This window comes from Schistocerca serialis, chromosome 1 (genome assembly GCF_023864345.2).
Source record: "Schistocerca serialis cubense isolate TAMUIC-IGC-003099 chromosome 1, iqSchSeri2.2, whole genome shotgun sequence".
Classification (NCBI taxonomy): Eukaryota; Metazoa; Arthropoda; class Insecta; order Orthoptera; family Acrididae; genus Schistocerca; species Schistocerca serialis.
In genome coordinates, this window is record NC_064638.1 from 638,630,610 (window position 1) to 639,207,325 (window position 576,716).

Sequence of the window (576,716 nt, forward strand, 5' to 3'; positions counted from 1 at the left end):
GATATGCAACAACGTATTATTGCAGCCTGCCCGGACATGTCCGCTGAAACGCTAGCATGTGTGTAGTAGTCGTTCTATAGCAGACTCGAAGCGTGTATTACCACTGTCGGACCGGCCGGTGTGGCCGTGCGGTTCTAGGCGCTTCAGTCTGGAACCGCGTGACCACTACGGTCGCAGGTTCGAATCCTGCATCAGGCATGGATGTGTGTGATGTCCTTAGGTTAGTTAGGTTTAAGTAGTTCTCAGTTCTAGGGGACTGATGACCACAGATGTTAAGTCCCGCCCGGGTTCCCGGGTTCGATTCCCGGCGGGGTCAGGAATTTTCTCTGCCTCGTGATGGCTGGGTGTTGTGTGCTGTCCTTAGGTTAGTTAGGTTTAAGTAGTTCTAAGTTCTAGGGGACTTATGACCACAGCAGTTGAGTCCCATAGTGCTCAGAGCCAAATTTTGTTAAGTCCCATAGTGCTCACAGCCATTTGAACCATTTCTGAACCACTGTCGGTGGTCATTTTGAACACAACCTGTGATGATCAGTTTTCTCGTTACTGGTCATAATGTACATAACTAGTGTATGCACTTGTTATGCTCTTTACCGTGTGCTACCGGAGTTATTTTGTATGCGTCGGTGTGCGAGCTTTTCAAAATACAGTATTTTGTAAGCAACTCGCGCTAGCATCCTGTAACATATGCCACTGACATTCTAATGTACCGTATTTTTATTCTGTTAATGTCAATAGGCATTGTTCTATTTAAAAAGTGTATGTTTGCACAAAAAATACACTTTCTAAGTATGATTAGTCTGTTTAATTGCTGATTACACGAGCACCTTGCAACGTAACCATCCAGTACTGATGGTGGTATAAGACCACCTAAGTAGGTAGATTACCGTCGCTTTGACATGTCCTACCGCTCCTGCAAGCTACCGTCTGTAGTAAATGGTTTCTTAAATTCGTGTGGTCCACGAAATTACTGTCCCCTGCGAGTTATTGCTGGGTATTAATTTCTACCGGAGAGGGCACCTATACAGGGCTTAATAGGCATTATATAGCTTTTATTTGCCATCATGACCCAGAGTTCGACTGTGGTACTGACTGCCACCTATTCTTTATGATGGAAGGAGTAAATAATCAGTCGAGGTTAGAGATTAATTGATATTTATTCAATACCGATGGTATTTCAACAACTAGTCGTGTTTCTCTTGCAATGTACACCATCAAAACCGGTCTCTAGTTAACATGGTGCAGCTTCGCCACGTAATTATGGAATGGGACAGAGGAGCGCAGACCTGGCTTCAATGTAATTCTATACAACAGCACAATTATACCTAAGCCCTCGGTTATTACATTCAGTTATTATAGATTACTCAGAACAAGTTCCGCAAAGACCATACAAGCAAAACTAGGTCAGGGTGGAAGAGTATTTCGCAAATCTTTATCAAATCAGTGGGCATTAAAATCCGATACTTTTCCTAGTGGCACGAGTATTTTACTTAACGCACAACATCGCCAACAAATCAACTCGTTATGGGGGTGCACTAGAAACATCATTTCAATGCTGTTCAACTAACATGGCCGAGTTTCAGTAGCCAACAGAAACCCAGAAAAATATGGACACACACGATTATTCCTTCCCTATTATACACTCGCTCACTATCGTATGATTATTCATCGTATACAATATACTTTCAGACCGAAACTACAGTTTATCAATGCGGCGGTTGCTCCAACCGACCACGTGGCGCGAAAGCAAGTTCACAAAGAAAACACATGGAAAATAAATTTAAAAAAAAAAATATATTACTGTAAATGGAAGAGCAGATTAAAACACATTGAATGAGTGAATTTCCGTTAAGCACAGAGCAATAACGTGACCGTGAGCTTAAGGCTGCGTTCACACTGCCGGCCGGGCCAGGCCGGGCTGACGCGTACTGGCTCGGCTCAGGCCGACGAGTAGTGCATTCACATTGCGCGCCGCGCCGAGCCAGGACGGCGAAATGGGGGAAAATCCATTTCTCCGATTTTCATGTTTTAAAACTTCTTAGCGGTATATAAGACTTCGCCACATCGTTTTATGTACTTATTTTTTCCTTAAAAGCGTTACTTACGTCGTGAAAAAAGAAAAAGTCTACTTTTCGTTTCGCGTGATTTCTTAGTTTCGTAACGCTTCCCAACCGATTTTGAAGAAAGTATGCGGCTAAAGAATCTGATTTTTGTACACGTGGTAGTGCAACACCTTAGCTTCGTATTGAATCATTTATCTTTCCATATTTGTTAACAGTCATTGTGAAATGATGCTATTTGTCAACGTTGTGCACTTGATTTACAAATCTTGTAGTGAAAAAGTTATGTAGCGGGTAGCTTACTGTTAGGTCCGTTTTAGACCATACATTGTTGGGAATGAAATGTAGCTAAAAGTACCAAAAAGTTTTTGAAATGATAATGATACTGATATCTGTCTCTGGTCTCAAGTAATGCGAGCTATTCAGTGGCGTCAGTGCCGCGTCCGCAAGCCACGGAGTTCGCGCGGTTACAGCTTGGTTTAGTGTAGTCATATAATGCAGCACAGAAGAAAACTAATTACTAGTGATCAGCGCAGACCTAGTGCCAGCCCCTCTCATTATTTTAATGGTCTCATTCTCTAGATAAATCCAAATGTACAAGAATTTTCTCTCGGCTACTGGACAATCATCTGCTATGCTTTCATAATTGGCCACACGTTGCATCACAAAAGACAAACAATAATTTGTCATCAACATCTACAATTAGTATGATGTACATTTCGTATTTCGAACTAAAAGATAACTGAAGCGCAATTCTGTAGTCTCGTTGTCTACTTTGGCAGAAAAAATAATGGAGAGTTAATGAAACTACTATAGATCGGCACAGATGTGCGTTTCATTGTTCTTCATTTTTTTTTTTCTTCCTTGGCGGGCTGCGCTGCACTGTCAAGGTAATCCCCGCTCTTTGGCTAAATGGCTGGCGGGAGGCCAAATAAATAAATTTAAAAAGATCCCCACCCTTCGGCAGCTGACAAGCAAGTCAGTAGAAAACGCAGCTGCAGTCAACAGTTGCTTGCCTTTAGCTAGTCTGTGCTGTCGTGTAGAACAATGTCTTCACTCTTTTATTGGTATTGTTTTGACTCCGCAGTAACTCGTCGAGTTTTGAAGTACAGAAGAACTAGGAGGTTATGGATTCATCCCATAAATAGCGACAGACATTTAGGAGAATTTCTTTCTTTATATGAAGAACTTAAAAACCATCCTGAAAAATTTTATTCAAATTACAGAATGAATCATAATACATTTCAGTATGTGCTGCAGAACACTCAAGACAAAATTTCTAAACAGAACACAAATTTTCGCAGAAGTATAACAGCAGAAGAAAAATTGTGTATAACGATAAGGTAAGATTCGTTAGTACACACTATTTGGTTTGCAGTAGAACTTTGTACAGCATTCACTACCTCCAATTAATTGTAGTCATGCTTTTGTATTTTAAATTTCGCAAACGCTTACCTCTGAGGGAAAGAGTGTTAATGGGACTCCTGAGAATCATTAGGAAGTAATTAGCTTCGTCATTTTGGGTAATGTCTTGCTGTGCCTTCAACGAAGAATCGCAGAAATACTCCTTCAGAATTTTCCAACTTTTTTCTTCTTTTTTCTTCATGATGCAGCGCTTGGCAGTGGTAATGGTTCATCATGTGGAGCCACTGATGACCTCACAGAATTCTTTTCATTTCCTTGTAAGATAGACAGATTGATAGGCGAAGAGTTTTGAGATAATGCCCTTTGACTTAGTGGTTCTATTTCCACTGATAAGGAACTGCCACAGCATGACTTTACAATGCATTATCATGTGGTAGGGACACATTTCCGTCCCTCAGTGACACTCATATCTGTCTCCGTTTACAAGTAAATGCGAACTATTCAGTGGCGGCAATGCCGCGATCGCTGGCAAGCTATTGTTGTAAATGCATGTAAATACGGTAGATTAAATAAATGAAATAAAAGTACTTTCGCATGTATCATTATAATAAACGTAATTTTTCCTCACTGATTGTGAAATGTGAGGTAACATCTTAAAATAAAAGACGCGTGCAGTCACACTTGTGATGAAAGCAGAAGGGAGACGTGTGATGCGTGTACTGCAGAAGCTGTAGTGCTGCTCCACAGGCTTGCGCCTGCGGTCGGCTCGCGCCGGCAATATTAAACACCCGGGATGTCGCCGGCTCGGCTCCGGGAGGCTCACGCCGTGTCGGCGCGGCCCAGCCGCCAGTGTGAACACTGCAATTCAAAACCATGTGTTTGATATCGAAGCGGACGGCGGCCCGGCCAGGCTCGGCTCGGCCCGGCCGGCAATGTGAACGCAGCCCTGAACAAGACACTAACGCAAGGTCTACTGAAATTCGAGTAAATTAAGAAAATCAATTCCCTTATGGGGTTCAGTGGTAATTTCGCGCCTGATTTCAACATCTGGTCTTCATTACAGAGCAGATTTCAGACAATCTAATACCTATGTTAACATTACCAAAACGAGAGCTGCGTCTCCATGTCTGTCCAGCGCCACGACCCAGGAACAAGTGCTCTTCCAACCGAATTCGCCTAACCGTTCCGCTTACAAACGTGGTGGGGGTGGCGCGCCAACCTGACAGAGCCAACACGCGCGCCTACGTGTCATCTTTGCCCTGACCTGCAAACTTGGTCTCTGCTAAACTTGTTCACGCTTAGGGGGTTGGTGCTACCCTACCCCAGAACGACCATTCATGCAGTGTTACAATCTGTGCCTAAAGCTTTCTGCTAGTTCACACACTCACTCATTTATACCGTCCAGGCCGCACGAAGGAAAGGAAAATGGGAAACGTGGTATACAACATAAAAAATACAATAAATAACACTGTTTAGTCCATTCTCTCCTTTTGGACACCAGCTGAGGTATTACCTGCAAGAGAAGAAACTCTTGCTAATAATTTCTGCGTGCTAGCAACTTAATAAAACATTGGAACGGTACAACAAGTTCCGTTTCAACCTCACTATCAATCCATTATTTGAAGGCCGGCCGGAGTGGCCGAGCGGTTCTTGGCGCTACAGTCTGGAACCGCGCGACCGCTACGGTCGCAGGTTCGAATCCTGCCTCGGGCATGAATGTGTGTGATGTCCCTAGGTTAGTTAGGTTTAAGTAGTTCTAAGTTCTAGGGGACTGATGACCTCAGAAGTGCCATAGTGCTCAGAGCCATTCTGAACCATTCTTTGAAAAACGCAATAGCACTTCTCATTTCCGCAGTATCTGCGGTGCAAATTTGAGGTGATTTTCCCTTTATACATTCGTCACCACGTCACATTCTCGCATCGCCACCAAGAGCAATCGTTCTCGCGGTAGGCAGTAGTCACTATGTTTCTGCTCATCAATACGGTGATGCCAGATCATAAACCACTTAAAAATAACAGTTTTCTAAGAAAGGCTGTACTGTATCCGTACACTCTCCCACGGATGGGGAATATTATTTATGACTGCAGTGCAGGTATTTTGAGACAGTAGTCGAAGTTCCTTTGGTTACACATAATGTTGAACCTACAATTTTCTGTTGGAAGTTAGCCTGGAGACAGGACAACACAGCAGTAAGCCACAAGCAGATTGTAATCGGAAGAGGGACCACCACTGCCTCCGGATGTAGCGGGCGAGATGCGGCGGCGGGAAAATCGCGGTGTGGAGCGGCGTGCAGTGTTTGCGTTGCGTGGCGGCCGCCTGTCCGCCGTTCGCCTCGCCACACCTCGCCCGCCTTAGCTGGGCCCGCCGGCGGCAGCGGCAGATCACGGCCGCGTGTGCGCACGCGCAAAGAGTAGCGCACGGCCGGGGCACAGTGCGCGCCTGGCGACTCGGCAGACCGCACAACACGGCGGCGCCCCGCGACTCCGGCAGCCAGCAGGCAGCAGCCAGCATCCAGACACCAGCCACAGGTGAGCGCCGCACACAGCTGACGGCCTTCGTTGCGACGCGCCAAGCTGGCTGTGCTCTGCAAGAAATCTTCCGTCGCTGGCCCCACTATCGATACCTGCTTCACTCGACTCTGGTAGGATCCACCAGACTCACCCTCCTTAAAATAAATAGTTGACAATTGTTCAGCTTAGTCTAGTCAGGGGAAAACTTGCAACTATTTTTGCTATTATTTATCAGCGGATAGTTGCCCGCAGTTAAGATTTAACTTTCTGATAATATTCTAGAATTTTCCAGTTGTATTCTTACTGAGGATGGCTGTTGTCGTAGGTCTGAGTCCGAGGGCTGATGTCAAGTTGCTCTCCAAGCCAGTTTATCCTTTGCAATTCTTTATATACGTTCACAGCAGCCGCACAATGCATCAGTTTTCTGTATCCATTTCTGCATCGCTATATATTCTGTCATCGAATATTTTACGCCAAATAACAGAACTCATCTACTAAGTCAAGTGCCTCATTTAGCAACATAAGTAGAATGTAAAATCCTATCACAGCACAAAAAAGGCGAATATGAGAAGAGTTATTGATGCAAAAGAAGGAAACTAGATTATCGACTATCTGGAAGCTTCAAAGACGTGTAATCAAAACATGTTGACATATTCCTGTTTTTTTTTTTTTTTTTTTTTTTTGCTTGTTAGTCGTTCTTCCCGCGAACCATACGCGACTGGAACAGGAAAGGGAGGTAATGACAGTGGCACGTAAAGTGCCCTCCGCCACACACCGTTGGGTGGCTTGCGGAGTATAAATGTAAATGTAGATGTATTAGTACCATTGTCATATTATACAATGCATTGTTTCAGGTAAAGTAACATGATACATGACATCATGTCGTATGACGTGACACTTGCCATCATGTCACCCAACATGGCATTTGTCACCTCGTACGGTATGAGGCAAGGTGCCGTTGCATCCCCACCCTGCGATAATTCCTACTACACAAGCATCCGTGCTGAAGGATACTTACTATTGTAGATGCATCCCACTCTCTAGAAGCGCTTAAATTCGCGTCTGTTTCTTCTTACGTGCCTCACTATACAAGTAACAGGGGGTAGTTTAGGGGGACAAATACTCCCGTCGGTGAAATAAATCAACGCAGAAATGAAAAAAAAAACCTTTTAGAATTCCTCCAGGAACAAATACACCCCAAGAAATTTTATCCGCCCAGAAAAACTTTTCGTGCTATTACATATATGCTCTTCAACCATGTGATAATAGACATCGTTTACTACGGCTTCCGAATCTTCTGGGTTTTGGATGCAGGATCAGAGAATTTAGGTTAAAAATTGCAAGGTGCAGCTACGCCAATACCTTGTACTAAGAGAGCTCACTGTGCTGGAGAAGTAGAGTTAACTCATAAAAAAACCTGAACATGTCAGATTCCTCTTATTTAAATTACTCTGAAGCTGCCAGATAAGTCGAAAACCTCGTTCCCTTCTTTTACATCCCCAATACTGGCCAGCACGTACTCGTCGTTTTTTGCTATGATAAAAGTATTTTCCATTCTGGTTCCCAACTTTCCCTCCACCATAATTTTGATATTAGACCGCCATTTCTTGACAACTGATGTAGACTTCTGTTGGTTGGAAGATGACTGATTCGGTATAGTTTTTTAGTGTCTTTCTAATATGTTTCTTATATCGTGGCTTCGGATAAAGTTTTCAGAAAACAACAGGAAGACCATATATGCGTGTACTTGTGTAACTTCTTTCAAAATTTGCATCGATTCACCCAAGTCTGAAACACAGAAGTAGCGCGCGAAAAAACAGACACAGAAATAAAGGTGCTTTTTGCACGTAAAATCCGAATGAAGCTAGATTTTTGAAGGTGGGTTTTCGATTTTGTCGTAAGAATTCGATTTTTTTAAACTCACATTATACTGTTTCTGTGTGATCAATTCACATAAGAACGAATTTCATGAGCTGAGCTACATTTAACTCGGCTTTAGCCCATCGCATCTCGACAACGCATGAAGATTACTGAATAAAAATATTCGTTTTGACTTTATCCATTTACTTACCTCCGTGCAGAGTTTGAACCAGTTCGTACAAGTTTAAAGTATCAATGTGGCGCGCTTAAAGAAACTCCCATAAAAACATGTTTTTTGTACGTAAAATCCAATCGAAGCAAAGATTTTTCTTCAAACGGTTGAAACTTTTCTTAGTCGATCAGATCTCAACTATCACTCTCTCTCCATTCCTAAGTTATTTAAGAAGTGACTGTTTCTGTGCATAAAATCCGAACGAATCAGGATGACAGTTTTTACACGTAAAATCCGAAAGGTGCACACAAAAAAACATACAAATGTTGTCATTAGTTCAGCTTTAATTTCAGCACAATTAAAATCTTTTGCAAAAGGAATTAATCGATTCACACAATTTGCCTGGGCGCCATCTCCGGTTCGTCGCTCAGACATTGCGTAATATACTGTAACACAGATACAGTAAGACCGATTTTCGAATAGGTATACAAATGGCAGATGGTCCGCAATAAAGCCCAAATAGGAACCGAGCACCAAGATCCCCCACCAAAACCACGAATCTGCGCCGTTACTTTCCTGGCATATTTGTTACAGCACTTCCGTGCTGAATCGGGTTGCCTTGGGATTACCTGATGTAATTCGATTACGATTCATTACCCTTGCTTTACTGTTATTTATGTTGACATTGTAATCTCTTTCAGGCACTATGTAGTTGCCGTTAAACTGATCACGCAAGTCCTTTGTTGTCTCTTACACAATTACAATCTCACTGACGGTTTTAAAACTTTTCGTCTTCTTCTCCCTAATCTCCTAAACTGTTTTCATTCAACTGTCGTAACGAGCATAGTGGTGCAATAGTTCTGAACTCTTCCGGAGAATCGGGACTGAATGATCCGTCTGCCCATTCTGCTTTATGTTCTTCATAAGTCCATGATACATTAAATGTATTCGCAACTGTCAATATGGACAACCATCAGCTGTATATTGGAATGACGACAATGAACATTTTTACCGTGCTGGGATTCTAACCTGGATTTCTCTCCTATCGCAAGCGGTCGCCTTACCATTAGGCAATCCGAGCACGACTCACGACCAGACCCAAACTTCCATATCTCGTCAACCACGTTCCTACGACCTGTACTCCTACATACATTCTGTACATTACTGCACAGGCGAGACATTTTACTTGAAAGTAGCTTTCCCGGGGCCGGCGGATAAATGTGATATTTTTCCGAATTATGATGCATTGTTCCTTTGTACATGCAATCATGTCCAAAAGGGCTGGCACTGAGACGACTACAACCTGATGTCATCTGAGGATAATGCTTGGATGACGAGGTCGTCGTAGATGTCCTTCCCCTACTTTCTCCAGTCCGATCTAATGCTCCAGCGTACTGAAACATACTTAGATTTTTCTGTTGCGCCAGTTAGTGTGTTTCGTGTCACACAACTCATACTGGCAGCAGATCTTGGTACAGTCACCGAGTGATAACGTTTCACTAAAAAACTCAACTTCTACTATTTTAGAGAATAATTCTACGTCCCCCTTAGAGAACTTCGATCCACAGACATAACCAAAATTTATGCAAGATTTCCGTCGCACGTGTATGATAACAAGTACCGAGCCTTTGAAAATGATTTAAATTTCAGTTACACTTTTAATATACTTATTTTTACGTCGTCTCTGTTCATTAACAAACATGTAACTATATAATCACGATTCTCGATTTAGGCTTGAAGCCGTTTCAAGCGGTCCTACATGAAGGAGTAAACATGTAAAACTAAGCTTATATACATGAAGAACTGTGATGGAAATTTCAAAAGCCAGCTGCTACTTGGGTGGACGTTTCGTAAATGTTATATGGAGTTCTATAGCTATTCAGTCGTGGCAAACATCCACAGGACTTTATATACAGTTTTTCATACATACGCCCAAGAGCCAGCTGGTTTCTGAAATATCCAAGTACGTGCGAAATAGCCTTTGGCGACGAATATTCAAAACGGCTTAAATCGGAAGCTGGTTGATCGTGAATAAATAAATTCAAGGCTTTTAATAAATATAGTCGGGGTGGGAAATAAATCTGTCTGTTGAAAACATTTGTCTCAGAAAACCAAAGAGCAAACGTTTATTTGGTAGTCTTTTCTAAGAATATGCTCACGGGAAATACCCACGATCACTCCTTACTTCAATAAGTGTGTTGACAGTCTCCCTTACAGTCACTCAAGATTCATAACCATTTATGATTCTATGGATCCATTTCCAGATATTGTAGTCTAGGTATCAGAGGTAGCGGATCTGAAGTACGAGCAGTAACCCCTTTGTCTCATAAAACGAACAGACCAGTAGCGTGACCCCTACTACGAAGCGTGTGCTGCCGGTGGCCGCTTTTGCTCTTCCGGAAGATCTGCTATGCAGGGTTACATCTTTCGTAACGACACAATACGATTCTTTCCGCTGAATCTGTGGTAGACTAACGAACCAGATCACTTATCTAAAGTAGTAATTTCCTCTCTAAACACTTCGCAGATAAAGGGTTTATAATGAAAACGCCTCCACCTCTCAATCGCGCAAGAAATACTTCCTGACATGCTCCCTACGATTCTGTCTCTTAAGATTGCAAGTTAAGCTGTATAGTTACTTATTTGTAGTCTTGTTCTCCCTTGTGATCTGTCTTCGATTATGCCATTCTTTTTGTCAGTCATCAGTATTTCGACTAGTTTCATATCTACATCCTCATCACGACTACACTCCACAAGCCGCCTTACGGTTTATTGCGATGAATATTTTGTGTAATGTCTCTTTTCCCTTTTCCTGTTCCATTCGCGAATCGCGCGGGAACAACGATAGTAGGTAATCCTCAATATGAGGTCGAATCTCTTTAAATTCATGATCAGTTCTCGAGATGTACATACAAGGTAGCTGGTGATCATGGGTGAGATTGGGAGAGAGTGAGTGCAATTTTATCTAAATGTGCCTTTAATTTTTTTAATCCCATTTCCTATGTTATAATTACATTAATTTATATTGATCTTAGTGTGGGCGCTGATAACCTCGACGTTGCGCCTCTAAACCACAAACACACACGGCATACGAGGAATCTATTCTTTTAGGAATTATAGGTATTCATCTATGAATGTAGGAGCTTGAACTTTCAACAATAAATCAATTCGTGATGGACAACACCTCTCTTGTAGCGTCGGTCATCGGAGTTCACTGACCGCACTTGTGACACGTTCACGCTTACTAAATGAACCTGAACGAAACGCATTGCTCTTCTTTGGATCTTCTCTATTTCCTCTGTCAGTCCTATCTGGTGCTGATAAACTGACGAGCAAGAATGAAGTATTGGGCGAACGAGCGTTTTACAGGCTACCCTCTTTGTGGGATTCTACCAACGAATCTGTGTCTTGTATCTGCCTTACCTACAATCAGTTTCATTATCTCTTTTCCTGTAGTGTGCTGATATTTACATCGATCAATGGTCGTTCTCTGTTCCTATAATTTTTCTTATCTTTCCAGACATTACCATTCCGAACAGATGACTGCTAACCAGGTCAGGCTTTGATCAGACTACTTGCCTCCATATTCAGCTCAAAACGTATACATTTATAACTCTGCTTGGCCACTGAAAGCTATTCCATCTACATCTATATGATTACTCTGCAATTCATAATTAAGTGCCTGGCAGAGAGTTCATTTAATCAATTTTAAGCTACTTCTCTACCGCTCCACTCCCGAACGGCGCATGGGAAACTCGAACACATGATTGCGAGCTCTAATTTCTCTTATTTTACTATGATTGTCATTTCTCCCTTTGTATGTAGGTGCCAAAAGAAATATTTTCATACAGTGAGGAGAAGGTCCTGTCCCTTTGTTTTAATGACTGCCACCTCAATGTTTGTATCATATCCGTGATACTCTCTCTCCAATTTCGTGACAATACAGAACGAGCTCCATTTCTTCGAACATTTTCGACGTCCTCCGTCAATCGTAGTGTGCAGTTGTCCAGAAGAGGGCGGTAAATCGTAGGGTAAGCAGTCTCTTTATTAGACCTGTTGTATTTCCTACGCGTTCTGTCATTGAATCACTATCTTTTGTTTCCTCTCCCCACAACTTTATCTATGTGATCGTTCCAATTTAATTATTAGTTATTGTAGTCTCTACGTATTTAGTTGGGTTTAAAATCTTTAGATTTACGTGATTTATCGTGTAACTGAAATTTAGCGGATTCTTTTTAGTGATCATGTGGATGACTTCACACTTCTCATGATTTATATCATTTTCCACTTCTTGCATCATATAGATATCTGTCTAAAACATTTTGCAATATTTGATCGTGTGATGCCTTCGTAAATGATAGCATCATCTGTGTAAGAGGACTGCCCAGATTGTCTCCTAAATCGATTATACAGATCATGAGCAACAGAGGGCTTATACATTTCCTTGAGGAACGCCAGATATTGTTGTTTTACTGCATGAGTCTCCACCACCTATTACGAATTGTGACCTTCCTGGCAGGAAACCACGAATCCAGTCACACAACTGAGATGATACTCCACAGGTCCGCTGTTTAATTAGAAGTCGCTTGTGAGGAAGGTGTCGAAAGCCTTCTGGAAATTTAAAAACGTGGGATCAGTTTGACGTCCCCTATCGATAGCACTCATTACGTTGTGAATAAAGAGCTGGTTGTATTTCACAAGTACGATATTTTCTGAATCCGTGTTGGCTATTTGTTAATCACTGTTTTCTTCGAGGTGACTCATAATGTTCAAGCACAGTACATGTTCCAAAATGCTACTGCAATTAGACGTTAGTGACATGGGTCTGTAATTCAGCGGATTACTCCTACTTCTTTTCTTCTTTTGGATATTTGTGTAAGTTGTGCAATTTTCCAGGTTCTGGATACGGATCTTTCTACGAGCGAGCGGTTTATGTGATGCTAAATATGGAGCTATTGTGTCAACATACTGTGAAAGGAACCTGGCTGGTATACAATCTGAACCAGAAGTCTTGCCTTTCTAAGTGTTTTGCTGCTTCGTTACACCGGGGATATTTACTTCTGAGTTACTCATGTTGTTTTTGATTCCAATTCTGTTCTACTTACTTCGTCTTCTTTTGTGAAGGAGTTTTGGAAAACCGTGTTTAGCAACTCTGCCGTAGAGGAGCTGTCGTCAATAAAATCACGACCGATATCGCGTACAGAACGTATTGATCGCGTCTTCCCACTGGTGTACTTTACAAACGACTACAATTCTTTTGGGCTTTCTGCCTGATTTCGAGTCGGAGTTTCGTTGTGGAAACTATTAAAAGCATCTCGCATAGACGTTCACGCTAAATTTCAAGCTTCTGTAAAAATTCGCCAATCTTGGGGCTTTTGCGTTTCTTTTAAATTTGGCATGCTTTTTGCGTTGTTTCTGTAATAGAATTCTCATCTATTTTGCGTAACATGGGGGATGAATACCAATCCTTATTAATTCATTTGGCCTATATCTCTCAGTTGCCGTCGATGCGATTTCTCTGAATTTAAACCACATCTGGTCTACACTTAAATAGTCAGACTGGATGGAATGCAGATGCCTCTTTAGCCAGATGTGAAGCCAACATTTATCCGCTATTTAAATAGATGCTTCTTGCGTTTATTTTTGCAGTGTCTGAATGTTACGGCATTCAATCTACGCTACAACAGCCTTGTGGCCACTAATCCCTGTATCTGTCATGATACTCCTTATTTGGTCAGGATTATTTGTTCCTAAGAAGTCAAATGCAATCAATTTATTCTGTGTCGTATAAACTGCAAATTTTGTTTAATAGTTTCTCCAAGTTCAGATTTTCTATGGAAGTTTCCAATAGATCAACTTTTATTTTACTACAATTATGTACACAATATTCACAGTACGCTTGGAAATTAATTAAACCTTCCCAACGGAAGCAGACAAGGAGTTTGCAGTGTATGCGTGAGCATAATTCTCTTAGAACAGAAGTAGAATTTTTTATGTCAAGAAATGTAACAAAGATTGGAAAATTTATCTCTTGTGATGCCGCAGGTCTGAAATTAAGTTAGCTACGTCGTGGCAGCACCTGTCTGAAATCTACAACATACGCTTGTGCCAGTACCGTCAACTGGGTATACTCTCTCGAGAGCAATTAATGCCCCCGATATTTCCTTGCGAAATCGAGAAATGGATGGGACGGAACGCTGCGCTAAGCGCCTCCATCTGAAGCAAAGGATCTGAGCTGAACACGAATAGCGTCCGTTAGCGGGATTCAGGACCTGCGTTGCCTAGCAGGCCGGCCTGGTAGGGCGGAGTTTCAGTTGCACTTTGGACACACATCGATATCAGTGCTGAGCTACTGCAGCAGAGGGTCAAGCATATTTTAAGCGCTAACAGTTCTACATGTGGAAACAAATAGCATAGGTGTGGAACACCCGACCTTGGCTGCAGTATTCGTTGTCACAAAAGAGCACCATCATTAAATGTAGTGGACCCAAACAGAGCAGTTACTGTGCCAGATTGTGATAGCGAATCACCGCCCCTGCGCTTTCAGATGCATATTAATCCAGACCACCATCCCATAAAGAAACAGATTTCTGATCTGCAAGTTTTTACATGAGTACAGAGTGAACGCTACATGAAAAACGGCAACTAAGATATTCAAGATTTGATACATTCCATACATTTGATGGCTTTTCGAAGGCAATGCGCTAACTGTGGTGATTTTATAGAAAATTTTTTAGACTAATGTTTTATCCTGCGTTGAAGTCCAATAATATGCTTCCTGAAAAATCATATGTCACTTCGGCTTACTTGTGTATTACCTGCAGCCTATAATCTTACATGGATTCTCCATGTTTCTACCATATCATAAAAAGGCGGAATATGACCTGGGCTGAGTTAGGGATGTAAAAGAAGGGAACTAACTTTTCCGCTGACGGCTTTCAAGACGTTTAAATCAAAACATCTTGATGTTTTCACGCAACATTGTTTTAGCGTCCCTCATGGAACCAGTCTGCCCACAGAAATTTTATCCCACCAGAAAAACTTTTTGTAGCTATTACACGTATGTTCTTCAGCGATGACTGGCGAGTCCTCTGGATTTTGGGCACAGGATCAGGAACTTTTGCCTATAGATTGCAAGATGGCATCACCTTGCTCATTGCGATGGGGAAGTAGGGTATTTCTATAGGTTTACAGTACAAAAATGGCACGCTTCAAAAACCTCCCAAAAGATGTGATTTTTTTGCACGTAAAATCCAAACGAATGAAGACGTTTGCAAACGGTTAAATCTTAATTTAGACCTTGGTCATATTTAACGATGGACGAAATCTGAACCATCAGTTTCACTTCAGGCCGGAGTTATTTAAGGGTGACTGTTTTTGCACGTAAAATCCGAACGGTGCACAAAAGTAATTAATCGATTTGCACATTTCGTTTGGTTCGTCTTTCAAACCTTGCTTGTATGCTGTAACATAGTTACAATAAGAAAGATGCTCAAACGGGTATATAAATGGTTGCTGACTAAATCAACAACTTTTACCCCATGTTCCCAGCTTAAAAATAGGAACCGAGAACAAAGATTTCTCAAAAACCGTGATTCTTTCCATAAATATTTTTTATAATCCTAATTCTTATACGAAAGAGGAGTTCCCCAAACTCACCAAGTTCACGATACCGTCAAGTGCACGAGAGGATATTAATATTGTGGGATCCATGCTATTAACGGCAATCATGGATAAAGTTAATCCACCTTACTTCTTTTGTGGAGGTATCAGAATGTCACCAGCACTGCAATGAGATTTTCTTCAAACGACTGTTTCAATACTCATCAGTCTGACAAGTAAGTACATCGTATTCGTCGTGGTCCATAATAACGAACTGCTGAGCTATGGAGTGGCTGCAGAAGTAGTTCCTTAAGATTGAACACAAATGAAGAAAGAAATGTGATAGTTTTATGATACATGTTTACATGCGAGTAGACAAAATAGATGTCTAGTCAATGGTGTTTTACTTAACAGTGCCTAGAACACCTGATATGTTTCCTTATCTTTCAAGTTCCCACACAAGAACATATCTCTAGCCACAAGGTGCTTACAAGGTGAATTTTATTACGTAGCTGCAAGTGCACGCAGACATATTGTTTAACTTATTTACACGTCCTTAAACGAACAGAAAAACAGTTGTACAGTTAATTCATTCTTTCTTACAGTTATATTACTACAGACAAGTGTAGCTGATAATTATTTTGTATGTTGTGTACACCATTTGTTATATATAAACATATTAACCTACAATCTGAAAAAAGGCGGATGCAATATTTTTCACACTGTTTTACAGGTCACTGATCACTACACGTGTGAGTAGTGTTCAGTGACATGTGGAGCAACGTGGAACGTAGTGCGCGCACACATACACACAAAACTGTTTGTGTTTTTCTATCCGTCTGCCTGAAAAATTGAATCTGCAATCTTCCTCAAGTGAACGAGATAGCGAGCTCCATTACCACTCTTGGACATAGTATTTCACAGTAGTCTACTTCCGTATTCTGTAGAATGATATAAGTGATTATACTATATAAGTAACAAGTATGAAAGCTACATTAAATTTCATTACATCATGTTTCAAAATTTCAATATTTTTGTGAATACATAGTAGAATGCAACATGGTTCTAGTCATTTTCTGCATCTGCTCACACAGAATTGGTACACTGAAACGCCAAAGTAACTGGTACACCCAGCTAATATCGTGTAGGGTCCCCCGAGAGCACGCGGAAGTGCCGCAACACGACGAGGCATAGACTCGACTAAGTAGTACTGGAGGGAACTGACATCATGAATCCTGCAGGGCTGTCCATAAATCGGTAAGAGTACGAGGGGGTGGAGATCTCTTCTGAGCAGCACGTTGCAAGGCATCCCAGAAATGCTCAATAATGTTCATGTCTGGGGAGCTTGGTGGCCAGCGGAAGCGTTTAAAGTCAGGAGAGTGTTCCTGGGGCCACTTTGTAGCAATTCTGGACGTGTGAGGCGTCGCAATGTCGTGCTGCAATTGCCCAAGTCCGTCGGAAAGCACAATGGCCATGTGAAACATCGCCTTTGAAAAATTAATGAATTACTATGCTGATAAACCTCTTACGTTATTTGATTTTCAAACAGATGAGCAGAACTGAACGTACTCAGACATTTCTCTCTTTACTTATTCTGATCAACACTAAACTGACACACAATATTTATAGCGCAACGCGATCTGACTTTCAATAATCCCTACAAAAGAATTGCCCTGACTAACAATAACCTACATCTTTCATGAATCACTAACCTCACTAAACTCTTCGTTACTCTAACTACTGCAATACAGAGTGCGCCAATACTGCCAGCTAAATAAAAGTTTCTAACTACTGAAGGCACTAACTACTGATAGGAATAGTCAGCAAATGAAAGATTTTGATAGAGAACAAACAATGTATTTACCTTAATAATGTTCAAAAGTCATAATATATCAGTTCATGATATCCAGTATTACAATTTACTCTTTCTGGCGGGCACACGTCCAGATCGTCCGCTCTTAAAATTCTGCCATCGCTTTCCCTACATCCACCACTGCTGGCGGCTCACCTCCAACTGCGCAACGCTATGCGCTATTCACATCCAACTGCCCAACACTACAATAGCAGATATTCCAATAATGCCAGCCAGCCACAGACTGCACACAGCACAGCCAATGATTTTCATGCAAAGCGCTACGTGGCGTTACCAACATAAAAACCTACTTACACATGAATTGATGCAAGTGAGCAGACAGGATTCTTACGTACGTGTCACCTGTCAGAGTCGTATCTAGACGTATCAAGGGTTCCATATCACTCTAACTGCACACGCTCCACTCCATTACAGAGCCTCCACCAGCTTGAGCAGTTCCCTTCTTACATGCAGGGTCCATGGATTCATGAGGTTTTCTCCATACCCTTACATGTGCATCCACTCGATACAACTTGAAAAGAGACTCATCCGACCAGGCAACACGTTTCCAGTCGTGAACAGTTCAATGTCATGTTGACGAGCCCAAGTGAGGCTTAAAATTGTATGTCGTGCAGTTATCAAGGGTACACAAGTGGGCCTTCGGCTCTGAAAGCCCATATCGATGACGTTTCGTTTAATGGTTCGCACACCGATACTTGTTGATGGCCCAGCGTTGAGATCTCTAGCAATTTGCGGAAGGGTTGCACTTCTGTCACATTAAACGATGCTCTTCAGTCGTCGTTGGTACTTTTCTTGCAGGATCTTTTTCCGGCCGCAGTGCCGCGCGATCTGGGCCTCTTGTCAGGGTCCAGTCGGCTCGCCCCCCCCCCCCCCCCCCCACTCCCAACGTTGGAGGTTCGAGTCCTCCCTCGGGCAGGGGTGTGTGTGTGTTGTCATTAGCGTAAGTTCTTTAAATTTAGATTAGGTAGTGCGTAAGCTTAAGGACCAACGACCTCAGCAGTTTGGTCCCATAAGACCTCACCACAAATTTCCAGTTTCCGGCTGCAGCGATGTCGGAGATCTGATGTTTTACCGGATACCTGATATTCATGGTAAACTCTTGAAGTGGTCGAACGGGGGGGGGGGGGGGGGGGGAAGTATCTCGGAGATGCTGAGACCAGTCGCTCGTGCGCTGTCTATAATCCATGTTCAAATTCACTTAAATGTTGATAACCTGCCATTGTAGCAGCAGTGACCGATCTAACAACTTGGACAGACACTTGTTGTCATGTATAGGGGTTGCCGACCATAGAGCCAGATTTTGCATGTTTACGTATCTCTGTATTTCAATACTGATGCCTATACCAGTTTCTTCGGCACTTTAGTGTATTATATTCCCATGTCACAGGAATGCAAGCTGAGCGCTGTGAAGCAAAACCAACTAAAAATATTACGAAATGCGTCGAACCACAATAAGAAAGGTTATTCACAGCAGCCGATGTCGTTACAACTACATTTTCACAAGTTTCTGCAGCGTGTGGAGGACTATCTATTGAAAACATTGTTGCACTATTCTGTTATATACGTTGATATACACTAAATCGGCTTCCGCTTCGTAAAAACCAGCAGTTCCACCTACCCTGTAGGCAGCTGATACACGTCTTTCGCTAAACCGATAATCGGCAAGTGAATCGAGTCCTGTGAACAAGCGAGCTTTTATCTTGTCAAGCAGAGTTCTAACTTGGCTGATAACTCCTCTTTGTGCAGTAAGACAATCGTAATCCGGCGACAAAAGCAGCGCGCATCAAAGGCTCGCAGCAGGAACTGGAACTGGAGCCGTGCAGGGAGCGGCGCTGATTACCCACCGCGCCTGCACCCACACAAAGCCGGCCGCGCTACCAGCAGCCGTGCTGGGCCGCGGTTTTTCTGCGAGCGCGCCCGCCCGCCGGCCTGCCTCCCCGTGTCCGCGCACGCACCGCGCGCTGCACCGCGGACCGCTGACACCTCAGCTCTGTTTGTTCTCAACACTGAGCGAACCTCTTACCTGTTTGTTGGCTTTCCGACTGCTTATACGCATTCTTCTACAGGGTGCTCAGAAACGGTCTGAAGACAGACTAAAGACCGAAATACTAAATCTCTTTTTCCAAAGCTGTTTCACAGAGAAAGACTGCACTGTAGTTCCTTCTCTAGATTGTCGCACAGATGACAAAATGGTAGATATCGAAATAGACGACAGAGGGATAGAGTAACAATTAAAATCGCTCAAAAGAGGAAAGGCCGCTGGACCTGATGGGATACCAGTTCAATTTTACACAGAGTACGCGAAGGAACTTGCCCCCCTTTTTGCAGCGGTGTACCGGAGGTCTCTAGAAGAGCGTAGCGTTCCAAAGGATTGGAAAAGGGCACAGGTCATCCCCGTTTTCAAGAAGGGACGTCGAACAGATGTGCAGAACTATAGACCTATATCTCTAACGTCGATAAGTTGTAGAATTTTGGAACACGTATTATGTTCGAGTACAATGACTTTTCTGGAGACTAGAAATCTACTCTGTAGAAATCAGCATGGGTATCGAAAAAGACGATCGTGTGAAACCCAGTTCGCGCTAGTCGTCCACGAGACTCAGGGGGCCAAAGACACGGGTTCTCAGGTAGATGCCGTGGTTCTTGACTTTCGCAAGGCGTTCGATACAGTTCCCCACTGTCGTTTAACGAACAAAGTAAGAGCATATGGACTATCAGACCAATTGTGTGATTCGATTGAAGAGTTACTAGATAACATAACGCAGCATGTCATTCTCAATGGGGATAAGTCTTCCGAAGTAAGAGTGATTTCAGGTGTGCCGCAGGCGAGTGTCGTAGGACCGTTGCCATTCACAATATATATAAATGACCTTGTGGATAACATCGGAAGTTCACTGAGGCTTTTTGCGGATGATGCTGTAGTATATCGACGGGTTGTAACAACGGAAAATTGTACTGAAATGCAGGAGGATCTGCAGCGAATTGACGCATGGTGCAGGGAATGGCAATTGAATCTCACTGTAGACAAGTGTAATCTCCTGCGTATACATAGAAAGAAAGATCCCTTTCATTTAGCTACAATATAGTGGGTCAGCAACTGGAAGCAGTTAATTCCATAAATTATCTGGGAGTACGCATTAGGAGTGATTTGAAATGGAATGACCATATAAATTAATCGTCGGTAAAGCAGATGCCAGACTGAGATTCATTGGAAGAATCCTAAGGAAATGCAATCCGAAAACAAAGGAAGTAAGTTACAGTACGCTTGTTCGCCCACTGCTTGAATACTGCTCAGCAGTGTGGAATCCGTACCAGATAGAGTTGATAGAAGAGATAGAGAAGATCGAACGCAGAGCAGCGCGCTTCGTTACAGGATCATTTACTAATCGTGAAAGCGTTACGGAGATGATAGATAAACTCCAGTGGAAGACTCTGCAGGAGAAACGCTCAGTAGCTCGGTATGGGCTTTTGTTGAAGTTTCGAGAACATACCTTCACCGAGGAGTCAAGCAGTATATTGCTCCCTCCTATGTCTATTTCACAAAGAGACCATGAGGATAAAATCAGACTATTAGAGCCCACTTAAGGCATACACACAATCCTTCTTTCCACGAACAATACGACACTGGAATAGAAGGGAGAACCGATAGAAGTACTCAAGGTACCCTCCACCACACACCGTCATGTGGCTTGCGGAGTATGGGTGTAGGTGTAGAAGTAGATGTAAAAGAGCTTGAAAGTGTGTTGCAGGATAAGTTGTGGTGAGAAACAACTGTTAAGGATATAATTCGATACTACGTGCCAAATGCGAGTAGAATTAGCCAATCAGACAGCAGCGAGCGCAAATTCAAGCGGCCTATCTGTGTCTTCGTTTGGTTTCCTAAACCCAAACAAGAGAGCGATACAAAAATTGAACATAACGGAGCCAAAAGCTGAGCAGTCTTGTGAAGTATCGTCTACGCTATGAGAACAACTTACCCAATTTTATCTGGAGGGCCGCTTGAATTTGCACGCGCAACGGCCTCATTGCCTAATGTCAATACTAAATAACTCGAAAACGGCGCAACGTATCGTATTTTCTTCTTAACAATTATTTATCAGCACAACTGATCCTTTGACACCATTACAATATTTTTAGACCATTTCCTGCCACTCTGTATACAATAATAATCATCAGCACTTTGGCGACCAAGCACGAGCATAACCCGAGCCGCAGTACCGTGTTTAAATAACCGCGCCCGACTACAGATCTACATCTACATCTACATGATTACTCTGCAATTCACATTTAAGTGCTTGGCAGAGGGTTCATCGAACGACAATCATACTATCTCCCTACCATTCCATTCCCGAACAGCGCGCGGGAAAAACGAACACATAAACCTTTCTGTTCGAGCTCTGATTTCTGTTATTTTATTTTGATGATCATTCCTACCTATGTAGGTTGGGCTCAACAAAATATTTTCGCATTCGGAAGAGAAAGTTGGTGACTGAAATTTCGTAAATAGATCTCGCCGCGACGAAAAACGTCTTTGCTTTAATGACTTCCATCCCAACTCGCGTATCATATCTGCCACACTCTCTCCCCTATTACGTGATAATACAAAACGAGCTGCCCTTTTTTGCACCCTTTCGATGTCCTCCGTCAATCCCACCTGGTAAATATCCCACACCGCGCAGCAATATTCTGACAGAGGACGAACGAGTGTAGTGTAAGCCTTCTCTTTAGTGGACTTGTTGCATCTTCTGAGTGTCCTGCCAATGAAACGTAACCTTTGGCTCACCTTCCCCACAATATTATCTATGTGGTCTTTCCAACTGAAGTTGTTCGTAATTTTAACACCCAGGTACTTAGTTGAATTGACAGTCTTGGGAATTGTACTATTTATCGAGTAATCGAATTCCAACGGATTTCTTTTGGAACTCATGTGGATCACCTCACACTTTTCGTTATTTAGCGTCAACTGCCCCCTGCCACACCATACAGCATCTTTTCTAAATCGCTTTGCAACTGATACTGGTCTTCGGATGACTTAGTAGACGGTAAATTACAGCATCATCTGCGAACAACCTAAGAGAACTGCTCAGATTGTCACCCAGGTTATTTATATAGATCACGAACAGCAGAGGTCCCAGGACGCTTCCCTGGGGAACACCTGATATCACTTCAGTTTTACTCGATGATTTGCCGTCTATAACTACGATCTGCGACCTTCCTGACAGGAAATCACGAATCCATTCGCAAAACTGAGACGATACCCCATAGGCCCGCAACTTGATTAGAAGTCGCTTGTGAGGAACGGTGTCAAAAGCTTTCCGGAAATCTAGAAATACGGAATCAACTTGAGATCCCCTGTCGATAGCGGCCATTACTTCGTGCGAATAAAGAGCTAGTTGCGTTGCACAAGAACGATGTTTTCTGAAACCGTGCTAATTACGTATCAATAGATCGTTCCTTTCGAGGTGATTCATAATGTTTGAATACAGTATATGCTCCAAAACCCTACTGCAAATCGACGTCAATGATATAGGTCTGTAGTTCGATGGATTACTCCTACTACCCTTCTTAAACACTGGTGCGACCCGCGCAATTTTCCAATCTGCAGGTACAGATCTATTAGTGAGCGAGCGGTTGTATATGATTGCTAAGTAGGGAGCTATTGTATCAGCGTAATCTGAGACGAACTTAATCGGTATACAATCTGGACCTGAAGGCTTGCCGGTATCAAGCGATTTGACTTGCTTCGCAACCCCTAAGGTATCTACTTCTAAGAAACTCATGCTAGCAGCTTTTCGTGTTTCAAATTCTGAAATATTCCATTCGTCTTCCCTAGTGAAGGAATTTCGGAAAACTGCGTTCAATAACTCCGATTTAGCGGCACAGTCGTCGGTAACAGTACCATCGGCACTGCGCAGTGAAGGTATTGACTGCGTCTTGCCGCTTGTGTACTTTACATACGACCAGAATTTCTTCGGATTTTCTACCAAATTTAGAGACAATGTTTCGTTGTGGAACCTATTAAAGGCATCTCGCATTGAAGTCCGTGCCAAATTTCGCGCGTCTGAAAATTTTAGCCAATCTTTGGGATTTCGCGTTCTCCTGAACTTCGCATGCTTTTTCCGTTGCCTCTGCAACTGCGTTCGGACCTGTTTTGTGTACCATGGGGGATCAGTTCCATCTCTTACCAATTTATGAGGTATGAATCTCTCAATTGCTGTTGCTACTATATCTTTGAATTTGAGCCACATCTCGTCTACATTTGCATAGTCAGTTCGGAATGAATGGAGATTGTCTCTTAGGAAGGATTCTAGTGACACTTTACCCGCTTTTATAAATAAAATTATTTTGCGTTTGTTTCTGGTGGGTTTGGAAGAAACGGTATTGAGCCTAGCTATAACGACCTTGTGATCACTAATCCCTGTATCAGTCATGATGCTCTCTATTAGCTCTGGATTGTTTGTGGCTAAGAGGTCAAGTGTGTTTTTGCAACCATTTACAATTCGCGTGGGTTCGTGGACTAACTGCTCGAAATAATTTTCGGAGAAAGCATTTAGGACAATCTCGGAAGATGTTTTCTGCCTACCACCGGTTTTGAACAAGTATTTTTGCCAACATATCGAGGGAAGGTTGAAGTCCCCACCAACTATAACCTTATGAGTGGGGTATTTATTTGTTACGAGACTCAAATTTTCTCTGAACTGTTCAGCAACTAAATCATCGGAGTCTGGGGGTCCGTAGAAGGAGCCAATTATGAACTTAGTTCGGGTGTTAAGTATAACCTCCACCCATAGCAATTCGCACGGAGTATCTGCTTCGACTTCACTACAAGATAAACCACTACTGACAGACACAAACACTCCACCACCAATTCTGCCTAATCTACCTTTCCTCAACACCGTCTGAGACTTTGTAAAAATTTCCGCAGAACTTATTTCAGGCTTTAGCCAGCTTTCTGTACCTATAACGATTTCAGCTTCTGTGCTTTCTATTAGCGCTTGAAGCTCAGGGACTTTCCCAGCACAACTACAACAATTTACAACTACAATTCCGACTGTTCCTTGATCCAAGCACGTCCTGTATTTGCCATGCACCCTTTGAGATTGCAGCCCACCCCGTACTTTCCCGAGGCCTTCTAACCTAAAAAACCGCCCAGTCCACGCCACACAGCCTCCGCTACCCGTGTAGCCGCCAGCTGAGTGTAGTGAACTCCTGACCTATTCAGCGGAACCCGAAACCCCAAGGCGCAAGTCAAGGAATCTGCAGCCAACACAGTCGCAAAACCGTCTGAGCCTTTGATTCAGACCCTCCACCCGGCTCTGCACCAAAGGTCCGCAGTCGGTTCTGTCAACGATGCTGCTGATGGTGAGCTCTGCCTTCATCTCGTAAGCAAGACCGGCAGCCTTCACCAAATCAGATAGCAGCTGGAATCCAGAGAGAATTTCCGCCGGCCGCGGTGGTCTAGCGGTTCTAGGCGCTCAGTCCGGAACCGCGCGACTGCTACGGTCGCAGGTTCGAATCCTGCCTCGGGCATGGATGTGTGTGATGTCCTTAGGTTAGTTAGGTTTAAGTAGTTCTAAATTCTAGGGGACTGATGAACTCAGATTTGAGTCCCATAGTGCTCAGAGCCATTTTAGAGAATTTCTTCAGATCCAAAGCGACACACGGCATTAGTGCCGACATGTGCCACCTCCTCCAGCTGGCTGCACCCTGTGCTCTTCATGGCATCCGGAAGGACCCTTTCCACATCAGGAATAGCTCCATCCGCAATGCACACGGAGTGCACACTGGATTTCTTCCCCTCCTTAGCGCCATTTCCCTAAGGGGCCCCATTACGCGCCTGACATTGGAGCTCCCAACTACCAATAAGCCCACCCTCTGCAATTGCCCGGACCTTGAAGGCTGAGAATCATCCTCTGAAACAGGGCAGGCTGCTGCATCTGGCTCAGCCAGAGACAGCACCTGAAACATTTTTGTCAGATGCACCGGGGAGGCTTTCTGATCAGCCTCCGGGGACATCTTTTGCTGCCTGCCACGCCTTGGAACGACCTCCCAATCAAACACAGGCAAGGGCTCAGCCCCACTGCAGGCAGCAACCGGGGCAACCACAGCGGCAGACTGATCTTTGGACAGACGGGACGAGTTTGACATCCACGTGATACCCAAGTCCGGCTTCCCACAGTGGTGCCCATTGGCAACAGCCTCAAGCTGCGTGACCGAAGTCAGCGCCGCCTGCAGCTGTGAGCGAAGGGATGCCAACTCAGCCCTCATCCGAACACAGCAATCACAGTCCCTGTCCATTGTAATCGCTGTTGAACAACAGTTACTGAAACACGAGTCTGTGCCTAGATAACGCAAGGAAAACACGCAAAGAATGTATGAACTAATGTGTACAAATGCCTAACGACTGCGCTACAATCTGCCTGAATTTACGATTACAGTAACTAAAACTCGAACTTACACCTCCTATACGAAATTATGTAATAAATAAGTGAGCTAGGAGTATACGACTTGCTGCTGGCAGCTGCTTATCCAACGGCGGCAGGAAGCACACTGGCTGTGACCAACCGTCACTGGACGTTCAAAACAAAAACAGAAGACAAACGACTACGCGAATTTACACTATTCAGGTACCAAAGCGCGATGCTACAACTCTCAAATACTATAATACGCCCGAAATTTATTAATTAAACAATGCAAGTATCCAAAAACAGGCAAATAAATTAAGAATTAAACTATGTAACAAATAAGTGAGCTAGAAGTATACGACTTGCTGCTGGAAATTTTCTCGAAGTGCGAGGCGAACCACCTGTCGCTCGAAACTGTACTCACTTCGCACGACAACCATCTTGGGACGTCTAGTTACCCATCCCTTAACAAGTGCTGCCTTCTGTTGTCATTTCATAGAATTATTTCCAAAGAAACATTGGTGAACTTGACAGCTGCTCTCGTGAATGGCTGATCCAATATGTGATTGCACTGATGTGATTTAATGCGTGCATTCATAAGATGCCGGAGATTTTTTTAAGAATGATTGTACCGCCCGACATCATTATTTTAAAATGTATAAGGTATCAAACACCAAATGTGAATATGAAAAATAATTCTGGACGCCTGGTATTTTTTTAACACGTATCAATCTTTAAGATATATTAGATACACGCATGCATGAAACGCTTTAAATAACGGTAAAAATAGGTGATTTATTAGGGAAAAAATTATTTTGCCTGGTCTTCAAAGAGTTAAACTGCAACTCCAGGAACGACGGCAAAATAAGATTATTTTTCCTATTGTGGGAATGTAGTATGTATGTTTAAATATGTAGGTCATTTGGGGAATATAGGATGCCAGTCTTAGGACAAAGAGCTACCATCTCCAACACGGCTGGACATCGAGTTGAGCTGGCTGCGTATGACACGTATATCACTCCATGATACTTTTTCCCTACAGCAGAGTTTTCCACTGGCTAGTAGCTGTGCGACACTTCCTCATTAATTAAGACCACATATTTTCAATATGTAAGAGACGGCAACAGTCGAATGCTCTCTGTATCGCAGCGGCACAGTATAAAAATCGTTCAAGTGGCTCTAAGCACTATGGAACTGAACATATGAGGTCATTAGTCCCCTAGACTTAGAACTACGTAAACCTAACTAACCTAAGGACATCACGCAGAAGTATGGAAACACGAAGTGGCATGGACTCGACTTATGTCGGAAGATGTGTTGCAGGGAAATGACACCATGAATCCTGCAGGGCTGTCCATAAATCCGTTAAGACTAAGAGGGGGTGGAGATCTCTTCTGAACAGCACGTTGCAAGGCATCCCAGATATGCCCAATAATGTTCATGTCCGGGGAGTAAGGTTGTCAGCGGAGGTGTTTAAACTCAGAAGAGTGTTCCTGGAGCCATTCTGTAGCAATTCGAGACATGTGGGGGATAGCATTGTCCTACTGGAACTACCCAATTCCGTCGGAATACGCAATGTACATGAGTGGATGCAGGTGGTGTGACAGGATGCTTACGTACCTGTCAGAGCGGTATCTAGAAGTATCAGGGGTCCCATATCACTCCAACTGCACACGCCCCACACCATTACAGAGCCTCCACCAGCTTGACCAATCTCCTGCTGACCGGTAGGGTCATGTGGCTGTCTCCATATCCTTCACGTCCGTCCGCTCGATAGAATTTAAAACGAGTTCAAATGGTTCAAATGGCTCTGAGCACTATGGGACTTAACATCTGAGGTCATCAGTCCCATAGAACATAGAACTACTTAAACCTAACTAACCTAAGGACATCACACACATCCGTGCCCGAGGCAGAATTCAAACCTGCGACCGTAGCAGTCACGCGGTTCCAGACTAAAGCGCCTCGAACCGCTCGGCCACTGAGGCCGGCTTAAAACGAGTCTCGTCCGACCAGGCAACATGTTTCCAGTTATCAACAATCCAATGTCGGTGTTGACGGATCCAGGCGAGTCGTAAGGCTTTGTGTCCTGCAGTCATCTGGAGTACATGAGTTGGTCTTCGGCTCCGAAACCCGGTATCGTTGATGTGTCGTTAAATGGTTGGCACGCTGACACTTGTTATTGGTATAGCATTGAAAACTGCAGCAATCTGCGGAAGGGTTGCACTTCTGTCACTCTGAACGATGCTCTTCAGTCGGCGTCACTCCCGTTCTTGCAGGATCTTTTTCCGGCCGCAAGCAGTGTTGGAGATTTGATGTTTTACCGGATTCCTGATATTCATGGTACACTCGTGAAATGGTCGTACGGAAAAAGCTCCCCTTCATCGCTACCTCGGATATGCTGTGTCCCATCGCTCGTGCGACGACTATAACATCACGTTCAAACTCACATCTTGATAACCTGCCACTGCAGTGTCAGTAACCGATCTAACAACTGCGCCAGACACGTGGAATCTTATGTAGGAGTTACCGACTGCAATGCTGTATTTTACCAGTTTACACATCTTTGTATTTAAACACACATGCCTATACCAGTTTCTTTGGCACTTCAGAGTATATAAATGATCCGGTAGAAAGCGTAGGATGCCCTTTAAGGCTGTTCGCGGATGATGCGGTTATCTACGACAAAGGAGTAACGTCAGAAGATAGGAACGATTTGCAGAATAACCTTCATTGAATTGATGAATGTTGCTGACTCTGGCAGTTGACCCTGAACGTAAAGAAACGTGCCATATTGCGCATAGATAGGAAACGGAATCCACTACTGGACAGCTACGCTATTGAAGACAAACCGTTGGAAACAGTGTCTACCGTAAAACATCCAGAAGTAACTACCCAGAGTGATCTTAAGTGGAATGATCACATAAAACAAATAGCGGGGAAAGTACATGCCAGACACAGATTTATCGGAAGAATCTTAAGGAAGTGGGTTATACTCGTAAAGCGCTTGTTCGACCAATTCTTGAGTACTGTTCGTCTACCTGGGATTCCTACCAGGTGGGACTCATTGGAGACTTAGAGAAGTTCCAACGAAGAGCGGCGCTTTTCGTCACGGTATCTTATAGCCTGCGCGACAGCATTACGGAGATGGTCCACAAACTGCGTTGGCAGACATTACAAGAGAGGCTTTGTGCATCACGGAGAGATTTATTATAGAAATTTCGAGAGAGCAATTTCCGGGAAGAATCAGACAACATACTATTTCCCCCCACATACGACTGGCGTAATGACTAAGAGGAGAAAATTTGAGAAATTAGAACCAATACCGAGGTCTACCGACGATCATTCTTTGAAAAATGCATATAGGTGGGTTGAAGTTGGATACTGTGGGAATTAGTGAAGTGCAGTTGCAGCAAGAACGGGACTTTTTGTCAGGAGCGGTAGTGCAGGATTGGCGCTAATAACGAATAAGAAAATATGAAGTAGAGAAGGTAAAATGTGCAGCACAGTGAACTCATTATCGAAACCAAGACAGACACGAAGCTAACACCCACCGTTTTATGCAAGTCTTCTTGCTTGACGCTAGTTCGGCGACTTTCGAGATAATGATGATGAAATGATGATAAGGACAACATAACCTGATCAGCAGCCAGCAACCCCTAAAGACAATACCATGTGCTATTGACGGAGATGATCAAGAGGTTGAAAGAATGTAGGACGTGGTTTTGTAAATTATTCTGACTGTTAAGGGAGACAAAAGTTTAATTGTGATGGGTAACTGGATATCGATAGAAAGAAAACTAAGAGAAGGAAATATGTTAGGAGACCATACACTGGGAGAGAGGGATGAAAGAGGAAGCTACATGGTAGAATTTTGCACGAAGCATAGCTTTATTGTTGCTACCACTTGGTATAAGAATCACGAAAGAAAATTTTATACGCTGAAGAGACTTGGTGATTCTAAGCGGTATACCAATATTTATACAACGGAAAGACGGACCACATTTTAAACTGTAAGACACTTCCAGGGCCAGATGTGGATTCCGACCATAATTTATTGGTTATGAGCTGCAGAAATTTCAAAATATGAAATTAAGGAAATAAAACCTGGATAAACTCAAGGCAGCAGAAATCGTTGAGAGTTTCAGAGGAAGAATTACGCAACGTTGTATACGAATAGGGTAAAGGAATACATAAGAAGCTCTGAAAGATAATATAGTGCACGCAGCAGACGATCGCATGGGTAAAAAGACAAAGACAGCACTTAGAACACCTTTGATAACATAGGAAATACTGAATTTAACGGACAAAAGGAGAAATATAAAAATATAGCAAATGAGACAGACGAAAGAATGGCTAAAAATGAGATGAACATGAAATGAAATATGGCTAAACAGGAAAGTTGAGAGGACAAATGCAAGGCTGCTGAAACATACATAACTACGATAAAATGTATGCCGCCTAAAGGGAAACTAATGAGAAATTTGGAGATATAACAGAAACTACTGTATGAATTTCGATAGCTCAGATGACAAGTCAGAACTAAACAAATAAAGCAGGAAAAACATATATACGGCCTACATAGGGAAAAGACATTTACGAAGAGTGTGATAGAAAGAGAAGAGGAAGACGTGAGAAATATGCCACTGTGGGAAGAATCTGTCACAGCCCTGAAAGTCTCAACTGGAAGTAGTGCCCCCTGCTGTAGACGCTATTCCCTTACAATTATTGAGGTCACTCGAAGAGCCGGCCATGATAAAGTTATTCCATCTGGTGCGCACGAGACAAGGAAAATACCCTGAAACTTCAAGTTGAACGTAATAATTTCCGAAGAATGCAACTGCTGACAGACGTGGATACCACCGAATCATAAGTCTAATAAGCCGTGATTACAAACTACTGACATGAATTTTGTACAGATGAATGGAAAGACTGGAAGGAGCCGGCCTCGGAGGAAATCAGTTCCAGAGAAATGTAGGAATAGGCGAGGGCAATAGTATCCCTACGTCTTATCTTAGAAGATACGATGGAGGAACGCCAGTCTACATTTGTAGATTTACGGAAATCTGTTGACAGTGTGCATTGGGCTATATTCTTTGCAATGTTTCAGGTAACAGCGATAAACTGCAGGGAGTCAAAAGCTGTCTACAACTTGTACAGAAATCAGACAGCAGTTACAAGAGTCGAGGGGAGTGAAAGCAAAACAGTGATAGAGAAAGGCGTGAGGCATGTTTGTAGCCTATCGCTAATGTTATTCAATCTGCACATCGAGCAAGCATTAAAGGAAACCAAAGAAAAATTTGGAGTGTGACAATTCTATCAGATGCTGCAATGAAAATACATGTGCAGTTGAGAGGAATCGACAGTGCGTTGAAAACAGGTCATAAGATGCACATTAAGAAAAGTGAAACAAGGTTAATGGAATGTAGTCGAACGAAACTAGGCGATGCTAATGATAAGGAACTGACACTCTAAAAGTAATAAATGAGTTTTGCTATTTGAATGGTACACTAACTCATTATGGCCGAAGTAGAGAGGATAGAAAATGAAGTCTGACAATGGCAATAATGTTTTTTTCTGAAAAAGATAAATTTGTTAACATCTAATATAAATTTAAGTGTTAGAAATTCTCTTCTGAAGGTATTTGTCTGGTGTGTAGAGGATAAGCAGTTGGTTTTGAAAAGTGGTGCTGCAGAAGAATGCTGGAGATTAGAGGGGTAGATCGAACAACTAATGTGTAGGTTCTGAATCATATTGGGAAAAAATAAATTCACGGCATAACATGATTAAAAGAAGGGAGTGTTTGATAGGACACGTCGTCAGACAACCAAGAACGTTCAGTCTGATGCTGGAGGTAACTCGAAGTCAGTTTGTAGAGGAAGAGCTGTGCATGATTAGAGTGAACGGTTTCAAATGGATGTGGGCTGCAGTAATTATTTTGAGATGACGAGGCTTGAACAGGTTAGGTAGTGTAGAGAGCTACCTCCAGCTAGCCTTCGGTCTCAATAACGCAACAACAATATAATCAACAACAAAAATTAGATACTAAGTAATCGCGTTTTTATTGTTCCCCCAAAATTTTTACATTTAGCTGGTGGTAAGTTCTAAATAGTCTAGTTATTTCCTTGTGAAGGATTCTTCGAACGGCAGCTAGACACCAGTTGCACCACCCGAACCCTCGACTCTGACCGACTCGAAGCAGCAGCCAGTCGATCTGTCCGTCGAGACCCGCGGAACCCCGCAGAGTCTCTCTCGCCTGCCGCCGTGCGACACGACCATCACTCACGGGAGAGAGACTATGGCCAAGAGATCGATTTCACCAAAGCTCTCGGAATATGACTGACTGTGAGATGACGTTCCTACTTCTAAGCGGAATGTACATTGGTATGAACTTTTGCGAGAAATTAAAACTGTCTTTTACTTTCAAGATGTTGGAAAAATGGAAACTTAGAATTAATAAAATAAATGTGTTTGGTTCAGATGTAAAATGAATACAGCAAACAATAGGCGAACTCAAAACTTGATGAGTAGATAAATCTTTAAGATAAAATTAAAGCAAGAGAATGTTCATTACTTAAAGTTCATAGGGGACATGTGGGAACTTGCTAGGCAGTATTAACTCCACGTCTTCTCTTAGAATATGCATCTACATCTATATGAATACTCTGCAAATGACACTTAAGTGCTTGGCAGAGAGTTCATCAAACGACCTTCACAATAATTCTCTGTTATTCCACTCTCGGACGGCGCGCGGGAAAAATGAACACGTATATGTTTCCGTGCGGGTTGTGACAGCCCTTATTTTATTATGATGATCGTTTCTTGCTATGTAGGTTGGCGTAAACAAAATATTTTCGCATTCGGAGCAGAAAATTGGTGATTGAAATTTCGTGAGAAGATCCTGCCGCAACGAGAAACGCCTTTGTTTTAATGATGTCTATCCAAAACCCTCTATCTTGTCTAAACGATAATTAATTGAAACCCTCAGCTGCTGACAGGTGTTGTTGATATACCTGGATGGGGACAGCTGAAAATGTGTGCCTCGAGCGGGACTCGAACCTGGGATCCCCTGCTTACATGGCAGACGCTCTATCCATCTGAACCACCGACGACACAGATGAATAGCGCGACTGCAGGAACTTATCCCTTGCACGCTTCCTGTGGGGCCCACATTTTCAACTGTCCACAATCTACATACGTAATGTATCTAAAGATATTTGCCCATCCACTCATTACTCGTGCCCACCAAGGTGACGATTCCTGTAAGAGTTCGGGCAACCTGTGCGCATTCACACAGACGAAGGTCAATGGCCGGATAGCCTTTAACTATATATGAAGATAGTAACTGTTCTCAAAAGAACGGATACCATTGATGACCGTGCAGCTTCTCTAGAATAAATGATAATTAATTGAAACCCTCAACGTCCGACCCGTGTAGCCGCCTCCTGCGTGTAGTGGACTACTGACCTAATCAGTGGAGCCCGAAAACCAACCACACTGGCAAAATTCGAGGAATCTGCAGTCCATACGGTCGCAGAACCGTCTGAGCCTCTGATTCAGACCCTTCACTTGGCTCTGTACCAGAGGCACGCGATCAGTCTTGTTGGCTATGCAGCAGATTGTGGGCTTCTGCTTTCATCAAGACTGGCAACCTTCACTACTCAAAACCAGAGAGAATCTCTTCCAATCCAAAGTCTCGCACATCATTGGTAGCAAAGCGAGCCACCTGTATTTGGCTGCGCCCTGTGATCTTCATTCCATCTGGAAAAAACCCATTCCACGTCAGGAATACTCCACCCATTATGCACATGGAGTGCACACTGGCTTTCTTCCCCTCCATGGCAGCAAGGTCGTTGAGGGCCCCATAACGTGCTCAACATTGGAGCTTCCAGCTACCAATAATCCCACACTCTGTGACTGCCTAGATCTCGCAGGCTGACTGGTTTCCTTTGAAACAGGACAAGCAACTGCATCTGGCTGAGGGACAGTGTCAGCCACAGACAGCACCTGGAACAGTACTTGGAACTAGTTTGTCAGACTAATCAGGGAGGCCTTATGTGCAGCCCCCTGGAAAATCTTTCACCTCCTGCCACGCCCTGCAGCAGCCTTCCTCTTGACCGCAGGTGATGGGTCACCTTACCTGAGTTTGAGCAGTAATTGGGCTGGCCACCGGCGAGTACCGACTAGAGACACAGTCGTGCAGGCTGTCCATTGGATCTCCAAGGCTGGCCCACAACAGAGATGCTCATCCACTACAGCTTCAATCTCTGGAACCGAAGTCATCACAGCATGGAGTGGAGAATAAAATGTCACCATCTTGGCTAGCATCTACACACAGCAATAGGTTAACGAAAAGGTTAAGGAAAGGCAAACATGTTTATAACTTTTATTGATTTGATGAAAGCTTTTCACAGTGTTGACTGGAATACATTCTTTGAAATTCTTTAGCAAGGGTAAAATACGCATATCAGAAGGTTGTATGCAACTTGTACAGAAACCAGACGTCAGTAATGATAAGAGTTGAGTATGGAAAGGAAGTAGTGATTGAGAAGGGAGTGAGACAGAGCTGTACCCTGTCCCTAACGTTATATAGTCTGTACAATAGACAAGAGGTCTAGGAAACCCAATAAAAATTTGGAATAGGAACTAAAAGACATGATCCAGCGAAAAGCAGCGCGATTCGTCATGGGGACATTTAGTCAGCGCGAGAGCGTTACGGAGATGCTGAACAAGCTCCAGTGGCGGACACTTCAAGAAAGGCGTTACGCAATACGGAGAGGTTTATTATCGAAATTACGAGAGAGCACATTCCGGGAAGAGATGGGCAACATATTACTACCGCCCACATATATCTCGCGTAATGATCACAACGAAAAGATCCGAGAAATTAGAGCAAATACGGAGACTTACAAGCAGTCGTTCTTCCCACGCACAATTCGTGAATGGAACAGGGAAGGGGGGATCAGATAGTGGTACAATAAGTACCCTCCGCCACACATCGTAAGGTGGCTCGCGGAGTATAGATGTAGATGTAGATGTAGATGTAAAATTCAGTGAGAAGAAATGAAAACTCTGATATTTTCTGAGGACATTGTGATTCTGTCAGAGAGAGCAAAGGACTGGGAAAGGCAGTTGAATGGAATAGACAGTGTCTTGAAAGGAGAATATAAGGTGAACATCAACAAAAAGCAAAACAAGGGAAATACAGTTAAATTAAATCAGATGATGCTGAGGGAATTAGATTAGAAAACGAGACACTTAAAGTAGTATATGGGCAGTAAAATAACTGATGATGGCCAAAGCAGAGAGGATATAAAATGTAGATTGGCAATGGAAAAAAGGTGATTGTGGAGAAGAGACATTCGCTAACATCGAATGTAAACTTAAGTGTTAGGAAGTCTTTTCTGAAGGTATCTGTCTGGAGCGTAGCCTTGTATGGAAATGAAATGTGGAAGATAAACAAATCAGACAAGAAAAAAATAAAAGCTTTTCGAATGTGGCGCCACAAAAGAATGCTGAAAATTAGATGGGTAGATCACCTAACCTATGAGGAGCTACAAATGGAATTGGAGTGAATAGAAATGTGTGGCATAACGCGACTGAAAGAAGGAATCAGTTAATAGGAAAAATTCTGGGATATGAAGAGATCACCAATTTAGTACTGAGGGAATGTGTGGGAGGTAAAAATTATGGAGGAAGACCAAGAGATACACGCAGTAAGCAGGTTCAAAAGGATGTTGGCCACAGTACTTATTCAGAGCTGAAGAGCCTTGTACGGGATAGTGTAGCATTGTAATCAGCATTAAATCAGTCTTCAGACTGAATCCTACAGCAGCAACAACAACAACAGCAAAAAGAACTGGAAATAGAATTACTTATTTAAAATTAAAATAGCAAGCACATGAAAGACAGCAGGAAATAAATTTGGGTTGCCACGTGGATTTATTGAGGAAATCCGTGTACAACAAGTTTGTAAACAATCCAAAAATTAATATTTTCCAACGACGAACGGTAATAACATTGGGGAAAAGGAAAAGAGATTCGAAGACAACTTAAATGGAAAGCGTTGTAGCGACTGTTACGATTTTGAAACAGATATTTGCCTTGGAAATGAAAATAACTGTAGCGTTTGAAATATAGTGGTAGCGAAGTATGCTAAAAATTGTTTTTCTAGGGAATAGGCAGGTTCTCTAGGGCACGGTTATCCAGACTGTGTTCGTGGGAAATGAATAAGGTTCCACCAACAACTATAATAACATGGCGGCTTTTCTCGAAATTTTTTATAATTAGGTAAAATTTTATTACGATTTTTTATTGTTGATTATGATTCAAAATTGAAGTAATCACTTAATTAAACAAGTTTTTATGTGTGTTTTTAAATGTTATTAATGTTATTAACCTTCAAAATAAAGTACCAGGATTTTGAATTGTTCCATCTGAGGAAACGTTAGGGAACCGCTTATCTAGGGGCTCTGCTAGTAGTGAAAAATGTATTTAGAAGATGAGGCAGGGTTACAGGATAAAGAGGAGTATAGCTCTCGAAAGAGCCATAAAAGAATAAAAATTGTAGTGGAAGACAGGTTTTGGAATATGGATTATAAATAATTTGGGATTTGCAAGTAAGCCCGGTTGCAAGATTAAGGAACTTGCAGAGGACATAGAATCTAACGAAAACTTGGTTAAGTGTGTTGCAGACGATAATAAATGTCCATTAAAACCTAATCAATGTGTATATGATGTAGGTAAATGGTATATAACTGAGTCTACAAAACTGAGGACCCAAGTACGTAAACCTTGTGAAGAGCCCTTTAGCCCGCGATGAAAGAAAGTTGGTTGTGGACAGCAACAGTTTCCAGCCTGTCGACAGGAAGCACCTGTATAACTAGCATACCATGTGACACAGGTTCTTTCACGGTTCTTCAATCGGTACACTTCATCTTCTAAATGCATTTTGACTAGCATTTATTGGTTGGTTTTGGGGAAAGAGACCAAACAGCGAGGTCATCGGTCTCATCGGATTAGGGAAGGACAGGGAAGGAAGTCGGCCGTGCCCTTTCAGAGGAACCATCCCGGCATTTGCCTGGAGCGATTTAGGGAAATCACGGAAAACCTAAATCAGGATGGCCGGAGGCGGGATTGAACCGTCGTCCTCCCGAATGCGAGTCCAGTGTGCTAACCACTGCGCCACCTCGCTCGGTAGCATTTATTAATCTGATACTCGGATGCTTATTATAGTCGCACAGATGAATTGGGAGTTTCTCATTTTGTACATCTGCCTGCCCTGATAAGCATCCCTCTCCATTCGGACAGCTCTCGCAGTGGAAACAGCACGAAGTCACTATCGACCACGCTGCCTCCTCTTCAGAGAGCAATATCCCCACGGCTTATCTGGATAAGGCAGACCTCCGGCCGGCCTCGGTTTCTCCTGTATCGATGGTGCAGGAACAAAGAGAAAAATTAAACACTCTTTTTCCGAGTGATGCTACTGGTCTGTTATACTGTGCAGTTTATTCACTGCTCTTTCGACTATATAACCTCCATTGGTCTTCAATACTGCACGCGTCGCAGTTTCACGACCTATAGAGTACACGCCAGTAATATTGTCTTCATTTCCTACAGCTAGGCAAATTCACTTATTATGTTCTCTGCAGACATTACAAAACGAATGTCAGTTGAATAACAGAACATTTTCTCCGATGACAATTAATGTTCTTGTCTTTAATAAACATTATAGCATTTACGAAATTAAATGTTTATCAAAAAGTAAAAACAGCTTTCGATCAGTTTGATTAAAAATCGATAACAATAGAAGTTGCTTTGTCGTACTGATAGAAACAACTGGCTTACTATTTTCTTCAGGTTTTGGTTGAGGTTACTGTTGTCCTTCATTGCAAATGGAAGCCTATCTGCAACAGTATTCTGATTTAGCAAGTAAACTAGTAAACAGCATAAACAGGCAGATTGATAGAGAACAACAAATGCAGCAAAATGTATTATTCTATAATTTCACGTATGACTGATAACTTAGTGCAGACTTTCAGTGTATTAATAAACGGTATATCATATCGAATAAAGTATAAGCGGTTTTTAAGAAGGAAACATGCATTCTAAAAACTTGCGGGAAAATACTATTTATTGTCATATAATGTGTTGTGTAGATACTAAATAGTTACATAGAAAACACATAAAATTGGAAACAAAAAATAAATCAACAAATAATGAGATAAAAACTAAATCCAATGTGCTAGTAGTTAGTTTGAGCTGTTGTGTATGTAGGGTTTTGCACGGCTTCATCAAATTTCATGTGACTCTGACCTCTATTTCTATTCCACACTTTCCATTTATATTCTTCTTTTTAGTTAGCATATTTCAATACTATATAAACCCACTAATACATCATTTCTCTTCGACAAAAATGGTTGTATCACAGCAGTTTAATAACCGGATTTCTTCTTACAGTACAATGCAAAATGCTCTGGAAATGGAGTGCTTACAATAAACTGTTTGAGCTAATTCATAGTCACCAGTAAGCGGACGCTGGATGGTAAATTCTAACTGATTAGAATTTTACATTCAGAAATAAGAAAGGAGACAGTTCGTTCCTGCTGTATTCTCAGTCTATATTACATATTAATTCCTCAACAGCACAATATAAGGGAAGTATAATATTAACAAGTAAAATTTGCTGTTTTATAATGTGGAAATAAACTACCATGATGATTCAGTGAAGTAATTTATTTTTACTGAAAACAATATTTTGTTTGACCATATTTTAATACTTTAATGTGACCACAAGAGGACATTCAAACTCACTCTCACCAGGCACTAAAATAAATTTTTACAAATAAGTATTTTAATCATCTTCACTTTGAGTAAATATTCCGACCGTATATTACTGGATGAGGAGAAAATGAAGCTGTTAAGGCGAGATGGAAAGCCATGACTGAGCCAACGATGAAGTAATTGCAACTTCTGAAAGTATCTGTACAATTTTTTGATCGTGTCCGTGGTAAATGTATAAATATGCTTATGATATTATATTTTGGTGGGATACAAAAAAATGAAGGTGATAATGTACTGTATGCTACCGTTAACAAACGCTCGAGGCACTGTGACAAATATTGCAAATAATGCGACCATAATTTATAATTCGGAGCGATAGAGAAAGTACAAGATACTTTTTAAACTCCACAGGTAATGTGAATCCTCAGTTTCTCCCGGTGTATTTCTTGCTCGAACAGTCCACAGGTGTACTTCTGGTCCATAGTGTCCAAGGGGCACAATATTTCAGCGATCAGACATGTCGCCATCGTCAGGTGCGCTGACGAACTGAGCTCCTGAGGGCTGGCGGCTGTCTTAAGTCCCGTGGCCCTGCGAGGCATTCTCTCCGCCGTCCGCGCTTCGGTGGTGGCGGAGACGATGGCGTCGGCGTCTGTGGTGGTGTCGGTGTAATTACCTCGTCCGCCCTTATCGTCCATTCGTTTTCTTTAGTGAGCGTCTTTTTAATTAGACTCAATGCTGGTTCCCATGCCTTGCTGAGTTTATAGCCACAATCTCCGCCCCTGGTACGAATTTCGATAGCCTCTCTAACGACGCTGTCCCAGTATTTAGATGTCTGTGCCAAGACCCTGGTATATTGGTAGTCCGTTTCGTGATTTTCGGACAAACATTGCTCTGCGACCACCGACTTGTTGGGCTACCTAAGTCGAGTGTCCTCTGATGTTGTCGGCAACGATCTTCGGTTGTGCTCACTGTCTGTCCAATATGTCTTCCCACACTAACATGGAATCTGGTACATGCCGGCCTTCCGCAAACCGAGATCGTTTTTGACACTTCCCAACAATGCTCGTTTTTATTGGGTGGGCAAAAGACAGTTCCTACTCGGTGTTTCCGCAACATTCGTCCTATTTTCCCTGATAGTGCGCCAGTATACGGTATACAGGCAGTGGCTATCTCTTCCTCCATGGCTTCTTCCGTCAAGAGTTGTGGCATCTATATACTCAGCTGACAGTATATTTACTCATTAGTGAGACCTATGGGATTTAGTATAACCATATACATTATCTCTAAACTTTCCATTATGTCGGTATGCTATGTCTCCCATATTGCTTGAACAAAATTAACTATCGAGAGACCATTTTCAAGATTTCGTGCACTACTAATGACGAAAAATACACATATAAAGTTATTGTCTTCGTTGAAGAATATCATTTTATTAAAAGTATGTAGAAGGTGCCATCTACTGACACTCTAACTAACATCCATGGCAGCTCTTACAGTTGTTAACATCCTTTACGCAAGCGTATTCTGTCAAGGGATTTCGATCATAGATGTCGATGTAAAGAATTTAGGTGTCATTTATTGACAATCTAATTTTACTGTAATATAATTAAAGTGGTTGGAGCTGTTTACTTCAAAGACGCGCTATTCATTGTCAATCGACTTTTTGAGGAATATCATGAATAATAATCTCTGTTATGGAGACAAAATAATACTGTTTGCTGGAGATTACAGTCATTAAGCATGCCAATAGAAGAGCCATTATCGAAACTATAGTTAAAAGATTGTCCATATGGTCTCTTGTTAAAATTCATATGTTGACTCGAAATACGAGATCAAACGGTGAACCCGTTTTTAGTGAATGGTTACTTAAATTGTATGATGGCGATTTAGAACTGAGGCAGATTGCTTCATTGAAGCGATAAAATTCCTAAACACTGTCCTGTAACTATGATTGTTTTGTTACCAACATATTCAATGGCAGATAAATCAATGATTAACATGTTCCACAGTTCTATTCAACGTTGACTCTGTGTTCAGAAAATGATTATTGCAGAACAATTAATGAGTATGTTATTTCCAATTTGTTAAATGAAGAGGCAAAGGTTTACCTCAGTTGTGATTTTGTCCAACTTGAAGAACCGAAAAACGTTCGTTTGCAGTCCGTAGAACACTTCAAACCTTTTCATGCGTCCGGTTTAACAAAGCAGCAATTAGTTTTAAAGAAAAATGTCATTATAATATTAATTGTAAATGTTAATGCTAATCAGGAATTAACAAATGATGCAAGATTCCTAGCAACTCTATTAGACGAAGACGAGTACATCATCACTGCTAAATCCACTGACTCCGTTACAGAGCAACATTTTGAAACCATTTGTGGCAGCAATTACGGAGGAAGCAAGGCCCTACAGTGACTTGCAACAGGATGGAGCAACTGCCCATATAGCTGCCCGAAACTTGGCGCACATCTACACAATCTTCAAGCCTGACAGAGTTGTTAGCAGAAGTCAGTCTGATGGCGGCCCTAGCTGGTCACTAGCGTCATCTGATCTGTCAGTGTACAATTACTCTGTGTGGGGAGTGCTCAAGTCTAAGGTTTATTGCTACAATCCTCATAGTCTTCAAGACCTGCAGCAAAACATCTCGGATGAGATTGCAGCAGCAACTTGCTGACCAGGGCCCAAGAGTGCCAAGAGATGAATGGTGGTTACTTTCAACATCTGCTGTAGTCAGGTTAGTATTGTATTTCCTTTTCTCTTCCACATATGTATGGTACCCTTTCCATATTTCAGAGTGGCGGTTAAACTGACGATATTACACACTTCTAGATTTCCCTATGTTGGTACGCCCATCAAAACTACAGGAATGTCTTATTAGACTTCTCTAATGTTTACTCATAGATTTTCTGCTTGTGGGATTATGTGAACCAAAGCATACCTTGAAGGGAGTTAGCGAACAACTTGAATAATTGATAGTTAAAAAAAAAAAAAAAGGCGGCATCGGCGTAATTTGGTCCGCCATCACTGTCACTTTCATCCCAGCTTACACATAAAGGTGACACTCATCTGTACGCTGTAACAGTGGTATCAAAATGCACTAAACTATAGAATTTGGATCCGGGAACTCACAAACAGAGAGTCAGTCCTTCTTGTCATTTTCTATCTCAGTTACATGAAGTAGGTATACACGCAAAGAAGAGCGACACTTTTGTTTAGTTTATTTGGTCATTAGCTGATGTGGTTGGCCTGTGGCTATTACAGGCTTAATGTTCTGCAAAAGTGAATTATATAGATCTATTACCCTTTGTGCATACATTCGCTGTCGTTCTCATTCATTAAATACATGTATTACACAAAATGACAGTTTATTGAAAATCCATCGATCGTACTACGTGAAGCAAAATACAGCCACTTTGGAGCCAATATCTGCTGTACAAACAAGTCCTGTATTGTTGGATTTCCTCTGGGAAAAGGGGGGGGGGGAGGGGGGGAGGGTATAGAAGCAATAAGAGAAGTAATAGAGAAATCTGAGTGCGCTCTCCTCTTGTATGTTTGTAAACTTCTAACGGGACTGAAATATCGCTGTTGTCAACAGCAGAGTTATTTGTCCCCTAGCAAACGTACTGAAGCGCTGACGTGACTGGGAGTGTTCGACGTCGGAGAGTGATCGTGGTATCGGCGTTGTTGGCTGCAGGGAAGCTGTATACCCCCAGGGGAAATAAGCGCGCCGTCGCTGTTTCCTCAGGATAGCGACAGGAGCTTTCCGCCTGTAGCATAATATACCTGGTTTCCATAGGCTGCTGCTGTGATACGCGTCTGACTCGACACTTATCTTGCAAAGAGGTTCTATTCTTCGATTAGTCAAATCTTAGGATAAAGGAAATAAATCACTTTAAAAAATGCCGACTTTGCGTCTAGTTAGTACTCAGATAAGGGCGGACATCGAACCAAAAAAATGGCTCTGAGCACTGTGGGACTTAACATCTATGGTCATCAGTCCCCTAGAACTTAGAACTACTTAAACATAACTAACCTAAGGACATCACACAACACCCAGTCATCACGAGGCAGAGAAAATCCCTGACCCCGCCGGGAATGGACATCGAAGCAGAAGACTGGTGAAAATACGAGTGATTTCTCGGTGCTTGGCTACACGTGTCTGTGTGGACAACAGCTTAATTTCAAACGTCCATCCGACGCATGAAACTAGAACGGACGTTATGTAAGCAACGCAACATATTATTTTCTCAGCCAGTTTCGGTTGAAAATATGCCGAATTTGTTGTGGGACATCATGGAGTTCTCCCGCTTTAGCGCCTATAGTTTTATGAACTCGGTCTAGGGCGCTGCAGTCATGGACTGTGCTGCTGGTCCCGGCGGAAGTTCAAGTCTTCCCTCGGACATGGGTGTGTGTTTGTCCTTAGGATAATTTAGGTTAACAAGTGTGTGATCTTTAGGACTGATGACCGTAGCAGTTAAGTCCCATAAGATTTCACACACAATTGAACTTTTTTGTAACGAGCTTCCGATAGGTGGCAGCGCTGCACGTTGCCTTCAAAATGCCATCTGCGTTCCTAGCAGAGAGCCGTCACTGAGTTTCTTTTGGAGGAAAACCGGATGGTACCTGATATTCAACGGCGCTTTCAGAATGTCTATGCAGACCTGTCAGTGTACAAGAGCGCGGTGAGTCACTGGGCGAGGCATCTGTCATAATCGGAACGAGGTCGCGCAAATTTGTCCGATCTTCGACTTTCCGGTGTCGCACACAGCTGTGACTCCTGCAATGTTGCAACGTGAGGACGCTCTCATTCTAGGTGATCAAAGGATCACAAAGAAACACCTCGTTGCTCAACTAGATATCTCTGTGGATATTGCTGACACACTCGACCATCAGATGGGGTATCCCAAGGCGTGTGCCTGTTGCGTTCCCCACTATCTAACAGATGGCTGTAAAGAGCAACGAAAGACCATCTGTGCGGAATTGCTTGCGCTTTACGAGGCAGATCGTGACAGAACGCGGATAACGGGGCGATATTGATTCAGCAAGGCTTTGGCTCCGGCTTTGAGCAATAGAGTTTTACCGTTTGCGCATTCAGGCCCTCCCAGTAAAGTGGCGTAAGGCCGTTACGTTGAACAGAGATTATGTTGAAAAACAGGAATTTGTAGTCAGAAGAGTGGCGAATAATATGGTTTGTTGGAATACCGAATAAAATCAACCTGATTTCAGAAAAAAGTGTTGCACTACTGCTTGAAAGCTATCGTATAAGAAGATAAATAAAGGAATGGATAGCACAATCCTGAAAATTGTCAGGTCCATAGCTTTCATTCTTTCGTGACGTAAGATGTAGATAGGACATAATAAGGAGACCTGTTGATGAAAGTAATAATGATGTTTGGTTTGTGGAGCGATCCACTGCCCGTAAAAGTCCCAATTTTTGCACAGTCCAATTTTTACACAGTGCAATCTAGCCACTGTCATGACTGATGATGATGATGATGATGATGATGATGAAATTATGAGGACAACACAAGTACCTAGTCCTCAGGCCGAGAAAATCCCGAACCCGGCTGGGAATCGAAGACGTGACTCCGTGATCCAGATCCAGCAGCGCTAGCAAGTAGACCACAAGCTGCGGACCTACCGGAAAGAACAGATCACCGCAATTATAAGGTTATGACTCTGTGCAAAGGCTCCCCTCCGCCTTGTCAGAAGAAGGTAGCGTTGATCCTCAAAACGGAGACAATAGGAACTATAAGCGGCTGGCTGAAAGTTCTAGAAATTACGAAGGAGCGTGCAATCAAATGAAGGTATTCTTGTGTCAGAACAAGGATAAATGAAGCCAACAGCAAGTTCACAACATTGCACCGAATGCTCACCAGGCGGTACCATCATGCTATTTCTCAGATTTCGGTGTAGGAATAGTGTGAAGATTTTTGCTCCACAAGGAGTTTGTACCATAGATGAACAGCGTTCTGTTATTCGGTTTCCGTTAAAGTTTAATACGACTACAGAACTACAATAACTACAATTAGAAAAATGATGTGTTCTGTAGCCGAAGAGAAAAATTAGTCACAGTTTTAAAACAGTGGGCCAACAATGAGTGGGGCGGCAGTGTTTAGAGCGCCGTCTTAACACTCTTATTACCAGGGCTTTTTTCGTTTTTTTTTTTTTTGTTTTTACTGAAAACCATTGAGGTCATTAAGTCCCGATGTAACATAGATGGGATATATTGGCAGTATTTTAATGAAATAACAGCTGTTCGACGTAACAATCATCATTCCGTTTTCGTAAATGTTACGTTCAGTAACCAAAAAGGAATTTACATTTGGGTCATACCGATTCTAGTGGTACTAGGAGGGTCACACATGGCTGTTTTTCTGTGGAATGAATGTGCGAATCTGACTGAAATTCATTACAAAATGGAGAGCCGACATGGTGATACTTGGTTGTCACATTGGTAAACCCACAAATGGAGTCGGAGCATCAGTAATCGATGCTGTTGGTCGACTGTAGAATATCCCGTTGAGAGGCCACAAAACACTGCAGCTGCTGAAGTAACCGGCTTGGAAAGTCGCCGAGTAATAGTGGCTGGCAATTTAGCACTTTCGAACAGTATTCATCATGTATTAAACGTCAATGTGCATAACGTCCCTCAGTTTCACAAAATGTCTTCCAAATAGGTGCCCCGGCAGGCGAAACCTGAACTGAACAACTCCTGCGTCGCGTTGAACAGGAGAGTTATGCATTCCTCAGAACAACCGTCATCGGGGACGGCCAACCACATATAATGTGAGGGAGTAAAGATTAGTGCCAGTTTTCATCGTACATGCCAAAGAATTCCGGAAACAACTGTCGACTAAATTATGCTGAACGTCTTCCGGGAATATTATGGACACATGATGAAGAAATATTCGTCACCGGGGGCCAATATCAGTGATACATCATAATCACACTTCTAAAGAACCATCTTCAGCCTGCTAGGAAATATGAACGAAGTGAATTGCTGTCTTCAGGTATTCTACTGCAACCTTTCCCATTGGCCACATATTCTGCTTGGAACACCTGCTACAATTACAAGTTTGAAGTTTATCCATCATATTCAACAGACTTCCTCGAGGGATTTCCCTATTCAATTGTTTGTAGGATTCTGAGAAGCATTGATCGACAAGTTCCATTCTGATGAAGAGGTATATCACGCGATACGTGAGTGGTTGCACGGACTCTCAAACGAATTCTTTATTTTCTAGGGGATATTGGGAGCGCTGTACGCGCTGAACACGTTGCAGAGAGCGTAGGAGAAATTACGTCGTAAAAATTATACAGTTTTATGCCACATGCACACAATGAAGGACATTTAGAAAAATATTATCCGTTTGTTCGTGACATCCTAAAAAACTAACGGCGTTCCATTAAATGCAGAGTAGGCAGTAAGTAAGAAGTGACAGAATGTGAGAATGACTTCTTATTTGCTTCGCAAGATTAGGCACTTCGTGATTAGTTCATCGTGGTTGCATTTCTCGTTTCTGTGTATAAAGTGAGGAAACTGGGTGCTTCACAGTCTACATCAAGGTTTGCAAATACGACTGGAACGCCCACGTTTACAAAGGAAATAATTATTGTTCTTACATCACTGCTGCGGGGATAACAGACGCCACACGAATGTTCACTCAGCCGAAAAGTAAAACAGCTTCCCTTTCACTGGATGAGTATCATCTTTCTAATTTAGCCACCAACCAGATGGAATTTCAATGGCATTGTTGGATGTGCTAAGAGATCAGTTAACAAAATATTGTAGTCGTGAAAATGCACTCGATTGCCTACCGTTCCATAAACGTTCACGAACAACTGCATGGAACCCAATCTATTGTAGTATGAAAAATAAATCAGACATGGCAGTCAACCTTATATAGCAGCCTTTCCTGTTTAAGTTTCCAAAAATGATGGTCATACATTTTTTTATTATCTCCTAATTGATTTACTCATCCCTTCAATATTTCAGTGTGTAATATGACACTAACACTACTGTATGTAGCTACCCACTAGTGTCTAAATGGTACACAAATGTAAAGCTAGAAGTTGCAGCACATTTATTAAAGATAATACACTAAAACAATGCTATCAAAGACTGCACCAATTCCAGTTAACATGAAATATGGTGGCTTATTTGTTTATCACAGGGATACATATATGTCTTAATGTAAAGAATTAACTGAGGTATTCTGAATATCTGTCCACCTTAAAAGGGTTTTTATTGTCTGAAATCATATCTTGATGTATATACAAAGTGTTTCAAAATTACACCGACAGACTTTGAGGGGATGTAGAAGGTGACTTGAGGATAGGAGCCCCTGTCCAGAACGTCATCCAACGATGCTACAGTGCGTTAATTGTATTTCAAGTCAGCATGTGGAGGAATCAGATCATCATTATCTTTCACAGCCCACATCACACATGACCTTATTATAATATGACATTCAGAAAATCTGCGTTACACATTCCACACACTGGTGGTCCAATGTTATTTGGAGAATAGTTCTTGAAATACGTATTTATAAAATTTCCTTAAATAGCAGTGCTAATTATTATTACTATTTAAGCTTGTCGGTAAGAGAGAAAACCTAGAAGTAAAACTGTAAAACTATCACAGCCTACTGTAGACTATGATAAGTAAGTGTAGGCTATGGTAGTTTTCCTAGAACCCCTGGTCAGTTAAAACTGTGTCCCCATTATCTGTACTTTAGGTGTGTTGCATATCTATTGGGTGTTACCTCATTTTGGTCGATTTGTTTGCGTATGCAATCAGTGTCTTACTAGATTGCCTAGCTGGAAATGATGAACCATATACACTCCTGGAAATGGAAAAAAGAACACATTGACACCGGTGTGTCAGACCCACCATACTTGCTCCGGACACTGCGAGAGGACTGTACAAGCAATGATCACACGCACGGCACAGCGGACACACCAGGAACCGCGGTGTTGGCCGTCGAATGGCGCTAGCTGCGCAGCATTTGTGCACCGCCGCCGTCAGTGTCAGCCAGTTTGCCGTGGCATACGGAGCTCCATCGCAGTCTTTAACACTGGTAGCATGCCGCAACAGCGTGGACGTGAACCGTATGTGCAGCTGACGGACTTTGAGCGAGGGCGTATAGTGGGCATGCGGGAGGCCGGGTGGACGTACCGCCGAATTGCTCAACACGTGGAGCGTGAGGTCTCCACAGTACATCGATGTTATCGCCAGTGGTCGGCGGAAGGAGCACGTGCCGTCGACCTGGGACCGGACCGCAGCGACGCACGGATGCACGCCAAGACCGTAGGATCCTACGCAGTGCCGTAGGGGACAGCACCGCCACTTCCCAGCAAATTAGGGACACTGTTGCTCCTGGGGTATCGGCGAGGACCATTCGCAACCGTCTCCATGAAGCTGGGATACGGTCCCGCACACCGTTAGGCCGTCTTCCGCTCACGCCCCGACATCGTGCAGCCCGCCTCCAGTGGTGTCGCGACAGCCGTGAATGGAGGGACGAATGGAGACGTGTCGTCTTCAGCGATGAGAGTCGCTTCTGCCTTGGTGCCAATGATGGTCGTATGCGTGTTTGGCGCCGTGCAGGTGAGCGCCACAATCAGGACTGCATACGACCGAGGCACACAGGGCCAACACCCGGCATCATGGTGTGGGGAGCGATCTCCTACACTGGCCGTACACCACTGGTGATCGTCGAGGGGACACTGAATAGTGCACGGTACATCCAAACCGTCATCGAACCCAGCGTTCTACCGTTCCTAGACCGGCAAGGGAACTTGCTGTTCCAACAGGACAATGCACGTCCGCATGTATCCCGTGCCACCCAACGTGCTCTAGAAGGTGTAAGTCAACTACCCTGGCCAGCAAGATCTCCGGATCTGTCCCCCATTGAGCATGTTTGGGACTGGATGAAGCGTCGTCTCACGCGGTCTGCACGTCCAGCACGAACGCTGGTCCAACTGAGGCGCCAGGTGGAAATGGCATGGCAAGCCGTTCCACAGGACTACATCCAGCATCTCTACGATCGTCTCCATGGGAGAATAGCAGCCTGCATTGCTGCGAAAGGTGGATATCCACTGTACTAGTGCCGACATTGTGCATGCTCTGTTGCCTGTGTCTATGTGCCTGTGGTTCTGTCAGTGTGATCATGTGATGTATCTGACCCCAGGAATGTGTCAATAAAGTTTCCCCTTCCTGGGGCAATGAATTCACGGTGTTCTTATTTCAATTTCCAGGAGTGTAGAAACTAAAGATATTTAAATGGCCACCTAAATGAATGAACTTTTTTTTCACACAGTGCTCCTCCTGTCTGTCACTTAAAAACAAACAGTATTTATAGCAAAACTGAAACTGTCAATGTTTAAGTGAGGTTTTAATCGAAAATTGTTGTTGTTGTGGTATTCAGTCCTGAGACTGGTTTGATGCAGCTCTCCATGCTACTCTATCCTGTGCAAGCTTTTTCATCTCCCAGTACCTACTGCAACCTAAATCCTTCTGAATCTGCTTAGTGTATTCATCTCTTGCTCTCCCTCTACGATTTTTACCCTCCACGCCCTCCAAAACTAAACTGGTGATCCCTTGATGCCTCAGAACATGTCCTACCAATCGATCCCTTCTTCTGGTCAAGTTGTGCCACAGACTTATCTTCTCCCCAATCCTATTCAATACTTCCTCATTAGTTATGTGATCTACCCATCTAATCTTCAGCATTCTTCTGTAGCACCACATTTCGAAAGCTTCTATTCTCTTCTTGTCCAAACTATTTATCGTCCATGTTTCACTTCCATACATGGCTACACTCCATACGAATACTTTCAGAAATAACTTCCTGACACTTAAATCAGTACTGGATGTTAACAAATTTCTCTTCTTCAGAAACGCTTTCCTTGCCATTGCCAGCCTACATTTTATATCCTTTCTACTTCGACCATCATCAGTTATTTTGCTCCCCAAATAGCAAAACTCCTTTACTACTTTAAGGGTCTCATTTCCTAATCTAATTCCCTCAGCATCACCCGACTTAATTCGACTACATTCCATTATCCTCGTTTTGCTTTTGTTGATTATCATCTTACATCCTCCTTTCAAGACACTGTCCATTCCATTCAACTGCTCTTCCAAATCCTTTGCTGTCTCTGACAGAATTACAATGTCATCGGCGAACATCAAAGTTTTTGTTTCTTCTCCATGGATTTTAATACCTACTCCAAATTTTTCTTTTGTTTCCTTTACTGCTTGCTCAATATACAGACTTAACAACATCGGGGAGAGGCTACAACCCTGTCTTACTCCCTTCCCAACCACCGCTTCCCTTTCATGTCCCTCGACTCTTATAACTGCCATTTGGTTTCTGTACAAATTGTAAATAGCCCTTCGCTCCCTGTATTTTACCCCTGCCACCTTCAGAATTTGAAAGAGAGTATTCCAGTCAACATTGTCAAAAGCTTTCTCCAAGTCTACAAATGCTAGAAACGTAGGTTTGCTTTTCCTTAATCTTTCTTCTAAGACAAGTCATAAGGTCAGTATTGCCTCCCGTGTTCCAGTGTTTCTATGGAATCCGAACTGATCTTCCCCGAGGTTGGCTTCTACTAGTTTTTCCATTCGTCTATAAAGAATTCGTGTTAGTATTTTGCGGTTGTGACTTATTAAACTGATAGTTCGGTAATTTTCACATCTGTTAACACCTGCTTTCTTTGGGATTGGAATTATTATATTCTTCTTGAAGTCTGAGGGTATTTCGCCTGTTTCATACAGATGGTAGAGTTTTGTCAGGACTGGCTCTCCCAGAGCCATCAGTAGTTCCAATGGAATGTTGCCTACTCCGGGGGCCTTGTTTCGACTCAGATCTTTCAGTGCTCTGTCAAACTCTTCACGCAGTATCATATCTCCCATTTCATCTTCATCTACATCCTCTTCCATTTCCATAATATTGTCCTCAAGTACATCGCCCTTGTATAGACCCTCTATATACTCCTTCCACCTTTCTGCTTTCCCTTCTTTGCTTAGAACTGGGTTTCCATCTGAGCTCTTGATATTCATACAAGTCGTTCTCTTATCTCCAAAGGTCTCTTTAATTTTCCTGTAGGCAGTATCTATCTTACCCCTAGTGAGATAGGCCTCTACATCCTTACATTTGTCCTCTAGCCATCCCTGCTTAGCCATTTTGCACTTCCTGTCGATCTCATTTTTGAGAGGTTTGTATTCCTTTTTGCCTGCTTCATTTACTGCATTTTTATATTTTCTCCTTTCATCAATTAAATTCAATATTTCTTTTGTTACCCAAGGATTTCTACTAGCCCTCGTCTTTTTACCTACATGATCCTCTGCTGCCTTCGCTACTACATACCTCAAAGCTACCCATTCTTCTTCTACTGTATTTCTTTCCCCCATTCCTGTCAATTGTTACCTTATGCTCTCCCTGAAACTCTGTACAACCTCTGGTTCTTTCAGTTTATCCAGGTCCCATCTCCTTAAATTCCCACCTTTTTGCAGTTTCTTCAGTTGCAATCTACAGGTCATAACCAATAGATTGTGGTCAGAGTCCACATCTGCCCCTGGAAATGTCTTACAATTTAAAACCTGGTTCCTAAATCTCTGTCTTACCATTATATAATCTATCTGATACCTTTTAGTATCTCCAGGGTTCTTCCATGTATACAACCTTCTTTCATGATTCTTAAACCAAGTGTTAGTTATGATTATGTTGTGCTCTGTGCAAAATTCTACCAGGCGGCTTCCTCTTTCATTTCTTAGCCCCAATCCATATTCATCTACTATGTTTCCTTCTCTCCCTTTTCCTACACTCGAATTCCAGTCACCCATGACTATTAAATTTTCGTCTCCCTTCACAATCTGAATAATTTCTTTTATTTCATCATACATTTCTTCAATTTCTTCGTCATCTGCAGAGCCAGTTGGCATATAAACTTGTACTACTGTAGTAGGTGTGGGCTTCGTACCTATCTTGGCCACAATAATGCGTTCACTCTGCTGTTTGTAGTAGCTTACCTATTGTTGTATACCACTAAATAGAGGGATGTTGTAGCAAACATAAAAAAGACCAATACTGATTTATCACCGAGCGCTATAAAACACAATTTCCCGCCAAAAAAGGTAAAGTTAACAAAAAACGCTAAAAAACATATCAAACGTCACTTCAATAGTTTACTGAGCTTTATCTAAAACAAATTTTTGTCATTCTCAAACAACTTACACACTTATCACAGAGAACTCTTGCTTCGATCATGATGAAGAACATTCCAATCTCTACAAAATAACAATAATTACATGGATTTTTTTGTTTCTGTATGTTAACTGAACATGCACCAGAGGTAATTGTTTTGGTTACATAAACGCGAAGAAGTTAAGCGTTCAATTAAGGTTTTTTTTTGTTTACAAAATGCAATTTATATTTTTTAAAGATATAAAAGACACAATAGACTAAAACCGAACGATGTGAGGTTCTAATTATGTGCAAAACGAACAAAAAACAAAGATAAGACGTCGGATACCAGTTTGTCCCCCAAACACTCATTTATGTTTCTTTGACTACCAAAGCTTCCACTACTACCAGTAATTCTACAATTTATCACGTCATTTATGTACTACCAAACCGTAGTTTTTGTAGAGCGCTCTTCTATCTAACTTTATTCCTTCCGAGATTGACGTGGCGTATGGCGACCGATTCTCCTGCTTGGTGCCGACTGTAGTGAATCATCTGAGTGACCGTCACCTGTGTAAGTGCCCGCTGAGTGGGAGTGCTTGCTTCTCATCTCGCCTCACTCTTTACTTCTGCCTCTTGTTTGTTTTCATGAGGCGTGGGAGCTACACTCTGCAGTCAGGAGCATTTCCTTCTTAAGACATTCACTAGGAGAGAGACAGGCACTTCTTTGTCACGAACTGATTAGTTGTAGATTTGATTTACAAAATCCATTTTAGGATGAAATCGTATATGAGTAGTTTGAGTGAGCAGCCATACCTTGAGTCAGTGTGCAGCTTTCACGTTACCATGTTTTTGCTCTCACCAATATTTGTTGCGTAACTACCTCCTATAGTGTACGCCTACAGAAAGTATTCCACGCTATGACAAACGATAATGATTCGAGCAATGGCATAGTCTCATAGGAGGCAGCATTAATTTGACAAAAAAGTCATTTCTAACTCTCCATTTTTCCAATTAGAAGTGATGGTAGATTTTGTTCAACAAATAGAGGCAGATATACGAATACAAACCTTTCTGCCAAATGAAACTATATGGTTCCAGAGGATTTCCAAGTCTCAAACATCTATGACGCATGTATACAGATTGAAGCTATGAATGAGAATTGGTACCAAGGCCAGGATTCGACCCGGATCTCCAGCTCACTAGGCAGATGTGCTAACAAAAACATCACCCTGGCACACTGGCTTTGCACAGCTAGGGTAGTCCATGCAGTTGTCCAAGTCACTACGCCAGAGTGGCAAAGACCTGGGTTCGAATAACAGCCTTGATACAAATTTTCATTTGTAGCTTCAGTCTGCATGTATACATCACAGATGTTTGAGACCTGAAATGTCTCTAGAACCATATAGTTTAATTTGATTAAAGCACCTGCGAATGGTATTCAGACAGGATAACCCGTTCGTTCAATGCTGAAACGCTATTCCAGTACAGTTGGAGAGACCCTGCAATGCTGTTCGAGTTCAGGGGGAACACCAAGTGGACTGAAGAGTGAATGGAAATTCGGAGGGAGGCGTGCTAGGGTAGTCCGTGCATTTGTGCAAACTCACTGTAACAAGGGTGGCGTGGTGGTTAGTGCACTCGCCTAATGAGCAGGAGATCTGGGTTTGAATACCAGTCGTGGTGAAAATTTTCATTCCTAGCTACAGTTTACATGTATAAATCATAAATATTTTTAAATAGTCTGCATTCTGGAAAAGACAGTATCTGTCCTTCCTGTCCTTTTGCATCCATACTTGTTTGGACAGTTATGTTTCATGTTCTGTGGATCTAGTTTTTATTTCTGAAAGTGAAAACTTGAAAATTTGCTGTTCTGATTTAGGGTCTGAATACGCTTCATTTCAAGCGTTACTTTTAAGTATGGCCACCTGTTACGCATTTTATGGCTTGACAAGATGTCATCTGCATAGTGGTCAGATGCGGTATACTTCTTAGTTCAAAAATCATTATTTTTTTATAGTTTCTGCCGAGGTCAACAGCAGTAGTCATTCTATATTTTCTCGTTTTGTGTGTCGTATGTGTACTCTCTGGTATGAAATTGGACACTATTTATTCACATATTTTGCTGGTTGATAGTTACCTCCTATCACAAGTTTTCAATAACTAAACGAATTTAAGAAAATTTATAGGTGCCATACCCGTATAGAAGTGTTATCCTATTGCATTTTCTAGCGTATTATACCTAACTTTATACCAAATTTTGTTACATTTCTCGATCGAGCATTTGAACATCAATGGCAAACCCGGCAAGCGGTCATTTGGTATGTGATCATTTTGACTGTTTACCTTTGCGCTGATGCCTAGCTAAACGCTGTCGCTGTATATATAAAAATTTCACTAAATCGGGATGCATTCTAGGACGTGCAATACTGAAACGTTGTCCAAAAGGTCGCAGCTACTCAGAGTAATTTGCAATAATGAAATTTCCTCTTGCGGATATTTATTCGTACCATCGTTGGTATCAGCTCCACCATACAACGGACACAGCAGAAAGGGAATTAGTGTGAGACTGTAGAGAAAGCATATACAAGACGGACGTATACTTGCTATGCTGTATTCGGCAGTGGTGGCGAAACTGGGAAATATATCTCCCCCGCCGCTTTTCTTAGTTCCTTTAAAGCCCTGAAAATAACTGACCTCACCTCAGTTTGATTATTATCACAGCAAAACATATTTAGCTTTCCTCCTGTAGCGGATTACTTAGTGATGGGACATTAAGACCTAATGTAATAAAGCCAGTCCGTAGGTACTTTGTTGCAAAGGTCGTCTGCGTCTGTCACCGAGAGATTTCATCTACGTAACAGCTAATCCTGATTCATTCATAATAGATGTTTTGGTTACACAAGTACATTAAAATTTTTGTATATACATGAGACTGAATTCACAGATGCATTCTATTCAGCTTATTGATTTCATTCATTTTGAAGCACAAAGTGGGCTCTTTCATTTCGTTCTTCCTTCATCCGTCTTCTTTTTAAATTTTACGGTGCAGTTTCAAAGGTTCGTGTCAGAAATCTCATCTGCAAATATTTTCTGTGGATTCAAAACACGAGACGTGTACCGAAAGGGCTGCTGGACTACTTCTTGATGACTTGCATAGCTCTCTCCCTCTCTCTCCAGTCTGTCTCTCTCGCTCGCACACACTCACACACACACATACATGCTAGCGTGCCTGTACGACTTTACGACCTGCACCTTAATTTATTTCAGAACCACTGAGCTAGAATGAAGGGTGCCGCATTTAGTTTAACATCCTCCACTAGAGGAGATTGCTAATTGGCTCACATATAGCTTTGTAAAGAAACATACTTCTGCGTAAGGAAAGGTACGCAACTAGCGGTGAAAAACACTGGTGTGTCAAACGTTTAGTGGAAGCAGATCCTATCTCGACAGGAAAGCTTAGTGCGTATACATTTAACTAGGACATATTCAGTGGGTTAACGTCACATTGACATTGAGGTCATTAGAGACGGATCTTCAGCAGATACCACATTGGTACCGTACAACGCTGCCTCTAGCCGCGAGTCGAGGCGGAATATTGTCCGTAAGGCTCTTCAAGTATGCTAAAGGAAGTCACTGACTGTTAAAAATTTAAAATTTTATCATAATTTTTTAACTGTCTAGATCACAAATAATATACAATCTCAAAATTTGAAAAACACAAGATGAAACAGAAAATTATCTGCTGTTAAATTGAGCGAAATAATCTTCGAGTATATACGCATTTGAAGTAAGATAACGTACAAAAGTAAAGACATACCAATCATGGTAAGATATATGTCAGCTTATTGAAGACGAATAGGCTGTATAACTGATACTACATAAGAAAAAAAAGTAGCTATCAGATGAACGTGAACATAATCCCATATTACACACTACAAATAGTAAGTTATTGAAACGCTTCCGTATTCGCGGGTGGACTGATAGATCGAATATTAGAAGGTCCATGATATATCGGCGAATAACCATTCTGTCATTATCAGGTGGTGCAGATGGAATGAAGTGTCTGCTGCGTGCTGGCTGTATTTATACTCGCCTGTCCAGAGTTCGACCCTCACCGCCCCCGCGGCGTGCTCGGTGCTGGGAGGCGTGCGACTGCCATGGTGGGGAGCAGAGGCTTAGCCCTTAGCTGCCTTCCGCCCGCCGTCCCTGTTGTATCTCACTTCCGGATGTCACACTCCTGCTTTAATGTAGCTTAGTACTGGCCCCCACGCCTTACTCAGTTGGAAGCCTATGTTCATGTTTATCAAATTATCAGTCACATAGATTTAAATTCGATGTTTGAACAGTCCAAAAATTTATCCGTGGCGTCCAGGACATTGGTTTGCTGATAATTTATTATATGCCAATTTTAAATGTAGTGTTACGCTGTTACAGACTTGTTGGGCTGCAGTAAGAGGGTAAGGGCCTGTTCTACACATCGATCTCCAATTGTGAAGATAGTTTGTCCAATATAGGTCTATCCGTGTTCTCACGGAACTTTGTACACCCTAGCATTTTTGAAACCCTAGTTAGGATAGGATAAACGCCAATGGTGGAGGAGTATTTATAGCAGTAAAGAATTCAATAATATCCAGTGAAATTATTAGCGAATGCGAATGTGAATAATCTGGGTTAAGTTAAGTATCAAAGGTGGGTCAGATATGATAGTCGGATGCTTCTATAGACCACCTGCATCAGCAACCGTAGTAGCTGAGCGCCTCAGAGAGAACCTGCAGAACGTCGTGAAGAAGTTTCGTGATCATACTATTGTAATAGGGGGAGACTTCAATCTACCAGGTATAGAATGGGATAGTCACACAATCAGAACTGGAGCCAGGGACAGAGACTCTTGTGACATTATCCTGACTGCCTTGTCCGAGAATTACTTCGAGCAGATAGTTAGAGAACCAACTCGTGAAGCTAACGTTTTAGACCTCATAGCAACAAATAGACCGGAACTTTTCGACTCCGTGAATGTAGAAGAGGGTATCAGTGATCATAAGTCAGTGGTTGCATCAATGACTACAAGTGTAATAAGAAATGCCAAGAAAGGAAGGAAAATATATTTGCTTAACAAGAGTGATAGGGCACAAATCGCAGAATATCTGAGTGACCACCATCAAACGTTCATTTCTGAGGAAGAGGATGTGGAACAAAAATGTAAAAAATTCAGAAACATCGTCCAGTACGCCTTAGATAAGTTCGTACCGACTAAGGTCCAAAGCGAGGGGAAAGATCCACCGTGGTATAACAATCATGTACGAAAGGTACTACGGAAACAAAGAAAGCTTCATCATAGGTTTAAGAGTAGTCGAATCATAGCTGATAAGGAAAAGCTGAACGAAGCGAAAAAGAGCGTAAAGAGAGCAATGAGAGAAGCATTCAACGAATTCGAACATAAAACATTGGCAAACAATCTAAACAAGAACCCTAAAAAGTTTTGGTCATATGTAAAATCGGTAAGCGGATCTAAATCCCCTATTCAGTCACTCGTTGACCACGATGGCACCGAAACAGAGGACGACCGAAGAAAGGCAGAAATACTGAATTCAGTGTTCCGAAACTGTTTCACTGCGGAAAATCGTAACACGGTCCCTGACTACAGCCGTCGCACGGACGCCAAAATGGAAAATATTGAAATAAACGATATCGGAATTGAAAAACAACTGCTATCACTTAGTAGCGGAAAAGCATCCGGACCAGACGAGATACCCTTAAGATTCTACAGTGATTATGCTAAAGAACTTGCCCCCTTTCTATCAGCAATTTATCGTAGATCGCTGGAAGAACGTAAAGTACCTAGCGACTGGAAGAAAGCGCAGGTCGTTCCCATTTTCAAGAACGGTCATAAATCAGATGCGAATAATTATAGGCCTATTTCGCTTACGTCAATCTGTTGTAGAATAATGGAACATGTTTTGTGTTCTCGTATTATGACGTTCTTAGATAATACAAATCTCCTTCATCATAACCAACATGGATTCCGCAAACAGAGATCATGTGAAACTCAGCTCGCCCTATTTGCCCAAGAAATTCACAGTGCCGTAGACACTGGCGAGCAGATTGATGCCGTATTCCTGGACTTCAGGAAGGCATTTGATACGGTTCCGCACTTACGTTTAGTGAAAAAAATACGAGCTTACGGAATATTGGACCAGGTTTGTGATTGGATTCAGGATTTCCTAGAAGAAAGAACACAACATGTCATTCTTAACGGTTCAAAATCTGCAGATGTGGAGGTAATTTCGGGAGTACCGCAGGGAAGCGTGAGAGGACCTTTATTGTTTACAATATACATAAATGACTTAGTTGACAACATCGGTAGCTCCGTGAGGCTATTTGCAGATGACACGGTTGTCTACAAGAAAGTAGCAACATCAGAAGACTCGTACGTACTCCAGGAGGACCTGCAGAGGATTAATGCATGGTGCGACAGCTGGCAGCTTTCCCTAAACGTAGATAAATGTAATATAATGCGCATACATAGGGGCAGAAATCCATTCCAGTACGATTATGCCATAGGTGGTAAATCATTGGAAGCGGTAACGACCGTAAAATACTTAGGAGTTACTATCCGGAGCGATCTGAAGTGGAATGATCACATAAAACAAATAGTGGGAAAAGCAGGCGCCAGGTTGAGATTCATAGGAAGAATTCTAAGAAAATGTGACTCATCGACGAAAGAAGTAGCTTACAAAACGCTTGTTCGTCCGATTCTTGAGTATTGCTCATCAGTATGGGACCCTTATCAGGTTGGATTAATAGAAGAGATAGACATGATCCAGCGAAAAGCAGCGCGATTCGTCATGGGGACATTTAGTCAGCGCGAGAGCGTTACGGAGATGCTGAACAAGCTCCAGTGGCGGACACTTCAAGAAAGGCGTTACGCAATACGGAGAGGTTTATTATCGAAATTACGAGAGAGCACATTCCGGGAAGAGATGGGCAACATATTACTACCGCCCACATATATCTCGCGTAATGATCACAACGAAAAGATCCGAGAAATTAGAGCAAATACGGAGACTTACAAGCAGTCGTTCTTCCCACGCACAATTCGTGAATGGAACAGGGAAGGGGGGATCTGATAGTGGTACAATAAGTACCCTCCGCCACACACCGTAAGGTGGCTCGCGGAGTATAGATGTAGATGTAGATGTAGATGTTTCGCGCCGGCCACTGTGGCCGAGCGGTTCTAGGTGCTTCAGTGCGGAACCGCGCTGCTGCTACGGTCGCAGGTTCGAATCCTGCTTCGGGCGTGGATGTGTGTGATGTCCTTGGGTTAGTTAGGTTTAAGTAGTTCTAATTGTAGGGGACTGATGACCTCAGATGTTAAGTCCCATAGTGCTTAGAGCCGTTTGAACGATCATATCTCGCTGTCAGTAACAACATGTTAGATTCGTGAACTTCGAGTATCTGATTGCCCATCACTTCTTCATTCATTATAATGTAGACTAACACTCTCTGAGACATGATTTGCACCTCCATACTATCTCAGTTATTTGCTAGGCCCATTGCGGTAGGAATAGAGCCATCTCCAAAATTCATCATACAAGAGGTATTAGCGAACTGTATTTTCCTAGTTGTGGCTTCATTGACACTTATATTCTTGTACCCGTATTTGCTGCTCAGATTAGCTGTTCGTCTTCCCACAAAGCACATTTTCAAGTCTTCCGTAATTTTCAGGGCACTTGCAGTTCTATTCCACTGTTCTTTCAAGTATGTGTTACAATTATATGCCTGCGAGGATAGCAATCTCACGGCATCATCTCTGTCAGCTACCTCATTGGTTAGGTTAGCGTTTCTGTCCCGCTCATCTTTTCCTTTGTGTTTCTAAACCTCCTTTACGTATCAGTAGGTGCTCCGTAGATTGGTTTTGTAGGTACACATTGCCCATTTGGAGAACACGGTTCAAGCACGTTTTGATGTATTCTTCGTTTATTTTTTTTTTAGTATAAAAAAGCTCTTGGAATCTTTCATTATTTCTTTATTGCAGATAATTCAGTCTGCTACAGCGTCTATTCCTCTCAGGAAGATCATTTCTGCGAGTTGAGCTCGCCTCGTTGTCTTTCGGTATCCGTACTTCGCTGTCATCCAGATGAGTCTTCACTGTCACTATCTTGTAGAATTTGATCATAGGATATCTGTTAAGACATCAGGGAATGATTTCCATGGTACTAGAGGCAGCTGTAGACGACCAAAACTGCAAATAATTGAAGACGTAGGTTGCTAGTGCTACTCTGAGATGGAGAAATTGGCACAGAAGATGAATTCGTGGCGGGCAGCATGAATCCAGTTAGAAGACTGATGACTCAAAAAAAAAAAAAAGAAGAAACTGTCTGAGAAGCAAGCAGTGCGAGGGCCACTGTTGATCTGTGTGCTAAACATTCCACAGTCTATACGCCCAAATGACCTGCAGATATAATAATATGTACTTCGTACTGTACCGCACACGTGGAGTAAAATAAACTGCTACGTATTCTCAATAAGGAAATTTTCGTTCTTTGTTTGCTTTCCGATGTTGCAATTCTAACAGGCCATCATTGTATTAATCTATGTAGGGGTGCTGTTGATCGATGTCATTAGGAATCCGTCATCAGCAGCACTAGATAACTGCGTTCCATGGTAAATGTTGAATGGTATTATCCTCAGTCACCAACAGAAATATCTAAATTTATAACCTTTACACCCTGTACGTAATTCAACTACATTCCATTTTACGTTACTCCTCTTAGTGTATGACCGTATACTAGAGATATTAGCCAACAGTTGTAGTTTGCGATAAATCTTTCAGAACACTGACATGTTCCGCTGAGCGACGCCAGGCAAGTGTAAACAGGTGTTATAATGTTGAATTATAGTTGTTAAATAAATTTTTGTACTAAAAATCTTTTGCTTGTTCTGTATATCATACGCTACGGACGAGTCCAAGTAAGGTGTTCTTGTTCTGTTCTTAAGACGCGGGCGCTACCAGAGTCCAACCGACGGCTAGCGGTCAGCAGAAGATTACTGTCGCAACTTAATTTGATTACTAAAATATCTTGCTAAATAAATAAAATGAATAAATTACAACCACTATTGTACCTGATGTTTAACGGTTAATATTAATAAGTTATGTTCAACGATATGTGTGTTCGTTGGTGATTTACAGTATTTCGCGTGAGCATTCCTACGAAGAATTAAGCCGAGTGTTCTCAGTCGTCTTATGAATAATGGCAGTTAGGCTTTCGTAAGGAATCTATACGACTCGGTTGTTTTACACAGGATGTAACGCGTGTAAGTGCATATACATTTTTATGTGGTACCTTAATGTGTACACACATCAGTGTGTTGGCTGTTTTTTCTCTGTGTTGAAGAGTCTTCCCACGAACATGTCACAAACTTTACGACCTCATATTCTCTGCAGAGTCGTGCTGCTCCACTATGTAAATTACACCTGTCAATATGGGCTAACCGTTCTGCGTACGCTGGTCGACATTTCAATGCCTGATCTGCTGCCCCGAGGAAAATATGCATTAATGTTTTGCTCTTCCCACATGTACATGGAGAAACTAAAGAAACTAAAAACATTTATGACTTGTAATGTCTATAATTATTAGTCTGCAAATTACGTAAATAATGACGTCATTTTGATCAGTACAACACCGTCAGTCACCAACAGAAATATCTGCGCTTATAAACTTTATATCGTATACGTAATTCAAAATTTTACATTCACAATTATCCCTGGGTCTATTTCTTGTTAACGAAAAGGATCTGCTCTTGAAGAATAATATTTAATAGAAGAAGATTTTAATTAGGTGAAGACTGATGTGGGTTCGTCCAATTCTTAGAATATATTTTTCACCAGCGGAATGGCTACAGATGGTCACAATAGCAAGTGTACAGGAAATAAATATCCTTGTCCATCAAATACACTGACGAGCCAAAGAAACAGGTACATCTGCCCAAGCACGGAGAAGTGACGCAACACGACGTGGCATTGACTCGACTAATGTGTGAAGTAATGATAAAGGGAATTGACACCATGAATCCTGCAGGGCCCTCCATAAATCCGTAAGAGTACGGCGGGATGGAGATCTCTTCTGAACAGCCAGTTGCAAGGCGTCCCAGATATGCTGGATAGTGTTCTTGCCTGGGCAGTTTGGTGGGCAGTGAAAGTGTTTGAACGCACAAGAGTGTTCCTGGAGCCACTCTACAGTATTGTCTATCGCATTGTCCTACTGGAATTTCCAAGGTCCGTCGGAATGCACAATGGACGTGAATGGATGCAGGTGATCAGACAGGATGCTTACGTATGTGTCACCTGTCAGAGTCGTATCTATAAGTACCAGAGGTCCCATATCAATCCAACTGCACACGCCCCACACCATTACAGAGCCTCCACGAGCTTGAACAGTTCCCTGTTGAGATGCAGGGAGCATAGTTTCAGAAGGCTGTCTCCATGCCCGTTCGTGTCCATCCGATCGACACAATTTGAAACGAGACTCGTCCGAAAAGGCAACACATTTCTAGTCTTCAACAGTCCAATGTCGATGTTGACGGGCCCAGCCGGCGGAGAAAGCTTTGTGTTGTGGAGTCATCAAGGGTACATGAGAGGGCCTTCGGCTCCGAAAGCCCTTATCGATGATGTATCGTTGAATGGTTCGCGTGCTTACAAAAAAAAATGGTTCAAATGCTCTGAGCACTATTGGACATAACATCTATGGCCATCAGTCCCCTAGAACTTAGAACTACTTAAACCTAACTAACCTAAGGACATCACACAAAACCCAGTCATCACGAGGCAGAGAAAATCCCTGACCCCGCCGGGAATCGAACTCGGAAATCCAACCCGCGTGCTTACACGCACTTGTTGATGGCCCAGCATTGAAATACGCAGCAATTTGTGGAAGGGTTGCGCTTCTGTCACGTTGAACGATTCTCTTTAGTCGCCGTTGGTCTCGTTCTTGCAGGATCTTTTTCCGGCCGCAGCGTTGTTGGATTCTACGGTACACTCGTGAAATGGTCGTACGAGAAAATCCCCACCTCATCGCTACGTCGAAAATGCTGTGTCCCTTCACTCGTGTACCGATTATAACACCACGTTTAAACTCACTTAAGTCTTGATAACCTGTCGTTGTAGCAGCAGTAACCGATCTAGCAACTGCGTCAGACACTTTTTGTCTTACACAGGGCGTTACAAAAAGGTACGAGACCAAACTTTCAGGAAACATTCCTCACACACAAATAAAGAAAAGATGTTATGTGGACATGTGTCCGGAAACGCTTAATTTCCATGTTAGAGCTCATTTTAGTTTCGTCAGTATTTACTGTACTTCCTCGATTCACCGCGAGATGGCCCAATTGAAGGAAGGTAATGTTGACTTCGGTGCTTGTGTTGACATGCGGCTCTTGCTCTACAGTACTAGCATCAAGCACATCAGTACGTAGCATCAACAGGTCAGTGTTCATCACGAACGTGGTTTTGCAGTCAGTGCAATGTTTACAAATTCGGAGTTGGCAGATGCCCATTTGATGTATGGATTAGCACGGGGCAATAGCCGAGGCGCGGTACGTTTGTATCGACACAGATTTCCAGAAAGAAGGTGTCCCGACAGGAAGACGTTCGAAGCAATTGATCGGCGTCTTAGGGAGCACGGAACATTCCAGCCTATGACCCGCGACTGGGGAAGACCTAGAACGACGAGGACACCTGCAATGGACGAGGCAATTCTTCGTGCAGTTGACGATAACCCTAATGTCAGCGTCAGAGAAGTTGCTGTTGTACAAGGTAACGTTGACCACGTCACTGTATGGAGAGTGCTAAGGGAGAATCAGTTGTTTCCGTACCATGTACAGCTTGTGCAGGTACTATCAGCTGCTGATTGGCCACCACGGGTACACTTCTGCTAATGGTTCTTCCAACAATGTGTCAATCCTCATTTCAGTGCAAATGTTCTCTTTACGGATGAGGTTTCATTCCACCGTGATCAAATTGTAAATTTTCACAATCAACATGTGTGAGCTGACGAGAATCCGCACGCAATTGTGCAATCATGCCATCAACACAGATTTTCTGTGAACGTTTGGGCAGGCATTGTTGGTGATGTCTTGATTGGGCCCCATGTTCTTCCACCTACGCTCAATGGAGCACGTTATCATGATTTCATACGGGATACTCTACCTGTGCTCCTAGAACATGTGCCCCTACAAGTACGACACAACATGTGGTTCATGCAAGATGGAGCTCCTGCACATTTCAGTCGAAGTGTTCGTACGCTTCTCAACAACAGATTCGGTGACCGATGGATTGGTAGAGGCGGACCAATTCCATGGCCTCCATGCTCTCCTGACCTCAACCCTCTTGACTTTCATTTATGGGGGCATTTGAAACCTCTTGTCTACGCAACCCTGGTACCAAATGTAGAGCCTCTTCGTGCTCGTATTGTGAACGGCTGTGATACAATACGCCATTCTCCAGGGCTGCATCAGCGCATCAGGGATTCCATGCGACGGAGGGTGGATGCATGTATCCTCGCTAACGAAGGACATTTTGAACATTTCCTGTAACAAAGTGTTTGAAGTCACGCTGGTTCAAATGGCTCTGAGCACTATGGGACTTAACATCTATGGTCATCAGTCCCCTAGAACTTAGAACTAATTAAACCTAACTAACCTAAGGACAGCACACAACACCCAGCCATCACGAGGCAGAGAAAATCCCTGACCCCGCCGGGAATCGAACCCGGGAACCCGAGCGTGGGAAGCGAGAACGCCACCGCACGACCACGAGATGCGGGCTGTGGAGAAGTCACGCTGGTACGTTCTGTTGCTGTGTGTTTCCATTCCATGATTAATGTGATTTGAAGAGAAGTATTAAAATGGGCTCTAACATGGAAAGTAAGCGTTTCCAGACACATGTGTGTGAGGAATGTTTCCTGAAAGTTTGGCCGTACCTTTTTGTAACACCCTGTAAGGGCGGTGCCGACTGCAGCGCCGCATTCTGCCTGTGTATATGTCTCTGTATTTGAATACGCACGCCTATATCAGTTTCTTTATCAAAAAATGGCTCTGAGCACTATGGGACTTAGCATGTGAGGTCATCAGTCCCCTAGAACTTAGAACTACTTAAACCTAACTAACCTAAGGACATCACACATGTCCATGCCCGAGGCAGGATTCGAACCTGCGACCGTAGCGGTCACGCGGTTCCAGACTGAAGCGCCTGAACCGCTCAGCCACACCGGCCGGCGTTTCTTTATTGCTTCAGTGTGACTGTAACCGGCATTAAGAGTGGCGAAACAGCGCATAGTCTAGTCCTATACAGACTTAACATTGTCTTACAGAGAATAATGTTCAGTTCTTACATGCATTATCAACCCGTGACTGTACTCATTCATTACATATACCCGCTTCTTGGAACACTCTAGACGTTACGTATGATTTGTATGCTATTTTCAAGTTCTTATAAACCCTGTAATATCTTTTTTTTTTTCATTTAAGTAAATGTATTCCGGCGTGTAGCCATCTGCAATGAGTACGAAATAATTCTTTCTTAGCTGTTGGATGCACAGTCTGAGAAGAAATTTTTTATACTATTTTTAAGTAATTAGTTAGCATTGTAGCTCAAGTTAGCTAGTACTCTAACAGGAAATATAGTCGTTGAAAGAACATGTCTGTAGAGAGCCTGAGGTGGTGCGTAAAATGTGCTGAGAAGATAAAATGATAAAATGGCGAACTGCGCCGGCCGACCCTCCCCGCCGCGGCGCAGCCAGCGTTGGCAATTTTGGCGCCGGCTGCAGCAGGTGTTCGCACAATGGCGCTTCTTTCCCTGGGACGCCTGAATGGGAGCACCGGCCCTTTGTCTGTGGCCACGCGCCAGGGGCCGACGGCGGCTACCCGCTCCTGCGACCGGGTTTGGTAACCGTTTCACTTTCGTCTGTGCTTCCATGAAAAGTGCCATCCATCAGCGAAACTCTCTCTTTAAAGCAGTGCAAATTCAGTCACCTGAGGGTCATCTTCAGCTCACATAAACTGTAGAATATTTATACTTGAGAAATGATTCTTTTAAATGCAAAAAGAAACTGATATTATTCATTCCTGAGTGCTTTGACACGTTATCTATTATTAATCATCAATGATCAGGTACAAATAACTAATGTTAGTATATCATAAATTTTCTGTATTCGGTTTTGTGTGCAGTCTGGCAATATCTGGAAATGGAAACTAAAGTATAAGTCCCTAAAATAAACTCTTCTCGGCGCTGTTTTAACATCACCACCTTATGGTAGAGAGTGATCAGTAGACAGCAGTCAGTACTCAGTATTCTGGATTAGTTGAACTGTTATCAGTGTTTAGCGTAGTGATCTCAATTTTCCGTCATTTCTCTAAACCATGCTACGAAAATGCCTATAACCTTCAACGATCGATTATAGTTCCACCAAGAGAGTACTTCGCTTCCATAATGTAGTTACAATTACTACAGTAGAACAATGAAAAGCGTTCGATGTACAAACATAACTTCTTAAAGTAAAGTAAAAACACTGAAAGACGAACATCAGACAGTCTGCAGTAGTTACAAGAGTGTCGCATTAACATCAGGGCAAATTTCACAACAGCATAATGATAAGGGTGTGAGATACAAAAATAAGTTCTTTACATAAATTAAAAGACGCAAAATTACTACCCACGGTTCGGACCAGGCCGGTTCCAAAGGAGAATCACATCCACAGGGACTTAGAATTGATAGGTGGATAGCGTCGTCGTTTACAAATATAAGGTCTTAATGCAAAGTAAAAACATAAACAGAATTCACAGTTTTCGAATCGGGTTGCGTCCAGGGGAGGACAAAATCCATGCAACTAATAGGTCAGAGCCTTTTAAACAGCTCGTGCAGTTGTACGGAGGAAGTACGCCCTCGCAACCAATAATGCACGCTAACATGAGGTGATTCAGATCAGCCATTGCCGTTGTGTCGCGATCACAGTGTCCTCAAGCGACGATTTTCATCCCGTATAGGTGATGTGAGTAACTCCTGTCTCCCAGCCTCATGCTGATGAGAGAGATAACGTGGCGTCTACCAAGCTTCACAGTGGTGAACCGTGGCCGGGAGAGACATTCGGTTGTATGGGCGTCAGATGGCCTCTCACACAGTGCTCAGATACGTGCCACTCACGGTTCCAGGGATGATAACCACATTTTTTGACCGTCAAGTTGAAATCCTTGCAACAAGGGATTGGTGTCGGGCTGAACTGTCCTTCCGTAATGCTCCTCTTAGCTAGGAAGTCAACAGTTTCGTTATGGCGATTGTCTTGATCCCCTTTTATCCAAAGTATGCAGACGTCAATGACCAACGCCAGCGCGTTTATTATGGCCTCCAAGATATTCAAGACACATCTGATAGTCTATAAAACGAAAGTCCGTGAGTATCAATTCAAATATTAGATTTGGAGCCGTGTTGTTGAGCTTTCTCTTAATCCACCGGTAGCGACATCCGCTACTGCATATTGCGATTGGAAGTGTTAACCTGTCCAGTTTAACCTCTTTAATGTTCAGAGCTCTTGAAACTGTGTCAGTTGTTGCTATGTGGAGCGCACAGTCCCTTTCTTGAGTGCTACAGTCCTCTGGTACCGTGGGGACGCCACAGCGGGCGGACGCGAGTCTCAGCCGCGGAAGCCCTGTTGTGAGTGGAACGCAGTGCATCTTGCCATTTGATATAAGAAAGATGTTTAGTGGCCAATATTTTCGTTTCTGGAGTTGTCTTTGTGTGGGAAGAAAAGGAAGGCAGCCTGTTGAACTACACACTCTTAACTTAAAAGTGTGCCAATGGAGGAACCAGAGGCCTGCGAGTGAATAGCTACGTATACTAGTGGTTAAATGCCGACCTGCCCGTCAGGTCGTAGTTTCTCCCGCAGTACTGAATAATATATGAAATGTGGAGCTTGAGTCTGTTGTTGTTGACAGAATCTCATACCATAATTTGAAAAAGGTGTTTGCTCAAAATTAAATAAGATCTTTAAATTGTGCCAATAGAAAATGACCTTACGTTCTCGACAGTTAACAAATTACACAGACTTACCGGTAAACCCGTGCAGCTTATAAACTAATGCTCTTGGATCGTAGATTCTCTTCTGCATATAACAGATCACAGCTTTTAAGCGAGAGCGGAAAATTGTCAGTAGCTTGATTGGGTAGTATAATTTATTTATTACATAGTTGCAAAGAATGTTACGCAAATAATTGCACCGAGTTCAAAATCATGAAGAAATAGTTTGGTCAGATTATATTAAGTTCCGATTGCGCAAAACAATTCTAAAATTATTAGAGAGTAAGGTTTTCGAAACACTTACATATATCTCTGTTGTAGTCACGGACCAGGGTTTAAAGTATCGTATCTTACAACTTCATCTGTTCCAGCCTTCATTTGTACTGGCACGTAAGAAGCCATGTTAACCTCCTGGTTCACGACATGTTTAATATGTCAAGAAGAACAGATTTCGCTCCCTGTCCATATCACCACTTCAGAATACTATTTGTAAGAACCACTCAAGGTTAAATATTGTTAACCGTTTCTCTCACAAAAATTTTAAGAATCCAGCAGTCACGCGCGTTGTAAGTGCGACTGTGACAACACAGTAATCTTTCCAAGTCTCCAGGCTGCCACCGAAAGAGTGTGTGTTGCCCCAAGGGCGAGAAGAATTAGATTGGGTTCATATCGTTTATTAGTACTGCCCCTAAATGCGTACACGTTAGTATACGATATGACACGCAAAAATATTCACCATCTTGTAATCAGGTTGTACTAGTTTCTCTTTCTTTTTATCACGGATGTTTCCATACACTTATCATTTTGAGAACAGCTGCTCATTCCTTACAAGTGGAAATTTTGTCCAAGTCTTTATGCATTTCTTTAATATCGTTCAACGGTGATTTGATCCTGTGGATAGCAGCATTGTCGCCGAAGTGCTACTGAGGCTCTCTTATCTTTTATGTATAATGAAAACATTGTAACTCCTATTACACTTCCTTCGGACGCACAAGATGTTGAATTCGCCTCTGTACAACATTCACGCACCGGTATAACGTGCTGTGCAAAAGAAGTCAAGCAAGATCCAATCATATCTTTGCAAAGACACTCCGTACATTTTTATTTTGGCCAGCATCGACGTGGTAGTGTGCCCTACGCATTTCTGAAATCCAGAAAGACAGAAACTGTCAGTTCATCTACATGTTTCATTTGCAAACAGTCCTGCCTGAATGAAGCGAACTGTGCTACAAGCGTGGTTTTAACTGAAATCCGTGCTGATAGTTTGTGGAAAGCTTGTTTTCCTGCAACACTGCTGTTATAACGTGCTCCAGCATGCGGGGCTACGCGCTGCGCAACAGATCGTCGATAAAATTTTACTCAAGTGAGGAGGTAATTTCGCAGCGTATTTTATGTAAAATATATCAGCTCAAATTCCACGAGGGTCTGGCACTTTGTTTGCTTTACGTCGTCTTCATTGTTTTTCAGTTCCGGAGGTGAGGAAATGATATGTCATTTGTAAGCCTCTTAGGCAGTCAGTCACCGGTGCGGTATCAACCTATTGCGTGATTCCATTTTTATAAGTGGCATTTAAAATTTCAACTTTTCGTTTTCTGTCTTCAGTTTTAACACCAGACGTAGCCAGGAGAAATTCAGTGAATGGTCGGAACCCGTTCTCTCTATGAATTTCTGATAGATCATTTGCAGCATCTTAATGTCAAAATTATAGCAGGCTTCACGTGTGGTCCGTCTTCCAGGTGTACGAGTTTCCATTGACTTTGAAAAATGTCTTAAATTCCTGGGATTACAGCTTGATAATAAATTCAGTTGGGAGGAGCACACCACAGAACTGCAGAAGCGCCTTAACAAATCTGCATTTGCAATTCGAGTGTTAGCTGACATAAGCGACATAAAAAGGAAAAAGCTTGCATACTTTGCCTACTTTCATTCTATAATGTCATACAGTACAATATTTCGGGGTAACTCTTCAAGTCAAACAAAAGCGTGTAATACGTATTATTTGTGGAGCAAATTCACGGACGTCCGGTAGAAACCTCTTCAAAGATCTGGGTATACTAACTACTGTACATTTACTCCCTAATGAAATTTGTCCTAAATAATATATCTTTTTTTCCAACAAACAGCTCAGTTCATACATACAATACCAGGAACAAAAATGATCAGCACAAGGACTTAAAAGCACTTACTTTAGTTCAAAAAGGGGTCCACTACTCAGGAACACTCATCTTCAATAATTTGCCAACAAACATAAGAAATTTAGTTACAAAAAAAGATCAGTTTAAAAGGAGCCTGAAAGACTTACTAGTGGCCAACTCCTTCTACTCCATTGACGAATATTTTAATAGAAACAAATGATGTATTGTATATATTCATACTATTAGTATTGTTATTTCAGCTTTAAAAAAATATTGACGTGTTCCACATCCACGAGAATCTCCTCAGCACGGATCTATGGAACGATAAACTAATCTAATAATATATCTCTAATCTTCTCCGTCAGTTTCTCTGCAGTCTCTATTCTAGCCAGACTGCAGCAGTCTCTGTTTTTGGCACAGTCTCCGAGTGGCATTAATATCCCAGTGACGTCTTTTATAACTTTCCTAGTATAGTGCTAGTGAGCAATTTTCTGTATTCTTCATTCCAAATGTTAACGTCCTGCTTCACACTGCAGACTTTAATAAGTACTTGATAAATTATCAGCATCTCGAGTATCTAAGACCAGTCCATTAATAGTACGAGTACAATGCAGTATTGCAGTAAATATATATTATCGTTATCATACTAACATCGATTTTCAGTAAGTAATCTGAACTCGATGAACCATTTAAGATACTTCAACTAGGTGAGTAGTGGAGCAACAAGGACACCACGCCAGGGGGACACCACCCCTGTGGGGACATCACCCCGAAGTACCGTTATCCAAGATGGCGGCCGTGACGCAAGTACGTGACATCACGTGATGTCAGCTGATGATGCAAGTACCGTTACCCAAAATGGCGGCTTTTGGCGGGAAGATATGTCAATTGGGCTACTTCTACTAACCTAAGAAAGTGCCACGCGCCCCCTCCCCCCCCCCCCCCCCTCCCTGGTGGCTAGTTTGAATTTTGGAGGGAAGATAGCTCGAGAAAATGGCGGGAAAGAAAGGGCACTTGAGCTACCTCCACTAACCTAAGTCACATCTTAAACAATTAGAGCCACTACCACCATGAAGTGTGTTTGCCATCCTCTTGGAAAATTGGCATCAATTTTGCTCTAACATATTACTCCTGCAGCTAAGGGTAGTTAGTATGGTGTCGCCCCCGCTAGAGTCTGATCACTAAATTCTAATATAATTTTTTTGAAATTGTTTAAATTTGTATAAATTTCTTTAAATTTGTTTAAATTTATTATCTACCTACAGCATTAGTGTTGTGTAACCGCCATGAGAGGCTGAGGTATCGGTTTCTCAGTATTTTAATACATGTATTACATGCACTCATTCAGTTCTGGACATAAGTCTTTATTTAAACAATTAGAACCACTACCACCATCAATTGTGTTCGCCATCTTCTTAGAAAAAGGGCGTTAATTTTGCTGAGGGGAGTTAGTATGGGCTCGCTCCCACTAAACGCTAGTCATTCAATTCGAATATAATTTCTACAAATTTGTTTAACTTTGTATAAATTACCTTAAATTTGTATAAATTTATTATCTACCTACAGCATTAGTATCGTGATACCGCCACAAGAGGTTGAGATATCGATAGCTGTATTACATGCACACATCCAGCTCCGGACATACGTCTTTATTTAAACATCTATAGGCAGTACCACCATCAAGTGTGTTCAAAAATGTGTGTGTGAAATCTTATGGGACTTAACTGCTAAGGTCATCAGACTCTAAGCTTACACACTACTTAACCTAAATCATCCTAAGGACAAACACACACACCCATGCCCGAGGGAGGACTCGAACCTCCTCCTCTGGGACCAGCCGCACAGTCCATGACTGCAGCACCTTAGACCGCTCGGCAATCCCACGCGGCAAAGTGTGTTCAACATCATCTGGGAAATTGTTCACTAATTTTATTCTAAGAGTTTACTCCTGCAACCGAGGGGTGTTAGTATGGTGTTGCCTCCACTAGACACTGCTCATTCAATTCCAATATAATTTGTGTAAATTTATTATACACATCATTAGTTTCGTGTTACCGTCACAGGAGGCTTAGATATCAGTCGTTTGTGTTTTAATAGCTCTATTACATACACTCATTCAACCGAGCACTAATGCTTGAACAAATGAAGAGGAAGAGTACGGTTCTGCAAATAAATGCTTCGCACAAGAGGCAAATGCATCCGACTGAAGAACTGACATACTTCGCCACTACTACAGTGCTTTGCTATATGTCACATTGTCGTCTGGCTGTATGTGTGTCACGGGTGACCGAGCACGTTGATAATAAGAACGACAACCGACCAGCCTACTTTCAGACCCGCGACGTCTGCCGAACACAAACGTCCGCTTTTCTCTACGAACACTCAGAACCATCTGTGCCAGCCTTACGCGCGGCCCAGGTCCCACAAAGCTTTATATAGGTAAGAAAAGGGGTTCGCTATGCTTTCAAATACCTAGTTTCAACTACTTTTCAAGGTCACCAACCACTCACTTCCACTTTTCCTACATACATCGAGGGACGTATGTCACCTTGTTTATTTATTACGCTGATACAAAACACTCACTCTGCCGGCGGTTTGGAGGGAGTAAAATTGGTGTGAAAAAGAAATCAGCCTGTTCTGGGCTGCTGGAAAGTGGAGGAATTGTACTTAATTTATTTTTTTGAACAATTTATTTAGCTACGGATTTCACCTAATTTATTTATTACGCTAATACAAAACACTCACCCTAACGTGCTCAGAGTCATAATATACAGTTCACAGACCTCGAAACTACTCCTAAATAATACACTACACTGATGTGCACAGACGCAAATAACTCGTAAATTACGAGGTCGCGCAGTGGCCAGCACACTGGACTTGCACTCGGGAGGACGACGGTTCAATTCCGCGTCCGGCCACCTGATTTAGATTTTCCGTAATTTCCCTAAACCACTCAAAGCAAATGCCGGGATGGCTCCTTTGAAAGGGCACGGCTGTGTTCCTTTTCCGTCCTTCCCTAATCCGATGAGACAGGTCACCTCGCTGACCGGTCTACTCCCTCAAACAGCCCAACTCCTAAATTACCGAAATAATCCAGTACACACTATGCAGACGTGCAAACTATTCGCAGATCACCGAAATAATGTATGCAGACACGCTCACAACGCATAAACACCTGAAAATAATTCAGTGCACAAATACTCAGTACAAGTAAAAAAAACCAACTTATCAACCACTCGAATCCCAATTCTACTGGACGGAGAGCCTAAGTGCACCCTCTAACACATGGAAACTCTCCATATGCAGGAGAGGAAGGTTAGGTTAGTGTACTTTATTTATTTTCCTCAGGAAACTGACCCGAATATCCCTCCTACCTACATAATTAATCACAAAGATCGGTCCTAACTACACAACTATATGCATACAACTCCACAACAACACAAGAACAGCTTTTAATCGCAAAACTGCCAGAAATAAAAAAATATATACCACTCGAAACCAGCGACAGAAACACTTAAACTCTGCCCTACACTTACAAGCTGGGGGGGGGGGGGGGGGGGGCGGCAAACGTCAAATGACCACATGCAGGTGTTGGACAGATAAGAGTTAAAAAAAAGTGTATTACCTGCAACCATATACCATCTTTCGCTGTTTGAAATCAGAGTTCACTACACATGCCTACTAAAAAATCACTCTAACCAAAGCCAATACACAACTGATGGGAAAAAATTTCATCACACTACTCGGGAAACTCCTGGTTCTAAAAGACTGCGTTCTCAGCCATCTACACTCACAAAGTATGGAGTGGAGCCACTACGCCGATACTCTCCCGGCCCCGTTCTGGCGCCAAGACGAAAGTCCTCGATAGCAGTTATAGATGTAACAGGACAGGCCAGGCCCCCAATGGCTCTCTTTCTTAGACTTAGTTTCAAGTCACGTTGGACACTACGGCAGCGCTCTTGTAAGCGTCTCGTCCGACCGAGTATTTATTTAACATCAGCTAGACTCCTACAACAAAACAAAACATCCCCAACCATAATAAATGTCCTCTGTCCACGAAAAATAGACAAAGTTCAGTTTTATTAGCAAAATCGGTATAGTTTTTTTTACGTTCGACAGAAACACTTGTCACGTCTGAGAAGACATTTACGTAGAAACCGAAATTTCTATTCGCGAACACAGATGTCGGTGATGTAGCAGATTTCAAATCATCCCCTATAATTTACAAAGTCAAATAACTTCTTTCTCGTATCTTGAGAACCGGCAAACGTGTCTTCCACCTCGTAAATACACCCTGCTGACGGCTGTAGCTCTGGAAATAGAAAAATCTTTATCATTCTTATGACTTGACATACGCCTCCCTTCATCATCACAGTGTTGCACGTCAAATCCATACCTTCCTTACGACTGGACACCCTCATTTCCTTTGCACATGTTCGAACACAAACACATACTTTATAAGCCTTAGGCTCAAGGCGAACCTATCACACATCCCCTACCACTACGTATAATACATCATCAATAACTGATTGCCTGCCATACGAAATAATACTGACGGAAAACCAACCATGTCTAATAAGTAAGTATGTCAAGTTTTTAGGAACTGCATAGGAAGCAATAATCTCCATCAAAAACTCTCAATACAGGAGAACTGCCACATACACAAAGCAATGATACAAGGAAATAAAGTCTTGGACAAAAATACAGCACTATGCAGTTCTCGATGAATCGTAGAAAGACACTTCTTCATATGAAACACAGCATTCATACGTGCTCGAATATCCAAAAACATCTGCTTCTGAATCCCCTTTTTCCTTTTTCTCTTTGTCTCTCTCTCTCTCTCTCTCTCTCTCTCTCTCTCTCTCTCTCTCCCTCATTCCTCCAGCAGACACACCACAAAAATTTTCACCAAAAATTGAATAATTAAAGCCACGCTCAACAGAAATAAAACGATGAACAAGTGAGCAGCGACAATAACATAGCACCTCTATGAGTATGGCGACATAAGTGCTAGCTCGTTTCTGTAAAGTACGTGTGAAAACAAGTGAGAGTCACTCTTTAAAAAGATGTAGAAATCAGTGTATACAATCGCAACATGAGACATGGAGATCTCAAAAAAAAAAAAAAAGTATTTCAAAAATGAGGAAATTTCTTAATGACAACGTAGTAGATGATATGGTTTCTAATGACCCTCCCCTGGACACCAGAAAAATTATTAAATATTCCTGATAAGAGCAAAGTGAACAAACAGACAGGCAGACTCGAAACTTTCTGCTGAAAAATGATTTAAATAAATCTGTCCTTTGGTGCTACTTTTGAATATGAAAATTGAAATTTACTTTTTAAACAAAAATAAAGTATATAGTCCTGTGGATCTTAATTACTATCTTCTTGGTTGAAAATGAATAAATTATTAATTTTGCAGTAATGCGTGGCGTCTCCGAAGTGCAATCGAGCGCACACAAGGTTAAAGTTCCTCTTAGCAGCCAGCGTGAGAAACAGCTTTCCGAAATCTTCGTTGTAATGTAGCTCTGAAAAATTCTTGACGCTGTTATTGAAGAGCAGGTCAGACGGATACGATTCTGAACAACAATGATAGTCTGCGTCGGGAGGGCAAGCTCCATAATTTTTCGCTTTTCACAAAATGGAATCTGTTCATTCCAAAATGCTGTGTTATTAAACAGGGATTGCACAGTGCTACCTAGTATTCTGAATCCTAAGTCTTCTGCTTGCTTGCACTTTGTATTGTAATTACTAGGAGACAAAATATGAACATAATATTCACTTCAGAAATGAGAATAGTTTTACCTTTCCAGATAACAATTATTATTTCATAAGACGTTCTTCTCAGTTCTCAACTATTACAGTATATACACTCCTGGAAATTGAAATAAGAACACCGTGAATTCATTGTCCCAGGAAGGGGAAACTTTATTGACACATTCCTGGGGTCAGATACATCACATGATCACACTTACAGAACCACAGGCACATAGACACAGGCAACAGAGCATGCACAATGTCGGCACTAGTACAGTGTATATCCACCTTTCGCAGCAATGCAGGCTGCTATTCTCCCATGGAGACGATCGTAGAGATGCTGGATGTAGTCCTGTGGAACGGCTTGCCATGCCATTTCCACCTGGCGCCTCAGTTGGACCAGCGTTCGTGCTGGACGTGCAGACCGCGTGAGACGACGCTTCATCCAGTCCCAAACATGCTCAATGGGGGACAGATCCGGAGATCTTGCTGGCCAGGGTAGTTGACTTACACCTTCTAGAGCACGTTGGGTGGCACGGGATACATGCGGACGTGCATTGTCCTGTTGGAACAGCAAGTTCCCATGCCGGTCTAGGAATGGTAGAACGATGGGTTCGATGACGGTTTGGATGTACCGTGCACTATTCAGTGTCCCCTCGACGATCACCAGTGGTGTACGGCCAGTGTAGGAGATCGCTCCCCATACCATGATGCCGGGTGTTGGCCCTGTGTGCCTCGGTCGTATGCAGTCCTGATTGTGGCGCTCACCTGCACGGCGCCAAACACGCATACGACCATCATTGGCACCAAGGCAGAAGCGACTCTCATCGCTGAAGACGACACGTCTCCATTCGTCCCTCTATTCACGCCTGTCGCGACACCACTGGAGGCGGGCTGCACGATGTTGGGGCGTGAGCGGAAGACGGCCTAACGGTGTGCGGGACCGTAGCCCAGCTTCATGGAGACGGTTGCGAATGGTCCGCGCCGATACCCCAGGAGCAACAGTGTCCCTAATTTACTGAGAAGTGGCGGTGCGGTCCCCTACGGCACTGCGTAGGATCCTACGATCTTGGCGTGCATCCGTGCGTCGCTGCGGTCCGGTCCCAGGTCGACGGGCACGTGCACCTTCCGCCGACCACTGGCGACAACATCGATGTACTGTGGAGACCTCACGCCCCACGTGTTGAGCAATTCGGCGGTACGTCCACCCGGCCTCCCGCATGCCCACTATACGCCCTCGCTCAAAGTCCGTCAACTGCACATACGGTTCACGTCCACGCTGTCGCGGCATGCTACCAGTGTTAAAGACTGCGATGGAGCTCCGTATGCCACGGCAAACTGGCTGACACTGACGGCGGCGGTGCACCAATGCTCCGCAGCTAGCGCCATTCGACGGCCAACACCGCGTTTCCTGGTGTGTCCGCTGTGCCGTGCGTGTGATCATTGCTTGTACAGCCCTCTCGCAGTGTCCGGAGCAAGTATGGTGGGTCTGACACACCGGTGTCAATGTGTTCTTTTTTCCATTTCCAGGAGTGTATTCAGCTTCTTGCAAGAGCGTACATCGAAAAAAATTAATATTTTCTGATATCTCGCAGCAATGGTGGCTGTCGTTTCTTTTTTAACAATAGAAGTACACCTCCTTTGAACAATACACCCTCTCGTAGTCAAGTTTCCTCAAAAAAAATCATTAGTAAAGTTACAGAATACACAAGTGTGGTAAAAATCACGGAACGCTAACACGCCAGCGATGTTACAGTATTTACAATGCTGTCCTCTCGTAGGTGAAAGCGATAATTCAAGTTATGAAGTGCTACTATAGCTGTCCGTACGATAAAAAGTAATAGGAAGAAGATATTCTCAAACACAAGTACTGAACTGAATGTAATTTGCGGTGATCTGCGAAAACAAATTAAACAAAACGCACATGTTATAGTTTTCAGTTGTAAAGTAAGGAGACAACCATGAACTTTGTATGATATATCACAGAAATAAATTGAGACCGACTTAAGATAACATGTCGCTGTCGAAACATGTGTGGGTAAATAGAAGTGTTTTGCTTAAGGCGGAGATTAAAAATCCAAATTTAATTTCAGAACATGGAGGAAAACGTCAACAGGAGTTTCTAACGCACGCAAGATGAATATCCATTCTACGTGGAATTCCAATCAGACATCAGTAACTAGTAATGACTTCCTTCCAGCGACAAGCTGGGCTTTCATAAACGTATCCACTGTAAGGCATCACTTTTCCAAGCGTAACTGAAGACGATCAAGCATCTGACTCTTGAAACATAGTTAAAGCGATTAAAAGTGTATGCTCTGCGGAGAATGATTTAATGTACCGTACTTAAATTTCATCGTAAACGCAACCACGACAGAAAATATAAAGAGTAAGGAAATACATTCTAAAGAAGAACAAGGAAAAAACACGCACCACTGAATTGTGCAAATTGGTAATAAATTATATTCATAAGGTATCGATGGACAATGCAAAATTATGAACTTTGGAGGGCTATGGATGAATGTGTGACGCTGCAACGCTCTTTCACCGTGCGGCTGACAAGAATGGTAAACAGGGGACATGTTGATAACAGGACACAAGGTCTTCATGAATTTCATTCCGTGTACTCAGTTGGATTGTAACTATGCTTCGGATACAGACGCGTGACAAATTTACGCAGATGTCAGCATTTGAGAGAAGACATGTAGTTGGGCTCAAAGAAGCCTGTTGGAGGAATCAGCGAATCGCTTTGGAAAGAAGTGAAGCCACTATTTGACGATTTTCACACGAACGGATGAGCCATGACGGAACACAGCGTCAAGAAGATAGCGGTGGACGTAGAGAGACGACAGAACGTGAGGACCGAGCAGCCGTTAGAGAGGCGCTCAGAACCTAGGATCCATCATTATGGTAGTTCCGACGTGCAACTGGTGCTCGGTGATGAAAAAGACCAATAGCAGACGGCTCACATCAAGGGGACTGAGCTCGCGTCGCCTGTTGCGCCTACTGCCATTGACCTTCTGCAGTAGTGTCGGGCACATTCGGCCTGGAATCTCAGTGGCGGGAAACCAGCCATACGGTCCGACCACCAGGAGTCATGGTCCGGGTTACCTTTTCATTTCATAGCAGGGCCCCTTTGGATGTCTTCAGCGGCACCCTTACAACACAGCATTACGTCGACGATATTCTACGTCCCGATTTGTTGCCCTCCATGGAAGCCACCAACTGAAAACATCTGGAGCATTGTGGACAGGCCGCTGCAACCAACTTACGCTTTTGACGATTTAACGCACCAGTTCGACAGAATCTGGCACTATGTTGCTGAGGACGACATCCAACAACTCTATCAACCAGCGTCAAGCCGAATAACTACTTGCATAAGGGCCGTGGGTGGACCACCGAGCTAGATTTTAATCAGAGCAAAAACCGAGGAGTTTGGGCATGAAAGTCCGAGTGCAGAAATACAGCAGAATAAAAACTGACGTTACCATAAGTTTGTTTCTTTACATCTAAGTTACATCGTATACTACTACGTTCTCTTGGATATAGTTCCCAAAATGATCAGCTGTTTCATACTTAGATGGTTCTTTCGGATTCCAGTCTCTAAATCTTTATGTTATGCTTATTACGATTTTCATAATTATTATTGTTGTTTTGCTGACCATCTTGAGCGTAGTGCCGTAAGATGTTGACAAAACATCGCAATACTGTGAGCGAGCTCGTGCTCCCGATGACCCAGCTATAGTGTTCACTGTTGGCGAACAGAAACAAGGACGGTGCTGGAAGTCGTGGCGAAAGGGTGCAATATTTAACGCTGATATCTGGATACAGAAAATGATTGTGGTTGTTATAACAGTGCGACGCGACGTGACATGTCATCGTTGTGTTACAATCACGCGGATAGAAGTGCTCTCGCGTTATCGGCGGTGTGAAACCGTCATGGCTCGTGGAGAACGTAGGTGGGGTAGTAGTAGCGACGTTGTTAGTCACTAACTACGGCATGCACAGTGTACTTCTGAGTTCCGGCAACCTGTATAATAGGTCGCCGTTTCCTTCCTCCCACCCGAGAAAAAGTGCGTATTCTGTAATATTGATGTGCCTTATTTCTCGGATTACATTTGTCACAGATATCCATCTTCAAATCAGAGCGCTCAAAAAGAAAGTGAGCACTTACTGGTTCACCAAGCGTAAGCCAGGAGCCTAAATCGGCCTTATGGAACAGTATCCAATATGCTCGAACAGTCCACGGGTGTACTGCTGGTCCATAGTGTCCAACGGGCACAATACTTCGGCGATCAGACATGTTGCCATCTTCAGGTGCACTGACGATGGCGACATGCCTGATCGCCGAAATATTGTGCCCGTTGGACACTATGGGCCGGCAGTACACCCGTGGACTGTTCTTGCAAGAAATACGCCGGGAGAAACTGAAGAATCGCAGTACCCCATATGTATACAAATTTGAATGCCAGAGCTAATTAAGATGTGCGACGATCCTACAGCATGTAGGTAGACCTAACCGCACGGAATAGTATGTGGAAATTGTCCTCCGTACAGGGAGGGTGTAGACTTTAAACCAGGGATTCATCGTCATTGATCTGATGGCGGTCCGCCCGTGCCGTTCGTTCATGTAATTTTATGTCCATCTTCCATTCCCTTCCGAGAAGGAGAGAGTGGACGGTTGAAAATTTAACTGTCTTGAGAATACGATGAAGTAAGTATACACGGAGTAACAGAAATGTACTGCTCAAACTGCAGGATACATTCCTCACACGTAGACGAAGAAATTATGTTATGTTAACATTGGTCTGTGGCCGCTTTTTTCCATAATAGAACTCACATTCTCCAACTCATTAATAACGGGAAACACTCACGAACAGAACGCATCAGCATACACATGCAGCTCTTTCGCACAGAGGATGTTCAATATGCCTTCCGTGGGCACTTATACATGTATCAACCCACCGTCGCAGTGAATCTTGGATGCGCTGGAATATTGAGTATAGTTTCGCAGCCTTCCATAATACAAGCACGGAGACTTTGAATTGTTTGTATTGGAGTTCCATACAGAAGAGCATTCAAATGTCCCCACAAATAAAAGTCAGTCGAATTTTGGCCAGGCACTTGGTCCATCGCTAGCTATCCATTCATCACCGATGGACGTTAACACTAAAATGAAGAGGTGCTTCAAAAGTATCCGGACACCTGGCTGGAAATGACTTACAAGTTCGTGGCGCCCTCAGTCGCTGGAATTCAATCTTGTGTTGACCCACCCTTAGCCTCGACGACAGCTTCCACGTCCGTACGCATACGTTCAATCAGGAGCTGGAAGTTTTCTTGGGGAATGGCAGCCCATCCTTCTCGGAGTGCTGCGCTGAGGCGAGGTATCGATGTCGGTCGGTGAGGCCTGGCACGAAGTCGGCTTTCCAAGAGATCCCTAAGGCGTTCTGCAGGATTCAGGTCTGGACTCTGTGCAGTCCAGTCCATTACAGGAATGTCATTGTCGTGTAATTACTCCGCCACAGGCCGTGCATTATGAACAGGTGCTCGATCGTGTTGAAAGATGCAATCGATATCCTCGAATTGCTTTTCAACAGTGAGAAGCAAAAAGGTGCTTAAAACATCAATGTAGGCCTGTGCTGTGATAGTGCCACGCAAAACAACTAGTGGTGCAAGTCCCCTCTATGAAAAACACGCCACACCGGAACACCATCGCCTCTGAATTTTAGTGTCACTACTACACACACTGGCAGATGACGTTCGCCAGGCATTCGCCATACACACACCCTGCCATCGGATCGCCATATTGTGTACCGTGATTCGTCACTCCACACAACTTTTTAGACTGTTCAAACGTCCAATGTTTACGCTCCTTACATCAAGCGAGGCGTCGTTTGGCATTTACTGGCGTGATGTGTGCTTAAGAGCGGCTGCTCAACCATGAAATCCAAGTTTTCTCACCTTCCGCCTAACTGTCATAGTACTTGCAGTGGATCCTGTTGCAGTTTGGATATATGTCTGCGTATTACACATTACGACCCTCTTCAACGGTCGGCGGTCTCTGACAGTCAACAGACGAGGTCGGCCAATACCCTTTTGTGCTGTACGTGCCCCTTCACATTTCCACTTCACTATCACATCGTAAACAGTGCACCTAGGGATGTTTAGGAGTATGGAAGTCTCACGTACAGACGTACAACACACCCAGTTACCTGACGACTTTCGAAGTCCGTGAGTTCCGCAGAGCGCCGCATTCTGCACTCTCACGATGTGTAATGACTACTGAGGTTGCTGATATAGAGTACCTGGCAGAAGGTGGAAGCATATTGCACCTAATGTGAAAAACGTATGTTTTTGGGGGTGTCTGGATACTCTTGATCACATAGTGTACATGTCTTGCCAAGGGCCTTGCCGCAGTGGTAACACCGGTTCCCGTCAGATCACCGAAGTTACGCGCTGTCTGGCTGGGCTAGCACTTGAATGGGTGACCATCCGGTCTGTCCAGCGCTGTTGGCAAGCGGGGTGCACTCCGCCCTTGTGAGGCAAACTGAGAAGCTACTTGATTTAGAAGTAGCGGCTCCTGTCACTAAAACTGACAACGGCCGGGAGAGCGGTGTGCTGACCACATGCTCCTCCATATCCGCATCCAGTGATGCCTGTGATCTGAGGATGACACGGCGGCCGGTCGGTGCCGTTAGGCCTTCATGGCCTGTTCGGACGGAGAGAGAGCGTGTACATGTTTTGCCGCACAGCTAAAGGCACATCTGCTAACAAAAAAAATGGTTCAAATGGCTCTAAGCACTATGGGGCAGTCCCCTAGACTTAGAACTACTTAAACCTAACTAACCTAAGGACATCACACACATCCATGCCCGAGGCAGGATTCGAACCTGCGTCCGTAGCAGCAGCGCGGTTCCGGACTGAAGCGCCTAGAACCGCTTGGCCACTGCGGCCGGCTACTTCTGCAAACAGATCAGGTGGAACATTTTCCATCAAGTGAATCCGTTGAGCCTGGATGGAAAAATGTGAAGCCTTACCAAACAGTGACCAACAATGCCGGCCAAAACACTGACAGAAAATCTTTGTTGATGACTTGCTTAAAAGTTGCGCGAGGATTGACGTCTGCCCGTACACGCAGCTTGTGAAAATTTATCTCGTCGAAACGACGCCTAGCCTGCGAACAGCACCGTTGCACTAAAATTGGGACTGACACTTTGTTGAATAAACCATGTGCAGAAGAGCACCCTTGCCGGAAAATCAGCTTGTGATTGTGCCTGCATACCCTGTAAATGGTACGGATGTAGATGAATACAGCTGGCCCTCGTGTAATGTATAAATTTCTTTCCCGTGCCCTTCGTTCACGTAATTTTTTTATTCATTTTTTATTCCCTTCCGGAGGTGAGAGTGTGAATTTTTGTAAAATCTAACTGTTTATAAATGCAGTATGAAGCAAGTGATGTTAACTAATTATGTGTAAGGTTCTTTGCAGTGCTTACCTAGACACATCGTGAGGTTTGCGATAAAGAGTGTTACCAAGCCTGTAAGCTCCTGGGTGGAGCAGCTGTATTGGAGCCTTGCAGCGCCTGCTGGCTGGGTCGGCAAAGTCGCGGTGTAGGCAGCCTGCGGCGGCGACGGCCGTATTTTGGGGCGGCTGCGGCTGCGACTGCCCCCAGGGGCCCACTGGCCACGCCAGAGCGCCAAGCTCCGTCCGCCAGCCGCCAGCCTTGCAGCCACCCAGCGCTCCAGCCGGGTTGTGGACGCACGGGAAGATTCTGCAAAGAGCGAGGACATCGTGCCGCGGCGACGTTATATGTCCTGGATGTAGTGGGCCACCCAGCGCTCCAGCCGGGATGTGGACGCACGGGAAGTTTCTGCAAAGAGCGAGGACATTGTGCCGCGGCGACGTTATATGTCCTAGATGTAGTGGGCGGTGAAGTTAAGAGAGCTAGTGGTGAAGACTACTTTAAGTGCGCTGTGGCAGTCCACCTAGACACTAAGAACACGAAAGTCATGCGGTAGCTGTACGCAGATATGAAGCCAACAATACCGGGTTCGAAAGGTATAAAAGAGCAGCGCATTCGCGGAGCTGTCATTTGTACTCGGTGATTAATGTGGAAGGGTTTCCGACGTGATTATAGCCACATGACGGGAATTAACAGACTCTGAACACGGATTGGTGGTGCATGGGACTTTCCACTTCGGAAATCGTTAGGGAATTCAATATTCCGAGATCCACTGTGTAAAGAGATACCTATCACCGCGGCAACGCAGTAGCAGATGGCCTTCACTTAACGACCAAGAGAGGCGGCGTTTGCATTGTATTGTCAGTGCTAACAGACAAGCATCAGTGAGTGAAATAATCGCAAAAATCAATGTGAGACAGTACGGCGAAATTCAGCGTTAATATGCAATACCGGCAGACTAGAAGCGCGATTGCCTTTGCTAACAGCACGACATCACCGGCACGTGGGTTCTTGACCATATGGACTGGAACCTAGACGTGGCCTGGTCACATGAGTCCCATTTTCAGCCGGTAAGAGCCGATGGTAAGTTTCGAGTGTGGCACAGACCTCGCGAAACCATAGACTCACTTTGTCAACAAGACACTGTGCAAGCTACCGGTGGCTCCTTAATGGTGTGTGCCGTGTTTACATGAATTAGACTGAATCGGTCATTAACTGGAAATGGTTACGTTCCACTACTTATATTGGAGAACATTTGCAGCCATTCATAGACCTCATGCTCCAAAACAACGATGTCATGCCACCGGGACACAATTGTTCTCGACTGGTTTGAAGAATATTCTGGATAATTCGAGCTTATGATTTGGTCACCCAGACGCCCAACATGAATCCCGTTGAACATTTATGTACTTGGTGAGTGCATGCCACGTCGAGCCGCTGCACTACGCTGGACAAAAGAGATACGACACGTTGGTAGCAGGTATTTGGAAATTTGGAAATTTGTGGTAATTCCTATGGGACCAAACTGCTTAATTTACACACTGCTTAATCTGACTTAAACTAACTTACTTAAGGACAGCAGACACACCCATGCCCAAGGGAGGACTCGAACCTCCGACGGTAGGAGACGCGCGAACCGCGGCTACCCCGTGCGGCTGTAAGCGGTATCCTATGACTTTTGTCACCTCCTATGACTTTTGTATAAGCCATCCATGGGCTTTTTCTGTTCCCTCCTTCTAAGCAAAGGCTAGGGTGATGCGAAAAATGTTGCTGAGGGACAGAATTAAGTTACAAGTGATGGAAAGCTACAAGTGGGGGACAAGCCTTCCACTAATCTTGTTCGTGAATTATGTAGCAAAATGCAGTAATGCAAATTGCTCGGTAACGAAGCACACGGTGTAAGCAGCGTGCGCGGCGACAGCGGCTTAAAAATAGATCGATCGACTAACATGTAGCGTTTGGAAGAGACCAGCACCATTAAGATCTAAATTAATTGTATAAAACCCCAATCATCGGTCTATATAGTATGACTGTCATTGGTCTATATAGTATGAGACTGACATCAAGATTCTGGCTGCGCCAGGCCTGATTGTTTGGTGAAAGCTATTGTTAACATTGAATGAATTATTTGAAGTTAGATAGGGATCATATGGAGAATTACATGTGTGGAAAATATATGTGCTGAATATAAGTAACAATTCGTTCCAAGACAGTTTTTTCAAGAGCACATTTGAGTGAAAATGCTGAAATGTCATGATTAATCTGTTAATTTGCAGTTCTGTTTAGTGTTTCATAAACTTCAAGAATATTATGCGCAGTTAGGCCGATTTAATTACTCTTTGGAGAAAAAAATATATATTTTTTTTACTTTTACGAAGGATCTGAGGTTTGTTAAAGATAGTCAGATGCATATTTAGGGCCACAAAGAGACAGCTTAATTAAATATCCGTCTCGCATTTTAGGAGATTCTGACTATTAGTTCCCTGCTGACGGACGTTTCACCTGAGACGGAACTTAAATATCACTCAAGGGAATGGAACAGATAGCAGTTACACGCAAGTTCCCAGCAAGCGTCGATCCTCCCCCCCCCCCCCTCCCCCTACCACGCAAATAACATGCATAACATGCACCACAATCACTTTTCTTTTTAAAATAAAATACAGTAAGAGTTAACGTCGTCACCTAAAACTCACAGATAACATTTAAATTCATTATTGTATCTACTACGTTACGTACAGAAAATTTGTAGAAAGCACCTTGAACCATACTGATGTTTCGACAAGAGTGTTCCATACTTTTATTTCACTTTTCCTTAACTTCAGTACATTCGTGAAGATCAAATATTCGTCCATGTTAAATTTCATACTGATATATTCCAGTGCATCTCTAAAAGACGTAGACAAATCATAGTTATGGCTAAAAGCTGAATTCACGAATACTGCGCTACATTATTCTCAACGCAATAGCGGCGAAAGTTGGATTCGGCCCAGGTACCCTGTATCAGTCTATGAGTACCTCGTCCGGGAAACGCCATTGTACATTTCTTCTATATTTTTTATTTATTTTAAGTAGTCCTCTTCCAGCTAATTTGACAAACTAATGTCTGGTCCTATAGGGACATATGAACGACAAACAGTAGGCTGTGAAATCGTTCCTCGCAAACAAACTCTCCAGTCACGGAATGAATCTTTCACTCTGCAGCGAAGTGTGTGCTGGTATGAAACTTACAGCCACAGAAAACTGTTTTCGAGACTCGGTTTCTATTTCACCAGAAGTTCCGAAGTTTCCATTTCCTTAAGACCTGTTGGATGAGAATAAACGTCATTCTTTTATAGTACCATTATTTTGTTTAAGAACAAACGACAATTGTCCGAACTGTTTAAATTCGGTGATCATAAACATCAGGAAACATTCTTCACAGATCATCAAAACAGTCATAGATATTTCCACTTACAGGAGTGGCTTCGCTATGGATGTAATCCGTTGCCGGGAGAATACATGCGCCTCTAAATAAACTGCCACATCTAAAGTTGTTCCTTCGGTCTTAAAAGTTTCCATTTTTCTCAGTGGGAGTGTAGCACGCAATAATGGTATGAGCACGGACGCAGTCTACACAACGCGTCGCAGCTGGGACACGACTCATTCTAGTCCTCTCCTCATTCTCCTACATATTAAGGTCCTGTTGTATCGAACACATCAAATTTATCGATTTCTCGATATTCCAAGTTTCGTATTGCTTGCAACACTGAAATCTCTCTGGATCCAACTGAGTTACAAGATGTCTGCAAATAGGCCAACTCTGAAGTTCTGTTTATGCAGTTCATTTCATCCGTTTTCGTCGGCATTCTGCTCTCAGAACACATATGGAGCTACTCGTAGATTTATGAGTGTTCTCACGAAAGTATCACAAGGTGAGCACAGGTGTTTGAAAGGCTATAAGGTCAATATTCAGTAGGTCAATGTAGCATTACAATGAGCATACAGACACCGGCGGCGCCTCAGAAGTCTTACATGTATGCTGTTGCGTAATAATAACACAAAATATACTTCCGGTGCGTAACGGGTCAGTCAGGAAACAAGCTTTGAAAATGAAAAGTTGATACTACTGAAAAAGCTTCAAGGAAGGATGGAAGATAAGGGCTTACTGACCCATTGACTGAAAGATGAAGCACAAGCTCCAGACGTGGAAGGATGGAGGCAGAAATCAATTACGTCCTTCATCAAAGAAACGATTCTGGTATTTGCCTTAAGCAGCGTACGAAAATCGCAGGAACACGCAATCCTGTCTAGCCAGCTGGTAACACCAAGGTTTCCCTAACAAGAGCATATCTTTAATTGAAACCTATATAGATAAACCGTTACAGGAATGTTTCTGCCATAGATATCAGTGGGGCATACCGAGACTGCTATGTGTCGAGAGGTACCAGCAGCCGAGGCAGAATTGGAGCAGCTGGCAGCTGGCAAACGAGGAAGACGAAAGGCGCTCGCCTGCACTGCGCTGGTGACAGCCAACCGGTATGCGGAATTACTGAGATGCGACCGCCGAGCCACTTCAGAGCGCCGAGCGCTCGCAACGGCGACACAGCGACTGTTATTTGCTCGCTGCTGTGCATGCAGTATAGCGGCCGGATGGATGATGCACAGATATCGGCAACGAACACAGACTGCCGTATCTGGAGTACAATGGCCGGACAGGTGGCAAGGAATTGCAGGTAATCAGTGAAGGCTTTCTGCCTGTCTTCATCTCACTGGCTTGTACGAAGTGTGGCATGCTGGTTCATGTTATCCTTGTCGCATTCGGATGGATACGGAAGTGACGGGACATATTAGCATGGTTTCCGGCTACCAGTCAAGTCATGTTCAGTTTTATTTTACTGCACCCGGCTCGTCTTCTGGTAGCGGTTATTTGTGTGTTCTTTTCACTGCTTCGTGCTGCTGCTGTTGTATGGTGTGTACCTAGAGAAGCGTTCCTCGCCTAACATTTCTATGGGAATATCATTTCGCCCTGTGTGTCAAGATCTACGTAAGGTTCTAAAGCTCCAAACCGAAACGAGTTTTCTTAAAAATATAGTCGGAGACCGACATCTTCTGACTAGCACTCTCCACCAGGATTCATGTCTTCATGTCAATGTAAATTACAAATATCAGTCTTTCAAAGAGAAATAAGCCGGAGCTGTAGAATTAAAACAACCGAAGGAATCGCAACGCAATTGCCTCCAGAAGAACTGTGGTCGCTATAAGAGCACTGAGACCGCAAACTCACTTCTAGAGGAATACGGACGCACATCCATGAGAAGACAGGCCGAGTACGACCAAGCATCGATCGCCCACTACACTCGGTTGTGCTGAAAACAAAGAAACGGAGACTTCAAAAGAAGAGCAAACGGATGTACTGCATTTCCTGGCAGGAGAACGGAGTGCGGGGAAAAGAAATTCAACAAAGAATGACACAAGTGTACGAAGAATATTGCATGTCCGTTGCAAGGATCGAGGCGTGGCATAAGCGCTTCATGGAGGACCTAATGTCGTTGGCCCAGTCCATGACAAGATGTGGAGCGACATACCGCTCTTCCGATATCATTTTCCCGCAGGTGGGTGCCCTCGTCACTGATGGCCGACGAGATACCGTAGCAGGCATTGCCCTATAGATCTGACTGAGCGTCGGGATTGCAACGGCCATGCAGTGCTCTCCGTACACTTGCGCCATTCTAAGATAAACTTCCGTTCTCCGCACTCTTTATGTTGTTAGGAAACGCACTACACCCTTTGTTCTTTTTTTAAGCCTCCATTCATCTTTCCTCTGCCATACTGAGTGCAGTGAACGGTCGACGGGTGCACCTGCTGACTCTTTCGTTACGTGGTTGTGCGCATTACAGTCTCGAGGTGCAGTATCATGGCCCACAGAGGATTACACGAAAAGTTAGTGGTGAAGTAAATGGCGAACTGATACGCTCTCAGTACAAAAGCTACTCGCATTGCGTAACGAAATACCCCAATCGTCACTCGCACGTTGACGCAGTCTTTTAGCAACATCCATCGTTTAAAATTCTTGGCATTGAAACGAGAAAAACAATCTTCAACCAAATGGCCAGTATCGACACTAAATGTGTTTACAAGAACTAGTGCGGTTTGTGATTAACATACCGCCCAGTAAAACGCCTCATACAGACTCTTTTCTGATAAGCAATGCGGAACTGTTACAACCATAGGCATCGGGTATTTCACAGGTACAACAAAATTTAAGTAGCGATCGAAGTCAACATTTTAAGCCAGAACATGGAAATTTATATCCCAGATTCTTGAATCATTATTCTGAGAGGAGCAGAAAAGGCTCATGAAGTCATAATGTAAACAAGTATCACAAATAGCTTTCTGGCAGATTAAAATAGTATGCCGGAACGGCAGTCGAACATGGGACCTCTGCATTTCGCGGGCAAGAGCTGTCCAAGCACGATTGACCATGCTCCCTCACAGCTTTACTTCCTCGAGTATCTCACCTCAGCGTGGGTCATTGCAAAACTAACAATAGTAACTATTGCTTCTGGTTAACATACAATATTGCGGCAGTGAACGTTGAACGCTGTTCCAAAAAGTTCTTAACTTCAGTTTCCTAACACGCCAATATACCTGACATGACGAACCGAGTGTCGAATCGAACAAAAATATTATTAATGTTGCTTGAGAATAATAAAGAAAATAACGTAATTACATTTATGAAACTATCAGAACCGTTTAGATATTCGAACAAATTTCAATGTAATTGTTGCCACACAAGTGCTTTAGTTCGACACTTAGAAAAGGGTTTTTTGCGATTTATCGTGACTGACAAACATGTGCCTTTAATACCAACTTACGCATTGTCTCAGTCTACCGTTCTACAATGGCGTCGGTTCCATAACATCATGGTGTCGGCATCAAATGAATCACTTAATCTCCAGACTGAAATTAAATAAAACTGAGACTCGTCCGGCGAAACTTGGCTGACTCGTTTCAAATGTTCAGATTTGTGTTAATTCCTAAGGAACCGAACTATTGAGGTCATTGATCCTAGACTTACACACTACTTAATCTAACTCGAACTAACTTATTCTAAGAGCAACGCACACATCCATGTCCGAGGGAGGATTCGAACCTCCGGCGGGAGGGGCCACGCAAGCCGTGGCATTGTGCCTCTAACCGCGCGGTGACTCGTTTCATATTTACTAAAGATGAAGCCCATCAGATTGGCTAAAAGAAAGTAAAACTACGAGATATGATAGAAATAACTGGTATCTACAGATAGATAGCAGCTTCATCACGCCCAATTACTGTCAGTTTGAAATAGGAATAGTTATGGCAATGAGTAAGCTGCTTTCCGCCACTTCGCAGTGAATGTTAGGACACGTGTGATCTTCGGTGTGTGTATGTGTTTGCTGTGTGTATGTGTTTGTGTGTGTGTGTGTGTGTGTGTGTGTGTGTGTGTGTGTGTGAGAGAGAGAGAGAGAGAGAGAGAGAGAGAGAGAGAGAGAGTGAGAGACCGCAGACCAGGGGGATCGCGTGGTTTTTTGTCGGAACAGCAGACTTTGGCAGGTGCCACGTGTGGTGAGGCAGGCTTTGTGATATCTGACAGTTTCAAATAGGTTTATGGAGTGCTTCGCATCCTATATATACATTTAACTAATACGTTTGTACGCCATTCCTGATATTTCACGATGTGTTTCTTTTCCATTTTTTTAAAAGAACACGTTTTCCTTCTCGAGTGATTATTGTACATGATGCTAGCCACAGTCTCACGTAATTTAGGTCAGTTAAATCATCGCTCTGTGATCCTCCCTCAATTTAAGATATTTGAATTCTGCTTCCTAGCATACCCAACCATTTCAGTACCGAAATTATTGGAATAAGATGAACTTTCTTTGCGATGAGTTACACATGGCAATAAACAGTATTTCAAGGCGCTTATGATACCATATAGATCTCCCACCGTTTCTCTGCTTGCTTAAATTTATTAAAACTGCAGTCTAAAATTATTTCTAGAGATTTTTTAGTTCAATATTTTTTAACCATACTAAAATTCTTTCGTCAATTGGCACACGTAATACGCTATAGATTTGTGTGTCGTGTGACTTGTAGGTATAGAGTCGTTGTTTCCGATCACTTTCTTAATTTGTTTGGGATTGTGAGAGATCATGGTTAAAGTCGGCTCGATTTTCATGGTGTTTCTTTTATGTGGCTAACAGCGTTGGACAGATAAAGGCTGCTGGCCAATCGGCTGCCAGTGGTACACTGTTAAGTTTCTCCTCCATGTAACCCCCTTCCCCACACCCTCGCACCCCCTTCTGCAGAGTGATCAGAGCACTTGCTTCTATTTAAATGTGTGAGTAATCCAAGCACACAACGATCCTTTTGCCATCTGCAATCCTTTGTCCCAAACGTCAATGAACAGTCGGTGTTTCTTTGTGCAGTGAATAGGGAGTTTGGGGGTTATCACTCTGTTGATGTGATTTACCGTACGTACCTATCCTTGAATAAATATTGAATTACTAGGACTTCTATACTTCCATTATATTGTAGATATTGTTCCACTTCCAATGATTTAATTAGTAAATTAAATATGCACAGAGACGGATCCATTATTATGGAGGAAAGGACCTATAAAATTCAGCAGATACTTTGTAACTAATCAGCGGAGTTACTGGAAGAGTGGCGAGCGTACAGGTTACTGCACGAATCAAGTGGTATCATGCACTTCATGGCGATGTGACCAAGACTCATCTGACCTCTTGCAAAGCGACTTATTTGGTTAAACCACAGCATATCATAGCTGTTGTATCGACGGCGTTACTTTTGCTACTGGTTTCCGGAAGGTCAGGACGAGTGGTAGACAAGTACATTGTTGGCTTTACCGTCGTTATACAAAATTCTCCGCAGACATTGTCGACACGAATCAAGACAGGGCATTCATAACATTTCAATGGAGTGCCAGATGAGGCGAAGTCACTTGCTTATGGTGCCCACACAGTCCGTTAAATCGACAAACCAACAGATCTTTCATTTATGTACGAGGCCCTATCATTCAGTACGTCATGACTCTCATTGCCTGTCATTATAATTATTATTTCTTTTCTTTCTCAGACGTTATGTCTGGTTAAAAATGGTAAGTGACGCGGATCTTGATCAAGCGTGACTTCCTTTTAACTGTACGGTATATGTTACATTGCATTTAGGAACTTTCGGGTAATTCAACAAGTATCAATAATTACAGATTTCTGTAGTTGTATATATAAGTTTGGATGTAGCTGTATTGCGTTGATGTACTGGTGAATATTGTGTGGTATGACTGCTGTAGTTGATAGTATAATCGGTCTAATGTCAACTTTATCCTGATGCCACATATCCTTGATTCCTCAGCCAGTTGGATGTATTTTTCAATTTTTTCTCCTGTTTACTTCTGTATATTTGTTGTATTGGGTATGGATATTTCGATTAGTTGTGTTAATTTCTTCTTTTTATTGGTGAGTGTGATGTCAGGTTTGTTATGTGATGTTGTTTTATCTGTTATAATGGTTCTGTTCCAGTATAATTTGTATTCATCATTCTCCAGTACATTTTGTGGTGCATACTTGTATGTGGGAACGTGTTGTTTTATTAGTTTATGTTGTATGACAAGTTGTTGATGTATTAGTTTTGCTACATTGTCATGTCGTCTGGGGTATTCTGGATTTGCTAGTATTGTACATCCGCTTGTGATGTGATCTACTGTTTCTATTTGTTGTTTGCAAAGTCTGCATTTATCTGTTGTGGTATTGGGATCTTTAATAATATGATTGCTGTAATATCTGGTGTTTATTGTTTGACCCTGTATTGCAATCATGAATCCTTCCGTCTCACTGTATATATTGCTTTTTCTTAGCCATGTGTTGGATGCGTCTTGATCTATGTGTGTGGCTGTGTTAGATGATACGGGTGCTTGCCATGTAGTGTTTTCTTTTTCCAATTTACTTTCTTCGTATCTGTTGACGTTATGTGATCTAAAGGGTTGTAGAGGTGGTTATGAAATTGTAGTGGTGTAGCCGATGTATTTATATGAGTGATTGCTTTGTGTATTTTGCTAGTTTCTGCTCGTTCTATGAAGAATTTTCTTAAATTGTCTACCAGTGCATAATGTAGGTTTTTTATGTCGATAAATCCCCTTCCTACTTCCTTTCTGCTTAATGTGAATCTTTCTGTTGCTGAATGTATGTGATGTATTCTATATTTGTGGCATTGTGATCGTGTAAGTGTATTGATTGCTTCTAGGTCTGTGTTACTCCATTTCAATTATTATTATTATTATCTTTCCTTTCTCAGACCTTAGGTCTGGTTCGGAATGAAAGTGACGCGGACCTTGATCAAGCGTCACTTCCTTTTAACTGTACGGTATATGTTACATTGCGTTTAGGAACTTTCGGGTAATTGAACATGTATCAATAATTACGGATTTCTGAAGTTGTATATATAAGTTTGGATGTAGCTGTATTGCATTGATGTACTGGTGGATATTGCGTGGTATGACTCCTGTAGTTGAAAGTATAATTGGTATAATGTCAAATTTATCCTGATGCCACATGTCCTTGACTTCCTCAGCCAGTTGGATGTATTTTTCAATTTTTTCTCCTGTTTTCTTCTGTATATTTGCTGTATTGGGTATGGATATTTCAATTAGTTGTGTTAATTTCTTCTTTTTATTGGTGAGTATGATGTCAGGTTTGTTATGTGGCGTTGTTTTATCTGATATAATGGTTCTGTTCCAGTATAATTTGTATTCATCATTCTCCAGTACATTTTGTGGTGTATACTTGTATGTAGGAACGTGTTGTTTTAAAAGTTTATGTTGTAAGGCAAGCTGTTGATGTATTATTTTTGCGACGTTGTCATGTCTGCTGGGGTATTCTGTATTTGCTAGTATTGTACATCCGCTTGTGATGTGATCTACTGTTTCTATTTGTTGTTTGCAAAGTCTGCATTTATCTGTTGTGGTATTGGGATCTTTAATAATATGCTTGCTGTAATATCTGGTGTTTATTGTTTGATCCTGTATTGCAATCATGAATCCTTCTGTCTCACTGTATATATTGCCTCTTCTTAGCCATGTGTTGGATGCGTCTTGATCGATGTGTGGCTGTGTTAGATGATACGGGTGCTTGCCATGTAGTGTTTTCTTTTTCCAATTTACTTTCTTTGTATCTGTTGATGTTATGTGATCTAAAGGGTTGTAGAGGTGGTTATGAAATTGTAGTGGTGTAGCCGATGTATTTATGTGGGTGATTGCTTTGTGTATTTTGCTAGTTTCTGCTCGTTCTAGAAAGAATTTTCTTAAATTGTCTACCTGTCCATAATGTAGGTTTTTTATGTCGATAAATCCCCTTCCTCCTTCCTTTCTGCTTAATGTGAATCTTTCTGTTGCTGAATGTATGTGATGTATTCTATATTTGTGGCATTGTGATCGTGTAAGTGTATTGAGTACTTCTAGGTCTGTGTTACTCCATTTCACTACTCCAAATGAGTAGGTCAATATTGGTATAGCATAGGTATTTATAGCTTTTGTCTTGTTTCTTGCTGTCAATTCTGTTTTCAGTATTTTTGTTAGTCTTTGTCTATATTTTTCTTTTAGATCTTCCTTAATATTTCTATCATCTATTCCTATTTTTTGTCTGTATCCTAGATATTTATAGGCATCTGTTTTTTCCATCGCTTCTATGCAGTCGCTGTGGTTATCCAATATGTAATCTTCTTGTTTAGTGTGTTTTCCCTTGACTATGCTATTTTTCTTACATTTGTCTGTTCCAAAAGCCATATTTATATCATTGCTAAATACTTCTGTTATCTTTAGTAATTGGTTGAGTTGTTGATTTGTTGCTGCCAGTAGTTTTAGATCATCCATGTATAGCAAATGTGTGATTTTGTGTGGGTATGTTCCAGTAATATTGTAACCATAATTTGTATTATTTAGCATGTTGGATAGTGGGTTCAGAGCAAGGCAGAACCAGAAAGTACTTAATGAATATCCTTGGTATATTCCACGCTTAATCTGTATTGGCTGTGATGTGATATTATTTGAATTTGTTTGGATATTAAGTGTGGTTTTCCAGTTTTTCATTACTATGTTTAGGAACTGTATCAATTTAGGATCTACTTTATATATTTCCAATATTTGTAGTAACCATGAGTGGGGTACACTATCAAAAGCTTTTTGGTAATCGATGTATGCGTAGTGTAGCGACCTTTGTTTAGTTTTAGCTTGATATGTCACCTCTGCATCTATTATCAGTTGCTCTTTACATCCTTGTGCTCCTTTGCAACAGCCTTTTTGTTCTTCATTTATAATTTTGTTCTGTGTTGTATGTGTCACTAGTTTCTGTTTAATGACTGAAGTTAATATTTTGTATATTGTTGGTAGGCATGTTATGGGGCGATATTTAGCTGGGTTCGCTGTGTCTGCTTGATCTTTAGGTTTCAGATAAGTTATTCCATGTGTAAGTGTATCAGGGAATGTGTATGGGTCTGCAATGTAACTGTTAAATAATTTAGTTAGATGTGAATGTGTTGAGGTGAACTTCTTTAACCAGAAATTTGCTATTTTATCATTTCCAGGGGCTTTCCAATTGTGAGTAGAATTAATTGCTTGGGTGACTTCATGTTGCAAAATTGTCACTTCAGGCATTTGTGGTAGCATCTTGTATGTGTCTGTTTCTGCTTGTATCCACCGTGCATGCCTGTTATGTTGTACCGGGTTTGACCATATGTTGCTCCAGAAGTGTTCCATGTCTGTTATGTTTGGTGGATTGTTTATTTCAATGTGTGTGTTATCTATTGTCTGGTAAAATTTCTTTTGGTTTGTGTTGAATGTTTGGTTTTGTTTCCTTCTATTTTCACTTTTTTTGTATCTTCTGAGTCGTTTGGCGAATGCTTGTAATTTCTGCTTCTTTTCGTCTAATTGCTCTGTCGCTTCTTGTTGTGAGATTTTACCTAACCTTTTTCGTTTTTTTTCCGAGATTTCATTTCTTATAAATTGTGTTAGCTGTCCGATGTCTTTTCTCAGTTTTTCTATTTTGATCTGTAGCCTGTGTTGCCATGCTGGTTTTGTGGGTTTCTTCTGTGTGTTTGTTGGTTCTGATCTCTGCCTAGTGTGTATATTTAGTGTAGTGAGTGCTCCTATATATACCAGTAGTTGTAACTCTTCCATAGTTGTGTTTTCATTTATTTTGTTGTGTATGATTGTGTTGATAGTTTTTATTGTTGTTTCGACTTGTGGGTTATTTGGTGGTCTATGCAAGAATGGTCTAATGTCTGTATTTGTGTCTTTGTATTCTATATATGTTAGCTGAAATTTTTCTTCTATATCTAATATCTGTGTCACTTTGTGTTCTATTTGTGCTTGTTCTGGTGGCTGCCTTAAGATTTCGTTTTCCTCTGATTGTTTAATTGGTGCGTGTTGTTCTTTGTTTGTTTGCTCTGGGATGTTTGAGTCCATTACTGTATTTTCTTCTTCTTCTGATTGCACATTATTTTGTTCCAGTATTTGCTGTACTTGTTGTTTGATGTTATCTAATTCTGACTGGGGTATCCTGTTATTTTTTATTATTACACGGATCTGATCAGCTAGTCGTTGTTCTGTTAAAAATTTTAATTCTGGGTATCTGGTAATAAATGTTGTGTATACTTGTGATCTGTATCCAGTTGTGTTGGTTCCTAGGTTTGTTGCTTGGTAATAACAGAACATGAGGTGTCGATTAACTTCATCTGACCATCTCATCCTCTGTCTTTGTTTTCCTTCTAGGGTGGTTGCAGGAAGCATATCATGCAAAACACCTCTATTTGGATTTAAATCATTTTCCAGTTGGCTAGCAGTGTCGTTACCATTGTGGGCGGGCATAGGGTTCAAGCGTCGTCCCCGACCATGACGGCGCTTGTCCGAGGCTTCTTTAGTTCTGTCCTGAACCAACTAATCACACTAAAAGGGGGGCTAGCCCTATTAGTGGTTTGTTATTTTCGTCGCCTTTTACGACTGGCAGAACATACCGGAGGCCTATTCTTTTCCCGGGTCTCCACGGGATTTATTATTATTATTATTATTATTATTATTATTTGATGATGGACATAAAACGATTCGGAAAATGAGTGCCAGGTGAGCTGCAGTCTTTAGAGCAGTGACACACTGGTAACCAGTTTCGTTTGAAACTGGAGCCCTGAACCCCAGCACAGTCGGCAACGGTGCTTTACGTCTGCACAGCCAGTCCAGTTCCTGTCCGTCGAAGCCTCAACCGAGAGACAGCGGTCAGCCGTTGTAGCAGCGCTGCAATTGCACGAGACAGGCTTTAGCCAATAAGTAATATCTGTTAGACATCACGTACTGTGCACATAGCACTGAAGTTTCACGAACGTCACGTGAGAAGATGGTTAGCTTTAGAATACAACAGGGGCGTAGTCCTGATGTAGGCAGCATGTAATTTTCTCAAGACTAAGGGTGAACCAGTTCCGATCCTGGTGGTGGATGCAGTTTTCAGTGTCCGTATTTGGCCAGCAAGGGAAAGAGAGATGGTGGCATAAACTTTTTGATGACAGTCTTTTCGCCAAAGTCCTTGATTTAAGTCTAAACCTCTCCGCAGTGTCGGCATGTGATGCTATTGATTGAGATCTATCACGGACGAGGACGTTAAGCTTCGAGGAACCTCTTGGTGATATTCGAAAAGAGTAGGTTACATACCGGCACCGGCTTTTACGCTCTCCCTTCTCTCTTCGTCATCCTACAACACAAACATAACATTACTCTATATACGCATTCATTACATTCACCTGCATTCTACAAATGCACATACGACACACTTGTAACATATTTGCCAGGTAAGGGCCTACTTTAGGAGGTGGAGGAACACCCTTTCCGACAGGCGGCTGGAGCAGCCTCCTCCCCCCTCCCCCACCCACCGTGAGATTTCCCAGCCAACAAAGCGGTATGACATTTACATTTTTTTGCCGTACGCTATGTGTAACATGAAGTGTATTCGTGGGCTTCTGTACCCAGAGTCAGCTTTTATAATGTTCTTCTCGAATGTATACGCCCCACTGTCAATGGTAATCGAAACGTTGCCTCGTGACGGAGCGTACAACCAAGAAGAACTTCTTATAATAAGGTCACTAGGCTTGAAGGACTTAAATTTGAAAAGATTCGGGGAAATAAATCAGCACGATATTTTTGAGGACAACCTAAATACGCAAATAACGAGGAATATATCATATGTCAATCGTGGAGAGTTGAGTTAACGTTACATGGATTTTATCTGTACACATTAAAAGCGGTGGCTCGTTATTTTCAGGTTACTATTCCTTGCTATAGGGGCTGTGATTTTTGATATTTTGTCAAAACCGGCAAGGTAAAACAGAGGCCACTACTCCCACCACATCAAGTGGATTTAGTGCTCACGTACTCACACTGAGCCGTGAACACTTCCCAGTTTATCAATGGGGAATAGTGAAAATGATCGTTACTATTATCGGTGCCATGCATGCAATTGTCGTGCCAGGCGCGCGATATTGAATCTTTATACTATCGTTAATGGCGCGAGACCTGCACTACCTTATAGCAAACGTTATAGTTCTGCATTATTCTGTGACACTAGGGGTGATTTCACGTAATGAAAGGGAGAATGTAAGATTAAAAAACTCATTTATTGAATAGTTGAAAATTGAACAATAATACAACCAATTGGGGGTGGGGGAAGAAAGATTCGAGTTCAGCAGCCTGTTTCAACGTACGTTCATAGCAAGCCACGATAGCACGAGAAAAGGAATTTTAGGAACGATCGCCTTATTATCAAATGGGGTCCAATTTACTAAAGGAAGGGGTTGCAGGCATGCAACGACCACCACCATGAATCTGCCAAAGACTAAGAAAGATGCTACTGTGCGTGAATCACTAGATAGCTTCCCGTACTGAAGGAATAAAACCCGCAAGACGCGAAACTATTCACAATGAGCTGGGCCGCAGGGCGCGAATCTGCAGTGCACGTCGGTGCTCATGCTTACCGAACTTCATCTCCTGGAAGCAGTACCTCTGGTCTCCGGCACTGTCACACTAGAACTGCTCTACTGCCCCTTTGTCCACTATCCACCCACGGAGGGCGGTAGGCGCGCACCTGAACTGGCCAATCATAGGGCCGGAATTTCACAGGGAGGCGACCTCGCGACGCTAAAATCGAGCAGAAATGGCAGCTACAAGGTTGGTAATGAGGAAGTATTGAATAGGATTGGGGAGAAGAGAAGTTTGTGGCACAACTTGACCAGAAGAAGGGATCGGTTGGTAGGACATGTTCTGAGGCATCAAGGGATCACCAATTTAGTATTGGAGGGCAGCGTGGAGGGTAAAAATCGTAGAGGGAGACCAAGAGATGAATAAGCTGATTCAGAAGGATGTAGGTTGCAGTAGGTACTGGGAGATGAAAAAGCTTGCACAGGATAGAGTAGCATGGAGAGCTGCATCAAACCAGTCTCAGGACTGAAGACCACAACAACAACAAGGTTGGTAAGGTAGGTTGGGGAACTGAGAACAGGAGAAACTTTGGCCACTACTGAACTTTCAAACGACACCACGTGCTATCCTGGCGATCGGAAAAAGGATGGGAAACTGGAAGCTATCATGGCTGTTAGGAGGACTGCTGCCCTCGCCCATAAATAAAGAAAATTCCTGGCGCCAAGCTCCTCTCACAGATCAGTGTGAGACAAACTGTAAAAATCGTCAAATAAATCAGGCAACCCATAGAAATTATTAATATTAACTAAATTATTATTTTACCGAATACCAGAATGCTGGGATTAGAAATAAGAAATGCGAGCACTGAATGGCGAACGAAGTGCACGTCTTTCAACAACATAATGTGTCTTGAAACCATATATAGCATAACTCACCGCTTAAAGTCAGCACAGCATGTAGTACCCAAAAGAGTACGAGATATCCTTCCTGTAGAAATATTACGTTAGACAAAGCCCAATTACTAATTTCTACTGCCCCTAAGATACCACTGCCACCGCATCACGGTAGAAACTCCGTGAAATCTGAGAACAACGCGGAGCAGTTACTGGAAAATTAAATATTCAAGTTCCCGCCGTGTCTCGGTAAAGCAGTTAGTAGGACAATGCCCACGAAAGGCTTATATCTGATATTATGCCAACGTCGGCACTTATCATCATTACATAGGCGACGCAGTGGATAGAAGACTAAACTACGATCTTCAATGAACATGCGTCCGCAGCTGCGGCGAACCGTTTACGTAATTTGCTATCACCGGCCCCAGTCAGTTTCTTCTTTATTTGGTGAACTATCTATAATTTCAGTCTTAGACCATTTTCAGGTATCCCGATAAACGGAAGCAACAGGGAATCAGTGCATTATCAGCTGGTTGATAGTTAAATACAATAAAAAATCAGACCATTAAATATGCTGTGATCAGTGAAAGCTTACTGTACAAAAATTCAGCAGTTGTATACTATATCATACTGCTCTCTTCGCGTTATATTTGACTGGCAGCCACTGTGATCGTGCTCGTGAGTGCAAATGTAGGAATTCTCACAAAACCAATGTCACAACTAGTAGGACAGACATAAACTGTAAGAACGTACCAAAAATAAAGAAAAAATGTCAACAAAATTTTATCAATGTGCTACAATATTAGAATAAAAAAGAGATTGCGTTTCACTATGTCGTCATGATAGACACGACTTAATATTGTTGTCTTTGCCAAACTCACGAACGTTAAGTATGTTGTTTATATGTTTATGATTTCAGCTACGTTTTTATGCATAAAATTCACATCACCCAGCCCCCTATGTGCCCAACACATCACTGTTTCCGAATAACAAATACTGAAAGAAAAATGCAATGAGAACATCACAACCGCAGCTCCAACACTTTCGTATTAAATTTCCTCACATACTTGCTTTTGTACCATCACCTATAGTCTTTTGACTTGCAAGAGTTGTAAAGCCAGCTGCATTGAATAATTTAAACCGAGGTATTGAAACATATTTACATTTTATAATTAGTAGTTTAACATGTGAGGAATAAAATAAAATGCAAAGAAAACGATTGTAGCAGAGATAGACGATGGCGATAACTGGACCCGGTCCGCCGATTTTCCAGTCGATGCACTTCACCACTGCGCCACAGCACCGATACATCAAGTACTGCTCAAAAATTCCTCGTATCTAGTCGTACATCCTTAGAGAGTGGTTTACCTTTCCTTCGGCCTTCTGAGGTGAAATGTTCTAGGAAGTTGAAAGGGTTATCTACCTGCATCTGCTCATAAGTGTGAGGGATATCGGTGAGCCCAGTCCTCCCCTTGTTGCATTTAAATATGGAGTAGGTCCACCTAACTCTTTAACTCTCACTTTTTTCTCAAAAGATTTAGAGGTAAAAGGTCTCTTTGGCAGACCATCTACGGAATTCGCATTACACTTTGCACGATACTTTACTAGCACTTTCAAAGTAGGATATAGACCTGGAGATATGACCCTTAGTGCTAGCAAGGATGTTGTCACATCGTAGCACGCACAGTCAAAAACAAACACCTGCGTCCCTTCTCGGAGTTGTTCGTAGTGCAGCTGACCACTGTTTCAGCACTCGAGACTAGTTTGTAGTTACCACGGAGAGAGCGTCACACAACATGTTTTCGCCAGTTTTATTTGCGTACCTGCACTCATTCGAAGAGAAATGGCCTAATTTTAGTGCGACTTCCGGCTGGAATTCAATGAGAAACGGCATAGTTTTGGTGTGATAATTAGCACTTAATCACCGGCCGCCACTGCCTGCTATACATTCAATTGTAGATTAAATTATCAGTGTCTTGCTCGAGAAATTGACTCAGTTGGTAGGGACACAACCGATTTCGTTTCGCTCCCAACTTTCCGAAACATCTCTAAAAAAATCATGGCATCAAAGGGTCGTTGAATCCTAATCTTCTATGCCGGGCCCTGTGGCCGAGCGGCTCTAGGCGCTTCAGTCCGGAAACGCGCTGCTGCTACGGTCGCAGGTTCGAATCCTGCCTCGGGCAAGGGTGTGTGTGACGTCCTTAGGTAAGTTAGGTGTAAGTAGTTCTACGTCTAGGGCACTGATGACCTCAGATGTTAAGTCCCATAGAGCTCAGAGCCATTTGAACCATTTTGAACCCAATCTCCTATCTTTTTTGCCTCAGTCTCGAAGAGAATACCTGTGTGGCGATGTCTCCTAGCTACGGCTATCCGACTCGGATCCGGGTTCCTCACTCCACCGGCAGGCGTGGGCGTTCAGCGAGGCGCTCGCTGCAGCTCCCGGTGTGTGCGTAGCGCGCCACACGAGACGAGGCTGTTTACGCGTCTCGTGACACGTGAGAGCATCGATCCCTGGGGAGGCGGCAGCCCGCGACACATTCCTGGCCGGCACGGCTGCCTCGCCAGGCGCGCCGCCAGCTATGCCAACGTCTCCTCTCCTCCCCAAACTCCTCCACCTCCCACCGCCGCGCTCCACACTCCACTCTGTGCTGGCTCTGCAGAGGTACCTCTCGATCTCAGTTGTGATCCCTGACAGCTTACGAGCTTTTTTCCACTACAAATGCTGTATATATGGCGGAGGGTCTTCAAGGATGTTCTCTGAATATTTAAGTATAACGGGCTTCTGATCTCTCGTGGCTCGTTAGAGAGTATCTAAATTTCTGACCCCGATTTATATTTGTATTGCACTGAAAATACTTGCACAACGGTGCTGCTGTCGACGGTACAAGGTGCATGTCTTGTTTGGAAATAAAATTGTTCCATTCACTCGTGCTACTTGCTGTTTACAAAAATAATGTTGCAACACTACCTACTAGTTCTATGCTGCTGTGTAGTTGTTCTCTACCCAGCAGTCAATACGAGCAATACAACCGCGAGTTTACTAGATATTGCTCGAAACTCACATAATTTTCCTGTGCACTGCTTTGTTTAAAAAGAATAGATCGATGTAGTCATACGGTCGAGCCACGCACATCTCCTTTCACGCCCAGCACCTAACTCTCTGTAGGTAATAACCTGTAGCTGTGATCCTGTAGTCCAATAGTCTATGCAGTGGCTAAAACTGCGAGTTAATAAACTACACAGAAATATAAAAGAGATAAATGAATTAATTTAATGAGCAGGGTTCTATTGTAACAAACGCAATTCATGTAAATGATAGGGAATTGTGTTGGATAATGTTTATTCAAAAAAGTACATCTCAAATAAACGGAAAATGGTTCTACAATTTCCGACTAAAATACATACAGATATTAACCTTATCAAATGCAGTAAAGTTGCATTGAGAGTGATACGGGAATGGTAGCAGAATCCCCAAGCTAAATAGTCATCCAAAATGTACAAAAACTAAGTCCAGTTTGAGATACAAGTCACCAAATGTGCACCAGCTCAAAACAGTTCAGAGTCAACATGATGATTTACAAATTAATACACATATGATGAGCAGTAGAAACTCACACTTTGTACATTCTCAGTTTTGTAATGCAGTCAGAAAATGTTAGGGTCCTACACTCGAACACATTTAGACAACTAGAAATACAACGCTCCTTCAGAGTTAAAGTATGGATAGCAGACATTCAGCACCCACAATCAATCATATATATGCTGAAACAACACCCGTTACCACAGGCAGGTCAGCCATCCTTCACGACTTGCGTAGGAGTGTCCTCTTCAAGATCTCGACACAATCGTCCCTTGGGCTTTTGTCTCGAAAGAAGTATGTCTCCACTTGACTTCAATAGTATTGCACCACTACCTGCTTTTTTATTGGCCAAAGGTCATCCCCACCAAGATACTGGTACATCGTTCTTAAGTTCTATAGACGCTATAGACTCGACCTGACCACTCCTCGCACTAAACTTGTAGATTACAACAGTATGTTATAAATATTCACTCAACTCAGACTATTCACAATAAGTATCAATAATAGTTTGTTTACAAATCAATAAACCAATATTGTTGCACAAATGTACTCATGATAAATAACAACATATTGTCGACAAATTGTTTAAACAATTATTTAGGCCTACTTGACAAAAGCATCTTATTAATAGGGGTGACAGCAAATACATGCGATTGATCATTTGTTAAATTATAGTGATTTTTTATTAGCATTTGTAATCAATAATTAAATAAATATCTAACAAAAATAGTAACACATTTATTAAATAAATACACGAGTATGGCAAAATATGAGGTATTCATGCTGCATTCAGTTGTTGCTTTATTGTGGAGAATACGATGTTCTGATAAACATCTGCGTAATGAAAAGATAAGAAAAACATGACTAATCAGAGATAAAATAGAAACAGTTATGTAGCTTTTAGGTATGACAACTATAGTACAATACCACTACGGGATGATGATGGCATTGAAACAGAGGATGACACGCGTAAAGCTGAAATACTAAACACCTTTTTCCAAAGCTGTTTCACAGAGGAAGACCGCACTGCAGTTCCTTCTCTAAATCCTCGCACAAACGAAAAAATGGCTGACATCGAAATAAGTGTCCAAGGAATAGAAAAGCAACTGGAATCACTCAATAGAGGAAAGTCCACTGGACCTGACGGGATACCAATTCGATTCTACACAGAGTACGCGAAAGAACTTGCCCCCCTTCTAACAGCCGTGTACCGCAAGTCTCTAGAGGAACGGAGGGTTCCAAATGATTGGAAAAGAGCACAGATAGTCCCAGTCTTCAAGAAGGGTCGTCGAGCAGATGCGCAAAACTATAGACCTATATCTCTTACGTCGATCTCTTGTAGAATTTTAGAACATGTTTTTTGCTCGCGTATCATGTCATTTCTGGAAACCCAGAATCTACTATGTAGGAATCAACATGGATTCCGGAAACAGCGATCGTGTGAGACCCAACTCGCCTTATTTGTTCATGAGACCCAGAAAATATTAGATACAGGCTCCCAGGTAGATGCTATTTTTCTTGACTTCCGGAAGGCGTTCGATACAGTTCCGCACTGTCGCCTGATAAACAAAGTAAGAGCCTACGGAATATCAGACCAGCTGTGTGGCTGGATTGAAGAGTTTTTAGCAAACAGAACACAGCATGTTGTTATCAATGGAGAGACGTCTACAGACGTTAAAGTAACCTCTGGCGTGCCACAGGGGAGTGTTATGGGACCATTACTTTTCACAATATATATAAATGACCTAGTAGATAGTGTCGGAAGTTCCATGCGGCTTTTCGCGGATGATGCTGTAGTATACAGAGAAGTTGCTGCATTAGAAAATTGTAGCGAAATACAGGAAGATCTGCAGCGGATAGGCACTTGGTGCAGGGAGTGGCAACTGACCCTTAACATAGGCAAATGTAATGTATTGCGAATACATAGAAAGAAGGATCCTTTATTGTATGATTATATGATAGCGGGACAAACACTGGTAGCAGTTACTTCTGTAAAATATCTGGGAGTGTGCGTACGGAACGATTTGAAGTGGAATGAACATATAAAATTAATAGTTGGTAAGGCGGGTACCAGGTTGAGATTCATTGGGAGAGTGCTTAGAAAATGTAGTCCATCAACAAAGGAGGTGGCTTACAAAACACTCGTTCGACCTATACTTGAGTATTGCTCATCAGTGTGGGATCCGTACCAGGTCGGGTTGACGGAGGAGATAGAGAAGATCCAAAGAAGAGCGGCGCGTTTTGTCACCGGGTTATTTGGTAACCGTGATAGCGTTACGGAGATGTTTAATAAACTCAAGTGGCAGACTCTGCAAGAGAGGCGCTCTGCATCGCGGTGTAGCTTGCTCGCCAGGTTTCGAGAGGGTGCGTTTCTGGATGAGGTATCGAATATATTGCTTCCCCCTACTTATACCTCCCGAGGAGATCACGAATGTAAAATTAGAGAGATTAGAGCGCGCACGGAGGCTTTCAGACAGTCGTTCTTCCCGCGAACCATACGCGACTGGAACAGGAAAGGGAGGTAATGACAGTGGCACGTAAAGTGCCCTCCGCCACACACCGTTGGATGGCTTGCGGAGTATCAATGTAGATGTAGATGTAGAATGTGAGGTTCATTTGTTGAAATCGCATGAACCGATTAAAAGTTATTAATTCGAAGGTTCATTGCGAAAACGTTTAGTCACTGTAAAATACTAACACCTGTTGTTTAAAAAGATATTGAAAATATCGTTGTGTCATTGATGTGCCTCACTTTTCTGAGATCGCCCGTGTATTCAGATTCTCTATATTATGGAACTGTGATTTATTATTGAAGTTCAAAGGCCTGCCGTTGTGACCGACCGGTTCTAGGCGCTTCAGTCCGGAACCGCGCTGCTGCTATGGTCGCAGGTTTGAATCCTGCCTCGGGCATGGATGTGTTTGATGTCCTTAGGTTAGTAAGGTTTAAGTAGTTCTAAGTTATAGGTGACAGATGACCTGAGATGTTAAGTCCCACAGTGCTCAGAGCCATCTGAACCATTTGAAGTTCAAAGAGCTGAAAGAAACATGTCTCACTGTCCGCCATTTTGGCTGCATAGCTGGTCCTCTTAAATGAGTGACAGGCAACCTGTTTCCCCAAATTGGGATTTACCTACATCTGGCCATGCTGACGTTTTCACACCTGGACTTGGCCGTGCCGGTCACCTAGCAGGACCGGAGATGTTGCGACCTGAGCCCTGAACCCACTAGCATTCAGCTGTACAACCAATTCACCTTACCTTGTACCAATTCTAGACTTCTGAATCGCTCAACATAGATACGCGTTATTTTAAATCTCCATTTTTCTCTTCACAGTCTAGCATTCAAGACTGTTCAGTTCCATCTAAGGTTCGTTCTTCAGGCAGTGTTAGTTAATGATAAAACACAGCAGTATGAATAGGTTTGCTAGTGAAGAATTGACCAATATCAGTTTAATGTATGGGTTCACTAAATATATTGGTACAGTTTCAATAACGCTGTGCTGAGTTGTTCCTGCAGGACAGCATCTACACAATGTGATCAAAAAGCATACGTTTCTCATATTAGGTGGATTGTGCTGGCACCTACTGTCCGGTGCTCCATATCAGCGACCTCAGTAGTCATTAGACATCGTGAGAGACCAGAATGGGGCGCTCCGCGGAACTCACGGATTTCGAACGTGGTCAGGTCATTCTTGTCACTTGTGTCATACGTCTGTACGCGAGATTTCCACACTCCTAAACATTTCTAGATCCACTGTTCCCGATGTCATAGTGAAGTGAAAACGTGAAGGTATACGTACAGCACAAAAGCGTACAGGCCGACCTCATCCGTTGACTAACAGAGACCGCTAACAGTTGAAGAGGGTTGTAAAGTGTAATAGACAGACATCTATCCAGACCATCACACAGGAATTCCAAACTGAATGAGGATCCACTGCAAGTACTATGACAGTTAGGCGGGAGGTGAGAAAATTTGGATTTCATGGACGAGCGGCTGCTCATAAGCCACACATCACGCCGGTAAATGCCTCACATCTTTCAACACGATCGAGCACCTGGCGTGTGGCGGAGTGGTTACACATCCCTGTAACGGAATGGCCTGCACAGAGTCCTGCCCTGAACCCTATAGAACACCTTTGGGATGTTTTGGCACGCCGAATTCTTGCCAAGCCTCACCGACCAACATCGATACCTTTCCTCAGTGCAGCTCTCAGTGAAGAATACGCCGCCATTCCCCAAGAAACCTGATTGAACGTATGCCTGCGAGCGTGGAAGCAGTCATCGAGGCTAAGGGTGGGCCAATACCGTATTGAATTCCAGCATTGCCGATGGAGGGTGCCACGAACTTGTAAGTCATTTTCAGCCAGGTGTCCGGAGACACCTGATAACATAGTGTATGTCACATATTTTTTCATCTTTTCTTCCATTATTTGTGTTTAGAGTTGTGCGTCTTGGTCATTCTGTGTCATTTTTGCTGTTGTCCTCAATCCGAAGATTGTTTGCGTGCAGCTCTCAACGGTACTCATTTTGGCACAGCGATTTCAACCAACATTCATTTCCATCAGGTTATTATAATCATACCTTTGTCTCCCACTATAACTTTTACCCTCTCACACATCCTTTTATCACCAAACTAAATGTCCTTGGACGCCTCGTGATGTGTGCTATAAACTCACCCCATCTTTTAATCATGTTGTACAATACATTTCCTTTTTCCCCAACTTGATCAGCACCTCCTGTACAACTAACTTCCTTTTCCCCAATTTCATTTAGCACCACCTCATTAGTTCTTCAATCTCTCTATCCAGTAGTCAGCATACTTCTGTAGCACTACACTTCAAAAGTTCACATTCTCTTCTTGTCTGAACGTTTTATCTTCCTCATTTCACTTCCGCACAAGACTCCCTATTTTGTGGGCCAAGTTGTAAGAATGGACGGCCTGAGTTATCTGTTGTGAAGCCATCGTACAACTACTGAAACGCCACTGAGAAAAAAACGCACCAACTGTCAAACGTGTGATATTTTGCCACATGTTTCGGTACTACTTTACCTCATTGTCAAGTGCTTAAAACTTTTAAGACTTGATAAAGAGACAACGCAGTTCTGAAACGTGTTGTAGTAAAAATTCACATGTTTGACAATTGATACGTAATTCAGTATAGAATAATATGAAAAATCTTTAACGTGTGTGGTGTATCGATGTCAAACTCTTTTGGGCCTTAGCAATTTTCATAACATTTAACTGAAGTCTTTTCGTGACTAATTTTGAGATACAGTAATAAAAATAGATTACTGTAGGCAGGAGGGGGGGGGGAGAATAGGTAGAAGTAAGATTGTTGTACCTTTCAGTTTTTGACAATGTTTACCGAGCGAAGAAAATTTAACACAAAGACGCTTAACACGAAAGATCGGTTAATGCAAAAACTACGCAATTTCTTACATCTTTTGTCTGAAGAACCGGTAATCGAACACGGAACTTGGGTGGGGAGTACCTGTAACATTAAACGATCCGGATTCGAGCTCCAGTCCAGTGCCAGGTTTCGATCTGACATTATGTTTCAAAGTGAAAATCGCTTGTTTCCGTTGCTATTAATCGGTCTGGTATTTTAGTGGTAAAACTAACGACTGGAAGCTGAAAGGTAGCTAAATTAAATTCCGATTGAACCACACAATTTTCAGGCTGCCTTCAACCTAGCCTTCACCTCTCAAAGATGTTGATATTCGGCAAGAGCGGCATGTGGTTAGCATTTGACGTTAAACTATAGGATCCATTTCCCAGGTAGGGTTACTCAGGTAGCCATTCTTTAGTGGGATGGAGATTGGTGTGTGTGTGTGTGGGGGGGGGGGGGGGGAGGGGGCCTTCATTAGTTTTCTGATTTGTTTGATGCTGCCCGCAACGACCTCCTCTCCTGTGTCAACATCTTCATCTCAGCATAGCACTTATGTTTTCAATTATTAGCTGTATATTTTTTTGATTTCTGTCTTTCAGCACGGATTTTGCCCCCGATAGCTCCCTCTAGTACCACAGACATTATTCCCCGATGTTTTAACAAATATCCTATCATTCTATTCAGAGTTCCCCGTGTGTTTCTTTCCTCTCCGATTCTGTGGAGGACCATCTCATACTTTATCTTATCCGTTCACCTAATTTTGAACAACATTCTACGGCCTCACATCTCAAGCGCCTGGATTCTCATCTTCTCCTGTTTTCCTCGAAGTCTGTGAGTCACTTACGTACAGTGCTGCGCTCCAAACTCATTTTTTTAGAAATTTATTTCTCATATTAGACCTAAAGTATGATATTAGTAGACCTCGTTCCGCCAGGAATGTCTCCATTGCCTGTACTAATCTGCTTTTTACGCCCTTCTGCTTCGTCCGTAACGTTTTCTTTTTTTTTTCAGGGTGGCAAAATTCCTTCATTTATTCTACTTCGTAGTCTCAATTTAGATTCTAAGTTTCTCACTAATCTCATTTCTGCTACTCCTCATTACTCCCTCTTTCTTCTGTTTAGTCTCAATCCGTATTCTGTGCTCAATAGAATGTTCATTCCATTCAGTACGTCGTGTAATTCTTCCTCGCACTCACTGAGGTTAGCAAAGTCATCGGCGTATCCGATGATTTATATCCTTTCACCATGTAATTTAATTCCACTCCTGAACATTTCTTTCTTTCCTTTACCCCCATCATTGGTGTATAGACTGAATAGTAGGGGTAAAGGAATACATCCACGTCTTACACCATTCTAATCCGAGCGCTATGTTCTTTGTCTTTCATTCTTGTTCCTCATTGGGTTTTGTATACGTTGTACATTACCGGATTTCCCCAGAAACTTACAGCATTTTTCTGAAACTTTGCACCATTTTATATTGTTCAACGCTAATTCTTGGTCGACAAATGAAATGAAAGTCTCTTGATTGCTCTTAAGCTTTTCTTCAGTTATGAAGCGAAACATCAGAAATGCCTCTCTGATGCCTTTGCCTTTCCTAAAGCTAAAGTGATTGACGCCTCATAGATTCTCAATTGTTGTCATCAGTTTGATACACGAGCTACCTTTTACGCTGATTGTAGGATAGTTTTCCTATTTATGTCCCGTGTTGTTTTCAGGATTGTATGGATGATATCTTTCTGTAAGTGTATAGGTTTACTTCGAGTTTCACAGGGTCTACAGACCAACTTGAATAATCGTTTTTCGCAATGATTTTACAAATTCCAAACGAATGTTAATTATGGACTCCGCCTTATTTGATCTCGATAGCGAATTCCTTATATATTCCATATCGACTCCCATTTCATCTTTATCGTCTCATCATTTCTTCCCCTCACAGAGCCCTTCAGTGTTTTCTTTCCACCTATCGGCACTTTCCTTGCGGCTAACAGTGGAATTTCTCTTTCACTCTTAATTTTGACGACTTGCAATCAATTTCAGACAAGGTTGTTTTCATTTTTCTATATATTGATTGTGTCCTTCCGACTACCTTTTATTTTCTGTTTTTCTTCACTCTGTTTCTTCAACCAATTCACTTTAACTTCCATGTGGTTATCACTAAGCGAGCTATATTGTTGTAGTCCCATTTGTTTTCCTAAACATTTTGTATTTTCTTTTGTACTGGTCAATGGAAGTACCAGGGCGTGCCGAATTTTTACGTGATAACTCTTAAAAACTTTTAAACAAAGCAAACGTTATTAACGTTTTACTTCTTTATTCTATATGTGCACTTATTTTCAGCCCTCTGTCGCTAAAAGCAGCGTGTCCGCTATTACTAGTTGAAAATTTATTACAGAAATCAATTAGTCTTTGTCTTCTTTCACTCTCTTTATCGGGCCCATATTCTTTCACAACATTTTGCCTTCCATCGTCTATTACAGCGCTTCAGTCCCTCACGTTCATCAGATTTTCATATTCTTTAGTACTGTAGTACCTACTCAGTTTCCTCACGCTTTCTCCAACTCTTCATGTTCTACTTGTGGTGTCGATCCCGATGAGAATAGTCTTATCACTAAACTGCTCATGGTAACTCGCTCAGCTCACTCTCTGATCCATATTTCTATTCAAGAGGAGTTCTATTGCCATTACACCATTTCCTGCTTCTGTTGATTTTTATTTCTTTCCTTTTCTTTTTCTCTCTTCATGGATTATTTGATTTCGGTTGTTCCGGTCAGCAAGGTCCACTCATCTCTTACATGGCCTCTCCTTCTGTTCTCTCACTCTAGGTCTGTAATCGAGAATTAGTTTTACAGCTCTATTTTCATGCATTCTGTCTACATGCTCTCACGTCTGTTTCTATTAGATCAGTTTTTTTCTGCACTGAGTCAGCCTGTAAGTCATTTGTATAGCCTTCATTCCTGAAGTGATCTTTTCTGGTGCACCCTTTAACACTGTGAAGAAATACCATTTCCGCAGCCTGGATCCCATTATGTCTTTTTGCGTAGGAACCCAGGTTTCATATTCATAGAACGTATTAGATATTGCCACGACTTTATAAAACACAATCTGCGTCTCTTGCTTGTTTTTTCCCTGTAGCATCATTCAAATTGCTGCGCAGATTGCGGTAAATTTTTGATCTTGTTACCAATTTAATTCTCCAAATTTCGTCCTACGTCAAAGCCGAAGTACTGGTATTACCTTATTTCTTACAATTATCTTATAGATGATTTTTATTTATGGTGCTCTTTATATGACCTATATTCGTCTCATAAGCTGCTACATGGTCACGAACAGAAGAGTGATCCAGAAAATATAGAATAAATTTCTTCATTTGCGTCTATGTTCACAAACTTGATAGGTCCTCAGACTATTGGTTTCGATCAGCAATGTACATCTTCAGATCTGTTTTAAAAACAAGTCCTAATATAAAGGAACCATAGTGGTATTGTCAAAAGTTAAATACAAAATCAGCACCAGTATCGTCCCACATATATAAAATATGTTATACATATAACAGATCTGAAGATGGTCATTGCTGGCCCAAACCGATAGTCTTTCTCTCATAGTTACCTCAGCATCGGCAGTCCTCTCCCGGAGATCCGAACTGGGGGCTAATCTATACTCATTTGTCAATGCAGAGATCATCATAATATTTTTCAACCTACAGACCACGTGTCCTGTAGATACGCCTTAAGTGACATTAAAGCAACTATTTGCACTTCCTTCTGCATGCTAATGCCATTGATCGCCACTTATTCTTTCTCCTTTTAGGACAAATTTCCCACACCAAGGGCAATGGGGCGCCCCTAACTTTGTCCTACCCTCCGCCCTCGCAGACAAGGATGCTCACAGAACAACGTTAAATCCTCGTACTGGAAGTCTTCAGTCGCCACTGTTGCCAGCGATTTTCATGCAAAATTTATCCAGTGGCTTGGATAGAAAGCTGAATTTAGGATGTTTTGATTAGTAGCCAAAAATACCACTCCAAACACACGGGTAGGGAAGGGACGTGCAAATCTTCGAGACGTGTCTAATTGGAAGACACGACGTTGAGCCACACGGAATTTTTATGTATTATTACTTCCGCTATTTTACCACTTGTATTTGGGTGCTGCCACTAGCAAAGCAACTGCAGTCATGTTTAGAAATCGGTGATAGGTGTGTCGAAGTAGGAGTAACAGTAGTGCGGACTATCTCGGCTAACCGCAGTCCCTGTCCATATCCTCCATGCTTGCTAATGTTTTATTCCCGCTGGAGGTTGAAGAAGATCTCGTGTTCGGGTCCTGATGTGCCACACATTTTCATTCGTCGCCGCTGATTCCGTATGAAGTCCCAATGCAGCTGACATTAGTAATTGCTTTACTTTACTTTCGTCCCTCCACCTCTCTGTGTTCAGTTTACATAATATGTATCACAGCTGTGGATTCCGCGTGGTGTCTGTCCTTTCGGACATGCCCAAAAGACCAGACACCTTGCCTTTATATGACAGCGTCAATTGGTTACACTCTTCGTTGCGTTCAACGCTTGAACAACATGACGTGAGACAGGTCTCCAGTGCTTATTTTTAGTTTGTTCGTCTCTAAGGCTGCACGTCCGTTGCAATCACGTGAAACAGCCTCTTGACGCTGTAATGGCATCCAACCGTTCTTTTTCCGTCGTTCACGATGAATAAGGTCACCACCTGTGTTACACACCAGGCAAACTCACAACTTGATTGCTGGTTCTGCCGTTATGCAGGGAAATTTGTTCCATAATTTGCAGATTTCAGTAACTGAAGAAAACTGATTACTTATATGTCCTCATCTTAGTTTTTAATACCAAAATCCTAGTAACCTTGTACCAGCCGAAGACCATGAATGTTCACCACATCATTAACACCCTAGATACAAATACCGTAAGCTGATATAGATCGCCTTTTGCATAATCCCCTCATATTATGAGTAATAGTAGGAAACAACACGAGTCAACTCAGTGGTCAAAAACCAGATCTACTGCAGGTCAGTTGGAAATAAATTTCAAATATAACGAAGCAGTAATTTATATTTCCCTAAATGGCACATTCAAATTTTGATTTGAGTCCGCTTGGCTGACTGAATAGTGTATTGATCAAGGTAGCACTTAACTAAGAATATTCACTTAAATATGCTAGACAGTACTCAACGTTTTCCATGCCTTATTGGAATACCTATAGATTATTTGATAACACCTCTCTCCACAGTGATTGTACACATTTTGCCCTAAAAACAATAACATCACGCTGACGTTGGATATTGGCCCCATTTATTAAGATCAGGGCCTAATGTGAAAAGCCTGAAAATAATTTATGAAATGGGAGTTCAAATAGAGTGCAAAATGCCTATCCAATTACATATGCGGTCCACAAGTCACTCACACACGTTTTGACTAAGAGAGACTTTCTGTCGATAACGCATCATGTCACAGTTCCCCGTGAAGTTACTCTTTCTCTGGAGGTGTATGTATCACTCATCTTCAAGATTGCTCCTCCATGGCAGTGAACAGTCGGTCACATGTCGAGACGTACTTCTGCTCGTGTGGTGTAACTCAGCTCTCAGGGCCACCCTGACCCACACCGAGCGCCGTCTAAGTGATCCTGAAGGGAGCACCGTTCATCTCCAGCACGGCCGTCTCCATTGATCACAGCGAGATTCAGCCACCACTGTCAGCGCTCAGCGGAAACCGCATCTGGAGTCTCCGTCTTTGGTTGTGGCGGCCGTTTCTAATCTCTGCTGCTGACGATGCTGTTTCTCTCGAGCTTAGTTCAACTGGACATGGCATAAATCTATTTTTTTACTTATCGAATAATGTACGTAAATAAATATTCATTATTTACACCCTACACCTATAGGGTCAACAATATACGGTTGGTGAAGGATCACAAAACTGAGTAGTTTGAAACGTGAAGCATATGGTCAAAAAGCTATAAGTAGTTTCTATTGAGATAAACAAACTTACACCATACAGGAATAGCTTAAGTACAAAGCAAGTTGTTGAAGCTTACTACCTCAACTCTCCGCGCATGTTTTACGACGATGCATACTACTTCAAGTATCAGGGCATGCATTGCATCGATGCATAAAATTTTGCCGCACTATCTCGTAATCCCTGATGTCTGTTGTACATAAAGATACGAAACTAGGGTCGCACTAATTACTTCGTCTTCAGTTGTTTACAAACACATACCTCACACACAGCGCGTCAAGTATTCTTTATTAGCCATTGATTTCTTACTACAAAAATACTCAGTTTACCATTATTTACCGTTTGTACGACTTTCATCACTAATGTTTGGGACATCTTATATTTTTTTCTTGTTGAATTAGCAGTAAATCCTTAATTTTTTCTAACTTTCTGCTCGCCGGTACAGCAGTTAATAAGCATGTTCTGATAAGAGGACCGCTGCGATTAATATTTCTCAAAGTACAATCAAGATCGTAAACACCAAACTACAGAGTACACAACGACATTGAAATTCAACAGGCCTCTTCTTAGTCGTTGAAATGATAGTGGATTGTCAAGTCTATTACCTATTTTATATTTTATGTCGTGAAGCTAAGAAGAACTGCAGTATTATATTTCCCAATACTGTTTTGTCTGCAAGTTCAACATTTGATTGTTAACGCGATTTCCAGAAACTAATCTTAAGTCGCTGAGCCTTCGCAGAGCGCGGAGTAAAGAGCCGTTCTCTCCAAAAGTCGTGTTATTGTGGCCAGACTCTCGCTGTCTCCATGTTACGTAGAGAGCTTACGGAAGGTGGTTCGTGTTTGCCTGGTCCGAGATGCTCCTCCGTGACCCTTCGTGGCCGCGCTGAAGGTCACGCGCGCCACACGTGGAGCCTCTGGCGCCTCAGGGCCGCGCAGATTGAGACACCTCCATAGCCTACTACTGACCTAGGCTCAGAAGCACCCAGCACCTACTGCCTCACGTGTAGACTTGCTTACAAGAAGTGTGCTGAGGAACTCGCAGTAAACTAAGGCTTTTCCACTCTGCAACATCCTGAAACTAACTATAAAATGTATCACCTAAACGTTATCCCAAATGGGAGCCGACTTGAGTGCATAACCCCCTCAGTCCAAAAACATTCGAGATTGAATGAATGAAAAACTGAATAAAAGTAACATGGTGGTTTCAGAGCCTCATATGCTCTACAAAATATCCTCCCACTTGAGTGCAACGCACATAAAGTTCACACGACCATGTGAAACTGTATTTGTGATGTTGTTCAACTCACGCAGCCTACTGGCCTGACTGTCGGTTATGTCGTCAAAGCGTTGACCCTTCATGTAAATTTCTACAGAAGTTGTTTCGTCGTAGGTTTGTATGGATAACATCAACTCTCGTCAACCGTGATTATTTTTCCCAGAAATGCACTTCAATCAAGTTGCTGCAGGCTTCCACCCGTCGTTTTCTGTTCAAGAGTCAAGGTGTGGGAGACAAACATTGCACACACTTTTCTCTTTTTCAAAACATTCTGGAGAACGTCTTGAATACTTCATATTTAGATGTGTAGTTCAACAACCCGGGCAGAACAGATGCACCTTGTCGAAATGCTGTAGCGTAGCACACGGCGACTTCCTGTTAAAAATATGTATTTTTCAAGTGATACTTTGTAAACGGCATGCTGTAATTTAACTAACTGTTGTACAAGTGTACATGTGTTAAACTGACAATGTACTGAATATCACAGAAAGTAAATACTAACAATGTACATTAAATGTGTTCCACACTACGAGTATGTGATCGAAAGTATCCGGACACCTGGCTGAAAATTACTTAAAAGCTCGTAGCGCCCTCCATCGGTAATGCATGAAATCAGTATGGTGTTAGCCCACCGTTAGCCTTGATGACAGCTTCCATTCTCGCAGGCATACGTTCAATCAGGTGCTGGAAGGTTTCTTGGGGAATGGCAGCCCATTCTTCACGGAGTGCTGCACTGAGGAAAGGTGTCGATGTCGATCGATGAGGCCTGACATGAAGTAGGCGTTCCAAAATATCCCAAAGGTGTTCTATAGGATTCAGCTCAGGACTCTGTGAAGGCCAATCCATTACAGTGTAACAACTCCGCCACGGGCCGTGCATTATGAACAGGAGTTCGATTGTGTTGAAAGATGCAATCGCTATCCCCGAATCGCTCTTCAATAGTGGGAAGCAAGAAGGTGCTTAAAACATCAATGTAGGCCCGTGTTGTGATAGTACCACGTTAAACAACTAGAGTTGCAAGCCTCCTCCATGAAAAACACGACCACACACAACACCACCGCCTCGGAATTTAACTGTTGGCTCTACATATGCTGGCAGATAACGTTCACCGGCCATTCGCCATACCCACACCCTGCCATCCGATCGCCACATTGAGTACCGTGATTCGTCACTTCACACAACGGTTTTCCACTGTTCTATCGTCCAATGTTTAGCTCCTTACACGAAGCGAGGAGTCGTTTTGCATTTACCGGCGTGATGTATGGCTTACGAGCAGCCGCTCGACTATGAAATCCAAGTTTTCTCACCTCCCACCTAACTGTCATAGTACTTGCAATGGATCTTGATGCAGTTTGGAATCCCAGTGTAATGGTCTGCTTATATGTCTGCCTATTACACATTACGACACTCCTCAGCTGTCGGCGGACTCTGTCAGTCAACAGACGAGATCGGCCTGTACGCTTTTGTGCTGTACGTGTCCCTTTATGTTTCCACTTCACCATCACATCGGAAACAGTGGACCTAGGGATGTTTAGGAGTGTGGAAATCTCGCATACAGACGTGTGACACAATGACACCCAATCAACTGACCACGTTCGCAGTCCGTGAGTTCCGCGTAGTGCTCCATTCTGCTCTCTCACGATGTCTACTGATGATATGGAGTACCTGGCAGTAGGTGGCAGCACAATGCACCTAATATGAAAAACATATGTTTTGAGGGGTGTTCGGATACTTTTGATCACATAGTGTATCTCGTAAACCATACAGAAGAGGGCAAACGTACTTATCAAGTTTTTTTTTGTGTTCAAATAATCGTTCCTGTCGTATCCCTGAATATTGACTATTCCTAACCTCCCTGTAGCCCTATATTAATTCATTGTCTACAATAAGGAATGAAAGCGAACTAAATCACGTGCACATTTTTCATTGCCTAAATGAAGAGTGAAATAATACATTATTACCTATGAAGAATAATAGAACAAATCGTGGGAAAATGACACCCTCCGTTCAAAACATTCCTGAACTCAATCTGCTCCCGTCGTAAAAAAAGATATCAGTGCTCTAACTACGGTGGTCGCTTGAACTAACAACTGCATACATCGTATGTGCATTTGACCACCGAGTTGTGAGCAGGCACTGTAAAGTAATGGGCGTGCCAACTTGGAAGAGAACATGTTTGACACAGTGTACAGTCAATTTTGGTAAAGACTTTACGGTGCATAGTTAACCGATGCTTCTCTCTGACACACTCTCAGTCTCCCTCACTACCTCACTCGGTGTACACCATGGACAACTGCATGTTCAAGAAGCTGTTTTAATGGAAGAAAGACACGCCAAGCAATGAGGCTAGAATCAATGAAATAGGTTTGGCTAGACTAAAACGTCAAAGAGTTTGGGTGGGTAAGACGCATACGTACGCACTACAAGACCAAAAGCAAATCTGTTCCATTTCGGAAACCATTCGCTGTAGGCCATATGTCCCTATGAAGATTTTTTTTTCAAATGAGCGTTCCTGTCACATCCCATGCTGACCATTCCTCCTGGACCACACTACATTTTTCTTTTCAGTTAAGGAACAAGAAAGAAAGACGATTAATAATGTACAGCCAGTTTTAATTGCATCTGATTATTATGTTGTAATAGTTATTTAGAGCAATTGTACTTTTTTGTCCGTTTCACTAGGGATTAATCCCTCAGTATCTGTCAGAGGGAGAATTAAGTAAAACAAGTTTAGTTGTGCGACCATTTTCGCAGCATGTATATAAACAATCTTTTATAAATTTAAACTCCTCTTTTGCTGTAGTTAATAATACATAATTTCCGGGTGCCTTTCACCTCTTATATCGAATGCGCCATCCGTAGACTTATTTCCTATCTGGCAAAAAGGTGCGTTCCTCTTATCTAGGAATACGCTGACAGACGTATTTCCATTTCATTCATGAAACTTTGACTCATATTTGCGCTGAAATGTATCGTTTCTAAAACTTTGTTTTTCGTTTGCTGAACGGTGTGAAAGACTTCATGGGATACGTGGCAATAGCTTCACATTTATGCCAAGAGAAGTCTTGCAGTTTTTGAGGGCGAGCTTTTTCTTTACATGGCGCCTCTTGTCAGACATGAAGACAACATAAAGCTCATACATCTACATCTACTTTTAGACTCCACAAGCCACCCAACGGTGTGTGGCGGAGGGCACTTTACGTGCCACTGTCATTACCTCTCTTTCCTGTTCCAGTCGCGTGTGGTTCGCGGGGAGAACGAGTGCCGGAAAGCCTCCGTGCGCGCTCGAATCTCTCTAATTTTACATTCGTGATCTCCTCTGGAGGTATAAGTAGGGGGAAGTAATATATTCGATACCTCATCCAGAAACGCACCCTCTCGAAACCTGGACAGCAAGCTACACCGCGATGCAGAGCGCCTCTCTCGCAGAGTCTACCACTTGAGTTTGCTAAACATTTCCGTAACGCTATCACGCTTACCAAATAACCCTGTGATGAAACGCGCCGCTCTTCTTTGGATCTTCTCTATCTCAGCCGTCAACCCGACCTGGTACAGATCCAACACTGGTGAGCAATACTCAAGTATAGGTCGAATGAGAGTTTTGTAAGCTACCTCCTTTGTTGATGGACTACATTTTCTAAGGACTCTCCCAATGAATCTCAACCTGGAACCCACCTTACCAACAATTAATTTTATATCATCATTCCACCTCAAGAAGTAACTGCTGTCAGTGTTTGTTCCGCTATCATACAATCATACAATAAAGGACCCTTCTTTCTAGGTATTCGCAATACATTACATTTGTCTTTGTTAAGGGTCAGTTGCCACTCCCTGCATCAAGTGCCTATCCGCTGCAGACCTTCCTGCATTTCGCTACAATTTTCTAATGCTGCAACTTCTCTGTATACTACAGCATCATCCGCGAAAAGCCGCATGGAACTTCCGACACTATCTACTGGGTCATCACTACTGGGTTATCACTCCTGGAAATTGAAATAAGAACACCGTGAATTCATTGTCCCAGGAAGGGGAAACTTTATTGACACATTCATGGGGTCAGATACATCACATGATCACACTGACAGAACCACAGGCACATAGACACAGGCAACAGAGCATGCACAATGTCGGCACTAGTACAGTGTATATCCACCTTTCGCAGCAATGCAGGCTGCTATTCTCCCATGGAGACGATCGTAGAGATGCTGGATGTAGTCCTGTGGAACGGCTTGCTATGCCATTTCCACCTGGCGCCTCAGTTGGACCAGCGTTCGTGCTGGACGTGCAGACCGCGTGAGACGACGCTTCATCCAGTCCCAAACATGCTCAATGGGGGACAGATCCGGAGATCTTGCTGGCCAGGGTAGTTGACTTACACCTTCTAGAGCACGTTGGGTGGCACGGGATACATGCGGTTGTGCATTGTCCTGTTGGAACAGCAAGTTCCCTTGCCGGTCTAGGAATGGTAGAACGATGGGTTCGATGACGATTTGGATGTACCGTGCACTATTCAGTGTCCCCTCGACAATCACCAGTGGTGTACGGCCAGTGTAGGAGATCGCTCCCCACACCATGATGCCGGGTGTTGGCCCTGTGTGCCTCGGTCGTATGCAGTCCTGATTGTGGCGCTCACCTGCACGGCGCCAAACACGCATACGACCATCATTGGCACCAAGGCAGAAGCGACTCTCATCGCTGAAGACGACACGTCTCCATTCGTCCCTCCATTCACGCCTGTCGCGACACCACTGGAGGCGGGCTGCACGATGTTGGGGGGTGAACGGAAGACGGCCTAACGGTGTGCGGGACCGTAGCCCAGCTTCATGGAGACGGTTGCGAATGGTCCTCGCCGATACCCCAGGAGCAACAGCGTCCCTAATTTGCTGGGAAGTGGCGGTGCGGTCCCCTACGGCACTGCGTAGGATCCTACGGTCTTGGCGTGCATCCGTGCGTCACTGCGGTCCGGTCCCAGGTCGACGGGCACGTGCACCTTCCGCCGACCACTGGCGACAATATCGATGTACTGTGGAGACCTCACGCCCCACGTGTTGAGCAATTCGGCGGTACGTCCACCCGGCCTCCCGCATGCCCACTATACGCCCTCGCTCAAAGTCCGTCAACTGTACATACGGTTCACGTCCACGCTGTCGCGGCATGCTACCAGTCTTAAAGACTGCGATGGAGCTCCGTATGCCACGGCAAACTGGCTGACACTGACGGCGGCGGTGCACAAATGCTGCGCAGCTAGCGCCATTCGACGGCCAACACCGCGGTTCCTGGTGTGTCCGCTGTGCCGTGCGTGTGATCATTGCTTGTACAGCCCTCTCGCAGTGTCCGGAGCAAGTATGGTGGGTCTGACACACCGGTGCCAATGTGTTCTTTTTTCCATTTCCTTGAGTGTATATCGTGAAAAGCAATGGTCCCATAACACTCCCCTGTGGCACGCCAGAGGTTACTTTAACGTCTGTAGACGTCTCTCAACTGATAACAACATGCTGTGTTCTGTTTGCTAAAAACTCTTCAATCCAGCCACACAGCTGGTCTGATATTCCGTAGGCTCTTACTTTGATTATCAGGCGACAGTGCGGAACTGTATCGAACGCCTTCCGGAAGTCAAGGAAAATAGCATCTACCTGGGAGCCTGTATCTAATATTTTCTGGGTCTCAAGAAGAAATAAAGCGAGTTGGGTCTCACACGATCGCTGTTTCCGGAATCCATGTTGATTCCTACAGAGTAGATTCTGGGTTTCCAGAAATGACATGATACGCGAGCAAAACACATGTTCTAAAATTCTACAACAGATCGACGTCAGAGATTTAGGTCTATAGTTTTGCGCATCTGTTCGACAACCCTTCTTGAAGACTGGAACTACCTGTGCTCTTTTCTAATCATTTGGAACCTTCCGTTCCTCTAGAGACTTGCAGTACACGGCTGTTAGAATGGGGGCAAGTTCTTTCGCGTAGTCTGTGTAGAATCGAATTGGTATCCCGTCAGGTCCAGTGGACTTTCCTCTGTTGAGTGATTTCAGTTGCTTTTCTATTCCTTGGACACTTATTTCGATATCATCCATTTTTTCGTTTGTGCGAGGATTTAGAGAAGGAACTGTGTTGCGGTCTTCCTCTGTGAAACAGCTTTGGAAAAAGATGTTTAGTATTTCAGCTTTACGCGTGTCATCCTCTGCTTCAATACCATCATCATCCCAGAGTGTCTGGATATGTTGTTTCGAACCACTTACTGATTTAACGTAAGATCAGAACTTCCTAGGATTTTCTGTCAAGTCGGTACATTGAATTTCACTTTCGAATTCACTGAACGATTCACGCATAGCCCTCCTTACGCTAACTTTGACATCGGTTTAGCTTCTGTTTGTCTGAAAGGTTTTGGCTGCGTTTAAACTTGCAGTGAAGCTCTCTTTGCTTTCGCAGTAGTTTCCTAACTTTGTTGTTGAACCACGGTGGGTTTTACCAGTCCCTCACAGTTTTACTCGGCACGTACCTGTCTAAAACGCATTTTACGATTGCCTTGATCTTTCTTCCGTAAACACTCAACATTTTCAGTGTCGGAACAGAATTTTTGGTTTTGATCTGTTGGGTAGTCTGAAATCTGCCCTCTATTACTCTTGCTAAACAGATAAACCTTCTTCCCTTTTTTCATATTCCTATTTACTTCCATATTCAGGGATGCTGCAACGGCCTTATGATCACTGATTCTCTGTTCTGCACTTACAGAGTCGAAAAGTTCGGGTCTGTTTGTTATCAGTAGGTCATAAACATCTGAGTGTCCCAATCCATATCTGGTAAATTGAAATCTCCACCTAAGACTATAACATGCTGAGAAAATTTATGTGAAATGTTGTTCTGCCACTAATGCTGCTGAGTCGGGAGGTCGGTAAAAGAAGCCAATTCTTAACCTAGCTCGGTTGTTGAGTTTAACCTCCACCCATAATAATTCACAGGAACTATCCACTTCTACTTCACTACAGGATAAACTACTACTAACAGCGACAAACACGCCACCACCAATCTATCCTTTCTAAACACCGTCTGTGACTTTGTAAATATTTCGGCAGAATTTATCTCTGGCTTCAGCCAGCTTTCCGTACCTATAACGATTTCAGCTTCGGTGCTTTCTATCAGCGCTTGAAGTTCCGGTACTTTACCAACGCAGCTTCGACAGTTTACAATTACAATACCGATTGCTGCTTGGTCCTCGCATGTCCTAACTTTCCCCCGCACCCTTTGAGGCTGTTGCCCTTTCTGTACTGGCCCGAGGCCATGTAACCTAAAAAACCACCCAGTCCACGCCACACAGCCCCTGTTACCCGTGTAGCCGACTGCTGGGTGTAGTGGACTCCTGACCTACCCAGCGGAACCCGAAACCCCACCACCCTATGGCGCAAGTCGAGGAATCTCCAGCCGACACGGTCGCAGAACCGTCTCAGCCTCTGATTCAGACCCTCCACTCGGCTCTGTACCAAAGGTCCTCAGTCAGTCCTGTCGACGATGCTGCAGATGGTGAGCTCTGCTTTCATACCGCTAGCGTGAGTGGCAGTCTTCACCAAATCAGATAACCGACGGAAGCCAGAGAGGATTTCCTCCGATCCATAGTGACACACACACCATTGGTGCCGACATGAGCGACCACCTGCAGAGGGTGCACCCTGGACCCTTCATGGCATCCGGAAGGACCCTTTCCACATCTGGAATGACTCCCCCCAGTATGCGCACGGAGTGCACATTGGTTTTCTTCCCCTCTCTTGCTGCCATATCCCTAAGGGGCCCCATTACCCGCCTGACGTTGGAGCTCCCAACTACGAGTAAGCCCACCATCTGCGACCGCCTGGTTCTTGCAGACTGAGGGGCAACCTCTGGAACAGGACAAGCAGCCATGTCCAGGCGAAGACCAGTATCAGCCTGAGACAGAGCCTGAAACCGGTTCGTCAGACAAACTGGAGAGGCCTTCCGTTCAGCCCTCCGCAATGTCTTTCGCCCCCTGCCACACCTCGAGACGACCTCCCACTCTACCACGGGTGAGGGGTCAGCCTCAATGTGAGCAGTATCCCGGGCAGCCACAGCTGTACTCCGATCGGGGGATGCGTGGGACAAGCTGGCCGTCCCCGACAAACCAACATCCGGACCCCCACAGTGATGCCCATTGGCAACAGCCTCAAGTTGTGTGACCGAAGCCAACACTGCCTGAAGCTGGGAGCAAAGGGATGCCAACTCAGCCCGCATCTGAACACAGCAGTCGCAGTCCCTATCCACGTTAAATACTGTTGTGCAAAGAACGTCTGAACTAACCTACAGAGAGCACAAACAATTCGACACAAAATTTAAACGGTTATTAAAATCCAAGATTGCCTAGTAAATGCAAATGCTGCTACTGGCGCACTGCTGGCACACTGCTCGGCGGCAGAAGGAGACTACGCGATTTTGCAATATTCAGGTACTAAAACGCGATGCTACAACTCTCAAATACTATAATACTCCAGAAATTTATGAATTAAACAATGCAAGTACCCAAAAACACGCAAAGAAATTAAGAATTACACTATGTAACAAATAAGTAAACTAAGAGTGTACGACTTGCTGCTGGCAGCTGCTTGTCCAACGGCGGCAGGGAGCACACAGTTTATGTGTATTCCGCTGTGTATGTCTGGTGGCACATCCGAGACGGAACTGTTCTAATGTGCTTTGTCTTTCCTGTAGTGAACGTGTGGTGGAGCGGCAGCGTAAGCATGACGCGCCTTTGGGACATTCAGTGAGCTCGCAAGTATGGTGCTGTAGCCGTTCGTCTCCTCAAGCCGGATATAACACCTCAGCTGGTGACGGACAAATGGACTATTAGCAAGACTAGTAGGGACGCCATCGAGAAATTAATAGCAAATTTGAAACACCTGGATTTCGCGGACAAGCGGACGCGCCGATTGGTCATCAACGATTTCGTCCAGATTTGCGGCATACGTAGGACTTAGACGGAAACTAAACTGATAGAAGTGGGAGCTCCAAATGGGCGAGCGTTTAGAAAAAATATGATTTCTGCCCTGGGTCGGGCGAGGCGTGAGCCACTTGTGTTAGGGTAGTTTCCAGGCAGCGGTTGGCGTAGACGGAAGTGCACAGAACGGCAATCCGAGTGCCGTGGGATCGATTCCCTATGCTGAACTTTCGTTTTTTCTTTTAATTTTTTTAAGCTACTTACACTGTAAACTGAGATAATGTTCAACACATTATATTTGATGTGATTAAACCCTACGTGCAGTAGAACTGACTTTTATCTGTAAACTGACTGGTTGGGAGGAGAAAAAATCCACAGTAATGCGACGAGACTTTTGAGGATGAAGATGGATTGCCATCGTACAGTATTAACGTGATTCCTCTCAAACAGACACCACTAGTGCAACCCTGTAATGCCTATTATTATCTTGAGCTAAATAATATGAAACCGAAACTTCAAAACCGATCTTATCTCGTCGAGAGAACTGCATGAAATACACTCTACTGCACATCGCTAGCGTTCCTCACCAATATTTCAGAAATGAGTCACTATGTGTGGTTTACTGCCAAACTGTGCAATGAGAGACAACCTTTTATGAATGTTTGTTTTCTATTAGACACTTTAAAACTATTATGTTACTGAAAAAAAAACGTTTATAATGTGTCAAGGATGTCGAGAAAATTAATGGTTCTCCTTTTCACGATAAATACTACCCGGGCACGTGTAAGTTATCAAAATGGTTCAAATGGCTCTGAGCACTATGGGACTCAACTTCTGAGGTCATTAGTCCCCTAGAACTTAGAACTAGTTAAACCTAACTAACCTAAGGACATCACACACATCCACGCCCGAGGCAGGATTCGAACCTGCGACCGTAGAGATATCGCGGTTCCAGAATGCAGCGTCTAGAACCGCACGGCCACTTCGGCCGGCGTGTAACTTATCAGCTAGTCTATAAAATAATAAAAATATCTAATTTTATGTACAAAGTTCTCGTGTACGCCCCACAATCCCTTACTCGAAATTTATTTCCTCTCAAAAACTTTGCTTTGTCTTTCCTTTTGACGTCTTTTATGACACTAATAATAACTAAAATGTATTGAGTAATGTTTGGTGAATAACACAACCAGCCGCAAACATTTCTGAAAATGTTTTATTTTAGTGTCCTAACCGGTTTCGGGCTACCATACCCATCTTCAGATGGCTAAAATGTTCATTTACCTAGATGTTTTGATCAACAGCATGTCGTCTGCACCTACGCTCTACAAGAAGATTTGAATGTTTAGTGCCACTTTTTAACTTTTCTCACTAATAAAAATACGCTACACTGCTTGCATTTATTTACACATAATGTGACATCGTTGTATTCACTTACGTAAGTTCCAGTCGATGGTGATTTGTTTAACAACAAAACAAATCGCCATCAACTGGAACTTATGTTAAGTGAACACAAAGATTTCACATTGTAGCTAAATATGTGTAAGGAGTCTAGCGTGTTTTTACAAATGTAAAAACTTAAAAAGTGGCACTAAATATTCAAATCTTCTCTTGCAGTGTAAGGACCCCTCGTTCTGCAGCTGCTCACGCTAACCACGGGACCACGCCATCTGAGCTCACAATCTCCTTGATGTTCCCTATGTTGTGCATGGATCTGTGTTCAGTTTTTCAAGGCCTATCCACTGCGCCAACTTATAACTAAATCTGAAGGGAGGGGGGGGGGGGAGTGCGATGGGGAGGTTCCCTTGTCAGTACCGAACCCTCGCCTCGGTAAGCAACTGGTTCTTTACTCATCCCAAGAACGTATCATCTGTCTACGACCCGGAAACGGCCTTTTTTGACACAATGGAAGTGACCTTAGATGGTAAAACAGGTTCGCAGCCATGCCTCCGCAGTCTCATTCCCCCCTTACACCGAAGAGAGATTTAAACTTTGCTGACATTGTGGTACACCTTCCTTCCTGTCTAATTTGGCGATAAGAGTTACTTCTGGCAGCAGCGCTCGGCACGTCGCGTCGGCTGCAGCGACGAGTTGCGTCTCGCAGTGTTCCTGCAGACGCAGCTCGCTGAGAAGGGGAAGGCGCGCGAGCGAGCCCCTGGTAGCGGCTCCGGCAGGTGGCCGGGCGCCGGGCCTGCATCGATTGCAGCGCGCTCTGTGCGGCGCGCAGCTCGCGGCCTTGGCGCCGCACAGTGGAACGCACCCCGCTCTACCTGTTGCCGAGGTCAGCGCTCTGCTTTGCTCTGCTGTGCCCTGCTTCTGCGCGGACACGCGGAAACACTTTGACAGCCGCAAGCAACTGACCGTATGACACGGCAAGGCGAGCTGAAGGTCAGACCGGCGCGTCAGCACCGCCGTGTTTCCGACAGCGACACTGGCTGGGGAGTTAGCAACAGCGTACGCTCAAGTGTGCTCTCAATGGGAGCGATGTACGCGCTACACCTCTATATGGCAATTTATTTCATATACTTCTGTCTCCTTTCTTCTGAACTTATCCCGTATTGTCACAGTATCGGGATGTTAATCTGAATTTGACAGTGAGTTGGTAACGGAGGGATGCCCTTCCTGACACCAACACTCCCCTCCGCTCCCCCGTTCCACCGAACGAAAATCATACAGCCCACATGTGGCGTCTAGTGTCGTACCTTGTAAAACTGTGACAACATTTTCCCAATGTTTGCGAATCGTGTTACCAAGGCGGGCGTGGTTGTCAACTCGGTATTGAAATGAAAACCACGTCCAAGATAGTTGCCACAGCGGCCATCGTCGTTAATCTCCCGGGCATTTGCTACCAACACTCCTCACACATTACTAATGTGTGGCCACAACCCGTGGTCTTGCGGTAGCGTTCTCGCTTCCCGCGCGCGGGGTCCCGGGTTCGATTCCCGGCGGGGTCAGGGATTTTCTCTGCCTCGTGATGACTGGGTGTTGTGTCTCTTTCATCAATTCATCATCATTGGCTCGCAAGTCGCCGAAGTGGCGTCAACTAAAAAAGTACTTGCAATACGGCGGCCGAACTTCCCCGGAAGGGGCGTCCCGGCCGACAATGCCATACGATCATTTCATTTCACTAATGTGATAGTGTTACTCACAGTGAACGTATATGAATCCACGTTCCGTCTGAATACATAACTGATCCCCTTAATTCTGTTGCATCTTTCTTTCGAAAAAAAATTTACTGTTGCAAAACCTTCTTGAAACTACCGGGTGATCAAAAAGTCAGTATAAATTTGAAAACTTAATAAACCACTGAATAATGTAGATAGAGAGGCAAAAATTGACATACATGCTTGGAATGATATCGGGTTTTATTAGAACCCAAAAAAACAAAGTATTGATAGACGTGTGAAAGATCTCTTGCGCGCGTCGTTTGGTGATGACCGTGTGCTCAGCCGTCACTTTCGTCATGCTTGGCCTCCCAGGTCCCCAGACCTCAGTCCGTGCGATTATTGGCTTTGGGGTTACCTGAAGTCGTAAATGTATCGTGATCGACCGACATCTCTAGGGACGCTGAAAGACAACATCCGACGCCAGTGCCTCTCCATAACTCCGGACATGCTTTCCAGTGCTGTTCACAACATTATTCCTCGACTACAGCTATTGTTGAGGAATGATGGTGGACATATTGAGCATTTCCTGTAAAGAACATCATCTTTGCTTTATCTTACTTTGTTATGCTAATTATTGCTATTCTGATCAAATGAAGCACCATCTGTCGGACATTTTTGGAACTTTTGTATCTTTTTGGTTCTGGTAAAAGCCCATGTCATTCCAAGAATGTGTGTCAATTTGTACCTCTCTATCTACATTATTCCGTGATTTATACAGTTTTCAAATTTATACTGACTTTTTGATTACCCTGTATATCGTTTCTTTGGGACACGTGACTACCTTTCATTTACTCGTCCCTCTTAAATCCAAATATCAGAGTTATCGCGAGAGCCTTAAAACTCAGTGTTTTGTAAAAAGAGTAGGAAGTTTTCGCAAGGTTATTCACAATGTTGCAGAAATTATCGTGTAATATTCACCCACATCATCAAAAGTATTTTTTTCGTATGCACTTTGTTCCTTCTTCTTATGTGTCAATACCTGAAACACACTCCGTTTAGTATTGCACGTCACTGACTCACTCACATCTTCAGCATTTTGCTGGCACGTACTGTTGCCTTCTCTGTCTACACTCCTTCTCGTCGTCCATTCATTTAATGACGTTACTTCCAGACAATCCCTGCTCTCCGGAAAGGAACGTTACCAGGTTACTGGTTTATAGTGGAACGTAAATGTTCTTGTTTACTGGACCAAGTTAGTTGCAACTACGGTCGGGTCTACAGATCGCTTTGTCGAGTAGTAAACAAATTAAAGTCTGATTTCAGTTAAATACACTGCATATTCTTACCACGTGGCGATTCCGATGGAAATTCGCAGCATTCAGAGGGTTGCAACAACTCTACAGTATGATGAACATCTAATTGTAAAGGTTCTCAAGACAGCAAATACCAGGTGCCGAATTCGACAATCGTGGGCATCTTTCAAAAGAAAATCTGCGATCGTTCGTGTCCAAAAATTAAGTGAGATAAGCTGGCCGCGCTCAGGATTTATGTGATTTTGGAGTAACAGATCCCCAATAAGCTTCCGACCTCCAGAAATTGGTTTTCAACGAACTGCTGGGTCACAGAAAGCAGATAACGCCTCCGTTCTTCAGAGGCATCCCATTCCGCCTCGACGGCAACCGACGCCAGGGTAGACTTTTTAATATCACAGCGCCTCTATGAAGAACAGGGACCCGATCTAATTTTTAGCGTATTCTAAAGGCTGTCGCCGTTTTGATGAAAGCAGTAACTTCTCTCATATATCGCATTGTGGGGTGCTGCAGTCCAGTATGTAACGAAACTGGCTATCGGTCTCATTTACCTCTGATTTTATTAGAGGTGTTAATCTGCTTATCAGTTTATGCAGCCGTCGGAATTCAATTAATATGAGAATTTGAAGCATGCTAGCACGATAGTTGCAAAAAAGGGAGCCGTATTAAGTAGAAGTATGAAAATGGTTTTAATTAAATGGGATCTGTCTTTGTTACTTGGCCTCGAGCCAGTGAGTTATCGTGTTGTAACACTATCACCGCAGACACAGGAATAAATGTTCTAAATATTGTGTGCCAACAATATGTACATGAGAGCACACGATGATGCTAGGTGTGATTTGCCCACGAAGTCCACTGCGTCCAGCCCCCCCCCCCCCCCGCTTCCCTGCCCCCCCCCGCCCCCCCCCCCCCGCCACTTCTGCAAACTGATTTGTAGCGAACTTGCTTACCTTGCGTCTCGCAGATGTTTCCCCAATTGGTTTCCTCTTCCTCAGTCGCAAGATCTAACGCCTGTGCAGTAAACAGTGCACAGTAATGTGGCAGGTGACTAAATTCAAAAGCAAAGCATAATGAGAAACGTAGAATATTAGGATGCCAACTAACTTTGGTTTACTTGTCCAGCGGCAAAATCAGTAAAAACTATTTCCAGAGCCAGTCTATCGTTAGTAAAAATCGTGGTCATTAACCGTTAGTTCCAGAGCACTGCTAAAGTCACAAAAATGCTTCACTCGACCATAGGCTCCACATCACATTAATTACGTCTTTACGCTGAGTTGCAAATGGTTCAAATGGCTCTGAGCACTATGGGATTCAACTTCTGAGGTCATCAGTCCCCTAGAACTTAGAACAACTTAAACCTAACTAACCTAAGGACATTACAGACATCCATGCCCGAGGCAGGATTCGAACCTGCGACCGTAGCGGTCGCGCGGTTCCAGACTGTAGAGCTAGAACCGCTCGGCCACCCCGACCGGCGCTGAGTTGCACTTCACACATTAGTTCCCACCTCGAAATCGGTCGTAGGCTGTTTGTATTAACGTAACATCGCACAAGTACTTCTTCCGAGGCAATTTTTCAACAAGCTGTTCCGTCTTCACATGCTATCAGATTTTACACGCAGGTTCATGTATTACCTCCAGAAACCGATCGCAGACTAGTAGTGAGTTGTGCGCAATTGTGTTTCGTCCATCCTTTCCACCACTAAGCACTGACAGTAGCTAAAATTTGTAATTATCATTTGCATCGTCCACCATGTGTTATTTTGCTTCAAGGTAACAGAATTCCATAACTTAATCTACATCGTGGTGACCAATTCCGATGTTACATTTCTCTTATTCCTAATTCTGATACTCCTCATTATTCTCGTTTTTCTTCAGATTACTTTCAATCCATCGCTTAAGAATAATAAAACTTTTTCAGATCCTGACCCGGCAGAAAAGTACAACATGATGTAATGTCAGTCATGCGTTGCCAAACAATCCCGTTCAATAGAATTCTATTGGAGCGAAAATCTCTTCCAGGCTTCCATCGATGTGAAGTGCTCCATTCGTTCATCTGAAAATAATATGATCTGCACCGTAGGATCATGTCTTTTGATCATGTCTTTTTTTTCCTTATTTGCGTGTAGATAACTTTGACAAATCTGCTACAAAAGTGCAACTTCATTATTGTGCCCTGGGTGACATTAAACCCGATTAATCGTAGGAATACTGAGCGAAATTGATGACACCCTCATAGAGCTTTATAGGTGCATACAATTCTCTCATCTCTTAAATATGTGAAAATTGCATAACTAATAGTGCCCGCTGTGTCTGAACGGTTGTAGTTCGCGCTGACATAAACGTGTATTGTTTAATCCATACTTATTACAAAAATGGATATACATGTGTATGTATGTCTGTACATATGCTCCACACTTGCTCCTAAACCACTGGACCGATTTACCCGAACTTGTTATACGTAACACTTCCTGTCTGGAAGTCATCACTCTGGATGTAAGAATCACCTACCTATCACTGTAGGGGTAAGAACCAGTTACGTACCAAAGTGATGGAGGTGGAGGTGAAAAAGCTGCGTAGGTCACGACACGTGAATAATCACACTTTATTCGTCCAGTATTTGACTATGAGAACGCTTAGTGACTTGGAAAAATCTTTAAACGTAGTTTCGAACCTTTACGAAATTTTTTCTCGTTGACAACCCCCACGAAATAATGAGACGAAAAATGTTTATCGCTTGCTATATTTTTGCTGTTCATGCAGTGAAACTGCCGCATGAAGCACGACGTTATTATTTATTAGTTATTTACTACTAACTTTATTCGTAGCACATTTTTCAGACAATACTCACATATACCATACACAGGGTGAAGAAAAAAAATTCCGCACTTGGCGGACAGTATGCGATTCCTCGTCCAAATTCAAGACGAAAGTATATGTAGCAAAATCTAGTCCCAGCAACAATTTTAATAGGAACGCGATTTAAAAAAACAAGGCTCTGGCAACGCTGTAAATGTGTGCAGCACGGCCAAGAACAGGTAGCATTAACTCTACGCTGTTCTGGAGCTGTCCCGTTAGCTACAGGCTGGTTTTAGAAGCCAAGCAGTGCGGACGCACGCTGAGTTTCCGCCTGCTACGTGCACAGCCGGCCTTGTTTACTTTGCGCGCTTATACTAAGTTTAATTGTGATTATAAATATGTCCAGCTGCTTTAAGAATGAGTATACACAACCAAAAAGGTTGCAGGTTGAAATGGTTCAAATGGCTCTGAGCACTATGGGACTTAACATCTGATGTCATCAGTCCCCTAGAACTTAGAACTACTTAGCCTAACTAACCTACGGACATCACACACATCCATGCCCGAGGCAGGATTCGAACCTGCCACCGTAGCGGTCGCGCGGTTCCAGACTGAAGCGCCTAGAACCGCTGGGACACACCGGCCGACAAACGTTGCAGGTAGAACAATCAAAATGGCCCCGAGCGCTATGGGACTTAACATCTGAGGTCATCAGTCCCCTAGAACTTTATAACTACTTAAACCTAACTAACCTAAGGACATCACACACGTCCATGCCCGAGGCAGCATTCGAACGTGCGACCGTAGCAGTAGCGCGGTTCCGGGCTGAAGCGCCTAGAACCGCTCGGCCACAACGGCTGGCGTAGAACAATCCACCGTGATGCAAAGATACCACCATCGGACATGCTGGTAATATATCTTTCCGTTCTTAGTAGAGTCATGTATGTCAACGTCGTTGACAATGCGGTTTCTGACAGGATCTTGAAATCTGCTCAGCATGGCCTCTGGTTCTGTCATGCTGATAGCAACGTCGGCACGGTCACGATGGGGCATGTTGGCCTGCGTGTTCGTACCACACGCTTGTCTGAGCTACCTTTCGAGCTGCAGGTGGAAGAAGTCACAGCGGCCTCCCAGCCCTGCGGCGTGTTTCACGGTCACACCGCAGAGTGGACTGCTGCATGCCATTGAGTAAATGCTCCATTTTAAATGTGGTGGATGAGATCACGATTGATCTTCATTGTCATGTACCGTCCTACTTGACTGTCAGCGCGAGTGTCGCGTAGTCGTTATATACGACTGCCAACCAAGACTTGCTCTAGGTGTGGCAAGGAGGGTGGTCTCCGATTGGAAAGCCTGCAATCACTCAACTATCGCCCGCTGAGATGCTGAGAGAGACTCCACCTAATGGATTCCCTGTCACCGATCGGCGACCAAGAGAGCCACTGGCACTAGTGACATGCCTACCGGCGGAGCCCGACTGAACGGAAACGCCTGCAACCCTCCCACCACCTACAACATCGGTGCCTGTAAACGTCGTACCAGATGCTTCGATAGAACTTTTATCACTCATCGTTTCTACGATAGCTTTTGTGCCAGAACGTCGGGAATCCCACCAGTCTTCCGATGTTGAAGATCGGGTGCGCAAGCAGCAATAACCGAGAGGTACAATGGGTGGAGCTGCAGGACCTCCTACCAGGATGCCTTGCCTTCCATCTTGGATTTCATGACAGGTGGCCCTGGTGAAACCTCGGTGATTTCTCAAGATGAAGAGGACAGCACGGTTACTTTGGCTGACGACCCAAAAGTGACGACAGCGATGCCTGCGCAAACTAATGGCCTAGAACAATTACACGCCTCTGGCGGCTCGGCTGTTCTGCAGACGCCATCGGCGATATTTGTGTTGGATTGCGTGGACACAGCCGAAGCTCCGACGATATCGACAGATCGAGGATGCACCGATCCTGCAGCGCCTGTGAAGAAGCAATAAATGCATGGCAGCAGCGCTGATTCCAGGGACACCTGGCACGCGGTGCTGCTGTTCTGATCCCTGCCAGCGGGAACCCCCCTCCCCCCCACCCCCATGCGGTCGGCCATAGCCTTAGACGAACGGCATGGCAACAATATCAACATTATTACTCAATTGAAACTCAAAATTCCGAGGGAAATTATTTGAGTTTGCGACATTGATGTCGGTTGAGGACGTAGTGTACCTGCCATCAGCGACGGGCATCCTCATTGTAAATTAAACGCATAAGCCCTGTCCGGTTCTGACCACAGAAGGGATAGAGCTAGATTTTACTGTGAGGAGATCGCTCCCCTCTTTCTCGTTCGTTACGAAGATTGTCTGCTTGGTAATGATTTCAGCTGTGTTTTACACCAGAAGGACCAACAATCAGACCTCAATTCCTGTCAGGAAGTGTATTTCGTCGTTTGCAATCTTTCCCTCTGTACATGGCTACACATGTCTGATGGACCGCTCTGCGAGTCATCTGGATAGAATATATGCCCGTCAGGGACTCATCGTTGCCATCTCGAAGACGCAGAACACAGGCCCTTGGCTTTCTCGGAACATTGTGTCTACATCAGCACCATCTTCCTCCCACAGATGGTGGCGTGACGCATCCGTGCGCCATGGAAATCAAACACCACACACCTCACCAGTGCCAACTGCACGCGGCGTGTAGCGGAGATCTGGATAGGGTGCAAACGCCACTGCCCAGCATATCCGACGACGATACGTTGGAGGGATGGAGTTTCCCAAGCCTAAAATATAGCTAGTCTTCATGCAGATGAAGCTGCAACACAACAGACTACAGCTTCACTGTGCTCTGTGACCTTGATATGCAACTGCCCTCTCTGCGCGTTCGGATGGACCGCAACAGGAAACAAGGTCACATAGTGACACTGATACATGGCGTATTGCAGGGAGTGGTCATCAAGACCCGCTGTGAAGATACAGCGTGGCGGAATGCACCACATAGTGAACGCCAGAAAACACAACTGCCAATAACTCGTCTCTGAGCTCGTCACTCACAGGGGGCATTGGACCACGAACCAGGCAGATATCTTGGGTTACTCTGTGGAACACTTACTTCACGTTTACCAGTACAAGCAACATGAAGTTCTTGATGTGGAGTTAGTTGTGTACCACACCACTCGCGGCATATTGGACATTGAGGTAGAAAACCTGATGGAGGCCATCACTTGTGATGACATCAAGGTTGCGACAGCGAAAGATGCTCCAAACAAGTCACCCGGCATGGATAGTCTCCTTGTGTAATTTAAATGGGCTTTCCCAGATTTTGTGGCACCAAAGCTATCGTGATGTTCCGAGAACTCTTGACGACAGCCGCCACGGCTCTGCTGGCATTTGGCGCAGGCATTATCATCCCAGTTTCTCAAGCCATCACAGTGGACTGTGGTTGCCCATTACCGCCCCCTTGCCATCTACAAGATATTTGCACATATTTGGCGACACGTTGCCGTCGGATCCTTCCAAGTATCATGCCCACCTGACAAACGATTCGGATGGACCCATCAACGCCCAGATGGCCACTGACGAATGTCAAGATGTGATCTCTTTAGTGGCTACGTGCAATTTCCATGCAACATTCGTAGCCATCGACTTTGACAGAACTTTCGATCGGATGCAACAGGATTACCTCTCTGTTGTCATGGAGCAGATGGACTTTCCAGCCTACTTCAGTGGTACCCTGTACTGTCCCTACGCCAGTGCCCATTCCTTGCTCCAGGCTAACAGTAGCATCGCCAGACTGGTACCAATCCACCATCCCTTCTGTCAGAAATGCCCACTATCTGTTCTCCTCTATCATCTCGCCCTGGAGCCACTTACTGAGTCTCACGACACACATGTCGGGATTCACCCTACAGCAATTCACATTCCGGTGCATGACTATGCAGATGACGTGTTGCTGCGGTTACAGTCACAGAAATAGGCCATCACCATAACCGATCTGATCTCTACATGCAGACATAATTGGCAGTGTTTTGAGTGTTGCCAAACCTATTGTGATGCCAATTGACTGCGGATTCCCATGAGAGGAATTGGTGGCTCTATTGTGCATCCAGAGCTTCCACAACATTTGCATCATCTGTACAACCACCACCTGTCACACTACAGCAGTCAACTTCAGAGCTGCCCTCCAAGTCAATTGCACAACCATTCAGCGAAATCGCCTCTGATCCCTTGATGAATTTCAGTGTGTGGATTATCTGAAAGTCCGTGTAGTTCCCAAGCAGGTGGACACAGCAGAGGTGCTTCCGATGTCGCCAGTGATTGGTCGAAGCCTGACAGTTCCGTTGGGCTACTTGCTGATGGCTGGCAACTCTTTTAAAGCTCCCTGGAGGCAGTGGGACTTAGGCTCACCACGTCCAGTGTCGTGCGTCGGCCTTATATCTGAACATCATGAACCAACATTGCTGAGGTATTAGGAACTCAGTCACATGAAAACTGTTGGACATTTACATGCCTGCTTCCATCTCCCTGCTGGTGTTGGTAGGCCATCTCCCCTCCGGAGTTGGTAGGACATGTTATGCCTCTGTTCGCACATATGTCTGTCTATTTTGTGGAGGTCAGCTACGTACATCTCGACCTTCTATGTATCCGCACCAAAGTCCGAAGAATATTTACTTTCAATTACTTCAGGGTATACTTTTGCAACAATGTTGAGATCAAGCATCCATTAACGAAGTGGACTACAGTGTGACGCAACCTTCGTCAGCCATACCTCTTGACATCAGTCCGAGCGATATGGTATCTCGTCCATGTTGAAAATGCGCCTCTAGCCAGCGTTTACATGCGAGTGGTTTGATGGAGAGTCCGCTATGCTCCACTGGTCACAATGAACAATGACGCCCATCGCCTGATCAGCAATGATGTTCGTGAAGAGAAGTCTGGACATTGAGGAGGCAAATGGTCGCCTGTTTCCTCTGTGCCCATACATCCACAGTCAGACTGAACAGTTTCATTCGCCTGGAGGATGTAGTCGCCTATCTTTATGCAGACTGGAACAAATCGCGGTTTGGTCTTTCGATCCCCACCCCCGCGCCCCACCCCTACAGAACGAACATGCTGTGATTGAACGACGTCCACGCTACTAGGCCTACTTCTCCAACTACTTCCGTAGGGTTATCATGATTCCCCTATAAGCTCGAATGTGCCTGGTTTGTTCGGGTCGCCTGTTACACCCACATGTTACTTCGAGACCCCGGTGGGCGCAGTGACTGATAACGCATTGTCATTGTTTTCTGTCACCCTTCTGTCCTACCTAAGTGTCTCACATGATGGAATTTCATGATTACAATTATCTCCTTCCTTGACTGTCCCTTCTTATCGGCTTTTGGTTAGTTGATGGGGATGCCGTGGTCAGGACTCGTCGACTCCTGCCCAGCCTCGCTCCGACCCTACCATCAAGCTGGAGGCACCCTACACGCGCTTGTCTCCTGCCTGCCTTCCCTCTGCCCTCTGATTACAAGGAACCGTCACCTTAAAAATTTCCCCATTAGCAGTTTTTGACGTTAGCTGCTGATTTGCTACATTTTGTTGGGAAATATAGGTTGCGTTCCCCTCTCATGTTCCCCTAAAAAAATAAAAAGGCAACAGAAAATAATAGTTGACACAGAAACATCGTCTGTATTCAGTGAAGTACAAAAAACATAATATGTAGGCTACACTAGATTGCACATTATGATAGTTCTGTGATAGTTCTGTGCGTCTACGTCCAGGCTGATTCTTCACAGAGCAAGCACGTACACGTATGAGCAACGTTCACTTTAGAGAAGATGATCAAAGCGACCACGTTGCATTTGTAAACACTTCTCCACTCAGTGGATCATACTTCGCTGGATCTTACGCACCATATCTGTAGCCGCCATTGCCGAAGCGGCATGAACTGTCAGGTCGTGTTAACTCAGGGGTGGAGTATTATAAACTATTTCCTTTATGTGTCCCCACAAATAAAAATCTAGTGGATTAGGGAACGTGGAGTCCAGAACATCGGACCTTCACGACCAATCCATTTCCCTGGAAACACTTCATTTGAACAGTTTCACACATTCATTCCAAAGTCTGAAAGTGCACCATAATGCAAAAACCACAGCTGTCAGCGAACACTAAGTGGAACGTTGTTTAATGTGTCAGCAATGTACCGGGTGATCAAAAAGTCAGTATAAATTTGAAAACTGAATAAATCACGGAATAATGTAGATAGAGAGGTACAAATTGACACACATGCTTGGAATGACATGGGGTTTTATTAGAACCAAAAAAATACAAACGTTCAAAAAATGGCCGACAGATGGCGCTTCATCTGATCAGAATAGTAATAATTAGCATAACAAAGTAAGACAAAGCAAAGACGATGTTCTTTACATGAAATGCTCAATATGTCCACCATCATTCCTCAACAATAGCTGTAGTCGAGGAATAATGTTGTGAACAGCAATGTAAAGCATGCCCGGAGTTACGGTGAGGCATTGGCGTCGGATATTGTCTTTCAGCATCCCTAGAGATGTCGGTCAATCACGATACACTTGCGACTTCAGGTAACCCCAAACCGAATAATCGCACGGACTGAGGCCAAGCATGACCTGGGAGGCCAAGCATGACGGAAGTATAAAAGTGGCGGCTGAGCACAGGATCATCACCAAACGACGCGCGTAAGAGATCTTTCTCGCGTCTAGCCTTACTTTGTTTTGTTTTTCTTCTAATAAAACCCCATGTCATTCCAAGCATGTGTGTCAATTTTTATGTCTCTATCTACATTATTCCGTGGTTTATTAGGTTTTCAAATTTATACTGACTTTTTGATCACTCGGTATTTCCAAGAAAAGTACGGTAAAAGAGCGCATTTAACGTGTATATCGGTAGGTAAGTACCCAAAACTACTCCTCCTACGTTTCCAGGCCACAGGTATATCCCAAAGCGTGTCTAGAACGCCACGTTCATGGGTGATATATAGATTGTTTCCCGACCAATAACGGCCATTATGGGGGTTGAAAATACCTTCACTAGTGAAGCTAGATTCGTCATTCCACATCAGGTTATTTACAATTTTTTCGTTATCTTACACTTGGTGGAAAAGCCATTCACAATACTGCACTCGGTCTTCTGGGCGCTGGTATTATCATGTAATGATATGGATGCAGTTCTTCACCTTGCAACACTCCAACAAACAGCCTTCGGGATATTTGGAACTGCCTCGCAATGTCACGGTTGCTTCGCCGAGGTGATTGGTGAACGGTTTCAAGAATCACGTCCTCTGTCTGTGGAGTCGTCTAGTTCTTGGACGAACTCTGTCCATTAAATGTTGACGAAGATTACCAGTTTACCGAAGACGCGCTCCAGGCGACGGAAAACATTCTTATAGGGATGGCGGCTTTGAGGGAGCCATGCAGCATACATATAAGCAGCAGCAGCGGCTTGGTTATCGGATACATCCAGCGTCAAAAGCATTCATCGTTTGTGTACTCAATCGGGAAGCCGCCATACATGAACTCGGCAGGACAAGTTATGGTCGTGCACTGTGCAGTTAGTTGACACATGCATGCAATTTCAAGGATCCCACTGTCATGTTACAAGCAACTGCCATGTGGCAAAATGACGTCTTGCTTATAAACGACGGGAACCAGGAAACGGACGTCTAAAAACTAAAAAAGGAAAGCGTCGAGGATGAGAACCATAGTTCCGTGGTGGAAATGGGTTCGATGTCCTAGCAGTCTACTCAGTGAGTGACGACGGCTAGTATAGTAGTGCAGGGTGATACACGTTCCTCTGTGCATTCTGATGTGCTCCACGATGTAACAGTGTTGCCAGCTCCTCGTTTACATAATGTGTTTTCAAAATGCACCCGATTTGATTTTTCTAGATAAACTTTCGTCTTGGATCTGGCGGAGGAATCGCATGCCGACCTTCAAGTGTGTCGTTTCCATTTTTACACCCTGTATATCATTTTTCAACACATAGTTGAAGGGATATGACGTAATAAACACTGAGAACCCTAAAAAACTACCGCATCATGCGTGACATTTCAATTTATTACTACTTTACTATTAATGTTGTTCACAACAAACACGCATACGACCATCATTGGCACCAAGGCAGAAGCGACTCTCATCGCTGAAGACGACACGTCTCCATTCGTCCCTCCATTCACGCCTGTCGCGACACCACTGGAGGCGGGCTGCACGATGTTGGGGCGTGAGCGGAAGACGGCCTAACGGTGTGCGGGACTGTAGCCCAGCTTCATGGAGACGGTTGCGAATGGTCCTCGCCGATACTCCAGGAGCAACAGTGTCCCTAATTTGCTGGGAAGTGGTGGTGCGGTCCCCTACGGCACTGCGTAGGATCCTACGGTCTTGGCGTGCATCCGTGCGTCGCTGCGGTCCGGTCCCAGGTCGACAGGCACGTGCACCTTCCGCCGACCACTGGCGACAACATCGATGTACTGTGGAGACCTCACGCCCCACGTGTTGAGCAATTCGGCGGTACGTCCACCCGGCCTCCCGCATGCCCACTATACGCCCTCGCTCAAAGTCCGTCAACTGCACATACGGTTCACGTCCACGCTGTCGCGGCATGCTACCAGTGTTAAAGACTGCGATGGAGCTCCGTATGCCACGGCAAACTGGCTGACACTGACGGCGGCGGTGCACAAATGCTGCGCAGCTAGCGCCATTCGACGGCCAACACCGCGGTTCCTGGTGTGTCCGCTGTGCCGTGCGTGTGATCATTGCTTGTACAGCCCTCTCGCAGTGTCCGGAGCAAGTATGGTGGGTCTGACACACCGGTGTCAATGTGTTCTTTTTTCCATTTCCAGGAGTGTATTTCAGCCACTGTTCTGGAAAGAAATACGGGAGGTGGGGGGGGGGGGGGGGGTAAGAACCACCAGCATCCTAATGGGGTGAGCCTCATAATGTGGAAAGAGAAGGGAGAAGCATGAGATGGACAGACTACCAGGGGGAAAGAGGGGTTGGAGACAGGCAGGCTTAAGATATGTGCTGAGAGTGGGGGAGGGGAAAATGGGCAGACAGACGGAAGAGACAGATAAAGAAAGGAAAGAAGAAGAGATAGACTGAGACGAGGGAGGAAGAGATAGGCAGGGAGGGGGACAGAAGGTGAACAGAAAGAGAGAAGATCAGGACATAGCCAGAGAAAAGGGAGAGGAGGAGATGGGAAGAGGGAGCTGCAAGAAGGAGATAGACTAGTAGAAGAATGGAATAAACATCTACACGGACACCGCCAGATACTTAGTTAGTTACTGTATAATCCGCAGCAAAACGAACAGTTGACTGCCCTACCCACAGTAATCTGCATTGTAATGGTATAATCAGAAATTTCCAGCCATCATCCACCAGAATGACAGTGAACTGCTCCTGGTTTCTCCTTTTACGTTCAACAGACTCAGTTGAGAAGCCGAATATTAGTCATTTCAACTAATTTATCTCCACATATATTTCTCAGGTTCACTGTTAAGTGTTATCATGATTTAGTACAGCAGTTAATGCGTACATCCTAATCAATCATTGTAACATACTCTACGACATTGACGATCTTCCTATTAACTATCTAAGTAACAAAAGGTTTACTCTAACCCAGAGTAGTCTGATCTAATCTAATAATCCACTAACAACAAAGCATAGTCGGCGGAGCATTTGTCTTAAGTCTAACGCCATTTACGCCATTCTCGTGCACTTCACTTCTCCAATTAAATTATACACTGGCCATAACCGGACCTAATTTTTCATCCCAAGTATTTTACTCTAAATCCGTCGTTATGGCTAAAAATTCATCCAGCTAATGTGGCTTCTCCTCTTCGTATGGTGTTGAATGTCATTTATTTCGTTGTCTACTTTAGTTCAGAATATGTTATTGGATTCATTGAACACCAATACCGCTACCATTTCTACTGCGGTTTTCTTTTCTCTATCGCGAAGGTTAACCATATACAGCCATAGCTTAAATCACTGTCAATAAAGGCTTTCGAATTTTTCCCCCTCGTATGGATGGTTCTGAATCAATAAAATTAATTTATTTTTAAGTGTTTGTTTGGTCATTAATGTGTAAATAATTCACAATTAGATATGAAATGGATGGTTCTTATTGCACCTCCTCTGGTTTCCTAGTCTGTAAAGTATCTACAAGTATTCTATGCTTTGTGCATATCAAGCAATGGCTGTGGAATTCTAACGTCACTCTATTATCTAAGAAGGTGCATCTTACCGCTGTTTACTACGACACTCTATCACAAAATATTCTTTGTTTCATTTGCCTTGCCAATTCTGTTATATATTGCATCTGACAACGTCTCGGATTTTGTACGTTTTCCCCTCCGCATCTGAAAAGTAATAAGGGCGTAGAGCATGTGGAATTGTAACAGTTGTGTCCTCCATACATCTGGGCCGAGTGTACACGAAGAAGATAAACGTGGTAAAATGAGAAATGTTTTAAAAACATTTATCGATTTATTTGAATGACTTGAGCATGTTAGAACAACAGGACAGGTATACACCCTGAGGACTGTTTGATGGAGCAATATATTCCTGCAACGAGGAATTTGGAAAGTCTGCATATAAAAATGCAGAGAAGTTTATTCTCATTCAAACAGTCTTTGAGGGACAAGTACACGCTAGTGCGTGTAGCAGCACATAAAACGGAAAACAAAATGTACACTTTCTTTCAGATTCCCAAGGCTCATTTCAGCCTAAAGAAATTACAAGATGAGAAACTTCATTGCCTTTCCCTCCTTTATCTCGTATTCCGTAAACGATGCAACAGCATGCGTGAAATTAAGTTTATCTGCCCTTCCCTTGAAGTTTTGAGAATGAATGATTACTTCTCAGCCGATGGGAAAGTTTAATCGCAGCTAGACTCATTGTTCGCCTTTCTCACAGTAGATGAAACTGTAAGAGACCAACGAGTAGGAAGACAAAGGCCTTCCATTGTCTTAGCAGGTCGGCAACGAGATTCACTGGGAATACTGCCACAAACGCTACCCACATATGGTGAAGACATTATGCAAGAAGACGTTGTTTCCCTCGTATCAAGGGGTGTCTGGTGTGTACCGAAAGGAACATAATCTTTAATGTATACTGATCATTCAGTAACGCAATATTGCTGACTCTATTATACCGGCCAGTGTGGCCGAGAGGTTCTAGGCGCTTCAGTCTGGAACCGCACGACCGCTACTGTCGCAGGCTCGAATCCTGCCTCGGGCATGGATGTGTGTGATGTCCTTAGGTTAGTTAGGTTTAAGTAGTTCTAAGTTCTCGGGGACTGATGACCTCAGATGTTAAGTCCCATGGTGCTCAGAGCCATTTGAGCCATTTGACTACTAACTTCTAAGTGTAACAGTGTGTAATGAGCGCTTGATATCGTGTTTCCTAGGAGCCCCACTAAATAATCTTTACAATTATAAATTCTGCATTGCTTTTGTCTGTATACGAAAGCTAACCTCAGGAACTATTGCAGAGATATTGTTTCCACTAATAGATAGACTCAAGAGAAAGTTTGTGTGTATCTATACATACCATAAAGTGAAGACCGCCACCCATTTTGTTCTTTTTTGTTTATGAAGGCTAATCTCAGGAACTAGTCTAGGGATTTTCATGCGTTTTTGATTAATAGAGAGACAGATTGACGAGGAAGTTTTGTGTGTATCACTACATACCTTAACCAAGCCTTCTGGCCGTAAGTACTTCAGTGCCGCCTGTGGAAGCCGGATCAGGTAGCTGTTGTTCTACAAAAAGTTACAAACGTGTTTCATACCTGACGTACATGAACATAGCGACTAGACTCTTCGGTTGAGAGTTTCAGAAGGAGAGGTACACAACGGTTGCCTGGAACAGGGAAAAGAAATCCTGTACAAGACAGAAACATTAAGAGGTGATATAGTGAAGGCAGTAGAGGATCAAATAGGTGAAAAGACGAGGCCTAGTAAGAATCATTGGATAACACAGGAGATACTGAAATTAACTGTTGAAAGCAGAAAATATAAAAATGCACCACATGAAGCAGGTGAAAGGCAATACAAGCGTCTAAAAAATGAGATTGATGGGAACTGCAAAATGGCTAAGCAGGAATAGCTAGAAGACAGATGTAAGGGTTTAGAAGCATATTTCATCAGGGGAATGATAGATACCGCCTACAAGGATGTTAAAGAGATTTTTGGAGAAAAAGAGAAGCAGCTGTATGAGTATCAACAGCTCGTATAGAAACACAGTCCTAAATAAAGTACGGAATGATGAAAGATGGAAGGATTATAAACAGAATCTGTACAAGGGAGATATTATAGAAACGGAATAGGATGTAGATGACAATGAGGTAAGATACATGGCACTGCGATAAGAATTTGACAGAACACTGAAAGACCTAACTCGAAACAATCCATGGCAAAACTATTCCGTCTCGTTGCAAGCTGTATGAGACATTCTAAAAACTCGTAGATTTCAAGAAGACTGTAATAATCCCAATTACAAAGAAGCAGTTGCTAAGAGGAGTAAAAATTACCGAACTATCTGTTTAAGAAGTCATAGTTGTTAACTACTAACACGAATTCTTTACAGAAGAAAGGAAAAACTGGTAGAAGCCGATCTCAGAAGAGATTAGTCTGGATTTCGGAGAATTGTAGGTACATGAAAGGCAGTACTGACCCTACGATTTATTTTAGTAGGTTAAGGAAAGGCATCCATTGGTTTAAAGCATCTGTAAACTTGTAGAAAGCTTTTGACATTGTTGACTGGAATAATCTCTTTGAAATTCTGAAGGTAGCAGAGCTAAAATACAGGGAGCAAAAGTCTATTTATAACTTGAATAGAAACAAGATGGCAGTTGTAAGAGTCGAGGGGTATGAAAAGGAAGCAGTGGTTGAAAAGGGAGTGATACGGGGTGACAGCGTATCCCCGAGTAAAGGAAACCAAAGAAAAAACTGGGATAGGAATTAAAGTTCAGGGAGAACAAATAAAACAATTTGAGAAAAAGCGCACATTCCGCTGCAGAGTGAAAATTTTATCCTGGAAAACTTTGATGTTTGCCGATGACATTTTATTTCTGTTAGAGACACCATAAAACTTGCAAGAGCAATTTGACGAAATGGGCAGTGTCTTGAAAGGAAGGTACAAGGTGAACATCAACAAAGGAAAGACAAGGATACTTGAATGTAGTCGAATTGAATCAGGTGATGCTGAATGAATTAGATTATGAAAGGAGATACTTAAACTAGTATATAGGTTTTGCTATTTGGGCAGCAAAATAATTAATTTTGGCCGAGGTAGAGAGGATATAAAACCTAGACTGGCAATGGCAGGAAATGCGTTTCTGAAGAAGAGAAATTTGTTACCATCGAGTACAAATTAAAGTATTAGTAAGGCTTTCATTAACGTATTTGTCGGGAGTGTAGCCATGTATGGTAGGGAAACATGAGCAATAAATGGTATGCACAAGAAGAGAATAGTACATTTTGAAACGTGATGCTACAGACGAATGCTGAAGACTAGATATGGAACAGAATTGGGGACGCAAGAATTTTTTTAGCACAACATGACCTAAAGAAGGTATCAGCTGATAGAACATTCTCAGACATCAGGGAACTGCCAGTTTAGTACTTGAGGGATATTTGGGTGGGAGTGGGATGATTTATAGAGGGAGACAAAGCGATGAATATGGTAAGGAGATTCAGAAAGATGTAGGTTGCAGCAGAGGTTGCACAGGATCGACTGGATGGACAGATGCATCAAACCAGTCTTTGTACTGAAGACCACAACAACAACAACCATTAAGCACAGCCGAAAATAAGCAAGGAGCAACACACATTGTCAGATATACATCACTTGTACTGTATGCAGTTCTGCTAAGTCATTTCTTGTCTTGCTCTACACCCAATTTCTTTGTCTGTTTTCCTGTTTTGGAAGAGTCGGTGGATCTTCTTTGTTAATATGTCTTCCTTTATTCTCTCTAATTTCCATAAAGTGTAAAACGTCCTTTCCTGACCTCTTCTGTTATTTTAGAGCAGAATGAGTATATTTCCTCACTTAGTCTCAAAACCTAACTACTATCTTCATACTTGATTTTTTGCAAGATTCTTCTTTCTACCTTTTCCAGATCTTCGAATGCCATTTTGTGTCCACATAAAAGTAATGTTTCTGACCCACACAGTTCTTCTGGTTTTACAACTGCATTATAATGTTAATTCAGCCTCTTTAAAAACACCTTTTTTTATTGTGTAGACTAACTGAGAAACCCAGATATTTATTTATTCCAGTCTTCTATTCGACCACTTACTCCTCCCTTTGCGTATCTCCTCGTTCCCCCTCTCTCTTTCCATCTCCTCTTTCTTACTCCCTCTGTCCTTCTCCTCCTTCCCCAATCTCTATCTACCTTCTCTGCCTCCCTGCTTCTATCCATCCCCTCTCTCTTTATCCACCTCTCCTCCTTCTTTCTATTCATCTATCCTTCCCCAAGCCATCACCTACACCTCTCTCAACCTCCAACCACTTCCTCCATCCCCAACTCTCTATCAATTTCCTCCTACCTTTCTCTCTATCCTTCTCCTCCTCCACATCTCTCTGACAATCTGCTCCATCCTCCTCTGCCCATTTGCTCCTTTACCCTCTGTCCATCCATCCCCCCTCAAATTCCGCCTCTTTCTCCCCCTCTCTCTGTCCATACACTCCTCTCCCACTTACTGACTATCTCTTCTTCCCACCTTCCTCTGTCCACCTCCTCCACTTCCTCTGTCCATTTCCTCTTTTCCCTCTACCTATCCATCTCCTTCTTCCCCATCTTTCTGTCAGTCCTTTCTCTCCCTGTGTTTGACCACCTCCTCCTCTTTCCATTTTCTCTCCATCACTTCCACTTCTTTCTCTCTTTTTCTGTCCACCTCTGCCACTCCACACTCAATGTCCACCTCCTCCTGTACCTTTCTCTGTCCATGTCCTCCTTCCCTATCTCTCTACCAATCTGCTACTCCTTCCTCTGCCTATCTGCTCCTCCCTCCATAAATTCCATCTCCTCCTCATTCTCTTTTTGTCAATCCCATCCTCCCACTCTCTCTGTCGATCCCTGCCTCCCTCTCTCTGCCATCTCCTCCATCCTCTCTGCCTGTTGCTCTCCTCTCCTTTCCTGCATCCATCATCTGCTCTCCATATTCTCCTCTTCCCTTTCTCTGTCCCTTTCCTCCTGGCCCTCTGTCTGTTCATCTTCTCCTCCCCCATCTCTCTATCGATTTCTTCCTTTCCATGTCTCTTTCCATTTCCTCTTCTTCTCTTTCTCTGTTATCTCCTCCTTCCCCCCCCCCCCCCCACTCTCTGTCCAGTTCCCTCCCCCTATCTGTGCCTAACTCCTCCTTCCTCTTCGCTGTTTGTACATCTCCACATTCTCCTCTCTCTCTCCAAGTTATCATGCTCACCTAAATAGGAGGCTGGTAGTTCTTACCCATACTGTATGTCTGTCCTGATTATATCTATTACAAAATTTTATTAAATTGTTTCATATGCTTCACCTATATGTCTAGCAAATTTCGCCCTGTACTTTCATTTTCATACAAGCTATTGTTTATTGCGCCACACCTCCTGAGTACGAGTCATACGATGATAAGTATATTTTTTTATACATCCAGTGACAAATTTGGATACTGTCTGCGAAATGTGTTGGAAATAGAATTATTGGCAACGAAGTAATAAATTTAAATATCTTGCATAATGCAGTGGTTTTTCATACAGTCAGTATGACGTCATGCCTCTTGAACAATGTGTCGTACAGTGATTTAATTTTTCTAGTACATTCAGTGATTATGTAAATACTGCGTGAATACAGTCAGTAGAAAAGAAATAATAAATTAAAACATCATACTTCAAGTGGCAGTTTTATTTATGAATAGCGAAAATGTAATAAGCGAAAAATTTTTTCTCTTTGATAATTTTGTAAGGGTCGTCAGCGAGAAAAATATTGGTAAAGGTTTGAAATTATATGTAAAGTTTGCTGCAATTGTCAAATACTGGATAACTCAAATCCGAGTATTCTCGCATCATGGAATACCTGCTTTTCCACGCCCACCCCAAATCCTTTGTACATGGGTGGTTCTTACCTCCACAGTGATTCTTTCCACACAGTAAATGATACGTGTACCTAATTGGTTGAAATCACTCCAGTGGTTTAGGAGGAGATGTGGAACATACATACATACATACGTTTTATAATTTGTATAGATCTCTCAATTTCATTTAAGCTTTTGTCATTTTTTTAGTTCTGATTATAATTATTTCTTGTTCACTTCTTATGTTTATATTTTCACCTACATTATGTGATCAAATGAATTCGGACACCTGGCAGAAAATGACTTACAAGTTCGTGGCGCCCTCCATCGGTACTGCTGGAATTCAATATGGTGTTGGCCCACCGTTAACCTTGATGACAGTTTCCACTCTCGCAGGAATACGTACAATCAGGTGCTGGAAGGTTACTTGGGAATGGCAGCACATACTTCACGGACTGTTGCACTGACGAAAGGTATGGATGTCGGTCAATGATGCCTGGCAAGAAGTCGGCATTCCAAAACATCCCAAAGGTGTTCTATAGGATTCGGGCCAGGACTGTGAGCAGGCCAGTCCATTAGAGGGATGTTATTGTCTTGTAACTAGTCCGTCACAGGCAGTGCATTAGGAATAGGTGCTCGATCGTGTTGAAAGATGCAATCGCCATCCCCTAATTGCTCTTCAGCAGTCGGAAGCAGGAAAGTGATTAAAACATCAATGTAGGCCTGTGCTGTGATAGTGGCACGCAAAACAGCTAGGGGTGCAAGCCCCCTCCATGAAAAACACGACCACACTATAACACCACCGCTTCCGAATTTTACTATTGGCACTACATACGCCGGCAGATGACGTTCACAGAGCATTCCCCATAACTACACCCTGCTATCCGAACGCCACATTGTGTACCGTGATTCGTCACTCTACACAATGTTTTTCCATTGGTCAGTCGTTCAACGTTTACGCTCTTTACACCAAGCCAGTCGTCGTTTGGCATTTACCGGCGTGATGTGTAGCTTATGAGCAGCCGCTCTACCATGAAATCCTAGTTTTCTCACCTCCCGCTAACTGTCATAGTACTTGCAATGGATCCTGATGCAGTTTGCAATTCCTATGTGATGGTCTAGATAGACGTCTGCTTATTACACATTGCGACCCTCTTCAACTGTCGGCGGTCTCTTTCAGTCAACAGAAGATGTCGGCCTGTACGCTTTTGTGCTGTACGTGTACCTTCACATTTCCATTTCACTATCATATCGAGAACAGTGGACCCTAGGGATGTTTTGGAGTGTGGAAATCTCTCGTACAGACGTATGACACGAGTGAGACCCAATCACCTGACCACGTTCGAAGTCCGTCAGTTCCGCGGAGAGCCCCATTCTGCCCTCTCACAATGTTTTTCTAAAGATTTTTGAAGACATGCCTTTTCAAGTGTTTCCTTCAAGAGTTCCAAAGTTTCTTTCGCATTTTCTAAGGTTCCATCTGTTATCACGACATCGCCTGCACAGTCCAAACAATTTATTTCTTGTCTCGATCTTCCCACCCTTACGTAGTTGTATACTTTTTATTTTTCTGCCTCTATTTCCCATGCTCTTATGGCCTTTATCAGCAAGTAGCTGCATAATAGCGGTAAGAAACTATCTCTTTGCCTGACTTCTGATACATTTTGGGAAGGACTAGAAGTTATTCCAGTACATTTAGGTGAACAGGATGTTTTACCCCTAAAACTAGCTTGACACTCACCACTCTGTTCATATGCTTGAGGATTTTATATGTCCAAAAGAGTTTTCGGTAATATTTTGTATTCTAAGTGTAGTAATTATATACTTCTGTAGTTACTGGCATTTGTTTCGCTTTATGAAGTTGCTGAATTGATGCCACCTGACAGTTTTTTAGAATTGTTTTGGTGTCTGAGTATTTTTCCAGTTTTTCTTTTATAATCGTGACTTCTAGATCTACACTAGCTTTCGTAACTTCTGTTGTAAGGCATTCTTCACTTGGGGGTTTGCTTTGTTTTAATTGTTTGATGGAACTCTTAATCATATCGAAACATCGCAATTTCGACCTTTCATTTGGTATATTATTTTGGAATTACGGATCTTTGGTCGCTTTTTCTCGGGTTAGTAAGTTTTTAAAATATGCTACCAGTAGCTTACAGTTGTCTTCACTCACAAACTTAAAATTCTTGAATGTTTCGTAATAGCGCCCTGTATTATGTTTTCTAAAGAGTACTTCTACAGTTTAGAGCTGCTGCTCCTTTAAGCACCTCTTTTGTGCCTCAATTATTTTATCTGCTAGCTTCTTCTCAAACTGATAGATTTTATAATTACTGCTTGTTCCATCATTTTCAAGTTTTCTTTATTTTTCACAGTTATTCAAATGCAATATTTTAATTGTTTCTGTAAACTTGTTGGATTCAACAATCATATTTTGTAGCATCTTCTGACGTATTCACACTCATTTCCCTTCATAGGCTCATTATTAATTCTCTTAATTGCACTAATGTGTTTCAATTTTTTTGTGTGGGTTTTTTGTTGTTACGGAAAAAAATCTCTTCTGGATCTGAGGACTTTTATTTACGGTTGCAAATTTACATTTCCTCTTAAATTTCAGTTCTGTAAACTTGTTGGATTCAACATTCATATTTTTTAGCATCTTCTGACATATTCACACTCATTTTCCTTCATAGGCTCATTATTAATTCTCTTAATTGCACTAATGTGTTTCAGTTTTTTTGTGTGGGTTTTTCGTTGTTACGGAAAAAAATCTCTTCTGGATCTGAGGACTTTTTTACTATAATGTGCTTTATTTTTTGAAAATTGTTTCTGGAGCCGACGACGCGATCAGTCTGAGACATCCATATTTGGGTTTTGTAATATCCATGTTCTTTTGCTGTCTAGATAATTTTTTAAAACTATCTTAAATTCTGGAATTTGAGCTGGAAATTATAATTGCCAATTTACCTTTAAAAATTCTGTAGCCTTCACCGTCTATTGTTAGCTCTTCAGCATACCTTGTTTCTTGGATGGCTGTTCAAAAATTTTATCATTTTTATTAGTTTCCCAATTTTTATTTACGGTTGCAAATTTACATTTCCTCTTAAATTTCAGTTTCAGATGTCGTGAAGTGTTCTTAGCATCATGGTACAGACACTCCACTTGCACTGCATTTAGGTGCGGTCGACTGATTACCATTGGTTCTTCATCGCACATCATAGTCGTCCTATTTTTGCACTGTGTGTAGACATTTCTCTATCAGAGTTAAAACTAAGACTGTTAGACCTGGAATATTTTTGTGTTAACCCTAGGAGTGGAGGTGCCTCTTTTGCCAGTTCCCGTAGCTGCCGTTGAGAACTTCATCATAGCCGTTGCAAAGTGTCTATACTGGACATAGTGGATCCTACCAACCGGTGCAAAGTGGACTCATTTTACGTGACTGCTTCTCCTCTCCCTCCTTCCCCATAATTTGTGGGATGGGGCACCGTACTCACTCATTTAGTGGTACACATTGTTTCCATCTATACTTTATTCTTAACTTGTTATTATTAACCGTAGAACTACGTTGCATTTGTAGTTCTACATTATTCCTTATCATCCTCAAAAATCATTGCCATTCTTGAGTTGGCTCCTCGTAAATTATTCCATTGGCTGGAGTGTAAGACATTATGGTAGGTAAATTTGTGTGTTCTTGTCAATAAGATACCTAGTCTGATAATTTTAGCAACCATGATAGACAAGACAGTTTTTCATGCAATAGGTTAGCAGAATTTTTATGTTTCGTTACGGTACATCCAAAACTTTTGGGAGGGTAAAACTGTTTTGATTTTAATCAGATGGAGTGGAGAGATTTTGGTAAGAGCCTTTGAGAAAAATAACAGGTGATTCTACAGACTTTATCATCTCTTCCTCAAGGTCAAATTGGTATTTTGTATGAATTTTTCATTCTAAGTATTATCAAGAATTATAATCAACGAATACGTAAAGGTTTATTCTTTCTTATCATTAATAATGATTGAATCTTAAAATACGTTTCTTGTATCACTTAACGTCTCACTCTGCAATATATCTACCATCAAAGGCAATGTGCTTAATGAATACCCATCCTTGCAACTCGATGCCTCTGCATAGATTGTTAAGCGTTAGCAACGCATGAAATGAATTAATTCTGTTCCCAACCGTCTGTAAAGCTCTAGAATTTCCAATAACTGCACCATTGCCCACAGTAGCACAAATCAGTTTATTTGTTCCGTTTTGACAAAATGAGAACGTCAACGCGTGTACACGTTAATGCTATTGGTTGAACTTCGTAATGAATTTACTATAATGAAAATTATTGGTCCTTTTTAGCGGATCCTAACAGACATTTCCTAATTTATGTCGTCGAATGTCAGCAGATTCAGAGCTCTGTTAGTACTTCGCTTGGTATAGATTATTTTCGGACGATGTGGTGTATGTCATTATGAATTGTAAAACAGGATGACTTCCTTCGAGAGTTTATTTCTTCCTCGTTTCTCTCACCATTTTTCTACTCGGCGTTACTCGTTGAAATGGTTTATTACTGCATCAAGTGACATTTGAAATATTTAATTTGTTTATAATCAAGTGAGGTTACTATAGAACCAGCACGGTATTTTCGTTTCCATACAATGATCAAAACATTAGTATAAAGCGTATAATAAAATCACTTTAATTTCTCCTCAAACCCATAAATAATTGTAAAATGTAATGAAAGATTAGTTGCACTGATCACTGGAAATTCCTTTTTAGGTGGCTTATGAGTGAATTTTCTTTCATCATATTTTTATTGTCCATATAAAAGGGAGTATTGAGAAGTCATACATCCTGGGTAGAACATATGATTTGTTTTTTGTACAGTCATCAATCTTTTGACTGCTTTAGTGGCCTATTGACTCTTAATCTTGATCTAATCTTTTTGATTTCTACATCCACCCAATTTCCTCGATAATCTGTGTTATAGACACCATCTTTATCTGACCCGTCCTGTTCTGTCCCGCACTTTGCTTGCTGTGCATGTTGACTAATACATTCTTCTGTTAATAATTTATCTTACATTTCCTTACACGACTGTGTGTACTTATACATTCTACCCATTCCTCTACTTTATGCTCATAAACTATGATGTTTAACAAGTCGCCCTCTTTACTGCTCACTATCATTTTTTCCGTATCCGGCGCCAAGTATGCAGACTAGTTGTTCCAGGTTTTTCTTACTCTCGACGAGTAGAGCTGTGTCGTCCTTGAAGCTATCATGGGCAAACACTCCTGTTGTATTTAGTCAGTTTCTGAATTTTTATGCCTCATTCATCACAACGATGATACAATAGTGGCTATAAACTTAAAATGAGCGTTAGATCATTCCTGACAAAAGAATTTCTCCCGTGAGTTTTCCACTTTACATATTTTGACTTCGTTTCTGTACATTACTCACATGTATCGGTAGAGTATTCACCTTCTTCACCAGATTTCGAACATATTTCACGCCAAAGATATTCTCTAAGCCCACAAATGCCACGAACATTTCTTGGTTCTTTTAATCTTCCTTTTAATTCCACTATCAAGGTGTGAGTTAAATCATTGATACTACTGTATTTCCGAAAACAAACTACACTTAGCCAAGTGCTTCTTCTGCTTTCCATTATTGTATACATTACTTCAGGAAGAAGTTTACAAGCGTGATACGTTCGTGCGTTTGGAGGATAATTTTCGTATTTATCCGTTACCTCTTTCATATGTTTTCCATAAATCTGAAAGTATGTAAAGTGATTCGCTGGCTCTGGTCCTGAATCAGGTAATTTTTTTTCAGAGCTACCATTGATTTCAGATACTCTGAATGTATAGCTGCTTTTATCGATCCCAAGCATTGTATCCTATGCCAAATATCGATCACATTTCTTCCCTACTCTATGACCTCTTTTAATTATTCTTACCAGCCGTAGAGACTTTCTACATTTTTCTCTCATTTCTCTGTCCTGTTTTCATTGAACATCTTCGTATACAATTATTTACTTATCTCTCTTGAACTTTTATTTAGCCTTTGAACGTGTAGTTAAGTACGTACATTCCCAAGCAACCAGTGCCGCTGTCGTACGTTCACAGACTTTTTACATATCGATGCTAATCAATAAGATGAAATAATTGCTGTTTCTTCACTTTTTATCTTATCTTTCGCAACATCTATAATTATTAACAAACGCTAATTACTTCCATCCGTATCACTTTCTTCTGTACTGCTGCCATCTTGTTTGCCTGGACTCGATGAGTTCCCAATCCGTCTTATCTTCTTCTTCCCTCGTGTTCTCGTTTCTTATTCTGTTGATTGTTCGTACTCACTAGCCTATGACGTGACAGTCAGTAGTTACAATGAATGCACCTACACACTTAGATCTTCAGTTCATCACGTAGGTCCTAAGGCTATTATCCAGCTGTAACATACTTAATTTCTTCTTATTTATTTCCACCAGTGAATATTCTCCCACAATTGTCCTTAGCTTTCTTTTCCTTTCTACACAGTCCTAGACACGTAAAACTGACAGTTTCTTCTTCCAGTAATATGTAAGTTTCTCAATTTCCTCACATATCCTGTTTCATCATCACTAGCATTTAACGTTGTCATTTAAGTCCGTTCAAAGAAATCATGGTCGGCCTCCATCCCGGTTTGAATTTACACTTGTGACAGTACGTATAATGAGACTGCTCTGTTGCAGGTAACTGATGATTTGAGTTCCGGATATTGTTAATGAAGGTGGTTTTATCGTGCTCTAAGGACTGGTTCGTTGTATTGGACTCATTGCTGACATTCGAGTCGTCGTTCTACATGATTTTACAGGATGCTTCTTGCGGTAGATCGAGGCCCCGTTTTTATAGGTTTGTTTATGGTGTCACCTGATTCTTGAAACACTTTAACTAACAAAGGATATTCCCATCGCATTCCCCTCATATTTAGTGGTAAGATGGCACCCTCGACAGCCCGTCAAAACCTGAACCCAGACAAAGCTTAAAAACAGAAAGAAGGTGTAGCGAACTGTGAAAAAAGAAGCAAAATAAGAGTACAAACAGTGGACGGTTCAACCTCAAGATGTGCAACTTTTTTTTATTGTGGTTTTAGGGTGCGAAACAGCTCTGGTCATAAGCGCCCATTCTGTGGCTTAAGGGTAAATACTGGAGTTTAAATCAGCAGACGTGGGAGCTAAACTCAAGAAGGAGGGAAACTAAAAACGGAAGGATATCTTAGAAAAGTGCTATTGAAGGGGTTTTTTTCCCTGAAAAGAGCTTCAAATGACCGATGTCATCTGACTAACACTTATAAACTCATGGTCACGATCTGCTGAGAGCGCGTCATCTGCTAAAAAAGGAGATGTATCAGGCGATAGCTGTAAACGGGAGCGTTGCGGATTAAAACAGGGGCACTGAAGTAAAAGGTGTCTCACCGTCCACGATTGAGAGCAGTGGAGACAAACCGGGGGAGGATCGCCACTTAAAAGATGTCGATGGCTAAAAAGACAGTGCCCAATCCGGCGTCTAGTTAAAATTACCTCCTCCCGACGACTAGGCCTGGAGGAAGAGGTCCAAGCACAGGGAAGAGGTTTTATGTCCCGTAGTTTATTATCCTGAAGTGCAGACCAATGTGTGTGCCATAAAAGAGCAACACGACTACATAAAACGCTCCGTAGATCGGCTAAGGGAACCATGCGAACAGCGGGCCGACGAAGATAGACAGCAGCCTTTGCCGTTATATCGGCTGCCTAGTTTCCGAATATACTAAAATGCCCTGGTATCCAGAGGAACGCCACAGAGATGCCCCCCAAGAGGAGCATATGGAGGCAGTCCCAAATCCGGTGTACTAGAGGGTGGACGGGATAAAGAGCTTGGAGGTTGAGAAGAGAGCTGACGAATCTGAGTATATAACATACTGCATCCGCTAATGGCGGCAGATGTATTGGAATTCCTGGAGAACAGCATAGAAATTCGCAGTAAACCCGAACACTGGTCGGGAAGGCGAAATCTAAGAGGGGTGTCGTCAATAATATAGGCACACCCGACACCACGGATGGCCTTGGAGCCGTCAGTGTAAATAAATGAGGCATCCTCCATTTGGGCACATAGAGCAGCAAATGCCCAACGATAAACTATAGGGGGGACTATCCTTGGGAAGCTGACAAAAATCACGGAGAAGGCAAGTTCGGGGGCGAAGCCAAGATGACGTCGTACCCCCATTTGTCAAGAAAGTTTTAGGAAATTGGAAGGAAAGTGAATGTAGCAGTTGACGGAAGTCCTAAAGCCAAGGAGGCGTCGAAAAAAGGGTGTGTGTCGGATGAGCAGGCATGGAAGACGGATGGCTAGCGTAACGTCTCAGAAGGACATATCGCCGATTTGACAGCGGAAGTTAAGCAGTCTGAGCATAAAGGCTCTTCACGGGGCTTGTTTAAAAAGCTCCAGACGCTAAACGCAATCACGGTGGTGGACAGACTCTAGACGCCGAAGAATAGACGGCCGTTCAGAGGAGTAAACTATGCTTCTATAGTCCAATTTCGAGCGCACTAAGGCGCGATATAGGCGGAGGAGGACCACTAGGTCCGCTCCCCAGGAGGTACCACTCAGAACACGGAGGGCGTTGAGGGACCGCAGACAGCGAACCGAAAGATATGAAACGTGCGCAGTACTCTGTCAAACATAAGTCCCAAGAATTTGGAGACGTCCGCGAACGGAAGGTCAAAAAGGCCTAGATGTAGGGAGGGCGGATAAATCTCCATACGAGTCAAAAAATTTACACAGACGGTCTTGCTGGAAGAAAATCAGTAGAGTGGAGACGATCGAGACGTCCTTGAAGACGTCGTTCAAGAAGTCCGGTCCGTTGCGAGCTTTAGTAGATAGTAAAATCGTCGACAAAGAGGTAGCCAGAGACATCAGGAAGGAGACAATCCATAATTGGATTTATGGCGGTGGCAAACAGCACAGAGCCCTGGGTCACCCCGATGTCCTGGGAGAAAGTACGGGATAGAGTAGCGCTCACCCGCACCCAAAATGTGCGCACTGTCATAAATTCACAGATGAAAAGGGGTAGCCCACCTCGAAAGCCAAAAGAGAAAAGTGCAGGGACAATGCCTGTCCTCCAACTGGTATCGTATGCCCTCTCCAGATCAAAAAATATAGCTACCGTTTGGCGTTCCCTGAGAGAATTGTTCATGATATAAGTGGAGAGAGCAGAAAGATGTTCAACTGCTGAGCGAAGCTTTTGGAAACCGCATTGGGCAGTTGTTAAATGGTTTCGGGACTCCAGCCACCAGCCTAAACGGCAATTTACCATACGCTCCAAAACTCACAAACACTACTCGTACGAAAGATTGGGCGATAGCTGGAGGGGAGATATTTGTCCTTTCCAGGTTCCGGAACAGGAACAGCGATAGCTTCCCGCCAACTTCTGGGAGAGATACTGTAGACCCAAAGTCGATTATAAAGGCGAAGGAGGTAGCACAGACTAGGGTGTGATTGATGCAGGAACATTTGGACGTGGATACCATCCGGTCCGGGAGCAGAAGAGGGAGAGGAGGAGAGTGCATGTCTGTGTTCCTGCATAGAAAAAACGGCATTACAGCTTTCGCAGTTTTGAGAGGAAAAAGCAAGAGTTTGCTCTTCCGCTACCCGTTTCTTCTTAAGAAAGGCTCGTGGGTGATGAGAAGAGCTCGAAATCTCAGAAAAATGTCGACCCAGTCAGTTAGAGATTGCGACTGCATTACAGTTAGCCTAGAGGTCGGGGAAAAACTGGACCTGCCGGATATCCGTCGGATTCGACTGCAAACAACTGATGATGGAGTGAAGGTATTAAAGAAGCTATTAAGAAATCCCAGCTTGCCTTCTTGCTATCGAGTATGATGTGACAGCATCGCGCACATAACTGCTTGTAGCGGATACAAAAAAATGGTTCAAATGGCTCTGAGCACTATGGGACTTAACAGCTGTGGTCATCAGTCCCCTAGAACTTAGAACTACTGAAACCTAACTAACCTAACGACATCACACACATCCATGCCCGAGGCAGGATTCGAACCTGTGACCCTAGCAGTCCCGCGTTTCCGGACTGCGCGCCTAGAACCGCGAGACCACCGCGGCCGGCGTAGCGGGTACAGTTGGCCAACGTAGGATCATGGCGGAAAACGCGAAGAGCACGCCTCCACTCGCGTATTGCGTCACGGCACGGCTCGTTCCACCAAGGAACTGGGGGGCGCTGGGGCAAAGGGGTGGTACGAGGTATCTAACGTTCTGCGGCTGTAAGAATAGCTTCCGTAACATGAGTGACCTGATCTTCGATATTAGGAAATTGATGGCCAGCAAATGTTGCTAGAGAAGAGAAAAGTGTCCTGTCGGCTTGGGAAAATTTCCAGCGTATTCGGCACGTAGATGGCAGTTGCTGTAATCGAAGGACACATGGAAATCGGTAACTAGAACGTGTATCAGCAAGAGCGAACCATTAAAAGCGCTGACCTAGCCGAACAGTACCGACAGAAAGGTCCAAATGAGAGTAGGTTGACATGGAGACAGACAAAAATGTATGTTCCCCAGTGTTGAGTCAAACAAGATCCGCTTGGTAGAAGGGGTCAATCAATAGGGAGCCTCTCGGGCAAGGACATGGAGATCCGCAAAGCGGGTGGAGGGCGTTGAAGTCCCCAACAAGCAAATAGAGGGGGGGGGGGGGGGGGGGGGAGCTGACCAAGGAGATGAAGGAGATTGGCTTTTGCCATTGGTGTGGACGATGGAATGTGTGGTACAGGTGAATCCAGAAAGGGAAAGACGTACAGCGTCAGCTTGGAAGGAACTGTGTAAGTGGATTGGATGATTATGGAAAGTACCAAAGAAAAGAATCATAAATCCCCCGTGTGTCGGAAAGCCAGCAACAGACGGGAGATCAAACCACACTGATTGGAAATGAGAAAATACAAAGCCATCACAGGTACATAGCTTTGTTTCCTGGAGACTGAAGATGACCAGGGAGTAGGATCGTAAGAGGATCGACAGCTCATCCCGACTGGAGCGAATTCCGCAGATATTTCAATGGATAACTGACATAGGGTGGACGGAAAAGGGAAATATGTCACCACAGTTGCCGTCACTCAGTGACTGCTGAGATCCGGTGGCCGACAGCGTGGATGGCATTCAGCCAGAGGGAGAAGAACCCGATCATAGGATGTTCAGGGGCAGCTCCTGCCGCCAGTGATTGGCTGGTTGATCGGCCACCAGCAGTGCGGCTCGGCGACACGGAAGATGGCCGAGGGTAGCTACCGCTGGCTGGCGCCGTAGAAGAGACACGCCGTGGAGGAGAAGGGGAGGAACTGTGTTTCTTGTGAGCCTTCTTGGAAGCAGGATGTTGAGATGAAGGAGTAGTTGATGGTTGTGAAGTCTTGGGACGTAAAAAATCTTCACGAGTAGGCTCTTTTTTGGAAGTCTGGGCGTCCGATTTTGTGGCCCGTGATTTAGCAGGAACTGATGAAGGTTGAGCCTTAGAGTGAGTGGGTGGAAGTGGGGAGGTTGAACAGGCGATCTTTGGGCTCGCCGATCTGACGACCGTGGCGCTAAGGATGAGATAGCAAGTCTATGTTGCCACCTCCTTAGTACGTCGAGGAGAGGCGAGACGAGGACAGTGCTATATTTACCCGTGGGAGCTCAGTGGGCTTTCTAATGGCGCGTATCTTACGAGCAACAAAGGTAGACATATTTTCCTTCATTCGGATTTCCTGAATAATTCGTTCATCTTTAAAAATAGGGCAATCTCTAGTGGAAGCAGCGCGGTCGCCCATACAGTTGATGCAACGAGGGGATGGGGATGGACAATCACCCTCAAGGGCATCCCTGCCACAGTTAACACATTTGGCCGGATTGGAACACGACTGGCGGGTATGATTAAACCTCTGATAGCAATGCGTAGGGTTGGGGATGTAAGGGCGAACTGGAATTATCTCATAGCTAAGGTTGAACTCTGTGAAACATCAAGGACAGAGTGCGGGTCGGTACTAATTCCTTTTCAACCCTTTTCGTTACTCGATGTACGGCCGTCATTCCCCGATCAGACCGGCACTTTTCAATGTTCTCATTTGATAACCCGTCGAGGGGTCTTGTATAAACCATGCGATAAGTTTAAAGTACAGTGCGCTTCCACCCGGATAGGGAAGGTATGTAGCAGTGTAGTTCGAAGCAATTTGTATGCCTGAAGGGCACTGTCTGTTCCTAACAACAAGGTGTCATTTCGCAACCTGGAACAAGACTTTACAGGACCTGCAATTGCATCGACACTTTTCTGAATAATGAAAGGGTTTGCTGTTGGGAAGTCCTGACCTTCAAAAAATGATTCAAATGGCTCTGAGCACTGTGGGACTTAACTGCTGCGGTCATCAGTCCCCTAGAACTTAGAACTACTTAAACCTAACTAACCTAGGGACATCACACACATCCATGCCCGAGGCAGGATTCTAACCTGCGACCGTAGCGGTCGCGCGGTTCCAGACTGTACCGCCTAGAAGCGCGCGCCCACCCCGGCCGGCTCTTGACCTTCGTCAGACCGAGAAACAACTAGGAATTTTGGCGCTGATGTAATAATTTTCTGTAGCTTATACTCATCTAGCTTTCTCCTGTGGGTAGAAGAAACCATTGCGAAAGTATCCCTCATGATCGCTGGTGTCTCCGATGGCGTGTTCCTCCCAGTGAGGAGCCCTTTCTGAGGGCACAACCGCCTCTGATTGTCCACACCTCAGGTCACACCTTCCGGGGCGGGGAATTACACGTTACCTCGTCACCGGCTACTCGTGGGAACGCGTTCAGACTCGCACGGGGAGGAAAGAAAGGAAAAGGGAGGAGCAAAGAAAAGGAAAGAAGAGAAGAACTCTCAAACGCCGCAGCGGGGAAAAAGTTAATGAAAAGAATCAAGGAAAGAGAAGGACAAAGTAAGAACAGGTATTTTACATTGAATAGATAAAAGAAGAGAAACACTTCATTCGTTCACAAGCGGTGTCCTCCGGACGTAGGCGCAAAACATACTCCCAAAGAGAGGCCAAAAGTGATGGGAAATGGCGTGAGAGGCGTGAAGGGGGGGGGGAGGGGGTGTACTGGGGACAGGGAGGGATGTGGAAAGGGAAGGTATGCAGCCAGGAAAGAAAAGATCTGCACAAGCTCGAGGTCCCGTGCTCGCCACGCACATATCCACGAAAGAGTTGTGGACCCTTGGTGTATGTCCAACATTGAGCGATTTTCAATAGCCGCGGCGTCGTGCTTATATAGTCACGGAGTTGGATCTTGAAGGGGAAGACCGGTGTTCAAATGTCCTCTTCCCCCCCCCCCCCCCCCTCCATTTTTTATTCACAAAATTATGAATTGTCTGTCTGGTCACGGACGTGTCTGTACGCTGTATTCATATTTGTGTCTGTGTCGTGGTATAACGGCCGTTTGAACAGCGAGGTGTAAGGAAGGGTACCTACGATTTGTTCTATACAAGTATCATATGTAATGAGTCTTGTGTTCCGTTTTGGAAGTTTCGACTTTTGAATTTCTTTGCTTTAAAATATTTCACGCCCATTTGTTTGTTGTTTTCATTTCTGTGAGAGGTATATGCATCAAAAATCAAATGTCTCCAAGCACTATGGAACTTAACAGCTGAGGTTATCAGTCCCCTAGACTTAGAACAACTTAAACCTGACTAACCTAAGGGGAAATCACACATATCCATGCCCGAGGCAGGATTCGAACCAGCGATCGTAGCAGCATCGTGGTTTCGGACTGAAGCACCTAGAACCACTCGGCCACAGCGGCCGGATCTATGCATCATCTTGCCGGCCACACTATTCATCACATTTACTTGCAACGGTAATATATTCTTACAACATGTCTCATATTCTATAACCTATATATATTATAACAACTGCCAAAATTACAGAAGGAGAACAGACACGTCTTTGACCGGACGGAGAGTTCATAACTTTGCGAAAAGAATGGGGCACAGGAGAGATTTGAACACGGATCTCCCGCTTTGCAGTCCCATATCGTGACCACACAACCACGACACTCGATATTTGCACAGCTTCAGCTTGGACCGTTAACTGTTTCGATTTTGCTTCTTTTTTCACAGCTTCTTCCTGTTTTCATGCCTGATCTGTCGTAGTGGACTATCCTCTGGGACATTTTATCACTGAATCTGAGTGGTTGGGGCGTTTGGGGCCTTGTAAGTAGTGATGTCCTTTTAACACTTCGAATGAGTAGTACTTTACGTCTGTGTACATTGATTCCAAGTAGCGCGTTCATTTCTCTTCTAATTTTTTTGTCTCTAATTTCTCAATCATCCTTTTTAATTACTACTGTGAACGTTGCGGCTGGTAGTGGAAGATGTGGTTGTTTTGGTGGAGAATTTGTGAGGGGGGGGGGGAGATATGGTTGCACTTTCTCCAAAAGAAGAGATATATCTGAATAGGAATGAATGGGAAGTTGGTCATTGGCTTTGCTGATAACGGAGTGTCACCTGTGGATATATAGCGCTGAATATGCATAAAGAGTCTTGGGGTTTAGGTATCCGGGGAAAGCGGGGTGGGGGAGGGGGGGTGCGGGCGTAAAAAGGTAGAGAAAGATACACAGTTTTGAGGTTCTGGAGTGATTTAGATCTTCATGTCTACAGTGTCTTTTAAAGATACAACACTCCCGTCCTTTCCGCAAACCACGTCACTGCGCATCATGCCACAGATATATAATTATTTTCAAGTGCTAAATACAGTTATAGCACATGCTAATTTTCACTTGATACATTTGCGCACAGGACAGATTACTACATTCCAAAAACTGAGTATTTCCCCCTATGCTTGCGAGAGGGATGGAGTAAACCGGTAGCGTGGCACTCACACTACCACCACTGCCTGTGGTGGGTTGCAGGGGGCATGCCACAGCCTTGCACCATCTCAGCGATGCTTCCCTCTTGCGACTCGCCATGTGTACAGAGCTCATATTTCAACTGCTTCTTCTTTAAAAATGTTATGCACAGGACATCCTCTGGTTTCATAGTGCACGATAATGCACCTAAAACGTACAAGACAAAAAACAGTCTCTGCCTACGAATGCTAAAATGTGTATTTGCCCTTATTTCAAAAAACTGTTACAAATGGTGCTTAATTCAAATTGTTAAACTGCCCAGCTCCTAGAGAACCATGCTCTGCTTCCACTGAAATGGCTATTGAGCTAGGTGCTTGGGGTTTGGTAAGCCAAAGTCATCAAATAAACATCATTTGCACAATAACAATTTTATTAAAATAAACCAGCACTGTGATCATAAGTAATAAAACACAAAACATTGTCCATAGAATTAAAATACAATTAGAAATTCCAGCAGGTATCCAGTTAGCTTCCTTTTACTATCAAACAAATGTGAACAGGACTCAAATTTCCTAGGTGCAGTTCATAGTACTGGGTATGCCATTCCACAGGATGTGGGCAGTATGATATTCACTGGTACTTCTGAAACATAGGCGTAGATAATTTAACAATTGCATAATAAATAGTTCATAAAATCTGGTGGCTCCTGACAGTTCCACAAATTACATATTGCATTGCCTGTGCCCAAAAATATTTTTAAAATAACTTTCCACAACACTAACGAACAATTTAAACTCCAAATATTAGAACAAGAATAAGTTAGAGAAGTTGTGAGTGTATCCATCACTAACAGCTTTTAAATCTTTAATAATAAACCTACAATAAGTCTTGGTAAACCTAGTACAAGTGTAATACAGCTACACTGAATTTGTAAGAAAGAGTGCTGATGACTGAAACCCATTCAGATAAATACGAGCTACAAAACTGATTCTGTAACTTCAAAAAATACATACGGACACAAGGGCAGATCTAGCGTAAAGCTAAAGGTTTCTTTGTCAATGTGAATGACCTAATTAAACAAATTTATTGCCACAATATTGGCACTGAGAACATCTTATGTTAGCAAAAAATCGGTTTCAGCTAGTACACTACTCATCCATACATCTTGCTTGCAATGCACTTGGCATAGCAATATTACTTGGATGTCTAATACCAGCAAAACCTTTTTCTGATATGTCAAAAGGTGATTTCCATACTAGTTACAAAAACCTCTGGGAAAGTGAAGGCCTTGGTAGACATGGTTGCTAGCTCATCAGTGCAAAGAATAAATAAATAAATTAAAAAATTACCCAGTATCATCATCTTACACAATCTTGGTTCCACTGGCATACTAGGATACAACCCCATGGACTACATTCAACATTTTTTACCTAATTGTTTCGTTTCTCTAGGTAGGACATGAAGTACGAACTGCCTTGTTAAGAAACTGTGATATAACCCTCAAAATACATTAGTTTCATAGACAAAAAACGATCTCAAAGGGAGACGAACGTTGTAGACCCCATGCTAGGGTATTAATCTTGCACAACAAAATGTTTCTCATCGTCCGCTGTCACGCAGTGGAGACTACATAACACCTCACACCATACATGGCAATGTTGCAGCGAAACTATAACAAAGTGCCCCCAATTCCAGCAAACAGTAACAAATTACACTCCATGTTACCGCCAACTTTAAATAGTCATCCATGTTACAGTAACATTATAACAAATTGGCCTTCGTGTTCCAGCAAAATTGCAACAAGTTAAACCATGTTGCAGTGTGAATGTAACAAATTGTCCTCCTTGTTACAGTGAAATTAAACAAACTGATCCATCTTGCAATAAAACAGTAATAAATTGCCTGGGTTAGGGGAAAACTGTAAAAAATCGGTCATGTGCAGAAAACTGTATTGAATAGCCCTCTATGTTATAGTAGAAGTACACTCCTGGAAATGGAAAAAAGAACAAATTGACACCGGTGTGTCAGACCCACCATACTTGCTCCGAACACTGCGAGAGGGCTGTACAAGCAATGATCACACGCACGGCACAGCGGACACACCAGGAACCGCGGTGTTGGCCGTCAAATGGCGCTAGCTGCGCAGCATTTGTGCACCGCCGCCGTCAGTGTCAGCCAGTTTGCCATGGCATACGGAGCTCCATCGCAGTCTTTAACACTGGTAGCATGCCGCGACAGCGTGGACGTGAACCGTATGTGCAGTTGACGGACTTTGAGCGAGGGCATATAGTGGGCATGCGGGAGGCCAGGTGGACGTACCGCCGAATTGCTCAACACGTGGGGCGTGAGGTCTCCACAGTACATCGATGTTGTCGCCAGTGGTCGGCGGAAGGTGCACGTGCCCGTCGACCTGGGACCGGACCGCAGCGACGCACGGATGCACGCCAAGACCGTAGGATCCTACGCAGTGCCGTAGGGGACCGCACCGCCACTTCCCAGCAAATTAGGGACACTGTTGCTCCTGGGGTATCGGCGAGGACCATTCGCAACCGTCTCCATGAAGCTGGGCTACGGTCCCGCACACCGTTAGGCCGTCTTCCGCTCACGCCCCAACATCGTGCAGCCCGCCTCCAGTGGTGTCGCGACAGGCGTGAATGGAGGGACGAATGGAGACGTGTCGTCTTCAGCGATGAGAGTCGCTTCTGCCTTGGTGCCAATGATGGTCGTATGCGTGTTTGGCGCCGTGCAGGTGAGCGCCACAATCAGGACTGCATACGATCGAGGCACACAGGGCCAACACCTGGCATCATGGTGTGGGGAGCGATCTCCACACTGGCCGTACACCACTGGTGATCGTCGAGGGGACACTGAATAGTGCACGGTACATCCAAACCGTCATCGAACCCATCGTTCTACCATTCCTAGACCGGCAAGGGAACTTGCTGTTCCAACAGGACAATGCACGTCCACATGTATCCCGTGCCACCCAACGTGCTCTAGAAGGTGTAAGTCAACTACCCTGGCCAGCAAGATCTCCGGATCTGTCCCCCATTGAGCATGTTTGGGACTGGATGAAGCGTCGTCTCACGCGGTCTGCACGTCCAGCACGAACGCTGGTCCAACTGAGGCGCCAGGTGGAAATGGGATGGCAAGCCGTTCCACAGGACTACATCCAGCATCTCTACGATCGTCTCCATGGGAGAATAGCAGCCTGCATTGCTGCGAAAGGTGGATGTACACTGTACTAGTGCCGACATTGTGCATGCTCTGTTGCCTATGTCTATGTGCCTGTGGTTCTGTCAGTGTGATCATGTGATGTATCTGACCCCAGGAATGTGTCAATAAAGTTTCCCCTTCCTGGGACAATGAATTCACGGTGTTCTTATTTCAATTTCCAGGAGTGTATAAGAAATAGACAGACATAACAATAAAACAGTAACAAATAGTCCACCAGGTTACAGCAAAACTCTAACAAATTGTCATCCATATTACAGTTCAATTGTAACAAATTCAACATGTTGCAGCCAAGCTGCAACTAACTGCCCGCCACATTGCATCCGAACTGTAATAAATGGTCCTCCATGTTGCAATGTAACTGTTATAAATTATCCATGTGAGAGAAAAACTGTAACAAAATGCCCTCCCTGTTACTGTAAAACTGTAACCTACTGCCCTTATTTCAACAAAACTATAACAAATTGCCCTACCTGTCACAGCAGAATTGTTACAAACTGAACCACGTTACAGCAAGACTATAACAAATCGACTCTTTATAGAGCAAAACTACAAACTGACTCATGTTAGAACAAAAATTGTAACTTACTGTCCTATTTTACAGAAACAAAATTGTAAGAAATTGTCACATGTTGCAGTGAATAGAATGGAACAGATCGGAATTACAATCTCACAGATAATACAAAAAAACATAAAGTGGAAAAGAATTGGAACTTCATTCAAAAACCGGAACAGAATGAGTTGGAATGGAACAGAATGTAACGGGCTGGAAAGGAATGGTTCTAATTGGAATTTCATTCGAAAGCTAACAGAATAGGGCCGAATTTCATGCACAGGGAGTGTTAAACATTGGGATGTCATTACTTCGAACGAAGTTGGGGCACTGATGGTTTGTTGATATGCTGACCACCAGTATGTCCCCAGATACTACAGGGTGAGGGGAATGATGGGCAATTGACATGATGACTTTCACTACAGCAAGTTCGCATTTATCTTACGTTTGCAGATTGTATAAAAATGCATATACAGACATCAGCAAGTCTAATCATGACACTAAGAAACCATACGTCCTGCACAATCCGTAATACCACCCTGCTGTTTGTTTCAGCCAGCAGTAAACAACTTCACTATGAAAGACTGTTCCAGTTTTATGAACATTATAATGTCACTATGATGTAATGGATTCCACTGCAAGCTAAAGTTAATACCCTAGCACAGAGTCGGCATAATATTTGGCTTACTTTGATATCAGTTTTGGCCCCACTAAGATGATTGACATAAAAATTTTCCGACTATGATACCGTTTCATAATGTAAAAACTGGAAAAATGTCATAGAACTATTTAGATGTGGAAATATTTAATTTGAGCATCCATTATCCTTAACCAGGAGTGGTACAACGATTGAATTATGGAGTTGCTTAACCTGTGAGTTCGTGGAAAAAACATTACTTGTATCCATATGTGTGTGTGTGTGTGTGTGTGTGTGTGTGTGTGTGTGTGTGTTGTGTGTGTTCATTATGTTGATGCTTTCAGATGTGTAAATATTACAAGTTGCAATATCCACTTGATCTTTGTTTTGATAGATATCTCTGCACATGTTGAAAAACTTCACATCATTCAGCTACTTTATACTATAGCCGAGATGCCTCCTCCGGGGCTACACTGTGATTGGCTGGAACAATTTTTTCTTTCTTTCAATCATCTGTCTTCTAACTGATTTGCTGTGGCCTGCCGCGAATTCCTCTCCTGCGTCAAGCTCTTCATCTCAGAGTAGCACTTGCAACCTACGTCCTCAGTTATCTGCTGGATGTATTCCAATCTTTGTTTTCCTCTGCAGTTCTTACGTGCTACGGCTCTATCTAGTACCATGGAAGTCATTCTCTGATGTCTTAACAGATGTCCTGTCGTCCTGTCTCTTCTTCTTGTCAGCGTTTTCAATATATTCCTTTTCTCTCCGATTCTGTGCAGAACCTGCTGACTCCTTTCCTTATGAGTCCACCCAGTTTTAAAAAATCGTCCGTAGCACCACATGTCAAATGCTTCGATTCTCTCCTGTTCCGATTTGTAACAATTCATATTGTACTATCATGCAATGGTGTACCCCAAACGTATTCTCAGAAATTTCTTCCTCAAATTAAGGTTAATATTTGTTACTAGTAGACTTCACTTGGCCAGGAATGTTATCTTTTCCATTGCTTCTTATGTCCTCCTTGCTATTTTTGTTTTCTGCCTGGGTAACAGAATCCCTCAAATTCATCTGCTTCGTGATCAACAATCTTGATGTAAATTTTCTCGCTGTCCTCATTTCTACTACTTATCATTTCCGTACTTCGATTTACTCCCATATTCTGTATTCACCAGACAGATCATTTCATTCAGCAGATCATGTAATTCTTCTTCACTTCCACCGACTTTAGCAGCGAATCTTATCGTAGATATCTCTTCACCTTGAATTTTAATTCTGCTCTTGAACCTTTCTTTCATTTCCATCATTCTCTCTTCGATATATAGATTGAACAGTAAGGGCGAAGGCCTACATCTCTGTCTTACACCCGTTTTAATCCGAGCACTTCGTTCTTGATGTTCCACTAATTATTCCCTCTTAGCTATTGCATATAGCATACCCTACTTCCCTCACAATTTTGAACATCTTGCACCAATTTACAACGTCGAACGCTTTTTCCAGGTCGATAAATCCTATGAAACAGTCTTTTTCCTTGGTCTTGCTTCCATTATCAACCACAAGGGGAGTATCTTTACCTTTCCCAAGGCCAAACTGATCATCATCCAACACATCCTCAACTTCCTCTCCCATTCTTCTGTATATTATTATTCTCAGAAACTTGGATGCATGAGCTGTTAAGCTGATTGTGCAATAATTCTTGCACTTGTCTGTTCTTGAAGTCTTCGGAACTGTGTGAATGATATGGAATGTTATTTATCGATCCTGCCTCGTTTGGTCTTAAGTGTTCCAATGTTATTTTAAATTCTGATTCTAATACTAGATCCCCTATCTCTTCTATATCAACTCCTGTTTTTTCTTCTATCACATCAGACAAATCCTCCCCGTCACAAAGACCTTCAATGCACTCTGGCCACCTATTCGCTATCTCCTTTGCATTTCATTACCATCGCACTCTTAATGTTACCACCCTTGATTTTAAATTCACCGAAGGTTGTTTTGACTTTTCTATGTGCTCAGTTCGCCCTTCCGACAATCACATCCTTTGCGTTTTCCTTTCATTTTTTGTGCAGCCATTTCTCTTAGCTTTGCTGCACTTAATGTTCATTTCATTCCTCAGAGACTTTTATTTCTGTATTCCTGAATTTCTCTGAACATTTTTGTACTTCCTTCTTTCATCAATGAGCTGAAGTATTTCTTTTGCTACCCAAGATTTCTACGCAGTTTCCTTCTTTGTACCTACGTTTTTTTTCCCGATATTGCGCTTTTTAGAGATGTCCATTCCTCTTCAACTATAGTGCCTACTGAGCTATTCCTTATTGCTGTATGTATAGCCTTACAAAACTTGAGTCGTATATCTTTAATGCCGCTTTCTTTAACATGCAACTACTTTAGTCATATGTGATACATTAGTGATTATTTACCTGTCTTCAGTTTCGCTTGGATTTGCATTACATTACTTTAACTTACGTTCCACTACATACAACTCGTGACATCGCCAGTGTTTTTGTTGTAATAGTACATGTATTGCCAACTTATAGATTGCTGTCACACGTTCACAGTTTACGTCGGACGGAAAAATTACAATTACTTACGTTTTAATTATGGGCATGGTGTGTGGCCTCCTCAGTGGTCAAATAATAATGTGGCTTGACTTCGTCACGATTTGTACGTTTTTATCTCAAGGTTGTGCAGATAACGTATGTCCGATTAGCCAATAAAAATCATGAGTAGCTATTTAAAGAAGCTTTTAACAGATAGTATGATTATACATTTTAGATACGTGACAATGGATGTATATGTTCGCTCTATCATATGTTTGGTGTAAATTCACTTGTAGAGTCTTGCCATTGTTTCTCGTTCTGTTTTTAATCTGTTTCTATGTAACTTGATTGAGAAGTTGATAATGTTATAGTTACTGTTTCATGTATGCAGGTCTGAAGATGGCGCACTGAAGCGTTGAAACCGGTTGCAACAAAATAAAATAAAATCGTAAGAACGGCTGTAGATGTTTTATTTTGTCACAATTTTCCAAGTATATGTCCTCCTCTTGTAATTCTTGAATGGAGTATTACTATTACTAGCCGAAATTCATTGCAGAACTTAATTATTAGTCTTTCACGTCTCTCATTCCTAGTACCAATCCCATATTCTCCCATAACCCTTTCTTCTATTCCTTCCCCTAAGCCGCATTGCAGTCCCCGTAACTTCTAGGTTTTCATCTTCCCTTACGTACTGAATTACCATTCAGCACTCTCATATACTTTCTTCAGCTTGCGACGTCGGTATGTATAACCGAACTATCGTTGTCGGCGTTATTTTGCTGCTGATTCTGATGAGGACAACCCTACCACCGAATTGTTCAAAGTAACTCACTCTCTGCACTATCTTCCTACTTATAACGAATCCTACTCCCATTATACTATGTCCTGCTGCTGCTGATATTATCCTACACTCATCTGACCAGAAATCGCTGTCTTCTTTCCATTTCACTTCACTGACCCTCATTTTATCCAAACTGAGACTTTCCATTTGCCATTTCAGATATTCTAGCCTCCCTACTACTTTAAAGATTCTGCCATTCCACGCCCCGACTCGTAGAACGTTACACTTTCGTTAGTCATTCAAACTTTTTCTCTTTTGTCATCTCCCTCTTCGCAGTTTCCACCCATAGATCCGAGTGGGGGACTATACCGGAATCTTTTGCAAATGGAGAGATCCTCATGACACTTCAATTATAGGCCACATGTCCCGTGGACACATTATGTGCCTTTAGTGCTGCGGTTTCGATTGCCTTCTGCGTCCACATGTCATTGACCATTGCTGATTCTTCCATCTCTTGAGACTGTTTCCCACTCCAGGGACAACGGAGTGCCCTGAACCTCTGTCCACTCCTCTGCCCACTTTAGCAAGGTGGTTGACAGTATAAGGGTGATCTCTTATGGCGGAAGTCTTCGGCCTTCAATGCTTTTGACTTTTACTCAAAATTTAAGTAATGGCAGGGTTCGAATTCGGGACTTAGACGTTTTAGATACTAATCAACTATGCTAGTCCTAGACCACGGGTGACCAATTTGTTTTAATCGCCTGTAAAGTTTTGGGTTGTGATTGGATGTTTCGTTTTGAATAGCTGCTATCAGTCATGCGTCCAAGATTAATAATGGTATGTGACGTGACCAGTATTCAGTTTGGTCAAACTACAAGAGAGAGTTGGTAGCTATACTGCAATGGAGTTTCAAAAATTAAGTCAAGAGATAACGTGTGAAACGAATTAGTAAAAAACTGGTTAGAAAAGACATCTGTGGACGATGTACAGGGCTATTACAAATGATTGAAGCGATTTCATACATTCACTGTAGCTCCATTCATTGACATATGGTCACAACACACTACAGATACGTAGAAAAACTCATAAAGTTTTGTTCGGCTGAAGCCGCACTTCAGGTTTCCGCCGCCAGAGCGCTCGAGAGCGCAGTGAGACAAAATGGCGACAGGAGCCGAGAAAGTGTATGTCGTGCTTGAAATGCACTCACATCAGTCAGTCATAACAGTGCAACGACACTTCAGGACGAAGTTCAACAAAGATCCACCAACTGCTAACTCTATTCGGCGATGGTATGCGCAGTTTAAAGCTTCTGGATGCCTCTGTAAGGGGAAATCAACGGGTCGGCCTGCAGTGAGGGAAGAAACGGTTGAACGCGTGCGGGCAAGTTTCACGCGTAGCCCGCGGAAGTCGACGAATAAAGCAAGCAGGGAGCTAAATGTACCACAGCCGACGGTTTGGAAAATCTTACGGAAAAGGCTAAAGCAGAAGCCTTACCGTTTACAATTGCTACGAGCCCTGACACCCGATGACAAAGTCAAACGCTTTGAATTTTCGGCGCGGTTGCAACAGCTCATGGAAGAGGATGCGTTCAGTGCGAAACTTGTTTTCAGTGATGAAGCAACATTTTTTCTTAATGGTGAAGTAAACAGACACAATGTGCGAATCTGGGCGGTAGAGAATCCTCACGCATTCGTGCAGCAAATTCGCAATTCGCCAAAAGTTAACGTGTTTTGTGCAATCTCGCGGTTTAAAGTTTACGGCCCCTTTTTCTTCTGCGAAAAAAACGTTACAGGACACGTGTATCTGGACATGCTGGAAAATTGGCTCATGCCACAACTGGAGACCGACAGCGCCGACCGACAGGATGGTGCTCCACCGCACTTCCATCACGATGTTCGGCATTTCTTAAACAGGAGATTGGAAAACCGATGGATCGGTCGTGGTGAAGATGATGATCAGCAATTCATGTCATGGCCTCCACGCTCTCCCGGCTTAACCCCATGCGATTTCTTTCTGTGGGGTTACGTTAAAGATTCAGTGTTTAAACCTCCTCTACCAAGAAACGTGCCAGAACTGCGAGCTCGCATCAACGATGCTTTCGAACTCATTGATGGGGACATGCTGCGCCGAGTGTGGGAGGAACTTGATTATCGGCTTGATGTCTGCCGAATCACTAAAGGGGCACATATCGAACATTTGTGAATGCCTAAAAAAACTTTTTGAGTTTTTGTATGTGTGTGCAAAGCATTGTGAAAATATCTCAAATAATAAAGTTATTGTAGAGCTGTGAAATCGCTTCCATCATTTGTAATAACCCTGTGTATTGGAAGAAAAGGAAAACGAGAGGAACATTGTAGGACTACAATGAGCTGCACAGCGAACCATGCCTAGAAAATGCAAATCATGTTATAAAAAATGTTAGATGTCGTAATTACGTAGTGATGAAAAGCTTAACACAGTAAATTTGGAGAATATCAAACCAGTCGAAAGAGTGATGACCTAAGACTGATCCAAAGCCAACTAAGGCCATTGTTCTGTAGTAAAACAATAAAAAGAGAGAAAACAGTTTTAATAAATTCAAAAGGAATATATCTAAATAGCTTATTTGGTACAGAGAGATACAAATAACTCAAAACATTTCAGTATTTATCGTAAAAGACAACCAAAGAGTCCCCATGAGAATATTTACAGGGAAATAGATTAAAAGAGAAGATGGGTATAGCATCAGCAAAATCTACAGAGGAAAGAGAATCTGAAAAAAAGTAACAGAGTTCTGAGCAAGAAGAAAGGTTGAAAACAATGTAATATTAATTCTTTTGCATGGCTCATAGTTAGCTGGAATCAAATGAAATGAAATACAACTACAGTGGTAATGCAGTGCAGATAAAAGTAATTAATGTGACGCTATATGAAGCTGCTTTGCTCTGAGGAGACGAAAGTCATGGGATGGCGATATGCAGCTATACAGTTGGCGTTAGTATCACGTGCACGAGTTATAAAAGGGCAGTGCATTGGCGAAACTGTCATTTGTTCTCAGGTGACTGATATGAAAAGGGTTCCAACCTGATTATGACCACACGGTGGGAGTTAACAGTCTTTGAACGGGGAATGGTAGTTGATGCCAGACGCAAGGGACATTCCGTTTCGGAAATCATTATCGATTTCAGTATTCCGAGATCTACAATGTCAAGAGCCTGCTCAGAATACCATATTTCAAGCATTACCTCTCTCCACGGACAACATAGTGGCCGACAGCCTTCAATTAACAGCCGAGAGGCGGCGTTTGCGTAGAGTTGTCAGTGCTAACAGACAAGCAACACGGCGTGAAGTAACAGCAGAAATGAATGTGGGACGTACGACGAACGTATCCGTTAGGACAATGCGGCGAAATCTGGCGTTACTGGGGTATGGCAACAGACGAACGACGCTAGTGCCTTTGCTGACTGCACGACATCGCCTGTAGCATCTTTCCTGGACTCGTGACCATATCAGTTGTACGGTTGACGACTGGAAAACCATGGCCCGATCAGATGAGCCTCGATTTCAGATGATAAGAGCTGACGGTAGGGTTTGCTGACTGCACGACATCGCCTGTAGCATCTTTCCTGGACTCGTGGCCGTATCAGTTGGACCCTTGACAACTGGAAAACCAGGGCCCGATCAGATGAGCCTCGACTTCAGATGATAAGAGCTGACGGTAGGGTTTGAGTGTGGCACAGACCCCAGAAGCCATGGACACAAGTTGTCAACAAGACACTATGCAAGCTGGTGGTGGCTCCATAAGGGTGTGAGTTGTGTTTACATGGATTGATCTGGGTCCTCAGGTCAAACTGAACCCGTCACTGACTGGAAATGGTTATTTTCAACTACCTGGAGACCATTATCAGCCATTCATGGACATAATATTCCCAAACATCGATGGAGTTTTCGTGGATGGCAATGCACCATTTCAACAGGACCCAATTGTTTGTGATTTATTTGAAGAACGTCCTGGACAATTCGAGCGAATGATTTTGCACGCCAGATCGCCCGTCATGAATTCCAGCGAACATTTATGAGACACAGTCGAGAGGTCAGTTCGTGCATAAAATCCTGCACCAGCAGTACTTACACAATTACGGATGCTATAGATGCAGCACGGCTGAATATTTCTGTAGGGATCTTCCAACGACATGTTGAGTTAACGCCACGTCCAGTTACTGAACTACGCCGGGGAAAAGGAGATCCGACAAGATATTAGGAGGAATCCCATTACTTTTGTCACCTCAGCGTACATTTTTGCACTATACTGTCACCAATAGCTCAAAATTAAGTGTTTGTCTCGTAATACAGCAGTGTGGTGTATCGTGGTACTACATCTGTTTCATATACCAAGTTGAGCACAAAAAATGTGATAAATCGAGATTGTACTGAGATACAGATAATAATTAATTGTTCCCTTTTCGCTGGGCTTCAAGACTGATTGGCATTAATGTCAACTTTCGATGAAATAAGACTTCTAGCTTTCGTTGTGGCAATACATGTTAATAACTAAAAGATGAATAGGAATGGCAATTTGTTAAAAAAGGAACTGAATATAAAGTACATACGGGATGTTGGGTCCAGGGTGCAATGACGAGGCTGACATGCGTAATGACTGGGTTTGTAGCACACTATGGTCTCTCTGATGAGCTAACTTGGATGTTTAATCTCAGGATCATCTTGTATCGCCGTCGACGGTAAAGAGTTGGTCGTCGGTAGACGATGATCTGCGGCGGCATGTATGATGGCCTGCTGTCACGCTTGCAACTGGTCAGCGTTCCGTACCTGACGGATGAGAGGCAGCTGTCATCCCTTGTAAACTTTGGTATTTTTCGCGATTCGGGCAGATTAAGACCTTCATCCGCTGACAGAGGCTATACAGACGTGCCTCTTGACCGTTCAGCCATCTGGCTCTCAGCAAACCGGCAAGATGACAACAACTTGGAGCTACAGATAAGAGTTATATTGCCGTTTGAAAAGTGGGCAAAAAAGGAACAGAAATAAGTAAAGTGCCGCATGGAGCGGAACTGCAGAAGCAGTACAAAGTAATCAGAGCTGAACGGGATGGAGATGCTCATGAGTATGGCTCGATGGCAGCTGAGTCAAAACTTCTTATCATTAGAGGAATTGTACTACAGCAACGGCGCCGGTATGAGAATTGGATGACTGCCATCAGAAACAGAATTTAAGACGATCCCTCATAAAAATGTACATGACTCAATGAAGTGCAGCATTGACAGTAAGGCATCGAATAGACTGATACAAAGTCCTCTTACTATGTCTTGATACAAAGAGGTTTGATACCAAATTTCCATTCGAAGCCTCAATTCAAAAGCCTTCTACCACTCCACGGCTCGGCCATTTTGATGCACACAGCCCCCGCCCCCCTCCCTTTGTGCTGTTCGAGCGCTGAACTTTTGTCATGTCATGTTATCATTGGTTGACTATAAATCAGAGGCAACCAACTGAGGATTTCTCCTTGGAAGTTCTCATATTCATTCCTTCTGTTTGCTCCAATAACTGAAAAACCCGTAAAAACTTATACTTGAGCTCAGGTTTTCTGAACTTTGAGATTGCCATGACCCACAAACGTTCTCAAGGTGTCACAACCTATGAAAAAAAGAAAAGAAACCAATATTGGTCAGCTTTTGGCCAAATAACATACGAATGTAAAGTGACATATAGCAAGCCGTTACGGTTAATGGTACAAATGGTCCATGAAACATCAAACTACCTTCGAAGCCCTGACGACTCGTGGCATCCTCAGACAAGCTTGCACATTCGACTGGATCGGAGTGAACGCCGGGTATTTGGACACATGCAATAAAGACTAAAGTAGTGCGACCGTTTTGTTTCTCAAGAAGGCGCTGGTTGAGCGAAAGTATGAGTTTTCCTAGTACAGAAACCATCAAGCCGTTTCGAGGCCCAGGGATCACTAACTTGTATAGCCAGAGTTCCTCTCTTGACTCGCACAAAATTAGCGATGTATCCTGTCTATCGATCACCAGCCGTTCGTGGAAAGGTTTCTCTAGTAAATCTCTTGGCACATCCACCTTGACCATCACTGTCCTTTCGACGTATTTTTCCCCAGAACCAACAACAACAAATTGTCATCCCTTTTTCATGCAATGGCAGTGCACCTCACTCACGCAGTGCCTGTTATTCTTTCACATTTACTTCAGTAGCTAACAGAGATGATGTTTCAAGATGAAAGTACCTCTGCTGGAAAAAAAAAATAGTACACCTGGGAAGACAATGTCTATTTTGATCCGATGACGCCATATGCCACCTGAGGGATAGTCTGTGTACTGACAATGACTTCAGTGTCGTCCGCCAACATATAGCTTAGTGGAACAGCTACCAGAGTGCCGTTTGTATCTACCGTTTAATAGGAAATGCTCACTGCCCGAAGGCTCGGTGTGGTGCAAACGTGTGAAGCAAGCTGGCAACCATGCATAGAGATGCACTCGTGCTTCCTACAGCCAACTGAGCGAGACTGAAATGGAGCAAATCGTGGTCCTCCGAGTGCCGGGATGGTTGTGGACGTATGGTCGACGACATAGAGAAGTTTGGGCCAGGCTCTGCGTCGAGCTCGGATAGCCAAATGGTAAGGCGAGCGATATGCTGGAAATGCGGGATCGAGTCCCAGTCCCACAGAAATTTTCACTGTCGTCATTGCATTATAGAGCTGATGGTAATCCATTTTTGTAATTAGGAAGACATTGCACATCTTTAAAAGACACTGTGAACGGTAGTGCAGTAGCGGGAAGCATGAATCTTCTTTTCTGTGCCAACACCACCATCCTGTGAATAATGTGCAATATGCGTTACATTTATGTACTGTTCTGTACATTAGCCAAGACAGAGAAGTTTGTGATGTCCTGTAGAAACAAGAAACCTTAACGAAAAGTGACAACAACATACAACCAAATAATGACATGTTGATAAACATCTCCCCGTTTACGACAGTTCAGATGTATCTCAAGACGTGAGTGCATATGTTCTGATGGTTTTTTGTCCTCAGAATCACCCATACTATTATTTACTTGCGTAAATCCTTTTTCCCTTCAAAACCCTTGTAGTTAAATACCACATGGGCGTGTCAAATTATAATGAACAATAACAAGATGATGTACGGCTATTACGTTAAGCGTTATTGACAATTCCTACAGTACAATGGTTGCTTATATAGAGCTGTTAAAACTATAAAATATAAAACTGAATGAAAGGTCAAAAGTCCGCTGTAGCTGTGTCAATTTAAGTAGATTAGAGACCCTCCAGAACAGGTTTCGCAACTTTTAAGTAGGACCTTCTGGTGTATATGAATGCTGTGTCACATAGTATAGGGAGTTGTTGCATAATGCCGCAGAGTAACAGTTGGCGTGAGTAGGCATAGTTCTCAATCCTCCTCAACTGATAAAATCCACCATTAGTGATGAAAGTCTAGTCTGTGTTAAAATCACCAACTGTCTTCACTTTATCAATTAAAATAAATTCCTGTTGGCCTATGTCAAGCAACAGGCGATGACACAGACGCTCAGGAACATATTTCAATCGGTAAAGTGAAGACAATTCGTGATTTTAGCACAGACTGGACAGTCAGCATTGATGATGACTTTTATCGATTGAGGAGGACTGAGAATTTTGCATAGTCACGCCAACGTTTAATGTGCGGCGTTCTGTAATAACTCCCTCTACCATGTGACACAGCATTCATATACACCAGAAGATGCAACTTAAAAGTTACGAAACATGTTCTGGAGGGTCTCAATCGACTTAAATAAATACCACTGAAGCAGACTATTGAACTTCTTATTTCGTTTCATATTTTAAAAGTTTTATACACCTTAGTTTAACATCCATTGTACTCTATGAATTGTCAGTCAATCATATATAACTATTTTAGCTGTGACTGCCCTAGTTTCAAAATTATTTGTATTATGTTATGGTGTACCCTTATCAAACAGTCTTCATACTGCATCTTCGTCAAGGCTTTAGACTGTGACAAATAGAAATGAAAATAAGACAAGCTATATGACTTATTTGACTGAGCTATGGGCACAGCTGGCGGGCCGTTACCGTCCATCTAATATCCAGTAGAAAAAAGCAATGCTGTCGAGTAGCTTGCTCCCGCCTAAAGAGCACAGTTTTCCAGATGAACAAAGGTCCAGCGCTTTATTGTTAACTCTCTGGTGAAAAGGTTCGTGTGACTGTTTGTCAGGACTGTCGAAAGATAAGAAAGTGCGAGTTTGTTTACTCTGGCGCCACACATGACAGTGCAGGCTGGACGCAGACAGAGGCGCGCCTATGCGCAGCAGGCTATCCGCTGTCAGGCGCCACAAACACTCTGGGCAAAACATTCTGAGGGCAGATTGCTGGCAGCGCGGGGCCGCTCTCGCACAAGGTGCCTCCTTTGTTCGCCTCCGAGAATATCCCAGCCAGCAGCCCGCCACCCCCACACAAAGGCTGAGGCGCGACACCGCGCTGCCCCTGGCTTGTAGGCTGCGCTGCACACCACCGCCGCAGTTTCCACAAATCCAGTTCCTCTCCTACTTTCCGATGGCATAATCAGAACCGGCAACTTGTATCCGACGACATTACTCTTCATCTACATCCGAAAGTACATCTATAGCCTGCGTCAGACAGTCCAGAGCATGGCGTTGTATAAAATTAGGTGTTAGTCCCAGAAGTGTGAGTCTGAGTAATTGAGTGAAATCTTTTATAAAATCTATCTGATGAAAGAACTGACGAAATTCTGGTAGTGAAGTAATAATGGTTTCAATCAGAGATCGCCTGATTCAGTGACTGCCACAGTCCCTTACCTCAAGAGAAATTTTCCTGTCACCATGACTCTGCAGCAGTGCACTTCTCTTTGTACTGTAGGTGCTTCTTCCCAACGCTGTATGAATTATGTTGGGACAGGTGGGTGGCTACAGGCAAGAAATAATCTGGGTCAGTTTTAAGACAATTCACTTACTTTTGCATATAAAAATGGAATTTGAGGCAGCCTTTCCACTACGGAAACCACTGATCCGCAGTGCTGAACCGTCAGAGGAAATTGTGCTATTTCACACAGGAGAATATTTAACCTGAAATCGTATTACAAAACTAAAGAAGTTCGCTTTTACCAGCCCACAGCATGTTAAACCGGAACGACGAGATGACAGCAGATCAAGTTAACCACCATGCTTGTATAGCAAACAAAGAAAAGTTGTTAACTCTAGCACACTCGGGAGAACACTTCATAGAGAGAGACTGACGGTTGTTAAACAGCCATAAGAGTTCAAGAGCCGGAATTCCCAGTACACGTACCACTAGCGGTCAGCAAGGCCATTTCAGACGGTCCGTCTACAGGTAAACATAATATGTATTGACATAATGTATTGAATCATATTTTTTTTCTTTCCTTCCTGTTTTATATCTAAGCTACATGTAAACTTAATGAACAGTAAACCAAAGATAACGCCAAAGGTAAATTAACGAGTTGTTTGTGGAAACGATAATGTTTTGATACATCGTTAAATATCTGTATAAAACAAAGTAAGAAATACGCTCTACAATTTATTAATTCACGTATCTTCACCCTTTTGTTTGGGGAAGTGGTAGCGTACGAACGTATGCTTGGATCCGTCGTTCCAGGAATGTTGAAAATGTGTAGTTTAACCGTTCAATAAAAGTATTATAAGAAGTTATTAGAAAAGGAATATTTATTCGCACGGTTAAAGTTCAAATCCTAAACAAAAGGTTGGCGTCCCACTATCAATAAATGATGGCACTGGCAACGTAATTTTTTTTAATCCCTAAGGGACCAAACTGCTGACGTCATCGGTCCCTAGACTTACACACTACTTAAACTAACTTATGCTAAGAACAACACACACACCCATGCCCGGAGGAGGACTAGAACCTCCGGCAGGAGGAGCCCCGCAGCCAGTGGCAATGTAACCAATCGTGATATCACTTCTATGATGCTCGATGGGACAGTTTCTCAGTTCTCTCCGGGAAACGTTTTTTCAAGTAGTGAAACTGAAGGGCGTAACAGTGAAAATTCCTGTGATTGCCTGCTCTCGACATCGTGACAGAAAGAACAGGAAACAGTTCGTAAAAACAAAGTAAATACTAATGAGACGCTCAATTTGACACAATTCATGCAACAAATAACACATCAGTTGACAAAACAACATGAATTTCACGAAAGCGTCACACAACAACTGAAGGTTATGACACAGCAGTTCACAAAAAATCAGGAAAATGCAGGACAACAGTTTACACAGCAAAATCAGGCATTTAACGATTTCATGAATAGTATTAGTCAACAGTTCAGTGAGGTGAGCAAAATTATATGCACTGAATTATCGGGCGAACCATCCGGGAAGTTGACAGAGCTAGATAAACAACTAAAACAAGAAACAATTACCGACTTACCCCGCAATATAAATACGTTAACGGATAGAGTAAATCCGTGGACGATAAACAGGAACATCGTCAGGCGAGCCACAAAACTTTAGTGAAGCATATCCCCAAATCCAGAAGACGTAATCCCAAGTGGATGTTTCGGTAAAATATGTGACGAACGGAGTCAGCGGGCTGCAAGACGTGTGCAAACACTTACCTACAGAAGTTCAAAAGTTAAGTATAATAGTCGACCACTTAAGTTTAGAGTCAAAATTTGCCAAAAACTGAGAGATAAGATATGTGCGCATGTAAAAGAAATAACTGAAAAAGTTGCAGCAGGATGCTGGATAAGGGCAGCAGCCTTGCTGAAAAGATAGTATCAGAGTGCAAGATTTATGTAAACACTGTAGAAGAAGCTCTAAAAGAGAAGGAAAGTCAACTTCTGGCTAAAATAGATTCAGCTTTTTAAAGGAAGCAAAGGAAAGGTTACGAGGCAGCGCTGCTAAAACTACTGGCATTCCAAAACAGCTTTTGACAGAAAACAAACCCATGCTTTTAGAGAAATTAGATACTTTCACTGGTTACCCATAGTATGTGGCTAGCCCGTCGAAGGAAAATAGCAAAGATTGTAGAATGCAACAACACTTGCTGGCAGCTGTAACTGTCGAGCAAGCGCAGTTGCCATGCGCTAAGCCACAAGAGAGCATAAACACGCCTGCCGGCCGGGGTGGCCGAGCGTTTCTAGGCGCTACAGTCTGGAACCGCGCGACCGCTACGGTTGCAGGTTCGAGTCCTCCCTCGGGCATGGATGTGTGTCGTGTCCGTAGGTTAGTTAGGTTTGAGTAGTTCTAAGTTCTAGGGGACTGATGACTTCAGAAGTTAAGTCCCACAGTGCTCAGAGCCATTTGAACCAGCCAAATACGCCTGAAACTCACAGCGTGGTATGTTTGTCAACATTACTTGCAGATGAAGGATTACTTAGCCATAGACAATTTCCGATGTTTACCTCTGAAGGGAAAAGAACAAACCCCGTAGTCCTTATCAGAAAAAACACTCCGTCGTCAGGCCACGAGTGACCTACCGGGACCATCCGACCGCCGTGTCATCCTCAAGGAGGATGCAGATAGCACACCGCTCTCCCGGTCGTTATGATGGTATTCTTGACCGAAGCCGCTACTATTCGGTCGAGTAGCTCCGCAATTGGCATCACGAGGCTGAGTGCACCCCGAAAAATGGCAACAGCGCATGGCGACTGGATGGTTACCCATCCAAGTGCCGTCCACGCCCAACAGCGCTTACCTGCGGTGATATCACGGGAACCGGTGTATCTACTGCGGCAAGGCCGTTGCCCAGTCTTTACCAGAGCATTTCGAAATGTTCTACCTCGAACGTGGACCGAAGCCCAGAAAATTAGATTTCTTGTGGATACACACAGGATGACGTTCTTCTACGGGTTACGGAAATGGCGGAACGTTGCCACTAGTATGAACAGTTTGAGAGAGGCTTTCTGGATAAATATAGCTCTAAGGCCGTACAAGAGAGGCTCATACGTGAAGTATTCAACCCAACTCTATTCAGTAACAAACATGGAAGCTAAAGGAGCAAATTTAAAAAATATTTGAATTAAACCGGTTGCGGGACGAACACGGCATCTCAAATAGACGTGCTGAAAATTTTAAAGAGCTCACCTGCCCACATTAGGGAAAAACTCATTACCATTCCGGCACACGACACCGATACTTTCTATCTGTATTGGACTCAATGGATTTGAGATACGAAGAGAGATCAATACAACCCAAGCCTGTTAATACTCAGATAGTACCACAGAGATTTCCGGACCAACTATCGAACAACGTAGTTGTTTACAGTAAGGTAACAGTATACATGGACGTCACACCCACTAAAGATTAATTGAACAAGTATTGAACTGCTTTTCCGAACATGGAGTAACAGCAAATCTCAAGAAATCTAAATTCGGACGAGAAAAGGTAAAATTTTTAAAACACACAATCTCTTCAGAAGGCATACTGCCAAATCGTAAAAAACTCGATGCCATTAGGAACTGTCCTGTTGCTCAAAACAGGTGGCAGTTAAGGTATACTTAGGCGTAGTCTCATTTCTCAAGAAATTTATCCCTAACTAACTTATGAACAGTGATGCTTTACTCAATCTTCTCCGGAAAAGCAGCTCTTAATTATGGAACAAGCAACGTCAAATCGATTTCAGGAACATCTAGCAAGCCTTATTAAACGCTAACATTTTATCTCAACCAGATATGAAGAACGATTTTTGTTTGTACACCGAAGCGTCTTCTCAAGGTCTGGGTGCATGCCTTTTTCAAATGGTAGAAGAAGAGAGAAATCTCAACCCAAAAGTAATTAGCTTCGCCAGCCGCACCTTATCGTAAGCTGCGCGTTCGCGTTCATTCACGGAGTTGGAGTGTTTGCCTGTAATTTGGTACTTTAAAAAGTTTGAATATTTCCTTTCGGGTAAACACACAAAAGTATACTGTGACCATCGGTCCCTGTCCTTTTTGTTAACTTGTAAATTGTTACACCGACGGATATCCAGGTGGTATATGTATCTCCAAGATATTTTGGAAATTTGTGGTAACGTCTTATGCGACTAAACTGCTGAGGTCATTGATCCCTAAGCTTACACACTGCTTAATCTAACTTCAACTAATTTACTCTAAGGACAACACACACACACCCGTGCCCGAGGGAGGACTCGAACCTCCAACAGGGGGAGCTACGCGAACTGTGACAAGACACCCTGGACCGCGCAGCTACCCCGCGCGACTACCTTCAAGAATTCTCCTTTGAAATAGTATACATAAAACGAAATAAAAACGTAATAGTTGATGCTCTTTCTCAATTACCACAAGGCTTAGAGGAATTCGACGATTTTTTATAGCAGGAAGGTGAAATAAGAGCTATGTTGATGGAAGACAAAACACTCCGATCATACTATGTCCACATGTGTAAACACATGGAGATATTACAGCAGGAAGACACACGCCGGAGAAAGTTAAGAGCGAAACTTACGCATAATGGTGATGAGAAGTTAAAAATGTTTATCACTATTCACAATGGCGTTCTGTTCCATAGGAACAATGGCGTGTGTGTTTGCCAGAGGAATATTTGGATGATTTTATCTTATACACACACAATACTTGGGGCCATTATGGCACTGCAAAATGCACTGATAAAAGTAGGTAAAAATTGTTATTTTCCCTAACTTAGACGAAGAATCAACAAAAGCAAAACGAGGATAATGGAATGTAGTCGAATTAAGTCTGGAGATGCTGAGGGTATTAAATTAGGAATGGTTCAAATGGCTCTGAGCACTATGGGACTTAACTGCTGTGGTCATCAGTCCCCTAGAACTTAGAACTACTTAAACCTAACTAACCGAAGGACATCACACACATCCATGCCCGAGGCAGGATTCGAATCTGCGACCGTAGCGGTTGCGCGGTTCCAGACTGTACTTAGATTAGGAAATGAGACACTTAAAGTAGTAAAGGAGTTTTGCTATTTGGCGAGCAAAATAACTGATGATGGTCGAAGTAGAGAGGATATAAAATGTAGACTGGCAATGGCAAGGAAAGCCTTTCTGAAGAAGAGATATTTGTTAACATCGAGTATAGATTTAAGTGTCAGGAAGTCATTTCTGAAAGTATTTGTATGGAGTGTAGCCACGTATGGAAGTGAAACATGGACGATAAATAGTTTGGAAAGGAAGAGAATAGAAGCTTTCGAAATGTGATGCTACAGAAGAATGCTGAAGATTAGATAGGTAGATCACGTAACTAATGAGGAGGTATTGAATAGGATTGGGGAGAGGAGAAGTTTGTGGCACAACTTGACTAGAAGGAGGGATCGACTGGTAGGACATGTTCTGAGGCATCAAGGTATCACCAATTTAGCATTGGAGGGCAGCGTGGATGGTAAAAATCGTAGAGGGAGACCAAGAGATGAATACACCAAGCAGATTCAGAAGAATGTAGGTTGCAGTAGGTACTGGGAGATGAAGAAGTTTGCACAGGATAGAGTAGCATGGAGAGCTGCATCAAACCAGTCTCAGGACTGAAGACCACAACAACAACAGACAAAGAGTACTGCAGGTGGTAATAAAGTGTATTGTTTGCCAGAAAGAAAAACATTCCAACATCTCCAAACAGATAGAACTACCTCCCATAACGGCTAAACAACATCTAGAAAAGGTATCGTTAGGTGTGGCCGGACCATATTGCAGAGGAAAGGGGTTAGTAAAATATATAGTAGGTCTGTATGATATTCAATTCAATTACAGGACGAATCAAAGAGGATTATTTTGCAAGAGTACGTAAACCAGAAGTCATATTAACAGATAATGTCTCATATTTTGTTGGATGTATATGGAAAGATTTTTTAGATTCTAACCAAATCAAACACATTTTATCATTCAAATTTCATCCCGAAGCATCCCTCATAGTAAGGGTGTTTAAGGAATTCAACAGGTTTGTGAGGACTTAATATACCTCATAAACGAGGGGATTGAATATGTCACTGCCTTCTTACAGGTTGTTAACAACCGTCCCCATACATCAACTGGATTTACACCAAACGAGCTGATGTTCAATCGCAAACAAGCAGACGAGTGGGAGAAACCTTTACCCAAGATACCGATACTGGAGGATAAAATACGAAAAGCAGTAATCAACCTTGAACCTGGTCTAAATACACGAAAGGAATAGACGACAAAGTTGAAACGTACAATACAGTTTCATATAGGACAAAAGGCATTGCTTAGAACACGTCCCATATCCTCAAAAATTGGAAAACTGAACCGTAAGTGGCAACTACTATATACCGGACCGTACATAATTGCTAAAATCCCCTGCCCAGGAGCATACAGATTGGTACACACAAACACGGGCCTTCACCCAGACAAAGACTTGAAAACGTTTATATATTCAAAGAAGGGTTGAATACCCTCTAAGTTGTACATATGCATAATAATATTAGATTTAGGTTGCTAGTAAGTCAGATCACAGAATTTATGTTGTTAGTTGTTAAGGACAATTTTTGTTTGAATTTTTTTCTTACATGCCAAATGTGTAAACGGTAAAATGAATGAATGTAACAAGGAAGAATTTTACTTTTGTGTGTCTAGATACGACGATACTCTAAATACAACGCTTTTCCTTGCACGTAGTCCAGTTGTAAACAAATAAGTGAAATTATGAAACGCACGGTAGCGTGCAATGCAATACACAACTCGCCGCGACGTAGGTGGCATCAGAGCGACGCAGCGCATGTGCACCGGGAAGCAAGCTGGTCAACAAACCGCAAGAGCGTAGGCGCTAGACAGGCACAGCTAGAAGTGTTGGAGCACCCAAAACAAACAAACTTGATGAGCTACAGCCAACACTAGCATTTGTAAGGCTTATCAAACAAACAGAGACATAGAAAATTAAGGGAGAGACTATACTACAACTACCACTATCTACAAAATACACACATACGAAGATAAGCTAAGGGATTATATACAAAGGAAATGGACGCTAATCTACGAGACATTTCCTTAACCTTCGCTACTATATATATTATATTTACAGATGAACATTGCTTACAAATTTAAGTTTTGGAGCCGGCCGAAGTGGCCGTGCGGTTCCATGCGCTGCAGTCTGGAACCGCGAGACCGCTACGGTCGCAGGTTCGAATCCTGCCTCGGGCATGGATGTGTGTGATGTCGTTAGGTTACTTAGGTTTAGCTAGTTCTACGTCCTAGGGGACTAATGATCTCAGGAGTCCCATAGTGCTCAGAGCCATTTGAACCATTTGAACCATTTTTTTAAGTTTTGGAAGTGCACACACTAATCATACTTGATAGACGAGAAAAGTCTTGCTGAAGGTAAATAAGCGAGTACAGTATAAGTGGCAAACTGAATAAGAAGTCGCACCATGCCTCTAATACACTTTATCTTTTAGATTTATAAGGTAAGTAGAGACGCACATACGACGTGAAATAAGTTTTGTGATAACACGACAGCACACTGAAGTGATTGAATACATGGTTGAATACATGAAGAAGGTATGAGTAGCCATCGAGCCACCATACACTTATCTATGACGATTTAGTTTCAAGTTAGTATTAAGTTTTTCTTCCAGGTAATGAGGCATCGACAAATCCTAAAGTGAAGAAAGATAAATGCTTGTTGAGTGTTGGATAGCATATATACATAAGAAAGGACCGCACTGCAATTAAATATAGTTGTAAGTTTATGCTACATATGAATGTGATAGTGTGGAAGTATATGAAGAAAAAAACATTTCCAGTACATCACATATCACGGTGCTGAACTAAGGTTGAGCACTACCAAATAATCAAGGGGTCGAAACCTAACTACTGTGAGTGTTGACTACACACGAAAGCGTCAAACACCTGAATTACGTTGAAATTTTTTGCACGTTTGTTACTTATGTAAACATTGTTTTACGCTCATTACACATAATATATCGTATTGATGATACAGCTCTGTAAACCTCAGCACCCGAAGTGGTTATCCTTTATACCATGAACATAACTGAGCATTGAGTTGCACATTCAAACACTGAATAAGTATTAGATATGATTGATATCGTCATATTTGAATTGTGCTTAGAAACAACAAACCATTTTGTTCTTGGGGTCACAGTTACGTCTATTAACAAAACAATGAGCACACCAATGCCTTTTGTGAAATTTCCACAACCCTGTAGTGTGTAGATCCTTCCTGGCGAATGCTAGAGAGGCAAGGCCATGTGTAGTTACCTGAGTGGCGCGTAGTATCTATTGTTTACTTCTTTGATTCTTTTTGAATTGATAAATATGCTCCGAGAAGAAGTCACTGCAAATAGAAATGAAATGTTTGTCAATTAATGCTATAAATGAAACAGAATCTATTGTTGCATGAATATTATATGAAGCAAGTATAACCAAAAGAGAGTATAATGTGTACTCATATACACACATTCAAAAAGATTTTGCATCAACCCGGTTCACAGAACACCTGAAGATAGACGTTGACTGTGGATAGTGTATGACAGACACAATCCCTTTGACTGTTCAGAGATATCACTAAACATGCCCAAAGATGGAAACAACCATGCATAAGCAGCGCCTATTAGACGAAGGGGGTTCCGACAGCCGATCAGTTCCAAACATTCCACCAGGAAAAAGATACACGGCTCGTGTAGTCTGTAGTTCAAACATGCCTAGACGGTCAATACCGCGGTTCGATCGCGTCAGCATTGTTACTTTGTGCCAGGAAGGGCTCTCAACAAGGGAAGTGTCCAGGCGTCTCGGAGTGAACCAAAGTGATGTTGTTCGGACATGGAGGAGATACAAAGAGACAGGAACTGATGATGACATGCCTCGCTTAGGCCGCCCAAGGGCTACAAGTGCAATGGAAGACCACTACCTACGGATTATGGCTCGGAAGAACCCTGACACCAACGCCACCATGTTGCATGATGCTTTTCGTGCAGCCACAGCACATCGCGTTACGACTGAAACTGTGCGCAAAAGGCTGCATGATGCGCAACTTCACTCCCGACGTCCATGGCGAGGTCCATCTTTGCAACCACAACACAATGCAGCGCTGTACAGACGAGCCCAACAACATGCCGCATGGACCCCTCAGGATCGGCATCACATTCTATTCACCGATGAGTGCCGCATATGCCTTCAACTAGACAATCGTTGGAGACGTGTTTGGAGGCAACCCGCTCAGATTGAACATCTTAGACACACTGTCCAGCGAGTGCAGCAAGGTGGAGGTTCCCTGCTGTCTTGGGGTGACATTATGTGGGCCCGACGTAAGCCGCTGGTGGTCATGGAAGGTGCCGTAACGTCCCGGCTGTACGATAAATGAATGCCATCCTCTGACCAATATTGCAACCATATCTGCAGCGTATTGGCGAGGCATTCGTCTTCATGGACGACAATTCACGCTCCCATCGTCCACATCTTGTGAATAACTTCCTTCAGGATAACGACATCGCTCGACTAGAGTGCCCAGCATGTTCTCCAGACATGAACCCTATCGCACATGCCTGGGGTAGATTGAAAAGGAGTGTTTGTGGACGACGTAACCCGCCAACCACTCTGAGGGATTTACACCGAATAGCCGTTGAGGAGTGGGACAATCTGGACCAACAGGGCCTTGATGAACTTGTGGATAGTATGCCACGATGAATACAGGCAAGTATCAATGCAACAGGTGGTGCTACTGGGTATTTGAGGTACCGGTGTGTACAGCAGTCTGGACAACCACCTCCGAAGGTCTCGCTGTATGTTGGTACAACATGCAATTTGTGGTTTTCACGAGCAATAAAAAGGGCGAAAATGATGTTTATGTTGATCTCTATTCAAGTTTTCTCTGCAGGTTCCGGAACTCTCGTTGCCGAGGTGACCCAAAACTTTTTTTGATGTGTGTAATTAGAATCGAATGATGTAACTAAAATGAAATCTGACAAAATGTATTAAAACCAAATAACGAGTAATGACCCAATATGAAAAAGGGGAGATAATATGTTACAGACTAATGTATATGAGCGACAATAATGGCATGTCAGCAAAAGGATAGGATAAGTGTATTTTGTAATTGTATTTGTATTTTTATTATGTTATGTGTACAGTATGTGGAAAGCGCACTACAGAAACTTTATGTAATGCAAGTGTATAAAAGACATGCGGAACCTGGCTGCAAAGTGATAATTGTAAGTATGTTAAAACAATACATGGGTGTGTGCATAGTAAACTAAAAATGGCAATACTGCCTGTAACATGAATACTTCCTGTGCTCGACAACGTCGTAAAAGCAGCAAGGAACTTGCCTTGTCGACGGATGTCTGATATTCGGCTTGTCTCCCCACAGAATAAGTGAGAGCGACGAGGTGAAATGAATTCTTCGAGCCGCTGATATGGGAATCAGTTATCACCGCATCGAAGACCACACGAAGGATCACGTTGCTGAACAGGAGCTTCACTAATTTGCGCAGTGAAAGCCACTGGAAATGCACAACACAGATACTCTGCCCTCGAACTGGACATATAAGCGCGAACTTTGACGAAAACGGTCGTTGGGGTGCGCAGATGTTCTTCGCAAGCTAAGCTCTGCGCAGACGGTCACTGACAATATTGGGACTATGCGATTGGGAGAGAAAACTTACACGTGTTTGGCTTAAAGGAATCTGACATGCCCATATCGGTTGATAACCATTCAGGATAACTCCAATGACCTAAAACAGACTATGCCACACCAGCCCGGATTATCAAACCTCAAAAAAGGGAAATAAGCTCAGCCACTGTGAATCTCCGTATGACGTCAGTTCACAGGGGGGGGAGGGGTATTTGTATTGAATCATATTTTTCTTTCTTTTCTTTTCTTATATATAAGCTATATATAAGCTGAATGAGCTATAAACCAAAGACAAAGCCAAATGTAAATTAACGAGTTGTTTTGTGGCAATGATAATGTTTTGATACATCGTTAAATATCTGAATGAAACAGAGTACGCTCTACAATTTATTAATTCATGTACCTTCATCCTTTTGTTTCGGGAAGTGGTAGCGTACGGTCGTGTGCTTGGATCTGTCGTTCCAGGATTGTTAAAAAACGTGTATTTCAACCTTTCATTAAAGTATTCTAAAAAGTTATTAGAAAAGGAATATTTATTCACACGGTTATAAGTCAAATCCTGTCTGTGAGCATTCCTGCATCGACTTTGTCATACTCAAGACTACACACAATGGAATTACTGTGAAGGTAATGACTCAGACTTGATAGTCACCTATTGAACTTGGTTTACTTATACTAAAAATATTGTCCTTCGTGTGACAGATCGAATATTTCAACGCTTGCGGTGATCATGTGGCACCACACACTACTGGAAGCAGCAGTACACAATGCAAATTTTGTTTATTGACCTTGAATGTAATGATGTTAAAGGTCTATTGATATTGGTATCAGTTAAAGTTCACCCAAGACTGTGCACAGATATATAAATTACCTTCAAAATTTTCTCAACTGTTCCTTCCAATCAATTTTTCCAATTATTCAATCAATTATTAATTCATTTCCATTTTCACATCCCTATTCAATGGCAACCATTTAAAGGACGGCGCCGAGCGAAATATGTAGAGACCTCCAATTGCTGAGGTAACAGTTTTTAAGATAAACGATTCTTATTATTGTTACAAGGAACTGATGGAACTTTCGTGATATTTGTTACATGCCTACACGGCTTAATTTACTTTCATCTTATGAGGGTTGCCCAAAAAGTAATGCGCCTCATTTTTTTCTTCAACAGTTCATTATTGAACATGATGAGAATTACACACATGAAAGAATGGTGTTTTATCTAGACACCCTGTTTTTCCACGTTATCTCGATCCAGTTATATGGCCTTCCTCCAGCGCGAAACAAGGGAGTTTATGCCCTTTCGGTACCAATCGTCGTCCTGGTGGCGGAGCCAATGCTTCAGTGAATCACTTCCTCATCGTCCTAAAAACGTCTTCAACGAATTGCGGCATCCTTTAATGGTCCAAGGCCCAAACAAGTGGAGGTCCGAAGGGGCTAGGCCCGGGCTGTAGGGTGGATGGGGTAACACTGTCCAATGCTGTTTTGCGATGTGTTCAGCAGTTCTCAGACTTGTGTGGAGCCGAGCGTTATCGTGTTGCAGCAAAACATCTCCTCGGTTGCTGGGTGCCAAAGTCGCCAGAAGCGCTACTTGAGTTTTGTTAATGTGTTGACGTATGCTTCTGAATTAATGATGCAGCCTCTTGGCATCACATCAATCAGAATCACACATTCACAGTCCCAGAACACTGTGATCATGACTTCAAGGGCGGAAGCACTTGCTTTGAATTTTTTATTCTGTGGGGAGTGGGAATGGCGCCATTCCATAGACTGTCGCTTTTTTTTCGGGCTAGAAACGGTGAACCTGGGTTTCATCACCTGTCACAGTCCGGGACAAGAAGGCCTCTCCCTCAGCTTCAAAATGTTGCAACAAATCAAGACAAATGTTTTCTCTGTACGATTTGTGATTCATTGTTAGACACCGCGGGACCCATCTTAGACACACCTTTGAATATCCAAGGGTGCGGATAATTGCATCCACACTTCCTTTACTGATTGACAGAAGCAGCGCCAACTGGCGACTTGTAATGCGTCTGTCCTCGCGAATGACAAATCAGCCCGCTGCAGCATGTCAGGTGTGACAGCCGAGGATGGTGTCCCGGACCGCTGCAAATTGTGGAGCTCCGCCGAACCATCTTCTGATGACCTCATCCTCCGTGCCCAGCGACTAACTGTACTTCGGTTAAAGCCGATGCTCCATACAGCTTACACAAGCGTTTGTGAATATTACTCACAGTTTCTTTCTCTGCAATGAGAAATTCAATGACGGCATGTTGCTTGTAACGTGCATCACCTACAGACGCCATTTTGAAACTGTCCTGCAGCTACGCTATCTGTCCGAAGAGACAGAAACCTGGCGCAGTCACTCAGAAGACTTCAAACAATACATACGTTACATACGTAACGTTTCGCATTCGTAGCATTGTTTTCGGCTGAGAAAAAATATGCGGTACATTACTTTTTAGGCAATTCTCGTATTTGCTACAAAATACTACCACATGTGAACATAAACGACTATGTAAAAAATGTGCTTCCACGAAACCTTATCACTAGTGTTCCATTTCTACCATACACAGTTGTTGACAGGCACGACGCAAAAACCGTATTGTGTGTTCTCAGCACTGAGCAAGATGGTGAAAATTATTCCTCCCCTAACATTTCTCAACCTTACGGCAGTCGTCCTTTCGCAACCACTGTCGCACGCGAGGGTTCGTTACAGAGTGAGGAAGCTATGGTGCTAGGCCCATATTTCAAAACCTGTAAAGTTTGGAAACCCGTGTCCTAGTCATTCATTGAAAAGTGCAGAGACAGTAGCGATCACCAGCTTAGCGACGACGCAGAACCATATTTTCGCAGCGTGACTGAGTCCAGCCTTGTTATTAACTCGAACGTCAAAGTAATGGAGGTTCCAGCATGCTGTTATATAGCAAGAAAGCAGACAGCTGTGCCAATTTTCACGCTAACAAAGAACGAATAGGGAACCGCAAACGAACGAGAAACGAATGAGACCCAGATATAACATAAGAGGCGGAGCTTGCTGTATGTGGCATGTGTAAGTTGAGACAAACTAAATTTCGACAGGCTTGCGCGTACACCAAATTTCGTTTAATTGAGAAATCTAGGTAATTTCGTGCTCCGTTTCAAGGTACAAGCTACAGAGCGTTTCAAATAATCGACTTATTTCACAACACTTTGTGTGCTACAGTATGTGATCAAAATTATCCGGACACCTGGCTGAAAATGACTTACAACGGTAACGCTGGAATTCAGTACGGTGTTGGCCCACCCTTAGCCTTGATGACAGCTTTCACCCTCGCAGGCACACCTTCAATCAGGTATTGGAAGGTTTCTTAGGGAATGGCAGCCCATTCTTCACGGATTGCTGCATTGAGGCATCGATGTCGGTCGGTGAGATCTGGCACGAAGACGGCGTTCCAAAACATGCCAAAGGTGTTCTAAAGGACTCAGGTCAGGACTCTGTGCAAGCTAGTCCATTACAGGGATGTTATTGTCGTGTAACCACTCCGGCACAGGCCGTGCATTATGAACAGGTGCTCGATCGTGTTGAAAGGTGCAATCGCGATCCTTGAATTGCTGTTCAACAGTGGGAAGCAAGAAGGTGCTTAAAATATCAATGTAGGCCTGTGCTGTGGTAGTGGCATGCAAAACAACTAGGGGTGCAAGCCCCCTCCATGCAAAACACGACCACACTATAACGCCACCGCCCCCGAATTTTACTGTTGGCACTACATACGCCGGCAGATGACATTCACCGGGCATTCGTCATACCCACACCCTGCCATCGGATGGCTACACTGTGTACCGTGATTCGTCACTCCACACAACTTTTTTTCCACCCTTCTATCATCCAATGGTTATGCACCCTACACCAAGTGAGGCATCGTTTGGCATTTACCGGCGTGATGTGCGGCTTAAGAGCAGCCGCTCGACCATGAAATCCTAGTTTTCTCACCTCCCGCCTAACTGTCATAGCACTTACAGTGGATCCTGATGCACTTTGTAATTCCTGTGTGATGGTCCGGGTAGATGTCTACCTGTTACACATTAGACCCTCTTCAACTGTCGGCAGTCTCTGTCAGTTACCAGACGAGGTCGGTCTGTACGCTGTTGTGCTGTACGTGTCGTTTCACATTTCCACTTCACTATCACATCGGAAACAGTCGACTCAGGGATGTTTAGGAGTCTGTAAATATAGCGTACAGACGTATGACACAAGTGACACCCAATCACCTGAGCACGTTCGAAGTCCGTGAGCTTCGCGGAGCGCCCCATTCTGCTCTCTACTACGTCTAATGATTACTGAGGTCGTTGATATGGAATACCTGACGGTAGGTGGCAGCACAATGTACCTAATATTATTCACACACACACAGCTTCGGAGTCCTTTTTACATTTATGTTTAGAATCTAAGTTTTCATTTTGTTATCACAGATGTTCATTGTGCTCTCCACCGAAAGCACGACAAATATCCAGAGAACAGCCAAACCCATACCTTCGTGCACATGTCTGGAGTTAATGCATGTATCGCTGTTACTGTGTGTTGTAACAGTTCCCCAGCGTTGTTGGAAAGGAAGGTACATAAACGAAGTATTTCACAAGCCTAAGCACAAAATGTCACGTACTGTGAGTCCAGGCGACTATCAAGGCCAATAGTGCATTGCGAGATCCGCACTCTCTCCCTTCCCCTGCCTGTTGAAGTGCCGTCCGTGCTCTCGATGAAAATCCTACCACACATTTTCAAGTCATTGCACCTGTTCAGAAGGAAAGCGCAAAGGGGCTTTTCGTTGTGGTATGTTGTCGCCATCTCGTCTCGCATACTGGGTAACCAACGAGAAAAGGAGCGGCAATTGGGAGGCCCCTTCAGGCAGCCACATTAACTGGTACAAAGACAAACTTTTACTTTCCGTTGCTCAAAGTAAAGCTTACCATTAGTGTCTATGTTCACTCATGTGCAAGATACAGTCTTGTGAAACCAGATAAATCGTTTTTGACACGTCCTGCAGTTTTGCAGTTCACATAGATTGTTTACTTGTAATAGGTTGCAGCTTTTTATACTTATAGGCGTCAGAGGCATGCAAACTGATGCAAAAAAATTGTGAGATATAAAAACAAAGACACACTGATATTTTATGCATTTCCCGAATAAAATGGAGCCACTGACAGCCGTTACCCGACTTTAACTGAAAACACGGTGAAAATTTACCTTTATACAACACAACATTTTCTAAGTGGTTGAAACGGGAAATGCTTCCATAACTCTGTCGTGGAGTGTGCGCTGTTATGTAGCTTCCAGGGCACTTAAATTGCGTGCCAGACTTTGTAGGGAAGGGTCGTGAGGCATATCTGGATAGCTCACTTGGTAATCGTAACACCCTCGAAAAACAAGGTTCCGGGTTCGAATACCGCTCCAGCACACAGTTTTAACCTATCAGAAGGTTCCAGAAACATGTTACTTTCTAGCAAAACAGCTGAGGTAGCAGAAGAATGCAGGTCATGGATACTGTACCTTGTTTTTACATTGTTTTTCATAGAACAACGGAATACCATATTCTTTTTCCTCGAGCTTATCCCGTACCCCCAAGAGGTCAGCATGTTTCGTGTTGAAAATGGCTATTCTCGTAGTAGAGGACAGCTGTTGCCCTTCCTGTTTCCAAAAACCTCCTAATTTGTTCACTCCAACGTTTGCGACTCGTAACTGAGGCAGGACGTGGTGCATACCAGCCCGGTACTCATAGTCGGATGTGGGAAATCGCATCGATCTTGGTCAGCACACGAGCCCTCATCTGCAATCCGGGTGGATATGAACCGTGGTCGGCGCGCCTTTAATCCGGGTGGGTTATGCGGAATATCATAATTCGGAAAACATGCTGCACGGAAATAGGGGGGAATGACTTGAAATTAGTAACTTCAAGCCAAATCAGAAATATGTTCCAAATATGTATGGGACACCTACCGGCGATATCAACGAAGTTATGCTCCGGCATACCTTGCTGGGCCAGTGAGCTCGGAGAGTACAGTAGTTACAGCGATGCATATCAGATTAAATCAACCAAAGAAATCGAAATACGCTTTTCTGAAGAATTTCCAACTCATATCTAGATGTATTCTTTTGATGGTTTACAATATTCTATGGTGAAAAATTTATTAAGATGTTCATATATTTGTTATTATTCTCTGGAACAGTGCGCCTTATCAGCACGGGGTGCTTCGGTACTTGATCATAAAAAGATGAAATTTGTATTTTGCTTCGGTTCTTTCTAAAAATTAGCAAATCAGTTAATTGGAAATAGACATTACTAATACTACCGGATGAGACCTATATCTAACGCATATTAGCAATGCGCCTAACTGATCATTGCCCAGAAATGAGTTGAAACGTCCCCTTAGAAAAATTAATGAATTAATGTGCTGATAAACCAATTACATTATTTGTTTTCAAACAGCTGAGCAGAACTGAACGTAATCAGACATTTCGCTCTTTACCTATTCTGATCAACATTAAATTGTCATAGAATATTTTTAGCGCAACGGGATCTGACTTTCAATAATCCCTACAAAAGAATGGCCCTGACTAACATTAACCTATACCTTTCACAAATCACTTACCTCACAAAAATCTTCGTTACTCGAACTACTGCAATACAGCAAGCGCCACTACAGCCAGCTAAATAAAAGATTCAAACTACTGAAGACACTAACTACTGATAGGCATAGTTAGCAAATGAAAGATTTTGATACAGAACAAACAATGTATTTACCTTAATAGTGTTCAAAAGTCATAATATATATATCAGTTCATGACATCCAGTCTTACAAATTTACTGCCTCTGATAGACACACGTCCAGATCATCCGCTCTCAAAACTCCGCCATCTCTCTCCCCACATCCACTACTGCTGGCGGCTCACCTCCAACTGCGCAACGCTACGCACTGTTAACAGCCAACTGCCCAACACTACAATAGCGAATATTACAACAATGCTAACCAGCCACAGACTGCACACAGCACAGACAGTGATTTTCATACTGAGCGCTACGTGGCGTTATCAATATAAAAATCTAAACAGCCTACTTACAGAGTCAACACGATTAGTAACAACTTGCGCAACGGAATCTCTCTGTGCACCTGTTCCGGATTTCGTAGACTCATACAATGACAAACTTACTTTATATGCTGTAGGAGAACATTTGCGTGCCCATGTGCAATGTACTTAAGACAGTCTGTTAGTAAAAGGGCAAATTATGACAATGGAAAAGATAAGCCGATGATTACGTAAGACTATTAAGAGCGTGTTTATAATATGACGGAGACTGCAAACCCAATGGCAATTCCACTCACAGTGTAACAATACACGTTGCCAAGTACAGAAGGAACAGAATTCGTGGCAGCGTATTAGCAAAAGTGTAAGCCTCACGAACTCTTGCGTCAACTGTAATTACAAACGGGGATTGGTAAACGCCTTGAGAAAGGCTTTAAGAGAAAACAAAGAAAGAACATCGAAAGTAAGAACATCCATGTGGAGGAAAACGCGTGTCGAATTGCTGATTGCTCGTTATGCGTGTTAAGATTCTCGAGAACCAACTAATCGAAATCTGCGGCTGCAATACGCCCAGAACGTGCCTTCAGTTTTGGATGTAACACAAATAGTAGGAATGATCAGAGGTTTTTCGCAAACAGGTGTGATGGTATCGTTGCCCACAGCTTGCAGCGCCGTTTATCAGCAATAAGTCGCTCTCCCCTACACCTTTCTCTCTCTCTCTCTCTCTCTCTCTCTCTCTCTCTCTCTCTCTCTCTCTCTCCGTGATCACCAGAAAAATGCAGGGTCACAAGAGTTATAGCTGCGTTCCCAAGCGAGTGGAACTAGTCGTCACATTCCCTGACCAACTTTTTGAAAACAAAGTAAGGTACGTGTGTCTTGTGCCCAAAGAGTTTCAAACATCAGTAATATCGATCCTACCAGGATATCTTTGCTTCAGTAAATATTTTGTCCGCTGAAGGCTGGGAAGTACTGTACTTGAAGAGTGATGGAAGCAAGTGTGATGACTGTTTACTGCCGTACACAGAGCCTAAAGAAGAAACTTTCGATACTCAGCTGGAGAAATAACCTCGCAGTAAGGGGACCCACACAGTAGCAGCAGCAGCAGCTGCAGACACGCACCATCTGGCGGGCGCTGCTCCCTACCAAGGGGAACCCTGCGGGAAGTGGAAACGCAGGCTGAAGTCGTTTTTCAGAGGCGGCCAGATAACGCGCTATGGGCGGATATGGGCTGCCCAGTTGCGACCAGGTTATCCACTCGAATCGTTGCTCAAACAATGTCCGCGGCAGCGCTGCGGAATCTCATAAAATTTTACGGCCAGACGGACGACCGTTTAGCTGGTGGACGTCATGCGAGGCTCGCACATTTGGAGTATGTGTGTATGTGCACATGTGTGTGTGTGTGTGTGTGTGTGTGTGTGTGTGTGTGTGTTACAGGCGGAACGGTGCGAACCTCCGCTGTTTGTTCGCGGTGCTCCGGCTGGCGGCTGGTAAACACATTCCCAGCAGGCTGTTAATCAACCATTAGTGTTATATACGCCGCAGTGATGAAGAGTCGTGTTATTTCTGTGTGTAGAACGCGGAAGCTCATCGATTTCGTCTCACTGCAGTTTCACCACCATTCTAAAATTACCCGGCTGCCGTGTGGAAATGAACAGCGTAAAACACTGATAAGCGCACATACCAAAGTAGCTGCATTTAATGCTGTTTATCGGTACTTTTGAATGATTTATTATGAATATCAGTGTACGTTTCACATTTAATCACTGAATTTGCATATGGCAGACTTAAGAAATACTCTAAAGCCTCCGAAAATTGCCAGACTAGGAAGGATACATGTGACTGGAAAGGCTTTTACACTGCCGATGAAATAAATACCACTGCTTCAACGACCTATCACAAACTGTACTTGAGCTCTGCGTAGAAAATTTAGTACCACATGAAAATTTACAACGTGCAATCTGAACGACTCATAAGTTCCCAGAATGAGATTTTCACTCTGCAGCGGAGTGTGCGCTGATATGAAACTTCCTGGCAGATTAAAACTGTGTGCCCGACCGAGACTCGAACTCGGGACCTTTGCCATTCGCGGGCAAGTGCTCTACCAACTGAGCTACCGAAGCACGACTCACGGCCGGTACTCACAGCTGTACTTCTGCCAGTACCTCGTCTCCTACCTTCCCAAGTTCGAGTCTCGGTCGGGCACACAGTTTTAATCTGCCAGGAAGTTTCGAATCATAAGTTGATTTTCGAATGTGTACCTAGTGTGCGTGATGCCTCTGCCAGGGAAATGTCCATCGCATCTAGAAATAAAGAACAATCCCATAGACAAAAGGGATCCGGACTTTACGATCTGAATCGAGTAAACACAATCGGGTGAATTCCAATCGATGTTTTGTGTGGTTGACTGTGTGCACGAATGATCAGAGTTGTTATAATTAATAGCGAAATCCATAGATTAAGGCTACCAGAGTGGAATAACAAGTAAGAAACATTACATATTGTCTTCTCGGAGTATCCAAGAAAACGAAATTTTGACAAAAAATTTTTGCCAGACGGCTATATTACTAACGGCTAGTTGCACAGTCCCCGATTAGCAACCGCTCAAGTTCTGTGCTCGGAACAGCGTGGAAAACGCGTTGTAGGAACGCGTAATAATGCCTAACCGGAGAATAAATGTGGAATAACTGAATCGCTGATTCTGGCGGGGTAGCGGATTTAACCGGCGAATTAGCTTTGGAAATGGCAGGAATAGTTACAGAACTAGTGATGACAAGGTTGTCAGAACGAGGGAGAAAAATAAACGGGTACGTCACACAAATTATGTGAATAATATGACGATTCCAAGTTTTAATCAAAATTTCGTACTGCTACTTTTGCTTGAGAAACTGGAGCCTATGAACGAAATGTGAAACCATGTCCTAAAATAAAACTTTTTGCTTGTAGAAGGCCTAATAGGCATTTGATTCTGGTACTTCGTTAACTATGTTCTGCCGTGTTATTTGTGTAAATGAGATACGTAAAAATGAGCATTTGTACCAAAACATTCTTGCTTATTTGGCGTGTGTTACAATTGCTGCAATATTAGAAAGACCTACTCCGGTTTATCTAGCAGACAGTGACAAAATAGACGTAATCAAATCGAGAAACAGCACTAGTCTTGCGTATTCTTCTATTAATAACGACATTTTGATTTTTCATGTAGCAAAATGTTTGACGAACTTTGATGAAGTAATAGATTCTTTCGCAGGAAGGAAAGCACGTGATGTAAAGCTGTAGCAAGATTAGAGAGAAAAAATGCTGGGACCTAAGGATTGAAGAAATGTGTACTGTCTTGCTTGTCTCTTGTCTTTCTTGGTTTCATGTTACCTATATTTAGTTTTATGTCACACAAAAGAGAGAGTTGTTAGCTAATAGACAACAAAGAGTGCAAATTTTCTGAAGAGCTCCTATTCTTCCAGTCAGAAATAATCCCACCCAGTATTTATTGTCAGCTCATTTTAAGGGGCGGTAAGATGTCGAAGCTGCCGACTGGAAGCAGGAGAGGCACTACAGGACATTTTAATTCCCAATGCTCTGACTGTAGGCTTGATGGCTTCAAATATAAAATATTCCACAGAGCGAAATACAGTGATGTGCGATAAATGAATGCTATATGAAGAGGCGTGGAACTACACTTTGGCACACTTAAGGCCAGATAACATGTCTTACATTTCCTCGAACATATATATGTCAAAGTCTCCAGGAAGATGAGAGTTACAAAAGGAACATATTTTTGAAAAATCGAATTTTTTAAATTTTTGGCTTCCTATCTCAAACTCTTGGCCGGGAGGGGTGACGAGGGGGATGAGCAGGTGCTACTATCAAGTTCTTGCCGCCGTTTCGTAAATATAATTGGGCTGAGACAGGCCAGCCAGTCATTGTACAAGTTAAACTAAATGACTGTTGCGACCGATAATTCACAAGTTGCAAGTGCTTTTAACAATCACTTTTTGAATGTGGCAACAAATACAGGATTGAATGGTTCAGTAGAAGAAGCAACATAATATATTAAAAATGTCATTCCACAATACTTTAAGCAGCTGCAAGTAGCACTAAAATTCTTAACTGATATTGATGATGATGATTAACCTTCACACGCTCGCGCGGGCGGTGAAGTGACCGCCTTTTTGCAATTTCGCGCCATACTTACTCCACAAAGGTAACGAGGCGGCTGGAAGGACAAATATTCTCTATTTGAACCTTTTTCCGACAGATGCTGCTCAAAGTTCGTCCAAATCGCACCTCTCTGCCTCTCAGGACAAGTTCAAATAGGTCCGAACACGTTCGGCGGTCAGTTTACCGCCTTGCAAGCGCTTACAGCACTTACAAAAACGGTCAGTTACCGCCTTGCGAGCGCTTACGAGACTTTGTTCTACTCGTCTACTTCGGAATGTAAGTATTTCTTTTTGTAATTCCCCTATAATTACTCAATTTTATAGACTCTTCCAATTCTCCAGTGAATGTGCATTGCTTTCTACAAATTTTGCCATTCACAAATTCTGTTTTTCTTTCTACTTTAGCATTTCGTCATTCTAAGAAATTTCTGTTGGCAAAAGTAACAATTATTTTTATTTTTTAAAGGGAACGACGAAACCTTAGGTCTGATGACACACATAGAATCTTGGCTGAATTGGAGAGAGAGAGGAAGCAGAGGGGAAAGGCCATGAGGAATCCCTAGGAGATGAAGTTTCCGATGACCCAGATTATGAACAAGAAGAGATTGAAGATGATTTACATCAAAGTGAGTCGGAAATTGATTTGGAAAACGGGGGAAAAATGACCTAGATCAACAGGAGCTACCAACAAATGACATCAGATTTTATACAGGCAAAGACATGGAAACTATTTGTGCTAGTAGTGCCAATATTACCAGCACAAAATCAAAGTCAGAAAATATAATCAAAACTTTACCAGGTCCTAGAGGACAAGCCAGACAATGTGAAACTCGACTGGAAAGTTTTCAGTGTATAATAACTCCCGAAATGGTAGAAGGTGTCGTAAGGTGCACGAATATATATACTGAATGGAAAAAATTGGCACGTCAAGCACTGGCAGAAGGAAGCAGTAACTCTGATGTACGTGAAAGGCATTAGAAGCCGACAACAACGGATGAAATGCTAGCATTGTTTGGTGCTCTGTTTTTGATTGCGGTCAAAAGAGGAAACCGTGAAAATTTCGCTTCATATTTCAATAGCAATGGAACAGATCTGACAATTTCGCGAGCCAATTTCAGTCTAAATAGATTTAGATTTTTGCTACGATCTATAAGGTTTGATGACCTAAACACGAGATTGGGACGTCAAGCAACGGACAAACTTGCTCCTATACGAGAAATTTTGTCTTCTTTCATTGCTAACAGCCAAAAATCATTCAGTTTAGGGGAATTTGTCACTGTTGATGAGATGTTGGTTGCCTTTAGAGGACGATGTTCATTTATCCAGTACATGTCTCAAAAACCAGTCAAATTCGGGTTAAAATGTATGCATTGTGTGATGCACGCACTTTTTATACATATAATTTAGGAGTGTACTGCGTAAAACAAGTGCCAGACCCTAACGTACTCTCCAACAAACCATACGACTTGGTCGCTAGATTGGTTGAATGCATAGAAGGAACAAATAGGAATGTAACAACTGATAATTATTTTTCAAGTTACCCGTTGGCTGAATACCTGCTTAGCAAAGGCCTCACTTTTTTAGGTGCAATGAGAAAAAATAAAAAAGAAGTTCCCCCAGAATTTGTGACAGTAAATGGAAATGCAGTGGCAGGAGACTACATCTTCGGTTGTCAATATGACAAAACTTTGATTTCTATGATTACAAAAAAAAGGAAAGCTGTAGTTGTGCTCTCCACAATGCATGATACCGACATCATTGATGAAGATACCAAAAAGCCTGTACAAATCACAGACTATAATTCAACCCAAGGTGGAGTTGATACTGTAGACCTAATGTGCTCCAGAATTTCAACATCAACAAGAACACAAAGCTGGCATGCATGTATAATTTTCCGCTTACTTGAATTGGGAATAAATTCGTTACGCATTTTTCAATTCAACACAGGTTATATGAAAGAAAAAGCGAGAAGACAATTCTTACATGCGTTATCTTTGGAACTGATGAGCGAAAACCTAAAAGAAAGAGCTAAATTGAAGCATTTACCAAAAGATTTGTTAGTATTTTTGGAAAGTTACAGAGAGAGTGACGTAGTTTATCCAGCTGTATCAACCCTTACAAGGAGAGGAATATGTTATTCTTGTGGCTCAAAAAATAATATAAAAACAGAGCGAGAATGCGGTGAATGTGGAAGAAAAGTCTGTCTACGACATTCAGCCACTACAGTTACGTATAATAATTGTTGCCAGCCTCAAAACGAAAATGAAATGTATACAGACTGATCAGCATTTTTTATCTGACAGAAATGTTTGTGACGTTTTCAATGAAAAATTCTTTTTTCAAAGCAAAATTAGCTTTTCTTGTGTCGAGTTAAGACAGTGAATAATTCTAGTCTTAAGTATTACATTATATAGTCCCAAAACATTACAATTAAAAAAATGTTCTTATATTTCATTTGGGTATTTGACTTCCTTTTTGTATTCCATTGTATATTTTATTGTTAAATAAATAATTTTGATTACAAATGTGCTTGCAATATTCTGTGAGATATCCTATGTCGATATTTTATGGTAATATGACCTTTAAAAACGGAAAACCTCAAGAGATTGATGAAAACTCTCGGGCGGTCGGCCGCGAGCGCTCGCGTGACCATCTCTAGCGCGAGCGCATGAAGGTTAAGTCCCATACTCCTTGACAGATAGTAGGGGAACGATGCGGGGAAACCCGCACTGCAGTACTAGGCAAGGTCCTAGTGGAGGTGGTTTGCCATTGCCTTCCTCCGACCGTAATGGGGATGAATGATGATGATGAGGACGACACAACAACACCCAGTCATCTCGAGCCAGGTGAAAATGCCCGACCCCGCCGGGAATCGAAACCGGGACCCCGCGCTGGGGAAGCGAGAACGCTACCGAGAGACCACGAGCTGCGGATTCACTGATATTAATAAAATTATAAAAATTCTAAAAAACAAAAGCTCATGTGGTGTTATGGAATTTCAAACGGAATTCTGAAAAGTTGTTCGAGCTTAATAAGTAAGGCCCCTAGTGTTATATGCAATTTATCACTGGCACAGGTAATTTTCCAAGATAGGTGAAAATAGCCAATTGTTAAACCTGTTTATAAGAAAGAAGACAAGACAAACTTAAAGTATCCGAGAAGGCAATGCACTCAAGAGTAGTATCAAATGAAAATGTAAACAATTTAAAATTAATTGTGAAGTATTCTAGATCGCAAAGCTTTGTTTAATATAAAGTGATCAGCTTCGATCTTCAGTTGACCATCTTCAGATCTTCAAAACCATAATGACTACATAGCAGGAATCACTGAATGACGATAGTCAATTGCGCAGACCTTCAAAACCATATTGATGATTAATGGGCTACAACAGCAACTGCTGAATGACGATAGTGTACAACCATAGTCCAACAATATGGTTTTGAAAGTGTGAAGATGATCGCAACCGGTCACCTTATAATAAATGTGCCTTTGCGATCTAGACTGTTTTATAATTAACTTCAAATATTCTATTTTGATCACAGATTTTTCTCTAGCAATGTTTTCAAAAATAAGGAAACAATTTGCTTAGCATATCACAACTTGGATTCCGGAAGATTTACGCGACTGAGAATGCTGTTTATCCATTCAATCGTCAAATAGGACTCGCCTTAAATAATAAGAGGTCGCCAGCTGGTATTTTTTTTATTTTTATTTTTTCAAGGCGTTTGATTGTGTACATCATGTCACTCTCTCAGAAAAACCCAAGTTTATGGAACTGATGGCATTATGCGTAGCTGGTTCGAATCATCCTAACAAACTGAATAATTCAAATAATGTGGGAAAGGCAGAACATTTTAATTACTGGGGAGAAATCACAAAGGAAGTTCCACTAGCTCAATTTTTGTGTCCACTACTGTTCCTTACATACATGAATGACATTCCTTGTAACATTCAACAAGCAGAATTGGTACTTTTTGCAGATGATACTTGTGTTATAATAAATCCCATTAGAGGGAAAGCAAGAACAAAGAAGGTAAATGATACTTTTCAAAGAATTATAAAGTGGTCCTCCGAAAATGTACTCTCCCTAAATTTTGAAAAAACACACTATATTCATTTCTGCACAACAAGTAGAGTCATACCAATAATTGATATAGCACATGACCAGGACTCAATAAACAGGATAGAATGCTCTAAATTTTTGGGGTGTGCTTATTGATGAAAACCTGAACTAGAGGAAGCGTATTACTGAACTTCTCAGAAAATTAAGTTCATCTACTTTTGCTCTCGCATAATTTCTAATCTTGGAAACAAACAAATCAAATGACACATTTTGTATATTTCCGTTTAATAATTTCTTCTGGAATTAATTTTTGGGGTAACGCATCACTTACAAAGAAATTACTAATTGCTCAAAGGCGAGCAGTAAGAATAATGTGGTGTCCAGCTAAGGATTCCATGTAGGTACGTCCGCAAGATGCTACGCATTTTAACTGCGACGTCACAATACGTTATGTTGAGGAAATTCGTCGTAAATAATCCATGGAAATTTGACAAGAACAGTGATACCCATATCTACAACAATAGAGGAAAAAAATGACCTTTATTATCCATTATTAATTTTCTCATTGGCTCAGAAAGTAGTTCAATATGAAGCAACAAACATCTTTGATTATTTGCCCAATAACTTAAAATGTCTGACAAACAGCAAAGCAAGTTCTAATCCAGCTTAAAATCATTCCTGTGCCGCTCGGGGTAGCCGCGTGGTTTAGGGCGCCTTGCCACGGTTCACGCGGCTACCCCCGTCGGAGGTTCAAGTCCTCCCTCGAGCATGGGTGTGTGTGTGTGTGTTGTCCTTAGCGTAAGTTAATTTAAGTTAGATAAAGTAGTGTCTAAGTCTATGGACCGATGATCACAGCAGTTTGGTCCAATAGGAACTTACCACCATCACCAGTCATTCCTGCTGGGCAACTCCTTCTGTTCCATTGCCGAATATCTTCTTACAAACTGGTAGCCAGCAAAAATAAGTAAGTAAATAAATTAAGTGCAGTTGCTTGAATCGGAATAAAAATAACTTCATGTTCATTAACGTTAACACTAATAATGTACACATATCCTCCAAACTGACTCGTTACACAAAATATAGATAAAAGAAACGTTCAAGGGAACTATGGAACATATAACTAACTAACTGACGTGGCCATTACAATGCTTGCGTCTTCATGAAAGTTCTTTCACAAATGTGTTATAAATTTGTTACTCTAGTGAAAAGAAATTCTCTATCTAGATTATAAGGGACGCCTTTATTAACAAAAATGACAGGTAAATTGTTTTTGTCTTAGAGTTGAAAATTTTAACAGTACGGACTGTTTTAAAGGTCGTACTATGGATGTCGATTGGCTGCGTCCGAAACTGAAGGACCTCACACTAAATACCCAGCAGGGGTAGGAAATTAAATAATCAACTTTCAACCTAGAACAAAGGACATTTATTTCGCTTTGAAAACTGTGCGCATGAGCATTCTTCCAATTTCATGGCAATATTGCATTAACATACTGTAATTAAATTCAGCGATATTTTTAAATAAGTTTCAAGTTAATTATTTACATTAATCAGTAATTCGTATTTTGAATATAAAAGCCAGCAGCCACTGCAGAGCGGCACGCTCCACTTTTATTACTGAGAATCCAAAAAACGTATAAAATTAATCAGTTGTCAGCCAGTGAGGCTATTCACATCTGTCAATGGGTACTGATACAGTTCTAAGTTTTACATGTATTTCACTGAATATCTCATGCGCTTCGTTCACCTTGTTGCTGTATCATCCGCAGATATTTATCTCTGCACAGTGCCTAGCATTTGTTCTGCGTTTCCAGTCCTTTAGTGGTAATCACTTTTCCCCTGGTGCTGTGTGCTTCACAGACATAGAGTAAAACTTTTGTGGTGTGCAAACCTTTCACTTACAGTGACATGATGCAGGTGATAAATTCAAGCAATGAAAATAGCGAAAAGTGCCTTTCCAGTACTGATTTGTAATATGTATGTCAAGGCATCAGTGTTACGCGTTTGGGACAAAAGTTCGAAATTAAACGAGCGTATCCAAAATTTACAGAATTATTAATACGTTTTAGCATCGTTAACTAGACTTATTGCCTCTATGTTACAGGAGAACAGAGTATATAGTGAAAATTGAATCCAGCAACACATCACTGACATAATGCTAAAACAAATTGGTACACGACACAATAAAACAAAACGAAATGGAGAAAATATAATGTAAATTTGGAAAATTATCAGTTTATGGGAAAGAACAAGGATGACCTATTGTGATTCTATTAGCAACAAATACAGAACGAGCTGCCTTCAAAAATGTAGACGACCAAGCGGTTATCATTTACAACCGCTTGCTCGACGGAAGATCCGTACCAAAAAACTGGAAAGTTGCACGGGTCAGATCAATATTCAAGAAAGGTAGTAGGAGTACTCCACTAAATTACAGGCCCATGTGCAGCACGATTTTGGAACATATATTGTATTCGAATATTATGAGTTACCTCGAAGAGAATGGTCTACTGACACACAGTCAACACGAACTTAAGAAAACATCGTTCCTTTGATGAAACATAACTAGCTCCTCACACGCACGAAGTGTTGAGTGCTATTGGCAAGGGAGTTGAAATTGATTTCGTATTTCTAGATTTCCAAAAGGCTTTTGGCACTGTACCACACTAGCGCCTTCTAGTGAAATTGTGTGCTTGTGGAATGTAGTCTCACTTATGTGATTAGACTTGTGATTTCCTGTCAGCGAGGTCACAGTTCGTAGTGATTGACGGAAACTCATCGCGCAAAACAAAACTGATTTCTGGCGTTCCCCAAGGTAGTGTTATAGGTCCTCTGCTGTTCCTTATCTATGTAAACGATTTAGGAGACAATCTGAGCCGCCGTCTTAGGTTCAAGGTGTTGTTTATCGTCTCGTAAACTCATTATAAGATCAAAACAAATTGCAGAATAATTGAGAAATAAAATCTGTATGGTACGAAAATTGGCAATTGATCCTAAACAATGAAAAGTGTGAGCTCATCCACATGAGTGCTAAAAGGAAACAGCTAAACTTCGATTACAAGATAAATTTGTCTAATGAAAAGGCCGTAAATCAACTAATACGTAGGAATTACAATTACGAACAATTAAGTAGGAAAGAACACACAGAAAATGTTGTGGAGAAGGTTAACCGAAGATTGCGTTTTATTGGCGGAAAGAAGATGCAGCAGATAACCACTGCTTCCTATCTCTTCGCCCTGAAGACGCTCCACACCGCGATTACTGCCCACATGTAGCACCAAGGACAGCCCCCGCGAATTGATGGAACAGGTACAGCGCCTAACCACGATCAATGTCAACGGCATTACTCCTGACCCGTATACTGCAAGATACATTACGAGCTGCGGATGTGGATGTTGTTTTCCTTCCAGAAGTCCGACCAGGACTCTGTCTCGATACCTACGGATATAACGCATACGCAATGCCTCCAGATCTGGGCGGAGGAGGTGCGGCTGTTCTGTTGAGGGAAGGGATTACGCAACTGATGTATCCTGTTTACCGTCGGCGCTTCGGGTCGCACATTCACGGTTGATACAGTTCGTCTGGTGAACCTGTATGTTCCTTACGAAACCGACAGAAGGAGAGAACGCCGCATGTTTTATGCCGAAGACATAGCACTGCTCTTCGAGGGTAATGCCGATCACTTGGTAGTGGACGGAGATTTCAGTTGTCTGCTTAGACAATCCGACCAGATGCCGCTCTATACCACCTGCACGGCACTTCAGGGACTTGTAAAGGCTTGTCTTTGTTGGACACATGGGTCATAGAAAACGGCGCTCGAAAGGCATACACCTACTTTACTAGCCATTCAGCGAGCCGTCTGGATCGAGTTTACGTCACACGCGGCCTGCGATCGGCAGTTGTCGACGCTGAGAAGTGGCCGGCAGCATTCACAGACCACCTATCGTACACTACTGGCCATTGAAATTGCTACACCAAGAAGAAATGCACATGATAAGCGGGTATTTATTGGACAAATATATTATACTAGAACTGACATGTGATTACATTTTACGCAATTTGGGTGCATAGATCCTGAGAAATCAGTACCCAGAACAACCTGGGCATTGCGTCAAACAGAGCTTGGATGGCGTGTACAAGTACAGCTGCCCATGCACTTTCAACACGATACCACAGTTCATCAAGAGTACTGACTGGCGTATCGTGACGAGCCAGTTGCTCGGCCACCATTGACCAGACGTATTCAGTCGGTGAGAGATCTGGAGAATGCGCCGGCCACGGCAGCAGTCGAACATTTTCTGTATCCAGAAAGGCCCGTACAGAACCTGCAACATGCGGTCGTGCATTATCCTGCTGAAATGTAGGGTTTCGCAGGGATGGAATGAGGGTTAGAGCCACGGGTCGTAACACAACTGAAATGTAACGTCCACTGTTCAAAGTGCCGTCAATGCGAACAAGAGTAACCGAGACGTGTAACCAGTGGCACCCAATACCATCACGCCTGGTGATACGCCTATATGGCGATGACGAATACACGCTTCCAATGTGCGTTCAACGCTATGTCGCCAAACACGGATGCGACTATCATGATGCTGTAAACAGAACCTGAATTCATCCAAAAATATGACGTTTTGCCATTCGTGCACCCAGGTTCGTCGTTGAGTGCACCATCGCAGGCGCCTCTGTCTTTGATGCAGCCTCAAGGGTAACCGCAGCCATGGTATCCGAGCTGATAGTCCATGCTCCTGCAAACGTCGTCGAACTGTTCGTGCAAACGTCCCTATCTGTTGATTCAGGGATCGAGACGTGGCTGCACGATCCGTTACATCTATGCAGATAAGATCTCTACTGCTAGTGATACGAGGCCGTTGGGATCCAGCACGGCGTTCCGTATTACCCTCCTGAACCCACCGATTCCATATTCTGCTAACAGTCATTCGATCTCGACCAACGCGAGCATCAATGTCGCGATACGATAAACCGCAATCGCGATAGGCTACAATCCGACCTTTATCAAAGTCGAAAACGTGATGGTACACATTTCTCCTCCTTACACGAGGCATCACAACAAGGTTTCACCAGGCAACGCCGGTCAACTGCTGTTCGTGTATGTGAAATCAGTTGGAAACTTTCCTCGTGTTAGCACGTTGTATGTGTCGCCACCGGCTCCAACCTTGTGTGAATGCTCTGAAAAGCTAATCATTTGCATATCACAGCATCTTCTTCCTTTCGGTTAAATTTCGCGTCTGTAGCACGTTATCTTCGTGGAGCAGCAATTTTAATGGCCAGTAGTGTATGTGTGTACTCTCATCCTTCCCCGCCAACGCGTCTGACGGAGTAAGGGTCCGTGGCGCCTCAATGTGGCCCTACTTGATGAGGTAAATTGTAGACGGAAAGCTGGGTCCACGTGGAGATGATTCAAACAGCAATTACCAACCTACGTTTCCAGATTGCAATGGTGATTACGGTGTGTCAAACCCGTCGTGTGCAGAACATTAGCCACCTCTGGATGAGACAGACCGCTCTGGTATTCCGCGACCACTGATTTCTACTAAACTGCGCTCCGCGATCTAGCTTTGCAACCGCCGCCCGCCGGTACGACAATCGGCAGAACACCATGGCAAGGCACAACTGCTGCGTACCACCGCGGTACGTCTCGCGGGCGTGCGGTTGCGGGCGAGGATAACTGATGATGTTAGTGGAGAATGAGCTTCGCTCCACCGTATCTTTCCAGACATACGAGGACGTTTCTCGTGGGACGTGCTATATGTTGGGAGTTATTCTGGAGACGCGGAATCCGACAGCAAAAATTTAGCTTAGTGTTCTCCAAGACTGGAATCCGGGTAACGACATTGTACATCGACACACCAAGGTCGTCTCGACGTGGATTTGGCGAGCCATCCACGAACCCTTCCTGTCAACGTGGTCGACGTGGTATGTGGTCACTAACGAGAAATTTACTTCTTTACGACGGCTACATGTCATTTACCTAACTCACGATCCTATGTGCCCCCGGTGCGCGATGGTAGATACGAAGGAACACAGACTGAACTGTGGCCCCGCACGCGAGTACTGGAAACTGATCCGCCAGATACTGGCTTTCCTCCTTTTCTTTGTTTCGGTTGCTTCCCTGGACCTCATTCATCCCGATGCCGTGTATTTCCCGATGACTCTGACGAATGCGCTTAATTGGGTACGAGGAATGGCGATATTCTACATGTACCGCAACGGCGAAAAGGAAGTCCTCAATTTGTGGCAACACATGATCAACGAGTTCCCGTTCTTAACGAACATAACGCAATACTGTTAACTATTGGGGGTCGTTATTCATGGACCCACAGCTCAGGTGAGGTGTGCCGGGTGTGAGAAGAAGTTGTCTGCAAACGTGAAGTTTCCTCGATTCCCCTACGCTAACAGAAACAATCTCTGACTGTGTGCAGCAGCCTCGGACACTCCACCGGTTGACGACCGCTGATGCCCGTCGAAATGACGATCGCCTCTTACTGGCCGCCCGATTCGATAAGGTGACCGCAGTGGGCAAGATGGCTTCCCTTTGTTCACATTATAGTAATAATTTTTAAAGTTTGGCTCTTTTTTATTTGTTGATTTAAAAAAATTGTGACAGCACACTTCGGTGACCAGGACTCGGAATTCGACCGCTGCCTGCCTCCCTCCTTCAGCTTGCCACTGACTGTGCTCTTCAATTAAAAAAAAATAAAATAAATAAACTTAGTGGGCTGCGGTCTTCGAGGAGCATCAGAGTCGAGTGTGGCGAGTTCTAGATGTGTTTCTTTGTGATGTTTCTTCCATGAAAAAAAAATAATGGTAACGCGAGCCGCTCGCCATAAGGGGGGAATCCGGAAAAGGTTCCCGGTTCGGCAGAAAATTTTCATTCTTTAAATTAAAAAAAATAAAGAAATAAAAAACAAAAAATAAGAAAATGGTAAAGCGACTGCTAAAAAAAAGGGCAGAGCAGAAAAATAGAATAGTAATCAAAACGGCGTCCGTCCTGGGTTCGAAACCTGCCACCGCCTAAATTATGTTTAATAATCAGCATTAGCGGCATAAGAAGTCACACTCATTTTGCCATTGGCCTTGCCAAAGAGGGCGTAGGAGCGGACAGAGATTTACGGCACTCTCTTGTCTTTGGGATAGGAAGCCGTCCCTAAGGATGGAAGAATTAGTAATGTTCAGCGCCCTGAGGATTCAGAAGGCGATGAAAATTACTCCATTAAAGACACAAAACGGGTAAGCATAGGACAAGTGGCCTGTAATTGAAAAAGTTTATGATGATCTCTCCATTGGTAAACATTCCGGTGTAGTCCCTCATTCGGATCTTCAGGAGAGGACTCCCAAGGCGAAGCTGGCCCTGAGAAAAAGATTGAACAACCAACGAAAGGATAACGTTCTACGAGTCTGGGCGTAGAATGTCAGAAGCTTGAACGTGCTTGGAAGATTCGAAAATAAAAGGGAAATGCAAAGGCTCAGTCTATATATAGTGATGATCAGTGCAGTGAAATCAAAAGAAGACAAGAATTTCTGGTCACATGAGTATAAGATACTATCAACAGCAGCAGAAAATGATATTACGGGAGTAGGATTCTTTATGAATAGGTTAGTAGGCCAGAGAGCGTGTTAATGTGAACAGTCAAGTGATAGGTTTGTTATTGTCAGAAGTGACAGCAAACCAACACCGACAACCACATGCCGACATCGAGGGCTGAAGATGAAGAAATAGAGAAAGTATATGAGGATATTGAAAAGGTTATACAGTACGTAAAGGGAGACGGAAATCTGATAGTTATGGGGGACTGGAATGCAGCTGTAGTGGAAGGAGCAGAAGAAATTGTTCAGGAGGATATGACCTTGGCTCAAGGAATGGGAGAAGAAAGAGAATGATTGAGTTCTGTAAAAAATTTCAGCTAGTAACAGCGAATACCCAGTTCAAGAATCACGAGGAGGTATACTTGGAAAATGCCGGGTGATACGGGAAGATTTCAGTCAAATTACATCATGATCAGACAGAGATTCAGAAATCACATACTGGATTGTAAGGTGTACACAGGAACAGATATAGATTCGGATCATAATGCAGTAGTGATGAAGAGTAGGTTGAAGTTTACGAGATTAGTCAGGAAGAATCAATATATACAGAAGTGGGGTACGGAAGTACTAAGGAATGACGAGATACGCTTGAAGTTCTATAACGCAACTCAGCAGACAGTACAGCTTAACAGGAATGGACATCTCTGAAAAGGATAATCAAAGAAGTTGCAAAGAAAAACATAGATACATAGGAGGTAACTGCGAAGAAACCATAGGTAAAAGAAGAAAAACTTCAGTTGATGGATGAAAGAAAGAAATAAAATTTTTTTAGCGAAACTCGGCAACGCAGAAACACAAGTCGCTGAAGAATGAAATAAATATTAAGTGCTGGGAAGCTAAAACGAAGTGGCTGCATGACAAATGTGAAGATTTCGAAAAGAAATGATTTTCGCAACAACCTTAGGTGAAATTAAAAGCAAGGGTTGTAACCTTAAGAGCGCAACAGGAATTCCACTATTAAATGCAGAGGAGAGACCGGATAGGTCGAAGGAGTACATTGAAGGCCTCTATGAGGGGAAAGATAAGATTTGTCTGGTGGAATAGAAGAAGAAACAGGCGACAATTTAGAAGAGACATGGGATCCAGTATTAGAATTTAAGACAGCTTTAGAGGACTTAAGATCAAATAAGGCAGAAGGACGCAAATAACTTTCCATCACAATGTCTAAAATCATTGCGGCAAGTGGCAACAAACCGAGTAGTCACGTTGGTGTGTAGAATGTATGAGTCTGGCGATATACCATCCGACTTTCGGAAAAACATCATCCATTCAATTCCGAAGACTGCAAGAGCTGACAAGTGCGAGAATTATCGCACGGTCAGCTTAATAGCACCTGCATCCAACTTGCTGACAAGAGTAATGTACAGACGAATGGAAAAGAAAATTGACGATGTGTTAGAAGATTAATTTCACTTTAGGAAAGATAAAAGCACTAGAGAAGCAATTCTGGCGTTGCTGTTGATAATGGAAGCAGCACTAAAGAAAAATCAAGGCATGTTTGTAGGATTTGTCGATTTGGATAAAGTGTTAGACAATGTAAAATGGCGCAATATGCTCGAAATTTTGAGAAAAAGAGCCGTAAGCTATAGGGAGAGACGGGTAACAAACAGTATGTACAAGAGCCAAGAGAAAATGATGAGAGTGGACGACGAAGAATGAAGTGCTCGGATTAAAAAGGGTGTGCAACACGGATGTAGTCTTTCGCCTCGCCGCTACTGTTCAATCTGTACATCGAAGAAGCAATGGTGGAAAATAAAAGAAAGGTTCAGGGGTGGAATTAAAATTCAAGATGAAAGGATATCAGTGATACGATTCGTTGATGACATTGCTATCATCAGTGAAAGTGAAGAAGAATTAAAAGATCTGCTGAATGAGTACAGAATATGGATCAAGAGTAAAACGAAGAAGTACGAAAAAAATGACAAGTAGGAGAAATGCGAACATTGAGAAACATAATATCAGGACTGACAGTTACTAAGTAGATGAAGTTACGGAATTCCACTATCTAGACAGCAGAAGGATACCGAAAGCAGACTAGCAGTGGAAAAAAGGGCATTTCTGGGCAAGAAAAGTCCACTAGTACCAAGGTAGGCCATAGTTTACGGAAGCTTTTTCCGCGAATATACGCTTGGAGCACAGCATTGCATGGTAGTGAAACATGAACTGAGGGAAAACCAGAACAGAAGAGAATCGAAGCATTTGAGTTGTGGTGCTGCAGGCAAATGTTGGAATCGTGTGAACTGAGGAGTTCTGCGCAGAATCGGAGAAGAAAGGAATATGTGAAAAACACTGACATGAGAAGGGATAGAGTAATAGGACATCTGTTAGGATATGAGGGAATGACAGCCATGGAGCTGTACACTGCAAAATCTGTAGAAGCAGACAGAGTTAAGAACACATCCAGCAAATAACTGAGGACCTAAGTTGCAAGTGCTACTCTGAGATGAAGAGGTTGGCACAGGAGAGAAATTCGTGGCGCGCCCCGGGCTACATCAAACCATTCAGAAGATTAATGACTCACAAAAAAATAAATAAAAAATAGAAAATAGAAAACCAGTTGTTGTGTTGCTGGTTTGCGTCCCAGTGGATTCAAACATTTTCTTAGTAACCTTCACTTTTTTTAGTAGCTTCTGATTCTTTATTCCTAGTAAATAGAACTATATTCCATAATATTCGATGTTATAGAAATATAGGTTCTCTCTTTTTGAAGAATGAGTTTGTTCGATTGGCTTTATCTACAAGTCAACTTGCACTACTTGCACTTTCTTGTTTTAAGTATTATATTTCACTTCTTGTAAAGATTCTGCTAATGAAAAGGAAAAGTGGTCAAGCAAGAATGACCTTTGAGTTTTATTGAAAAGTGAGAATGACGAAATAATTTTTATCTGATGTGGACAACTATTGTAAATTTGTATCACACTACTTCTAATGAAACAATTATAAGCCGATGTCCATATTGACTGAACATGGTACTTTTCTTTTTGCCTTATAACACGTTCACGAATACTTTTTCTTATTTTTGTATACTTCGGACCGAATATCCTGACTATCATATGGACAGGGGAGATGTGCGTTTTACCAAAGCTAACGCAGGAATTTGACGCCAGTCTATTTCGTGTTTAGAGTGACTTGCGAGCCAGATACAATCGGCAACTGCCGCTGAATCGTGTATACTACGCTGAGGCACATGTACCGTGTGCTCAAAAAGCACGGTGCATGTGCTAACAACTTAAGGCATCGCTGTGGGCTGCAGCCGGTGCTGCGAAAAGCGAATGAGACAACGGAATCAATCGGAGGAGAGCGAACTGGAAGGAAGTTAGCTGCTAGCTGGAGAGCTGCGGCGCTGGACATCTGGAAGCACGGGTAGTCGACACTGGGAGAGGCCGAGTAGTGTGGGCACAATAGGACACGACAGCAGTCGGTCTTTTCCCCGGTGGCAAGAGGACGGCAGCTCCAGTAGACAGGCAGACATGGGCTTCCGTTTCTGGAAGAGGAAAGGAGAGCTACCTGTGCGCTTTTGTGGTCGGCAATGATTTTGGTCAGCTTGTCGAATTCTGAGTAGTGTGAGCTAGGTACAGTATTTACCGAACGGATCAAGTTTTGAGCTTTGAGTGTAATGGTTGTTACTTCGCACAGTAGGGCTGTAAACGCAGTATAGTGTGTTTGATCTGATGTACACCACTGGCCAGTAAAATTGCTACACCACGAAGATGACGTACTACAGACGGGAAATTTAACCGACAAGAAAAAGATGCTATGACATGCAAATGATTAGCTTTTCAGAGCGTTCACACAAGGTCGGCGCCGGTGGCGACACCTAAAAAGTGCTGACATGAGGAATGTTTCCAACCGATTTCTCATACACAAGCAGCAGTTGACCGCCGTTGCCTAGTGAAACGTTGTTGTGATGCCTCGTGTAAGGAGGAGAAACGCGTACCACCACGTTTCCGACTTTGATAAAGGTCGGATTGTAGCCGATAGCGATTGTGGTTTATCGTATCGCGACATTGCTGCTCGCGTTGGCCGAGATTTAATGACTGTTATCAGAATATGGAATCGGTGGGTTCAGGAGGGTAATACCGAACGCCGTGCTGCATCCCAACGGCCTCGTATCACTAGCAGTCGAGATGACAGGCATCTTATCCGCATGGCTGTAACGGATCGTGCAGCCACGTCTCGATCCCTGAGTCAACAGACGGGGACGTTTGCAAGACAAAAACCATCTGCACGAACAGTTCGATGACGTTTGCAGTAGCATGGACTATCAGCTCGGAGACCATGGCTGCGATTACCCTTGACCCTGCATCACAGACAGGATCGCCTGCGATGGTGTACTCAACGACGAACGTGGGTGCACGAATGACAAAACGTCATTTCTTCGGATGAATCCATGTTCTGTTTACAGCATCATGATGGTCGCATCCGTGTTTGGCGACATCGCGGTGAACGCACATTGGAAGCGTGTATTCGTCATCGCCATACTGGCGTATCACCCGGCGTGATGGTATGGGGTGCCATTGGCTACACGTCTCGGTCACCTCTTGTTCCCACTGACGGCACTTTGAACAGTGGACGTTACATTTCAGATACGTTACGGCCCGTGGCTCTTCCCTTCATTCGATCCCTGCGAAACCCTACATTTCAGCAGGATAATGCACGACCGCATGTTGCAGGTCCTGTACGGGCCCTTCTGGATACAGAAAATATTCGACTGCTGCCTTGGCCAGCACATTCTCCAGATCTCTCACCAATTGAAAACGTCTGGTCAATGGTGGCCGAGCAACTGTCTCGTCACAATACGTCAGTCACTACTCCTGATGAACTGTGGAGTCGTGTTGAAGCTGCATGGGCAGCTGTACCTGCACACGCCATCCAAGCTCTGTTTGATTAAATGCCGAGGCGTATCAAGGCCGTTATTACGGTCAGAGGTGGTTGTTCTGGGTACTGATTTCTCAGGATCCATGCACCCTATTTGCTTGTAAATGCAATCACATGTCAGTTCTAGTATAATATATTTGTCCAATGAATACCCATTTATCATCTGCATTTCTTCTTGGTGTAGCAATTTTAATGGCCAGTAGTGTATTTTTCTTGCACAAAGTGTGTTGTGATAGTGTTTCTAGGGAGCTAAGCTCTTTGTGTTGTGATCAATAAACAGCGATTTTGTTTCTACACTCCTGGAAATGGAAAAAAGAACACATTGACACCGGTGTGTCAGACCCACCATACTTGCTCCGGACACTGCGAGAGGGCTGTACAAGCAATGATCACACGCACGGCACAGCGGACACACCAGGAACCGCGGTGTTGGCCGTCGAATGGCGCTAGCTGCGCAGCATTTGTGCACCGCCGCCGTCAGTGTCAGCCAGTTTGCCGTGGCATACGGAGCTCCATCGCAGTCTTTAACACTGGTAGCATGCCGCGACAGCGTGGACGTGAACCGTATGTGCAGTTGACGGACTTTGGGCGAGGGCGTATAGTGGGCATGCGGGAGGCCGGGTGGACGTACCGCCGAATTGCTCAACACGTGGGGCGTGAGGTGTCCACAGTACATCGATGTTGTCGCCAGTGGTCGGCGGAAGGTGCACGTGCCCGTCGACCTGGGACCGGACCGCAGCGACGCACGGATGCACGCCAAGACCGTAGGATCCTACGCAATGCCGTAGGGGACCGCACCGCCACTTCCCAGCAAATTAGGGACACTGTTGCTCCTGGGGTATCGGCGAGGACCATTCGCAACCGTCTCCATGAAGCTGGGCTACGGTCCCGCACACCGTTAGGCCGTCTTCCGCTCACGCCCCAACATCGTGCAGCCCGCCTCCAGTGGTGTCGCGACAGGCGTGAATGGAGGGACGAATGGAGACGTGTCGTCTTCAGCGATGAGAGTCGCTTCTGCCTTGGTGCCAATGATGGTCGTATGCGTGTTTGGCGCCGTGCAGGTGAGCGCCACAATCAGGACTGCATACGACCGAGGCACACAGGGCCAACACCCGGCATCATGGTGTGGGGAGCGATCTCCTACACTGGCCGTACACCACTGGTGATCGTCGAGGGGACACTGAATAGTGCGCGGTACATCCAAACCGTCATCGAACCCATCGTTCTACCATTCCTAGACCGGCAAGGGAACTTGCTGTTCCAACAGGACAATGCACGTCTGCATGCATCCCGTGCCACCCAACGTGCTCTAGAAGGTGTAAGTCAACTACCCTGGCCAGCAAGATCTCCGGATCTGTCCCCCATTGAGCATGTTTGGGACTGGATGAAGCGTCGTCTCACGCGGTCTGCACGTCCAGCACGAACGCTGGTCGAACTGAGGCGCCAGGTGGAAATGGCATGGCAAGCCGTTCCACAGGACTACATCCAGCATCTCTACGATCGTCTCCATGGGAGAATAGCAGCCTGCATTGCTGCGAAAGGTGGATATACACTGTACTAGTGCCGACATTGTGCATGCTCTGTTGCCTGTGTCTATGTGCCTGTGGTTCTGTCAGTGTGATCATGTGATGTATCTGACCCCAGGAATGTGTCAATAAAGTTTCCCCTTCCTGGGACAATGAATTCACGATGTTCTTATTTCAATTTCCAGGAGTTTAAATGTTTGTTCAGATATTTGTGTGCTGTGGCTGTAGTTGAATACTATTTGTTTTGCTAATACTGTTAGCAGTGATGAGTTGCTGATGGAGGGAGTGTTTAGACGAAGTAGAGGCGGATTTTATTCTGAGTGTATGTATGCCATCTTGCAAGGTCTGAGGGCCTCGGCTGCGGTATTATTTTGTTCTTACTGAGTGTTGATTCTTGTTTTGTGCTTTATTCTGATTTATGGACTAAGATCCCGTTTATGAGTTGTACGTTGCTTTCTTAATGTCCACAATCTTACTGTCACTGGAGTGATATTTATGATCAGATTGTGTTAGAGTTTTACTGGAAGAAATTTTATTTTATTTATGTTTCGTGTCCATTTTATCAAGGATTATAACTGGACAAGATACTAGAGTTCAACTCCTAAAATTACGTTCGTCGCGTCATAATATCTGCTCCGTTCATCTCCACCGCCTTCCAGCATGGTATAACATCTCGGAAGATGGTTACATTCTGACCCAAACTAAGTAACATTGCAGATAAAAATGTTATTTCCGTCAAGACTGATTTTAAACCACGTTAAAGTGTTTTAGCTATGCCACTGTGTTTTCCATGTCAAACGTTCTCAAAAATTACTCCCTCTTATCAACTTTCCATTTTGTAAATTTTTGATGAATTTATTTACGTTTGGTAAATGTTTCTTGCCAAAATTAACTCACTCCCACATAATCGCCAACCAAAACATTCCGCTCAAATCCTCGGCTACAGTTATTTACAGTGGAATTGCGTGGAATAGGTTCATACTTTTAGTCGGCTCAAATCTTGCGCAACAAAGGCCTTGCGTAGCTGTCTTCGTTTTCACAAAATTGTAAAATCTCTGTTGTAACCCAAAAAAAAACAATCCCCGAATATATAGAGATCTTGACGCAAGGCACTTGGAGCTCCAGATTTAAGTACTGCTCACCACAAAGGCCGTGCACCATGTAGTAATGAATGTTCGAAACATTTTCTCCATGATTTGAGACTTGGAAAATAATCTAAGGACATACAACAGAGTATCGAGAACATAAGAGCACTGGAGACACGTTTTGTGAAAAATTGACATAATCTTTGATATATCCACTCTCCATTTGATTACAAGTGACATGTGCCGTACTTCGATATCTTGTCGAAAGTGCAGTCTGATCTCTTTGCCTGCGTACCTAAGTGACCGCCTCCTTCGCGTCCCACTATGCGACACGCACGCCCTCCACCGCCGACTTAATGGCGATATGTGCGTGAGCTCTCTCTCAGTCGTTTATAGCCAGTAACTGCAGGACGGCCATCCAAGGCCAAGTGGTGCCGGTCATGACGAGCATGAACGCTAAGAGCTACTGCCGAAATTGGAATTCTAAACGAGTGCGTGAGTTACTGTTCAATTAGTTCTCACACCCGAGAAGCACGTTCCTCCAGTTTGGTGAAAGACGCCTTTGGAACGTAGCTCGGTACCTTATGTTTACAGACTTCATGGGCAGAGTGGGGTTATTGAGCTGTAGTCATGGCGCTTTTTGTACTTGTTTGATAAGCGTCTCACTGTGTCGACTGTATGAACAGTTAGTTGGAGCTGTCAGCTGCATTATAGGTGTCTTTGTTCTAGGTGTTTTAGGTTTCTGTTAGCCCAAATTTTATGTAAAGAGTTTACCGGTTCCGAATTGGATAACTTGACTTGCTAACCGTTTCCCGTCTGTGAATAACATAGTAATTCGTTTTTGGTGGATTTGAACCCAGTTGTTCATTTATGAATACTATTTGTGCTGATTTTGTGTAATTTATTTTCTACTCAGGATTAATGTAAGTTCAATATTATGGCATACTATTTTATTTGAGGCCATTGTTCAGGCAAAAAAATTATTGTAATTTTAGGCAAAATGGATGATTTATTCACGAGAAAAAGCTTCACAAATTGAGCAAGTCAGTAACCAGTTAGTCCATCTCTGGCCGTTATGAAAGCAGCTACTCGGCTTGTCATTGACTGATAGAGATGTTGGGTGTCCTCCTGTGGGATATGGTGCCAAATACTGTCCAGTTGGCGCGTCAGGTGGTCAAATTCCCGAGCTGGTTGGCGGTGCCTGCCCATAATCCTCAGCTAGGAAGAGATCCGGAAACTTTGCTGCCTAAGGCAGGGTTTGACAAGCACGGAAAAAACCAGTAGAAACTCTCGCCATGGGCGGGTGGACATTAAGTTGCCGAAATGTAAGCCGACGACGGCTTGCCGTGAACAGCAACAAAAGCTGCGTAGAATATCGTCGACGTACCGCTGTGCTGTAAGAGTGCAGCGGATGACAACGAAAGAGGTCCTGCTACGAACAGGGATGACACCACAGACCATCATCCATGGTTGTCAGGCTACATGGCGGGCGACGCTCAGGTTGGTATCCCAGCGCTGTGCAGGGAGTCCCCAGACACACCTTTTTGGTCACAGAGGTTCGTTTCGAAGCGGGACTCATCTCTGAAGACAGTTCTACTTGAGTCAATGAGTTTCCAGGCCGAAGACGTGTTTGGAGACGCCGCAGACAGTGGTGGGGTACCAATCTGACTTTCGTCTGCCATACTGCCTGACAACCGGGAGTGATGCTATGGGCCTCGGGCATGGATGTGTCTGATGTCCTTAGGTTAGTTAGGTCTAAGTAGTTCTACGTTCTAGGGGACTGATGACCACAGATGTTAAGTCCCATAGTGCTCAGAGCCATTTGAACCACTTGATGCTATGGGAAGTCATTTCTGTTCATTGCACGACCTGTTTGGTTTTCATCCGCTACGCCCTTACAGCACAGCAATACATTAACGATATTCTACACCCCTTGTTGTTGCCCTTCGTGGCAAGCCATCCTTGGCAAACACTTCAGCAAGATAATGGCTGAGTACACACAGCGGCAGTTTCTACTGCTTGTCGTAGTGCTTGCCGAATCCTACCTTGGCCAACGAAGTCGCCCGATCACTCACCAGTTGATAAAGTTTGGAGCATTATGAGCAGGGATATTGACGATCTATGGCGCCAATTGGACAGAATTCGGCATGAAATCGGTGAGGAGGAAATCCAACGCCTTTCTCAATCAATGCCAAGCCGAATAACTGCTTGTATAAGGGTAGGGTCAGAGGTGGACCAACATGTTATTGATATTCTCAATTTTCTAAAGCTCTTTCTCTTAAACGTATCATCAAATTTTTTCTCATATTCTAATATTTTATTTGTCTCTACATGTACAACACATATACCAGTTCGATTTTACACAGAGTACGCGAAGGAACCCTTCCCCCTTCTTGCAGCGGTATACCGCAGGTCTCTAGAAAAGCGTAGCGTTCCAAAAGATTGGAAAAGGGCACAGGTCATCCCCGATTTCAAGAAGGGACGTCGAACAGATGTGCAGAACTATTGACCTGTATCTCTAACGTCGATCAATTGTAGAAGCTTGGAACACGTATAATGTTCGAGTACAATGACTTTTCTGGAGACAAGAAATCTACTCTGTAGGAATCAGCATGGGTTTCGAAAAAGACGATCGTGTGAAACCCAGCCCGCGCTATTCGTCCACGAGACTCAAAGGGCCATAGACACGGGTTGCCAGGTAAATGCCGTGTTTCTTGAACAGTTGTGATTGGATTGAAGAATTCCTAGATCACAGAACGCAGCATGTCATTCTCAATGGAGAGAAGTCTTCCGACGTAAGAGTGATTTCAGGTGTGGCGCAGGGGAGTGTCGTAGGATCGTTGCTCTTCACAATATATACAAATGACCTTGTGGTTAACATCGGAAGTTCACTGAGGCTTTTTGCGGATGATGCTGTATTATATCGAGAGGTTGTAACAGAGGAAAATTGTATTGAAATGCAGGAGGGTCTGCAACGAATTGACCCATGATGCAGGGAATGGCAATTGAATCTCAATGTAGACAAGTGTAATGTGCTGCGATTACATAGAAAGAAAGATCCATTATCATTTAGCTACAATATAGCAGGTCAGCAACGGGAAGCAGTACATTCCATAAATAAACTGGGAGTAGGCATTAGAAGTGATTTAAAATGGAATGACCATATAAAACCAATCGTCGATAAAACAGATGCCAGACTGAGATTCATTGGAAAAATCCTAAGGAAATGCAGTCCGAAAACAAAGGAAGTAGGTTACAGTACACTTGTTCGCCCACTGCTTGAATACTGCTCACCGGTAGGGGATCCGTACCAGATAGGGTTGATAGAAGAGATAGAGAAGATCCAGCGGAGAGCAGCGCGCTTCGTTACAGGATCATTTAGTAAACGCGAAAGCGTTACGGAGATGATCGATAAACTCCAGTGGAAGACTCTGCAAGAGCGATGCTCAGTAGCTCGGTACGGGCTTTTGTTGAAATTTCGAGAAAAAAAAATGGTTCAAATGGCTCTGAGCACTATGGGACCCAACATCTGAGGTCATCAGTCCCCTAGAACTTAGATCTACCTAAACCTAACTAACCTAAGGACATCACACACATCCATGCCCGAGGCAGGATTCGAACCTGCGACCGTAGCGGTCGCGCGGTTCCCGACTGAAGCGCCGAGAAAATTTCGAGAACATACCTTCTCCGAGGAGTCAAGCAGTATATTTCTCCCTCTTACTTATATCTCGCGAAGAGACCATGAGGATAAAATCGGAGACTAGAGCCCTCACAGAGGCACCCCGACAATCTTTCTTGCCACGAACAATACGAGACTGGAATAGAAGGGAGAACCGATGGAGGTGCTCAAGGTACCCCCGCCACACACCGCCAGGTGGCTTGCTGAGTAAGGATGTAGATGTAGATGTAGATACCAATTGCTGTCCTTTTCAGACAATTCACTTTTCTTTTCTTAGAGTGTAACTGTTTAGGTATGCTGGGGGGAAGGAGGGTTTGTTTGCAACATGTCGTAACTGATGTGTTGTTATGCCTATTTTAGTAATACTTCGATTCGCTCTTTAGTAGATTATTCGAGTCAGAAGGTGTACATAGTACATAAATTTGAAATATTTGGGCTCATTGATAATCTTCTTGGATTTATTTGTGTTTGTCGATTTTCACGCGTTAAAAGAAATTCACAATAACAGTTCGGAAAATTATTTTAAATAAATTAGTCTTTTATCGATGAGGAATTAGGTTTTTCGTGGTTTCCCATCTTAGCACCCCAACTTCTCGCTTGCTAATGCACTTCAACAGGTATTTCCCCGAATACTACTTGCAAGCCTATCATTTGGCTAAGGTCGAAGGCCCTGAACCACTGAAGGCCGTGAGGTAGTTGACTTGCAACGGAGTGCAGGGGTTCGTCGGTGGAGGAGACTGAAGCCCGCTCCGTGCTGGCCGGCCACCGACTACCTGGTACCTCCTGCAGGCCGCATGAAGAATTCAGACGCGGCGCGCCTTTCAGCGCGGCAGATCTCTTGACGCACCCCCCCCCCCCCCCTCTCTCTCCCCCTCCCCCCCGCCCCTTGCCTTTCACGGCGCTTCTCTCGCCACTTTCCCCGACCGCCTCTCAGCGTGAAAGCAACCGCTAATGCCGCCTCACAGGCTACCAGTTTATTCACCAGGGCCGACTTTCATGATCGTCCGTGAATCTTTAGTAGCTGATGGCAGCTCGTAGGTTGTGTGGCCAGCTAATATCTCTGCCCTGTGCGCTGTGTTTCAGAGTTCCTATTACACGCTTCAAAGGGTTGTAGCGGCGATCTATGTGATAACGTTTTCACTAGGAACTCATGTCTGAAAATGTACCGTTGGAATGCCAAATAAGTTCGAAGGCCGGATCACTTCTTGTGGCTTTCGATTCGTTTGTTTCCGAACCAGCGACCCTTATCTCAAATTGAAAGTTTGTAATGGAATCGCCGGCCGGTGTGGCCGAGCGGTTCTAGGCACTACAGTCTGGAACCGCGCGACCGCTACGGTCGCAGGTTCGAATCCTGCCTCGGGCATGGATGTGTGTGCTGTCCTTAGGTTAGTTAGGTTTAAGTAGTTCTAAGTTCTAGGGGACTGACGATCTTCGATGTTAAGTCCCATAGTGCTCAGAGCCATTTGAACCATTTTTTGTAATGGAATCATCCTGTTGATACATAATTTATAGACGCCAGAGCTTATAACTTTGATGCTCTGTAGCATCCTTGGATGACATTTCCGGACATGTTCAAAAAAATGTGTGTGAAATCTTATGGGACTTAACTGCTAAGGTCATCAAGCCCTAAGCTTACACACTACGTAACCTAAATTATCCTAAGGACAAACACACACACCCATGCCCGAGGGAGGACTCGAACCTTCGCCGGGACCAGCCGCACAGTCCATGACTGCAGCGCCTAAGACCGCTCGGCTAAACCCGCGCGGCTCCGGACATGTGTGATATTAAAATTATTATGTACTAACTCCCCTCTACAAGTTCTAGAAGTTTGTATCCGGAATTTCCGAGCACCCTTTATACATTATAACACAGTTATCATCCGCTGCTCCTGCCCCTTCTCTCTTTTCATCACCTCCTCCCCTTTTTGTCCATCTCCTCCTCCCCTCTCTGTGCACATAACCTCCACTCTTTCTCTGTCCTCTTACTCGTCTCTCTGACCTTGAGCCTTGTTTATTAATATTGTAAACGATAGCCTGATTTGGAACGGAAGTCACTTTACCAAAATCGGTTGTCATCACTGATATGAGGAAGACCTCTTCAGCTGCTGGATCTGTTTTCCGCATACATTTAATCTGCGAGTGTGTTGGATTACAAAGTTCCGAAACCGTGTGGTTGCGTTATAATCATAAGACAGAAATACAACATTGCCGCTTAAAAAATGTATAGCTGATCTCTCTCTCAATATTTATAAGTGTATCGTATAAAACTGTGAAGTAAATCGATCAAGAACCCTTCGAGATTTTTGGTAACAATGTTCTCCCTCGATATATACGCCGGATCTCGGACTGAGTGTTCATTAGAGTAGCACGAAAAAGTTTGAAGTACAACAGACTACAATTTTTCAAAACTATTGATAACAACATCCCCCCTTAAAATATACCATATCTATTTATATATTATACACATATATAGTGAAACTTCTTTATAACGTTACTCCGTATAATTTTTCATGCTCTATGCTGAAGCTTTTTCTTTAGTACGTTTCCTCTATACAACGATTTCTTCCCTGTAATGCTCGTATTTCTGAAACCCTAACCAATCATTTCCCTCTTTATAGTGTGTAAGCCACTTGTGTAGATGCTTCGTTTTCCTATCTGTGGATCTGCACTGGCCCCGGAAGGCCGTGCTCAGCGTGACACATCAGTCAGCGTCAGTGCCCGAGTCATGTGAGATGTGACGCACATCGTGCTTGTCGTTTGTCTCATTTGAGCTATTCTTTCGTTTTTCCCGTGAGCAAATGGTGAATATCTGCACTGTGTGTTTAACACAGTGCTTCTACTACACGACGCACCTGAGGTGCGCCTGAAGCATGCAAGTTTGGAACAGCAGTCACGTTCACGTCGACCTATTACACAATATACGCGGGTCTTTCCTTCCATCAATCCACGCACGTCCACAGGATGGAATAACGCTTGTAAATCGAAGGGGAATGAGTTTTTTTTTAAGTCGTTCATTTGAATTAAAAATTTCTGACAAATGAGAGCTATGTAATTGTTGTCCTCTTACGTAGCTACGACGGAATTATGTTATTACTGTTCTGAATTGTGGCTCAACTGGTTGTTTTGTATTATGACACTTGTTTGCTCAAGGATATTTTTTCTAAATTTATAACAATAACGGAGTTTCCGGGATGGAGCAATGCATAAAATGAGGGAAAGGCAACTACTCATCGACTGTATAACGAATCGATGTGTGGACCATAGAAACAGTTAAAAGAAATAGCATTCATAATAGCTTTCGATCATTTGCTATTGTTCCAACCGTAGTAAACACAGCCACACAGACCATACATTTACATTAGTTCAGCGTTTTGCATAATGTGGCCGTAGTTATTTTTAGAGTATTTCCATGGCAGAGTCCGTAACAATTAGGAGTAGGGCAGAATGACGATGACGACGGCGACTGGCAGGAAAGGGCGAAGGTACGGGGATAAATTCCCTATTAATAAAGGCATTTGAGGCCCGAACAATGTGATAGTGAGGTGGAAGATGAAACTGTGCCCTCAGATACAAAGGCAGCTGAAGGATTTGAAACGTTCAGAAGTTTATGATGGCCCATAAACTTCATGACGCAAAAATAGCACAACTTTCTCATTTGGAGCAATAAATGGTTCTAATACAATCCAGAAGAAATACGAAGGAAACGTGTTTACGTAGCTACTTCAGAAAATCCTAGATATGCGATGCTCAACTTATGACAGTTCATAGATTATTGCGAAAATTCGACTGTAGTTGCATTTTACGGGTTCTTCATTAAAGTAACTGTAATTGTTTGCAGCTAGCTCCTCCTTAATTTTTATCTTTTACTGTGTTTTTCTGTTGTAGACTCACAGAAAAATTTGACTCGACTTTTATAATTATCAGTTGGAAGTCTTCCTCTTTATAGAGTTTTCCTCCACAATGTTCAGAATTCATAGTCCCTTAGCAAACATGATATAGAGGATTCACTCTATTGAAAACTGTATAGCCTACGCGTGCCTCAGTGTTCATTAGAATACTGTTAATAATCTGACCTATATCGGTCACGAGATTTTCGTGATTTTGTGTAACAACATTTCCATTTACATATTACATGTATATTCATATATTGTACTTCGTATGGCCCTCCAATAGGTGCATAAAAACACTCGTGTATTCGAATGCAACGTTGTGACAGATTTTCAAAGCAATCGGTGAAGAACGTTCGGATTTAAGATTTAGAACAAAGCAACATTTACATTTTATGTACATATACGAGTAGATTGCACTGTTTCTTGATGTGTTGCAAGCGCAGCACGAACATAGCCGAGGTATGACGAACGTGATAACACACTGCCTTACACACGGATATATGGCAGTCATTTGCTGTCAGGATGTCTCAGCAAACACAGGCCACGAGAAACAGCATCGTGGCACTCGTCTAGTATGGTGGTTTCAGTGCGCAAGGGGCGATAGCCAGGTGCGGCTTTCAACCTCGCAATGCCCAGAAGTGGGTAAAGCAGTGGCTCGAGACAGGGATAACTTGCCGGATTCGAGGATCGAGCTTAGGAAAGCTTAATCATCACAAACTTTGTAGGCTTTCTTTCCCTAAATTGAATGTAGACCGTGAGTGGCACTACTTCACCTTTTCGATTGAGTAAATATTTAGGTCAGTGAATGAGGATCCGCTTGTTGGCTGCAGGGTTGATATCAACAGATGAGGCAGGGGCACTTCATGGAATTTGTGGTTCACCTCGCCACGGATCAGTATGTGCACATGATGGTACATACTATGGCGCCGAGTGTGACGACGCGGTATCCCAATGGATTGATCAAGTTCCATCTGGACCACTGATTATTTCACACCAGCCGAAACCTTCAGCGCTGGTTTCGCAACAGGCTGACCTCGATCTGATCGACTGGCCTGTTCCACCGCCGGATTTTATTCCCACTGAAAATCTGTGGGCCAAAATGAAGTGACACATGAACTTTACATTGTCTGACGTAAGACCCATATTCTGTGCTCCTGATCAACTGTGGAACCGTGTTAAATACTTGGGACAGTCTCGAGGACGATGAGACATGCTTTCAGACGCTAAATGCCTACATGCCTCGTCGGATGTGGCAGGCAATTGATCCCAGTGATGGATCGATATCAGGCTAGCCTCATCCCTGATGTGCAATATTCCTCGTCTCACCTTACTTCACTTTATATTATAGTATTTGATATAATTGTATGTTTGGCAGTTGGAAATCTACGTAAAGTCATTATACTTTAAATTTTCTTTATTGAATTCTTTCTTCTTAAAATTTAAAACCTGTTAATTTCAAAAAAGCACAAAAAAGTCTATTGGAAACGAAACAGAAATTATGTCCTCATAAGAGACAATAAGAGAAAACAATAAAGCCTAACAAAAGAACAGGTAAATCCTATAACAATAATACTGCTTCTCCAACATCTTCCGCGTTGTTTGTGCAAAAGAAGTGCAGTCAGGGCATACAAAATCTATTCTTCAACTTAGTATTCTTCAAGAACCCATGGATAGCATTTCACACTCTATGCCTATTTCTCTTGTTACTCTTAAGAGAAACAACCAATGCGGAATATGCATTCAGTGTTTTCTTCAAACTGCGTATCTGAAGCCTTGCCCTCAATTAAATTTGTATTAGGTTCTGAATGACTGGATGATTATACTTCCTATGGTGTTCCCGTCTTCTTTTTAAAGAACAAAACGTTCGCTTCTGCCTTTTTCAATTACACTACTTTCTTCTGTTTAAACTCCTTCAAACATACCTGCATCGAGACGATGTTAGCTACTTAACACATTCGGAACGTGCTGGTTTTACTTGAGCTGATGGCTGCTGAAGTGGCACGTTGATTTTGGGAGCTGACTGCATACCATTTGGCCTCACATTTACTCCGTTGTTTAAGTCTTTAATCTCAGAATACTTGCGTATTTGATAATCATTGTCTACAAGTGTATGACTGTAGCACGAGAAGGGTCCTGTTTGCTGGAGACCGTTTGCATCATTTTCCATTGTTACTGCTCTCAAGTTGGCCCCTCCAAATAGCCCTGTAATAAAAAATTAGCTCACTGCGAGGGTTGGAACTATGATAGATGCAACTATTTGTTTACGACTTAAGCAAAATAGAAACATGCTTCAAAGTTTTACTGTCCTTCACAGTAGTCAACAGCAGTGTGTATAGCCAGTTGCCAGTGGTGTGAAAGTGGCAGAACATGCTTAGCAGCGCCCGCTGTGTTGATTGTTCGAGTAGAGTGGCCTGTTGCCACGCGAATAACAGCTCCGATGCGAATGCAGTGAGCTGTTTCCTTCACCGTAGGAGTGGAGTCACAAGGCCTTAAGAGTGGAAAGTGTCATGGGAAATACAGAATGTCCCAGTCCCATCGATCAAAATAACCAGCCACAATTTGCGCCATATTCTCCAGAATATTGTCCTGCTTTGTCCATCATATAAATGTACGCATTAGCATACTAAGATCATTACCAGCTGGTTTCACAAAGTCCACAAAATTGTTAAACAAGTTAGCAAAAATATAAGTCTGAACGCAGCTTCGAGGGTGGCAAGCTCAAGTTATCCTAACAAGAGATAGCGTGCCCTAATATACAATGCTGTCACGTATTAGTATACCCAAAGTATCACGTATTAGGGACGAGCCATGTTGCGCCAGAAACCTAGCCTCATAGTTGCGCTGCTCGGTTTAAAGACAATTCATTATAGGGAATAGAAACAGTACCTTGGGAAGATTGTAATAATATGAATATTCTTGCAATATCTTCTCAGCTTCATATGTTGAAGGCCCACAAGTGTATACATTCAAAAACTTGAAATTTAATACTTTTAAATCAATGTATTTTCTGGAGATGTCCTATAGCCTCTATATATTTGAAAAATGTCATCTTACCGCATTGAGCTGAGCTACTGGTCACATTTTATATTCATCCTACCAATTTCTGTCATCTAAGCATCATCGGTTTCTATGTACCAAACTAAGTAATACATAAATGGCATTACAGGCTTACACTGTCACGAATCTGTGAGCTGATGTAATCGTTAACAACAACATACACGACATAAAATGTTAAGTGATCACATAAAGGTATTCACAGGATCCTGTTAGGCTAAATATAAAATCATTATCGTCAGAATATAAAACATGAATTATACACTGAAAATATAAGTATACCATAACACAGGAACGTGACTCATCACGAGAACCACATATCATATAAACGTAAATGGTTCACATTTGTACTGACTTAACCGTCATTATAATATAAATTACATTGTCAATCTATAAAACTGTTCTAGGCATGGTACTCATTCAAGTTATAACTGTAATCAGCGATGAGGCCAAGTTCTCATTCAAATGAGCAAGTAAATAGGCAAAGTTTGCTAACTTTTCTTTTTACAATTAAATGTCATACAAAGGATCTTTTTGGAAATTATAATTGTTCATACTTTGAACTTTATTTTAGATTTTCAATACAGAAACAAAAACAAAATGGCGCCCGTAATTATGGTTTTATCAAGGGCCTGTAAGTACAGTGTAGCCCTTAAGGGGTTATCTGGAATCAAAAATGGATAACATCAATCGATACTACATTAAATTTATTGGAGCTTATATATACTAACAGTGAAGTAATCTTAAATTTAAGGATATGGTGCTGACTCGAATTTTGGGTTCAATTTTTAGTGGTTCCTTTCACTCTTTATGGCTTTGCAAATAACATTTAATATTAACCAAATTCATGTATTACAAGTGTAAGCTCCCAAGAAAAGTGCTTGCTTTTCGGGGGTCAGAGGTAGAAGTTAAGAGGTTGAACCATTTTTATTTTATGCTCCATGCAGTTTTGAAAATTGTTTCTGGAGGAAAATCGGTCTAAAGTTTAGAGAAAACTTTTATATATATTGTTGTTGTTGTGGTCTTCAGTCTTGAGACTGGTTTGACAACCTGTCTCATAAAGGTTACTGTACGATGGAAGCAATACTCGTGCCTATGAGTACATGTAGGCCATTACTTCTGCGTATTTTGTTTTGTGTCACCATTGTAGTGGCAACTTCGGACACCAAATGTAACAGCAACACCAAATGTAGCGGGAAGAGATAGAAAGCACCATATTAAGACTTGTCCAAGCTTTCCAAGTGATTTATTGTTTCCAACTACAGTGCCGTGTTCCCCTCGGTCCACGTCACCAGGTTCCACAATGCTGAGGACACCACTTCGCTGTCTGCAAAATGGCTTGGCGCAGAATGGCCGCCTCAGCAACCTGTGCAGCGCACTGTTGTGTGTTGGCCTTGTACGGCCGCGACTCCAGGATGCGCCAGTAGTCGACTCAGCGGTCTTCGCCCCTGCCGCCTCAGCGCTGTTAGCCGGGAGCCGCAGGCGTACCACTGCACGCTTCTTCGCCATCGTGGTTCAGATCGCAGGTGACAACAAGCGCCTGTCATCCGACGTCCGAATCTGCGGCCCTCGCCTTGGGATGCCGCCAGCGTGTGTTGGGAGCCAACAAGTCTGCCTGCAGTAGTGAGCTGTGGCGTGGCCCGCCGCTGGCTGGCTGCAGTCGCTGTGTTGGCCTCAGAGGGTCGAACCAGCGACCCGCTGTGGACTGGAACGCTGGCGCCCCATCTGATGCTGCATGTAGCCAGTGGTCTGACATGCCCTGCCGTCCAGGAGAGCTACCACACTTGAGTGCTCTGTTAGTGAACCGGCACCTATTCATACGCAGCTATGCGTCTCTGTTTCGCTAAATGTGCCGCTCCATATCCCGTACTCATAACTTTTAGGTTGGCTAGTGGGCCCCTTCTGCCTGTGACTTGCGCCATGCAAACTGCTGAGTACTTTTTCCGGCGGTTCTACGCCCCTGTGGCCTCTATTTTACTTTGCAACTGCTGGTGAACGTAACTCACTGTAAACAGGCGCACGCCTGGCTGTAACTTGCGTGCTCAGAAATATTGCACCAAAACTGACTTTTCCTATCCCAAATGGTAGTGCCGCTACACCACAACTGTAATTGTAACACTAGTTATTAGATGCAACTTATAGAACATCTATTACGACTGTCACATGACGGCACACAGGTTATTAATAGTAAGTTATCAGTCACTATCGATGTAGATAGCCATCTGTGACCATCTTCTCTTTTACCAATAAACAGTGATCAGCTGTGCAGTTGGTTCTATGTTGTGCGAATCTGTTCACAGCATTAACGCCGATTGCACTTATAACGTGAATGAATACACCACCGAGCACAGGGGTTACCAATTGACGACGTAATTTATATTACAATTTATATAATAAGCAAATCTGTACAAATGTGAACCATTATTTATGGTATTCGTAATGAGGCACTTCATTGCTTTATGGTGTAATTTTTATTTTCAGTGTATAGTCTATGTTTATCATCTGACGATACTGATTTTATATTTCGCCTAACATAATGCTGTGAAAGCTTTTATGTATGTGACATTTTATTACGTGTCTACTGTTGTTAATATTTACACCAGGTAACTGATTGGTAACAGTTGTAAGCCTGTAATGCTACTTATGTATTAGTTTGTTTGTTACATAAGAACCTCATCATGGTCAGATACTGAAAGTGGTTGCGTAAATAAAATATTTTACCGGCAGCTCATGGTGACAATATGACATTTTTCGAACTTTTAAAATAAACGAATATTGAGAATTTCGAGCTTGATAATGATCTTACTGTCAATGTTCTACGTCTTAGGCGCTGTAAGAACTGACTTCTGATACTTCTCAACAGGGCGGATCACTTACTTTAGCCAGTATCTAACTGTCTCACATTAGAAAACTCTACGTTCAAAATCGAAATTTTCAGTGGCAGTAGTGTCTTGTGCCTAAATTAAAAACCGTGCCAAAGCAGAACGTAAATAGTCAACCGGTTTCTGTAGTTCCAATCCCGCAGACCACTGAAATTACTGAATTCTATTTTCCTTGAAAATTAGAGAGAAATAACCATAATTCTCGTTGGAAAACCATATTCCACGATTGTCCTTTCATTTGGAAGGTCGTTCGATTTCGTAACTGTCTTTCTATTCCAGATCGTTAGACACGTCCAATGGATTTTAGTAATTGTTGGCTGACAGAATTTAAACGTCTTATTCAGGCTCATTACGCTATATATTTTAACTTATTTTCCCAGGAGATCTGTAAATTTACTTCGAGAATAAACTTCATGTGCTCATCAAGCGCTGCCGATCAGATCAGTATATATCACTATCGACATCCTATGTTTCCGTGTATGGCGTTTAACTGGCGTTAATTTCCAATAGTCCTCCCATGGTCTACCACTTTAACGTTGGTGGGGACGTTTGTGTGCTTGATTGATCCACTGAGCTTTGCTGGCGGAAACCGCGCCCCTGGAAAGGTCACCCACGCTAGACTGGTCATTTGGCAGTTCTTGGCAGGATGTGGGTAGCAACCACATGGGCCCTTAGGTAAGTGGCCCTTAGCCTTTAAAATGGGTGGGCGGATATATCAAAGTAGCAGCCTGGTATGTCGGAGGAATTGTCCCCCCCCCCCCCCCAAAAAAAAAAGAGATAGAACTGGCATATATACTAAAAGACATGAATATCGATACTGTAGCAATCATAACCTGATATGAAAAAGGGACATAATAAATGTGTAGTCGAATGCATTATATTCTATAGCGGAGTCGAACAAAATGAAAGAGCAAGCAAAGGCGTGGCAGTACACCTGCATAAGAGATGGAAAAGAGAGATCAAAGATTGCACATACATAAAAGAAAGAATACTCATTATAAGACTCCAAATGAGAAGAGACAACGCTAACACATAAGCGTATATGCACCAGGAGAAGAAAAAAAGTATGAGTCTAGAACTTCCTACGAAGAACTGCAGAAGACTTTGAATAAGTACAGTGCTACTGATTTGATTATTATGATGGGTGATTTCAATGCCAGAACAGGAAACACACCAGCAACGAATAAAAGATATTTTGCCACTTACAATAATCTAAAAATAACAAACACCCTTTTTAAGAAAAGAGAGAGACATAAATACACACTGGCCGATAGAGGTCTTAGACCAACGATTGACTACATTTTAGTAAATGATACCATCTAACAAACGAGTACGACAAGGCTGATGTATCTCCCAACTTTGTTTAAGATTTACATATGTGAAATAATGCATATGTGGGAAACAGAATTTCAAACAGGTCTATACCTTAGACAGCACTACTCTTTTAAATAACTTACTATATGCTGACGATGTAGTGATCCTAGTAGATAAAGAAGAGGAACTTCGGAAAGGAATTTGCTTACTTAAACAAATTGCGAAATTTGAGACGGAGATGTCAACAGAAAAAATTATCAACAGAAATCATCAACAGAAAAAATTATGGTAGTGCCCTTCATGGGGAAATAACGCACTAGAACCAAACTAGTGGTAGATCAAAAGATTCTAGAGCAAGTAAATCACTCCAGTACCTAGGATGTGAAGTGAGATATGGCTACAGCAAAGATATCTAAATTAAGTTTAGTAAATTTAGCCAGGTATATGGAATAACTGTCACAAATCTTAAAAACAAATCTAGGAAAGACACTAGAATTAAATTTTCCAATATTATTGAGTCCTCACACTGCTCTATGGAAACGAGATCTGCGTGTTCAACAGAAAGCAAGAATGCCGCATTCAGGCATAAGAAATACAATTCCTGTGACGAGTTAAAAGCTGCGCAATAGAAGACAGACTAAGGAATCGAGATATTAGAGAAGAACTAAACATTTTTAGTCGAAATGATAAAATTGTAGAGTATAGGAGAAAATGAAATAGACATTAGAAAGAATGGAGAGTGACAGACTCCCCTTAATAGCTAAAAAGTATAACTGCCAAGGAAGAAGAGTTGATGGCAGGTCCCGACAACGATGGCTACCGTAAAAGGTAATTTCGACTGATACCCGAAGAGAAGAAGACGAAGAAGAATTTCCAGTGTTATGTTTAGTATGTCTTGCTGATGTGGTAATACTCTGCGGCTATAACTCAACACGGATATTAACGGGCCGTGAATGTACACGCCGAGAATGCCCAATGTGGGACTTTTCTGTTTTCCTTGCCGATAGATTTGTTTTGTCGACTGCACGTAAGAAGACCAAACTTAGTAAGAAGACTCGACTTTCAAGTTTGATGAATTTTCAGCATGATTCTAAAAGTAGTAAATCTTCTTGATATTTTAAACGCCGGAACCCGTTTCCATACGTAGGGAGTATTCTTAACGGTTGCATTAGAGGGGCATGCTTCACTTCTCGCCACCACCTGCCCTCATTTTTCCTTTTTGCTAAACTCTACAGAAACTGTGAATACACCGCTCGGATTTGCCTCCGAATAGCATTGTTTAAGTCCCAAATTTCATTTATTTAGTCGTTCGGCATTTACAAAGGCAAACGTCAAATAACGTATTAACTACAATATTCTTACAGCTCTATACGGCATTATACAATACAATATTACAGATGTTACTGAGTCACTCTGCGGTTACTTCAGAGAGTCGGTGTGTGTCCAATTCATACTTGTAACCATGCACTTCACATACAAGTAAATGTTCCACCAATTGGATTTCACCGCTCTCATATTATAGACAGACAGATAGGCCCCACCTGTTTATCATCTGTTTACATCTGCCAACAATCATTCTGGAACGATTCAAAGCTGTTCACAATTTTCTCGGTAGGTTCAATCCATCGATCTTCTTGTGGGGGTGATCCACCAAATTAATTCTCATGTCCACTTATAGTCCATTGTTCGTTCCAAGCGTCTTTCAGTCGGAGCTTTGCAGTTCTTCGCCATTTTTCCAATTTTTCCATAAAGGTAACCTGAATTTAAGTCTGTTCGTAGGAACTAGGCCTTGTTGTATAGGAAGTTCTGTGTCGTCTAGGATTTTTCTGTATGTTCGTGTAGCTATCTGTGATCGCCTAATTTCAGGGGCTCTATGTTTGCTAGGACTGGGAACCAAACGCTTGGGGTGGCCCTGAGTTCCCTGTCTCCATGTTGGACGTTCGCTTTTGCTACGTGTGCACTTCTTATCTAGACTGGCGAAGAGTATTCAGCCACGCTGTAGACGAGGTCTAGTTCTTAATTCTAGTTCTTAATTCTAGCTCCACAATCCCACGTCATTCCAGTCATTTTCGACAGGGCAGTATTACGTAATTTTAGCTACTGTTCTGTTTCTTCTAGATGTGCGATCTTATTTCACTCCCAAGTATTTAGGCTTATTCTCATGACTGATACGTTGGCCATTCTTAATTGTAGTTTTATATATCTCTATTGTTAAGGGGCATTATGGTGCAAGTCTTTATGTTATCATTTGGATGTAGGTGCCTGTTGAAGTAGCAGGAGTTCTGGAGTTCTCTACTTTCAGGTCTGCATTCAGTCTTTTGTCAATGTCGTTAAAATTCTTACTTCGATATGCGATGGCCAAGTCATCCGAGTACGCAAATTTACATGATTAGATATGTGGCGTGTCTGCAGTAAACAGACTGAAAGGAGTGGGTGCCAGTGCAGAACTCTGTGGAAGACCGTTATTCAGAAACGTCCTCTTGCTGTCCATGTCGTAAAGTGAAACTTTGATTTTCTTGTCCGTTAACATGTACTTTGCGTAACATATAAGTGTGTTTGCATTTGATAATAATGTTTTTGGAGCCTTCCTAAATATATGTGTTTTACTTGATCATACAGCCTTCGACATATTTTTCGACATATACTCGCTAAACTGTGAGTTCTTTTAGTATCAGCTATACTGAGTTTAAGTATACTGCCCATCAATGGGATATGAAAATTTGTGTCAGACCGGAACTCGAACCGGGATTTTCCGGTTATAGCGAGCGGTCGCCTTTCCACTCTGGCTATCCAAGCACGCTTCCCATACTAGCCCAAACTTCTAAATGTGATGCGGTCTTCCCCCTTATTTCACAGAATAATCCCATCATCCCTTACTGTTCGCAACTTTAGTTGTATATTCGAACCAAAAATAAATAACCTTTTAGGAACCGAGAATATTGTTATTATTATCGTCGTATGTCCCGCCTAAGGTTTGTGATACATATTTCACTTGACGATCCTACAGCAGTCAAAATGTATTGCGAGTTCCTTTAGTATCACCTGAACAGGGTGTTGTTATACATCCCATTGGTGGCATATGAAAATCTGTGCCGAATCTATGACAGAAATCGACTTAGTAGATGAGAAATGTGCTAATTTGCAGATGGATTGCGTATATCAGCTGCGTTAACAGCGTTTTGCAGCACAGGTTCTAGTTCAACGAACTGAACTGGGTGCTGCTATACTTCCCATTGGCGGCATATGAGAATTTTTGCAAAACCATGTTATGATACATATCGACCTAAGAGATGAGTAACGTGTTTATTTTCAGGTGGGTTACATATATCAGCTGCGTTAACAGAATTTTAGAATTAACGTATATGCGGCAACGAAAGAAAGTGACTGCGGGAATAAACTCTGTGTAGTCAATAATGCTACTTTTTTCTGATACAGCATCCTTGACACTGGATTAATAATACTTTTTAATGCGGCTTGAGATACTGGAATAGAAAGACGTGTTGTCGGAGCGGATCTAATTTTATTCTTGCACTCCAGCCGTTACGGAATCAATCACAGATTTAAGTTTATTTAAACGCTGAGGAGTCATGTCTTGTGAACTGAAATACAGCAGTGATTGTTTTGTTAAAGAGAACTGTCGTATAAGTAAATATTTATTCGAAGGTGTACAACTGACTCATTTTAAGAACTTTGGAAATTTATGCTCCAAGTTTACATATGCGCTCGATTAGACATTCGTCTCTGCGGCTATAGGTGAGCGAGCATTACGGCGGCTGTACGAACCTACATTATAGAATAGGCATATCTGGACAGTCCTGAGCTTAGCGAGATTTAAAGGCACTCTTAATTAAGGAGAAAACTTATTTTTGATGCACATTAACATTTAGCTTGACATTCATTCCAACTTTAACACCTCAGGTTTGATCTTCATTGAAATAAATCGCAATTCAAATTTCTCTCCCATTATTTTTCTGGCGCCGTATAAACCATACTTCATGTTGTCTAATAAGAATGTAGACAGCAAAAAATCAGAAGTTTTTGTCGGTCCAGGGAGTGTGCTCGGATGGCGTAGTGATACGGCTACTGCACTTGATAAGCGGGATATTTCCCAGAGTGTACGGACTTCGTGGGAGGAAGGAAGAATAACGAGAGCGGTGCCCCGGCAGACCCTCCTGAACGAGAAAACCTAGGACGCAGCGTCCAGACGGCGGGAGAACGGACGCTGTACCTGGACCGCCCGCGCGCGGAGAGGGGGGAGGGGGGGGGGACATCACCGACTCATAGGAAGCGTCTGAGGGAGGAGCGGGAGGGGGATTGTCCTATATATACATGGGGGCGGCCCACCGCCGGCCAGTACATCAGCGCACCTGATGATGGCAACGTGGTCGATTGCCGAATTATTGTGTCCTATGCACACTCATACCAGGCTGTTCACCTGAGATTTATTTCGTCATAAAATACGCCTGAAGAAATTGAAGAATCACGTCTTTGAAAGGACTTTGGTCATGTTCAGGTCCTTACGACTGCTACTACTGTAAGACGTGACCAATGATTTTCGAGCAGCGGCATGCAAATTTATCGAGGCCACGAGCAGGAGCCACGCATGCGCGGAGAATGTGTTATAGTTGGAACCAGCTATTGACTGGACCACAACATCGCTCTCTGCCGGGAGTCGAAGGGCGACGCGCGGGCAGTGATTGTTTCGCCGGCCGTTCTGGCCGAACGGTTCTAGGCACTTCAGTCCGCAACCACGCGGCTGCTACGGTTGCAGGTTCGAATCCTGCCTCGGGCATGGATGTGTGTGACGTCCTTAGGTTAGTTAGGTTTAAGTACTTCTAAATCTAGGGGACTGATGACCTCATAGTGCTTACAGCCATTTGAACCATTTGAAGTGACTGTTTCCGGACGATGCTACGGCTAAAATCTCAAAACTCTGAAATGCTCTGATCTCGGCTCTGAAGATGTCGAACAGGGCCTTGGATGAAATTTTGCGCGACTTACACAATGCTATTGGGCGGCAAACCTGAGATGTGTATTTGCAAAATGTCCGTCTTGAAAATATGAAAAATCACTTCTTGCAGAAATAATCTCTCACATCTTGCTGGACCATCTCTTCTGGGTGAAACGTTAATTCAGACAAAATTAATAACAGCCTAAGCATAATATCATAATAGGTTAAAACTGTTCATCAGACAGTGAACAAAGCATACATTGCGTTCTGCATGGTGTCCGTTTTGACCTGTACCACATTTCAAATATCCCTTCTGTTCGTTTGCATTACCAACACACGTCGCGTGCTCTGACGCTACCTCAAGGCAAGTACTCCTGTATAGGTTATCCGCTTCGACACGTTACGTGAAATTATTCAGAGTTCACCCCACGTCGTAACAGTGGAACTGTGAAACTACTGTCCTACCATGATTAACATTTTATTTTCAATATATTACGCCATTTACCATCTCATTAAAACAGTGACAGCTATAAGACAGTTCACTAACGACGTGATAGGGACGTCACTTCAGTCTGGTCGTGCTTGAAAATGGCGATAAATGCCGAAACAGTTTGTCGTAAATAAAGATTTGTTATAATAAGCAGCTATTTTGGTGCATCTATTCTAATAATCATGTCGTCATCAGACGTATATTACGCTGCTGCCCCTAAAGAAGAAAAATTGTTAAGAAATACATTCCTTACATACGACGAATTACTGAGCACAACGCAGCACAATAAGACAGCGTAAATGTTATCCATTGCACTCAGTAAGACTTTTCATTAGTCAGTAATTAATAATTAATGATTAACAGCACATCAGTTTTCTAGTTATCTAAGAGATCATCGATAACACTTATTGTTTTTCTTTACAGGGTTGAATTTGCCCATCGAAAAGGAATGAAATCCGTAGATTCAAAGTCCGGTGAGTGTCAACGATTACTGTCAGATGTGACCGAAGTATCTTTTTTACTGTATCCTGCAACGAATATTCCTAGCATGCCAAAGGACGCACATATAGGTTCAGTAGAGTTCCCATCCTACCTGAAGATCTTGTAATTTGTGCTCGCGGTATCCGTAACACTAGTTTTTTAATACTTAGCTCCTACTGTGCAATAGCTGGTAGAGAACAGATTCACGTAAATAAATTTGTGTCCTTGTTTGTTTTAGCGCTTTGCAGCAGATTATACAAGATTCAGAGTGCCCGATATAGCATTTTTCTCACAAATGTACTTTACTTTGTAGTTGAATTGTCTCATATTGACATGAAGATCAAGTTTAGCGGTTGCGTCACAAGGGACCGTTTACTTGTGCAAAATGAAACAAAAGTTATTGTTTTGTTGCTAGTGAAATTTAAATTTAAGAGAAGAAGGTGAAGGGAAAGATGGAATGTCACGTAAAACATAGGAAACAAAATCTTCGTTCGTATTTTGTTTTAAGAAAAAAGATAAAAATAGAGAGTATCACGTCCCTTCTCTCGCAGTGTTGAATAGAAAAAGAAAAAAATTCATGTAAGAAATTCATGATGAAACGCCGAAAAACGCCATTTTAGGAATAAACTACGAGGAGTGTATGCGCAACACGGTTTCCATCGAGTTTGCGTTTCCAGTGGGTGCCTGACCGGGACTCCACGAAACGACTAGAAATCTCCATGTTTGTGCTACAGAGCGTTGTACGTGTCCTAAATATTGTCACAAACAAGCTACCACAGTTATTGTAATGTTCATACCATTAATAACAGGAAGATATTGGGCCAGCTCGAGCTTCGAAAGCAGGAGCTTTCTCCTACAACCTTAGTACTAAGGCAAGTATGAAATGGAATTGCATGGAATGGAGTTATAGCTTTAGTGCTAAGATAAGATTAGAAATCAGGGTGTTACAATATTAACTACAAAATTACAATGATATGTTAGTTCTTTTCTTCCTTGATCGTACTTTTAGTAGTTTCGAGATTTAACACTAAAAATTAACGTGGAGACACACTTTTACTCCATTAGAAGAGCTTCTGCCTTAAAGTGTCCTTGACTTTATGACTCCTGTAATACGGTAAATATTTTAGGCTTTAGACAGGACTACGGTATGTTCACACAGATTAATTTGAATTCGGTCACGGTGTTTCCACTACAGACTATTGTGGTCTGATTCAATTTCCAAACCGATGTGGCCCAGTTAGCGATCTCTATAGAATGTGTCCGTTTCCCAAGGAGAGAGGGGCCCAGCATGAAATACATTCCTGACTCTGAATAAACCTCTGCAACTTTTCATCTCTTAGCCGCAACCATAGGTAGCAATTTCAATTAGAGCAGCATCCAAATTTTTGCTACTTATGAAATACGTTAGCTGACAGGATAATTTGTAAAATAATTCTTCAAATTAATAAAGTGCAGTGAATTACTCCATTATGTGCATAAAGACGTAAAAGCAGATGTGAATTTCTGTCAGTTTTGCAAACGCAAGGATGCAAAGCTGTCTTCGACCATACGTGTTTAGCGAGATCAGAGAGAGACGCCAACTGCAAAGGATCTAAAGAGCCAAATTTTTCTGCACTTGTGGAACACTGCTACGAATATCCCGTGGTGAAAAAACTTTGCTTTTAACTGTTATTTCTTTTTAACTTCACATTTTTATTAACCTGAAGATATCGGAATCACATTCAAGTTAAATCGTAGCATTCCTTCGGATTCCTTGTTAATATAATCCATTTCTGAACATTTTGTGCACAATTCGAAACACCAAATTTCGCGGACTTGTGAAAGACACATCTCAATGCAAGCACACATGTTTTCGTATTGACTATGAACATAACATAACCATTCATTTAACGAGTTCGAAGTCTCAGCGAGTAGTTTCGATAGATTCCAACAGCAGACGCATAATACTTCTATTCACACAATAGCAGTTTTAATTACAGCTTCAACCTCTAAATACTGTTAAAATTATTATCTAATAAGAGAAACCGTGAGATTATTCTTCTTGCTTGCTGTAAGGCCTGCGTGACAGAAGAAATTTTCATTCGAACTTTGAATTTCAGATAGCAATCGTAAGCATGCTGCCGTGTGCCTACATTTGCATACATACGTCCGCTGCGAGTTCAAGGCATGGCAACAGACAGCTGTCGGTTCATTCGATATTCCTCGTGGGCGATCAGAATGATCTTGACAAATAAGATGAAGGCAAATGCAGTTTTTACTCTGTAAATAATCACACCAAAGGAGAAGTCGTAATTATACATCTCCTAAAGTAACTGTTCTTACAAGAGTTGCGTTTTTTGTAATGCTTTGAGTAGCTCATTAGCATATTCATTTTATGTTTTTTTTATTCAGTGTAGTTTAAATGTAATAAAAGAAAACGCCACTGGTATTTCGTGAGCGGATAGTTATTTTGAGGGGTGGTGCGTATAGTACATTATAGCACTGATACAATCTTCGAATTACAACGGTTGTATGAAGGCATACTAAGCAGTGTAGTTTTTCTTCGAGGATGTAACTGCGCCTGTCTAGGCGCCGGAAAATTGTTAGTATTTGCCTAAACTAGCGGGTGGGTGTGAATTGTATGGCTAGGCATTTTCGTGAAGCGGGGCTTTTACAATTAGAATATTTCTCTGTGGCGGCTCAGGACATAGAAAGAAACAGGTGCGACTCACAATTAATAGTCATAGGGTTAGCAGTAGTTTGGTCTATGGTGTACAAAAATACATTATTGTGGTCATGTTGAGACTTAAAAAATATTTTTACCTGGTGTTCTTAATTCACAAATTGGTGTGAAATTATTCCAACTGGTGTACAAGATATAGGACATAGGTGACATACCCTCGGACTTCAAGAAGAAAGTAACATTTCCAACAACACAGAAGGCGAGTGCTAACTTATGACAGGTGCAAAATAATGACAGGAATTATTTACTGAGGAATCGAAAACCTGGTAAAGATGGCCTTGAGGAAGATTAATTTGGGTTCAGGAGGAACACTTAATTTAATACTGAATCTGCGAACTATCTTGCTATGCTGGTAACCTATCTCCCTATTGCACAAGTTTTATGTATATAATAAGTTGTCGGAAAAAAGAAATATCGAAAGAGCAATTTAGGAGGGAATTAAGGAATAAGAAATAAATCTGTGAGACAGTAAAATTAGTTAAACGGAACAGACAGTGTCTTGAAAAGAAGTTAGTAGATGAATATGAACAAACGTAAAATAAGGATAATGGAATATAGTCTAATCAAATCAAGTGATGCTGAGAGAATTAGACTACAAAATGAGGCAGTAAAATTAGTAGGTGACAGTTTCTGTTTGGCAGCAAAATATCTAACGGTGGCCAAAGTAGAGTGGATATGAAATGAAGACTTGCAATAGAAAGAAACGTATTTCTGAAGAACAGAAATGAGTTAACATATCAAATATAATTTTATGTGTCAGAAATACTTTACTGAAGGGATATGTCTGGAGTGCAGTCTTGTACGGAAGTGAAACGTTGTCGACTAACAGTTCAGACAAGGAAGGACTACAGACTTTAGAAATGTCGTGCTACAAAAGAATGTTGAAGATTAAGTGGGTAGATCGAATAATTGATGAAGATGTACCAAACGGAATTGCGGAAACAGAAAGAAGGGGTCAATTGAAAAGACACATCCTGAGGCAAAAAGGAATCATCAGTTCGATAGTGGAAGGAAGTGTGGGAGTAAAAACTGTAGAGGGAGTACAAGGCTTGAATGCATTGTGTAACTTGAAATGAATGTAGGTCGCAATAGTTATTTGGAAGTGAAGAGACTTGAGTAGGGATGCATCTTCTTACTGAAGACGGCCGCAACAACAACATTTAGTCCAAAATTAGCGGATATTGAACATTTACTTGGAAGTCACATCAAGCCGAATTCGGTAATATTGACCGTGCGGTTCCACTCAATCTGAGTTAAGCTGCTTTGCACAGAATATTGAATATCAGATTAAAATATTGTCTTCCGTTAATTAAATAAAACGTTTTATTCAATTCTCAAACGTCGTAAGTAGCCTGCTGTCAGTTCACGATTTTGCACCTCTAGCATTTTAAATTACAGATGGTAGCAGCAGGAACATCTTGCGGCATTGTATGGATCTGACAGAGGACGCACTTGTATTTTCATAACACAAATTATTTCAATTAATTTCGTAAGAAAGCCCCACAACTTTTTCCAAAATGCGAGGGTGAAAAATTTGATATGACGAGACTTTAACCCCATACCGACCTGCCCTTTGCTTTGCAACATGGTACGCCTACACATTATGCTTGGCTCTACGTTCGTTGTCGGCGACTTTTACTTGATCTTATAATCTATTATAGGCTTTAGTCACCGAAATGTTATTAATTTACATTTTATTGTAACCAATCGTAACAATAACGAAACTTTTTCATAAAACTTCAGAGTGCTGTCGCCTTAAAACGCCTTACTATGATAATACGCGAGTAATATTGCAATAATGACTAAATAAGAAAATTCTTCAAACACCAATATGATGTTTCCCATGGTTATATTACAACAAATCGTACCAATAGCGATTCGGTCTCGAGACACGCAATGTACTAGCGCTTGCAAACAACATATACACCACTGGCCATTAAACTTGCTACAACAAGAAGAAATGCAGATGATAAACGGGTATTCATTGGACAAATGTATTATACTAGAACTGACATGTGATTACATTTTCACGCAATTTGGGTTCATAGATCCTGAGAAATCAGTTCCCAGAACAACCACCTCTGGCCGTAATAACGGCTTTGATACGCCTGGGCATTGAGTCAAGCAGAGCTTGGATGGCGTATACAGGTACAGCTGCTCATGCAGCTTCAACACGATACCACAGTTCATCAAGAGTAGTGATTGCCGTATTGTGACGAGCCAGTTGCTCGGCCACCATTGACCAGACGTTTTCAATTGATGAGAGATCTGGAGATTGTGCTGGCCAGAGTAGCTGTCAAACATTTTCTGTATCCAGAAAGGCCCGCACAACACCTGCAACATGCGGTCGTGCATCATCCTGCTGAGATGTAGGGTTTCGCAGGGATCGAATGAAGGGTAGAGCCACGGGTCGTAACACATCTGAAATGTAACGTCCACTGTTCAGAGTGCCGTCAATGCGAACAAGAGGTGACTGAGACGTGTAACCAATGGCACCCCATACCATCACGCCGGGTGATACGCCAGTATGGCGATGACGAATACACGCTTCCAATATGCGTTCGCCGCGATGTCGCCAAAGACGGATGCGACCATCATGATGCTGTGAACAGAACCTGGATTCATCCAAAAAAATTACGTTTTGCCATTAGTGACCCAGGTTCGTCGTTGAGTACACCATCGCAGGCGCTCCTTTCTGTGATGCAGCGTCAAGGGTAACCGCAGCCATGCTCTCCGAACTGATAGTCCATGCTGCTGTAAACGTCGTCGAACTGTTCGTGCGGATGGTTGTTGTCTTGCAAACGTCCCCATCTGTTGACTCAGGGTTCGAGATGTGGCTGCACGATTCGTTACAGCCATGCGGATAAGATGCCTGTCATCTCGACTGCTAGTGATACGAGGCCGTTGGGATCCAGCACGGCGTTCCGTATTGCTCTCCTGAACCCATCGATTCCATTTTCTGCTAACAGTCATTGGATCTCGACCAACGCGAACAGCAATGTCGCGATACGATAAACCGCAATCGGGATAGGCTACAATCTGACCTTTATCAAAGTCGGAAACGTGATGGTACGCGTTTCTCCTCCTTACACGAGGCATCACAACAATGTTTCACCAAGCAACGCCGATCAGCTGCTGTTTGTGTATGAGAAATCGGTTGGATACTTTCCTCATGTCAAGACGTTGTAGGTGTCGCCACCGGCGCCAACCTTGTGTGAATGCTCTGAGAAGCATATCACAGTATCTTCTTCCTGTCGGTTAAATTTCGCGTCTGTAGCACGTCATCTTCGTTGTGTACCAATTTTAATGGCCAGTAGCGTATTCGTGGAGTGTAAGGTCTACTACAAAACCCACCGAATATGGGCTTCCACTGAACACGACAAGTAAAATACGGCGTCTTGCTATCTGCTTGTGACGTAGGAGGCGTTCTTGGCTCCTATTGGTTCTACTTTAGAGACTTGTTGGCAAAATATTGCAAAACGTATTTCGGACTTCATGCAAAGAAATGGCTCTTCAACGTGAAATAGTAATAAAGTGACGTCACAAAACTCATAAAGCTCCAAGTCAACGTTAGCTAACGTGTCCCGTGTTCCGACGGCTTAAGCAAAGTACATAAACGTAACAGATACGAGTGGGGAATCATTCCACCCACGATTCGGACCGCAAATAAGGAAATCCAGTAGCATGGGCTACTTTTACAAAGCGCAGATTTTTATGACCTGTCACACGGAAACCAGCGTCGCAGAAACGGTGATGGCTGCACGCGTGCTTTTCTCGGAAGCACCTACAGAAAGTGGTCGAAGGACGGTGAAACCACTAGTAGATGGCAAGAAGTTGGATGTCCACGTCTTAACAGGGAGGTCGCAAGCTTACCTGCTATGTAAAGCTTGATAGGCGGCGATATGTAACAGATCTGACGATACAGTACTACGCTGCTGATAGCATCTGTTGAGGAACTTTGTGACGCTCTGCTGCTTGGAAGCCCTGTTCACCACTCTACTCGAGAATGACTGGCCGCGGCAAGGGAAGAAAGAGGATCAGCAAGGGCGGCCCCAAGCGGCACCGCAAGCTGTTGCGCGACAGCATCTAGGTCTGTCGAGCGCCCAGGGGCGGCCTCAAGCGTATCACCGGTCTCATCTACGAGAGGACCCGCTGTGCTGAAGGCGTTATAAACATTCTGCGTGGTGTCTGTTGTTCTATGTCGTGTCTCCGTATCACTTTCGCGCAACGACGCTCTGAGCGTGTTTTTTAGGGAATTGACTAGTTTGAACCTGGGACCTGTTGCTTATAAGGAGACGCCAGACCACACATGACATGTAGAGTTCAGAAGAGTTCAGTGAGACTGGCGATGATATAACCAAATACTTAATGATTTCAGCGTCAGCTCCACTGCACTCCCTGTAAAAGAATCTTAATACTAACAAAATTTAGTGGAAGGGGTTTTAGGCTTTCCTATTTTTAGTTAACTGGTAAAATAACGTCGAAAAAGCAGGTAAGTTTTACAATTGGAAATTTTGTTCTACTCACAAAACATTGTTTATAAATTGTACCATTGATAAAAGGAAATATTTTAATACAGTATGGTAAAAACCAACTGCGTTGAACAAAAATGTGAACGAATATTCCCTGAATGGGTTTCCAAGTACTATAATGGATCGAACGATGACCTATGCCATATCACATCTATAATCTAGGTTTAAATTAAGTTTCACAAAAGAGAAAACTATCAAAATTGTCTACAGTGACCCTCAATTATCTTTAATTACTTATCTAACTTGTCGTAAATTACAGTGGCTGATGTGGTTTCTCAATAACTATATAACAGAAAAATCATCGCGTTTCAGATTTTTACTTCAAGTGGCAAATGTGAACACCATGAGCTTTAATTGACGATCGACACTAGTATTACGCAAAAAGGGGATGTAACAGATGAGACTTTTGCAGTTCTGAGTGAAGCCTTATGCGCTCAAAAATGTGGCATTGCGTGCGTTCATTACCTTGTCGGTGTTCGTCAGGGGGCGGCGGACAGCACAGCTCTGCTCACCTCGCCGTCTCGGAAGCCACTCCCTCCAAACTTCTCCTTACTACAATTTACCGAAGTTGGTTTAAAAAAACTATCTGGCTGTGTTTTCATCTGACCAATCAGGGTGTCAATGTTAACCTTGAGCTCCGCCTACAAAAATTCTGTCCATCCAATGAGAAACGTTATACTTTTCGTGGTGGGGCAATGTTATTAAAGTTTGCAACGTAACAGAGACGCGAAAAAGTCTCACGCTAAAACTTGCAGTTGAGGTGGCCCTTTTTGTGTTATCGTAAGATCTATACTGTTCTTCTGGAGGGCTCTAGCTTTTAACATGGGCTGGGGGGTGGTCCTTACGTGACAGAGACGCGAAAAAGTCTCACGCTAAAACTTGGGTCTGGGGTGGTCCTAGCGGTTAGCTGGCAACGTGGGTGTCCAGTCCGTCCCTTATCGTAGGGCCTTCTAGCTTAACACGGTTCTGCTCTCGGCTTCTGTTCTCGTTTCTCCACTCGGAACTGCATCTGTCTCACAGTGGGAAGGTATGACATGCATTTAGGCATTCTTGTGTTAGTTTGTGGTATTCCATTTGCTCACTCGATACTCGTATTACTTTGGTTAATTTAATGTCACGATTCATTTGCTTATCATGTCAGGGTTTTCATGGAAGGTGTTGGATTTGCCTGACACCTTACAGCGTTACTGGAATACGTGATCCGCGGCTCGGTCATGTTCACTGAGCATGCCAAGAAAAGTCTGTCACCGCCGTGGACGTGGTGTACGCCCACAAGGGGTAGGACTGCAACGAGTACGGTTACGACGTTTAGACGTGCGCAAAACTCACCTTCACGCTCGTCTGTGTAGGATGAGGTGCTTCAGCGTACAGTAGTGGACTTGGAGGTCCGCAGCAGACATCCCCCTCCGTAATCTTATGTTGACCCAACGAAATTGTCAATCACTGCTGCACTGGAAATGAGATCATCGATATTGTACCCTGGATCAATGGTAATTTATCGCCTTGTGTGACGAAATACGTTTCTTGTTGCTCCAGGTCGATGGGCGTGTACGGACGCTCTACCACACTGCCGAACGGCTGCTTCATAAACGCGCTGTCCATCTTCCCGACCGGTGCGAGCGATGTTCTACTATTACGCTACAGGCAACATTCACATCGGCTTCCATGGCACTTGTGGTAGTAATAAAAAGTAGCATTACGTAAACATTATTGGGAGCCATTTGTATCCCTCCGTGCATGAGTCTTCCACTACAGCGATATTATCTTCCTGCAGTGTCACAAGACCAGTATCATTCTGCTTTGGTGTAAGGAGGGTTATAGTGAACTCACCAGATTCGCCTGATCTGAACTAGATGGCACACATCTGGAACGCTATTAGGAGTCAGCTCAACTTTCAAACCAGCTGCTCCTAATTTACTCGAATTGCATGACCTGTGCGTAGACATCTGTTGCTACATACAGCAGGAAGCCGAAGGTTTTGTCAAATCCATCCATGCCTAGCAGAATTGCCGGTATAGTGCGTTCTAATGGTTGATCAACATTATTAAGCAGGTGGTCATACTCTTTTTGAATCTCCAGTCTCTATGTTTATCAAACAGTCAATGTTTTTTCAGGTTATAATATTTAACATCATTTATTGGCACGTAGTACATCCCAGCTGCTTCTGTATGGTTCCTGAAATAATCTCCCCACTTCGTATTAGGTCGTCATCTCGGGCCTGTGGAATGCAGTACAATACTTCGTCCAACCTAATCTCCCACTCACTTACATCAGGGAGTGGCCGGGCGGTTCCAGGCGCTACAGTCTACAGTCTACCCGGTTGGGCAGCTGGTGTATTTTTCCAGGTGAGGCGATGACGATTCCAGTCGAGACACAGACAGGGGCTTCAGATCACAGTAGAAGCATTAATGGGTGCTTCAGTGGCAGACAGCAGTATTCTGGTCGGTCGAGTGATTCAGCGTAGTCTACAGGCTGTGCATTGAGTGTATTGAATCGTCAGTAATATTTCATATGGAAGGTCCGTGGACACCGTGGTTCTTGTGTGATAGCACGCTGCGTCTGCAAACGCTTTCTCTTAAGGTGAGAGCCATATTGATTTGGTTATTAATACAACATGAGCGTGATTCATCTTGAAACTCTGAATGCTATTGATATGCCATTTCACTGAAAATTACCTTATTGCTTTCCCTGTAAGAGTTATGTAGTTTGTGTGACATATTGTACCGAAAATCGTATTCATAAATTTGCGAAGGCAGTCCTTTAATAGCTTTGCTTTAATGTGTAGCCGTTATGCGAGTGGTCATATATCCTTATTTAGTTGAGCGCTTATGAGAACAGCCTTATTATAGTGGGAGATTTATCTCAGAGGGTGAGGTCCTGCAGTTAATTGCCGGATTTTTCTATCATTTTCCTGCCTGTAGCTAGGAGACATACCTTGTACTCTGTTATTGTATCGACCGAATTCGATCTACTGGGGATGAAGTGTATTTAAATATTTTCATTTTGCTACAGGTGTATTGTGTTGTTATTCTCTTGTTGAGCTCTGCTGTCAAGGAAATTAAGTTCTGTTATGTTGTGAATTTTCTACTATTAAGAATAATATTTTATGTCGTAAATTCTTTCTAAAACTGAGTCCACGACTGCAAAACTTGCAGCCCAAACACCACACGACCCAAGTCCCGCGCAACAGTAGGAATTTCAGAAAAAAGTTCGGTAAAGTGATTCAAGAAAATTGCAAAAATCCGAGATGGTGGAAGTAACCAGTTGTGATTTGCGGCCCCTCTCCCTCCCCTTTTCCTCCTTTAGTCTTCCCGCTCCTCCAATTGGAACCTTGCATTTTACCTAAAATTAAAATGAAACAGTCTGCCACATTCTGGTATTTTAACGATCATTGAAATTATACAGCCAGTCTCAATGTTTACCCCCCAGAAACCATACAGCCATGCTCAAAAGTATCAAAACAACTTTATTTTTACGCCATGTTGAAAATATTCATCCAAAAAATTATTTAAAGGTTGTACGGTAACTGGCAGTATTTCCACATCTGAAATATATCAGCAACACACACACACACACACACACACACACACATACTGAGTACATTGCATGAACTTATAACACTTGTGAACATCCGTAATTCGATCTCTGTACCATACGGGGTGTAACACGAAATGTATATACGTATTGTACATTATTATTGCACATGGTCCATCATAGGTAAGCCATATGACATCAAAGTACACAAGATGTTTATAAACAGAATCAGTACTACAAAAAATATTTAACCATTTATTCAAATCCTACATTCCACTAAAAAATCCTTTGTGTTAATTAAACAAACCGGCAAGTGAAGAACATGTTCAAATGGCTCTGAGCACTATGGGACTCAACTGCTGAGGTCATTAGTCCCCTAGAACTTAGAACTAGTTAAACCTAACTAACCTAAGGACATCACAAACATCCATGCCCGAGGCAGGATTCGAACTTGCGACCGTAGCGGTCTTGCGGTTCCAGACTGCAGCGCCTTTAACCGCACGGCCACTTCGGCCGGCGAAGAACATGTAACCCATACACATACAGCCTATTGAAATAAAATTCTATCTGACAGGTCATGGTACTCACATTGTATTGAGCTTCTGTGAAGTTTGGAAGGCAGGAGACGAGGTACTGGGAGAATTGAAGCTGTGAGGGTGTTCGTGAGTCGTGCTTGGGTAGCTCAGTTGATGCCGACATGGTAGGTCAGCGTGTTCGGTCAGAGAGCCGGTTGGCCTCTGTAATAAAAAAACTGAGTCGAAGGATCAACAAACGAACTTTAACGGACGTCATGTGACGTCGGCAACGACCAAACACAACGATCAACAGATCAACAACGAACAAAATGAAAAAAAAAAGTTGGTAGAGCACTTTCCCATGAAAGGCAAAGGTCCCGAGTTCGAATCTCGATCCAGCACACAGTTTTAATCTGCCAGGAACGTTTATAAGCATGAATAATTGTCTGTTATGGTACTGTGACATCTACAAAGAAATTCTATGCTAGCAAATCTACGTATTATTACCCTGTAATAAAATGTTAGTGTCACACACACACATATATAAGATTGTCGTACAGTCAAAAAATTAACTATCAGGACACACAATGTACATGCTACTCATACTGACAGCTTTGCACATGCTTTGACATGATAAGCTATTGGGATATATTTAACAAAATTTTAATCATTTTGCACATTATGAGATACTCATTTCATTTCACAGAAGTGATTTTAGCCACTTCACTAAGTTCTCTGCCTTTAGTTCCCTACTTGCATGTTAATCGACGCACTGGGCTCGGAAATCCTCGTACTGGAGACTAAAAATCACATTAGGTCGCCATGAACACTTCACTGGGTACTCTGCTCTTCTAACATCCTTCTATACGTTAAGTTGTAATTCATATGCAATAATTTAGTTTCTCAAAGCAATGGTCTGTGATGATGAAGCAACAGCGGACTGAAAGTCATGCTGCAGTAGTTGCAAAATCATACGTCTGCCTATTGACAAAGGTAGCCATTAGCCCATCCCGTCACGTCAGTCTCTCATAGTTCTGTGCGCCACCACAATTACGCGGACAACAAAACAGGGTTAAGCTCCAAGCGCATTGCGCCGTTCCTGTTTGCCTGCACACAGACAACACAGTCGCTACACGTACTACTGTAATCGTTTGTGGCAACGTCTTGCAATGTACACTGACCTTGCAAACGTTAACGCAACATTTCAGTACACGATAACCGCCAGCTCCCGTTAGCAAACTTTTACACTTATTTAACAAACATAACAAATAGCTACCGCTCGTGTTGTCTGTTAATTGGAGTCCACCGTACTTTGAAACGTTGCATTTGTTTTTGAAGGCTACAAAATGTCAATTTGCCAGGTGGTCCCCACAGTCTCTCACTTAATACGATTTGTATTGTTTTTTCCGTGAAATTACACACAGTTAGAATTTTGTACTTTGCTGTATGTCTTTTTCCGAACTATATTTTCAAATAAAAGCTGCCCAGCGTTAACATAGCGAAAAACATGACTCTCCTATCATGAACGTCAGTAACGTCTTCCTATACTTAAATCCACAGACTACAACTTCGTAATTTACCGATACAAGTTCACACTTCAGACGAGTCTATGTATTTGCTGCACTACAGTAAAATTGATTATACTTTTTTTCAAATTGTTTAAAGAATTCGTTCACGTACATCTTCCACCAGTTAACGTGCATCTGATGACAGCATCTTGACAGTCTGTCGCACACTGACATACCTTTACACGATTCAAATACAATTTGCCCTAAGATCCTCCTAGATACCACAATTTTTGGGAAATTTTCGGTACATTCCTTAGAAAGGTCTTCCACTTTTGACGACTAGGAAATCGCTTTAGCATCGTCTGCCTCGTGTAATACTTTCATTTCATTACATCAATTGCATGAGATAATTACGTTGTTACTAATCGCGTCCAATATCTAAACACTTCCTGCATTCGTCACCTTACTTCGTTCATCACTTCCGTAGCTCTGCCACTATGTTTTGTTAACTGTTCTTCGGGATTCATCTTTCTTATGATTAAACGTACCAGTAAGCTTCATCCGCAGACTACCAATTTCCTCTGATAACTTACTGTAAGCGCTCTTCGTTTCCTGACTATAGTTTTTAATTCATTGACTCGCTTCCTTTAACATCTGCAATATTAAATCTATGTCAACAATATATGTTCTCACATTCCGAGTAGCCGCTGGTGTTGAACTATGCATTGACGAATCTAAACTAACAACACCAGTTCTTCTGTTACATTAAGCGTGGTGTTCTCATGTCCAAAATCTTGTTCTACATTAACTGAGTCGCCATATTCTGCTTCTTCATTAATAATATAATTACCGTTATGATCTTCGTCTGCCATTTTAATAATGTTCACAGTGGTCGCGGTTCGTTATAATTCATGCTTGCATGTAATTTAGAATTAAAGTTTATTAACATCGTTCACAAGTTCTTTTTTAATCATTCGTAAACAAAGTGAAATCCAATTTTATGCATAGCGCCACTGTCGCAAATAGCTGATGCAGTAACCTTGGTGCTACGTGCTACGTTTTCTCTGACGTATCCGAAGTTTGCGATGGTATCATAGTACTGTCGCGCTCGTCGTGTATAACCTTCTACTGTCCATCCTTGCATATAATTATTAACGTACGAAATGGGCAGCTATATATCTAAGTTTTTCTTATTTAATTTATGCCAACTGTGATGCTTAGCTTCGTTGACCAATAATCTTAAATACGATGGAACTGAATGTCCTACAGAGTCACGACACCCACTTTCTATGCGTCCATCTTATTCACAGTCCTCCGTGCGACAGACCACAGTCCCTGTCGCTTGATCACGGATAAGTAAACACGCAGTCTATCCAAGTCGGGCGTTCCTTCTCAGCCAGTGGCAACTCGCAGTACTGATTCCCACGAGCTGTCGTGTCGCTGTCATACCCACATTTCTGCGCTGCGGTTTCTGTCAGGAAGGTCACGAGCAGCGTCATTAGGTTGGTCACTCCCGAACTGTTATTATAGGTTGCCCAAACCTACCGCTTACGTTTCAGTCATTGTATATTACAGGCTTGTTCACTCTTGTGAATGTAGAAACCGAATAAGTCAAAATTAAATTATGACTCCTTAATGAGCCACGAAAGAAGCCACGAGAGACCAAGGGTACCAAACTAACCACAACATATCACTGACCAACCTCCGAAATTATTTCGGTGGCGTTCTGGTTTACTCTGGTTACATTGTTTGTAAAAATCGTAACATGGAGAAGGAGAAATGTGATTTCAATGTAATTTATTTCACAAGTTAGAGGAATGACAATGCAAAACTGACAATAATTACTGTAGATGCAGAATTCAGAACAATGTTAAGCCGTCTCGAGTTGCAAGCAGAACCTCTAAGCGTCGTGGCATGGAATTAAAAGGGGCTTGGATTTGCTGCACACTGCCATGCGGTTTGTAAGCGCTTTCTCAAAGCATTGACAGGGGTTACTGGCGGACCAAGATAAAAGAAGCCCGCCTGGCTAGCCGCACGGTCTAACGCGCTGCTTCCCGAGCGGGCAGGCCTGCCAGTCGACTGCACGAATCCGCCCGGCGGATTAGTGTCGAGATCCGGTGTGCCGGCCAGTCTGTGGATGGTTTTTAAGGCGGTTTTACAATTAACTCGGCGAATATTGGCTGTTTCCCCTTATTCCACCTCAATTACAGTGTGTTGGCGATTTCTGAGCAAGCACCATTTCCACGTATGCGTATACCATCATTATTCTACCACAAAAACACTTCGGGTTACGCTTGTCTGGTATGAGACGTTCCTGAAGGGTGGGGGTACTGGGAGCTGAACCGCACAATAACTCTGAGTTCGCTGTTGGACGACGGTGAGATGAGTGGACTGCTGTTGCCTATTGTGTGCGGTTGTGAACCATTGACGGCTTTAGCGGGACGAAGCCTCTGTTTCGTTTCTAGGTCCCTGGTCAAATACATACATACATACTTACAAAATAAAGGGTCGCCAACAGACCATATCCCAGACATTTTTGAGGGCGACATGTCAGGCAAACATGCAGACCAGGGAAGCAGTGCTACCCATCGTTCTTCGAAGGACGCTTCCACATTCCCCACTACATGTGGCCGGGCAGTGTCTAGCTGAAATGTGGCGTGTGGAACTGCCTGCAGATGGGGAAGAGTCTCGGGCTCAGAAATCTCAATTATGTGGCGGCTACTGTTCAGGTTACCGTCAACACGTAGCAGGCGAGATTGCACGTTACACCCAATGCCGCTCGAAACCATCAAACTTGTCGTTTGTCTTCTGCACCATTTAACAGTGCAGTCTGACAAATTGTGATCACACGGTAGCGTTTAACAGGATCACCGTCATCATTTTAGAGCAAGTTTAAAAGGGACTCGACCGAAGTTACTTCATTTTCAGGACGCCAGTGATGGCGGCCACATGCCCATTGAAGTCCGAGTCATCGATGGTATCTGATCAATGGAAACCCGATGATGAGTGTCACGTGCGCGACAACTTCAGTCCTCAGCAGAAGGCAGTGGACCGTCGACGGCAGCTTGTGCCCACACCTGTTGCAACGCTCCATCACCAAGTCTACTCTGTGGAGGAACCTATTCTGTCGGCCATGGCCACATGGGCTATATGGCGGTCATACCGCGCTATGGTCACATTATGAGGTCCATTTATCTATCCACTAGTTCCCCATATCCATGAATGCCATAGCAGCGTGCCATAGAGACTAATCATTCTGCCCCTGACCGAAAAAGCACATGCTGATTTGCGCCCCTTGACGTCAACGTGGCTAACCAGCAGCTGTCTAACGTTTTCACTTCAGTTGACGGCTTCGCACAGACTGAGCACGACATAACACTATCATCACATAAAAGAGGCGAAAGGAACCTCCCCCATGCATTCGCCGTGCCTCTGTGGAGTGTGAGGCTTTCACCTGCACGAGAACAGCGACCGTTAGAAATGAAAATTGTAGAGCAGCCACAAGCCGTATGTAATACTTTATTTATCTTTACGTGTTTCACTCGACCAAAGCGCGCATCTTCAGAAAATATACAACCGATGGCCATACGTTACGATACTTGGGCGCACTGCCAACTTTCAAAAATATAAAGTGCAACCATCTTTCAGTAGAAGAGATTTGTTTCACAGCATCGAAAATGAGGAAGTTCTCATAGCTTTCTAAGATATGCATTTGAGAGCCACCGTTTAGTAGACTCTTTTGCTCCGAATGATAGTTCTTGTCGCCTCCTTAAATATTGACCAATTCTCCTGGGACACCCTACGTATGTGGATGTAAGTACTAGGCTGTTACCTATTATAAAACGGCAACCGACATTTCGTCTGTTTTCCATACGTTTTTGTATAATTTAAATGTTTTGTTTCTTTTGTTTTGTAGTTTGCTAGATAATGACTATACAATCGAAAATTGCCAATAGCAGATGAACTGAAAATTTTAGAGCCCATAACGAACAATGTTTTCCTTCAAAAAATATCTGAAATTTTTATCCTTTGGTCAATGTTATATCTTTGCGTATTTTCGTCCTTATGTGTACCAATTGTCAAACCTTCAAGAATAGTTAAATACGTAAAGCAAAACGAACGAAAGCGAATAATGTGAATACACTGCCTTTTCTGTACGTAAGGAACCTTTTGTATGTAATTCTCTTTCCGTTAATTTATGTTGGTATCATTGTGTTCATGTTTCATGGTGGTAAACACTGCCGGCCGGTGTGGCCGAGTGGTTCTAGGTGCTTCAGTCTGGAACCGCGCGACCGCTACGGTCGCAGGTTCGAATCCTGCCTCTGGCATGGATGTGTGTGATGTCCTTAGATTAGTTAGGTTTAAGTAGTTTTAAGTTCTAGGGGACTGATGACCTCAGATGTTAAGTCCCATAGTGCTCAGAGCCATTTGAACCATTTGTTAAATACTAGATAATGGCTTAAAAATACGGATTTTGTGAAACAAAGAAGAAGTTTAAAAAATATTGTCTAAGTGAAAAAAATCACGTATTTATTAAATAAAATTATATCTGTGGTATCCACTATGAATAAGAGGTACAAATATGAATTCAGTTTGCTACAAAAACACAACTTAATGAATGTATGGTTTTTTTAACATATCACACTTACCGACATTTTCACATCTTCGTCTTATGCCTATAATGAGGCAAACCTAAGTAAGAAACAGTGCAAAGATAAGAAATAATCAGTCAAGAAGATAAAAAAAGAAAAACAGAGGAAATCTTCTCTCCGTCTTCTGAAACACTCAGACATCTAATTCACAAACGTAAAAGATTGTAGTCTACGTCGAAAGACTTTTAGTTAAGTGCACAGCGACCACTAAAGTTATAAAAAAGAACTTTAGTCTGCAAGTGTTTGTTTTATTTATTTCATTCTTATGCGTTATGGCATTACGTCATTTTCACAGGAACAAAATCCGTTGATGAAAAGTATCACTCTCAATCTAATGGTATTCAGCATAAGTTTAAACATGAGGAGGAGGAGGAGATTAGTGTGTAACGTCCTGTCGACCACGAGGTCATCAGTGATGGTGCGCAAGCCCATCTCAGAGAAGGAAGGATGGAGAAGAAAATTGCCTGTGCCCTTTCAAAGGAATCATATCGGCATTTGCCTGAAGCGATTTAGTGATATCACGGGAAACGTAAGTCACGATGGCCGGCTGCGGATTTGCAGCGTCATCCTCCCGAATGAAAATTTAAACTTGCTTATACGTGTCGATTATGTTCAACGGTATGCTTTGTATTAAAAGGATTTTTCTCCTTTGAAAATGGCGTAATGCCGAAAAAGTAAGTGTGAAAGAATTAAAATAAATACTCGTGATCAAGACGAAAGTTTTATTATAAATGGAGAATTGTGAACATCAAGTTCATGTATTAATTATAATACGTAAGAAGTATGGAACCAATGTATGTACACACTTTTCTATCCTGGCAGATTATGATGAGGATACATTTACTTGCTTAGTAAGTTGTTGGAAGAGTGTAAAAGGTGGGGTTTGAAAATAAATTTTGAGAAGGTGGAGTATCTAGGTTGTGGAGAGGAGGGAAAGAAACTTGGACATTGGTGGACATCATGTTAAAATGTGTAAAGAGTTTAAGGGTCTGAGTAGTATCCCGTCACGTGATAGAATGTGGCACATTTAACAGGGAAGAGCGGCTATCCAAATATTAAATCCTGTACTTTAAGCCTCAAAAATGAGTTTCAACGTTAAACTGCGTTTATATAAATCCAGTGCTTAGCCAATAACAAACTGGAAATAGGAACAGATTTAGAGCTTTAGAAATGAAACAGCCCAGAACAACTCAACCACGTAAGAAATGAGGTAATAAGACAACCGACACAGACTCGTTATAGTAGTACGGAAAGAGTAGAAGAAAGCTAGGATCGTTATGAATGTCAAAAGAGTAGAAGAAGATAGGTGACCAAAAAGAATACTTTCAAACAAGCCCACGGAAAGGAAGGCTACGGGGTATCCAAGAATCTGTGGACAGAAGAGAAATAGAAGAGAATGTGGGAGAATGGCGAGATCGAGGCCTCTGGCAACAGATAGCAGCATTCGGCGATAGTTGTAGGACTCTTGCTACGCTACAAGAAATAGGTAGTTCCTTATTTTTGAATCATGATGTAAATCCGTAATCTACTTTGGCCAAATGTGCCCAAAACCACTCTCTCTCTCAAATCATTACATTTATTCGTGCGTAGTTTACATGATTCCTACTACGTCACAATTCTCGTATAAAAGGAATTTTTGCTCTGTGAATTTTGCATCATATTTTTCGTACGTAATCTTTTCGCTTACTTGGTCATCACTTTACTATTGTCTCTGATGGCGATATTCACATATTGTCAGACGTTACACTTATAAACCGAACACCAGTTCATAACATGCAGAATATCTACTGATTTTTTTTTTGAGAAACTCTATTGACGTTGAAGTACAGCATCTGGACTGCCTTCACTTACGCACATTGTAAAAGATCCTTTGTGCTGACGAGAGGAAAAAGAACTGTTTTGATAAAATAATCCTGCTATTTAATGAAAACTATGATATTTTTGCTGTGAGAAGGGTGTTCAAATGGTTCATATGGCTCTGTGCACTACGGAACTTAACGTCTGAGGTCATCAGTTCCCTAGAACTTAGAACTACTTAAACCTAACTAACCTAAGAACATCACATACACCCATGCCCGAGGCAGGAGTCGAACCTGTGACCGTAGCGGTCGCCCGGTTCCAAACTGTAGCGCCTATAACCGCTCGGCCACACAGGCCGGCTGAGAAGGGTGTGTTTCACAAAAGGCACTGATCTTTTTATTAATCACTGAACAAAAAATAAATACTACTATCATTCTGATGACTCCACGGAGAATATCTATGAAGTATGATCTCATTACTGTTAACGCAGTGGTAATAATTTTTTTCTTAAGAAGCAGATACTTTGACGCAACTTACAATTACTAGTTCTTTTTGCTTTAATTCAGTCAGTGACGTCTCACATATTGAAATGTACAACAATATTCAATGCGTCACAAGCTCTCTGTCAAGTAATGTACAAGTAGACTGAAAACTAGGGCAGAAAATTTGTCGAAACTGTCTTTACGGTGTCACTACAGAATATGATGTCGCTATAGGGAGCGTGAGGACTAGCTCCTTTTCCGAAGATTACTTCAAAAAATCGGTTTAATAGACGTTATTCCTTAATACTAGAGCATACTCTAGCAGCTATGTAGCTAAAACACTGACATAATTACAGGATTATATAAGTTCCATCGCCCTGGGTAGAGATGAATGGAAGAGTGAGCTCCCATGTGCACTATGTGATCAAAAGTATCCGGACACCCGTCTGAAGATGACTTTATCAAGTTTGTGGCGCTGTAATGCTGGAATTCAATATGCTGTTGGCCCACCCGTATCCTTGATAATAGCTTCCACTCTCGCAGGCACACGTTCAAGCAGATGTTGGAAGGTTTCTTGAGGAATGGCAGCCCATTCTTCACGGAGTGCTGCACTGAGGAGAGGTAACGTTGCCGGTCGCTGAGGCCTGGCACCAAGTCAGAGTTCCAAAACATCCCACAGGTGTTCTATAGTATTCAGATCAGGACTGTGTGCAGGCCAGTCCATTATAGAGATGTTATTGTCGTGTAATTACTCCGCCACAGGCCGTGCATTATGAACAGGTGCTCGATCGTGTTGAAAGATGCAATCGCTATCCTCGAATTGCTCTTCAACAGCGGGAAGCAAGAAGGTGTCTGAAACATCAATGTAGGGCTGTGTTGTGATAGTGTCACGCAAAACAAATAAGGGTGCAAGCCCCCTCCATGAAAAACACGACCACCGCCGCCGAATTTTACTGTTGGCACTACACGTGCTGGCAGCTGACGTTCACTGGGCATTCGCCATACCCACACCCTGCCATCAAATCGCCACATTGTGTGCCGTGATTCGTCACTCCACACATCATTTTTCCACTGTTCAATCGTCCAGTGTTTACGCTCCTTCCACCAAGCGAGGCGTCGTTTGGTATTTACCGTGGCTTATCAGCAGTCGCTCGACCATGAAATCGCAGTTTTTCACCTCCCGCCTAACTGTCATAGTATCTTCAGTGGATGATGCAGTTTGGAATTCCTGTGTGATGGTCTAGAAAGAGGTCTGCCTATTACACATTACGACCCACTTCAACTATCGGTGGTCTCTGTCAGTCAACAGACGGAGTCGACCTGTACGCTTTTGTGCTGTACGTGACCATTCACGTTTCCATTTCACCATCACATCGGAAACAATGGACCTAGGGATTTTAGGAGTGTGGAAATCTCGCGTACAGACATATGACACAAGTAACACCCGATCACCAGGCCAAGTTCGAAGTCAGTGAGTTCTGCAGAGCGCCCCATTCTGATCTCTCACGATGTCTAATGACTACCAAGGTCGCTGAAATGGAGTACCTGGCAGTAGGCGGCAGCACAACGTACCTAATACGAAAAACATAGGTTCTAGGGGAGTCCGGATATTTTTGATCACATAGTGTACGTGTGTACTAGCACCCAAAGAGCCATATGTAATATAGAGACGTAAATAGTACAAACGTAACGAGAATCAACAGTTGCAGTAAACTGCAAACAGAAAATTCATTAAATCTCTGTAATTACCATTTCTTAAAGAATAAATTGTGGTATTTGGACAGAGAAATTCGAATGAAATTTGAATGTTGTGGAAGGACACCAAATTTCTGTTCCTTTCTGTAGGTTCCAGTCTACTTCTTGCACAGTTGAGAACAGATAAAATAGGGAAACTGCAGTCCCTTTTGCTATAAGCAAATGTATCACCAATCAGATAACATAGAGGGAAATCATATTGTAATGAAAGGAGAATGTCCTCTAAGCACAATTCGATGCGAGGGAGTCATTCATTATGTTTAAAAAAGCAGAAGTTCGATTCCACTTCAATGCCTCAACTTTAGGTTAATTCATTTTATAGGATTTTCGAAAATGTTTTCGCATTTAGACATGGACAGATAGCTAGATCAACATAATGTTTCAGCATCATATCATATAGGTTAAATATAAGTAGAAAAACACGAAACATGAAATAGAAACTATAAGTGACATCAATAGTAATTATGATGAATGGAAGACAGATTTGTTGGGAGGATACTAGGTAAATGGTGTGCATCTGATTAGAAAAGCCGAGTAAAATGCGTAAGTTACCGTAGACCTACTATAGAGCCGCCCCCCCCCCCCCCCCGTACCTGTGGTCCTAACCGTGGTTTTCTGGTAAATAATGTTGAGGAGATTCAGAAACTCGTTCGTACGATCGTAACACGTCGTCACAGGACATACTGAACTGAAATAGAGATGTTCTGGAAACAGACGGATGAATAAGCATGACATTTTTACGAAACGTTGTTGTATAAATTTAGATAACCAGTATTCGAGGTAAACTGTGCCACATTTCTGGTACTCCCACCGTTTATCTTGTGTAAGGACCTCGAGAATATAATAAGAAATTAGGGAACCCACGCGCGTATAGAGACAGTAACTCTGCCTCGTTCGGAGCATGTCAGGCACTTATGTGCGAATTGCAGAGCAGTCATGTAGATGAAATGGTACGAGTACCCTTCCCTGTGCAGTGTACAGAGAGTAATGAGGAGTGCCAGCGAATAGATGTTATTTTTTGACCAGTCTTTTATTATGTCGCCATCGTCGTTGTATCTTCACCAACATTACCAGAATTAAAGGAATCTCTGAATGATTGCATCTTCAAGTCTTCCCACTACCAAAATGTCACGTCCCCTAAGCCGTCGTGTAATGGATGCCGACTACATTTGTTCCGAGTTCTGAGGACACAAAGTTCCAAAATCTGTTTGAAAATGTCCTGGAAAGTATTATGAATCGAGGATCTGTCTTAGATCAGTTGCTAATTATTACTTTCACACTTATTCTTTTCGTGATATATGCAATTTCTTCATTTTTTCTGGCTTCCCAAAGACGACCTCATTTCAGAGACTCTTCCAAAGACAAGTGCACCATCCTAATACCACATGTAAGTGCGTGTGCCATGAAAAGTTTTTTTTACACTTATCCGATGTTTTCAGTCACCTTGTTGCGCGCCAGAACTCCATTGTAAAATGGTTCAAATGGCTCTGAGCACTATGGGACTCAACTTCTGAGGTCATTAGTCCCATAGAACTTAGAACTAGTTAAACCTAACTAACCTAAGGACATCACACACATCCATGCCCGAGACAGGATTCGAACCTGCGACCGTAGCGGTCGCGGGGTTCCAGACTGCAGCGCCGAGAACCGCACGGCCACTTCGGCCGGCAACTCCATAGTAATTCCTAGACGCACTACTTCTGTATTTTGTGTTAAGTTTCGTACCAGATAAGCAGAATATTATCTTCAGCCTCTAGTGACACCTCTGACAAGTGGCAAAACATCTCTGAAGGAGCTGTCTACTCGAGGAAAGTAATCGTTTCGGAAGTAGTACATCCGAAGGCGAGATGTACAGTTAAAGGATCAAGTATAACTGTAGCTTGCCTTCTGAGTTGGTTGCACGTTTTCAGATTACCTTCGTACATGTGTTTTAAGATTAATTTTAAGAGACTCCCAAATCCGATTATATTTGGTTACGCGTTCTTGTATAATGCCGTTACAAAGAAACAAAGAAAAACAACATATAAGCGAAGATTTGCTTCACTTGTGCAATCTTTCGTATACGATTTTGACAGTTGAATTACGACATTATTCTTCTGAGCTTTTTCAGTGCTAAGCTACAAGACAGAAAAATCTTTGCCTACTTTCCTCCAGAATATGAAGAGGGTGATTGCTGTTTAGAACCTTCGCGTAAAAAAATTCAGTATTTGCTCTGACACCGTGAGCCTAGTATGTGGCTCAAATGCCTTACCGCTACTTCTTTGTCTAGGGAGTATGAGTATGTTTTCCTTATTGATACCCAAACTGCGGCAATTTTTCTACCATAAGATGCATTTAGATCATCATAGTAAATCTTTCCACTTGCTAGTATGGCCTGTGCATTCCAGTATTATTAACGAGGGGAGGGATTCGTGAAACAATATTTGGCAGCATATGCTTTGGACTTCAAGGTCCTTTCTTTGAGTCTTATCAACAGATAAAAGCGTGTAGTTCCTCATAAAAACAAGTACATACAAAGCCGAATATCATGTAAAATCTTGCTAAGTTTGTAGTTAGAACAGAGAGAAACGTATATGCTTTTCATCCACAGAAACAGAGCGAATCTCTTCACAACAACTCAGTGCTTTTCACCTGCTCAAATGTCGGCAGTGGGAGTACCTCTTTTAAGTCACCAGAGCGTGGAAGAGCTCTGTCCGCACTGCCCGCTAGTAGCAGTAAAAAATTCAGCGGACCAGACAGCGCTAGGAGCACCATTCCCAACTGAATCTTTCAGTGGCTGTGTTAAAGACGAAAATTCTGACCCTCTTCTGTTACAGCGTTTGTTCTTGATATTTTCTTTAGTATCTCAAGGCACAAACTTAAGTTATCCTTCTTCACCGCTAACAGCATATTTTCTTTCATCCGCTTATCATCCGCTGACATGCAACATTACTCGCTACGTAATAGGTAATTACAATAAGACGACGACAATAAGAAAAGAAACTCTTCTGCAATCTCATTTAAATCCAGTACACAATGACAGAGTAAACAGAGAAATTAAGGAAATTCTCTCTCACTATAAACTGTAGAGTTCGAGTTTAGGGTCTTCGATATCTTAGAACGGAGAATCTTAGTTATGGGCTAAGTGCAGAGGAGTTCAGAAAAAGATGTCAATGCAAATTTATCTTGTATTGTTGACAAGACAAATAGTTCGAATCACTGTTTCGATTTTTATGAGAACACCGCAGAGAGACTGTGGACAAAATGAAGTGGCAAATTTATTATGCTGGACGGGATAGACTGTGAAGATTACGATCATAATGTTCAACTTCATTCGTTTTGCGGCAAATTATAATTTCAGTTATCAGTTCTGATAGAAAAACAACCATCTTTAGGAGAAAACTGTGTTCAAGATATGTTGCAGGTGGCACCAAACATGTGAAGCAGGCCACAGTTACTCGTAAAGACATCGCTGCTGAGGTACACACACATGCTTGTACGATGAGGTCCGAATTGGAAGTAGCCACTTCCACTGCTGCTGGTCTGGTGCACGGGTCCCAACCGCTTCATTTCAAAGTCTCATCGATACCCAAAACCGACAGTTATTTGTTGGATATATTCAAGTTATTCAAGTCTCTATCTTCCTTTACAGCTTTCGTCATCTGAAGCTTCTCCCAGTACCATACAAGTTATTCAAAAATGGTTCAAATGGCTCTGAGCACTAAAGGACTTAACTTCTGAGGTCATCAGTCCCCTAGAATTTAGAACTACTTAAACCTAACTAACCTAAGGACATCATACACATCCATGCCCGAGGCAGGATTCGAACCTGCGACCGTAGCGATCGCGCGGTTCCAGACTGTAGCACCTACAACCGCTCGGCCACTCCGGCCGGCTACAAGTTATTCCTTGATGTCTACACGCATGTCTTGTCATCCTATCGCTTCTTGTCAACGATATCCACATGATCCTCTCCTCGCCGATTCTACCAGTTTTCAGTATCCCCTACAGAACCACGTCTCAAACGCTTAGATTCTCCTATTTACGGTTTTCCTCCAAACCATGGTTCACTTACATCCAACGATGTCTGTCGAACGTCTCAGGACTTTCTTCCTGAAATTAAAGCCGATTCTTACTACTAGCAGAACACTTTTAGGTAAGAGCACGTGCTATGCCTGTGCTAGTCTGTTTTTATGGCCTCCTTCCTTCGTCCGTCAACTGTTATTTTGCTTCCAAGGTAGCACAAATCGTGCACTTCGTCTACTTCTATGTATTACTGAATTTGTGGGGTAGAAGGAAATTAATTTATAATCTGATCTTCTTCGCGGTTTAAAAACACTTGAAAACTATTTTTTGCTGTCAGCCAGACCATAATTTTCAGTCTTACTCTTCCTGATCACTGAAATAAAGTGTTCCTACTTGCTTTCTACTCACCAGGTTCAGGAACTGTGACTGTAAATAAAAGTACAGTAAAAGTTTACATGCACAATATAAAATAACATTCCAAACAATAACAATAATAATATCCGTATCGAAAACAGCACTATTAACGTTCTGGCAGATTAAAACTGTGTGCCGGACCGAGATTCGAACTCGGGACCTTTGCCTTTCGCGGGCAAGTGCTCTACCAACTAAGTTACCCAAGCCCGACTCACGCCCCCTCGACACAGCTTTACTTCTGCCAGTACCTCGTCTCCTACCTTCCAAACTTTACAGAATCTCTCCTGTGAACCTTGCAGAACTAGCACTCCTGAAAAAAAGGATATTGCGGAGACACGCATTACCCACAGCCTGGGGGATGTTTCCAGAAGGGGATTTTCACTCTGCAGCTGAGTGTGCGCTGATATGAAGCTTCCTGTCAGATTAAAACTGTGTGCTGGACAGAGAGTTGAACTCGAGACCTTTGCCTTTCGCGGGCAAGTGCTCAACCAACTGAGCTACCCAAGCACGACTCACGCCCCATCCTCACAGCTTCACTTCTGCCAGTACCTCGTCTTCTACCTTCCAAACTTTACAGAAGCTCTCCTGTCAACCTTGCAGAACTAGCACTCCTGAAAGAAAGGATACTGCGGAGACATGGCTTAGCCACAGCCTGGGGATGTTTCCTTTCTTTCAGGTAGAGCACTTGCCCGCGAAAGGCAAAAGTCCCGAGTTCGAGTCTCGGTCCGGCACACAGTTTTAATCTGCCAGGAATTTTCATATCAGCGCACACTCCGATGCAGAGTGAAAATCTCCTTCTGTAAACATCCTCCAGGCAGTGGCTAAGCCATTTCTCCACAATATCCTTTCTTTCAGGAGTGCTAGTTCTGCAAGGTTCGCAGGAGAGATTCTGTAAAGTTTGGGAGGTAGGAGACGAGGTACTGGCAGAAGTAAGGCTGTGAGGAGTGGGCGTGAGTCGTGCTTGGGCAGCTCAGTTGGTAGAGCACATGCCCGCGAAAGGTAAAGGTCCTGAGTTCGTGTCTCGGTCTGGCACACAGTTTTAATCTGCCAGGAAGTTTCATATCAGCGCACACTCCGCTGCAGAGAGAAAATCTCATTCTGGAAGCACTATTAACAGTTAAAAGGAGACCTGTAGAGGAAATGCCAAGTAAAATGGTCTATCATCCTGACTGCTGATCATCAAAGTTAATTGCTCGCCTTAAAAGTGGAAAATAATCTCTCCATTTGCCAAGCAGTTTTGTCAACATTACGGGCAGCACACAAACAGTTACTTCCATGAAATCTAAGTGATCCAGGATGGTGTACTGTCCTAGCAAGTTGGCTTCCTACTTTTACTGAAAATGCTTTTGGTAGCAAACTGGCTGTAACGTCATCCGAAGCAGGTGTTTTTACTGGTGCGTACAGGTCGATAGCTCGGCGCGAAGTGTCCCCTCCTCTTATTGTCTCGCTGGCTGCGTTTATACATGGTTGCAGCGGACCGTCAAACGGAACATCTGCTGTCAACTGCTCTAGGCACAGTCAGCAGCATCTAAATAACTTGGACAGGTGTTAATTAATATCTCTGTCGTTTATTAGTTTACAGTTTTCTTAGTTTTCATATAAATATAGTTAAGTTTGCTGTAGTTACTGAAAAAGGTTTAGCTTGGCTGCATTTAAACTTTGTTGACTAGAATCTGTTGGAATGGAATCAAGAGTAGAATATGGCCTCTGAACTGCCTCTTTAAGATTCCTTGTAATGATCGTTATTTTTAATAAAGTCTTGGGACTTGGTACAGCGGCGTTATTCACTGAATGTAATCAAGTGCTGCCCTTAGAACTTAATATCATAAATGCAAATGACAATTAATTTATTATGAATAAGGACTTTTTCTTCCAAATTTGGTTTTTAGTAAATAACTTGAAAATAGAAGTAGCTTAATGGGGTCAAATAGTTAATGTTTATATATCAAAATGAGGCTATATGTTAATTTTACTCTTTCTGAGTCTAATATTTAACACCTTCAATTTTTCGAAAAACCGCTGATTTTGACCAAAATATTGCTCTAATCAAGTTGAGACTTGTGACTTTGATTGCGACACACATTTGCACATCCTAAACAATTTTATTTTTCTACCCTCATCATTTAGTGCTACTTACTTTTTCTTAAAATAATATATTTAATGAAACATACTTATTAGATCATTCTGAGACTCCACAATGTTAACATTAATATACTGAGGCATATTATACTGAAGTGCACACCGACAAAGCTTAGAAAAGTTATTTTAATTTGAAATTTCGCTATTATATTATGGCACCATGCGTCGTATGCATTACATAGCTGCGGCACACTCTCTTGCCTCTGTATCTCTCACACTGATACAGCGCTTGTTTCAGCACAAATTCCATTGAAATCTTTCGTAACTGAAGATAACTCGATCACGAGTTTGGAAGAAAATATTCGGGGAAATTAGATCTAAAAAGGAAGAAGTATTAGAAGTAGGTACTTTCGTGTCGGGCACCGTCAAACCAGCGTCCATTAACGACCCTCTACCATGAATGAGCATGAATGAGCGGCTGTTACAGACTTCGCCAGAAGATGATGGGTACGAAACTCATCGAAACGTTGCGACAAGAAGAAGCCAACACTCGGCTGATGACCCGAGAAGAATTCATCAGTGGAATACGCCGAGAAAGACTGCAATCGCATATGTTACAGACTAGTTATGTGGCAACAAATGCGTCTTTATGGGCAACTAACGCCTGCTTCACATGTTGTTTAGTGCCTGCAATATACCTTAAAAGTTTTTATTCATGTTCAGATGATCGCTTAACGGTCTAAACAGGTAATCTAAATTACAACATAGATAAAACCAACTCCGCACATGAACCGATCACTATGTAAAATAACCCCTTCACGACGGAGGAGGTACACGAGATAATAACATCTCTAAAACACAATAAGGCTCCAGGCCCCGACGGAATATTTAATGAACATATCAAAGGTTCTACTCCAACCAATAACAGATATATTAAACTTATATCTACAAGAGGGCAACACATCAGAAATATGGAGGACATCGACAGTTAAGATGCTATTTAAGGGGAAAGGCAACCAAATGGATCCGAACTACTACAGAAGAATTGCCCTGGATAAATGCACATGGAAGATACTACCAAGCGTTATCACAAAGCAAATTTCTGAAGAAGTGGACCAAAAGATTCCAGAAGAACAATTCGGATTCTGCAAAGACAGGAGCATGCTACACGCCATTATCAACCTAATAGATAACATAGAGGACGCATTAAGACATCCCCAAGGAATATTCCACGCAGTCTTCGTAGATTATACCAAGGCCTTCGATAAACTAAACAGGCGCATACTGATCTCAAAATTAGAATCAATAACAGGGAAAGATAAACTTCGATCCATAACATGCTGATGGCCAACTTCATTCAGATCTCAGACGACGTAAGCACATCGAGAACAATAACACAAGCCAACGGCGTATTGCAGGGGGACCCACTAAGCCCTTTACTTTTCAATGCTGTCACATACGATGTTGTACAGATGATAAGACAACAAACGAAGACCGTCAGAATTTATATATATACACTACTGGACACTAAAATTGCTACACCAAGAACAAATGCAGATGATAAATGGGCATTCATTGGACAAAAATATTATATTAGAACTGACATGTGATTACATTTTCACGAAATTTGGCTGCATAGATCCTGAGAAATCAGTACCCAGAACAACCACCTCCGGCCGTAATAACGGCCTTGATACGCCTGGGCATTGAGTCAAACAGAGCTTGGATGGCGTATACAGGTACAGCTGCCCATGCAGCTTCAACACGATACCACAGTTCATCAAGAGTAGTGACTGGCGTATTCTGACGAACCAGTTGGTCGGCCACCATTGACCAGACGTTTTCAATTGGTGAGAGATCTGGAGAATGTGCTGGCCAGGGCAGCAGTCGAACATTTTCTGTATCCAGAAAGGCCCGTACAGGACCTGCAACATGCGGTCGTGCTGAAATGTAGGGTTTCTCAGGGATCGAATGGATGGTAAAGCCACGGGTCGTAACACATCTGAAATGTAACTTCCACCGTTCAAAGTGCCGTCAATGCGAACAAGAGGTGACCGAGACGTGTATCCAATGGCACACTATACCATCACGACGGGTGATACGCCAGTATGGCGATGACGAATACACGCTTCCAATGTGCGTTCACCGCGACGTCGCCAAACACGGATGCGACCATAATGATGCTGTAAACAGAACCTGGATTCATCCGAAAAAATTACGTTTTGCCATTCGTACAGCCAGGTTCGTCGTTGAGTACACCATCGCAGGCGCTCCTGCCTGTGATGAAGCGTCAAGGGTAACCGCAGCCATGATCTCCGAGCTGGTAGTCCAAGCTGCTGCAAACGTCGTCGAACTGGTGGTGCAGATGGTTGTTGTCTTGCAAACGTCCCCATCTGTTGACTCAGGGATCGAGACGTGGCTGCACGATCCGTTACAGCCATGCGGATAAGATGCCTGTCATGTCGACTGCTAGTGATACGAGGCCGTTGGGATCCAGCACGGCATTCCGTATTACCCTACTGAACCCACCGATTCCTTATTCTGCTAACAGTCATTGTATCTCGACCAACGCGAGCAACAGTGTCGCGATACATTCCGCAACGGTGGTCGAGAAGCTGCCGAGGACAGAATATACCTCGGGACGGAACCTCTTCTGACGGTCAGTAGCTTCAAATATCTGGGACTGACTCTGAAAACCACTGCCAGATCACTCCGAAAACATGTACAATCTCGAGCAGCAGCTGCCACAAAGCCATGTTTGACATCAAGGCAATACCCAGACTGTCACTGAAGACAGCCATGGCCTTGTTCGCCGTGAAAATAGTTCACATCGCAACCTATGAATTAAATCGCATTTGCGAAAAGTTGAGTCTAAAGGACCTAAGGACTCTAAAATCAGTTAAATCACGCTTCTTGAAAGCCGCCCTAGGTGTCTGAAAACACAAATTTCGAGGATAGTATACGAACTCGCCAGGAGACCCTTTTTCACAGAAGAACTGCGTATGAGGCTCCCATCCACCGACAACTCGAATAAACTCCTACATGACAGATAGAAGAAGAAAAGGGAAATTTGGCTGGCCTTTTATATAACAGAATCCATTGCAAACAGATCCTGGACCAACACAAATCAATACTCCGTCACCTGGTGAACTCAACAGCAGTGCATGGATACCACCACAAAATATGCAAGAACAAGTGTTCCCAAGCCCCATGCAGCAACTGTGTGTGTGAACTATGCAACCAACCCTGTAATCGCCACAATGAAACCGGCTGTAAAAAAGAGTAAAATCAGTGGTTGAACTGTGTTAATAATAAACAACGTGAACACTGAAATGTGACGGACAAAGTGTGATATCACAAAGCTATGTAATTTATGTAACTTATTCACAACTTGTACGCATTTATTCTAATAAAAAAATAAATTATAATTTGTGATTAACAAAATCAGAATTTACATTTAAGAAAATTCGCCGTCTCCCAACTATTTTTAATTTTTTTTATTTGAGCTCATCAGTTTTCTAATTGTTTTGATGCGACACTTTATAGCTTTTCCTGCGATGCCAACCTCTTCAACTCGACACAGTACTTACAACCAACGTCCTTCATTATTTGTTGGATGTAGTCCTGTATCTGTCTTCCCCTGAATTTTTACGTCTACGGCTACCTATAGGCCCTGGAAGTTATATTTCGATATCTTAACAGTTTTTCTCATATATTTCATTCCTCGTCAATTCTTCAGAAAACTTCTTTATTTTTTATCTTAATTAGTTTACTTGATCTATATCTTCCTTCTGTAGCATGACATGTCAAACGCCTCGAGCTCTTTTCTGGTTTCCCAACAGTCCCTAACTCACTATCACACAATGCTGTGCTTCAAACGTACATTCTCATAATTTCTTCCTCAAATTAAAGCTTATGATACTAACGGAGCTCTTTTAAAGAGGGATGCTTGCTTTGCCTGTGCTAGTCCGCTTCCTTTATCGCCCTTATTTGGTTTATGACTCATAGTTTTGCTTCCAATGTAACATAACTTCATCACTTCAACTATTTCGTTGCCCGCAATTATGCTAATTTCGTTTCCACTACTCCTAATGACTTTCGTCTTTTTTTAGTTTTGTTTCAATGGATATTCCGTATTCATTAGACTGTTCATTCCACTCAGTAGACCCTGTAATTCTTCATCACTACTACCGAAGATAGCGAAGTCACCAACGAGAGTTATCACTGTTAACCGTTTTAATAGCACTCCTGAAATATTTCTTTTATTTACGTCAATGTTTCCTCAATGTTTAGATTGGACAATAACAGAGAAAGACTGCATCCTTATATCACACTCTTTTTAACCTGTGCACTTCATTCTTTGTTTTCTGTTTTTACTGTTTCATCTTGGTTCTTGTACAAAAGGTACATTAGCTGCATTGCAGCTATTTTTTCTGGGAACTTCGAGCAAAACTTGTGAATAGCGCTTGTTGCAACAACAGTCCAAACTATAGATGATAACTGTCTCGCCACTGAGTCCACATTTTGATAAGAGTAACTTTGGCATCTGGAATACAAAAACACAACTGAATTCTGTAGGCCACTTTCTTTTCCATAGTTTTGAGGTGTTGCATTAAGCGTAGATCAGTTGTACAAATGCAAAACATGCGAAACTATTTGGTGTGTTTTCTGTAAGATGGATCCCAACAACACCACGTTGTTTCATTCCACAGGGTCGCACCTGTCTGATTGTCCTCTGGCTATTGTCGATACCAGAGCTACTATGAGGTATCCAAGGAAATGGTGTTTTGTTCAGCCTGGAGATGATGAGTTGGCCCTATATAATACTTTCAGATGGGTTGCGCTCGGGATCCTCAAGGCTGGTTCAAGGGTATGTGACCATCCTGGGATGCCTCTCAGAACACGTTGGACAGAAGTTTCTGAATGGCCTGTCAGGAGGCAGCACTTTGGTCAGTACTACGTTTGAGAGCAGGCAATGGCCAATTAAAAGGACTGCATTCTGTTTCGGATGCTGACTGGCTAAAAGGCCTGCAACAATTTCGTAGACTTGTTTTTGGAGCTCGCAAAAACGAAAAATTACCCAGCAGTCCATTTGAGGAGTAGGTGGTACGTCTTTTGACCTCTGAGGGGCAGGAAGTTTTCGAAATACGTTTCTACAATTCGTCTTTAATAGTCCTTAGTGGTCAACAATACAGAGAACCTGCGAGAACCTGAAGTACTTTCCCGTGTGTTGGAGTGGAATTCTTATTGAGGAATTTCTGCGATCCTGGGTAAGTGGTGCGATTTAGAGAGCGCGAGCAATGATTTTGGATAAAAATACAATGTGTGTGTTATGAATCTCTCTCTCTCTCTCTCTCTCTCTCTCTCTCTCTCTCTCTCTCTCTCTCTCTCTCTGTGTGTGTGTGTGTGTGTGTGTGTGTGTGTGTGTGTGTGTGTGTGTGTGTGTGTATATACACTCCTGGAAATTGAAATAAGAACACCATGAATTCATTGTCCCAGGAAGGGGAAACTTTATTGACACATTCCTGGGGTCAGATACATCACATGATCACACTGACAGAACCACAGGCACATAGACACAGGCAACAGAGCATGCACAATGTCGGCACTAGTACAGTGTATATCCACCTTTCGCAGCAATGCAGGCTGCTATTCTCCCATGGAGACGATCGTAGAGATGCTGGTTGTAGTCCTGTGGAACGGTTGGCCATGCCATTTCCACCTGGCGCCTCAGTTGGACCAGCGTTCGTGCTGGACGTGCAGACCGCGTGAGACGACGCTTCATCCAGTCCCAAACATGCTCAATGGGGGACAGATCCGGAGATCTTGCTGGCCAGGGTAGTTGACTTACACCTTCTAGAGCACGTTGGGTGGCACGGGATACATGCGGACGTGCATTGTCCTGTTGGAACAGCAAGTTACCTTGCCGGTCTAGGAATGGTAGAACGATGGGTTCGATGACGGTTTGGATGTACCGTGCACTATTCAGTGTCCCCTCGACGATCACCAATGGTGTACGGCCAGTGTAGGAGATCGCTCCCCACACCATGATGCCGGGTGTTGGCCCTGTGTGCCTCGGTCGTATGCAGTCCTGATTGTGGCGCTCACCTGCACGGCGCCAAACACGCATACGACCATCATTGGCACCAAGGGAGAAGCGACTCTCATCGCTGAAGACGACACGTCTCCATTCGTCCCTCCATTCACGCCTGTCGCGACACCACTGGAGGCGGGCTGCACGATGTTGGGGCGTGAGCGGAAGACGGCCTAACGGTGTGCGGGACCGTAGCCCAGCTTCATGGAGACGGTTGCGAATGGTCCTCGCCGATACCCCAGGAGCAACAGTGTCCCTAATTTGCTGGGAAGTGGCGGTGCGGTCCCCTACGGCACTGCGTAGGATCCTACGGTCTTGGCGTGCATCCGTGCGTCGCTGCGGTCCGGTCCCAGGTCGACGGGCACGTGCACCTTCCGCCGACCACTGGCGACAACATCGATGTACTGTGGAGACCTCACGCCCCACGTGTTGAGCAATTCGGCGGTACGTCCACCCGGCCTCCCGCATGCCCACTATACGCCCTCGCTCAAAGTCCGTCAACTGCACATACGGTTCACGTCCACTCTGTCGCGGCATGCTACCAGTGTTAAAGACTGCGATGGAGCTCCGTATGCCACTGCAAACTGGCTGACACTGACGGCGGCGGTGCACAAATGCTGCGCAGCTAGCGCCATTCGACGGCCAACACCGCAGTTCCTGGCGTGTCCGCTGTGCCGTGCGTGTGATCATTGCTTGTACAGCCCTCTCGCAGTGTCCGGAGCAAGTATGGTGGGCCTGACACACCGGTGTCAATGTGTTCTTTTTTCCATTTCCAGGAGTGTATATGGGTATGTGTGTGTGTGCGTGCATCCTATACATGTTACACACACAACATTTCAGTCTTCGTCTTGGGTAGCAAATTAATATGGTTCTGATCCCCTGATTTCGACTTAGGTTTTGAAGAGGCTTACCTTGCCTGTGAGGCGAATGTCGGAGTCGGTAATCCCCTCCCATTTATTCCTACTGAGAATCCCCCATCTGCCCCACTATCAGTTCGTCTGATATTTGACCGAAAACAATCGCGGGTCATTAATGGACAGGATCTCGAACAGCCCGCTACAATCGTTGAAGTGGAGAATTAAAAGATTAAAATAAGAAGGGCAGCTGTGAGGAGGATAATACAGGTGCGCTAATAAGTAGTTCTGATTAATATCAGGAAACAATGTAAACGTCATGCAAATTGTTCCGCATATCGCTAAGAGTGCGTAGGTTCAGGCTGCGGTCGCGGGCGGAACAAAAAGCACTCCTCGGGGCGCGAACGAAAAGAGCATTTAAGCTGCCGACCTTGGAAGGATCAGAATAACAGCGCAAAACTTCTTCTTCTCTGGACGGAAGCATCGACTTTCGCCTATTCATCGGTTGCATGCGCCATCCCTGTGACGCACATCGAGGAAAGCCCTGTAGAGTACACATTGCAGCTTAGCGTGGTACTGTTTTGAACAATCCTTATGTGCGAACGCCCGGTTTTAGATTTATGTAAGCTATTTTGTCTTCAGTTTTACGGGCTGCTGGAATTTGTGTCTAGAGTCGAAGATTTAAAGGGTCGCAGCAAGTTAGTTAAGTATTTCAGACAACCAAAAGAAGAGATCAGAATAGAAGAAGAGAAACGGGAAAGCTTTTTCGTTGCTGCAGCTTAAGGAACAAAGCTATATTACGAACGATATGCTGAATCATAAGCTGAATTACTTATACCTACATCTACTTCTGAATCTGCATGATTCACAACTAAGTGCCTGGCAGAGGGCTCATCCGACCACCTTCAAGTTACTTCTCTACCGCTTCACTCTGGAAAACCATGCAAGAAAGATGAACTGTTAAATCTTTCCGTGCGAGCTCTGGTCCTCTTACTTTAGCATGCTGATTATTTACCCTTACGTAAGTGAGCGCCAGTAAAATATTTCTGCGTTCGGAAGAGACTGTAAGTGCTTGAAATTTCACGAGCAACTCCTGCCGCAGCGAAAAACATCTTTGTTTTAATGATTGTCAACCCATTTCACGAATCATTTTCGTAGCTCTCTCCACTGTTTCCTGATAGTACTGAACAAGCTGTCCTTCTTTGAACATTTCGACGTTTTCGGTGAATCCTATCCGACGCTGGTCCCACTCTACATAACAATACTCTAGAAGAGGGCAGACCTGCGTACTAAGCAGACTCTTTAGTAGATCTGTAACATTTTTTAAATGTTCTTCCAATAAATCGTAATCATGGGGCTGCTTTCCCCACAACTTTATCTATGTGATCGTTCCTCTTAGAGGTATTCATAACTGTAATCCCTATTATTTTCTTAAATTAACAACTTTTATGCTTGTGTGTTTTATTCTGTAAACCAAATTTAGCGGATTCCTTTTAGTATTCATGTGACTGACTCAACATTTTTCATTTTTTAAAGTAAATTGCAACTTTTCGCACCATGGAGATATCGTGTCTAAATCACTTTTCGATTGGTTTTGATCATCTGATGACTTCACAATAAGGCTGACGACAGTATCGTCCGAAAACAATCTAAGAAAGATACTCAGATTGTCCGCAAAATCGTTTATGTAGATCAGGAACAGCAGAGGACCAATAACACTTCCTGGGGAACGCCTGATAACATTTCTGTTTTGCTCGACGACTTTCCGTGAGTTAGACGTTTCCGATAGGAAATCACGAGTTCAGTCGCACAATTGAGACGATGCTCCATGGGCATGTAATTTGTTTACAAGTCGCTTGTGAGCAACGGTATCAGAAGCCATCTTGGTGTCTAAAAATGTGGAATCAGCTTGAAATCTCTTTTCCATAGCACTCATTACTTCGTCAGATCGTGATGGCTGGGTGTTGTGTGCTGTCCTTAGGTTAGTTAGGTTTAAGTAGTTCTAAGTTCTAGGGGACTTATGACCACAGCAGTTGAGTCCCATAGTGCTCAGAGCCATTTGAACCATTTGAACTTCGTCAGAATAAAGAGCCAGGTGTGTTTCACAAGAACGATATTTTTTTAATCCGTGTTGGTTATTTGTCAGTAAATAATTTTATTCAATGTAATTCGTAATGTTCGAGTACAGCAGACGTTCCAAAAGCCCTGCCCATCGACGTTAGTGTGATGGGTCTGTAATTTAGCAGGTTACACATATTTCCTTTCTTCAGTACTGGTGTGACCTGTGCAACTTTCCGGTCTTTAGATATGGATCTTTGAAGAGCGGGCGGCCGTACATGATTGCTAAATAAGGAGCTTGTAAGTATGGCCTTGGGTTTATTAAGTGAATTTGAGACGCTTTTCTACACCGATAATATCTACGTGTAAGTCACTCATGTCGGCAGTTGTTCTTGATTCAAATTCTGGAATATTTACACCGTGTTCTTTGATGAAGGATCTTCGAAAAACGGTGTTTAGTAATTTTGCTTCATTGATAGTGCCATCAGTAACATTACCATTGCTATTGCGCAGAGAAGGTATTTATTTCTTCTTGCAGCTGGTTTATTTTACATACGACAAGATTTTCTTTGGATTTTCTGCCACACAGCCGGCCGCTGTGGCTGAGCGGTTCTAGGCGCTTCAGTCTGGAACCGCGCTGCTGCTACGGTCGCAGGTTCGAATTCTGCCTCGGGCATGGAAGTGTTTGGTGTCCTTAAGTTGGTTAGGTTTAAGTAATTCTAAGTCTAGGGGACTGATGACCTCAGATTGTTAAGTCCCATAGTCCTTAGAGCCGGCCGGGGTGGCTGAGCGGTTTTAGGCGCTACAGTCTGGAACCGCGCGACCGCTACGGTCGCAGGTTCGAATCCTGCCTCGGGCATGGATGTGTGTGATGTCCTTAGGTTAGTTAGGTTTAAGTAGTTCTAAGTTCTAGGGGACTGATGACCTCAGAAGTTAAGTCCCATAGTGCTCAGAGCCATTTGAAGTCTTTAGAGCCATTTGAACCATCTGCCAGACTTCGATATAGAGTTTCGTTGTGGGAATTATTAAAAGCATCTCCTTTTGAACTTCCCACTAAGTTTCGAGTTTGTGTAAAACTTCGCCAGTCTTGGGTATTTTGCGTCCTTTGAAACTTTAGCACGTTTTATCGTTGCTTCTGCAACAATGGTCTGGCCTGTTTTGTGTACCATGGGGGACCAGTACCACCTTTTATTAATTTTTTTGCATATATCTCTGAATCGACATCGATTGTGGTAGAACATCTGGAAAGAAAAAAAATAAGACAGACAAGTTGGTGGGATGATACCACAATCCAAGCAGTTAGAAGAAAAAATGGAGCATGGAGGAAGTGGTGGAAAACTAAAAGTGACGAGAACCATAAAAGATATATAGAGGAAAAGAAGATGTGCAAAGAAATAGTTAAACAGCAAAGAAAAGGCATGAGAAGAGTTTACAAAAAACAAATATGAAAATTTTCTATAAAATGAAAAATAAAAGGAAGGCTTCTGAAGTACCAGTAAAGATCGAAACAGATGACGGTACTGTGATTGAAGATCCAAGAAATATAAAAGATCTCTGGAGAGAACATTTTAAGAAACTGTTAAACGCTGAGGAGCAGGTACACGAGGAAACAACAAATAATGGAGAAACTGAGAGAAGTTTGGAAGTAGAATTAGGACAAATTACACGGGAAGAAATAGAAATAGATGTGAAGAAGATGAATGGGGAAAAAGCCCCAGGACTTGATGAAGTATCAGTGGACATAATAAGAACAGCAGGTCCAGTGGGAATGCAGTGGCTGTATAGAGTAATGTCAAGTGTGTGGAGAAATAGTACAATACCTGACGATTGGAGGAGGCATTGTTCCCATCTTCAGAAAAGGCAATAAAAGACTTTGTAAAAACTACCCTTATGAGCCATACAGCCAAGATTTTTGAAAGAATTTTACTAAATCGAATAAGTGTAAAGATAGAAAAGGAGCTGAGTGAAGAACAGCATGGGTTTAGGAAAGGAAGAAGCACGATCGACCTGATATTTTCTATACGTCAACTGATGGAAAAAAGTTGGTAGTATAACAAAAGGGTGATAATGCTTTTTATAGACATAGAAAAGGCATATGACTCAGTTAACAGGAAAAGACTCTGGGAAGAAATGAAGAAGATAGGTACAGAAGATGGATACATTAATTTAATAAAGACGATGTACAGAGGACACAATTGTACAATTAGAACACCATTGGGGAACTCTGAATACTTCGAAATAAGACAAGGACTTAAATAAGGATGTATTCTATCTCCTGCACTTTTTAATGTTGTGATGGAGGGAATGGATAGGGCAGTTAAAGATATAGAAAAAAAGACAATAATATGATTTTTGCAGATGATATGGTGATATGGTGCGATAAAGAGGCAGATGAAAGGAAATAATGAAAAGGTATGTATTAAAAAAAAATAAAGATGAGAGTGAAGTAAGGTATTTGGAAGAGACAAAAGGATCAACGGGAATATTACATTGAATAGAGAACCCCTCAAAGTGGTAGAGAGTTTCACTTTAGGGAGTGAAATATCTAGTGATGGAAGAATAACCAACGAAATTAATAGGAGGTTACAGAAAGGAGACAATTTCTACCAAAGAATAAAACACCTGATTTGGAGTAAGGAAGTTTCAGAAAAAGCAAAACTCCTTATGTATATGAGTTATTACTTCCCTACTGTCACCTATGGAGGAGAAACATGGACAATGACAGAAAGGGACTGGAGCAGACTGAAAGCAGGGGAAATGAAATTTCTCAGAGCAGTTAAGGGAAAAACAAGAATGGGCAGAGTAAGGAATGTAGATATTATAAAGGACCTTAAAGAAGAAAGTATGAGAGAAGAAATCGAAAAAAGAGATTAAGATGGTACGGGCATCTTAAGAGATGCGTGGGCAGAAACTTCCCAAAATTATGGAAGAACTAAAGATGGATGGAAAAAGACCTAGAGGGCGCCCAAGAGCACGGTGGAAAACGGGAGTGAGAATATCTGTGGAAAGAAGAGGTGTGACCTGGCAGCAAGTTGAGGAAGAAAAGTGGTGGGAGGACCGAGCCAAATGGAGAGGACTCATCAGCACCCAGACTTGGCGGTAAATGGAGCGGGATCCGCATACAATACAATTGAGAGCTAATTGTGTTTTATTGTTACTCACAGTGGAACCGACTGCTCTCGTATGCGGAAGTTTGTGATTTCATACCAAATAAGGAAGTACGTCACCCAGGGCGAGGAGGGAAATACTGATTTGCAGTGCCGTAGCACCAATACAAAAGCGCAGAGGAACTGTAGCTTTCATTATGCCTCTGTAGCTCATGTGTGTCTGTTGTTGTTGTTGTGGTCTTCAGTCCTGAGACTGGTTTGATGCAGCTCTCCATGCTACCCTATCCTGTGCAAGCTTCTTCATCTCCCAGTACTTACTGCAACCCACATCCTTCTGAATCTGCTTCGTGTATTCATCACTTGGTGTCTAGTGGTGGTTAATTTCAAAAAAAAATTTTCTTTCATAAACAAAGGAAAAAAGTCGTACGATATACTACTTCTTTACGCAGAATGCAGAAGGATCGTCCCGAGGAGTGAGCTGTTAGCTTAAAGATATCCCGACAGCAGGTGTGCAACAGGAAATACAATTCAGTGACTGTACAAAAAATTGTTATTGGAAGGGCACTGGAAATGTAGGCACAGGGAAGGAGGAATCCTGCAACGAGCAGAGCGTACACAATAGAAGTTCGGACAGCTGCTGCTCACAGAGCTCGTATTAGCTCCAGAGAAAATGAGACTGCCTCTTGAATACGTCAGTCTACCGTTGTTCGCGTTTTTCTAGCAGACAGCTTCCATCCATGTCGTGCCACTTCACTAGCTGAGTAGCCAGCAGGAATTTAGAAGGCGAATGGAATTCTGTCGCACAGTTCCGATGCGAAACCTGGATAATGGGTTCCTTGCTCAAGGAATTCTCTTTACTGATGAAGCTACCTGCACAAATCAAGGAGAATGGAATGTGAGAATTATGTATTATTGTGCTGCTGGGAATCAGCACCGGGTTTGGCAGATGAACATCAGAGACAACGAAGTGTGAATCACTGGTGTTGGATTATTGGAGATTACGACGTTGAAGAAATCCTAACGTGTAAAACGTATGTCGAATTTCTTACATACGTGCCACAGGCTGTTCTAGAGAAAACAGTATTTGAAATACGAAGATGTATGTAATACGAGCACGAAGGGTGTCCGATTTACTACTCGCTTGTGCCTATGAAAGTGCTCACACATTTCTTTCCTGGTCGCTGAATAGGACATGATGAGGTCATCAGAAGGCCTGCACATTAGCCTTATTTGAGGCAAAACGAAATTTTTGTGGGGGAAACTCAAAGATGAACTCCAGGCACAAGTTCCGATGACCTAAGTACATTTATAATACCTCATTATTGCAGCATAGGCAGTAATACCCAAAGAATGGCTTCAATTTGCCCAGATGTCCTTGCATCAGTTTCGGTCCGAGACCTATTTTCAAATAAACATAACAAAATCGAAAATGACATTTCCGAAGGTGTCAAAAATGAGTAATGTACGTTTACAGTGGAATACAATTATCTGTATCTACAGTGCACACTGTTATCTCTATGCACTTTAAATGTAAAAATGGTTCAAATGGCTCTGAGGACTATGGGACTTAACATCTGAGGTCATCAGTCCCCTATAACTTAGAACTACTTAAACCTAACACACATCCATGTCCGAGGAAGGATTCGAACCTGCGACCGTAGCGGTCGCGCGGTTCCAGACTGAAGCGCCTAGAACCGCTCGGCCACCCCGATATCACACATTTTTTGACAGCTTCGAAAACACCATTTTCGACTTTGCTATGTTGATCTGAAATTGGGTCTCGGCCTGAAACTAATCATCGAACGAAAAACAAATTATTAACAACTTGGACTGGTTTCTCGTTCCATTGATTGACAGAAATGCCTGACCCAAGCTACTCCAGCATGCTGGAAGTTCGTAAGTTCTAAATTGTTGAATTCCTCTAGTAGCATAAATTACTACGGCTCTACTACAAAAAAAGCTTAGGTGGTACCGGATCTCTGTAATTAACACAGCTATGAAAAGAGAAATCACGTCTTTAGTGAGAACTTTTTCGGAATTTATTTTGGTAACAGCAGAATTACGATATCTTAAACGGTTCAGGGTATGTCTGAGGTGAACAGCTTATCTGACATACTCTGTGTAATTGGAGGAAGCAAAATCTTACTGAAACCGTATAGGAACGCTGGTTCCCGAGATTTTCAGAGCAAGGCTTTCTGTGATGCACGATGTCTTCCATACACCGTTTCCCATTGGAATTTGTTTAACTTTTTGGGAATGGCGCACTAATGGCCCCTGACTTCGCGCGCCATTGACGAGTGAACCCTCTGAATCTCTTCCGTTAACCCGCAGGATATTGCTGAGGGTGCCAGACCGATGATCATCTCAGAAGTAATAACGTAAGTTTTTTCCCTTTTTTCAGCCGTCACCAGACAATAAGATCATTGCACCTCTCAGTACAAATAGTCACTCAGTATAGATACTCCTATACACTTAACGATTATTTCCAGAGACATAGCTGATCGCATATTCAAGCTATAGTAGGTTCTCCATTTACAAACAGAAAATGAATTACACTTATTTATGACAGAGAATATTCTATGAGTCTTTGAACAAAACACTGATCAGATGCAGATCATCGCGCTTTACGTAACGATATTTTGACATCGCTATATTCGATTTTATGTTCTCCGAACAACGTTGGAGAACTACAAAAGTTGTCTTCTGCGTCGTGTATATATGTCGTGAACTAATAAGGTGATGTTATGGTATCTTGAAATACAGTGAAATATACATTCGCTTCTGTAGCCAATAGTGACAACGATCCGAGTTCTGTTTACTAGAAACCTGCTGAAAACCTGTTTCAGTAAATCATAAGGAAATGTTTTGTTTACCAAATAACTGTACTGAATTCCAGAACTAAAAGAACATCAGCTTGACTTAAAGGTTTTTTGATCTCGTCACCGAAGATAGCAACAGGAATTTCTCATGTTCGCTCCATGCGGGATGCCTCCTACCGAGTGTTTTTCGATCATTGAAACTGAAAGACAAGCAAATGACGTATTTCATAAATCTATAACAAATCGACATCAGCTAGACAAGTCAGCTCAGCGCATGTCCTATGACTCTTCTTAAAGACCAAAATGACTTCACCATTTTCCTGTCTTGATGATGCTTCAGTGTTCCAGAGACCTTCGACTAGCTGTTAGTGGAAGGAGCGTCAATTCTTTCGCATACTGGGGATGGACTCCCACAGCAGAGTTGTCATACAATAACTGACGTTTCAACCATTTCAGACTGCATACAAACAAGTTATCAGCGTCGGGATGAAAGCACCTTTGTGTGTCAGATCCGTGCTTCCGCTTAACGTAGTGGGAGCTCAGCAATAGGATGTATTGTGGTCAACGGCCGCGCCTGGCGCCGGAGTGTTGGCAACCCGCACAGCAACTGGTGTTTACGACTGGGAGGGCGCGTAATTCACTGGCGCCAGACCCTCGCCATTGCTGGAGGCGCGCGTCCGCCAGTTTCTGGCAGTGGGCCAACAGGGAACTTACTGACAACTACATTACATCGGGACCTTCTCATTCTAGTTCATAACCAGCTAATCCGAACATAATATAACTTTCATTTTCTTAAAATACACATGCATAAACTATACAATCTATTTAAATTTATTGGTCTCATACTAACTACGTCAATGTGTAGTTGAGAAGATGTCAAAGAACAATTTATTTATTTCTATAATAGCTGTTGCTGTTGGACTTGATTGAGGTGGCGAACTGTACTGTGATGAATGAATGTGGTCATCGGATTATTCAATGTGAATCATCTTTCCTGCTAAGCAATGTGGATTACAGGCCAATCGGACACTCTACATCCTATTACAACTGATGTGAATACTGTCACACGTAGTTTTAAGCACTCCATTTTAGAGTGAGTTTTGAAGGAAATGTTCCAGATTAAGAAATATGATTTACGTTAGGTTCAGGGAGGTAAGATCAATGACATCAGTGAGACCTTACAAAACTTCAACTTCATAATACATTATGTAACAAAATCATGGCAGTATTACGGAATAACATTGAAAAACAGGTGCAAAAAATTTAAATATGAAATAAATTCGTTTAGCAATATAATAACGAAGATATTTTGTAGTCAGTGTAGAGTCAAGGAACGATTATGGTGATACGGAAACTAATTCTTTACAACGAATTTTGTACCAATACTTGTAATTTGTTCATATGTAAGCAAACCGAAATTTCAAGGTCTAGCTGCTTTACAAAATGTTAGGTACTTAACTGTAAATCTGTTCAGTGCAATGGCGATGTTCACCATAAAAATTGTGCTGACCGTCTTAAAAACTACTTTTGCGCAACCTTATCCATGACTCTGTAAATACTGGCTCTTGTAATGAACTGCCTTCTTGTGTGAATCATTCGCCGTCATTCACAAACTCAAACTCAAACGAACACTGCCGACAACAGACTCACAACTACTCACGGATCGTCTTTGGTGAAAAACAGAACAATCTTCAATCTACCCAGTCAGCTTTCTCTCTCTGCCTCTCTCTCTCTCAAATGTTAACAAAATGGTCAATAAGTGAATATTGTCTTTTACATTTCACATTTTACTGTTTTCCAGTAATTTAATCAACGTATATAATAAAAGTAAGTGTGCAGTGTCTGTGTACTCAACCAAAGCTTCGCAAACGATTTTTTTAACCGCGCCGGAGTTACATGGTGTGGTAACCATCCAACCCCTTTCGTGAAGAAGGTTTTGTTTTGGGACTGCAGGGGTTTGTTATAAAGATATGGATGTTTAACGTGGACATCTGTTCGCTATGACATCCATACATATTATAAATGTGCTTGGAAGAAGATGTAGAAGATACACACAACGACTGGGCCGATTTCAACCAAACCTGGCACACATATCACTTACTGTATAGCAACAATCGCTATGGGGGTAAGAGCCACTCACCTATCATATCTCAGGAGGCAGGTCGTCATGAACAATGAGGTACGTGAAAAACAACCGCATTGTGTATGACGTTATATTTATTACTTGTATGCTACTTACTCTACTAACAATAAATTTAGCAAACAGTACCAACACATGCCGCTGAATGTATCTACAAAATTATATCACCGTACGACACATAGGTCAGGAGATATGACGACTTAAACACTTGCTTGGGTGAAAAACTGTCGCATTGTCATGACATTTAAATTTACCCTCTTTTCTGCCAACTCTATTCGCAACATATTTCGCAGATAGTATCCACATATGCCGCTAAATATATCTACACAAATTTATCATTGCACGACACATAGTTCAAGAGATACTTCTTACTCTGCCAGATCTCCCCATTTGATTTCAAGAGACCGCATTTCCAGGGAGACTTTAATTTGCTATAAAAGTTAACGAGTCACAGGGGCAGTCTATTAAATACTGAAAAGTGGATATGACATACCCACGTTTTTCTCATGGACGAATGTATGCCGCTTGCTCAAGTGTTGGCTCAAGCAAGAATTTATGCATCGTAGCTCACGGACATATTACCAGAAATATTGTTAGCAATCAAGTTCTTAGTTAAATAAACATTGCAGAGAATTTATATTTTGCACAGTGTGTTTCTTAATTTGGATACTATGCTTGTATATATCTATATTTTGCATATTTCCTTATATGACTGTTACATAATTTCAGAGTTGTTTTCTCTAATGCGAAACGAATTTTATTCGATATTACACTACAAATTCAATTCATTATTTTTGTTTTCATTTCTAGTACAGAACTGGGACAATGAATACCCAGGCAATGCCAGGTTTGTCAGCTAGTAATAATTGTAATCGTGGTTTGCCCGTGTGTGACCATATAACTGGGCCATACATTCCGCAGCCCCATGCAGTTATACGATGCGGTAGCCCTCCGTCCTCCATCCATGAAAAAGTTTTGGTTTGGAAATGCAGGGGTTTGGTTCGAAGATATGGGTGTCGAAATAAGGACTTCTTATTGGAAGACGGGGAAGCAACTTGGAATCGAGTGCCGAAATAGCCGAGACCGGCCAAAATGTTCTTTCTAGAACGTCGGAGAATGTTGCAGAATGTTCCAAAAGTTACAGGATCTTTCAGAAAATTTGAGTATCTTCTAAATCTCTGAAACAATTCGGGATTAATGAGAGTGCACTACTCACACTGCTTACACATTGTGGACATTTCCGGCAACGCTTTCAGTTATTCCCAAATCAATTCCAACAGCTAAAATCAATACATGTTTGAAGATATCATTTCTTTAGTCTCCTGTAAGGAAAGTGCAATAAAGAGCAAACATCAGAGTTCAATGTGAGACATAAGTTTCTCCTGGCTGTACAATGTTCACATTACTTACGGGAATGCAGCTGGATGATGTCGTCGACAACCGCCAATATTTTTACAGCAGCACAAACTGCAGTAAGAAAGATTTGTGCAAGAGAATCACCGTCTTAAGAACTCGGGGAATTTCTTACGTCGATTAGAGGGAATTCCTTTAAGTGACTCTGATAGTCTAGTAAGCTCTGATGTTGTCTCTCTCTTCGTTCGCGTTCCTCTGTCTGATTCATTGCAGTTGATTGATGTTAGGTTTGGTGCTGAATTAACGAACCTATTTCGGCATGTGTTTACTACCACTTAGTTTTCATTCAGTGGCCAGTACTACGAGCAGACAGATAGAGCTTCGATAGGAAGCCCACTGTCACCTATCAGTACCAATTTTTTTGTGGGAGCTTTGATGAATGTGCGTTGGAGTCGGCGGCTTTGAAACCTGCGTGTTTTTGTAGATGTTGAGACGACACTTTTGTTGTTTGGCTTCATGGCAGTGACAATTTGAACGACACTTTTTAAAACGCCTGAAGTGAATCCACCCAGATGCACTGGTGTCCAAAATTAAAGCAACAAACCAATATTTTCCCGTCATGTGTTTTATTGAACGTATAACCATACAAACTGTCAACAGTTGTCCGTACGATCGTGTCCTCCACGGAAGATTCCGATCAACAGACAACGACGCTAACAATGGCGTCAAGGCACCTATCAAAAGGAATAATGTTTGCCGGGTAGTCCCACATCCACAGTCGCTGTGTACAGTCACAGACGGTGCAATATGGCACACGGAAGTTGCCTACCAAGACCTCTACGGTGAAGACCATGGAAAAGAATGGAAGCAGGACAGTCGCAAACTGATGTGGTCTGAAGACTTAATGTGAGTCGTTCTGTTGTTTTCGAGTGAGGCGACAGTTTATAGAGATTTCAACTGTATCCCGAAGATCAGAGTGGGGGCGACCACTTGGAGCATCAGAGAGAGGGGGCCATTATTTGGCTGTAAGGGCACGATGGTACCGCCTTAGCATTGTACGGCAACTGGCATCTGGACTCGTAGCATCCACTTGACGGTGTTCAGCAGGCTTCGACAGAGTGGCCTTTATTGTCAGAGACCTACTGTATATGTACCTCTGACGCATCTTCACAGAAGGGAACGTCTAGAGTGGATACGTCAACATGCCATCTGGACTGTCGAACAGTGAGCCAATGTTCTTTTCACGCATGGATCCGAATTTGGTCTGGACAGTGATTCTCGACGGATTCGCGTCTGGAGGGAACGTGAGACATGATTTCGGGACCCAAACATTATGAAAAGAGTCTGGTATCAAGGAGGATTCCTAACGGTGTGGGCAAGGATTTTGTTGACGACTCTAACACCTCTTCATGAAATTGTACTGTTAAATCGGCAAGGTTTTAACTAGTGTGGGTATCATAATGAGATCTTGGGACCTCATGTGCGATTGTCGCGAGGTGCTGTGGGCCCAGACTTCATATTGCTGGACGATAATTCTCGACCACGTACAGCACAGGTGGTTGATGTTTTCCTGGAAACGGAAGATATTACACGCATGGCGTGGCCTGCTCACTCTCTCGGTTTGAATCCCATAGAGCACGTCTGGGATGCACTAGGGACATGGGTATCATCACGTCAGCATCCACCAAACACTCTCCAAGACCTGCGAGCAGCGCTCCAGGAAGAATGGTCGTTATCGCCTCAACATGAGGTTAGTGGCATCATTCACAGCATGCCCCGTCGTTTTTCAGGCCTGTATCGCTGCCAGAGGTGGTCACATCCCACAATGAGCGCATTAACCAATTATCGGAATGTGAGTGTAAATCCGTTAAGTTGGAAAAAACGACGACCATTTTATCTATCGTTATTCATGTTGCAGCTGTTTACGTTCTGTATTCTTTATATTATTTCTATTTTACTGTCACCTGTTTACACTTTTTTTGGCAAAATAAAAGCAGCCTTGCTTAATTTAGGTTCGTTGCTTTAATTCTGGACACTAGTGTATTTGTTTCACGATAGAGGTGGAAAAAGATGGCTGTCTTTCCTTCCTTATGTGTTCGTCAGGAGGAAGGCGGATGTTACGTTGGGACATGAAGTTTACACGAAGCCCAATCACACTGACTTGCATCAGCACTCTGAATGTTGTCACCATCAGGCTCAACGTGAAAGGGTACCTAGTGCCTTGGCTCACAGGGCTCATGCCATCTCGGACCACGATAGTTTGTCAACTGAGTTCACCTATCCTGAATTCACCTTTCGTCAGATAGTTATGGTAAAAGACAGATCAGACGTCCGTTGCGTTATCGACCAACTGTGCACCGGGTGAGTGATGATAATTGCGAGATGGCACCATAGTCTATGGTCTTTTTACCTTACTCAGGGAGTATTTCGTACAGGATTGGTCATAATTTTAGGAAATATAAAAGAAGTGAATCTTTCCGGAGTTTTATCTGAAAACCGAGGTAGCAAACTGCCTTGCACTGACCTTACTTACTGTAATTTTGCCTTCAAAATGGAAGGTTTACTCCTTTCCAAATATCGGCGGTTGTCGGCTGTGTCAATCGGCAGCATTCCCGTAAGTTATTTGAACATCAGAATTCAACTTTCCAATAGTGAAAAAGAGAAACATTTTGTCGGAAAACTGTCCATATAAAGTGTACAAAAATTTTATGTAGCATTGGCAACAGCCATATTAATTAACAGACAAAGTTTTAAAGACATTGTCCATAATTTCCCAAGTTGGCTATTCGAAAGAAATAAAGTACACACATTTAGACAACATTGTCAATGGAGTTACAGAGAACTGGTGCTACATTCACGTTAAAACCAACGGTTGATACCGCAATATTATTTGTGTATTTACCGAATTCGGCTTATGTTAAAGCCATCTTCAGAATTTTGGCCCGCTAAGACAGGTGCTGGTGGCTCCTCGGTTTTCTCGTGATACCACCATCGTACAATGGCGACATTTTCGACTAGTCCGTAATTTCATTATTTTAGATGCTGCTTTACTTAGAAAATCGAGTAACCTTTGTAAGTTCTGTCATCATATGTCTCAATTATCGTACGAATTAGTATTGTAAAGAAGACATTTGTTCAACAGTAATTACTTTCCTTTCTCGCAAACATAATTAGAAAGCTTTTCTTTATTATAACATACCAATACTCGTCTATCTGCATTTCTTAACACATTCGTTTACCTGTATTGTTGTCTGTTGTGTTAATATTTAACTGTTAACTGATCATCTGCCTTAAGATATATTACGCGTTTTTCAACCTTTTTAAGGGACTGGAGGAAATTATTTCAATTTTCCAAAATTTTACTGTATACGCCAGCCTACTGACATCATTTCTCCTGTTTCTTTATATTCGTTTACTCATATATTTCGTCGCTTCTTTTCCCTTTTATCTTCGTCAGACTACTGACCGAATTATTTACATTTATTTTGGGTGTGATACTCGCATCACTTCTACACATCTCCTTTAATAGATATCAAAACGCTTTGGCTTGCCTCTATTGGCACCATATTATTACTCTCTCTATCTTCAGACTTATTCCCAACATGATAATTATTAATTTAGACAGAGTTTATTGTTTCAGATTTAGAAATTTTCAGCTTCATTAACTTCTCTTAACGCAAAGTATCTGTATTTTACTGTAACTAATCCTTTGAGATCTCATTTATTATTTATTTACTTCAGCCATTATTTTACCATCATTGGTGCACAAAACTTGCGCACTGTTATTTTAACAGTTAAAATTTACTACTGCAAACTACCTCTCATATTCTCTTGTAAATTATCATTTGGTTATAGTCATATTGGGGAATCATTCTTATTTACAAGGAAGATGTTATAAACTAACAGCATATGTACAACATGAAGGCATATATTCCTTATTTACTATAGATAGGACAGAAAAAGCGCGTGAAATTTGAAAAGGAAATAAAGTTTCATCCTGCTGGGACGGCACAGTATGCCACCTGTGTATCCGCCCTACAGAAAGTAGTATAGATACGATAGAAGAAGAGAATGAAATTTGAGAAAATAAAGTTTCATCCAGCTGGGACCGCACAGTACGCCAAAATGTGCATCCGCCAAAGAGTGGCAGACTCTTTACAGAATCGATTTACTGTTACTTTAAAAACGTTTCAGGTCTAAAATGTTTCGTAGACCTAGTTCTTTCTTATTTTTCGGGTGTTCAAACGGTATTCGTTTGCACGAGGTTTACGTATTGCCATGAATGGTCCTTGATAAACATGCATAAACTTCTTTGTTCCCGCTGAAATTCTCTTAGATTTTTCTTTAGTTTCGACTAACGCTAGTTCACCAATGCTAAAACTAGTGGTGGAAGCTTTTCCTTTATGCCTTCTTTTTCTGTCCAAGGCTCTTTTCTGTATGTTTGCCTAGCCTGTGCCTTCTTCTCATTTATAGAACTCTGAGATATGATTCGAAAATGAATCACGTTTGAAAGGATGTTATGTGGTACCTGATTAAACATTACTTTAAAAGAAGCAAAGCCTGTTGCATCACGTTTAAGATTTTTGATGATTTCTTCAAAATTTTTGATATGATCGGCCCAAGTCGAATGTTTCCTGGCACAGTAAGTTCTACACAATTTGTTTAACTCAAGCATAACCCTCTCGCTTATATTTCCCTGTGGAAAATACGCCGAGATCTTTACATGGCGATTTCCGGCATTTTCTAAACAGACTTTAAATTTTCCAGATACAAATTTGGGACCATTTTACGATAAGAGACTCTTAGGCATGCCAATCTTCACAAAATTGTCCATTTCTAGCTTGTCTACCAGCGTTTTGGCGTTAGTTATCTGTATTCGATATAGTTTGACATACTTGCTAAAATCGTCAATCACCACAAAAACATGTCGGGAGTGACCCAAAAATATCGGCTGCACATAATTCCAGAGAATCAGTTGGTTCTATATTTTACATAGCTCCCTGCACTATACTGTTTACGGCACGTACTTTCTGACAAATACCTCTACGATTGTCACAAATCACTTTCTCATTCACTTTAACAATGCGTTTCTTGGCCCCATAACGGCCGTATCGTAGATGCACGTAATCTATCAGCAGATCCACATCTTGTGACGGGAAACATATTTTCCATTCTGCTGATTCTAAGTTCCTTCCTTGGAATAAAATTCCTTTATACAGGTAACAGTACTGCTCCACTTTCGGATAACAAGGGATCCGTAAATGGCTATTGACTAACCTCGACTGATAATCATTATTTTGCTGCCTTCTTAAATTCTTATATACTTTCTTCAAGGCACTTTCCTCCTTGAAGTCACGTACGGCCAGCGTGCTCACCTCATTCCTATCTGCTAAAGAAATTTCTGATTCCCTTCATAGCTCAGCACTTCTTGATAGCCCATATGGTACAAGATAGTCCTTTACTTGTATGTATTAAATCTCAAGGTCGAACTGTTTAAAGTACATTGTCTATCTGGTTAGTCTTGGATGTCTCAGTTTTCAAGTTTTTAAAAACGTAAGTGCCTTGCATCGCTTTATATTACTACCTTGTGACCTTCTGTGGTGAACGTGTGGGTTCTATTCTGTCATTATGCGCAACGGATTAATCTGAGATGTACCCTTTACCCTGTGGCTCCTGCAAGATGCAATTTCCACCTCCACACTACTACAGAAGTCAGACAGACGCTCCTAACGTTCTAAAGAGAAATGCCTGCAAAACTTTCAGCAATAAATATCTTCTGGAGTCGTCCGCTGTAAGGAAATGACACAAAAATTCACAAAATTTCATACGTAACTAGTGGGATACTTGGGTACCGGAGTATTGCTAGTTAGTGTAAGAAAAACATGGGACTAAAGAAAATTATTATATTTTTTTTTTTTTTTGCAAAAATTCTGAGAATCGCAATGGCACTTCTAGTTATGAACTGAACAAGTTATTTTCGGGTTCTTTTCGTAATGTGAGGTTACCTCTTAAGGATAGGATTCGCTAATGAAATTTCTATACAAAGTTTAAGATTGTTATTGACTTGGCAGAATGGCTGAGAGCCACACCTACTCAACTTTAATAATTATCCGTTAGGATGTTGCTAGGTACAGTCGAAGCTGTCGTGATTGAAATGCAGTGAAGTGTACTGTTGTGGAGGAAATATGGGACTCACAAGAACTGTAACGCACAATACCATAAGCTGCGATGACTGCTGTCTGCACCGCTCGCTGCTGACAAATAAGAAAACTCTCGTTCTATCTGGATTGACCTTCGCTAATCAAACTCTCCCTACGCCTTGATGAAGTCAAGGACTCCTATTCACCCCTAGTCTAACTACTGGCGTGTTTCACCGGTCAGATAACCAGTCCACCATGATGCCACTCAAAAATTCGCTCGCAGGCATTTAACTATAACTCTGTCCGTTCACACCGCACAATAAGTGTGGCGGCCAACACAGTGGACAACACTTAATCGCAAGAACTCAATATAGAGTCGCACTCCGATTCGCTCTTGACAGAGGTGCTCTCCCAGTGAAGTACTGAGGAGAGACTTGTTTCTTGCTCTTTGAGTACACGTACGAGCGCACACGCTGTCGTTACGTGTTCTCGCTCCAAGAGCGACAACAGAATGGCCCCTCTCCACACCAGATGTGAAAGGGTATATCTTTCGGTCTCTTCCATTACTCCTTCACCTCAAGGCGTCAGGAATATCGTCTGCCAATCAGCATTGCTCTTCTAAAACGGGAGAATGACGTTTCGTTTAAGGCGACCAATCCGGAAACTGTAGCATTGGCGTTTGGCGTTTGCTGTCTCCCTGTGAAACCTCTGAAACTGCGTGCTATATTTGTAAAGAATGCGTAGGCTGCGCGCTCCCACACAATGTAGCGGAATTTGCTTTTAAGCCGAACACAATGTCGTTCTCCCTTTCACTCGGGCAAACGCTGTCTGCTCTATGGGCGGTTGCCGGCCGACGTAGATAGGTCGACTCGTCCTCTGAAAGGACCGACCTCCTGGCATGCAGTTTGCCTCTCCTGAAGTAAAAGATTTTGTGACCGTTGTGTCTTGAATGTGTGTGTACGCCAGCCTCGAGTATTTCAACCTCGGTGCGCATTTGCGATTTACTCGTTATTTGCATATCGTTTACATGAATTCATACAACATTGACTTTATCTCATCGAGTTTGGGTTCGAATGAACCGTCTTGATGTGAGGAATAAGATTGTGAGGGCGGAATATGTAAGCAATGAAGCTCAGGAGACCACGACATCTTACAACCTAACAAATAATGCTCAAATTTTTGCATACCAAACACGATAGCCAGTGCCTCTAATTCCGAAATTACATAATTTCGCTCATCAAGTTGCAGTGAACGACTTGTGAAGGTGATTCTTTTATGTACCTCTAGATCGCCTTTTTCTTCATCTGAAACACCTCCACTGCCATCCCATAACCACTTGCATCAACTGACATGCAAAAGGGGTTTGAAAAATCTGGATGGTTTAAAAGCAGATTACTTATCAAATACTTTTTTAATTCTTCAAAAGCGGATAGGATATTTTCAATCCAAGGTCATGGGGTATTCTTCGACAAATTGAGTAGACAAGTGTATTAAACAGAATCCAAATAAACCAAGCACTGATCTGAGCTGCTTTTTATTTCTGGGTGCTTCAAACTTTTCAGTGACTGATAATTAGGAGGGATCAGGTAATATACCATCCCTGCTAATTTCATGGCCAAGAATTTTATTTCATGTCTGACACTGTCTTCTCTAAATTAGTTTCATACCTCCTTCTTCTATACCTTCTAGTACCCTGTCAACTAGATATGTTCTTCCCAGGTGGGAGTTGCCAACAATGTATCATCTAGATACATAGTTACGTGATCTAACAATTTCTGCCCCAAAATGTTAGCCATTACTCTTACAAAGGCACACGCAGAAATATTTAATCCAAATGTGATTACTTCATATTGGTAGCACACCCCTTCATACAAAAGGGCTGTATGTATACGTGATTCTTTCGCCAGGGAAAATTCCAGTATCCACAAGTTATGTCCATAGGTGTAAGATACCTAACTCCTCGGAACATTTGACAGTTCGTCTATATTTTGGGAATGGTCACTCTCACTTATTACAATGTCATTTAGTCAGTGTACGTCCAGTACTAATCTAACGCTTCCGTCCAGCTTAACAGCTTAAGCACAACCACAAGAGGATTATTTTATTCACTAATTGCTTGTTCAGTGGCATCCCATGACAACATAAGTTGAGTTTCTTTCTTAACCTCTTGCTTTCTCGAAACATGTATCTGATAAGGTTTCTTGAAAAATACCAGCCCAGGCTTTACATTCAAATGGCACTCATACCTTCTAACTTCATTAGGGGGCCGGTCGGAGTGGCCGAGCGGTTCTAGGCGCTACAGTCTGGAACCGCGCGACCGCTACGGTCGCATGTTCGAATCCTGCCTTGGGTATGGATGTGTGTGATGTCCTTAGGTTAGTTAGGTTTAAGTAGTTCTAAGTTCTAGGGTGCTGATGACCTCAGAAGTAAAGTCCCATAGTGCTCAGAGCCATTTGACCCATTTTTCACTAGGGGTTCAAAAATGGCTCTGAGCACTATGGGACTCAACTGCTGTGGTTATCAGTCCCCTAGAACTTAGAACTACTTAAACCTAACTAACCTAAGGACATCACACACATTCATGCCCGAGGCAGGATTCGAACCTGCGACCGTAGCAGTTGCACGGTTCCTGACTGCGCGCCTAGAACCGCGAGACCACCGCGGCCGGCTCACTAGGGGTATTGGAGAATACATTGTAATGATTAGTTCATATTTCCCTTAATTCTGCTCTCTGTTTATCAGAAAACTGATTTATTGACTGTACCTTAGCCTCTATTTCTTCTGGGATATAGTTCTCTTCCGCATTAGCATCTTGCACGCTATCACCGAATTCAGTATCTTCCTGCAAGTGTCCCTTATTCCTAATTACTCTAACTGACAGTTCCCATGCTTCAATATTACTGTCTATATAATGTCCTATGAAAGGTTGTGTAATTAAACAAGAATCAGGTAAGGTTAATACTAAGTGGTTCTGGTCACAATCAAATCTTCCTTGATGTTTTGTTAAGAGACCTGTGCCAATTAACATCTCCATATTTAAACTGAGCACGATTAAATAAGAATGACCTATTATTATGTCAACTATACCAATTGGTGTCAAATCTTCGTGCTGTACTGGTCTAGAAACTTTCCCATTGCCACCTATTAGTCTTAAGCCGCTTACTTTCATGACAGTTAATTCACTCTTATTAGGAATAGAATCAATGACTGTTTGGGACAAAGCACTTGCTTCACTGCCACTGTCAGGAAGACAACGCACTGTTACTCCTGAGATGTTAGTTTTTATAACAGGGTGACTTGTTGTAGTTTGAACAGTCTTCTAATAAATCCTTTTCAATCTGTTTCTGGCTAAAGTAATTCTGTTCAGTTCCAAGTACATTTACACTCAGATTCACGGGGCCATCAGTCTGTACATTCTCAGCTTCCTTTTCCAACATGTCGACCAATTTTAAATTAAAGCATTTGACGACTTCCTGTACTTTCGTTTGCTGCACATCAGCTAAACTACTCTCTACCTCTCAGCAACTGCGTCCCTGCGCGACACTGCTGTCTATAACGATTTTACAGTTTGTGGGAAGTCAATGCAGCTGATAGGTTTCTTGATCTCATTATTATTGCTACTCACTGCATCCATTAACTCCTCCTCTTCAAAACCTTGCAAAACTCACTGTCTCCTCTACCGAAACGTTAGCCTTCAGATTGCCATTATTGTCGAAGATGTAAGTCTTTATCTTCGCCCTTATCTGAATCAAACACGTTAATCTGTTCCTCCCTATTATCTGTAGCGTTTGTGTGTCAAAAATACTGTCAGCTATATAGTGAGATTGATTTAGCACATCTCTGGTACTCTCTGTTCCTGTTTCATCATCCCTGTTATCGGGGTGAGTGTGTTGACTGACGGTGTCGTGTTTTTATTTCTGACCATATTACTGTTTCCGCTTGGTGAGCACCAGTTTCCTCGTAGACTTACATTCCCGCATGCAACCTCTTGTGTTCATTCGATTCAGAATCCGGTCGGATAGCGTTCTGCTCTCCGTTTTGTCGCAACTGTACGTTATTTACATTTCTGCCTTCGCGGCTGTCCACCTCCTCTTCCTCAACCAAGGTCTTGACCACGATAATTAGGTCGTGTATTCTGAACCACTATACTTCTATCATTCACGTTTCCACTGTCATTATTCCGGTAGTTTAGATTATTGTTAGAAGATCTATTTTTATTTTGCATCTGCTGCTCAACAGAAACTACTCATTCAACTCGCTCCAGATACTCAATGAACCTATCGACATTGATTCTTTTTTGGCAATACCGAGGCAGCTTACCTTCTAGTCTCACAATTATCGTTTCCCGTTTCATCTTCTCTGTCAGATGTGACAGCCGTTAAACCCACTTTCTAGAAAACTCTTTAACTGATTCACGACCTGGAGCAAACCGTTTACCATCCATCGTCACACAGCTTCCGAGGATGTATTTCGGATAGATTGCACTATCCGAAAATATCACTTTATTTTCCATGGATGGTTTAAGGATGCAGACATTTCCAGATCAGGAACATAGCTGCTGAAAGAGTTATTACTGATGACAAATGATAGATAAGCATTTTCAACTGCTTCTGGCGAGCATAATTGTCAGTTCTGGGAACATCGGAACTTCGTATACTTCTTCCATGGACTGGAAGAGCTCCAGTTTGCCAAGAAAACTGGCATACTCATCTTTCTCTTTAAATGTTCTCCATGTTTCTTTACAAGCCCAGTCCAAGTGTGTTACTTTCTCTACAAAATTGGCTAAGTATGCCTGTCTGGAAATAAATCCATTACATGCTATTTCTGCTTGTTCGATGAAAACTGACGTGATAAATTGGCTGGCTGCAACAATTTCTGATCAGCTGTGAAAGTGTGCGTATTCCAAAAAACGTGGTTCATACGTACTCAATAGCTTCTGGATCATCACGTCACTCGCGAAATATTGCGCTGAAAACTCTATATCATTATTTCTTATATATCTAATAAATATTAGTAGTACCGAAATAGAGATATCAGAGTATGAAATGCAGTGACTAAACCATAATCGAATACTTTTTGATTTTGCCTCTCAGAAATTTTTATGCTACCAATACTGATAGGCTGAGAACAGCTACATTATAGGGAGGCCGTCTACACACTAACATCGACCGAGTTTTGATATGCAAACAAGACGGTGGTGGAAAGTTAGTCACCAGAGGCATGCAGTATATGTAACACATACTACGCGCCTAGAGCTGTCAGGGTCCCCGCACATTTCTGCTTATTTTTTTCCGGCGAAAAATTTAACGTCCGCAGTTTTAAACTGAAAATAATAACACTTTATTGGATTATATGTGCAGCGACGAGCAGTATTTTTAAAGCACTGTGTAGAATAGATCATTGACTAAATTTGGGTATTGTCTAAAGTTTGAAGAATTTATTGGCACAATTTTATTTTATTGTTTGGCGCAAGAGTTTTATTAACACGCTCTGTTCCAACATGGTCATCTGTAAATTATTACGAACGTGCGCCACAACATTGCCGACAGAAATTATTCGCTATACGCTCTTAAAACTAGAAATAGTTGGTTGACGGGAGCCGCTAATCGAAACACTTGGGTAACCAGACTGTTCCCTCGAGTCTGTCAGCTCTTATTTTGGAATAATGTTAGCGAGAATCAGGTACCAGCAGTGGTGTTTTTCACCCGGTTTCATATTCCTTTTCTTAATTTCTAGTTCAGGCACAGTGTATCTTTACAGTATACTTGTCCTTCAAGGTTCAATGTATTTCTATAAGTTCCCACGATGATTTAACCCCATGATGCTTAATTGCTCCCGCTCAATGCCGTAGTGTAAGGTTTCCAGCTCCTTTCACTAAGCACAACCTATAGTAATGTTTCGCGAATGGTGTATCACGATGTTTTAGTGTGTGCCATAGTCCCATAGAATTTGCCACAAAATTTTGTTGCATCGAGATATCCCTAAACTTCATACACTTATAACACGTAAAACGTAATTTTAATTAAAATTCGATACAATCTGCGCATAGCAGCACCTCCAACTAGGGCAACTATCAGTTCAACTTGATAGTAAATAGAGTCTTGGTAAAAATCAGGAACAGTGATTACCTAAATCATACTTTCTGAAAACATCCTAGTCACTTAAGTATGAAGTTTATGTCAGCCAATGCTCATATGAACTGTTTAATATCTATACTGGATCAACTGACTAGTCATCATGAATAACTGTATACAAAATAAGAAACAGTAAAGCAGACACACAACGCATATGCGTTAGTAAATTAATAAACACCGACTACACTACACCTCTGCATCATGCTACGAATCAGTCGTCAGTGTGTAAGATGATACAGTTTTCTTATACAGGGTGCTCCATTGATCGTGACTGGGCCAAATATCTTACGAAATAAGCGTCAAACTAAAAAACTATAAAGAACGAAACTTGTCTAACTTGAAGGGGGAAACCAGATGGCGCTATGGTTGGCCCGCTAGATGGCGCTGCCATAGGTCAAACGGATATTAACTGCGTTTTTTAAAATAGGAACCCCCATTTTTATTACATATTCGTGTAGTGAGTAAAGAAATATGAATGTGTTAGTTGGACCACTTTTTTCGCTTTGTGATACATGGAGCTGTAATAGTCACAAACATATGGCTCACAATTTTAGACGAACACTTGGTAACAGGTACGTTTTTTTAAATTAAAATACAGAAAGTAGGTACGTTTGAACTTTTTATTTCGGTTGTTCCAATATGATTCATTTACCTTTGTGAACTTATCATTTCTGAGAACGCATGCTACTACAGCGTGATTAACTGTAAATACCACATTAATGCAATAAATGCACAAAATGATGTCCGTCAACTTCAGTGCATTTGGCAATACGTGTAACGACATTCCTCTCAACAGCGAGTAGTTCGCCTTCCGTAATGTTCGCACATCCACTGACAATGCGCTGGCGCATGTTGTCAGGCGTTGTCGGTGGATCACAATAGCAAATATCTTTTTCCCATAGAAAGAAATCCGGGGACGTCAGATCCGGTGAACGTGCGGGCCATGGTATGGTGCTTCGACGACCAATCCACCTGTCTTGAAATATGCTATTCAATACCGCTTCAACCGCACGCGAGCTATGTGCCGGACACCCATCATGTTGGAAGTACATCGCCATTCTATCATGCAGTGAAACATCTTGCAACAACATCGGTGGAACATTACGAAGAAAGTCAGCATACGTTGCACCATTTAGATTGCCATCGATAAAATGGGGCCAATTATCATTCCTCCCATAATGCCGCACCATACATTAACCCGGCAAGGTCGCTGATGTTCCGCTTGTGGCAGCCATCGTGGATTTTCCGTAGCCCAATAGTGCATATTATGCCGGTTTACTTTACCACTGTTGTTGAATGACGCTTCGTAGCTAAATAGAACGCGTGCAAAATATCTGTCATCGTCCCGTGATTTTGTCTTGTGCCCAGTGGCAGATCTGTACACGACGTTCAAAGTCGTCGCCATGCAATTCCGTGCATAGAAATATGGTACGGGTGCAATCAATATTCAAATGGTTCAAATGGCTCTGAGGACTATGGGACATAACATCTGAGGTCATCAGTCCCCTAGAGTTAGAACTACTTAAACCTAACTAATCTAAGGACATCACACACATCCATTCCCGAGGAAGGATTCGAACTTGCGACCGTAGCAGTCGTGCGGTTCCGGACTGAAGTGCCTAGAACCTCTCGGCCACCTCGGCCGGTGCAATCAATATTGCTGTAGCATTCTCAAAACCGACATTTTTGAGATTCCCGATGTCGTCCAGGATACCAAGCAGCGTACTTAGCACACGCCCGTTGGGCATTTTTATCACAATAGCCCTACATCAACACGATATCGACCTTTTTCGCAATTGGTAAATGGTCCATACACGCAGTTTAATTTTTCACTGTCATTAAGGTTGATAAGCGAGGGGTTACACGTGGCGACCTGGTGACAGGACAATCTTCAAATTTGAGGTTGTTCTGGACACGAATTTTGCATTGTGCAAATCTCGTAACAAAGTACTGGTTACGAACAGGCCGTTACGTCAGCGAGAATAAGTAGTGGTTGTAATCTTAATTATATTTGAGATTTGGCATTTATATTGAAAATTATTAAATCGAGTGAAGGCAACAATTACCAAAATTTGGTAGACTTGGATACGGAACAAACGGTCGAACAGTGGCAAATGCGCACCGCGGTACCCATTGTTCAGGGACAGGCGGCTAGCATGAAAGACGCGACCGCCGAAACGCAACAAAGAGCAGAAATGGAATTCCAAACTTTAGAAAATGTTTCGGAATCGGAAGTGAAAATCAAATCTGAATGTTTCGGAATCGGAAGTGAAAATCAAATCTGAACCCCTTGATGACGAATACGGGGGGACAATTAAAGAGGAAGCCGCTACGGAACCGGTAGTTTCCGGGAATTTAACTGATTTATTGAATGTTTTGATTAACGAAATCAAGAGTCAATCGGCAGAAATTAAAGCTCAGGCTGCCAAGCAAGAAGCTCAGTCTGCCAAGCAAGAAGCTCAGTCTGAAAAAATTGAACGGAAGCTAGACAATCAGAACAAAGCTATTATTGCTGTTAACAACAATGTTGAAGTTGTTTACACAAAAGTTGATAAAATCAGAGAAGATATTGTTATGATTAATACCGAAATCGGTAATCTTAAACAGGAAATGATAGGCGTTCAGGCGGAAATTGTGTGCATAAATACTCATTTTTATTCCGAAATTAGCAGAATCGAGAAAAGTGTAGGAGAAGCAGTTGCTCCGAACATCGAGAATAAGGTGGCGGAACAAATTCAATTAGTCAAAAATGAGGATCAAAAGAAGGTGGAAACTTTAAAGGCTTTAGTATCCGAAGTAGATACCAAAGTGAGGAAGCAGGCTAATACCTGCGAAGAGAAAAAGGGGGAAGTGGAAACGCTTGCGACAACCACTTGCCAAGTAATTACGAGAGTTTCGGAATTAGAAAAGAAACTTGACGAAAAACAGAGCTATGTGCCTATCTGTGCACATAGTTCGGAATTGTTGACGAAAGAGGAGCGGTTCGACCCCTTGAAAAAAGGCCGTATACACGCGACGGATTTCATTAAAAATTGTGAAAGAGTTTTACCCAGATCATGGACTAATGAGAGAAAAATTAATGCGATTATTGACGTGTTGGCTGGTGATGCCAAGCATTGAGGCTTAAACGTCAACATCACGCACCTGACTTTCGACGAGTTTAAAAATTTGTTTCTGGCTGAATACTGGTCAGAGCAAAAACAACAAAGTGTCTGGCGCGAATTTGTCGTATCGAGGCCTTTCGATGCGAATTAGCGCCGCTCGATGACGGAGTTTTGTGAGGGTTGGATCAGCAAGTTGGAATATTTGTGTCATCGCCGCACGGAATCCGAAATAGTCTGGGAACTCTACAAGAAGCCTCCAGATGATACAAAACGATACGTAGGAAGCAATTACAAGACAATCAATGATTTCCTGGAAAGAGTTGAAGAAGACGAGGACAATTGGCGCAATAATCGCGATAGTGGTAGAGGCCGTGGTAACAACAATGGGTACCACAACAACCACAACAACGATAACCATGGAAACAATGCATACCGCTACCTTGGCAGCAATAACAGTAGTTGTTCGGACTGTAATAACAATCGGTACAATGCAAATAATAACAGGAATGACGGAAACCAGTATCATACTAACGTGATACGGGCTTCACAGAATAGTAATAACGCCAGAGGGTGTGATAAGCCGCCTCAGCAGTATCTGGGGAGCGTATCTGCTGGGACGAGATAGGGAAACCATTAGCCGCGCCGGTGAGGGGCCGACCGGGCGTGGAGAAATTTTGGCGGCCCAATAACAGGAGAAAACCCAGGTGTCGTCGTTATGAAAATTCCGTGTGGAATAATCAACGGCGGGCGAGTGTGCCAGTTGTAGACACGGCAGTAGAAAATACATTCACTGTCAGTGAGAACAATTTAAGTAGTGTTCCGGAAATCGATTATAAAGTGGCAGCTGTAACACCTACAGCGGAACTGGAGATTGAGTTTAAGAACGATTCGCAATTGTTGAGAGAAGATCAGATGTCAGATAACACGTCCGTCATCGAGGGAGGGGATGCAGAGAGGGATGAGGTCTGGTTAAGGCAGTTCGGTCGCTTATACGACGAACTAAGAGATTATAGGGGCCTGTACGGGAGAAGTGTTTATGGGGAGCGCGGGCAGGACTTGCCGCGTCTCGTCCCGCAGGAAGATAGTGTTTGTGAAGTGATAAAAAGTTCTGGCCCTAACCGGCAGACTTTACCAGAAATAGTTGATGTTAATGAGGAGCACGAGCAAGATTCGTCGTGTTTAGTCCCGCAGGAGTTGGATGTTGAAGTAGTAACGGAAAGTTCTGGCCCTGACCGGCAGACTTTACCGAAAGTTATAGTGTTAGAAGTGGCCGACCCATCCGACGCAAAACTCCAGTTTAAACATTGCGAAAGTAGTGAGGAGAAAGATTACGAGAATTTTAGTAATAGCCGGACACGATTGGTAGAAAAGCACGTAGATTACAGCGTGTATGAGGTTAGAGCTGACGTTATACGGTCAGACGGTAGCAGTGTGGGTTGCGCAGATCCAGAGGAAGTAATTGCAGATACTACTGGGCACATTCCTCCAGGTAGATTGGCAGATGAGATCAATCTGACCAAAGAGGAATCAACGAAGGTGACAATTAGTGAATTGATAGCAAAGCAACATTCACTAGTTGACGAGTTACAGGAAAAGGTTTCGGTATTGGAGGCGAAGCTACAGACTAAGCCTCAGGACAAACGTGTTGAAATTAAAACTGTATGTGAACAGAGGCTGAAGAGGCCGCCAGATAAGCCGGATTTAGGATCACAGCCGGCTGGTTTTTTCTGGAATGACCTGGATATAGACGAGGATTTACTGTGGGAAAATAAAGAAACAGTCGAGGACAAGTGTAGACAGATAGTAGTGTCTGTTAATATGCACGACCTACAACTAAACATGTTGATTGACACCGGTGCAGAATTTAGTGCTGTGTCTGGGAAAATATTTGAGTTACTGAAAGACAGACCTGATATCGTAGTTATGCCAGCAACATGAGTGAAAATTATCGGTGCTACTGGGAAGGCCAGTAAACCGGTCACAAAACAGATTTTTGTCAACTTCGAGATATGTGGGGCACGATTTAAACAAGAGTTTGTCGTCGTGCCAGACTTAACTACGGAAGTAATTATCGGGTTAGAATGGCTATTAAGGTTCTGTGCAGTGATTAATTGCGAAAGCCAAACTTTGACATGTACGTCACAAGATAAAACAATAGTAGTTAGATTTGACGAGGCAGGAGACGGTGCGCATAGGCAATACCAGCCTATACACATTGTTAACTGGCCGGATGGTATTGACGTAGGTATGAATTTGAACTACTGTAATGTGAGGAATCTCGGCATTGACAATAGTGTAGAAAGTGAATTGGCAAGTATTGTAGACAGTGTGTCAAACGTAACACACGAACACAGACGAGGCCTGTATTAAGAGATAATGAGGAATAAGAGTGTGTTTTCAGACAAACAGGGACTTGTGGAAGGATATAAATGCAAGTTGCATGTAATTCCACACGAACCATTCTTCGTGAGACCGTATGCTATACCGCTGTCCAAAAAGGAAGCAGTGCAACGGGAGATAGAAAAGATGATCGAATGGGGAGTGATTGAAAGAAGTACGAGTCCATACAATAACGGTTTGGTCATTGTAGCAAAACGGGATGGTAGTGTGGGTATTGTGATTGACGCACGCACGTTGAATAGGGTCGTTCAACGCGAAACAGACAGACCAGAGAGTATGGAGGAGATTTTGCAACGGTTTTTTGACGTTAAGTTCATGACTAGCCTCGATCTGACGGCTAGTTACTGGCAAATAGAACTCGACGAAGAATCTAGGCCATACACCGCCTTCTTGTTTGCGGGCAGGTGTTATCAGTATAGAGTACTGCCGTTTGGACTTAATATATCTGTGTCCGTATTCATCAGGGCCCTAGATAAAGTGCTAGGACCGGCTTTGAGTTCAAGATTAACTGTATATGTTGACGACCTATTGTTGGCCAATGCCACTTGGCATGACCGTTGTGACCTGTTAGATGAAGTTTTTAGAGCATTGCGCCGTGGCGGAATGACTCTAAAGCTAAAGAAATGCGAATTTGTGAAGCAGGAACTGAAATTTTTAGGGCATGTAATTACCACTGCTGGTATGACGAAGGACCCAGAGAAACTAGAGGCAATAAGGAATTGTCCTCCACCCAAGTCTAGGAAACAGTTAAAAAGTTTTCTAGGGCTCACAGGATTTTACCGTAAATTTGTAAAAGGACAAGTGTTTAATGATGAAAATTTGAATAACCTCTTACGCAAAAATGTTCCGTTTGTGTGGACTGACGGGTGTCAGGCCGCTTTCGAGAGATTAAAAGACGAGTTGTTAAGATCTAACATACTATTTCATCCTGATTTATCGCTACCCTTCCATCTGGGAACGGATTCGTCGATTTACGGGGTGTGGGTAGAGCTGTTCCAAGAAGTTGGTAAAGGAGAGGATAAGGAACACCGGACGATAGCGTTCGCGAGTCGAACTTTATCAAAAAGTAAGCGAAACTACACGATTTCTGAGAAAGAGTGTTTCGCTATCGTGTGGGGATTCAAGAAGTTCTAGGGTTACCTATGGGACCGTAAGGTGAATATTCATACGTACCATAAGGCGCTCACTTATCTGAAGGATTGTAAACTACTTCACGAAAGACTGACTAGGTGGTCGCTGTATTTACAGCACTTTAACTACGACATCTGTTACGTAAAATGGAACGACAATTGCGTAGCGGATGCGCTATCGCGGTTGCCCGAGTCTAATCAAGATGTATTGAAAGATGAGGCAGATGGAGTGGTCAAATTATACTATTTTAAAGAAGTTGAGGGACATAAATTAATAGTGAACATCTGTAAGAATCTACGTCGTCATCAGAACGAGGACGGTTGTTTAAATATGGTGAAAACACGATATGACGAAAGGAGTCCAGTAGGAGAGAAATTAAGGAAGTATTACAAGATATACGATCATATCTTGTACATACGTAAGGGTGAAGATAGTAATATTTGGCGGGTATGCTGGCCCACCAAATACGTCACGGAAGTAATAGACTACTACCATTTGGCGTATGGTCACTGTGGACCAATGAAATGTACGGAAAAGCTGAGTGAAGTAGTACATTTTAACAACATGTTAAAACGCGTTGCTGACAGAGTGAAAACTTGCGATTTATGTCAAAAGGTGAAGGTTACCAACTGTACGAGTCGTGGTCCCATGCAAAGTATAAGGCCTAACGACACCTTTGAATTACTGTGCGTGGACTTGTACAAACCTTTGCCCAAGTCATCAGGAAACTTTGCCTACATTTTAGTAGTGCTAGAAGCTTTTTCCAAGTTCATCAAACTATACCCGATTAGGAAAGCTACAGCCAAAGTGGTCTATAGCAAGCTTGTGAACCATTATTTTGTTCATATTGGTAAGCCCAAGGCGATTCTATCAGACAATGGGGCACAATTTACTTCTAAGTTATGGAATGAAGGCATGGTAAGTAATGGGGTCGAAGTGATCCATATTTCAGCTTACTGTCCGGCTGGAAATCCCGCTGGGAGGTATATGCGCGAGCTAGGCCGTCTTTGCTGTACCTATTGCCATCACAACCATAGGGCATGGGGCAAATATGTAGCAGAATTTGAGAGAATTACGAACACCTTGAGACATGAATCTACGGGATTTTCTCCAGAGGAAATCCTGTTAGATGACAGAAGTAAAAGTCTAGTGGAAGAGATAATCAAATTCCCTCCACGGATTGACATTAGTATTGGTGTGAAAAAAGATCGTTTGCGAGAAATAATGAAGCTAAAAGCCGATGCTCGCATACGTCGTCATGACGCTAAAGCGCGTTTTGCTAAGTTTGCAATCGGAGACTTAGTACTTGTAAAAGCTCATGAGAAATCGAGCGAGATAGACAATGAAATCTCTAAATTTAAGTTTGTTTATAATGAACCATATAAAGTCATTGGTATACCTCACACAAATGCTTATTGCTTAGAGTATCCAAGCTCAGGAAAATTATTAGGTATACGGAACATTGTAGACTTGAAATTGTACCAACCAAGGATTGATTAATACCACAGAATAGGTAATTTGTACAGTATGTAAATATAGAGTGTATTATTTAACGATTTGCTAGATTGCCATGCTTTTGCCTGACCAAGAGGACATTAGAGAAATTGTAATTAATAAGTAATTAATTTTTACTAAATGATTTAACAGAGAGTGATTATTTATCAATTGAAAAATCCAAGCTGCTAGTTTAAGTTTTCAGCTGAGTCACAGTACATTGAGCAATGTAAATATGATTTTGTAACTAGCTGTAAGATTTCATGAACATGTGTTTTACTAGTCATTGCCGATGTACTTAGACGCTGTTTTAAGTTTCCGGCTAGTACATGCTTGTGATGATGGACAGTGTTGAGTTATCCACTGTGATAGTGTTAATGGACTCCTTGAGATTACTCGGGAGTGAGTTTTTCCGAAAGAATTCAGTGAAACGGACGTTCTGGAAATGCCATTACACAGGCAAGTGAGATCAAGCGTGCCGCATAGGTGGGCGCAACAATACTGGCGAGGCGGAGCCGCTGTCGGCTCTTGTGCTGCTGTCGGCATTCTTTGTACTTGCGGGTACGAAAGGTTGAATAGTTTTTCTTCCCGGACAGCTGATGTGAATGAATTCTGCTGTCAATATTTATGTTTTTTTCGATCTGCTGAATATTATTTTCTTGTTTAGCGTTAAGTGGACTCTCATGTCGAGAATATTAATTATGAAAAGGTTACGTAAAAATGTGTATTCTATGTAATTAATTATTAATTTGCGTATTTTGATATACCTGTTATTTATGACCATGTACTCTGGTTAATTTTGTAAATATAACTCCATTTCTTGATACTGTTAGGAATTTTGACGATTTTAGAATAGCTAAACCAATTTCTATGTTTTCTATGACTTTTAATATGTTGTGCAAGATGACAGAGTGGAATAAGATTAGGAGTGTCTCCACTCAATTATTATGGTCTAAAAATTGATTTATGCTTAATTAGACGAATGCTAAAATGTGTTGATGTTTTGAGCATATACATTTCCGCTGTTTCTTTTTTGGGACATTTTCTGAGTCTTTTTAGGTTACACTAACATCCTCAGACAATGTGGGGCACGTGTAACGCCGGAAATGCATATCCTCCTATTTCCATCTATTGTACTATAATTTTTTTCCTTGTTTTGTTACCTCAAGATATGACATTTCTGTGTCTTTATATATTGTAATTGTTTTAATATTTGTATATATATATTTATGCATTTATGTCGATGTATAATTTGTTGTTTTGTAAATATTATTTCTATTTTTACGCTGGGTCTTGCCTGGGGAAAACTATGCTATCGAACGAATACATCGATAGGTCGTGTGGAGAACGAAAGTGTTTAAGATCTTTGGTAGTGTTAACTCTGCCGCATGGAGCGCGGGCAGAGGGAGAGTCTGGCTGAGTAGTGCGGTTGAGCAGGTGGGTTGTGTGGCGCTCCCGCGAGTTGCCGCGCTTTCGGGGTTTGGCAGCATGTAATTGCGATCGACTTGCTATGATAGTTTCTGACACGGTGTCGCGGACGGGAAGCATTAGCTGGCGCACATCAAGAGCCCGTTTCGCCTGGCGACCGTGTCGAGAAGAAGGCGCGCCAACATCCAGCTTCTGCAACGGCGACGGCCGACAATGAGTGACTGTCGCCACCTCCTCGATCGACGACTTCAAACCTTCAATCAACCAACAAGGAAACTGGTAGGACGTAAAGTTTTAGAACTGTATGGCAGACCTCACCTTTTCAAACTGTTCCATTTTCGTAACTATAATTACAGCAACTTAGCATGAACATTTGTCGCTCATTGTCCCAATTGCATTACTAAGCAGGGTCCCTTCCTTTTCCGGAATGAACCCGAGTGTCGTTGAAATTCAAACGCCAACATTAAAGTAATATTATTCCATTTCACTGCTTTAATTTCAAAGTTCAGTTAAAGTATTCGTAGCTGGTTACAATATTTAGATTACACAAGCACAAATTTAGAGTGCGAGTTTTGTTACCATATTTTAGCTTACCTTTGACTGCAGCTCAGCTTGGTACGTACTAAATTTTACTATTGTTAATTGTTCAGAATCATTTAATTCAAGTTCAAAGTTAAATCTCTTATTTCTAAATTGCGTAGATTCAAGTAGCTTTTGAAATGATTGTTGAGGTAGCCCAAGAGTAACCGTATTTTACTGAATTTCGATGTGCTTCAGAAACAAAGCTCACTATTAATTTCAGTCACTAAATTAACTTTCAATTTTCCGGTTTTATTAATTCTTTTGCTAAATTAAGTTAGAGTGTAGCGAAATTTATTACTTCTGACAAACTTTCAGTTTTCACACTACACGTGTCAACCTTCAGTTGCCACGCTTCTAGTGCTAATTATATGTGTAATAACCTTTCTTTTTCAGTTACTATAGTAATTGTCCATAGGACTGGCGACCGTAATTTCCCCCAAATCTCAAATATCTAATTACCGCTAGTTAATTGTTAACGTAACGGCCGCACATTTACTTTCTTTATTAACTTTACCCCTTTTCAAAATTAATTTCCACCAGTTTCATTCGCATTTTTCCTTTCATTTAGATGTAACCCTTTCCTCCCTCTTTACCGACAGATTAACTTCGGTGACGATTGCTTTTCCCAAATTTCCATTAGGTACACGCGGTTTAATTTTTCACTGTCATTAAGGTCGATAAGGAGGGGGAGGTTACAACCCCTCTTCAAATACCTATTTTAAAACTCTTCATGAATATTCCCTCATATCTACAAGGTCAGCCTGCCGTAAGCCATCCAAACCTTTAATCCTAACATGCCTACAAGGGTACGTTTTGCGTGCTGATTTGTGCAGTTCTCGAACTACTGTCTCATACTCATACGATTATACCTCTCTCTACGCTCTGAAGTTAGTGAGACAACCTATTTCTAATCAGCGTTATTGCCCGCAGCAGCTGATACTATGAGCAGTCGTAGTCGATCTGTTATCTCATTGAGGTTGTCATAGTACATATACTCAGGATATGGTGCTGACTCTTTTATGCTGGATGTCAATACCATCACCACTGCTATACTGTCCTTCTAATAATAATGGTTTTCAGATATCTCTGTATTTTGCACTGGGTTCGTTTCCTTCTATTCTGTGCAAACTAGTCAATTGTAGTATTTCGCCGTACTCCAGATCTTTGGGTGGAAATTTTACTGTTCTTGAGGGTTTTAGGAGAAAGAGGTTCACTAGATCAGGTGTTCCTTGAAATTCCCTACCCCCTACCTGCACTGGCTTTTTTTTCATTTAAAGTTACACGCTGTGTGCCAAACGTGAATGGCTTTTTACCATTGACATCGAATGTTTTGTCTATTCTAGTGTCACTATGATGGTTAATGAAACCGGCAATAATGTCATTGCCGTCATAGTATAATTTTGCTGATAATTCATAGAGAGATTCAGCAACTGGTTTAAACATTTCTCATAGTGCCTGCTCCCTAGCCAAATGTCTTAACCTCAGCAACCGCAACTTCTCTAGAACGGTCTTCCAAACAGCGATGACCTTATGCTTAGTTGACATCTCGCTGTACACACAAAAAAAAAGTTTTGCATCACCTCGGTTCCGAGTGTTCTGGAACCTGTACAGAAAGTTGGAATAAAGATCAACATAAACATCATTTACGCCTTTTCACTGCTCATGAAAACCACACATTGCATGTTGTACCACCATACAGCGAGACCCACAGAGGTGGTGGGTAGACCAGGCTGCTGTACACACCGGAACCTCTAATACTCAGCAGCACGTCCTCTTGCATTGGTACACTTGACAGCAAAAAAAGTGGGGCACTGCCGAATACAACCAACATAACGTAGCTGTGTTGCAGGTCCTCTAAACACCAAAACCCCATGGGGTACAGTCGTTTGACTACACACAATGGGTACCGCAAGAGACTACTAAGAGACCAAAGGTCTTTATGGCAGTCAGTATAAGTGTCAACTAACATCGTCATACAAAACGTATTAGAAAACACGTTCTTAGCGTTGAGACACCCCATAACACTCATAGTCTAACCTTAATTACAACAAGTGACATTCCAATAGCTCTGAGAAAACGGATTATTTTACATGTATCATACAGTAATCCTTAGTCAAAATTAAATACTTGAGACAATATATGGAGTTACAAAGCTGTACGACAACTGGAAAAAAGTTTTTCGCTCTCTAAAAAGTTTTCCATCCACATGCTGAAGGTCGCTCAACGGCGAGTGGCTCTGGGAACTGGATATTGGACGAACCAGTAGAAAAACGCGATTAACGGCAACAAGCACTCTAAGGAAATCTCAACATTAACAGAGAATCACCAGTAATATCATTGTTCTCGTAACACATCAACAGCTACGTGTACACACATTTGAACTTCAAATGACATGACCAACGTCGTCGTTCTGGTCCTGGATTCAAACCCAGCACCTATAGCCATTGCTAACTAAGCTAAGCTTTGTTTGTGCCTTATTGAGACCCGATCACTAGGCATAAAGAGACGTGAAGTATAGACGATTGCACCAGAATCAGTTATCAATTCAGATCCTGAAAATGAATGACGAAAATGTTTGTACTGAACTGGGAATCCTGTCATAACAGTTACCGTCCAAGGAACTACCCCCAACGACGTTTAATATGGTGTCATTCACAAGGAACAAGGTATGCTCATGTTTAAAATTGAAATGCCGTCATATAAAGCTTGTGATAGGGATGCGAACCCAGGACCTAATCGGATTGTTAACGAAGTACATTCATGCTCAAAAGTATCCGAACTACCTAGATTGCATTTCACCTGATTCCCATGCAACCCACATAACGCAGCTGTCTAGCAGGTCTTCTAATCGCTCCTTGATACAGTCGTTTGACTATTGAAAATGGTTCCAACAAGTCACCACTAGAAAACACTGCTCTGTATCGCAATAACTCAAGATGTAAAGTAATACCACGATACTACAAAAATCAGGGAACACCTCATCACAGATAAGACTGTCCTTAAGGCTTGTAAGCTCGCATTTACTGCAATAATTGACATACCTGAAATGTTACCACTCTCATTATTACGTCAGATAGGTAATGCACGTAGTAAGTTCGTCATATTCATGATTTTCTCTTCAAAGTAACATACCATACTTGTTATTTAACACAAAATGTCATTAAAAAATTACGTTATTCACGAGCAGCTAGTTGAGAATATGTATGAACTTCAAATGAGGCGACGAATCGACTCGTTCTGCATATGGATTCAAACCCAGGTCATGCAAACTAAGATTTCGTGACTGACGGAAATTAACAGTCATTCCTGACTAGGCATAAAGAGAGTGATATACTTCATTTTTAAACAGTATCAGTTGGCAAATATAAACCTTAAATTACATAATCGTAAACCTTTTTAACGGACGCGAATTCCTACCCAGCATCTATTGTCCCTGTTAACGAACTAAGAGAGATGTTCAGTATTGCTTCGTCACAAGTAACTTACTTGAAATGCAGTGAGGTAAAGCTTTGTGTTGGACAGGGATTCGAACCCAGAACCTAATCGGATTGTTATCGAAGCACAATCAACTTTGACATATCGGATTTTCTCGGCAGTATCTAGATGTATAGACTGAAATGACGAGACGAAACATTGATTTTTTCCATCCCAGGACTCCGGCACATATCGCTGTTATACTCTAGAGAAAAGGAACGTTAAGTATGGGTTTGTTACACCAGCAGCGACGTGTGAGCATGTTTGAACTAGAAATAATATGACAAAGAGTTCAGTGCTGACTAGGAATCGAACCCCACACATATCGTTGTTGACTACTCACAAAGAGACGTCAGCTACCGAATTTTTCTCCACCAGCAGCTAGGAATAACATCCTTCAACTTACAGTGATCTCGCAAATAGTTCTGTGTCTCACTGGGAGTCAAAAACGTCAGATATCGTTAGTGTTGACAACGAATGAAAATGCATTAAAAATAAAAATTATTATCCACCAGCGTATAGGTGTTCTCATGCTAGAGCTTGATAATACATAGTGAAAAGTTTAGTGCATGGCAGGATTCCAACCCATTCATGCGCAATATGTGGAGATGTTGAGGAATCTGCAATTTTCAACAAACAAGAAGTTGTAGTCGAGCTGAATTGTCACGAAGGGATCAAATTCCGCGTTAAGGGCGGTCTGAGTTGCATTCCCACTTCAGAATCAATTTTATCGACATACAGAAGCTCAAATAAAAGATGGAATAAGTGTCCTGTGACCCTATAAAGCGTTTGTCACTAGAAATAAATAGCGAGTATAAGAAAGGTTACTGGTGATAGACTTTCTACATGTCGCCACTCCTGACTTTATTGTGGTTCAACCTAATGTCTACTTGGTAGAGAAGGAATATCAAGTTTAATGTGATTTTCAGACCACAATGCCATTATACCTTCTTCACTTGGCGTAGCCAGACGAGAATACAATCTGGCTCTCACCATAAAAAAAAAATGGCGGTAGTTGGAATCGAAACGAGACCATCATCATATGAAACTATCATCAGTCCAACAGACCACCAAACCCTCTTCGCTAAGACTCACTTCTCTACCAGAACACCGTTGCGGCGCACAAGATGAGAATTCTGACACACAGGCTCCCTGTAGTGGTTTGCAGGATGTTCAGTACATCCATTTACTTGGTTGACCGAATCGCCATGAACTAGCTGCCTTGGCTACCCAGTGCATACATTCAACTCTATTTTGTAATCACCGAAATAAAATAACGTAACTGCCACCTACACAGAGCTGCCAACAGTGTAGGATGCAGAAATTTAAATAGGAAGTGTTCCTTTACATTTGAGCTACTCTATTGCGCTATCTGTTTGTTGAAACCATCGTGCAGTGCAAAAGAAATGCTGTAACTGTCTGTCTCTCAGAAGTCTAGATCCGGTCATATGCATTATCTCACAGCACTGTGGAATGCCGAAGTTCTGGAGGAACTGTTGTTCACTTCCAGAGGTGCTGTAGTTACGTCACAGCTAGTAACATAACGGTAAGCGTTGCGCACTGTTGATAAGACGTCGCGTGTTGTATTACATTCGCTACTACATTTTTTTTTTTAAACGCAATTCTGCTGTCTGCTGAAGTTATCAATTTAATGGAACTTTGAACATAATTCTCTTCACTTCTCAACCCAAAATAGTCGCATGTGGAAAAAAGGCTAACTTCTGTGTCATTTTGTTCTTTTCAGGTTTAATAGACGGCCAGGCAGCAGATGCGTCTCGTAGCTTTTGTATTATGTATGGAGAGAGCCCATCGTGCCAAAATAGTCACAAAAATATTTTCTGCATTAGCTGTCGTCTGGCAGTAGCATTTTATTCTTCTTCAAACCTTGTTTGACAGCTTTAACTCAGAACAGGTTTTCTACATGCATGTAATCAATAAACTGCATGTGCATTGTCAGACTGTTATAGATAACATCAGAGAATGCGCATATATCGGTGATGATTAATTTCTCTCTCATGTTTAGTATTGTTTTAACAACACTAAAAGAAACCTTACGAAAACTGTGCACTGTATTATAAGAAACGAAATAAAATTACCCACTATAACCTTACGACGAAAGTCTGTTTTAACAAAACTGGGTATCTGTACACAAGCGTGCCTCTATCTGCACGAATTAGTAAAATACTTCCCACTTAGATTTCGATTGGGTCTGTGTTTAAATGGTAAGCTGTGTCATACTCAACAGGTATGCAAACATGGCATTTCATAAATAAAGTTATGTATTCCTAGAAACCCAAAATTTGCTTGTCAGCAGCGGAAAGAGGCGTTACCTGTTGTGCAGGATTGTAAGTTTTTCACCATTGCACTTTGAGCTGAAAGTATTTTCTTATGATTTGCTTATCGATGTTTGATCTGACTGCTTGCAGCTCTTACACAGAAGGGATAAAAACGTTACGCTCTTCGAGACTGGAACCGCGAACCGTAACAGTCGCATTTTTACAGGTCAGCATGTCAACACAGAGCTAACGGATAGATATGGAATGCGCGTTCCTCTTACGAGGCCAATAGTGTCTAGAACTCGTAAATCGCTATTTACAGGACGAGAATAGTTGCAATTGCCACGTTCAATGATTTTGCTGGGCTGAAAACAGTAAATTTACAATCTTCTGTTACACCTCAAGCAATAACAACTCAGGTTATTCAATGGAAATGACACGAGAAATCAAGTGAACTTTGAGGCTTAATTCCGTGCACACCAGGAAGTAATTCGTCGATCACAGAGTTGCCAAACATACCTTGCGTTGTTGCCAAATCTCAGTTACATTACCAGCAGGAAGAAGACGAACCGATGTGAGCCTACAGCGGGCTGGGAAGCGACAATAGCTGGCGCCTCAAAGACGCGGCTGCTACGGCCTGGAATACGTAATGCGTTTGATTCGCATTTCTTTAACTAGGTTTATGGACTGGAGCTTAGTTACTAATAATACTCAGAACTGACTGCTACTAAGCATCGTAAATCAGTAACTCTCATAGTTGTTTTCATATTCCATTCGTAAGTGTACTCAAAACTAAGAAACTCATTCACGGACGTTTTCGTGCCTCGCCGATAGTCGAGCACAACAAACAAATAAAAATAAAAAGAGAATGTGGGTGTGTGTCTGTGTGTGTGTGTGTGTGAGAGAGAGAGAGAGAGAGAGAGAAAGAGAGAGAGAGAGAGAGAAAATGGCTCTGAGCACTATGCGACTTAGCTTCTGAGGTCATCAGTCGCCTAGAACTTAGAACTAACTAAATCTAACTAACCTAAGGACATCACACACATCCATGCCCGAGGCAGGATTCGAACCTGCGACCGTAGCGGTCACGCGGTTCCAGACTGAAGCGCCTTTAACCGCACGGCCACATCGGCCGGCAGAGAGAGAGAGAGAGAGAGAGAGAGAGAGAGAGTAAAAAATTGTTGTAAAGAAATTGAATACTGGTACGTAAAGAAATCTTTCATTAAAATGACTCGTTCCACATCATTACGAAATGTCGTATTCATGATCTATGGAACAAGTATTAATCTAATCTAATCTAATCTAATCATATCATATTGCTGACTATCCATGAAGAGTCATGAAATACCGAAATTTTCGCCTATATCAGTAACCAAATCTAAATTTGAAAATAAATGGCGACAGTTTTTGTAATAAACCGGGACTCCTATCAAGACCCTTTCATCCCTGTTAACTAACCATGAAAGATGTCTGATATACCTCAATTCAGAAGTAACGAAGTGTGTATCCATTTAAAGATGAAGCACATGATGTGAAGTTCTGCGACGGATATACGAACCCAAAACGTAATCGGATTGTTAACTAAGTAAAATCAAATGTTAAGTATCGATTTTTCTTGCCAGCTGCTAGGTGTTTGAATCTAAAATAAGAACACAAATTTTTGTGCCTGAGCGACAACCGAACAGCACTCCTATCGTTCTTCTTTATTGTCCACGAATATTGCTTAAGTATCAACTGCTTACTCACCAACAGTAAGATGTGTGCGTGTTTGACCAGAAATTGTTGGCAACATGAACAGACATTAAAAATGCACGTTAATTTTTACTAGCAGGCCGGTGTGGACGTGATAGGGCTTGAAATGAAATTATCAATATTTTTGTACTGGATCAGGATTCGGATCCACATATTTACCTTTGGAGGAGACCTAGAGAAGACTGCAGTCTTGGGAAAAGGAACGAAATGATTGAACTATACTGTTCCGAGAGATTCACATCCTCGAAAGAGGAGATACAAATTTGAATCTCAGTCCAGCACCAAATTTTTCAACGTCTCTAGTTCAATCAAGTACAAGTAAAATAAGAGCCCCGTTCCTTTAGATGGCTATCAGTTCATCAAATAAAATAAAATTTTCTAATGTAAGTAAGTTTACCGGTGACAGTATATCTGTTTACCCTGACCTCCACCTATGTCATTTTCCAACGTAAACCGACACTGCCCAGTTTGGAATGAAGAAACGTGATGTTTAATGCGGATTCTGGATTATAACAGCTTTCTCTTGAGGTTACCAGAGGTAAAGTAAATCTGTTTGTGCCTCTTAAAAGTAAATGCCTGAACCCACGCATTGCACTTGTGATAGTTCGTTCCACCAGACCATTGTGGCCACATTTCCCAGCCCCAGGAGTGTGCTGTAATGGATGATGTGCATAGCTTACTAAACTAGTCACGGTGAGAAAAACGCGAGTCTATTAAATGGTTAAGTAGAAGCAAGCTTCTGACGTGGAGATTATGCTATTCTCATGTCAGCAGAATGTAAAGACTCTTCTAGGCGTCATAGCCTCGATTTGAAGCCATTTTGAAATTTTCACTAATTCAGGAAATTTCTTAGTTCGAGAAAATCCACTGAGAAGTTTGAAGTTACCGGATAATTCGATTATCACCGTCATTATTACTATCATTTTCTTCACACCTTGCTGGAACACATGTGCTTGAAGATCATTTAAGTCCTTTTGGTCATTATAGAAGTAGTTGTCCAAGAACAGGTTCTTTCCCTGTCTACGGAATTCTTTTCATCTTAATATCAAACATCAGCAATTACTCGTAGATTACATTAAAACTGAAGTGATTGATGAAGATGTCACTTGATAACAAAAACGCACTGTCTTTCTTCATTTACCTGCGCCTAGAAATGGCTGTCGAATACTGCCAAACCAAAAGCCAAGGGATCTTACTGCCTTCCGATATACGTCGCTGTCAGTTCTTCCCTCTGATTTGGTCGACGTGACCTGTTTCAAGTTGTGCATGACAGAGAATGTTTTAGAAAACCAATTGTTTTCCTTTGCTATAAACAGAAAGACCTTCATTCTAAGCTAACCAAGTTCAAAATTTTCGCAGTATTAGTTCACATTTAATAATCGCTTCTGTAATGTGGAAAAGTATTTCACAGTTGCAAAACCCGCATTCGACCCATTGACCTTACGCTGACCCTAAATTCTAGCTCAGATTGACACCAGTTTAAGTAACTTAATGTAGAGAATACTGTTTGCCAGTGCACTTTCTCACCGGACAATACGAAATTAATCCATTGGGCTCCATAAGTTCACTGTAACAGTAATTTCTGTGTGCAATGCATACGGATTGTTGAATATCGTGGTGCTCTCTCTTCCACTTCTGTATACATTATGCCTGATTTAAACGGGCCCTTTATCATTACAGGCCCTGGGCAGCGCAACATCATACTGACAACAGTAATGTGCTTTTACTGACAACCTCACTGTTCGTTTTACCTGGTTTTGTAATCATTTAAATAAAATAACATGATCTTCCAGTGGGTGACATTTCGTCCCCCTTTTCTTTCTGTGAAATTTGTCAGTAAGCTTTTTGCCTTCGAACCAGCGAAATGCGGCAGAGTACGGCTGGTAAACGATTTACAAACCACGATTTAGTGCCGTTAACACGATTTCTTTAAACATTGGCGTAGCTGAAGGAATTTAGTTTCTTCTTAAATCGTCTTATGCAGCAACGTTCACCGATATCTCAAATAGGAAAAGCTCTTTATCCAGGTACGAAGGTTGTAAAACAAACTTCCCACAGTTTGTGTCAGGTTGATCTTTTCGTCTGATAGCACTGCGTAAGTATTTTGTGTAAGAGGTATTAAAGTAGTGTTCCTGTAGATGTGGGAATCATTGGTAGAAAACGAGTTTCACACCAATGGGTACAGTACTGATAAATATTCAAAATGATTAGCAACCCAAGTCTACGTTCATCCACAAAGTGAGGCGTATTTGTAATAGTGAAGCTGGACTAGGTATCCCTGTCTTCCTTGAGTGGGCATTGAAAGGGTTTACACACACGTATACGAGGGTAATCTCAAAGTTAAGGTCTCCTAAGGGACACGCAAATGCCAACGCAGGCACAAACGAGAGATCCTTAATTTTAATGGCAAGCAGAAACCACAGTGTTGGCTGCATGGTGGCAAGGTGATACAGAGGAAGATTATGGATACGAAGGTCTCACGTTCGATCCCTCACCAGTCCCACGATTTTTATGTGCCGTTTTATACATATTTCCCCTGGGGCAGTGTTATTTGATGTGAAAAATGCCGAGTTGCACTGCGGTCCGAAAGCCACGTAAAACTGTAGGTTCCCCTATTAACTGGCTAGGTAAGTCAACTCAAAGGTCGGATGAAAGCAACAGCATACCAACCTCCAACACGACCGTGCTTATTAAAGCACTGTGGTGTTCAAACCACTCTTGCGACGGATGACTGCTTTACTTTCTATGGGTTCCAAGACTAATGATCTTCGGGTTATTAACATTTTTGTGTTTTCATGCTGTAGCTTTGATACCAGTAAACGTAAGTAACCGGCCGAGCACTGTCACCGTTCGAATTGTCAAGGTGGTAGACGACGATGCTCTCGACCCCAGTTACTATTTTGCTCATGGCTATGTTTCAGTCGAATACCTCTATGGGCCTTTCCGCGTATTTCAATATATACTTTTATACACTTTGTACGCTTCCAAATTGATATCTGATAGAGCTGTATTTAGCAACATGAATCAGATATGTTTTCCGTGCAATATATCGGACAACACGTCAGTGCAGCGACATTTCGTTTATGTGTTGCACATGGTGCAAGAAATATTTGTGTTTTGCTTGCTTCTGTGATAGGTTTCACCCCACTGAATGCGAGCTCACGAATAGACTGTCAATAACTGGAATTACGCAATAACACACTTAAAAGTTTTATTTTTGCATTATGTATCCCGATGAAAACAACTGTAAACAGGTTATATGCCTACTTGCTTATTATCGCGCTTCTCGATGCTTTCCTCAAAAAATTAAAATAAAAATAAAGAGAGAGATAGAGAGAGACAGAGAGAGAAAACAGAAATGTATTTCAAATATCAACTCAGTGACGCCATGTTCGTCTCGTGATGTAAAGCAAGGATAATTGCTAGGTAATATCTCGTTGTACTAGCGATATGTATGGCTACGGGGTTCTTTGTTTTCTCTCTGCAAACAACTAGAACAGAATTCAGTAACAAAGTGGTAAGAACACCTACTCAGTGCGCCAATTAAACACTCAGCCATTCTTGGTTATTTTATTAATCGTCTGTAATGCAGTAAACATCCTTGATTATTGATTTGTAATTACTACCATTGTTATTGTTATTCGTCCCCCCACAACAGCTTTCCTATCACTCATTGCCGCCGATGCACGTAACGAATGGATCAGGATGAATGGAATGTGGGATGTTTCGTCACGGAGAATATACACATTTATCTCGGCGTCTTGTGTCAGGGTAATATGAAAATCTCAAGAAGAAAAGACGACACTAACACTCAACTATTTCTGTCCACTTAACACCATGACGACAGATAAATTGGCGTCTCACTGTATTTTGATTTAATTCGTTAGCCTTTTTGCGACCTCATTTTAATACCTCGTGTGAGTAGGCATAATATTTTGCTTTTTGAACACCGAACGATAACACACAAAGATAATAGATGGAAGGGTAAAAAGAAAAAAATCAGACTCATGGGTGTGGATCCAGTTCATCATAAGAAGACTAAACAAGAGGGAAACATTACGAAAGCAATGAATACGCTGGTTAGTATACATTATTTGTATAGATCTGAAGATGAAAAAGCGCAGATCTGCACAGTGCCCGCATCGGCACTTTAGTTTCTGTCTTAATGGGCGTAATTTTTAGTTTATGATTATTACGTGGTACAGAATAATTAGGTAACTGTGTTTCTTACAGCTTCCATTCGCACCAACATTTTTCTACATTCTCGTGCAATTCATGAAATTCTACTTGTATGATCACAAGACTGCACATAGATGCAATCGATTTCAAGGTGCAAAGTGTTTGTTATCTTACTTTTCGTGAAAGGTTGGCAAAGTTGATTTCCAAAGACTTTTTATTGTACTGAAAATACTTTTGTAACAAAGTAACAAGGTAAGCGTGTTATTCGTATATATTTTGTGGGAAACCGTAATCGTGACGGAAGATTACACACCCGAATGTTTGACACAGCTGGTAGGAGAAAACGCTGCATATTAACCAAACCCAGAGCCTCCTCTCCGTATCCTCCTACGACACCAGCCCGGGATTCTCCTCCCATAACGCTACAGAGCTGTTCCTAGCACAGCTGAGAATTGGCAACATCGTCACAAACATTTGGCAACACTGTGACAGTGCAATCACTTCCGCGTATGGTACTGAACTGACTCGCTAAATTCATTTGATATTCCCTTTCCATTTGAATGATTCGTGTTATATAACCCTCACGTAAACTAAGGCACTCAGACAGAAATTTCAATTTTTTGGCTAAAGAAATGCTATTCTTCGCATAAGTGACAACTTTTAATATCTTTCACGATGCGTTATGAGGCTGAGCGACCAATATCATGCGAGAGTTGCGCGTTGGCGGCAGTGTGTCCGTAGCCCCGTGGTACCGCCCGAGTCTCGTGTGCCAACGGTTAAGAGTATCGTCAGTTCTAACCGTGGTGGGGGCAGCGCGTGCGAGCTTTTTTTTTTGTGTAATACTTCATGGAGCTGCGAATTCCCAGAAAAAATTCTGTAACAAAATCAGAAGAATATCTTTACACATCAAATCCTCTTGGCAGCTCGACTCAGTAAGTTGTGTTAATCGTCGTAGATCTCGGCTCTCTGACTGCCAAGCTGCTATACAATACAAGCGTCTCTGAAGAAATTCGAATCGACCGTCATTGACACGAAATTCAATAATGATCTTCACTTAAGACCCCCATGCCAGGGTGATAAGTATGAAGGAAATAATTTGATTAGCAAATCGCAAGAAAATACTTTCAGCTCAAAGTGCAATGGTGAAAAACTTACAATCCTGCACAACAGGTAACGCCTCTTTCCGCTGCTGACAAGCAAATTTTGGGTTTCTAGGAATACATAACTTTATTTATGAAATGCCATGTTTGCATACCTGTTGAGTATGACACAGCTTACCATTTAAACACAGACCCAATCGAAATCTAAGTGGGAAGTATTTTACTAATTCGTGCAGATAGAGGCACGCTTGTGTACAGATACCCAGTTTTGTTAAAACAGACTTTCGTCGTAAGGTTATAGTGGGTAATTTTATTTCGTTTCTTATAATACAGTGCACAGTTTTCGTAAGGTTTCTTTTAGTGTTGTTAAAACAATACTAAACATGAGAGAGAAATTAATCATCACCGATATATGCGCATTCTCTGATGTTATCTATAACAGTCTGACAATGCACATGCAGTTTATTGATTACATGCATGTAGAAAACCTGTTCTGAGTTAAAGCTGTCAAACAAGGTTTGAAGAAGAATAAAATGCTACTGCCAGACGACAGCTAATGCAGAAAATATTTTTGTGACTATTTTGGCACGATGGGCTCTCTCCATACATAATACAAAAGCTACGAGACGCATCTGCTGCCTGGCCGTCTATTAAACCTGAAAAGAACAAAATGACACAGAAGTTAGCCTTTTTTCCACATGCGACTATTTTGGGTTGAGAAGTGAAGAGAATTATGTTCAAAGTTCCATTAAATTGATAACTTCAGCAGACAGCAGAATTGCGTTTAAAAAAAATGTAGTAGCGAATGTAATACAACACGCGACGTCTTATCAACAGTGCGCAACGCTTACCGTTATGTTACTAGCTGTGACGTAACTACAGCACCTCTGGAAGTGAACAACAGTTCCTCCAGAACTTCGGCATTCCACAGTGCTGTGAGATAATGCATATGACCGGATCTAGACTTCTGAGAGACAGACAGTTACAGCATTTCTTTTGCACTGCACGATGGTTTCAACAAACAGATAGCGCAATAGAGTAGCTCAAATGTAAAGGAACACTTCCTATTTAAATTTCTGCATCCTACACTGTTGGCAGCTCTGTGTAGGTGGCAGTTACGTTATTTTATTTCGGTGATTACAAAATAGAGTTGAATGTATGCACTGGGTAGCCAAGGCAGCTAGTTCATGGCGATTCGGTCAACCAAGTAAATGAATGTACTGAACATCCTGCAAACCACTACAGGGAGCCTGTGTGTCAGAATTCTCATCATGTGTGCCGCAACGGTGTTACGATAAAGCAGATGATAGTGTCATATGATGATGGTCTCGTTTCGATTCCAACTTCCGCCGATTTTTTTAATATATATATACACTCCTGGAAATTGAAATAAGAACACCGTGAATTCATTGTCCCAGGAAGGGGAAACTTTATTGACACATTCCTGGGGTCAGATACATCACATGATCACACTGACAGAACCACAGGCACATAGACACAGGCAACAGAGCATGCACAATGTCGGCACTAGTACAGTGTATACCCACCTTTCGCAGCAATGCAGGCTGCTATTCTCCCATGGAGACGATCGTAGAGATGCTGGATGTAGTCCTGTGGAACGGCTTGCCATGCCATTTCCACCTGGCGCCTCAGTTGGACCAGCGTTCGTGCTGGACGTGCAGACCGCGTGAGACGACGCTTCATCCAGTCCCAAACATGCTCAATGGGGGACAGATCCGGAGATCTTGCTGGCCAGGGTAGTTGACTTACACCTTCTAGAGCACGTTGGGTGGCACGGGATACATGCGGACGTGCATTGTCCTGTTGGAACAGCAAGTTCCCTTGCCGGTCTAGGAATGGTAGAACGATGGGTTCGATGACGGTTTGAATGTACCGTGCACTATTCAGTGTCCCCTCGACGATCACCAGTGGTGTACGGCCAGTGTAGGAGATCGCTCCCCACACCATGATGCCGGGTGTTGGCCCTGTGTGCCTCGGTCGTATGCAGTCCTGATTGTGGCGCTCACCTGCACGGCGCCAAACACGCATACGACCATCATTGGCACCAAGGCAGAAGCGACTCTCATCGCTGAAGACGATACGTCTCCATTTGTCCCTCCATTCACGCCTGTCGCGACACCACTGGAGGCGGGCTGCACGATGTTGGGGCGTGAGCGGAAGACGGCCTAACGGTGTGCGGGACCGTAGCCCAGCTTCATGGAGACGGTTGCGAATGGTCCTCGCCGATACCCCAGGAGCAACAGTGTCCCTAATTTGCTGGGAAGTGGCGGTGCGGTCCCCTACGGCACTGCGTAGGATCCTACGGTCTTGGCGTGCATCCGTGCGTCGCTGCGGTCCGGTCCCAGGTCGACGGGCACGTGCACCTTCCGCCGACCACTGGCGACAACATCGATGTACTGTGGAGACCTCACGCCCCACGTGTTGAGCAATTCGGCGGTACGTCCACCCGGCCTCCCGCATGCCCACTATACGCCCTCGCTCAAAGTCCGTCAACTGCACATACGGTTCACGTCCACGCTGTCGCGGCATGCTACCAGTGTTAAAGACTGCGATGGAGCTCCGTATGCCACGGCAAACTGGCTGACACTGACGGCGGCGGTGCACAAATGCTGCGCAGCTAGCGCCATTCGACGGCCAACACCGCGGTTCCTGGTGTGTCCGCTGTGCCGTGCGTGTGATCATTGCTTGTACAGCCCTCTCGCAGTGTCCGGAGCATGTATGGTGGGTCTGACACACCGGTGTCAATGTGTTCTTTTTTCCATTTCCAGGAGTATATATATATATATATATATATATATATATATATATATATATATATATATATATATATATATATATAGGCGAGGTAGATTCTATTCTCTTCTGGCTACGCCAAGTGATCAAGGTATAATAGAATTGTGGTCTGAAAATCACATTAAACATGATATTCCTTCTCTACCAAGTAGACGTTAGGTGGAACCACAATAAACTAAAGAGTGGCGACATGTAGAAACTCTATCACCAGTAACCTTTCTTAAACTAGTTATTTATTTCTAGTGACGAAACAAACCCTGTGTATGGTCACAGGACACTTATTCCATCTTTTATTTGAACTTCTGTATGTCGATAAAATTGGTTCTGAACTGGGAATGCAACTCAGACCGCCCTTAACAGCCGGCCGCGGTGGTCTAGCGGTTCTAGGCGCTCAGTCCGGTACCGCGGGACTGCTACGGTCGCAGGTTCGGATCCTGCCTCGGGCATGGATGTGTGTGATGTCCTTAGGTTAGTTAGGTTTAAGTAGTTCTAAGTTCTAGGGGACTGATGACCACAGATGTTAAGTCCCATAGTGCTCAGAGCCATTTGAACCATTTGAACCGCCCTTAACGCGGAATTTGATCCCTTCGTGACAATACAGCTCGACTACAACTTCTTGTTTGTTCAAAACTGCAGATTCCTCAACATCTCCACATATTGCGCATGAATGATTTGGAATCCTGGCCCAGCACCAAACTTTTCACCATGTATTATCAAGCTCTAGCATGAGAACACCTATCTGTTGGTGGATAATAACTTCTATTTTTAATGCATTTTCATTCGTTGTCAACACTAACGATATCTGACGTTTTTGACTCCCAGTGAGACACAGAACTATTCGCGAGATCACATTAAGTTTAAGGATGTTATTCCGAGCTACTGGTGGAGAAAAATTCGGTAACTGTCGTCTCTTTGTTTGTAGTCAACAACGATATGTTTGGGGTTCGATTCTCAGTCAGCACTGAACACTTCGTCATATTATTTCTAGTTCAAACATGCTCACATGTCGCTGCTGGTGCAACAAATCTATACTTAACGTTCCCTTTCTCTAGAATATAACAGCGATACTTGCCGGGTTGGAGTCCTGGGAAGGAAAAATTAATGTTTCGTCTCGTCATGTCATTTAATACATCTAGCTACTGCTGAGAAAATCAGATATGTCAAAGTTGATTGTGCTTCGATAACAATCCGATTAGGTGCTGGGTTCGAATCCCTGTCCAACACAAAGCTTTACCTCACTTGTGAAGAAGCAATATTTAACATCTCTCGTAGTTCGTTAACAGGGACAACAGATGCTGGGTAGGAATTCGCGTCCGTTAAAAAAGTTACGTTCTGTAATTTAAAGTTGATGTTTGCTAACTGATACTGTCCAAAAATGAGGTATATCACTCTCTATATGCCTAGTCAGGAATGACTGTTAATTTCCGTCTGCCACGAAATCTTAGCCTGCATGATTGGTTCAAATGGCTCTGAGCACTATGGGACTCAACATCTGAGGTCATCAGTCCCCTAGAACCTAGAACTACTTAAACCTAACTAACCTAAGGGCATCACACATATCCATGCCCGAGGCAGGATTCGAACCTGTGACCGTAGCAGTCACGTGGTTCCGGACTGAAGTTCCTAGAACCGCACGGCCACCGCGGCCTAGCCTGCATGACCTGGGTTTGAATCCATATGCAGAACGAGGCGGTTCGTCGTGTCATTTGAAGTTAATACATATTCTCAACTAGCTGCTCGTGAATAATGTAAATTTTTAATGACGTTTTGTGTTAAATAACAAGTATGGTATGTTACGTTGAAGAGAAAATCATGAATATGACGAACTTACTACGTGCATTACCTATCAGACGTAATAATGAGAGTGCTAACATTTCAGGTATGTCAATCATTGCAATAAATGTGAGCTTACAAGCCTTGAGGACAGTCTTATCTGTGATGAGATGTTCCCTGATATTTGTAGTATCGTCGTATTACTTCACATCTTGAGTTATTGCGTACAGAGCTGTGTTTTCTAGTGGTGATTTGTTGGAGCCATTTTCAATAGTCAAACGACTGTACCAAGGAGTGATTAGATACCTGGCCGGCCGAAGTGGCCGTGCGGTTAAAGGCGCTGCAGTCTGGAACCGCAAGACCGCTACGGTCGCAGGTTCGAATCCTGCCTCGGGCATGGATGTTTGTGATGTCCTTAGGTTAGTTAGGTTTAACTAGTTCTAAGTTCTACGGGACTAATGACCTCAGCAGTTGAGTCCCATAGTGCTCAGAGCCATTTGAACCATTTGATTAGATACCTGCTAGACAGCTGCGTTTGTAGGTCGCATGGGAATCGGGTGAAATGCAATTCAGGTCGTTCGGATACTTTTGAGCGCGACTGTACATAAAATCAGAAGTTAAATATCAAATGTTTTCACCAACAGCGAAATGCTGGAACCTTAATTGACGATAGAATTGTTTTTGCCTGACTGGGATTCGAACCCAGCATCTAGCACCGTCGTTTTCTAGCCAGGAACAGACGACAAATAGCTATTGTTTGTTCACCAGTAGCGAGATGGGCGCATGTTTAGCTGGACATAGGGGACGAAAAGCTCTGTGCTGAATGGAATTCAAATCCCGCACACGTTGTCATGAAGAAACTTTACCTATCAAATTATTTTCCAATAATAGCTAGGAATGGCATGTTTGTACTTTTAATGATGTGATAGAAAATACTCTGCTGGCTAGAAGTTCAATGCACAACATGTCGCCGTTGGTGATCACAACGAACACAACGTCAAACCCAAATCCGTTTTCACCAGTAGGATGGAGAGGAATGTTTGAACTTGAAAAGACGTAAGGAAACGTTTGATCTTGTAATGTTGTGACAGAAAGCTCATCATGTGGCTGTGAGTTGAAACGAACACGTTACAGCTGACAACGCACGAAGAGACGTTCAAACTGCAACTATTTTTCACCAGTAGTTCGGAGGGCACATGCTAGGGCTTGAAATGAAATAATGAATATTTTGTGCTGATCAGGATTCGAAACCAGATAGGTGCCATTCGTGGACGCCTAGAAGAGTTTGCAATCTTCGGGAACACAGTGAAATCGAATTCTAATCCCAGTCCAGCACCACAATTTTCAACGTCTCAGTTTCAAATAAAGTAAGAGCCTTCTGAACTTACATAGCCATTGGTTCATTAAATGAAATACGTTTTCCAGTTTACGATGGCTTGCTGGTGACAGATTCTCTGCCTTACGGGGTTTCTCCATCTGTCACTGCACAAACGAATGCCACTCTGCCCGAGTCGGCAGCGAAGGGATGTTATCTTTACTGCGGATATTGAACTACGGAGCTTACTGGCGTTCTGCACTTGGCGGTACTAGGGGTGAAGGAGAGCTACTTGGGTGTGTTAAAAATCTACGCCTGACGTGAGATGTGAACCTACACGTTTTACACATCAATACAAGATTAATCCATCAGACCACAGAACCCCCTGCCAAGCACATAATTATGAATTGCAGAGTATTCATTTAGATGTAGATGCAGATGTCAAGGGACGCGTAACAGGAAGGAGGGCGGGACCTGGGAATGGATAGAAGTGCAGAAGGGCAAAATATAAGCGTGAAATGCTTGCAAAGTATTGCTTACTTAGAAGTGTGCCACAGTTCGTTTTATCTTAGGACCGAGAGATAAGGAAGGACTGTTCTCAGAACGAAGAATTGGTTATAGCGAAGGGGAGAGCAAAAAATACGGTTTCATAGGTGGTGAGAGGAAAAATAGAGAGTAAAGACAGCAGCAATTAAAAGAGAAAATGTAGCGTCATTGGAAACCGCTAGATTTGTTTACAAAGTTTTGGGGGAGTGGAATAGAAGGGCACTTGCGGCGATAGTGTCAGAGAGAGAGAGAGTGTGAGAGACAATAGAGGAGATATTAACAACGATTAAACATAAATGTTCAAATGTGTGTGAAATCTTATGGGACTTAACTGCTAAGGTCATCAGCCCCTAATCGTACACACTACGTAACCTAAATTATCCTAAGGACAAACATACACACCCATGTCCGAGGGAGGTCTCGAACCTCCGCCGGGACCAGCCTCACATTCCATGACTACAGCGCCCCTGACCGCTCGGCTAATCCCGCGAGGCGAGTAAACATAATATGAAATCGTTGGCGTGTTGTGTGGTGGACGGAGGGTGTATTCATGGATGGAGGGGAAGAGAGAGACGTATTTGAAATAACAAAAACTACTGTGACAGAGTCCACCTACGCTGATTAATTTGTAAGTATGTAGACAGGGTATAAATGAAATCAAAATAGAATACTTAACAAACTATATATTCAAAAGAAACCCACTTGAATTAAAAGGGCAACTCAAAGAAAAGCTAAGCCGTATTGTATCTTTCCTGTTGCCACGCGATCTTCCACTAGCTCCCAATGAGGAAAAATGACAAAAAAGAAGACATAACAAAACATTTTAAGAACTCTAATATTTTATTCAGAATCCTTCATTATTTTGTACTTTTATTACGCGTCTTGGCATAGAATGTATAAGCCGTCGGACGTAACAGCCTGAAGAAGCAACTTCCTCCGAGGCTTCCAGGACGCAGTCCCAAAGAGCGTCCGCAGTAGTTGGTTGGTTTCGTCGCCAGTTCTCTGTTAATGTTCTGGCGACCTCAGCCCACATGTTTTCCATGGAGTTCGTATCAGCCGCGCCGGCTGGTGTGGCCGTTCGGTTCTAGGCGCTTCAGTCTGGAACCGCGTGACCGCTACGGTCGCAGGTTCGAATCCTGCCCCGGGCATGGATGTATGTGATGTCCTTAGGTTCGTTAGGTTTGAGTAGTTCTTAGTTCTAGAGGACTGATGAGTCCCATAGTGCTCAGAGTCATTTGAACCATATCAGCAGCCCGTGGCGGCCAGTCCATGACGTTGACGCCAATCGTGGAGAGCCGCTGCTGAACAAATGCAGACTTGAGAATGGTCCTCTTCCAATGTGACGTCCCCTTCTGCGTACAGCATTCGCACTGACGGAAGCATCACATTTTCCAATATGTGGGCATACTGCGCGCTGTCCAGAGTTCCTTCTATCCTGTGAAGAATTCCCGCCCCTCTCGCAGAATTCCAACCCCAGCATGTAACAGATAGACGGCCACTCCTTCTCGTCGTAGTTACATATTCGCGTCGATGGCGAGTCCCTTGCGGCCAGTAAACGATTCGTGGACCGTCGTTATTGGTGGAAAAAACCTTCTCATCAGTGACAATGACGTTGTCCCACGACGCCCTCAGATGGAGCTCCGCAAATGCTAGCCGGTATAAAACGTTGTCTTCGCTGAGCTCTTGTTTCACGGCGGATCGTCGTGCATGCAGTCCAGCGTCCCTCAGCCTTCGGCGAATCGTGTCACTGGAGCCGGGGAAGTTGGTCTCCCGCCGCAACTGCTTCGCGTTCAGAAAGGGATTTTCTCTGCTCCTAGACACTAGGTCCCTGTCTTCCTGCTGTGAGATCACTCTCTTTCTGCCTGAGCCAGGAGCCCTGTTGGTGGTGCCTCTTTCAAGGCAGATCCTCCACCATCTCGTTGCAGTGGTATGTGGTACGCCATACCGTCTGCCAGCTTCTCTGATGGAACATCCTCCTTCCTCAATGAGAGCGACGACTCTACCTCGGCCGGCCGGAGTGGCCGAGCGGTTCTAGGCGCTACAGTCTGGAACCGCGCGACCGCCACGGTCGCAGGTTCGAATCCTGCCTCGGGCATGGATGTGTGTGATGTCCTTAGGTTAGTTAGGTTTAAGTAGTTCTAAGTTCTAGGGGACTGATGACCTCAGATGTTAAGTCCCATAGTGCTCAGAGCCATTTGAATCATTTTTTGACTGCCTCGAATAGACTTCTCCCAGTGAGCCATTACGGCAGACAGCCTGATGTGTATTTCTGCTTGCCGCTCTTATACTGATTCCAGGAGAGGAGTTAAACATATTTACGTCAAACGGAGCGGCAGAGGCAGAGGCATGCGGCGCACCCGTGCTGGCTCGTCCCGGGCTGTTGGCCCACCAGCGTCACCGCCAGCTCGCTCACTTGAGTCTCGCCTCGGCCAGCTTGGCTGGCCCGTAGCTCGCGAGCCGCGGCTAGTAGAGACCCGGGCCGCATGGCCACGATCACCCCTTGAAGGATCAAAAGTTACACCTAACTTACCCAAGTCTGTAGTACAAACTAACGCAGCTACAGCTATTATGCTATAACATGTGTAGGCACACCTACAGTTGACGATTTATTCAAATATTTGACGAATAATACTTTCAAAAATACATTCATTTTAAACATAGCTACCACAAAATATTTCACCTAGCTAGCAATAGCATGACGCAGGAAACTATTCTTTCTTGTAAGAAAACCTGTATTCAACCACGACAACTAAGCGGAATGTAAGAGTAAGAAGGTTTGGCGGCAGCTCCTCCAAATAATAGTATATACTTAGTATATAATACATGTTTTGTGCACTTGTAACATGTACTCAGTGTCTCTGAAACAATACGTGCTTCACGACGGAAATTACTTTCTGCTGACGCACTTCATTTACATCTCAATGATGCACGACTACCAGAGAACATTTCTCTTTACGGCAGTCAATCCACTTGTAAATTAACATCATGATATCGCAGATATTAGGCAACACGTTACTAGGGATGAGTAAGTCCTTAAGGTTTGCAACTAAACATGCTACTCCTAGCTACTACTGAATATGAAGTTGATTATTAACGTGTCTTCATAACCATGTGTGCGGCGTTCGACTCTCAGTCAGCATAGACGATTTCGTCACCTTATTTCTAGTTAAACGTGTGCACATCTCGCTGATGGTGGACCAACATTGGAAATTTCTTGCCTGTTCCTGGTTAGACAACGACGGCGGTAGGCGCCGGGTTCGAATCCCGGCCAGGCAATACAACTTCAGTCGTCATTTAAGGTTCCAACCCCCACTACTGGTGACAAACTGTGTTATCTACATTCTGATTTGACGTACTTATTCAACAATCCGATTAGGTGCTCGGTTCACATCCTTGTCCCCAGCAGTACATGATGGCATTTCAATTTTAAACATGTGCATCCTCAATTCCTTGACAATGCAACACTATACAACGTCTTTCGAGGTTAATTACCAAGAAGGTAATTGTCATGTTAGGGTTCCTGCTTTCGTACAAACATTATCGTCATTTACGTTCAAGTTGAGAATTGATAACTGATACTGGTGCAAACGTCAATATTTGACGTCTCTTTCTGCCTTGTGATCGAGTCTCGATAAGGCACAAAGCTTTGCTTGGTTAACAACGGCTTTACGTTCTGGGTTTGCATCCGGATCCAGAGCAAAGACGTTGGTCATGTCATTTAAAGTACAACTTCGTGTACAAGTAACTGTTGATGAGTAATGTGAACAATGATATTACTTGTGATTCGCTGTTAATGTTGGGATTTCCGTAGAGTGCTTGCCGCCGTTAATCACGTTTTCTTTTAACTGCTTATTATTACATAAAGTTGATGCGAATCCACTCCCCGTTGAACGTTGAACAACGTTCAGCATTGTTGGGTAAACCTTTTAGACAGCAAAGAACTTGTTTCCAATTGCCATACAACTTTATAAATCCATATACTGTCTCAAATACTTAATTGTGCCTAAGGATTACTGAACGATTTATGTGACAAAACTAGTTGTCCCATAACATTTGAAATGTCACTTATTGTAATTAAGTTTAGTTTACAAACGTTAAGGACAGTCTGATTTCTTCTGTACTATCGTGGTTTTGTGTTTTTTTTTTTTTTGTTTTGGTTTTAGGGCGCAAAACTGCTATGGTCATTAGCGCCCGATATTATCGTGGTGTTACTTTACATCTGGACGGACTGTCATAAAGACCTGTGTTCTCTAGTAGTCTCTAGCGGTACCCATTGTGTATCTTACAATGACTGTACTGTGGAGGGTTGCGACGACGTGCAACACAGATGTGCAATGTTGGTTGCATACATTCAGGTGCACCCTACACGTTGGAATTCAGGGGTGACCCACTTTTTTTGCTGTCGAGTGTACATGCCTGTATTCGCCGTAGCAGATTATCCACAAGTTCATCAAGGCACTGTTCCGGTTCCGCCCGCTTAGCCGTGTGGTCTAACGCACTGCTTTCTGGGCGGGATGGCGTGCCGGTCCCCGGCACGAATCCGCCCAGCGGATTAATGCCGAGGTCCGGTATGCCGGCCAATCTGTGGATGGTTTTTTAAGGCGGTTTTCCATCTTCGTCAGCGAATGAGGGCTGGCTCCCCTTATTCCGCCTCAGTTACATTATGACGGCGATTGCTGAGCAAACACTTTCTCCACTTACGCGAACACCATAATTACTCTACCACGCAAACATTGGGGTTACACTCGTCTGTTTAAAAAAAATGACTCTGAGCACTATGGGACTTAATTTCTGAGGTCATCAGTCCCCTAGAACTTAGAACTACTTAAACCTAACTAACCTAAGGACATCACACACATCCATGCCCGAGGCAGGATTCGAACCTGCGACCGTAGCGGTCGCGCAGTTCCAGACTGTAGCGCCTAGAACCGCTTGGCCACCCCGACTGCCCACTCGTCTGGTGTGATGTCATATTTAACACAACATGTCATGGTCATCTGTCTCATTACTGGTTATAGTCCACATAACTGGTGTATGAACTTGTCTTGTTCTTTAGTGTGTGCCACCATAGGTACTGTACAAGTGCCAGTATGAGAACTTTTCAAAAGACGATATCTCGTAAATGACTCGTATTAGAATCCTCCAACAAACATCACAGATATTCTAATGTGCTTTACGTTTAGTATGTTAATGTCAATAGACATTGTCCTACTTTAAAAAGTGTGTAGTTGCATAAAAGATAACACTTTCTAAGTATTATTAGAGTCTGTTGACTGGTTAACAGTACGAGCGCCTGACTACCAATCCGTTCGGTGAAAATCGCACATCAATAGCACTTTCCATTTCCACAATTTTTGTGACTCAAGTTTTAGCTGATGCACTCTGAATAATAACCAGTAATAAATTACTCCATACAAGGGATATAATGACGTATAAAAGACTACAACACAGCCAGTAAAACATAAAACCATGTAACATAAGGGCGGCAGTTTGAAGTGAGAGCGGTAAACATGGAATAAAAGATGTTTTCATTGAACTCACCTTGCTTGTTAACTGAACTATCAGGTCCTTTCTTGGAGGAACTGTACACTACTCAAGAGCGTGCTATGACGCAGCGACAAGCTAAGAAATATTTGTGGTATCATTTTAAAATTTTACGTAGTGTAGTGTAACATTATGTGTGTCCATCGACCTAATTAAACTGAATAAGTTCTCCAGAGAATGAAAGACAGTGAAATTGTAAAACTCTTGTGATATGACGTGACCTCTCCTGGTGCAGAGCGCCAAAGATTACTGTTGCGATCCGATATACTCAAAAGCGGTGAAAGACATTTATTAAGCAAACTTATTCAGTTAAATTCGGTCGATGGACACACATAATGTTACGAATGGAAATGCCTCTCGACAGTAGTAGGTACTAATGTGCATTAATGTGATGTTGTAAGTCCATTTTATAGGTCTGTTCTTATTCGTAAGCAGTTCATTTTCATGTTACAGGAATGTTGTTAATAAGAGTCAGCTGCGACGGGTAGTTTTATTGACTTGAATGAAGTAGATTATGTTGGTCAGACAATGATTCAAAGGTCGGCCGTGGTGGCCCAGCGGTTCTAGGCGCTTCAGTCTGGAACCGCTCGAACGCTCCGGTCGCAGGCTCGAATCCTGCCTCGGGCATGGATGTGTGTGGTGTCCTTAGGTTAGTTAGGTTCAAATACTTCTAAGTTCTAGCGGACTAATAACCTCAGATATTAAGTCCCATAGTGCTGAGAGCCATTTTTGAATTATTCAAAATCAGGGCTCGCAGTATCTGATAGTACTTCAAAAAAAATTTGTTCCACTTTGTTTTAACGTACATTGAAGTGGAAGAACAGTTTATAAAAAGACGCATCATATTGTTGAACGGAGGCCCTGTAGTTCGTAAGTCTTACGGACTTGATGCCACCTTAAAAGCAGTCGTCACCAAAGGGCAACGCCCCGCGCAACAAATGTCTTTGTCGAATCTGTTTGCTTCGTGAGTAATGGAAATGAAACGAAGCACTTCATCCCAAAGTTTCTATCAGTAGCAATCGATTGAGTTGATTTTCTTTTTTTATTGATGCGCATGACAGATTCTCACCTGGCAAAACCGATCCCAGATAGTGTATTGTGACAGCTCCGGACCATCGTCGGCCGCGCTGCTGGTGGGGGCGGGCGGCGCGGGGCGCACAATTAGCGCCTAGTCGCCCAGTCGCGGGTGAAGTCGGATTGCGGCGCTGAATGCGCCGAGTCGCGCCCGGGGCGGCGCTCTGCGCACAATGACCGCAGCGCAGCCCGGCCATTGTTCGCGGCCGCTCACCAGGAAATGAAGCGGAGCGGCGCCGGGCGCCAGGGGGCCGGAGGCGGAGGTAGCGCCGACGCAACGTCAGTGGCGGGGGCGGGGGGGCGGCAGCGGAAGGCGGCAGGCCGCGCCGCGCCATGCCGCAGCCCTTCATTACGGCCGCGCGCTGAATCAACTGGATCTGCCGGCTCGTCCCCAACAACCACCACTGCCGGCCTTCAAGTGCAGCTACAATGCTTTCTCCACAAACTGTGACAAAGAGAGGAGCCCTACCAAACAAGAGTTACCAATGCAGCCGTTTCATCGAACGTCCCACTGCGCCAACTCTGAAATGAAAGTCGGGTGTAGTTTTTGAATAATTGTCTGACCAACAAAACTGTAGTCTTAAATTTGACTGCTAAATCAGAAATGCTTAAACTAACACGCTGGAAAATATGTTTCTCCTGCCCACGCTAGGCAAGGTATTGTTGCACTCACTGAATCACACAGACTCATTGCCGGCTGTCTGAAATCTATTTCCAATGATGTTCAACTTGGCTGGAAGGGCTCTACTGGAGATTCGACAGCAGGCAACTACATTTAAATACAGAATGTAGTGCTACAATACCGTACCAACAAAAAGCCAATCTACTTAACCAATAGTCAAAAGTAAGATACAAGGTAACTTTCTCAGAGCAATCGATTATTTCGAATAACCGAACTACCAGTAAAGTTGAAATGTTGTCAACTTCAAAAGACCCTCACTAAATGGAACCGCTGAAGAACCAGTTCCTTGCGTTAAAAACAGGGCAATCTGGAAATCCCAGAATGTACTGCTGATGGGAGCAACAAGGTCCAAAACAAATCATCTAAAAACATAATACCAAGTAACGTCTAACCTAAACCACTGCATTGGGGATCAGAGAAACCTAGAATAGTACTTCCTGGATTGTCTCAACTAGTTCAGACTCGAAGATCAGAGGAACAGCTGAAGGCGCCTGCTTCCGACTAAACTAACCGAAGTAACCCGTTTAGTTATGTATATGTTTTTTTACTGTTGTTAACCACGTTAGGAGAACAGTCAGTGTTCTCGCCTAACGATAACGACCCCGACTAAAGGTAGAGACTTGCAGAAACATGTGGAAAAATGTTCGTAAATGAACCTACTTAGGAGATATTGAAGTACACTGGTACTCGGGAGCCAGCAAAACGCAGCGAGTGTCAACATCAATATAGTTACACATAAATCACCATAATGTGAAATCTGCCTGCTAGCAACAATGTTGATAAAGATCTTCTGATCTAGAGCTGTGAATAGAAAATGTATCTGCAGCTAGTTCAAATGCTATTGCGGTGAGGAGTAGTGGGAACGGGGAGTGAGAAGGAAACAAACTGTCACCGAGCATAAAGACAGAAAAATCGAAGTACGTGCATAACAATTTGCCACTGTTTCTGATGTCACAAGTACTTGCGGTTTAGCGAGAGTATTAATGATATGACCCACAAAAATATGAGTTATTAGAAAATCTGACTTTTGACTGACGAAATGGAAAGAAACCCGGGTCGGAACTGTTGGGAATTTTATTGATGTGATTACCTAAAATTCATCTATCTTGCAAAACCGTCGTGGCATGGTATCAGGCCTGTTACTATCAGAATGATATGAATCCCAAACTAGAAGTGTTTGTTGGGCCAATACTTTCAAACTTAATAGATGAAAATAACCACAATGGCACAATCCTGGGAAATTTTAACCCGTAAATCAAACTTCCAGTGCCAAACCCCCAAGAAACTTTGAAAGGACTGCTGCTACGCACCCAGTGTATTTGACAGAGTTATACAGGGCCGGAAACCGAGGTCTAGCTCACAGCAGATCACGCCCTCAAGCTTTGATCAGTGGTCCCTTTTGTGACTCAACATACGCCCACCAATTGACGAATGTTGCACGACATGCACGTAAAGTTTTCAATCAATCAACGCAAAACTACCGTTAGGAACTGAACAGTTCATGGGACTATCAGTACGAGGGCCACTACAGTAAATTACAAAGTCCGTCAACAAGACAATCACGCAACTGCATAGATGTACACAGCGTAAACTATACAAATAAGTAAACAAATGTTAAGTGTTCCCAGACTGGTTCCTATATGATGACACTCCTGCGGCTTCGATTTCAGTTTCACTGTTTATTTTTGCCGGATACCATTCCAGGTCTTCCTACGTCAGAAACTCTGAGCCACTCACGGAGAATGGAACCGTGGGCTTATTCGTCAATAGCATAGCTAACGACGAGACCACAGCGACGCGCACGATACGCCAAACAGTAGTTGGATAATGGTTTACCAACCCAAAGCTACATTTATTTTGTGGTGAAATCCGCTCAGAACTGCGGAGGCGAGGGAAATTTAATCAGCCAAAATGGTAATAGTGTAACCAGACAGTCCTACGGACTCTGAAGTTATTGATCGTTTACGTTATGACGTGCACCCGTGGTCCAGAGGCAGCATCTTTGATAATCAAAACATCCTCGGTGCCGGTTTCGAAACCCGCCACAACTTAAATTTTTATTAATAATCAGCATTTGGCAGCCGAAGACTTCCGGCTTGAGAAGTCACCCTCATTCTACCAACGGCCTTGCCAAAGAGGGTGGGCAACTGCCCCTAAGGATGGAAGAATGAGCAATGATCAACGGAATGAGGATGCAGAAGGCAATGGAAACCACATAACGTGTATCCACAGAACATGTGGCCTGTAATTGAAAAAGTTCATGACGATCTACCCTTTGGCAAAAGATTCCGGAATACTCCCCCATTCGGATCTCTGGGAGGGGAATGCCAAGGAGGAGGTGACCATGAGAAAAAAATTGGATAATCAACGAAAGGATAACGTTGTACGAGTCGGGACGTGGAATGTCAGAAGTTTGAACGTGGTAGGGAAACTAGAAAATCTGAAACGGGAAATGCAAAGGCTCAATATAGATATAATAGGGGTCAGTAAAGTGAAATGGAAAGAAGACACATGAATATAGGGTAATACCAATAGCATCATAAAATGGTAAAACAGGAGTCGGATTCGTTATGGATAGCAAGGTAGGGCAGAGAGTGTGTTATTGCAAACAGTTCAGTGATAGAGTTATCAGAATCGACAGCGAACCAACACCGAAAACGATAGTTCAAGGTATACATGCCGACGTCGCAAGCTGAAGATGAAGAGAGAGAGAAAGTATATGAGGATACTGAAAGGGTAACATACTACATAAAGGGAGATGAAAATCTAATAGTAATGGGGGACTGGAATGCAGTTGTAGGGGAAGGAGTAGAAGATAAGGTCACAGGAGAATATAGGATTGGAACAAGAAATGGGAAAGGAGAAAGACTACTTGAGTTCCGTAATAATTCTCAGCTAGCGAATACTGTGTTTAAGAATCACAAGAGGAGGAGCTATACTTGGAAAAGGCCGAGTGATACGGAAAAATTTCAGTTAGATTACGTCATGGTCAGACGAAGATTCTGAAATCAGATGCTGGATTGTAAGGCGTTCCCAGGAACAGATATAGACTCAGATCACAATATAGTAGTGATGAAGAATAGGTTTAAGTTTAAGACATTAGTCAGGAAGAATCAATACGCAAGAAAATGGATACGGAAATACTAAGAAATGACGAGACGCTTGAAGTTCTCTAAGGCTACAGATACAGCAATAAGAAATAGCTCAGTAGGCAGTACAGTTGAAGGGGAATGGACATCTCTAAAAGGGGTGATCACAGAAGTTGGAAAGAAGTAGGTAGTTACAAAGAAACCAACTACGAAGAAACCATGAGTAACAGAAGAAATACTTGAATTGTACGATGAAAGGAGGAAACAAAAATGTTCCGGGAAACTCAGGAATACAGAAATACAAGTCACTGAGGAAGGAAATTAAAAGTAAGTGCAGGGAAGCTAAGACGAACTGGCTGCATGAAAAATGTCAAGAAATCGAAAAAGAAATTATTGTGTGAAAGGCCGACTCAACATACAGGAAAGTAAAACAGCGTTCCGTAACATAAAAGCAAGGGTGGTAACATTAAGAGTGCAACGGGCATTTCACTGTTAAATGTACAGGAGAACGCGGATAGGTGGAAAGAGTAGTTGGCGGCCTCTATGAGGGGGAAGAATTGTCAGATGTAATACAAGAAGAAAAAGGAGTCGATTTAGAAGAGATTGGAGATCCAGTATTAGAATCAGAATTTAAGAGAGCTTTGAAAGACTTAAAATCAAAGAAAGCAGAATGGATAGATAACATTCTATCAGATCTTGTAAAATCATTTAGAGAAGTGACAAGAAAATGACTATTCACGCTGGAGAATAGAATGAGTCTGGGGACATACCACAGTACCGAAAACTACAAGAGCTGATAAGTGCGAAACTATCGCACAATCAGTTTAACAGCTCATGCATCCAAGTTGCTGACAAGAATAATATACAGAAGAATGTATAAGAAAATTGAGGATGTGCTAGATGACGATCAGTTTGGCTTTAGGAAAGGTAAAGGCATCAGGGAGGCAATCTTGACGTTGCGGTTGATAGTGGAGACAAGACGAAAGAAAAATTAAGAAACGTTCAAGGTTTTCCCGATCTGGAAGAAGGGTTCAACCATATAAAATGTTGTAAGATGTTTGAAATTCTGAGAAAAACAAGGGTAAGCTGCAGGTTGAGATGAGCAATAAACAATATCTTGAGGGTATTTTTGGTCTGTCGTTGCAACTACAAAAATGCGTGATCTTTTCAACAGACGCGATTCGCTTTATTGAGGTAAAGCATCATCAGTGGTGGTGATTTTTCGGCTGATTTCACGCTTACATCAAGAAATTCGGTCTGCTAGCACATCGATGTTTTTCTGTTTCTGACACTGATAACAGAAAAACATCGATGTGCTAGCGTCACCTGTACTGTAGGATGACCATATCGCCGGCCGGTATGGCCGAGCGGTTCTAGGTGCTACAGTCTGGAACCGTGCGACCGCTGCGGTCGCAGGTTCGAATCCTGCCTCGGGCATGGATGTTTGTGATGTCCTTAGGTTAGTTAGGATTAAGTAGTTCTAAGTTCTAGGGGACTGATGACCTCAGAAGTAAAGTCTCATGGTGCTCAGAGCCATTTGAACCATTTGATGACCATATCCAACACACAGGGTTCCTGTATTGCTCCTTCATAAGAAGTTTAATACGAAACCGACATTAAAAGGCTTAGACCCTCTGGCTCTCACAGAAAATTGAACATTACATGGCATAAATTGTACAGCTACCACACCACAGGCTGGTAGAAATAAAACACAGACACGATGTTTCTCATTGACAAAAATGTGAAATACATCGCAACATACGGAAACTGGAAGAGTTTGCGGTATTGCAGAGCGCTTCCTCCAACTATTCGAAGGTGATTACCTGTACAGTTAATCTCATCTTCCCATCGAAAGAGTAGCAGATGTCTCGGTGCTCCGTTTTGAAAAGCATTGTTCCTTCATTTTGTAGTCATGTACACGATTACTGTTCCAGTGTTGACCATCGCCGGGAGGTCCTGTTCACAACACGCGTGAAGTATCAGAAATAAAAAGAGGTACTGTTACTTTATTGGGGACAAAAACAATAAAAATAAAAACATGTGTACAGTATCGTAGCATATGTAAATAGGATGAGTCTGTAGTAATGAGGAACGCTTCCAAACAACTGTATTAAGGTGATGGGCTCTACATTTAATCCCAAGTTCCACAGCGACAAGTAGCAGATATCCAGTGTTCCATCATGATTCCCTCCATCTCAATGGAGTGGTGTCAGTCAATCATTATACGATAGTCAACAGTGTACCAAGTAGACTGACGGGATTGGAAAGACGCCATTGACATGGAGCGATGTACTGGGACTGGGTCCTGGGAGCCATCCGCGACACTTGCACATACACAGACACACAGAAAAAACGCACTGCAAATGTGGAATATGCGGATGGAGGCGACTGGATGCAATCGAGTACAGCGCTGTACTACGCCTCCAATCAGAAAAATAGTGGATTTGCGCTTGGTGTTGGCAGCTGTACTACCTTTAAAAACAGTTTTAGAACACGGAACGAGAGGTTATGTCATGATCGCATGGGTATAAGTGACTTAAAAAATCTATAGAATTGCGAGAAATGATGGAAAATAAGTATAAATTGAGCTGAAATATGCTGAAATGCGGGAAAATTGAAGAAGTAATAGCGTATGTTCTGGCTGGCGCAGAAAAATTCTTGTAAATGGGAACAAGCACGCGATAGCAAGAGGAATCCGAGAAAACGTCGACATGGAAGCGAAGGGGGCCAGGGAAATAGTCACTTTTTCCGTCGAGGCAGCATTCTACCGTATGTCTATTGAGGTAACAGTGGTACACGGGAGTTGACTACTGATTTTGACGGTTTTCAGGAAAACAGAAACATCTGCCTCTATACTTACATGCCTCTGCGTTAAAGGATAACAGAGAGTGGACGGGGTGATCGATTGAAATGGAGCTGTAACGAGGTACGATTTAATGGCAGACTGATGGTGTATTCAGAGGGAGGGAGATGTTGGCGGAGGTGATTTGAGCATTTTTTCCGCTGTTCTGTCAGGATGCATCAGTTGCGTGATATAGCATGCGTTGGACTCGTATACAGCCACGTGTGCTGTATTTGACTTAGAGCACTGTCTACTTGCGATCGTTAACAGCAAACCTCTCCGTCATCAGAGGACTTACATCTCCTGTGTGGAGAAAGGTGATCATCCTGTTTCGACACATTCCTCTAAACGAACGAAGATTTATACGTTGTACACCATGCCCTTGTCGCATCATGGGTATAAAAATCGATACTTCAGTTTTATAACTAAGATGATTCTAAGTTAACGATAGGTGATGTGAGATGCTGCAATCCCCATGTATACATCTGCTTGACAGATGTCCTGTTTACAGAGTTAGTGGCGGCATGACGTGTAATTTCACATGTAGGACGCCGCTGCTATGGGTTTATCTGTTTCTTTGTAAGAGGTATTCTCCGTGATTAACGATCATTTTATATAGGACTGATGCGAGCATAGTCTAATTTCTGAACCGTGATCGGATATGAACAGTGAACGCTATACATCTCTGGAAAGCTACATTGTGCACGTATCACACAGAATAGATATTTTACGGAAGTGGTATTTTTTCATTTTACAGTTTGTTACCATAGTTTTGTCGTAGAGGAACCTGCACGAAGGATGTATGTCATGCACAGGAAATATGTTTTTTTTACAATGGAATGACAACAGCGCTGCATTTAGCATGACTGATAGGTCGAAAACTGAAGCGAACTAACATTATAACTGTGTAGCCTTAGGAGTGTGTGTGTTTATGATCCCTCTTACCAATAACCTCCTGGTACTGATCCCAGACACTAGAACAATACTTTAAATTGATATCGTAGTTGATTTACGTAAAATGCTCTGAACTCCATCCGTCTGGAGCTTCATCATGCACAAAAACCACCCGTTTTGGTTCTCCTTAACCGTGTTCTATTACATCACAGCACTTTCAAATCTACTGCTACACACCGATAAGGGGTGCTAACCTCCTCGACACGGGCGCGTCTGGAGAAATCTTGTGTACTTGGATGGATGAGGACTCGGCAAGCTCCATTCATTCACGAGACGCGGAGTGTAGCGGTCTAATCCTGGTCAGCTGCAGATTAAATCTGTAACGGTACTGCAGGGTGGATTGGTCGAAGACAGTGTAATGGGGTCTTTCAGTCTCTAATTTTATCCGAAGACTGCGAGAATGCTCTGTGACTCCTATCCACATAGAGATAGATCGTAAATTATGCACTATGCTCAAGGTGGTAGAAATATCTAGAGCACTGTCTGGTATACTTTGATCATGTATATGTCCGAGAATTAACAATGAATGGACGTACTGCACAGTCATCTATACACATTCGCAATGACACTCGCAAAGTACAGAAGGGAGGGTTTAGCAATTATACGGAAATTGGGAAACATGCTGTCACATCATGGTCATTGTTGAAATTACTGTAAAATTGCTAAATTTGTTCGCACTATCACCTGTGATGCTTATTATTGCAGTACATCGACGGTGTCTTTTCCACCCCATCCGTCCACTGGTATGCTGTTGGTTATCACATAATGATTGACTGACATCAGTTATTTGAGACGGAAAAAAAGTTTTGGTGGAGGGTCAACAACTTCTGGGGATGGCTTGCATCGAAACAGTGATCGCATACATGATTTCAATATGAGGAATCAGTCGAAATGGAAAGCAGAGCCATCAGCTGTTCCGTCACTGTGGCAGATGTGTTTAAATGTAGAGGTCGTCAATCACCTTCGGGCAGCATTTTGGAGACTCTCCACAATGCTGTCGTACTCTTTCAGTTTCCTTATGCTGTAACTGTCTTTTATTTAAAATCATCCAGTGTGTGTGGTGTGTTATGGTAGCAGCAGTACCAACATGGTTTATGCCACGCGACGTCTAGTTTTCTGCGAGAAGCAATGGATCAGAACATGTTAATGTCAGTTTAGAACCTGACTCCAGCCTCGAACTCGTGGTGTGAAAAAACAAAATGTATGACAGTGTACAAAGTGTGTTACAGCAGAAAAATCAATGTTACAAACAACGACACAGAGTCACGGGGAGCATCTCTTGCGACTTATTGTATAGTTTGTGGGATACTGTCATCCTCCTACAGTACAGGCAACGCTACTTTACACTTGTCTGTGCAATGGATCAATACCTGTATATTTAATAGGATCGTTACATGTGCTCGATGTCAGCACACTGATAGTTCGTAATTTCTCTCTGCTGGATGGTACAGAATAACAATGATAGGTTGTTTGGGCGATAGAATTGAATGGATTCTGGGAGTCGCGGACCTGCTTCGATTTTAAGTCTTCCTCATTCTCCCATCAAGAAACACCAACGTAACTGTTCGTACCATCGTTGTGTTGCTGGAGCAAGCTTCATTTGATGCTGATTTTACACATTGTACACTGGTGGTGGAGCTACGAGAACATGTTCCCACTTCCACCGAGTGTTCCTATAGCATTAACTCAGCTCACTCTGTTTCTAAACAGGTTGCAGAATGTGGTGGATATTGCTCTCTCCGACTTCTGGGTAAAATAGCTAAACCTGATCTCGTTATCAACTGCAGAGTGTATTACAGTACATCGCTCCATATCAATGGCGTCTTTCCAATCCCGTCAGTCTACTTGGTACACTGTTGACTATCGCATAATGATTCACTGACACCACTCCATTGAGATGGAGGGAACCTTGATGAAACACTGGATATCTACTTGTCGCTGTGGAACTTGGGATTAAATGTAGAGGTCATCACCTCAACACAGTTGTTTGGAAGCGTTCCTCATCCCTACAGACTCATCCTATTTACATATACTGCGATACTGTACACATGTTTTTTTTTTGTCACCAATAAGATAACAGCACCTCTTTTTATTTGTGCTACCTCACGCGTGTTGTGAACAGGACCTTCCGGCGATGGTCAACACTGGAACAGTAATCGTGTACATGACTGCAAAATGAAGGAACAATGCTTTTCTAAATAGAGCACCGAGACATCTGCTACTCTTTCGATGGGAAGATGAGATTAACTGTACAGGTAATCACCTTCGAATAGTTGGAGGAAGCGCTCTGCAATACCGCAAACTCTTCCAGTTTCCGTATGTTGCGATGTCTTTCACATTTTTGTCAATGAGAAACATCACGTCTGTGTTTTATTTCTACCAGCCTGTGGTGTGGTAGCTGTACAATTTATGCCATGTGATGTTCAGTTTTCTGTGAGAGCCAGGGAATCGAAGCGTGTTAATGTCGGTTTAGAAGCAACTGACACGGTCTCTAAGTCATGGTTGAAAAAACAAACTGTATGGCGGAGTACACTGATTGGATGTGTTACAACCGAAATAACAATGTATTAAATTTATTATGTAGGAGCAATACAGGAACCCTGTGTGTTGGATATGGTCATCCTACAGTACAAGTGATGAAACTTTCCACCGGTCTGTGGAAGCGACTTCGATCACAAACCACGTGCTCCAATGAACCAATACCTGTATATTTAATAGGATGGCCACATATGTTTAGGTGATAGATAAGAATGTACCGTGAGAGACAAAAAATGACTCATTTCGTGATGTGAGAGTGATGTCTCTACAGGATCCAACGCAAGTAAGTGGTTGAATGGGTAGACTTGATTCCAAATCACTGACAGCATTTCTACCAGAAAGTGTAACACTATCAGTGGCTTGTGTGCATACATGTAGAGGCAAGACCGCTTTTTATGCTTGGTGACAGTAACACAGTCGCAACAATAGTGTTTTTAATAGCATGGTCCTTACGCGAAATGTATGTTGTGGGCTGTAGAACCCCACTGTCGTCAGCTTCAGATGTCATTTCTCAATAGTGTTCCCCGAAAATAACGTGTTTGACCTACCTGGTGAGTGTAATATGACTACAGATAAAACAAAAACAAAAATTACTCGCCATGCAAAGTGGCTCTCACGATCGATTTAAATTCAAAATAATGACATTCTGCGGCGATCGGTAGTTTTCGCATCAAAATAGTCGATGTTCTTTTTCCTGATTATACACAGGGTGGGTATGTTTCTGCTGAATATTTGTGATCGGTGGCAGTGCACTTCGCTGGACGCCACAAAATAATGAGATGTGAGTGCACTCGAACGTAAAAAACTATACACATTTTGCTCAGAAAACTAAATGAGAATGGACTTTGTCTATTTTCGTGGAAAGAGGACATTAATTATCGTCGCAAATGTTTTTTTTTCCTTTTTTAATAATCGCTTTATTATAGGAGTCGAGTTGATGTTAAATAATCCAGTGCAGAATGGCGAGCGATTTCTCTACGAGACCGCAACTCTCCCGCAGTCCAAGCTGGAGCGTCCTACGTAATGTTAAACAGAAGTGTTTTCCATTCCAGAACGAGACGCCTATTGAAGGTGTTGATGACCTGTCTAGTCTGACAGCTCGTCGCCACAGGTGCGCCCGCTAACCACTAGGTGCGGCTGCGTCACTGTACTTTAGACGATCAAGATGTATTTGGGACAGCCGTTCTTTTATCTCCTATTGTTTAGTTAACTATACCTGCTTTTGTGTTGGCAAAGGACCATCGTCTCTAGGCGGAGAGCGGCCAGCACTTGTCGTGAGGCTGCTGGTGGAGTAGCTCCCTCCCTCGGCCCATCCACTCTGTAGGTGGAGAGAGAACCTCTATTTTCGGCAGTTTCCGATTCTACATCGAGGAGAACGTCCGTGTAACTACCGCCTCCTCCACAGTCTTTTAGAATGAGGATTGTCCCTGTACATGTGCTGCATTATGACTCGTTCGTTACAAGTGCTGGTTTTTTCACGACATTTTCGAAGTGGAATTAGAACTGTGGCGCATTTTGTCCATCATCTATGATAGCATGTATTGGCTTCGATTGCCTGGGCTGTAGGGTGATTTTTAGAAGGTGTTTGTAACGAACTCTGACATCAAACAACGATAGATGCTGTATGTTTACAGGTAATATACTTTTTAAACTCCTCTCTGTTCAAAACCAGCATCTCATGAGTTGAACATATTTCCCACCAAAAAGAATAAAGATAGCATCTTACACCCTAGCCTTTTTCCTGTCAGCTTGTAAGTGTAGGGTAGAGTTTGAGTGTTTTTATCGCTGGTTTCCAGTGGTATTGCGAATTTTTTTTTCCAGCAGTACAACACAAGTTGAATGGTATCGTCAGTTTTTGCGGAATATTGCGCTCCTTTTTCCATCCTTGTGTAGCGCTATGCATACAATCATGTAATTAGGCCCCATCTTTGTAATTAATTATGTAATTAGGATCGATATCTGCGACAGTCTCGAGAGGTATTGCGAAATTTTTTCCCAGCAGGATAACACCAGTTGTATGGTATCGTCAGTTTTTGCGCTGTATTGCGATTTTATGCCAACCTTGTGCAACACTATGCATATAGTTGTGTAATTACGACCGACCTTTGTGATTAATTATGCAATTAGTATCGATATTTGCGTCAGTTTCCCGACCAAAACAAATAAAGTACACTAGCTTACCCTTCCTCTCCTGCATGTGGACACAACCAGTAGAATCAGGGTTTGAGTCGCTGATACGTTGCGTTTTCCATGTGCACTAAGTGTTCGTGCACTGCATTATTTTCGGGTGTTTAAGCATTGTGAGCGTGCTTGCATAGCGTTACACATGCATTATTTCGGTGATCTACGAGTAGTCTGCACGTCTGTATGTTGTGTACTGGATTATTCCGGTAATTTACAAGTTGCTTGCGTCTCTGCACGTCAGTGCATTGCATTATTTATGAGTAGCTTCCAGGTCTGCAAACAGTATATTGTGACCCCAACCATGTCAGAGTATGTGTTTTGTATCAGTGTAATAAATAAGCTACGTGAAATCCCTCCCTAAATATAGTGTTCCAAAAATAAATAAAGTATTCTCCTTCCTCTCTCCAGCAGCAAAGAACAGGCTGAGTCCTTTATCCGCCATCTTTTCCCTCCAGACCGCCAGGGGGATGAGGAGGCTGGGGCACATGTGCAACTCAGAAAAACACGTGATGTCATCATGATGCTGTGCTCCAATTGACTGAACTGCATAATCACATGATTATCGCACCACCCTCTAATAGTAAACTCATGAACTAGTTCTGTTCTTTGGTCTGCTGGATCAGAGGCAGTTGTCTGTTGTGTGGTGGGAGCTTATACACAGGTTTTAGAAGTGATAGACAGTTTCAGCAGGGACATGTTTCCATGCATTGTTTAATGCATCTTTAGTGCATCTCGACACAAAGAATTTATTTGCAGGATCGTATTCTGCCTCTTCATATGTTCAAGCATTAATTCTCGCTTCCATTCTTCATGAAGTGAGCTGCGGATGCACTCCTCGGCTGAATTAGTGCATGTAATACAGCTATTAAAACTCCCCCTGCCTGGCACCAACATCTCGCTAATTGAACACATGCTCCTCCCACGCTGACAGCTCAACGAGCGCTGATATCTCGGTCTCTTATGGTGGTAATGTTGTAGTTGGTAGGAGACCAAACACCGTGTTACTAGAGGAGGCCGAAATGCACGCGTTTAGCTCACGCAGGCTGGCGTGAGGAGGGAAGGACTACACTGACGTGAGGTCTGGAACATGACAAGAAATTAGAATTCAGAAAGCGGACGTAGCTAGTTGATACTTAACTTTAATCCATTTATGATGAACGTCGCTCTTGACGGTACATGATTCACAATATTCTCTGTTCAGATTATAGTAACTGAATATGGCGCCTTGCTAGGTCGTAGCAAATGACGTAGCTGAAGGCTATGCTAAACTGTCGTTTCGGCAAATGAGAGCGGATGTAGTCATTGAACCATCGCTAGCAAAGTCGGCTGTACAACTGGGGCGAGTACTAGGAAGTCTCTCTAGACCTGCCGTGTGGCGGCGCTCAGTCTGCAATCACTGACAGTGGCGACACGCGGGTCCGACGTATACTAACGGACCGCGGCCGATTTAAAGGCTACCACCTAGCAAGTGTGGTGTCTGGTTTTGACACCACAGGTAACACCACACTAAGCGACTACTGCTGTAGGTAGATCTTAAATTTAAACAAATTTCAACAAATTTATACTAATTTAAACAAACTTAAACAAATTATATTCGAATTGAATGACATCATGTGCAGTCTCTAGTGGGGGAAACACCACACTAACTCCCCTCAGCTGCAGGAGTAAGCTCTTAGAGCAAAATTCTCTCCAAAATTTGAAATTCTGGCCATTTTCCAAGAGGAAAATGCGCCATCATGCAAAACGTCGGAAAGGGGATGGGGAACTGCCAGATTACCTGTGGAAGCACATAATTCAGTTTCCTGCCAAAATTCAAACTTCCACCAGGGGGGCATGGCAGGGGGCATGGCACTTCCCACCAAGAGTCGCCATCTTGGATAATGGAACTCGCATCAACAGCTGACGTCACGGCCGCCATATTGGATGACGTCATGTGCTGTTGCCAAGTCTACAGACCGCCATCTTGGATGATGTCATCACCGCCATCTTGAATACACCTGGCAACAATGCACTCTGCGCCAGCAACCCCCCTACCCTAATACTGATATAGATTCAGATCACAGTTTTGTAATGATGAAGAATAGACTGAAGCTTAAGAGAATCGTGAGGAAGAAGAAATTCGGAAAAAAGTAGGGTACCGAAGTATTAGGGATGATAATTTGGGTCTGAAGTTCTCTAAGGCAGTAGATTCAGCGATAATCAGTACCGCAGCAGGCAGCTCAGATGAGGATGAATGGACATTCCTAAAAATTGCAATCACAGAAGTCGGACAGACAATGTAGGTTCAAGGAAAGAAATCTTTGCTAACAGAAGAAATACTTCAGCTGATCAACGACATAAAAAAGTACAATAAAATACAAAAATGTTCAGGAAAAGACATGAACATAGCAGTATAGCAAGTCAATTAAAACATAAATCTATAAGAAGTGCAGGGAAACTAAAGGGAAATGGATTGCAAGAATAATGTGGAGAAATCGAAAATGATGTTATCGTTAGAAGAATATTTAGGCTATAGAAGAGCCAAAACAATTTTCGATGAAGTTAAAAGCAAAGGCGTCAGCGCTAAGAGCGCAGGAGTAATTGCGCTGTATAAACGCAGAGAAGTAGGGAATGCTTGCTGATGTGATAGAAGAAGAAATGTGAGTCTATTTCGGAGAAATAGGGTATCCAGTACTAAAGTCAGAGTTTGACAGAGTTTTGGAAGATTTGAAATCGAATGACATAAAAGCCATAGACAACATTTCTTCAGGACTTATGAAATTATTGGGAGGCATGCAAAGCAAACGACTACTCAAGTTGAAATACAGAGTCTATGAAACTGGAAATACGGCAACAGACTTTCAGAAAAATGTGATCCACGCATTCCCAGAGATAGCACGAGCAGTTAAGTGTGACTTTTATCGCGCTATCAACTTAACATCTCTTGCATCCAAGTAGTTTGGAATAGTTCAAAATGGTTCAAATGGCTCTGAGCACTATGGGACTTAACTGCTGCGGTCATCAGTCCCCTAGAACTTAGAACTACTTAAACCTAACTAACCTAAGGACATCACACACATCCATGCCCGAGGCAGGATTCGAACCTGCGACCGTAGCGGTCGCGCGGTTCCAGACTGTAGCGCCTAGAACCGCTCGGCCACACGGGCCGGCCGTTTGGAATAGTAATTCACAATTAAACTGGTCAAGTGCAAGAAAGACTATCGCTCTGAGGATTCCAAACAAACGTCACTATGCTTATAGATAGTCCATCTATAGGTTTTGATGACTGAGTTTGCGAGTATCAAAATGTGCGACGTAAACAGCTGTACCTTTCGATTGCTTTTACTTAGAAATTAAAATTCAATACCGCCAAGGTACCATAGACTTTAATATTTGACACAATTTTCATCTCCTTATCTCTAACTGTCCCTGAGGAAAAAAATGTTGAAATGTGTGTGAAATCTAATGGGACTTAACTGCCAAGGTCTTTAGTCCCTAAGCTTACACACTACTTAATCTAAATTATCCTAAGGACAAACACACACACCCATGCCCGAGAGAGGACTCGAACCTCCGCTGGGACCAGCCGCACAGTCCGTGACTGCAGCGCCTTAGACCGCTCGGCTAGTCCGGCGCGGCTGTTCCTGAGAAAAACGGTTCTTAACAGAAGGCCAGACAAAATGATCCTATATGGGTTGCATTTCTACCTACAGAGAAACGGAACCTTAAAAATGGACAATAAAATAGAGGATCTGTTAGGTAACGATCAGTTTGGCTTATGAAAGGTAAAAGAGGGAGAGAGACTCTAATAATTTTGTGGCTGATGAGGAAAATCAAGATGCCATCTTATGGTTTGCCGACTTAGTAAGTTTTCAGCAGTGTCAAACGGCGCAAGACTGAAATTCTCAGACAACTGGTGTAAGTTAAAAGAAAAGACGTGTAATATACGATGAGCATATGAGCACCAAGAGCGAGAAACAAGAGTGGAAGAGAATGATCGGAATGCTTGGACTAAAAAGGGCATAAGACAGGGATGCAGTTCTGTATATGAAAGAACAAATGAAGGAAATAAAAGAAAAGCTTACCATTGGGAATAAAATTCAGAGTGAAAGGATATCAAAGTCAGGTTTTATTTTGTTTCCAAGATAGCAGAATCTTTCACTTCCTCTACTACCTGGCACCGAATTTTAATGTTAGGTTTATCGCTAATCCCATTCCTGCATTACATTAATATTTATTTAGTTAGTTTTCAGTCCAAATTCTGTATTCATTACGTTGTGCATTCCATTAACAGGTCTGGCAGGCATATTCACTGTCACTAAGGACAGAAATTTAATCACGGAATCTTATTATTTACATTGAGTGACCTTGAATTTTAATCCAAGTCCTCAGCCCTTGTTGTGTTCCTGTCATTGCTTATTTGATTTACTGACTGAACAGTAGGGCAGAAATGCCGCATCCCAGTTTTAGACCCATTTTAATCCTAGTATTTCGACGTTGGTCTTCCATTCTTGTTGTTTCTTTTTTTTTTTAAATAAAGCCGCCTAAATTACTTAAAATATTAACAGTCATCTGAGAGACAGTATGCAGAACCCCCATGGTATGGTGACAGCGAATCATCAGCGTCAGTGCAGTCAGAATGTGGGACCAGGATAACTGGCGACCATATTTCGGGACCAGTCTTCCTTCCACATCGCCTAACAGGTTGGAACTATCGGCGTTTCCTGTGGGTGACTTTGGCTCATCCAGTGGAAGAAGTGCCAGTGATGATTCGAAGGGTTTTGTGGCTGCTACATGATGGTGCTCCAGCCCACTTCGCCATTGACATCTGGACACATCTCAATCGCGTCTTCCCTGGTTGATAGACTGGGGGAGGGGATCAAGTTGCATGGCCTGCTCATTCACCAGATATCAACCCATGCGATTTCTGGTTATGGGGCCATCTCAAAAGTATCGTGTATTCAGAGCTCATCCCAGATGTGGAGACACCGGAGTAACATATTCATGCCGCCTTGGATACTGTTTGAATGCAGTCTAGCCAATTTGAACATGTGTGATAAAACATTCAATGGTGTGTACACACATACACTGAGCCACATGGAAACCATTTTCACCATATACTGTAACTGTGGCTGCATGCTTATTAGACAGCAGTCTCTCTAACAATATATGACTGAATAAATGGTCTCTAGCATGGAAACCAGGCATTTCTAGACATAACTTCGTTAGACCCTTTTCGTTTCATATTTTCACATCGGTAAATCCCTAGAGTTTGTACACGGCGAAAAAAAATCACCCAGTATACAAGAACCAAGAGCTCGTAGCTGATGCGCTATTTATGTATTCTGAAACTGACACTGGAAGTTGTTTTGTAAGTTCGAATTTTCACGTGACATTTTGCAAGTTTGAAGTTTCATCTGATGATGGCAGTAGCCAAAACATCATTATAACTAAACCAACATTTTCGTTAACAGCGAAGTGCGCTGGAGCACCATCATGTTGCAACCACATAACCCTTCGAATCATCAATGGTACTTCTTCCACCAGGGGAGGCAAAGTCACCTGCAAAAAACTCGATAGTTCCAGCCTGTTAGGCGACGGGGAAGGAAGACTGGTCCCAAAATATGGTCGCCAATTCTCCTAGTCCACACATTCCGACTGCACTGATGCTGATGATTCACTGTCACCATACCATGGGGGTTCTGCATACTATCCCACAGATGACTGTTATGAAAGTTGAAGATATCACTGCCGGCCGCTGGTGGCCGAGCGGTTCTGGCGCTACATTCTGGAACCGCGCGACCGCTACGGTCGCAGGTTCGAATCCTGCCTCGGGCATGGATGTGTGTGTTGTCCTTAGGTTAGTTAGGTTTAAGTAGTTCTAAGTTCTAGGGGACTTATGACCTCAGCAGTTGAGTCCCATAGTGGTCAGAGCCATTTGAACCATTTTTGAAGATATCACTCTGCATAAATGTGTCCTCATCTGTGAATAGGATGTTTGACACAAATTCTGGTATTATGGTTGCCTGCTGAAGAAACCAGTGACAAAACTCCTCCTGATGTGGAATGTCTGTCGCTCGTAAGTCCTGCTCACACTGTAAGTGGTAAGGATAGAAATAACTGTCATGGACAATGTTCCATATGTTCATCTGGCTTATTCTGTATTGGCAGGCCAACTGCCTGGTACTGATATGGTGGTCACCTTCCACAACATTAATCACTTTTTTCTTCAAGTCCAGTGTCCAAATATTTTGGGTATGTCCTTCACGATTTCCTCTTTCCGAAACAACCCTTTCTGAGACACACAGTGAAACACTGTGGCAAACATTGAATGCTGTGGTTGTTGTCAGTGGGGATAGACCACCTGATACAACCTTGCTTCCTGCCACCCATTGCTGTTTGCCTCTCTGCAAGTAAACACCTTGCCAGCAAGCTCTCGATTCAAATACGGAACCATACGCACATCACTGTACCACATCCACTACAAGGTGAGTTAGCAAGGGAAGTGAATTGGGCACAGCATTACTAATTACTATGGCAGGAGAGGGCGCTATGGTATGATTTATGAGGGGCAGTACAACCCTCTATGAGGAAACCATGCATCCTGTAACTGTGGCTGCATGATACAGTCTGTATAACAATGTATTATTTAATAAATGGTCTCTTTCTAGCATGGAAACCAGCATTTCCGGACGTAAGTTCATTAGCCTTTTTTGTTCCATTTCCTCTCATCCATCAATCCCCATAGTTCGTACACAGTGGAAAAAATCACCCTGTACATTGTATAATATTCATCTTTCCCAAATAATTTTTGTATCCGTCTTTTACGAAAATTATAGACATGTTGTACCACTTCTGTTGTTGAACACTTTTTCTAGGACAGCGTATCCTCCTTAGATTTCTTCATTTCAGTCACAATGAAGATTTTAATGTTCTGTAGTTTCCCCCCAAATAACTGAAAGAGAATACCAGGAGTTCTTCGATATTTGTTGTAGTCCACTAGGTGCGACATATTCGCATCAAAATTCAAAATGATACATATAACATTTCTTATATTTATTTCAGGTAACAAATTTAGGTATACGATGCCTAGCATTAAGATTCACAAAATATAAAAGCACAGGCATCCTGTCATACAAAATGCACTAAATGTACAAAGTACATATATGAGAACAATTTTTCAATCACATCGAGCAAATATATGTAAATATGGCAGTCCTACATTAATACGCCAAAAAAGCTTCGTCGGTTCGTAGTAAAATGTAAGTACCATATACAAACTATTCGAACGAACATTTTGTCTCTATACAGCATCTTTCCATTCTGAGGTGCAGCGATGATCGATGTGGATACACTGGGTGTCGCTACTGCACAACCAGTTGTCCATTAATGGAATGAACAGGTGCTCAAAATCGCTTAAATAACAGGTAGTAAACACTTTCTGCACATGTGATCACAAGAACGATAACGTAATATAAACTATCACAGTCCATAGAGAACCAGTGCTGCCAGTATGGAGCTGCTACCTAGTGCTTGCGAGATAGCGAGGCTGAGGTGAGCGTGGAAGTCTAGCGCTGTCTCGCCCTCGTCCAATATCGAGCGAGCGGCAGCCACGCCAGCCCTCCTCCCCCCCGTGACTCAACAGGTAGCAGCGCCACCTGCTAACTGCCACCTGCCACCTACACGTCACTCGCCACGGGTTGGCCGCTGTTGTGGGCTTTCAGCTGCGCCTGCCTGCACCTGTTGTCCACAACGGCTACCTTCACCTCCCGGCTTCGATTATGACAGTCACTGAGAGCACTGTATTGTTGACAACTGCCTGTCGTCAGTGTGGGAACACAAAGAGAGTCGGTAGTCGGCGTGCTGACTCCCTGCGTGGTCCAGCGCAATTTCAGCCTCCTGCAAGTGTGAAAATTAGAGATGAACGAAAATCCGTTTCTTTTTTTTTTTTTTCAGGAATCAGAGCAGGACCACTCAGAAGGAGGATTAATAATTTTCCGTTATATCCCTTGTACTTTTAGAATTTCTCTGAAGTCTTGTATAAAATTTTCATCTTCAGCAAAAATTAAAATACCATTTCTCAATTCAAAATATTCTTAACAATTTGAAAAGTAGTGAAAACAAAACTACTGTAATTCTTGCCAGTTTTTTATAATTTTATTGATGATAAAAAATAACAAAAGAAATGCAATATGTCTCAAATTAATTTCTTACTTCTGGAATTTAGTGATAGCTGTTTACAATCAATGTGACAGTCCACATTACTGAAGGAATAGCCTCCAGCATAGAACCAGGAGCCATTGCAGGATGCCTATCTAATGGCTTCCAGGCACAATAAAGATTCTATTGTCTATATATCATACAAACAGCGACCGAATTTAAAAGTTTAAATTCTGGCATCATTTACTCATTATGAGGTACACTCATCTGTGAAGAATTGAACACAGTATAACTGATGGCGAGCAGATATGCAGACTATGTTGATCCACAAATGAGAATCAGAGCGCTTCATGAATTGTACCTAACTACACACATAATTTCAAATGTTTGTGAAACCTTTCCTTGCTGACATTACCCTGCAAAATGATGAAAGGAAAATAGCTTCTTGTTAATACGTTTTCTCTGTTCGTGCAGTAAAGTTGCCACATCAGGTGTGACATTTTAATTCATTACTCCGTTACTACTATCTGTTTTCGCAATGTATTTTGCATTTTACATTGCGCCACTTCCTAAATATTGTTGTTAGTAGATGTTCTGCCATGGTGCATCTCGTGTTTGGATGTGCAAATGCTTAACATTTAAGAGAAAGAATGCAATCTAAGTAGGAGTACCAGGGTTACCTGCATTTTGAGCAGTTTTGTTAGAGCAGGTAGTGCAAACTGCCTTCATCAGGGGGAAGCATACATTAGGGCAAACCTATTGTTCTCTTTTGATTGAAGATTCTTAACTTGGTGTTCTGCTGAGTGGATTATGAGCCCCTGGGGATACCCCATCCTGTGGAGAAATCCTCACTGTACCCTCTCCTCCTCCCCCCCCCCCCTCCTTCTGTCCCACCATTCTGGGAACTTCCATTTGTGACACAAGTACACTTCCAAGCCTTAGTTATTTGAATATATCCCTCCCCTCTATCAAATTGATTGACAAATTAATTAAATCAATCAATTAATTGACCCCATTCCCTCTGGTAAATCCCCAGCCCTCCCTCTCCACACCCTATCTGTAAATTGGTGGGGGAAAGATTCATTTGATTGGCCGTTTTGGGGTCAATCGACTGCGGTGTGTGGAATATTGTTTCACAATTTCTGGTAGTCTAGGCAATGTGTAGAATGTTGTTTATTTAAATAATTTATGGGATAGAAAGTAGTCTATGGAATATAGTTATTTATTTACAGCTATGAACAACTTAAATTGGAAACAACACACGGAAAATGTTGTGGAGAAGGTAACCAAAGACTGCGTTTTATTGGCAGGACACTCAGGAAATTTAACAGATCTACTAAAGAGACTCCCTGCACTATACTTGTCCATCCTCTTTTGGAGTACTGCTGTGCAGTCTGGAATCCTTATCAGATAGGATTAACAGAGCACAGCGAGAAAGTTCAAAGAAGAGCAACAAATTTTTATTATTGCGAAATAGGGGAGAGTGTGTCACTGACATTACACAGGATTGGGGATGGACATCATTAAAACAAAGGCGTTTTTCGTTGCAGCGGAATCTTCTCACGAAACTTCAACCACCAACTATCTCCGCTGAATGCCAAAATATTTTGTTGACACCAGCCTACATAGGGAGAAACGATCATCATAATGAAATAAGGGAAATCATAGCTCGCACAGAAAATTATAGGTGCCCATTTTTTCCACGCACTGTTCGAGACTGAAATAACAGAATTATTGTAAAGCTGATCCGATGAACCCTCTGTCATACATTTAAGTGTGATTCGCAGAGTATTCAAGAAGATTTAGATTTAGATGTTTATTCGAAGAACTTGGCGGGGAATCGATACCGTTTCAACAATTTCTGGTAGATACGTGGAATATTGTTTATTTTATCATTTTATGGGATACCATGCAGTGTTTGGAATATAATCTATTTATTTATTTAAGGAATTTGTCAGGAATTGACAGCACTGTATGGAATACTGTTTATTTATACATTCTGAGGGTGACAAGCAATACGAAATATTTAAAGAATTCCAGCGCTTTTTTATCTCGATTGCACAACGAATACCATCAACATGACCAACAATACGTAAGTACACTGTTAAAATTCTTTCACTCTGACCATAGGGCATTGTGTACCAGGTCGACCACTTCACGTATTCCTATGTGCGGGCCACACTAAATCTGCTTGGGCCCCACGAATTACAGACAGGAAGTCGCGCTAATCGCTGAACAAAAGCATCAGGTGACAGCAACCTTTTGATACTGATGCTTGAGAAATTCCTGTTGAAACACATTGTCTCTCTCTCTCTCTCTCTCTCTCTCTCTCTCTCTCTCAAGTGGCCATGTCTTGTCATATTCCACCACCAGCCCTGCACACCGTTTGTCACGCTTGCCCTGAACCACAAACAAAGCAGCATTTACCTGGTAAACTTCCAGTTGTGAATGTCTTGGAAATATCCCCTCACTCTATCAGATTGATTGAGTAATTAATTAAATCGATACGCTTTGTGTGAGACAGTCGCTTCCTACTAATGGATACTATGATTGTAATATTTGTTGAGAATCGATCCTGGTATCCAAATCCTACTGGATTTTTCCCCCATGCCACCTAGCAGCGGATAATGGCACAGTTAGATCATTTGGTAGGATGTCCATTACGTTGGAGATAGGTGAAAATTTCAAATTTCATCTCAGTGGCATGCTATGTCCTTAATCTTTGGAGGGGCTGGACTGGTGTGTGTGCTTGCAATAGCACTATTGGAAGCAATAAAATGATCAATCCGCAATTTGATGTTGTGATTAGGTTCTTAAAGCACTATATAACCTTAAGTTGGTACTCTCTGCTAAATTTGGAAGGACGAGAAAGGGCCTACTACATAATAGGATGGAGACAGCAACAACAAATACTTGTGCAATGTACTGAGAAGCACTTACCATGACACACTCAAACTACGATCCATTCCGTAACATTAGCTGTCATTGCTAGATATTGGAAAGCACTGAAACTTTCATACATCTGATGTGCACATGTTTACATGCAACATATATGATAGCAGGCACAGTGCAATGCATTCTGAATATTAGTTCGCTATTCAGATATCCAGAGGATGTCACTGCCAAAATAATGGTTCAAATGGCTCTGAGCACTATGGGACTCAACATCTTAGGTCATAAGTCCCCTAGAACGTAGAACTACTTAAACCTAACTAACCTAAAGACATCACACACACCCATGCCCGAGGCAGGATTCGAACCTGCGACCGTAGCAGTCCCGCGGTTCCGGACTGCAGCGCCAAATGTCACTGCCAGGACTTGCCCTTGCAGTTGCGAGCTCTGCTGAGGACCCCAAACAGCAATACTCCAATGTGGTTTTAGAAAGTCCCTCTGCCTCTTTTAACTGTTCCTCACTCTCTGACCCACCATCCCTGGAGCTTTGTCCATGTGATCATTCCAGTTTAAGTCAGAACTGAGCACAAGTCGGACAGTGCTAAACTAAGGCCTTCTGCATACTGTGAAGAAACACTTGGTGGAAATTGTAACATCTTTTCCTAGTTCTGCCAACCATATACAATGTGTAAGGCCAGTGCCACATGAAGCTGTCTCCTGCAACACGAGGTAGTAGAAAATACAGTATGAACAGTCACAGTGGTGTTTCTTATAGGGGAAATTAGGAGGAGTCCACATCATACAGGAACTGGAAGAAGGACGAGGATTTTGCTACTGCATTGCGGTGCATCCATAAACTACATACAGGCACTGCTGCCTTAAGGAGATCTGCGGCCCTCAGGGTGCATTCATATCTGTCACCCAAACATTCTCTCCATCCTCCTCGTTTTGTACCTTCCAACAGACAAAAAAAAAAAACTATAAGAACTTCATTAATGTAACTTAGCAGAGAGCTCAATAAGATATTACCACATCCCTCTCTTCCAATATATCAAAAATAAATACCGTCTACATGCTGAAAACAAGCATAAGGGGCGATCCCATTAAATATACAGGTATTGGTGTGTTGCAGCAGGTGGCCAGTGATTGAAGTTGTTTTGCACAGACCAGTGTAAAGTTTCATCACCCATACGGCGGGAGGAACATATCCCACAGACTATCAACTGCAAGAGAGGGTCCCTGTGTCATTCTTTCATAAGCAGTTTGATACATTGTATTTTCTGCTGTAACACATCCAAGCAGTGTATGACTTCAGCTTTGTAACTGCCATACATTCTGTTTCTCCACCATCACTTCGACGTCTGTGTCAATTGCTAAACGGACATTAACATACTTCAATCCATTGCCTCTGACTGAAAGCTGAACATTGCTTGGTGTAAACTATGCTTCTCCGAGAGCACAGAGTACGATTGAAATAAAGCCAGAGGTGGTGTTTCTATTGACGAAAACATGGAAGACATCACAACATATGGGAACTGGAAGAGTTTGTGGCATTGTGGAGTTCTTCCAAACAGCTGCCTGAAGGTGATGACCTCTATATTTAATCTCATCTTTCGCAATGATGGGGTAGCAGATGTGTAGGTGTTCTGTTTCAAAGAGAGCAAGACCACTGATTCCTCACATTGCATCCATGTGTGCAATCATTGTTTCAGTGCTGGCCATTCCCAGAAGGAGTTGCTCACATGAACACTCTGTCCCTAACAAGTGCTCTCACTGAATCATTATGTGATAATCAGCAGCATACTAGTGAACAGATGGGATGGAAAAAAACATCGTCAGTGTACTGTAATAAGCACCACGGTTGATAGTGCGGTCAATTTTAGCAATTTTACAAGATTTTCTTTGATTTCAATGCTGACCAGTGATGTGGCAGCATGCCTCCCAATTTCTGTATCGTCGACTACTTTGGGTGTACCATATAGTAGATTTGATTGTAAGTAGATAACTATGCAGTGCATCCATTCATTGTTAATTCTCGAACATATACACCAAAGTATACCAGACAGTGTCCTATACCGATGTAGTTAGATTATCTAAGTATTTTTAGCACTTTGATCATAGTGCATAATATACAATAATTATTGCCCATCTTTCCCTATGTAGATGGGAGAGTATTCTCGCATTCTTAGGAGATTGAAAGATCTCCCCAGATTGCCTTTGACCAACCCTCCCTATAACACTGTCACTGACTTAATTTGCAGCTGACCAGATGTAGGATGGCACATTACCCACTACATTCCAAGTCTCATGAAGGAACAATGTTCTGAATGTGTAACTGCTGGTCAGTGGAGACTGCCCTGAGTCAGTCTTACTCCTGGCACTCATCCAAGTCCACAATATCTCTCAAGATGCACACTTGTCGAGGAGATGGAGGTGTGCCACCTTTCTTCCTATCGATTCCACTCCGGAGATCGTTCCCTTTCAGCGCTCGTAATGCTGTTGCTATGTGGCATGCACGAGAGAGGATCGGCTGAGGAACGTGCAGAGTGAGAGGCGGTTAGTAATGCCGTGCAGTTGATTGTGGACACGAGAGGCAACCTTGACACTGAATACCGTCGCTATGAAAACGTCCATTTTGATCAGCGTCGGCTGTATTGGGTGCGTTTTGGGATGGACTGCATAGCAAAGAAGTTTGGTGGTCGTTAGCCAATTGTATGTTGTTGTGCATCCTGACTCTTGATCTACCTTTCCGATGCTGCTGGACACGGACTTTAACTGACATAATTAGGTAATTTCATTGTATTTACATAATTCGTTGGAGACATTTCCTACCCTCCGTGTTGCAAGTGTGATGAACCTGAGACAGATTGCTGGTTGATTCTCAATCACGAAATTCTGTGCACAGTTTTCTTGTAGTTCGTCCCTATGAAACCTGTTGTGCCATTCTTACTGTAGTATTTCGTGTTGGCATGTGACTGCGTCGATATTCTTGTTTACCATTTAAAGCTTGGGGCTTACTGTATATTATTTCTTAATCTTAGTAATTAGTCTGTTTCAGAAAGCACTGTGTATCACTGAAAAGACTGATGCACCAACGCATGGTCATTCCGCCATATTTTTCAGCAGATTCTTGAATGTTTGAGTCCATCAAGGACATGTAATTATTGTAAGACTAATTTATCATTTAATGCCTTTCCTTGACAATTTTATATTAGTGTGATTTGATTTGCATGTTTAAAACACCTAGGGTTTGAGTGTGATTTGGTTACTGCTTGGAGGTAGTTACAATTCGCTTAAAGTGTTTTGGTATTAATTTGATATTGTTTTATCTAATATTTTTCCAAGTGCAATATCTTGGGTTTAATAGGGTAGGCTTATTTATTTAAGGAGTTTAAAATGTAGAGTGTTCATTATCGCATTGGGACGCGAGATTTATTGGATCATAATTTCTGACGATTTGTTGTATCTCTGTGTCTGAGTTGTGGGTTTCACCTACGCCTTCAGCCCCTTGCGTGCCTTTCTTATTTATTGGACTCTAACGTTCCGTTTCTGCTTCAGGCACACCCAATAACAGTTGTGAGGTTAATACTGTTTGAAGCAGTATATGTGAAACAAAGTCGGTCTGAGACTTTTATACCTCACACTACTGGTCGGGCCGATAGTTGGCGATCGATACTGCCTACAGGAAAATTAAAGAGACCTTTGGAGAAAAGGGAACCACTTGTATGAATATCTAGAGCTCAGATGGAAACCCAGTTCTAAGCAAAGAAGGGAAAGCAGAAAGGTGGATGGAGTATATAGAGGGCCTATACAAGGGCAATGTACTTGAGGACAATATTATGGAAATGGAAGAGGATGTAGATGAAGATGGAATGGGAGATACGATACTGCGTGAAGAGTTTGACAGAGCACTGAAAGACCTGAGTCGAAACAAGGCCCCGGGAGTAGACAACATTCCATTAGAACTACTGACAGCCTTGGGAGAGCCAGTCCTGACAAAGCTATACCATCTGGTGAGCAAGATGTGTGAGACAGGCGAAATACCCTCAGACTTCAAGAACAATATAATAATTCCAATCCCAAAGAAAGCAGGTGTTGACAGATGTGAAAATTACCGAACTATCAGTTTAATAAGTCACAGCTGCACAATACTAACGTGAATTCTTTACCGACGAATGGAAAAACTGGTATTAGCCGACCTCGGGGAAGATCAGTTTGGATTCCGTAGAAATGTTGGAACAAGTGAGGCAATACTGACCCTACGACTTATCTTAGAAGAAAGATTAAGGAAAGGCAAACCTACGTTTCTAGCATTTGTAGACTTAGAGAAAGCGTTCGACAATGTTGACTGGAATATGCTCTTTCTAATTCTGATGGTGGCAGGGGTAAAATACAGGGATCGAAAGGCTATTTACAATTTGTGCAGAAACCTGATGGCAGTTATAAGAGTCGAGGGGCACGAAAAGGAAGCAGTGGTCGGGAATTGAGTGAGACAGGGTTGTAGCCTCTCCCCGACGCTATTCAATCTGTATATTGAGCAAGCAGTGAAGGAAACAAAAGAAAAATTCGGAGCAGGTATTAAAATCCATGGAGAAGAAATAAAAACTTTGAGGTTCGCCGATGACATTGTAATTCTGTCAGAGACAGCAAAGGACTTGGAAGAGCAGCTGAACGGAATGGACAGTGTCTTGAAAGGAGGATATAAGATGAACATCAACAAAAGCAAAACGAGGATAATTGAATGTAGTCGAATTAAGTCGGGTGATGCTGAGGGAATTAGATTAAGAAATGAGACACTTAAAGAAGTAAAGGAGTTTTGTTATTTGGGGAGCAAAATAACTGATGATGGTCGAAGTAGAGAGGATATAAAATATAGACTGGCAATGGCAAGGAAAGCGTTTCTGAAGAAGAGAAATTTGTTAACATCGAGTATAGATTTAAGCGTCAGGAAGTCGTTTCTGAAAGTATTTGTATGGAGTGTAGCCATGTATGGAAGTGAAACATGGATGATAAATAGCTTGGACAAGCGGAGAATAGAAGCTTTCGAAATGTGGTGTTACAGAAGAATGCTGAAGAATAGATGAGTAGATCACATAACTAATGAGGAGGTGTGACTGTAGGCTTTCCCGGCGTAAACTATTGATGAAAGTTTCTCGGGTCTCCAGCCGGGTGGTAGCGTTGATATCTCGCGTCGTTTCAGGCGAAGATGGGTAGTATGACACTTCCCGAAACGTCGCGAGATATCAACGCTACCACCCGGCTGGAGACCCGAGAAACCTTCATCATTAATGAGGAGGTATTGAATAGAATAATAGAATTGGGGAGAAGAGGAGCATGTGGCACAACTTGACTAGAAGAAGGGATCGGTTGGTAGGACATGTTCTGAGACATCGAGATATCACCAATTTAGTATTGGAGAGTAGCGTGGAGGGTAAAAATCGTAGAGGGAGACCAAGAGATGAATATACTAAGCAGATTCAGAGGGATGTAGGTTGCAGTAGGTACTGGGTCATGAAGTAGCTTGCACAGGATAGAATAGCATGGAGAGCTGCATCAAACCAATCTCAGGACTGAAGACCACAACAACAACAACTGGTCGGGCCGACAGTTGGTGATGGAGTGGGACAACTGGCCATCGTCCACGCCGCCTGTTGTGTACGGCGTTTGTGTCTTTACCTGGTCTGCACGTGGAACTCAGATATACACTCCTGGAAATTGAAATAAGAACGCTGTGAATTCATTGTCCCAGGAAGGGGAAACTTTATTGACACATTCCTGGGGTCAGATACATCACATGATCACACTGACAGAACCACAGGCACATAGACACAGGCAACAGAGCATGCACAATGTCGGCACTAGTACAGTGTATATCCACCTTTCGCAGCAATGCAGGCTGCTATTCTCCCATGGAGACGATCGTAGAGATGCTGGATGTAGTCCTGTGGAACGGCTTGCCATGCCATTTCCACCTGGCGCCTCAGTTGGACCAGCGTTCGTGCTGGACGTGCAGACCGCGTGAGACGACGCTTCATCCAGTCCCAAACATGCTCAATGGGGGGACAGATCCGGAGATCTTGCTGGCCAGGGTAGTTGACTTACACCTTCTAGAGCACGTTGGGTGGCACGGGATACATGCGGACGTGCATTGTCCTGTTGGAACAGCAAGTTCCCTTGCCGGTCTAGGAATGGTAGAACGATGGGTTCGATGACGGTTTGGATGTACCGTGCACTATTCAGTGTCCCCTCGACGATCACCAGTGGTGTACGGCCAGTGTAGGAGATCGCTCCCCACACCATGATGCCGGGTGTTGGCCCTGTGTGCCTCGGTCCTATGCAGTCTTGATTGTGGCGCTCACCTGCACGGCGCCAAACACGCATACGACCATCATTGGCACCAAGGCAGAAGCGACTCTCATCGCTGAAGACGACACGTCTCCATTCGTCCCTCCATTCACGCCTGTCGCGACACCACTGGAGGCGGGCTACACGATGTTGGGGCGTGAGCGGAAGACGTTCTAACGGTGTGCGGGACCGTAGCCCAGCTTCATGGAGACGGTTGCGAATGGTCCTCGCCGATACCCCAGGAGCAACAGTGTCACTAATTTGCTGGGAAGTGGCGGTGCGGTCCCCTACGGCACTGCGTAGGATCCTACGGTCTTGGCGTGCATCCGTGCGTCGCTGCGGTCCGGTCCCAGGTCGACGGGCACGTGCACCTTCCGCCGACCACTGGCGACAACATCGATGTACTGTGGAGACCTCACGCCCCACGTGTTGAGCAATTCGGCGGTACGTCCACCCGGCCTCCCGCATGCCCACTATACGCCCTCGCTCAAAGTCCGTCAACTGCACATACGGTTCACGTCCACGCTGTCGCGGCATGCTACCAGTGTTAAAGACTGCGATGGAGCTCCGTATGCCACGGCAAACTGGCTGACACTGACGGCGGCGGTGCACAAATGCTGCGCAGCTAGCGCCATTCGACGGCCAACACCGCGGTTCCTGGTGTGTCCGCTGTGCCGTGCGTGTGATCATTGCTTGTACAGCCCTCTCGCAGTGTCCGGAGCAAGTATGGTGGGTCTGACACACCGGTGTCAATGTGTTCTTTTTTCCATTTCCAGGAGTGTATTTGTAAGATGAGTGTCGTTTACTGGTTAAAGATTCAGTAACTTAAAAGGAATTTCTCTGGATGTCATTATATCCCGTCCTTTTCAGGCATTGTCTAAGCTGTGTTTCAGATGAAAGACTTTGCATATTTAAAATTACTTATTCCATTTTTTCAGTTACGAATGCATTTACCAAGTGTGTCATTTACTGTCTGTAAGTCAATTTTGGCTCTGAGCACTATGGGACTCAACTGCTGTGGTCATAAGTCCCCTAGAACTTAGAACTACTTAAACCTAACTAACCTAAGGACATCACACACATCCATGCCCGAGGCAGGATTCGAACCTGCGACCGTAGCGGTCGTGCGGTTCCAGACTGTAGCGCCTTTAACCGCTCGGCCACTCCAGCCGGCCTAAGTCAATTTTGTCACTGTTCAGTTTGTCGTCAGTTTATTCCTGAAGATACTGAACACTGAAAGCCTTTTAGTGTAATTGTGTTACTATAATCCTACGAAATCTACATTAACGTAAATTGGCTTCCGTCGTTTGATTTGTAACAATTGATCCCTATCATTCCACTGTTAATCATGGGACAATAATCCCATGATAGTTGCATTAGCGTAAATTGGCTACTGTTATCAGATGTGTAACAAGTAATCACTATACTGACAAGCTGTTCAGATAATTTTCATTTAATCCTAGGTTATTGCTTTTACTGACTGTATATGTATCAGAATTATTGTCTCACGGGCAAACCTGTGCATGTTTAGATATCTGGTAACCACTCATTTGGCAAAATTTTTCATTAAAAGTGCTATTTGACTTAACTATTTATATGAATAATACTTTGTTTGCAATAAAAAGTGAATGAAGTCCTCCCTCCCCCAAGGTCGAGTCCTTCCATTTAGCCCTTAATGGGCATTTTATGAGGTGCCTATGTACCCCCTTATCAGAGTGTTAGGATAATATAAAAGACAGTGAAGAAGGAACGTGTGATTTATTAATGATGGAGCTCCAGGCGGATGTAGTTCAAAAAATGGCTCTGAGCACTATGGGACTCAACATCTTATGTCATAAGTCCTCTAGAACGTAGAACTACTTAAACCTAACTAACCTAAAGACATCACACACATCCATGCCCGAGGCAGGTTTCGAACCTGCGACCGTAGCAGTCCCGCCGTTCCGGACTGCAGCGCCTAGAACCGCAAGACCACCGCGGCCGGCACGGATGTAGTTTGAAATGTTTTACGCAAATCAACTGTGCTATCAATTCCGAAGTATTGTTCCGGTGTTTGGTGTCAATACCAAGAAGATATCAAAAAGAGAGAAATGATGTGGAACACAAACGCATTCCAAACGCTACAAGGTTCTGCACTTAAACGTGCTATAATGCTAGAGTTGTGCGGTTTCCGACCTACTAGTAGTGTGGAATCCAATGCTGTTAATATTCCAGTGTAAGAAATATATTTTCAGCGCATGATATACATTCTGCCTGCAAATTTATCTACTTGAAACTATGGTGACAATTCATACGGTGATGAAACAATTACCTTGCACACCAAAGAAAACATTGATTCTTTGCAACACAAACAATACATAGGTTTCTGGAAGTGTATGACGCCTGCTGTTTACGAAGTTTAAGCCCGATTGCTGTTCAGAAATTATATGTTCACAACAGTCCTATAAAATCATTGTCGGCAGCTGACAATGCATATACAGAATCAGTGATATCTTACGAGGTCATAAACACGGCGGTCAATAGCCAAATGAGATATAATAGTGATATCGCAGTTTACCAACGCCCCTGCTAGCCTTCCTCTTGCACACAGAAGTCATGGTCCGATGGTAGATTGTATGCTCATGAGCGGGATAATACTACTGTTTCGTCCTGACGTCACATGTCTAGAATGCCTCCTCCTTCCATTTTTAAGGTGTGTATATGTAGCATCAGTCTACTCTCCTCCTCCAGAACATGAAGTTTTATTGATTTCGCTCATTAGTCATTTCATGGTATTTTTCTCCAATTTTAAGTATTCTCAGTCGATTTCTGTAATTTTATTAGGTCTCCGCAATAGTAGATATTTCATCGTATTTACCTCAACTTTGAAGTATTTCACAGGAATTTTTCGTGATTATACCAGGTTTTTCTCGAATTTTACCTATTTGTCATTTTTATATGTTTTCTACAGTTTTCCATATGTATAAGTTCATATTGCTCTCATAACCATGTGCTGTTTGATTTTCTATGAGAATATTTGTGCATCTCATGCAAGAAACCACTAAAAAATCGTAATACTTGCCCTCTCCCCACTGATGTATATATATATGACACATTTTAGAGAGGACAACCATGAAAAGTGTAGTAACAGTTGCTTCAAACATATACGAAACGGAAGACTCGATTTATACCCAAGAAGTGACTTTCTATCATCCTTTAACGCCGATCCATGTCAGTTTACAGGCAGATGGTTCTCTTTTCCAGGCAAGTATCAAAGACAGCAGTCATCTTATATGTATTACTATTACCTCAATAGACATACACTAAAATGTTCTTAAGAAACCACACAGAAATTTTTCTGTAAGGTATTTGTTGGCTCACACCACACAGTTGTGATTGGTGGGGAGTGCAGAGTAGCACACCGACTGTTAGGGTTTTAAACACCTAAACAGCCCTACCAAACACGCGATCCATTCTGACTTGTATACTGCAACCCCCAGCTGCTAATACAACGCTCTTTCGCTAAAGACACTTTATTAAAATATATAAGATAATTGCCAATAACTTTGGGGCCCCACCTAGTCTTGCGATCCGACATACGTACATTTATTACTGCACATTTGGTGGTCACCCACGTTAAACATTATCGCAGTCACCCGGTGCTTCCATATCAACTTTTCCTCGTATTTCTCTTGCTGTCGTCTACTGGTTGCCATCTACAAGAATTTTTCGGCACGAGGTAGAAGACACGCTAGTATTCCCTCATTCCCTCTTGATTTCCCCCCCATTTTGGCGTATTTTTCCACAATTTATACGTATTTTCCGTCATTTTTCGTAATTTTATCGATTTTATGTCACACCTGCCCGTGCAATCATGACATCACTTCTCGACACGTATTCTAAAATTTCTCGTAATGTAGTACAATTGTCAACACCTAGCGCAAATGCACTTTTTCCTGGTCGGACGGTACATTACAGCACTGTACTAGAATGCGTCCAGTCTCCTCCAACACTATATTCTACAGTCGCAGTGCATTTGCTCTGTTTTCTGTATGTCTGTGACTATAACCCCGTGGATATATCACAGAACCTCTGCTGCACTGTCTACATGGTATCGAGATACGATGTGTTACAAGTACTGTTTGTTAGCAAGGGAAATATCTGACAGCTGCAAGACGGAGTTGCAAATATCGGCTTAATACTACGTTCCTTAACGGAATCAATTTCTAAATTCGGTGATTACATGCTTACACTGCTTGCAACGTACACCTGCACTTTCGATCTTAAACACACATCCTGCAACCACACTCTATATTCAACGTCGCGGTATTTGTGCGTAAAACCACTTCATTCGGAAGCAATGCCACACCTCGATTTATAAAGCATGTATAGGTTTTAACTTTGATGGCATTAGCGATACTTGTGTGTGCCTCTAGGGATGTTACTGTCGTGTAACGACTCCGCCACAGGCCGCGCACTATGAACAGGTGCTCGATCGAGTTGAAAGCTTCAACAGAGGGAAGCAAGAAGGTGCTTAAAACATCAATGTAGGCCTGTGCTGTGATAGTTCCACGCAAAAAGACAAGGGGTGCAAGCCCCCTCCCTGGAAAACACAACCACACCGTAACACCAACGCCTCCAAATATTACTAGTGGCACTACACACGCTGGCAGATGACATTCACCGGGCATTCGTCATAACCACACCCTGCCATCGGATCGCCACATTGTGCACCGTGATCCGAAATTCCACACAACATTTTTCCACTATTCAATCGTCCAATGTTCATGCTCCTTACACCAAGCGAGACGTCTTTTGGCATTTACTGGCATGATGTGTGGGGTTATGAGCAGCCGGTCGACCATGAAATCTAAGTTTTCTCACATCCCGCCAACCTGTCATACTACTTGCAGTGGATACTGGTGCAGCTTGGAATTCCTGTGTGATGGTCTGGATAGATGTCTGCCTATTACACATTACGACCCTCTTCAACAGTCGGCGGTCAGTCAGATAAAATGGTTCAAATGGCTCTGAGCACTATGGGACTCAACTGCTGAGGTCATTAGTTCCCTAGAACTTAGAACTAGTTAAACCTAACTAACCTAAGGACATCACAAACATCCATGCCCGAGGCAGGATTCGGACCTGCGACCGTAGCGGTCTTGCGGTTCCAGACTGCAGCGCCTTTAACCGCACGGCCACTTCGGCCGGCGCGGTCAGTCAGTCAACAGACGATGTCGGCCTGTACGCTTTTGTGCGTGTCGCTTCACGTTTCCACTTCACTATCACATGGAAACAGTGGACCGAAGTATGTTTAGAAGTGTGGTAATCTCGCGTACAGACGTATGACACAAGTGACACCCAATCACCTGACCACGTTCGAGGTCCGTGAGTTCCGCGGAGCGCCCCTTTCTGCTCTCTCACGATGTCTAATGACTACTGACGTCGCTAATGTGGAGACCTGCCAGCAGGTGGCAGCACAATGCACTTATTATGAAAAACTTACGTTTTTGGTGGTGTCCGGATACTTTTGGTCACACAGTGTACAAGTAATTACTATCTACTATTACTACTCGCAGAATGCAAGCTGTGTAGCGTCTTCTCAGTACTGTTGCTCTTGAAGACAACAACGGAGATACTGCCCGACCACTTACTAGTGGCTGGTTAAAGCAGGGTTGACAGTGGGAGTTGAACTCTGTCTTCCTGGAAGTTTGTCACTTCCCACTCTTTGTATTGGCGTGTGGGTCAGCGCCCTCCTAATGCTCTTTTGCAGCACTGTGCTGGTCAGTGCACAGTCGATGCATTAGGTCTGAATATTCCTTCCTTCCCCCAAAATCAAAATGCTGCTCCGTTGTCGTGTAGGGAGCCATCTTACGACAACGTGGTGATGGGGGCGGGGGGGTAGGAAGGAAGCTGGGTGGCCTGAGGGGGCAAGAGCCGTAAATGGGACCGACGCTGAGGCCCCGGCCATGGCCCGACATCCGTCCTGTACACAGTGGGAAACGGCTGTCGGAAAACCACAGATGGGCGCCCACGCTCTTCCTGAGCCAGACCGACGAATACAGAGTGGGCCGCAATGACGACGGCGACGGCGACGGCGACGGGTCTACGGCGGGGCCAGAACGAGTGTAGGGAAATTGAGCTGCTGTGGGGGTGAAGTCGAAGGATCGAGCTCCATCAGTTTTGCAGGCATTGCCGAAGAAGCACGAGGGGGTGACCACGCTGGCCGCAAGATCTTAGTAGGATAGAAATCTCGGGACAGAAAATATGCGGAAGAATTTCGTAATCGACAAGCACGAATCTGGTTCTCATAGCAGCGCAGCCCAACAGGACCTTGCATTAAATACATGCAAGCGCCCAAATTTTGAAGAATCGTTCCTCTCTCGGAGCACGACCAAAAACTCTGAAAAGAATAGAATGATTAGGTGCAAAGCGATACTTGCGGAGCGTGGGGGTCCCGTGCGCTGCGGTGGGTGCAGCAACTGGGGCAGCGTGCGGTGGCGATGGCCATGTAGAAGCTCCGCGAGCGATGGAGCGTAGCGGTTCAGCACGTAGTATGGTCATCTGTTGCTTTAATGTATGCACAAGTCCTACAGCTTCTCCATCCGACTGAGGATGAAATGGAGCACTGATAAGGTGAGTTATACCATTGGGGGCACGAAACTGTTCAAAGTCGTGAGCCGTGAGTCTGTAAGCAGCACTTCAGGCAAAACCTTCCGAGCAAAAATTAGACGACAAAACCAAAATGGTACAATGCGATGTAGTCGAGTTCCTAGGCACTACAAACGTTTCTTTCTTTTTGAGTCGTCAGTCTTCTGACTGCCTTGATGCGGCCAGCCACGCATTACCTTTTCATTGGCAGAATCTTTACACCGTGTGAAGTATAATACTTGAAACAAGAAAGTGCGAAATACATTACTGCAAGCAGTGCAAGCTGATTTGTAGATGAAGCCAATCGAACAAACTCATTCTTCAGAGAGTGCACCTATATCTCTGTAACATCGAATAATATAGAATACAGTTCCATTTAACTAAGAATAAAAAATCAGAAGCTACTAGAAAAAGCAAACGTTACAAAAAAGACGCAAACCAGCAAACACCAACTGGTTTTTTTTTCTTGAGTCATCAGTCTTCTGGCTGGTTTGGTGCAGCCCGCCGCGAATTCCTCCCCTGTTCCAACCTCATAATCTCAGAGTAGCAGTTGCAACCGACGTCCTCAATTATTTGCTGGAAGTATTCCAATCTCCGTCTTCCTCTACAGTTTTTGGCCTCTACAGCTCCCTCTAGTACCATGGAAGTCATTCCCTGATGTCTTAACAGATGTCCTATCATCCTCCCTGCTCCTTGTCCGTGTTTTCCACACTTTCCATTCCTCTCTGAGTCTGCACAGAACATCCTTATTCTTTATCGTATCAGTCCACTTCATTTTCAACATTCGTCTGTAGACCACATCTCAAATGCTTCGATTCTCTTCTGTTCCGATTTTCTTACAGTCAACGTTTCACTGCCTTACAATGCTGTGCTACAAACATATTTGCTAAAAGCGTCCACAACAATAAGCAAACGAATGTTCCCAAACGGACCAGTGAAATCAATAAGCGCTCGTTACCAAGGCGATTGAGACTTTGGCCAAGCTGAAAACGTTTGCGCCGCCGTCGATAGAGTTTCAGCACAAGTGTGACACTGTGATACCAACTGTTCAACGTAGGCGTCCATGTCCGGTCAGGTACAGTACCAATGTAGTAACTCAAACAAATGGTTCAGATGGCTCTGAGTACTATGGGACAACATCTGAGGTCATCAGTCCCCTAGACCTAGAACTACTTAAACCTAACAACCTAAGGACATCTCACACACATCCATGGCCGAAGCAGGATTGGAACCTGTGGCCATAGCAGCAGCGCGGTTCCGGACTGAAGCGCCCTGAACCGCTCGGCCACAGTGGCCGGCAATCTGGTAACTGTTTTGTGCGTAAAATTCCCCAGTGCCCTTGGTGGACCAATTACAACACATCTTATTGCAACACTTTAGGAATAAGCAAATACGAATGTCCAGAGTTATATTGGCATAGATTCATACTCGGCAATTACAACACATTTTTGCAACACGTTAGGAATAAGCAAACGACGTTGTCCAGAGTAATTTTTCAATAGAATTGCACTATGCTGGATGGATGTTGACGAGCAAAATATCGTCACACTAAAGAATTCCGAGTATTTTACACTGAACGATGCCAAGCAGTACGGACGCAGTGTAGCAAAAGATTCAAGTCAGGGCCTGCTTCTGTTGCCTGTGCAATTTTCCTATAGTTCTGTGGGAAAGTCTGTAAACGTTTAGTGTCCTGGGCATCGATCTGACAACAAAATGCGGCAGTAGCATCGAACTGAGAATCAGGACCAATAGGTATGCGAGAAAGGGCGTCAGCATTTACATGCTTCGACGTTGGCCGGTGCAATATTTCGTACTGATACTGTGATAAAACAAAGCCCAACGTTGCAGCTTCTGAGCCGTGAATGGAGAAACAGGTTTGGACAGATGAAACAAAGACTGAAGTAGCTTTTGGTCCGTCAGTAGGTAAAACTTCCGACGAAACAATAATGGTAAAACTTTGTCACGCCATAGATAACAGCAGGCGCTTCCTTCTCGATATGGAAATAGTTACACTGAGTCGTGGTCAATAACTTTGAAGCGAAAGCAATCGGCCTGTCCTGTGAACCAAATCTGTGCGAGAGGACAGCTCGAATTCCGTACGAAGAAGGGGCCAATGCCGAAACCGCAGGCTTATCGGGATCGAAATGAACAAGGTATCTGTCACTCAACAAGGCATATGTAAGACAATATTCCGGCGCAAATGACGCAACGGAGGCGCGATCTAGACTGTATGTGGTATGAACCGGATATAATATGTCAACTTCCCGAGAACTGACTGCAATTCCCTCATGTTCAGCGGGGCAGGGAGCTCCCGGATGACCAGCAAACGCGAGTGACGGGGATGAACACCTTAGCTATTAAGAACATGATCTAGGTACTGTATTTCAGTCTGGAGAAAAGACACATTTGTCCAGGCGACACTTCAAACCTGCAGCCGTAAACACTTGAAACAGCTTACGAGGGGTTACTGACATGTTTCTCCGGTGTACGTCCTGATACCATAATACCGTTCAAGTAATTTGAACAGAATAGGACTTTTGCACTAAGCTGTTCCAATTAGCGTTGGAATATGGCAGGCGCTGAAATCCTGCCAAAGGGTAAGCGCAAAAGTTTGAACAACCCTAAATGTGTGTTGACCACCAACACTTTCTGAGATTCCTCATCGAACGGAATTTGCAAATACGCATCGCGTAAGTTAGTTTTTGAAAAATAGCAGCCTGTGCCAAGCTTGTCCATTCCTCAGGGCGAGGCAATGGATAATTATCAATTATTGTTTGTATATTCACAGTGGATTTAAAGTCAACAGAAAGACAAAATCTTCCAGAAGGCTCTGGTAAGATTACTAAGGGAGAAGCCCCATTGACTAGCCAGGATAGGAGCAATAACACCATGTCTTGCCACTCTTTAACTTCACTTTCAACTTTGTCTTTAAGTGCATAAGGGACGGGACGCACCCAAAAAATCTTATATTGCACATTGTCCTTCGTCCTACATTGTAACGAACGCCACAAAGTTTTGCTCTGCCAAGTCCTTCAGAAAATAAATCAGGAAACTCCGTAATCGACTGAGTAACGCTGTCTTTTGTATTGAAAGGAGAAACGTAAAGAACATTGTTCTGATTACGAAGACCAGACAAATCAAATGACTCTAACCCAAAAATATTTTCATAGTGACGTGAATGCAAAATTATAAATAAATGTGGCTGGCCAACTACATATATCAAGCATTGGAATGATCTGGCCGTTGCAGGCATTAAGTTGCAATCAAGATTTTGTCATCTGCGGGAAACGCAGTTGTTCATAAGTGGCACCATTAAGCACTGTAACGGAGGTGCTTGTATCTAACTAACAAGTGGAGGCCACGACGTTGGGATCACGGATTTACTTCAAACTTCGTACGCCTTTCGCAGGCCATTAACACAACATAATGTGCAAATAGTAAGATGCACTACTCTGTCAATTCCGAGAAAAACGCAAAAAAAGTTTTACGCTTCTATTATGTAACGGATGTATCTGTGAGAAGGTCCCAGTTAATGGGAGTCATTGTTATCAAGCGGTTAGCTATCTCGCGTTGTAAGCTGGTCGTGGATGAGGTTGCGGTTTAAATCTCGCTACCACTTACTATTTATTCTATATCTTCTCATCACTGGTCACATTATTTAATTTATATGCGTTTTGAGAGGTGATATAATAAAAAAACTCACGTTCATTTTCATGAAGTCGTAGTAAATTTCATATGTTATTTGACTGTTTACTATCTGTAATTAAATTTTCAAGGAAGAGACCCAGGCTTGGAAAGCCCAAGTCAGACCTCGACAAATGATGCGAATGACGTTATTCATATTCACAATCAGAAATACAGTAAGTCACAATGTGCCGGACCACAACAGTAATGTACAATTACTCGTCGGATGTGCTCTTGATATTACACGTTGCAGGATGGATTTGTGATAAGACATGGAGAACATAAGTTGAAACTTCATGCAATCTCTCAAATGTCATATAAATTAAACAATATGTCCATTGATGAAAACAACAGATTAATGGAAATCGAACCGGCGCCACATACACTTTCGCCTTACTAAGTTCGGACGATAATCACTTGGTGCAGTGGCTCAAGTTAGCGAGTGAAGCTGCGTAGTCATTAATGCATTGGGTTTTTATTTGAAAGATTTTCAGTACAATTATAAACCTGAAGCCTTCGTTTATACAGGGTGACCCAATAGGCTGTTAACTTTTGAACATGTACTAATCCACGGCATAATGTAGATAGAGAGGTAATCGACACACATGCCTGAAATGATGTGAGGTTTTATTGAAACCAAAAACGAATGTAAAAACTGGCCAACAGATGACGTTGGACAGCAACACATCAGTGATGCCGTATGAGAATCGTGTATGAAACGAGCTGTAGTGCGAAAGGGATTCAAATCATCCCTAGCACGGCTGATAAACACCTGCTGGAATTTTGTACAGGATGGCGCTCTACCTCACATTGCTACACGTTTGATACATCTCTTGTGCAACTCGCGTGGTGAGGATCGCCTGCTGAGCCACCACGTCCGTCCTCTATGGCCACCCAGGTCCCATGCTCTCATTCCGCATGGTTCTTAATTGTGGGGTTGCCTGAAGTGCGAGTCTACTGCCATAGTCCAGCCTCATTACGGATTCCAAATGATAACTTGCGAAGGCAATTTCTCACCATACCTACAGATATTCTGCACAGTGCTGTCCACAGCATTAGCCCTCGATTGGAGGTATTGTTGATAGATAACAGCCAACATGTTGTGCATTTGTTATGAAGAACGTCGTCTTTGCTAAAAATGAATTGTTATGCTAATTATTGCTTTTTTTATCATATGAAGCGCCATTGTTAATCATTTTGTGCACTTTTATAGCTACAATAAAACCCCATGTCACTTCAAGCACCTGTATCAGTGTTTACCTCCCTGCTACATTAATCCGTGAAACATTGAATTTTCAAATGTTAACGGAGTTTTGGGTCGTTCTGCATATTCCACGATATCTCTAACGCAGTCCGATGGCAGGATGTGTACGTATACAAACCAGCCATTTTTTTTTTCCTCTTCCATTCTTGTTTGACTTAGTTTTCTGATCATTTTTACAACCGTGTCAAAAAGAGATAGTGAAAAAATTTGCTGCTGCCTCTTCAAGACTGCAACATAAACTTACATTTTCTACGAACAAATTGCTATATTTCCTGTGAACTTCGAAAAATTGTTACGTAAGCATTATTCAGATATTATCTTGAGTCAGCACGGTTCACCGGTAACCGTAGCGGAGATGGGGGTACAAGAGGTAGATAACGTCAAAGCGTCTGAGATCTCGAGTTTGTAACAGTTTTAATCGTGCAAAGGCACTTTAGACTTCTTAGGTTTGTTCCTGAGATGTCGCTCGAATCCGGCTATTTCCCGGCCATCTGCATGCGAGGCAAGGAGTTTTGTTCTTTACATGAAAAAGTGTCAATTCTGTTAGAGTTGGGAGGGATTATTTGAAATAGTGCCCGAGGTTCTTCAGATTGTCTTTCGTAAATTATTGTTGAAATGGTATATCTGTCACATATACACTATCCTGAAAAACAAGAAAAATATTGTGACAGTTATTTTAATCAAGTAATAAAATGTTACATCTAACTCCATACGTTAAAATTACATATCCTATTCTGTGTACGTTTGCTCCAGTTTTTAGCAGTTTACAAAATATTAAAATACTTTAATTGGATTATAATCAACATTCGCAACGGCGTTCGATCAGTTTTACGTAAACGTGTACAAAAATGAAAAAACGTTTTTCTTTTTTAAAAAATCCACAGTTCGACATCAACTTGGTCGAATATTTGATCTTTACAGAATTTCACTTGAACTACTCTTTTCTACAGTCAAATCAATCGTAGCACTTCAGTATGTTCTATCTCCGCGGTATGGCAATTCCCACCATTCAGCACCGTCTAGCAGCTTTGTAACCCTCTGCAAACGATTCATTTGGAGGCAGTATTTGGGGTGTGGGGCTACATCTACGCTTTCCTAGCCGTTGCGGATTTTGCACAGGTTGTTGCCAGTCAGTTGGCATCTCGGGCCTAAGTACACTCCTTTCAAGTTCACACCAATGGAAACTCCCTAGCAGTGCCGGGAACTGAACTCGAGGCCTCCGTATGTCAGTCAGGCATTCAGACCACTCAATTATGGGTGCGAACTTCAAGTTAAACAAAAATTTCAGACGTTGAGCAGCGCTTCATGAATAGCACTACATACACGTTAATGAACGGTTAAGTCAGCGGAGGTAGTCAGAGAGAAAAGAAGTTTTGTATTTAACATACCACGGCGTGAGACACTGCATCAACAGCTCGAGCGTAGAGGACAGAATGCACTGCGATCTAGTGGAAGGAGGCATCCAGGCACTCGCCCTTGATAACGTAACAGAATTATAGGACAACTGAATGTGTATGTGTTAGAGGAACACGACTGCAAGCAGCAGCTGCCACGTTGTCCCACAGTATCTCTTGATGTCCTGCACGGCAGTAAGGCGACCACGGACAACGAGAGGATCAGTATGGCTGTCATCACGGAAGCCTCGACCCAACACCACAGAGCCTAGGAAATGTGTCGATTTCATGGACAACATTTAGCAGGTACCACTCACCACTGGTCTCCATACACGAAAACGACCATAACCTTGCGTCAGAAGATGTCGGGACTCATCGTGAACAACACGTTTTGCCCGGAACGAAATCGCCAGTTGATGTGGAAACGGCAGAATTAAAGGCGAGCTGCAAGATGTCGTATCAAGCGGGGTACTCGAACAGGACGTCTGGGTCGTAAGGTTATTTCTCGTATTCTCTTAATTACAGCCTGATCAGACATTAAGATGCATAATACAGCCAACAGATGCTAAACGATTTTATCTGTTGCATACATTGAAAGAGAAGATCTCAAGTCATGTAGTAAGATCACAGGTACCGCCTTTATCAAAATAGACTTGACATTCCGGACGTTGACATTCGTATTTACCTAATTCTTTTCGATCGTGTACATACGGCATCAACAAAAAATAAAACTTGTGGTAAATATTAACCAACGAGTAAGCATTAAACTGCAAAGTTTTCGTTTTCGAAAGAACCACCTGATTTTACAAGGGAATATAAGGGGATGTATTTCATACCCATGTACTTAGGATACTCTTTGTAAATATGTTTAGGATCAAAGTTTTCATTTACCTTCCACAAATGTTGAATGTGCTCTCCATGGGATGCTTGAGAAATATCCATGTAACAGTCATTGCCCCATACTTTGCGACCAGGTGTGGAGTTACTGTATTTACTGCTGTAGCTGCGAGGCTTCGCAGTTTACCTAATCTGTTGGAAAGGGAAGACACGCAGATGGGGACTGCCACAAACCCCACAAAAAAATCACATACCGTGATATCAGGCGATCCTAGTGGTCAATGGTGCAATATATGCTCGTTACGGGCGATCCACCGTTGAGGCAGCTGACTATTAAGCAATGCTCGTAAATGTATGCAGGGGCCAGCGTGATGTTGGTCCTTTCCGTTGGAAAATGGAATTTTACGATGTTCTCGCAGTTGTGGAAAATATCTCCGAACTATCAAGGTACGTGTCTCCCATAACAGTCTATTTTGTTAAACAGAATGGGCGGAAAACGGCGCAAAACATATGGAAGTTTGGAGACAGTATCTTGTGCTCGACTATCGTACGGTCGGCTGTGTTAGCCGTTTCTTACGTTGTGTTAGTTCTCTTTTTGGTGTAACAGAACGTAGCATCATCACTGAATGTGAAACGCAAAAGGGGATTTATTTTCAATCACCACACCCAGAATGGATTATGAAACTGTGTACGATGATTATCACCGTCATGAAGGGCTCTGTAGCGAATGACACCCTCTATAGATTGACGTGCGAACGTCGCCGCAGAACACTCCTGACTGACACATGAACAGTATTAACTCTCGTCTTGCAAGACGAGTAGACTTTTTTTGTTTATTTATTTACAACACGCCCCTTTACAATATTTGTAATGCTAAATGTATGCATAGTGTGTGTGTAGTGTAGTGTAATTTTTGCGTTGTATGACGTCCATGAGAGAAAGGAGAGGGTGAAACCCAGTGCCGGCACATAGTCTACTCCTTGCGGATAGCACGAAGGGGGCAGCCAGGCTTAACGTCCTCATCCGACGGACGGCACACCATCAAGAGTGTCATATGTCATCAGTTCATGAGGCACTGTGGAGAGGTCTGAGGTCTCGTATTAAAACCAGGACATTGGCGCAACGTCTGGTGATCAGGAACTTTACGCGACCATCTGTCCTCCGCTTTCCGCCCGAATACTGGCACTGAAAACTTTTTCAGTACCAAGATTCGAACCGGGTTAACCTCGGTTCTAGCGCCACCGCACAAACGTGCGTTAGCGATCGCGCCCACGAAAGAGTGTGACGAGCAAGCTTTTCTAGGCTATATGCAAAACTCTGTTTAATGCTCTCTACGCCCAAAACGGGCACACGGGAGAGACCTGTGGATTTCACCTTATCAGTGTATTGAAACTGCAGGTGGTACCGTCAAATGCTTTCAGTTGCAAAAGGTGCATTTCTTTACTATCTAAGAATATCACACTCCACAGCTGCAACTAAACTGGACCTGTTGAAACGGAGAACGTAAAATGTCTTTCGTTTCTGTGTTATGGCCAGCTCGACTCCCCGCATATGGGTAATGAAGTGTGCGAGCCAGCTCGGGGAGATCCCTATTGGCAACTACACTCCTGGAAATTGAAATAAGAACACCGTGAATTCATTGTCCCAGGAAGGGGAAACTTTATTGACACATTCCTGGGGTCAGATACATCACATGATCACACTGACAGAACCACAGGCACATAGACACAGGCAACAGAGCATGCACAATGTCGGCACTAGTACAGTGTATATCCACCTTTCGCAACAATGCAGGCTGCTATTCTCCCATGGAGACGATCGTAGAGATGCTGGATGTAGTCCTGTGGAACGGCTTGCCATGCCATTTCCACCTGGCGCCTCAGTTGGACCAGCGTTCGTGCTGGACGTGCAGACCGCGTGAGACGACGCTTCATCCAGTCCCAAACATGCTCAATGGGGGACAGATCCGGAGATCTTGCTGGCCAGGGTAGTTGACTTACACCTTCTAGAGCACGTTGGGTGGCACGGGATACATGCGGACGTGCATTGTCCTGTTGAAACAGCAAGTTCCCTTGCCGGTCTAGGAATGGTAGAACGATGGGTTCGATGACGGTTTGGATGTACCGTGCACTATTCAGTGTCCCCTCGACGATCACCAGTGGTGTACGGCCAGTGTAGGAGATCGCTCCCCACACCATGATGCCGGGTGTTGGCCCTGTGTGCCTCGGTCGTATGCAGTCCTGATTGTGGCGCTCACCTGCACGGCGCCAAACATGCATACGACCATCATTGGCACCAAGGCAGAAGCGACTCTCATCGCTGAAGACGACACGTCTCCATTCGTCCCTCCATTCACGCCTGTCGCGACACCACTGGAGGCGGGCTGCACGATGTTGGGGCGTGAGCGGAAGACGGCCTAACGGTGTGCGGGACCGTAGCCCAGCTTCATGGAGACGGTTGCGAATGGTCCTCGCCGATACCCCAGGACCAACAGTGTCCCTAATTTGCTGGGAAGTGGCGGTGCGGTCCCCTACGGCACTGCGTAGGATCCTACGGTCTTGGCGTGCATCCGTGCGTCGCTGCGGTCCGGTCCCAGGTCGACGGTCACGTGCACCTTCCGCCGACCACTGGCGACAACATCGATGTACTGTGGAGACCTCACGCCCCACGTGTTGAGCAATTCGGCGGTACGTCCACCCGGCCTCCCGCATGCCCACTATACGCCCTCGCTCAAAGTCCGTCAACTGCACATACGGTTCACGTCCACGCTGTCGCGGCATGCTACCAGTGTTAAAGACTGCGATGGAGCTCCGTATGCCACGGCAAACTGGCTGACACTGACGGCGGCGGTGCACAAATGCTGCGCAGCTAGCGCCATTCGACGGCCAACACTGCGGTTCCTGGTGTGTCCGCTTTGCCGTGCGTGTGATCATTGCTTGTACAGCCCTCTCGCAGTGTCCGGAGCAAGTATGGTGGGTCTGACACACCGGTGTCAATGTGTTCTTTTTTCCATTTCCAGGAGTGTATTAATTCGTAAGTTTCTATCTTTATTCGTGAGTAAGGTATACCATTGTGAAATCGGATGATTCTTGTGTGTCGCCCCACATAATGTGATGTACAGACAAGACACACTGGACTCGCATTCACGAGGAGTACGGTTCAAACCCGCGTCCGGCCATCCTGATTTAGGTTTTCCGTGATTTCCCTAAATCGCTCCAGGTAAATGCCAGGATGGTGTGATGTTGTTGCTTTAATTTGTTCTGAAAGCGGTGCTGATAGACAATAAATGCGGGTTAAAAGCTGTGAGCTGTCTGGGGAAGTTAACCTTGCATTACTGAGCAACTGTTTCACCAGGTATCCAGTCTAGCTTACCAAATTCCCGACCAGACTAACATTAATTATAATCTTTTAATCGACATACGACAACCGGTGATATATATATATATATATATATATATATATATATATACATATATATATATATATATATATATATATATATATATATATATTTCCAAATATAAACTGATTTATTTCTTTTTATTTAAATTCTCTTTATATATATTTATTTATTTATTTATTTATTTATTTATTTAAATATTTATATATTTAAATAAAAAGAAATAAATCAGTTTATATTTGGAAATTTATTTTAACATTGATCATTGAAATTTCAGCATATTAAACTTGATTCATAACTAAACTGGTGCCTTATTTAGGATTGTGAAAATGTGAGTTTGTAATCTTACAGAATACATCAAATATGGAGCCAAGATTGGGAGACTGCATACAACACTGCATTCATAAAGTAACACACGAAGAACGTTGAAACATATGCAAGAGGAAATTAACCACAACCAACCGATTCAATTTTCACCCAAAGAAGTTACGTTCGTAGCGCAATCCTGTCCGTCATGTAATTACCACACACTGGTATACTAAATTCATACTAACTGTCTGTGAAATCTTCCCGAAAAGAATATCTGAGGGCTACTTTGATGATTACACCACATGCTTCACGTGGTCAACTTGCTTTACACAAAGAGTGTAACTCCACAATAATTTTGATAATTGAAATAAATTAGATCGAAAAGGAATTTACAAAAGAAAAACCTCGAACTGGTTACTACCGTCTTACTATTAACCTGAAGGGTCAAACAATTGTATAAGAACGTGGTACTGGTCTCACAAAGTACACCCCACGTGGGTTGAACATAAAGAAAAGTTGCTATATTGAAAAATATTGTCAAGACGAGACGTTATAATCTCACGCACATTCGCATTTAAGACTGATGATCTTAATTAGAGTTACTGATCAACACGTGGTTCCACTTTACTCACAAAGTGATGACAAAGCAACTACTGGAAGATATTCTGAACTTCACACTCGAAATACACTGCGTTGCAATTTAAGATAATATTAGATATTTTAGAGCTAAACCTGAAATAAAGGTGATTAAATTTTCAGTTAGGCTGAACTTAAGAAATCCATTGTCCTGCGGACTTAGCAGACACGCGCTTAGCCGGAGATCTTATCACTTCAGACGCTCGCCGTGGACAGACTGACTTGGTCCCTTCCTGAAGGTGCCTCACAAGTACAAACGGAAGTGACCAGAGAGGCAGCTTCCTATACCAACATGACGAGGGACGGACAGGACCATACAAAGAATAGAAACCTCTTTGCTTCTAGAAAGCGTAGCTATCTGTTCCGACGTTGGTCCCACTGTTCTCTAGCAGACAGGCTTGTCTGCTACCATCAAGTATGCAACTAGAAATACATTTGCTCATTCATTCTTTCACACAGAAGGGAAGGGGGATGACAGTATCTTATCATATACAGTATATAAAAGAAAGCGGATGTAGGTTCCGTATGAGACTGTGTGACATGAATTACATATAAACTGTGTTTTAAAGTGTAGTAGTGCGACAGATCGTTCTTGTTTATGTGTAAAAGTAAGACGTTCCACTGCTCAGTCTCCTCCCAGATAGAGTCAGAAACACCACAGTAAATTTAGAAGAGGAATTTATGCTGTAAATGACAACAGATTTAAGAAATTAACATGAAAGGAATCCAACAGAGACCTTTCAATGGTTCCTCTGAGAGGGCACTGCCCACTCGCTTCCCTAATCTGATGGGATCGATGACCTCGCTGCTTGGTCTCCTTCCCTAAATCAACCAACCAATCAGATGGTTCAAATGGCTCTAAGCATTATGGGACTTAACATCTGCGGTCATCAGTCCCCTAGACTTAGAACTACTTAAACCTAACTAACCTAAGGACGTCGCACACATCCATGCCGGAGGCAGGATTCAAACCTGCGACCGTAGCAGCAGCGCGGTTCCGGACTGAAGCGGCTAGAACCGCTCGGCCTCAACCAACCAATCAGACAAAAAGAAAAAACGAGTGGGAGTGAGCAGGGTAGTACTTTTGTCGTAAAGATTCGCCGTCAGAGAGGACGGAGCAAGGGTGACAGTCGGTGCCACCTCCCGGCAGGGAGAGGCCTGGTAGAGGGCGGGCGCCGCCAGGGGCGCTGAGGGCTACGGGGGCACCTCCAACCTGATTACCGTAATGCTCCGCGACGCGGGGCGAGGCTACGAAAAGGGGCGGCGCGGCCGGCGCCGGGTGAGCGGGCGGCGAATTACGGCGGCGCCCCTGTGAGCGCGGCTCGCTGTGCAGCCGGCCCCTTCCTGTGTTATTAACGCGGCTGGAAATGGCACGCGGAGGCCGCACTGCCGCCTGCTGCCCACACACCTGTTGTAAGCTGCTAATGGCACACTAAAACTCGCTGTCCCCGCTCTGGACACAGTTGTGCCGTCACGAGTCAGTTCGTGCTTTTGGACAAGCTTTAATACAGAAGTTACGCTCAGTCTCTAGATACAACCACTCCAGCCCCTTCCATTTAGACACCATTGCAGCAAGTGGGACAGACACTGTCTGTCTTCCTTCATTATACTGATTGTGCTAAAGTGCCGTCAGGCATCATATCTTCAAGAATGGCTTCCATACTCGTTGGACTGAATCGATTAATGATAACATTTCAGAGTCTAAAATCAAGACTTTTGCATCCATATTAACATTGGTACTAAAAAATTAGCCACGTGCGAGTAGGACAATGGCGCTGACGCTTCCTTACAACGTTAATTATGTACGTAGACATTTCATCCAATCTGGGAACCTAGAATTTCGAAGATTTTTGTCTGTTATCGACATTGATACAAGCAAGATATAGATTTCAGGAATTCTAAGACTTTTGAAAATATTCTAATTTCGAGTTTGAAGTGGAATGATTAACAATCAAAGAACTTTCTTTCAAGTGATATAATTACAAATTAGCAATTTTCGGATTTTTTCCTTTGGTTGTACTGTGAAACCTTGCTTCTTGCAAGTTTCGTGATTCTAGGTCAACGGAGAATACGCGGTAGGTTTTCATGAGTGAATTTGCGGAGAATTGACATAAATGGCCGTTTCTTTTGACTGCATTGATTTAGAAGCTAACGTTTATTATGCCGCCAACGGTCCATAGACCTTAGTATGTGACTTAAAATTCAGTTTGGTACGTCTACCCATTTCTGGAAAAAAAAGGTTGTTAACAGACGAGCAGACTTTATGATAACAAAAGAAAAAATTCGTGCGATATGAGTACAAATTAACAGTTTTCAGATTTGTTCCTTCGGATGAAGCGTGAAACGTTGCTTCTTACCAAGTTTCATGACTTTAGGTCAATGCGAAGTGCCGTGTACATTCTGATGAGTGACATTACGAGAATCAAAATATGTGACCTGGGTGGCCGCATCTTTCGATTGCTTTGACGTAGAAGCTCTACTTTCTTATGTCACCAACGGATACTTGACACATCTGCCGGGTCCTGGAAATAGGGTTTTCAACAGTCAGGCAGACAGAACGACAGACATACAACAAAGTGACCCTATAAGGGCTACGTTTTTACCGACGGAGGTACGGAACCCTAAAAGAAAATTGCTTTCCTTTTGCTAAATAAATATTATGACTGACTAATCCACCTTTCAAAAATTATATTGAGTGGTTAACTACCTACCCTTTTAGATACAATAAAATTATTCCATGTCCTGTCAAATTTTACATTTGGAGCATGCCACGTCCACATACTCACCCAATGGATCCTAAAAGAATGACTGTTTCCGAATCTTACCGCTTCCTGCATAAATTTCTGTGCACGTCCATCGTGAAAAGCGGCGTCCAGTCGAGCCCAGTTAATCACAAGTAGTGCTCGTAATTTCATACTACACTACTGGCCATTAAAATTGCTACACCACGAAGATGACATGCTACAGACCCGAAATGACTCAAATGGCTCTGAGCAGTATGCGACTTAACTTTTGAGGTCATCAGTCGCCTAGAACTTAGAACTAATTAAACCTAACTAACCTAAGGACATCATACACATACATGCCCGAGGAAGGATTCGAACCGGCGACCGTAGCGTTCGCTCGGCTCCAGACTGTAGCGCCTAGGACCGCACGGCCACTGCGGCCGGCAATTTAATCGACAGGAAGAAGATGCTGTGATATGCAAATGATTAGCTTTTCAGAGCATTCACACAAGGTTGGCGCCGGTGGCGACACCTACATCGTGCTCACATGAGGAAAGTTTACAACCGATTTCTCATACACAAACAGCAGTTGACCGGCGTTGCCTGGTGAAACGTTGTGATGCCTCGTGTAAGGAGGAGAAATGCATATCATCACGTTTCCGACGTTGATATAGGTCGGATTGTAGCCTATCGCGATTGCGGTTTATCGTATCGCGACATTGCTGCTCGCGTTGGTCGAGATCCAATGACTGTTAGCAGAATATGGAATCGGTGAGTTCAGGAGGGTAATACGGAACGCCGTGCTGAATCCCAACGGCCTTGAGTATCACTAGCAGTCGAGATGACAGGTATCTTATCCTCATGGCTGTAACGGATCGTGCAGCCACGTCTCGTTCCCTGAGTCAACAGATGGGGACGTTTGCAAGACAACAACCATCTGCACGAACAGGTCGACGACGTTTGCAGCAGTATGGACTATCAGCTCGGAGACCATGGCTGCGGTTACCCTTGACGCTGCATCACAGACAGGAGCGCCTCCGATGGTGTACTCAACGACGATCCCGGGTGCACGAATGGCCAAACATCATTTTTTCGCATGAATCCAGGTTCTGTTTACATCATCATGATGGTCGCATCCGTGTTTGGTGACATCGCGGTGAACGCACATTGGAAGCGTGTATTCGTCATCGCCATACTGGCGTATCACCCGGCGTGATGGCATGGGGTGCCATTGGTTACACGTCTCGGTCACCTCTTGTTCGCATTGGCGGCACCTTGAACAGTGGACGTTACATTTCAGATGTGTTAGGACCCGTGGCTCTACCCTTCATTCGACCCTGCGAAACCCTACATTTCAGCAGGATAATGCACGACCGCATGTTGCAGGTCCTGTACGGGCCGTTCTGGATACAGAAAATGTTCGACTGCTGCCCTGGCCAGCACATTCTCCAGATCTCTCACCAACTGAAAACGTCTGGTCAATGGTGGCCGAGCAACTGGCTCGTCACAATACGCCAGTCGCTACTCTTGATGAACTGTGATATCGTGTTCAAGCTGCATGGGCAGCTGTACCTGCACACGCCATCCAAGCTCTGTTTGACTCAATGCACAGGCGTATCAAGGCCGTTATTACGGCCAGAGGTGGTTGTTCTGGGTACTGATTTCTTAGGATCTATGCACCCAAATTGCGTGAAAATGTAATCACATGTCAGTTCTAGTATAATATATTTGTCCAATGAATACCTGTTTATCATCTGCATTTCTTCTTGGTGTAGCAATTTTATGGCCAGTAGTGTATATGACAGTTCTTTATCTAATGTTGGAATAAATGAGGGCTACTTCAGTTCTGAAAACACACGACGGAAAAAAATCCGCAACACCAGAAAGAGTTGTGCAACACAAAAGAATGTTGGTAGGCATGTTTCCACATGGGAAAGATGATGTCTATTCAAATTTCGCGCCAGTCGGATAAGAGCGGCGCTAGTAGGGCCAATATGAGGATGCAAATCAGATTAGCTTTAAATACACGCTGTAGCAGTCACAAGTATTACTTACCTTTGAGAAAGTACGTGGTGAGTTGTCATTTGTCAAGGGCACCTCACTGAGTTTTAACGAGGTCGTGTAATACAGCTACGAGGAGCTGGATGTTGCTTCCGCGATACTGCAGTAAGATTTTGCAGGAATATAGCCACTGTTCATGTCTGCTGACATCGGTGGTCATTAGAATGTACGGCCGCAAGAAGATCGGGTTCCGGACGGCCACGTGGCACTACCGAAAGGGAAGCCCATCGTGTGCGGTGTATGGCTCTGGCACATCGTACTGCATCTGCAGCAGCAACTGAGCAGCGCTTTATACCACAGTGACACAATACTCTGCTACAAATCGGTTACTTCAAGGACAGCTCCGAGACAGACGGCCTGTAGCGTGCATTTTACTGACGCCAAACCACCACCATCTGCGATTTCAGTGGTGACAAGCGGGAGCTCATTTGAGATCAGGGTGGAGGTCTGTTGTTTTTTCTGATGAAAGCTGGTCCTGCCTCGGCACTAGTGATGGCCATATGTTTGTTAGAAGGAGGCCAGCTGAGGGCCTGCAATCAACCTGCCTGAGAGCTAAAAACACTGGACCAACACCTGGGCTTATCAAGTGAGGTGCGATTTCGTGTGACAGCACTCTGGGTGTAAAACTGTTCGTCAGTCTCGTGATTCTATCTGTTGTGGTGCCGTTCATGAACAGATTTCCTGGGGTGTTTTCCAACAGGAGAACGATCGCTCACACACCGCTGTTGTAACCCAACACGCTCTGCAGAGCGTCGACATGTTGCCTTGGCCTGCTCGGTCACCAGATCTGTGGCCAGTAGAGCACATATGGTACATCGTAGGACGAAAACGCCAGCGTCATCCACAAACAGCATTAACCGTCCCTGTATTGATCGACCAAGTGAAGCAAGCATGGAACTCCATCCCACAGACTGCCATCCGGTGACTGTAGACACAATGAATGCACGTATGTATGCTTGCATTCAACAGTGTGGCGGTTACGCCAGTTATTAATGTACCAGCATTTCACATTTGCAATGGCTTATTTCGCTCTTACATTAACCTGTGATACTGCAGTGTTAATCACATAAATATGTTACCTAAACAAATGTATTCTCGAAATTTCATTACTTTTATTTCTTGGTGCTGCGATTTTTTTTGTTAGTGTATTTTAGGAATTAAACACAAGATGTCCCGTATGATACTAAACTGAATATCCTTCACATTAAACTTCCGGGCTGATAGGCCGTGGTCGATGAATAAAACTCTCCCCTGACGTTTCTTCTCCGACTGCGGGAGAAGAAACGTCAGATTGACCACGACCTATCAGCCCGGAAGTTTTAGGTGAAGACAATACTGGTCGTGATTACATTATATGATTAAACTGAACATCGATGTAAGATTTCGTTGTTAAGTTGATTAATTATTTGTAATTTCAGCTATTTTCGCTGCTTGAAAATAAATCACCGTTTCTTTCTCGTGATTAACTATGTGCATCAAGAGGTCCGTATCATAAGAGGACGAACAGGTAACTGGCATCACACTGTACGCAATAGACAAAGGCATTTCATTCAGATTCCAGAAAGGCGTTAACGAGACAACAGCGCCTACTTGAGCTAGTGACTAGCTGCCAGCCGACTGCCAGTAACGACTCGCTCTGCTTTTGTTCCCGCAGGCGGCCCGCATGGGCGAGCGCCCCTGATGTCGCCCAACAGAGCAATGAAGGCGCGACACAACTTCCGGCGCCGCTTCAGCCTGCAGCCGTCCTTCTTCAAGGAGGACGTCGAGGAGGATGAGCCCACTAGCCACAGGTAAAGCTTTTGCGTTGGTCTGTAGCTCAGTGCATTTCAATGTAGTCCCATACTTCTTTTTTTATGTTTTACTGCGATACCGAATAGTTAGGCACTTTCTGTGCTAACTGCTTATCACAACACGTATTCAGTCAAATCCTGGCTTCAGGCGGTCTCCCGGCCAAATGCATGCAGGGACTAGTCAAACATACTCATCTACTTTTTTTTTCGAGTACATTATAATCGTCTTCTCGAAGCTATCGTCCTCCCAATAGCGAGTCATGTCTAGAACGCCGAAGTTGCAATGGAGTCTGGTGACATGACGTGAAATACTATTCATACAACACAACATTAACTCTCCCGCACTGATTATATCACTTGTCGATCTATGATCTTCATCGATACTCAACTGCACAAACAATTGACTTGCAACGCCGTAGTTCTTCAGGTTCTCGTGGCGATTTGTAGACAACTTGAGGTGTTTGGCGTACTGGCGGATATCGCTGTAGCCCGTGTAAAGTATATAGACAACGTTACTCATTCTCTTCTTAAGGTGCTACTTGAGACTGCTAGTCTACCGGAACGGCTCCAATATTTATACCCACTGGCTTCTTCCTCCATGGTCGTTTGTAAGCGCACCGTTCCCAGAAGAACGTCCTGAAACGTTCCGTCTTCGGTTGGGTGCAGCTTTCCGCGAGCTGACGTTTTCCGTCCACTGCGCCTGGCAGTGATATGGTGTTCCGTTCTCCGCATGGTGCACCTTGTGCTATGTCTGGGATTCGTGCGTCATGTCACACACTCTCTGTTCCTCTTTTTGCACAGTTCTGCTGCTTTAACCATTGTGTTTGTAGCAACTCCAGCGCAAGATGTCAGGTTTGTTAATTGTCGCGATTCATGACTTTTTTTCTACCTGTATCTCTGTTGCCTCTGTTACAAAACTTTCCTAATATCTGGGAGTTTATGCCAGGACCCACCTTTTTTTTCATAGATAGTGGTATGATCAAGTTTCAGACTGTGCTCGGCAATGGCTGATTTAGTTTCTCGTCTTAGCTGGATGTACCAGTGGTATTCTTGGCATCTGATGTTCACAGCCTAGGTTTTTGGCCAATGTATGACAAGCCACATTGACAAGATTTATTGTAAACCTTCTGGTTTTCCTAAGGCTTTGTCTTGCCTTACACTTCCCAGTAGTCCTCTTATTTTGGCAGGTTATGTTACTCTTCTTGAGAACCCTTTTTATCCTAGCAGATGTAGTGGCCAGGGAGCTTTCACACCTTCAGCAGTTCATAGCGGTCACCATGCTAGGTAAAGGTTGGGACCAAGTAGAATTGCATCTTGGCCCCAAGCAGAGTGCGCCAGGAAGAATGTCGCAGTGTACCAGGCAGCGAAGTTTGACCATATTTGTAAGTAAGCACAGCAGGCGGAGAATACTCTCACTGCGATTAACGTAAGTGTCAAGCAGTTTGCTAACATCACCATGAAGATACTCATACGGAGCCTCAACTTCGCAGCTACTTCTAGAAATGTGCCTATTTCAAGTTTAATGGGAACAGTGGAGCAAATATCCGACAGACTTCCAACAAATGTGGCAGTACAGATCCGCTGGGAGACCTGTAGGATGACCACCAAGACGAAACCTCCAAAATCGATCATTGCCAGTAACGAGATGCTAGTATTCAAGAAGCTCTAAGAAGACAGCAGAATCGTGGTTTTGCTAGCAGGCCAAGGGAATTCCACAGTCATTATGCAGCAAACTGATTATAATGAGAAAGTTCGCCAACTTCTGGAGGATCCAGCAGCATACAGATTTTGGGAATGTGACCTTATAGACAAGGTGGACAAGAAGACTAAAGCTCTCTTGGAGGCAACAGCCATACCTGACAAGGTCATCAAAGAATCCAGAGCACTCATACCATCCAGACTAGTGGACAAGAAGACCAGAGCTCTCTTGAAGGCAACAGGCATGTCTGACGAGGTCATCAAACAACTATAGTCTAGAGCACCCGTGCCATCTAGGCTGTATGAGCCGCTGGAAGTAGACAAAGAGAGTGTGTCCGTGCCCTCAGTTGCCAGCAACATTCGTGCATCGAAGTATCCAGCAGCCAAATATTTGAGTAAACTACCCTGCTAACAAGATACCACAGAAAGACTCAACGGAACTGATTGAAGACAAATTGTACTATGCTCTGATGAATCTGTTCACGCATATAACGACTTCAAAATATTATCTGTGTGAGGGGCTTCACTCTCTCACCAATGGTTGCCAATCTGTTCATGAAAAAATATGAGCAGAAAGCATTAGAGTGCCGAGATACAAACCCACATGCTTCTTCAGGTATGTGGATAATACCATCGTGATCTGGCCTAAGGGTAGGCAGAGGCTCACTGAGTTCTTGGAACATTTTAATTCACGCCACTCAGCTATAATGCTCACGAGGGAAGTGGAAAACGATCGTCAGCTGTTGTTTCTGGATGTAATTGTGAAAAGAGAGTAGATAAGTCATTTGGCCGCAGTATGTATAGCAAATCATCACACAGTGATTTATATTTGCAAACTACCAGCTGTCATCACCCAGCACAGAAGAACGGAATTCTGAAAGACACTGATCCACAAGGCACCCACCTAGAATTCCAAGATAGTTTGACATCAGAAGTAGGGTATCTACGCCTAGTCTTCTGTAAAAATGGATGCACGGGCAAACAGATTCACAAGGCCTGTTAACTAGCCACTCTGCGTCACGACAGAGAAGAAGATCAAGATGAATCAAATGCTATGGATTACCTGCCCTACGAGTGATCTATTTCTGCCACTGTCAACAGGATTCTCAAGAAGAATGACATCAAATGTGTGTTCTTTCCAAGTACCAGAATAAAAGGACTACTGGGAAATGTCAGAGATGTGTTTTGCGAAAATCGAGATTTTGTAATATATTTTGATAATGTGACATGATGTGCATTGGCCAACTGTACCACTGCAAACATCAGGTGCCAAGAACATCAGAGGCACACCGAGCTAAGGCAAAACATTGTCGAATACCGTCCGGAATTTAATTATACCATGATCTATGAAAAGACGAAGTTTCTGGCATAGAACTTTAGATACTGTGACAGTGTTATGAGGGAGTCAGTAGATGTAAAAGTAGCGAAAAACATGAGTCGTAACACGGTACCAAATCAGGAAAGCCTAGGATCCTGCACTGGAGTTGCTGCAAAGCAACGGTTGCAGCAGCAGAACTCTGCAGAAATAAGAACTGAGAATGTGATCGTGGGGAATAAACCCCAGACAGAGCAAACGGTGCATCATACCGAGCACAGAGCACCAGATCTGTCAGGCGCACTGGAGTGAAAACGGAACGAAGCTAGCGGCCAGGCGCAGCCGACGAAAGACTCAGGGCGACTCCAGTGGAAACGGGCGGCAGACGGAGCGCCTAGAAACGACCAAGGAGGCACACCTGTTGGAACGCTAACTCGCTACCAGGAGCACAGGACCGAAGACGGAACGTTTCAGGGCGATTCCAGTGCGAACAGCTCGCAAACGGAGCGCCTGCAACCGACCATGGAGAGCAAGGCAGTACTATCAATATTGGCCCCATCGCACTCGACTAGAATAGTTCAGCCTGGGCAGAAGAAGTGTGCACATCGCTGCTATGTCGCGTTCTGCTGTCGAGACTGAAGGAGATCAATAAAGGCGAGCACATGCTGATGGCGATAGCGAAACTGTACATTTGTCGTTTCCGTCGTTATTTCGACGAGAGAAAAATATACCGCTGTTTCGTGTGCCAGCATGGGTGAAGGTAGATGAGCCACACGGAAAGCTGACTCAAGGAAGGGGGTATCAATAGTGTTGCTGAGTGAACTTGCTGATCACTCCAAGAAAGACCACAGTGGTGGAATGTCGGTCCCTCTTCCCTGCATCTGGTGCAGAGGCATTACTAGTACCAAGCTTAATGACAAATGTTAAACTGCTGCAATCTCGAACTCGGCGTCGAATCTGTTGACTCAGACGCTGTGGCTGAGGTACAGGTGGCGACCATGGTGTCTTCAAGACTCTAAAAGACTGCAGGCATTGCCGCAGCGCCCAAAAAGAACAAGAAGACGCCATTAAAACATTACGAGAAGACGATCAAGACGCTCCTCCGTAGGATGCTTTAGATTTGCGACAAGCAGGCCATCTAGGAAGGGCTGCTGCCTGCTAGATTCGGGGAGGTGATAATCGAGCTGCATAACTGGAGAGAAACTGCCCGGCATGTGGTTAGGGAGAGGAGCGCTGTGTTGTTTGCGATTGAAAGTAGTTGGGCTGAGAACTATTTATTGCTTCGTACTTCATTTAATTTTACAAACTCAAATTTCATTGAAACAAAATCTTCAGGTCAGATGTTAAGTTCGGAACGCCCGATGTCGAGATGAGGCGGGCGCCAAGTTTGAGAACCCGCTCATCTCGACCAGCGCGGTGCCGGTAGTAACGACGGCCCGCACCTCTCAGCTCATGGGAGTTTGCAGATGAAAGCTCGAGGGAATCAATGAGAAAAGTCAACGACTATGACAATGAACAAATGCCCGTTGTTCCTAAAACAACACAAGGGCACAGCTTAATGAATAAGCACACGTCCATAAAATAAGCAGTACGAAAAACTATATCAAAGATTCACATAACACAGCCAAAAACACACAACGGTAATCCTCAAGCCACACGCTGATCAGGACACATCGCATACTTAACATAAACGCGCGGACCTATTTTCCACGCACAAGTAATACCAAATTCAAGATGAGACTACTCAACGCAAAAACAGCGCAGTACAAGGCGATGACGCAACTAAGCACGCCCACGTTCGTCCAGCAAACGAACAGTCAATAAAATCATGACAAATTGATAAAACGCAGCCATTTAAATATAATACTTAGCTGAACAGGACAGTCGCAAACTGCGTGTCATCGAACAACACGAGAGTAACTTATCATGGCCGGGGATCTTAGTCACATAGAATTTTTTGAAGGACATGATATTGGTCGTTTATGTAGAAATTATTTGTTTCACAATTCCGACCTTCGGGCGATTTTCAAGTGTTGCTGCAGGGCTACAGGAATATCAAAGTAAAGAATAGAGTGTGTGTACAGAACTATCATCTGGACAGCAGAACGTTACACAAATAGTGAAACTAATCCTCGCTAACATTGTGCTTCAGCACATCTCATACTTTAAAATCCCACAGCATGTAACATGTCATCGTCAAAACTTTTCACCGCTTTTCGAGGTAGAAGTACAGTCACATCAAACGAGTGCGAAGCTCTGTACATCGTGAAACAATGTAAATTAAGTGAGCTGTTGTTTATATTCCTTCACATAAATCGCTACAAGTCAATAACACACTTTTTACACGCGAACTAAGGCCGTTGGCACGAAAATGCATTCACATGTCAGACTGACTGTGCAGTTATCAGAGATAGCATATTGTGTGATAACACTTATGAGCTCCGTATCATATTTCCACATATGTTCACAACATACAGCTTTCTATGTGATGATATAGTCGTAAGGTACAAGCGGACAGCATAGGAAAATTTCCTTACAACAGGGTAGCATAGAAATGGTACCACACTGTCTTGAGTACCCATACAGAACATGGCCACAGTAATCTTACTTATTAGAGGTATGTATTGCAACTGGGCCGGCCGCGGTGGTCTAGCGGTTCTAGGCGCTCAGTCAGGAACCGCGCGACTGCTACGGTCGCAGGTTCGAATCCTGCCTCGGGCATGGATGTGTGTGATGTCCTTAGGTTAGTTAGGTTTAAGTAGTTCTAAGGTCTAGGGGACTTATGACCACAGATGTTGAGTCCCATAGTGCTCACAGCCATTTTTGCAACTGATAAAAAACACAGAAGGTTTGTTAGAATACTGATTTGTAGCGATTTATGTGAAGGTTGTTAACATTGGTAACAGTTCACGTAATTTACATCTTATCACGATGTATAGAGCTTCGCACTCTTTTGAGGTTACTTTAACGATAACATGTAGATAAGTTTATCTCTGTTTAAGAGTGGACCGACCTAGAGCGTAGAGAGAAATCTGCAGAGAAGTTTTTAGTGTTTCTTTATTCTCCTCGCTATATTTTTCTTACTTTCTAAACTCAGCAGCGTCATTTGAGATCTTATATTTATTTTTGCACACTGCAATGTGGCTAGGAACTCTGTTTGTTGTGGGCGGACACAAGAAGAATTGGCTGCTGTCCGTAAACAGCTGGAAGCAGCTTTGTCTACCGTCGACAAGCTACTGGCTAATGTTCAAAGTTATGGCGGCATTGGGGGGCTGGGACGAGACCTGCGGCCTTTGGTGCCTTTGTAATCTCCTGGTGACCCGGCTGGCGCTGCATCTTCTGATTCGCAACATGTCCGTCCTCACTCGAGAGCAGGTGGCAGACAGTGGTGGGAACGCGTGTCGCTAGACGGAGGGCGAAAGAGGGAACAGGTGGCGCGGCTGGCTCCTCCGCCTTAGCAACAGGTACGAGGTGCTACCCACTGTTATGTATATTGTGAATAGCAACGGTCCTACGACACTCCCCTGCGGCACACCTGAAATCACTCTTACTTCGGAAGACTTCTCTCCATTGAGAATGACATGCTGCGTTCTGTTATCTAGGAACTCTTCAATCCAATCACACAATTGGTCTGATAGTCCATATGCTCTTACTTTGTTCGTTAAACGACTGTGGGGAACTGTATCGAACACCTTGCGGAAGTCAAGAAACACGGCATCTACCTGCGAACCCGTGTCTATGGCCCTCTGAGTCTCGTGGACGAATAGCGCGAGCTGGGTTTCACACGATCGTCTTTTTCGAAATCCTACAGAGTAGATTTCTAGTCTCCAGAAAAGTCATTATACTCGAACATAATACGTGTTCCAAAATTCTACAACTGATAGACGTTAGAGATATACGTCTATAGTTCTGCACATCTGTTCGACGTCCCTTCTTGAAAACGGGGATGACCTGTGCCCTTTTCCAATCCTTTGGGACGCTGCGCTCTTCTAGAGACCTACGGTACACCGCTGCAAGAAGGGGGGGCAAGTTCCTTCGCGTACTCTGTGTAAAATCGAAGTTGTATCCCATCAGGTCCAGCGGCCTTTCCTCTTTTGAGCTATTTTAATTGTTTCTCTATCCCTCTGTCGTCTACTTCGATATCTACCATTTTGTCATCTGTGCGACAATCTAGACAAGGAACTACTGTGCAGTCTTCCTGTGTGAAACAGCTTTGGAAAAAGACATTTACTATTTCGGCCTTTAGTCTGTCATGCTCTGTTTCAGTACCATTTTGGTCACAGATTGTCTGGACATTTTGTTTTGATCCACCTACCGCTTTGACATAAGACCAAAATTTCTTAGGACATTCTGCCAAGTCAGTACATAGAACTTTACTTTCGAATTCATTGAACGCCTCTCGCATAGCCCTCCTCACACTACATTTGCAGGCTAAGCTGTCTATTTGTAGCATCGTTCCCAGGGTTGATCGTGGTCCTCTCGTTTGGAGCAGATTGAAAGATCTAAACCAGAGGCTCAGACGACTCTGCGACGGTATCGGATGCGAATTTCTCGACTTCCGCTATCGGGTACACAATTGCAGAGTTATCCTTAATAGCTCAGTCGTGCACTACACTAGGAAGCGGCTACTAGGGTACCAGACTACGTGTGGCGTGCGCATGGGGATTTTTTAGGTTAGAGAAACCCTCCCTTGGGATCAAAGACGATTTGCCTGACAAATTAGCAACAATGTCCTCAGAGAGATAGAAAAGGTTAATTTGATGTTATTGAATTGCAGGAGCATCCAAGGAAAGGACACAGAAACAGTATCGCTTACTGAAGATTATAATGCACAGATAGTATTAGGAACAGAAAGTTGGTTGAAACTGGACGTTGATGACAACGAAATCCTAAGTGCAGATTCGAGCATTTATCATAAGGATCGTTTAGTCGCCAACTGTGGCGGCGTGTTTACTACAGTATATTTTTTTTTGTTTTTTTGTTTTTTTTTTTTTTTTTCATCAGTCTACTGACTGGTTTGATGCGGCCCGCCACGAATTCCTTTCCTGTGCTAACCTCTTCATCTCAGAGTAGCACTTGCAACCTATGTCCTCAATTATTTGCTTGACGTATTCCAATCTCTGTCTTCCTCTACAGTTTTTGCCCTCTACAGCTCCCTCTAGTACCATGGAAGTCATTCCCTCATGTCTTAGCAGATGTCCTATCATCCTGTCCCTTCTCCTTATCGGTGTTTTCCACATATTCCTTTCCTCTCCGATTCTGCGTAGAACCTCCTCAATCCTTACCTTATCAGTCCACCTAATTTTCAACACTCGTCTATAGCACCACATCTCAAATGCTTCGATTGTCTTCTGTTTCGGTTTTCCCACAGTCCATGTTTCACTACCATAGAATGCTGTACTCCAGACGTACATCCTCAGAAATTTCTTCCTCAAATTAAGGCCGGTATTTGATATTAGTAGACTTCTCTTGGCCAGAAATGCCTTTTTTGCCATAGCGAGTCTGATTTTGACGTCCTCCTTGCTCCATGCGTCATTGGCTATTTTACTGCCTAGGTAGCAGAATTCCTTAACTTCATTGACTTCGTGACCATCAATCCTGATGTTAAGTTTCTCGCTGTTCTCATTTCTACTACTTCTCATTACCTTCGTCTTTCTCCGATTTACTCTCAAACCATACTGTGTACTCATTAGACTGTTCGCCCGCATCTCGTGGTCGTGCGGTAGCGTTCTCGCTTCTCACGCCCGGGTTCCCGGGTTCGATTCCCGGCGGGGTCAGGGATTTTCTCTGCCTCGTGATGGCTGGGTGTTGTGTGATGTCCTTAGGTTAGTTAGGTTTAAGTCGTTCTAAGTTCTAGGGGACTGATGACCATAGATGTTAAGTCCCATAGTGCTCAGAGCTATTTGAACCAAGCCATTAGACTGTTCATTCCGTTCAGCAGATCATTTAATTCTTCTTCACTTTCACTCAGGATAGCAATGTCATCAGCGAATCGTATCATTGATATCCTTTCACCTTGTATTTTAATTCCGCTCCTGAACCTTTCTTTTATTTCCATCATTGCTTCCTTGATGTACAGATTGAAGAGTAGGGGCGAAAGGCTACAGCCTTGTCTTACACCGTTCTTAATACGAGCACTTCGTTCTTGATCGTCCACTCTTATTATTCCCTCTTGGTTGTTGTACATATTGTGCATGACCCGTCTCTCCTTATAGCTTACCCCTACTTTTTTCAGAATCTCGAACAGTTTGCACCATTTTATATTGACGAACACTTTTTCCAGGTCGACAAATCCTATGAAAGTGTCTTGATTTTTCTGTAGCCTTGCTTCCATTATTAGCCGTAACGTCAGAATTGCCTCTCTCGTCTCTTTACTTTTCCTAAAGCCAAACTGATCGTCACCTAGCGCATTCTCAATTTTCTTTTCCATTCTTCTGTATATTATTCTTGTAAGCAGCTTCGATGCATGAGCTGTTAAGCTGAATGTGCAATAATTCTCGCACTTGTCAGCTCTTGCCGTCTTCGGAATTGTGTGGATGATGCTTTTCCGAAAGTAAGATGGTATATCGCCAGACTCATATATTCTACACACCAACATGAATAGTCGTTTTCTTGCCACTTTCCCTAATGATTTTAGAAATTCTGATGGAATGTTATCTATCCCTTCTGCCTTATTCGACCGTAAGTCCTCCAAAGCTCTTTTAAATTCCGTTTCTAATACTGGATCCCCTATCTCTTCTAAATCGACTCCTGTTTCTTCTTCTATCACATCAAATCTTCACTCTCATAGACGCTTTCAATGTATTCTTTCCACCTATCTGCTGTCTCCTCTGCATTTAACAGTGGAATTCCCGTTGCACTCTTAATGTTACCGCCGTTGCTTTTAATGTCACCAAAGGTTGTTTTGACTTTCCTGTATGCTGAGTCTGTCCTCCCGACAATCATATCTTTTTCGATGTCTTCACATTTTTCCTGCAGACATTTCGTCTTAGCTTCCCTGCACTTCCTATTTATTTCATTCCTCAGCGACTTGTATTTCTGTATTCCTGATTTTCCCGGAACATGTTTGTACTTCCTCCTTTCATCAATCAACTGAAGTATTTCTTCTGTTACCCACGGTTTCTTCGCAGCTACCTTCTTTTTACCTATGTTTTCCTTCCCAACTTCTGTGATGGCCTTTTTAGAGATGTCCATTCCTCTTCAACTGTACTGCCTACTGCGCTATTCCTTATTGCTGTATCTATAGCGTTAGAGAACTTCAAACGTATCTCGTCATTCCTTAGTACTTCCGTAACCCACTTCTTTGCGTATTGATTCTTCCTGACTAATGTCTTGAACTTCAACCTACTCTTCATCACTACTATATTGTGATCTCAGTCTATTTCTGCTCCTGGGTACGCCTTTCAATCCAGTATCTGATTTCGGAATCTCTGTCTGACCATGATGTAATCTATTTGAAATCTTCCCGTATCTCCCGGCATTTTCCAAGTATACCTCCTCCTCTTGTGATTCTTGAACAGGGTATTCGCTATTACTAGCTGAAACTTGTTACAGAACTCAATTAGTCTTTCTCCTCTTTCATTCCTTGTCCCAAGCCCATATTCTCCTGTAACCTTTTCTTCTACTCCTTCCCCTATAACTGCATTCCAGTCGCCCATGACTATTGGATTTTCGTCCCCCTTTACATACTGCATTACCCTTTCAATATCCTCATACACTTTCTCTATCTGTTCATCTTCAGCTTGCGACGTCGGCATGTATACCTGAACTATCGTTGTCGGTGTTGGTGTGCTGTCGATTCTGATTAGAACAACCCGGTCACTGAACAGTTCACAGTAACACACCCTCTGCCCTACCTCCCTATTCATAACGAATCCTACACCTGTTACACCATTTTCTGCTGCTGTTGATATTACCCGATACTCATCTGACCAGAAATCCTTGTCTTCCTTCACTTCACTGACCCCTACTATATCTAGATTGAGCCTTTGCATTTCCCTTTTCAGATTTTCTAGTTTCCCTACCACGTTCAAGTTTCTGACATTCCACGCCCCGACTCGTAGAACGTTATCCTTACGTTGATTATTCAATCTTTTCCTCATGGTAACCTCCCCCTTGGCAGTCCCCTCCCGGCGATCCGAATGGGGGACTATTCCGGAATCTTTTGCCAATGGAGAGATCATCACGACACTTCTTCAATTACAGGCCACATGTCCTGGGATACACGTTACGTGTCTTTAATGCAGTGGTTTCCATTGCCTTCTGCATCCTCATGTCGTTGATCATTGCTGATTCTTCCGCCTTTAGGGGCAATTTCCCACCCCTAGGACAAGAGAGTGCCCTGAACCTCTATCCGCACCTCCGCCCTCTTTGACAAGGCCGTTGGCAGAATGAGGCTGACTTCTTATGCCGGAAGTCTTCGGCCGCCAATGCTGATTATTTATCAAAATTTAGGCAGTGGCAGGGATCGAACCCGGGACCGAAGACGTTTTGATTATGAATCAAAGACGCTACCCCTAGACCACGGGCGATATATCTCCATATCGGCAGCATATTGGCAAGGCAGGAGGAACAAGACTTTTGGTCAGGTGATTACAGGGTTATAAATACAAAATCAAATAGGGGTAATGCAGGAGTAGGTTTAATAATGAATAAAAAAATAGGAGTGCGGGTTAGCTACTACAAACAGCATAGCGAACGAATTATTGTGGCCAAGATAGACACAGAGGCCATGCCTACTACAGTAGTACAAGTTTATATGCCAACTAGCTCTGCAGATGATGAAGAAATTGATGAAATGTATGACGAGATAAAAGAAATTATTCAGGTAGCGAAGGGAGACGAAAATTTTATAGTCATGGGTGACTGGAATTGGTCAGTAGGAAAATGGAGAGAAGGAAACATAGTAGGTGAATATGGATTGGGGGGAAGAAATGAAAGAGGAAGCCGCCTTGTAGAATTTTGCACAGAGTATATCTTAATCATAGCTAATACTTGGTTCAAGAATCATAAAAGAAGGTTGTATACCTGGAAGAATCCTGGAGATACTAAAAGGTATCAAACAGATTATATAATGGTAAGACAGAGATTTAGGAACCAGGTTTTAAATTTTAAGACATTTCCAGGGGCAGATGTGGATTCTGACCACAATCTCTTGGTTATGAACTGCAGATTGAAACTGAAGAAACTGCAAAAAGGTGGGAATTTAAGGAGATGGGACCTGGATAAACTGAAAGAACCAGAGGTTGTAGAGAGTTTCAGGGAGAGCGTAAGGGAACAATTGACAGGAATGGGGGAAAGAAATACAGTAGAAGAAGAATGGGTAGCTCTGAGGGATGACGTACTGAAGGCAGCAGAGGATCAAGTAGGTAAAAAGACGAGGGCTAATAGAAATCCTTGGGTAACAGAAGAAATATTGAATTTAATTGATGAAAGAAGAAAATATAAAAATGCAGTAAATGAAGCAGGCAAAAAGGAATACAGACGTCTCAAAAATGAGATCGACAGGAAGTGCTAAATGGCTAAGCAGGGATGGCTAGAGGACAAATGTAAGGATGTAGAGGCTTGTCTCACTAGGGGTAAGATAGATACTGCCTACAGGAAAATTAAAGAGACCTTTGGAGAGAAGAGAACCACTTGTATGAATATCAAGAGCTCAGATGGCAACCCAGTTCTAAGCAAAGAAGGAAAGGCAGAAAGGTGGAAGGAGTATATAGAGGGTTTATACAAGGGCGATGTACTTGAGGACAATATTATGGAAATGGAAGAGGATGTAGATGAAGATGAAATGGGAGATAAGATACTGCGTGAAGAGTTTGACAGAGCACTGAAAGACCTGAGTCGAAACAAGGCCCGGGAGTAGACAACATTCCATTAGAACTACTGATGGCCTTGGGAGAGCCAATCATGACAAAACTCTACCATCTGGTGAGCAAGATGTATGAGACAGGCGAAATACCCACAGACTTCAAGAAGAATATAATAATTCCAATCCCAAAGAAAGCAGGTGTTGACAGATGTGAAAATTACCGAACTATCAGTTTAATAAGTCACAGCTGCAAAATACTAACGCGAATTCTTTACAGACGAATGGAAAAACTGGTAGAAGCGGACCTCGGGGAAGATCAGTTTGGATTCCGTAGAAATGTTGGAACACGTGAGGCAATACTAACCTTACGACTTATCTTAGAAGAAAGATTAAGAAAAGACAAACCTACGTTTCTAGCATTTGTAGACTTAGAGAAAGCTTTTGACAACGTTAACTGGAATACTCTCTTTCAAATACTGAAGGTGGCAGGGGTAAAATACAGGGAGCGAAAGGCTATTTACAATTTGTACAGAAACCAGATGGCTGTTATAAGAGTCGAGCGGCATGAAAGGGAAGCAGTGGTTGGGAAAGGAGTGAGACAGGGTTGTAGCCTCTCCCCGATGTTATTCAATCTGTATATTGAGCAAGCAGTAAAGGAAACAAAAGAAAAATTCGGAGTAGGTATTAAAATTCATGGAGAAGAAATAAAAACTTTGAGGTTTGCCGATTACATTGTAATTCTGTCAGAGACAGCAAAGGACTTGGAAGAGCAGTTGAACGGAATGGACAGTGTCTTGAAAGGAGGATATAAGATGAACATCAACAAAAGCAAAACGAGGATAATGGAATGTAGTCAAATTAAATCGGGTGATGCTGAGGGGATTAGATTAGGAAATGAGACACTTAAAGTAGTAAAGGAGTTTTGCCATTTAGGGAGCAAAATAACTGATGATGGTCGAAGTAGAGAGGATATAAAATGTAGACTGGCAATGGCAAAGAAATCGTTTCTGAAGAAGAGAAATTTGTTATCATCGAGTATAGATTTAAGTGTCAGGAAGTCGTTTCTGAAAGTATTTGTATGGAGTGTAGCCATGTATGGAAGTGAAACATGGACGATAACCAGTTTGGACAAGAATAGAATAGAAGCTTTCGAAATGTGGTGCTACAGAAGAATGCTGAAGATAAGGTAGGTAGATCACGTAACTAATGAGGAGGTATTGAATAGGATTGGGGAGAAGAGAAGTTTGTGCCACAACTTGACTAGAAGAAGGGATCGGTTGGTAGGACATGTTTTGAGGCATCAAGGGATCACAAATTTAGCATTGGAGGGCAGCGTGGAGGGTAAAAATCGTAGAGGAAGACCAAGAGATCAATACACTAAGCAGATTCAGAAGGATGTAGGTTGCAGTGGGTACTGGGAGATGAAGAAGCTTGCACAGGATAGAGTAGCATGGTGAGCTGCATCAAACCAGTGTCAGGACTGAAGACCACAACAACAACAACAATTGGCAAAGCATTCATCTTCATGGACGATAATTCGTGCCCCCAATCGTGCACATCTTGTGAATGACTTCCTTCAGGATAACGACACCACTAGAATAGAATGGCCAGCATGGTCTTCAGACATGAGCCCTATCGACTTACCTGGGATGGATTGAAAAGGGCTGTTTATGAACGACGTGACCCACCAGCCAATCTGAGGGATCTACGCCGAATCGCCGTTGAGGAGTGGTACAATCTGGACTAACAGTGCCTTGATGAACTTGTTGTTAGTATGCACGACGAATACAGTCATGTATCAATACAAGACGACGTGATACTGGGTATTAGAGGTACCGATGTGTGCAGCAATCTGGACCACTACCTCTGAAGGTCTCGCTGTATGGTGGTACAACATGCAATGCGTGGTTATCATGAGCAATAGAAAGGGCGGAAATGATGTTTATGTTGATCTCTATTCCAATTTTTTGTACAGGTTCCGGAACTCTCGGAACCGAGGTGTTGCAAAATTCTTTTGATGTTTGTAAAATCAGTGATGGTCAGACATGCATTTTATGCGTTGCTTGACTGCTGTCGATAGTCTCCTTCCACAAATGCGTAAAACAATCTTTCAATTCCAACATTTTTATACTTCATTCTTATATCTCAATTCTTATAATTCTTGTTACGTTTATTCTTCAGGAAGAGCTGAGGCATTCCCTTGAACGATACCGATCGTAGGAAACATTCGAAACCTAGAAATTCCAAACAGCACGAGCATCGCGTGAAGGCAGATTTGACGCAGAGAAATTCCTTCGTATGAATCTCGCTCGGGAAAGAAACATCATTAACATTGCTGGAGATTTCACACGTTGGCAATAATTTCTTGGTAAACTACGCATAACGGAAACTGGCTCTCGCAATTTCACCGAAAAGAATTTCAAATAATTTCTCCATTCACTTATAATTTTTATTTGTTATGTAATTTGTTCACCAGACAAACAAATAGTAGACGAATATGGACAACGTTATTTCAGTACGCAGTAGAAAACATTCCTGGAGTAATCCTCTAACGACGTGGGTAAATAAATGAAAATCAAAAATAAGAATAAAAATCGGGCTTCGAACACGGGGCGGAAAGATGTGAAGCCACAACGCTAGCGACTGAGCAACCGCTTCCAGCCAATTAGTTACTCGCTAAAGGGCGCTTGAAGTGCCTCGTTGATTTTGTCCATCGTTTTCTCAGAAACGATCAAGTATCTACGGATAATCCAAGACATGTGTTTTGCTTATTTTAATCGCTCTTCCACTGAGCGAAGTTTCTGGGAAATCGGATTTTGGCACTTGCCGTGTTCTCCCTATAAGTGACGGTGGAGGTGGTGTAAAGAGCGACACCACTGGACAGTGGATGACAGTAAGAAATGACCTGAAGTGCTGAACAATGCTATACCTTGTGGCAGTTTGATGGAGCGTTACCTGCCATAATGTATGGTACTAACAGTGAAGAATGGAGGACGTGGTGTTACGCTTTGGGAGTGTTTTACACGATCTCAAATGGCTTTGTTCAAATGGCTCTGAGCACTATGTAACTTAACTTCTGAGGTCATCAGTCGCCTAGAACTTAGAACTAATTAAATCTAACTAACCTAAGGACATCACACACATCCATGCCCGAGGCAGGATTCGAACCTGCGACCGTAGCGGTCACGCGGTTCCAGACTGAAGCGCCTAGAACCGCACTGCCACATCGGCCGGCTTTCATAGTCTCCGGTTGTCACCTTATTGCATTCTAGAAAACACGAGAGGTGGAGGGATATGAATACATTTTACAGCATTGTGTGCTGCGTACAGTAGAGGAACAGTGCGGAGATAATAATGTTTAAATCATCAAGACAATATACCCTGTTATATCGCAGCATCCGTGAGGCAATGGTTTACGGACAGCTGAACGCTACAGAACCCCTTTGGGATTAATTGAAACGCGACTTCGCTCGATACCCGAGCGTCCAACATCATTACCTTCTCTGGTTTACGCTCTTGAGGAAACATGAGCTGCCATTCCTTCATAAAGATTGTCGCCAGGACAGTTCTAGCCATCATAAAGGCGAAGGTTGTATACACGCGATATAAATATCCAGCAGTCCGGATACTTTTCATTAAACTGTGTAGACGCAGATTTAGAAATAAAGTCATAACCAGACTCTGAGAGAATGAAAGAAATATGCCAGAAAATACATAAATAAAGTCCTTAATTACTCTTCTTAATTTTAAATGAATTCCTTCTCTACGCTTTTTAACAATACTGTAGTTTTTTGTCAGAACACTTTGTTAGCCAAGATCGCAACTATTTGTCCACTGATAACTACACTCATGCTCATAAATCAAGGATACTGCTGATACATGGTGAAACAACGCCCTGGTGGGCGGTTTGCTAGTTTAAATCACCTCGGGACATGACAAAGCGGTGCATTTGACCTGCGGCTGTCGCACGGTGGCGCTGGCAGCAGTCAACATACGCAGAGGTGTGTTGATGCGTGTCAGAGTACGGAGTAGCGAGTAAGTATGCAGACGTTTTCAGACATGCTAATGGTGACTGTGTGTTGCAAATGGTTCAAAAAACACATATTCATGACGTTATGAGAGGTTGAATACTAGGGCGACTGGAGGCTGGTCAAACATAGCAGGTCGTAGCATGGGCCCTCCGTGTGCCACAAAGTGTGATCTCAAGATTATGGCAACGATTCCAACAGGCAGGAAACGTGTCCAGCAGCTACAGTACGGGACGTCCACAGTGTACAATACCACAAGAAGACCGATATCTCACCATCAATGCCCGCAGACGGCCACGGAGTACTGCAGGTAACCTTGCTCGGGACCTTACCGCAGCTACTGCAACAGTTTCCTCCAGACACACGGTCTACAGACGAGTGAACAGACACGGTTTATTCGTCCGGAGACCTGCAAGGTGCATTCCACCGAACCATGGTCACAGAAGAGCCCGTAAAGCCTGGTGTCAAGAACGCAGTACATGGTCATTGGAACAGTGGTCCCAACTTATATTCACGGACTAGTTCAGGTATAGTCTGAACAGTGATTCTCGCCGGGTTTTCATCTGCCGTGAACCAGGAACCAGATACCAACCCCTTAATGTCCTTGAAAGGGACCTATACGGAGGTCGTGGTTTGATGGTGTGGGGTGGGATTGTGATTGGTGCACGTATACTCCTGCATGTCTTTGGCAGAGGAACTGTAACATGTCAGGTGTATCGGGACGTCATTTTGCACCAGTATATCCGCGTTTTCAGTGGTGCAGTGGGTCCCACCTTCCTCCTGATGGATGAAAACGCACGACCCCACCGAGCTGCCATCGTGGAGGTGTGTACCTTGAAACAGAAGATATCAGGCGAATGAAGTGGCCTGCCTGTTTTCCAGACCTAAACCCCATCGAGCACGTCTGGGATGCTCTCGATAAACGTATCACTGCACGTCTTGAAACCCCTATGACACTTCACGAACTCCGACAGGCACTGGTGCAAGAATGGGAGGCTATACCCCAGCAGCTGCTCGACCACCTGACCCAGAGTATGCCAACTCGTAGTGCGGCCTGTGTAGGTGTGCATGGTGATCATATCCCATATTGATGTCAGGGTACATGCGCAGGAAACAGTGGCGTTTTGTACCACATGTGTTTCGGGACTGTTTTCTCAACTTATCACCCACCGTGACTTACAGATCTGTGTCGTGTGTGTTCCCTATGTGCCTATGCTATTAGTGCCAGTTTTGTGGCACCACATTCTGCAATTATCCTTAATTTATGAGCATGAGTGCAGCTTCAGATATTTGAACTGTCGTCTTCAGATCACTTAGTACAAAGTAGTATAGACTTTATTGATTCTTTTTTATTTACAAGAAACACGTAGCAGAACTCTGAACAAAAGTGTTGCTTCTAGATCAGCAACATTATTATATTTTTCATTTGTTCAAACGTTTGCAGATACTAAAGAAGCACGTTTAGACTGCGATAATAAAATTTCACGAGTTCTTGTCTTACTATTCACGTCTGTTATACATCGCCTTTGCTTCCAGGTCGACAAAACGAGGCGAATCCGACACAGAAGCTACCTCGGGCGCCGGCACGAGACACAAGGTGGTGGTGATGGGCGCCGCCAAGGTGGGCAAGTCGTCCATCATCTCGCGCTTCCTGTACGGCACCTTCTCGGACAAGTACAAGCGCACGGTGGAGGAGATGCACCACGGCGAGTTCAGCGTGGCCGGCGTGCGCCTCACCCTCGACATCCTCGACACGTCCGGCGCGTACGAGTTCCCCGCCATGCGCGCTCTATCCATCTCCTCGGCGGACGCCTTCATCCTCGTCTACGACGTCAACGACGCGGAGACGTTCGACGAAGCGCGCGTGCTGCGGGACCAGATCCTCGAGACGAAGGCGGGAACGCCGGCTCCTATTGTCGTCGTCGGCAACAAAATCGACCTCGCCGAGGAGCACCGAGAGGTGAGTCTCAGCGATCGAGAACGTGAGCTAATCAACCACCAAATTTCCTTTATTTCTGAATAATTGCAGTCCCTGATGTAAGGGCAGTGTGACATATTTTATTAAATCACAAACGCTTTCGGAGCTACGAGTCCGTTGTCAAGGGCTGTGTGAGGTCAAATACTATAATACCACTTGGAAATGTGTGACCCATATCGTTTGTGTTACGGAGGCAGACAGTAGTTGAGAAGTGAGACAAGATTATAGCTTATTCTCCATGTTATTCGCACTGTACTTTGGACGTTAAATGTCAGATGTGTGTATGTGTTAAGCTGGATACGCTCGTTGTCCTGGTTCTGGGTGGCAGTAGTATGCACATTCATCCGTGGAGTACATCAGACTAGAAGCTATTTCTAACAGCTCGCCTGTGACACCATCGCGAGAGACGCAAATGGAAGGAGTGGCACCAATCATTTCGTAATGAAAGTAGGTTTTGTCGCGACGTCAATGACGGGCATTTTCGAGAGCAACGTCGACAAGAAGGGCAACAATTACCAGTACGTGCCGATAGTGACACACTACTACTGACATTTCGTGCTAGTCGATGAGGTGCCGCCTGATATCTGCATTGCTAAGTGCAACAGAAGATAGAAGCAGTTAACATTTAACAAAAAAAATGACTCTAGGCACTATGGGGCTTAACATCTGAGGTCATCAGTCCCCTAGACTTAGAACTATTTAAAGCTAACCTACCTAAGGACATCACACACATCCATGCCCGAGGGAGGATTCGAACCTGCGACCGTAGCAGCCGCGTGGTTCCTGACTGAAGCGCCTAGAACCGCTCGGCCACAGCGGCCGGTTTAATGATGAAGACGACGCAACAACATCCAGTCATCTCGGGGCAGGTGAAAATCCCTGCCCTCGCCGGGAATCGAACCCGGAACCCCGTGCTCGCTTTAACAATAAATATAAACTTTTTCAGTGCGTCTAATATCCTGTCTATTGACGGAATACAAATAAGTAGCTAACAGACTTGCCCTTGGCATACGCCCGCATCTCGTGTTCGTGCGGTAGCGTTCTCGCTTCCCACGCCCGGGTTCCCGGGTTCGATTCCCGGCGGGGTCAGGGATTTTCTCTGCCTCGTGATGGCTGGGTGTTGTGTGATGTCCTTAGGTTAGTTAGGTTTAAGTAGTTCTAAGTTCTAGGGAACTGATGACCATAGATGTTAAGTCCCATAGTGCTCAGAGCCAGCCTTGGCATACGGCATAGCTATCTCCATTTGTGAACCACGTGGGGACAGATTGTGCAAAGAACTAGCCGCAGAATTCGAAGAAACCGTCAGGGCGCCTGCATAACCAAGTAGTTATGACAAATTCTGCCGTTGAGAAAACTACACAAACTCTACTAGATTCACTCAAAGTGCGTTCTTTGTCGCCCTGACTGCGAATTACGTGCTGGAAGCTCTCGAAAGGTCACATGAGTGGCTTAAATGCCACAGACACAGGGAATTATCGTTTCACAACTGCGAAGACTCCTCGTCTCAACCATTCTCCATGTTTCATTTCAGTACAAATTTCACGATATAAGATGAATGATGTACAATGATGAACGTCATGTAGCGAGAGAGAGAAAATCTTAGTAACCTCAAAAGCAATTAAAGCTCAAACCAAAATTCCCTCTTGTTAGCTTGATATAGAATGGAACTGCAATCGTCATAAGAATGAAAGGCCTTGGAATAAAGGCGAGTGTCTCATATTGTTCGGTACCATTCTGAGTCCTATTCTTCGGTTGTGGTGGAACAAGCAGCCTACACTTACGCTTACGACGGCCAGTGACAGAAGTAAACAAGAGGAGTCCCTGAAATCGCTAGATCACCACAGAGATGATTTGGTGCCACTCTCAGCACTCTGAAATTGTGTGTGTCCGGAAGAATGCGCGTACGCTGTAGACTCGTAAGACACAGAACTGCATTTTCCCTAGTTAGTCAACGAAGGAAAATTGGGAGAAAAATTTCATGTAGATGACAGTTTTAGAAGGGAGTGTCATCGACATGATACTAAAAATCCTGACCGGTGGCGTGTGAGCGCGGGGGTGCTGGGAGAGGTGGGGTCGTTTAAAGATAATATTTTCATGCTATTCTCAAATATGTCGAAAACAGCGGCTTCTAGCGAAAATGATTCCCAGCATAAAATCAAACTACACTGAATTTTCAAGTAAAAACATCGTTTCATTTTTTCTCTAGTACTAATATTTTCAGCACTGCAGGAGATGGAATATCGCAGATTATTAAAAAAAAGTTTTATGCATGAAATTAACGTTTATTGTTAAAAAAAGAAGGTTGAGAAGAAATATTACTTGGATCTACCACATCTAAATACAACAGAACCGTATCAACGGATAATCTGTGTTCTGGGGTTTAGCAGGGTGGAAGGGGACAACGGAGGTTAGTACTGTGAGGGAAGGTATGTCGGTGAATTTACCTCTTTCAAAGGTCTGCAAATCTGAAGAGCGAACAGGCGATTTCCTACTCTCTTATCGCACTACCACACTAAAGCGTGTTTCACAAAGCTGTACCGAATCTTCCACAGCTCGCCTTATGAATCGAGGGCGAAACAGTATTCTGCCCAGGCACTTTTATTTTTCAGAAAATGGCTAAGCACTAAATGGAATACACATATGTGAGTTACTAATAATGCAAACGTAAGAAACACACTGGACACAATCTACGTAAATGTCTAAACGCTGTTGTAGAGGGGTATGAAATGTATTTATTTTTTTTATTTAACCTGATTTGATTAGGGCCATCAGACCCTCTCTTACGTCGGAACAGGGTTTCACACATAGAGTATCTTTTTTACATCGTAGCTATCTAAGAAATAACAGTTTGAATATGAAAACTAGTATTAAATTGATTTGAGTGTCTATAGTTAAAATGTGAGTAAATAATACTGACTATGAACTTAAAAAATAATACTGTCAGTACTCATACTACTGCTGCTGCTGCTGCCACTGATAATAACAGCAGTAATGATAGTAATGGCAATAATAACAGCAATGATAGTAGCAGATGTAAAAGGAATTTATTGTAGTATAAAGTAGATGATTTCTGATTCAGCGACTTTTGGAGAAATGAAATATAAGGAGACTGCACCAGCTAAAAATACTGGGAAATGAGAAAGAGCTGGTTGGAGAGAAGGATTTGCAATGATAACGACTGCAAAAATTGGCTCTGAGCACTATGGGACTTAACTTCTGAGGTCATCAGTCCCATAGAACTTAGTACTACTTAAACCTAACTAACCTAAGGACACCACACACATCCATACCCGAGGCAGGATTCGAACCTGCGACAGTAGCGGTCGCGTGGTTCCAGACTGTAGCGCCTAGAACCGCTTGGCCTCCCCGGCCGGCTAACGACTGCATCCACGGACATGGTAATTATTATTGTTGCTTTAGCAGATACGTCGTAAACTATCTTCTGAAGCTGGAGAAGTTATTCAGTTCTCTAACATAATGAGGGATATTATTCCAGAGTCAGGTTCCTGCTACTGAGAAGCAGTCCAAGGAAGTGGCTGAGCGATGAAGTCGGACAGAAAGGCTTTTGCTCTGCTGAGAACAGGTGTTTCTTCCATGTTGTTCAGAGAAGAGCATTACGGTCGAGGAGAGATTAAGGGACAGTGTACATTGATAAGATGGTACAGGAAACAGAGAGTATGGAAATCTCTGCGCTTGTCTGTTCGAAACCAGGGTGAAATACGACCAAAGAGTCGAACATCACAGATATAACGCACACAGGCGTTCATAACCAGTTCCAGGCGCCGTGAGCTTTCCTGAGAAAGATCGTGCAGGTTAACATCGCTGTAGTCAATAATTGGAAGTTTCTTTTCCAGGTCAAGAGGGGCGGGCTTTTTACAATTAGATAGGGGATGGAGAGATATATGCTGATGCCTGCAGTTACGTGCTCAGTCCAATTTATATTTTCATCTAATATTATTATTACACTCTTTGCAGAGGGAGAGAAGTTGATAATTGTCACTTTTAGGATTAACGACAGTAGGGATTCCCGATATTTCGAGCTTATGAGCCTAGAATGACCAGTACCACTTGGATTTTGGTTGGATTGAGTTTTAATCATATATCCGGCGCACATACCGATAGTGCACCCTGGTCGGAATTGAGATTCTCGATAGCTGTCTTCAGGCTTATTGGTTTTGTACTTAGATACAACTGGTATCTGCTGTAGAATAAAACCCAAAACACATTTTACCCCTTAATTCGGTTCTACTACATTTAGATGTGATACATCTAATACTTGTTCTTAACCCACTTTGCTTAAAAGAAACATTAACTTTATACGATTAAAACACTATTTTTAATAATCTGTGATTTTTCCATCTGCTGCAGCGGCGAAATTGTTAGTCCTAGAGAAAAACTAGAAAAAAACCTTTTTTGTGGGAAATCTGATGTAGTGTAATTTTGTCTTGGGAAACATGTTCAGTAGAAGCCGTGGTTTTCGAGATGTTCCAGAGAAATATAAAAAATTTACCTTTAAACGACCTCCCTCCTCCCACCTTCCCGCTAACATCCCACTGGTCAAGATTTTTAGGATGCTGTTCATGACACTACCTCCAACTACTAGACAAAAATAGCGACTACGCGAATTTTTCCCCCTGTCGACGCTTTTCCATTTTTTGTCTTCTTTGAGTGGGCTAAGTTCTTGACATGAAGATTTCACATCTCTTCGTATTACACACAATTACACCTGAGCCGAAGGACCAGAAAATCCTTTTTTTTTTTAATGTAACGCAGGCATCAATTACTTAATGAATTATCTGTGAAATATATACATGCCTTTAAATTCTTTTTTCTTCTTTTTACTTTAGTAAAGTGATCCGATATTCAGTTTATCCCCTAATGACACATTAAAGTGATATTTATCATTCTTACAAGATCAGTCTATCATCCAGAAACATCCACATAAAGTCATATCATAATTCTTAAAATAAAAACCAATCATTATAACCCTTGAGTAGGGTGTTCTGAACAAGCCTATGTAACGTCTAAATCTTCGCTTACGTTGCTTACTAGTCTAAGTACGCTTCACTGACACTATCTGTTCGTCCACCTGTCACTGAATAAACAATCGCTACGAGAGGCTGATATCTTTTCCAGTATGATGCGACAGGCTGCTGAGATATTAAGTACACTCAGCACTACCTACAACAAAAGTGATCATAACAAACACAAGTTTCAAATCGTCCTTCAGGAAATAAGTTGAGCTAGTTTGATAAGCACGTCAGTTGAGTTAATATTCGCATTTTGCATGGTACTTGATTATAAGTGGTTTTAAACTTATTCAAATTCAGTGTTACTGCTGTTTAGTATCTGTGAACATATTATTTCCCCTTGATGATGTGATTTATCTGTGCAAATAAATGGCAGATTGTTTGTTTTTAGAGCCGGCCATTGTGGCCTAGTGGTTCTATATGCTTCAGTCTGGAACCGCGTGACCGCTACGGTCGCAGGTTCGAATCCTGCCTCGGGCATGGATGTGTGTGATGCCCTTAGGTTAGTTAGGTTTAAATAGTTCTAAGTTCTACGGGATTGATGACCTCAAATGTTAAGGCCCATAGTGCTCAGAGCCATTTGAACCTTTTTTTTTTTGCTTGTTTTTATGCCATACGCGTTACGCTTCTTTTTATTTACGAATCGTCCTCACTGGTCTGTTCAGATGGTTCAAATGGCTCTAAGCACTATGGGACTTGACATCTCAGGTGATCAGTCCCCTAGACTTAGAGCTACTTAAACCTAACTAACCTAAGGACATCACAAACGTCCATACCCGAGGTAGGATTCGAACCTACGGCCGTAGCAGCTGCGCAGTTCCGGACTGAAGTGCCTAGAACCGCTCGGCCACACGGCCCACTGGCCTGTGACATATGTTTGACGTACGCATGCGTCAAACGCTTTTCCGGATATACACTCCTGGAAATGGAAAAAAGAACACATTGACACCGGTGTGTCAGACCCACCATACTTGCTCCGGACACTGCGAGAGGGCTGTACAAGCAATGATCACACGCACGGCACAGCGGACACACCAGGAACCGCGGTGTTGGCCGTCGAATGGCGCTAGCTGCGCAGCATTTGTGCACCGCCGCCGTCAGTGTCAGCCAGTTTGCCGTGGCATACGGAGCTCCATCGCAGTCTTTAACACTGGTAGCATGCCGCGACAGCGTGGACGTGAACCGTATGTGCAGTTGACGGACTTTGAGCGAGGGCGTATAGTGGGCATGCGGGAGGCCGGGTGGACGTACCGCCGAATTGCTCAACACGTGGGGCGTGAGGTCTCCACAGTACATCGATGTTGTCGCCAGTGGTCGGCGGAAGGTGCACGTGCCCGTCGACCTGGGACCGGACCGCAGCGACGCACGGATGCACGCCAAGACCGTAGGATCCTACGCAGTGCCGTAGGGGACCGCACCGCCACTTCCCAGGAAATTAGGGACACTGTTGCTCCTGGGGTATCGGCGAGGACCATTCGCAACCGTCTCCATCAAGCTGGGCTACGGTCCCGCACACCGTTAGGCCGTCTTCCGCTCACGCCCCAACATCGTGCAGCCCGCCTCCAGTGGTGTCGCGACAGGCGTGAATGGAGGGACGATTGGAGACGTGTCGTCTTCAGCGATGAGAGTCGCTTCTGCCTTGGTGCCAATGATGGTCGTATGCGTGTTTGGCGCCGTGCAGGTGAGCGCCACACTCAGGACGGCATACGACCGAGGCACACAGGGCCAACACCCGGCATCATGGTGTGGGGAGCGATCTCCTACACTGGCCGTACACCACTGGTGATCGTCGAGGGGACACTGAATAGTGCACGGTACATCCAAACCGTCATCGAACCCATCGTTCTACCATTCCTAGACCGGCAAGGGAACTTGCTGTTCCAACAGGACAATGCACGTCCGCATGTATCCCGTGCCACCCAACGTGCTCTAGAAGGTGTAAGTCAACTACCCTGGCCAGCAAGATCTCCGGATCTGTCCCCCATTGAGCATGTTTGGGACTGGATGAAGCGTCGTCTCACGCGGTCTGCACGTCCAGCACGAACGCTGGTCCAACTGAGGCGCCAGGTGGAAATGGCATGGCAAGCCGTTCCACAGGACTACATCCAGCATCTCTACGATCGTCTCCATGGGAGAATAGCAGCCTGCATTGCTGCGAAAGGTGGATATACACTGTACTAGTGCCGACATTGTGCATGCTCTGTTGCCTGTGTCTATGTGCCTGTGGTTCTGTCAGTGTGATCATGTGATGTATCTGACCCCAGGAATGTGTCAATAAAGTTTCCCCTTCCTGGGACAATGAATTCACGGTGTTCTTATTTCAATTTCCAGGAGTGTATTATGATGTTCCAGTTTTTTCGGTGTTTTCTTTTTGAAGGTAAGAAACCAGTTTTTGAAATTCAAGTTTTGTAAGGTTAGATTGCTGTTTGATGCTACTTACGATATTTTGATCCCGTTAAAACATATGTGTTACCCTGGAATCGCACCTCGTTGCATCCTGCGTACACCACCGTTTGAGAGCACATTTCAGCTAAACGCTTCAGTTTCAGAGTGTGTATTTTTATTCGAAAAAAAAGTTGTGATTGTCTGTTTTCACTGTTTACAATGTTTCCAGCTGTCGCTGTGTCGATCGTCTTCTGTTTTGTGTAGAAGTGTCTGTATGCATATTTGAAACATGCCCGCAAACAAATGATCTCTGTGGTATTTGGATGTCGAACGTCAACTGTCTGAGCGTGCCAGTCGTGAAGATGATCGTATTTCGTTTTTTTCCGTAGTTACAACGTGGATGACACTAAATGTCACGACAACGGACAATGAAAATACTTTTCGAATCTGGTTCTGCGTCAGCCTATTACATAACAAGCTGATGTAAAGTTCAAAGCTCGAAATAAGTAAAGAATTCTTTATCGCGTACAGACCGACGGAAAGTTGTTGTAACTACGACATGGCGAACTACGCAGATGACAGGAAACTCCAGGTACTCCGAAGTTCTGCGCTCTGATATCAGAGTTCTACCTACAGTTAGGACATAGATTACTGCCGCAAACACTAAAAATTGGACATCTTTATTTACACAGGACAACAAGGCGGGGTGACACGTATGTGTTAACGAGAACCCAAAAACTCATAGGTGGAATCAAACAGCAATTAAACGCTACGAATCTTGTGCTCCAGAATCTCGTTTTTTAGCTACCAATAGGAGTCTACTGAAATAACCGTAATACTGGAAACACAGTTTTATAAGTATGCAACCAACATGTGTTATAGATTACTGAAGATGCTTCGTAAATAAAGCGAAGCGAAACACGTATGGCGTAGTATAGCAATTGAATAAAACCTTCATATGCTTTGAGGAATGCATTGTCTAAAAGTAAGAAACAAAATAAATCAGTGGAGCATATGACCCTACGTTTTATGATGCTCGAAATTATGTGCAGCAAGTGAGACTACACAGTCTACGTATTCCACCAGAGCCATATCTCTATTACTCTTTAAAGTTATATGATTCAAAGTTAACTTCGAATTCTCAGCTGGCGTCCCATTTGCTATAAACGATTTCGAGCATTATTCAAAGACGCATCAATAGTTCATATAATCTATTTTATTTCTCACTTTCAGGCAAATAGTTCCAAAAAAAGTTTAACCGTTTCCTTTCAAACATTTTTTTTCAGTATTTGTTATTTAATCTTCAGTATCAGTGGAATGTAACTTTATATGAGTGCGTAAAATAGCTAGATGTCGAAGGGATGGACATTTTGACACTTCATATACACAGCTAGCAACTGTGCGTGAAAGGGTGTCTCAAAAGGAAGTTTTGTTTGATGTGTCGAAATAGAGGATGAATTCCATTGACAAAATCTTTATTTACTATTCAAATATCCAGTTTAGGAACCTGCTTCTTAATGTCATTTAAATACAATCCAGAATGCCTCATTTCAACTATGAACAAAATTTTGTCTGACGCTTCGGTACGTAGACACTGATGTTTTCTTTTAGTTGCTCCAGGTAAATCCAGTTATTGACAAGCACTTTATATTGGACGTATCTGCATTAAAAAAATCCATGGGGCTCATGTATGGACTGCACGGGGTCCACTTATGTTACCCCTCCTGGACATCAATTTGATAGAGAAAATTTCACGAACTCGCAGAGTAGACGCATTGGAGAAGTGTGCTGTGGCCCCGTCCTACTGAAACCATGTTTTCTCATTATAGCCATGAAAGTTCTGCAATTCAGGCACCAAAAATAATTTAACGTCATCACATAACGTTCCGAATTCACTGCAATACCGCTCTCGTCCCCGAAAAAGTCTGGGCCAATTATTCCTCGGGATGACATCGCAGCCCACACATAAAATGTTGGCGAATGAAGCGGTTTCTCATGGTTCTGTTTAGGATTCATTACACTTCAGTAGCGGTTATTTTGTTTGTTGATGTGACCGTTCATACGAAAATGAGCCTCGTCAGAAAACAAAGTGTTGTTAAGTGAAGCGCACTCAGTCACTTCATTAACGAACTGCAGCCTATGTCTGGCACCCTGAGGCTTTAATTCTTGCACCAGCTGGATTTTGTTAGGCTGCAGTTCAAGATCTTCATGGATAATTCGGTGCAGTGATGATCTACGCACATTTCTAGAACTTCCATGCTAATGGAGAGCTTAGGAGCATCACGAAGTGGCGGATATGCTATCTCCGAGGACTCGCCCGTTCTCGATGACCTTGGTTGCCCGGATTTCGGGTTGGCCAGTGTTGAACCGATCTCCTCAAACGTTTTGATCCATTTCCGGATAAGAGGGACACTGGGAGCCTCATTTACATTATGCAGTCGACGATCGCTGCAACTTTCCTCCGTGGTACAGTCGCCGAATCAACGTTTTTGTAAAATTCTCGCATACAGAACGCACTGTCTGCTCCCGAGAAGCACTGAATTCCAATGGTTCAAATGGCTCTGAGCACTATGGGACTTAATTTCTGAGGTCATCAGTCCCCTAGAACTTAGAACTACTTAAGCCTAACTAACCTAAGGACATCACACACATCCATGCCCGAGGCAGGATTCGAACCTTCGACCGTAGCGGTCGCGCGGTTCCAGACTGTAGCACCTAGAACCGCTCGGACACTCCGGCTGGCGCGCTGAATTCCTAAGGCCAAGAAAGTGAGCTCTTCAAATATAAACTATCTTTAGGACACCGTGTATTACAGTTTTTCTTGATATTAATAATTCAGTTTTTCTTAAATACCCCGATTACCCTCAAGCAAATAAATATTCTTTGGAAAATTAGACCTCACTCTGCTCAATTTTATGCCACATTTGTACATTTACGACTCTTCATGTGGACACAAGAATTCGGAAAAAATCGTTACGTCTTTCTCTCAAATCAGTAATTAAGATTTTCATAATTAGCCTCATTATTATCAAGCAATAAATTTTCTCTTGGAAGACTATAAACTACGATGGTCAGTTTGATGTTGCAGTTATCCATTTCTTGCTTTTCGTTTGCCTATGAAAATTCGATTAAAAATTTTCCATCAAGTCACTAATTACGATATTCTTAAATACCATTACTTTCAGGCAATTAAATCTTTCACTGGAAAACTAGACCCTACGTTGGTTAATTTGATACCCCATTTGTCTATTTCTGACTCTTCGTTTGGCTGTGGTAATTCGGACAAAAATCCATTCTGTAATTTCTAGCGATACCTTTTCTCATTCGTCAAACAATTGACCATTTTTATTTACTTGCATAAACGGACAAAATCTACAAAAGTAATGATACACACTTAAAAATGACAATATAAGTTTCTCTATCTGTCTGAAATGAGACTGCGGTGGTCTAGTGGCAGTCTGTATCTGAATATGGACGTTTCACTGTACTTTGTAAAGCGTATTCATCTCTCATGTATTTGGTACCATTTCCTGCTCCGTCTTTGCTGCGATAGGTGGAGCGCGAGACGACAGAGTCGGTGGTGACGGTGGACTGGGAGAACGGCTTCGTGGAGGCGTCGGCCAAGGACAACGTGAACATCACGGAGGTGTTCAAGGAGCTGCTGGCGCAGGCCAAGGTGAAGTACAACCTGAGCCCGGCGCTGCGGCGGCGCCGCAAGCAGTCTCTGGCGCGCCACTCCATCTCGGTGGACCAGGGCCAGCAGGAGGCGGCGGCCGCGGCGGCGGCGGCGACGGCGGCGGCGGCGGCGGCTGCGGCGGCGGCGGCGGGGGCGGCTGGCTCGCACTTCCCGTCCCCCCAGCAGCTGCAGCAGCTGCAGCAGATCCGCGAGCGCCAGGGGAAGCGCAACTCCTGCTGCATCTCGTAGGTGCGCAACGCTGCAGTCTGCTTCCCTTTCTCTTTTAAGGTGCTGCTCACCGCGACCACTAGCTGCGCGGGGCTGTTGCACGAAGGTGGAGGATAGCCCATGAAACGGAGCAAAGTCACGCGTGCAGCTAGCTTGTGCTTGCGGGCCAAAGTGCATTGGCGCCAGCGTCTCACAATTTCAGTCTGAGCGACACGTGCAACAGTCGTATATCTGACCTCAGTTATATTCATTCTCCAATTTGTTTCACCACCACTGTGTGATGAAAAATTCAGTTTTTCAGGCGCATTTAAATTTGGCATTACGTTTTCGGTATACCTGAGTTATGTTATGAGAATCGTATGGAATTTGTAGAGGATTATCATTATTTACTTTTTACATTTTCACAAGCTTTCAAGTGGTTAAATTCCAAAGGGCTTCTATCTGCATCTAAAGCTAAAGCTTTCAGATGAGTGTCCTTCGGACATTGTCAAGTGCTGATAGGGAGTTGCTGCCCCTTGGCGAACAGCACTATTCCGACAGCTTCTTTTTCCTTTTTCTTCTCTTTCTTTTTTAGTCGTTAGTCTCCCGACTGACTTGATAAGCGCGCCACGAATTCCTCTCCTATCCCAGCCTCTTTTTCTTGTCAGAGTTTTTCATGTGTTCGTTTCTTCGCCGATCGTGCGGGACACCTGCTCTTCTTTCCCTTATCAGTCCATCTAATTTTCAACTTTGTGCGTGCAAAACTGGTACTGCAATCTGCAGTCGCTGCTAATTTGATGCTGTGGTCCACATATTTTAAAATTAATAAACTGTTCCGGACTATTATGCCGTTGTCGAACGGATTTCACCTTAAAACCCAACGTTTCGTCCCTATCTTCTGAGGAAGTTTCCAAGGGGGATCGTTGTTTCTTTGAATGTCCGATTCACACCCTGGCTCGCTACTGACAGAGGTAAATCACGTTCATCCACACAAGGTTATGAGGAAGCACTTGAACACGGTGCATTGGCGAAATCAGCTAATCGTGTGAAATAAATGACTATGATCATAGCACAGTCAAAGTGGAAAGTAGAATTATCTTTCAATAAATTTTTGGCTTGTTGATACGTAAATATTTTGAGAGTAAACAGCAGTTACGAGGGCTATTCGGAAAGTAAGGTCTGATCGTTCTCGAAATCGAAATCACAGTGAAAACCAAACATGTTTTATTTGTAACAGTTTGCTAAGCCTTCCTCCTAGCTCTCTACATACCTGCCGATCCGACATATTCATTTGTCTTAACGTTGTACCAACTTTCCAACATCCTCGCTGCTGTCTACCGCTTCTCTACATTGGTCTGCAGTTCGTTGTCTGTGCGAAAATGTTGTCTTCGTAGCCAACTGTTCACGTGAGCAGAGATGAACACCAGTAGGCGAGAAGCCCAAGCCGTAACACTTTCCACCGAAAATGCTGCAGGGGCGCTCTCATTGCCCCTGCAGTGTGAAGCCGAGAATTGGTATGAAGAAGGAAATTGAAACTTCCTGGCAGATCAAAACTGTGTACCGTAACGAGACTCGAACTCGGGACCTTTGCCTTTCGCGGGCAAGTGCTCTCGCAACTGAGCTACCCAAGCATGACTCACGACTCGTCACCACAGCTTCAATACTGCCAGTACCTTGTCTCCTACCTTCTAAACTTCACAGAACCTCTTCTGTGAACCTTGCAGAACTAGCACTCCTGGAAGAAAGGATATTGCAGATACACGGCTTAGCCACAGCGTGGGGGAATGTTTCCAGAATGAGATTTTCACTCTGCAGCGGAGTGTACGCTGATTTGAAACTTACTGGCACATTAAAACTGTTTGCCGGACCGAGACTCGAACTCGGGACCTTGCCCGCGAAAGGCAAAGGTCCCGAGTTCGAGTCTCGGTCCGGCATACAGTTTCAATCTGTCAGTAAGTTTCAGATCAGCGCACACTCCGCTGCAGAGTGAAAATCCCATTCTGGAAGAAGGAAGTTCATTACAGGTGCGTTATGTAGGATTGCGTGAAATCAAGCGAAACTTCTCAGCGGGCACCCGTACTTGGCAGGAGACGCTATTGTTCTAGGAACCTTCACGTGCTCACTGTGCGCTCAGAATCTAAAAGAGCGACGTGACGCGATCGACAGTCATACTAGAGACACAGCCCAACACATCTGTGCAAAGCTTCATCAGTTTTTCAATGTCGTTTCCATTTCGCGTGCTATCGGTCCTCACTTTCCGAATAGCCCTCGTAGATGGTCACTCACAAGAGAAGTTATTCGGAAACTGGAGAAAGCTACAGAGTTGTAGAAGGAGGGGAATTGCATGGGGTAAATGGAACAAGAGGGTAAGGAAGTTTCGGCACATAGACTAACATACAGTCACTTTAAGAAACACAGAATAAGTAGCAAAATGATTCGAAATAAAAAAGGTCAACTGGTTAATAGAAATAGAAAATAAGGCGAGTTTGATTAGATTTTGAAAAGTACATAATTACTGCAGTTCCGAAGAAAACATTAATGGACGTATCACAAGCATACAAAAATAATCAGTACTTTATCATAAAATGTAAAGGAAAACTGAAAGTATATTAAGCGGGAGTGGTTTCGGGAGAAGCAGTTGCAGCCGGGAAGCAATTTACGATTGCGGTTGATAATGGGGAGCATATTCAGGAAAAATAAGGAAACATTCATTGCATTCGTACATTTGGAGAAATGATTTGGTAATGTGGAAAGGAATAATATATTTGACATCCATAGCGAATGTTCTGTCAACTGCAAGAATAGAAGGGTAATCCATTCCTTTAGGTGAAACATACAGGAGTAATAATTACTACTGCCCGCATCTCGTGGTCGTGCGGTAGCGTTCTCGCTTCCCACGCCCGGGTTCCCGGGTTCGATTCCCGGCGGGGTCAGGGATTTTCTCTGCCTCGTGATGGCTGGGTGTTGTGTGCTGTCCTTAGGTTAGTTAGGTTTAAGTAGTTCTAAGTTCTAGGGGACTTATGACCACAGCAGTTGAGTCCCATAGTGCTCCGAGCCATTTTTTTGAATAATTACTACTGAAATCATAATAAATAAATAGTCCTTTACTAAATATATGAGCGTAGGTGAGCAGATGCAACAATCCTGAGCTGAGAGATAATTACGAAGAAAGAAATTCGATACCATGCGTCTTTTTCGTGATAATTAGCACTGCAGTCTGCCAATCCGACTGTTACGCGCTCAAATTCAAGCGGCCCGCTGGATACAACTAGCATCCGTTGTTCTCATAGCGTACATGATAGTACGCGTGACTGCTCAGCATTCGGCTCGGATTCGATCCTTACCACCGTCCCACGTCCAAGTTTTACATCGCTCTCTTCATCCGTTTTAGGAAACTAAAAGAAACACGCGTTTGGCGTCAGTTTCCTCTAACACAGCGCACCGAACGAAGTGCCTCAACTGGAGGACGACGGTATCCTCATTTATGTTTTCCGTGATTTCCCTAAATCGCTTCGGGCAAAATGCTGGGGTGATTCCTTTGAAAAGGCACGGCTGATTTCCTTCCCTATCCCTTTATAATCCGAGCTTGTGCACCGTCGACCGCGTTGCCGATGGGACGTTAAACACTAATCGCTTCCTCTAATAGGCCGCTTGAATACGCGCGTGCAACGGTCTGATTATTTAACTTCAATGCTAATTAACTCGGAAAAGGCGGAACGTATCGATTTTTTTTCTTATCAGTTATTTCACAGTACAGCCTACCCTGAAACACCCTTACAAGGTTTTCAGACTGTTTATGACCACCCTGTTTAGAGATTGTCATCGGTGATGAATTTTTGATTTTCAACTTTGTACTTAGTCATTCGTCTTTACTTAACACCCTCTGCGAGTTGCATTCTAGCAGCTCCCAGGTATAGAAGTACGAAACCAGAATTTGGTTACCATTACTACACTTTTTTGTTTAAAACTGATAAACAATATTTTATTCAAAATAATCTCCATTGCTATTTGTACATTTCTCTCACCTCTTCAGCAGGCTATGAATATCACGCCAAAAAAACAGTTCTTCCTTTGAAGCGAAGCAGTCAGAGGGTCATTTTCGTACATTTTCATACGAACTGAATCGCTGTTCAGCGAGAGTGTGTTCCAGTGATGCAAACAAATGATAATCGTACGGAGCCAAGTCTGAAGAATAAGCCGCATGCCCCAGTATTTCCCAACTGAACGCCTCGATCGTTTCCAGGACCCCTTTTTTTTGTGTGTGATGGGGCGTTATCATGGAGCAATATGGCTTTGTGTTGCCTTCTCCATTTTCCGGTCGTTTTTCACGCAATACTCCATTTAAATTGATCGTTTGCTGTTGGTAGCCATCAGTGGTAACTATTTCACCACGTTTTAGTAGCTCATAGTAGATGACACCCTTCTGATCCCACCAAACACAGAACATTGTCTTCTTTCCAAAGGGATTTGGTCTTGCAGTGGATGTCAGTAGTTTACCTGGATTTGCCCATGATTTACGACGGTTAGGATTCTCAAAATATATCCATTTTTCATCACCTGTCTCTATTCGATGGAGAAACGACTTTCTTTTGTACCTGGCGAGCAGCATTTTACAAGTAGTCTTTAGATTTGCTTGCTGCCTTTCATTCAGTTCACGCGGAACCCATTTTCCCACTGTCTGCAGCTTTCCCATAGCTTTCAACCGAAGAGAAATGGCTTTCTGCGTTAAATTCAATTGTTCCCCGAGTTCCTGTTAAGTCTGAGTATCATCTTCATCCAGTAAGGCCTGAAATTCGCTATCTTCGAACTTTTTCGGTGGTTTCTCGCGCTCGTCGTTTCTCACGTCAAAATCACCTGAATTTTTTGCACCACTCGAAACGCTGTGTTTTCCCAAGAGCGTGTCCGCCGAAAGCTTCGACAAAGCTTCGATGTGATTCTGCAGCTGTTTTCTTCAAGTGATAACAGAAAGGCTGGCCGGTGAGGCCGAGCGGTTCTAGGCGCTTCAGTCTGGAACTGCGCGACCGCTACAGTCACAGGTTCGAATCCTGCCTCGGGCATGGATGTGTATAATGTCCTTATGTTAGTTAGCTCAGAGCCGTTTGAACCATCTGATAACAGAAAACCAATGCTGTCCACAAATCGTAATTCGTAGGCACAAAACTCGACATGTTTAGGGGTTTGAAACACATACTGATGTATGGAAATTGGGTTACTGTGTGTTAACATTCATCGTCAGCCGTTACAGGAAGCAGACACGGTCTCAGGGGCCCTACACTGACCGCTAGCACCATCTATAGGGAAATTCCTGTTTCATACTTCTGCACCTCGTGTCTCTCTGTAACCAACAAATACTGGATGTGTACTGTAATGGAAGTGTTATTCTAATTATTCTTTACTATCACCTCCTAAAATATTTGCAATTGGCCTGGAACTCCCTGTACATTTTCAGTTATATTTGTTGCACTGTTTTTAAAGCATGTGTGAATTTTATTTGTACGTACATTATCCAAGTAAACGAAAAAATTACAGTTGCAGGAATGAAAGCTTCTCCATGATGTGAAAGTTCTCATGCGTTGGCGTGATTGTTCTGCGAAAAACACTGAGGTTCGCCTGTCATTTACGGTAAACAGCACGTTACACCCACTTGTTTGTATTCACATCTCCCTTGATATTGGCCTTCAGAGCGTCAGTTTACGAGACGGTGGTCCAGACAGAAAATGCATCAGCACCGCCCCGTAAATCCATTACTGTTATTGACACGTCTTAAATATTTGTGCTGTAGTTCCGTTTATACCAAAAATCACAAGTAAGCACCATGCTCTCACTGCGAAGTGACTTCTGGCATCAAAGACTGTTTTACTCGTATTTTGCAGGTGATTTTTGTGTTAGAAAATATAAACGCGCAAATCAAAGCTATACGATATCTTTGAGCAGCCAGTAGGTCTGATCAGGCGACAAAAGAGAACGCACGTCCTCTGCACCGACAATATGAAATAGCAGAGTAACTCTTGTGACTCGGAATACTTCACGTCAACATAATTACAACAATCACTCATTTGAAGCCGTTAGCACTTTAGACTGATCGATTACCGAGAGCCACGTTGCTCCAGTTCATTGGTTTTATCCATTTTTGATGTTGTCAGTAGCAAGCTAAAACATTCCACATTGAACAATTAATGACCAAATGAACACTATCAGTAACTCACTGATCCAGCAAGCCACTAAAACAAGAACAAACAGAAATGTGAAAAGGTTGAAAAATGAACTAACTAATTGCAAATAAAGGTTTATTAGCCATTGACCATGGTTGCGATATTTGTAAAAATATCTTCTTCAGAAGTAGCGGCCTTGTTATATCGCATGATGGTACAACAGATTAGATGAAGCCGAGCGGCTCATATGCCAGGGACTAAGGCCAACTAACTCCAAACGATAATATAACCTCACGAAACCTGTGCTACAAAAGTTGTTTCTAATCTGAAGAACAAGAGAAAAACATGAGGAGACACAGCTTAGTAACATATCTGTTTCTTCTGCGTAGTTCAGTTACTAAATATATAAAAACAAACATATATTATAGGACACTGAAGATGCTTCTTAAGTAAAAGAAGTGAAACTTACGAGACAAAAAACAAACTGGCTTTCATTTAGTTGCAAAGATGGAACATACCTCCATGAATATATTTTGTATTTAAAAGTCTGTTATCCAAATGGTAAATGTGTATTTATTTTGCCTTCACAATACAGCCAGCGCCTGATCGTTCAATAAAAGTACCTGCTAATGTTTAGCGTGGTATGATTCCATCTATAACACAGAAAATTCAGAAGTTGCGTCTATATCCTGGTTTTATGTAAACTGGAGGTGAAGGGGAAAGAAAGGAAAGCAAAGAAAAGTGATTATTGATATGAGTTGCACCACGAATTTGTGCAGCATCATCGGTGATGAGCAGAAATGTGTGCTGTACTAGGACTTTTTTTTCTTTTTGTTGTTGACGGGCCCAGGCGAGGAATAAAACTTTCTGTCGTGCAGTCATCAAGAGTACATAAATGGGTCTTCAAGCTCCAAAAGCCCATATCGATAATGTTTCGTTGGATTTTTGAAATTCAACTTTGAACTTAGTCATTCGTCTTTACTTAACAGGCCCAGCATTGAAATCTGCAGCAATTTGCGGAACAGTTACGCATATGTCACTTTGAACGATTCTCTTCAGTCGTCGTTGGTCCCGTTCTTGCAGGATCTTTTTCCGGCCGCAGAGATGTCGGAGATTTAATGTTTTGCCACGTTCCTGATATTTACGGTGCACTCGTGAAAAAGTCGTACGGGAAAATCCTCATTTCATCGCCGCTGGAGATGCTGTGTCCCATCGCTCGTACGCCGACTATAACACCACGTTCAGGCTCACTTATATCTTGATAACCTGCCGTTGTAGGAGCAGTAACCGATCTAACAATTGCGCCAGACACTTGTTGTCTTATGAACGCTTAGCCGACCGCAGTGCCGTCTTCTGCCTGTTCACATACCTCTGTATTTGAATACGCATACCTATATTAGTATCTTTGGCGCTTCAGTGTATATAACTAGTGTATGTGTGGTTGCCTAATGTTGTCTCCGAAATGGAATTTTCACGCCTACAAATTATTCAAAGAATCCTGCCATTGAAAACCTCCACATACGGATTTCCATAAAAAGAAGTATCACATTGTTGTTTTACTTCAGTCTAGCAAATAAAACCAATTATTCCTATCGGAATGCTACTAGAATGAATGCTGTAAATGATTTATTCTCAAAAAACATGTAGAGTGCTAGAAATTCTATAAATATTACGTACATAATGTCGGATCCTACCACAAATGTAATGTTGAGATTGGCAAACACATGTTTGACATTCTATAGATCACGCTCCCTTTTACTGGATGGACACAAACCCAGCTGATGCTGATCAGCGACGAGAAACAGAAGAGCAACACCATGACTGGCACTTTCACAAAAAGCTCAGTGGTGAAGGAAGTGGAACTCAACACATTTACTGCGAATGTTTCTCTATTTGCCGAAGCGGAGTGAGCAGATCGCCTACTGAAGTATGGTCATCAATTTTAGTGCAACGATGATCTGCTCCTTGGGGCATTGACTGCTGTGCAGATTATGTACGTGGCATACCCATAAAGGTGGTCGCTCATGTCGGCACCAATGATGTGTGTCGCTATGGATCGGAGGAAATCCTCTCTGGCTTCCGGCGGCTATCTGATTTGGTGAAGACTGCCAGTCTCGCTAGCGGGATGAAAGCAGAGCTCACCATCTGCAGCATCGTCGACAGGACTGACTGCGGACCTTTGGTACAGAGCCGAGTGGAGGGTCTGAATCAGAGGCTGAGACGGTTCTGCGACCGTGTGGGCTGCAGATTCCTCGACTTGCGCCATAGGGTGGTGGGGTTTCGGGTTCCGCTGGATAGGTCAGGAGTCCACTACACGCAACAAGCGGCTACACGGGTAGCAGGGGTTGTGTGGCGTGGGCTGGGCGGTTTTTTAGGCTAGATGGCCTTGGCCAAGTACAGAAAGGGCAACAGCCTCAACGGGTGTGGGGCAAAGTCAGGACATGCGGGGACCAAGCAGCAATCGGTATTGTAATTGTCAACTGTCGAAGCTGCGTTGGTAAAGTACCGGAACTTCAAGCGCTGATAGAAAGCACCGAAGCTGAAATCGTTATAGGTACAGAAAGCTGGCTTAAGCCAGAGATAAATTCTGCCGAAATTTTTACAAAGGTACAGACGGTGTTTAGAAAGGATAGATTGCATGCAACCGGTGGTGGAGTGTTCGTCGCTGTTAGTAGTAGTTTATCCTGTAGTGAAGTAGAAGTGGATAGTTCCTGTGAATTATTATGGGTGGAGGTTACACTAAACAACCGAACTAGGTTAATAATTGGCTCCTTTTACCGACCTCCCGACTCAGCAGCATTAGTGGCAGAACAACTGAGAGAAAATTTGGAATACATTTCACATAAATTTTCTCAGCATGTTATAGTCTTAGGTGGAGATTTCAATTTACCAGATACAGACTGGGACACTCAGATGTTTAGGACGGGTGGTAGGGACAGAGCATCGAGTGACATTATACTGAGTGCACTATCCGAAAATTACCTCGAACAATTAAACAGAGAACCGACTCGTGGAGATAACATCTTGGACCTACTGATAACAAACAGAGCCGAACTTTTCGACTCTGTATGTACAGAACAGGGAATCAGTGATCATAAGGCCGTTGCAGCATCCCTGAATATGGAAGTTAATAGGAATATAAAAAAAGGGAGGAAGGTTTATCTGTTTAGCAAGAGTAATAGAAGGCAGATTTCAGACTACCAAACAGATCAAAACGAAAATTTCTGTTCCGACACTGACAATGTTGAGTGTTTATGGAAAAAGTTCAAGGCAATCGTAAAATGCGTTTTAGACAGGTACGTGCCGAGTAAAACTGTGAGGGACGGGAAAAACCCACCGTGGTACAACAACAAAGTTAGGAAACTACTGCGAAAGCAAAGAGAGCTCCACTCCAAGTTTAAACGCAGCCAGAACCTCTCAGACAAACAGAAGCTAAACGATGTCAAAGTTAGCGTAAGGAGGGCTATGCGTGAAGCGTTCATTGAATTCGAAAGTAAAATTCTATGTACCGACTTGACAGAAAATCCTAGGAAGTTCTGGTCTTACGTTAAATCAGTAAGTGGCTCGAAACAGCATATCCAGACACTACGGGATGATGATGGCATTGAAACAGAGGATGACACGCGTAAAGCTGAAATACTAAACACCTTTTTCCAAAGCTGTTTCACAGAGGAAGACCGCACTGCAGTTCCTTCTCTAAATCCTCGCACAAACGAAAAAATGACTGACATCGAAATAAGTGTCCAAGGAATAGAAAAGCAACTGGAATCACTCAATAGAGGAAAGTCCACTGGACCTGACGGGATACCAATTCGATTCTACACAGAGTACGCGAAAGAACTTGCCCCCCTTCTAACAGCCGTGTACCGCAAGTCTCTAGAGGAACGGAGGGTTCCAAATGATTGGAAAAGAGCACAGATAGTCCCAGTCTTCAAGAAGGGCCGTCGAGCAGATGCGCAAAACTATAGACCTATATCTCTTACGTCGATCTCTTGTAGAATTTTAGAACATGTTTTTTGCTCGCGTATCATGTCATTTCTGGAAACCCAGAATCTACTATGTAGGAATCAACATGGATTCCGGAAACAGCGATCGTGTGAGACCCAACTCGCCTTATTTGTTCATGAGACCCAGAAAATATTAGATACAGGCTCCCAGGTAGATGCTATTTTTCTTGACTTCCGGAAGGCGTTCGATACAGTTCCGCACTGTCGCCTGATAAACAAAGTAAGAGCCTACGGAATATCAGACCAGCTGTGTGGCTGGATTGAAGAGTTTTTAGCAAACAGAACACAGCATGTTGTTATCAATGGAGAGACGTCTACAGACGTTAAAGTAACCTCTGGCGTGCCACAGGGGAGTGTTATGGGACCATTGCTTTTCACAATATATATAAATGACTTAGTAGATAGTGTCGGAAGTTCCATGCGGCTTTTCGCGGATGATGCTGTAGTATACAGAGAAGTTGCTGCATTAGAAAATTGTAGCGAAATACAGGAAGATCTGCAGCGGATAGGCACTTGGTGCAGGGAGTGGCAACTGACCCTTAACATAGACAAATGTAATGTATTGCGAATACATAGAAAGAAGGATCCTTTATTGTATGATTATATGATAGCGGAAAAACACTGGTAGCAGTTACTTCTGTAAAATATCTGGGAGTATGCGTACGGAACGATTTGAAGTGGAATGATCATATAAAATTAATTGTTGGTAAGGCGGGTACCAGGTTGAGATTCATTGGGAGAGTGCTTAGAAAATGTAGTCCATCAACAAAGGAGGTGGCTTACAAAACACTCGTTCGACCTATACTTGAGTATTGCTCATCAGTGTGGGGTCCGTACCAGGTCGGGTTGACGGAGGAGATAGAAAAGATCCAAAGAAGAGCGGCGCGTTTCGTCACCGGGTTATTTGGTAACCGTGATAGCGTTACGGAGATGTTTAACAAACTCAAGTGGCAGACTCTGCAAGAGAGGCGCTCTGCATCGCGGTGTAGATTGCTGTCCAGGTTTCGAGAGGGTGCGTTTCTGGATGAGGTATCGAATATATTGCTTCCCCCTACTTATACCTCCCGAGGAGATCACGAATGTAAAATTAGAGAGATTAGAGCGCGCACGGAGGCTTTCAGACAGTCGTTCTTCCCGCGAACCATACGCGACTGGAACAGGAAAGGGAGGTAATGACAGTGGCACGTAAAGTGCCCTCCGCCACACACCGTTGGGTGGCTTGCGGAGTATCAATGTAGATGTAGATGTAGATGCTTACACAGTGGTTGCAGTATGCTGTACGCAAACTCCTAGGGCTGAAACTATGTCAATATAAGACACAATATGAGACAAGGTTTATGTATCCTCTCTATCCAGGAACAGAAATTAGACTCCAGTATTCTTCGGTTATGAAGCACTTCAATGTGTGCGGAACTGCACAGAGAGAGAAAGAATCGTCACCCGGTTGAAGAGAACAACAACTCCATCCACGGACAAATGATTTCACATGCTCTTTGTAATGAACTCAGTACTTCTCAAAATGTCTCTAGGTCGATCCCTGGAGGGAAGTGTCTTCGCTCAATCCATGCAGGGAAGTGTGTCTCTGCGACAAACATCACTTTTTCGTGGACACGTGGCATCTATGTTTGCACTCATTACAGAAACATCGCCTCCCTTTACATAGGTCATGAATCTGCCAGCCAACTGCCTGAAGGTCATAATATTTTCAGAGGATTTTCTGAAAGTTTCAGTTTCCCCTCCAACAGCCTTAGCACTCTGCCAATTAAATGCACAATTGTGCCTTTCGGTGGGAATCATGCTCCGACAATTCCCTTCAGAAGTTTCCTCAGAGGTCAGTTCACCACCATTTTTGTAACTTTGCACATTCCTTAACACTAAAAATGATATCTTTCCGCCATGACCCGCTACTCATACTCTTCCACCAGGTACACAAGTCTGAAGTTTGTTTTTGGTGCACCTGAGTGCAACCACCCACCTGCACTCCGTGTGCTCTGGTGGTTCTGTGGCCTCCAGTGTTGCAAACCGCCGCCTTCCCGCTCTGGTCTCTCTCAGGGCAGTAAATGTCCACCCCTGCAGAGCACTACTCTCTTCGAAGTCCTGCTTTAACCAATAGCAGCTACTGAGGAATGAGTTGCCTACGTCACACTCTCTGTCAGTTCTCAACACTAATTAACTCCCAGACACGCAGTACTACAGACATTGAAACTTCCTGGCAGATTAAAACTGTGTGCCGGACCGAGACTCGAACTCGGGACCTTTGCTTTTCGGCCTTGACCCGTCACTCATACTCTTCCACCAGGTCCACAAGTCTGAAATTTGTTTTCGGTGCACGCGAAAGGCAAAGGTCCCGAGTTCGAGTCTCGGTCCGGCACACAGTTTTAATCTGTCAGGAAGTTTCATATTAGCGCACACTCCACTGTAGAGTGAAAATTTCATTCTACTACAGACATTGTTAATACGTGGCCCTAGACGGTATCAAGCTTTGAAATGATTAATAATCCGATTGTGCATCAAAATCGAAAAGAATTTACAGAATGGTAAATGTATGGTTTCAAAATTTTGATGCATTATACCAAAAGCAAATATTTCATATTTGGTTTGAATATTTCACTTTTATCATTGAGCAGCTTTGCAGTGATGGTTGCAAAGTAACAAGGTCATTCTTTGGTGAGCGGTAGTTTTCGCAGTAAAATAGTGGAAGTTTTTTTCCCAATTTTACGCAGGGTGGACATGTATAGGGGGTTTATAGCCTAACATCTGAATTTCAGGCAGTTATCGGCGGCAGCGCTTTTCTTTGGATGTCGCAAATTAATGAGATGCGATTTGTATCCTGCAGTCGAATGTAAAAACTATACCAACTTTGCTCATAAAACTAAAAGAAAATGCACTGCGCCTACTTTCGTGGAAAGAGGAAATTTATTGTCATCGCAATTGTGTTTTTTGTTTTAATCAATGCTCAGTTATAAAAGATGCATTGACATGAAATAAAATTGTTCTTGTGTGTGTGTGTGTGTGTGTGTGTGTGTGTGTGTGTGTGTGTGAGAGAGAGAGAGAGAGAGAGAGAGTGTGTGTTTCTGTGTGTAATTGTGTGGTTGTCCTAGACAGCTGTGCTCCAACCAGGGTGTGGCTGCATTTTAGCCTCATTCATCTCGTTTTTGTTCTGCAGGTAGCTGACGCTATGGCCTTTTGCATTAATGAAGCACTGCCAAATGGAGCAACCAGCCACGTGCCCCACCCTGGAGGCTGCTCTGATCACAGCTGGCTGAAGCCTTTGCTACCAGATATGGCACGGGCTCTGACGAGCAGAGACATAAGCTGCCTATTTTCCAAGCAGTGGACGTTTGAAAAAGCGATGTGGGGAATTCTCCAGAATTTCATTGATGTTCCAGGGGGCGGGGGCGGGGGGTCAAGTCTTTCTGAATATCTTTAACCGATTGCATGAAGCATGCTCTTCTCATCTTCTGTATATTTATGACTGATTTTCGCAGTCTGGAAACAGTATGTTAATGCCACCAGAAGGGTCTCTTTGTAGACCACCAGCGAAAAGATAGGATAAGTCTCTATCACTATCTACGGAGAGGAGAGGGAGGGATGAGAACTGGTTGGGGGGAGAGGATTAGAGTGCCTCAAAGATGATTAATTCATGAGCACACATCTAGGAGGACACAGCTGCAAATGCTGCTCCCTCTGGAATCTTTTGGGATGACGATTTTCCCCAGTACACAGGTTGCATTATGACCCATTCATTACGAGTGCTGCTTTTTTCTCATGAGAGTTTCAGTGTGTACTTAGAGCAGCGAAGCAAAAAATTGTTCAAATGGCTCTGAGCACTATGGGACTTAACATCTGAGGTCATCAGTCCCCTAGAACTTAGAACTACTTAAACCTAACTAACCTAAGGACATCACACACATCCATGCCCGAGGCAGGATTAGAACCTGCGACCGTAGTGGTCGCGCGGTTCCAGACTGAAGGGCCTAGAACCGCTCGGTCACACCGGGCGGCACCAGTGAAGCATTTTCCATCAGTTGTGGTAGTGCGTATTGGCTTCAATTACATGGGTGCAGTGTGATTGTCAAGCAGGCATCTGCAGCGAGCTCTGACATCAAACAGCAATAGACACAGTTCTCAGCTGTATGCTTACTGGTAATACACTTATTAAGCTCCTCTCTGTCCAACACCAGCATATCATCAGTTGAACACAATTTCCATCAAAAATAAAGATAGCACCTTCCAGTCCAGTTTTTTTTTCTGTCAGCTTGTAGGTGAAGGGTAGAGATTGAGTGCATCGGCCACTGCTTTCGAGTGGTATTGTGAGTTGTTTTGGCAGCAGCTAACACCAGTCGTATGACATTGTCAATTTTTGAGCTGTGTTGCGATTTTAGGCTCTCCTTGCGAAATGCTATGCATATAGTTGCAAAATTACGACCTGTCATTATGATTAATTACATAATTAGAAACGATCTTTACTTCAGTTACTCATCCAAAATAAAGTACATTAATCTAACCTTCCTCTCTTGCATCCAGACAGTTTCCATGTGTTGGGGGGTGCACTTGGGTTTCTGCCCAGAAGTACCATGGTTCAAGTCCTGGAAAGGACACCACCATTTTTTATTTCCCGTCAGTTCTCAGGAGGGATTGGAGTGGGCCGTCATCACAATCCTAGTACAAAGAAATTCCCACCAAAATTCGAAATTCCCACTCTAGGGTAGATGGGACAAGTTGCGAGGGGGAAGCGTGGTGAGGGGGCAGAGAATCACATACAAGCGAGGAAAACATATGACGTCATCCGGGGGTGGGGTTGGGGATGGGGCAGGGGTAATTAATTGATCAATTTACTTAATTTATGTACCAATTTCTTATCAAAAGAGTGCTCATGCCGCTCTTACCCTACTACTGTCCAGATTGTGCAAAATTCCCTTTTTGTGGTTTTTTTAGCATGCCACTTCATTAAGACCCACGCTGTTAACGTACAAGTATGCAAATTGCCCTCACGCCCATGGCACTAGCCTCACATTTGAGGGCTTCCAAAATCAGAAAATAGGCCATTATTTTTTATTATTTTTGTTTTGTTTTAATGAATTACAAACATCAGCTGTGTTTGGAACATTGATAGAAATCAACAGGGAGAGTTAAGAATGTGTGCCAGACTGGATATCGTACCCGGGATCTCCTGCTTACTAGGCAGGTGCTCTAACCACCGAGGACACACGAATGCGCGCGGCTGCGCGGACTTATCACAGGCACGCCCCCCCTCCTTCCCCCCCCCCCCCTCCCCCAGCAGACCCACATTCTCAACCTATTCCACGCACTACTAAAGTAGTGCTCCCTGACGTGATCCTTCGCTTGTGATCGCCATATTTATATGCGTATAGTGCTTGTTCTTTCGGACATATCTGAAAGAACTGGCACCATACAAAAGTTATTTTTTTTAGCCTCGTGTTTGCCAAAAACGCTGAAGGCTCTGTTGCTCTGCAAAACCGTGTGTAAACAGCCCAGGCCTACTTCTCGTGGCGCTTCCACCCTCAGCATCCCACACACACCCAGAGGTTGTAAATCTGGCGAATGACTAGCTGTCGCCTAGGAGCGTATCGCCAGCCATAGTTCCACGAATTCACTGCCTGACCCAGTAGTCTTCCGACACAGTGCCGCTCTCAGCAACATTTCCTCTTTCCCCAGTCTGGGCTCCAATGCAGTATGTCTTTTCGCAACGCCAGAAACATTTAAAACGATCGGGTCTTTCACCATGTTAGAGGAAGGAATATTTACATAGGGCACCGTACTATCAGTCTCTATGGTACATGCTCATCAATAAGTATTCATAGCAATCCCCATCATCCAACTTTAGTAAATTATGGAACTTGTAGAAGAATGAAAATGAAACAGGCATATAAATTTTCCTGCCTCATTTCAATTGTAATTCAGAACATAGAAATTCACGCCCTTGCAAGTTTTGGTAACTTTCTGAATGAAATACATGGCACCTCCTTCCATGTCTCATTTCAACAGAAAGTGGATGCATGTTACATAAAAATTTTGTTTGAGAAGGGAATTTTACGAATGTTTTGTTATAGGTCTCTGGTGTTTCTTCGCAAGGTCTATTATTAGATGCCACAGAATGTTCAGAAAAAGGGCTGATATTTTGCAATTGAAGTATATGATTATCTTGTTTTCCATCTCTTCTGCCAATCTGTCTGCTATCAGTGGTTTCCATGTGTTCTTTTTTTTATTTTGCTTCGGTGTCAGTGTACCCAGTGTATGTTAAGAGTTGCAGCTCGCCAGCAGCCTTGTGAGTGTCGCAGCAGCAGGTGTTGTGACGTTTTCCCCGGCCTGTGTCCGCAGGAGCCCCCGTGCGGCCGGCGTGGGGCGGCGGCGTGAGCCAGGCGGTGCCGGCACGCACCCCCCACCCCTCGGCCTCTCGCACACAGTACAGTACTACATGCTCAGCGACAATCTCACTCTACACCCTCGCGCGCGGCAGCCCAGCCACCGCTGCGGCCAACGCGCCCTCCGTCATCACTTATTGCAAGCAACAAGTAACGTCACTCATAGACTCTCCATAGAAGGGCAACTGTATCCATTCTGCGCTGAATCGACCGAGTTAACAATCGTTGACTCGTGTCGGATTCGTGTACTACTTTGCTCACTTCGTGTATTCTGTTTACATCCTTACTGTAATAATACTTTTGTTCGTGAGAGATAGTAATTTTAATAAGCATATATCTTTAGAAAGATATGTTTACGAATAAAGTGAAATGAAACTACTAAGAGTCAACAGAAGTCTTTCATTCTTCTTTCTGTAAAACCTGTCTGGTAACATGACTATTACGTATTCTTTCTTTTCCTGCTATTCGGATTGTTTGTGAATGCTGCAGCAACTGCCCAGACACGGGAAAGGCTCTTCACACAAGTAGGTAACAAAACATATGAACAAGTAAGTACATAACTAGCGATTTCTACGGACCTCTCATCAGGTAACGTTCTATCACAGACAAGAACAAACACGAAATTCTATCAGTTTTCGTACATAACCTAACGTAGTAAAATCCATTCAGTGAGATGCACTCATCGGCGAAGAGTCAGTCCTATTTTGCTCCAATTTCCTGAAAGCGTTTCTTGACTATACTGTTCAGTTGCATGACATATATAAAAAGGTCTTTTGAGCAGGGAATGTTACCAAAAGATATTTTAACAAAAGCAAAGCTAACAGAATTTGAATTCCACCGCCAGAGTAATGTGTTCGAAACGACTTTTCTTTAAGAAAAAATCGTTTAATCTAACATTTATGATAATTAAAAAAGTTCACCGTTTCAAAAAGTCAAAATAAAAAAAAATTGTGGTAAGGTCTTATGGGACCAAACTGTTGAGGTCATCGGTCCCTAAGATTACGCACTACTTAATCTAACTTAAACTAACTTACGGCAAGGAAACACACACACCCATGCCCGAGGGAGGAGTCGAACCTCCGACGAAAGTCAAAATAAATTCTCTCCTTAAGACAAGGGAACGAATTCCACGAATATGTGACTGACAAAAAGTAAGACAGCTATTTGCATCAAGCAGCAAATCAAACGCCGTCTGCCCATACATTCTTCCTATTGTTCGCTAAATTAACTCAACAAAATCGTTTACCATTTCCATATTTCCAATGTTTACATATTCTTGTATGATTTACCTTCAGATTGTATCTATCGGTACACAAACATTAGTTCTCCTTTAGCTTATCAATATAATTAAACTAATTCCTAATAGATAAAAAAACAAGCGAATGAGGTAAACAAGGAATAGGGGAAATACAGAGCCCATTGTTACGCCGGATCAGTGAAGGAAGGAAGATTAGTGTTTAACGTCCCGTCAATTTCAAAAAATGGTTCGAATGGCTCTGAGCACTACGGGACTTAACTGCTGTGGTCATCAGTCCCCTAGAACTTAGAACTACTTAAACCTAACCAACCTAAGGACATCACACACATCCATGCCCGAGGCAGGATTCGAACCTGCGACCGTAGCGGACACGCGGCTCCGGACTGTAGCGCCCAGAACCGCACGGCCACTCCGGCCGGCCCGTCAATTACAGAAAGATGGACAAGGAAATCGGCCATGCGCCTTCAAAGGAACTATCCCGGCATTTGACTTAAACGATTTCACGGATATCACGGAAAACAAATCTGGATGGCCGCACGGGCATCTAAACGCCACCCCTCCGAACGCGAGCCCAGTGTGCTAACCACCGCGGCACCTCGCTCAGTGAGACAATTACTGCTCCTCCTAGCCGAAAAAGTAGTTCCCTCTCGGAGGGCCCGTCATTTCTAATACACACGCCATTACGCGGCGAACTGGAGTAAGTGAATTACCTACAAATCAAAATACGTTTGATATCCGGGGCATATTATTGGTATCTTCGAATGCGTCGACAATTCCGCGAGTTACCCACTTCAAAACTGAGCAGTTTCAGTATCTCACTTCACTGCAGCCCTTCATTCGATTCTTTACCTACTTATTCTATTATTTCGCACCTGCCGATTCACAGTTGGAATTTTCTTATGAGAAATGCCTTCAGAAACCATTTGGTGTGTCAATTTCCTTATAAGTGATCATCTGATGATTTCGTTTTTTTAACACTACCTTCTAGTGGTATACGACAAGTTAAATAATTCAACTTGTTTTCACACTATAGTCAGAGAATTTGATTTTTTCAGTTGTAGAATTTTCGTTACGATGAACACTGATCTACTACCACTTAGACTGTTAGTTGCCATGGATGTATTAGACAACTTTTTAAAACTTATTCACAAAATGATTGTACTAGCTCCTTTAAGCTTATTACAAACATTAGAATAAAATTTGAGTCCTCACTGTGAAGAAGATCAGGTCGGTAAAATTTATATACAGTCATTTATGCATGATTATTGAACTACTGAAATCTCTAAAAAATTAAAAACAATGTAAAGCTTATTTGTAACAAAGAGAAGGTGGTCCAATTTGTATGTCTTCATCATTCAGAATGTTTAGCAAAATAAATGAATTACGTTATTATTTTGGAAGTCTCCACGAATCACAAATGAGAAAAAGAAACTTAAAACTTCAGCATGTAGAGAGTAAGTGATAATTCAAGGGTTTTACTCAAATTAGCGCTGAGATGTTCCGAATTACATTGATGATCCAAAACACTGTGGCTACTGACCACCGAAAGACTGAGTGCTCTCTGGTGGCTTTGCGGGCCCTTAATGCGGCAAGGAAAGTACACTGAGATGACGAAAGTCATGGGATAACGACATGGACATGCAGATGGCGGTAGTATATATATATATTATTTTCTATAGCTGGGCTGAATCTTATCCAGGCTTAAACGCACAGTTGTATACATGGGTATTCCAACAGTAAATTAAGCACAGTCTCAACACTTACATGCTTCAGTGTCAGGGGAATACAGACATTATGCGTAACTCCACTTGGTCTCTAGCTCCGCTGTTGTTGTGCAAATATGCAACAAATTCATACTATGCCAATTTTACATATGGATGCCAGTGATGACACAGTCTGCATGTAGTGCAACTGGTAATGCATAATATTGGTCTTAAACTTTTAGGTATGTGTTCATGTGCCATGATGTTAATTCTAGGATTGCCTCACCTTGTATATCTACTATTGACACTTTATGACTAAACGCGTAAATCTCAATTGGAGCATGAGATGCATCATGCTCATCTATCTTCCTTGGCTCTATACAATCCGTCATTGCATAGACAATCCCATTCATACCATGAATACTGCACTTTAGTGCCAACACATTGTGTGTTTTCTATCCATATAAGTACTCCGAAGTCTTTGCCAGGTGTCAGGCTTACATTCAAGTGTTTAGCAGTCACATTCTATGTGTTTGCAAGTAACAGTACACTTGTTGGGCTTGGTTGCTGTGGTTGTGCTATGACGACACCAAGTCCGAGAAGTTGGGAAAACATCCTGTGAGCAATGATTGCTGCTGCTGAGGCACTAGTATGACTCGGAACATCTGAGTCTCCTCATCCAGAATTGAATCAGAGGCTCGTTGCTGCTGCTGCAGCCATATTACTGCATAGTTGAAAAACACTAGGTCACAAAGACATCATCTGGAGAGTGACGTGCTGTGGTTCGGGTTGGAACATCTGCATGGGCCAGCAGTTCGACCACCACTGGATCAGGTGCTACAACAATAACAACAAAACCTGTATAAAAACAGAGAATGGCATGACATTAATAGTTTACCTGCGAAAAAATACACATGTAGTGGTGCAAAGGAGCATTACAACATTCTCTGGTGGGATTTGCTGGTAATAACCAAATACTTGCCAACAGCCGTCTCCTTTCCAGCTGATCACAGCTGCAGTAGGCGGCACTTCAATGCTGAGCAGCAAATAATGGCGTACGTGCAACTGAAATACAAATAATTAAAATTGCTCTAAGAGTAGGGAGCTGAATCTGCATGCAATTGGCTGACAGCATGATGTCATCCACAAGTGGAGGTGGATGGGTGGACAGGGGGTGGAGTCCCAGGGTGGGGCTGACCTCCACAGAACAATGACTTGATGATATCATGACAAAGAGGATAAGTAAGTGCTGATGCTAATGCAGCACTTTTCTGCTCAAAAAAACCACAGTGACCCCCTACAGAATTTCCTTGCATGCCAGATGACACAATGGGCATACATAGCTGCAAGTTACTCTGAACCTCATCGGATGTTTTTAACTTCCAACAGTGTGCTGTTTTCTTCTTTAGAGCAATACTTGACCATTCAGTATCAGTATAACATCAAAGCACATATTCTTTGAGAGTTACCGAAAAACACGTTACAGGTCTCAAATGTGGAGAGAGAGAGAGAGAGAGAGAGAGAGAGAGAGAGAGAGTATCAATGTTTATTACTTCTTGGGAGAGTGAAACATTACGTATTTCTGAAAAATAAAAGTACAGTTAACAACACTTTCTGAATTAATGATTTATTTCACCAGATCTAGTTTCAGGCCTAGGCTCGTCATTTCCCTTACAAATTCCACATTTTAGTTATGTAATATAACAGACTATTCGTTCTTTTGTAAATTATACTTTTACATTCTACACAAGGTCTATATGCGCCACATACTTCAAGTAAATTTCCTGATCGACTCGTTGTAATAGGTGGTGACTCAGCTTGTCGTGTTATCAATGCTTGTGCCAGAAACAGGGATTAATGTGACGTTTTTATGAATGAGCTGCCTGAAAATTATTTCTAGCAGATAATTAGAGAATCAAATAAAATAGTGAAAGTGTCTCGGACTTCCTAACAACATACAGACCTGAGCTTATCGAATCAGTTAACCGGTTTTACAGGGAATGTTACATATGTAGGAAAATATTTTTCCTTAAGAAGAGTGGAAGGATAGAAATTGCAATCCGACTAATCAGCATCAAATACTCAGTGCTGAGGACGAAGATGTGGAGTACAAATGGAAAAAATTCAAAAACGTCGTTCACTGCATCTTAGACAAATATGTTAGAAGCAAGGTCTTACAGAATGTGAATGAACCACCATGGTTCAATCCCCATGTTAGAAAACTGCTACGTAAACAAAGAGAGCTTCATCACAGGTTTAAGAGAAGTCAAAAGCTATCTGAGGAACAACAGCTGAACGAAGCGAAGACGGGCAATGAGAGAGGAATTCAGTGACTTTGAGAGTAAGATAAAAAATTATTTTGTTAAACGATCTGAGTAAAAACCCTAAGAGGTTTTGCTGTTGGTTAAAATCATTAATCTATTCATTCACTCAGTGACCATATTGGCACCGAGACGAAATATAACAGAGATAAGGCCGAAACACCGAATTCGGTCTACCGAATTAATTCACCGCGGAAAATCCTAACACAGTCCCTCCTTTCAATCATCGTACAAGCGTCAAAATGGCAGTCATTGAGATAACCGACAGCGGAACAGAAAATCAACTGCAATCGTGTTGTAGTGGAAAGAGATACCTATTAGATTCTACAAAGATTATGCCAAAGGACGTGCTCCTCATCTAGTAGTAATTTATCGGAGATCGCTTGAGCAACGAAGGATACCTAGCGACTGGAAGAAAGCGCAGGTCATTTCAGTTTTCAAAAAGAGTTGTAGGACAGATGTACATGATTATAGGTCTGTATGGTTAATGCCAATCTGTTGTTCAATTGTGGAACATGTTTTCCGCTCAAGAATTATGTCATTTTGAAGAATGAAAATCTTCTCCTAAAATTCGAAGTGAGTTCCTCAAAACAGAGATCTTTCGAAACTCAGCTCAGTTTCATTCCGCTGAAGATAACGGTGGTCAGGTTGATGTCGTATTCCCTTGCTTAAGGAAGGCAATTTACACCACCCTGCACTGCTTACAATGTGTGTAAATGTTCTAGTAGAATGCGTAGGAAACTTTTTAAAACAGTTCGCAGAAGATGCGGTTGTCTATAACAATGTAGTAACGTCAGAAGACTGGCAGAAGAAGCTGCAGAGGATTCATGAATGATGCAAGGACTGACAGTTGGAACTGAATGTAGATAAATGTGGCATACTATGCATGCATAGAAAAGAAACCCACTACCGAACAACTACACTATTGATTACGAAGTGCCAAAACCAGTACCTACCGTAAAATATCTGGTAATATTAATGTCAAAAAAATGGTCAGGCTTGTTCTTCATGCTCAATCCTGGTTTGCGAGAGAATTTACAATCATAAGGATCATCGGCAGTGCACATCTCGATATGGCAAATTACCTTAACATTCAGAAATGTTTTAACTCTGTTGCTATTGAGCTCCCCATGAAGATCCAGGACATACCTAAATTTGAGGCACAGAATACCAAATATCGGTTTGTGTTTATGACCTAGAGAACAGTAAGTCCTAGAGAAACGTGAGTCAAATCAACAGTATGTAGTGGCGACTTCTGTTACCAAAAGTAACAGCAAAACCAAATGTAGTGGGAAGAGGTAGAAGGCACCGTATGCAGACCCATCCAAGCTTTCCAAGTGATCTATTGTTTCCAACTACAGTGCTGCGTTCCCCTTGGTCTGCATCACTGGGTCCCACAATGCTGAGGACACCACTTCCATGTCTGCAAAACAGCTTGGGGCGGAATGGCTGCCTTAGCAACCCGTACAATGCACAGCTGTGTGTTGGCCTTGTGCGACAGCAACTTCAGGATGCGCCGACAGTCGACTCAGCGATCTCTGCCCCTGCTGCCTCAGTGCCGCTCGCCGGGAGCCGCAGGCATCCCACTGCACACTTCATCGCCATCATGGTTCAGATCGCAGGAGACAACAAATGCCTCCGATCCGACAGCTGAATCTGTGGCCCTCACTCTGGATGTCTCTGGTGTTTGTTGGGAGCCAAGACGACAGCAGGCAGTTGCGAGCCATGGAGTGACCAATCGCTGGCTGGCTACGGACCCTGCGTCAGCCTCAGAGGCTCGAACCAATGACCAGCTGGGGACTGGAATGCTGGAGCAGCATCTGCTGCTGAGTGTATCTGGTGGTGTGACATGTCCCGCCATCCAGGAGAGCTGCCACACTTGAATGCCTCATTAGAAAGTCAGTACCTATTTATACGCAGCTGTGCACCTCTGTTTTGCTAATGCACCACTCCCAGTCACGTACTCACAACACTTAGGTTGCGCCAGTGCGCCCAGTCTGCCTGTAACTTGTGCCATGCAAACCGCTACATTTACTCTTTTCAGTGGTTCAACAACCCTGTGGCCTCCATTCTACTTCGCAACCGCTGGTCAGCGTAACTTACTGTCAACAGGCCCTCTCCTGGCTGTAACTTGTGCACTCAGAAATGTTGCACCAAATCTAACTTCCCTATCTTAAACTGTGGTGCCGCTACAAGAACGAGCATATCGTCATCAGACCCCTCATGTCCAAAATTTGTCAGTGAGCGTAAGAGTGCATGTAAACTTGTTGTTACTCTCAGATGAAAAAAAATAAGGAGAAAGGCAATAATCATTATGTTTGAATCAAAAACAAGATGTTTGAATTATATCTCCACAAGCGAATAACAGCTTCACATACTTTCTTCACAGCAGGAAACACTTTCCATATGCATAGTCTTAACCATTAAAAATCTTAAATAGGTGATAATTCTGCGGTTTGACTTTTTTGTCATCAGTCTTCTGACTGGTTTGATGTGGCTCACCACGAATTCCTCTCCTGTGCTAACCTCTTCATCTCAGAGTAGCTCTTGCAACCTATGTCCTCAACTATTAACTGGATGAACTCCAATCTCTGTTTTCCTCAACTGTTTTTGCCCTCCACAGCTCCACCTAGCACCATGGAAGTCATTTCTTCATGTCTTAAGAGATGTCCTATCCTCCTGTCCCTTCTCCTTATCAGTGTTTTCCATATGTTCCTTTCCGCTCCGATTCTGCACCGAACCTCCTCATTCCTTACCTTATCAGTCCACCTAATTTTCAATATTCGTCTGTAGCACCACATCTGTTCCAGTTTTCCCACATTCCATGTTTCACTACCATACAATGCTATACTCCAGACGTAGATTCTCAGAAATTTCTACCTCAAATTAAGGCCGATATTTGATATTAGTGGAACTTCTCTTGGCCAGGAATGCCCTTTTTGCCATTGCTAGTCTGCTTTAGATGCCCTCCTCGCTCCGTTCGTCTTTGGTTATTTTACTGCCAAGGTAGCAGAATTCCTTAACTTCATCTACTTCATGACAACCAATCTTAATGTTAAGTTTCTCGCTGTTCTCATTGACACTGCTTCTCATTACCTTTGTCTTTCTTCGATTTACTGTCAATCCATACTCTGTACTCATTAGACTGTTCATTCCATTCAGGAGATCATGTAATTCTTCCTCACTTTCACTCAAGATAGCAATGTCATCAGCGAATTGTATCTTTGATATCCTTTCCCCTTGAATTTTAATTCCACTCCTGAACATTTCTTTTATTTCCATCATCGCTTCCTCGATGTACAGTTTGAACAGAAGGTCCGAAAACCTACATGTTGTCTTACACCCTTTTTGATACGAGCACTTCGTTCTTGGTCGTCCACCCTTATTATTCCGTCTTGGCTGTTGTACATATTGTATATGACCCGTCTCTCCCTATAGCTTCCCCTACTTTTTTCAGAATTTCTAACATCTTGCACCATTTTACACTGTGGAACGCTTTTTCCAGGCCGACAAATTATATGAAACTGTCTTGATTTTTCTTTAGTCTTGCTTCCATTATTAACCGCAATGCCACAATGGCCTCTCTCGTGCCTTTACCTTTCCTAAAGCCAAACTGATCGTCATCTAGCGCATCCTCTTATCTTTTCCATTCTTCTGTATATTATTCTTGTAAGCAAATTGGATGCATGAGCTGTTAAACTGTTTGTGCGATAGGTATAATTCTCGCACTTTCAGCTCTTGCCGTCTTGGGAATTGTGTGGATGATATTTTTCCGAAAGTCAGATGGTATGTCACCAGTCTCATATATTCTACACACCAATGTGAACAGTCGTTTTGTTGCCACTTCCCCCAATGATTTTAGAAACTCTTATTGGATGTTACCTATCCTTTCCATCTTATTTGGTCTTAAGTCTTAAAAAGCTCTTTTAAATTCTGATTCTAATTCTGGATCCCCTATCTCTTCTAAATCGACTCCTGTTTCTTCTTCTATCACATCAGAGAAACCTTCCCCCCCATAGAGACTTTCAATGTATTCTTTCCACCTATCCGCTCTCTCCTCTGCATTTAACAGTGGAATTCCCGTTGCACTCCCTTTTAATGTCACCGAAGTTTGTTTTGACTTTCCTATATGCTGAGTCTGTCCTTCCAACAATCATTTCTTTTTCGATGTCTTCATATTTTTCCTGCAGCCATCTCGTCTTAGCTTCCCTGCAATTCCTATTTAGTTCATTCCCAGCGACGTGTATTTCTGTATTCCTGAATTTCCCGGAACATTTTTGAACTTCCTCCTTTCATCGATCAACTGAAGTATTTCTTCTATTACCCATGGTTTCTTCGCAGTTACCTTCTTTGTACCTTTGGTTTCCTTCCCAACTTCTGTGATCGCTCTTTTTAGAGATGTCAATTCCTCTTCAACTGTACTGGCTACTGAGCTATTCCTAATTGTTGTATCTATATAGCCTTAGAGAACTTCAACCGTATTTCGTCATTCCTTAGTACTTCCCCGTCTTTGGGTATTGATTCTTCCTGACTAATGTCTTAAGCTTCAGCCTACTCTTCGTCACCACTATATTGTGATCTGAGTCTCTATCTGCTCCTGGGTACACCTTAGAATCTAGTATCTGATTTCCGAGTGTCTGCCTGGCCATGGTGTAATCTAATTGAAATCTTCCTGCACCACCCGGCCTTTTCCACGTATACCTCCTCCTCTTATGGTTCTTGAACAAGATATTCACTATTTCTAGCTGAAACTTGTTACAGAACTCAATTAGTCATTCTCCTCTCCCAATCCTTGTCCTAAGCCCATATTCTCCCGTAACCTTTTCTACTACTCCTTCCCCTACAACTGCATTCCAGTCCCCCATGACTATTAGATTTTCATCCCCCTTTACATACTGTATTACTGTTTCAGTATTCTCATACACTTTCTCTATCTCTTCATATTCAGCTTGCGAAGTCGGCATGTATACCTGAACTGTCGTTGTCGGTGTTGGTTTGCTGTCGATTCTGAAAAGAACAACCCTGTCGCTGAACTGTTCACAGTAACACACACTCTGCCCTACCTTCCTATTCATTTTATACTGATGTTTATATTACCCTATACTCATATGACCAGAAATCCTTGTTTTCTTTCCACTCCACTTCACTGACCCCTACCATATCAAGATTGAGCCTTTTATTTCCCTTTTCAGATTTTCTGGTTTCCCTACCACGTTCAAGCTTCTGACTTTCCACGCCCCGACTCGTAGAACGTTATCCTTTCGTTGATTATTAAATATTTTTCTCGTGGTAACCTCCCGCTTGGCAGTCCCCTCTCGGAGATCCAAATGGGGGACTATTCCGGAAACTTTTGCCAATGGAGAGATTATCATGACACTTCTTCAGTTACAGGCCACATGTCCTGTGGATATACGTGTCTTTAATGCAGTGGTTTCGATTGCGCTCTGCATCCTCAAGCAGTAACCAATCTAACAACTGCGGTCATACACTAGTTGTCTTATATAGGCATTGCCGACCGCAGCGCCGTATTCCGCCTGTTTACGTATCTAAAAATATGGCTCTGAGCACTATGGGACTTAACATCTGAGGTCATCAGTCCCCTAGACTGCGAACTACTTAAACCTAACTAATCTAAGGACATCACACACACCCATGCCCGAGGCAGGATTCGAACCTGCGACCGTAGCAGCACCTCGGTTCTGGACTGAAGCACCTAGAACTGCTCGGCCTCAACTGCCGGCCTTTACGTATCTCTGTATTTGAATACGCATGCCTATAGCAGTTTCTTTGGTGCTTCAGCGTATATCTCTCCTTATTCCCCAGTGTTCTCATCAGATTTGGGGTGGAGCCTCCTTGACGAACTAGTCGATCTGAACACTGCAACAAATCGGGGCGTCCATCATGCAAACTAATAAGATATTTGAGTTCTGCCCCCACTGCATACCAAACATCAGAATCAGCCGGCATACCCTCGATTTTTCCTCCCAATCCCTTATATTCCTGACACCCATCGAAACACACCAAACAACAGTGATTGTGGCATGGCTTGCCCATATAGGGTATTAACATCGAAGCACATTATGTAACACAAAACAAGGGATAAATTGAACCTGTCACCGATACGTGAGTTATTTGAGTTGGTGTGCCTATGCACACTTTGGCAAAGTCTAACACGTATCCCTTACTCAAAGAAAAGGAGATGTCAGCGTCGGACAATAATTCAATGCTTGGCTTCGTTTTCTTGAGCATAGCATCCCAAGACAATCCAGGCGCTCTGTAATAAAACGCAGATCCAGAGAATACGTGGCCTTGCATAGACTCCGAAATTTCTCAAAAACGTCCGAAAACAAGCGCATATCTGTGTCCACGTGAAGCTGTACATACACTCCTAAAGTGGAAAAGTTGAATTCCTGTCAGACATTCACAGCACGCTCACACTCTGCATCCGTTATGGCATCGCCTGTAAGGTTGCTGGAGATTGCAGTTATGTCGGGTAGTCTGGTTTTGTTGGGTCCTGCCATACTATCCAGATACTCATGTGGGAAATCCCCTTCCTAGTCACAAGTTGAAACTTTTCCTTGTCTGGAATTGCAGCTCGAATGAGATCCCTGGAATCACAATCTTTTAGACGCTTTGGTAAATACTTGCCTGTGGAGAAATAATTCAAACATCTTAAGCAAATATGCTTTACACAATGATTGGTTGAGAATTGGGAGGAAAAGAGTTGACACATGTCTTTGATCCAAACATAATAATCATTACCTTTCTCCTTATTTTTCTCATCTGAGAATAACGACAAGTTTACACGCATCTTACACTCACTGGCTAATTTTGGACATGGAGGGGTCTGATGACAATATGCTCATTCTGTTTATCTGACTCACGCTTATACAGGCTATAAACACATACCGATATCCTGGTATTCTGTGCCACAAATTTAAGTATGTCTTGGGTCTTGACAGGAAACTTGATTCCACGCTGGACATGAACATTTATGAATGTCAAGGTATTTACCATATCGAGATGTGCACTGCCGATAATTCTTATGATTGTAATTTCTCTCCCACGTTGGACTGACCATGCAAAACAAGCCTGCTGATTTTTATTTTCGACATTAATGCATATCTTCTTATCAGCTATATTCTTAGAGAGCTTGATATGTCTGGACCCTCCATTTACTGGATCATGCACATGCATATGGATGTCGACTTGTAGCATTCAGGTAAGTGATTTAGCTGACCCTCTAACTTCGATCTCAGAAGACCAGTCACTGTAGCACTCAAGTGGACGAAGAAAACCATCCACCTATCGCTGTGCTCTGTGTCATCACGCCACTTTCCTGTCTAAGTTAGCCTGAGGTGCATATGGGGAGGGGGGAGGGGGGGGAGAGGGGCGGTTGCGACAGCTCGATGCACAGCACAACATCTCATTTAATGGTGGGACCATTAACAATCTTCAGAAGCCCCATTTCTACAACAGAAAGGCGCAGTTTCTTATACCCTCCAGGGACCCGGTCCACTCTTGCTGAATCCTTGATTCTAGTCAAAGAGATTTGCTTCTCAAAGGCGTTCACAATCGCTGAGTATTCTAAATGCAGTATGGTGTTACTATTCCGTTGCCCTTCACTCAAAGGTCAAGAGAGGGAACTAACCAGAAGATTCCCAACAGCATGCTACATGGACGCTCACTCCAGATGTTGCCTTCTGTTTCAAGGAAAGAAGAACACAGATTACTATTTGTAAGTAGAATGAGTACACATATATGAATTACCTATATTGCTCTGACCACAGAACATATCCCTCAGGTCATCCAGCATCTCCTCATGGCGATGTAGCTCTCTCTTTTTCACCTCTGCCTACTCAGGCATCTCCTCACATGAACTACCATGGATCAATGGATCGAATCTTTGAAATCACCTACAACAGCAACATATTGATTTAGTATAAGAAAACTGTTACACACAAAACTGAAAAAAAGAAATTTAATGAATGAATATGTACTTACACAACAGCTGTGATGTGGGTGGCAGCACAACCTCTGTCCCTCCCTGCTCCTGCTCCTCGAAATCAACTACAACAACAACAAAGAATTTGCAATGTGTTGTACGTATACAATAAAATTTTTGCGTAACAGCAATATATTATGCGTATATACAGGAGAAGAAAATATATACTACTTACAATGCTGCTCCTGCTGCTGGCTTTCAGTAGCAAGGTCATCAATTGTCCACTGGACAAATACTGAGACAATATGATGAAATGTATTCAGTACCATGAAATTCTTAATGAAGAAGTTACAGTTATCAGTTTTGATCCTCAAAATCAAGTGCAATAGCAAAGACTGACTGACCACTAAATGCATGCTGAAACAAAAAGAAAAAAAATTAATATGTTAATTTGAACACATGCTATGACACTTTTTTTAACTGCAAAATCTGAATACACAAGGATTTGATACTATGAAACGTTTTTGCGAAAATATACTTCTAAATTTGAAATAACAGTGATTTGATATTACAAAACGTTTTTACAAAAATATACACTTCGAAATCTGATCTCGAGCTATGAAAATAAGTATGTGCTTACCTAGTAAATCCCATTCCTATGACAGTTTTGGCCATTTGCCACTACTGGCACTGCCACAGCTGCTACTTGAAAAACACTTCATTTTGCAAGCAAACTAATCGTTACACACATGCGAGCAAGAGTAAAACAACAGAGCTGAAACCAGTGCAGATGATAGCAGAATGTGGGCGTGGATGGAGGGTCTAGGATTTGTATACCTTCACTGATTCAGCATCGTCAAATAGGAAAGCAGCATTCTGAGATGGGATGAAAAAGTCTGTGTCTTTGGTTAGGAGGTTGTTCGCCAGGTATCAGTATTAAAGAGTTGCAGCCACCTGACACTTTGTTCAGGCGTACACACACGCATTCAAGACATGAGGGTCACAAAAGCTTTTAGTTCATCAGAAGCAAACCTGCTCGCCATGAGGCCGGTCCCTTCAGAAGACGAGTCAACCTATCTACGACGGCCGGCGACCATCTGTAGAGCAGACAATGTTTGCCCGAGTGAAAGGAAGAATGACCCCACATTCAGCTTAAAAGCAAATTCTGCTACATTGTGTGGGAGCGCCCAGCCTACGCATTCTTTACAAACATAGCACGCAGTTTCAGAGGTTTTCACAGGGAGACAGCAAACGCCAAATGCCAATGCTACAGATTTCTGGATTGGTCACCTTAAACAAAACGTCATTCTCCCGCTTTAGAAGAGCAATGCTGATTGGCAGACGATATTCCTGGCGCCTTGAGCTGCAGGAGTAATGGAAGAGACCGAAAGATGTACCCCCTCACGTCTGGCGTGGAGAGGGGCCGTTCCGTTGTCACTCTTGGAACGAGAACACGTAACGAGAGCGTGTGCGCTCGTACGTGTACTCAAAGAACGAGGAACAAGCCTCTCCTCAGTACTTCACTGGGAGAGCACCTCTGTCGAGAGCGAACCGGAGTGTGACTCTATATTGAGTCCTTGTGATTAAGCGTTGTTCACTATGTTGGCTGCCACACTTATTGTGCGGTGTGAATGGACAGAGTTATAGTTAAACGCCTGCGAGCGAATTTTTGAGTGGCATCGCGGTGGACTGGTTATCTGACCGGTGTACCACTCCAATAGTGTAGGGGCGAATAGGAGTCCCTGATTTCATCAAGGTGTAGGGAGAGTTTGATTGACGATGGTCAATCCAGATAGAACGAGAGTTATCTTGTCAACAGCAAGCGGCGCAGACAGCAGTCATTGCAGCTTACGGCATTGTGCACTACAGCTCTTGCGAGCCCCATATTTCCTCCATAACAGTACACTTCACTGCATTTCACACTTGACAGCCTCGACCATACCTCGCAACATTCTAACAAATAATTATTTTTGCAAAATAAATAATTATTTTCGTTAGTTTCATGTTTTTCTTACACTAACTAGCACTACTCCAGTACCCAAGTATCCCACTAGTTACATAAGAAATTTTGTGAATTTTTGTGTCATTTCCTTACAGCGGACGACTCCAGAAGATATTTATTGCTGAAAGTTTTTCTGGCATTTCTCTTTAGAACGTTAGGAGCGTCTGTCTGACTTCTGTAGTAGTGTGGGGGTGGAAATTGCATCTTGCAGGAGCCACAGGGTAAAGGGTACATCTCAGATTAATCCGTTGCGCAGAATGACAGAATAGCAACCACACGTTCACAAGATTTCTAAACTCGTAAATTAGGAAATAACAGAATACATTTAACATCCTCAATAAAATACATGGAAATTGAAATAACTGGAATGAGCATCTCAAAAGAATGAATGGAGAAAGATTACGTCTTCAGATAAGATTGAGAAAAGAAGTCAGGAAAGACTGAAGAAGTGCTGTGCACCACAACAGGCAGAACAAATAGAAAGGCCTAATGCTTGAAGTGAAGATGATGATGATCATGTAGTGTATCACATACACTTTATGAGAGGTATTTATTTACCTATTCATCCAGGTTCAAATGGCTCTAAGCATTATGGAACTTAACATCTGAGGCCCTCAGTCCCCTAGACTTAGAACTACTGAAACCTAACCAACCTAAGGACATCACACACATCCATGTCCGAGGCAGGATTCGAACCTGCGACCATAGCAGCAGCACGTTTCCGGACTGAAGCACCTAGAACCACTCGGCTACAGCGGCCGGCATTCATCCAGGGACTATTTGACAATGACGTAGGATTTGTCATCATATTACAACAAAAATAAATAACTTCAAAGTACATAGCACAGTATACAATATGCAATATTCCATGTAGCTGGTGTTCAAGGCTGTGGCCTTGCTGAAGCAATCATCAAGTCATTTGCCAGAAACCATTTAGTAAAACGCAAATCTGGATAGCTGCAAACTTCTTCCTCCAGAATATGGAATCAGTATCTACACTGCCTTTTTTCCTTTGCATTTTGTAAAACAGCCAGTATTGATATTGAGGAGATCATTTGTCTGTCTTTCTGTGATTCCGACATTTGTCAGAGTTCGAAATTTATTAAATGCTTATGACTACTTGAGCAGGGGAATTAAATAAGAGACCTCTCATTATGTGTAGTTTGCCTCAGCTGGTCAGAAAAGAGCTTTCTGATGATAGCAGACTTGTGGGGAAGCAAACTGGCTCTAGTGAGGCGAGTAATGTATCGATTTTTCGCAGTCGCTTGTCTTAGGTCAGTCCAACAGAGCACCTGACATGCAGTGAGCCACTAACAAAGAAATTTCACCACGTACCTTACATAAAATTAAATGCTGAAATATTGTTTCAAAACTTCGTCAGGTTATATAAGACTGTGAAAAGATTAAATATTGTGAATCTTAATATGGTTCAATAATTAGTTACTTTGAGAATACGCTTTTCGTAAAATTCTAAGAGGTGCGCAATATTAGAAATTTCTAGGCTGTGGCTAAACCATGTCTCCGCAATATCCTTTCTTTCAGGAGTGCTAGTTCTGCAAGGTTCGCAGGAGAGCTTCTGTAAAATTTGGAAGGTAGGAGACGAGGTACTGGCAGAAGTAAAGCTGTGAGTACCGGGCGTGAGTCGTGCTTCGGTAGCTCATTTGGTAGAGCACTTGCCGGCGAAAGGCAAAGGTCCCGAGTTCGAGTCTCGGTCGGGCACACAGTTTTAATCTTCCAGGAAGTTTAATATCAGCGCACACTCCGCTGCAGAGTGAAAATTTCATTCTGGAAACATCCGCCAGGCTGTGGCTAAGCCATGTCTCCGCAATAGCCTTTCTTTCAGGAGTGCTAGTTCTGCAAGGTTCGCAGGAGAGCTTCTGTAAAGTTTGGAAGGTAGGAGACGAGGTACTGGCAGAAGTAAAGCTGTGAGTACCGGGCGTGAGTCGTGCTTCGGTAGCTCAGTTGGTAGAGCACTTGCCCGCGAAAGGCAAAGGTCCCGAGTTCGAGTCTCGGTCGGGCACACACTTTTAATCTGCCAGTAAGTTTCATATCAGCGCACACTCCGCTGCAGAGTGAAAATTTCATTCTAGAAATTTCTACTTTTGGAATTACATGCAGTCTATGATAAAGACACAATGCAGAAATTCTCAGAAAGTTACCTTTTTAATTTTTTAAATTATTTCAATTTTTAAAATATTAGAAGCACATGATATTACTGTTACGGAGTGAAGCTTCTGGAACTATGTTAAATTTATTATAAAAACATATGGTAGAAGTTTCCATGAAGATACCTCGCCTACTTTTTGAATTATTAAGAAAAACCCAATTTTTGTACCTAAATTTTGTAAAACGAGTTAGATCACATAATCTTTGTTATTAAACTACAGAGCCAAGATGACAGCTCCATATTCATTATATGTTATAATGAAGCTGTACCAAGTTTCAAAATAATGTCATAAATCATAAAAGGTACAAAATTAAAGCAGATACAGTTCAGAAGCCACTATACACCGCCAGTTCCGTTTGGAAAATTCTAGAGTTTAAAATTTAAACGTTAACAGACTAAGCATTTTGTAAAACATAAATGAAGAACAGAGCTACTTAGAGAAAAATTAGGATCTTCGTCAGTCTTCAATTAACAACGATATAAATAATTTTGTAGTCATAAAGGATGTTGGCGAGGCACTGCTGCCAAAGCCAGAAGCAGTTTTGGCGCAACCGTTCCCTTCGTCGTCCGCTCCAAGAGTATATAAATAACGAGGTGTCTGTATCTGGATGGCTGCTTGATAGTTGTCAGTCATACGTGAATGTGCTATGCTTCTTAGTGAATGTGTTCGTGTCCGCCTATGTCTCGGATGGCGTTAATAATGGTTGACACTATTCTGTTTCAGTCGAATGATATATCACGTGTAACTGGTGAAACTGTGTAAAAGCGAACTTACTTTGATTATGAAGCTATCTGGAAAACCTGTGTTACGTTCGTGTTCTGTTTTGTGTGCCGCCCGCTATTTTATAGAAAACCGCATGGCAAGCTTCCCAGATAATTCTCCACTTTCTAGGCGAGCAACTAATTGTCATGAATGGAAAGAAACATTAGAAATTGTCTCTGAACTGTTTCGAGTACTGAGTACGATAGGACAATCCTTAAGGATTTTCACACTTATTCATGTGCGTGTCACCATTGATCATGACGTACTGTCTCGTTAAGCAACAGCGGACTTTTATTTATCGTCGTAGTTCTTGACTCCTTTGCATTACTGTTAGACAGTTCTTTTATTTATCGTCGTGGTTCCTGCCTCCTTTGCATTACTGCTAGAGAGTCAGAACCCTTTATTTCAGTTCAGGCGACCTAAGATATTGACATCTTGAATAAATACTATGGACCGTACACTCTCCATGGCTTTCTCGCTATCTGCACGAAATAGTTTTCACGCCCTTGGAAAGGGATGTGGTCTCTAAAACCCGCAAAAGCCTACCAAACACTTCAACTTACAAAACAAACAAAATAATTATTACTCGTCGCCCCACAGATTGAGTACTGGGCTGATTTTTATCTAGTTTTCATAAAGGAAGACTGTATGGAAGTTGCTGTGAACATTTGGTAGAGTTTTGAGACAGATATTGGGTGAAAACCATCATCACTAATACCCGATTACGATGATTATTCTGGGAGTTATGCTAAACTGAAAACTGTTTTCCTTCTTAAAATTTGTAATACCATGTGGCATATCATGTAGTATTTATCTATAGACATTAGCTTGCTGAGAAGTACGTAACTGTGTACTATTTTGGTAAGCAAACCCCACATTAAAAGCTATGATAAATTTGTCATTTAACAGAATGATTTTGTTGGGTCGTTGGGTAAGTATAGATGCTGACCCTATGCAGTTTGAACTAACCGTACATTGAAAGGAATCTGTACTAAGAACTGTGAGCTAAAAAGAAATACTTTCTGATTAGAACGGACTTTTTGGCAGCATTTGTGACTTTTCCTCACAAAAATATAATACAGATATTTGCCCAAGAACTAACCTACTGTAATTAATGAACTTAGACCTAAACTGTAACCAGAAGTACAGCAGATTGACAGTACAGAAAAAATGTAGGGAAACACCAAGTATACTCAATTTTTACAGCTTTCCCTGAATGACGTACACTGTTCGTCACCCTAGACCAACCAGCTGGTTTGTGGAGTTTACTGAGGTAAGTTAACAACAGTCAAGAAGAGAATCCGCCCTGTCGCATTGTTATCGTTTATTTTGCACCCTAGGTACCTGAAGTTACCAACTTTTTCCACTAAATCATTACAAATTTCCGTTTTTATCTTCCTAACTTGCCTTGTAAAAGGCACTACTTTAGTCTTTTTCATATTTATCTCTATAGCTCGGGTTCAGGTCTTTTAACGTACTGTTAACTCGTTTCTCGTTTCCAGTTAGTACCACCGTGCTATTAACAGATTTTATACACTTAATCATGTTCCTTCGTATTGCCACACTTTTTTTTTTTTTTGCTGGAAGCAGTTCTTTAACAAAGCATTCTAAATCTATATTACACAAAGCTGGTGAAAGACGACAGTTCTGTCAAACTCCTCTTCTAATTTTAATGCTGTCTGTCATCTTGTGCTCTTAAATACATTTATTTTAGCAGGGAACCACACAAAGCAACAAACGAAGAAACAATTTTATGTGTTGCAGACTATGGTAAATCATTACGCAGCAAGTATCAGGACGCTGAAAATGGGGCAGGAGGTGTATCTCTCCCCTCACTTCTCCTCCCCTCCCTGCCCCTTTCAGGCGCAGAGACTGTTAATGGAGGGTGACGGCCCTCGCCAGCAGGCAAAAGCGAGTCCATTAACACGGCACCATCGCTCTTTTTATCTTAATGAATCTCTCGGCAACTGGATAGCCTTGTAATTAAAAGCAGTTGGTGTCATTCTGGATGATAGCAGGACAAATAATTTTTACAAGTAAACCGCGCTACTAATTGTACTAGTACGCACCGTCAGCAATATTAAAGTACCGCAAAATGATACGACATCATTACAGACGACTTACCTCCTAACAACAATAAGTAGGAAATACACTGACGGAAAATAATCACAATACCGATAAGGAGTTGTGTGACGTAAACGAAAATTGGTAGGTGGGTTTCTACATCTGAAAGATGGTGTCTGTTCAAATTTCTCGCCAGTAGCAAAAGAGTGACGCTAGTAACGCCAAACAAGGTTTGCTTTAAATACGCGCTGTAACGTAGTTACCTTTGATACTGGACGTGGTGGGTTGATGTGAGTTAAGAATGTCTTTAAAAGTGACAAAGACGTCATCGCCAGCACCTCGCTGAATTTGAACGAGGTCGTGTAATAGGGCTAGGAGAAGATGGGTGTTCCTTCTGTGAAGCTAGCGAAAGGCTTAGAGAAGTGTAGCACTGTACATGATTGCTGGCAGTGGTGGTGACGAGAATGTAGTAGCAATGAGCCTGAGCTCTGGCACTACCGAGGCGGAAGACCATCATGTTTGGCGTTTGGCGTATGACTGTATTTGCAGCAGCAATTTCAGCAGAAGTTGGCACTACAGTGACACAACGAACTGTTACAAATCTGTTACTTCAAGGGCATCTCCGAGCCAGACGCCCTGTAGCTTGCTTTCCACTGACCCCAAACCACCGCTTTTTGCGTCTTCAGTGGTGTCAAGCGAGAGCTCGTTGGGGGGCTAGGTGGAAATCTACGGTGTTTTCTGATGAAAGATTGTTCTGCCCCATTGCCAGCGACGGCCGTGTGTTGCTTAAAAGGAGGCCAGTTGAGGCCCTGTAACTAAGCCGTCTGCAAGAAAGACACACCTACACGAGGAATTATGGTCTGGGAGGGATAAGGTATGACAGCAGGAGCACTCTCGTGGTTATCCCACGCTTCCTGACAGCGAGTTTGTGCGTCAACCCGGTGATTTTGAGCTGTCATTTATGAACAGCATTCGAGAGGGTGTTTTCCAACAGGATAACGTTGGGCCTCATACCACTATTGTAACCCAACACACTCTACAGAGTGTCGACATATTGCCTTGGTCTGATCGCTCGCCATATCTGTCTCCAATCACGCGCATATGGGGCATCATCAGACGACAACTCCAGCGCCATCCACAAACAGTATTAACTGTCAGCCGGCCGCTATGGCCGAGCGGTTCCAGGCGCTTCAGTCATGAACCGCGCTGCTGCTACGGTCGCATGTTCGAATCCTGCCTCGGGCATGATTGTGTGTGATGTCCTTAGGTTAGTTAGGTTTAACTAGTTCTAAGTCTAGGGGACTATTGATCTCAGATTTTAAGTCCCATAGTGCTTAGAGCCATTTGAACCATTTTATTAACTCTCTGTATTGACAAACCAAGTGCATCAAGTGCAACAGGCATGGAACTCCATCCCACAAACTGACATTCAGCGCCTGTACAACACAATGTATGCACGTTTGCATGCTTGCATGCAACTTTCTGGCGGTTACAACGACCGTTAATGTAGTAGTATTTCACATTTGCAGTGGTTCATCTCGCTCTTACATTTACCTGTGATATTGCAGTGTTGGAATTAAAATCCTTGGAGAAGAAATTAAAACTTTGAGGTTTGCCGATGACATTGTAATTCTGTCAGAGACAGCAAAGGACTTGTAAGAGCAGTTGAACGGAATGGACGATGTCTTGAAAGGAGGATATAAGATGAACATCAACAAAAGCAAAATGAGGATAATGGAATGTAGTCGAATTAAATCGGGTGATACTGAGGGTATTAGATTGGGAAATGAAACACTTAAAGTAGCAGATGAGTTTTGCTATTTGGGGAGCAAAATAACTGATGATTGTCGAAGTAGAGAGGGTATATAATGTAGACTGGCAATGGCAAAGAAAGGATTTCTGAAGAAGAGAAATTTGTTAACATCGTGTGTAGATTTAAATGTAAGGAACACGTTTCTGAAAGTATTTGTATGGAGTGTAGCCATTTATGGAAGTTAAACATGGACGATAAATAGTTTGGACAAGAAGAGAATAGAAGCTTTCGAAATGTGGTGCTACAGAAGAATGTTGAAGATTAGATGGGAAGATCACATAACTAATGAGGAGGTAATGAATAGAAGTGGGAAGAAGAGGAGTTTGTGGCACAACTTGACTAGAAGAAGGGATCGGTTGGTAGGACATGTTCTGAGGCATCAAGGGATCACAAATTTAGCATTGGAGGGCAGTGCGGAGGGTAAAAATCGTAGAGGGAGAACAAGAGATGAATACATTAAACAGATTCAGAAGAATGTAGGTTGCAGTAGATACTGGGAGATGAAGAATCTTGCACAGGATAAAGTAGCATGGAGAGCTACATCAATCCAGTCTCTGGACTCAAGACCACAACAACAACAACATTGCAGTGTTAACGCAACTTGCTTTTTAACAATGCAGAAAATAGGACGATATTAAAGAAATTTGTGACTTCCTAAAATTGATGTTGTAAGCTATGTATGTATTTGGGTAACGATCTTTCGCGAAACTTGTAAATGTATAAAACGTAAATCAAGAAAAACTGATCTAGAGAAGAACTGTTTGCAAGACATTACACTGTTGGTTTAATGTCCTTAACAATTGCATCATTAAGCACTTACTGCTGATCAATTTGAGTGAAAGATGCACAATAATTTATCCTAAAAATGTGTAGCACTGTTTTTCGCAAGACTGCTGCATCGTGCACCTGTACTATCGGCTGCTGTATCTCGCAGAACAGTTAATTTGCATTTTAATACGTGCGTCCCCGGAAGTGACCATAGGGACAAAGATTTCACTGTACGTAAGCAATTTCAGGCGTGTTGGCTCGGCGCATAGTAACGAGCCAGTACCTTGTGTGTACACTGCCAGTGCATACCGCAATGCCGTTGTCGGCGAGCCTCAGACCGTGGTCCATCGCTTCTCGTTGCTCCTATACGAATTTGTGAATGAATTATACATATCTTTTCATTTTCAGTTGTAAAAAATACAAAGTTTACTGGGAAGCACGAACTGCTGCTACAGTAAGCCTTGTCTATTCAATGAATGGAAAACAAACTAAAAATAACTGAAATAAATGGCTTTAGCTCCGTCATAAGTTGCATTAGGAAGTATTTTTTCATTTCTTGATGGTGACTAGCTTCGGACATCTATGTTCGTTTCTAAACCAGCCGTAGCAAAGTATGACAATGCAGGCGAAAGCCTGTGTACAAAAATTGGCCTTCCAGTGATCTACATCTAAGTGATTACTCTGCTATTGAAACAAACTGCCTGGCAGAGGGTCCAATAAAACACCTTCAAGCTGTCTCTCTACCGTTCCACTCTCGAACGGCGTGCGGGGAAATCGAGCACTTAATTCTTTTTGTGCGAGACCTCACTTCTATTATTTTATCGTGACGATCATTTCTTCCTATGTAGATGCGTGCCAAGAGAATGTTTTCGCAATCGGAGGAGAAAACTGGAGATTGACATTTAATGAGAAGATCCCGTCGCAACGAAAAACGTTCTTGTTTTAATGATTGCTACTCCAATTCTCGTATCATGTCTGTGTCACTATCTCCCCTCCTTCGCGATAATACTAAAGGAGCCGCCCTTCTTTGAACTTTTTCGATGTCATCCGTCAGTCCCACCTGATGCGGATCCCACACCACACAACAGTACTCCAGAACAGGGCGGACAAGTGTAGTGTAGTAGTCTCTTTAATAGACCTGTCGCACCTTCTAAGTGTTCTTCCAATGAATCACAGTCTTTGGTTTGCTCTACCCACAAAATTATCTATGTGATCGTTCCAATTTAGGATATTTGTAATTGTAATCCCTACGTATTTAGTTGAATTTACAGCTTCCAGACTTGTGTAACTTATCGCGTAATCGAAATTTAGCGGATTTCTTTTAGTACTTATGTGAATAACTTCACACGTTTCTTTATTCAGAATAAATTGCCACTTTTCGCACCACACATTGCCACTATGACCGACGCAGCAACAGTAAGACATACTATACTGATGTTTGAAAATGGATATAGGAGTCCGAAACCAGTCACCATTTCAACTATAAAACAATTTTCAGAGCTAGTTTTCAACTGCAGCAAGCCGTAAGTTCGTTAAAAATAACTACTGTTACCTACTGTGGAGCAGCCAGTACATTTACGCACTTTTGTGTTCCCCTGAATACCGTCGGCAACCTCAAAGAGGAACTTAAATTTAATTTTATCAGATCTGCTTCTAGCTGATGGGGGCAATCTAAAAGCATTGTGGGAAACTACAACAGTGGAAAATCTGTTCACAATTCTATTTTCGAGTCGCTCCCTACTGCTCAAATATAGATTAACCACAACCAATCGATTTAATGATTTTTTTACTACTTGCAGTCGTCATTACTACACACTGGAAAGGTGAATTAGATTAATACTTACTATTATCCACAAGAACTAGAGGTTAGTTTGCCATTTCATTGCTGTTTACAAAAATTAAAGCTCTGCAGAGGGAAAATTGTAGTGATGTATTGATAAAACATTGAAAATTCAATAGAAGTTCATCTCAAAGTTGTTACTAGAACCTTTAAATTCTTTAAACTCAACAAGTTTTCTCCGCTCATTCACTCCACATGGCACGCATCAATCGGCTAAATATGATGACGTGCGGTAGCAGCCGGCAACAATATAAGCTGACCGTCATTAGAAAGAGGTACGAAGGAAGAATAAGATTTAACCTCTTGTCCACAGTAAGATGATTAAAGAGACCGAGTGCAAACTCGCGAGAGCTAGGATAGGGGAAGAAATCAACGGTGTACTTTCTCGAAGAAATTACCACAGCATTTATGTTAAGTGATTTGGGAAAAACACTAAAACCCTGAATACCTAAATCTATATGTCCGTCCGGGGAATCGAAGCCCAGGCCTTCCCGAATGCGATTACATTATCGTAATCCCTGAACCATATCATACGACTTGTCCTAGAATAGCAACAAGATAAATAAATACACCCTAACGCAGGTATTTGTAGTTAAAGTATACCTAACTGAATACTCAGTTTAAAGAATAATGAATAACACACAGTTATCAAATACTGGCAGCATATGTATACACACAATATTAATTACTTTAAAGAGATCTGCTACAGTTGTACTAATGATTATTCAAACCACGACCCTTCTCAGGCTGTTAAAATCCCATCTTCAGGTATATAGAATTAACGTATTAGGTAATGTTGTTGTTGTGGTCTTCAGTCCAGAGACAGGTTTGATGCAGCTCTCCATGCTACTTCATCCTGTGCAAGCTTCTTCATCTCTGAGTACCTACTGCAACCTACATCCTTCTGCATCTGCTTAGTGTATTCATCTCTTGGTCTCCCTCTACGATTTTTGCCCTCCACGCTGCCCTCAAAACTAAACTGGTGATCCCTTGATGCCTCAGAACATGTCCCACCAACCGATCCCTTCTTCTAGTCGAGTTGTGCCACGAAATTCTCTTCTCCCCAATTCTGTTCAGTATCTCCTCATTAGTTGTGAGATCTAACCCATCTAATCTTCTGCATTCTTCTGCAGCACCACATTTCGAAAGCTTCTATTCTCTTCTTGCCTAAACTATTTATCGTCCCCGTTTCACTTCCATATATGGCTACACTCCACACAAATTCTTTCAGAAACGACTTCCTGACACTTAAGTCTATACTCGATGTTAACAAATTTCTCTTCTTCAGAAACGCTTTCCTTGCCATTGCCAGTCTACAGTTTATATCCTCTCTACTTCAACCATCATCAGTTATTTTGCTCCCCAAATAGCAAAACTCATTTACTATTTTAATTGTCTCATTTCCTAATCTAATTCCATCAGCATCATCCGATTTAATTCGACTACATTCCATTATCCTCGTTTTGCTTTTGTTGATGTTCATCTTATACCCTCCTTTCAAGACACTGTCCATTCCGATCAACTGCTCTTCCAAGTCCATTGCTGTGTCTGATACAATTACAATGTCATCGGCGAACCTCAAAGTTTTTATTTCTTCTCCATGGATTTTAATACCTACTCCGAAATTTTCTTTTGTTTCCTTTACTGCTTGCTCAATATAGAGATTGAATAGCATCGGGGATAGGCTACAACCCTGTCTCACTCCCTTCCAAATCACTGCTTCCCTTTCATGTCCCTTGACTCTTATAACTGCCATCTGCATTCTGTACAAATTGTAAATGGCCTTTCGCTCTCTGTATTTTACCCCTGCCACCTTCAGAATTTGAAAGAGAGTATTCCAGTCAACATTGTCAAAAGCTTTCTCTAAGTCTACAAATGCTAGAATCGTAGGTTTGCCTTTCCTTAATCTTTCTTCTAAGATAAGTCGTAGGGTCAGTATTGCCTCACGTGCTCCAAAATTTGTACGGAATCCAAACTGATCTTCCTCAAGGTCGGCTTCTACCAGTTTTTCCATTCGTCTGTAAAGATTTCGTGTTAGTATTTCGCAGCCGTGACTTATTAAACTGATAGTTCGGTAATTTTCACATCTGTCAACACCTGATTTCTTTGGGATTGGAATTATTGTATTCTTCTTGAAGTCTGAGGGTATTTCGCCTGTCCCATACATCTTGCTCAGCAGATGGTAAAGTTTGTCAGGGCTGGCTCTCCCAAGGCTATCAGTAGTTCTAATGAAATGTTGTCTACTCCCTGGGCCTTTTTTCGACTTAGGTCTTTCAGTGCTCTGTCAAACTCTTCACGCAGTATCATATGTCCCATTTCATCTTCATGTACGTCCTCTTCCATTTCCGTAATATTGTCCTCAAGTAAATTGCCCTCTATATACTCTTTCCACCTTTCTGCTTTCCCTTCTTTGCTTAGAACTGGATTTCTATCTGAGCTCTTGATATTCAAACAAGTTGTTCTCTTTCTTCCACAGGTCTCTTTCATTTTCCTGTAAGCAGTATCCATCTTACCCCTAGTGATATATGCCTCTGCATCCTTACATTTGTCCTTTAGCCATCTATGCTTAGCCATTTTGTACTTCCTGTTGATCTCATTTTTGAGACGTTCATATTCCTTTTGCCTGCTTCATTTATTGCATTTTTTATATTTTCTCCTTTCATCAATTAAATTCAATATTTCTTATGTTGCCCAAGGATTTCTACTAGCCCTTGTCTTTTTACCTACTTGATCCTCTGCTGTCATCACTATTTCATCTCTAAAAGCTACCCATTCTTCTTCTACTGTATTTCTTTCCCCGATTCTTGTCAAGCGTCCCCTAATGCTCTCCCTGAAACTCTGTACAACCTGTGGTTCTTTCAGTTTATCCAGGTCCCATCTCCTTAAATTCCCACCTTTTCTCTGTTTCTTCAGTTTTAATCTACAGTCTACATTTTCCCCTGGAAACGTCTTGCATTTTAAAACCTGGTTCGTAAATCTCCGTCTTACCATTATATAATCTATCTGAAACCTTCCTGTATCTCCAGGCCTCTTCCATGTATACAACGTTCTTTCATGATTCTTGACCAAGTGTTAGCTATGATTAAGTTATGCTCCGTGCAAAATTTTACCAGGCGGTTTCCTCTTTCATTCCTTAGTCCCATCCTGTATTCACCTACTACGTTTCCTTCTCTTCCTTTTCCTACTATCGAATTCCAGTCACCCATGACTATTAAATTTTCGTCTCGCTTCACTATCTGAGTAATTTCTTTCGTCTCATCACACATATCATCAATCTCTTCGTCATCTGACGAGCTAGTTGGCATATAAACTTGTACTACTGTGGAGGGCGTGGGCTTCGTATCTATCTTGGCCACATTAAGGCGTTCACTATGCTGTTTGTAGTAGCTTACCCGCACTCCCATTTTTTATTCGTTAGTAAACCAACTCCTGCATTACCCCTATTTGATTTTGTATTTATAACCCTGTATTCATATGACTAGAAGTTTCTCATGACACCGAACTTCACTAATTCCCACTGTATCCAACTATATCCAATCCATTTCCCCTTTCAAATTTTCTAACCTATCTGCCTGATTTCATTCTCCTGATAAAGACGCCCTCCTGAGGAGTCCCCACCCGGAGATCCGAATGGGAGACTATTTTACCTACGGAATATTTTACCCAAGAGGAGGCCATCATCATTTAGTCATACAGTAAAGCTGCATGCCCTCGGGAAAAATTACTGCTGTAATTTCCTCTTGTTTTCAGCCGTTCGCAGTACCAGCACAGCAAGTCCGTTTTGGTTATTGTTACAAGGCCAGATCAGTCAATCATCCAGACCGATGCCCCCGCAACTATGGAATAGGCTTCTGCCTCTCTTCAGGAACCACACGTTTGTCTGGCCTCTCTACAGATAACCCTCTGTTGTAAGGCTATCTGTATCGCTGTTGCACGCAGGCCTCCCCACCAACGGCAAGGTCCATGGTTCATGGAGGGGTTCGGTAATGTAACGATGAGTATTGTCAAATGTTTTAGACATCCGAAGTGGAGTTTGTCCATCTTGCTTGCTTCAAAAGTCCAAGCACTCTTGCACACAGTCCAAACATCATCATATTAATAAATTGCAATACGGTATGCACTACAATACATTTGACATACAGTCACCCGCCAAAATCGCGAATTAAGAAATGGCACTTCGGACTTTAACTGAATTACTCGAAAACAAGTGAATAAACAAGAAACGAATCTAAGAATAACAAAATTACTAATAATTAAATCTGCCCCATTGAATACATTTAGAAAAGTTATCAGATAGAAATTACTCAAGCTCCACCATAGCTGGATGAGCTTCTGCATATATTTAGCATGTGGCCTAAACGACTCAGGAAGCATTTAGTTTTACTTTCATCAATACAACGAAATTTCTGAGGAGAGTCAGTGCACATCTGTTAAAACTTATACGTGTAAACATACAGTAAAGGTGGTTATATTTGAAACAGAAGATTAATTGTATATGCAGATAACATAGCACCAGCTACTCTATTCACAGAAAAGTAGAAAAATCTCCCAGCATGGTAAATATTAATCAACATATTCTACACCACATCAGTAACCAAAGAGCGCAGGATTGTATGTTAATTTCCAACATTAATGAAACCTCTACATGTATGTATAGGTATTTGATGTACGAACGTTCTATTCTGCGCTAGTTGTAAGCATGTGTGATTTATTAACTTAAGTGAAAGGGCTGCAGTCAGAGTTCAGTGAACATAAATGTTGGAACGAAATTTTCACTTTGCAGCGGAGTGTGCACTGATACAGCACTTCCTGGCAGATTAAAACTGTGTGCTGCACCGAGACTCGAACTTGGGAGCTTTGTCTTTTACAGACAAGTGCTCTGCCGACTAAGCTACCCAAACAAGACTCACGACCCATGTTCACAGCCTTACTTCCGCCAGAACCTCGTCTCCTACCTTTCAAACATCACAGGAGCTCTGCTGCGAAACTTTCAAGACTATGTCTCCTGGAAGAAAAGATGTTGCAGAGACATGGCTTAACCACAGTCTGGGGAAGGTTTCCATAATGAACTGTGGAGTGTGCACTGACATGAAACTTCCTAACAGATTAAAACCGTGTGCTAGACCGAGACTCGAACTCAGGACCTTTACCATTCACGGGGAAGTGGATCTTTACAAACTGAAATAAGTATCCCCATAGTAACAGGCATACAAAAAAGCTTTACATAGCTTACTGTACACTGTTTATACAACAATCATTAAGTTCACGTACTACCCATGGAACTTCTTCGAATCCTGGTGAGAGTACGATCCCTTAACCTTATCACACTCTAGATATGCTAACAGATAGTATTCTGGGTACTGTGAATGGTCCAGAATATACCAGTTGCTATTTCTTACTGTGTTTGCTGACCAGAGGTGACTTGAGATGACACCATGTAAGGACCTTGTCACCCAACTGACATATGTATAGGTGCTACCTTACTGTCAAGATACTTTTTGTTGCATTGCTTTTTTAGTAAGCCTAACTACAGACTGCTGAATTCCTCATTCTACACTTCCTTATTGTATGGAGGCTTAGGAATTGGTGAATGCCATTAATTGTCTTCATGTTTTCTTGGAGTGCAATTTGTGGAGTTGTGAGCTAAATCAATAATTATTTCCTCAAATTGATCTAAATAGTGGTATGACATACTCTGCTCGTGGTGATAGTAACTGCTGATAAAGTAGCTCAACTCTCTGAAAATCCTCTCTGCTGGGTTAGCTTCAGGTTGGTACTTAGACAGTAATGTTTTTTTTTTTTAATGATGCTTTTGTGAAGAAAGTTGTTTCACTTGTTACTAGTGAAGCTATTAACATTACATGAAAAAATTAGTTCAGGCAGACCAAATCTAGGTATATAATCACTTTTCATCTTTTTAGCGATAGTTTCACTTGTAGCAATACGTCTTGCATGAAGTCACACATGTTTAGAAAAAAAGTCACACAAAAGTACCATCAATCTCACCCCTGTCATACTTCTAGTTAGTTGCCCACAGATGTCAATATCCATTATCTGTAATGACTACATAGTTAGGACAAGTTTTTTTGAAGCTTTTTGCCTTCTGGCAGCGCAGGTAAGTTTTCAATAACTGCTGCACCTTCTGTCATAAGTTATATTCCCCAATTTTTCTGGCACACTTAACCGCTCCAAAGTGCCCCATGCATTATCTGTGTACCAAATAAGTTTCCCGTCTGCCTCAGCAGATTCAGGACGACTTCTGTAGAATAAGACTTCATTACGGATTTTATAATGAGACCTTAGCTTTTCAAGTGGATTATTTTGCCATTTAAGTTAGTATCTTGTGTATGGCCCACATCTTTTCATTTATCCAAGAAGTGTTTCCTATTAGTGTAATATTTCATTAGACACACTTTAATATCACATTCAGATGATTGACAAGTGGTATGTTTTCTAGTCCTTCAGGCATACTAGATAACGCATCAACTAACACAGTGCAGTATTTTCGTTCCTAACATGTGTAAACTTCAAACAATATTCTTGCAAGGCTAGAGACCATCTTGCTAGTACTGAATGCAATAACTTGCAGTTTAATAGAAATATGATGGCTTTATCATTGCAATACACATATAGGTACCAGTGAAATATTTTGAAGGCCAACTAAAGTTTCTAATTCAGTGGTGGAGTAGGCTCTCTCACAACTAGTGAGAATCACACATTTGAACTTAATCGTACAAAATGTTGGTTTGCCGTTGGTTGGGGGTAACTAAAACAGACCCACCTCCAAACCAATATTTAAGCCATATGTTGAGAGACAAAAATCCTGTCTCATGTCTAGATGGTATAGTGATTTTGCATTGAAAAGAGCTAGTTTGTTTTTTTTCTAAAGCTTGTTGGCATTCCCTGGCCCAGTACTATTATTGTTGCTTTTTGAGCAGTCGTGACTCAGCTTCACTGTTCAGTTACTGACTCAGAGTAAATCAGTGATAAAATGGTATTAATTCAAGGAAACACTTATTTTCCTGATTCTGTAAACAGTAAAATTCTTTACAACAGGTAAATTAGTGTTGTCAGTTTCATTTCACTGCAATGGAAACTATCCTACAGAAAAAAATGGACGACACCCTTTGATGCGAAATAGAGTATAGAAAATAATGTACTGAGATACGTTTTCAGTGAAGACTACAGTATTCTATTTATTCAATAAAAATACATTTCAAAGTCAGTTTTGTACATTTTTCTTGAATAATTCGAAAACTACATGCTACAAATAGGTAGGGCCAGCTGAAACACACTTTATAAACACTAGATAACTTACATTTAAGCCAAATGTGAATAGTATAAACTGGAAGCTTCTATCAGCAAAATGAAAGCTATGTTTTCACTACACATTTTGAGAAGTGGAATCTGCCAGTGCGAGGTCCTCTAATCGATACCTGAAAGAAATTTTACCTTATAGAAGCTCTGAATCTTTTCTTTCAAGTATTCCAGCTAGTTCCTGATCGGAGGTATTACTCTTTGTATGGCCCTCGCATCAAGCGTTAGGCATACTTTGCTACCTGGCTTAGATACAGCAAGTGAAGGATTGCTGTATAGACTTTTTTAATGTTACATTAGAGCATAGTAAAGCACCTCTCCAATTTCTTTCGATACTGCAGGTCATTTGGCCCAAGAAACATTGTAGGTAGCATGGCAGTATGTCTCATAAGGATACACATCTAGTTCATACAGTTATCTACATCCTCATCAGTACTCCGCAAACCACTTGACAGTAGGTGGTGGATGGTACTTCTGGTACCACTAACTGAAGTAATAGTCCAATTCTTCCCGGAAAGAACTCTCTCAAAATTTCAATAGTAAATCTTTGAATGATGCACAATACATCTCTTGTAGCTTCTGATGCTCCATTTGTTCAGCATCTCCGTAAAGCTCCTGCACCAACTAAACGATCCCATGACGAAAAGCAATGCTCTTCGTTGGATCTTCTCTCTCTCTTCTATCAGCCCTACTGCGCAAGTGTCCCACACTGATGCACAGTACTCAAGAATGTCGGAAAGCACCTTAGAAGCCAGTTCTTTGGTGTATGAGTTACATTTCCTTAACGTTCTTCCTATGGATCTCAGTCTGGCGTCTGCCTTCCTACTACTTGTTGTATGTGATGATTCTACTCAAGGGCGCTCTGCATAGTTATTCCTAGATATTTAATGCATATATATTGGTTCCAGCAATTTTTCATTAGCAGTGTTTTGTACAGTAGTATATTTCTTTCCCTATTTATCTGCAGTATCTTACATTTATTTACGTTCAGGGACAACTGCCAGAGGTGATTAATCTTCCGTAGGTCAATTTGCAAATCGATACTGTTTTGTGGCATTGATACCTTCTTATAGACAACCGCATGATTTGCGAACAGTGTTAAAGGGCTTCTGAAGCTTTCTATTAGATCATTTGTAACATTAAGTTGGGAGCTAGCCCAGGAACAATTAAAATATTTTTAATAGAAATTGACACTACCTTTCCGTTGACATAGCTGACAACCTTCATCTCCCCGGACTGCATTGTCTTCAAAACATATCCAGTTTTTGCAACATTAATGACTGCCGGTCTTTGAATTTCATCATCATCTTTAAGTCATTCACGAAATGTTCACTCGCACCAGAGTCAAAATACCACAAAACCAATACATTAAATGCACCAGTTGTAAACAATATGCATCCGAACTCACAGAAAACTCTTATGTGTCGCTATTTACTGAATTTGCAGAGTCTAATTTATTTTTGTTTCTTTCTTTTATTACAGTCTGTTCTTTTGCGTCCAAATTCATCGCAGTTACGACATTTAAAGCTAATCTGCTTTTCCCCACCTGAACCGTGCTTGGCACTCTCGCCGACATTCGCGGATTAGTTTTTCCATTTACTTTCTGGACGAATGAAACTGCATTTGTTCACAATGAACACTACCTTGTGTCCTGAGTTTACTGCAGGTTGCTTCTTAGAGTCTGTACGTTTACTTTCGTGATCTATGAGTCTATTTTTCACGAAGCTTAACATCAAATTTTCGTAGATTATATCTCGATTACAGCTTTCTTATATTCTTTTGGCAATGTAAGCAAAAGATGACACACAGTCTTAGATTCTTCAACTGTCGCACATATCAACCGAGGATTACGTATCAACTTATCAGATTCTAAGAAATGCTCACTCAGTGTACTTTTTGATGGATTAAACTTCAATTGCATTAACTGTTTACATAGAAGTAACTAACTAGCATCACTTTTTTTCTGAAATGTGTCACATGTTTTCCACATTCAAAACGCATTCTTACAGTCTTTCATGCATTCCAAATGGCTCTTCACAGTTCGTTCTGTTATTCTTGAAAGATACTTTTTAACACATTTCATGAGGTTTCTGAGTTGTTTGTTTTTTGTCAGTTCGTTCCTTTTCTGAGTCACTGTTTAGAAACTTCACTCACTCTGTGTATTCGTCTACAGTGAGATCCAACCAATATAATTCGTTTAGTATACCTTTAATACCTGAAATCTCTAGTTTCCAAAACTGTTTCATCGAAAAGTGGAACTCGATATTTGCGTTTCATATTCTTCTGACATTTTTTGTTCCAAGCTGATGACCCAGAAATACAAAAAGATTCCACAATAGTCACTTTAAAATTTCTCATTATACAGAGTGTCTCAGTAATGTTGCGACAAAGTTTGAGGGCTTGTAGAGGGTGTCTTGAGGAACATATTGAAGTTAGAAACCCGTGTCTGGAAACGTCATCCAACGACACTACAGAGCGCCGAAGTTATAGGCCCTGGCGCCTGCCATTAGGCCACCTGTCTGGCACCAAACGTGACTTTGTATGCTGACGGAGCATATGCGAAACGTCCCGCAATGTTATTTGTTATTCAGTGATAGCGACTGATTGCCGCGATCGCTATCGGGGAAGATGGAGCTAAGACCTCGTCTCCTATGACTGCAATGCTCTGTTACCTCGGTGGGTGACGGTTTTGGACATGGGTTTCCGTCTGCAGTTTATGTTTGTCCTGTGTACCGAAAAACATTGAAGAAGGAAACCCAAGTCCGAAATTGCCATTGACCGCGGCACAGTATTTGTAGGAGACGAGGCCTTTCTATGCAGCAACTGGTTCCATTTTCTCCGCTGGTGATCATGGCAACTAGTCGCGATCGCTGAATGACATACAACATTGCGATACGTTCCGCCTATGGTCCGTCAACGTACAAAGTTACGTTTTCTGTGGCAAAGGTGTGGATTAGTGGCAGGCACCGGCAACTATAACTTTAGCGCTCTGTAGCGTCATTGGATGATGTTTCGGGACACCAGCTTCTGTCCTCGATATTTTCCCCCAAAACACCCTTTACAAACCCTCGAAATATCTCACATTTTTGGGACACCCAGTAGACGTTTAGTCACTGCTTCTATAATGTATTGAGAAAACTGTTAGCAGGGTGTCGTTGCAAGCAAGAAACATTTAGTTTTACCTGATTTACTCAACGAAGAAAATAAAGAGCACGCAGTATGTGGCACGCACAACAACATTTGAAAGCATACACTCACAGTGGAACAAGTCAAAGACAGCATAATGAGCTCGATACAGAACTGCTAATCCTTCACTAACACCTTATAGTTGAGAGCTAGGAAATCAATATCGGGATCACTGGCACAGTGTCATGTCCGTCACAGAACAGTCAAAAAAACACAGCAGGTTAAGCAACTTTCCCTACACTATGAAGGCCGTACTTGGTTTCGTACGTCACCGCCTGGTACACTCTGGTAGTACCCACTTTCCTGCTCGATGCCAGATTCGTAAATGACGCTCACTGAAGACAAGGTGGAGTGTGCGCTGGTCTTAGCACGAACCTGCACTTTACTTCCTCAGATCTGAGGAAGTACAGTGCAGATTCGTGCTAAGACCAGCGCACACTCCTTCGCTGCAGCATCAGAGGCACACTGGACAGTTACAGAGTGTGACTAGAAGCCACCCACCACCATACAACTGTCCTTCTTCAGGAAAAAGTTACTAACGGTCGCCTCGCGCTCAGCGATGGCTGTTGGTCTGAGGCAGAGATCCCAGCGTGAATCTGTGGGTCGCCGATATCCAGGGTCACGACGAGGCACACGCCGAACATTGCTAGACCACCAACAGCATTGACACAACGCTGATGCACCACGTATTGGAGAATTCTTCACGAAGATAATGAGATCCTCCCGACGGCCACGTAATTCATTTGATAGCGCAGTTTGTTGCATAACATTCCGGGAGAATCTACAGATTGCAGTAGCCTCCTGCCACTATACCCATCGTTAGGTGGTATTGGGGAAGGTACACTGAGCTCGTCTACTTAAGACAGTGACGGTGCGTGCACGATATAAGTCAGCACGCACATGTTACTGGAACGCATGCGCGTCTGGTACACGTCACTGCGTTTCTCCAAGCGCCCTAAATCGATAAGTTCTCTTTTTCTTTCGCAGATTCATCTTATTTCTTCTACAAAATTACAGCATTACGTCAGCTATGCAAAGCAATTAGTTTGCTAATCACAGTATTTCGTGACTACCACATGGCGGGCGTTCGATGCAACACACAGATTTACAACAGAGGCTCTAGTGGTGAAGTAACGTGCGTAAAGGCGAGATCTTAAATAAAGCATAGCTTTGCCAGTATTCGTTTGAATATGACCAGAAGCTTTTGCCCCGAAACATTATGGTGGGAAAGTACTGACATTATGCAGTTCTCCCGAAATCAGTCTTACAGAAAGTCACTTGAGCTTAATTTTTCAGCTTAGTACGGGGTTGATGCTGCTGCATACAGAGTATTTGCAACGCTACAAAATTGTATTCAAGTACAGGGAAGCGTGAAAATTATTGACACTCCGTGTAGAAAGTGACAGTTGACGCTCATCATACACAAATAAAACATAAGACCAATTACCGTCTCATTACACCAGTGCGAATATTTTCTGGAAACCGCCACAGCAACTGAAAGTCTTAAAGTATGTGCTCGCAACTACACTGACGGAAAAAATCGAACCACCAAAAATAATTAATGTACACTAATAATATTTTGGGAATACATTTGTCTAGATAACATATTTAAGTAAGTACCATTGCGACGTCATAGGTTGATGTAAGTGCAAAATAACCCATTGAAAATGTGAAATGCTGGTGCATTAATAAATAGTGTAATCATCAAAATGTTGAATGGAAACATGATGACATGGATGCATTGTGTTGCATGCGTTGTTTTGTACAAGTACCGGATGTCGGTTTATGGCATGGAGTTTCATGCCTGTTCTACTCCGTCAGTCATAGAGGGACGGTTAATGCTGGCTGTCGAAGACGTTGGAATAGTCACTTATGTCCCATACGTGCTCGGTTCGAGACAGATCTCGTGATCAGGCAGGCTAAGGCAAGATGTCGACACTCGGTAGAGCATGTTGGATTACAACAGCGGTACGTGGGCGAGTGTTATCCTGTTGGAAAACGACCCCCTGAAATGGCAGCACAACAGGTCGAATCACCAGACTGACTCAGAGATTTGTAGTCAGTGTACTTGGGATAACCACGAGAGTGCTGGTACTATCATATGAAATCGCACCGAAACCACAGCTCCAGGTATAGGTCCAGTGTCTTTAACAGAGACAGTTTGTGTTCTGGCTCTCAACTGGACTCCTTCTAACCAACATAGAGCCATCACTGTCACCGAGGCAGAACCAGCTTTCATAGAATAACACAACAGGCTTCCACCTTGCCCTCCAATGAGCTTTCACTTGACACCACTGAAGTCGCATATGGCGATGCGATTGGGTCAGTAGAATGCACTTTACAGGAAGTACGGTCTGGATCTGTCCCTGAAGCTACCGATTTGTCACTGTGGCACCAACTGCTGCTGCTGAAATTGCTGCAAATGCGGTTCGACACGCGAGAGCCATACGCCGAACACGATGGTCTTCCCTCTAGCTAGTGCCATGTGACTCTCCAGAGCCCGAGCTTTTTGCGTCCGTACATTCCCACGACCACCGCTGCCAGCAGCCATGTCCGTTGGCTACATTCCTGCGGAGTCTTTTTGCAGTATCGCAGAAGGAACGTCCAACTTCTCGAGACCCTATTATACGACCTCGTTCAAATTCAGTGAGGTATTGATAAAGGCGTCTTTATCGTCGTAAAAGCATTCTTGACTGACATCAGCTCACCACTTCTGACCCCAAAGGTAATTAACGCTCATGACCGCTACAAAGCGTATTTAAAGCAAACCTGCTTTCCGTGCTCATAGTAGCGCTACTACCGCCATCTTACGTGACTTACACGAAATCTGAATAGACATCATCTTTCAGATGAAGCAACACCCATCAACTTTCTATTACGTCACACAACTCCAGGTTGGTATTGCGTTTTTTTTTCCTCATTTAAAAGGGTGCACATAAATAAGATTAATAATGGGAGAGGTAAATGCCGGGCAGATATTAATTCGAAGGACCGCCAGGAACTGTAATCCTCCCACAAGGACGGTAGCTTACAAATGTGGTCGATACTGAGTATTTCTCTTCAGGCTGGAATCCTTACCGGCTTGGAGTAATGAAAGAGAAAGTCCTCTGCTTCAGTAGCTTGATATGTCACAGATTCATTCAATAGGAGCAAAAGTATCTCGCAGCTATTCATCTAACTCCAATGGCTGAACATCATGGAGAGTACACATTGCAAGAAGAGTTCGCCAAAATGCTCAACGTGTGTCTTGTGAAAAGACCACAAAGGTTTAATCAGAGACATCTGAGCTCCTACTGAGTCTCAGCAGCAATCATTCCTCCCACACACCGTGTGCAACTTGTACAGGATGGAGAAGGAGTGACGTTGTTACACGAAGGCTGGATGTAGAAGTTAATTTTGATCGTGTTCTGTTCACAATAAGACATTTCAACAACAATTTTTATTGCCCCTTTACAACTCACCATCCAAATATGATATTCACATGTTGCGGATTAGATGTGTTAACTTCTCATACTGTACTAAACGCTGTTCGAAATTACTTCAGGATTGACAGCTGCGACAGAAGTAATGTGGTGAGGCCGACGCAGGAGGCACAGCCCGCATTCCGCCAATCCTACGAGATGTGTAGCCGCAGCAAGCGCACGCAGCTGCCAAACTTTCCTCCCCACAAACACCACGGCACTTTCCGCTTGCACTTTGCTTAGGTTTCAGGCTGCTTGCTGTCCTGTGTTCGTTCGCTCCACACTGAGATTTCTTTTGTTGCTGAAAGGCTATTATTTTTTCTTGTTATTGTTATTTGTAGTATGGTATATGTGAGGATAAAGTTTGTGGAAAGTTATAGAGTTACATACGCTGTCACTGACAGTGGATGTTCATCAACGTCAGGAGTGCGCCAGGAAAGTGTGGTAGAACGACTGATATTTTATATGCATATAAATTACCTGAGAGAGAGCAAGAGGAGCAATCTGCGGCTGTCTTCTGATGACGGTGTGGTGTGCAGGAAGGTGCCATCGTTGAGTAACAATAATAGGATACAGGATGATTTAGACAAAATTTCTAGTTGGTGTGATGAATGGTAGCTAGCCCCAAATGTAGAAAAATGTAAGTTAGTGCAGATGAGTCTGAGAAACAATCCCATAATGATCGAATACAGCATTAATGTTCTATTTGACACAGTTATGTCGATTAAGTATCTAGGTGCATCATTGCAAACCGATATGAAAAGGAATGAGCATGTAAGGACTGTTGTGAAGAAGGCACAAGGTGGACTTCAGTTTATTAGGAGAGTTTTAGGAAAGTACGGTTCATCTGCAGAGGATGCTGCATATAGAATACCAGCGTCACCGTTCTTGAGCACTGATCGCCACAAGGTCAGATAAGGGGAATACAACAAATCATGTCAGAGGTGGCCTACTAGATTTTTACTAGTAGCTTTGATCAGTATACAAATATTATGGAGATGCCTCAGGGGTACAAATGGAATACCTGGATTGAAGGCGACGTTTTTTTCATGGAACACTAATGAGAAAATTTAGGGGACTGGCATTTGATGGTGACTGCAGAGCGATCCTACTGCCGCCGATGTAAGTTCCGTGGAAGGACCACGAACATATATTAGGGCTTCTACAAAGGCATACAGACAATGGATTTTATCTCGCTCTAATTGTGAGTGAACAGGAAAGGAGGCCTGTAACTACGTAGTTTTCTGTGGCCAGCAGCCCTTTTCTGTATCAAATGGTTCAAATGGCTCTGAGCACTATAGGACTTAACATCTGTGGTCATCAGTCCCCTAGAACTTAGAACTACTTAAACCTATCTAACCTAAGGACATCACACACATCCATGCCCGAGGCAGGATTCGAACCTGCGACTGTAGCAGTCTCGCGGTTCTGGACTGAGCACCTAGAACCGCTAGGTCGCTTTACCGATCGGTTCGATAGGTGAGCGCACTGAGCGCCAGAGTCACCACAACCGAGCTTCTGTGCAATAACGTAAGCCATTCGGTAGCTAGTCGGTGCAGCTGCCAAGGTGCCCGGGGTGGGCTAATGCTGTGTTGCCGTCTCTCCTTGCGCCAGCCAGTCAAAGAGAAGTGACCACAGCTGCCAGCACGTTCACCTGTCGATTACGCATCCAGCACGGCGCACTGCATTGCACTCTGTTCCCCACACAAGCCAACACGACTACCAGACTTGCTATTTGCTTTATTGTTTTCCAAAAGTGTTTTTACAGCCAACGGTGTTTGTCACATAAAATATCAATGGGAATGGTGGAAGAAAATGAAAAGGTTGGTACGTTCGGGTAAAAAAGGGTAGCTGTGGCTATTTGATGGGCTCTCATTACGGATGCAATTCCTCAACCATATTGCGGGCCACCTTCCTGTTCAATCACTACCTCTCGACAGAGCTCTTGTCAGGAATTTCAGGAGGATTCGTCTAGTCCCGCAGATTACGTTGGTAAATCGCATAGCGCCACATCTCCTCGAGCTGCTTGCCTGCTTGTCCTTAACAGTACTGAGTATACCATGTCTAGTTCCATTATTCTCAGCTGAAATGCGTGCGTTATAACATTTATGAACTGACTTTTCACCTGGATGCATCCCAGTGATTCTTCAATAAAATATAATCACTGCATTAAAAACTAAAAATCACTCAGTAGTCCTAAAATAACAAATTGTCTCCACAATCGACGCACACCGAACTGTACGAACAGCCTTACCGACATCTCAACTCCTCTCGGTACAGTAGAAGAAAAATCTCCAGGCGGAGCGACCTGCAACAGGCCTTAGCAGCGTACGGGAGAGCGACTTCGGCTACCAAATGGAAAATGACGTCACTTCCAAGGCTAACCGACGGAACCGAACAGTATGAACGATACTGAGTCATTTGACATAAACGTTTTCTGATATTATGTCGCGTCATAAAGTAAAATAAACTTTGCTGGAGGAAAGTAAATTTTTTTACGTTATGACGAAGTACGATAGTCAGAAAACCTTTAGGTATACAGGAAAGGAAGTAATTAGCAGTTGTACAACGTACTGTCCACCACGCACCGTACCACGGCTTGCGGAGTATGAATGTAGATGTAGTTCTAAATAGAGACGTGATGATCACGACGAGAAAACTATTCTTAAAGGCGACATTGTTCCGCCGACAGTTCCGGTATGAAGAGAAAGCGTGAAATTGCACCAGTCGTCTGTCAACTTACGTGGTACGAAAATCCCATATTTTCCAGAAAGTCTTTGGACGTAACGTCGGGCCTTGTTTGTCATGAAAAAGCGCCAGTGGAGCACAAAAAAGGGGTAATTAATATTACAGAGGGATGTAAAATAGAGTGGTAGTAGAGGGGTGAGCAGATGTACAGCGAGGGAGGAGTGGCGCGCCGGAGCGACGCCAGCAGGCGCGTCCATCACGGGGTTGCGGGCGGCACGCGTGGCTTTGGCGTCATATCCGGCCCTAAATTAGCGGCGCCGCGCGGCTGACACAGCGGCAGGCGTGCTGGGAGGAGCCGCCTGCGCCGGCCGCAGTGTGCGGACTGCGGAGGGACCGAGCTCACGTGCTGGCGGCGCCCATCTGCGTCGCCCCTGAGTCACGTGCTGCCCCAGGTTGCTCTGCCTACCAGTAAAACGATGAGATACGGCTCGGTGTCGGTTACTATTACCCAAAAAGCAGCTTACTGAAAAATGTTAAGTTGCGTTGAAGTCTATAATTGTTGTTATCGGGCATAGTCTATTCCCCTACAGAAGACCTCAGTAGCATAAAATAATCGTCGGGACAAGTTTTATACAGCTCAAACTAATCAAAAGTACACCTTACACCACAACGGAACTACGCACGCTGGACAATAAACAAGCCACCCCCACGGGTTACCACGCTAACACCGTGTAACGCCGCCTCTAGCCTTCATAATGTCCTGTATTCTGTGAGGAAGAAAATTCACAAGTTTTTATCAGCTCAAGCCACTCTTTGATGATTCGATATAACATCTCTTCTTTTAAATGAATTTTGTCTATAGTGAACATTGTTGATCTCCGTGACTGTTCCTTTACAGGGTGTGGAAAAATTTCCGCTACCAGTCGCAATAAAAGGTTATTTATTTGTCACACGACCGGTTTCGGGCTTGCGCCCATCCTCATGTGTTTATACATTCATGTACATGTTTATATTGCTGGAGATCATTGTATAAATAACAAAAAAATTATTTGCTGGTGACTAAACAGATACAAGTAGGACAATTGTAAGTGGCAAGGCAGCATTTGTCGAAAAGCTGTACTTACGTAAAGTCACAGTGGCAGGCGCGCTGGGAGGAGCAGCTTGTGCCGGCCACAGTGTGCAGTGTTATACTTCATCATAATCATATCATAATAATGATGCTTCATCTTTAAGTAAGCACAGCTACATTTTCGGCAAATGCTGCCTTGCCACTTACAATTGTCCTACTTGTATCTGTTTAGTCACCAGCGCCGGCCGCTGGTGGCCGAGCGGTTCTGGCGCTACAGTCTGGAACCGCGCGACCGCTACGGTCGCAGGTTCGAATCCTGCCTCGGGCATGGATGTGTGTGTTGTCCTTAGGTTAGTTAGGTTTAAGTAGTTCTAAGTTCTAGGGGACTTATGACCTCAGCAGTTGAGTCCCATAGTGCTCAGAGCCATTTGAACCATTTTTAGTCACCAGCAAATATTTTTTTTTATTTATACAGTGTCCAGCAATATAAACATGTATATGAATGTATAAACACCTGAGGATGGGCGCAAGCCCTAAACCGGTCTTGTGACAAATAAATAACGTTTTATTGTGACTGCTGACGGAAATTTTTCTACATCCCTTCTTTTGTTTTCGCGTCATCGGTCTTGTGACTGGTTTGATGCGGTCCGCCACGAATTCCTCTACTGTGCCAACCTTTTCACCTCAGACTAGTAATTACAACCTACATCCTCAATTATTTGCTGGATGTATTCCAATCCCTGTCTTCCTCAGCAGTTTTTACTCTCCACAACTCCCTTTAGTACCATGGACGTTATTCCCTAATGTCTTAACAGATGTCCTATCACCCTGTCCCTTCTTGCAGTCAGTGTTTCCCATATGTTTCTTTAGTCGACGTTTCTGCGGCCAACCTCGTCATTCCTTATCAGTCCACCTATTTTGCAATGTTCTCCCATAACACTATATATCATACATTTTAATCCTTTCTTGTTTTCCCACAATTCATGATTCAGTACCATACAGAGTGATATTGTGATGATGTTACATTTGATGGAGAATGGTAAATGTATCAGTCTGAGGTAGGGTGTCCTGGTCCGGAAACAACCGAGTCGAAAGCTATAAGCGAAAATTATTCTGATACCTCTGATACTGGAATAAATATTTCAGTACTATTGTTACGAAGATTGCAATGTAAGCAACCCTTGCCTCAAACTGATACATTTACCCTTCTACACCATCCCCGAAAGTTTGTAACATCATCAGGGAATCACCCTGTACAATCCATGCTGCGTCCATCCTTAGAAATTTCTTCCTCAAATAAAGTCCTGTGTTTGATACTAACAGACTTATTTTGGCCAGGAATGACTCACTTGCGGCGTTAGCCTAAGTTGTATGTCCTCCTGGCTTCGCGTATCACACGCTATTTTGTAACAAGGTAGCAGAATTCGTAAACTTGGTCAGCTTCGTGGTCCGACAAATGTTATGAAAGCGTCTTCACTACTCTTAACCTTGTTTCCATAATCAAGCGCAACGTCAGATCTGCTTCTCTGATGTCAAAATGATCGTCATCTAACAGATCTTAAGATTTCTTTTCATAGAGCTGCAACGTTGCTGGGCTGTTGACTGCTACGTTTCGCTGTCCGTTCCATATAGTCTCAGAAATTTTCTATGGCATCGAGATCGGATGATTTAACGGAACAGTCGTTGCGCGATAGGGTGCCTGAGTTGCCATCAAACCAGTAACGTATTCGTTCAAGCCCTGTGTATATCATAATGATATAGAAGAAAGGGCAATACTTGGTTGCCGAGAACGTCAACATAATCATCATGGTTCATGATCACGGTAACGTGAATGAGTAGACCCAGGACATGGTACAAAATATACCAGCAAAACATCACATAAATACCTCTGGTGTGAACTAAACACTCAACACACAGTGAATCAAACGCCTCATTGGGGCTTTAGAGCACTAAGCCCCATTAATCATTTAAAAAGATGTAAAATGGCGACCCTTCGGATTCACTACCTTATTCCAGCCATTTACTCAGCAGCTCCTTGTTTGGCCCACTGGCGACGTGCAGCTTTATCTGCCTCTGTGGCTAATGACCTTTAGTCAGGCACCAAACTCCAAACATCATTTGCCAGTTTTCGTTCGTAAATCGGCTGAGATAGACTTGTGTTCTGTAACAATAGTAATTCCTTTCGTATCTGAAACCGATTGTTATACTCAAGGCGTGACATTCGTCTCCTGTCCCTGTCGCTAGAAGATATCTACGATTACCATTCGCACGTCGTTTTACATGCTTACAAGTGCTATGTCATTTCTTGTACAGACGTTGAACTGTTTACTTTTATACACGAATAAATCAGGCAAGTTGATTCACGGTGCAGTCAAGAGCATATTCAAAGACAACAGCTCTTTTCTGCCATTATGTCACGTCTTCACGTCGATCAATCATAACGTGTTTATTTCTTACGAACTACTGGCACACACACAGACACACGCATACGAACATCACTTCACTGGCATGACTTACGTCACTGGTGGACTATCACAAACCGCCTGGTACAAGTTCCACATACGCCAACCACAGAGCTCCAAAGCGAGCACTGTGGTTTTTAAACAGAATGAGTAATATTTTGTCCGATTTTTTATTTATTAGCTCGTGTCAGAAGCTTGGTAAATATATGTGATGAACTACATCAAAGATTACATATGTACATGTATGAGAAAAAAATTAACAGTACAAAGGAATTGACCAAATCTATATTCAGATAATATTTCTCCGAAACTGAGCCGCACCTAGCGCATTTTCTCTGCAAGTAATAGGTCTTGTTCCGAGTCTGAAAATAGGTACAGAAGCCAGTGACACATGCGACTAATACATTTTCCTCTAAATACCGAAGTACCAATTGAATATCCTCGTATACTTTTACTGTCTCTTCATGCTCTACTTGTGACGTCAACATGTATGCCAACTATTGTTGTTGGTTATGGTTTGCGTCGGTGCTGATGAGAACAAGCGTATCACTGAACTGTTCACAATAACACACTCTCTGCCTTACCTTCCAATTCATAACGAACGCTACTCCCATTATACCATCTTCTGCCGATGTTGATATTACTCTAGAGTCATATGACCAGAAATCGTTGCCTTCTTTTCATTTCATAACACTGCTCCCAGGTACATCTATATTGCGCCTTCGTATTTCCCTGTTCAGATTTCCTAACTTCCCTACGACGTTAAAGCTTCTGACATCCCGCGCCTCGATTCGTAGAATGTTACCCTTTCGTCGGTTATTCAGTCTTTTTCTCATGGTCACTTCCCCCTTGGTAGTCCTCTTCCGGAAATCCGAATGAGGGACTATTACGGATTTTTTTTGGCAATGGAGAGATTATCCTGACACTTTTGCGGTTACAGGCTGCAAGTCATGTGATACATATTGTTGTTGTTGTTGTGTTGTTGTTGTGGTCTTCAGTCCTCAGACTGGTTTGATGCAGCTCTCCATGCTACTCTATCCTGTGCAAGCTTCTTCATCTCCCAGTACCTACTGCAGCCTACGTCGTTCTGAATCTGCTTAGTGTATTCACCTCTTGGTCTCCATCTACGATTTTTGCCCTCCACTCTGCCCTCCAGTACTAAATTTGTGATCCCTTTATGCCTCAGAACATGTCCTACCAACCGATCCCTTCTTCTAGTCAAGTTCTACCACAAACTGCTCTTCTCCCCAATTCTGTTCAATACCTCCTCATTAGTTATGTGATCTACCCATCTAATCTTCAGCATTCTTCTGTAGCACCACATTTCGAAAGCTTCTATTCTCTTGTTGTCTAAACTATTTATCGTCCATGTTTCACTTCCATACATGGCTACACTCCATACAAATACTTTCAGAAACGACTTCCTGACACTTAAATCTATACTCGATGTTAACAAATTTTTCTTCTTCAGAAACGCTTTCCTTGCCGTAGCCAGTCTACATTTTATATCCTCTCTACTTCGACCATCATCAGTTATTTTGCTCCCCAAATAGCAAAACTCCTTTACTACTTTGAGTGTCTCATTTCCTAATCTAATTCCCTCAGCATCACCCGACTTAATTCGACTACATTCCATTATCCTCGTTTTGCTTTTGTTGATGTTCATCTTATACCCTCCTTTCAAGACACTGTCCATTCCGATCAACTGCTCTTCCAAGTCCTTTGCTGTGTCTGATAGAATTACAATGTCATCGGCGAACCTCAAAGTTTTTATTTCTTCTCCATGGATTTTAATACCTACTCCGAAATTTTCTTTTGTTTCCTTTACTGCTTGCTCAATATACAGATTGAATAGCATCGGGGATAGGCTACAACCCTGTCTCACTCCCTTCCAAATCACTGCTTCCCTTTCATGTCCCTTGACTCTTATAACTGCCATCTGCATTCTGTACAAATTGTAAATGGCCTTTCGCTCTCTGTATTTTACCCCTGCCACCTTCAGAATTTGAAAGAGAGTATTCCAGTCAACATTGTCAAAAGCTTTCTCTAAGTCTACAAATGCTAGAATCGTAGGTTTGCCTTTCCTTAATCTTTCTTCTAAGATAAGTCGTAGGGTCAGTATTGCCTCACTTGTTCCAACATTTCTACGGAATCCAAACTGATCTTCCCCGAGGTCGGCTAATACCAGTTTTTCCATTCGTCGGTAAAGAATTCACGTTAGTATTGTGCAGCTGTGACTTATTAAACTGATAGTTCGGTAATTTTCACATCCGTCAACACCTGCTTTCTTTGGGATTGGAATTATTATATTCTTCTTGAAGTCTGAGGGAATTTCGCCTGTCTCATACATCTTGCACACCAGATGGTAGAGTTTTTTGAGGGCTGGCTCTCCCAGGGCTGTCAGTAGTTCTAATGGAATGCTATCTACTCCCGGGGCCTTGTTTCGATTCAGGTCTTTCAGTGCTCTGTCAAACTCCTCACGCAGTATCGTATCTCCCATTTTATCTTCATCTACATCCTCTTCCATTTCCATAATATTGTCCTCAAGAACATCGCCCTTGTATAGACCCTCTATATACTCCTTCTACCTTTCTGCTTTCCATTCTTTGCTTAGAACTGGGTTTCCATCTGAGCTCTCGATATTCATGTAAATGGTTCTCTTTTCTCCAAAGGTCGCTTTAATTTTCCTGTAGGCAGTATCTATCTTACCCCTCGTGAGATAAGCCTCTACATGCTTACATTTGTCCTCTAGCCATCCCCGCTTAGCCATTTTGCACTTCCTGTCGATCTCATTTTTGAGACGTTTGTATTCCTTTTTGCCTGCTTCATTTACTGCATTTTTATATTTTCTCCTTTCATCAATTAAATTCAATATCTCTTCTGTTACCCAAGGATTTCTACTAGCCCTCGTCTTTTTACCTGCTTGATCCTCGCTGCCTTCACTATTTCATCCCTCACAGCTACCCATTCTTCTTCTACTGTATTTCTTTCCCCCATTCCTGTCAATTGTTCCCTTATGCTCTCCCTGAAACTCTGTACAACCTCTGGTTCTTTCAGTTTATCCAGGTCCCATCTCCTTAAATTCCCACCTTTTTGCAGTTTCTTCAGTTTTAATACAGCTCACAACCAATACATTGTGGTCAGAGTCCACATCTGCCCCTGGGAATGTCTTACAATTCAAAACCTGGTTCCTAAATCTCTGTCTTACCATTATGTAATCTATCTGAAACCTTCTAGTATCTCCAGGGTTCTTCCATGTATACAACCTTCTTTCATGATTCTTGACCCAAGTGTTAGCTATGATTAAGTTATGCTCTGTGCAAAATTCTACTAGGCGGCTTCTTCTTTCATTTCTTAGCCCCAATCCATATTCACCTACTACGTTTCCTACTCTTCCTTTTCCTACTGTCGAATTCGAGTCACCCATGACTATTAAATTTTCGTCTCCCTTCACTACCTGAATAATTTCGTTTATCTCATCATACACTTCATCAATTTCTTCATCATCTGCAGAGCTAGTTGGCATATAAACTTGTACTACTGTAGTAGGTGTGGGGTTCGTCTCTATCTTGGCCACAATAATGCGTTCACTATGCTGTTTGTAGTAGCTTACCCGCATACCTATTTTTTTTATTCAATATTAAACCTACTCCTGCATTACCCCTATTTGATGTTGTATTTATAACCCTGTATTCATCTGACCAAAAGTCTTGTTCCTCTTGCCACCGAACTTCACTAATTCGCACTATATCTAACTTTAACCTATCCATTTCCCTTTTTAAATTTTCTACCCTACCTGCCCGATTAAGGGATCTGACATTCCACGCCCCGATCCGTAGGACGCCAGTTCTCTTTCTCCTGATAACGACGTCCTCTTGAGTAGTCCCCGCCCGGAGATCCGAATGGGGGACTATTTTACCTCCAGAATATTTTACCCAAGAGCACGCCATCATCATTTAATCATACAGTAAAGCTGCATGCCCTCGGGAAAAATTACGGCTGTAGTTTCCCCTTGCTTTCAGCTGTTCGCAGTACCATAACAGCAAGGCCGTTTTGGTTAGTGTTACAAGGCCAGATCTGTCAATCATCCAGACTGTTGCCCTTGCAACTACTGAAAAGGTCTGCCCCTCTTCAGGAACCACATGTTTGTCTGGCCTCTCAACAGATACCCCTCCGTTGTGGTTGTACCTACGGTACGGCCATCTGTATCGATGAGGCACGCAAGCCTCCCCACCAACGGCAAAGTCCATGGCTCAGGGGGGCAGTGATACATATTATGTGGCTTTAATGCTGTGGTTTTCATTGCTTTTTGCATCTTCATGCTATTGATCTTTGCTGATTCTTCCGCCTTAACGGGCAGTTTCCCACCCCAAGGACAAGAGAGTGCCCTGAACCTCTGTCCGCCCCTCTGGCCTGTTTGGCAATGCCGTTGGCAGAATGAGGGTGACTTCTTACGCCATTAGTTTTTAGCTGCCATTTTTTATGCTTTTTACCCAAAATTTAAGCAATGGCGAAGTTCGAACCTGCGACTGATGACGTTTTGATTACTAGCCAATACATTACTCCTAGACCGCAGGTTCTAGATACTCATATCACCTAAATACTCTGTACATTGTCTAGGCTTCAGTCTCTACAATACTCCTTCTAATAGGCGCTGATATGTGACTGGCACGTGTTTTCAATCCAGTTGATATACACCGATACTGATAAGATACTAATGAAACCATAATACTGTAGCTTTCTCTGAGTGATCATCTGGTGTTATTTCTAACGGATGGTAACCACTCCGCAGATTCATGATAGAAATATATCTGCATTGACCAAGATTATCCAAAGTTCCCTATATACTTCGGATAAGCATCTGTAACCTTACGTGTGTTTAGATACTAATAGTCACAAGAAAAGCGACATGCCTTCGTCTCATGCGTACCTTTTTCTGTGGCAATTACAACTGGCGCTCTCCAGGGACTCGTACTTTCCTCACTAACACTCCCATGTAGCTATTGGTGGATAAAGTCTTCCTTAACTGGTTCCAAGTTATGTGGTATGCGGTATGGTTTATGGTACATAAGCAGATCATTCGTAGTTCCATGCTGTGTCACCGGGATCTATGGCAATGAAGCACGAAGATCAAATGGATCCTCATATTCTGACAATGACCACTGTTTCACAATCTTCTCTGATCATTCTGACTGCACTAATTTCTCCCTTACTGCAGCTAAACTGGTGGATTCCTTAAGCTTAGGGTCTGAAATTGCTCTGTCTAAATTGTCTTCCTGGAAGCCTTCCAAACTGGAGCCCATCAGTCCCTTGGAGAATTCCATGTCTGCAGTCCCAATATTATCTAATCCCGTGGGTACTACCTGCTCCCCGTATAATTCCTTTATGTGTACAACACTCAATTACACAAAACACAGTGCTTTATTTAATTCACGATTTTCCTGTAGCGTCTCCATTGCGCACGATACATTTACCGGAAAATGGGTCCTTCACTCAATCACAGTAGTATCCTTGCGGAACATTATTGCAAAATTGATTCCTAGTGACAGTGCATGCAATCTAAGTGGTTCCCCAGCACCACGGATGAACCTAGCAGCTGTGTGGAACTGTGGAACAGCCCCATTGGTTTTTAAAATGCGCTGATCAAGGCGAACTCTAGCGCGGCACTCAAGCAAGACATCTAATACTTACACTGTGCAATAACAATCGCCTATATGAAGCAAAATTTCCGGACAAATCGTGTAATTTTTTGTCCCAACTCTGAAACTCAACACTGTCAAACCCAGCAAACAGATATCTTTTCCACCTACTCCTGAGGTGGGTCCAGACTTCTATTACACATGAGCTCTGGACTTTTTACGAACGTCTGCAAACCAGATCCAACGAAAACTTACGCTTCCCTCCATCTACTAAACTGGCTTAACAGAATTCCGCTACCACACACATTGTGGCTATGCTACTTACTGGGAGCGCCGCACTGTGGCGCTGAAGATCCTACTGTCGTTTAACGGTGAGTTAGTATTCGCATCCCAGGTCCACCTGTCATATCTTCTGTTAGAGTTCTGTCTGCAATCTCGCTACCAATTCTGTAACTGTCTACATTTCCTACACTGTGGTCCACGGCATGCTCAATGTATGTGGCCCGTTTGTCCTCATCTGTAATATACAGGGTCAGTCACCTAACGTTACCGCTGGATATATTTCGTAAACCACATCAAATACTGACGAACCGATTCCACAGACCGAACGTGAGGAGAGGGGCTAGTGTAATTGTTTAATACAAACCATACAAAAATGCACGGAAGTATGTTTTTTAACACAAACCTACGTTTTTTTTAATGGAACCACGTTAGGTTTGTTAGCACACCTGAACATATAAACAAATACGTAATCAGTGCCGTTTGTTGCATTGTAAAATGTTAATTACATCCGGAAATATTGTAACATAAAGTTGACGCTTGAAACCTCCGACGTTCAGTTGCGTGTTGTAACAAACGCACGGTCGGCGAGCAGCATCTGCAGGGACATGTTTACGATGACGACCGTGTTTACGAGTGTGGCTGTAGTGCATTGTTGTGGTTTGGACTAGCTGTCCCCATGTAGCGGTTCAAATGGTTCAAATGGCTCTGAGCACTATGGGACTTAACTGCTGTGGTCATCAGTCCCCTAGAACTTAGAACTACTTAAACCTAACTAACCTAAGGACATCACACACATCCATGCCCGAGGCAGGACTCGAACCTGCGATCGTAGCAGTCGCGCGGTTCCGGACTGAGCACCTAGAACCGCGAGACCGCCGCGGCCGGCCCCCATGTAGCGCTTGCTGCTATTGTTATTCTACATTCGTCTCCGCACGCAGACCAACTGTAGTACACCGTGTTACCAGACGTCTGTGATAGTGTAGTGTTGTAGGAACTGTGACCATGGTGTATTAGAACTCTGAAAAGGCGGAGATGATACTCATCTATGGCGAGTGTCGACGAAATGCAGCTGAAGCCTGCAGGGTGTATGCAGAACGGTACCCGGACAGAGAGCATCCAACGTGCCGCACATTGCACAACATCTACCGCCAACTGTATGCAACAGGTATGGTCGTAGCACACAAACGGGTCCGTGACAGGCCCGTCACAGGAGAAGCGGGTGTTGTTGGTGTGTTAGCTGCTGTTGCCATGAACCCACCCATGAGTACACGGGACATTGCGAGAGCCGGTGGACTGAGTCAAAGTAGTGTCATGCGCATACTGCATCGTCACCGCTTTCACTCGTTTCATGTGTCGCTACATCAGCAATTACATGGTGATGACTTTAATCATCGAGTGCAATTCTGTCAATGGGCATTGACAGAGAATGCGTTGCAGTTCTACCTGTTTACCGATGAAGCGGGTTTCACAAACCACGGGGCAGTGAATCTACGGAGCATGCATTACTGGTCCGTGGACAATCCTCGCTGGCTCAGACAGGTAGAGCGACAGCGACCGTGGACTGTAAATGTATGGTGCGGAATCATTGGCGACCACCCCATTGGTCCTCACTTCATTGCAGGGGCCCAAACAGCTGCAACATACATCGCGTTTCTACAGAATGATCTGCCAACGTTGCTCGATAATGTCCCACTGGAAACGCGTCGACGTATGTGGTATCAGCATGATGGTGCACCTGCACATTCCGCAATTAACACTAGGCTGACCCTTGACAGGATGTTCGACGGGCGTTTTATACGACGTGGAGGACGCATAAATTGACCAGCCCGTTCTCCTGATCTTACACCTCTGGACTTCTTTCTGTGGGGTACGTTAAAGGATAATGTGTACCGTGATGTGCCTACAACCCCAGAGGATATGAAACAACGTATTGTGGCGGCCTGCGGCGACATTACACCAGATGTTCTGCGGCGTGTACGACATTCATTACGCTAGAGATTGCAATTGTGTGCAGCAAATGATGGCCACCACATTGAACATCTATTGGTCTGACATGTCGGGACACACTCTATTCCACTCCGTAATTGAAAACGGAAACCACGTGTGTACGTGTACCTCACCCCTCATGGTAATGTACAGGTGCGTCAGTGAAGAAGACCAATAAAAAGGTGTTAGCATGTGGACGTAATGTGCTGTTCCAGTCTCTTCTGTACCTAAGGTCGATCACCGTTCCCTTTGGATCCCTACGTATTTCGGTGCTCTCCGATACACACGATCGAACAGCGGAGGAGTGGTACTCAAGCGTCAAATTTAGGTTACAATATCTGCGGATGTAATTAACATTTTACAATGCAACAAACGGCACTGATTACGTATTTGTTTATATGTTCAGATGTGCTAACAAAACTAACGGGGTTCCATTTAAAAAAACCTAGGTTTGTGTTAAAAAACGTACTTACGTGCATTTTTTTATGGTTTGTATTAGACAATTACACTAGCCCCTCTCCTCACGTTCGGTCTGTGGAATCGGTTCGTCAGTATTTGATGTGGTTTACGAAATATATCCAGCGGTAATGTTAGGTGACTCACCCTGTATAAGTCCTGTGGTGGAAACTTCCTTTATAGCCCTCGGTTAAACGCATTTGCCACTTATAATGCCGTAGCAGTTGCTAAGGGAACTATGCCCGTTCAAATGGTTCAAATGGCTCCGAGCACTATGGGACTTAACATCTGTGGTCATCAGTCCCCTAGAACTTAGAACTGTTTAAACCTAACTAACCTAAGGACATAACACACATCCATGCCCGAGGCCGGATTCGAACCTGCGACCGTAGCAGTCGCGCGATTCCTGACTGAGCGCCTAGAACCGCTAGACCACCGCGGGCGGCAACTATGCCCGTACTTTCCTTGCGTCATGTGGCAACTCCAACAGAATGAATATAATGCCCTCTGTTAGGGGTTTGTCAGGACTCTGTTGGTATTATCATTGTTTTCCAACTCATATGTGTTGATATTTAGCTCCCTAATACTGTCTACAAAATTTTTAGTGGGCTCTCCCTATTTTCGCACCACAGTGTCCATCAGTTCGTTATAATACCTACAGCTATTTTCTTCCCTGTATCGCTGCACCAAGCTCTCCTTCAGAATTTCAAATGCCAGTGCATTCCTCTACTCCAGTTGACACACTGTGTACGTCTTACCGTCTACAACAAACATAATCTGGCCGAATACGAGAACTCACTTCTGCGACTCTCGCACAGCGTATTCGCGTATGCACTTTCTGCCTAACGGCCACATCTCGAGCCCTGTACGGTGCGCGCAAGTAGCCGGGGCACAGGTCTCAGTACTGCGACGGCGGGGCCCGGTGAGTGGCGGGCTGTGGGCGGCGCGGGGGAGGAGGGGGGAGGGGGAGCCGAGGCGCCAGTCTGCCCTCCAGGCCGCATTCGGCTCCAGGCGGGATCACCCACTCGGATTTAATTTTCGAGGAAACACTCGGTTAATTATGTTTGACTTGGCCCGGAATCAAATGCGACCGACCTCTCGCAAATTTCCGCACACGGAGCGGTACGGCGTGGCGCCCGCTCCCCAGAGATTAATTATGCCGGCGCTATTGACCCGCGCCCTGTATTCATCTGCCGCCAGCCGTTATGGAGTGCGGCCTAATGTGGGTGCGGGTCTTGGGTGGTAGCGAGCGGCGCTCCGCTGCCGCGCCTCACATCTCCTGGCGCTCACCGGCAACGAGGTGCAGGCAGAGTTCACGTGTAGCCAGTAGCTGTTTCTTGTGGAGCACATTCCTTAACCTCCACACTTGGCAAGCCATTGCACGAAGCATCGTACCAACACGTGTATTTTTCCCCACCCAATACCCAAGTGTAACGACACAGAAAATAGCTGTCTGTTTTTCTTTTTATTTTTTATTTTTTAGTCATCAGCCTTGTGATTGGTTTGATAAACCCCGCCACGAACTTCTGAGGGCTAATTTGTCGTTGTGCTCTTGCATATACTCCAGGATGGAAGCCGCAGAAATAATCAAATTTTTCTTTTCAGAGGATTTGCTTGCTTTTTGATATGACGTACTTGTGTAAACCATGAATTCCCCGCTCTCTGCCACCGCGCCTCAGCCGAAAGGGCCAATGTGATGAATCTAACACAAGTTTTTCAGTTTCCGAACCAATGAATTGCCAACATAGTGACGACGGTACAACAACCGCTGGGCGCACAAGCGACCAACCAACCAACCCAACAAGTGCCGCCGTCCAGTATACCAACGTTCCGACAATATAAGGAAACGGAAGAGAAATGGATTGAATACCTGACTCAGTTCCAAGTTCGTTGTGTTCAAGGTGTTGTAAAGCTACAACACTCCCTTTCTATAGCGGGGTCCACAGTGTTCAGGTTCATACAAAAACTATTCCCAACTGCGTTTCCCGACGAACTCGTCCATGACCAGGTAACTACAGAAGAGCCCGGAACAGACGTGCGCCAGTGGTATACAGCATTAACAGGCATGACTAGGATGTCTAAATTTAAGTACAGTTGTGGCAACTTTTACTGTGATTAAAAAAAATGGTTCAAATGGCTCTGAGCACTATGGGACTCAACTTCTGAGGTCATTAGTCCCCTAAAACTTAGAACTAGTTAAACCTAACTAACCTAAGGACATCACACACATCCATGCCCGAGGCAGGATTCGAACCTGCGACCGTAGCGGTCTCGCGGTTCCAGACTGCAGCGCCTAGAACCGCACGGCCACTTCGGCCGGCTACTGTGATTAAAGATATGTGATGTAATAACATTCATTGTCCCAGATAGTAGGATACGGGAACAGATCTTAAACTACTTTGGTCCATCACTTCCCCAAATATTGTAAATCTTAGAGCTATATCATTCGGGTGCCATAGCGGCCGATAAGTTTGGCCAAGTCCCCTCGTTCGTAACGGCCCCAAGCAGCCACAACAACGAAGGCGTACACAGCCGCTCGGACAGCCACGTAGACATGTAAACAGGCCTGTGAATTTAATGAAGTCTTGCACTAGATGTTTTGCTCGCCATAAAAGACAGGATTGCCCATCAGGTAACACAATGTGTTACACTTGTGGGAAAAAAGGCCATGTCCAAGTAGTTTGTTAGCAGTAGCACAAAAACGCCAATTTTGCCCGCTCCCAGAGAAAACAGGCTCGTACGCATGCAGTGAATGCCGTATTTTCAAAACCTACAACAGGTTCTGACAAAAGTAAGATTAAGATTGTGCCTCCTTCTCGTTCTAGTACTGTGCAACGACGTTCTAACAAATTATTTGTCTCACTACAAATTGCTGGCCGTCCTGTGAACTTTCAGTTAGACGCAGATGCCTCAGTAACTTTGCTTAATCGTGCCACGTACGAACAGTTAGGCGTACCACGTCTTTCTAAATCTAACAAGCACCTCACTGTTTACAACGGACAGGAAATTGCAGTGCTTTGACAATGTAGTTTTCCTGCTACTTACAAATCTCACACTAGGACAGTGAACATATTCGGTTTAGATGCCTTTGATTTGTTTGGTCTTAGCATCCAAGACTTTGATTTGTTTGGTCTTAGCATCCAAGACAATTTACTTTCAGTGTCTGCTTTTGAACCAATACACTTGCTTAAAGATTTTTCTAACTAATAACTTTGTAGCGCATGTTGCATTGAAACATAATGCACAGCCTAACTTTTTCCAGGTGTGCCCCGTTCCAATTGCTTTAAGAGACAAAGTATCCCGTGAATTGAAAGAATTGCAAGATAATTTTGTACTTGTTCCCGTTCAAGTCAGTTAATGGGCAAGTCCTCTGCTTTTGTTGCCCAAGCCTTCTGGTCGCATTCGCATATGTGTTGACTTCAAGACTACAATCAACCCACAGACAGTAGTTAACCCTTGTCCGTTACCTCGCCATCAGGAACTCATGGACAGGCTTGATGCAGGACGTTACTTTTCCACGATAGATTTGTGTGATGCCTACTTGCGAATTCCATTGGATGAAGAATCACAGAAAGTCTTTATTGTAAATACACACTCAGGACTGTTCAAGTATTTGCGTTCGCCCTTCGGCAGGGCCTCCGCATCTGCCGTTTTTCAACGTTACTTGGAATAGCTGACTGCAGAGGTGCCATTTTGTTGCAACTTCCATTACGATATTGTCGTCTCAGGTCGTACACCAGAGGAACACATTTGCGTACTCTTTCGAGTGTTGTCAGAAGCGGACTCAACTGTCGTCTCGAAAAGTGTGGCTTTTTTTCACACTGAACTATAGTACTTTTGTGTGGACTAGACACATTTCAAAAGCTCAAAAATGCAATGCTGAGTGACAGATGTTTAGTGCATTTGGCTCTGCTAAGACAACAGCTTTGCAAGTCGACGCTTCTTCCTACGGAATCGGCGCTATGCTTTCTCACAGAATTGGTGCACAAGACGGACCCATTTCTTTTGCCTCAAAGTTGCTCACTCAGACTCAGTGCAGTTATTCACAAATTGAAAAAAAGGCTGTTGCTATTGTGTATGGTGTAACCAAATTCCATCACTATTTGTATGGTCGCAAGTTCTATTTAGTGAGAGATCACAGGTCTTTGCAGTCCTTGTTTCATCCGTCAAAGCTGGTTCCTACACGCACTGCTCAAAAATTGCAACGTCGGGCTTTGTTGCTTTCGCAGTATCAGTATAAAATTGTGTACAGACCTACGGCAAAGCATGACAATGCAGACGCCCAGTCTCGCCTTCCGATTGGCCCAGACTTTGATTTTCAAGCATCTGCCGCATCTTGTTGCCAAATCGATGCGCAGGACCCTGAATTGCTGGAATCTTTTCCCTTGCACTATAGAAAAATTGCACAGGCCACAGAAGCTGACCAGATCTCAACATTTTATTGTATTACATTCACACGTCTTGGTCTCGTTCATTGAAGAGTATTCATAACCGAGTAGTGCGCCGATTCTTTGCTCGTCGGCACAACCTTTCCGTACCACAAGGTATGTTCTTAGTACAATCTGACAGTGGACAGTCGCTTGTGTTTCTTCCCAAAGTATTGCAAAAGTATGTGTTGCGATTGCTCCACAATAGACATTGGAGAATTGTTAGCACTAAACAGTTAGAGCGACGGCACTGTACTTGGCAGGGCATGGACGCTCATATTGAACGGATGACAGCACAGTGTCGCGCATGCGCGGAAAACCAATCCGCTCCACCACAGACATTCTCAACTTGGCCTAAGACTCAGTCGCTATGGCAACGAGTGCACATTGTCTTTGCAGGACCATTTTGGAACACTCGTTGGCTCATAGTGGTGCCTACGACTTCTACCACACCACATAGCACCATTTAAGCGTTGTCCTCCATATTTTGCATAGAAGGTTTGCCAGAAGTACTTGTGTCGGACAACGGATCACCGTTCACTTCACGTGACTTTGAACAGTTTGTGAACGAAATGGCATTCGTCATCTAATAAGTGCTTCGTTTCACCCCCAGTTCAACAGAGAGGCAAAACGCTTCGTACGCCCTTTAAACAACAGATGGCGAAACTTCGAATCCCCACACACGGGAACAGGCGCTGCAACTATTTCGCGCCTCCTATCGCTCCCATCCACGAGACGGACCTTCACCGGTGGAACTTCTGCATGGTCGTCGCCATCGAGCGCTGCTACACTTGCTACACCCAACGCAGAATCCGACGCCGCCAATGGTCTCCAGGTACCGCTTTGCGCCGCGCGGTCTTGTTCTTTTCAGGGTTTATGATAATCTTGGGGAAGAGGCTCCATCCAGGAATGCATTGGCTCTTTTATGTACTTGACTGCAGGTCCCGATGGGTTGTAGCGCCGCCACCAGAACCAAATTCGTGCGTTTCATTTGCCCCGTGATTCTGCTGCTACTCTTGCCCCAGATTCACAGCTTCACGGGACTGAGCGGCCTCTGCAGCCACCCGCTGTTGCCACAAGAGCACCCCAGGAGGAACGGATGGACGCCCCCCCCCCCCCCTCCCCGTCCCTGCTCTCCGACCCGATGGAAATGGATCCGCCATCGCCATCGCCATCGCCCCAGGACACGCATCACGCATCAGACCTGGACGCGTGCCTGGGCAGCAGTTTTCCGGAGAATGTTTCTTTTGCCTCGCAAGCCAGATGACGGGGTACAGTCCGGACTATGCCGTCCTCCATAGTCACGTCCCCGGCTCATCTCCAGCGTCCTGCCTACCCCTCCCACCCCCTATTTTCGTTTGTATCCTTCGTACACGACAACGGTGCAGCTTTTTGGGGAGGAGGGGGGGGGGGGAATATGCTGTCGTTATCTGTCGCCAGCACACCGGTCGGCAAAGATGAAAAATGGCTCTGAGCACTATGCGACTTAACTTCTGAGGTCATCAGTCGCCTAGAACTTAGAACTAATTAAACCTAACTAACCTAAGGACATCACACACATCCATGCCCGAGGCAGGATTCAAACCTGCGACCGTAGCGGTCACGCGGTTCCAGACTGAAGCGCCTTTAACCGCACGGCCACACCGGCCGGCAGGCAAAGATGAAGCTCGAAGATCGATTAATAGGCGCCTCTCTCACCAGAGAGGCCAAAGAGACACACACAAGCAACATGCCGCCAACGCCCTCTCGACACCATGTATTTAAGCTGCCACCACTGACCAGATGGCCTGAATCAATCGCTCGCTCACTCACTCACTCATCCATTTTAGCGTCTGTGAGTTACTCGCAGAGTGGGTTTAGTTCGACATAGGCTACGACAGTACATAGCGATCAGATTAGTGACATTACGTCAGTCTGCAAGAGTACTATTACAGATGAGCTTGTACCACACACATGTACTCTATTCAAGTTAAGGAGAGTTTCCAGTTCATGTAAATAAAGAACTGTATTAACCACGCTTGCATTTCTGTTGTAGAAAGATGATACCGACCAGCCATAACAACATGCTCTCCATTGCCTCCCTGTGGTACAAGACTCTACAGATCCCATTCTGTTTTCCCACAGTCCTTGTTTCACTACCATGTAATAGAGCCCTCCAAACGTACATTTTCAGAAATTTCTTCCTCAAATTAAGCTCTATGTTTACTTCTAGCAGACTTCTCTTGGGCAGGAATGCCCTATTTGCCACTGTTAGTCTGCTTTTTGGGGTTATTTTGCTGCCTGGGTCGTAAAATTCATAAAATTCATTAACTTCATCTACCTCGTGACCATCAATCCTGATGTTAAGTTTCTTGGTGCTCTCTTTTCTGCTATTTTTCATTACTTTCATCTTTCTTTGATTTACTCTCAGGCCATATTCTGTACACCTTAGACTGTTCATTCCATTCAGCAGATACTGTAGTTCTTCTTCACTTTCACGTAGGCCAGCAATGACGTCATCGAATCTTAACATTGATATCCTTTCACTTTGAAGTTTAATTTCACTCGCGAACCTTTCTTTTATTTATTTCTTTTCTTCTTTGATGTATAGATTGAACAGTAGGAGCGAAAGGCTACATCCCTGTCTTAGACTCTTCTTAACCCGAGCTCTTAGTTCTTGGTATTGCACTTTTATTATTCCCTGTTGGCTCTTGTACATGTTGTGTATTACCCATCTCTCCCTAAAGCTTACCCCTATTTTCCTCTCTCCCTAAAGCTTACCCCTATTTTCCTCAGAATTTCGAACATCTTGCACCATTTGACATTGTCGAATGAATTCCAGATCGACAAATCCTATGACCGTGTCTTGAAGTTTCTTCAGTCTCTGATCCCATTATCAACCGCAACCTTAGAACTGCCTCTGTGGTGCCTTTATCTTTCCTAAGGCCAAACTGATGGCCACCTAACTATTCTCAATTTTCTTTTCCATACTTCTACATGCCTGAGCTGTTAGAAGGTGTGATCATTCTCGCCCTTGTCACCTCTTGCAGCCTTAGCAACTTCTTGGCTGACATTTTTTGCGAAAGCCAGATGGTATATGGCCAGACTCTTACATTCTGCACAACAACGTGAATAGCCGTTTTGTTGCCACTTCCCCCAATGATATTAGAAATTTTGATGGAATGTTATGCATCCCTTCTACCTTATTTGATCTGAAAGTCTTCCAAAGCTCTTTTAAATTCTGATTCTAATTTTGGATTCCCTATCTCTTCTTTATCAATTCCTGTTTCTTCTTCTGTCACATCAGGCAAGTCTTCCCTCTCATAGAGGCCTTCAGGGCACTCATTCCACCTATCGGCTTCCTCTTTTGCACTATACAGTGGAATTCCCATTGTGCTCTTAATGTTGTCACCCATAATTTTAATTTCACCGCAGGTTGTTTTGACTTTTCCATATGCTGACTCCATCCGCCAATCATTTCTTTTTCTATTTCTTTGCACTTTTCGTGCACTCATTTCGCCTTAGCTTCCGTGTATTTCCTATTTATTTAATTCCTAAGCGACTAGTATTTCTGTATAACTGAATTTCCATGAACATTTTTATACTTCCTTCTTTAATCGGTCAGCTGAAGTATTTCTTCTGTTCCACATGGTGTCTTAGCATTAACTTTCCTTGTACTCAAGTTTTTGTTTCCAGCTTTGACCTTTTTAGATATGTCCGTTACTCTTCAACTGAACTGCCTACTGAGCTATTCATTATAGCAGTATCTATAGCCTAAGAGAACTTCAAGCGTATCGCTTCATTTCTTAGTACTTCCTTACCTTACTTCACTGCGTATTGATTCTTCCTGACCAGTCTCTTGAAATTCAGTCTAGTCTTCATCACTACTAAATTGTGATCTGAGCCTATAATATCTACTCCTGGGTACACCTTACAATCCAGCATCTGATTTCTGAATCTGCCCGTATGATGTAATCTAACTGAAATCTTCCCTTACCTCCCGGCGTTTTCCAAGTATACCTCCTCCTCTTATAATTCTTGAACATAATATTCGCTATTACTAGCTGAAATTTATTTCAGAACTCAATCAGTGTTTCTCCTCTCTCATTTCTAGTACCAAGCCCATAGTCTTCCGTATCCCTTTCTGCTCCTTCCCCTACAATTCATTACAGTCTCCCATGACTATTAGATTTTCATCTCCCTTTTCATACCGAATTATCTGTTCAATGTCCTCATATACTTTCCCTATCTCTTCATCTCCAGCTTATAACGTCGGCATCTGTACCTGAGTTATCGTTGTCGGTGTTTGTTTGCTGTCGATTCTGATAAGAACAACCCTATCACTGAACTCACTCTCTGCCCTACCTTCCTATTCATAACGAATCCTACTCCCGTTTCACCATTTTCTGCTGCTGTTGATATTACCCTATAATCATCTGACCAGAAATCCTTGTCTACTTTCCATGTCATTTCACTGACTCCCACTATATCTAGCTTGAGTCTTTGCATTTCCCTTTTCAGATTATCTACTTTCAAACTTCTGTCATTTCAGGACCCGAATCGTAGAGCGTTGTCCTTTTGTTGCTTATTCAGTCTTTCTCTCATGGTCACTTCCCATTTGGCAGACCCCTCCCAGAGATCAAAATGGAATCTATTCTGGAATCTTTTGCCAATGGAGAGGGCATCATGACACTTTTTCAATTACAGTCCACAGTCCTGTGGATACACGTTATATGTCTTTAAGGCAATGGTTTCCATTGCCTTCTGCAGCCTCCTTGCGTTGATCATTGCTGATTGTTCGACTTTTAGTGGCAATTTCCCATCCAAAGATCAAGAGAGTTCTCTAAACCTCTGTCCGCTCCTCCGCCCTCTTTGACAAGGCCATTAACAGAATGGAGGTGATTTCCTGTTTCGGAACTCTTCGGCTGCCAGTGCTGATGACTTTTATTCAAAATGAAAGCGGTTTCGCGGTTCCAACGCGAGACCGAGGACGTTTTAATTACTAATCAAAGACGCTACCCCTAGTCCACAACTTATCGAAGTATACAGGGTGTTACAAAAAGGTACGGCCAAACTTTCAGGAAACATTCCTCACACACAAATAAAGAAAAGATGTTGTGTGGACATGTGTCCGGAAACGCTTAATTTCCATGTTAGAGCTCATTTTAGTTTCGTCAGTATGTACTGTACTTCCTCGATTCACAATCAACATGTGTGGGCTGACGAGAATCCGCACCCAATTGTGCAATCACGTCATCAACACAGATTTTCTGTGAACGTTTGGGCAGGCATTGTTGGTGATGTCTTGATTGGGCCCCATGTTCTTCCACCTACGCTCAATGGAGCACGTTATCATGATTTCATACGGGATACTCTACCTGTGCTGCTAGAACATGTGCCTTTACAAGTACGACACAACATGTGGTTCATGCACGATGGAGCTCCTGCACATTTCAGTCGAAGTGTTCGTACGCTTCTCAACAACAGATTCGGCGACCGATGGATTGGTAGAGGCGGACCAATTCCATGGCCTCCACGCTCTCCTGACCTCAACCCTCTTGACTTTCATTTAAGGGGGCATTTGAAAGCTCTTGTCTACGCAACCCCGGTACCAAATGTAGAGATTCTTCGTGCTCGTATTGTGGACGGCTGTGATACAACACGCCATTCTCCAGGGCTGCATCAGCGCATCAGGGATTCCATGCGACGGAGGGTGGATGCGTGTATCCTCGCTAACGGAGGACATTTTGAACATTTCCTGTAACAAAGTGTTTGAAGTCACGCTGGTACGTTCTGTTGCTTTGTGTTTCCATTCCATGATTAATGTGATTTGAAGAGAAGTAATAAAATGAGCTCTAACATGGAAAGTAAGCGTTTCCGGACACATGTACACATAACATATTTTCTTTCTTTTTGTGTGTGAGGAATGTTTCCTGAAAGTTTGGCCGTACCTTTTTGTAACACCCTGTATGTGCGCTAATACCCCTTACGTTATTCTTATGATCACTACGGGAGCTATGCGATAGTGGCAGCAGAATACTTGTACCGTCTTCCTCGAACAAGGGTTCTCTAAATTTACCTAACAGAGTTTTGCGTGAATTATACCGCCTTTCTTCAAGGATTCCCATTTAAGATCCTCCGACAATACTGCTATACATTCGTATAAGCTGTAACAACTTGATCCGGCCGGTGTGGCCGAGCGGTTCCAGGCGCCTCAGTCTGGAACCGCGCTACCACTACGGTCGCACGTTCGAACCTTGCCTCGGCATGGATGTGTGTGATGTCCTCAAGTTAGTTAGGTTTACGCAGTTCTAAGTTTTAGGGGACTGATGATCTCAGATGTTAAGTCCCATAGTGCTCAGAGCCATTTCAACCATTTTTGTACTAACTTGTTAGCGTGTTTTGGAATTCGTTCGGCGTGTACTGTCACCCATACTCAATAACGACTCCAGTAGTTGGGGCAGTGCTCCGGATATGGTCGCACTGCCGTCTTGTGTGCTGTTTCCTTTAGCAATGCACTGTGCTTTCTCATCAATATCTACTCTTCCAGTCACCAGTTTTACATATTCGACTCACACATCAACATAAGCGACTATATGTGTCTCCTGGATGTCAGAAGAATCTCCACTATGAAGAGCAATGATGATGCTGGTCATAACTGTCGGTAATTTGTTGCCAAGTACCTGTTGTATCTCTGCACATGACTGAGGAAAATAATACGGAGATCAGATGTCTTGGTAAACTGAATGCAATCCATTTTGGTCACTACCCATTTTTAAACCTGCACAAAACGAAAAGAAATGCACTTTATGATACAGTCACTTCAGCGTGCTCTTAGGCTTCAGCCATGACTCTTCCTTTCCCTTGCCCAATCCTACGATACTACCTTGATGATGAGAACTGGATACTGATTTTGCTTTACATGATTTATTTACCAGCAACCTTGTTTATGAGACAATTTACATATAATATAAACATTCATACTAGTCCACCTGAGCACTGTCAATTATTTCAAGTTTAATGATGTTATATAGCTAGATTTTTTTGTACAGTCATGACATGTTACTTTATAATGGTCATTAGGACAACAATGTAATGGTTTTATATTACTTAAGATCTCTATTTACCAGTAATGAGATAAATTTACCACACATTTGTTGTGCAAGGTACTTCCAAATACGTGCCAAATATGTTAACCCCGCTGGAGGGTTGTGAAAGGAGACTACTGGGGCACACTTATACTGGCCAGCCTGTGGATGTTTTTTCAGGCGGTTTTCCATCTACCTCGGCGAATGCGGGCTGAATCCCCTTATTCCGCCTCAGGTACACTATGTCGGTCGATTGCCGCGCAAACACTGTCACCACATATGCCACCACCATAATTACTCTACCACACAAACACTTAGGGTTACACTCGTCTGGTATGAGACATTCCGGGGGGAGGGGAGGTGGGTCCACTGGAGCCCAAACCGCACAATAACCCTGGGTTCCGTGTGGGGTGGCGGTAGGGTGGGTGGACTGCTGCGCCCTGTTGTGGGGTTGTGAAACACTGAGGGCCACCGCGGTACGAAGCCTCTCCATCGTTTCTAGGTCCCCAGTTTAAGACACAATACTCAACACCAGAATGTACGTAAACTGATTTGATGTAAAGGCTAGTTAGATATTTCCCTTTTGGGTTCTAAGATTTGTTAACACAGGTATATGTAATATGATGATCTGTATTTATGCACTTTTAGCGAGGTTAAAGAATAGGTCCTGTATAAATCTCATTGTTTGTCAATCATTTAGTAAAAAGGATGTGTTTTTTTTCTGAGTAATGTAATTTCAGTTGTAAGATGTTTTAAAGAACCAGTTGGGGTTTTCTTAAATGTTTTCATTTCCAGTCAAAAGAGTTTCAGGTAAATTTCAGAATATTACAGCCATCATTGCACACCGCTGAGCCGGTAGCTAGCATATTTATATTTTTTCATGAGAGACCAGAATACACTGCGTTCCACCGTTGCTGCTTAGAGGTAAAGCAACTCAATTTATTTGTTATGTGCACAGGGACCAAAGTTATCAGTGTTGAACAGGGCCAGAGGGTTCAGTGCCTAAAGGGCTGAATGTTTTTTTTTTCAGTGACTGTATTTCTTTATTGGTATTGGCAGCTGCATTGCCCAATGAGTTCGTATAAACTTTGGTAACAATAACACAGAGCAAGCACACCATTTGCAGTTACAATACGCTATGTGATAACTCCAGTTTTGTAGACAGTCTACAGTCACGCATACATTCAATAATATTTAAAGAAAGTTACTTATTTGTTACGTGCACACGCATTCGCTTAAGTATCACAAACGATACAATTAATTTTAAACAATGTTACACTTATTTGTACGCACACGCATTCATCCAATGTATTAAAAAATATTTATCACTTATATTATTTCACCTAATTTACAATGCTTGTCAAATGTCACAATATTTTGAAGTGTCCGCAAAAATGTGCCAGTAATGCCAGAAACTGTAATATTTACGTTACAAGAGCATCTAAACACTTTAAATGTATTCAGTCTGATGATTTCTACTGTCATCGCACAACTTTTTCATCACCAATTCAGGGAGGGAAAAAAGATAATGCATCACTAGAAAAATAAAATCGATGCTAATTACTCAAATGATTGAACAAACTGTTGCAAAACGGAACTACGGCTCTCTGAAAAAGTACAATCATTTGCACCAACATCTAATAAAAATACTACCTCGTGACACAATTTTAGAAAGGAAGAAGGCGTTTTAAAATGATTTTTCACTTAAACTGCAAAACAATATTCCTTGTTTGTACACAAGGGATAGCCAAAGACAGTCATAGAGATGTGAAATAGACAGATTCGAACTCCAAAAACAAAAATATTTGCAAAAATTATTTACCATTTGCCGTGTTATACGAAAGATTTCACAAAATTTGCAAGCAAAATGAAGCTTAAAATTAAATTTCCAAATCTAAATTGACTCTATTATTTATTAAAATACACCCCAGTTGCATATTAGCACTAAAAACTTTTAGGTATACTTCTGACATTGACTTAACGAAAAGAAATGGCAAATTTTTTGCTGAATGGCGTTTCCAGTTTTGTGTTAATGCATTAGATTTTGATGCAAGAGCATTAAATACAAACACTACGCCATTTATTTTGAATGTAAAAGATCTCTTGCAGATATCAGACAAACGAAAGGGTTTTTGACGAAAATGTGAGCTGCAGAAACACAAATCCGAGTCACCGAGTCTCATTACCCCTCCAGAGAACAGTAGCAGCGAAGAGAGAATTATATTCCAATCTCAGACTGAGATCTCTCTCACAATTTCGTGCCCCCTTATGCAAGATAAGTCAAGAAAAAATGGTAGTGAGCATGAAACTTGTGACCGAACCCTCACGATTATACATGAATTCAGTTAGTACTTTTATGTGATGACAAGTTGCATACAATCGCAATATGATTCTTACGTACCAGTTATTGCAGAACCGATACTTTGCGACCAGCTGGTCCTATTATTGTTTATTTCATTTATTAATGACGTTTAACTGTATCAGTTACTGTCAAACGCTTATACTGAACTACGTGCCTGTGGCATGCGACCTTGGCTATGAAACGAATCGTATCTTCTGCCTTGACAATAGTCTTCCGCAAACATGAAAGCATTATCCTATCACTCAGTGGAGTATTTGCGCCGTTATTACTTGCGCAAATAACGATGTTAGTATCACTGTTTTTCTGATTTGCCCCACGTGTGGTCGACTGAACTGTTGTTAGACGAAAAAGGTGATTGACTACTTATTACAAAGTATATGGTGGATATAGGGGATCGATCACATACGTCACTCATTGTTACAAAAGCACTGGTTTCAACTTAACACTGCCAACCTTCGATATCGTTTTGACACTGTGGTCACATCAGCTAGTTTCTCTTTGCAGGCACAGAAAAAGGAGACGCTTGTGACTTACCTTATTAAACCCCTCTCAGATATATGTCTAGGTTCTCATGGTCACCAAACCCTGAAGAAGCTAATTTCATTTTATTAATTCTACTGTTTACTGTGAGTTAGTGAGAATTCGGTTAATCCGATTTATACTTACAAATTCAAAATGGAAGGACGCCGTACTAATGCCGATTTAGGGCAGGCATCATTAAAACCTTTACATAAATAATTTTATTGTGAACTTCCTTTCAGCAAAATTTACGTCACCGGATTCTAAAACAAAGTCGACCAATGCATGAAGCTTAGTTTTTTAACCAGTTTAAATGAAATGAAAGTGAACTTCTCACTTTGAAACACTTAAGTTTCAGAAAACTCTAATACAATTCTTAAGATCGCAATTAGGGCATAGGGAGTTATTTGCAATGAATGACACAGGATATAGGATAATGCATTGTTTGATAAGTGAAAGCAAGTTCACGTCACTACCAAGAATGAACTGTAATGCGCTAGTTATTTACGGATCCACACTTTCTCTGGTATGACTGGTACTCCTGATGGTTTTTAACAACTACTAAGCAAATTGAAAGTCTTGCCTTGCCGACATTGCGTGCTCGAAACTTTGGTGGACAATGATATGAAATGACATACCTCCATCACGTCTCTGATCAATTATTAAACGCCAAACAACATGTCGCTTTTCAAATCAAGTGTCCCAGTGGCAGCCATGGCTCACAAAACTTCACAGCATCATAACTCCGGCAATTGTTGTATCCGTAACTTGGTGATTTCAGGGCCGACTTTGAGAGGGAACGCCAGGGTGTCGGACGAAAATATTACTCAAATTAATATTTTTTATTCGTACTGGAACGTAATAGACAAATGGGATTCGCTGCATTGAATAAAGCATACATTAAAGTTTTGTTGCTATCTTTTCTTGAAAAAGGTTAGTATCTTCACTGCGTTATTGGAATTGTCCGGAGACAAATCTGACAGGAGGTAGATCGACGGTTGTCGCTGTAACTACGGTTGGGGTTATCTGAAACATGAAACTAATATATCACTCTGGTCCTTACAGTTGTAATTTTTTAGTTCATCGTAGAGATTTGAAAAAAAATTTTGACAAGTATTTATCATATAAAGAAAGTAATAAAGCCGGAATATTAGAGATTATCATCGATGGCCGCTTTCTGCCATTTTGACCTGATGAACCTTCATTTTCGTCCTCGAAGACCTGTTCGTCGCTGAGGTCATCGCTGTTGGCATCTCTATTTTTACAGAATCGGGGCATTTCATCGCCGATTTTGTTTTGAAGGGCATTTAGCATGTGCATTAATGCAGTATGGCCTACACTGAATACACATACCGTCAAAATTGAAGCAAGGTTGACTATTTCGCTTCGGCTTGGTGTTATTTTTCAAGCGTATCTCCAAGTGAGACTATTGAATCTTCCGTCCATATTTTGAGTAAAACCGCCCAAACAACGCCCCAGCAAATCAGGTTTACTTAAGTCGGTATAAATATGGGTGACTGCATCGATAACGACTTATGGCAATGGCAACGAAGGTAGCGTGAGAGCGGGACCGGTTTTCTAATGCTTAGGCGTGCCATGCACACTCGGTTTCTAACGCTCACAGAATGGTTACATTTTGAAGTTCGCGCATAGTATTTTGGGGAATAATTCTTCAATGTTTATACATACTCACTCCGTAGAAAAAATTCCCAGTTTTTTCGACCGACACCCTGTCGTTCCCACTTAATAGTAGATAAGTAAATGCCCCGCTACTTTAAGAATGTTTCGACGTACTTTTTAACGCAATTATAGTTTTAAATCTACGGCAATCGACAAAGCATCCACGCACTTAAGAGCCTCGCTACATTCTGTCATCCCTCTACTGTTATCCACGTCACTACAGAGCATACCATAACATTCGTCCCGTCAAGGCTTGATTTTTGTGGCAATACCCTTTCTTCTAATTAAATCGTCATTTAAGGTCTTGGAGTAGAGCAGTCACTTACAATCAAAGAAATAATTGTTACACCTTTTTTGTCTCTTCTAAGTAATGAACATATAAAAGTAACTCAGTTATAAACTACAAAGATATCGTAATTCCCAACATACATACAGCGTTTCGAGTTTAATCAATTTATAGCCGCATCGAAAACAATTTAGAAAAAATTATTATTTAATGTGTTTGGTACTGCGGTATTCGAAACACAGATGACTTATAAAGTAATACACAAGTAGGAACTCTGTAGCGACTTTGATATAAACTGACCTTTACCCTTTGGAGGCTGCCCACATTATCAGCAGGGTTGTGGCGAAGAGAGCAGTGCGATGCATGTCGAGGCCATTGATAGGTATCATGTATAATTTTGATACCTGAATAGACTGTGAGCGAGCAGCGATGGTATAAATCTGTATCATCTTATGGGACTTAACTGCTAAGTTCGTCGGTCCCTAAGTTTACACACTACTTGACCTAAATTATCCTAAGGACAAACACACACACACATGCCCAAGGGAGGACTCGAACCTCCACCAGGACCAGCTGCACAGTCCATGACTGCAGTGCCTTAGACTGCTCGGCCAATTTGTTCTATCATCATGGTTGTATCAAGAGTCTAACGGAAACTGATTAGTGAAGGAGGAAGTCTAATAGTATATCAAATGTAAATATTATAATGATGTTAAATTTTTTTTAACTGTTGCTGTGTCATCGGACTACCTTGGTTATTGTACTGAGAGTTGTTAGATTTGAGAGATACGAAAGTGTATTGTTTGAATGTTAAGAACTTTATTAAACTTAAAATCTGTCTTGAGCACTTTTTCACAGTATGCAAAAAAACTCAACCTTTCTCTTACAGTTTTTAATGGAGCATGGAACCAAGTGTAATCGAAAAACAGTTCGATTTGAAATTAACAGAGAACTCATTGCACCTCTTGAATGTCTCTGTGTATATCCAGTAATTTGCAGCTATAGCATAGCGACGCGCAAGACAGAATAGAATAGATGTAAGGACAAAATATTTTGATTTTTTTTTATGTATTCAATCAGGGCAAACTTATTCAGAGATAGTTTTTCTGATCGATTTTACAAAACCAGTTATGCTAGGTTTCATGTCAAAGTTCATTATTCAAGCAGTCTATACTGTTCAAAATTCTTGCAGTCAGATTGATAACTTTTACAATGTGAAATACTTTCCTTTTCATTTCGACAATTAATTATTATTACAGTGCAGCTTTTCTTTCACATTTCGACAGTACAAGTTTCGCTACGACAGTTCATTTATTATTACAGCTCAGAGCCTACAATCACAGACAGTATTTCAGTCACTGTATATTATTTTAATTACATTAAAGATAACTTTCACTTGGCGATGTCCTTGTACAGTGCGGGTGACGTAGGAATATTTTGAGAAACAATCAGAAATTGTGTGCTGCTCTGTCTTACTTATAGTTTTAGCGCAACGCGAATTTGTCTACTAACATTGTACATCTCTTTTCAGACTTGATATCTATGGTTTTCAGCGCTGTCTTTTACATCTGTGATTTGTCTTTAAATTTCTCTATTACCATACCGCTTAGTACGTTTGTCAGCAAATCACGCACTACGACTAATTTGCAAAAATCTGATTTGCAAATGCAAGCGACAGCAACAATGCCTTTGCTGATCATTCTATTGCTACTGAAACTAGCCATATTTCTGACGTAATAATGCAAGATGCTATGTCTTTCCAACCGGCTAGTCAATGCACGAACACTGTAGACACTCTTGATTCCGATGTAACTCAACATTCCGATAATAATATTTGTCGTAATAATGATCTTTTCTTTTCCGAGTATAGTAACTGCACACCGACAATAACATAACTTTTCCGACAATTCTGTTACGCAACAGCGTGACAACCAATAATTCACAGTCTTTTTCTCAATCAGAGTTTGAACGCTTGTTGCAAGCTATTAAAACATTATCTGACGAAAATAATAAACGTTTTGAGGAACAATCCAGTCGTTTTGCTGAGGTACTTAAAGAAAACAACAAGACACTTACGAAAGATTTTGATAAACAATCCACTCGTTTTGACGAACTTAAAAACAGTAACGAGTCCCTTACAAAGCAATTTCAAGAACTTATTGATAAATGTACTAAAAATCATGAATCTCTTACAGAACGTTTTGATGCACAGGCTACTCATTTGGAAGATCTTAATCACAAATTCGGAGAGCATAAAAATCATTAGATGCGCTCTGTGACAATCAGAAACCACTCTCTGACGAATTAAAAGACAGTTTCAAAGCTTTAACAGATCGCGTAAATATTATTACAACAAAGGTTACCAATGCCACATCTCGTTTAATCGAAGTAACTTCAGCTCATGACAACCTTAATCAACGTTTTTCATACAGAGAAGTAGCCGTTGATGAATAACTTAATACCATTTCTGAAGCTCAGCGGCAACACATAGCCCTGCTTGTTGCTAAAATTAGGAAGTCGGTACCCAGTGAAATTGTTGCTACTCTGCAAAAGGTAACGCGTAGTCATGCTATACAGTTAGAGTCACTTAAAGATGATACTACCAAAATTCACCACCAATATGACACTGTCAAAGCTGAATATGATGAACTCACCGACACTGTAGCACGATTAAAATTAAATCGTGACAATCACTCTGAAGGTACGCAACCGGTACACTTCACTGACACTGAAGAATTTCAATCTCTTGAAAACTTTCGACAAATTAATCGTCAGATCACGCAGGAACTTAATAAACTTAATGCTCGCTTTTCTGATAATAAGAACGACACCATCTCTCAGGACTGCTCACATAACTTTACCACGCTTTGTATCGATCAGAATGTAGAATATCCTTCGCAACGTCAGCTTCCTAAACAGGTCAGAGAAAGAGACGTTTTACTATAACACGAAATTCTCAAACCTTTTTCAACCGACACCCATTCTTTTGATAATTTTAGAACCGCTGGATTTGACTACAAGCACTTTTTATCTGTCAGAAAATTAAAAGTATTTCGTAATTGTACTAATTGCCTACATCCCTTGGACTGAAATCAGCAAATTTACTTTTTCTTTGCCGCCAAACTGGCCTGTCTTTCATAAATTAGAATTTGTTTGAAACTTTTTGAAAGGAGAACCGTCGACGAGAATGCCCCTGTTGCACGCCAATGTTTTCAGTTGAGGAATTCCAACGCAGCATACTGGTCTGATACGACACAGCGTACTGTAAAAGAAAAATTCATAAATTTAGCAAATTTCGACAACTCGAATTTTGAAACGTTAACACAATACTTCGAATACATGGTACAACAAAACCAGCATTTACTTGAGCCATTCAGCCCGTCAGGTTTGATCCATTTCTGTATTTCAAAACTTCCAGGAAATTTGAAATGTGTGTTAAGAGCAGGTCAACAAACATCGAAAATGTGTTCTTGTCAGCCTATGTCAAGCAGCAGGCAATGCCACTCATAGATGTTCTGCTGGGTCCAAATCCGACATTGTCATGTGTGTTTGTCATCAACATAGCAGCTGACAATGTAAGCTACGAACATCCCATGTTTTGTCGAAGCATGTGCTGTGGCTGCCGTCCGCGTAGTGAGACGGTGACGGAAACAGTTCAACAGCAGCCACAGCACGCCCTTCGATAACACACAGGATATTCGTATCTTATGTTGTTAGCTGCTCCATAGGCTACATATGCTGACAAGAACATATTTTAATCAGTAAAATGGTGATAGTTTGTGATTTTAAGGCAGACATGACATTCATCAAGATCACGAGGTCATTTTATCAATTGGTGACGGTTTTTTTTTTATATATAAATTGGGGATGACTGAGAACTTCGCCTAGCCTCGCCAAAAGTTACTCTGTGGCATTCTGTAACTACTCCCCACAGATTATGAGATAGCATTTATGTGCACCAGAAAATGCAACTTAAAAGGTGCGAAACCGATTGTGTGGGTCTATAATTGACTTGAATAAATACAGCTACAGTGGACTATTCGACTTTTCATTCACTTCTGTATTTAATAATTTTAACACCTGTTTTAAAAAATGTTCACTATGTGAATTGTAAATCAATCATGTATAACTATTTTGCTGTGGTTGCCGTAGTTTTAAAATTATCTTTTTCTTAAAACCTGCAGAATAACATTATACCATGCAACCATTACTAATTCACCATATCTATATTCGATGGTATTGTGAAGAACAATGTTCTGTATGAGAGAAATATGTTTCTCAGATGTGTATATCTTTCATGTACAATACTTATGTCATTTTTGTGGGAGTCTGTGTTAACAATTTTCAACTAGACATGTGGAATAATCGGGTCTACTGCCGGATGTTTGTGTCGCTCTGTCACAATATTTCGGCCACGTAACTCGTTGCCTTCTTCTGGAGCTACCTGAGACTGCCGTATTGTGCCAGAGCGACACAAACATCCGGCAGTAGACCCGATTATTCCACCTGTCAAGATCTCGCCGGGAAAGCCTGAAAAGTTACAATATTCACCTAGTCTACAGGCAAATAATTAAAAATGTAAGCAGAGAAACCATAATTTATAATCTTTTCTTGGTTTTGACTGTCTGGTAGAATCACTTGCACACCAGTCAACTTTCACATATCCTTATTGCCCCAACAGACAATTTATAAAACAATGTTAAGCTCATCGCAACAATTGCTCTATAAGCTATCCGATGGTTTACACCACATAGAAGTGATTGCCACAATGTATGGCGAAGCACGTTATAAATATTGTTCACTGAGTTCTTTCACTCACTTTTGACACTTGTAGTTCCAGCTAGTGGCATCTTGCGAACTAGGCAGGTCAGCCTGTCCGATGTAAGCAACCCCCTGTTGGGAACTTTGCTACTGTATTTGTGAGCATGTAGCTGCCTCTTTGTTCAGGGCAAACAGGTCTTGCTGAGTGGACGTGGCAGTTACCTGAGAGAATTTGCAGTGAGCAGATGTGTCTGGGGCAGGCAAGCACCGCAGAAAGCGGAATGCATGTATCTTGCCATATAGGTTACCTTGGAGACTGTAGTGAGTAGATGTATGTCTCAGCCTGGCAAGCGTAACAGTGATTGGACTGCATTCTATATTGCCATGTTTTAGAGCAACATGTAGCATGGAGACTCCGTAGCGAATGAAAGTACTCTCAGCCAAGCCAAGAGCTACAGCGAACGAGTGTTTTGTGCATCTTGTAAGGTACCACAGCAATAAACGTATTTTTAAGTCAAAGTTTGTGTTCTTGTAATTCATTTGAGTGGAAATAAGAGGAAGGCAGTGAGTCCTCTTGTACAATACGCTCAAAATTTAAATGTGTCAATGCGGGACCAGAGGTATGCAGGTGAATTGGATACACTCTTTGGTGGCGTTTAACACACTCAAACAGTCATCCACAGGGTCGAACACAACATTCCTTCTGGAGTTACAAATCGTCGCTTCCAGTCTGTTAATGCTATGTTCTTTAGCCAAGGGTGATGTAAAACTTTCTCATAGATTCTTATCAGGACTCTTTATAAAAACAGTAAGATCTTTTGTTCACTCCTAGGCTTGGGATTTCACACATAAAATCGTTATACATCTTTATTCTATAACTGGACGCCGTATACCTTAAACAGTCTATTCCAACTGTCTTACTGTTGTCCGTAATCACATTCCTGTGTCCTTGGTAGTCTTCTTGCACACGGAAGCCATGGCTTAATGTTAGGTAGACAGATATCTACATTTCGTAAAAATTGCAGCAAAATCTCGCATTACATCTAGGTTCATAAGGTAACTGTTGTATACATAAAGCTGCTCCAATATCCCAGGAAGTTCTATTAGTACAGCCATTTTAACATCACCCAATGCCATTTTATACGGCAGAGCCAGAGGATTTTTAAATTTCCTCAAAATAATTTTCAGTGCCTCCTTGCCGATTTCTTCCAACATTTCTCTTTCTGCCACAGTGTTGTTCCCATGTAGGAGAAATTGTAGTTTCACCTTGGTGCCATGTCTCACAGAGACGAACTTGGGGAACTTACCACATATATAATTGTTAAATTCGCTATACAGCTTTTTTTTAACATTACAGACCATCCCTTCTCTAACTATTGTTGACATTCCTTTCGATCACAGATCTTAACTATCACAATGTTCTCATAAAACTGCTCTGTAATTAGTCAAGACGTATTGGTTTAATTAATGTTACCAAGCTTAGTAATAAAACTGTTTATGTTTCATAAGGCAAAGTGCTCGCCAGGTGGTTTCATAAACTTGCCGTGATAGCTGAGGGATGTTAAGCACTTTGGAGAAACCCATGATGATAACTTGAACTGCCTCAAAGTACAGATCAAATGAAGTTGTCAAAGCTTTTTATATGCTCTAATGATAAAGATTGTGATACTCCCGTTGATATAATCCCAAATTTAGAAGGCTGCTACACGGTCCCCCTCGGGTATCACCAGCACGCCGGTGCACGTTCAGGATAGTAAGATGCAGTATCCATGTTATGTGATATGATTTCTCAGATTTTGTGATGCAGTGTCATCATGTTTACGTGCTAAAAGTATCACCATCTTGGATCTTTATAGTATATAAAAAGCTGTGACAGCTGCAGTTGTTCTTTACTTCAAGGTGGTTCACAGTGTTGACTTCCTTCCAAAGTACTTAACATCATTTAGCTATTAGGGAAGAATACGACATCATTGAAGAACGATTTGGTTTGCGTTTATTATCGGAAAACTGAGACAATCTTGTTACTAACAACTGTAACATTAACTACACTGAAAAAACAGGCTCCTACCAAGAAAAATTTAAATATGCCTACACTTTTAATTGAACCATTTAGTGGCAACAATGTGGTGTATAAAACTGTGATCAAGAGGCCAACAACAACAATTAGACAACGAACGGGTACTTAGACAACGGACGGGTGCTCTCAGCTAGAAGCAGTTTTATACGGGGTGTCTCACTTATGGCGCAGATGCTGAGTCCGGTGGTGTGCGAATTCCATTAGTGGGTAGGAATGCTCCGAATGTTGCACACGCTGCGCCCTGATTAACAGAGTTCGATGTTTTACATACGATGTAAGCGTGGTGTCAGGCAGTGTGTGCGGTCCAGCACTGGGAGAGGAAGGTTATAATCGCTGTATCTGGCGCATCTTCATCGTTGGCCTCTGGCACTTCGTTTATTGGTTCCAGCCAGACTAATAAGAGGAGCGATTATGAAAAGAAGACCGAGAAAATCAATGTGTCATTTAGCACATTAGACTAGCTGTTAACTGATATTGACAAATCGACTGTTCAGTATGCAGTATGATTTCTTCCACTGTATACAAACTCTAGGGACTGATCGATGAGGGGATTGAACAAAAAAAATCTTATGAACTTATATCCGGAAATACTTAGTTTCCATGCTAGAGACCATTTATACAATCATAAATTCTTACAGAGACTACAGTCTAATACACTCTCAACCATGCAGCCATAGCTACAGTAAGTGTCGAAAATGATTTCCATGTGCCTCAACACATTCGTGTACGCACCGTAGCATGTTCTGTTTCACATGTACCCATCGGCCTGGCTGCATCCGAACAGTGTCAAAGGGAGCATGAATATGCTGGTCCAGTGTTTCCAGCTTTGGAATGGGATCTGCACACACGATACTTTTGAGATGGCCCCATAAGCAGAAATCACACGGTTGAGATCCAGTGAACAAGCAGGCCATGCAACTGGACCCCCTCGTCTGATCCATTGACCAGGGAAGACACGAATGAGATTTGTCTGACGTTAACGGCGATGTGGAGCCGAGCACCATCACGCTGCAGCCGCATAACCCGTCGAACCATCAATGGTACTTCGCTTAGCAGGGAAGGCAAAGTCACCTGCAAGAAACGACGATAATTCCGACATCTAAGGCGACGTGGAAGAAAGAGTGGTCCCGCCGTCGCCAGTTATCCCGGCCACACATTCCGGCTGCACCAATGCTGATGATGTGCCGTCACCATACCATGACGTTTCTGCATACTATCCCACGGATGACTGTTATGAAAGCTGAAGATACCACTCTGTGTAAAGGTGACCTCATCTGTGAATGGGGTGGATGACACAAATCCCAGAGTCGTGGTTGCCAGGTGACGAAACCAGTGTCACTTGCAAGCCCTGCAGAAACTGTAAGTGATAAGCTTAGTAACAATTTTCATGGAAGATGTTCCACACGCTCATCTCGCTTACCCTCTACTACTGGGCGAACAGCCTGACACCGCGGTCGCCTTCCTCAGTGTTAATCATGTTTTCTCCAAGTCTGGTGTCTGAACATTCTGGATATGTTCTTCAAGATTTCCTGCTTCCTGAAACGACTCTGTCTCACAAAAACGGCGAAACACTATTTCAAACATTGTAAGTTGTGGTCGTTGTCAGGGGGATAGGTCTCCGGATACAACCTTGCTGCTTGCCACGCGTTGCCATTTGCTTTTCTGTAAGTAAGCACCACATCAGCAAGCTTTCAATTCGAATACAGAACCATTGTGTACAACGCTGTATCACATCCACAACAAGGACAGTCAGCGAGAGATGCGAATCGGACGCACACTACCAATACTGTGTATAGCAGGAGAGGGCGCTGGGGCATAACGTTTGAGGAACAGCACCACCCTGTAGGAGGAAAAGCACCACCCTGTAGGAGGAAACCATGCATACTGTAACTGCGGTTACGTGGTACAGCGCTTATTACACAACAGTCTCTGTAACAAAGTATTATTGAATAAATGATCTCTGGCATAGAAGCCATGCATTTCCGGACATAAGTTCATTAGACCTTTTTTGTTTCATATCCTCTCCTCGATCAATCCCTAGAGTTTGTACACAGTGGAAAAAAAATCGCCGCGCGTAATTTGTATCAAGCTACATACAGGTTTCTGTATAAAGAAATATAAATTTCACCATCGGCGATAGACGATACACGTCTCCAGAATGAGATTTTCAGTCTGCAGCGGATTGTGCGCTGATATGAAACTTCCCGGCAGATTGAAACTGTGTGCCGGACAAATGCTTGCAGGAGAGCTTCTGTGAAGTTTGGAAGGTAGGTGCTGGCAGAAGTAAAGCTGTGAGGACGGTGCGTGAGTCGTGCTTGGGTAGCCCCAATGGTAAAGCACTTGCCCGCTAAAGGCAAAGGTCCCGAGTTCAAGTCTCAGTCCGGCACACAGTTTTAATCTGCCAGGAAGTTTGATATACGTCTCATTCTCGATGATACAGTGGGCATTGTAGTATGAATCTTGAACTCTAGACGTCAACTGTTCACTAGTTCATACAGCGTAAATTTATTGGGTACATAGAATAAAGGGGCGTCAGAGATCAGCTTTCACAATAAATGGCAGCTCTGGGGTATGTACGAGGAGTTGCTTTTAAAACATCTGTGGATGTCGAGAGATCGAATTACAAGAACGGGATGGTGGCGTATGGGTCGAGATCAAACTATGAGGATAAGATGGTGGAGCAAGGGCCTGAGATAAAACTACAGGAACAACGTTGTGCATCAGAGGAGAGGTGATAAATCGCATAACCATACCTCATGGCTCTCTTTCGCACCATTTTTAGGCACACAATTGGCCTCAAGCAAGTTTGGAGAAATATGGGGGATGTAGAGTGGGAGAGGGCAGGGGGGGACAAGATCTGCCAACAATGCAAAGGCTGCATGCTTGCGCCTACAGTACAGTAGCCCCTGAGGTAGGCAAACTGCACAACACTTAGCCAGTTCTCTCTGCTCGAATACTTGGTAGATCATAACATTGGTTGTCAGCGAATCACAAACATTGGGAAAAATCGAAAACTGAATCGAAGCGTTTGAAACGGATAGCTCTAGAAGGGTGTCGAAAGTTAGGTGGGGGGGGGGGGGGGGGAAGGGGGGGTCGAAAATTAGGTGGACAGATGAGGAATAAAGGGGTTCTGCAGTATCAGCGAAGAAAGGAACTTACCGAAAACACTGACAACAGAAAGGGGCAGAATCAGAGGACATACGTTCAATCATCAGTCAAGAACATCCATCATACTAGAGCAGTGTTCGTCAAACTGTGGCCCACCGGCCGCATGTGGTCCGAATTAAGTATTCGTGCGACCCGCCGTTGTCCGCTATATTTTATAATAATATGCATCTGTCAACTAACAGTCAAATTCAAAAACCAAACTAACTTTAATAGCTGCTTAAGACTGTCGTTTTGCTGCTCATTGACAAACAACAGCTACAAAGACATTAATATTTTATGATGTTCTTAATATTAATTGTTATTGGTCAATTCGATCATGAGCTAAGTAAACTTAGACACCAATCACAGAGGTAGAGGGATGATTAACATGATCATTGACGGGTTAGAGGGTTTGAGAGGGGAAGTGTTTTATTATTTGTCTTCCAGTACTAACAACTAACTGCTGTGCGCAGCTTGTACTGATCAGCTGCTGCGGCATAAAGTTTGACACACAACCTAACATGGATTCGTGGGTTTCGTGGATGCGCATTATAAAGACTGTCACATTCAAATATGCTACATATTTGTAGCAATGAATATGAGTTCAACTTACGGTTGTTGTAATACAACCCAAGGAGCAGAAGAAAAATGACATTCAGAACATTTGCTAAACGTTTGTCCTCGTGTCTCATATTGTCTAAAGGATTTAAATGTAAGTACAGTTCATGTTATTATCCAATTAATCATCTGTTCACACAGACAACACACACATCATTTGCTCACACAGAAAACACAACAGTTCATCAGGTAACGTAATTTCACAACCCTGAGGTCGTCAGAGGTGGAAGCCATCTGAAACAGAGAGCAGTCGACATGGTGCAAATGGTAGCAACCTTCGACGATTAATGTTACTAATTTGTATGAGTAACCAAATGATAATAAGATACGTACATATGCTACCTAAGGTGATGTCCCACACTGTCAGTAATGGCTCTTGAGCAAAAACGTTTGACGACCACTGTACTAGAGGGGGTTGTTCTAGGGTTAAGAACTTTAGGGGATGACAGAGATTGGAATACATCCAATGGATAATTGAGGACGTAGGGTGCAAGTGCTCTGAAATGAAGAGGTTAGCGCAAGAGACGAATTCGTGGTGCGTTGTATCAAATAAGTCAGAAAACATTCCTCAAAAAAAATTTTTTTTCACTCAAACTGACAAATAACAGATCTCAGTTTCTAAAAAACTCAACTGCTCGCTACTATGCCCCAAATAAGAATGTTCCAGCACAACTGACTGACTAGCAAGTCAGCCACAAATAAAACTAGAGACAGAGTCAAGGATATTATTCACTACTCATGCAGTGCGCTAATTCACCTTTGTCTCATTACAGTAAAGGTGAATCATTTACAATTGCAGTAAACATATGAGAATCTTACAGTATCCCTTGGCCCACAGAAAAAATTTCATTTGGATTGTCTTAGCTACGGTAAGACGGATTGTCTTAGCTTTTTTAAAAAAGGAATTACAAAGCTGTGAGTACAATAAGTTACAGTCATAAATAATATAACCAGTGATGGGACTGAGGTTGGGAACTGTACAAAAGAATGTTCTGATTGGTGTTTTACGTTTGAAGATGGTCTTTGCACAAGGAGGTAAAATGCACACAATTTCCCGAGTGTTGTAGATTGTAGGAAAATACTGCATCACTCATAACCTTCAAAGATTTTTTCTTTAATGTCTCATATCATTAACCCTAAGGCTAGTATGTGAGTACAGCTGAAGGTAAAATGTCCCACACTTAGCACCAACGAAGACACTGTTAAAGTTTTTTGTTATTAATCACGTGACTAAGAAAATGAATGCAACCAACACAATGCTTACACATTTCTTGAAGCTTGGATACCCATCAGGATGCTTACCGTGTAGTACTCAACCCACAGGTGGTCAACGTCGACGAGTAGGAAAATTTAACATTCAGGCTTAGGGGCAGCTAGGAAGCCAGTTGAATATCCATCAATTACAACCCTCCGAAGATTGTTAGTAAATGTAGAAACAAATATCAGCAGACTCAGGGAAGTAGTTTTCCACTGACAATACATATGTCCAGTTAAAGTCTCGTAGATAACTTCACACTAGGTACTACTATTTTCTTTAATTATGTGTACAACTTAATTAAATCTGTGGCAGCTTCACTGAATTCGTGATTCTGCAATATGTTACAAATACTTGAACTGCACATGCAGTATTGTATCTTTAGGAAATCAGCTTATTCCTATCAAACATTTAAAATAGTACAAGAGTATTGCATGAAAATGTAGGATGAAGCTTATGTAAAAAAAAAAAACATGAATATTTGTACATTACAATAAGCAGTGTGATCAAGAAACATCTATGTACATGTAGAATTATGCAGCATTCCTTGCCAGATAATAAATAAAGTTAGTAAGAGGAGCAACTGACAAAACACTATTACCTTCTAATTTCATTTCAGTGACAAATGACCAAGAAAATGTGCTAGAAAATCTAGCGTTCAAATAACAATACACCTTATGTTACCTAAAAAGTTTAGTTACTCAGAACTAAGGCGTAAACCATAGGAACAGTAACAATAAAAATCCATACACGAAAACAATGCACACAATGTAAGAGGAAGAAGGAGTATAGACCAAAAACAACGGACAAACAAAAAATGTATCACAGTTTTGTGTAAAGGAAAAGAAAAGAGAATTAAGTGCACTTCAAAGTCTCTGTCGGTCTGTGTGATATTTTATCTTAGTGTCATATATTACTCTAGTGAACTGATCAGCTTTCTAACTTCTGTACTTGTATGCATACTATATTTTCACTCATATCTTTTACCTTTGTCATAACATATTTATCTCAGTTTATGTACCAAAAAGATCATATCACATAATAACACGTTTCATATCAATTTACCTGTCAAAAACATTACGTTAATTTATCTTCCGAAACCATTCTATTCAAATTTCCGTCAAATACTTTGCTATCATATCATCATGAGCATATAGTATAGTAATTATTCTTCACCCTGCCTATACTCATTTACATTTTCACAGTGCAATCAATAGCCTTATTCAACCGTATCATTAAGTCCTGTAGTGCTTAGAGCTATTTGAACCATTTGAACCACCCATATCATTTATGCAGTTTGACTTACTTGCTCACACATTTTACTACATACATTTTTCTTTTTGGTACACATTTCTTTCTCATTTCTAAGTACGTCTGTTACGTTTTCAGCTTATTCTCTTCCTATACCCATTTTTCACAGTTCTGTTATGTCATGACATTTATCTCATTTATAGCTTTAACAGTAAATATTTAAAGTGAGCACTCATAAAAGTATAGACGCCACAGAATACATATATTCACAAAAATAGTTCATCAGATAAACACTGCAGTAACAAAAGCCAAGTATGTCATCAAAAAAATGCAAGATACCGATGTCATCACAAAATGCCCACACGAAGTCAGTGTCAATAACTATGTTGGTGCAACAGTAATTGTGTAATGGATGAGTTTACAAGAGACAAAAGCTACGTTAAGCAACAGCCGTATTGTGCAACGAAATTATGTACATTTCACAACCGAAATTTAAGTCATTGCATGAAAATTTAACAATTGGTGCTTCACTGCAAAAACAGAAAAACACGTTTTGGATTAGTACCACAGTGTTGATCAAAATACTCATTTTTACGGGAAAATATATCTGTATTTCGATTAATGGTCTTCTCATTCATGTTTTCCAACTCTGCCTAGTATCATCGTAGAAACTTGTCATTCAATGGTGCATCCTCTGTGCAACTGTGTCTCATAAATCTGGAATATATGCATAGCATCCAAATTAGTTTCAATGTGTAATCTGACCTGAAGACAAAAAAGGTGTGTAGCTAATTACAAAACAAAAGGGTACCTACTTCAGCAAGATAATGCTTTTTTATGACATTTGCAGCAAAACAAAAAATTCAGAAAACATCGTAAAGAACATAATATGTCAGAAATATATACCATATCAGTTGTACCTCATGACCCAAAGCATTTCGCATAAAAAATAATTTGGTTACCTTTTACCATATTGGTGATACTTACCACTCCAGATCTCTTATGTACCACTAAACATTTAATTGTTCATCACCTAAGAAACATGTACATACAAAGAAAAAAAGCAGTTTCAACAAAAACTTGGTCCTTAACAAATGTCCTAACTATTACCTCCTAATTTGTCATAATACATCGTAATTGCTAATTATTGCATCTCCTTATTATATTACCATCATTATCCTCATAATGATCATCATCAATAATCACTAATACCTTCAACATATTTCTCTCAATTTATTGTTATCATAGTAACTTCCTTTTTCATAATATCCTCAAATTTCGTAAATAATGAAAGGTAAATACTCCCTGCTCTGTTTCATTAATCAATGTTTACACTAGAAACACTACACTTTATAAATAACACTATGGAACAAACGAACTTTCATTACTGCACAACTGATCATGAAAAGAAAATCTCCAAAAAAATACATATTACCTCGGACACTGAAAGCGTCCTTCAGACAGTACAGTCTTACATTTAACAACCTGTAATTATTCCTTGAACGGATAGGAAATTCTTCATATACTTGTAATCCATCAGTATCACTGCTATTTGCAGCAATAACTTTCCATTTGGACAACACAACAATAATCTCAATAATCTGTGTATCTCACCAGAACTGGTACTAAATTTTTAGTTTAATGACTCATGACTGCGATTGTCGTATGCAAAAAATGATGTTTACAAAGCTAAATGTTTATTTCGTCAACAAGTGCTTCACTTCCAAAAATTTGGTATTGAGAAGAAAAAGTTTACCGAAATACAACGTAGAGTTCTAATTCTGTTTATCACTGACCCTGTTTTGCATGGCAAGTCAAATCCCAGCGGTTTTTGGGTGATACGTGGCATCGTATTATTTTATTGTCCAGTCCATTCTTGAGTTGATGCATTAGTAATGTTGATCTTATCTTCCACAGCGACCCTTGCTGTTATTATTGTTGGTTGTCTAGAGCAGAAGCAGTTATGGTCTGCATCACTGACATCTGACAATATGGTATTGAGAAGAAAAAGATTACCGAAAATACAATTCCTATTTTTGCGGAAGATATGTGGTTTGACAGCGAGCTTATGACCATCAGTAACATGTTTTTTAACAGAGTTACGTTTGTTGGTTGTCTAGAGCAGAATCAGTTATGGTCTGCATCACTAACATCTGACAATATGGTATTGAGAAGAAAAAGTTTACCGAAAATATAATTCCTATTTTTGCGGAAGATATGTGGTTTGACAGCGAGCTTACGACCATCAGTAACATGTTTTTTAACAGAGTTACGTTTGTTGGTTGTCTAGAGCAGAATCAGTTATGGTCTGCATCACTAACATCTGACAATATGGTATTGAGAAGAAAAAGTTTACCGAAAATATAATTCCTATTTTTGCGGGAGGTATGTGGTTTGACAGCGAGCTTATGACCACCAGTAACATGTTTTTAACAGAGTCAGATTTTGTTAAGGTCAGTAAATGCGTGTAGTCGAAGTTTTCAGTTCTGTCAGATTCGGAATTTGTATTGTCGCCAACATGATACAATCTTACTCATAACTCACAAGTCACTAAAAATCGCTTTCAACATATTTACCTTAGTGTAATAGAAGAAAATTCCTTCTACCTATAGACCAAAAAGGATAGTGGGAGAAGACGAGTGTACGAAGAAACTGAGAAATAGTAAACACACAGCTAGGAGGGTATCGTTCTTCAGTCGATGTATTCAGAAAAGTACCGGTATAATGGATTCCCTGCCTCATTTAAAAGTAGGAAAATACATGGAATTCAGATTGTCACTTCTTTCCGTAGTTCTTTTGCTCAAACGTTCAGTATAATGGCGTATGGACTGCTCATCGTGTTATGTGCTTGTGCATTTTTTAGAAGAAAACAATCGTCTCAGTTGACTGTAACCTTACTGCATCCACAAAACTTCTTTGGTATGCCGCCAAGACTGTTCAGTGTTCCGACTGCGTGTGAAATTCGCAAAATATCACATGAATGCCAAGAACACACATAAATAGCAGAAGTGCCAAGATGTAAGTAACAATAACCAAAATCTTAGCACTTGGATTCTGTTTCACTAAGTGAAAGATGATGTTCCATTATTCTTACATGATCGTCTGTATGCTGTTTCAAGGCTTTTCATTTGTTTGTACGTGAAGAACAAACTAGTAAAACGTTAGCTGAGTTTCTGCTTATGTTACTCGAAAATTATAGCTGTTTGGTCATGTTTTTGTTCAAGTATTTTGCCTGTTTTTAAAATTGTTCAGTGCTTTGTTGAAATGTTTTGTCTATTTACTGAAATTGCTCTGTGTTTTGTTCTACTGTTTTATCTGTTATCTGAAACTGTTCTGCGTTTTGCACTAGTGTTTTGTTCATATTTAACAGATTTAACAGCAACTCCAACGAAGCTGGACTATGGATTGCGGCATTCATGTTTATTGTATTTGCAACGACTAAGTGTGTATTGTCACTAATTGATTTTGGCTCGTCCACTGTTTGATTAAAAGAAAGGGAAGCAAACCCGAATTGACTGTCTCAGTAAGTGGTTGCGAAATTTCGCCTGCCGATTCTTCTTCTGAAATTTCTTGTTCACTGTTGGATATCTGTTCTGTTGGTTTTCCTAATAAAGACCTCGAATGTGTTGGAAAGTTATTTTCATTCTCTGAAATCTAAATTACTTACGTAAATCGACTTTTGTGCTTGTTTTGTTTCATTAATAACTGATTTACTATTTATGACGTCTTTTGCGATCTAGTACCACGACGAAATACTGTGTTGCTAGCCATAATCTTGAAGAGAAAAAAATTGAATTACGAAAACAAATTTCTGTTTGCAGGTAAATAACCGGAAGTAATAAATTCTTTTGCAGAAAAGCAATATCTGCGAAAAATCTAGGTAAGAATGAAATAATTCAAACAGTTTGTCCTATTATCTGCCCACGTAACAAAGATCTTCACATTCAATTTTTTTGCAGAAAGAGAACAAAAATTTCACGGAAACCACACACTAAAATGACAATGAAACTGCAATGATTTAAAGAGAAATTACAAATGTTAGTAAATATACGTGTAGCGCTGATTTTCTTCCGAGAAGCTAACTACGTAATCACAGAAAAACCAAAAGACTACCTTAGACGATAAGGGCCAACATGTGTCAGCTTTCAATAAAAAATTCTCTGTATATGAGAAAACTGAATATACTGATTTCAAAACTTCCTCCTCATGCAACATTGACTTCAGGTATCTATTCAATTACTGAGAAAAAGTGTGTTGGGCATATGGACACTGTCGCGAAACAAAATTGTAAATTTCATGAAATTCAAAATTTGAAATGAAGAAAGTCAATCTAATTAAAAGCCAAAAGAAAGTAATTTTGTGTTCTATGAAAACTGTATAGCTTAACCTTGCGGCAGGCGTGCTGAGGATATTTACGCCAGCGAGCGCGTGCGGCACTCTGTGTCACCTAACATCAAATATCATTTAACTAACAATCTTTTTAGTTTTCTGATAGAATTTATAGAAGGCAATTTGAGCTACAAGTAAGCTCGTTGTAACCACAGATTTCACTGATATTATAGGCCTTTATTACAGCAAATCTTATAAAAATGTGCGCTATCTACAGGTTCAGCAGTGTGCAACGCTGGCCAAAATATTTTGAAGTGCACATGAAATTCTTTTGGCTGATAAATGAAAACATTTAAGAAAAATCCATCTTCTTTGAAAAACATATGACCTGACAGGAGGCGGTACTGATTGTGGTTAATTACTAACACAGATTTTTTTTAGCAAGTTGAGTTTGTCTTTTAAAAAAGTCTGACAATTAATGTCACATTAGTAAGAGAAATACATCATATTTACTAACTGATTCACGAGCAATGAGATTTATACAGCAAGTATTACCTAACCCCACTAAACTAGCATCAAATTTCACACACAAATATAGCTCTGTTAACAAATCTTAGAAACATCACAAAAGTGAAATATCTAACTAGTCTTTTTATCAATCAGTTTACATAAATTCTGGGGTTACTCAACAATTACAAATTATCAACCAACTCATCTATACTAATGCGCTGGATAAAAGAAAAAATATTATTTCACATCTTTACTTTGCTTGCATGAAGACTTCAGCTTCTATGTTCCGTTATTCCTACTTTAATCTAACGATTGGTGGCTTCACAGAGCACACCACAAAACTGCCTACACCATGCTCTTTCACTCACAGACAGCTACCTACAACTGAGCGGCCAGCGCTCCTTGCTGCAACACTACAGTCTCATATCAGAAGCAGCATCTTCGGCCCTGCGGGCGTGAACAGTCAGCGATCCGCATTATGAAATCATAGTTCAATTTTAGTTTACATTAATAGTATTATCATATTCTGGCGCCAAATACAAGTGTACCCCAGCAGACTTCTTTCAACGTGTCGTGTGATAATATAAGACTGAAACAATAAGAACTTAGAACGTATCAGCACTTCGCCAGAAGATGCAAGAGTGTATTCTTACAGAAATGTCATGCAGACGCTTTAGAGATGTGCAATCGGAAACTCCAGCAGGTCACGTAGCTTACAAATGTCTACTACTCTCAGCGAAACATAGTGTGCGGTTGTCTGTACTCATGAGCAATTAATTGTAGGTAGAAGCCTTCTCTACTTCATTCTTCCCTTCGCACTTTCACCTTATCTTATACACCTCCTAAAAGAACTTACCGAACACGGATAAATTAAATGGAAAATTATGTATAGCCACAATAAAGAACAAGACATCCAATTAAGAAAAAAATATCATGAACACATGTCAAGAATCACACACTTCGTGCCTCTGGAGAAGCTCTGCAGTCATTACAAGTCGCAATGTTGTGGCTGTGATGCTTGCTAGCAAATCTAACTGTTGCAATTCATGGTAGCTTTGTTATTTTTTTACCACCACAAAAAAGCACTTTTCACACCTTTAATAACTTCTTCGTTACTTATGGGGATTGATCGATAGGGTGACAAATATCCTTGGATTTCCCTACGTAAAGTAAAGATCTGAGCCCTTTTCTTCAACTGGCTCTCCATTAGATCTAGGGACATGTTTGTGACATACGTCCTTCTTCTGAACCTTTTATCTGGATTATTTGCGAAGAACAACACTTGGGAATTACTTCCAGCAACATCCAAATACCGAGAAAACAAGGCTAATGGCCAAGTTCTTGTTGTCCTCGGAGTGGAGTACAATGTAGACACGTAATCAACATTATCTACACCACCTTTGGTTGCATTGTGACAGCGTGACAGAAAGCTGTACGCCGTGCCTAGGCCTGTCAACATAGACATTGGACTGTTGATGACTGGAAACATGTTGCCTGGTCGGACGAGCCTAGATTCAAATTGTATTGAGCAGATGGACGTGTACGGGTATGGAAACAACCTCATGAATCCATGGACCCTGCAGGTCAGCATGGGACTGTTCAAGATGTTGGAGGCTCTGTAATGGTGTGGGGCGTGTGCAGTTAGAGCAATATGGGACCCCTGATACGTCTACATACGACTCTGACAGGTGACACGTACATAAGCATCCTATCTGATCAACTGCATCCATTCATGTCCATTGTGCATTCCGACGGACTCGGGCAATTCCAGCAGTACAATGCGAGACTCCATACGTCCGGAATTCTACAAAATGGCTCCAGGAAAACTCTTCTGAGTTTAAATACTTCCGCTGGTCCCCCAGATATGAACATTATTGATTATATTTGGGATGCCTTGCAACGTGCTGTTCAGAAGAGATCTCCACACAATCGTGCTCTTACCGATTTATGGACAGCCTCGCAGGATTCATGGTGTCACTTCCCTCCAGCACTACTTCAGACATTAGTCGAGTCCATGCCACGTCGTGTTGCGGCACTTCTGCGTGCTCGCGGGGGTCACAAAAGACATTAGGCAGGTGCACCAGCTTCTTAGGCTCTTCAGATTACAATTCTGATTAAAATACTCCGATACAGTTAAGTTTTTTTCCATTGTCTCGGGTTGCCATAAAATATCATTAAGATAAAAACACGCTTCATTGTTGAATTCCGATCAGCCGCAGACGTGTTTCCAGCTCTCCCCGCCTCCTATGGGAGGGGATGCGAAATCAGTCAACAAATAAAAATTTGAAACGCAAAATTCGCCGCTAACAGTATTCCAATTTTATTTGTACTAAATTACAATTGGTTTACCATGTAAATTTCTGACTTTTAATGGAAAGTAGGATCTATGACATACTGATGAACAACCTATGGAGTGTTTTCGCTGTACACGTTTACGCACTGGACCAGTCGTTCATTTTGCTGACTTATTAACATTCACAAAAAGCAGAACCAGAGGGGTGGGGAAACCCGCAGCGGCATATTCCGCCCTGCAGAAAATAGAGCTCTTTTCATTTTATACTTTTATGTTTTTCCTTTTCTGCGTCGCCTTGCATACTTCCAACATCTGTTAGCGCTAATAACACACAGGGTGGACACGGGACCGCTGCGGGCGCGCCTCTGTGAAAAACGATCGCGCGGTCGGATAAAGGACGCCAAAAGGCCGGCGCGGCACGGCTCTGCACTGCACTGCGAATTGCATCCTGCCCGTGTTTGCTGATAATGAACTACAAGTTCACTTACAAGCTACATTCAGTAAATCATTAGTAAATCATTTTACGGGAAAAATACGGAAGAAAACGTTAGTATCGCAGGTCCTGTCTTTCTCTGTCTCTCTCTCTCTCTCTCTCTCTCTCTCTCTCTCTGTCTGTCTGTCTGTGTGTGTGTGTGTGTGTGTGTGTGTGTGTGTGTGTGTGTGTGTGTGTGTGCGCGTGGGTATGAGCCCGTGTGACTATAGTAGTCCTCAGAATGCGGGTACCAAAATTCCAGTCGACGACATTGTAATATCTGAAACGGCAAAAAGAATCTGTGGAGCACTTGTGAAATACAATGGTGTTCAGTAAGTAATGGATCACATTTTTTTTCTGCAGGTTTCGGTTGAAAATAACGGTATAATTTGTTGTGGGACACTGTGAAATGTTCTTGCTTCAACCCATATAGTTTCATGAAATTCTGATAGGTGGTGGCGGTATACATAGCCTTCAAAATGGTGTCTGTAATGGAGGTGCGTTCCAGACAGAAGTTATGTTGAGTTTCTTTTGACGGAAAGCGAGAGCATCACAGATATTCATAGTCGCTTGCAGAACATTTACTGATATCTGGCAGAGAGCTATAGCACAGTGAGTCGTTGGGCGAAGTGAACTGACCGGCTGCAAACAGCTGTGACTCCTGCAACGCTGGAACGTGTGGACACTCTCGTCCTAAGTTTTCGACAGATCACAATCAAACGCCTCACTGCGCAACTCCGAGGGGTTCTGTTTAATATTCTTCATCGTGGTGCAACGATCAACTCTGATGAGTATTGCGCTACCCCCAGGAAACTGAAGAAACAACGTCAGCGAGTTCGTCGCTACAAAAATGCAAACAAAGTTCTCCTTCTCCATGATAACGCAATGCTTCACGGAAGTCTGCACTCCCAAGAAGGACACACAAAACTTCCTCATCCACTCTACAGCGCGGATATCGCACTTCCAGAGTTCCATGTGTTTTGCCCAACGAAGGATGCACTCCGCGGGAAGCAGTACGTGGATGATAGGGATGTTATTGAAGCAGCAAGACGTTGGCTCCTACGTCGACCAGCAAAGTGGTACCGTGCGGCCTTCTGGCCCTCCTAGTAAGGTGGCGTAAGGTAGTCGCATTGAATGGAGATTATTTTGGAAAATACGGTTTTGTGGCCAAAAGAACGGGGAATAACATGGTGTATTGCAATCCCGAATAAAACCAACATGCATTCAGAAAATAAAAGAGTTGCCTTCCTTACTGAACGTCCCTCTTACAATACTTCAGTAGGCTCCAGCTCGAATAAGAAATACAGCTCTAACCATACTGTCTTACTGTCATCTACCTTTACGACTGTTGTTAAAGCGTCTGCGTATGATCAAAATTCCCGAAATAACTAATAACAAAACAAAAACCTTAACTTTTGATTGCCTACACTTACAGGCCTTCAAGTATTGCATATGGATACAATCCACTATACCGCATATAAACTAATCAACTTTCACTGAGAGCAAAGAGTAAAACGAATTGCAGACAATTCAGATAATTAAACTGATTACAGTTAGCGGAAGACACAAATGATGAATGGTGCCCTACTAACTCATTAAGGGCGACTATTCTTTGCGAGGAAACTGAAGAGAGAATCAGGAGATACAGCTCGTCTCAAACAGATTTCTTATAGAACAGAAAATCTGAAGGACAGAGTTAAAAGCAAGGCTGTGTTGCTAAACGTCGGGGTGAACAACAGCTGTTACTGTTAAAGGTCTCTAAGGAATGATGGTAAAAGGCACTTGTTCATTCGAAATCTTCTTTCTTCGGCAAAGTTGTCTGATGGCTGTTTTTCAATGTAGCACGTTCAGGCACGTGAAACAAAAATATTCTCAGTAAGTAGAGCACTTCTAAAACAATTAAAATCCTCTATGTATTTTATGTCAAGTTAGAAAAAATGAATGTGGAGCATCTTTTTCAGCATAATCAACAATAACTAACGTGCTGAGAAAAGTAAGTAATTGTCAGTTGTGTTCTTTACAGGCAGCATGTAAGCAATTTGCATTTGCTGAAGTGCTACTTTTAACATGACGTGGCGGAGTGCAAAGACTGTGCAATTCATTGGAGTCGTCTTGAAAAACTTAGTCAAAACTTTTAATTCAGGTAAATTATCACCTCATAATCAAAATACACTGACTAGAAAATATAAGAACTGGTGAGAAATATGGACAGAATGATACGATATGTGATGAGCATGTGGATATAAATTCTATGACATGCGATGAGCTGTAGAGAGTGAAATCTGAAATGAGAGACAGGTGTAGGAATATATCAGCTATTCTAAAATGAAGAAACTGGCAGAAGAGAGCAACTCGTGGCGGACTGCATCAAACCAGTCAGATGACCGATGACCCAAAAAAGTAAAAATTACATTTACTCTTCAATGTTTTTCTCTGTCTTTTAATTAGAAAGGGAATAGATTCATCAACTGGTGTGTATGTGTCTTCGTAAATAAGAAAGAGGATAAACTTTTACTCAGACTCAGAACTACAATAATATCTGTCAATGATTTTTTTTAACTTACAGAGTAGTTAAAATTACATACCTTAAGCTTTAATTATACATGCCTTTTGATTTAGAGAGATAAATTTACCTCAGTTCCATTAAAAGTTTCATCGAATTTTCACATCAAAAAAGTGGCCTCTCTCCTTCTCGATTTTGTTTTGTGTTTGTGACCACCTGCTACTATACTGGTGTCTTATCCTGGTGATAATTGGCGATTTCGCTGCCATGTGCAGTACTTTACAGTTCTCCTTCCTGTCACTGTTACCCGTAATCGCGCATAACCTTTGTACATCAGCGCACCGAGTTTCGGTGTTCAATGTAACTTTACTTTATGCGTATATTTTAGGAGGAAAGTCCTTATTTTTGCAGCTGTGAAACCATCTGCGCAACAGTATTCCTAGAAAGTGTCATTGTGAACTATGAAATGAATACCGAAGCTGTGGCTATTAGAAGGCTGTATTCCGTCCAAGCGTTTATCCGTGTTCGGTAAGTTCTTTTAGGAGGTGTATAAGATAAGGTGAAAGTGCGAAGGGAAGAATGAAGTAGAGAAGGCTTCTACCTACAATTAATTGCTCATGAGTACAGACAACCGCACACTATGTTTCGCTGAGAGTAGTAGACATTTGTAAGCTACGTGACCTGCTGGAGTTTCCGATTGCACATCTCTAAAGCGTCTGCATGACATTTCTGTAAGAATACACTCTTGCATCTTCTGGCGAAGTGCTGATACGTTCTAAGTTCTTATTGTTTCAGTCTTATATTATCACACGACACGTTGAAAGAAGTCTGCTGGGGTACACTTGTATTTGGCGCCAGAATATGATAATACTATTAATGTAAACTAAAATTGAACTATGATTTCATAATGCGGATCGCTGACTGTTCACGCCCGCAGGGCCGAAGATGCTGCTTCTGATATGAGACTGTAGTGTTGCAGCAAGGAGCGCTGGCCGCTCAGTTGTAGGTAGCTGTCTGTGAGTGAAAGAGCATGGTGTAGGCAGTTTTGTGGTGTGCTCTGTGAAGCCACCAATCGTTAGATTAAAGTAGGAATAACGGAACATAGAAGCTGAAGTCTTCATGCAAGCAAAGTAAAGATGTGAAATAATATTTTTTCTTTTATCCAGCGCATTAGTATAGATGAGTTGGTTGATAATTTGTAATTGTTGAGTAACCCCAGAATTTATGTAAACTGATTGATAAAAAGACTAGTTAGATATTTCACTTTTGTGATGTTTCTAAGATTTGTTAACAGAGCTATATTTGTGTGTGAAATTTGATGCTAGTTTAGTGGGGTTAGGTAATACTTGCTGTATAAATCTCATTGCTCGTGAATCAGTTAGTAAATATGATGTATTTCTCTTACTAATGTGACATTAATTGTCAGACTTTTTTAAAAGACAAACTCAACTTGCTAAAAAAAATCTGTGTTAGTAATTAACCACAATCAGTACCGCCTCCTGTCAGGTCATATGTTTTTCAAAGAAGATGGATTTTTCTTAAATGTTTTCATTTATCAGCCAAAAGAATTTCATGTGCACTTCAAAATATTTTGGCCAGCGTTGCACACTGCTGAACCTGTAGATAGCGCACATACACACACACACACACACACACACACACACACACACACACACGCGCACACACACACACACACACACACACACACACACACAGACAGACATATATATATATATCTCAACATAAGCCATCCAGTACCACCAAACACTTCTGTACTTTTAATACTGAAATCAAATCTGGCCCCTACAAACGTAATAGGGCCATGCAGTATCTCTTCTACAGCATAGATGCCCACACCAGAATCGCCACCATTAAAGTCAATTGTATTCACGCTCTTGTACACTGGAAAACGGGATTTGATTTCAGTATTAAAAGTACAGAAGTGTTTCGTATATGGGAATTTAAGGAGATGGGACCTGGATAAACCGAAAGAACCAGAGGTTGTACAGAGTTTCAGGAAGAGCATAAGGGAACAACTGACAGGAATGGGGGAAAGAAATACAGTAGAAGAAGAATGGGTGCTTTGAGGGATGAAGTAGATGAAGCAGTGAAGGCAGCAGAGGATCAAGTAGGTAAAAAGACGAGGGCTAGTAGAAATCCTTGGGTAACAGAAGAAATATTGAATTTAATTGATGAAAGGAGAAAATATAAAAATGCAGTAAATGAAGCAGGCAAAAAAGAATACAAACGTCTCAAAAATGAGATTGACAGGAAGTGCAAAATGGCTAAGCAGGGATGGTTAGAGGACAAATGTAAGGATGTAGAGGCTTATCTCACTAGGGGTAAGATAGATACTGCCTACAGGAAAATTAAAGAGACCTTTGGAGATAAGATAACCACTTGTATGAACATCAAGAGCTCAGATGGAAACCCAGTTCTAAGCAAAGAAGGGAAAACAGAAAGGTGGAAGGAGTATATAGAGGGTCTATGCAAGGGCGATGTACTTGAGCACAATATTATGGAAATGGAAGAGGATGTAGATGAATATGAAATGGGATATACGATACTGCGTGAAGAGTTTGACAGAGCACTGAAAGACCTGAGTCGAAACATGGCCCCGGGAGTAGACAATATTCCATTAGAACTACTGATGGCCTCGGGAGAGCCAGTCATGACAAAACTCTACCATCTGCTGAGCACGATGTATGAGACAGGCGAAATACCCTCAGACTTCAAGAAGAATACAATAATTCCAATCCCAAAGAAATCAGGTGTTGACAGATGTGAAAATTACCGAACTATCAGTTTAATAAGTCACAGCTGAAAAATACTAACGCGAATTCTTTACAGATGAATGGAAAAGCTGGTAGAAGCCGACCTCGGGGAAGATCAGTTTGGATTCCGTAGAAATGTCGGAGCACGTGAGGCAATACTGACCCTACGACTTATCTTAGAAGAAAGCTTAAGGAAGGGGAAACCTACGTTTCTAGCATTTGTAGACTTAGAGAAAGCTTTTGACAATGTTGACTGGAATACTCTCTTTCAAATTCTGAAGGTGGCAGGGGTAAAATATAGGGAGAGAAAGGCTATTTACAATTTGTACAGAAACCAGATGTCAGTTATAAGAGTCGAGGGACATGAAAGGGAAGCAGTGGTTGGGAAGGGAGTGAGACAGGGTTATAGTCTCTCCCCGATGTTATTCAATCTGTATATTGAGCAAGCAGTGAAGGAAACAAAAGAAAAATTCGGAGTACGTATTAAAATCCATGGAGAAGAAATAAAAACTTTGAGGTTCGCCGGTGACATCGTAATTCTGTCAGAGACAGCAAAGTACTTGGAAGAGCAGTTGAACGGAATGGATAGTGTCTTGAAAGGAGGATATAAGATGAACATCACCAAAAGCAAAACGAGGATAATGGAATGTAGTCGAATTAAGTCGAGTGATGGTGAGGGAATTAGATTAGGAAATGAGACACTTAAAGTAGTAAAGGAGTTTTGCTATTTGGGGGGCAAGATAAGTGATGATGGTCGAAGTAGAGAGGATATAAAATGTAGACTGGCAATGGCAAGGAAAGCGTTTCTGAAGAAGAGAAATTTGTTAACATCGAGTATGGATTTAACTGTCAGGAAGTCATTTCTGAAAGTATTTGTATGGAGTGTAGCCATGTATGGAAGTGAAACATGGACGATAAACAGTTTGGACAAGAAGAGAATAGAAGCTTTCGAAATGTGGTGCTACAGAAGAATGCTGAAGATTAGATGGGTAGATCACATAACTAATGAGGAAGTATTGAATAGCATTGGGGAGAAGAGAAGTTTGTGGGACAACTTGACCAGAAGAAGGAATCGGTTGGTAGGACATGTTCTGATGCATCAAGGGATCACCAATTTAGTACTGAAGGGCAGCGTGGGGAGTAAAAATCGTAGATGGAGACCAAGAGATGAATACACTAAGCAGATTCAGAAGGATGTAGGTTGCTGTAGGTACTGGGAGATGAAGAAGCTTGCACAGGATAGAGTAGCGTGCACCAAACCAGTCTCAGGACTGAAGACCACAACAACAATATATATATATATATATATATATATATATATATATATAATGAGAGACCAGAATATTCGCCTTCCGCCGTTGTTGCTTTAGTTATGACAATTTAAATGTTTGTGTAAACTCGCCATCAGTCAATATTTTTCATACAAAGCAGAACAATTGTAACATGTATCCAACAGATTTTATATATTTAAAGAACATTACACTCGTTTGCTTTGTGAAACCTTTCATATTAAAATAGTCAGATATATATATTCTCTCAACCACTCTGTAGCGATTTTGTTGAATTGTTGTTTTGGGTTTACACTCTGTAATTGTTTTTTGAACCGGTGCAAACGTGTCAAGTTTCCGGTGCATAGCCTTACTATTAAAGATAGCGAGATGGACGATTTTCAGATTATGGACAACAATGTTGAGAACGATAGTAACTACTCTGAAGTGCAACAGGGGTTACAAAGCACCACAGATAACGTGAGTTCCTTTTCCTGAACTACTGTACAGTTTCCTAACACTACGATTTCAACCAATTTACCTTCTGCTCAGACTGTCGATTCCGGAATGGCGGACCAAGCTGAGGTAGATATTCCTAAGACGCAGGTGTCAGAACAGTACTTTTTACAGAATCAGGTCAATGAACTTCGCAATTCTTGGACAGTCAATCAGAATGCCAATAGTGTGTCAGAGGACACAGTAGTGCAAAGTAATTAGCCTGTTTTAAAAAATCGATCACATTTCATTAACGGTAATTATGCAGATAATGCAACAAACGAGGCGTCCATGGTTGTAGATGATGTCTCCACACCACAAAACACAACACAGGTGACACTCGGGGCATCAATTGAAAGGAATACAGAGGCGATGCTTCAAAATCGCATGCAAATGATGATTAAACGGAACACTCAGTTACGAGTAATACAGAGAAACTAGGTGACGACACCACACAGTTCAATGAAAGATTTAATAAAAACGATGAATAATTTCCCATCATAAGAGAAATACAGGTTGATACTACCACCCAGTTCAATGAACAGTTTTCCAGCATACGTGACGAGCTTAAATCATACACACAAACGACTGATAACCGCGAAGCGGAATGTAGTGTGAGGAGGGCTATGCGAGAGGCGTTCAATGAATTCGAAAGTAAAGTTCTATGTACTGACTTGGTAGAAAATCCTAAGAAATTTTGGTCTCATGTCAAAGCGGTAGGTGGATAAAAACAAAATGTCCAGACACTCTGTGACCAAAATGGTACTGAAACAGAGGATGACAGACTACAGGCCGAAATAATAAATGTCTTCTTCCAAAGCTGTTTCACAGTGGAAGACTGCACTGTAGTTCCTTCTCTAGATTGTCGCACAGATGACAAAATGGTAGGTATCGAAATAGACGACAGAGGGATAGAGAAACAATTAAAATCGCTCAAAAGAGGAAGGGCCGCTGGACCAGATGGGATACCAGTTCGATTTTACACAGAGTACGTGAAGGAACTTGCCCACCTTCTTGCAGCGGTGTACCGTAGGTCTCTAGAAGAGCGTAGCGTTCCAAAGGATTGGAAAAGGGCACAGGTCATCGCCGTTTTCAAGAAGGGACGTCGAACAGATGTGCAGAACTATAGACCTATATCTCTAACGCCTATCAGTTGTAGAATTTTGGAACACGTATTATGTTCGAGTATAATGACTTTTCTGGAGACTAGACATCTACTCTGTAGGAATCAGCATGGGTTTCGAAAAAGACGATCGTGTGAAACCCAGCTCGCGCTATTCGTCCACGAGACTCAGAGGGCCATAGACACGGGTTCCCAGATAGATGCCGTGTTTCTTGACTTCCGCAAGGCGTTCGATACAGTTCCCCTCAGTCGTTTAATGAACAAAGTAAGAGCATATGGACTATCAGACCAATTGTGTGATTGGATTGAAGAGTTCCTAGATAATAGAACGCGGCATGTCATTCTCAATGGAGATAAGTCTTCCGAAGTAAGAGTGATTTCAGGTGTGCTGCAGGGGAGTGTCGTAGGACCGTTGCTATTCACAATATACATAAATGACCTTGTGGATGACATCGGAAGTTCACTGAGGCTTTTTGCGGATGATGCTGTGGTATATCGAGAGGTTGTAACAATGGAAAATTGTACTGAAGTGCAGGAGGATCTGCAACGAATCGACGCATTATGCAGGGAATGGCAATTGAATCTCAATGTAGACAAGTGTAATGTGCTGCGATTACATAGAAAGAAAGATCCATTATCATTTAGCTACAATATAGCAGGTCAGCAACTGAAAGCAGTTAATTCCATAAATTATCTGGGAGAACGCATTTGGAGTGACTTAAAATGGAATGATCATATAAAGTTGATCGTCGGTAAAGCAGATGCCAGACCGAGATTCATTGGAAGAATCCTAAGGAAATTCAATCTGAAAACAAAGGAAGTAGGTTACAGTACACTTGTTCGCCCACTGCTTGAATACTGCTCAGCAGTGTGGGATCCGTACCAGATAGGGTTGATAGAAGAGATAGAGACGATCCAACGGAGAGCAGCGCGCTTCGTTACAGGATCATTTAGTAATCGCGAAAGCGTTACGGAGATGATGGATAAACTCCAGTGGAAGACTCTGCAGGAGAGACGCTCAGAAGCTCGGTACGGGCTTCTGTTGAAGTTTCGAGAACATACCTTCACCGAGGAGTCAAGCAGTATATTGCTCCCCCCTACGTATATCTCGCGAAGAGATCATGATGATAAAATCAGAGATTAGAGCCCACACAGAGGCATACCGTCAATCCTTCTTTCCACGAACAATACGAGACTGGAATAGAAGGGAAAACCGATAGAGGTACTCAAGGTACCCTCCGCCACACACCGTCAGGTAGCTTGCGGAGTATGGATGTAGATGTAGATACAGACATTAAAGCCAGTGCAAAACATCTGTGCCATAAAATTGGGACCGAGCGAGGTGGCGCAGTGGTTAGACGCTGAGTGGTTAGACACTGGACTCGCATTCGGGAGGACGACGGTTCAATCCCGCGTCCGGCCATCCTGATTTGGGTTTTCCGTGATTTCCCTAAATCGCTCCAGGCAAATGCCGGGGTGGTTCCTTTGAAAGGGCACGGCCGACTTCCTTCCCTAATCCGATGAGACCGATGACCTCGCTGTCTGGTCTCCCCCAAACAACCCAACCCCAACCCAACCACATAAAATTGAAGCTGTGCCAGGCAATGTGCCGGCAGCACCAAACATTTGAGGGATGACATGGATGCCTTAAGACATCAATGTAGTGAAACCTATAAAAAGCTCACAGATGAAATCCAATCCTTTAACGACAGAATCGATCAACAAGACACTCGGTTAGATGCACGTCTAAAAGTTGGCACTGAGACCTCAGAAAAACGATACAAAGAGTTTCTCTGTAAACACACAGACGAAAACAATCGGTTTTTATAGTTATTAACAGTACAAAGACAGGAAGTAGAACAGCTGTTGCTCACTAGTCTTACAACCAGTGTTGACGCTAGTATAAATTCTCTAAGTTAAGAGAGTAAAACAATCACAGAACCAAAAACAGACAGAAGTATCTGATTTCAAGGCCACTGTTGACACACGAATCCAGAAAAGTTGAAGAAAAGTGCACAGATGACATTGAGTCGTTAAGCACCGTCTTGAACAATTAGAGCTGGTCCAGGACTCTGACACAATTAAAGCAGATTTGAAAAAGATGAATCAAACTACACGTAAACTACAGAAGCAAGTCGACGCTTTAGATTCAAACAATTCCTCACACATTCTTCTGCTCGCGGAAAGATGTGATGAGATGTCAGCAAGATTAGAAATACTTCAAAACCAAACTGAAAACAAATCAAACTACACAAATCCCATTCCGTTTACTGAATCTCAGAAATATCAATCTATGCAGCAAACATTAAACCAGCTTGATGCACATAACAGTTCGCTACTTAAGAAAGTTAATGGTTTACATCAGAAAGTAGCCAATATCAGAAAATTTTTCTCCATGTAATGAGTTTGAAACTTACATCCCAGATAAGCAACAGTCACCTTTCAACCTCACAATAATATGAGCAGACTACTAAGAGTGCGTGACATTAATGCAAACCAGTCGCCACACAATCAGTTTTTTACACCGCCGAACCTTCTCAAAATCTACAACACGAAGGATTCGACTATAAACATTTCCTATCTGCAAGGAAATTTAAGGTATTTATAAATAACTGCACAGAGCAGCACCTCCTTGAGTGAATGCAGCAATTTCTATTTTCAAACTGGCCAGTGACATATAAGCTCGAATTTATCTGAAGCTATTTGGAGGGAGAATCTTCGATGCGAATGAGACCCATTGCAAGGCAATGTCACTCCATCCAAGAGTTCCAAAATGCATTTCTAACTGCGTATTGGTCGGAAACGACTCAGCGACTCAGCTAATCAGTTTACCCAATTTTGAACATTCCAGTTTTCCCATTGTCACCCAGTTTTTTGAGTATATGGTCCAACAACACCACGACTTAACCAAACCGTCAAACCAATATGCGCTCTTACAATTATGCGTCTCAAAACTTCCGTTCTCATTTCAGCATTCAGGGACTTATTACAGTCATTAGAAATTCAGCAATCGGACTACTCATTTTTCAATAAGAACTTTAGTGACAGCAATCAAGGTAACAACTCATTCGGTTACAACGAGCAGTCACACCTATTCCATAAAAAGAAAAAGGTTTGGTTCATGGACATTTCAATGAGACTCAACATTTTGATAACCAGTATGTCCAGCAGCAGCAACAATATCAGGATTTCGACGCCAACGATCACAGTTTTCAGCCTCAGTTCTTGTCGCAGCCGCATCAGCCCGGAAATATTCAATAACAATACGGTCCACAAGCTCAACCGAAAGTCAAAGGGCCACCGCCCAGCTTTGCCAGTATAGCCAAGTCTAATAATTTTACGCAACCGTAAGGGAATAATTTCTCCCACGAAAACCAATGGTTGCAGTCACATCGAAACGATCAACAGCAAAGTAATTTTCACCACAAACATAAAGGGAGTAATCACCAATTTAAACGTAATTTCGGCAAATTCATTTTTAACGAACCTAATGTTTCTTTCCATCCACCAAAACAACCGTCCAGTACAAATAATTGAACTACCACAACAATCTTCTGCCACCAATCAGCCCGCTAGTAATGCATGGCTAGTAACTACCGACGCTGTTCATTCGGAAAACGTACATTGTCAGTCTGCTGCTCATGATACAGTTCAGTAAAACTTTCTAAGGGACACACTATTACAAGAGCGGCACAAACTCAAAAGAATATTTCTCATTCCATACTTCAAACTAAAATTGGCTTGCATTTATTTTCTGCAGTGATCGACTCTGGTTCACCGGTAACAGTGATAAATGAAACATTTCAAAAATGTAACCCCGATAATACCTCTCCTGCCTTTCCACTTGGTAAAACGAAAATTCGAGATGCAATCTCCAAGGGAGTAGATGTGAAACTGCAAATACACCTGTCTTTTCTACTTGCTGATCACACATTCCATGTTCATTTCTGGATGGTTCTCCTGTCAGCAACCGACTTCATACTTGGCATGAATTCCTTGTCGAACATGACGCTGTTATTAATTTTAAGAAGTCATTGCTCATATTGAAATCTGATACGCAACAACTAGCTGTCACTTTTCAGACTACTTTGTCAGTTGAGGAGCAAGACATTAACAGAGTAGTGGTCATTCCAGCATCTAAGAATACTAATTGGCATACAGCATTATTTACAAATACATATTTCCATAGTAACAATATCCCTGATGAATTTGACTACGACGTTGTGCAGACGGTCAACAGTAAGATAAATGAATGTAAAATTTCGATGAACGACAAGCGACAACACTTTCAGAATATTCTTAAACAGCACTCTGAAGTGTTTAACAATGTACAGGGAACCATGTCCAGTTTTGTTTACGAATTTCAAGTAAAACCACGTGATACATTTAAGGCAAAACATTATTCCATTCCATTTATCTACAGAGATCAAGTCAAGCAAGAATTTCAGGCTACGTTAGATAAAGGTATCACTGAACCAGCTGTTAGTCAATATATTAATATGAATATGGTATCTGGTCTCGAAAGAACAGATACCATTGATGACGGTGCAGCTTTTTTAGAGAACAGATACCATCTTCATATAGTTAAAGGCTACCCGGCTAATGACCTTCTTCTGTGCGAATGCACACGCTTTGTCCGAACTCTTCTGGGACTCGTCAGCTTTGTCTGGCGCGAGTAATGAGTGAATGGGCAAATATCTATTAGGAGTACTACGAATGAAGGTTGTGAACAGTTGGGAATGTGGATCTCGCGGGAGGCGTGCAAGGGATAAGTCCCTGCAGTCGCACTGTCCTCTGGGTGGCTCAGATGGATAGAGCGTCTGCCATGTAAGCAGGAGATCTCGGGTTCGGGTCCCGGTCGGGGTACACATTTTCAGCTGTCCCCCGTTGATGTATATCAACAACACCTGTCGGCAGCTAAGGGTTTAGATTTAATTATCATTTCAATATATTAACCCTTTTTACATTGTTAACAAGAAAGATCTTGCCTTGTGCTGGATTCACGTCAGATCAACGAAATCATCGTTACTGAAACTGATCGTCCGCAAACGCTGGAAGAACTCTTGCAAAAATTTCACGGAATGTCAATCTATTCTACTTTGGACCTAAAATATGGATTCTGACAAATTCAACTGCATCCTAATTGCCAAAAATACACTGCTTTCCTATGTTTCGGTAGCGGCTACCAGTTTTGTAAATTGCCTTTTGGTTTAACAATTAGCTCCACTGAGTTAATCCGTGCAATGGATGCTATTCCTCCAAATGAATCAAAAGACAGAATCACGACTTACAGTGGCGACATTCTAATTGCAGAACCTTCTTGGTCGGAACGTAATTCTGTTCTTCGCATGCTATTGCAAATTTTTCTTACTGAAGGTGTTACTACGAACCACATTAAATCTCATTTTGGCAAGAATTCCATTAAATTTCTAGGTCACATAACTTCGGCAGACGGCATTACAAACTAAAAGCAATCCGTGAAATTTCAACTCCGTCTACCAAGTCACAACTTCGCAGCTTCCTCTGTTTGATCAAATTCAGCATAGTCAGAGTTTCACAATCTAAAAAATGCTTTGCTTAACGCTCCACTTCTATCATATCCTGACCCGACAAAGGATTTTTCGATTGTTATAGACAGCTCCAAGACTGTGTGTCCATGTATTTAAGGAAATAGAGGAAAATGGTACAATTGTTAAGAAAAACATCGCATTTGCTAGTCGGCATCATCACATCGGCTGAAAGAAATTAATCTATCACCGAACTCGAAATATTATAAGTTGTTTGAGCTTTCACTAAATTTCGTCATTTTCTTTATGGCAGACACGCAACAGTTTACACAGATCAGAGAGCTATTCAGTCTCTTTTATCAGCTAAATTCACACATGACAGACTTAGTCGTTGGAAACTTTATTTGCAGAAATTTGATTTTACGATTGACCACAACCCAGGAAACCAGAATACTATATCAGATGCACTTTCACGCTCCCTGTGCGGTAACCACCAAGAAATCACCGCTAACGTCTGTCAAACTAATTTCAGCCTTCTCTACATTAAACAGGTAGCAATTGCAAATTTTATTTTAGCATCATTAAAAGACATCGCCAGAGAGCAGACCAAACACGACGTCTGGAAGAGATCAAACTTCCGTGGCGTGACACGAGCCAGACAACAATCAGAACTTATTACAACGTGCACAATGATATTCTGTTTCGCCGCCCTCGCCCTGACAGAGGTAATTGGACTATCTGCATACCTCAAGAACTTGACAGTAAATTAATCTGGTATACACACTTAAGTTACGCCCATAATGGTGCTCGAAAATGCATTCTGATACTACGACACAACTGTTTTTTCACTAATATGGAAAAGCGTATTCGGCGAGTCTTGGCGAGTTGCAAAATTTGCCAAAAAGTTAAATCCAAAAAGCTGCCTTGCTGCAACACTACAGTCTCAGATCAGAAGCAGCATCTTCGGCTCTGCGGTTGTGCACAGTCAGCAATCCGCGTTATAAAGCCAATCAGAGAGATACATCGTTTATAAAACCATAGTTCCATTTTAGTTTACCTTAATAGTATTATCATATTCGGGCGCCACATACAAGTGTACCCCAGCAGACTTCTTTCAACGTGTCGTGTGTTAATATAAGACTGAAACAATTAATAAGAACTTAGAACGTATCAGCACTTCGCCAGAAGATGCAAGACTGTATTCTTACAGAAATGTCGTGCAGACGCTTCAGAGATGCGCAGTCGGAAACTTCAGCAGGTTACGTAGCTTATAAATGTCTACTACTATCGGCGAAACATAGTGTGCATTTGTCTGTATTCATAAGCAATTAATTCTAGATATAAGCCTTCTCTACTTCCTTCTTCCTTTCTCACTACTCATAAAAGAACTTACCGAAAAAAGATAAAAGCTTTCACGGAGTACAGCCTTCTAGTAGCCACAACTTCGGTATTCATTTCATAGTTCACAATGACACTTTCTCGGAATACTATAGCTCAGACGGTTTACCAGCTGTATAAATGAGTACTTTCCTCCTAAAACATACGCATGAAGTAAAGGTACATTGAACATCGAAACTCGGTGCACTGATGTACAAAGGTTTTGCGCGACTACGGTTAACAGTAACAGGAAGGTTAAGTGTAAAGTACTGCGCGTGGCAGCGAAATCCCCAATTATCACCAGGATCAGACACCAGTATAGTAGCTGGGGGTCATAAACACAACAAAACCGAGAAGGAGAGATGCCACCTTATCGATGTGAAAATTCGATGAAACTTTTAATGGAACTGAGGTAAATTTATCTCTCTAAATCAAAAGGCATGTATAATTAAAGCTTAAGGTATGTAATTTTAACTACTCTGTAAGTTAAAAAAGTCATTGACAGATAATATTGTAGTTCTGAGTCTGAGTAAAAGTTTATCCTCTTATATTTTTTACGAAGACACATACACCCCAGTTGAGGAATCTATTCCCTTTCCAACTAAAAGACAGAGAAAAACATTGAAGAGTATATGGAATTTTTACTTTTTTGGGTCATCGGTCATCTGACTTGTTTGATGCAGTCGGCCACGAGTTGCTCTCTTCTGCCAGTTTCTTCATTTCAGAGTCGCTGATATATTCCTATACCTGTCTCTCAGTTCAGATTTCACTCTCTACAGCTCGTCGCATGCCATAGAATTTATATCCACATGCTCATCACATATCGTATCATTCTGTCCATATTTCTCACCAATTCTTATATTTGTCAGTCTGTGTATTTTGACTATGAGGTCAGCTCTTTACTTTACGTAGGGAAATCCAAGGATATTTGTCACCCTATCGATTAATCCCCATAAGTAACGAAGAGGTTATTAGAAAGTGTGAAAAGAGCTTATATGTGGTGGTAAAAAAATAACAAAACTACCGTGACTTGCAACAGTTGCAAAAGATTTGTTTGCAAGCAACACAGCCACAACAGCGACTTGGAATGATTGCAGAGCTTCTCCAGAGGCAGGAAGTGTGTGATTCCTGACATGTTTTTATGATTTTTTTTTTCTTAATTGGATGTCTTGTTCTTTTTTGTGGCTATTTAGTGTTTCCATTTCTCTTCACTATACATTTTTATAAGATTTGCTGTAATAAAGGCCTATAATAGCAGTGAAATCTGTGGTTTTAAGCAGGCGGATGTGACCGAGCGGTTCTAGGCGCTTCTGTCAGAAACTGCGCGACTGATACGGTCGCAGGGTGGAATCCTGCCTCGGCCATGGATGTGTGTGATGTCCTTAGGTTAGTTAGGTTTAAGTAGTTCTAAGTTCTAGGGGACTGATGACCTCAGATGACAAGTCCCACAGTGCTCAGAGCCATTTGAACCATTTTTGTGGTTATAAAGATCTTACTTGTAGGTCAAAACCCCTTCTATAAATTCTACCAAAATGGTTCAAATGGCTCGTAGCACTATGGGACTTAGCTTTTAAGGTCATCAGTCCCCTAGAACTTAGAACTACTTAAGCCTAACTAACCTAAGGACATCGCACACATCCATGCCCGAGGCAGGATTCGAACCTGCGACCGTAGCGTAAATTCTACCAGAAAACTAAAAAGATTGTTGGGTAAATGGTATTTGATGATAGGTGACAAAGAGCGCCTCACACGCCCGCTGGAGTGGATATCTTCAGCGCGCCTGCCGCAAGGTTAAGTTATACAGTTTTCATAGAACTCAAAATTACTTTCTTTTGGCTTTTAATTAGATTGATTTTCTTCATTTCAAATTTTGGATTTCATTAAATTTACAGTTTTGTTTTGGGACACTGTTCACATGCCCAACACTGGGCCAAACACTTTTTCTCCGTAATTGAATAGATATCTGAAGTCCATGTTACATGAGGAGGAAGTTCTTGAAAACAATATATTCAGTTTTCTCATACACAGAGAATTTTTTAATAGAAAGCTGACACATGTTGGTCCTTTTCGCCTAGTAAGGTCTTCTGGTTTTTCTGTGATTACATAGTTAGATTGCAAGACAGCATCTAGGAAGAATATCAGCGCTACACATATGTTTACTAACATTTGTATTTTCTTTTTCAGTTATTGCAATTTCATTGTCATTTTAGTGTGTGGTTTTGCGTGAAATTTTTGTTTCCTTTCCGCAAAAAAAATGATCAGATGACAACAACCATCAATAAAAATCATAACAAAATTTTAATTGGAAATTTTAATGCCCATTTAGGAAGGGAAAAGAGATGTAGAGACATAATAAGGAAATGGCCAGCTCAAGAAAGAAGAAACAAATGGCATGAGAATATTGGAATTCTTTAAAAATCATGACATGATCTCAAAATCAACATAATTCAAGGGAAGACCAAATAAGCTCCAAACGTGGAAGCATCCAGACTGGAAAAAGGAGAATAGCAATTGTGTCATGTACTTCTGGATTAAAATTGTCACAGGCAACTCTACAGGGCGAAAGCTCCGAGAGGGCAGATACTGGATCAGTTCATTACATGATAAAAATAAAAATTCAAATCACCCCACTGATAAAGAAAAAGTTCCACCTCTAAAAGAAGAGAACTTGCGATCCTTATAAACTGATAAATAACGTGAATTACAGTGAACAAACAGATAATATAAAGTAACAGATGACCTAGAGGAAATAGTTCACCAATTGAAACAAATAGCTGAACAGCAGTCCCAATAAATCCAATGAATAATACACCAATGGTGGAAAGATAAGTGTGATAAAACAACGGTAGAGAGACACGAAGCCTGGTTAAGGAATAACAGTCGTAAAACAGAAGAATCACACATGTAACCCACAAAACATAGCAAGATAACCCAATAAATAATGAGAAGGGTTAAACGCCAATACAAGAAAGATATATTTCTAATGATAGAAACAAATAGCGATAAAACAAACTCAAGGGTTTACTGCAATATATTTAGCAGACGACTACAAAGATTTTATCCAACAACATTAACGTGAAAGGATAAAAACAATAAGATACGTCACACCAATGGAAAAAATGCAGAAATTTTAGCAGAAACATTTAACAAATTGCTAAATTGCAAAGATCCCCCACAACTACTTCAAATAAGCGCAGATACCCCTACTCAATCACCAGCAGAAAATATAAACCAACCCAGAATCCATGAAGTCTACAAAGCCTTGAGAGAGCTCAAAAACTACAAATCAAGTGGAGAAGATCAAAAACTTGAGAAACATTGGAAATATGCAACAGGACCGGTTAATGGATCATTACACCAAAACATACTGAAACTCTGCAACATAGAAGAATTACCAGAACATTGGATTATAGCTATAATCCATCCATTATAACCGAAAAGAAGACAAATAAAATGAAAAAAAACTATAGAGCAAATCCCGTCTGGGTATCACATGTAGTCGTGTCAAGAACTCTATACAATCTTGTAAAGATCAACTTCAACTGGAACTAGGATATACCAAGGAGGTTTTAGACCCTGGAGAAACTGTGCAGAAAAGATAATCACTTTGAAATTGGTAATGTATTATTACAAAAAAAGACAAAACCAACAGGTCATAACCTTTGTAGACCTCTAAAAACCACAGATCTTCAGTGACGAAGATACTAAGGAATTTTGGACTGCATTCCCAAATTAATAAAAATGACATTGTAAATATTATTGGCGCAAATAAAGTTCACACAGACGCGGTGGTTGACGGCAGCGATCCTAAAGGCAATTTCCCTTCGACAACTGCTGCCTTCAGCCAACGTAGCGAGTGCAAACTTGGTTCACAAGAATGATACGATGAATAGACCTTTTCCGGTCAATCTTGATTATTTATAGTTCGCACAGTAAATATATAAATTTCCAACTTAAGTGACACCATGAAGCCTCAGAAAAAGCGTAAAATCAATTATGAATGTCAGCTGTTTATTGAAGAATGGACAAACATTTCTTTGCTAATTCATGGAATAGAGCAGTGTGTTTATAGTGTCATGATACGATAGCCTTATTTAAAAGAGTATGTAACGATATTACGAAAGCACAGAGAATCTAGTTGCAAATTCTCTGTCTGTAAATTTCCCAAGGAAGAACGTAAAATGAATGTTGCGGAGAATGTGCGAAACGAATTAAGTAACAACAAACATTATGTACAAAGCAAATAACAGTTCAAAATACCGTTACAGAAGCAAGTTTCATGATAGCCTATTACCTTGCTAAACGCAACAAGCCTTTTTCCGATGGCGGGATATTAGGCAGTGTATAGTAGAATGTGCAAGTATATTGTGTCTTGATGTTAGAAGAAAATCTGAAAGCATTTCATTGTCAAGAACTGGTGTATGCTATGAATTGACTCAATTAGTGACGAACTGACAAAACAGTTGAAGACCGAGAAAAAATATTTTGTGTGGTTTTCTTTGGCAAAGAATAAGAAGACAGATAACGAAGACACTGCACGATTACTCATCTTTATCCATATAGTTAATAAAAATTTACTTGTCCTAGAATCAATGAAAACTAGAGGCACTGATCAAGACTTGCTTGAGTGTGCTATAAATTGCGTTGAGAAAAGTATTTTGTCCGGGAACGAACAGGCAAACATTACAACGGATGGGGCTCAGAACTTCCAGAGGAAAAGATGTGGAAATGGCAAAGGTTTTAAAAAAACGAGTTACAAGCACAAGATACACACAGTGATATCTTGTATTTGCATAGAATTTTGCATCAGATGAGCCTTTGTAAAGCTGCATTGGACTTCAGCATGTGGTAGATCCTATTGTTGGTGAGCCGCACATGATCAGAGCAAGGGCACTGCACAGTAGACAGTACAGATATTTTCATGAGGATATAGAGGCATAATATGAGGACGTATTCTAGCAGGTAGATGGTTCCTTTGCCGGTAGTAACACCTGCCTGGCCACTACGAAGACCACACTTCGTGAATGCGACAAGTCTCTAGGGATTCACAAGCAGCGTCGTTACCCAGAACATCAGGACAAATTCGAAGATGCTGCGGGACGAGCATGTATTTATGTAAGACAATGCTCGCAAAGATAGCACACACAATATGAGGGTGTGTTATCTTTAGCTACGATAAGGTTGGCAGAGTTCTTCTTGGAAAGACAGTTATCAGTTCGCGATGATAATAATTTCCCAAGAATCTATAATTCATTTATCAGTGGCTGGGCAACGGTACTTTGTTGTCACCCTTAGCCCTGTTTCGAAAGATATTTTCATTTGAGCAATTCATAAAAAAATTGGCTTAGGTTTTTCTTGTCTATTTATCGACACTACAAAAATTATTGAAAGAGATATGAAGAAAAAATATTACCCATAGATTACTATCGCCAGTTCTTCGCGATTATAGTACTCAGAAAGCATTAGTAAAAGGTAAGGGATCAGTTAATTGTAATAGCACCACGTTTCTAAACCTGTTCATTATGTGCCGAATCCATCATCTTTAACTTCGTAAAAGAAAGGTAGTCCTTTTCTCGGAGAAAATATGACTTTCAATTAATATTAATGCAGTAATTACGCCTGACTAATACCTAGTTCTAAAACACGACGATAATAAGATCCGAACGCGGCGGAAAGTTTGCTCATTGTGTACGCGAGAGACGCTGTTATTAATCACAAGGGTACGATTTTTCAGTTTCACGGAGTGTAATGAGCCAATTTACAATTTTCTTGTTATCTACAATTTCACGTCTCCTTGATGTATAGCTTATTGGCCGAAAAAGTCTTTTCCAGATGGCAAGGAAAGAGAAATCCCTCAGGACCAGTTCAGGGAACTTTCAGTTACAAGAAGCAATGTGAACCTCAATGTCTTTCTTCATAAAGAGTCACATCTCTTAACCGAAACACAGTAATTATTTTCCCAACAATACAGCTGTTAGAGTCTTTTCATGTTTTAACTGAGCAGCAGATATCTCTTTATGTGTTTATTTTGACCAAAATTTGGAAAATATGGAAATCCTTAAGTTGCTAAAATCTTCTGCAGCCATAATTTACACAATAATGTCCTTATGAAGATTTTATAAAACAGTAATTACAACGACAATATATTATTTCTGGCATTACTAGCATTTGGACTATTCTACCATCACTAATTTGTTACGATATGAAAAGAGGTAATTACTATTGCTTGCGTCTTAATATTGACGCCTGGTGGTTAGTGATGATTATGATACGCAGCCCCATCAAGTAAAGATTTACGGAATTCAGAATAAGAATAACTACTACGTCGACAAACAGATTTTGCCTTGTCACCAAAGTGCCAACAAACCTCACTTTGTACTTAAAAGAAATCATATCTTTAAGTGACTGTACTTAGTACACTCCTCTCGGATATGTTCTCAAGCAGACAAAAACAGCATTGCTGATAAAAATTTCATGTGGAAACAGTCCTAGTAACTCCTCAAAATTCGCTTTACGACTGTTTTAGATCTGTAGCAGGCTGGGTTGAGACATCTACTGTTGTCAGGATGACAGAGTATGGCAGTTCAGCGGGGCAGGACAGTCGGCGAGCCGGGCGCTAATGGCACAACATTAGTGGAACAAGAATTTATTCGTTAAAGTTTACATTCGTATATCCTACTCTGTGTTGGCGCCTGGGACATTGACGGTGCGTCATCGCAGCCTTGGAACTCGCTGATGCTGCCTCAGCAAATTTCGGAGGGCGTGGCCCTCTGTGTGCGGTTGACGTGATCACGGTGTCGTGTGGGTAGCAGGTGGAGGCGAAGGGCGTAGTCCATACGGCAGGCGAGGCTGACCAGGATACAGACGGCAAATTACCAGAGCACTCTCGTTAACGTTGAAGGGGTTGTGCTCAGGTAATCTCTCAGCAGCTTTCCATGGTGTGGAGATGGTGCGCAGCATGTCCCTTGTACCAAGTAAAGCCAGGGATGTTGATGGCGGTCTACAGGTACCAGCTGGAGACAGCAGCGGTAAGCTGGGTTCCCAAATACTTAGTCAGGTGTATAATGCGTCAAGCACCATGAATTTGGCTCAGCAAGCCGTAGGTAGAAGTCTTCAGAACTTCTCATCAGTAGTTGTGAGGTCGCCAACTCACAGTAACAGAGTCTGGTAGATCAAACAGGTAGGAGTCATCTTGGTGGACAGTAGAAGTGCATCACAGGTTTGGCTTCACAGCCGATGTACTGCTGCAAATAAAGAGAACACAAAGACTCGAAAGCCTGATACAGTTAAATTGAAATTGTAATGTCTAAATCTTTTTTTATTTATTTAAACGGTACCGAGTAAAATGATCGAGCTTATCCAAACTATATATAACTATGAAACTTCCTGGCAGATTAAAACTGTGTGCCGGACCGAGACTCGAACTCGGGACCTTTGCCTTTCGCGGGGAAGTGCTCTACCGGCTGAGCTACCCAAGCACGACTCACGCCCCGTCCTCATAGCTTTAATTCCGCCAGTACCTCGTCTCCTACCTTCTTCCAAACTGCCAGGAAGTTTCAAATCAGCGCACACACCGCTGTAGAGTGGAAATTTCATTCTAGAAACATCCCCCAGGCTGTGGCTAAGCCATGTCTCCGCAATATCCTTTCTTCCAGGAGTGCTAGTTCTGCAAGGTTCGCAGGAGAGCTTCTGTGAAGTTTGGAAGGTAAGAGACGAGGTACTGGCGGAATTAAAGCTGTGAGGATGGGGCGTGAGTCGTGCTTGGGTAGCTCAGTCGGTAGAGCACTTGCCCGCGAAAGGCAAAGATCCCGAGTTCGAGTCTCGGTCCGGCACACAGTTTTAATCTGCCACGAAGTTTCATATCAGCGCACACTCCGCTGTAGAGTGAAAATTTCATTCAAGAAATATATATAACTATGTCAATAAGCACAAGTGTAATGTCTGTGATATATGTTCGTTGGAAGGGAAGAATATTTTGTGGAAAATTAATAATTTTATGAAAAACAAAATATAGAAATTCCATATTAGGTGCATTGTGCTGCCGCCTACTTCCAGATACTCCATATCAGCGACCTCAGTAGTCATTACTCACTAGACATCGAGAGAGAGAAGAATGGGGCTCTCCGCGGAACTCACAGACTTCGAACGTGGTCAGGTGATTGGGTGTCACTTGTGTCATATGCCTGTACGCAAGATTTTCACACTCCTAAACGTCCCTAGGTCCACTGTTTCCGATGTGATAGTGAAGTGGAAACGTGAAGGGACACGTACAGCACAAAAGCGTACAGGCCGACCTCGTCTGTTGACTGACAGAGACCACCGATAGTTGAAGAGGGTCGTAATGTGTAATAGGCAGACATCTATCCAGACCATCACACAGGACTTCCAAACTGCATCAGAATCCACTGCACGTACTACGACAGTTAGGCAGGAGATAAGAAAACTTGGATTTCATGGTCGAGCGGCTGCTCATAAGCCACACATCAAGCCGGTAAATGCCAAACTACACCTCGCTTGGTGTAAAGAGCGTAAATATTGGACGATTGAACTGTGGAAAAACGTTGTGTGGAGTCACGAACCACGGTACAAAATGTGGCGATACGATGGCAGATTGTGAGTATGGTGAATGCCCCGTAAACGTCATCTGCCAGCGTGTGTGAGTGCCAACATTAAAATTCGGAGGCGGCGGCGTTATGATGTGGTCGTGTTTTTCATGGAGGGGGCTTGCCCCCCTTGTTGTTTTGCGTGGCACTATCATAGCACAGGCCTACACTGATGTTTTAAGCACCCTCTTTCTTCCCATTGCTGAAGAGCAATTCGGGAATGGCTATTGCATCTTACAACACGATCGAGCACCTGTTCATAAGGTACGGCCTGTGGCAGAGTGGTTACACTACAATAACATTCCTGTAATGGACTGTCCTGCACAGAGTCCTAACCTGAATGCTATAGAACCCTTTGGGATGGTTTGGAATGCCGACTTCGTGCCAGGCCTCACCGACCGACATCAATACCTCTCCTCAGTGCAGCACTTCGTGAAGAATGGGCTGCCATTCTCCAAGAAACCTTCCAGCACCTGACTGAATGGATGCCTGAGAGAATGGACGCTGTAATCAAGGCTAAACGTGAGCCAACACCATATTGAATTCCAGCATTACACGAACTTGTAAGTAATTTTGAGCCAAGTGTCCGGAAACTTTTGATCACATAGTGCAGATCCAGAAACTGTCTCCAGTTTATTTTCTTTCGGAAAGGAAGAATCTCTAACCGGATTGATATGATGGAATATGGAATGATACAGCAAGTTAATATGGCTACCATAAGTGGGTGGTAGTTATTAATTAAATCCAGCACTGGAGATGTGAAGAGCCTATCCAAATTTTCATAGAGCAAGCTTCAACTTCAACGCCGATACGACTGCAATGATCCAGGCAAGGCATTTTCGTATTAACAGCCTATAGCAGTGTATCGTAATGCTGCAGTCAAAGCTATGGTTTGCCAAAGTTGTAATATAGTTTTGTTAAAAATATTTGTTAGAATCAGTGCCCCAAAGTCACGCGCCGATCCGAAGTTCTCTGCCAGTTAGATGTAATTTTTGAGTCACTCTGTACAGTGAAATGATCATTGTTGGTATTACAACAACCTTGCAGTGTCATATAAAAGTAATTTCCAAGAATAATTGTTTACTTTCAATTTGAAGAGACAAGATGTGTAGTCGCTTTGATATGTCATTGAAAAGTTTAATTTAATGACGTTTCTTAGCTTTAAATTTGCTTCATCAGAATATTAATTTTACGTAATTATTCAAAGTAAAGATGGCGGCCATTAAGCCACATAAGAATATCTCAGTCTAGCTCCATCTTGTTTCCAAGTAAAAATGGTTCAAATGGCTCTGAGCACTATGGGACTTAACATCTGTGGTCATCAGTCCCCTAGAACTTAGAACTACTTAAACCTAACTATCCTAAGGACATCACACACATCCATGCCCGAGGCAGGATTCGAACCTGCGACCGTAGCAGTCGCGCGGTTCCGGACTGAGCGCCTTAACCACGAGACCACCGCGGCCAGCTCCAAGTAAAAATGTTGCCACAAAGATCATTAAGACAAATTTACTTCTGGCATATTTAAAGAAATATAAACTGAAATAAAGTATTGAAATTGTTCCTTCAGAGCTGGCGACCAAAACAGTCTACATACGTATAGTTTTCTTTCAGTGGATCTGTGGTAAGGTAAGGCTAAACAAATGTTTAGCTCCCTGCTACAGGGGTGTACATAAAATCAAATACAGGTAGGCCATAGAAAGTGTTGTGTGTGTAATGACTTGTGTGGCGTACCAGTCATAAAAATCGAACCTCATTACCCACACCTCGCTTTGGAGAGAAGTTTAAAACATAAATACGTTCCTTGCTAATAATAGTATTCTATTAGATAACACGTGTCAAAATTTGAGTTAGAGATTGTTGTTAATGTTAGAAAAAATACCGTAATGTTGTGCAGTTTTAACGAAAACTTTTAAATGCCCGTGCTAGCAGGACAGAGCGGATTAGGTTGTGGAAAGGAGCCAAAATAAGTTGCCGTCAGTTGCACTCAGCATACAAACTTTATTTATCAACACACAATATTACAACAAGGATGCAAAACACTCAAAACTTTAATCGACCTCCTTTGATTAACTTTAGATCGGCTGAAGGCCACACTAAAAATCCAAGACGCAAGACCAAAGCAAGAAATTGAAATACAAGATTCTTCTGGAGGTTTCACCCAAAAATATTTCCTAAATTCTCAATCTAAACAGGCTGAAGGCTTCAGAAATTCAATTTTAATGGAACTTGGCTGGAGACCGCATATTAAGCAAGAAGAAGAGTTTTAATCAAAAGGCAGAAGGCCTTATCATAAAACATTTCATGCGAAATTCGGTTGAAGGCCCCATAAAAAGCATAAAAATCTTATGCCTTAAGGGCAAGACAAGAACATTAATTTAAGAGGTATTAATACTCGACTGAAGGCCACATAACAACCAAATATGTTTAACGGCTTAAGGCCTATAAATGAGTTTCAATTTAAAGGGCAGAAGGCCTTATCTTAAAACATCTCGTGTAAAATTCGGCTGAAGGCCCCATATAAAAGAATAACAATCTCGTGCCTTAAGGGCAAAACAAGCACATTAATTTAAGAGATATTGATACTGGGCTGAAGGCCACACATCAATCAAATAACTAAAACCCAAACAGGGAAATTACTATGGAACGCACAAGGAACGGCGCTCAGAAGTTTGCAAGGGTCGGTCTGGGATTGTAACACTAACGCCCGTTTAGGTGAGACTGGCAGCCTGTCCAACGGCTTCTTAATCTGAAGGCAACCCAACTGACAGACAGCCGACCGACCAACCAACCAACAAACGTTCCACGCAACCAGCAAAACGACCACAAGATTTCAATACAACGACACACACAATACTGGCGCCCACAACTACCAACAACACCTCAGCTGTCGAACTACACGCCGCGCTGGACAGCAACAACACGACGAGGAAAATGCACTGCCGAGAATTACGCCAATGACCAGGGCAGGTAACCGGAACGTCAACGGCCACAAGACAGAAGATACCTCTGGTCAACTTCAATAACAGGGAATAAATTAAGTTAAACTCCACAGGAAGACAGCTGGAATCTTGGTCGACTTGAATACACACACTTTGTTGCTCGTGCGAATGTGCCAAAAGCGACAACCAGGATCAAACGGAGAAATGTAAACAGTTGAGGTAGTAGGTTAAGTGAGGTAGTAGGTTAAGTGAGGACTCAACTTTCATGTCAAAGATCGGTGGGCGACGAACTTCGTAGCACTCGCAAGCAGCACCTCACACTCCGACCGCGCGTGCACACCGCCAGCGGTCCCGACCAGAGTACGCGCGATGGAGACTTCCTTGCTGCTCCACGCCAATCGACCGACTGGTCACACACCGCCCAGCTGGAAACTATATCCGCGATGGAGACTTCCTTGCTGCTCCGCGCCAGTCGACCGACTGGTCACACACCGCCCAGCCAGAAACTATATCCGCCACACCAAAGATAGTACAGCAGTACTAGTATCGATAAACGCTGCTGCTGCCACTCACGGAGAGGACAGCAACATTATCACGATAACTACGGGAGAAATAAAACCACAGGCCCTCAACCAAGGTTTAACCCAAGACAAGCATGACTCGAGCCAACCACGGCTCAACCTCCCCTCCTCAAACTCAATGCCTGGTGGGGGGGAGGGGGAGGATACTCAACTCAACTCAACTCCCGGGCTTCCTGAACTTAACTTGGCTAAGGTGAACCCGTTAGTGCTTACCAGAGCAGTTATCCTTCAACAACAGATTTACTGAGCCTAAAATACGCTCGATGGTGCAAGGCCCCAGAAAACGAGGAGTAAATTTACTCAGATTCCCGACACGCAAGTACCTACCGGGGAAATTACGGACATAGACCTGATCCCCTGGCCTCCCCCTAGCCGCGCGGGATTAGGCGAGTGGTCTGTGGCGCTACAGTCATGGACTGTGCGGCTGGTCCAGGCGGAGGTTCGAGTCCTCCCTCGGGCATGGGTGTGTGTGTTTGTCCTTAGGATAACTTAGCTTATAGAGTGCGTAAGCTTAGGGACTGATGAACTTAGCAGTTAAGTCCCATAAGATTTCACACACATTTGAACACATTTTTTGCCTCCCCCTAAATTCCAGTTTTCCTTGATGACTTGAAGACTAATATCCTCCGGAATTAGATCTAGAATTTCCCACAAGTTCGAAAGAGGGGAATTAACCGGATAGGAAAGGATGAAGGAGGCGGGCATAGCTCTCAGAGGTTCATGACTGGCGGTATTAAAGGCAAAATTAAGCCAAGGAAGACTAGAGTCCCATTTACTAGGCGTTTTCTGATTATAAATAATCAACATGGATTTGAGATTTCGGTTAACTCTCTCCGCAAAGGATTCCTGCGGATAATACAGCGTAGTCGTGATATGCTTGATACCATTCTGAAAACAGAACGCCTTGAAAGAAGCCGAAAGAAAGGCTGGAGCATTATCACTAAAAAGTTGCTTAGGTGGGCCAAAAACACTGAACACATTAGTTAAATGAGAAATAGTGATGGTAGCGGTGAGAATACGGCTCGAAAAGAGACAAGTAAATCTGGAGAACGCATCGATAATAACTAGCACATATCGATGACCTTTCTTAGTACGAGGCAAAGGTCCTAGATAATCAATATAGAGTTTGTGCGTACGACAGGACTCACGCTCAGAACTCAACAAACCCTGTTGAAGAGCATTCTTGGGTTTGGCTACATTACACAAGCGACATTGGGATACCATCTCTCTCACGTCCCGGTCCATGGAGGGCCAAGTTAAATGCTCCTTGATTTTTTGGAGAGTCTTATAAGTTCCTAAGTGGCCACCCACCAAAGAATCATGAAAGTAACGAAAGACTGGGCGCACCAAAGCTACTGGCAAACAGATCTTGGACTCCTTAGCATCCCCCACCCTCTTACAGAGAAGACCACTTTTAACAACACACTCATTCGACAGCTCTCCCGCCAACAGGCGTTGCTTAATCGAGCCTCAAATAGGGTCCTGATCCAGATGCTGAACGACATCAGCGAACAAGAGGGGAATTTCAAGCACCACAATACAGTTAAGACTTATATTGGAACAAATAAGCCCTCGGTCACAAATATTAAGTCAAAATTTACCTGGTTTCGACACTACTATGAGCGTCGTCTTCAGAATTAGACTAACTGTTCTAAAACATATTAGGTATATAGTACATTAATAAAATTAAAGTTTGTACTGACTGGAAAAGATGCAGTACTTACAAGTCACATATTAAAAAAGATCTGCGCCGGAAAGGCGACGTCATGAACAGTTGTGAGATGGCGAGCTGCTAAGGGCTGCTCGTACTGTGAACAAGGGTTGCAACGAGTCTCGTAGTGTTTTATCAAACAAAGCAAAGTAGGCGTTGGGTACCCTGGTGGGCTCATGCCTTTTGGCTTTGTAGATTTCCAACTCCTCCAACAAGTCAAAAGCGCGACCATTCTCTACCCTGTGTAAAATCCAGTTTGTCCGATGTAAAATTTGTCACAACTGCTACAAATGATTTTGTAAACCCCAAAACCTTCAAATTTATCAGAGTCTTTACTCAAACTGTGTTTTAAACGGAGTTTCAGAGTGTTGTTAACTTGAAAACCACTGATCATGTCTGTGAGTCTGTCCGGCATTCATATAATTATTTGGTTGGTCTTTTGCTCCATGTACCAGTAATGTCATTATGCAAATGGTTCAAATCGCTCTAAGCACTATGGGACTTAACATCTGAGGTCATCAGTCACCTAGACTTAGAACTACTTAAACCTAACTAACCTAAGGACATCACACACATCTATGCCCGAGGCAGGATTCGATCCTGCGACCGTAGCAGCAGCGCGGTTCCGGATTGAAGCGCATAGAACCACTCGGTCACAGCGGCCGGCTGGTCATTATGCAACGTTCTTTCATATCACAATACGGGTGTATGTAGTGCTGTAGTAACAAGTAAGTCTTTTAAACGATATGTTATGTACAATAAAGGCTGTCCTTGATCAAAAATCGCAGCATAATTACCTTTTTTATTGTGATTGGAGGCTGGAGTAATGCTACTCAGCCAGAGGAACGCTACAGAGAGTTTTCTAGTTTTTTGAAGTTTCAGAAAACAGGAACATTATGGTAATTACTGTCCTGCTAATTTACTTTCTCCATGGATGAGTAGTATTTCCATCTAGTGGGATAGTCGTGCATGTCATACTGCCCGCTTCTGGGACGGCAAGGCGCAGTCTAGGCACTCTAGTTCGAATCCATCCGATGAAGTAACGACGAAGGCCTGTGTGCCGGCCAGCCTGCATGTAGTTACTAGGCGGTTTCCCAGACACCACTAAGCGAATAACGGGCTGGTACTCATGTCCCGCCACAGATACATGCTACGCAAACATTCCGAAAACTTTCTCACACTTGCACATAGTACATACGCTAGACGCAGACAGAACGCATACACTGCGGAAGACTGATGACTTGATGTGCTTGGTCTCCTTAAACCCATAATCTGCAGCAGCAGTATTTCTGTCTTCTCACCATCTGCGTACATTGCACTCACGTAAACATTCCAGTGAAGACAGTTGACTGGGAGACCGGAGTGCGTTTTCTTGTGTTTCCACTCGTTTACCGTCAACTCCAGTAAACAGAAAAGGTACGTTACCCCGGATACATGCATTGTGTTTTACTACAGGAGGGTCAATACCAAATTAAGGGAAACACAAGCAGTTAATTTGTCTTGATACAAATTCGGAGGCGCCTTCAGCATGTCATTAAAGAAAACTCTTCTTAAGGTTCCTCCTGAGTAGATGTAACCAGAGCATGTTGATGTGACTGTGTCGAAGGCAGTGCACGACACTGGGTAAGAATTTTGATTTCATGATTTAAATAATTAAAGCTGCACCAGTTACTTATTTTTCATTCTTAGCACAACGTGTTTCCAGAAATTATTTTGATTTTCAAATCCATTTGTTTACATAAACATTTTTTGTGACGTTCGTTTGTGTGATATCCTTGAATCTCCTGTCTTTATAACCCTTCGTATAAACACTCTGTGTATTCATTCCATCTCTCCTCTATCTCGAAAACATCGTTTACCATCTTACAAACGTCCATCTCTTCTTCTCTCCTAACACATTAACCCCATCGGTTCTTTGTACATTTCGACCTTTATGTTATAAAACGACTTGAAAATTCTGATATGTATTGAAAATTATCGTCCATATAATGTATGCAGTTTTCCGTTCGTGAAAGCGAATTCAAGCTCATTTTACGTGTAACAAGAAGTCATGTCCGGCGAAGAAGATGGGCACAAACCTTGCTTATTGCTCGTTCTTCATGAATATGAGACAGTAGTCTGCAAGACATAAGACCAAGAGGCTGCGGCTCAGCTTCGTTAAATGGAAGAGAAAGAAAAGAGAAAGCACACGTTTCTAATATGTATCGGAATTGTATACAGGGTGTTAGGGGAGAAAAGGTCAATATTTTACACAGTAATAGTACATGTAATTCTGAACCAAAATTGTTATATGAACATAGGTTCGCAAATGCTTCGTTAGGAAGGTATCGGTATTGAAAGGAACTTTAATTCTGCAAAACTGATATGTACAACGTGAATGTATACACAATACAACTGGAGCGTAACGTGATTTTCTTGAAAACAATGTTACAGAGAAGTAAATTTATGTTACATATTTTTACATAATGCATTATAACATGCATGTTACAAGTATTCATTTGAAAAAGATCTACCACGTCTTTTCAAAACGGCAGTTCACAGAAAAGGTTCGAATATCCCACCAGGAACGTCAATGAGCTTTTGCGCTCTAGCGATAACATGTTGAGTTGCTTGTTCAATTGCCTGTAGTTGGTTCCTAATCAATTCAGCAGCGTCCATGATGCGACGAAGCAGTTAATCTCGTGTATTTACCTTCACTTTGTGCACCTCTGATTTCATTCAACCCTATAAACAGAACTGAAGATGCGTAAGGTCAGGTGACCTTTGAGGCCAGTTAATAGCACCGCCACGATCGATCCAGCGATTTGGGTAGGTGCGGTTGAGATGATCGCTCACATGTAAGGTAACACGTGGAGGGGCACAGTCATGTTGAAAGTACATTCCAGTTCGCTTGGCTAAAGAAACGTCTTCCAGTAGTTCCAGAAATGAGTTTTCCAAAAAATGCAGGAACCTCTCTCCCGTCAATCGCTGATTGATAATAAATGCAACTATCAAAAGGTTACCGATCATGCCGCACCAAACATTTATGGCAAAACCTGGAAATTGCTATCCACGCTCGGACGAAAAATGTGTACTCGGAAGACAGCCTGTTGCACGTAAAGTGAGAAACACTTTGGTAAACACCCCGCGATCAGGTAATCGTCGACTCGGAAAGCGCCTGTGGTATTCTTCTCTTGCAGTGGTAGCACCACCGTCGCAGAAGCCATAAACACACACCATATCTGCGAACTCCTCATTACATAGTATGTGATCAAAAGCATCCGGACACCCCCAGAAACATACGTTTCTAATGTTAGGTGCATTGTGCTGCCACCAATTGCCAGGTACTCCATAACAGCGACCTCAGTCATCATTAGACATCGTGAGAGAGCGGAATTGAACGTTCCGGACGGACTTCGAACATGGTCAGGTGATTGGGTGTCATTGTGTCATACGTCTGTACACGAGATTTCCACACCCCTAAACATTCCTAGGTCCACGACTTTCGATGTGATAGTGAAGTGGAAACGTGAAGAGACAGGTACCGCACAAAAGCGTACAGGCCGACCTCGTCTGTTGACTGACAGAGACCGCCGACGGTGGAAGAGGGTCGTAATCTATAATAGGCACACATCTATCCAGATCATCACACAAGAATTCCAAACTGCATCAGGATCCACTGCACGTACTATGACAGTCAGGCGGGAGGTGAGAAAACTTGGATTTCATGGTCGAGCGGCTGCTCATAAGCCACACATCACGCCGGTAAAAGCCAAACGACGTCTCGCTTGGCGTAAGGAGCGTATGAACAGTGGAAAAACGTTGTGTGGAGTCACGAATCATGGTACACAATGTGGCGATACGATGACAGATTGTGGGTATGGCGAATTCACGGTGAACGTCATCTGCCAGCGTGTGTTAGTGCCAACAGTAAACTTCGGAGGCGGTGGTATTATGGTATGGTCCTGTTTTTCACGGAGGGGGCTTGCACCCCTTGTTGTTTTGCGTGGCACTATCACAGCACAGGGCTACATTGATGTTTTAAGCACCTTCTTGCTTCCCACTGTTGAAGAACAATTCGGGGATGGCTACTGCTTCTTTCAACACGATCGAGCACCTGCTCATAATGCACGACCTGTGGCGGAGTGGTTACACGACAATAACATCCCTGTAATGGACTGGCCTGCACAGAGTCTTGGCCTGAATGCTATAGAACCCTTTGGGATGTTTTGGAACGCCGACTTCATGCCAGGCCTCACCGACCGACATCGATACCTTTCCTCAGTGCAGCACTCCGTGAAGAATGGGCCGCCTTTCCCCAAGAAACCCAGCACCTTACTGAATGTATGCCTGTGAAAGTGAGCCAAAACCATATTGAATTCCAACATTACCGATGGAGGGCGCCACGAACTTGTAAGTCATTTTCAGCCCCATATATATACAGGGTGTTACAAAAAGGTACGGCCAAACTTTCAGGACACATTCCTCACACACAAAGAAAGAAAATATGTTACGTGGACATGTGTCCGGAAACGCTTACTTTCCATGTTAGAGCTCATTTTATTACTTCTCTTCAAATCACATTAATCATGGAATGGAAACACACAGCAACAGAACGTACCAGCGTGACTTCAAACACTTTGTTACAGGAAATGTTCAAAATGCCCTCCGTTAGCGAGGATACATGCATCCACCCTCCGTCGCATGGAATCCCTGATGCGCTGATGCAGCCCTGGAGAATGGCGTATTGTATCACAGCCGTCCACAATACGAGCACGAAGAGTCTCTACATTTGGTACCGGGGTTGCGTAGACAAGAGCTTTCAAATGCCCCCATAAACGAAAGTTAAGAGGGTTGAGGTCAGGAGAGCGTGGAGGCCATGGAATTGGTCCGCCTCTACCAATCCATCGGTCACCGAATCTGTTGTTGAGAAGCGCACGAACACTTCGACTGAAATGTGCAGGAGCTCCATCGTGCATGAACCACATGTTGTGTCGTACTTGTAAAGGCACATGTTCTAGCAGCACAGGTAGAGTATCCCGTATGAAATCATGATAACGTGCTCCATTGAGCGTAGGTGGAAGAACGAAACTAAAATGAGCTCTAACATGGAAATTAAGCGTTTCCAGACACATGTACACATAACATATTTTCTTTATTTGTGTGTGAGGAATGTTTCCTGAAAGTTTGGCCGTACCTTTTTGTAACACCCTATATATATATATATATATATATATATATATATATATATATATATATATGTGTGTGTGTGTGTGTGTGTGTGTGTGTGTGTGTGTGTGTGTGTGTGTGTGTGTGTCCATATGTTTATCACAGTAAAGTGTAAGAATTTGAAGCAAATCGGTAGAGTATTTCTGATATTTTTGGTACCCTTTCATATTAAATATATATTATATATATAAAAAATACACAGACTATTTCTGTCCGAGTGTTCATAAAAGAAGCGCGTAAAAATCCGAAGAGCTTTTCCAGATATTTGGTAATATAGTTTCCTATTTATATACAGCATACACATTGATATGTTACATATGGAAATGGAAATGAAGTCCCATGCTACTTGACGGAGCGTAGGGGAACGATGCGGGTGACCCGCACCGCCGTACTAGGCAAGGTCCTAATGGAGGTGGTTTACCGTTGCCTTCCTCCGACCGTAATGGCGATGAATGATGTTGATAAAGATGACACAACACGACCCAGTCATCTCAGGGCAGGTGAAAGTCCCTGACCCCGTCGAGAATCGAAAGCTGGACCCCGTGCTCGGGAAGCGAGAACGCTTCTGCGAGACCACGAGCGGCGGACATATTACATATAAGTATTTAAAAAATGTTATAGAAAAACACGCACATTTTGAATTCACCATTCTATCAAAATTTCGAAGCTTTTGGTGAAGTACTTTTCGACATTTAAGATTTTGAACAAATGAAAATTTACATTTTATATAGGTTTCCCCTATACTTATTACATGTATATTTACACATTGTATGTGGCGGTCCAGTAGGTACATGAATTGAGGCGTGTGTTCAAATGCAACGTTGGGTCAGAATTTCAAAAAACGAAGATTTACATCTATATAAATAATCGTTTGTTTAAAATCGTAAATCTCCGAAAGTTCTTCGTCGACTGCTTTGAAATTTTGACAAAACGTTACATTCGAATATGCTTATGTTTTTATATATCTACTGGACTGCCATATGGTAAGTAAACATGTATACGAGTACAAAATATAAAGGGATTTGTTGGTCCTCATTTTCATATAATGCTAATTTATCTATGTTTGCATTGTCAACGATGAGATGTAGAGCCAAACAAACTAATAATGTCTGAGAAGGTGACTCAGTGTATGACTCTTGCCTGGAAGAAAAAGAACTTTACTCGTTCTCACTAACACATCAAAACTGTTTATAGAGAAGGTAAGGAAAGCTTAACCCGTAGTCGACCCAAGATATTTGTAGCACAAGTTCATAGGTCGCGAACGTGGTTTCAGTCTGTATGATAGATTGATATGCGTTTGGTGGTGAAGATACTGGAGTTTCAACACTGTTAAACTTAAGCAACAGCGATCTGACATTGATCTTATGTACACAGCAGAAATAAAATTCCATCCACTTGTTCGAATTCGTTCAGCATTATATCTGTCAACTTGTAATCAACTAAATGGAACATTCTTTCAGTTTTATTCAAATATTTGGAGACGCCATAAAAGAAATAGTTCCCTCCCTCCAAAATACGGTTTTATTCGACCTGCGATACCAGTATACGTAGTGGACACCAGAGGCTGAAAAAAAGCTGAAGGATTTACAAGTATGGCCATTCGCGTAGCAAGTCCATAAACAATATTACTTCCAGTAAAAGGTTTACTTTTCAGATATTGGCACTCAACGTTCACGACATTGTTTCTCAATTAAACTGGGCATTTTGTTCTCATGTCCTTTCTGCTGCCACACCCAGTTATCAACACATATCCTAAATGCCTGTCATAATTTTTTATCCTTTTGTCACCACTGGCCTGTCTGTTTCAATACCAACTCTCTTTGATCTTCAGTGATCAATGTGAATTCTATGTACGTCGTTCTTCGTTTAAAAAAAATGTTTATTGACTTTTCAGATAATTAATATCACACACTAGTAAAATTTTTGTAATTTGGTTACTTCTGTAGGCTTTTAATTTGATGAGGATTACTGATCTTAAAGAGACACATTTCGCGCCACTGGTCGTAACTGTCAATTTGTAAGGAACTAATTGAAATAGAAGTGTGCAGACTTCTGTATCAGATTCTAATGCTCAGTTTGCGTTTCTAACTTCATGTGAAGTGTGGCTGAACGTAATTTACGTACAAGCATGTACGCACACAAATACTGCAACCGCAAAACTTCCAGTTACAAATTGACTTCCAACGATTATATTTGTGCTGATGTGTACTATGTTTTGGGTTTACCTGGGACGAGACTAGTTATCGAATAATCGATATACACTCTACGACAAAAAAAATGACGCAACACTAAGGTACTATCAGAATGGGGGAGGAAATCGGTAGATGCGAAGTATATGTATAGACAATAATATGATTACTATTTCAGAAAAATTGAGAGATTTATTCAAGAGAAAGAGCTCTCCAAATTGAGCAAAACAATAACTCATTGGTCCACCTCTGGCCCATATGCAGGCAGTTATTCGGCTTAGTAGTGTTTGATAAAGTTGTTGGATATCCTCCTGAGGGATATCGTGAAAAATTATGTTCAATTGGCGCGTTTCACCATCAAAATTCCGATCTGGTTGAAGGGCCCTGTCCATAATGCCCCACAATTTCCCAGTTGGGGAGAAATCCGATAACCTAGCTTGCCGTGGAAGACAACAAAATTGGACCTACAGTATCGTGGACATACCACTGTGCTACAAGGAAGCCGCAGATGAAAACCCAAAAGGTCCTGTTATGAAATTAAATTGCACCCCAGACCATCACTCCTAGCTGTCAGGTCACTTGGTAGGCAGGTTGTTATCCCACCGCTGCCCAGGCGTCTACAGTCACGTCTTCGCTGATCATTTGAGCTCAGTCCGTAGTGGGAGTCATCACTGAAGTCAGGCCGAATGTGCCCGAGACCATTGAAAACTGGCTTGTACGAGTACAGAGGTCGATGGTAGCCTGCGCAAGAGGAGCTGTGAGCTCAACCCCCTTTCGTCTATAATAATGACGAATCTTGGGCTCTGACAGCTGCTCTGACAATTGCTCGGTCCTCACGTTTTGTAGTCTATCTAAGTCGACTGCTTCCTTCTTGACGCTGTGTTCGCCCATCGTTCACCCATTCCTGCCAACATCAGAAGACAGTGGCATCGCTCCCACTGAAATGTCGAGCAGGTCGCCGACTACTTTAATCGGCCTTTTGAGCCCAAGTACACGTTCTTTCTCCACTACTGACATTTGCTTGTATTGCTCAAGCGCCTGTCTGCGAGGTATCATTACTATCCAACTGAGTACATGGAATGAAATTCGCGAAGACTTTATACCCTGCTATCGACAAGTCACCTGTTTACTGTGCAGTCCTAAAGCATCGACTACACACCGACCAGCGCAGCGCCCGGAAACGGTATCAAGAAGGCACTGACCTGTTCGCCAACGGAAAGAGCGGGCAAGTCACACCTCCGGATCAGCCATCCCTGTCAAAGCTGACTTAACCAGCCGCCCATCGGTGGTCGGTCCCAGTTCGGTCGCAGACTTCGAGAACATCAGTACTGAGTAATAGGAAGACGTTACTTAGGTTGCATTTGCGAGTAGTACTTGTATATAGGAGGCACAGGAAGCACAGGAATCAAGTTAAGTTGTAGGTGTCTTCTTTTTAGAAATAACGTGTTATATTTATCAGGTTATCCTTTTTGAATTGCTGCCACCGGCCTTCGCAGCTTCTATCTTTACTCGTTTGTGTCGGTGCTGGCTCCCACAGTAGCAGACACAATACTTACTATACTATCGATCTGTGGCGTCACACATCGGCCACCAGAGTTTAAAATTTTGCGCTGTCCGTCGAGACCTATGTGAATACAAATTTGTGGCCAATTTGCATAACTCATTCATGGTGGGTCTTTTTTTTCTCAAAGTGTATCCACTGTGCTCGATTTATATGAATAGTTTCCGGTGTAGGAATGGAGAGCAAGGAGTTGAAGTAAAATTGTCGTAGGGATTACTGGTAATTCTGAAGACGTTCAAAGCCTGAAATTGGCTCTAAGTAATCCAAATATTTGTTGTTATATTGGAGAACACCCTATTTATGAAATCGAGAAACGCTACATCAAAAGTTTGTGTATTGCGGCGACTGATTCTGCCTGGTAAGAAACCTATAAAACTGGAACTGAGATTTCTGGCGATTCAACTGAGTTGAATAAAATAAGAGCGAAATTTTGGCCAGCACAAAAATTCGTACCATAAACATTAAATGTTAGATATCAGTATCCTCTGTTGAAGTGTATTAAGTGTTACATGTATTGGGGATAGAAATGAAATATATATTTGAGCCTCGCGTGGCCCATATAGTTTCATCTAGTAGGTGCATGAAATTCCTGATCCAGATTTACAAGAATCCATCTTTGTTAGAGTATTTCATTGAGGGACAGTAAAAGCAGTAGGTCGTTCAGATGTACTCTAAATGGTAATACACAATTAATAAATCTTTCCTTGCAAAGGAGTGGGACTGACAAATTTTGCTTATCATCAGTAGTTGGGGGCAAACACAGCTGTTTAGGTACCATTTAAGATGTACGTAAATTCGAGGGGCGCATTCGCTTATGACGTAGATGTACAAATCCACTGCAGATAGATTATAACTGACCTATTCAGAACTTAAGTTCTGCCTCTTTTCGGTGAAATTACATCTTTTGTTGTTAGTTACTAATCTGATAGGACTTCACTAACATTATAATTTTGTCTGTACTAATTCTCTGTACTGATAACAATATGGAAGCCGGCCGGTGTGGCCGAGCGGTTCTAGGCGCTTCAGTCTGGAACCGCGCGACCGCTACGGTCGCAGGTTCGAATCCTGCCTCAGGCATGGATGTGTGTGACGTCCTTAGGTTAGTTAGGTTTAAGCAGTTCTAAGTTTAGGGGACTGATGACCTCAGTAGTTAAGTCCCATAGTGCTCAGAGCCATTTGAACCATTTGAACAATATGGAGGTTTGTTTATGCTCGACGTTGTCATTTGCTATTGCCCGGCTTGGGGTACAGACACATCTCCCACATACCTTTTGCTAGCAGCTCAAGGACAAGAAATTTCTGTACTTGCTGAGGGACATTTGAAGGAATGTACCTAGATTACAGCGCTGAGTTACCTCACTAATGTTCTACTCAACGTCTTGGACGCTGCGTCAAGGTCGGATCAATCCAGACTTTCCGCATAGCGTGGTGACAGTGCGCAGAGACATTGCCCGTTAAATTAGTGTTTATTAGCTTCATGGTGGACACGGGAACATCCTGGTCTTACTAAAGCTATTAACGACTGAACTCTTAACAGAGCTACAACCTGCAGATCCACAACAAAGACTGCTAAATTACAGCGTTCGGCACACACACTTTAGAAGGAAATTTTTGTTGCAGCTTTCAAATAAAAAAAATATACGTCGTTAAGCGTCTTTAATGCTTTCCGTCTCGATGATTTTATTGTGTTTGGATTTTCATTCAAATAAATGTGAATTTGACCTCACGTGTCACATCCTTCCGTACTTCGAAAAATCTTTGTCAAGAATGTTCGGAATTGGTTGGGTTGAGTTTTTTTTATTTCATCTCATTACATCTCCTTAACTCCATCAGCAATGCCGCCAGTTTTCTGGCTGTGCACAGTCTCCATATCACGAAGAATGAGGTCAAGAGCAAACGGGATTGATTAGTGAACCTCAGTGTTACACAAACGATAACTTCTCTCATCACAAACATAGCTTGGGTGGTTATTTCGAAAGGTAATGTTAATTTACAGTGTGAAGTGATTAAAGCTATAATAAATTTTCAATCAGTGTTCGATTCATAGCCTGTCTCTCGGCCAGATGGCCTTATTGCTGTGCTGGAAGAGGCTGAGTAATTTTCTCAGATTGGCGTGTCATGCTTGTATTTGTAGTCGTCATTGCACGGTTGGGGGTTTCCATTGTTATGTTCACGGTTATTACATAAAGTTAGTATGGTCCTTTGGACACGAGCTGCTAATGCTTTGTAACTATATGCCGACCGCGGTTACACACTGCACTCGCATTCGGGAGGGCGACGGTTCAAATCTGCGTCCAGCCTGCCTGATCAAGCTTTTCATTGGTTTCCCTAAATCGTTCTAGGCAAATCCCGGCATAGTTCTATTGAAAAGAGCATCTCCATCCTTTCATGATCCGCGCTTGTGCTCCGTCTCTAATTACCTCGCTGTCGACGGGACGTTAAACTCTAATCTACCTTCTTCTTTTCATTTTAATTAATTATTATTTAAGTCTGATTGGCATAGTAAACGTTTTGAATAGGCACCACAACCCATATAACTGGAGACTGCGAATGTTATATTGTGGCTGTAATGACCAAAGTCAAGAGAGTTATAATGATGAAAAATGTTTCACTTTTAATTTTTACTATTTTCATTTACTTTATAGCTCGACTGTTCACTAATGTAATTATGTATAGCTCGACGACAGACGGCTGATTTGCCAAAATCACTTGTCTTTAATAAACGGAAGTCTGGTAGCGGAAAATTTTATTTACTAGATGAATGACTGCCACAGATGGGTCACGTATGCAACAGCTCATATTGAAGCTTGGTCGAAAGAAGTGTTGGTGGTCTACATAACTGTTGTATTATAAAGGTATTGCGTTTACCTTTCTGATTTAGCCTGTGCCTAGATGATTTTAGAAAGATTTTTGAAATATCCCCTACTATTTTGAATTAGTTACTTGGATGACGGATGTATTCCATAGCGATTTTCAGGTATTACATGGACCAGTGTTTTGTACAACCCATCGCCAGCGATGTGGAAGGCGTAATATACCGCTAGCAGAGCCTGTTCTGTTGATGGTGCGAATGGAGCGGTCTAAAGTTATGGTGATTCTCGGATACGACTGTGATGGTGTTATTCTAACGCATTACCTTCCTCCAAGGCAGGTCGTCAATGCACAGTATTACTGATCGTTTTTGAAGCATCACCTGCGACCAGCTTTGCGAAATAAGCGGCTACACTTTCTGCGCAACCCACTCATCATTTTGCACGACAATGCGCGGGCACATACAGTGCAAGTTGTGGCTGCTCTGTTCGGTCGATGGGAGTGGGAAGTACTATCGCATCCAGCATACTCCCCGGACTTAAGTCCTTGTGACTTTGATTTGATTCTGAAGATGAAGGAACCACTTCGTGGCATTCGCTTCAGAGACTCGACAGGCAGTAGACCGCTCCATTCGCACCACCAACGGAACAGGCTCTCCTAACAGTACACAACGCCTTCCACATCGCTGACAACGGGTTCTACACAACGCTGGTGACTACTTTGAAGGACAGTAACAGGTGCAAACATGTAACTCTTTTGTATCGGTTGTGAATAAATAGTTGCCACTATTTAAGTTCCAACCTTAGTGTATATATTGTTGTCATATGTTAGTACAGTAACTTCTCCACGGCTGATATAGGCTGCCAGATAGAAATAAGAAATTACGGTGAGTGGCAAAGTGTTTTAAGTGGTCGCAGAGTATCTTAGACGGCAAATGAATTTGATAGAAAAGTGCAAGTTCATTACGAAGGTGGCTATCACGCACTATGGCTGAAACGTTGTAAGGTGTAACGATGAGGTTGGCGTTTTCCCTAAGATTCCCCAAAGAGCTTTTAAGGGAATATTGCAAGCCGAAGCGCTGAGAGAGCTTCAAAGGGCGACCTCTAAAAAGAAACCGCTAATGGAAAGCCGCAGGTGACAGCCATGTTTACTTGCTGTCAGAGTTTGCGATGGTTATTAATTTAGCCAAACGCTCACTGCATAAAAAATTTAGAAAATGTAGGAAGAAAAATCTTCTTCGTTTTTTATTTCCAACACACCATTACGACAAAAATTGTATCATCTCCTTAAGTTTGTATCATCTCCTTAAGTACACTCCTGGAAATTGAAATAAGAACACCGTGAATTCATTGTCCCAGGAAGAGGAAACTTTATTGACACATTCCTGGGGTCAGATACATCACATGATCACACTGACAGAACCACAGGCACATAGACACAGGCAACAGAGCATGCACAATGTCGGCACTAGTACAGTGTATATCCACCTTTCGCAGCAATGCAGGCTGCTATTCTCCCATGGAGACGATCGTAGAGATGCTGGATGTAGTCCTGTGGAACGGCTTGCCATGCCATTTCCACCTGGCGCCTCAGTTGGACCAGCGTTCGTGCTGGACGTGCAGACCGCGTGAGACGACGCTTCATCCAGTCCCAAACATGCTCAATGGGGGACAGATCCGGAGATCTTGCTGGCCAGGATAGTTGACTTACACCTTCTAGAGCACGTTGGGTGGCACGGGATACATGCGGACGTGCATTGTCCTGTTGGAACAGCAAGTTCCCTTGCCGGTCTAGGAATGGTAGAACGATGGGTTCGATGACGGTTTGGATGTACCGTGCACTATTCAGTGTCCCCTCGACGATCACCAGTGGTGTACGGCCAGTGTAGGAGATCGCTCCCCACACCATGATGCCGGGTGTTGGCCCTGTGTGCCTCGGTCGTATGCAGTCCTGATTGTGGCGCTCACCTGCACGGCGCCAAACACGCATACGACCATCATTGGCACCAAGGCAGAAGCGACTCTCATCGCTGAAGACGACACGTCTCCATTCATCCCTCCATTCACGCCTGTCGCGACACCACTGGAGGCGGGCTGCACGATGTTGGGGCGTGAGCGGAAGACGGCCTAACGGTGTGCGGGACCGTAGCCCAGCTTCATGGAGACGGTTGCGAATGGTCCTCGCCGATACCCCAGGAGCAACAGTGTCCCTAATTTGCTGGGAAGTGGCGGTGCGGTCCCCTACGGCACTGCGTAGGATCCTACGGTCTTGGCGTGCATCCGTGCGTCGCTGCGGTCCGGTCCCAGGTCGACGGGCACGTGCACCTTCCGCCGACCACTGGCGACAACATCGATGTACTGTGGAGACCTCACGCCCCACGTGTTGAGCAATTCGGCGGTACGTCCACCCGGCCTCCCGCATGCCCACTATACGCCCTCGCTCAAAGTCCGTCAACTGCACATACGGTTCACGTCCACGCTGTCGCGGCATGCTACCGGTGTTAAAGACTGCGATGGAGCTCCGTATGCCACGGCAAACTGGCCGACACTGACGGCGGCGGTGTACAAATGCTGCGCAGCTAGCGCCATTCGACAGCCAACACCGCGGTTCCTGGTGTGTCCGCTGTGCCGTGCGTGTGATCATTGCTTGTACAGCCCTCTCGCAGTGTCCGGAGCCAGTATGGTGGGTCTGACACACCGGTGTCAATGTGTTCTTTTTTCCATTTCCAGGAGTGTATTTCGAAGCAAGTAACAGTCAACCTGTAACAAGTAAACAGAAAAGTGTACCTCACGTATAGGCCAATGTAAGTACACCAGTGTCACCTTCGATTTCGCTATCAGATTTCCATTTCGTAGTTCCGTTTCTGTTGCCAGCTTTCACAAACCTATTACCTTTAGCTTGAAACTACACAATCCTATCCTTTGGTAACAGAACGATGTGTGGTGCTGAAGTATTTACTGGAGGCCACTCAATAGCTACAATATATTCAACTAATAGAGGCCAACGACAACAACCTTTTTAATGCAAATGGCTTTTGCTTGTGTTAAATCATAATATGACAACAATAAGTAACAATACTCGAAGAAACGCATTTTCCGTTATTTTATTGATATATGTTAAACCGTTTCTTTTACAATTAGTATCCTCTCCATTCCAGGCTGCGTCGCCACGTAAAAGGTTTTTCTGATACTGTGGATGGGGGTGCGGAGGAGGTTAATATATTAATGTAAAATAAAAAAGGTCGCCTGGTAGAATTAATGAATCAACATTTAAATTTTAAGTAACCTACAAGGCAATTTGGTTCATGAATTTAACAAGGATCCGTTGGAGGTTTGTAAGATAAAAGATCTTGGTTTCTTAAATTTTCCACTAAATTTATCTCTTAACAAAGTAAAGCAGATGTTGTGCACACAAAGCACACACGCTCAGACAAATAAAAATGTTCCTCACTCGTGATGAATTAGAACAACAACACATTAATACACCCTTCTTAGTATGCAAGAATGAGTGACTACTCGTGGTTGTGAAAAAAGGACTGGCTATTTTTGGTAACATAAGTGGCAAGTACCTCATTAAGAAACATCCAAGTACGCGCTTATTAATTAGTAAATTTACTTGATGATCAGTATAAGTCGTGGTCGCCGTATACGATACGCTATGTATGTGTATGCCAAAGAAAGAAAAACGAACTTTAGATCTGTTATTCGAGTAAAATGATTGGAATCAATAAACCGTTCTAGTGACTATGAATTTTGCAGCATTTTCTCACTGATTACAGCTCATAAAGTAAAAACGAATAATGTAACATTCCGTCTGCCATTCAGCCAGTAGCCATGGTCCATATCATCTTTGTCCATAAACGATCAGAAGTTTTTTATGACGTTATTTTGGATACCTTTAGCGATAATCAATGTAACTCCCCTCCCCCAAGGAACCACAGACCTTGCTATGAGTCAATGAGACAGATAGCTCTATCGTACTGATATGACCTTGTAACATTAGCCAAAATGCGGTACTGCGAAAAGCTGAAAGCAGGAGGAAACTATAGGTATTATTTTTTCCCAAGGGCATGTTGCGCTATTGTATGCCTCACTGATGATGGCACTCTTTCGGGTAAAATATCCTGGAGGTAAAATAGTCCACCATTCGGATATCTGCGTGGGGACCACTAAGGATTTGGTCATCAGGAAAAACATACAGGCATTCTACGGGTCGGAGCGTAGATTGTTGTATCCCTTAAACTTGTAAGTAGGTGTCCCATTGCAGGCTATTAACGAAGGTACGAGCATATGGAATAAGCTCACAGATATGTGAGTGGCTCCAGGACTTCTTTAGTAATAGAATCCATTATGTTGTCCTCGACGGTGAGTGTTCATCAGAGGCAATGGTATCGTCAGAACTGCCCAGGGAAGTATAATAGGACCGCTGTTACTATCTATACACTTCCGTTTTTAACTCGTTATAACACGGTAACTAATTACAGTACGAGTACCAAACTTGGTAGCATTAATGTCCAGAGTATGGGATGCATGATTTCCATGCGTCACAGCGCCACCGTCCAGTTCCAACTAAGCCACCAAGTGCCGTGATCAGTCATCGCGATTCATAGACTCACACAACTGATTAGTCGCAGTGCGGTTGTTGACGTGTCAACATGAGCTTGGACAAAAGGAGCAGGGCATTTATTGGTGAAGCTCTATTACCGAAGCAACAGTAATGCTGCAGCTGCACTTCGACAATACCGCCGGGTGAAAAGACTACGGAAGGGTTCTCTTTCTCCACATGCTGTGCGCAGCATGATGAAGAAGTTCGAATCAACTGGAGAACTGGGCGTCACTCTGGGAAGAGGCCGAGGACCTGTTGCACCACAGGTGGTTAATGAAATCGCTGTTGCTATGGCAGACAATGCTGTGCGCAATTCTCGATCGTCAGGCAGTGCGCATACTGTGTAACGACGGTTGAACATCCCGTGGTTCACTGTACGGAAGGTGCTTCGAACCATTCTCAGATGATATCCGTACAAATCCATATCGTACAGCAGTTTGCACCACAGGACGCACTACAACGTGTTGACTTCGCTCTCCACTTTCCCGCAAGGATTGAAGTTGACGAGGGCTGTCCCTGGACCATCCTATGAACAGACGAAGCTCATTTTTCCTGACGGGTGAGGTGAACATACAGAATTGCCGAGTGTGCGGATCTTCACCTCCAGTCACTGTGCTTGAAGCTACTCTGGATGGTGAACGAGTCAATGCATGGTGTGGCTTCATGGCTACGTTCATCATTGGCCCATTGTTTTTAAACAGGTTGGCGCTCAAGGACCAAAGACGTGCAGTGTGACTGGCCAGCGTTTCTGCGATATGCTTCACCAGCATGTCATACCCGCCCTGTAGGAGAGAGACGCATTGAACTCAACAGTTTTCACTCAAGATGGGGCTCCACCGCACATCGCTTGTGAAGTTCACTTGCTTCTCCGAAACACATATGGAAACGACCGAATCATCAGCCGATCGTTTCCAAATGCTTGGCCGGCACGATTGTCTGATCTCGCTCCCTGTGATTTCTGGTTGCGGGGCTACCTGAAGGACAGGGTTTACTAGGGGAACGTTCACACATGTGCTGATCTGAAGTGTTGCATATCAAGAGAAGTAGCCAGCATACCTACGGACATGCTTCGTTCGCTGTGCGGAATGCACTCCTGTGCTTTCAGACCCTCCTCGACGTTGATGGGCGCCGTATTGATTCGCTTTTGTAGCTTCCGGTATGTAATGGTATGATGTACCTTAGCAGCACAATAAAAGTGTTTCAGTTGAATTGGTTCTGCACAGTTTATCTTCACCATGTCTTTGACGTTAATGTTACCAAATTTGGTACTGGTACAGTAATTAGTTTCGGTGTTAAAACGTATTAAATAGGGAAAGTTTAATTATAACTACCTGGTACATAAATGATATGGTGGGCAGGCTGGGCAGCAATCTGCTGTTGTTTGCTATCGATGTTGTGGTGTACGGTACGGTGTCGAAGCTGAGTGACTGTAGGAAGATACAGGACGACTTAGACAAAATTTCCAGTTGGTGTGATCAGTGGCATTTGGCTCTAAATGTGGAAACAGATAAGTTAATGTGGATGACGAGGAAGAGCAAGCCTATAATGTTCGGATACAGTGTTACTGGTGTCCTGCTTGACACAGTCATATCGTTTAAATGGTAGGAGACGAGGTACTGGTGGAAGTAAGTCTGTGAGGACGGGGCGTGAGTCGTGTTTGGGTAGCTCAGATGGTAGAGCACTTGCCTGCGAAAGGCAAAGGTCCCGAGTTCCAGTCTCGGTCCGGTACACAGTTTTAATCTGCCAGGAAGTTTCATGTCAGGAAGTTTCATGTCGTTTAAATGTCTGGGCGTAACGTTGTAAAGCGGTATGAAATGGAACGAGCTCGTGAGAACTCTGGTAGCGAAGGCGAATGGTCGACTTGGGTTTATTGGGAGATTTTTAGGAAAGAGTGGTTCACATATAAAGGAGACCGCGTATAGGACACTGGTGCGACCTATTCTTGAATATTGCTCGAGTGTTTGGGACCCGCACCAAGTTTTATTGAAGGAAGACATCGAAGCAATTCAGGTTTGGGCTGCTAGAATTGTTACGGGCAGGTTTGAGCAACATGCAAGTGTTACAGAGATGCTTCGGGAACTCAGATCGGAAAGGCAATGTTCTATTCGAAAAACACTATTCAGAAAATTTAGAGAATCAGCATTTGAAGCTGACAGCCAAAGGATTCTACTGCCGCCAATATAGATTGCGCGTAAGGATAACAAAAGATAAGATACGAGAAATTGGGATTCATGCGGAGACATGGTCTAATTGTGAGTGGAACAGGAAAGGAAATGGCTAGTAGTAGTACAGAGTACCCTCCGCAGCGCACCGTACGGTGGCTTGCTGAGTATCCATGTAGATCTAATGCAGAGAACTTAAAAAGGGAGTTGGATACAATGAGAATTACTGAAGTGCGGTGCCAAGAAGACTTCTCGTCAGGTCAAGGTTATCAGTACAAAATTAAATGGAGGCAATGTGGGGGTACGCTAAATAATCAATAAGAAAATGGGAATACTTCTATGGTAATCTGCTATGAACAGCATACTAACCTGAACGCATTATCGTAGCCAAGACATGCATGACGTCAGTATCCACACAATAGCACAAATTTTTAAGCCAACTAGCTCCGCAGACGAACAAGAGATTTAAAGAATATATGATGAGATAAAGGCAATTTTTCAAATAGTTAACGGTGTCGAAATTTTAATAGTGATGGTGACTTGAATTTGGTAGTAGGAAAAGGAAAAGTAGTAAAAGAACTTAGGTTTGGGAAAAATGACGTAGGAAACCACCAGGTAGAACTGTGTGCAGAGCATAATTTAATTATCGCTAACACTTGGTTCAAGAATCATAAAGGAAAACTGGGGACACTGGAAGGCTTCGTATTGATTATATAACAGTAAGACAAAGATTTAGTAGCCAGACTGTAAAACCTTTCCATGGGCAGATATGGATTCTAACCATAACTTTTTGGGTGCGAACTAACGTAAAAACTGAAGAACTTACAAAAAATTTAGTCCGTAGGACATGGATAAAATGAAAATCCCAGGTTGTTGAGAGTTGTAGATTGAGCATTAGTCAGCTTTAAAAAAAGGGGAAAAGACTACAATAGAAAAAATGGCTATCTCTGAAAGATGAAAAAGTGAAAGCAGCAGAGGATCAAGTAGGTAATAAGAAAATGTCTAGTAGAAATCCAAGAATAATGCAGGAATTTAATTCACAAGGGGGGAAATATGAAAATGCATCAAATGAAGCAGATCAAAGGGAATAAAGACGTATAAAACTGATACTGATAGAAAATACAAAATGGCTAGGCAAGAATTGCTGGAGGAGAAATGTAAGTGTGTATAAGCACGCATGGTAAGGGAAATGATAGATGCCACATATATGAAAATTAGAGATACCTATGGAGGAAACAGAAGCAGCTGTATGAATGTCAAGAACTCAGGTGGCAAGCCAATACTAAGTAAAGATGGCAAAGCTGAAAGATAAAAGGAATATATAGAAGGACCGTACAAGAGAAATGAAAGCTAAGTTACACAAAGAGAGGAGTAGGTACATGAAAATGAGATAGGAGATGTGATACTTCGAAGAATTTGACAAAACCCTGAAATACATAAGTGTATACAAGGCACTTCGTGTGGATGACTTTTTTTCTCAC

The 576,716-nt window shown here is 42.6% G+C and overlaps 1 protein-coding gene across 2 annotated transcripts; it reads left to right on the plus strand.

Annotated features, from left to right (window-relative positions):
* Nucleotides 1-5,865: 5,865 nt before the first annotated feature.
* Nucleotides 5,866-437,948, plus strand: LOC126457979 (GTP-binding protein Rhes-like). 2 transcript variants are annotated; one of them, XM_050094744.1, is made up of 6 exons: nt 5,866-5,951; nt 241,769-241,818; nt 390,766-390,901; nt 409,287-409,710; nt 420,697-421,068; nt 437,528-437,948. In XM_050094744.1, exons 2-5 carry the CDS (start codon nt 241,794-241,796, stop codon nt 421,066-421,068), a joined length of 957 nt encoding a protein of 318 aa, XP_049950701.1. In that variant the 5' UTR covers nt 5,866-5,951; nt 241,769-241,793; the 3' UTR covers nt 437,528-437,948. The 2 variants fall into 2 exon arrangements, with proteins under 2 accessions (XP_049950701.1, XP_049950709.1); XM_050094752.1 differs by lacking the exon at nt 241,769-241,818 and having other exon boundaries at nt 5,868-5,951.
* Nucleotides 437,949-576,716: the final 138,768 nt, after the last annotated feature.

Bases quoted from the DNA above. Each gene is read 5' to 3' on its own strand.
- LOC126457979 (XM_050094744.1), top strand. From the start codon at position 241,794: ATGAAATCCGTAGATTCAAAGTCCG. The intron at 241,819-390,765 runs GTGAGTGTCAAC...TTGTTCCCGCAG, and splicing joins ATCCGTAGATTCAAAGTCCG to GCGGCCCGCATGGGCGAGCG. The intron at 409,711-420,696 runs GTGAGTCTCAGC...TTGCTGCGATAG, and splicing joins TCGCCGAGGAGCACCGAGAG to GTGGAGCGCGAGACGACAGA.